The 576,716-nt window shown below is 41.6% G+C and overlaps 1 protein-coding gene and 1 long non-coding RNA gene across 14 annotated transcripts; both read left to right on the forward strand.

Annotated features, from left to right (window-relative positions):
- The first annotated feature begins 18,939 nt into the window (after window positions 1–18,939).
- LOC135981562 (uncharacterized) lies at window positions 18,940–62,818 on the forward strand. Its single transcript, XR_010598635.1, has 3 exons — window positions 18,940–19,078; window positions 61,600–61,702; window positions 62,684–62,818. It is a non-coding gene; the product is annotated as an uncharacterized LOC135981562 (long non-coding RNA).
- Window positions 62,819–82,847: 20,029 nt separating this feature from the next.
- UNC5D (unc-5 netrin receptor D) lies at window positions 82,848–456,890 on the forward strand. Of its 13 annotated transcripts, none has more exons than XM_065584627.1 (17): window positions 82,848–82,919; window positions 130,279–130,460; window positions 301,716–301,934; window positions 310,934–311,077; window positions 317,499–317,602; window positions 378,783–378,963; window positions 380,076–380,243; window positions 382,292–382,456; window positions 401,770–401,955; window positions 406,761–407,138; window positions 415,341–415,425; window positions 431,410–431,578; window positions 432,904–433,131; window positions 436,349–436,498; window positions 443,023–443,187; window positions 447,876–448,054; window positions 456,296–456,890. In XM_065584627.1, exons 3-17 carry the CDS (start codon window positions 301,781–301,783, stop codon window positions 456,498–456,500), a joined length of 2,661 nt encoding a protein of 886 aa, XP_065440699.1. In that variant the 5' UTR covers window positions 82,848–82,919; window positions 130,279–130,460; window positions 301,716–301,780; the 3' UTR covers window positions 456,501–456,890. The 13 variants fall into 13 exon arrangements, with proteins under 13 accessions (XP_065440699.1, XP_065440696.1, XP_042696285.2 ...); XM_065584624.1 differs by lacking the exon at window positions 82,848–82,919 and adding an exon at window positions 393,264–393,296 and having other exon boundaries at window positions 130,334–130,460; XM_042840350.2 differs by lacking the exons at window positions 82,848–82,919; window positions 130,279–130,460 and adding exons at window positions 150,347–150,722; window positions 393,264–393,296.
- The last annotated feature ends 119,826 nt before the right edge of the window (window positions 456,891–576,716 follow it).

A 576,716-nucleotide genomic window follows, 5' to 3' on the forward strand; every position in this document is an offset into this window, starting at 1 on the left:
CTACCGCCAAAAGGCAGTTAGCAGCTGCTGCTGTGTAGCAATGCAGTCCCACGTCTGCCGGCACCCAGAGGACATATGGTGACGGTGAGCTCAGCTGAGCTGAGCGGGCTCCATGCTTGCCGTTGTATGTTGTCTGCACAGGTAACCCAGGTAAAAAGGCGCGAATCTATTGTCTGCCGTTGCTGTGACGGGGGGGGAGGGGCCTGACGACAGGTACCCAGAACCGCCCGCGACACTGTTTTGCATCATCCGGGCATTGGGATCTCAACCCAGAATTTAAAAAAAAGGCGCGAAAGTAGTATCTGACGGACTAGGGGAAGAAGGGAGGGCGGGCCGAGTGACGACATGGCGTACAGGTACAGGGAATTAAAATCAAGAAAGGTGGCTGTGCATCAGGGAGAAACACAAACAACTGTCACACAGAATGGTCCCCCCAAAGATTAAACTGAAAACCCTGGGTTTAGCAGGCCGTTGATTTGACGGAGGGAGGGGGAAGCAAATGAATACAGAGCAAATCTATTTTTTACATCTTAAGACGACGGTGCAGTGTGACTGATAGCCCTCAGCATCTTTCTGGGTGCTTGGCAGCAAATACTGGGCGCTTGGCAGTTAGTGTATTATGATGGCCTTCAGGCCTATTGCACAATCTGCTGCTCAGGGAAGACTCTGCTAATGTGCGATGACCCAACTTGTAATAGGACGGTTACCAGTCGTAATACACCATCTACTGCCAAAAGGCAAGGGGCTGGTGCAATGCAGCCCCATGGCTGCCAGCACCCAGATCGCCGATGAAGGCTACCAGTCTACTGCACCGTCTACCGCCAAAAGGCAGTTAGCAGCTGCTGCTGTGTAGCAATGCAGTCCCACGTCTGCCGGCACCCAGAGGACATATGGTGACGGTGAGCTGAGCGGGCTCCATGCTTGCCGTGCTATGTTGTCTGCACAGGTAACCCAGGTAAAAAGGCGCGAATCTATTGTCTGCCGTTGCTGTGACGGGGGAGAGGGGCCTGACAACAGGTACCCAGAACCTCCCGCGACACTGTTTTGCATCATCCGGGCATTGGGATCTCAACCCAGAATTCCAAGGGGCGGCGGAAACTGTGGGAACTGTGGGATAGCTGTGGGATAGCTACCCATAGTGCACTGCTCCGGAAGTCGACGCTAGCCTCGTACTGTGGACGCGGTCCGCCGACTAGAGCACTTAGAGCATTTTATGTGGGGACACACACAATCGGCTGTATACAACCGATTTCTATAAAACCGGCTTCTATAAATTCGAACTAATTTCATAGTGTAGACATACCCTTAGGTCAATCTCTTCCCCTCCCCCCTGCCCTCCCAGTGTAGACCAGGCCTAAGGGTAGGCCAACTCAAGTGCCAATTAATGGAGTAAAGTGTGCTGTGTAGACAAGGCAGGTTGTAGTTTTAGCACAAGTTAGCTGGTCAAAGTAAACCATAGACTCCCCTACAGTCTTTAGCTTGATCAGCTTTTGCCAAAATCATGAATTCCCATATCTGCACTAGGATTTAACCTTGTGTTGAGAACTCACCGTTTTTTCTAGTGAAGTCAAGGCCACAGAGCCCTTTAGGCCCTGATACTAGATCCATCCTGGCTTTGAAGGTGCCCATCACTCTAATACCTAGGACATGCCATTATTCAGCATTGGCACTGTAGATCTACACTGCGCTGTTCACAGTTGTGACCTGGTTATGAAATTCAAATTGATTCACCTTCAGTTGCAAGATAGTCTATTTGGAAACCCTTCTTCTGCATTAGGATTAAAGACATTTTGGGTACATATTTTATAAGGACTTTGAAACAATTAAACATCTTCAACTTCTAGCAATTACTGTTGGAATACTAAGACTTTCTTCCTTAATCCCATCTATATAGTTACAGCTTCCTTCAGCTTCTGCTTTTCCCTAGACTTTGTTCACCTGCTTTTTGTACAGCAGATGAACGATCACCTAATACTGAATATTTGTTTTCCAAGTTGCCCATTTTTGAATAATAAATCATAGGGCAAGGATAATAAATCAAAAGCACATCCCCACACATATCTCAATGGAAAAAAGCATCTGGTACACTGGAAATGAATTATCAAATACCAAGAGAGACTCTGTTTTAATTCATTATTCACCAGGACAGCTTTCTTTAGAGCATTAACACAATTAATACTTACATAGCGAATTATATCTTCATGCAGCCTTACCAAAGCTAATCTCTAGTTCTCTCCCACCCATATGTAGTCTCATTTTTAGCAAAAATTTTGAATATCTGCTTAGTGTTTTTCTTCAGTACATCTCAAAACATTTTACAAATGAGGTCAGTACAATCACTCGCCTCTTTTCTTTTTAAATAGATGATGAAACTGGCACAGGGAGGTGAAGTGACTTGCCCAAGGATACCCAGTGGACCAGTAGCAGAGCCAGGAATAGAAACCAGGTCTCCTGAATCCCAGTCCAGTACTCCAATTCACTAGACCACACTACCTCACATGTAGAGAAGTATATTGAAAATTTAGTACACCATAAAGGTTAATTTCTGAAAAACATGAAATTAATAGATTATTAATCTTCATATTTGATTCAGTCTTTTAAAAAAATTCTGAACTAGAATGCTGCAGAAACCAGAGGACCTTGTCAGTTTTATGTCAATCTTATCATAGACACAGTGATCTCATATATTGTGCTCACAAAGTGAGCTCTAGGATCTGCAGATCTCAAGCAATCTACAAGGGCAGCGAAGGGACTAAAGTCCCATTCTTGTGCACCTTAGAATCTCCAGGAGGGCAACTTTATGCACCTGAATGACAGTGAGAGCATCATCCGCATTTCAAGGTCACACCGTTGTCTGCCAAAATACGTTTGATGCAAGAGAAAAATGAAACTTGCACTATTACAGGGTCATTACTTCCAACAACCACATGAAAAAGGTAAAAAGAGATCATAGTTAAAATTAATGATACCAAAATTCTTCACAATTTTATCAGATTATTTTTGTTTAGCAAGAAGACAGAACTCAGACTATACCTGAATTTATACAATTTATTAATTTAATTACATAAATATTAATAAATTAAATAAATAAGGAGTTACAGAAAGTAAAATAAGGTGATATGACAGTCATAAAGTTAAAACTATAAATTTAACATGGAATATTCCAATTTTTATCAAGTAGGTATATATACTCAAACCTAGTTAATTCATTTCATACATCGTAAAGTAGTGATTTTAACAAAATCATCTTAGTACAGAACAGAATTAACTACCAGTATAAATCTTTTAATACAGGACAATACTTCACTGGCAGAAGTAGAGGTCAAGAGTGTGCCACAATTAATTACACTTTAAAAAGCTCAATAAGGTTTAAGGGATCCCTAACGCTGCACAAATGCTAAACTCTTGAAAGTCTCTGGAGATACCTTTTTTCTGCTTGGTCACCTTTATTCCAGATTTTGGAATTAGGTGGCTCCTGGATCCCCGTTGAGTTTAAAATTCAAAATTCATTGCTTTTAAACACCGACCCTAAATTAACTTTCACACCAATAAAATTGCACCGAACAGGCAACCTCAACTTTGTCCTCTAAGTACATCTGATAATGTACATATACAAAAACATCTAAAATTTTCAACAATTCGCACTAAACCAATACCTGAAAAACAGTCATCACAAAATACTGTACCTCTTCATAAATATTAACACTTAACAGAAAAAATACCTGCATAAAACAGTCACATCATCAACCTCGAGCATCCACTTAATTCAATAAGCATAAAAACTCATTAAAACACCACTATTACCACTTACATCAATATAAACAACTACCAAAAATACTCTACTTCTTCTGACACAATAGGTGCAAAGTAAAAATTGCAAGTGTGGTACAATTTGGTTGGTGTGACCGTTTGGTAGAGTAAGTGTTTGAAAGTTGTGAAGTGGGGGGAGTAACTGCCAGTTTCCAGAACAACATTTAGTTTTGTTTGCTTGTTTTTAGAAATATGTGAGAGATACAGAGCTTTAAAAATATTAAGTTAGGTGTTAGCTGGAGTAAATGTTAATATTTTCAACCTTAACTTTCTTTGAAGAGTTTTTTTTTTTTAGAGGGTCTTGGGGATGAGTGGAGAATATAAACACATGCCTTTCCTTCAGTTACATCTTTTAACTTCCAGTAGGAAATTATGATTTAGTGAGCTATGCTCCGATAGTACTTGTGTGTTTAAGGTCTCTGCATTACAGATTCACAATTATTCCTTGGTACATAAAGTATTAGTCACCCAACTATATAAAAGTCACACACTTAAGTCAAAGGAACACATTTTCTAAGATGTGTGTAACTGTTTTACATAAAATAAGGTAGTCACCTTGGTAAAATATACATTTTAAATACTAGGTTACATATCTACATGAAATCAACATCAGTTCTATTGATAATTTCTAATTGGCCACAGGTGGAAACTTAGTTTAATTCCATATGGCATCATAGATATAGTACTGTTTTGGTATCTAAAATGGACTTTCTTCCAGGCTGAGAGAAAGGAGAGAGATTAATAGTGTACTGAATGAAAAAGGTTTTCCAACACTCTTCAGGGTGGCCATCCTACATCTCAGTTTTCTTCTATTGTTTTCAAATAGTTCTTCAGCTTTGAACAACTTGCTGTAGGCAACAGAGACTTATCATAGAATCATAGAATATCAGAGTTGGAAGGGACCTCAAGAGGTCATCTAGTCCAACCCCCTGCTCAAAGCAGGACCAATTCCCAGCTAAATCATCCCAGCCAGGGCTTTGTCAAGCCGGGCCTTAAAAACCTCCAAGGAAGGAGACTCCACCACCTCCCTAGGTAACGCATTCCAGTGTTTCACCACCCTCCTAGTGAAATAGTTTTTCCTGATATCCAACCTGGACCTCCCCCACTGCAACTTGAGACCATTGCTCCTTGTTCTGTCATCTGCCACCACTGAGAACAGCCGAGCTCCATCCTCTTTGGAACCCCCCTTCAGGTAGTTGAAGGCTGCTATCAAATCCCCCCTCATTCTTCTCTTCTGGAGACTAAACAATCCCAGTTCCCTCAGCCTCTCCTCAGAAGTCATGTGCTCCAGACCCCTAATCATTTTTGTTGCCCTCCGCTGGACTCTTTCCAATTTTTCCACATCCTTCTTGTAGTGTGGGGCCCAAAACTGGACACAGTATTCCAGATGAGGCCTCACCAATGTCGAATAAAGGGGAACGATCACGTTCCTCGATCTGCTGGCAATGCCCCTACTTATACAGCCCAAAATGCCGTTAGCCTTCTTGGCAACAAGAGCACACTGTTGACTCATATCCAGCTTCTCGTCCACTGTGACCCCTAGGTCCTTTTCTGCAGAACTGCTACCTAGCCATTCGGTCCCTAGTCTGTAGCAGTGCATGGGATTCTTCCGTCCTAAGTGCAGGACTCTGCACTTGTCCTTGTTGAACCTCATCAGGTTTTTTTCGGCCCAATCCTCTAATTTGTCTAGGTCCCTCTGTATCCGATCCCTACCCTCTAGTGTATCTACCACGCCTCCTAGTTTAGTGTCATCTGCAAACTTGCTGAGAGTGCAGTCCACACCATCCTCCAGATCATTAATAAAGATATTAAACAAAACCGGCCCCAGGACCGACCCTTGGGGCACTCCGCTTGAAACCGGCTGCCAACTAGACATGGAGCCATTGATCACTACCCGTTGAGCCCGACGATCTAGCCGCTTTCTATCCACCTTACAGTCCATTCATCCAGCCCATACTTCTTTAACTTGGCGGCAAGAATACTGTGGGAGACCGTATCAAAAGCTTTGCTAAAGTCAAGGAATAACACATCCACTGCTTTCCCGTCATCCACAGAGCCAGTTATCTCATCATAGAAGGCAATTAGGTTAGTCAGGCACGACTTCCCCTTCGTGAATCCATGCTGACTGTTCCTGATCACTTTCCTCTCCTCTAAATGTTTCATAATTGATTCCTTGAGGACCTGCTCCATGATTTTTCCAGGGACTGAGGTGAGGCTGACTGGCCTGTAGTTCCCCGGATCCTCCTTCTTCCCTTTTTTTAAAGATGGGCATTACATTAGCCTTTTTCCAGTCATCTGGGACCTCCCCTGATCGCCATGAGTTTTCAAAAATAATGGCTAATGGCTCTGCAATCTCACCCGCCAACTCCTTTAGCACCTTCGGATGCAGCGCATCCGGCCCCATGGACTTGTGCACGTCCAGTTTTTCTAAATAGTCCCGAACCACTTCTTTCTCCACAGAGGGTTGGTCACCTTCTCCCCATGCTGTACTGCCCAGTGCAGCAATCTTGGAGCTGACCTTGTGCATGAAGACAGAGGCAAAAAAATCATTGAGTACATTAGCTTTTTCCACATCCTCGGTCACTAGGTTGCCTCCCTCATTCAGTAAGGGGCCCACACTTTCCTTAATTTTCTTCTTGTTGCTAACATACCTGAAGAAACCCTTCTTGTTACTCTTAATGTCTCTTGCTAACTGCAACTCCAAGTGTGATCTGACCTTCCTGATTTCACTCCTGCACGCCTGAGCAATATTTTTATACTCCTCCCTGGTCATTTGTCCAATCTTCCACTTCTTGTAAGCTTCTTTTTTGCGTTTAAGATCAGCAAGGATTTCACTGTTTAGCCAAGCTGGTCGCCTGCCATATTTACTATTCTTTCTACACATCGGGATGGTTTGTTCCTGCAACCTCAATAAGGATTCTTTAAAATACAGCCAGCTCTCCTGGACCCCTTTGCCCTTCATGTTATTCTCCCAGGGGATCCTGCCCATCTGTTCCCTGAGAGAGTCAAAGTCTGCTTTTCTGAAGTCCAGGGTCCGTATTCTGCTGCTCTCCTTTCTTCCTTGTGTCAGGATCCTGAACTCGACCATCTCATGGTCACTGCCTCCCAGGTTCCCATCCACTTTTGCTTCCCCTACTAGTTCTTCCCTGTTTGTGAGTAGCAGGTCAAGAAAAGCTTTGCCCCTAGTTGGTTCCTCCAGCACTTGCACCAGGAAATTGTCCCCTACACTATCCAAAAATTTCCTGGATTGCCTGTGCACCGCTGTATTGCTCTCCCAGCAGATATCAGGGTGATTAAAGTCTCCCATGAGAACCAGGGCCTGCGATCTAGCAACTTCTGCTAGTTGCCAGAAGAAAGCCTCGTCCACTTCATCCCCCTGGTCTGGTGGTCTATAGCAGACTCCAACCACGACATCACCCTTGTTGCTCACACTTCTCAACTTTATCCAGAGACTCTCAGGTTTTTCTGCAGTTTCATACCGGAGCTCTGAGCAGTCATACTCCTCTCTTACATACAACGCAACTCCCCCACCTTTTCTGCCCTGCCTGTCCTTCCTGAACAGTTTATATCCATCCATGACAGTACTCCAGTCATGTGAGTTATCCCACCAAGTCTCTGTTAATCCAATCACATCATAGTTCCCTGACTGTGCCAGGACTTCCAGTTCTCCCTGCTTGTTTCCCAGGCTTCTTGCATTTGTGTATAGGCACTTAAGATAACTCATCGATCGTCCCTCTTTCTCAGCATGAGACAGGAGTCCTCCCCTCTTGCGCTCTCCTGCTTGTGCTTCCTCCCAGGATCCCATTTCCCCACTTACCTCAGGGCTTTGGTCTCCTTCCCCCGGTGAACCTAGTTTAAAGCCCTCCTCACTAGGTTAGCCAGCCTGCTGGCGAAGATGCTCTTCCCTCTCTTCGTTAGGTGGAGCCTGTCTCTGCCTAGCACTCCTTCTTGGAACACCATCCCGTGGTTGAAGAATCCAAAGCCTTCTCTCCGACACCACCTGCGTAGCCATTCGTTGACTTCCACGATTCGACGGTCTCTACCCCGGCCTTTTCCTTGCACAGGGAGGATGGACGAGAACACCACTTGCGCCTCAAACTCCTTTATACTTCTTCCCAGAGCCACGTAGTCTGCAGTGATCCGCTCAAGGTCATTCTTGGCAGTATCATTGGTGCCCACGTGGAGACTTTAAGAAAGTAAAACTGACTGCTTGCTAAACAGAAGCACAAATCACCAAGCAATAACATGAAAATGACTCATGAAAGAATGGTAAAGCTTAAATTTCATGAATTAAATAAAAAAGATACATCTTGCTTTTCTACTAGTATAAGAAAATATGATAAACAAAGCACGCTTTATGGACTCATTAGTAAAAGACAATTTGAGAGGACATGATGATAAAATAAAATGACATATCAGTTCTCATGTGGCACAGGTAGTTACAAAATTGAAAGGTCATAGCAAGAAACTGTTCTCCAGTCTTCATGCAGTGTTGAGGTGCCACAAGTAATTGAGCTTCAGAGTTTGTTATATACTGTCTATTAACATTAATCAGCATTTGACAAGTGGCAGATACTAGTCATTTTCTTCAATTTATCCTTCCAATGCACTCATATACCATGCTGCTGGACATGGTATAAACCTGAAGAGAAAACAAAAATATTATTTTAATGCCATGTTAATTATGCTACACAAGAAATATTTAGTATTGCATAAGGAAATCTATTAATGCACTATGTTAGAAGAATTTATATTCATTATGTGAATTTTTAGTATGATTTACTTTTGAAAAAGATCACACAATTATATTTTGAGCTCAGCATTTGTTTCCGTTCTTATTTTTCACAGGCCTTTAGCTTCTCTTTTCTTGTTTTTAGGTTGGGTGCTTCAATTTTAACCAATTCTCTATAAGAGGATATAAACAATGTGCAAAACAGTTATAGCAGACTTGCAATGCTATTTGAAATTCTAGATACAAATAACAGACAAATGTTAAATGTTGAAAGACAGTACAAAATACATTTAAAAAAGACGTAGACACAAGGATAAAGTACTGATTTGGTTATTGAAAAAAGAGACTGATTTTCAAATTACTGGCATCTCTTTCAAGCTCTGGAATGAATCAATAAAGGGGACACAGCTATAGAACCACAAATGGAATAAAAGTATATTCACAGAGAACAATCCCTCAAATGTAAAAGGGGAATAAGTAAAGTGACTATCAATGTATTTAAATAAAAGTAACTCTGGATGGCACACTAAATTAGCACAATTCAGGGAAAGCAAAAAGGCACATGAAGGTAACTAAATAAACCCTATTACAAAGCAAAAGTTTCCAAATTTCTCATTGATAATTATAGGACTATGAGTTTCTCCACCTTTTTAATACAAGCGACCGGCTTGCTCCGTTCCTAAACTGTGTCAGGGAGATTTAAGGAACAAGTGCCGGTCCACAGACTAAGGTGTTGAGAAACACGGACCTAAGCAGTTCGAAAGTCTTCCCCCCAAATAAGCAGGAAATAGGTGATCCAGAGCAGCATGGAATTAAAAGACATGGATACGAAAAAAATTCACATACTGACATTACAAAAATGGACACATGATCCTTTTTCCTGAGCTTACCAGCAACAGCAGCAGGATGTTGGGTCTCCAAGAGCACAGTAAACAGGGAAGAAAGCAGGAGACTTGGCTGCAGAATTCCAGGCAAGTTGGAAGCACAGTGCGAAGGGCCAGGACTCTGGACACAGTTTCATGGGGGCACCATATATAGTGTCTGATGAGACCTGTACCCTGTTTACAGGGTGCTCATGCAGACCAGCTGGCTGTACTTGGCCTAGTGCCAAGAGACTAGAGGGCCAAGACCGGATTCCCTGATTACAGCGCCGTCACTCACCTCAGGCTGTGAAGAAAGCCCAAAGACCAAAGCCCCTCGGAGACCAAACCCTGGTTACAGGAAGGTCAATATGCCCTGGTTCTAATATGCCAGATTTGAAAAGAGAGATGCAACCTGTACCCTGATTACAAGGTGGTCATTGGTATTAGCCAAATAGCAGAGACCATAACCTGAATTACAGGAAGGTCAAGCTCCTCAGAGTACCAAAGGACTCAATATGTGCCATTCTATAGATACTTGTGATATGCAACCTGATTACAGGGCTGTCACACAGAATAGTGGGCTGGAGTACAGCATAATGCCAAATGATCAAGTGGGCAAAGACCCGGACCCTAGTTACGGGGCGGTCACATTGCTCAAGTTACCAAAGAGCTCAATGTCCCTCGAAAGCCAGGGGGAGGTGACTTGCACCCCGATTACAGGGCAGTCATTCTCACTAGTCAGCTAACGGAGCATAATGTCAAAAGGACAAAGCAGCACAGACCTGGACCCTGATTACAGGGTGGTCACTCTGGCCAAGGTATTAAAAGGCTCGAGATCGCCATACAGTGTAATTAGAACATAAGAACATAAGAAAGGCCGTACCGGGTCAGACCAAAGGTCCATCTAGCTCAGTATCCTGTCTACCGACAGTGGCCAATGCCAGGTGCCCCAGAGGGAGTGAACCTAACAGGCAATGATCAAGTGATCTCTTTCCTGCCATCCATCTCCACCCTCTGACAGACAGAGGCTAGGGACACCATTCCTTACCCGTCCTGGCTAATAGCCATTAATGGACTTAACCACCATGAATTTATCCAGTTCTCTTTTAAACTCTGTTATAGTCCTAGCCTTCACAACCTCCTCAGGTAAGGAGTTCCACAAGTTGACTATGTGCTGCGTGAAGAAGAACTTCCTTTTATTTGTTTTAAACCTGCTGCCTATTAATTTCATTTGATGACCTCTAGTTCTTGTATTATGGGAATAAGTAAGTAACTTTTCCTTATCCACTTTCTCCACATCACTCATGATTTTATATACCTCTATCATATCCCCCCTTAGTCTCCTCTTTTCCAAGCTGAAGAGTCCTAGCCTCTTTTATCTCTCCTCATATGGGACCTGTTCCAAACCCGTAATCATTTTAGTTGCCCTTTTCTGAACCTTTTCTAGTACCAGTATACCTTTTTTGAGATGAGGAGACCACATCTGTACGCAGTATTCGAGATGAGGGCGTACCATCTGATTTATATAAGGGCAATAATATATTCTCAGTCTTATTCTCTATACCCTTTTTAATGATTCCTAACATCCTGTTTGCTTTTTTGACCGCCTCTGCACACTGCGTGGACATTTTCAGAGAACTATCCACGATGACTCCAAGATCTTTTTCCTGACTTGTTGTAGCTAAATTAGCCCCCATCATATTGTATCTATAGTTGGGGTTATTTTTTCCAATGTGCATTACTTTACATTTATCCACATTAGATTTCATTTGCCATTTTGTTGCCCAATCACTTAGTTTTGTGAGATCTTTTTGAAGTTCTTCACAGTCTGCTTTGGACTTAACTATCTTTAGCAGTTTAGTATCATCTGCAAACTTTGCCACCTCACTGTTTACCCCTTTCTCCAGATCATTTATGAATAAGTTGAATAGGATCGGTCCGAGGACTGACCTTTGGGGAACACCACTAGTTACCCCTCTCCATTCTGAGAATTTACCATTAATTCCTACCCTTTGTTCCCTGTCTTTTAACCAGTTCTCAATCCATGAAAGGACCTTCCCTTTTATCCCATGGCAGCTTAATTTACATAAGAGCCTTTGGTGAGGGACCTTGTCAAAGGCTTTCTGGAAATCTAAGTACACTATGTCCACTGGATCCCCCTTGTCCACATGTTTGTTGACCCCTTCAAAGAATTCTAATAGATCAGTAAGACACAATTTCCCTTTATAGAAACCATGTTGACTATTGCTCAACAGTTTATGTTTTTCTATGTGTCGGACAATTTTATTCTTAACTATTGTTTCGACTAATTTGCCCGGTACAGACATTAGACTTACCGGTCTGTAATTGCCGGGATCACCTCTAGAGCCCTTTTTAAATATTGGCGTTACATTAGCTAACTTCCAGTCATTGGGTACAGAAGCCGATTTAAAGGACAGGTTACAAACCTTAGTTAACAGTTCCGCAACTTCATATTTGAGTTCTTTCAGAACTCTTGGGTGAATGCCATCTGGTCCCGGTGACTTGTTAATGTTAAGTTTATCAATTAATTCCAAAACCTCCTCTCGTGACACTTCAATCCGTGACAGTTCCTCAGATTTGTCACCTACAAAAGCCAGCTCAGGTTTGGGAATCTCCCTAACATCCTCAGCCGTGAAGACTGAAGCAAAGAATCCATTTAGTTTCTCTGCAATGACTTTATCGTCTTTAAGCGCTCCTTTTGTATCTCGATCATCAAGGGGCCCCACTGGTTGTTTAGCAGGCTTCCTGCTTCCGATGTACTTAAAAAACATTTTGTTATTACCTTTGGAGTTTTTGGCTAGCCGTTCTTCAAACTCCTCTTTGGCTTTTCTTATTGCATTCTTGCACTTAATTTGGTAGCATTTATGCTCCTTTCTATTTGCCTCACTAGGATTTGACTTCCACTTTTTAAAGGAAGTCTTTTTATCTCTCACTGCTTCTTTTACATGGCTGTTAAGCCACGGTGGCTCTTTTTTAGTTCTTTTACTGTGTTTCTTAATTTGGGGTATACATTGAAGTTGGGCCTCTATTATGGTGTCTTTAAAAAGCGCCCATGCAGCTTGCAGGGATTTCACTTTAGTCACTGTACGTTTTAACTTCTGTTTAACTAACCCCCTCATTTTTGCATAGTTCCCCCTTTTGAAATTAAATGCCACAGTGTTGGGCTGTTGAGATGGTCTTCCCATGACTTGAGGCCTGATTACTGGGAAGTTACTGTGCCCAGAGTCCCTTTCCTTCTTCTCCATCTTCAGTGACTTGTTTTCCTTCTTCCTCTTTGCTTGATACTGCTCAGATGCTTTGTTTTTCTTGTGTTTGGAAGTGCTGGAAATAGATAGATATAGTAGAAGAGAGACATTAGAACAAGTTCCAAGTTCTCACAACAAAAATCAGGTGTGTATTTTTTTATTATTTGTGTGAAAAAACTTTTATTGTACCATAAATTAGACAAGGCTGTGTTTATTTAATTAGTCTAAGAGTCTCATAGGAACTGCCACATTTTATGTTTCCTAAGATCAGTGCAGATTCTCTTCACTCCAGGTAAGTTATGCAAAAACATGAGCATTTCCAGTGTTTAGAAGGCCCTTCTTTGGTAGCACCTCAGCATTTCCCCCAGGTACTGAGCCATGTCCTCTGGTGTCACCTGAGGTTTTCCCACCCTATCCCTGAGCCCCCTCCAGTCTTACCTCAGCCTTTCCCGCCCAGGCTCTGAGCCCCTCTTCCAGCGTCACCTCAGCCTTTCCCGCCCAGAACCTGAGCCCCTCCTCCAGTGTTACCTCAGCCTTTCCCGCCGAGTCCCCTCCTCTAGCATCACCTGAGCACTCCCCCCTACCTCACTTGATCTACCTCAGCTCTTTTCCACCTCAGCCTGAGCTCCATCCCCCAGCTTGTGCAGCCTCAGGTCTTTACCCAGCCTGCTGCCTCGAATCCCCTTCCTCACCCCCTCCGGTGACATTGGCATTTCCCGCCTGAATGTGACCTCCCCCCCTTGTGCTCTGACCTCTCCATGTCTGGCTGGAGCCCTGCCCCCTGGTGCCCCGTCAGACACTCCCCATCCCCCTCCTCGAGTTACCTCAGTGCTTCCTGCCTCAAGCCCAGCCCTTCCCTCCGCTCGGACCCCATCTCTGGGTTTGCCCCCAGCCTCCTCCTACCCCCTCAGCATTGTCCCTTCCCACTCTGCAGCAACTTCAGCGCCTCCTGCTTCAGTGCCCTGCGTCGCGCTTTACCGCTCAACCCACGCTCTGGCTCTCGCCACCTCAGAGCTTTCTGCCAGAGCCCAGCTGCTTCCCGCCATCTCACTCCTGCCTTGCCTTTGCCCCTCCTGTCACCTTCTCACAACCCGGACACCCGCTCCTCTTTCTCAGGTGGCACCTCTCGCTGCTTCCCACGCCCCTCTTCATGGCACTTCCACCCCTTCCTGCCTCAGTCGCAGCTCCGTAGCTCTGCCCCCATGTGGGAGCCTGGTCCGGAGCCCCCCTGCCCAGCCCTGTGGCGCTTGTTCCATCTGGCACCAACCTTCCTGATGCTCCGGGGCGGGGGGCTCCTGCATGGTTCTGCTGGCTGCCCGCGGCTCCGAGTGCTGGGGCGGCCTCCCTCTGCCGCTTCTCCCCGTTGGGCTCCTCCTTCCCTGAGGGCCTGGAGCAGCATCAGCGCTTCGAAGACCAGGGCCCCCGCCTGGGCATGTGGCCCTGTGCCCTGTCCCAGCTTGTGTTGCCTCAGAGGTTCTCTCTCAGTGCCGCCTCACAGTTGGCGCCCACTGTCCTCTCACTCTAAGCCCCACCCCGGGCTCGAGCTGACTCAGCCTCCCTCACACCGAACGCCCTTCCTCTCAAACCCATTCCCACCTGGTCTGAGCCCCGCCCCCTGGTGGCCCCATATGAGCTCCATCCAGCCCTCGTGCCCAGGACTGTTTTGGCGCCTGGTGCCATGGTGGCAGCGGGGTCAGTGCTGAGCAGAGCTGACCCTGGAGGTGCAAGGGGCAGAGCTCACCTCTCAGGCCATTTCCCACTGCAGCCCCTACACTGCGCCCACCCTGGACCTTTCTATGGGGAGGTGGGGACCAAACCATCCCCTGCTGTCCCTCAGCAGCTCACAGAGCCTGCCTGCACCTGCTTCCCCACAGTGCCTAGCCTGGCCCCATCCCTGCTGTCCAGGCTCTTGTACCAAGCCCACCCTGGCTTCCCTCGTCCCCAACACCACGGTGCCATGCCAGGCCCTTTGGCAGAGCCCATCACCAGCCCAGGGAGGAATTGGGCCTCTCCCAGCCTTAGGCAGCGATTTCCCATTTGCACAGCCAGACTCCACTGATGGGAAAGAGAAGCCAAGCGACAGCGGTCCAGATCCTCCAAGACTTTTTGGCCCCTCACTCCCGTGATGGCTAAATACCTTTGAGGATCTGGGCCAGTATGGACAAAAGATACAGCAAAAGTTTCCAGTGTAAATAGATATCCCCTGCATGGGCATCAAAAAGGGAATTACCTGCTCACTGAAATGTGCTGAGGTGCTGTCAACACACCAATGTAGTGTGTTCTCAAGGTTATTCTTTTTATCCATAGAGGCTTAAATGAATCTTCTAGGCAAAAGACTTTCAACCTTGATTTAATTATATGGATGTGTTATATAGCACACAAAAACAAACAACTTACAGTTTTACAATTATATCTACAAAAGTCAAAATGTCATAATCCAGTACCTTTAATTTTAAACCATACTAGAATTACATAGAAATTCTGTTCTCTATTCTCCCTTAAGAAATAGAGTATAGAGAGAAAGAGAAAGAGAGGTATATGTGTCTTTAGTGATAACACAAAGTGCTATCATAATAATCCCAATGGATAGCAGTGAATAAGTTTTTAAGAGGACATATGTAGATTTGTTTTAAAAAAAATCACATTCAAGATGATTTGCAAACTTTGACCTTCCTATTTCATGTAGTAGCCCTGCCTGAAGTGTAGTGGAAAATAGGGTTAGAAAATGCAGCTGAATACACATCCACAGGTGCTGCTTTGAATTCCTTCAATTTATCTCGGAATGCCTGTTGTTTAGGTCACCTACTCTGCAGTTATATTACCAAGCAGAATTCAGCTTGAACTATAGATAATGGGTTGATAGTGTAATTTATTTGTCCTGCTGGTAGTTAATAATGGATTTATGGAATGACTTATTATGCTAGCCTTCAGTATTAAAATTGCATGATATTAGAAGGACCTGTTTTCTTATTCCTGTCCAAATGGCAATCCTCTGAATTCCCTTCTGTTCCCTTCCAACCTAACCCCAGGGATCACTTCCACAGTCCTGATTTACTTTTGCACCTTTCCTGGGTATATTGATCAAGGTAACAGCCTGACAAGGAGAAGGAAATAAAGACACTTAGCACAGTGCATACTGTGTGTTGCACAATCTAAGCCATGTTAAAGTTTCAAGGATGTTTTTTGGTCCAAGGTAAACAACAGCCATTTACATTTGTATTGCAACAAGGCTCAAATACATTTTGCTTTTCTCCCTTGGATGATAAAAAATCAAAATGACAGGTGACCTTTGTGAAATGAGTTAGAAGGTCCTAGTCCACTTCCTCATGGACAGGTGTCCAGATGCAGAAGCCGTCATTGAATTTGGCATTAATTAGTAATTTTTGTTAGCAGTTCCTGAAATACATTTACTTCTGGAGTGAAACATGACAACTAATTAAGCTAATGTATGGAGCTGAGTGAAGAACAGTAATTTTGCAGAGGATTTTACTATTTCAAAATCAGATTTCATTCTGGTTCAGAATGATAACCAACATATTTGAAACTCTCTGTGAAATGGAATTACTGATCTCCACCGAGCTCTAACACAGCCTGGTGGGCTGCCCCAGATCTGGGGAACCTGGGAGCCTTTGAAGCCCTAGATCTGCAGTAATACAACCTGGTGGGGTGTGCTGGAGCCAGAGACCCTAACAGCCCTGCCTGGCGAGGAGTCACGAGCCTGGGAGCTGGGGCTCCCACAACTTCCGGGCTCCCAGCTTCCCATCAGCCCACCAGGCAGGCAGCTGAGGAGCTGGGAACCTGGGTTCCCTGCATCCTGCCAGATGGTCTGCCAAGGAGCCAGGCAGGTTTCTGATGGAATCCTGCCTGGCAGGCAAAGATCCATTGGAAACGTGCTTGGTTTCTGTTGGGATTTTGTCACTTGTGGTATGAGCTGTTGGTTTATATCAGTGTAGCTGATTTGATCCAGTGGAACTAGTCACTTGAGTAAGTTAACCATGATTTGGCCCAATGTACTGGGCAACCAGCTCCTAGTTGTATTTGTTTTTTTCATATACCTATATGTCTAAACCCCCTAAAAATTGTATAATTTGGGGTCCCTAATGAGACTAGATGATAATAGGATGATGGATTTTTGAGATTCTCCTTTGTTGGCTGCCATCTGGGGTGAAACATGGTAGCAATTTAACAGTAAACTTAAAAATCAAAATGTCTTTTGAAAATTGAATTAGCAACTCCTGAGATATAAAGGGTGTATGTGTGCACACAATATATCTAGTGCTTAGAGCTGGGAGTCAAGGCACCTGAGTTCTATTTCTGGCTCTCTGACCTTGTCAAGTCTCTTGCCTTTTCTGTGCCTCAATTTACGGTAAATATGTTTTAATAGTATTTCCCTGCCAAACAGGGATATTGTGAGGCTAAATTACTTACGTTCCTTTAGATTAAAGGTGCTATATAACTGCAAAGCATTATTATTATTTGATATTCTGCTGAGCTTAGTGCCTAGTGCAAGTTTTTAAAGTTGAGGGCAGTAATTCTACATGTATTTTAAGTGGGGTGTGTGGGGGGGCGGGGGGTGCAGGGCGACCAGACAGCAAGTGTGAAAAATCGGGGCGGGGGGTAATAGGAGCCTATATAAGAAAAAGCCCCAAATATCACGACTGTCCCTATAAAATCCGGACATCTGGTCACCCTAGGGGGGGCAGGGAGGGGGCACAATTTATTGCAATTAACTTTCAGCCTAACAAGCAACAAATTATTGTAAATAAGAGTCTCAAACTAATATTTTTGACTTTGAAACTTCACTTTGTTTGAAACTTTATAAATATAAGTAACTTCTCATGCAGTATTAATACTCCCTCTCCCAGAACAAGAAAAACAGGAGTAATGGGTAAGTAAGTGAGAACCAGAAAGTATTTGTGCTTCCATGCTCTTAAAAAAGGGGAGAACCCATTAAAAAACACAAACAAACAAACAAAAAAACACCCTATCGGGACTTTTTTTTTTAAAAAAAAAATCAGAGATACAATTCTATTAAAGAAAAAGAAAATCTCAGTCATCACAAAACCAAGACTTATGCACTGTGGGTGGGATTCTCCACTTGCATCACTCTTAACCTAGTGTATTTTCAGTTTACATCAATGAGTGAGAGCAGAAAATCAGACCTTGTCATTCTTCCCTTTCTTTCATACATACACACAGAAACAAGGTGGGTGAGGTAATATCTTTTATTGGGCCAGCTTTTGGTGGTGAGAGACAAGCCTTCAAACTTACATGGAGTTCTTCTTTAGGTCTGGGAAACTAACTCACAGTGTTATTGCTAAATACAAGGTGGAATAATTGTATTTAGAAGTAACACTCTGAGTTAAGTATCAGAGGGGTAGCCATGTTAGTCTGGATTTGTAAAAAGCAACAGAGAGTCCTGTGGCACCTGAGTAGACTAATGGAGTTAGTTTCCCAGACCTGAAGAAGAGCTCTGTGTAAACTCAAAAGCTTATCTCTCACCACCAGAAACTGGCCCAATAAAAGATATTTTCCTCACCACCCTCTTCTCTCAAATATCCTGGGCCCAACATAGCTATACTAACACTGCATATATACATACACCCACAATAGCCATGTGATAAATTCTACAGATACATCATAAATATTTATCATATACCTTTTCAATTTATCCCACCATATTCCTCAAACCTCTGAGCAAAGGAATACAATAGTAGTACTTACCCCATTTTTAAACAAACAAACAAAAACTCTCTACTAAGATATTTTAAAAACAGTTTAATGTAACTGTGATGGGGAGTAATATTTTCCAGGCTGGTATGGGGTGAATATGGCTCAGAAGCAGTTAGGTAACCTAATAGGGCACACCTGAGGGAGTTAGTCTTGATAGGCAAACTCTGATTGTGAATGTAGCCCAGCTGGGCAGAAGCAGGCAGGAAGTTTGCTGCAGAAGGCTGTAGTGTGGGTGTTTGTACCTACTTTCTGAGCTTAGAGAGAGATGATAGAAGCTCTGGGATCTTGGTTCTGAGGGAAGGGTGGTGGATTAGGAAGCCTGATAGAGTAGGAAGCAGCTCAGGAAAATACAAGCAAGGTTTGGGATAGAGCAGACCTTGGTGGTTAAAGACAGGGTTCTTGGGTTAGAGCCTTGAGTAGTGGGTGGGCCTGTTTTCTCTACTAGCTACTGGGAAGAGGTATAGGCTTGGATTGGAGGGCTTCTGGGAAGAATACTCTGATACCTTAGAAGGGAAAACTATAATGACCTGGCTGGAAGGGAAGCTACACTGCATACAGAGAAGGGGAGAGCACTGTAACTTCTGGAGTGTGAGAGAAGTCAGTGTGAACAAGAGATGGAAGAGGGCATCAAACTGGGTGGAACTATTACCTAGTCACAGAGAGGAGACCCAGTGGTGAGTAGAGAACCCTGTTATAGTAACATATTTGCAAGGTGTTTTATTAGTTTTAATTGTATGCATTTGAGAAGATGCACATCTACATGACTATTGCAATGGTATTGCCACTAGGAAGTTACGTGACCATCCTAGATTTATGCCAATAAGACTTTTACAATAAACCTTTTAAGCGTTCTCTCTCTGGCCTGAATTGGCAGAATGCTGAGCACATCCAATGTCTATTGACTACAAGAGACTTGAGGCTGTTCAGGTAGTCTTAGAATTGGGCTCATAATAGGCCAAACTTACCAGTGGTGTAAGCAGTTGCAGTCTATTAAAGCCCAGAGGGTTGTGCCTGATAACATAAATGGCTGCTGTTCAATAGAATTTTATACATATTCTAAGCTACATTATTTTAATACAATTTATGCTTTTATTTTTGATTCCCCTTTGTGTGTCTCTGTAACAGTCACTGGGTTTCTCTTTTACTTTAGGGTTGTGTGGTGTGGGTGTGTTTGTTGGGTTTTTTTTTTGTTTGTTTGTTTTTTAATGCTAGATCTATTTTGATGACCCTCCGATGCCTTCTGCAGACACTTATCCTACATCCATTGAGTCTGATTTGATTTAGCCCCCTTGCTTTATAAATGTTTCTGTTATACCCATGTGTTTCAATCTATGACTTGGCAAATTTCCGGCACGTAAAAATCAAATTTTCGGTGGCTCTGCTTACTCTTTATTGTGCTGAGATCAATAGATGAGAACCCTTAACCTAGCAGTTTGCCAGAGTGCCTGACATGTATTCATAAGAACAGCCTATAAATTCAATGGAAATATTAGGTTGAAGGGGCATTCATGCTTTGAATAGCAAGTTTTCTTCAGCTTTTTCCACTCTGCTTTACACAAATTGGCCTTCTAAAAAGGCTTTAAGTCCTTCAAAGTCTGTGCTTTGTAACTGAGCACCAAGGCAAAGTAGAGATATTTAACTCCCAACATAATTCCCTAGGCACTAAATTATAAGTTATTTACTTTTCCCCAGTTAATTGAAATGGACAGTTAACAAAACTGTTAGTTACGTTCCTGCTCTGGAAAGTGTATATATTACTTTAGGCAACATTAAGCATTGCCATATACTTTTTTCCGCCCATTGAATATTTACTTCTTAGTTAGATTTGTCATCTTGGACAAGGTGGGGCCACATTATTCTCCCATGTGGAATGGTAGAAATCTGGAATGATTCTGCTGACCTCAGTGGAATCACTGTATTCTTTATACCAATGGAAGTAAGAGCAGGATTTGACCCATCATCAAAAAACTTTTGCCGAGAGATGTGTATAACAAAACAGCATGTCACTAGTCATCATTTTGAATGTTCTGATGGTTCTTTTAAAAAGAACCACAGCCAGCTAATTTTTTGGTTGGTACTGTTACTCAGTTGAGTTACAGGATGGTTTATCTTGGTACTCAAAGAAACAAACATAACCTACTAGGACAGCATCTATTTTAGGATAGAACATTGGTTTAACATATGAAAACCATGAGCCAATCATCATTGGTGTAGATCCACTGAAATATCTCTGCTTTCAATCCTGGCCATCCTAAGTTTTATGCCAATAATTACTTATACTGAGCCTGGAGTGTGGTAATGTGGGTGTTTATATCCAGACTATACCCTGGCTTTGGAGAGTTGATAGTCTAAATAAGATGAAATCCATCCCTGCAGAAAGAGTCCATATGAAGTCTGTGCACGGCTTCAGTTTCACTTTAGTACCCGCAAGTGGGACTTATGTGCTACATAAGCCTTGCTTGTACTGACCATTTGCATAGGAGTGAATGCCACCTGTGATACCTGACATAATGATGCTCCACCTCTTTCTTTAAAAAAAAAAAAAAAATACGTCAAAGTTTGAGAGAATATGCAGTTCACAACTTGTTGAATCTCTGCAAAAATAACCCTTTTCGCTTATTCGGAGTGTGTCCCAAAGGCCCGCAGTTATTTTAGTCAGAAATGTCAATTGATGAATTATATGTATGCGTGGGGAAGAGGGAGTGTTAGTTTCTTTTGGAGGGTCTTGTATATTTCTCTTCCGTGCAGTGTATAATACTGTTCCAGAGACATGAAATCAAAAATCTGACTGCTGAATGTGGCTTTGTGTAGCAGTAGATTTAATTTTTCTTGAAAATCTTGCCCTGGGCTATTTTGAAAAGTACATTGCTGTTGAGGTTTCAGAGCAATGAATTTGTTTCACATGAATGCTGGCAAAATCCAAGCCTGACTTATCCCCCTCTGTGCAATTCTAGCACTGGGTTTCAGGGAGGGCCAGATAAATTGAAATGCATGTTGAGATGACACCCCTGACTCCACCTATTAAAGATTCATTTGGCTTGAGAACATGTTTGGGTTTTGCAAATGATTACAAATGGCAAGAAGGCTGAGTGCTGGCAAGAGAGATTGTACAGTGTGAGCCTGATGAGCTACCTGATAGGCGTGACAAAATGAAAGCAACCCTGGTTTCCACCTACATGTTATTGCAAGCCTTCTGAACATCTAGTCAGTTGAAGCAAGATTGAAACTAGGCTGCATTGTACTTGTAACCCTTAACAGTTTTACAGTACCACAGGGCACGCCCACCTGTTCCTGAAACTGGGGAAGGCTTCAGGTTGCTCTTATCCCCTAACTAGTCTTGTATGACTATAAATCATTAGCTGGGGATTCCCTCAATTCCTAATACACAGCATCATGACAACCAATTCAGACAAACAAGTCAAGCAGGACTTTTGAATTTCACTTACTTTAACCCAGAAAGTAGAGTCCTAATGACTTTCCTGACGAAAGCCGAAGAAATGTTCGGCAAGGGGCTGGGGGTCAGGACTGCTGGGTTCTATTTCCCAGTTCTGGGAGAGCAGGAGTGGGAATGAAAGACCCAAGGCTATTCTGGGTGAAATTCATCCTTTGTTCAGAGGGCTGTTAGTAGGCCTATTCACCACGTAAGCAATTAAAACAGGTATTCTGTAGTGCAAATACCTTGTGGTGGCCCTATGTACAGGGATGAATTTCATCCTATAGGGTTAGTAGGATTGGGGCGGGTAGCTGCAGAATGAAAAGGGGATTAATTATGGGTTTATTAAAATCATTTTTGAGATGTGCATTTCTCCAACAGTTTGGGCTGGATTCTCCAATCCCCACTTTATACCAGCTGTGTAGTGGAAAGTGAATTTGTCAGCCAGGATTTCTGCAGCGGGGGCTTCTCCACTGCTGTAAAGCTGGCACAATGGTGTAGTTGCCTCCCACATTTGATGCCCACCCAACCCCTGGTGTAACGGGGAGGAGGGAGTGGGTGGAGCTGAACACTGTACCTGATCCTTTGCTGTTGGAAAATCCTTACGGAGCTTTGGCCACTGACCGAAATAGAACATGTGGCCTACTCCCAAACATCTGCAGGTGTCCAAGGTTCAGGGAGTCATAAGCAGCTTCTTGTGTCTGTCACTGTCCACAACTTATACCACATGTAGTAAAGAAGCAGGGCCTTTTCTCTTTGTTAGAAACACATACCCTGATGATGAGTTTTGTATGCTTCCTGCCACTGATGCTTCTTTACTCCTAATGTGTGAAGTGTTATAAACCTTCGCCTCAAGGCAGAATATGTGCCGTACAATGCTTTGCCTGTAGTCTGTAGAAGAGACTTTAGTTCAACCAAAATAGGCCTTGCTCAACCAAAATAAAGAGTATTCATATAGCTTCTTGCACCACCTTAACTAAATGGATTTTAAAATAGCACCTTTAGCTAAACCAATAAAAATTTTTTTTTCTTCGCTAGGAAAAAAGGTGTCTTTAACTTGTTAGCTAACGTATAGCAACTAGCATGAGGTAAAATCCCAGTGAAGATAAGGCATTATGTAGTTTTCTCATGAGTTACCAGCTCAAGGTAAACAATAAGGTCCTCCATAGACTTTAACACTACTGGCTTACACTTGTGAAGACAAGGCAGCTTGTAGTTCTTACTAGACTTTTACCTCATGCTAGTTACTATGTGTTGGCCAACTCGAGTTAAGAACATGCCTTTATTTTTCTTACTGAAGATACGCTGTGTCGACAATGTCTACTTTAGAAGTAGGCAAAAAAAATTATTTAGCAAAATCAACTACTTTTCTGCTCGTGCACAACGAGACAACAGTTTGTAATTTGTTTGAAAATAGAGTAATTTCTGTGCATGATGTATGCACATTGTACACGAGGAGCATATTGCAAGTATTTGATATTTGAGCTAGTTCAGTTTTTAGTGAAAATCATACCTCCCTATCTGCACACATGATCCTCCATTGCTATATGATCTGAACACCTCACAACTATGAATAGTTTGTACTCTGATAGAGCCCCTACGAGGCAAGAAAGTGTCATTGTCCTCATTTTACCTGGGGAGGAATGTGGCACAGGATAAGTTAAGAGACTTGCTCAAGGTCTCATGAGAAGTCTATGGCAGAGCCTAGAATAGTCCAGATCACCTGAATCCTATGCCAATGTTGTAACTGTTGGACCATAGGTTTTTTTGGAGTGGTTTCTGGTCATGTAGAAGGAACCCCAAGAACACTTTCAGGTCCCTATCTTCCAGCTAGAAGAGCCCATTGCAGAGGGAAGGAAAAAGAAAACACACGGGTTTCATCTGCTGTAAGTGTCCTTGTGGGTCTGTGTAGCTACCAATGTGGCTTTTATTATTATTATTCTTGCTTGTCTGCTTGCTTCCTTTCCCTCCATCTCTCCATTGCTACAGCCTGTCTTTGTTGACTAAATCAATCTTTCCTGTCCTTCTGTTTTTTATTAAAGCCACTGTTGCCTTTTGTTGTCTGGAATTGATCCCTTGTGAAGGAGAGAGGTTGGGGGGGAAGAAGGTCCATAAATGGAGTAAATCAAAGCCAAAAGAGCATGATATTTAACAGCTTGGGTTTGCAGCAGTAAAGGGCAAATTCACAGGTGTCACATAGAGTGCTTTCATAGCCCAGAGGGGAAATTCCAACAAGGACTGCCTGCTGCAAAGTACAATGGTGTGAGGTGATTCGTGGGTCACTTGCACACAGCTCTCTTGATGGATTGCAGAAACTCTCCTGTACTGATCTTAGCTACATCCTTGCTGCCTGTGGTTTTCTGACAGGCCTTTTCTTTTGTCAATAATGGACTCTTGCCTCCTGCTCCGTATCTTTTTCAACATAGTTACAGAAAATCCCCAGTAATCAATAGCATAGCCCTGATGATCCAACAAATTGTGCCTGGGGTGTCCTTTCTTTATCTCTTGACTTCTCCAAAGCAATTGACCATTTAAACCAAGAGCCAATGTGCAAATGTATACAACAGGTACTTTTTAGCTAATGCTGTTGACTGTACCTTCCTCTAGTCAGGAAAAGGACTCCAGGAAGGTAAACCTGGATTTCTAGCGACCAGAGTGGGTACGCTTTACAGCCACATCCAATACCCTAAAGTTCTGATCCAGTATCCATCACGATTAATTGGAACCATTCCACTAACTTCAATGGGCATATCTACATAGCAACTACACACCTGTGGCTGGCCTGTGCTAGTGGACTCGAGCTCATGAGGCTTGGGCTGCAGGGCTATTTTATTGCTGTGTAGATTTCTGGGCTCTGGCTGAAGCCTGGGCTCTTGGGATGGGAGGGTCCCAGAGCTCAGGCTCCAGCTTGAGCCCAGAAGTCTACACAGCAGTGAAACAGCCCCACAGCCTGATTTGGCTGGCATGGGCAAGCAAGCCACAGGCTTGTCTTTGCTGTGTAGACGTATCCTTAGGGGACAGGGAGTCAGAAACCCTAGTTACTGTTCTTGGTGATGTCACTTGTGCTCTTTGTGCCTCAGTTTCCCCATCTGCAAAGTAGCTGTAATACAAAATTAACTCACTGTCTGGATTGTGACACTTTTAGGCCTGGTCTAAACTAGAAGATTGTTGTCTTATCTATGTTGCACAGGAGTCCGAAGAATCCACACGCCCTGAGCGACATAGTTAAGCTATCCCCTGGTGTAGACCATGCTAGAGCAACAGAAAAATTCTTCTATCAACCTCTCCCATTGGGGTAGGTAGTGTCTCTGCTGAAATACTGCAGCTGTGCCACTGTAGTGCGTTAACTAAGGTTATGGCTACACTTAACACTCATATGCGTTGAGATCTCTGGATTGAAAGCAATATGTAAAAGTAAAATATTGTAGATTTTAAAGTGTCTCAAATGTAGCACTCTTTGAACATTTTCATTTGTCTTCTGGGTTATGTTGATACTAAATGATGGAAAACTTTAGACTAAAGAGATGTCATTTCTGGCTTCCTGCAGCATTTTATTTTATTGATTTCCGCCTTCGTTCTGGGTCTTGGTTCATGAGCAGACCTTGCCAAGACATATTTTTTATTTTTTTTATTTTTTTATTTCTCATTTTAAAGATGACATCACCAGCAGCACAGATCCCCTTACTACCTTGCTGAGGCATTTGGTCCAGCCTTGACTTAGAGGAAAGAGTGCCACCTGCTGAGTCATTAAAAGAATTGCCCAAAATCCCAGGCTCTGTTTTGGAAAGTCTCCTGCCTGTTTTGCTGCTTGTGAGATCACAAGACTAGTCAGATGTGTCATGCTATCATCACCAAACATTAAGGGCTTATTCCTGGTGACGTACAAGTAAAGGTAAAATACCCAGTTACTTCAACTGAGGACTAGTTCCCTAATCCTCATATGTGAAGGTGGCATTTGTAGGCTGGCCCAATGATCAGTAGTACAAGAGTAATTGGTGTACTTCCTCTTTGATAAACACCAAATTCATGTTCAGTTACATTGGTGTAAAGCTGGAATACTATAACTCTCCTCCATGGGTCATTAATAGAGTTTGAAAACAGAACCCTCATCACTGCAGCGCAGACTACCACCAGTTGAGCTAAAGTCACTCAATTTGCTGGCAATAACAGGTGGCTATCTTCTAGTGGACTAAAGGAGTGAGTCACACTATTTGTCAGGGTTTTATATTGTCTATTGGTGTTGGAGTCATGCCAGATTTACACTCCTGTAATAGAGATCAGAATTGAACACTCCAGCTTCATCAGAGAGGTCAGAAACTGTACTTCCAGTCAATGTCAATTGTCTTTCTACCAGAGATTCCAAGGCATCCACCCATCACTCTAAGTACAACTCCTTTTTCCTGAAAAAAGTGATTCTAGAGGTGTAGAGAGACATAGCTCAGCTGTTCTTCAAATATTTCCTTTCTGCACAACTCGGGCAGCCCTCAACTCAACACCACTTTAAAAATAAGTAAATTACAAAGACAGAAAAATCAGTTGTGAGAACATGGACTATAATTGGGCTGGAAGGAGGAAAAAGAATAAAGGATACATATTTTAAGTAGTGCACACAAGTACAACTTTTTTGCATCCACTCCACTTTCACTTCATAGATACAGTTGCGCAAGGGAGGGTGATTCATGTGATGAAATAAAGAATCTGAGCAGACAAAGAGTTGCCAGTTCCCTGAGATGCTCATATGGCACAGAAAGTTGCCTAATTAATCCCTAGTGTTTGGATTAACCATGCCAATCTGCTCTATAGAAGAGCCAGGGACCAAGTCAGAACCAGAGCAATGCCTTCAACTTGCTGGAAGAAGTTTACTGAGAAGATGATTTGGGATTAAATCAGTATCCCAAATTCAGGCAATAACACTCTCAATTAACTAATTGGTCCCTCCTGTATTCATGCTCATTCTTTATCACTGATCAATTAATTTAAAATATGTAATGTTTTTATAGTCTAGTGGATATAGATTTAATGTAATCAGTGCTGTATATTGCTCCCCCTCAAGGCTCTGCATAGCTCAACCCTGCCTCCATCTTGGATTTCACCCTCCACCCCCCCCTTCCGCATTTGCTCCTCCAGACTTTTTTTCTTTTGTGACTGCTCTCTTTGTGCCATTCCCCACCATGGTCTTTGCAACTTCTTCCATGCTGGCCTGACTCTAGGAACTCTTTTTCTGCACACCAAACAACTTCCCTCTTTAAAAGCCACATCAGGACTGTGGCACCAACTTCCACTAGAACTAAGAACCACTACAAATCTCCCTGCCTCTTGTTCCAAGTGCAGGGGCACTTCTTTGACCTTGCCTTTGCTGATATAAGCACACTGCATATGCATGTGTGCATGCGCACACCTGTATATATCACCACAACTATACCACACTGCAAACATCTTTCCTTCTGAGGGGAGAGGGAATAAACCTACATGATAAATGTTAGTCATGCTGCTTTATTTATTTTTTTAAATGCATGACTGGAAAGTGCTCAGATAGTGCAATGAGGGCGATGTGAAAACCTTCATAGAAGATGTGGCTTTTCTGTGTTGTGCTTGTGTATAAAAAGAAAAGCAGTCTGCAATTTGCACCATCATATATAAATTGTCTATAGCCCTTCGAGGCAAATTGCCAATGGTTGCCCTCACTTAAGACACAGTGGGGGGGAGGGGGAAATTCACTACATAGAAATCTTCAAGGATTAAAAATGACTCTGCATTTTCCCACAGGCTGTCTCAGACCCAACCTTGCTTTACCTGCTTCAATTGCAGAACACACTTAGGCCTCTGCAAGTTGTAGGGCAGCATTTATTTTAAGGTGCTCTAAATAAAGCACTGATCACCCCTTCCTTCCATCCTCACATCCTAGTCTCTTCCAGGATGTGTGATGTGTTTTTTTTTTTTTTTTTTTTTTTTTTAAGAATGGAAGGAAATGGTTATGCAAACTTAAGGAAAAAAAGCTTAGTGTCCCATTCTCTTTCCCACCCCACCAACCGACTTAGATTAGGATAACTAACGGAAGTAATACCCTGCTGCTGAATATTTTATGAACCTATGGAAGGCTAGTCATTATGCATGTTCCTTAATGTGCCTTATTCACAGCTAATTGCAGCAGGATTGTAGAAGGCCAACAGCTCTTAACTAGAGTAGAGGCAGACCAAAATTCCCTTGTAAACACACACAAGCTGGAGGAGGGGAAGAGGTAGGGTGACCAGACAGCAAATGTGAAAAATCGGGATGGGGGTGGGGGGTAATAGGAGCCTATATAAGAGAGAGACCCCAAAATCAGGACTGTCCCTATAAAATTGGGACAGCTGGTCACCCTAGGAAGAGGAGAGATTTCCTTGAGCTTTATGATATCCAAAAAAGGCAATGCTCTAATCAATGTAAGTTTTAAGCACATTTTTTAAAAATAAATAAGCATCTGTCAGAGAGGAAGCTAGCATCCTAGGGTTGTGGTTTTACGTAGGGATGTGAGAGGTGCCCATCACTTTGTCTTTAAATCAAATCTGGATGTCTTTTTGAACTTTATTTCTATTTTTATATAAAATGTAAACACAACAAAACATGGGTGCAGAGGATGGAAATAGCACATAAATATCAATTCACCATTCGTTATTTGTAAAACTTGGAAACCAAAACAAGTAACTCCCACCACTACCAACCCCTGAGGTAATGCAGTGCACCAATTATTAAAGTGACTAAAGTTATGTTCTCCCTTATTTGAGTATTCGGGGCTAATATATACTAAACAAAGCATGCAATAGTTTTTTCCTCTCCAAATGAGAGACATTCTCATATTTTTCTATGTGTTTCTATTATACAGTCATTCTCCTCCCCGCATTAATGCAGTAGTAGAGAGCTCACTAAACCAGATTATATATGAAGGAGGAATTGCAGACTTCCACTTTTTTCAAAGTAACTTTTGGCCACTAAAATAGCTACTGCAATTTATTTCTTAATGTTAACTGGTAATACCAACTCATCCAGCATGCCTAAAATACACAAACTTGGAGAAGGAAAGATAGACACTCCCAAAGTTTTTGAGAGAATTGAATATGGTTTTTCAGAATACGTGCATTTTTTTTGACAGGTATAGAGTAGGGTTTCTCAATCTTTTTCTTTCTGATCTCTGATCTCTTCTTCTCCTCCTCCTCCTCCTTCTCCCCCCCCCCCCCCAATATGCTATAAAAAATTCCTTGGCGCACCTGTGCCACAATAACAATTTTTCTGCGTATAAAAGCCCAACCCAACTTGGGGGGGGGGGGGCAGAAAGCAGGGCAGTTGGCCAGGGCCCCATGCCACAGGAGGCCCCACAAAGCTAAGTTACTCAGGCTTTAGTTTCCCACCTGGGTGGTAGGTCTTGGGGGGGGGGCCTAGACTTCAGCCCTGCGTGACGGGGCTTCTGCTTTCTGCCCTGGGCCCCAGTGAGTCTAATGCTGGCCCTGCTTGGGCAGACCCCTAAAACCTGCTTGTCTATTGCCAATCTAACATTAAACAAATGTTCTGGAGTCCAGTAGTACCTGTTTAATACCTTGTTCTGGAAGAATCGCAAGGGTAAAGAACTTTGAAATAGCTTTCACATTAAGCCATGCTTCTGTTGTGATAGTAAGGCTAAGTTTTTCTCTCTCTCTCTCTTCCCCCCCCCCCCCGCCTTTTTTTTTAACTGAGATGTCACTCTTTTAAAGAGCCCCTATAGCTCAAACAAAAGTTATGTCTTGATGCAAAAATTATGGGTGAGGATCTTATGCACTGTTAGCTAGAGGTCAGACTAAATGATCATAATGGTCTCTTCTGGCCATAAAATCTTTGGATCTCTCAATCTGAACAGTAGCAGACACAGGAACTAAAGACCTGCATTTGAGTGCATCAGATCTTCACAATTATAAGGTAACTTCTGTTCTTCAGAATTTTTTTTTTTTGACAAGGGTTAGATAGTATTAACTGTTCTCTCATCAAGACTGAATATACTAGGAATTTTGGAGTCTGCATTTTGCATTGGTGCTAAAACTTGATTAAGCTTTAATTCAGACATTTTATCTTCCTTTTTTTAATTAAAAGCTGCATTTTTTTTTGTTTAGCTTTTGGCTTTTAAAAATTTGAATATTTTAAGAAAACCAAAATCTGAAATTTTCAAATTTTTAACTCCAATTTCATTTTTTCCAGTGTTCACTAAAAATCAGCTTTTGACCAAAATGAAAATATGTGCAAATGCTTGTTTGTTTTTGGTCAAAAAGCCATTTTCACCACAAAATGTTTAGATGAAGAAAATTCAGCCAGTTATACTAAAGATCCCATCCTGTAAATCTTAGTCATGGTCGCTTTGCTTCAGTGGGACTAGTCATGTGGATAAGGTATGCAGGATTCCTGCATTGCATTCCAACTACTGACCTAAGTCAAAACATTTTAATAACCCCTCATGAATTGCCTTAACCATCCAGTCTGCCACACAGTATTGGCCAGCTTTTCAAAAGTGTTCAGCACCCTGCAGCTTCCATTGTTCTTGTGTGTTTCTTCCTCTTCTCTGCCCACCCCCCCCCCCACCCCCCCGCCGTCTAGGAGTATGCTTTTTCATGTGCAGGGCATTGCTTATGCTTTCAGTATGGGGCACTGTCATGTCACGAAATCCATGCACAGGTGTAAAATTGGTGTGAGGACAGAACCTGGTATGCTATTTCTAAATCAGTCAATAAAGTAAACGCTTGGAGATGCTTCTGAAATTGAAGTGCTACAGAACATAAGCTCAAGGTCACAGTCATGTGAAATATGGAAGAGGAACTGCTATAAAAATGTCCTAATGTATTTAAGTGGGCTTGCCTATTTCCTTCTACCTTCCTGTTCTTATGGGAGTTCAGACATTTGTGTCTGTCGTCTTGCTGTATTTGGTCTGAAGGCTTGAGGGAGAATCGGGAAAGGAATGAGGTATCAGCCCACCAGTTGAGGCTGAATTTTCCCTTGGGGATACTTGTCTCTCTTTTGGTAGGAGAAAAGAGAGGTGTGATTCTCACTTTTAATGAAATTCCTGTAACTTGAGGCATTCATTTAACATCTGTTGTGAAGCAAAGATGCATTGAAGGTTATTCTGTGTACTCTATTTGGTTAAAGGGACCCTTTAGCATTCTCTCCCTCCCACCCCCCCACCCCCCCCATTCACTCTCAACCCCTGAGACCGTAAAATCCACATCTGAAAATCATTGCATTTCCAATGCCTATCTGGGGAAAAAAAATCCAAGGAAAACATTAGCACATAAGAACCCAATACAGCCCAATCCTATAGCAGCTCCAGTTCAACCTGTCAAGGGGATTGTTCCCCAGAAAAATAAGTCAGGTCTCTGACAAATCCTGGCTTAGCAGGGAAAAAACACACCTCATAAGAATGGTCATAGTGGGTCAGACCAATGCTCTTTCTATCGTAGCAGCATGTCTTCCAACAGTGGCTGGGGCCAGATGCTTCAGAAGGAGTAAACAGAACAGGGCAATTGATCAAGTGATCCACCCCTGGTTTACTCCCAGATTCTAGCAATCAGAGGTTTAGGATATCCAAATGATGGGATTACATCCTGACCATCTTGGCTAATGATTTATTTTGATTGGTGATCCCTTGAATTGAGGGAAATCTCTACCACAGATTTACATATGGGTCCTGAGATGACTCAGGAGTCTGATCCTGGAACTGCAAATCTGCCTGCAGTAGGTACAGACATTTTGTGGCAGGCCAGCGGCCTGCTGGGAGACAGTTATTTCTCTTTCCTTCTTCCCCTCTCTCTTTTCAACTTCAAGGGCAAGGCACTTTTCTTCAAAGCGGGCCAATACCTGATGGAGAATATGGCACCATTGGGGTCAGTTGGTGGCTTGCTCTTCCCAGCTTGTGATGTCCACATCAGTTTTCTTAAGATATGTTTTCAGTGTGTCTTTGTAGCAATTCCTCTGACCATGGGTCAGCCGAGAGAGGACTTGTTTTGGGAGGCGAGAGTCTGGCATCCACACACAATTTAGCCCAGCAAAGTTGGTGCATGAGGATCACTGCTTCCATGCTGGTGACACTGACTTCAGCGAGGATGCTGGCGTTTGAGTGGCGATCTTCCCACTTGACGTGAAGGATCTTCCGGAGGCATCCTTGGTGGTACCTCTCCAAACTCTTGAGGTACTGTCGATAGGTTACCCTGATTTTGCATCCATAGAGGAGTGTAGGAACAACAGTTGTCTTAGACCTGGATCTTGGTGTCCTGCTGTATGTCATGGTCTGTGAAAGCATATCGGAGCAATTTCCCAAAGGAAGCACTTTGCATGCAGAATCTTGTGCTGGATCTCACGGTGGTATTATTATTTGTATGTTGAGAAAGTTGGCTACCGAGGTAGCCAAAGTGCTCAACTGTCTCTAAAGTCTGACCCTCAATGGTGACTTGTGGTGGGTCATGTGCAAAGCCTGAAGCAGTTGATAGAGCACTTTAGTCTTCTCAATATTGAGTGAGAGTCCTAGGCTTCGGTAAGCTTGTGCAAGAAAATCCAGTATGGACCGAAGGTCATTCTCGGTGTGTGTGAGGATGACAATCATCAGCATACCGAAGATCAGTAATGGATGTCCTGAAGACTTCAGACTTCGAGCGGAGACATTGAAGAATGGATGGGTGGCTCTTTAATCTATATCTGATCATGGAGAAGCCTTAGGACCTTAATCAATTTTGGAGGGCAGCCAAATCCAGCCAGCACCTTCCACAGGGCTTCATGATTGACTAATAGTATTGGCTAATTGGTTGACTCTGTGTGAAGTACTTCGTTAGCTTTTTATTTTTATTTTTTAAAGCTGCTGCCTATTAATTTCATTGCGTGTCCGAGTTCTTGTGGTGTTTACCCCTTTACATAACGTACCATAAGGCAGTGTCGTCTTTACCAACGTTAAAACGCTGCCACGGCAGCGGTTTAATGTGGCTGTGCAGTCGTGGAACCAGCGCTAGGAGAGAGCTCTCCTAGCACTGTGTTTTAATAATAATAATCATAATTTAAAAAAATCCACCCCTGTGAAGGGAGTAGCTCCCAGTGCTGGGAGTCATCTACCGTGCCACTTTACAGTGCTGAAACTTGCATTGCTGGGGGGGGAGGCGGTGTTTTTTCTTACTTTCTTTTTTTTTTTCTTTTAACCCTCTTCCTCCCCCCCCCCCCCCCAGTGAAAAAGTTTCAGTGCTATAAAGTGGTAGTGTAGACACAACCTTAGTCACTTTCTCTACACCATTCATCCCTATCCCAGTTTAGAGCAGCATGATTGGCAACTGTGATTACATTTCTGTAATTACTATTGACTCTGGGCAGACTTTAAATGGCTTAACACATTGCCAGAGCAGTGCTGCTTTGATTAGTTTAAAAAGACATATTACCCATGCTTTTCAAATGCTGAAGGTTTTTGTTGTTGGCTTCTTTTAAGACCAGTAGCAACATCCTGTTGAAGATAACAGTGACAGCTGAACTAGCCACCTCTGTTATCCTACTGCCCTAAAGTATTTGTCTGCATTACTGACAGAAATGATGAGCAAGAGCAATCTTCCTGTAATTTTCCATCATCCAGTATTATTCATCTCTTCTCTCTCCCCACCCCCCAAATACATGACTATTACTGTCTCATCTGTTATAGTACAAAAGCTGCATTATGAAGTTGCCTCACTGGGTATTGCTGCTTTAAGTAAGTTGTTGTTTTTTTTTCTCTCCTCTCTTCCCCCCTCCACCCCCCCGCAACAGCTGTGGGAGCTGAGTAAGTGGATGCACCAGGCTGTTGCTGAGGTTAAGGCTATGAATAGGGAAGGTGGTTCCTGTAAGAACAGCCAATCAGGAGCTTTGGTATCTGAGGAAGTGCTAAGACATTAGCTGAAGCTGCATGATGTGCATGTGAAGTTGAGACAGAGAAGCCATAAAGAAAAGAAATGTAACTTGACTACATCAGGGAAGAGCTGATTCAGGAGAGACGATGTAAACTGATTGCACAGTATTATAAAAAGTGGCTGAAATCACTACTCTTTTTCTGTAAGTTTCAGATTTTCTATAAAATAGAAAACTAAGTACTGCAGTGAAGTAGGTCCATTGGACCCTGGACATTTATAATACCTACCACATTATTTACTCTTCCTAGTCTAGGGACTACTGAATGTATTGAGATAAAGGTAAATACTGTAAAGAGGTGAACATCCATCTTTTTTTGAACTGTGCCCATTTAGACTGCAGCCTCTACTTTCTTCAGCTCTCCAACCCCCCCCCAGTTACTTCTTTCTCCCCCCCCCCTTCCCCCCAATCTCTGGCCTCACTTTCAGTCCATGGAATTATTATATTATAGCTCCACTATAGTTAAGGTTGTCACATCATCTGCTTAAAAGTAGACCTTTCCAAGTCCTCTAAAATGGATACGCTTAGTCCGATTTCTTTGAAAGCGGACATGCCTCTGGATGGTGCAGGGTTTAGAGAACCAAATGTAGTCATTAGAGGCATGGGTTCCAGAGATTTAAACCCCCTGAAAATATAGCCACTTTTAAAGTAAGTTTCTAGGGGGTGGGGGTGTGTGTGTGGCTAACAGCAGCGGCTCCAGGCACCAGCGCTCCAAGTGCGTACCTGGGGTGGCATGCCGCGGGGGGCGCCCTGCTGGTCCCTGCGAGGGCGGCAGTCAGGCAGCCTTCAGCGGCATGCCTGCGGGAGGTCCGCCAGTCCTGCGGATTTGGCGGCAATTCGGAGGCGGGTACGCCGAATCTGCGGGACTGGGGACCTCCCGCAGGCATGCCACCGAAGGCAGCCTGCCTGCTGTGCTTGGGGTGGCAAAAAAGCTACAGCTGCCCCTGGTGGCTAAAGATCAAATTATTGATGTGATGCAAGTCAAAGTGGTCTCAATCTGTTGAGTTCTACCGAAGGTAGTGCATGGTACGCACTAAGTCTTTGGGGGACCCAGACAGAGATCAGTATTTAATAATAATTACACTGGGCATGAGACAATACAGAAAAATGGGTAGATCATCTCCATTCCCACTACTTCATATGCTTTAATGTTTGACTCTTGTAAGTGCTCTAAAATCAGAACAGTTAATCAGATTACTTTTTAAATGTGGTGTTCCTCATTGGGATGTGTGGTAGTGTTAGTGATCCAAATTTGGGTCATGACCAAGGGGTTCCCAAGTTACAGGCTCCTCCATATGGAAAGTCTTTCTGCTGCCTTGTATTGTTAGTTTGAGAGGTATTAAAGATCTCTTGATGGCTGTGAACTCACCCTTCAATTAACAGAACTAAAGATACATTAATCACAAGCCCCCACCTAAGCCAAAAGGAGTTTTTGTATTGAGTGGCTGGAGGTCACTACAATTTGAGTCATGGCTGGCAATTTCATTTTGGGTTGAAGATATGTAATCCAAGTACATGGAGGAGGGAAAAAAAATAGACATGTAAATACTTCCTGGGAGGGAAGGGATACTAGAGGGCAGAGAAATGGAGGAAACAGTGGGAGAGGGGTTATGGGGATGGATGGGAAGGGAAAAAAGTTGGGGGCTCTGGTGAAGGAAACATGCCACCCCAGCTCTGCCTGTGCACCCCAACCTCCTGTACTTCCCTAAAGCCTTGTTTTCTAGGGGCGGAACTAGACATAAGTACTTCCTAGGAGGGGCAATTAGGGGGAGAGGGTTTGGGGGCTGCAGTGAAGGGAGGGGTGCTTTGGGGAAGGGGATAAATGGTAGGTGAGGGAAGTCAGGCTGGGGGTTAGGTGGAGTGGAGGGGTGGGAAGGCTGATGTGGGCGTGAGTGCCGGGAGACTTGGGGAGAATAGGCGTAGGGACACCTATCAGTCCCATATTCTTCCCTCACATATGTATGTCCAGGTTTGGTGGGTTCTTGCCTGTGAAATGTCCCTGTGCATCATTTAAGTACTATTGGATTGACTAAGTGCTGCATAGTCTGGTGCAGGACTTATGAGCAGGGATAAATTTCATCCAGTATGCATAGCTCCTGTTGTGCCAATAGGCACTATATAATTTGCTCATGGTGGTTTTGTTTGGTTTTGTATTTTGTATTTTTTTTCCCCATATGGTTATGGCTTTTTCCATGGGAAGGAGGTAGAAGATAAAACAGCAAGTATGCTAGAAACAAAGTTGCATTTTTAAATATATTTTTTTTAAATACTACATCAGAATTACTCCTTGGCAGTGGCCTGAAGTTGCAATTTTTCTTAGCCGTTCAGAATCTAGGCAACACTGTCCTTATATACAAATACCTATGCTGTGAACTATTAAATTAAGGCTTGTTTTTTAAAGCTATGATTGAAAGGGACATGCATTCTTTAACTGCTCATCTCTGAACATCAGCAGCAGAAATATCAAATTAGTCTTACAATCTTGACATAATTAAAGCAGGGAGCCTGCATAAATATTACATTAGGCTCATTGATCTGGAAATTTTGACCACAGCTAAACCCTTAGATCACATCTACAGCAGTGTTTTTTCTGCTCTATATAGTGATTGAGTTGATACCATTGGTCCACATGGTTTCGAAGAGTGTCGTGATGATTCAAAGGAAGAATGAAACCTCAACCTGCCCCATAACAATTTTATTATTTGTATTCCAGTAGTGCCTACAGCCTCACTGTGTGTACAGTGCCCACCATATAGTACAAGATGGTCTCTGCCCTGAAGAATTCACAATCTAAGGAGGAGAGAGGAGTTATTATTTCCATTTTACAGATGAGACATGTGGCCTCAATTCAGGAAGGTACTTAAACCTATTTATAAGTCCATCCCTATTCAGGAAAGCATACAAGCATTTGCTTACCTTAAAATGTGCTTACTTCCCTATCTAATGTTCTAATAGCAAGACTAGCCTTCTTCTCTATCAAGTCAGCTTTGCATGGAGGAAGACACAAGCAAGTAGGACTCTCTTTGAACCCCTGCCATTGATCAGTTAATCAGATCTGTTTCATAATTACTCTTGCAATATTAGCGTAGCTTACACCGCTATAAATGTAATTAATGGTCTCTAAGTTTCCCAGTATACCAATATACCTCTCATACATAATGCGGTGCATTACAGCATAGTTCTCTTCCCATATTGTGCAAAGTGTAGATGTATGGTAAAATTAACTAGATGCATCTAAATTGATGGCATATGTATATTAGCTATAAAGGGAGTGTGAGTCTGCCCTGACGATGGCACTGAGAGTGTATATTGTGTGTAATGACAGTATGGCCTGAGTTCTCATTTAGTGGAAGGCCACTTGACACCACCCTGGAGAACAGATCCTCAGCTGGTCTAGTCAGTCATAGCTCTATTGATTTCAATGGAGCTATGACAATTCACACTTGATGGGCCTTAAGTGAGTGTAAAGCAATTTATGCCCACATTAAAGCCCCTTTATACTGCCAGAGTAGTATAAAGTCACCTGTAGTGTAAATGTGAATCCATCCCTTCCTAGGAAGATCTCTATTTAGATAAGATAACATCACAGCCTGAACTTTCCAAACTCCAGTTAGTCTCTGGAAGATGGACCATTATGCCCCCTGGGTCTGTATTGACTGATGCTCCAGCCTGTATTCTTAAAGGTTAAGGACATTGTTCAGCTCAATATTTATTTTAGGCTGTACTATCACCATCTAAAGAAGCGCAGGGAGCGCTAATTTGCTAGAGAGCAAATAAATGGCTGCAGCGTATCATTATCTTGGTGGACCAGTTACAGTGAACGCCATTCAAACAGGCCAGATATAGCGTCCCAACGATATTCCAGGCAGGGCACTGCTTTAGCACCAGTATTCATGCCTGACACTTGATGCTATCACTGCTGGGGACAAGGAACGCTGCCAAATATACAGGAAACTGTATCTTCATGTACAATGCAGCGTGTGTGTGTGTGTGGGAATAAAATTAAAATGCAAGTCTTGATTTAAACCTGCATAGTAGGTCAAATCCACAGCTTTAGCAGGTTAATAGGCATGGTGGCCCAGTGAAGAGGGCCCCAAACAAGGAGTCAGGAGACCTTGGTTCTGTCCCAACATCTGTATGATCTCAGTTAAATTATTTCCCTGTGCCTCAATTCCCCTTCTTTAATGTCAGTGGCTCACCTTTGCTAAAGAACTTTGAGCCTATGGATGAAAAATGGTATGTCAGAGCTTATCTGTTCTAGGTTGATATGTTCCCCTCCCTCCATATCTGGATAATGTTTTATAATTTTCCTCACTGTTTTGAGTCTTGGTTTAAGAGAATGTTTGCAACATGCTTGAGATCCTTAGAATAAAATATGCCCCCTGCCCCACACACACACCCACTGTACAGGTCCAAGTTACTCATGTTTTGTGTTGGGTGGGATTTGTTTGAGTTGAAGAGGATGGAAATCACCTCCCAATCTCTCAATGATAGCTTCAAACCCTCATGTGGGCAGGGAAGGGGCTCCAGTGGTGCACTAGCTGTCTACTCCAGGGGTGAATTTCACCCATCGCATGTGTAGTAAGGGCAGGTGTAGGCTGCATTCTTGGGGCAATGAATTGATTACTGATTATGCCTAGCTTAAATCACTAGCTACACCTTGGCTCAGCTCTTCTGCACTGCAGACCATGGGGGCGGGAAGAAACTTAAAGTCTTCAAAACTAGAAAGAGGCATAAATTCAAGCTTTGAACTTAAATTGTGCCATCCTAGTACTCTAATACATCCCTCTCCTCCTACTAACCTCAGTCTGCACTTGCCTAAATTATCTCTACACCCCAAGGAAAAGTATTAGGTCCTGTATTGAGTTCATTAGTGCTGGACAGTAAATTAAAATGTAGGAGCTAGCATGAAAGGTGGGAAGGCAGCAGATCCTAATGAAGCATCTTACCTGAACAATTTTTTCCCCACTAATCAGGATAGTGAGACTGCAACTATGTTCATGTAATAAGGGGGCATGCAGAAGGTGGAGGGCTGGGGAGCAGGGGATATCATTGATGGCTTTAATGAGAAAGCAGCACAGAGCTTTATCCAACTGAATAGGGATAGACTTGGAGGTCTAAAAGCTGCTTTTGTTGCAGGGATTTAAACCCATGGGCTGTAGTTTGAAGTATTAATATAGATCCACCTTGCTAGTCTGCATTAAACAGACTATGTGGAAATGAAGGGGATGTATGTGTGACCTCCTCTGTTTCAATGGAGATGAAGGTAGAGGAAGAGGCATCACTTAAACTCCCTCAAAGGACATATTGAATATTTGGCATGTGAACATGGACTTGGTTTGGGATGGTGTGTGTGGTGGGGTGGGGGGAGATCAAGGACCAAATTCTCTACACCCATTTACAGCAAGTAGAGATTTGTCCCAATATTTTAAAGAAAGAAACAGTAACATGGATTTTCAGCTTGGATATACCAAATATGTGGGTGATACACTGTGCAATATACACTTTGAAAAGCTTCTAAATTAGTCAGAACATTGGATTAATCTCTTCCCAGGCTTTACGATCATTAAGACAGATTCTGATCTCTGTTATTCCGGTGCAAAACTGTGGTAGCCACATTGGCTTTGACATAACAGATCGGAATCTGGCTCAATGGCAGTGAAAGCTGGGAAGAGGTTTATCCAATATGGCTACTGCAGCTTTGCAGTGGTATAGCTGACATCAGAATCTGGTCTGGTGTTTGGTAAGTAACTTTAACAAACTCAATGCAAAGGTGCTTTCTTTCTCTCTAATAAGGGGCTGGGTCTTTGTGCACACATGCTCATGTATTAGGGGCTTTATGTGTGCAATAAGAACTGTTTTGCTTGTTGGTGTGTGATACGGGTTTTTATTTGTGTGGGCAGTGTGATTAGTATTTGAATTTGTGTGCACACCACAATAGGTTGTGATTGGGTTGTGTGTAATGTGGGTGGTTTGCTTTGTTTGCATGTCTTTTTGTAAATGAAATAAGAAGGAAAACACAACAGTTTCGGGGGGGGGGGGGGGAAAGAAGAGGACAATATTCTGAAAACCCAGACCCTAGTTGTAATGAGATTTCAGTTCAGTTCACCATCAGTTTTTTACAATAGTTTGTATCGCATAACAGCAGATATCGGAGTGCCTTACATCAAAATGACACTTGGAAAGCATTTGTCCAGCTGGCAAGCAGTCCCTTATTGCTCTTAACATGTTCATGACTATAGTTAAGGATGTGCTTAGAATTTTTAAACATACTGTGATGGGGGTGTGTAAACCTAATGAATTCTGAGGGCAGGGAAGGAGTTAATACAGGCAGGGAGGGGCCCAGCTGGGCACAATTACACACCCGCTGTTAACGGGCTGGTTCCCAAAGTGCTGAGGCTGAACAGGAAGTTGAGATATCCAAACTAAGGGACACCACAAATATGTGGCTTTTAATTAACGTAAATTGATCTGTTGACAGGGCTTTGGAGCTCCGCTCCAGCTCCAGGCAAAAACCTGCAGCTCCAGAGCTGCTCCGCGCTCCAACTCCGGGTTCCTCTCCAAAGCCCTGGCTGTTGATCATTTTTGTTTTGTGGGGGGCTATCTGGAGTAAACCTAAATCCCCCTCCACCCTTGACTTTTATGGACTGGGCTGTAGAAAGCATCATAAGACTCCTATTTAACTGGGACTAAAGGGTCACAATGATAGGTGGGTTTCCAAATGGCAAGAGGAAAGATGGGGAAGTTTTCCTCTATGGAACCAAAATAAAGGTGTGGCAGCATGATGAAAGAGATGGAATAGATAGAGGTGGGAGGGAGTCTTCCATAATGTCCCCACACATAATAATCTCTGCATACAAGGCAGGTAATGAATTACCCACACACTGTTTAACCCCAATTACCAGCTATTCATGCTCACTATAATCGGTTTGAAAATAACTATTTTTTAAAAAAAAGATAAATGATAAATCAAAGTTGTAGTTGTCTATGGGAAGATTTAAATTGATTAGGTGAGGGTTTAATTAACTGCCCTAACACTCAGAATGAGTGACCTTTCCAGGCAGACCATGAACCATATGACTTGCTCTCCTCCTAATTATAAGTCAAACCACAACATGCTTTCGCATGCAAGCTTGTCTTATAAAACAAAGAGCAGGGAGAAAATAACATTTTGCAGGGAATATGGGAACCTGTTCAAGATTGAGGCTGTTCTTTGGTCACTTACATCTGTTTCATACCACTAAGTCCACTGACTTGAACTGAGTAGCATCTGATTTACTGGGGTAAAAATAAGAAAACAGCTGCAGTGTTGCCAGCCCCATGTATTGAAAGATCATGACATGTGCCCCCTCCCCCCAAGTTTTAAAAATGATAAATTTGGGGTTGTTTGCCTTCTAGTTTCTGAGAGGTGAGGTTTCTCTGATATCATGTTTTCAAGCTTTCTTCTGCAGCCATGAGGACTAAAAAGATTCATTTATAACAAAACTGAGTCTCATTCCATCCAGGACTCCAGGAGTTGAGGCTATCAGAAAAACAACACATACCATGAGCCTCAATAAAATCACGAGTTGGCAACATTGGCTGCAGCCCGATGACAGGGTCTTACTATATCCACATTAGCATGTGATGATGGCTGCATTAAAGACAACCAGATAAAATGCACCTAACTGTGGCATCTAATGTACAGACACAGAAGATGGGGTATAGTGACCATGGCTTCTAGCATAGATACAAACATGTCTCGATTGAGAACTGCCTTGGGCTGTATTGCGAGCAGCTCAATTTGTTTAACTTGGGGTATGGCATCCGATGCTGCTGATTTTTCATCTGACTTATTAGGGATCCCTTTCAGTGTGAAGAAAATTCTACACCGAGTTCAAAGGCACAGCTGGTATAGGCAGGGATCTGAGATGGTCCATTCTGTCCATATCTTTGGGCCATTGTGGAGGTTGACTGGGTGCCTGCAGGAAGGAGGATCTCCACTGTCTCCCTAATTCTTTTTCTCCTGTTGGCAGCTATTTTCCTTGTTTGGGGGGGGTGGTGTTTGGGTGGTGGGTTTTTTTTATAGCAGTTTTTGTGATCCATTCAGAAGGGACTCGGATTGCCAGAGGCAAAGGATTCTGGGGAATGCCAAGTCTTATCTGTGAATATCAAAAATGCTTGCAGCTGTGTGAAACCCAAATGTTAAGGTTTTTGCACATTTTATTGGTCTTTCCTGGAAGGGTGGGAATTCTGAAACTTAAAATCCATTTTCTTCTAACCTTTTCCACCCAAGTCAGCTTTATACATAAGGGTGAGCTGAAATTACAGGGAGCTGTGAAGGAATGAACTGATTCGCTTTCTTTCAAAACAGATACTAAAATATATTAATTGCAATTGTAAGACTAAGAAATTGCAAGATGATTCATAGGGAATGAATGGCTAGCCTGCAAAACTCTCCGTTACCTCAAATTTCCAACTTTCAATGCTCTTTGAAAGGGAAGACAGTTGGTTGCTATCTAAAGGAAAATAGAAAAGGGGGATGGGGAGGAGAGATGGAATTAGAGCACCATCTTTCCCCAGCTCTGCTGCTCACACATTGCAGATAATGCCAATCAGCAGAGCATGCTAGAGAGGTTAGATGTCTTTTAGTAAAGAGCTTGTAAATGAAACCACAGAGGAGTTGCATGTGCTTTTTAACCCCCTCCACCTCTCCTCACCCCTGTATTTTTGTCTTTGCCTGTTCTCAAAGATACTTGTCAGGCAACATTGTGCTTGTCAATGTCGTAGCCCTGTGTCCGGGAGCAAATATAAAAGAAAATTGATTTGCACATTGAAGGGTGAATTTTTTGCTTCAATTTTCTGAGCTATGGCAGTGATGCATGTCTAGTTTAATTTGCAACATAAAAACTTAAGTGCCATGCCAGCTTTGCAAATGAGGCTGGTGCTCTATGTATGACAAGGGCTGATAGTAACATACAAATTTTGGGCCTTAATCCTGCAATGTTTAGTAGAATGAGCAGCAGTGCTGCCTTCCAGTGCAAGTGAGGAGGCTAAGTATGGGTCCAAGTTTAATGCTAAAGGCATGAGACAAAGCCTACTGAAGTCGATGGGGAGGGGGGGGGGATGACACTCCTGTTAACTTTAACAGACTTTGGATCAAGTCCTAATGAGTTCTCCGCACCGGGCAGTAGTAGTCTCAACCTTCCTGTGTCCCCCTCCCTTTGCTTGGAAGCACAGTAGGGACAAAAGAGGGGCAGAATCCAGGGGCAAAAGCATGATGCTTGGCATGACGACAAAGCACTTGTACACTTCCCTCTTTGGCCTCACTCTTGCCACTAAACAGCAATAATTTGACAATTGCATAGGAACAGTTTTATTGTAGGATCTGGTTCCCACCCACTTCATTTCTTTCTTGTCCAAGGCATAGATAAAAGAAGTCAGCACATGGCCACTTAAATCCCAATTAAGTCTTCAAAATAGCATTGTAGTGAAACTTCAGTGGTGCTTGGGCCCTTGTCATGGGGGTGAATTTACACGATGTGCACAATAGTATCGTAATGGACTTTCCTTTTCCCAGTGGCTAGGGTGCAGGTGGGTATGGTTTGATAAAGAGGCTGGGGGAATGGGGACTGAAACCCAATGTTTTTGTGGTTAGTGGGGCTGAAGGTTGCACCCTTTAGGGAAGGCAGATGCTGCTGTGCAAGGGTTCTGGGTGCATTGAAACTTGTTGAATTTTTGAGACCAGAATACGTTGTCTATTCCTTTGGATACCTTGAAAGGACAATACATATTGTGGGATCCAATGAGAATTATGATGAAGCATGGATAGAACTAGCGAAGTTTTTTATCAACGGGATTGATCATAAATCTTTCAGGCCACAAGGAGACACTGGCCTGAGGAAGGACTGTAAGCTTGGGGTTATCAGAAGTGCTCAGTGTTGGCCTAACTCTCCTCCTGTTGAAGTCAATGGGAGACTTGAACCATTTACTTCAGCAGGAGTAGAGTCAGGTCAGCACTGAATGCTCCTGAAAATCTCACCCCCATAGGACTGCATCATGAGAAGCACGATCTGAATCTGCATTCAGATGTCACTTAGGGTGCAAGCGAGGCTCTGCCATTTGTCTTTCCTGGGCTGCTTTTTGCATACCCTCTTTGTTGGGTCCCCTAAGTTCCCCTTCTCTGAGTAGTTTTGATGGACAGATTATTTTGGTTGGCCCCTTTCACATGTTCCTCCAGCTTCCTAATGGCACACCTACTGTGGCAGATGCTCTGGCTTCATTCTCAACATGTTGCAAATATTTCCATCTTTTTTTATCAATAACTTCAGAAAAAAAGGTGGTTGAACTCTGACTAATCTCAGCATTTGTTATAAATTAATTCCTTCTACTACCTAGTATTTTTCAAAGGAATTTAGACCTCCATCTGTATCTTTTGGTAGGTTTCCAGCTTTCACATCCATGTGTTAAAATGTTATTTCCACTTTAAGGTGAAGATTTGTGATTTGGACTTTGTTGTACACTTTCAATGACCAAATCTTGTTTAAACTGGTAAACATAGCTGCCAATTTTTTGTCATTATTTCCTTCTGGACATCCCCATTGACAGGCATGTTACTGCCAAGCCTGATGATAAATTGACGGTCTTCTTGTATTCCTCTGCCTTCTGAAATAATGCATGAGGTGGGAGTTGGGGGGGCCTGCCATAACTGTTCAATAACCCCACCTTTTTTATGCTGAACAGTCTTTATTTGCATGTACAGTTGTATGAAGAACTGGTGTGTGTTTGGTTTTTTTTGGCTTTTTTTTTCTGGAAGTTTTGGGGCGGGGGCAGAAATCAGTTTGGTTTGAACCAAGGCTAATTGTTTTTTGGAATGTTCAGCAAATCAAAGTGTGGTGGGTTTTTTTTCCCCTTCAAAATCCAACACTTTTTTTTGTTTGACATTTTTAATCAAAAGAAATGAAGGGCTATATTCACACAAGCAAGGAGCAGGCAAAAGCAACCCTGCCTCCCATGATGTCTTTGTATCTACATTCTTAGGGCACTCAGCTGAGATGTAATAGGCTCCAGTATTTAGCTTCCACTGTGCATCCCTGTTATAATGAGACCTAATGATCTCTCCATGTCACTTTGTCTCCTCTTTCCCAGATTTTGGCAAGCTAAACAACTTAATCACCTCCTGAGCTGGTAGGGAAGGTCAGTTACCCTTTTTTTTTTTTAACTGCATTTTCCTATACCTGTCTGACTCAGATAAGCAAATAAACCAGGTCCTTGCCTCCCTCCACCCTAATAACTTCTGATATGGGCCATCTCAGGGCACAGCTGTTCCATGTTCCTTCCAAGTTCAGCCATTCAGAAGCCTTACCAATTATAGTGCCCAATGCCAGCTCTGTTGCCCGCAAATACGTGCATTTTGCTCTCTGGATAACTCATGGAAGGAAAACCTTCCTAGCATTTTTCACAGCCTATAACTCTCCCTTTGTCGTCTTTCTCCCCTTGAGGCATAGTGGGTATTTGTGCCAATGCCAAACAGAGGTTGTGGAACAAAAGATAAGTGTATTTCTGCCAGCTTGGCTCATGCATCCTTCATCAAATGAACCCAAGGAATTAGATCCACATGAGTAATAAAAGCAGGCATCTAAAGGCCACCTCCACCTTGGCAGTTGATCTGCTGCATTAAAGCCTCAAGAAAAAGCAACTGATGGCAGAGAGGTGCAAGAGTTTCTCAACTTTTTTTTTTTTTTTTGGCATTATTATTGGAGAGGCTAACCCCTCTTTATCTTCTAGAGACAGTTCTTCCAGCAAGCAAAATGGGTGTGCCAGTATAACCACTAGAGCTGCTCATCCTGGACCCGCTACATGGATAAATAGAACTCTGCAGTCTCCAGGGCTGTGTTGATAATGAAGACAAAGGGCTTTGAAACACTATCTAAAGGATGTGGGCCAGATTCTGATGTCCACTATCCCAGTGCCATTGAGATCAGAGACTGCCCCACGTCCCATGTGTTCAACACTATAGACAGGGAGTCTTGCAGGATATTTTTTCATCATGTAATATTTGGCATAATTTATGAGTTAAATTTACTTGGTGTTATCTTTACTTCTGTTCAGATAGAACAACAGATTGGGCATTGCTTGTGCTAAATCTTGGCCTCCTTATCAACTACACAAATTGTCTACAGTTAATTGAGTAGCACTGTAGAAAACCTCAGGGCTAAAAGACAGAGCCCAACTCTAGGGAGCTAAACTTCATGTTTTACTCCACCTGTTCTCTCTCGTCATATGCTTAGATCATAATCTTTGTATCAAGTGCTGTCTTTTTTTTTTTTTTTTTTTCATTTCTAGTGTGTATAGTGCCTAGCACAATGGGATTTCAGTCTAGGAACTTCTGCAATATAAATAAGATTATGAAATCCAGGATTTGGCTACTCAGATTGTCCCTTAGGTATATAAATGCCCTTTCTATATACCTAAGTCAAAAATTGGGAGTCCAAAACGTAGGATATGACTGTCCTGTTAAGAAAATCCACACTTGAAAACACTGGAACTGTGGGATCTTTCATAAAAACCAAGGTCAGACCCATGCAGTCCTTACCACATCTCCATCTTCTGAACAAGCCACTGGGACATTCTTCCATGGTGTCATTTTTGTTATAGGCATTGGGGCCTGATCTAAAACCTATTGAAGTCAATTGGAGTCTTTCCATTGGCTTAAATGAGCTTTGGATCGGGTCCATGATACTTGTTGTGTTCTGGCCTATCACAAAATGGCACTGCCAGGCAGAAAAACTATGGAGTCATGTTCACCAAAATATTCTTTTTATTTTTCCCTTTAAAAGCTTCAAGAAACTAAAGGGGGGAGGGAAAGAGGAGGCAATCAAACATGAAACAAATGAGAAATGACGGTGGGGCCAAATTCTTTCCACAAAGTGAGAAGATATTCAGGGAACAGTAAGAGGAAATGAAAGCAAGGAGAGAAATTCCTCTGGTTTTTCATTTAAAATTTTCCTGGATGTTGACATTTTAGTGTAACTTCAAAGCATCTAGCCCATGACAGCATACAGGTTAACTCCCCAGGCTATGTTCTATCTAAAGTGCAAGTGTAAACTGCTCCACAGAGGCCAGTACATGTGATTACTTTAGGCCTTTTATTCTATTCCTTTATATTTTCTTTGCTTAGATAAGGAAATCAGGGAAGTTTCTCTAGTTGCATAGGATTTCACACACTGTACCAGACAATTAGACCATCCATTGTAGGGTGTCCCTGACTCCTAGAGTGGCCCATAGCTCAGAGGAATACAAAATGTCCTAATACAGTAATGCATTTGGATAAAAACGTGTAGCATTGCACAATTGGCCAGAGAATTCTTCCCTGATCCTTGGATTCTATGATAAATAGTTACACTTCATTCATATATATATATATAGCTCCTTCCATCCAAGGATCTCAAAGGATCTTTACAAACATCAAGACTAATCTATAAAACTGCAAAATAAAGTTTTAGTCCTGCTTTAATGACCTATCTGAATGCAAACTTAATTGTGGAGCTGCACACTGTACCTCCATAGTTTATTCTCTCAACATTCCTTTTAGCTGACAAAGTATTGACCATAGATGAGGATAATGAGGCATAGAGGTTAATGACGCCTCATGGTGCCCATGACCGTCAATGGAAAGACTTCCAATAACTTTAATGCATCTTGCATTGGGCCCTAAATGTCTTGCCCAAGAAATCTGTGGTAGAGAGAGGAATAGAATTCAGTTGTCATGACACCCATTCTTGTGCCATAGGCATTTGACTCCGATACTATAGCGAGTGGTCCTAGAGACGGAGAGATTATCCTTCCTCCCATATACCCCTAGACTGCATGAGAAGAGAATAACTTTGCTCGTTGATAGGATGTCATTTTCGGTTTATATAGGAATCTCCCCTACAGCCCAGTCCAAGCTTATAAGTGCCAGGAAAACAAGTGATTACCATTAAGTAGATAAAAGCACTTTCAGACCATTCACAACCATCTCTGTAATAGTGGCTTAGGTAGTTCAGAAAAGCAGTTCTGCTTCACTCTTTTTCAAGACAAATGTGGGGAAAATGTTGCTGTATTTATTTTTGGTTTACAATTTTATTTGTAAATGACACTAAAGAAGATAATGTCTTAGGAGGTTTTGTCACTGGAAAAAAGGCTTTTCTAGCGGACACATCTTTTTATGATGCTTTATTCCTGGGCCGTCAGCATTTGAAGCCTTTGCAGGCAGTGTAGCAACTGTGCTGGGGAAAATATTTTAAAGAAAAATATTGGCATCAACCTCCAGCATTTGGGATATTTGGTAGTTCTGAACTGTTATTACAGATAATGATTTTTCAGGAAAAGCTTGCACCTTCCTGCTGAGAAGCACTTTGTTGTAGTAGTAGTAGTATTGGAACAGCTATGAAATTGAGACCTGCAATACTATCTCTCTGTGTAAATAGATAATGCAACATTCCCTCAGAAAGAAAGGGGTGTATTCTTCTAGTGCTCAGATACCACAATGATGGGCACAATATAAGAACCTACACAGATAAATGTACTATGTTCTTTCAACTGTAGAATCATCCCAGAAATCTTTTTAAAAAAGTCTCTTTTCTATAACAATGCTTTGTGTTCCCATAGCTCTTTTCACCACTGCATTATAATTAAGTCTCACAATGCCCCATGAGGTAAATGTTACTAGACCCGTTTTATTATTTTGTATAAGCAGACAAGAAAGGCATACATCAGTACCAGGGAGGGAGAGGAGTGCCAGTTTGGACACAAGAACAAATGGCTATAAACTGGCCATCAACATGTTTAGGCTGGAAATTAGGGGAAGGTTTTAACCATCAAAGAAGTGAAGTTCTGGAACAGCTTTCCAAGGGAATCCGTGAGGGCAAAAAACCAAACTGGCTTCAAGACTGAGCTTGGTAAGTTTATGGAGGGGACGGTATGATGGGACTGCCTAGAATGGTATGTAGTCCACTGGCAACTGCCAGTAGCAAAAATCCCCAATGGCCAAAGACAGGACACTAGATGGAGAGAACTCTGAGTTACTTTCCCAGGTATCTGCCTAGTGGGTCTTGCCCACATGCTCAGGGTCGAACTGATCGCCATATTTGGCGTTGGGAAGGAATTTTTCCTCCAGGTCAGATTGGCAGACACCCTGGGAGGGTTTCACCTTCCTCTGCAGCATAGGAGTACAGGTCACTTGCAGGTTTAAATTAGTGTAAATGGTGGACTCTCTAACTTGAAGTCTTTAAACCAAGATTTGAGGACTTCAGTAACTCAGCCAGAGGCTATGTGGCCTGCAATATGCAGGAGGTTAGACTAGATGATCACGGTGGTCCCTTCTGACCTTAAAGTCTGCGAGGAAAGAGAAGCCTGTTTTAATGTACACTGTGTGTGGTTTGGATGATCCAGGATGTAAATGGCAGCATTGGCAAGAGGAACAAAGAAGTAGGTGATGGGAAGAAAAGAAAGGGTAGCGGGAGGAAGAGAAACATGTTCGGGGGGGGGGGGCGGAAAGAACAAATAGAAGGGGGTAACAAAAATGAAAACAAAAGAAGACTTTGCTTATTTTTTTCCCCTCTCTCCAGACAAGACAAACCACTAATTACACTAGCGAGAGTTGTAAATCAGAAATGCTTTCTTAAGTAATTTTTTTTCCAGGTGTACATTTTCTGCAACTGCTTAGAGGATGTTCCCTCTCAAGAACAGGCAGGGAGGAAGTCTGATGGTCATAAATGGCAGGAGAGGTGTCCTAGGCTCCGAAAATAGCTTGTGTATAAAAATGTTAGCTTGTTTTCCAACGCAATCTACTTGTCTAGTCTAGACACAGGGTGGCTTGCCTGTGTGCCGGAGAGCCTGGTGCTAAAACAACCCTGATTAGAGTAGGAGCCTCACATGAGGGGAATTGGGTGGCTTAGTATAAAGGACTGCAGGGGAGTGCCTGATGATGAGCTTGGAAGTGGGACTAGCTTGGAAGTAGGGCTAGAGGGTTGAGATCAAGCCGGAGGTGGCTGGGAACTGGCAGTTTCAAGTAGAGTTTGATTTTCGGATTTTATGTTGGATTATTTTGTGATTTAAGGACTAGCGGCAGGGTGCTGCAGAAGCCTCCCTGATCACAGTGGAGTGCCTGTGTGGTGGCCAACTCTGCTACAGGCCCAAGACACAATCTCTCTGAGGTGTGATCCTCGCTATGAAAAAGTTTGAGAACCTCTGGCTTATACAAGAACGTGATCTCAAATGAAATTTATTGATCATGTCAATGCTCTGTATGCCTGATTCACCATTGCCTTGCACTGTGCATAGTACCCTATATCCGTGGCTCACAACCTTTCCAGCCTACTGTACCCCTTTCAGCAGTCTGATTTGTTTTGCCTATCCCCAAGTTTCACCTCACTTAAACTACTTGCTTACAAATCACACATAAAAATACAAGTGTTACAGCACACTGTTACTGGAAAAAATGCTTGCTTTCTTATTTTTACCATACAATTATAAAATAAATCAATTGGAATATAAATATTGTACTTACACACCCACCCCACATTGGAATGTATGTGTGTGTATATGTATATATATGTATATAATATACACAGAGAGAGAGAGAGAGTAGTATAAACAAGTAATAGTACAAACTAAACTTTCATACAGACTTCAGTAGTGCTTTTCATGTAGCCTGTTGTAAAACTAGGCAAATATCAGATGAGTTGATGTACCCCCTGGAAGACCTCTGCATACCCCCAGGGGTACATGTTCCCTTGGTTGAGAAGCACTGTTCTATACCAGTGCCAAGTGAGTGAAATTTTAGTGTATGAAGCTTCCATTCTGAGACAGAAGGTGAATTGGTCCTAAAGAACTTACTAAACTGCCAGTTCTGTTCCAGCAACCACTGGGGTCAGTGTAAAAGCTAGCAGGGATTCTGCTGTAGCAGGAGTCTCTCCTTTATTTTTATTTTTATTTCTAAACGTCCTCGTCCTGAATCCAGAGGGGGAGCCTTAATTTAATCTGATCCCCCAGTGTGAGAGTTACTAGAGGCTTCTGGAATTATCAGGGCTCTTTTATTTAGACTGAACTTCTGATCCTGAGCAGTACTCAGTCAGTAGCCTTAAGCCACTCTGATATTCAGACACAGTGTGGGTCTAACAGCCTCCAACCCTGGTTCATAATTACAGCAATGGGAATGGAATGCTGAATCCAGGGATTCCGGCCTGCAATTGAACTATGGCTGTTCATGAACATCCCTCACAGCTAGAGTGCTTGCATAGTGACAGAGAGGCTGGTTGTCTGACTCTCTGAATTATATTCAAATAACGTCGCCCCATTTCTCGAGGGACCCATTGGTGCTCTTACAAGCTCTTTAAGGCCTTGGCCAGGATTAATAAAAACTGATGGATTTGAACTGGCATCTTTATGCAGCAAGGCTGTCCTGCAGACAGAGGGGCCCACATTTTTAAAGGTATTTAGGCATTGCTGCACTCAGTGTTGAAATGCTTGCCTAATTTAGCGACAAAGAGTCCTGTAGCACCTTGTAGACTAACAGACGCATTGGAACATAAGCTTTCGTGGGTGAATACTCAATTTCAGCCACGAAAGCTTATGCTTCAACACGTCTGTTAGTCTAGAAGGTGCCACAGGACTCTGTCGCTTTTTACAGATCTAGACTAACACAGCTACCCCTCTGATACTTGCCTAATTTAGGAACCTGACTATTTTCAAAAGTGATTTAGGCTCTTAGCCTAAGTCCCATTAATTGTCAATGGGCTTTTGGCTCCTAAATCCCATTCAGTCCAAGGCCTCTCTGTAGCCAACTAGTTACAAACAAGGAAGGAGAATCTTTTTAAGGCACTGGAGTAAACTCAGCCCAAGTGTCTTGCCCTGCCAAATTTCCTAGCTGTCCTTGGGCAAATCATTTAATCTTTCTAAGGCTCAGTTCCTCATGTGTAAAAAGAGGATAATGATTTTTGTCTCCCACCATGTCTTTGTCTTGCCTATTTAGACTGTAAATTCTTCAGGGCAGGGACTGTCTTTTACTATGCATTTGTGTCATGCCCAGATCTTGATTTGGGGCCTCTAGAGCTGTCAGGATTGCTGGGTGGCTGGCATGGAAATGGGTATGGGCTAGGGCAGAAACTACGGGCAATGGGAGTGTTCCCAGACAAGCATTAATGTTGAACAGACTGGAGAGACTACTTCCCTTAGGAGCCTCTATACCTGCCTTGTGTTCACCTGGTGGATCTTCCCCTGTAGATAAGCTTCATGCCATTCAACTAGGGCTCAGCCAATCACAAGACCTGCAGGTAATTGCCTCTGACTCATTTTGTGCTCTGGTTCAGGGATGACTCCAGCTTAAGCAGGCTAAGAGGTAACTCATCATAAGCTGCTCCAGTAATACAATTAATAATGCTCTAGTGAATTTGGTGTTAGGGGCATTTGTTTTCTGGGAACTGGAATGAGAATACCAGTTTCAAACAAAGCACCAAACAGTCATCTGATGGTTACAACTTTTGAACCAGAGTAAAGGACAATACAGCAACTGAGCCATCCCGTTTTATTTAAAATTCTGGGCTTTCATTCTTTGGTTTTATGAAAAAATATTTGAACTGAGAGGCTTTCTGGGCCATGGGGCTGCATTTTTGCCACAGAGCGTGCTCCAAGGCACCATTCTGCTAGTACAGAATGATGATGGAAATACAAAAACAACAGAAATTACACACTTTCTTTATCTTAACAGTGAGTCTACTATTAAAATGGGAACAGGGCAACCTAGAGGGCAGCTGTTCACTGGGTTGGTAAATAAGATTAATGAATAAAATACCTCATGAAAAGTTCTGCATCATAAATCCAGCTGCATAAATCCTTGAGAGTTTATTCTGCCTCATTAAAAAGTAGAAGGAGAGAACATTACAGAGAAGATTTTGTTTTTCACTCCAGACTATCCTATTACAGGAGTGCAGGTCAAATCTCATTGAATTCCCCAATAAGTCGGCACTCTTGGCAAAATTATGTAGGAAGCTTTGCTGATTACTTGGGTGCAATCCACATGGTAAAATTTATCTGATGGAGCCTTTTGGTTTCCAGAGGATTATTCCACTTAATCATATCTATTTTCTGTAAGCATTTTAATCAGCAGCTAATCCTCATCCCTTCCTTCACATTAGATAATTAAATCAAGATATTTTTTAAAGTAATCAGTGGGAACTAGTGATCCTTGTGAAAGCGAATAAGGAAGCCTGTGAAATATAGTAAGAATTTTTATTTTTGTTTTACCTCTGCTGCATCATGAAAGGTTATAGTTATTAAACACCCTGGCTTTTTTTGGCACAGGCAAGTTTTGGCACAGCATTAAATGTGATAATGGCACAGCTATTTGGACTGAGTAGGCCTGAGCTGAATGATTCAAAGACTAGAGGACAGGACTGAGGTGCACTGGCAGAGCTGATGGCCCAGCATGGGAATAAAGAGGAGGAGGGTTACTCACCAGGGCTGAGATGATCTGGAGGGGCAATGTATTTGGCAGGCTGAATGGAAAATGCCAGGTTCCTGAAAGTTAACTTCACCTATTGTAATTTTAGGTATTTATTTAATACTAAGAAAAGAAATAAGAATAATCAACTTAATGGCATTGAGATTAGAAGTAGATCAACCCAGCAGCTTTTAACTAGATTGTTGATAAATGAAAATGGCTATGGAAAATATCACAATAAAAAATTATGTAACAAGTATTAAATATGCACTGACTCCCCGTAGACCTCTTTGAAAAACAGTCTCGTTAAACACAGTTCTGCTTATAGTGATTTTTTTTCTCCCTCCCTCTTCTTCCCCCCCCCTTCCCTCCAGTTCCCTAGAGACAATACCATGAAAACAGGATTCTTGTTGCTGTGTAACTTCTGCTCTTGCAGCTCCTATTGTCACAAAGAGGCCTTTATGACATCACAACTGTTTGCCATGGTGATGCTTGTGCTATCTTATCAGCAAAGATCCTGGACACTATGCTGCGGTCCTTGGACACCCTCAAACTCCCATTGACCGCAGCAGTGGATGCCCAAGGACCAGTGGATAGAATCCCCTAATGTCAGGCGGAGGAATGAACAGACAATGTAGATGAACTCTGGTACCCAATTCTCATTGAGGATGGGCTTGTGGATCAGGCAGTGAGTTGGACCTCAGGAGACCTGCTGCCAACTCCATATGTGACCTTTGACAAATCACTTGATCTCTGTGTACATCAGTTTTCCCCACTTCAGTGAAGTTACGCTAGTGGGACTGGGCTGCCGTAGTGCATCAGTGGAAACACTACCTATGAACATGGAAAGGATACTCCTGTGGGGTAGGTAATCCCCTCTCCAAGAGGTGGTAGCTAAGGTTGATAGAAATTCTTCCGTTGACCTAGTGCTATATACCCAGGTGGTTCGGTTGGCTTAACGACCGTGCTCAGGGGTGTGGATTTTTCACCCCTCTGGGAAACCTAGGTGGATCCACCTAAAACTTCTTACTGTAGATCAGGCCTGAGAGTAGAGTTTGTTTGCTTATGTTTTTCATGCATATGTCTGTTTATGAAAAAGAAATGAGGGGGGAAATAGCCCCCAAATGCTATTTGGAAGCAGAATTATTATTTATATTAGAGACTCCTAAAGGTCCCAACCAAGATTGTGCTAAACATTACAAATCGACAGTAAGACAGTCTCTTCCCCAATTCACCTGAAATTTAAATCGAGAAGACTGAGTGGGAATATCTATTTTTCTCCCAATTTACAGATGGTGAACTGAGGTCCAGAGAGATTAAGGGTAGCATTTTCAAAAGTTCCTGGGGGTATGTTTACACAGCAATTGGGAGGCATGATTGAGCATGTAAAGGCATACTTGAGCTAGCTTTGGAGAGAGCTCAGTGAAAATAGCAGTTTAGCCCTGGGTTAGCCGCCCTGGGTCCTGGGCAGGATTATACTTAGGCAGATAAATCATGCCACTTCCCATGCAACTGCAGCTACACTGCTATTTTTAGTGAGCTAGTTCAATCAAAGCTAGCTCAGGTGTACCTACACATGCTGCAATCTTGCCTCCTGATTGCAATGTAGACATATCTTTAGAGATTTAGGCGCCAAAGTCCCATTTTCAAAAGCAACTCAAGCATAGAGGCTGAGACTCTCAGAGGTATTTGAAATCCATAGGAGGTGGGGATGCAAGTACCTCTGGGAATCCAACCCCTAAGAGCCGAAGCCTCATTGAATGTCCATGGGACATGGGCTCCTTAATGTCTGACTCGCTTGGAAAGGTAACTTACATTTTCAAAAGCACGTTATCCTAAGTGACTTGCCCAAGGTCACCTAGTTAATCAGTAGCAGTTTCAGGAACTGATGCAACATCTCCTTAGTCCCAGCCCAGTGTCCTCAATATTGCACCAGCCTTTCTCTATCTGTTTCAATTTCTTCACAGAACTCAGTGATATCAGCAGGGGTTCACTCTTAATTAGTAGCCCCATATTTTTGTACACTAAGATTTTTCTTTCTCTAGCATTAATGCACACTTACTGACTTGAGCACAGAATAATATTCAGGCTTTAAATTTGTAAATGAAACATTTCCATATTACTGGGGACAGGGAGGTGCATAAGTAAAACAAAGTAATGAATTAAGCAGTACAAAACCTGACAACTGTTTCCTGCATTAATGTGCAATGTAGGAGACTTCCAGAGCATATCAAGTGAAGCTCTTTAGGGAAATTCTACTAAGCCTGGAGTCCACAAATCTCAGAGATTATTTTGTGTAAACCATGAAAGGTATTGTAACATAATTAGAGTTGTTCGGAGTTCTAGGAAGTTGTCTATCAATTCTTCATGGATTTCATTTTTAATTTGCCTCGGGAGTGCAGAAGCTGCTTCAAAGTCAGTTTAGATAGACCATCTTGCACAGGTAAGACTGTAAAATATCCCTCTAAGGTTGAGCAGCTTTCACTTGGATGAGCTGTTGGAGCCACTGCTGATTGGCCAAAGCTGCTAACACAAGGCAGTGTTTTTCCAGTATGATCATTTTTGAAGTCCAGTAATTGCCTGGAGTGTCTCAACCTGGAATTGGTAGCGATTATCATGGTCTGAGAGGCTATTAAATTTTGCATCAAAGCTTCCTCTTGGTAGTTTAGCTTTTAACAGGTGTATCTAATTACAGTAGTCATTGTAAAATGCACTGAATAATTCTACTTATTACAAAATTCCTCCTTTTTGAAATATATTATTTTTATTAAAAGTTATGGGGCAATGGTAAAAGAAACAGGAGAATGCATAGAGGGGCTGATCAGAAGTCTTTCTACTGACTTTAATGGGTTTGGGATTAGACCTGTGAAGTACAAATACTGCAAATTATTATCCCTGCAATTGTCCCAGTTCGTATGCGAGGGATACTTGATGGATAGGCGTCATGTCAGTGCTCCTTCTGCTCTATTCAAGAGAATATTTTGCCTATAAAAACATACCTTATGTTGTTTTAGCAATTTCACCCCAACACATGTTGCAAACTATGGCCCTTCTTCGGCTTTAAGATTTGTGTGGATTAGACCCTTGTGCCTGCAAGGAGGTCCGTGGAACTGCAAGGGTCTGCCTATGCAGATGTGATTGCAGGATCAAAGCCTATAAAATTCCAAAAAACATTTCACTTCCTACCGAGATGCAGCCACGTGGAAGTTGGTAGTCAGTGGCTGCACAGGAAGCTGCACAATGCTGATGAGAGGAATTTTGACTAAAGACGGTGCAGGAAAAATCCCTCTTATAAAAATGGCCATGGGATATTTAATGTTACGTCACAGCAGGATTTTTTTCAAAGGTGCCTAAGTGATATAGGAGTACAAGTCCTATTGAAAATCAGACGCACTTGTGCTTCTAAGTTTCCAGTTTTTATAGTCTCGTATGAAAGGCTTTCCCCAAAGAGCAAGCTGCAAATAATATTCCATTTATCTATTTGTTTGGATGAGGAAGGGATGAGTCTCTTGCTGCAGAGACTTAAACATGTTCTTGGTTGACAAGGGGTGCTATCCTGGTCCCATTGAAGTCAATTGGAGTTTTGCCATTGATTTGCAAAGATAGTTAGGATTTCACCCCAGGTGTGTCAAAGTTGGTATTGAGGACACTAAACATGATAGAATTGATGCCTGTTTACAGACTTCTGGACTAGAAGTTTCAGTTCCCCATTAGGACAAATTCCTAGCCATTGTCTCACTGCCATGGGAGCTATTTAAAAATATGTCCTTAATTTTGTTGTGGGTTGGGGTTTTTTGTGTTCATTTTTTTTTTTTGCACTGAGCTTTTCAGTTTCCATTACCTAATTTTGCAAATATATTTCAAACTATTTAAAAGTAACATTAAAAACAGTTTAGGATTTTTTATTTAAATCCATGTGTGTTGGGCAATTTGTTCAGTGCTTACAGTCTGCCCTTGATTGCAGCTGCACCATTGGTAGTAACCTGTATATATTGAAAAGAAACTTCATTGAGCAGATTTAATGTTAGGCTGAATAACAACAAAAAACATCTCTGTCAACTTCAGTCCTTAATGGGAATCATTAGCTGCAGGCAACTGGGGGAAAAAGACACTTTGGTAGATGTTTTTACTTTGATCTCTACAATCTATTTTTTTAATATAAATTAGACTGAACTTGATAAACTTGCTCTTTTGCTAATGAGGAAAGAAATGAAACCGTATTAATTCCTTTGGATTTGCAACACAGTGATTCCCAGATGCAAGTGATTTGGAGAAATGAAGAGTAACCTGAATTTGGGGGAGTGGAAAAAGCAGGCCTGGGATAGCATGCTGTGAATCATCCTTTTTTATATCTTTTTATTAACTTCAATGGGAGAGAAGGATAAGCTCTCAAATTCAGAATCACATTTCTTCAGTCACTCATGTTTGCTGACTTAATCTAGCTCTTCTCTCAACTGGAGACAGGACATATTCATGACCTGGGTCTGAGAGCATCTAACCTGTAACAGGGATGCAAAGAGGTAAGTCAGTGGTGGATGGGGAAACATATGGAAAGAAATGGCTGGTGGAGCTCTTCCCATTTGAAGGACTCGTTGAGGATAGTAAGGGCTTGCTCTCCTGACGACATAGCACGGTGTAGACATTGCTTTAAGTCAATATAAATTATGTTGCTCGGAGGGGTGTTTTTTTTCCCCACACCCCTGCGCTATGTAACTTTCATCAACGTAAGTAGTAGTGTAGACTATATTGACTTGAGGAGTATTGGGTTAAAGGCTGCTCTTCCAGGATGATATCCTTAGCTGTACTTCAGCAAAGCATTAGTCCTCTATATCCTCCACTGGCAATGACCAATATCTACTTTTTGACATTTGAGCTTTGCTGTTGGCCCAGCCCTATTCCTATGTTTCACCCTGGCTCACTGCCCTTTCCCTGTTGTGCTTTTTGAGAAGCATATAGTTGGTTACAAGGCACAGCAAATGTTTTGGTTTACACCTGAAATGGCAAAGTTGTGAAGTGGACAATGAGAGTTTAAGCTATCTTTTAAAAAAATATTTAATAGAAATATTAGGGATGGGAAAGATCTGTTAAGTCTCTGATACACCAAACCTAATGAGTAGTGTGAATCTTTGCTTTATGTGTATGGTGTTTGGGGAGGTGGTGCCTAGGTAGGTGGGCATGAGTTTTAATCTTTTTTTACACTTCAGGAAACTGGAGATGACGACTGTGAGTTTATCAAAGCCGCCCAAGTAATTTTGGATTCCCAAATCTCTGAGGCAGCGTTGAAAATCTCAGTCATTGTGTTTATTCCCTAAGGCATGAGGTTTTCATCCTAGTTTGGGCAAACCTGAAACACATCTGCATTTGATCTCCCTTTTTATAGAGGAGTGGCATATTTTAGCTGTGATGCTATTCTAATGAAATTAACACATCTCGCAGATGATATTTTTGGAGAGGGAAATTAGACTGTTTAAAGTTGTGTCAGAGGAGATGCCTTGAAGGATGAAACTCTTTATCCTGACAGCCTTTCACTTCAGTTCTTGGGTCTTGCAGCACAGGTGTAACTTTGTGGCTCCTTCTAGTGGCTCACCAGCAGAGAATGTGGGTCTACTACAGCTAGAGGGGAGTTACTACTTTATGTATGGCAGAGACTTATGCTTTTAGTGCTGGAAGTCGTCCTGAGTTCAATCCTTGGTGATGGTCTATGATGGTGATCACTGTACATGGTACTGTGAGTGCATTGGGACTGAGATAGCTATAGTGTTTTGTCAGATATGACTGTATATCTATGCCAGTTTACCCAGCAAGACGCCACTGTGACATTCATTCAGTTGTCTTCATGGCAGCTTTCAAGAATTCAGGATTGGGAGTTGGATAACTCTCATCCACACACACCGCTCTAGGAATTCTCCTTCCCTTCCCTTCCCTCTTATTCTTGAAGAAACTAGGGTGACCAGATGTCCCGATTTTATAGGGACAGTCCTGATTTGTGGAGCTTTTTCCTACATTGGCACCTATTACCCCCCACCCCCGTCCCGATTTTTCACACTTGCTGTCTGGTCACCCTAGAAGAAACTGTCCCCCTGCCCGCTCATTCCCTCTTCTTAATTAACAACCCCCCCCTTTTTTAATCTAAATAATTTAACACTAGGAGAGAGGTCCTTTTTCATCTCCCCTGGATCGGGATACCAACAAAGTTTCTAAATGAGATTTAATAATATAGTAGGACACTTAGTGTATATTAATTAAATATCAGCAGATGGTAAGGAGAACTCTTGCTGAGAGTGAATAAGTGCAGAGAGAAATATAACTGCCATGTAATTAAGCCAAACCTGTTGAAACAATGAAGGTGCCATTACTTTTTTAGTAACACATTAGACTTGCATGCAATGCCCAGAAATTTAATTACTACCTTACTTCTGTTGCGTTACTTCACTCCAGATATAACATGAGTAGCAAAATTCAGATCTCGATTTAGAAGAACTGCCAAGTTCAGGGGTATCTAGATCCAGAATTCTGCCCATTGTATAGATAGGGGAGGGGAGCCTCCCCCTTATTCCTCGGACTTGAGTGAATAGCGCTCCTCCACATCTTCCCTATCTCTTCCTGGAAGTACTGAATATAGGCAGCATGTGCATAATTTTATACTGGCTCCTGATGCAGCCTTAAAATACCCCTGAAACTCAATGAGTGGTGGTTTAGTTCTCCTCCATCTTTGCTCAACTCACATACATGTATTTTTTTTTTTTATTATTATTAGCAGTACCTCAAATCCTTTCACCAACATTTGGCTGCACAATAACTGTTTAAAAGGAAAGCAACAGAATCCAAAATCAAGCCGAATGCACTTGGCTACATGTTCATTGTGGGGACTAACTTGTTCTCAGGTTTCATGACGCATTCATGCCTCTTACCAGGTTCCCTAAAGTTCACTGATGATGACTGAGCAATCCAAAGCCCTGGGTTGATGCTCTTATATCTGAACCAGGTAGAATTTGTCATCTTGCCTCTTAGGCTCTGTCTACATGGGGGTGAGGGGGAAAGGGTTGCACCATTGGAAGCCTTCAGTGCAGATGTGCTCTTCTAGTAAAAGAAGAGGTTTGCACTCTTGCAAATCTCCTTAATGAGTTAGCAGGATAAACTACAGTGGTGCAAACCTGTCCTTGCACTGACACAGTGTGTCTCCACGATGTTTTGTTCCAATGTAATTGCAGCGCTGTAGTTTAACTGGTGCAAATTTCCCTAGTCTACAACAGGCCATATATGGTGTCAGCATGAAACTGGGTGGAGCTTGGTATTTTCGAGTTTTGTGTTCACTGTTTGGGCTTGTTCTAGAAATTGTCGCAAAGTAAAATACCAGATCCAAACCCCTGTAAATCCTAGTGAACGAGCTGTCTGGATCCAGACAACAGGAAGTTTGGATTGGATCAGTCTATCCCTAGACTTTCTTTCAAATTCCAAAGTGAAACTATCTTCATATCAAAGGTGGTGCTTCAAATAGTACAATTAATCTTTAGTTTTGTCCTGTGTAAAGTCACAGCCCTAAAAGTAATGTCTGAGAAAAGTGTGCCACTCCTTTCCTCCCAATAATGATCCTTTGCTAGGTAATCCAGCTGTATATTGAACATGGGTCATTTAACACAGTCTTACAAAATACATTGGTTTCAGTTCTCAGAACCATTTTTTTTTCTAGTTGCATTTTGGGGGGGGGGGGGGGAGAATTAAAAGAAACCCAGACACCCAAAAACCTCAGCCAAATCTACAGAGGAACATCCATGTGGCCTGCACTCCAAACTGGGTGCAGGATCCCTGCAAGGTGTGTGAACATCAGCAACATTTGCCCAAGTTTTTTGACTTGTGAGGAACTTGAACCAGGCAAGTTTGACAAATAAACCCAGGGCTTAATGCAAAGCCCATTTAAGTCAATGGGAGACTTTCTATTGATTTCAAAGGGCTTTGGATCGGGGCCCCTAGTGAGTAAAGACCACTGAGAGTGAAAATTTATGGAAAATTAATCCTTCCTGTAGCTCTACTGAAGGCGATTGAGTTTCACCAGGGATAGAGTTGGGTTCCAGCATTTTTCTTTTCTAATTTAAAAAATATATATCTCCCTTTGATGGAGCTCAAGTATAATTGCTTCCTTTTCAAACCATTAGCGAAAGCATAATCTCTCCTCTGACTGCACTGGCTCCTGATGTGGTTTTGCTTACATACAATGATACAGCTGGTCACCCTTCCCATCCCAAACAGGGCCTGTGAGATAGAGGGAGAATTATATGTATATTGAACCGTGGCCATTACGGCTCCAAACTGAGGGTTTCTAAAAATAAACACCATATGGGTCATCCCATGACATATTAAATTATAAACTGCAATTAAAATTACTTTTATTAATACAGGTAATTCCTTGGGGTCATTGAGAATGTATGCAGCATCGTAAAGGTGGAACAAAGCAGGAGATGAATTCATTTCTTCTGGATAGTCTTCGTGTTCCTTTTCAAAGTAAGTGAGATGGGACAGGCCAACCTGGTCTTAACAATTACCATCATGCTGGACTGAAAAGTGCATTTAGGTAGCTCAAGATGAGGGCAACAAAAGAAATTCTCACAAAGGTTCTGGTTTTGGTTGGGCTTTTCAAAGGAACCTAATGGGGTTAGGAACTCAAATCCCATTGAAATTCAGTAGGAGATGGGAAACAAATTTCCTTTTATGCTCTTTGGAAAATTCTAGCCCTTTGGCATAATTCTTCCTGTTTTTTGTCTATCATAGAAATGGGTGGGGGGCAGGGGAGAAGGATGATTTTGTAGAGACTGGCCTTGTTGTAGGAAAGTAAGGGTAACTAAGGCCTTGCTCATCCCCCAGGTTAGCTAAGACCTACCATGGCCTTGTGTCTGAGACAGTCCCTGCTTTTTCAGATGCATTCCCTTTGAAGCAAGTGCATGAAGATGGGATAGAGAATGGGCAGAGTTTTAGCTCCACCTCTAATTTGCTGGCATGGCTCACCAGATAAGGGTGCAGGGGAGGAATTGTGGCTCTCTGAGGCAGTGCTGCGACATGCTGATACTCAGCGGTGAATCTAGCCCCTAATGAATAAAGACACAAACAGGACACAGACTGACTTTAGCAATTAAACAAATAAATCTATAACTTACGTCACCAGGGTTAACACACTCCTACACTTGCAGAAAGTGTAATGAGATATTTAACCCTGGGTGGTAAAGACCTGGATTTTAAACCTCATCCTAAAGACAGCAGTATGTGTATGCATATATTCTTGGAGGCGGGTATGGATGAGCATGTGCATACAGGAGATTTGCTTGTGAGACATGTATGAATATTTGGGTGGATGTTTTGTTTCTCAATCAAGTCATTAGTTGGCCACACCTGCAATTGCACTGGAGCTGGTTGAGATCCCTTCCTCCCTCCCCCCCGATATAAATAATTTATATAAAAATAACACCTTTATTCTTGTGGCTTTTTCAGCAAACCTGTCTGCATTTCCACATCATCCCTGGAAAATGGTACTTAACTGCAGAATCAGTTCCATTAGTTCCTACTATTGGAGTCCCTGTTATATTCAACCTGACATAAAACTCCCAGAAACAGACAAGAATGACATTTAAATGCATGGAATTGACAGACTTACCTTTAATTCTTTTTCTAAATAATAATGTAGAGCCACATTCTCCAGCCAATTCCACTGCCTTAAAGTACCTTGTTTGACATTTTACGGCAACAAATGAACCTCTGGCAGAGTCATTAGCTTTGGAGGATTTTCTCTTGGGACTGAGGAAAACAGTTGCCTGTTTTAACCAGCCAGGAGAGGAGAAATAAATAAATAACAGCAATAAGGCACTTGCGAGAGGCTTTGTTTGAAAAGAATAAAATGTGGAAAACATCTCAAGTCTCCATAAAGAAAACAGACCTTTGAAAATGTATAGCTGTCGTCCAAAGAAACAAATTTAGTGCTCTAGCGGGGTGTGTGTATGTATGTATATAAAAAATATAAATTTTAAAGTACTAAACCCCAGTGCTGTTCTTGAACCAATATGGGGATAGTCCCTGCCCTTATGAGATGACATTGAAAGTTTTGCGTTCAGTTCTGAACAACTCAGTACCAGAATGGCAGGAACAAAAGCAGAGAGGAGCAACAACAATGTTTAAGGGGCTGCTCGCAATGAGTTATAGGATAAGCTTACAAAAGGATTGATTGATGGACGCTTGGTGTACCCACACTACAATGGCTGGAGTTACGTAAGTTAGTGCTACCACTGGGTATATAGTGAAGTGTATAGTGAACTCCAGTTAGCTGAGTTATACAGACTATTATGGGATGCAGAACTACTAACTGTGGTATGTAACCTGACATTTAAACTAGCTTTTGTACCAGATGACTGGAGGATAGCTAATGTGATGCCAATTTTTTAAAAAAGCTCCAGAAGTGATCCTGACAATTACAGGCTGGTAATGCCTAAGTTTAGTACCGGGCAAACTGGTTGAAACTATAGTAAAGAAAAGAATTGTCTGACACAGAGATGAATGTAATTTGGGAAAGAGTCAACATGGTTTTTGTAAAGGGAAATCATGCCTCTCCAACATGGACAGTGGGTATAATAGGCCAGGGGAGGCGCTGCTGCTGCCACCAGACCCCTGGTTGTGGAGGGTTTTTTTTTGGGGGGGAAGCTTTTGTTTTATTATGCCCCATGCAGGTTCCAGGGCAGCTAAGAAGGTGGTATTTGCTACTTGGCTTCCAGGGTTCATCAGGGACTCCAGGGAGATTACTGATGAACTCAGGAAGCTGAATAGTACATACCGCCTCCTCAGCCTCCCCAGAATCTGCATGGGGCATATCAAGTTTCTTCAGACGAGAGTGAGAGGCTTTCCCCCGCAGCGGCTTGGGGTCTGGGGAGGGGAGGCATGGCTGCGGCTGGCCTAGGCTCCTCCAGGCAGGTGGGGGAAGGGAGACTTGAGGCTTTGGCCACCCTAGGGCTCCTCCAGCTGAGAGGGGAGGCACTCGGGGCTCCTTCAGGCATGGGGTATGGGGTCTCGGGGCTTTGGTTGCAGGGGGTGAGGGGGTGGAAGGGGAAGAACAGGGGGCTAGCCTCCCTAAGGGGGGGCTCCACCCACTGCCCATGCTCTCCAATCTATTAGAATTCTTTAAGGGGGTCAACAAGCATGTGGACAAGGGTGATTTAGTAGATATAGTGTACTTAGATTTTTTAGAAATCCTTTGACAAGGCTCACCGAAGGCTCTTAAGCAAAGCAAACTGTCATGGGATAAGAGGGAAGGTCCTCTCATGGATCAGTAACTGGTTAAAAGATAGGAAACAAAGGGTAGAAATAAATGGTCCTCTCTCAGAATGGAGAGTGGTAAATAGTGGTGTCCCCAGGGGTCTGTACTGGGACCAGTAGTATTTAATATTTTCATAAATGATCTGGAAAAAGGGGTGAACAGTGAGGTGGCAACATTTGCAGATGATGCAAAACTACTCTGGATAGTTAAGTCCCAGGCACACTGCAAAGAGTGACAAAGGGATCTCACAAAACTGTGTGATTGGGCAACAAAATGGCAGATGAAATTCAATGTTGCTAAATGCAAAGTCATGCACATAGGAAAACATAATCCTAACTCTACATATAAAATGATGAGGTCTAAATTAGCTGCTGCCACTCAAGAAAGATCTTGGAGTCATGGTGGATAGTTCTTGGAAAACACCCACTCAACCTGCAGCGGCAGTCAAAAAAGCAAACAGTGTTGGGAATCGTTAAGAAAGGGATAGATAAGACAGACAATAACACTTCCATATTAATCCATGGTATGCCGTACTCTTGAATACTGTGTGCAGATATGGTCACCCCCTCTCAAAAAAAAAAAAATTATTGGAATTGGAACAGGTTCAGAAAAGGGCAACAATGATTAAGGGTATGGAATGGCTTCCATATGAGGAGAGTTTAATAACACTAGGACTTTTCAGCTTGGAAAAGAGATGACTAAGGGGGTATATGATAGAGGTCTATAAAATCATGACTGGTATGGAGAAAGCAACAACAAAAACACTTAACTCCTTCTCATAACACACAAACTAGGGGTCACCCAAACAAAATTTATAGGCAGCAGGTTTAAGACAAAGAAAAGGAAGTATTTCTTCACACAATGTATAGTCAACCTGTGGACTTCTTTGCCTGAGGATGTTGCAAAGGCCAAGACCGTAACAGGGTTAAAAAAAGAACTAGATAAGTTCATGGATGATAGGTTCCTCAATTGCTATTAACCAGGATCCGCAGGGATGGTGTTCTAGCCTCTGTTTGCCAGAAGCTGGAAATGGGCGATGGGATGAATCACTCGATGATAACCTGTTCTGTTCATTTCCTCTGGGGCACGTGGCATTGGCCGCTACCGGAAGACTGGGCTAGATAGACCTTTGGTCTGACCCAATATGGGCATTCTTGTGAAGCTATTTTTCTTCTCTTCTCCCCCCCCCCAGCCCCTCCCACTTCCTGTTTAATCAGTGGACATTTTCCCTCCCACGCTGTTGATATGCAATTTTATAAAGCAGCAACTTCCCAGCCTGCTGTCCTATGAGGAAATTAATTTTTTGTTTCACTGACCCATCCCTTTTCAAGAAGGTGAAATGTGCTCCCGTGTAGTCAGCTTGCCAGACACCACTTAAGCCCTATGGGCTACATGTTAGGGGCTTAAATATTCCAAAGCTCTTGGGCAGGTCCTCTTCGCAGAGGTGAGTGTCACCCGTTGTGATTAGGTCTGAACATTCATCTAAATGCAGACAGGAAGAATTTTTATTCCAGTGTCAGTCTAGACAGCATTGATTTACTCTGCAAATTCATTATCCAATCCAAAACTATTGGGCACACATGAGGAGCAACTAGGTAGTGATAACGTTTCCTGCATATTTAGCCAGCTTGCTAGCTCAGTCTGCTGCTTGCTGTTGCTTTTTTAGTAACAGATCAGACTAGTGGCGTCTGATGCACAAAAGGGTTCAGGCTACAAGTAGCTCCTGCCTGTTCCCATTGGCTAGATCAGCATGTAATGGATTGGAGATAACCCATGCTGACAGAGGGCTATCCTCCTGTTAAAGGGAGCATGGAAGTGGGTTGGAGAGTGGCTAGAAGGTGGTAATAAGGCTAAACCAGTTGCATTACATTAAGAGCGGAGGGTTATGCAAGTTGAAACCCACTGAGTCTGGACAGGTGCCAGGGATAGACTTTTTCACCCCCACACCTTTCTTCAGTGAATTTCACAGTGATGCAAGAGAAACAGTCCTAGAGACTGAAGTCCCCTCCTTATCTATAAGATAAAATACAACGGGACTAAAGTGGAATACAACCTTCCCTTTTTTTTTTGTACCCATACCAATGTGCCTCAAACGTGCCCAGAAGCAACAATCCCTGTGGATGAAAGGGGAGTTTAAGCTGAAATTTTCAAACTTAGGTGCTTAACACTGGGCTACTAAATCCATATTTAAGCAGCCTGATTTATTTATTTTTAAAAGGTTCTGATCCGCCTCCAGCTCCCACTGATGTTTGGTGGGCTTTATGGGTGCTCAACTCTTCTGAAAAGTAGGGTTTTAAAATATATATTTGCCTAAAAATGGATTTAGTGCCCTTACTTTAGGTATCCAGGTTTGACAATATTAATTTTAGTTTCCATGCTTCCATTATTATTCAATTTCTGGCCTCTCACAGTTGCCAACTTTCATGTGGTAAATAAGCACCTGACTTTCACAATAAGCCCAAAATCAAGCTAATCCCACTTCAAAACAAGCCTATCCCTAAAAACCCCAACACTCTGTGACTAGATCCCCCTGGCATGCAGATTGGGATTGTGGTGGGCCCACTGTGCACCCCTGACTCCCTTCCCCCTGCTTGCTGGGAGCCAATTAAAAAAAAAAAAAGCTACAAGCCAAACACTGGCCAACAAGCAACTTACAAGCCAATTAAGCCAAAAACAAGCCCAATTTTTGCACTCCCCCCCCCCCCCCCCCCCCGCGGGTTTGGCATGTCTGCATCAGGTGAGGCTGGGAGCAGTGGTAGGGGGCGGAAGAGAAGTTCACAGTATGATGTCTCATGTTATACCTGCTATCTGGATTTCCAAGGAACAACCAAGCATGATTCCCCAGATCTAAAATTCACTTAAAACCTTTCTATCATAAAAAACAAACAAACCTTAACCTGGATATGTTGGGTTATATTATGTAGCATTTGTTTTTCGTGCAATCTCAACCTTCTCTACCCAGTTATCTGCCTAGCATTTTCTCTCCTCTCCCTGTTCAGCAAAGCGTTTAAGTATATGTTTAACTTTAGGATTATAGTTATGCACATGCTTAAGTGCTTTTCCTGAAGCGGGATGGACCCAAGACCTTGTTCAAATGCTTTGCTGCAATGGGGCCAAAGAGCTTGTCCACATGGAAGTTGCACTGGTATAAGATTTGTTGATATAGTGCAATCAAAAGAAAGATTTCAGTGGGGAGCGTTCACACTGTACTGCTTGTGCCAGTGCATCTCTCGATGCTTGTGTCTGCACAACAGCATGCTGTATTACTAAAAGCATAGTGGATTAGTTAGGGTTACCATATTTCAGCGAGCAAAAAAGAGGACGGGAGGAGCCCCGCCCTAGCCCGCCCCTGCCCCCTCCCACTTCCCGCCCCCCCCTGACCTCCCAACCCTCCCCCCGTTCCTTGTCCCCTGACTACCCCCTCCTGGGACCCCTGCCCCTAACTGCCCCCCCAGGACTATCTAAGCCTCCCTGCCTCTTGTCCCCTGACTGCCCCAACCTTTATCCACACCCCCACCCCCAGACAGACCCCTGGGACTCCCACGCCCCATCCAACCACTCCCCACCCACTGACAGCCCCCCCCCCAGAACTCCCAACCCATCTAAACCCCTCTGCTCCCTGTCCCCTGACTGCTCCGATCCCTCTCCGCACTCCTGCCCCCCTGACAGCCCCCCCCCAGAACTCCCAACCCATCTAAACCCCTCTGCTCCCTGTCCCCTGACTGCTCCGATCCCTCTTTCCACTCCTGCCCCCTGACAGCCCCCCCAGAACTCCCAACCCATCTAAACCCCTCTGCTCCCTGTCCCCTGACTGCTCCGATCCCTCTCTCCACTCCTGCCCCCTGACAGCTCCCCCCCAGAACTCCCAACCCATCTAAACCCCTCTGCTCCCTGTCCCCTGACTGCTCCGATCCCTCTCCCCACTCCTGCCCCCTGACAGCTCCCCCCAGAACTCCCAGCCCCCTACCCCCCCCCCCGCTCCTTGTCCCCTAACTGCCCCCTCCTAAGACCCCCCCCAACTGCCCCCCAGGACCCTACCCCCTACCTGTACCCTGACTGCCCAAAACTTTCTCCACTCCCCCCAAAAAGCCCCCCCCGTTTCTTGACCTCCACCTCCAGAACCTTCCTGCCCCCTGACCTCCTTACCCTGCTGCTCAGAACAGAGTGTTGGGCTCTGTGCAGCCGAGTCGGACACGTGGCTGAGCTCCCCTGCACAACAAAACCCGGTCTGGCCCTGCACAACAAAACCCGGTCTGGCCCTGCACAGTGTTGCTGGACTGGGCTGCAAGGGAGCTGCTGGCTCAGAATGCAGGGCGGATCCGGCTCCTCTACAGCTGCTCCTGAGTCCAGCCCGGGACTTCCCTGCAGCCCTCCCAGCCACTCTCTGCTAATCCCGGACATTGTGAGTGCTTTACAAATTCCCCCCGGACGCTATTTTTAGCACACAAAAGGAGGACATGTCCGGGGAAATCCGGATGTATGGTAACCCTAGATTAGTAACGCAGTGTCCTCCACATCAGCTGCAGGCTCATTGTGTTATGGGAACTTTTGTGCTGTGTATTGTGGCACACCTGCTGGAATTGTGGGAGTTTTGGGTCAAAAGCCCAGAATTCAGCCCTGTGAGGAGGGCCAACAACAGGCCTATATGACTTCTTAGGTCCTATTTTGAAGGCTTAATTGGGAAATAAGTGATGTACAGGCCTAGTGGTGCTAGACCTCTGCACAGTGGGTGAATTTTACACTTTTATGTAGCAGTTGTTGGCTGCTACTCTATAAACGTCCAGTGAAATCTCAGACCCTCATAACTAACAGTTTTTCAGCAGCTGTACAAACTGATCAGAGGAGGTATTAATGCTATCGTTGCAACATTTTCTCTTTATCTCTTGTTCCTCTCTAAAAACTGCCAGTCGAAACACTTAACCATCCAATTTCCAAGGGAAGATAGGAGCTTGGCTGTTGCTGCTCTTCTGTGTTTGGTTTCACAAGTGTGAAATTGAATGCCTTTGATTTCCCATTCCATAAGGATCATCAGAGTCCTTTTGCTCAGATGAGTGCACAAGGTCATGTGGCAAACCCAGATCGAAGGACCCGCTAGCTCATAACTAGAGACTGAAATGTCACAACGCAGCCCTCCAGAATATCCAAAATAACAGGATAATAAGATCTGCTTAGTATTCTGAGAAATGAGTTAAAATGATCATAAAGGCATTAACACTGCCTTACTGAACACAGGGAATTTGTTGTATAGCAGAAGATGACACTGCAGCTCTCTTGGGATTTCCTAAGGGATTTTTGTTTGTTTTTAAGAACAAAAAGAAAAAATGTACAAGTAGCTAAAGCTTGAAAAAGCAGTCTAACCAATTTCCTGAAGCTGCAGTCTCCAACAGCTCAGAAGAAGTGTTCTGCCTGTAAACTAAGTGGGCCGAATTCATCCATCCCTGGAATAACTCTATTCTTCATTGGAGTCACACCAGAGATAAGTTTAGCCCATTAATTTGACATGTGCCATGTAGAAGGCTAGTTGAAACAATATGTAACCTTTTATCCCCTTCCCCCCCAGTCTTCTAGCCAATAGGAATTGAGCATCTTGCATGGACTCCGCATAAATCATTTACATATAGAGACACTTTGGTTGATTTGGTCTCGAATACAACACTTTTCAAAGCAAGTTTCTACCTGAAATCTCATATGTTCTTCCTCTATATTCCCCGCCCCCCAAGAAATCCATAATGAGGTTCTTATTGTATTCACCCTTATTTTGTCTCTCCCCATCCCCTTCCAACCACTGTCTAACAACATTCATTGCTTTGGAGATGCCAGTCTGAAGAGGGAGAGCCAGAATATCACGGAGAAACCACATATTATGGGGAGATGTAAGAATGAAATAAAACGGTCCATCTAGCCCAGTGCCCAGGGTATTTCTACGCTGCCATCAGAGGTGTGATTGTAGTATGTGTAGATGTATGCAAGCTAGCTTTGTTCTAACTAGCTCAAATAACAAGAGCACTGATGCAGTGGCAGCACTGGCTGGCCACCCTAGTACATACTCACTGGCCCTGGTGAGATTATACAGCCCATGCTGCTGCCTTACTGCTCTTATTCAAGCTAGCTAGCTTGTTTGGCTGCACATGCTTTGTGTAGACATAGCCTCTGACAGCAGCCAATGCTGGATGCTTCACAAAAAGGAGTAATCCTTCTTCTCTCCCCACTCCCCCCCATAATGCACCTTGTGCCATTTTATACCATGAAAGGGACACTCCTTCGTAACCCCAGCTGGCAATAGTCTGAAGCATGATTAATTATTATAATTTTTTTTAGTTCTATAGCACTCTGTTAAATGATGTGCTTAAAAGCATTGATTGATCTTGTGAGGGAGATTAGTAGTAGTCTAATTTTAAAGATGGGGAAGCTGAGGCACAGAGACATGCCCATAGTTGCCCAGAGAATACGTAGCAGATCTTGGAATAGATTCCTGGCTCTGTCTATTGTTCTGAACCATAGACTACACTCCCTCCCTAAAGAGCTCTTATCTCTCCTCCAGCTTACAAGTGCAAACTTACACTAATGTTGACACCAACGGGGGAAACCCGAACCTAGTTGACAAAGCCTTTCTTAAACTCCCCAGGACCAGAGGCCTTTGACCTCTACACATAAAATACAATTGGCCTCCTATCTACATTGGATGAGTTTGCACCAGTGCAGACCAATCCTTTATGCTGATGTGCTGCACCAATGTAAAACAAATTTCACAGTGTTGCAGTTTAATATGGTAAATTAATGGAGTAAGCCACAGTGATGCAAGTTCCATTTTCATGTCTACGTTATAGATTTGTAATTGCACCACTGGATATTTCTCTATTAATATAGGCAGTCCCTAAGACTAACAGCTGCTGACAGCAACTTCTTAGGGTCTGAGGATCAGGTAAATACTTTGGAGATATGGCATTAGAAATGTCTGTCAACTCATCATCAAAATAATAATTGTAAGCCACTGTAAATATTTGTTTCCGGCTAATTGGCTAAAACATGTATTAATTGCACTACTGATAAGTAATTATCAGAACACACCAGGAGAAATTCTTTTTTAGGGGCACACAGTATGGGAAACAAATTTTTGATTTACTATACTAATAGATTGTTCCTTATCTCTTGTTTCACTGGGGTTTTGTTTAACCAAGACTCCAGTTGATATGAGTAGTCATTTAAATTGAAAAATTACAATTCCTTCCTTCGCAACCTTGATACAAGTCTTATCAGCAAGAGGAACTGACAAAAACATACCTCTTCTCCAAGACAGTGTAAGGATTAGCCAAGCAACTAAGAGGCTTTATTTTATATCTCAGAAACAAAAATAAATAGGTAAAAAGCTTTTGTTCTTAGACTCATAGACTTTAAGGTCAGAAGGAACCAGTATGATCATCTAGTCTGACCTCCCGCATGATGCAGGCCACAAAAGCTGACCCACCCCCTTTCCCTTGACTCAGCTGTTGAAGTCCCCAAATCCTGTGATTTAAGGACTTCAAGTCGCAGAGAATCCTCCAGCTAGTGACCCCCGCCCCATGCTGCGGAGGAAGGCGAAAAACCTCCAGGGCCTCTGCCAATCTACCCTGGAGGAAAATTCCTTCCCGACCCCAAATATGGCGATCAGTAGAAGCCCGAGCATGTAGGCAAGATTCTCCAGCCAGACCCTCATTGACCATTGATACTATTTACCAGCGATGGCACGCTGTTGATTGACTAAAATCACGTTATCCCATCAAACCATTCCCTCCATAAACTTATCAAGCTTAATCTTAAAGCCAGAGAGGTCTTTCGCCCCCACTGTTTCCCTCAGAAGGCTGTTCCAAAATTGCACCCCTCTGATGGTTAGAAACCTTCGTCTAATTTCAAGCCTAAACTTCCCCACCGCCAGTTTATATCCATTCGTTCTTGTGTCCACATTAGTACTGAGCTGAAATAATTCCTCTCCCTCCCTGGTATTTATCCCTCTGATATATTTAAAGAGAGTAATCATATCCCCCCTGAGCCTTCTTTTGGTTAGGGTAAACAAACGGAGCTCCTCGAGTCTCCTTTCATACGACAGGTTTTCCATTCCTCTGATCATCCTAGTGGCCCTTCTCTGTACCCGTTCCAGTTTGAGTTCATCCCTTTTAAACATGGGAGACCAGAACTGCACACAGTACTCCAAATGAGGTCTCACCAGTGCCTTGTATAACGGAAACAGCACCTCCTTATCCCTACTAGATATACCTCGCCTAATGCATCCCAAGACCGCATTGGCTTTTTTCACGGCCACGTCACATTGCCGACTCATAGTCATCCTGTGGTCAACCAGGACTCCGAGGTCTTTCTCCTCCTCCGTTACTTCCAACCGATGCGTCCCCAGCTTATAACTAAAATTCTTGTTAGTCATCCCTAAATGCATCACCTTACACTTTTCACTATTAAATTTCATCCTATTTCTATTACTCCAATTTACAAGGTCCTCCAAGTCTCCCTGCAGAATATCCCGATCCTTCTCCGAATTGGCAATACCTCCCAACTTTGTGTCATCTGCAAACTTTATCAGCCCACTCCTACATTTGGTTCCGAGGTCAGTAATAAATAGATTAAATAAAATGGGACCCAAAACCGAACCTTGAGGAACTCCACTGGTGACCTCCCTCCAACCTGACAGTTCACCTTTCAGTATGACCCGCTGCAGTCTCCCCTTTAACCAGTTCCTTGTCCACCTCTGGATTTTCATATCGATCCCCATCTTTTCCAATTTAACCAATAATTCCTTGTGCGGTACCGTATTCAGCTTTACTGAAATCGAGGTATATTAGGTCCACCGCATTTCCCTTATCTAAAAAGTCTGTTACTTTCTCAAAGGAGGAGATCAGGTTGGTTTGGCACGATCTGCCTTTCGTAAAACCATGTTGTAATTTGTCGCAATTGCCATTGACCTAAAGGTCCTTAACTACTTTCTCCTTCAAAAATTTTTTCCAGGACCTTACATACTACAGATGTTAAACTAACAGGCCTGTAGTTACCCGGGTCACTTTTTTTCCCTTTCTTGAAAATAGGAATCACATTAGCTATTCTCCAGTCCAATGGTACCACCCCCGAGTTTATAGATTCATTAAAAATTATCGCTAACGGGCTTGCAATTTCTCGCGCCAGTTCCTTCAATATTCTCGGATGAAGATCATCCGGTCCGCCCAATTTAGTCCCGTTAAGGTGTTCAAGTTTGGCTTCTACCTCGGATACGGTAATGTCAGTCCCCCCCCCCTTTATTCCCCTCTGTCACGCTGCCACTATTCCTAAGCCCTTCATTAGCCTCATTAAAGACCGATGCAAAATATTCGTTTAGATATTGTGCCATCCCTAGATTATCCTTTCTCTCCACTCCATCTACAGTCTTCAGTGGTCCCACTTCTTCTTTCTTTGTTTTCTTCCTATTTATATGGCTATAAAACCTCTTACTATTGGTTTTAATTCCCCTCGCAAGGTCCAACTCTACATGGCTTTTAGCCTTTCTCACTCCATCTCTACATGCTCTGACCTCAATAAGGTAGGTTTCCTTACTGATCCCTCCCCTCTTCCACTCTTTGTACGCTTTCTGTTTTTTCTTAATCACCCTTTTCAATGTTGGAATCTGGCGTGGAGATTAACTGGACATCTCCCCCAAATTCCTAGTTTAAAGCTCTTTTGATGAGATGAGCCAGCCTCCCTCCCTCCCAAAGACTATTTCCTTCCCTATTCAGGTGAAGTCCATCCCGTGAGAACAGTTGTCTTTCCCTGAAAGCCTCCCAGTGACCATACATCCCAAAGCCCTCTATTAGGCGGCACTTCATACAGACATGCCTCTGTTCAGGCTCCCCTGCTAGCACCATGTACATACCGCAGCTTCCACATGCAATCATCTACATCGTGTCCCCTGCTGCCTGGCTCATGGCTGCTGTAGTCTCTGCCCACTGCACCTGGGGAAACAGAGCACACAGGACACCGCACCCTCCTGCCTCCCCTTCCAAACTCCCACTCAAACTCCCCTGTTCGCTGCCTCCTGTGCCGTTGCTCGCAGCTGTGCCACTGCCTGGCTGGGCGGCCGCTTTTATAGGCCCCCCAATCAGCCAAGCTCTGCCCCCTACTCAGGGCTCAGCTGCCCTCCCAGCGCAGTGCCCAGAAGTTCAGTTGCAGGCATAGCAGTTGATACTATGTTCAGCTTTGGCCACATTTATCAGCATGCCATCTCTGCTCTAACTTGAACTACTGCAGTAGTTGTCAAGGCATAGACCATATGAAGAGGGAGGGAGGATGGAGAAATTCCTACTTAGAAGGCAAGGAGAAGGGTTTAGTTGTGTGTATTCACAGCATTGCATGTGTCAATAATACAGTACTCTAGCTCGGTTCTAAATCATAAAGTTGTTGTCTTAAGACTTTCACTAAGGGTTGTGTGGTGGTGGTTGTGCTTAGGAGCCCTAGTTATGGAGGTGTTGTACAAACAAACAAAAAGATGGTCCCTGCCCCCAAAGAAATCAAATGGCGAGACACGGATGGCTACAGATACATAGTGCAGTGCAAGTAACTAATGAGACAGTACTAGTCATAGAATCATAGAGTAGAGTGGAAGAGACCTCAGGAGGTCATCTAGTCCAACCTCCTGCTCAAAGCAGGACCAATGCTAACTAAATCATCCCTGCCAGGGCTTTGTCAAGCTGGGCCTTAGAGGTTTTTAAGGATGGAGATTCCACCACCTCCTTAGGTAACCCATTCCAGTGCTTCATCACGCTCCTAGTGAAATAGTGTTTCCTAATATCCAACCTAGACCTCCCCCACTTCAACTTGAGACCATTGCTCCTTGTTCTGTCATTTGCCACCACTGAGAACAGCCAAGCTCCATCATCTTTGGAACCCCCCTTCAGGTATTTGAAAGCTGCTATTAAATCCCCCCCACACTCTTCTCTTCTGCAGACTAAACAAGCCCAGTTCCCTCAGCCTCTCCTCATAAATCATGTGCCCCAGCACAATCTGTGTTCCATGTATCAGCTATCTAACTTGAGGGTGTGTCGGGGGGACGACGTGGGGAGATGGGTGAAGGAGTGTTTTAAAAAGGGATTCAAAGGAGGGTTTTTTCTTATTCTTATGTTATCTTTATCACATATATTGGTAAGTTCACCCTCAAAACACCTCTCTGCGGTCAGGAAATAGCATTAAAATGGGGGAACTGAGGCACATAGAGGGTATGTCCACACTTCAGTTACAAACCCCTAGCTGGTCTGTGCCGGCTGACTTGGGCTCATGGGGCTCAGGCTGCAGGGCTGTTTAATTGCAGTGTAGAATTGCGGGCTCGGGCTGCAGTCCAGACTCTGGGACCCTCCCACCTCGCAGGGTCCTAAAACTCAGGCACCAGCCTGAGCCGTGAAGTCTAGACAATTAAACTGTCCCGCAGCCCAAGCCCCGTGAGCCCCAGTCAGCAGTGGGTGTCTAATTGCAGTGTAGACCTATCCAGGGAGTAAGGCCCTGACTTTAAATGGTACTTAGGAGCCTAATTCCCATTGAAATCAGGCCCAGCTTTTTAAAGATATTTAAGCACCTCAGTGACTTGTTCAAGTTCACACCAGGTGTCTGTGGGCAGAGTCGGGAATTAAACTCAACTCTCTTAAATTTTAAACCAGTGCCATAACCACAAGAACAGGAGTGCAGTCCAGCTCTTGAAAGAACTACAGGGCTAAAGGTGCTTTTCTTTCAATGAGCCATCATGGGACCACCCAAGTGGAAGTTAAATAATGTTGGTTAGCTCGTGAAGAGTATAGTGTCCTGCCCGCTATTCAGTCTCTAACTAAAACCAGGTTCTAATATCCAAGGCTTGGTACAGGTCTATTTATTAGCACACAATGCTTACCCTGTTTGCTTGTACATTCCATTTGCTGCTGGCATCCAGTTTCGTTATGATAAAGTTTGCAGGGGTACCTTGAATATGAAAGATGCAGTATAAATTCTCTAGCAGCAAACTCACTCAAGGGGTGTGTGTGTGTGTGTGTGTACGTACAGAGACACACACACACTCTCAGAATTTATCTGAGGATAAGAGACTACAGTCAGTGACCTTTACAAGATATGAAAAAAAGCAACTATATGAAATCTCTCTCCTTAATCACTCACTTCTGAGCTAGTCAACCAACTAAAGATGTATCCTTCAACCCCCTGCCATTCTCAGAATATTCCCAGTAAATAAAAAGGGAGAGGATTGGAAAATGTTAACGTGGATGATTTGAGAGAGGTTTTCCACTGTCCATTTGGTTTTTGAAGGTTGTATGGAATGGCTGACCATCAGACAGCCTATAATGGGTTTTGCCTATTGGGTTTTATCATTTTATTGAATCTGAGGTAGTGCAATCTAGTGGATATAGACCTAGAACTGAGTCAAAAGACTTGGGTTCCATTTCTGGCTCTGTCACTGACATACTGGATGACATTGGTCAAGTTCCTTCACTTCTCTGTGCCTCGGGTATTTTTTTTCACCCCAAAAAGGAGGATGGCCTGGTGGTTAAGGTACTAGCCTGGGACTTCAAAGATGCACGTTTAATTCCCTGGGCTGCCACAATGTATGTCTCTGCTTTTAGCTGGAGTTAATAAATTCCGGGTGGGGAGGGGAGAGATACCTGAGCAAGCTTGCTTAAAAAAAAAAAATAGTGTAGCTGTGGGGGTGGGAGGGGCTAGCTGCCTTGAGTGGGGATCGCTCAGCTCTATTTTTAGTGCTATTTTGATGCTCCGCTCTATTTTGATGAGAGCTAATGCAGGTATGTCGCCTCAAGCTGGAAATTATACCCCTAGCTCCAGCATAGACATACCTACAGATTCCCTCTGACCATGGGCAACTCATTTTAATCTTTGCCTCAGTTCTCCATCTCAGAAATAGGGAGAAGAGCACTTCCCGTCTCACAGGGATGTCGTGAGGATGAATACTTAGAAGACCAAGGTGCTCAGATGCTACAGTAATGGAGGCCACACAAGTACTGAAGATAACTTAGAGCTGTAAAATGGGGATAATAAGACCTAACTTCCTTTTTGAAACACTTTTTACAGGAGAAAAGGGCTGTAGAAGAGATTTATTTAATAAATATTTGTATGTGTGTGTAAACATGCACTTATCCAGCAGTTTACCCTGTAACACTTTTTTTATATGCCTGTCTCTCATGTTGTCTTTTAAAAATCTACTGCCCCCCCCCCTCAACTCCCCATCTATCTGCTTTTAAGAACAATTTCCTCCCTGCAATCAGTCACTACCAATAGTCATATGAATCAACGTAACTAGTCATTTTAACCAGTTACTTTGACAAGCCTGCTTGGAGCCTAGGTTACCAATGTGGGGTGTGTGTGTGTGTGTGTGTGTGTGTGTTTTGAAATAAGGAAACTATGAAAGGGGAAAATACTATAATGATCATCGCTTATGCACTTTTTTTATGCCACTGGGGACACAGCCTTGCCTAACCAGAACCCTTTGTTGTTTTTCATCTTCTTTACTCTAGTCCTGCAGGTACAGAAATTGGTGGTTTAATTAAGGGAATGGATCAGCTGGGGAGATTTGTCTCTCAGCTGGGTGCAAACCTTGCCTGATGATGATTTTCAGTACTGTTTAATAATCCATATTTAATGGGATGCTGTGCTGAGAAGTGCAAGGCTCACTAGATCATCTGAGAAGCAGCTGAATTTTTACCAGCTCTTCAAATGCTTGGCGGTAGATATTCAGAACAAACGAGCTCGCTCTCAGCTTGAAAGATTTTCCATTGGTTAAGGTTGTGTATTTATCTGAAAATAAATTTAATATGGGATTATGCTGGAGGAAAGGAAGTCCCATTGTCTAATATATACACATACACCTCAACAGGGACACTTTGTGAAAATAAAACTAAGACCCCTGGTTCTGTATTTGCTACTCAGTTATTCTAGCAAGGATGGAACAAATCAAAATGGCCTGAATCCATGCTGCTTTATGCTGTGATCCTTTCAGATTTTTCAACTAATCAATGTCAGTCCAAGAAAGGTTTCCATGGAAGGCCAAGGTGCTGCGGGACCCGCTGTGGGCAGTTCAGTAGAAGGCACTCTTCCCACTGAGTCTGTGCTGAATCAATTCCTCAGGATGGTGTCAGGGAGTTCGGTGCCTTTGAAGGTGCTGTCTGATGGATGAGATATAAAACAATAGTCCTCACTGCTTATGATTGTTTTAAAGACAGAACTGCTTTAAAAAATGAAGTTTTTTTCCCCCTGAAAAGTTATTTTTTTGAAATTTCAAGATTTCTATGATGTGTCCAGATGTAATTAGTTTTCCTGAGAGTAACAGTGATATTCTAAACAACCCCAGCATAGTCAATTGTGTTCTGACTCCCTAAAATTTATCCTGAATCTTCAGTTGTATGCCTAGTGCCTTTTGGATTATTCCTGCTTTCTGCAATCACATAGCTTCATCAATCAGTGTAGCTGGGAAGCCTCTGCCAAAGACAGGGAAAGGCTCAAACATTGGTGTGAGCTAACCTCAGTTTCAAGCAGGTGTTTGCTCAACCAAAGCAAACCACCGCTTTTCCTTTCTATATTTGGAGTTTGTATCGGTATAGCTACACAGTACTGACCACCCATGGCTGAAATCAGTACTAATCCCCAGTGTTAACAAGGCCCTCATCTTCCTCATCCATTATCCTATACTGCTTTGCTCTTTCAGGCTCAATTCAGGAATCACCCTTATTCAAGCAAGCACATGAGCACACACTTAAATCCCAGTGAAATAAATAGGATTTAAGCATGTGTTTATGTGCTGTCCAGCCTCATGACATCAAGACCTCTTCCAAAGGCTGCTGAAAAATTCCCATTGACTTCAATGGGCTTTGGATGAGGCCTTTAAACAGCTGCTGTGATTTCAACCTCGAGGAGGCTGAATTTCATTGATGAATGAATCCCTATATATTTTTAGTCTACCAGTTCATAAGGAATTCATGATTCTTGTGGTTGAAAGCTGCTATATAAGATATTCTGTTACTGTTTTTGTTAATGATGGAAATGTCCAAACCAGAAATGATCCAAAGCTGACTTTCTTTTAAATTCCAGGAAAAATTCCACAGCCCCATCCTCTTAATTTCCTTTCTCTTTTCAAGAGAGATGAGAAATGGCAAGGACCATGTCTCCAAACCCCTATCTAACCCAGACTGTGCATGTACAGAGGGAAGACTTATGTAAGGTTTCCACTTACAATTCCTGAATTGCATGTACATTTAAGTGGGTTATTCTTGCAGACTAGAATTGCTTCAGTCCATTCAAATTGGGATCTCTCTCTCTGTGTAAGAGGAAAAAGTCACTCAAAGTAACATTTTACTAATAGTGGATTATGTCAGCTAATGAATAGTCAGTTTTTTACACGCCACATCTAGGTTTTCTCCTTCTAAGTAACAGCGCATTTTGATTTTGTGTGTGTGAGGAAAAATCTTTTTCTAGTAAACTTGCTGAGCAATAAATCACGTGGAAATTTGAATAGAATTTAGGAAATAAAAGGAGATTGTAAAGCTCACTTCTGAGAGCTGACTGACTGAAACCCTTAGCATGCAGGGGTGAGCTCTCGATGGCATGCTGCATGGGTCATTAGATTCAAGAAGTGGTGTGGACATTAATTTGAATTTACCTCCATAAGCTAATTTTCTCCTCCAAACCCCCTTCCCTCATTTTGTTGTTGTTAAATGACCTACATGAAGGAGGAACATTTTCTTTTGCATTCTTTCACAGCTACCCAGATTCCTTTCCTTTCAGTAATATTATTTCATAGTTATATATTGGGCTTTTCAGCTGATAGGATCCCAAAGTGCTTTACAAATTATGGCCTGTATCCTTCAAAGATCTACATATGTGCTTACCAGGATAGTAATAAGCATTTATATTAAGTTACCACCCCTCATCTTGCATGGGCTCTATGCTGTGCCACCTGCTACTGGATTATGTTCCCTAAGGCCCTGATTCTGCAACTGCATCTGCCCAAGAAAAACCCTGTTCACCCAATTGACTTAAGGGTTAGGGTCTGCCTATACAGAGCAGTTTGTGGGATCAAGGCCTAAGAATGCAGGATGAATGCAATTGGAATCAGTGGAAATTTTGCCCAGATAAGACCTCAGTAATGACCCCCGAATTCAGTCCTTTTTCCCCAGTCTTGCAAGTTGATCCAATTGGCTGATGGGTCCTTGCACCAGCATGGAGCATTGTTAAGCTCAAAAGAGGCTCTTTGAGTGTAAGGATCTGGTCTCACGGGGCGTCTTGAAGGAACAGGACTCTGATTCAGGATAGCACTACGCATGTGCTTAAATTCATTTTTCCTCATCAGGAAAGCATATAATCCTCTGCTTAAGTCCCATCAACTTCTTCAATGGGTTTTAAGCACGCACTTAAATACTTTCCTGATTCAGGAATGCTTTCCAGGATTGGGGCCCTAATCGGCAAAGCACTGTGTGAGCACAAGGGATGAAAGTCATTGTGTAAATCTGAGTCGGTATTGTATAAAAAAGAAGAGAACCTTTAGCTTCAAGAGCATTAAAAAATGAAACTGGGATTTTTTCCCCCCCTACATCTAGCTTGTCTTTGTCAGTGCTTGACCAACTGAACTAGCAAGTTAAGTGCACCTTGGTTCAATGGCTAGGCTGTTTTCTTTTTGATTCTTCAGTCTCACCGAAGGGCAAGCTCATTGTATGTTTCATTATCTAAAGATTACCTAAGCAAGTAGACTTGTAGAGACAGCAGAGACCATTTCTCACTAACCTGGACTCCAAGCGGCGACTTACCCACTGGAACCCTACATTTTGGGGGTAAATGGATTATATTTATGACTTGCCTCCTATTTACTTCACATTTTTCAGCAGAGACACGTCTCAGAGCTGAATTATGTTATTACAACAGAGTTAAAAAGATTGATTTCTTCAGGCAAACCAATTTATTTATCAAGTACTCCAACTCCCACTTATTAAAGTTCTCTTAGACCTATCATCAGGTCTGCTTGGGCTTTTCATATCACTACTAATCATAATGGGGCTGATTCTCAGTTACATTAAGGCCCCTTTACCTTGCTCTGGCTGCATAAAACTGCCCAAATGAGCTGGACACAGCTTCCTGGTAATGCCCTGAGTGGTGTAAGGGCCCTGCTGTCAGTCTCTAGGATAGAGGGGTATCAAGAGCAGGTGAGCGGGAAGCGGATGTGGATGATACACACTACGCCATGGCTATTTACTGAATGGTGGGGCCCAGGGGTAATGGGGTAAGTTACAGCAGCTCTGAGGTTGCTCTGGGGATCAGGCAGGGCCCAGAATATGAAGAGCACAGTTTACTTTACTTTAAATTTCCCTGCCCTCATGCCATTCTTGCCCCAATCACAGGAATGGGCAATCACAGTGTTTCTTGCACAAAGTTAGTGGCTGCAATTAACTGGAGACTCAGGAAAACCTTTGTGTGTGGGAATGAGAGTCCCTGATTTAGCTTTGAATTAGGGCTGTCAAGTGATTAAAAAATTAATCATGATTAATTTTGCTATTACACAATAAAATAAAATTTAAATATTTTTGGATGTTTTCTACAATTTCAAATATATTGAATTCAGTTATAACACAGAATGCAAAGTGTACAGTGCTCACTTTATAATTTTTTTATTACAAATATTTGCACCTGTAAAAAAACAAAAGAAAGTATTTTTCAGTTCACCTAATACAAGTATTGTAGTGCAATCTCTGTATCATCAAAGTTGAACTTACTTTTTGTACATAATTCTACATTTGTAACTGCATTCAAAAGTACAACAATGTGAAACTTTAGAGCAGGGGTCAGCAACCTGCAGCACACGTGCCAAAAGTGGCACGCGAGCTGATTTTGCCTGGCATGTGGCTGCCAGCCAGGGTCCCAGCCGCTGGCCCTGCTCAGCCTGCTGCCAGCTGAGTGAACAGAACCCCAGGCCGGCAGGAGGCTGAGCGGGGCCGGCGGCTGGGACCCCAGACCAGCAGCAGGAATGCCCCCCGGCTCCCCCCTCACCGCGCTCGGGTTCTGCGGCTCCCGGGAGCATGAGCCGCCAGGGCGTGGGGCCCTGAGCCTGCTGCGGGAGGGGTAGCAGCGGTGGCTCATGCTCCCAGGAGCTGCAGAGCCTGAGTGCGGCGAGGGGGGAGCCAGGGGGTGCACGGGGACCACCGCTCATATGCATCTGCTGCAGGAGCCCTCCGGGGGGGCACCGCGCTGCAGCCTGGGCAGGCGCGCTCCCCGGCTCCCCCCTCACCGCGCTCAGGTTCTGTGGCTCCCGGAAGTGTGAGCTGCTGCTGCCCCTCCAGGAACTCCGCCCTTCCCGCTGCCTCAGCACTCTGTAGGGGAGGGGCTGTGCGCCCGGCAGCGTGTTTTGCCTCCATGTGGAGCCAGCATCTGACCGGCATGGGCATGGTAAGAGGAGTCCTGGGGGGCAGTCAGGGGGGAGGGTTAGATGGATCGGGAGTTCTGAGGGTCCTGTCAGTGGCAGGGAGTGGTTGGATGGGGCCTGGGAGTCCTGGGGGTCTGTCTGGGGGTGTGGATAAGGGTTGGGGCAGTCAGGGGACAGGTAGGGGGTCAGGTCCTAGGGGGGCAGTTTTGGGGGGGGTCTCAGGCAGGGGCAGTCGGGGGACAAGGAGCAGGGAGGCTTAGGTAGAGGGTGGAGTTCTGGGGGGCAGTTAGGGGCAGGGTCCCAAGAGGGGGCAGTCAGGGGACAAGGAGCAGGTGGGGTTGGGGGTTCTGACTGGGGCAGTCGGGGTGGGAAGTGGGAAGGAGTGGATGGGGGCGGGGCTAGGGTAGGGCTCTCCCCTCTTTTTTGATTGTTGAAATATGGTAACCCTAGGCGAGGGGGGAGCCGAGGGGCACATGGGGACTGGTGCCCGCATACATCCACTGCAGGCTGCAGGAGCCCCTGGGGGGGCACCGGGCCGCAGCCTGGGCAGGAGGGGGGGCATGCCTTTGCAGGGCTGCTGCCCCCCTCTGCACCGCGCCGGCTCCGCCATGGCTGGGGCTTGCTGCTGCCACAAGTGGGACTCTGGCTCTCCAGTGCCTCCGGAAGGCAGCTCCTCCCTGCCGAGCTGCTGCAGCGGCCCAAGCCTGGCAAAGCCAGTGAGTGGACTCAAGGCAGGGGCCACCAGGGTGGGGAGGGGAGGGCTCGCAGGGGGGCTGTGCACCCTCCAGGGGAGTTCAGGAGGTGGGGAGGGGGGGAACATGGTCTGGAGAGCAGCCCCTGGGCACGGCTGGCCCCTGGGTAGGCTGGCCCCTGGGGTCTATAAAGGCTCGTTGGGATTTACCCCTCAATGAACCAATGTGCAGGGGGAGGGGCGCGCACGGTGGAAGATTCGCCTACGGTGCAAAATATCCTTGCACCAGCCCTGCCCCAGGGGGTGTGTGCATCCCAGGTTAAGAACCACTGCACTAAACTGATAAGATCTGCATTTTAATTTAATTTTAAATGAAGCTTCTTAAACATTTTAGAAAACTTGTTTACTTTACATACAACAATAGTTTATAGACTTATAGAGAGAGACCTTCTAAAAACATTAAAATGTATTACCGGCATGCGAAACCTTAAATTAGAGTGAATAAATGAAGACTCGGCACACCACTTCTGAAAGGTTGCCGACCCCTGCTTTAGAACCTACAAGTCCACTCAGTCCTACTTCTTGTTCAGCCAATTGCTAAGACAAACAAGTTTGTTTACATTTACGGGAGATACTGCTACCTGCTTATTTACAATATCACCTGAAAGTGAGAACAGGTGTTTGCATGACACTTTTGTAGATGGCATTGCAAGGTATTTACATGCCAGATATGCTAAACATTTGTATGCCCCTTCATGCTTCGGCCACCATTCCATAGGACATGCTTCCATGCTGATGACGCTCGTTAAAAAAACGTCAATTAAATCGTGACTGAACTCCTTGGGGGAGAATTGTATGGCTCCTGTTCTGTTTTACCCACACTCTGCCATATATTTTATGTTATAGCCGTCTCAGATGATGACCCAACACATGTTCGTTTTAAGAACACTTTCATAGCAGATTTCACAAAATGCGAAAGAAAGTACCGATGTGAGATTTCTAAAAATAGCTATAGCACTCGACCCAAGGTTTAAGAATCTGAAGTGCCGTCCAAAATCTGAGAGGGACGAGGTGTGGAGTATGCTTTCAGAAGTCTTAAAAGCGCAACACTCAGATGCGGAAACTATAGAACCTAAACCACCACCACCAAAAAAAAAAAAAAAAAACCCTTCTGCTGGTGGCATCTGACTCAGATGATGAAAACGAACATGCACTCTGCTTTGGATCATTATCGCGCAGAACCCATCATCAGCATGGATGCATGTCCTCTGGAATGGTGGTTGAAGTATAAAGGGACATGTGAATCTTTAGTGCATCTGGCATGTAAATGTCTTGCACACAGGCTATAACAGTGCCATGTGAATGCCTGTTCTCACTTTCAGGTGACATTGTAAACAAGGAGCAGGCACCATTATCTCCTGCAAATTGTAACCAAACTTGTTTGAGCACTTGGCTAAAGTAGGACTGAGTGGACTTGTAGGCTCTAAAGTTTTAAATTGTTTTGTTTTTTAATGCAGTTATGAAACAAAATCTACATTAGTAAGTTACGCTTTCATGATAAAGAGACTGTACTCCAGTTCTTGTATGAGGTGAAATGAAAAATACTATTTCTTTTGTTTATAACTTTTACGGGTGCAAATATTTGAAATAAAAAAATATAAAGCGAGCACTGTACACTTTGTATTGTGTTGTAACTGATTCAATATATTTGAATGTAGAAGAACATCCAAAAATATTTAATAAATTTCAATTGGTATTCTATTGTTTAACAGTGCACTTAATCACGATTATTTTTTTAAATTGTGATTAATTTGAGTTAAGTGTGTGAGTTAACTGTGATTAATCAACAGCCTTATTTTGAATTTAGAGTCTGAAAAAGACGAATTTTGAAGTGAAACTCAGCCCAGTCTACTGTGTCTTGCCCAGTTTGAGCTGGTCAATAGTCATTCAGAATCACTTTTTTTTTTTTCACATGGTTACCACCTGAAACTATAAATCTTTCATCAGCCTGGGTTCCCCTCAATACCAGGGCCAACTTCACCCAAAGGGTTGCAAAGAATTTTATAAGTTCATCCTGGTGTAAATCCATAGTCATCAGAGAGGAATTTGGCCCTCTATGTATTAGGGGTTGTAGTGGGGTGGAGACCGGCTCCTGCCTGAAAGGGCCTGAAACAGCCCTGGGAGAAGGCTGGTGGGTGGGAGCTGCTAAGCTGGGCTGATTGGGGAAGCAGCTGCAGCTGGGCCACGCCCCAGTCAGGCCTCAGCTGGCTCTATATAAGAGGCTGGGAGCCAGGAGCTCAAGAGTCTCTCTCTACCTTCAGAGAGAGAAGGGCTTGGCTGCAGGGAGCTAGACTAGGGTTACCATACGTCCGGTTTTTCCCGGACATGTCCGGCTTTTCGGCAATCAAACCCCTGTCCGGGGGGAATTGCCAAAAAGCCGAACATGTCCGGGAAAAATACTGTCCGGGCACTTTCCCTCCCGTGGCTGCTCTGCGAGTCCTCCCCTCTCAGACTTTGGCTCTGTTTAAGAGCCAAGCTGCCCGAGCCAGCGCTACCAGCTGCGGGCAGCCCCCCTTGCCTCTGGACCCCAGGCGCCAGCCGGGCACTTCTCCTCCATGGCTCCAGCTGCTCTGCTCCGGCGGCTGGGGTCCGGAGGCAAGGGGGGCTGCCCGAAGCCGGTAGCGCTGGCTCGGGCAGCTTGTTCTCTTAAACAGAGCCGAAGTCTGAGAGGGGAGGAACAGAGGCAGTTGGAGCCGGGGAGGAGAAGTGCCCGGCCGGCGGCTGGGGTCCGGAGGCAAGGGGGCTGCCCGAAGCCGGTAGCGCTCAGGCAGCTCGGCTCTTAAACAGAGCCGAAGAGTCAGGGGAGGAGCAGAGCCTCCGGCCGCGGCGGCTCTGCTCCTCCCCTGACTCTTCGGCTCTGTTTAAGAGCCCAGCGCTACGGGCTTCGGGCAGCCCCCATGCCTCCGGACCCTGCGCCGCCGGAGCCCGGGAGGGGAAGTGCCCGGCCGGGGGTGCAGGGTCCAGAGGCATGGGGGCTGCCCGAAGCCCAAGTGCTACCGGCTTCACGGTTTGCCGGGCAGCCTCGAGACCCTGCGCTCCCGGCTGGGCGCTTCCCCTCCTGGGCTTCAGCTGTGCTGGGGAAGCACCGGCCGGGGGCGCAGGGTCTGGGGGCTGCCCTGCAAACCGTGAAGCCGGTAGCGCTCGGGCAGCCCTTTTCGTGTGGCTGGGAGTGGGAGGGAGGAGGGGGCGGAGTTAGGGCGGGGTTGGAGTGGGGAAGGGGCGGAGTTGGGGCAGGGCTGGGGGTGGGGAAATGGGCGGGGCCAGGGTCCCGTGGAGGGTCCTCTTTTTTTATTTGTTACATATGGTAACCCTAAGCTAGACACAGAGTACCTGGGTGGAGCAGGGCTGGGGAAAGGCTGGGTAGCTCCAGCCTGGAAAGCCCCAGGCTGTGGCCTAGGAGAAGGCTAAGGGCTACTGGGGGTTGCAGAGGGCAGCCCAGGGCTAGGCTAAGGCAGCAGGTCCAAACCCAACCTTGCCAATGATGAGTGGCCTATACTGCAGTCTGCCCCAGAGAGTGGGGGCTAGTTGGTGACTGGCAGTGGCCTTATCCTGAGGTGAGGTGGGGTTAGTGGGTGGGGGTTCCCCTGGGAGGGGAGACCCAGCGTGTGTGGGTATTGCCAGGGGGCAGCACCCAGAGCAAGGGGCACCGGGGTCCTGGGAGGGACATGGAGGCCAGTGCAGACGAAGGCGGATCACTGGCCTGCAGAGGGCGCTCCAGAGGCTGGTGAGCTAATTCCCTGGACAACCAGCAGGAGGCACCGCAGGGGTGAGTCCGATCTCCTACAGGGGTCATTATATTTCCCATGTAGGAAATTATGCAGTTGAAACTGTAAAGGTAGCTTAAGTACCTGAATGTAATTAGTGGAGATGTAATTAGGTCACTAGTGCTACCATCCCCTCTGGTGTGAAGAAAGCCGGGGGATCTTTAAACATCACAAACTGCTTAGGATGGTGGGTTTTAGGACTTTTTATATAGGAAATTTGTCATGCAGCTTACAAATCAGGCATGTGTGTGCGTGTGCACATGGACAGGGGACTTACTTTTCATTAGGATGTCTATAGGGTGTGTAAAGGATTTTTATTACTGAAGTGCCACAAACATTTTCAACAGTTTGCAGAAACCGCGTGGCCTCCCCTGCTCCACAGTGGTTGATGCTATAATGCTAAGCCGGCAAAACTACATTTACAAAATGACTTTGATTAATTGATCTTCTATGTGGTTTAGTGTTTTGCTTTTTCTGCCATGTTCTATTTAATCAACTAAACAATGTACATGCAAAGAGTGTCGTCGGGCATTTCAAGGTATAGCACTGAGAGTGACAGATGTTTCCTAAGAGGGGAGGGTAGCAAGACAAAAGGATCCAGTTTGGGTGCCATTTGGTTTGAAATGAAGGAGAAAAAATTAAGAAAATAGGAATTGCAATCCAGGAGCAGACCAGAGGTCCCTCTCTCACAGTATCCTATTTCTGATAGTGGCCAGTATTAGCTGTTTCAGAAGGAGGTCCAAGCAGAGGATGGTCATTTGAAGGTGCTATTTTGAGCCTTTTATGATATTCTGTCAGGAACGTGTAAAACTAGGTACAGGTCTGTCGCATCTTACGCGCATTTAACATGCGCGATTTCAACTTTACGCAGTTGGCAAAAACAAAAACAAAACAAAAAAAGAGAAAATAACAATTTTAATACTATACCTGTAGTGCGGGCGATATCGCCCCTATTGAACTCAATGGAATTTTGGCTATACGCAGTTTTTGCTTTACGCGCTAACCATGGAACGGAACCCCCGCATAAGATGAGACACACCTGTAATTGTGATTTCAAAAATGAAACAGGAATGTAAAGTATTATGTAAGCAGTGCTCCCCTTCTGGGTCATTGTAGTACTGCACCTTCCAGGAGGGATTAGCAGTAAAAAAAATAACTCCACCACATCCTTGTTGTGCAGGGGGAAACCCTAAGCTCTACCATCCTTGAGAATGATACAACCTGCTCCCCACTCTCTAAAGCTCTGGCTAGCTCTGCTGGTGGTTCAGGAGGTGAGGATCACAGCCATGGCTCTATCACTTTGGAGGTCACTTTCACCTCCACACATCCTGCAGTCCCTCAAAAATCAGGGATGTGATTGTCCTTGAAGTGAGAGCAGATGGCTCCTTCTACCATCATCCCAATTGTAGAGTGGCTAGGGCTCTGTGCTGGGAGCCTGAGGACCTGGGTTCTATTGCTGGCTCTGAGCTTGTGTGTTACCTAGGTTGAGTCAGTTTACATTGTCTGTTCCTCTCTTTCCCCGCCCATCCTTTGTCTTGTCCAATTACACTATACACTTTTTAGGACAGAACTATTTGTTACCATGTGGCGGTGTAGTCCCTATCACAATAAGTCCTTGCTCGGGAGTACAAATAACAATAGCATATGGAGGAGAAGAAAGGAGGTGCCTTATTCTTAGAAAGCAGGGAGGGTTTTGCAGCAACAAGGAATGGCATGCAGCAGGGAGTGGAAGAAGGAGTCAAAGTAAGTTGTTGCAAAAGAGGAGACAGCAAGGAACAAGACTGAAGGAAGGATGGGCTTAAAAAATGTATCGGTTACAGAGAGTATTTTGGAACATATTAATTCACAACTCAGCCTGAAACAACAATGGGATCTGACAGAATGATTATTATAAATGTACTAATTATTGGTGAAGCATTAGTATCTGTGCACTATTATTTTTAGAGATAAGTCACATCTCATTCTCTTATTTTTATCAGGGATCTATTGTGCATCAGCATATATATATATATATATATATATATATATATATATATATATATATATAATAAAAAAACCCCACAAAATAACTGGAAGGGGTTAGAGCAGAGAGGAGATAATTTCTCTGTTAAAACTTGAGTCCAAAATGGAGAACAGCACAAGGGGGCACAATTCTCAGTAATGTCAATGTGAGTAATTTGTATCCTTCATGACGGGAAGAGGGTGGAGGGACAGAATTAGGCCCTTGGATTTTGCAACTGGGAGGAGGAGAAAAGCAAGAGCAATGTATAAACAAAAGTACATTAGGAACATAGGACTGAAGGAGTTTCCTGGATCATAGAGTCCAGTCCCCTGCTATCACTGGCAACCCTCTTGAATGGCAGCATCCCTGCTTTAAATTAACAACAAATACCCTTAATTATGCTCTCTCATGTGCTGAGATAGGTCATGTTCTAAAGTTTTTACAGCTCTTTCAAAACGTTTCTGTAATACTGTTTGCAAACCCACAGGATAGGACACCTAAACAGTTAGACAATAGAAAGGGATATTATGGACTGTAATTGTGTTTAATTGCTGCTTTCAAAGTATTCATGGGGAAAGAAAAAACTCTTTTATACTTCCAAACTTGATAGGAAAAGGCTACGTGTTTTTGAATCTCACTTTTTATGTACAGTGATATATAGTCCCTTTAGTCTGAGCAGTTACAGACTGTGGTGTGCATGGTACCCAAGAAAGGGTTAATTTGGAAAAGGTAGCTTCTGAAAGTTGCTTAAAAAAAAAAAAAAAAAAAAGTCCTGCCCTAAATGATCAGCCAATGAAAGCTTGTACTGACAATGTCTTTATTCTAACTTGGTATTTCATTGGCTGTGTATCATGTGATATTTTCCAGGACACTTGGAAGAGGGTGGTGTTTAGGGGGGAAGCTCAGCACTTTTTCACCACCATGTGTAGTTCAGCACCTATTTCTAAACCCATTTGTTTTTCTACCTTATCTCAAGACTCTCAATTACAGTTTTTCCAAAGAGAAAATGCACATATGCCTCAAATCCACCCTTTAGTTACTCTGATGCATGACACACCTGCTGGCACCTGATCTGGGCTAACAGTTCCTGTCCAGAGGTTGCCAAGGGAGCTTTTACCAACTCCTTCTCGGTGCGGGAAGAACCACAACTTCCTGCTTTGAATATTGAGATTTTCAGGGTAGATGGGCTCAATTAAATTACAGGTAAGTCCCCCACCCGCTTATCCTCCCAAAAGGCATGGAGGTGGTTGGTGTTTAACTAGCAACATTTACATTGTTCTCTACCCAGTGTAGTCATTTACAGCAGTGCAAAGGGAACGTAATGCGCTGCCAGATCAGAATTCAGGAAAGATTCTGAAAGTTTTTGGCCAAAACTTTTTTTTTTTTTCCAGCCAACAATGCAGATTCAGCTACACTCTTTTGCAAATTGTTTGAAATGACTTGACATTTAGGAATTTCATTCAATCGTATGAAAGGACCATTCAAAAATGTTTTTAAAAGCTCTAGAACAACAGTAGTCTGACTCAAAAGGGAACAATTTTTTTATTCAACCCCAAAGGTGTTTTTTTTTTCTTGACTTTTTTTCCTATTTGCTGAAAATTTTCAAAAAAATAATTTTCAGTTTCAATGTTTTGGAATTGCCAGCAAACCAAAAAAAAAAAAAAAAAAATCCACTATTCCCAGCTGTCCTGTGCAGTCTCTTTGACCTAGTATAGATAACCGCACAAGGTGAATGGTAATGGTGAATTGGATCCTAAATGTCTCAGCAAATTGGGGCCCGTATTTCAGATGGGCCTGTTTCAGACTGGCTGATTTTTTGCCCATCTCTTTTAAATAAATAAATGGCAAATGCAGAACTGATACCTGGCATGCCATGGGAAATAATAGCCCCTGTGGTAATCTGTACAGTTGTCTGAAAGCATTACGATGTCTTGCATATGCTTTGTGTGTGGCCAATATGTTTGCTCTGATTTAATCTGTAAAGTATTATGTGCCTTATAATTGGTGTCGGTCTTTGCTGGAAAATCTGAAAGGTTTGTCAGTGCTAAAGATGGGGGGGGGGGGGGGGGAAGGGTGGTTGGGAGGGAACCACCTTGTGGTTTGTGTCTCAGCAATAAGCTTCAAGTGTTTTATTGAGAATCCAGCATTTCTGTTAAGTAATTTCCCCAAGCAGCTGGGATTGAGTCCATGTTTTTAGTTATAATTAAATGATAAATCTTGGTGTGGACAGCATCCAATATAGACTATGTCAGTTCTGTTGAAGTGGAATAGGACACAAGATACATTTACCTAGGAAAATGATCCAGCTTTGGAGGACTATATTCTCATGTCAGAGGCTATTCACCAAGTAGTTGTCATTGAAGAATCAATAATAAAGAAGTCCTTCGTTTCTTGTAGTGTATCATCCACACTCTGCCTATATGTAATTTTCTTGAAATAGAGGATGGCTGCTACAGCACTTGACATTTTCATGTAGGTGTCAACTCCAAAGGGTATACTCACAGGCTGAGGGTGCCTGTTTATTATTGTTTGTTTGCAATATGCTATTGTGGAGAAAATTGAAAAAAATTATATGTTGACTGGTGAGGAGGTATTACTACTATTTATTTATTTTATATATTATGCTAGATGCACAGACAATCCCTGCCCCCAAGAGTTTACAATCTAAATAAACAAGACATAAAAATGGTGGACAGGGAAACAGGGGCACAGAGAGGAAAGGTGACTTGCTTCAAGATCTCAGCAGTTTAGTAGAAAAGCTGGGATTAGAACCCAGGTCTCCTGAGTCCCTGATCAGTACCCTACTCACTGGAACACAGTGCTAGAAATGAAATAAAAAAAAAAGTGGCGGGGGCGATAACAAAACCCCAAGAAAGACCTGATTTAAAAAATAAGTAATATTTAATCTCAGCAAGTACTTTAACAGATTGGCTACACTTTCATGAGGCTGTGGTGATATTTTGCACTTGCATAGGACTTTTGGTGTAAAGATATTTAATCTTTGTAAAGGATTTTATCAAGTCTTATAACAAGCCCCTTACGGTGGTATTTTCCCCTATTTTACAGGTAGTAAATTGAGGCACAAGAAGGTAAAGTGATTTATCCGTCTCATTCAGAGATTCAGTAGTGGAAAAGGGCAATAAAGAACTCTTGGAGACTGATTGTCCACCGCTTTCCTCCCTTGTTTAGTTGTTTATACTTTTGCAAAGTGGGTGTCTTTTGGGGTGTTTAAAAAAAAAAACACCTCTGAAAGACAAATGTTTTGTCATTCAATTGCCAGTATAGACATAGCCTAACATTCAGAGTTGGTAGCATTTTTACATGGTCTATGCACAGGTATAAAGGACTAATCAAGGGGTAAAGCAGTGGAGACTCAGATCCCAAAAGTTCTAGTTCCCATTTTTGTGCTCTAGCACTGGACACATTTATCTCCCTAATTACAGAAAAAAGTCTTGGAGATGTATTTACAATAATATTTCATTAATTAACTGAAACCCTGCCCTTGTTCTTCTCAGAACTGGACACTTTGGAATCTCTCTCTCTCTCTCTCTCTCCTTTGCTGAAGGGTTGAAGGTTGAAACATTTCTAGTAAGTTTATTTCTCTGTTTTAAAGTATTGTATCAGAGTTTAGAGCTGAAATTTGATCTGAGTTCAAGTTGAGATTTCAGCCACCCAAAGTCTTGGGTTGTGGGGGATGTTGCTGATGTGTGTTTTTTATACTTGTATATTCAGGTCTAGACCTGGTCAAAACACGCTAACACTTTTCTGTGGGAAATGTAAAAACAACACATGCTCTTTGTTTAGTTTTTCAAACCAGTTTTTGATTTAAAAAGAAGAAATTCAGTTTTTGGTAAATAAAATTGGTGGTTGTGGCTTTTTTGTCAAAAACCCAGAACAATTTAAAATATCTGTTGGAAAAATTATTTTTAATTAGTTTTGGTAAAAAATAGCTTTTGATGGAAATATTTCGATCAGCTGTCTCCAAGACATAACATTTGACAACAAACTACATATACTGGTAGGTCAGTGAGTTTTTCCTGGTAAAATATTTTAATTAAAATAAGGAAACACCAACAAATGTATTGCTTTCAGAATTTCTTAAGTCTAAGAATATGAGCTTTGGCCTAAAAAAAGGGATGGGGGAGTCATTCAAGAGAGGTGGGCTAGATGGAAATCTGTCCATTGGTCAAAAGTAGAGAGAGAACAATAAAATCAAAAACACTAGTGCTCTTGTTTGTGGAGATTGTCTGTCTGCAAACATTGTACAGCACCTAGCACAATGGAGTCCTGATCCATGATTAGAGCTGCTAGGCACTTTTGCAATACAAATAAATAATAGTATTAATAATAATGGTGCTTCCAAGAATTAAAATAATTATGGAGCAGAGATATAATAATAATAATACCTAGCGCTTGTATAGTATTTTTCATGAGTAGATTTCAGAGCACTTTACGAAGGAGTTCAGTTATCATTCTCCCTCTTTTACAGACAAAAAAACTGAGGCATAGAGAAGTGAAGTGACCTGCCCAAGGTCACCTAGCAGGCTAATAGTAAAACCAAGAATAGAACCCAAGTTTCCAGAGTCCCAGTCCAGTGCTGTATCCACTAGACAACACTGCCTCCTAGCAGGTGACTGCTAGCCTAATATGGTCAGTGAAAAGTAGCTACCACATCTCCAGTAGCTGAAGGAACAAGTTCTAAGATGTTCAGTCATATCAGCCCCAAGGTGCTTTTAATTATTGAATTACCAACTCTCTCCTCCAGGGAGAGAATCCATTATTTCCTATTTGTGTTACTTTAGAGCAACATCTCATATATAATAAATAACAAAATATGAATAATCCTATCCATGGCATAAGACAGTAAGAAAATGCCTACTAATTATGCTTGTTTTAGAGGCACAGATACTCCATAGCATCAGCCACTTAATACAAACCATTGAGAAAAGTATACCTATCTGACTGATAAAGGGGAAAAATAAGGTGACTCTTCTAATATAAGGAATTCAGAAGAGCCCTTCAGTGCAATGGAAATGGGAGAATGTGTTTGCATGAGAGACTGAGGATCTTGCAACTGCTGGTCTCTACTTCATCACTAAATAGTTCGCATAAATAGAGTATAATGGAGTGGTGGTTGGTAGTGCACAGAAACAGCACCTCCATTGTGGACTGCCTGGTCCCTACTAACACTAACCAATACTGTGTTGTGCTTTTATACCTATATTTTGTCATTCTGGGGCTGGGCCTTTAAATCTGGGGCAGAGAGGCAGCTGTACTTCTGAAGTGGCCATTTTGGAATTGAGTGGTATTTGCTGAGCCACCTAGGGTGACTAGGGGTACGTCTACACTTACCGGAGGGTCCGGCGGCAGGCAATCGATGTTCTGGGATCGATTTATCGCGTCTGGTTTAGATCGATCCCGGAAGTGCTCGCCGTCGCCGTCGACGCCGGTACTCCAGCTCGGTGAGAGGAGTACGCGGCATCGACGGGGGAGCCTCCCTGCCGCGTCTGGACCCGCGGTAAGTTCGGACTAAGGTACTTCGAATTCAGCTACGTTATTAACGTAGCTGAATTTGCGTACCTTAGTCCGAAGTGGGGGGTTAGTGGGGACCAGGCCTTAATGTCCTGATTTTATAGGGACAGTCCTGATTTTTGGGTCTTTTTCTTATATAGGCTCCTATTATCCCCCACTCCCTGTCCCGATTTTTCATATTTGCTGTCTGGTCACCCTAGAGCCACCCTCACTTCCAGCTGGTGAATGTCTTCAGTTCCTACATTATTTCTAAGGCAATTCACACTCTGAATCTGAATAGTAATATTTTACACCCATCTTGTGCGGGTTTCTACAACAGTATCAAGTATAAGGCAGCTGAGAATCAGACCTGTGGGCTTTATTACCATTATTCCTGCTGACTTGCTATTCAGGGAGGATAATTCTCATTCACATAAAGTACCTTTCAGGGGATCTCTAAGCACCTCTCAAACATAAAAGTATGCTGAGAAGTTCTTAATAATATATGTTTTAAAAAATTTCCTTGCCTATCTTGGAATTGAGAAGTTGAATAAAAATGAAATATTTTTTTTTAGATTTTGCTTGTAAGCGCTTTAGGGCATGGAGTGCCTTGTTCTATCTACTGTGCCTAACACAATGGAGTCTTGCTCCCTGATTAGGGCTTCTAATGGCTGCTGTAATGGAAATAAGAGTTTCTATAAATCTAACTTATTTTTCACTAGACTGGGCTACATTTTGATTCCCTTGAAGTCCATGGCAAAAACTTTCCTTGACTTTAGTGGCTGTAGCATTTGATTTTCTTTGTTTACTTGTTTGCTTTTTTCATGGCTTGAAAAAGAAATTAGACCAGTCAATTTCATTTTGTTTGATAATCATTTTCTAGTGAAGTTCTCATTAAGATTTTTAGGCACCCGCAATATTTTGGTTGTAAACCCTTCCGGGACAATGTTTGTTGGTTTTTAAAAGAAAACTATTTCCACTGGAATATTTTTTAAAATTTTTATAGGCATTTTTTGTAGCTTTTATAAAATCTGCTTTAAAAAATAAGTCATGTTTGATGCGACAATGCTCCTGTAGAACACTTGTAAGCTTTCCTCTGCCCCCAAAGTAGATGATAGATTTATAGTGACTGTAGTACCTATTACTGAAATGCGTCCACTTCTGAGGTGGGATGTAGCAGCTGTTTAACTGTAACTAGCAACACATTGTGCGTATTTAAAATGGGAATAGTGAAGACACTGAATGCTGCTGTAAAAAGGTAATCTCTCCACCTTGTGGTGCAGGACAGAACAACAAGGTTTTGTTTGGGGTCACACAGCTCAGCTGGCTGTTCTGCCTTTTGGTGTAGTCCTGGTGTCTTGCTGACATGACTCCTTGGGATGGAAGAAAACTACCACAATGGTCTTCTGTGCCTTGCCACAGGGTTGTTTCAAACAGGTCTAAGAGATTGAAAACATGTTTATCTATCTAGCTAAGCATTTGTATCACACTCACCTGTGTGTTGTCATTGTCTTACTGCACCAATTTTGAAGCAAGAATATAATGGTGTTAACAGTGGAATTATGAGTTGGTCCTGAACCACAAAGCTTGAACTGAGATTCAAACTTCCCCAAACTTCATGGATTTTCATACTAATCCCTGAAGTAGTAATGTTTTGCAGAATATGGGTATTTTAGTCTGGCCTGAGGGACAGCCCAGCTTAGTGGAATTGGAAGTTAGGAATTCTTGCGTTTTCAATCCAGAACTATTGGCTATTGAGTGATTTTGGACAAGCCACTTCACATCTCTAGTATTCAGCTTTCTCCTCTGTGAAACTGACATCGTGATACTGACCCACTGTATAGAGTTGCTGAGCAGATCTCCTAATGTGTACAAAGCACTTCAAGGAGGTCAAGCACTGAACAGCATGAATGCTAGTATTGTTATTGTACAGGAGTGAAAGACCAGCTGCAGATTAAGTTCCTGATCCTGCAAACACTTACTCGTGTGAGTAGTCACACTGAACCCTACGGAACTACTTGTGTAAGTGGGAACTAATTTCACAATTAAGAGTTTGCAAGATCACACCTAAACGAATAGTGTGGAATAGCTGACATTCTACACATAATATTGGAACCTGATCTTGAGAGGTTTGAGCATGTACAAGTCCCGTTAAAATTAAAGGGAACTGCAAGTGTTCAGCAACTCCTAGGGTTAGGCCTTTAGTCTGTTCAGTTGCCCAGGCTAAAGCTTTGTTAAGAAAAAGACATCTATCTCCCTTACTGAGATCACAGCAGGGGCTTCTGATTAGAATAGTGTTATAATGGCCAGTGTCTGTCGAATCATTAGTGAAAGTACCCTAGTTCATTAAGCATTCAAAGCAATCAGGAGGTTAAATCAGACAGAACAAACACCAGTGGCTGATGTGTATGTATTAAAGTGCGGCAGAGGAGGTGGTGTCTCTTGTGGACAGAGAGTGGCAGGACTGGTAATTTTGTGAATTGTATCATTAATAAAATATATTTTATTCTATTTGATTCTGACTTTGGAAGGTTCCTGTAAGATTATTACATTTTTTAAGCATCAGAATTTTTTTTCTAACGGCTTTACCCAAGGCTAAGTTGAGATCTAATACAAAATTCAAAAAGGCTCTGCAGAAATGCGATTAAAATTTTAACTTTATGTTCTTTTTGGCGATTTAAAAGCTATGGAAGCAAAGCTGTACAAGCTAAAGGGAATTTAATTGTAAGATTCCTGTGATCAGTAATAGAGAGAATGTCCTACCTGAAGTGTGTTCTCTGCTAGGTATATTCTTTTGCATGCTAGTATTTTTTTTTTTTAAATCACTTCATTTGTTACAGGGTTTTTTAATACTTGATCCTTTTATTACATTTCTTTTTGTGTTTAGCTATTATGATTTAAGCAAATAAGATTCATCATCGGTCTCTCAAAAGCACCAATAAGCCAGCAATCTTAAGGTCCACTTATAAGGAGAAATCCTCCATAAAGCATGCCTCTGCTGTGATGCAAATGTAGTGCTGACATCTAAGAGCAGCAAGCTGGGACTGCTTTTATGAAGATTTGTTGGCCAACCTGCTGGCCAACACACTGGGGATGGACCTATGGACCACCCGAGCTTAGTGTTAGCTGATACAGCTTGAGCTAAAGCTCTGTAACCTGGGCCTGTAATAATTCATCTCCACAGTGGATCAGACGGTAACGCATGTTCCCCATATTCCTGTTACCTTATCCTTCCTATATCCGTTTGATTGTTTCCCTTGTTGGTCTGGTCATTCATTATCTTTAGACTGGGAATGGGCACCAGGGGACGGATCACTTGATGATTACCTGTTATGTTCATCCCTTCGGGGGCACCGGGCACTGGCCACTGTCGAAAGACAGGATACTAGGCTAGATGGACCTTTGGCCTGACCCTGTATGGCCGTTCTTATGACTGAGAGCTCTCTGGGGCTGGATTTGTCATAGCAGGTGCCATCTTTTCATAACCGCTCCTTGTACAAAGGGGTCTGATCTTGGTTGTACCATAATACAAATAACATTTCCTAACTGGTGTAAACATTTTAGTTCCACTGAATTCACTGACAGGCTTGCAGAGACATAGCACAAAGCCTATGTACCCCTTAAGCCTTGTTTTGATGGTGTCAGTGGGATTTAAGTGTGTATAGTACTTGTGCTGCTATCTGAACAGGGGTGAATTTCATCCATAGAAAGGATGACATCTTTAATAGAGGGAATACCTTTCCAAGCCAGCTGTCTGCTTGGGAACTGCTCTGTTCAATGATATGTAGCTTATGTATATGATTCCTAAATTGAAATCAGTATGGCAGAAGGGACATCAAGGCAAAATGGTCTAAACTGAGGGAGTGCTGCATGACTACATCAGTTGCTGAGACACCAGTCAGGGATGTGGTACTCCTTGGTGGGCATATGGCAGCATTGCCAGAATCAGGAGAAGACTAGTTAAGATGAAAGCCAATCTCAGGGTCAACTAAGTTCCCACAGGCCCTTGCACTGAGCACATGCATTACCACAGCATTTCAATTAGCACTGTTGCCTGAAAAGGGCAGGAACCACCCCACATCCCCCAGCAATGGAGATGGAAGTTTCTTCAATCATTCACCCCGTCACCATCCCCAATTCGCAAGCCAGCTACATTAATAACCCTGTAATTCTATGGAGATAAGAGAGAGAGATAGATATCTCACACACAATCTTCCTACTGTATTTTCCACTCCATGCATCTGATGAAGTGGGTTTTAGCCCACAAAAGCTTATGCCCAAATAAATTTTTTTAGTCTCTAAGGTGCCACAAGGACTCCTCATTGTTTTTGCTGATCTAGACTAACACTGCTACCACTCTGAAACCTGTAATTATATGGTGACTTGTAGTATCTTATTCAGCTACTAGATGTCTTTGGATTTTTCCCTGATAGGGTGTATTCCCTGGTAAACAGGGGAGACAAAGACAGAACTCAAGCTGGGTGGAAGCCTGTTTGTGTCATAGTTGTATCTGTTTTCTTTAATAAAGCCTTCTATTTAAGGACCACGATTCCATATATTATGGCAACCCCTTTGTCAGCAGCTTACCCACCCTTTAGAGCTAATAAACAATACCTTGAAACATGCTGAACTTTCTAGAAAGAAACTGGCCTCCAATTTCTTTTGGGAGGATTTTTCCTTCTGATGAATACAGCTGTTCGTGACATCTGAAAAGTGAATCCATGGCCGCATCGCTCATTCAGTAAGATCTATAAATGTCTCCATAGGTTTACTGCATGTTAACTCTTATGCTATTCTAATTTATAATTCAATTTTTATAAAACCCAGGGAAAAATGTTTCTTGCAGGCTCTTAGGCTTTAATGCTCTCATATACTATTTTTAATACACCACAGACACACATATTTAAATGCCTGCTATGGTGATGTCCTGAGGGGATTACCTGTGTCAGCGGTTCTTTATGATAACCAAAAAATAAATAACTAAAAATTCAGAAACTCTCACATCTCTGTGAAATTATTCCATGGGGAAGCATCTCTTAGGTGATGTCTGCACTACGGGTACTACAGCACCATAGCTATGCAGGAATAACCCTGCACTGTAGAGCCAGTCTACAGCGAAGGAAGGGGTTTTTCTGTCACTGTCAGAACAACATCTCCCTCAGCTATGTGGACAAAAGCAGTTCTTCCATTGACCTAGCTACAGGTTTAAAACAAAGAAAAGGAAGTATTTCTTCACTTAAAGCATAGTCAACCTGTGGAACTCCTTGCCAGAGACTGTTGTGAAGGCCCAGACTGTAACAGGGTTAAAAAAAGAACTAGATAAGTTCATGGAGGATAGGTCCATCAACGGCTATTGGCAGGGATGGTGTCCCTAGCCTGTTTGCCAGAAGCTGGGAATGAGCGACGGGACAGATCACTTGATGATTACACTGCTCTACAGCCAAAATGCTTCTGAAATAAATGTAGTCAAACTTTACTAATTCTGGGTCGCTGAGAACAAAAATGATGCTTAAAATTGTTGATTGGCTCTAGTTTTCAAGATATGTATTGGGTCAGTATATACGACCCTTGACTTGGGAATGGCGGAGGATAAATGAGTTATAAAGGGAAGGGATCTGAATTTAAACCAGAAATGACTAAAATACATCTTTGACTGGATCTATGAATAAATCTATGACTGGGTTTGGATAGTACTTGCTTTTTAGGCAAAACAATGAATGATGCAATCTGAAGCTAGTATTGCATCATACATGATATGAATTGCATCATGTTATTCCCAGAAGTCATGGGTGATGCATACATCACTCTGCTGAACAAATTGCCCTATATCAGCTCTAGAAATCATACAGTGTCGTGCTCTCTTATTTGTCAGTGTTTGATTTTTGCAAAGGGACACGTTTCTGTTTAGCCAAAGTGAGCAGAGATGCCTCATACTTGTGTGAACAGTGCAGATAACTTCTGCTATGTTTGTGGTGAAGTGACTTTTGCATCACAAAAGCACAGTATAACCACCATGGTTAAGAGATCCTATCACCTTTATTTTGGCTGCAAAATTGGAGATCAGGACAAGAGGTGGGCCCCACACATATGCTGCAACACTTGTGCAACAAATCTTCGCCAGTGGTTGAACAGGAAAAGGAAATCTATGCCTTTTGCAATGCCAATGATTTGGAGAGAGCCAACAGATCATACCAGCAATTGTTACTTCCGCATGGTGCCTCCAGTTGGGAAAGGTGTGTCAAAGAAGAAAAAGTGGACTGTGCATTATCCAAACATTCCATCAGCTATACGCCCAGTACCCCATGGAGAAGGACTGCCGGTTCCTGATGCACCAGAATCATTCTCACTTGAGTCAGATGAGGAAGAGGATGAAACTTCTGGTCCTGAACCATCAATGTCACAGGACCCACATTTTCTCCCATCCTCCTCCTCTGAACCACACCTCCTAACACAAGGTGAACTGAATGGCCTTACTCATAGACTCATAGACTTTAAGGTCAGAAGGGACCATTATGATCATCTGGTCTGACCCCCTGCATGCTGCAGGCCATAAAACCGTCCCTACCCCTTCCCTGGACTCTGCTGTTGAAGTCCCCAATCCTGTGTTTTAGTGACTTCAATCGGCAGAGACCCTCCTGCTAGTGATCCCTGCCCCATGCTGCGGAGGAAGGCGAAAAACCTCCAGAGGCTCAGCCAATCTACCCTGGAGGAAAATTCCTTCCCGACCCCAAATATGGCGATCAGTAAGACCCCGAGCATATAGGCAAGAGTCTCTAGCCTGACCCCTGTTAGCCATTAAACTATTTACCTACCATTGCTTGGTTTTCCTTGACTACTATGCTTTACCATTAAACCATTCCCTCCATAAATTTATCTAACTTAATCTTAAAGCCAGACAGGTCTGTCGCCCCCACCGTTTCCCTCGGAAGGCTGTTCCAATATTTCACCCCTCTGACGGTCAGAAACCTTCGTCTAATTTCAAGCCTGAACTTCCCCACGACCAGTTTATATCCATTCGTTCTCGTGTCCACATTAGTACTAAGCTGGAATAATTCCTCTCCCTCCCTTGTATTGATCCCTCTAATATATTTAAAGATAGCAATCATATCCCCCCCTCAGCCTTCGCTTTGTCAGACTAAACAACCCAAGCTCCTCTAGTCTCCTTTCATACGACAGGTTTTCCATTCCTCTGATCATCCTAGTTGCCCTTCTCTGCACCCGTTCCAGTTTGAGTTCATCTTTTTTAAACATGGGAGACCAGAACTGCACACAGTACTCCAAATGAGGTCTCACCAGCGCCTTGTACAACGGAAGCAGGACCTCCTTTTCCCTACTAGATATACCTCGCCTAATGCATCCCAAGACAGCATTGGCTTTTTTCACCGCCACGTCACATTGTCAACTCATAGTCATCCTGCGGTCTACAAGGACCCCTAGGTCCTTCTCCTCTTCCGTTACTTCTAACCAATGCGTCCCCATCTTGTAACTAAAATTGTTATTAGTCATCCCCAAATGCATCACCTTACACTTTTCACTATTAAATTTCATCCTATTTCTGATACTCCAATTCACAAGCTCATTCAAGTCTCCCTGCAGAATATCCCTATCCTCCTCCGAATTTACAACGCCTCCCACCTTCGTATCATCTGCAAACTTTATCAGCCCACTCCTGCAATCGGTTCCGAGGTCAGTTATAAATAGATTAAATAAAATGGGTCCCAAAACTGAACCTTGAGGCACTCCACTAGTAACCTCCCTCCAACCTGACAGTTCACCCTTTAATACGACCCGCTGCATTCTCCCCATTAACCAATTCCTTATCCACCTCTGGATTTTCATATCGATCCCCATGTTTTTCAGTTTAACCAATAATTCCTCATGGGGTACAGTATCAAACGCTTTACTGAAATCGAGGTATATTAGGTCCACCGCATTTCCCTTATCTAATAAGTCCATTACTTTCTCAAAGAAGGAGATCAGATTCGTTTGGCACGATCTACCTTTCGTAAAACCATGTTGTAATTTATCGCAATTGCCATTAAGCTCCAGGTCCTCAACTAGTTTCTCTTTCAGAATTTTCTCTAACACCTTGCACACTACAGATGTTAAACTAACAGGCCTGTAGTTACCCGGATCACTTTTTTCCCTTTCTTGAAAATAGGAACCACATTAGCTATTCTCCAGTCTAACGGGACCACCCCCCGAGTTTACAGATTCATTAAATATTATCGCTAATGGGCCTGCTATTTCCCGCGCCAATTCCTTCAATATTCTTGGATGAAGATCGTCCGGTCCTCCCGACTTAGCCCCATTAAGGCGTTCAAGTTTTGTTTCTACCTCGGATACGGTAATCCCCCATCCTGAATGCCCCTCTGTAATGGTGCTAGTATCCCTAATACTTTCATTGGCCTCATTAAACACTGATGCAAAAAATTCATTGAGATATTGCGCCATGCCTAGATTGTCTTTAATCTCCTCTCCGGCAATAGTCTTCAGTGGTCCCACTTCTTCTTTCTTTGCTTTCTTCCTATTTATATGGCTGTAAAACCTCTTACTATTGCTTTTAATTCCCCTCGCTAGGTCCAACTCTACACGGCCTTTGGCCTTTCTCACTCTATCTCTACATTCTCTGACTTCACTAAGGTAAGTTTCCTTACTGATCCCTCCCCTCTTCCACTCTTTGTACGCTTTCTGTTTTTTCCTAATCGCCCCTTTGAGTCGGTCGCTCATCCAGCTCGGTCTAAATCTCTTGCTTAGTAATCTTTTTCCCTTTTTTGGGATACAGGCCTCCGACAGCTCATGCATCTTTAACTTGAAGTAATCCCAGGCTTCTTCTGCCTTTAGATCCATTAATATGTTTGCCCAATCCACTTCCCTTACCAGTCCCCTTAATTTGTTAAAATTGGCCTTTTTAAAATTATAAACCCTAGTCTTTGACTTAATTCTGTTACTCCTTCCATGTAGTTTAAACCGAATTAGCTCATGATCACTGGAGCCCAAATTGTCCCCTACTACCACTTCCTCAACGAGGTCCTCACTACTTACCAGAATCAAATCTAAAATGCCCCCCCCCCTCGTCGGTTCAGCTACCACTTGATGAAAGAATTGATCAGCAAGCACATCTAGGAACATCTGAGCCCTATTATTGCTACTAGCGTTTGTTCCCCAATCTATATCCGGGAAGTTAAAGTCCCCCATAATTACACAGTTTCTATTAGTAATTACTTCTCTAAACACATTAAATAGTTCCTTATCCATATCCTGGGTCGATCCCGGCAGTCTATAGCACACCCCAAGCACTATCCCCGGAGAGGCTCTAGTAGTCCTTGTCAGGGATTTGGAACTACCCAAGAGTAAGGCAGAGCTGTTGGGCTCCAGACTACAGCAGTGGAATCTCCTGGCAGGTGATGTTAGGGTTTCCATGTTCCGTGACCGTCAAAAGGATCTTGTCCCATTCTTCTTCATGGAAGGTGATCTTGTAGCCTGCAACAACATCAATGGTGTGATGGCAGCCCTCAACATCGTTCACGATGCAGATGAGTGGAGACTGTTCATTGATTCATCGAAGACGAGTCTTAAAGCTGTTTTACTGCATAATGGCAATGTTTTGCCATCAATTCCAGTTGGTCATGCAGTCCATATGAAGGAAACCTATGACAACATGAAACAACTTTTGAGGTGCATAAACTATGACCAACATCAGTGGCAGCTTTATGGTGATTTGAAGGTTGTTGCTCTCTTGCTTGGTCTGCAGACTGGATACACAAAGTACTGCTGTTTTCTCTGCGAATGGGATAGTCATGCCAGAGATTCCAACTACATCAAGAAAGATTGACCACTCCGACAGTCATTGGAGCCTGGGAGGAAAAGTGTTCAGCATCCACCACTTGTTGAATCAAGGAAGATTTTGTTACCACCCTTACACATCAAGCTGGGTCTGATGAAGAACTTTGTCAAGGCCATTGACAAAACAGAAGCAGCTTTCAAGTACCTCCATGGAAAATTTCCAAGGTTAAGTGAAGCTAAGATAAAGGAAGGTGTCTTTGTTGGTCCTCAGATTCGTGAACTTCTTCGAGATGATGCATTTGACCATGCACTGAGTGGCAAGGAAAAGACGGCATGGAAAGCCTTCCAGTTAGTGGCAATAAATGTTCTTGGAAACAACAAGGCAGACAACTACAGGTTGTTGGTGGAAAACCTCCTCAAGGCATACAAAAGCCTTGGTTGCAACATGTCACTAAAGATACGTTTTTTTGCACTCTCATCTAGATTTTTTTCCACTGAACTGCGGAGCAGTGAGCGGCGAGTGATTTCACCAGGACGTTGCAACAATGGAGAAACGCTATCAGGGCAAATGGAGCCCATCAATGCTTGCAGACTATTGCTGGACAGTGACAAGAGATGCTCCATTTAATGAATACAAGAGACAAGCCAAGAAGCGCCGAGTAGACACTGAATACGACTAAACTATGTATGTAATAGTTTTTTGCCTTTTGTTTCAGAATAAATTTTATTTATATAACCCTTTTGCTGATTTTTAAAGTGTTACATAAACAGGACAGGTGAAATATTATCATGTAAAGCAACCATAAACACATGAAAAGACCTAGGTTTACAATTTATGATTAAAACTCTACCTACACAATATACATAGACATAAAATGTAAAAACTTAAATATCTTAGAAACAGTAGCCAATCAGTTGTTTTAATTGTCATATTTGAATTCAGCACATCAAAATACATAATAAATAGCACATTTTATCTCTGAAGCAGACGACTTCTCAAAAGTTGTAGACCAGTGTTACCTGTTCTGTTCATTCCCTCTGGGGCACCTGGCATTGGCCACTGTGGGAAGACAGGACACTGGGCTGGATGGACCTTTGGTCTCACCCAATATGGTCATTCTTATGGTCATTCTTACACCAGGAGTTAAGTTACTATGGCACTCAAGGAGTGTGCTTTCTTCACAGCTCTGAGCACTGTAGCTATGTCAAGTTTTAAGTGCAGACCAGACATTATACTAGTTTTATTTCTGATGGTAACCACTGTAAATGTATGTATAATCTTATCGGCTGCTGAAAGCTACCTCATGAAAACTTTATGTACTGGTGTGGAAACTCATTCCTGATGGAATGAGAAGTATATACCATTTTTGTTTTGTTTTTTGTGAAAATGTGTTTTCCTGAAGTCAGCCCTGGTTAATCGTGCTGGAAGGGCAGTCCTAGAGATTGTAGGCTTGTGTTTATCCCCAGAAATGGGTCCACCAGCCAGCAGTGCCACAGATTGACCCTCCCCTAATTCCTAACAAACTTTGCCAAAGCATACCTCAGTTCTGAGCTGGAGGGAATGCTTCTAGGGTTGAGTATAGAGTTATTTATATTGAGGTAGCATCCAGAATGTGATCTGGTCTTTCCAAACACAGAGGAAGATGCAGTCCTTACCCCAAATAGCATTCACTCTGTACTGCTACTCAGTCCTTGGCCTGTCAGTCAAGGTGACTAATGAGAACACTAATTAGTGCTTGTTATGATCCTTTTTTTTGTTTGTTTTTGTTTTTTTAGTTTTTCGAACACTTGCATACTAAAAACTAGGCTCAAACCCCCCAGCTCACTTCACAGGTGCGAAGGATGCTGAAAAGCATCAGAATGTAATAACTTTTAGTCCTCACTAGTTTATGGCCAACTGAAGATGAAAAGTCCAATCTCTCTCTCAAATGTGGCATCTGCAAAGCAACATTCTATAGATACAGTTGTAGGTCCGTAAACCATGTCAAGGCCTTCTCTGTGACATTGGAGATATAATCCAATTTACCTTGAAAACCATATTTGGAGCACTGCATTAAGAGGTGTTCGATGTTTTGGATGTTTCATGAAGGGGAGTCTTTAATTTTCCATTTGAGTCCAGTAGCTGCATCTTCCATGGTTTATTCAGATGCGGGTGAGTGTAGTCCAAAGTCTGCATGGCAGGTTGAAACCAAGAGAGCAGCTTATTGGGTGAGTAATAATGTGCCTATTTGGAATAGATGAGGTCCAGACAATTTGCCAATCCCTGGCTGGGTCCAGAGACATGAGGTGATCACGTGTGGTTCATAGGGGTTTTCATGATGTCCGGTATTGCTGAGGTATGTTATCCATAAGCTGCTGGATGGAAAGTTCTGGGTAGTCTTCGGTGCATCTAAGTTCTCGTGCTGTGGCTATATCTTGACAGATACCTGAAGGTTTGATGTTTGATAATGGAGAGAGCCATGGTAGAGATATTGGTTTTTCAAGTCCCTGTGATGATTCCCATGGTCTGAGTCAGCTGCCTATCGACAAGTTGGGTATGGCAGCTGCTTGTTCACACCAGTGCACAGTACTCTGCAACTGAATACACCAGGCCCAAGGCCGATGTTTGTAGCACCGGGGCAGTTTATCCCCAGCTTGTATAAAAAGTTCCACAGCTGTTGGCATTAGCTTTCACTGGCAGCCTAGTGGCAATAGTAAGAAAAGATGCAATAATATCCTATGACAAACCACCCTGAGCCATGCAGTCGATGAACACTAAGGATGAAACTGACTCCTCTCAAATTCCAAGAAAACGGTATACAAATGAAATTTCCCCTTGGGTAGAAGGCCCTGTGCAAAGCCCATGGATCACTTAAGGTTCCACATAGTGGTGCATTGGCCTCATGTTGGTCCCCTGCATTGGGATGGATGTCACCCTTCCTACAGAACGTTACCCCCCGGCTCCCAAAACCTGGGACCACAAAGGTTACAGCATACTCCCTGTATGGCTGCTGTGCCCCCTTTGCCAAAATTCATGCCCTCTGCCTAATTATAGATCCAGGGGTGCCTGCCCAAATGGGGCCCTCTAGGCTTATTCAGGGGTGGCAAAGACATCAACCCTCCCCTCCCATTATTGTTATGCCCGTTTGCACCATATACACCCAGTGATATAGGGCCGAATCTTGTGAAAATAAGCACTATCACAGTATTTACACGGACGCCTCAAATAGCAAGCTCGTGATGAGGCCAGTTGTTAAAGCACCTCGAGCCATGCTTCGGCAGAACGTTGCTGTTCTCCGAGTAACAGGGCAGAAGATTTGCTTTCTCCATATTACTTAGAAATAGGAAGCAAAGTACCCAACTAACAAGGCACGGGAAAGGAACCTAGTAGTTTTAAAATCAACTGACTCTGACAAATAAATTACCCAGTAGCACTTCATTAAGCAGACCACCTTGCATAAAGCACTCCGCTGCCACAGCAGGTTTTCAAGGGAGGTGCTTGCCAGGAGTCGGTTTCAGTTTGCTGATGAAAGATTCCTACGTGTGTTATCTGAAGTCTCTCTGATTTTTGTTGCTTTTTTTAAATCCAGGACATTAAACAAAAGCATCTTTGAAACAACCTTGATCATATTGTGTTGTTTTTAGTGGAGAAAATTCAGTAGCGTGGTGGGTACTTGTTGGTGATTGTTTTACCAAGCTGCGTGGGAGGCAGTGCACAAAAAAAATCACAATTAAAATAGCTGGAGTAGAAAGTGCAGACAGCAAAGAAAAAGTCTGTGGGGTTAATGGGGTGAGGAGAGTGCTCCTGGGTTGTCTTCAGTTTCCATAGTCTTGCATTGTTACCTCCTCCTTTAAGGGCATGTCTACTCTGCAGCTGCAAGGGTGCTCCCTAGCTTGGGTAGACAGACGTGCGCTAGCTCTGCTCGAGCTAGTGTGCTAAAAATAGCAGCTGGCCGTGGCGGCTTGGGTTAGCCCCCTGAGTAAAAACCTGCCCAGCCCCCGGGTATATACTCAGATGGCTAGCCGAGCCCCTGCCTGTATCACGGCAGCTATGTGGGATATGTCTACACTGCAGCTGGGAGCGAGCCTCCTAGCCTGGGAAGACCAACTTACAGTAGTGGAGCTTAAGCTAGCACACTAAAAATAGGACAGTGGATGCTGTGGTTGGGGCAGCAGCTCAGGCTCTCAAGACTAGGGCGTCGGATGGACTTGACAGCTGCAGCCCAAGCCACGATGTCCATGCTCCTATTTTTAGAGGGCTGGCTCGAATAGAGCCCATGCAAGTCTGTCTACCTGGGCTAGGAGGCATGCTCCCAGCTGCTGCGTAGAGGTACCTGCGATGTTATTGGGTCAGAGTGAGTAGGGGAGGGAAGGCGTCTGTTTCTGAATAGCCATGAAAAGCACCCCTTCTCTATCTCCTTTCTCTAATCAATGCTGTTTGGTATAGTAGCTTTTAGCATTTGATAAGGCACTAGGTGTGCAAATGGCTTATAGCCTACATAAGCCCTGTGTGCAGGGCTTCTTAAGTAGTGCATAGATTGTGTGGCTCTCTGTTCAGGGGTGCATTTCATCCCTACTGCCACAATCAATACTAAAAAAAAAATGCACACAACTTCAGTTTCTCTTTCCTTTGCCCTCACTCACTCAGTTCCCTGTGGTGGATCGCACTAACACCCCAGCCATTGCACTCCCAGATCCTGCTCACTGAAAGCAAGGGACTAAGCCCTCACTTGGGCCATGAAAGAACATGCACCCCTGTTTACAGGCTGTGGTGTCTCCGTTTGGGACTTGGGGACAAGCAAGTTCTTAGTATCTGCAGGATTTGAGGGTATGATCTATAATGCCGCCTTCTTGCCACAGGCACCTCAAAGCAGTAAGGAAAGATGCTAATCGGAATATAGAGGGATTCTGTTTTCACTTAGGGTCCTTTGCCCCCATCCCTTCTGGGAGCATGGATGGTCCTGGATGCAGCAGATGGGCTGCCCGAGGAGCATTGGGTAAGGATTCCAATGATCCCATTGTGCACAGTTGGGGGGAGGGGAAGGGTTGTACGTGACCTGCATAGGGCAGGCGGGGGGATCTCCAGCCACTATATATTTACTCACCCAAATCCCTCCCTGGGAGCAGCGTTCAGCAGGAACAGAAGCTGGACTAGCCGCACTTGAATAGAACAGCTGAAAAGCCATCTTCCTCCTCCTGCTCTCCTCACTTTTCCCCTCATCCAACTCTCCAGCTCACCGCCTGTGTACTTGGTCTGTGCGGTTGGGTGAGAATTTGAGCCTTAGGCAAGTTGTCATAGCCTCTTACTTGAATAATGACATTTGGCTATTAGCAGGGAGTTCCAGACTCCCAGCTGTGTGCTTGCTCCTCCAGATCAGGCTGCCTTAGATACATAGGAACAAAGGATATTAATGTATATTAGGCTGGGTTTGCCATAAAATGGACACTGGGACAGATGTGAAGAATAAGGATGCTTAGATGAGTGCAACTAATTACTACTTAAAGTTGGAGAGAGGTTCATTCACTGTTCTTAAAGAGATCACAGAAAAGAGACCAAATGAAACTGACACAGTGATTTGTTTTGTTTTTCCTTCCTGTGGTCAGTGTGCAGTGGTTTCTGCAGATGTGATCCAAGAATTGTTACATCAAGACAAAATGAAAAAGGTATGAGAATGCAGCAGCCTTATTGAGCTCCTGATTCAGCAAAGTACTTGAGCATGTGCTTAACCCATCTGTTCAGTACGACACTTAAGCATGCATTTAAATGGGACTTAGACAGATGCTTACAGTTAGGCATGTGCTTGGGCTTTGTTGAAGAGGGAAAGTTTAGTAAGTGCTTTGCTGTTACAAAACAAACCAACCAAACAAAAAACAGCCAGCAAAAATAAAACCACTAGCATTTTCTGTAGTAGTGATCTCAATTGCTAAGGTTAGGATTTTCTTTCGGATCTTGGAGTCTTAATTCCCTTAGGCAACTTTAAAAAATCCTAGCTTAGAATTTGCAGTAGTTATTACAGGGCTTTGGGAAAATTGCTGAACAATACTCTATGGGGAGGGCACAGCTCTGGGCCCTATGTAGCCCCTTAATCCCCCATCTGTGTCTGCTGGTGGGGAAAAGCTAGCTGCCTCCAACAGCAGTATATTGATGTTTTCTGTGCAGACAATCTTTGTATTAAAGTCCCATGATTCCTTCCTCTTGTGACTAATATCCACTAACCTATGCTAAACTTGGCTATGCCAGTACATTTATTGTTACACTGAATAGTCCTAGAGACATCGCTTTGAACAAAGATGGGTACTAACTAGCAAATACTACATGGTCAGGGCCATCTTGTTCACAAATCCGAGCTGAAGTTCCTATCACTGATTTTTCAGGAGTACTGTGTGAAACCACACAACCAGCATATTTAATAAATCCTTTGGTTTTCTTTGTATTTTTAATGCTCCTTCCAGACAATTCATGTAACCACATAATGGTGTTCGATGGAAAATTAAAGCCTTTTTCTTAATATACCAAATATTCTGGACTTGAAATCCTCTCACAGCATGTAGAATTTGTGACAGACCCAGACCAGTGGGGTACAGGAGTCTGGTAGAGGGCAAATCTACTGGTCACTGGATGAGTAGTTTTCTGTTCCCTGAGTGACCAGAGCAGGGGCTGCCTTAGAGTAACTAGGAACCTGCTAGAACCAGTTAAGGCAGGCAGGCTAATTAGGACACCTGGAGCCAATTAAGAAGCTGCTAGAATCATTAAGGCAGGCTAATCAGGGCACCTGGGTTTTAAAAAGGAGCTCACTTCAGTTTGTGGTGCGAGTGTGAGGAGCTGGGAGCAAGAGGCGCAAGGAGCTGAGAGTGAGAGGGTGTGCTGCTGGAGGACTGAGGAGCACAAGCGTTATCAGACACCAGGAGGTAGGTCCTGTGGTGAGAATAAGGAAGGTGTTTGGAGGAGGCCATGGGGAAGTAGCCCAGGGAGTTGTAGTTGTCATGCAGCTGTTACAGGAGGCACTATAGACAGCTGCAGTCCACAGGGCCCTGGGGTGGAACCCGGAGTAAAGGGCAGGCCCGGGTTCCCCCCCAAACCTCCCAATTGACCTGGACTGTGGGTTCTTCCAGAGGGGAAGGTCTCTGGGCTGTTCCCCAACCCACATGGTGAATCTCTGAGGCAAGAAAATCCGCCAATAAGTGCAGGACCCACCAAGATAGAGGAGGAACTTTGTCACAAATTATATTGAGATATTCCAATAAGCAGAATGGAATTGTCTGGCCAGCAGCAGCTCCTCAGTAAAACTGCCAAGAAAGGTCTTGGGGAGCATGCAAGGGATGGACAATCAATGGGTTCACCTTGACATCATTGTGACTTGGCTCTGCATTCCATTCATGTTCTGAAAACACCAGCCTTTTCGTCAGCAAGCCACTGTTTGGCTTTGCTTTATATTTATTTGTTTTGTAACATGTTTGTTATGCTGCCCAGCTACCATGAAGCAGGGTAAACGTGTGTGAAAGTAATAATACTGAACCCTCTTAATCCAGGGTTCGTCTTCTCTTTCTGAATTCCCTCCAGCCCCAGTGTAATTTACTCCTTGCTAAATCTGGAGAGTATGGAATCTGACATTGTAGAGGGGTGTGTGTGTGTGTCTGTCTGTCTGTTTGTTGGCGCGTGCACACACACACACAATGGCTGTGATGGATCTGTCAGCTTTAAACAGTCACCAATAAAAATATATAATGATCACAGAATGCGCTTCTGAGTGTCATTTATTTCAGTGATGGTGAAACTCAATACTTTCCCTTCCCTTCATATAATTTCTTTGAAGACATGCAGTCTGGACATCAATAAATGTCATGGGCTCTGTAAGAAAGAGAGGGAATGGTACATGAATGTTTTCATATTCTATGTTACCAACAAAATAGGTATAGAAACATCAGTTAACATGTAAAGAGGGATTTTGCTACAACTACAGGTCTTAGGTACTTTTGAAAATTTTAACCAAGTGACACACAAGTCTAAATACCATTTTCAAAAATGACTTGGGCATTTAGGAGCATATGACTTCTAAGTGTGTATTGAAAGTCAATGGGACTTAGGCTGTAAAGTTCCTAAATCATTTTTTAAATTTACCCTATTACCTTAATTAAAAAAATAAATAAAACTGTAGTAACTCAGTTAACTCAATCAGAATACACCTAGAATTATCAGCCTGGAAAAGACCATCTAGTTAGGTCATACAGTATGTAGCAAGATCTTTCACTATATTAATTTTGTCAGGAGTTTTTCAGATTCTTTACATCTATAACATTGGATATTCACCTTATTCCCCTGATGGCTAAATGTGCCATGTCTAACTTCACCCCTTGCATTTTTCAGTTCCTTATGCCTCAGTTGATACCTTTCATACATAATAATAGTACTAATACTTTGAAAGGGATGTATACAAGCACAAACTATGTTGCAGCCATTAAATTACTCAGCCTAATTTAGGAATAGTCCTCAACATGGCCTCCCATTTTCCACACTTCATTTTTTTCAAGCTCAAATAATTGCAGGCATGGTTGGTTAAATGTCCAAATGACATCAAATTGCATCTACAATTATTTACATCAACAAAATTGCAGACCCCAAATTAGAGGCTGCTTTTAAACATCAGACAAGTAAGTCTCTCAGCAGAGAGGTTGGTAATTCTCAGACTATTTTACAAACAAAGTTTGTGTGAATGGACTGAGATCAAAGGGCAGGTGAGTGGCAGAACTAGAAATGGAACCTGAGATGGCACCCAGTTCTCTAGTCTAACCAATCTACCCTTCCCTTCTGGCTTTTTAATAACATTCAGCTATTTGTACACAGGGCTGGTGCTACCATTTAGGCAAACTAGGCGGTTGCAGGGCTGGGGGGTGGGAGGGGCACAAGGTGGAAGTTTCGTCTAGGGCGCGAAACTTCCTTGCACCAGCCCTGTTTGTACATTCTTGCATCCCTCAACTCAGACAAAATTTAATACTGAACTCTCAATCTTCAGTTTTGTTGGGGCTCATGATTTGGGATTATTGGAATATCTGTTTTCTCAGTGCTTCCTCTCTCTAATAAGCTCTGAGGAGATATCTGGTTTGGTCGCGGTGATCCTGCAGTCTACTGAAGGTGGAAAAAGTAGCATTCAATCTCTCTTGTGATTATAACCTGATACATGTTCTTTAATACAATGAGATGTTGAGAGCAATGAAAGAGCTGTCTGCTAATGATGCTGACTAATAACATGGGACACCCCTGAGATTCAGTCTGGAGTGCCTGTGAGTCTTGTGTTCAGTCCTTTCTTTTGAGATGTAATAGGAAAGAATAATATCTTTAGGGAAACGTATAAAGGATAAAACCCATCTGCCTTCCTGCTACAGCATCAGCACCAGAAGAATCTGCAACTGCCTCATGCCAATTTTATTGGGATGGTCTATAAGGGCTAAAAATATTTTAGGATTCAAGCTTAGATAATGTCTTTGCACATATCCTGCAAAGATAAGCCATCTACAATGGTTCCAACAGAAGATGGAGCAATATTTTTCCATGTATAATTTGAGCCATGAAGGACTCAATCTGTGGGCCTGAGTATCCTTTCACACAGGTTTTCTATATATAACTTTGAAGTCCAGTTCAGGTAGTGCCTTGCACCTTGTGCTGCCATTTGGATGGTGTACAAAATGAATGTAAAATACTGCTAATTGTACAAAAGTGGTAGACCAGCGGAAAATCAAACTGATTTCCATGGAGTTACTCATGATTTACACTGACGTAACTCTTGCTGTCAAATGGATGCCAGTTTTCCACTATTTTATTTATTTTTTTCTTCTTTGGATGCTATTTAAAAAAGGAAAAAAAAGTGAGTGGGTTTCATTGCAGTGAAGTCAATAGTCGTGCCTGAATTATACTGGCATAAGTGATGTTTATTATTTGGCCATATTTAACCTTCCTTCATATTTGCAGTATTCTCTTAATTTACAAGAATAACTACATTTAGTGAAAGCTTATTTCATTTAAGAGTCGTAAACAAAACACATGGTATGTGCTGGGAATGTGAATGAGCAAGGGGCACTTTATCTCCTGTGTAGTGAGAATGCCAAAACACTAGGCTATTTTGGGATGAGGTAGCAGAAAGAATTAATATGATCTTTAACAGAAATCTACCCAGGGATCTGATATTTATTCTAGGGAATGAGGAAAAGGTATTTGTTGTGTGTGTGTGTTGTCATACCCTTCTAAACCATTCATATTAAGGGTTGCTTTAATAGTCACAAGATAGATGTCATGAACATTGGATATCATCATCTTCACTAAATAACCAACTGGTGGAGGGTGCCTAAGTGAATTAGTGAATTTCTCTCCCGAGAGAGTTGCATTTAAATTAGTGGATAGATGTGATACTTTCTTGGAACATCTGTTCCTGCTTTCTAGACTATGGTGATTGTGGTGGTAATAATATCAAGTGTAACTATCTCTTATTTTCCTTTCACCCACTTTTCCAAAATCTTGGCTATCGATATTGCTTAGAATTGTTAATTCATCTCCTTGCTTCTTTTCTTTATAGCCTCTCTTTTTTAGACATAATTAGGCTTTTGCTTATGCAAATATTTTGTAAGCAGCTGTGTCAGTCATTACAATACACTCAAGACTGTGTTGTGGAGTAGTTTTAACATTCATTAAACTCCTAGATCACGCACAAAAGCAAAAGAGGTATAAAAGGCAATTAAAAACTAACCCACAGCCATGTCTTGCTAAATGCTACATATAAGAGCCCTTCAGTGACTGCGATGCAGCGCTTTCCCCCCCCCCCCCTCTCTGAATCACTGCCAACGAAAAATGTATTGCTTTTACTGCTACTTGTCATTTCGTGTTTCTGGAAGTTGGTTGAGTCAGGGCAGATATTTCAGATTCTTTAATAGCGCAAAAAAGTGTCTGTCTAGTCTCCATGTAATAGCTACTAAAATTATTCATACTAGATCTGTGCAACACTATATATATTTATACATAAGTACATATATTCTTGATTGTACACACCAATGTATTCAAATTGCCCATTCCAAGATACAACACTGTATGTGGATAGGGCATTGGACTGGGACTCAGGAGCCTTGAGTTTTATTCCTGGATCTGTCTTGGGCCTTCTGAATGAGCTTGGGCAAGTTACTTCATTGGTCTGTGCCTCAGTTTCCCCATCTTTAAAATGGGGATAATGATACTGACCTCCTTTGTAAAACACTTTGAGATTTACTGATGAAAACTCTAGATAAGAACTAGGTATTACTATCTTGACTCACCTTCATAATTTTGTGTTATCTGTATTTTGCCACTTCACTGCTCTCCCATTTCCAGATCATTTATGCACACCTTAAACAACACACAAATCTTGCGGCATCCCACTGTTAACTGGGGTTCCTAAATGCCATGATGATAAATAATAATGTTAACCTTTTGTCATGATGAAAATTGACCTTTTATTCCTACTCTTTGCCTTCTGTCTCATAGCCATCTTCTAATCCATGACAGTAATTTGCCTTTCACACATTGGTTACTTAGTGTCCTTAATAGCCTCCTGTGAGGTATTAAGTTTACTGATTTTTATATTTAAAAGAACTCCAAAGGAGTATTTAAGATGTTGTTTGGACACTGAATCACATTTGAGTTTTAAAAAGCTGTTTTGTTCTGGTTTTAATTTTTTCTCTTCCCTTTGCAATTTTTTAGTTGATACATCATATTAGGTTGGTAGAGGTCACATAATATATTGAAATGTGACTGCACCATCCATCTTGATACATCCCAACTCAGTGCGTCAGCTGAATTAATATTTAAACATTGTTTCTTCAGGCTGGCATCTTTCAAAGCGGGGTTCTATAAAGTCACCAAAAAGTGATAAAAGATTTAATAGTGGGAGCCAGCTTTCTGAAACATGCAATGAAAAGGAAACTATCAACATCAAACTCGCATCCAAGATGTGATTTTTTTTTTGGGTGCCCAAATTTAGACACCTTTAAAGGGTCTGATTTTCAGAGGGAAGCTGAAAATAAGTCCCCTTTAAAAATGTCTCAGATTGGGCAGCCACAATCTTTATTCATTCTTAAAATTTTTGGCCCATATATTTAAGAAGTAGGGGCTAGGGGGTGTGTGTTTGTGTGTGTGTGTGTCTAAGTAAATACTCTTTCTTAGAAAACTTGTAGACCAGGCCTAAGGTTCTGGTTCCTCTGCAAGGGTACAGTGCTTTTGGGGTTCATAATCCTGCCAGGGAGTGTTTAAGAGATGGGTTTGAACAGAAATCCTGGATTGAAACAAGGTGGGGGTGGGCTTTGAAATTCAAACTCCAATCTAGATCTGAGTTTTGCAACACCCCTGATCATTATAAGGGATGTTGCAAACACCAAAATCAGCCAAAACCCCAGATCTGAACTCCTGCCAGATTTGGGGGTGTATAAAACCTAGATCTCAGTCTGAATTTTGCCATCTGAGCCCATCCCTAGTTTGAATTTGAAGTTTTATTATTTAAAACAAAAAGAACAATTTCTTTTCAGGTTTGGTAAATCCCTCTCTTCTCCACCCTGCCCCTAGCATGTAGGGCAAGATCTCATGTGAAGTGAACTGACATAGTTAAATAGGCTTCAATGCTGAGTTCTGCTAATGGAGTATCTGGTCCATCATTTCTAAAAGTTGGGCCCTTTAAAGGAAGCTAAGAAAGTATCTTTTTAAGATCTTTAGCTAGATCATCTATCCCCATGAGAGGGAACCATGGCAAAGAATCTTCACAAGAATCCCATTATGAAGTTCCTCCTACATCATGCCCTCCAGGAGTGGGGGAATTGGAGAGGGGGATGACTCATGGAGAAGTCTACAGGTTCCACCTTTAATCCTGGCAGATCGTGGACTCTTCTACTCCTCCCTGGCAGTGCAAGCCCTAGGATTACCAAAGGGAAGTAATAACGTAGCCCCAGGCTGCATTATCATGGGGGGTGTGAGCGAAGTGCTTCTGGTCCACTACTCCATCTCCCCTTCCCTTCCCATTTTCTCCACCACTGCTCCAGCATGGGCCTATAGAGAGAAGCCTCTTCATGGTACTGAGTGGGAGGAAATGGTGCTGCAGACAGGGCAAGCTGGCCCATGGTAAAGGGACATTTGCATATAGAGGGTCCCCTCCCCTTCAGCACCCCCTGGGCTAGGAAAGTGGCTGCATCTGATGTTGAAACATTGTGTATCTGTAGGGGTTAGATTTCCTCCTTAGACATGTGTGTCTCAAGAATTAACATTGTTTTCCCAGTCAGGTAGCACATTAGCATTCTCTGACGGAGCAATCCTGGTAATTGTGGCCATGTGGTTCCCTCAGGAAATTGTTTTTTTTTAATCCTAAAGCTTTTGAAGTGTTATGACTTGTAAGTTTATTTTTGAAACCCCCCCCCCCTTCTTCCACCTGTGTCCCGAAAGTTGATATAAGAACTAAAGTATCATCTGGGTATACAGTTTCTTAAGGAGACATTGCCCGATATTACTCCAGAGTTCTAATTGTGGCTTGGTTTAAAATCACCTTCCCTTGACTGGAATATCTTCTTAGAAGTGTTATGAAATGAAATTGTCCTTTTTTAGGTCTTCCCCTCTTCAGTTTGGCAAAGATGGATTTTCTTTAGTGTTTACGGTGGAGCTAAATTCATGATGGCGCACTTCATTTTTAACTTTCTATTACTTGTATTCCAACATCACTGGTGGTCTCAGTCCATTATTATTATTATTTGTATGATGGTAATGCCAAGGTTCTCCACTTGAGATAGGAGCCTCATTATGCTACACACTGTACACACACGTCCCGTCCCCAAAGAGCTTACAGTAGAGATTGGCGAGACGGAGAAAAGAAGTGTTATCACTCCCCATCTTACAGATGGAGAAACTGAGACAGAGGGTACGTCTTCACTTACCAGAGGGTCCGGCGGCAGGCAATCGATGTTCTGGGATCGATCCCGGAAGTGCTCGCCGTCGACGCCGGTACTCCAGCTTGGCGAGAGGAGTACGCGGCATCGACGGGGGAGCCTCCGTGCCGCGTCTGGACCCGCGGTAAGTTCGGACTAAGGTACTTCGAATTCAGCTACGTTATTAACGTAGCTGAATTTGCGTACCTTAGTCTGAAGTGGGGACTTAGTGGGGACCAGCTGCGAGAGAGATCAAGTTACTCCCAAGCTCTCTCTGTCTGTAGCAAACTTGGGAACTCTTGAATCCCAGAACTCCTGAATCCCAATCCAGTGCCTGAAGCATAAGACCATCATTTATTAATTTCTTATTTGTATTACCTTAGTGCCTAAGAGCCCTGGTCATGGACCAGGACCCAATTATGATAGATTTTGTATGAATAGAAATAAAAAGGATGGTCCCTGCTGGAAAGAGCTTAAAATCTAATAGGGATCTATCTATGCAGTGCGAGGCGGAAGTGTACATTTAGCACGTTGCTTCTCTCTTTGTGCTGCTCACTAGCAGTGGAGATTAACCTAGAGTTTTGAGCCAACAATCTCTGACTTGTCCTAGGGTTTCACTAACTCTGTACTCAGAAATTTGCTTACCCCTTTGGGTCCCACATTGCCCTACTCTGTGGCTCTTCTAGGCACGTTGCAAGGCTGACCTGTTTGTTCATAGAATTATAGAAGATTAGGGTTGGAAGACACCTCAGGAGGTTATCTAGTCCTACCCCCTGCTCAAAGCAAGACCAACCCCAACTAAATCATCCCAGCCAGGGCTTTGTTCAGGCTCTCTCTCTGAGAAAATGCATTGATTTGGGAATGTCTGTTTTCTTTACTTTGTATGGGAGGAATTCTTTGTATCCCTTTTTGTTGCTGTTAAACTTTCATTGGTAATATCCTCTGCTTTCTTTTAATGTGATGTGCCCATCACACAAATTGAAAAAATAAAATATTACCTAAATTCAGTTACATGGCCACATGTAAATCATGTCTAAAATGATTTTCATACAGATGTTCTCAAAATACTGGTTTCATGTTTATATTTCAGACAAATATGGGCCATCAGAAATATTTCATCTTTAATAAAATTCAGCCTACAAGTGGTTAAATTAAACCTTTCAGGGTTGACTACATTATTGGTCAAACAAAAGCTTCTCTGGCACAAACATCTCTTAATTGCCCAAATGTTATTTCAAAGAGCCACTGCTTAAATTACTCTATTCTCTCTTATGGGTACTAATCTGAGACTCAAGTCTCTGTTGTGCTGAGTATTGTGACCTCGGTCCATTAAAGCACTTAAGCATGTGCTTAACTTTAAGCATGTGAGTTGTCCCATTGACTTAAATGGGACTGCTCACATACTTAAAGTGAAGTACATGCCTAAATGCTTTGCTGGATTTGGGGGTAGAGTGATCATCAGTGCCTTGAAGAGTTGAGCCCTTTTGGGTGAATTTTCTGCACTTCAGGGTTGTCGGAATCTGAGCAGTGTTGCAAATGCATTTGTTTCCTTTATGCAGTGTTGTTGTAGTTGTGTTGGTCCCACGATACTTAGTGAAAGAAGGTGGGTGAAGTATCTTTTATTGTGCCAAATTCTGTTGGAGGGAGAGGGAGAGAGAGAGACACACACACACAAGTTTCAAGCTACACTGAGCTCTTCTTCAGGTCTGGGAAACGTACTTAGTGTCACAGTTAAATACAAGGTGGAATAGATTGTTTAGCATAAGTAGCTAATACATATTTCAAGGGACCATTCAAAATGAAGTGGCTGGTTAACACCCCTCCAGTCATAGGGGAGAAGGGAAGGCAGCTGGAAGGCGGGGTTTGTTAGTGGATTGTGGATGGCTGTAGTAAGTCATAAGTCCATGATTTTTAGTGTCTAGCAAAGTTATGAATTTAAGCTCCAATGCTCATCTTTTGAAAGTGTTGCGGTTTCCTTTGAGGATGAGGACTGATAGGTCAGATATAGAGTGATCATTTTGTTTCCTTTAGTTTTCATATAGCTTTGCTCCTTAAGCTGGATTATTGTAGACACACCATGTACAGGCCCTAGGACTGGAGGGACAAGAAATCAAGGGGACTACTTGCAAAGTAAGATCAAACTCAGCATGAGTAAGGGTAGCAGAATTTGGCCTATAGAAACCACTTCTCCCCAAACATCCTAGTGCAACAGCTGAAATGTGACTGGTTCAGCATTTTTATTATCAGTCCTCTCAGCATGGCTTCTTCAATGGAGCATCAACCGCTATAGAACTCATTCCATCTTGCCTGGGTATAGAAAATACAATGCAAGGCATATATTTCTGGTCAGGCATTGTCTTGATTCTTCTTGGCTTTTCTGATTCTTAAGTTCTATATGTACAGCCTTTTTGTTTGTTTTATTTTAACAGTTTATATGACAGCCAGATGTCATAGCTAGAAGTACCAAATAACACCACCTCCTTGTGACCAGGCTCATAGTGACATCATACCTAATGCTGGTTATTAAAACCATTATAATGCTCATTTGTAGTATCAATAAAATCACCATGTAAACAAGAACATCTGGGGCTATACTAATAAGGATTAAAAGAAGAGCTATAAACTCTCATGCTTCTTGGCATAAGCCAAACTCTAAATGATGGGTTTAAGAAAGAAGATTTCCCTCTTGACAGATTACTACTTAATTGCCCACTTGGAGATCTCTTGCACCTTCATTTGAAGCATCTGGTGTAGGCCAGTGTTGAAAATGGAATAATGGATTAGATGGATCTCTAGTCTGATCCAAGGTAGAGATTCCTATGTTCTCTTATGCAGCAGAGCCTTGGCTTTGGAGGGGTGGGGGAATCATGGCAAGTTGCCGGAGCAACCCACGATGTCTGAAAATTTGGAAACTATTCATTGCATGGGAGAAGCAGATTTCTTGCTCAAGTAACAACTGTCTGTCTGCTGCACACGTGGAGGGTGAATGAACAATAATGAATTGCAGCAGGTTGCAATTTATTTTCTTATTTTTGGTAGTGAAATGGGTAAGTAGTTTTGAATTATCTGGGCTGCTCCTGCTCCTTGCAGTGGATAATTATATTTTCTCAGGCTAGCTCTGGTTTATGTAAGGCCCTGTACATTTGTATTTCACCTAGGGAAAATCACAATGTGAACCGATCACATCTTTGCTAGCTAGGGGGGGAGGGGTAAGGAGGGGAGGAGGAGAGTCTCCCCATTTTTAGAGTGGAGCTGGCAGGTTGTCATTGTTTCTGAGCTTCTCGGTTTTCTCCTGCCTTGTGCTAGTGACACAATGTTCCAGGGTTAGAAAATGTCACATTCTTGGATGAGCCATCCAATGAGCGTCTCATTTCTTCTCAAGACCCTGGCTGACGCAAATATCAGCCTGAATGTGAATCTCTCCCCTTCAATATATAAAGGCCTACATCGATTGTACTGGTTAGAGTTGGCGTGGCTGGCATGGGAAGAAGCTCCTGTTTCCCTGATCTGTGCATTAACTCTTCATTGCTTTCCTTTAAAAAAAATTCTTTATAGATGGCATGACTGCACATATTAATCCTTACGATATTTAGTTTTTCAACCCAGGTATGCACATGCCAACTGCAGCAGCAACAACAGATGTTATTAAGTTGCTAAGATCCACTGGTACTTTTTTGCAAGAGCAAGGGGTTTTACACTGGGTGTCCTGGCTAAAGTATAATGCAGGAAATTACATTTTGTTTATCTACATTTTCCCTGCAGTTCCATTTGGAGAAATTATGCGTTGTCACTCCTTTTCCTTCACTGGTGCTGTTGTTTGCTGTTTCTAGTGCATGGTATCTTCTAAGTTCCATCTTCCTAACAGAAGCTGTGGTTTAGTAGTAGATAAAGTTACATACATAGGAAAGCCCACTAGTCAAATCCAGGCTTTTGGGTGCTGGGGATGCTAAGCAGTAGTTGGGATGTATTTCAGATGAAAAAATCCAGTACCAGAGGCTACTTAGTAGAGCATAGTGAAAAATTTTGACATTTTTTTTTCATTAAAAATGGGGTTTAATTGAAAATGAAATGTTGCTTGACTAAACTTAACTTTTTTAATATTCAAAAATGAAATGAAAATATTGGGGGAGGGAATGTTTTCCCCAACATTTTTGAAACTGTCCATTTCAAAATTATTGTAAAATTTCCACCTCTGCATTTAAGAACAAAAAAAATCTTTCCTTTCCTTCCCTTCCGCCCCACCTTTTTCCACTGGAAAAATAAGAAAAGAAGTAGATGAAAATCAGAATAATCACTTATTTACTTTTTTCCTCATCAGGAAAGTATGAATAAAAGAGAGAATGTTCCAGTGATTTCTTGTGGTAAAACTAAGAACTTTTTTGGATACAGAAAAAGATTGGACATTTATGTGGATACCAAGAACATCTGGATGTTTAACAGTAAGGATTAAATAAATAACCAAGAGTTTTGGAAGGGCTATAAACCCTTTTGCTTCAGGGCATAAACTAACCTCTAACTAGGAAGAAACTTTCCTTGTAGGTAGATTATTCTGTAACTGACTGGCACTGGATTTTTTTTGAACCTTTGTCTATTGCATGTGGCACTGGTCACTGTTGGAAACAGAATACTGCTGCTTTGACCTGCCCTAGCAATACCAAAGTTTCTACCACTCCAGTGTCCTAACTTGCAAAGTGTGTTTCCCCATAAATTTACTGCATCCTGTAATTCTTTCGATGCAGAAGGGATAATTATCAAAAGACTTCCCCCCGTTCTCTCTACAATTCTTACTCATTCTTCCTTGAGAAATAGCTGCTCCTGTTCCTAGGAGAGACAAAGCCATATTCTAAATCTCTGAACAGAATGGATTAGCAGAGCAGAATCAATGCCGTCCGAGCTGAAATGCACTGAAAGTCTGGATTTAGATAAACAATGATTTCCCCCCCCCGCCCTTTGGATTGGCTATATAGATAATCGATGCCCTAGTCTGTCTCTTCATCTAGTTCTGTTATGCTTCTTGATTGGGAAATGTGGGGTCAGAGGATGAAGAAGTGATTTGGAAGTTGAAGGAAGGAGGAAAATGGGGAATGAGTGAAAAACTCTCTTGAGTAGAGGCTTGTGTTGTGATTAGAAAAATAGGCAGGACATGTATTTTTTCACACGTAAACAGTAGCATCTTGTTGCTAATTAAGCCTATTGTCAAATCTCAGCTGGTGCTAGAACAGCACCAGACTTGCCCATAACAGAAAGTAGACACAAAGAGCTCTCTGTAGCATTCTTTGGTTCCTCAAAGCAGTAGTGAAATTGTTCATAACCTACTACTTATGATCAGTTAATGATGCTATTGATTTGTGTTTTATAGTGATTTTATTTTTGCATTGTATAAAATTGTAGTTCATTATCTGGTCAAAGGATTCAAATAAATGTTGTTTCTTGTATATACTGATGGACCCAGATTATTGAAACTGGGAGAGACCGTGTGGACTAGTACACAGATTAGGCAACTGGGAATCAGGACTCCAGGCTTGGCTCTACATCTGTGCTCTATGCTTGTGGCCTTGGGCATGTCACTTAAAGCTTGATTCCAGAAGTCATGAGCACCCACAACTCTTGTTGACATCAGTGGGAGTTATGTGTACATGGCACCAGTGTTCCCTCTAATTTTTTCCACACATGTGCGGAATGAATTTTGTTATGTGCACCAATAGGGAGGTGATCACCTCCCTATTGGTGCACATAACAAAATTCATGTGGTGGGGGTGGGGCCGAGGGGTTCGGAGTGTGGGAAGGGGCTCAGGGCTGGGGCAGAGGGCTGGGGCAGAGGGCTGGGGTGAGGACACCAGCTGGGGGTGCGGGCTCTGGGGTGGTGCCGGGGATGAGGGATTTGGGTGCAGTCTGCCCCGTGGCTACCATGGGGAGAGAGGACTCCCTGCAGCAGCACCGGGGCCACAGGATAGACACCCCTGCCCCGGCCGGTCTGGGGCTTGGTTGGGTTCCCTGAGTGCCTGCATGGCACTTGATAGGCTGCTGTGTGGCCGCACGGCTTACAAGGAACTTAACAAGGCACCTCTCAAAATCAAGTGTATATCTTCCTTATGCCTCACTTTCCCCATCTGTAAAATGAAAAATATTTCATATTTCTTTGGGGGGGTAGGTTATAAGACTTGTAAAATGTTGTAGGATCTTTGAATATCAGATATTAAGTTCATGCACTATTAGTATGAGACACACATTCATAAGGATAGGATCCAAAGAGCAACAGTCTTATCATTTTAGTGCCATTCATAACTGTAGCCCTGGCACCTTTATATAAAAATGTCACAGAACCTTACAATAATAGACTAGAATACTAGGAAGGATGGATGGTTAAGGCATTGGAGTAGGACTTGGGAGGTCTGGGTTCATTTTTTCCATAGACAAGTAGTGTGAACTCGGGCCAGTCATTTACTCTTTGTGTGCCTTATTTCCAATTTTGCAAAATTTGGAATAATAATCCTTCCCCTCTCCCTCATCTTGTTTATTTAGAAATGTAGCTTCTTTGGGGAGAGGACACTCTCTCGTCTATGTATATGTACAGCAGTGTGGGACCCTGATTTCATTGAGCTTCTAGGTGCTACAGTAATCGATCTTGTTGAGCCCAAACTTTCAGAAACTGAGCCAAATCTCTCTCTCCAAAATATTGACTTAGTAATCATGAAACCACAAGATTAAAAAATAATCATAATAAATGTTGGGTGAAAACAGCACTGGGTAGGTTTACACTGCCCAAAAAAAGGGGGGGGGGGAATGCGTTTTTAACTCTTATTAGCTGACTCAGGTGAAATACAATGAAGACACACCACCTTGTCTTTGAACTCAAGCTTCTAACCTGAGTTAAAGCTTATAATGCAGCCTGGTCATTGAACTTGAGCTGGTAACCCAAGTAAAAAGCCAAGTTGCTGTGTCTTTACTACTGTCTTCACCCCAGTTAGCTAACCTGAGTTACGATAAGAACACACCTTTTCTTGCAGTGAAAGCATACACAGATGAGTGTGAAGCAGTCCCTGCCCCAAAGATTTAAATAAACAAGACGGACAAGTGGGAGGTCTGAGGGTAGATGGAGATACAACATACAGGTAAAGAACAATATGATGGCTTGCAATTGCTACGTTGCAGTTGCCTTGGAGGTGGTGGTGGTTTGATGGTTCTGGCTTGCTTATTTATTTATTTGTGGGGTGTCAGGGAGATTGGAGTGGGCATTAGATGAACAGAAAGAAAGAGAGATGAGACAAGGTGGCAAAGATGGAGGGTGGCTGGATTGAGGCTGAGGTGGAAGTGGCTGTGTGGGAGGAAACAGCCAGTCGGCACAGGGGAGACCTGTCCAGAATACAAACTGGGCAGAGAAGCTGATGATGACATCAGTGCCAGAGATTCCCTGTTGCAGCTGCTTCCATGTATTTTGTTGCAGGTTGTCTCTCTGATTGGCTTCTCCCAGTAGTTTCCCTGTTCTCAAAACCCACATAGCTGGGGGGAAAAGGGGAGGGTGCATTAGCCCTGACACCCCCCAGAAGTGGGATGTCTCCCCTGCACGGTTCTTGTTCTGGTATGGGGGTACCATGGAAAGGGGTAACCCCAACAGGGTTTCTTCCCTCTCTCTCTGATCTGTGATGTGGTAGCTTCTGTGTTATCCTCCCAAGTGCTATCTCACTGCAGTGGTACTGCAATGGTTTGGGACTAATACTGTTGGATCATCAGGATGCTGCCATGGTTTTTGTGGGCAGTAACCATAAATCCAAGAGGCGACGCTTGTGTCTGGCATCTAGTGCATAGGGACCAGAGGTTTGGATCCAGTGTTCCAGGCTGGGTCCACAGCCAGTGAGCAAGTAAGTGACTGTAGGTCCCTGACCTCCTTCCCAACACTTACCATCCATAGTTCCGTCCTTGCCATCCCTACTTGGGGAAGTCACTTGCAGAGCTGTTGCCAAGAAGCTTGTTGGTGGAAGCTTTAGTTCCTGTGAATTAAATTATGCAAACTTCATCACTCTAGCCTCTTGCTCCCTCAGACACGAGGGATGGCAGATACTGCTGTGAGATAGTGCTAATATAATGTTCAAAGCCCATTAATCTGGAGGTGGTTCCCTTCCCCACAAACATGCATGCAATGAAGAAACAGAGTGAAGGGCATCAGGACAGTAACAGGCTCCAGCAGAGATCTGGTAGGCAGACAGAGATCGAGAAACTTGTTACCAATAAGAACAGGAGTACTTGTGGCACCTTAGAGACTAACAAATTTGAGCATAAGCTTTCGTGGGCTACAGCCCACTTCTTCGGATGCATAGAATGGAACATATATTGAGGATATATATATATATATATATATATATATATATATATATATATACATACATACATACACACACACACACACACACACACACACACACACACACACACACACACACACACACAGAGAGAGAGAGCATGAAAAGGTGGGAGTTATCTTAGCAACTCTGAGAGGCCAATTAAGTAAGAGAAAATTTTTTTGAAGTGATAATCAAGATAGCCCAGTACAGACAGTTTGATAAGAAGTGTGAAACTACTTACTTGGGGAGATAGATTCAATGTTTGTAATGGCTCAGCCATTCCCAGTCTCTATTCAAGCCTAAGTTAATGGTATCTAGTTTGCATATCAATTCAAGTTCAGCAGTTTCTCGTTGGAGTCTGTTTTTGAAGCTTTTCTGTTGCAAAATTGCCACCCTCAGGTCTGTTATTGAGTGACCAGACAGGTTAAAGTGTTCTCCTACTGGTTTTTGAATGTTATGATTCCTGATGTCAGATTTGTGTCCATTTATTCTTTTGCGTAGAGAGTGTCCGGTTTGGCCAATGTACATGGCAGAGGGGCATTGCTGGCACATGATGGCATATATCACATTGGTAGATGTGCAGGTGAACGAGCCCATGATGGCATGGCTGGTGTGATTAGGTCCTATGATGATGTCACTTGAATAGATATGTGGACAGAGTTGGCATCGGGCTTTGTTGCAAGGATAGGTTCCTGGGTCAGTGTTTTTGTTCAGTGGTGTGTGGTTGCTGGTGAGTATTTGCTTCAGGTTGGGGGGTTGTCTGTAAGTGAGGACAGGTCTGTCTCCCAAGATCTGTGAGAGTGAGGGATCATCTTTCAGGATAGGTTGTAGATCTTTGATGATGCGCTGGAGAAGTTTTAGTTGGGGGCTGAAGGTGACAGCTAGTGGTGTTCTCTTATTTTCTTTGTTGGGCCTGTCTCGTAGGAGGTGACTTCTGGGTACTCGTCTGGCTCTGTCAATCTATTTTTTCACTTCAGCAGGTGGGTATTGTAGTTTTAAGAATGCTTGATAGAGATCTTGTAGGTGCTTGTCTCTGTCTGAGGGATTGGAGCAAATGCGGTTGTATCTTAGAGCTTGGCTGTAGACAATGGATCGTGTGGTGTGTCCTGGATGGAAGCTGGAGGCATGTAGATAAATATAGGGGTCAGTAGGCTTCCGGAATAGGGTGGTATTTATGTGACCATCGCTTATTAGCACATTAGTGTCCAGGAAATGGACCGCTTATGTGGATTGATCTAGGCTGAGGTTGATGGTGGGATGGAAATTATTGAAATCATGGTGGAATTCCTCAAGGGCTTCTTTTCCATGGGTCCAGATGATGAAGATGTCATCAATGTAGCACAAGTAGAGTAGGGGCGTTAGGAGATGAGAGCTAAGGAAGCATTGTTCTAAGTCAGCCAGAAAAATGTTGGCATACTGTGGGGCCATGCGGGTACCCATAGCAGTGTCGATGACTTGAAGGTATATATGGTCCCCAAATGTGAAATAGTTGTGGGTGAGGACAAAGTTCAGCCACCAGGTTAGCTGTGACATTATCGGGGATACTGTTCCTGATAGCTTGTAGTCCATCTTTGTGTGGAATATTGGTGTAGAGGGCTTCTACATCCATAGTGGCCAGGATGGTGTTTTCTGGAAGATCACCGATGGATTGTAGTTTCCTCAGGAAGTCAGTAGTATCTTGAAGATAGCTGGGAGTGCTGGTAGCGTAGGGCCTGAGGAGAGAATCCACATAGCCAGACAATCTTGATGTTAGGGTGCCAATGCCTGAGATGATGGGGCATCCAGGATTTCCAGGTTTATGGATCTTGGGTAGCAAATAGAATACCCCTGGTTGGGGTTCTAGGCATGTGTCTGTACAGATTTGTTCCTGTGCTTTGTCAGGGAGTTTTTTTAGCAGATGGTGTCGTTTCTTTAGGTAATCCATTAGTGGGATCAGAGGATAATGAGCTGTAGAATGTGGTGTTAGAGAGCTGTCTAGCAGCCTCTGGTCATATTCCAATTTATTCATGATGACGACAGCACCTCCTTTGTCAGCCTTTTTGATTATGATGTCAGAGTTGTTCCTGAGGCTGTAGATGGCGTTGTGTTCAGCATGGCTGAGGTTATGGGGTAAGTGATGTTGCCAATAGTTACTAATGCCTAGTTCAGGGTAATCAGAAACTTAAGTAAGGATTCCCATTTTCCACATATGGTAATTGCAAAGACAGCCTGTACTGTCTATTAAATCCAGTCTTTTAAAGGATGAATAGGACAACAATCCAATGGGTCACACAAGGTCCTGCTACTTTCCTGCTCCCAGACATACAATGCACAAAGCTCTGTCATTAGAAGGCAACTTTGAAGTTCCACTCTTTTCCTATCTCCTTCCCCTCCCACCTTGCCACCGATAGGTGGAGCTGTTGCAAAGCAGATCAAGAGCAAGTCGATTATGAAGGGCTACACTCGGAGACGGCCACTGCAATGGCATAACTCTGGCTGTGATCAGAATTATGCATATGTCGCATAAAACTGACATATCTGTATTTGTTGTCCTGCAATAATACAGATAATATACAAATTATAGGAAGAAAAGGGTATTTCTAAGAAAACCAATCCCAATTCATTTGCATTTTACGCCTCCTACAACACTTTAATTTGTGCTGATTATCTTTCTTACCTGCTGCTTGTTATACTTTAATCCTCCTTTTTCTATACATCTTACATATAAATTTACACATTTTACAGGTACTGCCAATGTTTTACACCCATAGTTTGACCAGCCTTGATGATTTAAACCCTACTACTGCTATTACTTATTATTCCCATAATTTTATTATGAGGAGACGTGTGAATGGAGACAGGGGTTTTGTGACAAGTACTACTATTAGATTAGATACTTTAACTTTCTTGTTTTGAGAGATTTCACCAAGTAAAGACTGGCACCTAAATGACGATGGAAAAAGGAAAGCTAAGTATGGGGTGGCATGGTAGATGTAGCCTATCCAGTGATGTGAAGGAGTTAGGCCCAGGGGGTAATTCAAGATCAGGAAGATGCAAAGGTGACCGTTTTCCCTCTGTTTCAGTAGTTGTCCATCAATAACTGCCAGGTAAGATTTATAGGACCAGATCACTTTTCTGGAATTGAGTGGACAACCCAATTTGCCCTATGTTTCATTAGCTCTGTACCTGTTAGGAGCAAAAACCAGGCACTGATGCAGTAGCATTAACCTTCAGCAAAGAGACTGTCTGTCTGAAATATACAAGGTTGCATCTGTTTCAGCTGCAGTAGCAGAAAGATCATGAAAATTTCCAGAGACATGAGACAGCTCCCTCTTTTGTTTTTCTCCTTAGTCTGTAACAGTTCCAGTTTGCTGAGGCTGCATGAAGAAAAATACCAGAATCCACCTCGAGAGGGCTGACATGTTACTCAGCTGAGGCAGAGAACTTAAAAGATGAAGTTAAGGAAGAGAAACTACTGTGTGCCAATTCCCTCCCCCTGGTTTTGTTTTGTGGCAGATCATTAAGCCTTAAAGGTAAGAGATTTGTTACCATGCTTTCTTTCTTTTGTCACTGAGAAATCAGTCCTAAAAATTAATGCCTGTATTTAGAAAGGCAAATCCAGCCACTCTCCCTGATAATGAGATGTGTGAAAATGTGCTCAGGAAACCATAATCTCCCTAGGAATTAATTGATGTTACAGTCAGTATCTCTCCCTGTAACAAATTGCAGGAAAGAAATAAAACTTTCCACCACACAGCAGGAGCCAGGGAGCTGTTCTCTACCTCACCAAGCGCTACCTTTCAGCACAGAGCAGCCACTGCATGCTGCAGGTGTGACCCCAGAGAGATAAGGGATTTCACTTGAGCATGGTTTTCATTCTGTCCTCCTCCTGTTATCTAACAGAGTTTGCTTTAATAACATTCCTTTTGTTCTGGCAGATAATCATGGGCTGGCCCAGATAACATCTCAAATTTGCTCTTTCCTGATAATAGGATCTTATCAGGAGTTCGCAGCATATAGCTTTTTAACAGGATATGGCTTTAATTAAAATGACAACATGGAACACTTGAGGTTAACGTCCCCAGTCACTTCTTTGTAACATCAGGCTGGAAAGGGACAGGGTAATAAATGTCTTTCATGTGGTACAAGAGAGAAAAGGTAAAGAGAACTATTGTACTGATATAGTAATCATCCATGTTCTGGACTTTGTATATCTGAAACCTCTAAGGTGAGCTGTCTGTGAAGGTCTATAATAATCATATGGTATCTTATCATTAACACAGACTGACTTAATACCAGAGGATCCCAAAGCTGTTACAAACTGAAATAGAAAACTGTTTGTTCTATAGTTATGCCTAGTTATTTGGTCATTGGGCTTGAGGCAGGAATCACTGGTGAAATTCTCTGGCCTGTCTGATATAGGAGGTCAGACTAGATGATCACAATCATAGAGGTATAGAAATGTAGGACTGGAAGGGAGCTCGAGAGGTCATCAAGTCCAGCCCCCTGTGTGGAGGCAGAACCAAGTAAATTTAGACCATCCTTGACAGGTGTTTGTCCAACCTGTTCTGAAAAGCTCCAATGCTGGGGAGTCCACAACCTTCCCTGGAATCTTATTCCAGGACTTAATTGCCCTTATTAGTTAGAACATTTCCCCTAATATCTAACCTAAATCTCCCCTTGCTATAGACTAACCCCATTAATATTTGTCCTACCCTGAGTGGACATGGAGAACAATTAAGAACAGTCCTTTCTGTAACAGTCCTTAACATATTTGAAGACTGTTATGAGGTGCCCCCTCACTTTTTTCTTTTCCCCCTCAAGACCAGTTTTTGTAACCTTTCCTCGTAGATCAGGTTTTCTAAACCTTTTTTTCAATTTTGTTGCTCTCCTCTGGACTCTCTTCTGTTTGTCCACATCTTTCCTAAAAGGTGGCACCAGAATTGGCCACAGTAGTCCAGCTAAGGCCTCACCAGTGCGGAGTAGAGCAGGTCAATTACCTCCCATGTCTTACATACAACACTCCTGTTAATACACCCCAGAATGTTGTTGGGCTTTTTTTTTTTTTTATGCAACTGCATCACATTCTTGACTCGTATTCAAGTTATGACCTCCTATAACACTCAGATTCTTTTCAGCTTTACTGCCACCTAACCCGTGTTTTCACATATTGTAGCTGTGCATTTGATTTCCCCTTACCCCACCCCCTGGTGAAGTACTTTGCTCCTGTCTTTATTGTTGATTTCAGATCAACTCTCTAATACGTCAAGCTCTTTTTGACTTCTACTCCTGTCCTCTAAAGTGCTTGCAGTCCCTCCCAGCTTGGTGTCGTCCACAAATTTTGCTCTCCACTCCATTATTCAAGTCCATTAATGAAAATACTGAGTAGTACAATGGTCCCTGCTAGACTTAAAACCTATGATTATTGTTTGATACCCGTAGATTGTACCCTTGGTGCAGGGACTGTGCCAACTTCTGTGTTTGTACAGCATAATGTGGGCCCTGCTCCTGATTGGGGCCTCTGTATGCTGCAACAAAATACATGTAGAATAATATTGTAGGAGCCTTCATTTTCAAGCAAGCACCTTTGTACTTTGTCTCATGCCGCCTCCTTTATGTGAGAGGCGTTCCCTGTAAATATTCACAAAACCATCTCATTGTCCTCTTTCAAATCCTGCCTAAAAGCTCTCCCAAAAAAACCTGCCAGTGGTGAGACCACTACCCGTCATGCGGACTAATATCTCCTCTTATTGTTTCCTTGTGCTCCTGTCTATATCCACCCATTATTGTTTGTCGTCTCATTCTTAGATTGTTGTTGTTGTTATCTGGTGTATTATAGTGGCAGAGAGGAGCCCTAATCATTGACCAGAACCCCATTGTGCTAGGTGCTGTACAAATGCAGAACATAAAGGCAGTGCTATCCCCCAAAATCTTAGTCTAAATTGTAAGTTCCTCAGTTCAAGGACTGCCTTTTTATGTATACGTACAGCACCTAGCACATTTGGGAGCTCTGGGTGCTAAGCACAATATAAATAAGTACAGCCTGTGCTGCTATGCTCCTGTGCTCATCTCTGAGGCGGGTGAGTAGCTCTACAGCAGGCTGATTGGAGGGCTGCTAACAGAAGGCCAAACACACCTCCTTTTGTCCCATGCAGGATCAAGAGATTTATTTTAAATCCTGTTTCTTTCTAAATGGTTACCACGCAGAATTCGTGAATCAAAAACAAAGAGCCATGCCGGTGCAGAAGCTCTGATCCTCATGCTGCTCATATCTCACAGCTAGTGAAATTCAAGGCAGGAATGCTGCACTCTGGTTCCTGCATGGCAAAGGCTTGCTAATCAATATCCAGAGCATGCAGACCCCAGGCCTCACCTTCTGTTCCCAGCTGCCACCTCCAGAAGTCACAGTAGTTTCTGCTCCTGTTTACCTATTCAGTTTCATATCGACAACAAATTGTGTGCATGCGCGTGCTCTCTCTTTCTCGCTGTAATTGATCAATAGAACTCCCTGCTGCACTGGTAGTTGGAGAAATTTCACTAAGATGCCAATGATGTTGATAGCTGGTGAAAGTTTCTGAGGCAGTAAATGCTTTGTTATTGGGGAGATTTTCCCGGCCCGAAATCCAATATTGTGTCTGTTGATTGGATAAGGAGTGAGGGGCCAGGAAGAGCTAGTGTCTATGCATTAATGTTTGGCTTGAATTTCAAAAGAGCTGAGTACCTGTGCTCTTTCTGACTTCTCTGGGATTCAAGGGTGTTTAGCAGCTGTGAAAATCAGACCAACTGACTTGAGCCCTGATTCACCAAGGTATTTAAGCATGTGCCTAACTTTAAGCACATCAGCGGAACTGTTCATACGCTTAATGTTGGGCACATGCTTAGTATCTTGCTGGATTGGAATTTTAGTCTCTCAATTCCACAACGCAATCATGGCTGGTTACAGGATGTCCTAAATAACGATGGATGACAATAGGATAAAAAGGGAAGAGAAATCAGCTGACAGGAAGAAGAAAAATTATGACTCGTCAGCAAGGCTGAAGTTGATGCTTCTGGATTCTCGAGCTCTCTGACAGCGAGTGTTTAGGAACAAGAATTCCTGTCATTAACTCTGGTGCTTTTCTTGCCTTCTTTATTTTTGATATTCTCTCGACACACTTGCATTTCATTTTGAAAGTATCTTTTTTGGTACCCTTCCCTAGCTTGAAATTGATTTAGAAACAAACAAACCCACAACACTACTTTGTGTGGATTTCTGTTTTAAATCTGTAGCTTTCGTTCCCCGACTCCATTTTACGCCTGGTAGGGTGTTCTGCTCCAGGGGTGTTTTTTTTTCTTCTTCTTTTATTTGATAGCTGTTCTGTAGAATTTTTCCATGTCAAGTTCAGGTCACTTGAAGTGCAAATTTCACCTTTTATAAAATCATTTTTTCATTGTTGCCTCTCTTAATAACCCTTCCCTGCCCTTCTTATTTAACTGCATATGAAATACAAACTCAAGTGTCTTCTCATTGGAATACCTCTGCATCCTGATTCAGGGAGCTAGAAATTCAAGCATTGTAGAATTTTTGTTTAATTGTAAAAATTCTTTTGAAAGTGGCAGCGTTGCTTCTAACTTGAGCACTGCCTATGGGTAATGCTAGTCTGTGGGATCATTTTCCTAGTTAAAAATACAGTTTCAGGATTAGAAATGTGACATGTCTTTTTATCTTAGTTCATTACAATTACCCTTTAAATAATCAGTAATTACCCTCCTCTAACCTTTAGTTCTATCTTAGGAGACAGCAATTATTCGATATTATTTTATCGTAAGTGTCGTGCAAAGTCAGAAAAGTCTGTGTTCTCTGCACACTGAAAGCAATTTGCTCTCAAAGGTTTTCTCATATGGCCTGAACCCCTTGTGACCTGGTCTGACTATTTGTACTTAGTTTTAACTGGTATATTTCCTAGTCTACACCCCCTCCATTGCTGGCAAATCCTCTTTGCTGCAGGATCAATGAGTTGGCTGCTCCAGCAATTTGGGAGGGGAGAGGGAGTATAATTCTAACACTGCTAGGTGATGATTAGATAGGTGCAAACTCACAGTAGGCTGTTGATGGATTTTATGCTGGTTAGAATGCACTCTTTTGTTCTGTTGTGTGCTCTTTTTTGTAAAGATAAAGTTGTATTGTGAAATGAAGGGGTGTTGTCTAATAATATCATTCTCATTATTATTTGTATTGCAGTAGCACCTAGGGGCCCCACACATAATTGGGGCTCTCATTTTGCTAGGTGCTACACCATCACAGTGTGAGACAGTTCCAGCCCCATGTAGCTCACAACTGAAATAGTCAAAGACAAAGAGCAAGAGAGGAAACAGGGTCCCCAGAAGGTGAAGTGAGTTGCCCAAGGTCACACATCAGGTCAGTGGGATTTCTGACACCTTGAAGGGTAGGGGGAGTGCAGGCAGCAGGAGAGTGAGGTGTCATGCCCCCCCCCCCCCCTTAGAGCATGACAACATTTTCAATGCCCTGTGATCCATGATTGCCTCTCTTGGGGTGGGGTGGGGGGAAGGGAGGGGTAGGAAAGTTCCACTGGAGATCTCAAAATAGGGGTTAAGTAGTGCCTAGGCCCTGTGGAGAGGTGATTTGCACCAAACAGAACATAATATATGTCCAAGACTAAAAAAGACCTTTTCAAGCAAAGTATTTCCTCATTGGCTTACCTTCCGAGACTTGAGTTCATGAGTCTGCATTTCCCCTACTGAAGCAGATGTAATCATAAATCCCTAAGACATCTCTGAGACTAGAGGAAATTGTTCTGTTTTAGGTGTTGGTTGTGGGTCAAACACCAGCTTGCAAATTCAAGTGTTGGCAGGTAAAGGAAAAAAGGAACTCAATTTTCAACTGCATAGGGCATAATTTTTTTGTTTTTAAGAGATCATCATGTTTTCCTATAGGCACTGAGTAAAATTCGACTCCACCTTTAATAGAAGGCCACTGCAACTAAGCAACTGACTTAATGGTCCCTTGAGTGATTGTTTAAAACAGTCCATTGTATTTTGTTTGAAAACATAATTAATTTTTCAGCACACAATAATGGACTGGCTTGTGTGTGTTTGTGTGCACAGCACTTCCCTCTGCAGGATACAGTCAGAACTACTCAGATGTCTGCCAGAGACTGTGTACTGCAAAGAGAGATTCTCCTTCAGTGGATCTGACTTCTACTTCACTGTGAAACTCCAGGGGGAAAATCCCATTGAGGTCAATGGAGCAATGTCCATTCACACCAGCTGAGGCTCTGACTCAGGTGGCTATGGGGTATAGCATAGCATCTAGCGTCATAGTCCTAGGCATCCACTTGTCTTTGAAAGTATTTGGAAGTAGAATGGTTTAGTAGACGGGTCACTGGGCTGGAGCAAGGGAGATCTGGGTATTATGTGCCACAGGCCTTGTGTGTCACCGTGGACAAGGTATTTCCCCTCTCTGAGCCTCATTTTCCCCCCTCCCCTTTGTCTGGCTTGTGTATTTAGACTGTAAGCTCTTCAAGGCAGGGACTGTCTTTTACTATGTTTATGTATAGCACCTGGTGCACTGGGGCCGTGATTTTGATTGCAGCATCTAGGTACGACTGTAATACAAATAAGAAGACTGTTACGGATCTGGGGGAAATTAAAAACAAAAACCCAGCAGAGCTCTGAAGTGTGCTTCTCTAGGAGAGAATATTTATTTTATACAGCCAACTTATGTTACCAATTTTCAGTGTATTGTCTGTTGAATCTCACAAGAAGGTTTGTTCAACTGATGTCTGACAAGCTGAATAGGTTAATTCATTTGAACAGGCAGTGATATTTTGCTTGATGGGTAAAGGGATTATCAAAATGCTGAACTGACCAATTCTTTTCTCAGCTGATACCCATAGATTGGATCTTCGATACTACAAAAGAGACACCACATACTGCATTAACACTGCACCACTTACTATTCTGATATTTGTACTGGATTACGTTCCCCACTTGTCCGCCCCTGGTGAAAGCAATAGCAAGGGTTCATTCCAGCAAGCAGCTTCCAAACAGTGCAAGCTGTTATGGGATATACAGCAGGATTCATCTTCACTCTAGCTAAATTGCCCAAATCAAGTAAAGTGGACCCATGGCAAATTAGACTGTGAAGTCATGTGATAGGTTTGTTAGCTGTAACATCAGAGAGCTCTGTGGTGTTCTTAATGCTGTTGATAACATTGTGTGGAGGAGATATGGAGTACAGGGTTAATTTGCAAATGACTAAACACCACCTCTGCTGGCTGGGTAAACCCTTTGCTGTCATTCCTTATTTATAGTAAATACAATTTGTTTTTTAATTTACAAACTTGGGTACATTAAATCCATTTTTGTGTGATCTCCTAATGTAACTAGTATGCTGAAGGCACCGAGGGGAAAAAAGACTGTCTGCTTTTAAAAGGGGCTAGTGTTGTGGTCATTGGCATGGTGTGGTCAGGAGGGAGGATATCCCATGACATAGAAAAATATATGAGCAGTGTCATCGTATTGCTACATGCCCTAGGCTGAAACATCTCTTTTCTTCTGAACCTGTTGGGATACAAAGGATTATATAGAGTCAGACTGGACCCACTGAAAACTGTTGAAAAAATTGCCACAGGCATTACCAGTATGTCGTGTGTGTGTGTGTGTGTGCGAGAGAGAGAGAGACAGGGCAATGTGTCTTTTTGTTTATATATTACGGGATACCCATAGTTACCTCTACAAGGAAAGGTCTGTAGAATTTAACAGGGGTGAAACCAATAGGGTTCTCTAGATCCTTATTTTAATTGGGTTTCTATAGAAAAACTTAGACTTTAACAGAGGATGGTCACCTGTCTGCCGTTCTATAGAATTCTATAGGATGGTTAAAATAACCTGTAAAATGGTGATCATTTTCAATGAAATTCTGTCAGAATTTTCCATAAAAGGGAAGCTGAATTAGTATCCTATCCTGAGAACATGTACCCCAAAGACTGCATTATCGTGAGATTTTCCAGTGATAATCTATTATATGGTACCCCTGCTGACCTGGGGATCTTTCGTAATCCAGGACCAGCTGACCCCCACTCTCGTCACCTACTGCATATAGTGCAGAAGGTTTCCTACACAGCTGTGCATTCCTTGCAGCATATCAACTCACTCGTCATTACAGTAGATGGCATTAGTGCATTACCTGTCTGCAAGACACTGCACTAAGGTTCTTTCCTATCACCTCTGCATTATAGGTGTTCATGCAGAGATACGTGTTTTTTCTTTTTGAAAGTGACTCAAAAGCTGGACTGGCCTTCAAGGTACGAGCAACAACTTTAGCTGGATGTGCAGTGCAGGTGGGGGATTCTGGTTGGCCTTCACTGGAAACTGGAAGCAAAAGGAAGGTGTGAGAATATTTCAGAACTGTGAAAAAAATGTATGACTGAAATAGGAGACAGTACAGGTGTGGGTGTCCCTATGTGGTGTAGGGAGCTTCTTGTTTATCCTGGACTGGCTCAGCTGAGTCTGCTGACTTCAGCTGCCTTCCCACATGACTGAACACTGTATTCAGTTCCTGGATAAAAAGGAGAAACAACTGTCCCCTCCCTCCATCTTGACATCACTCACTCAATTACAATAAACTTCTAAAAGACAAAGGGTCATATTAGTACTTCAACCCTGCCACGGAGCACACACGTATTAGGCTGTGAAACAGTGTGGGGATTTTGGTAGGTCCACTTTAGGACTGTTGGAGCTTTTTCTTGAATTAGCTTCTTTGAGTCTTTTATAGGAGATGCTGCCACAGAAACCTCGGACAGTTGTGGAAATGAGTGGATGACTAGCCAAAGTCTGCCTGACCTCCCAGACACAGATGGCATAAGGCTACGTTCATACAAATTGGCCTCTAAGCCTCAGAATATGAAATTGTTAGTCTGGAGCAACACAAAGTCTTATGAACTGTGTACCATAGTAGATCAGTTTGGTGGCAGAACATTCCCTGAACAGCGAAAGACCATAATTCCTTCCCCTCAGTGATCTCCACCTGGTAACAATTCACTGGATTTGACTCTTACTGCAGTCCACAGGGAGATGGACAGACAGTGCGAGCAGGTTTGCCACCCTTTCTGTAGCCCAGGAAACAAGTCTAGCAGAGACCAGTGCAGTATACAGGGAGTAGCAAGTGGGTAGCTAAAGTGCATTTCCATGTGAATGTTGAGTACAAGGGGGCATGGCTGTCAGGAATCCAGTTTTTTATCTTCTAACTTCATTAACAGGGGGAGGGACTTTGCTAGCTGCTTTGGACTAGGGTCACTGTGCTGGCTGATGCTTTTCTCTTCAGACAGCAGTTGGTGTACCTCACGCTAAGTTGAATTCCCCCCCCCCCCCCTTCTCATCCTTGATTCTGAAATGGACTCTACTTCTGAAGGAAGCCGCCTGGTGACTAGTGCCATTCCTGCCCACCCTACCCCAATTTCAGTAGACAGTTGCATTTCACGATGTCTTACTAACCATGAATAATTTAGGGGCTTAGTTACCAAGAGGCTGCACTCTGCTTTTGTTCAGGAGATTGACAAAAATAATAAAGCAAAAGATTCTCCCCATCCCTCCATCCTTCCCTCTTGTTAGTAAGATGCAGTTATTATGTGGTCATTGCAAAGGCACGATTACCTAATTTGATAATACAGGGTTTGCATATTTCCAGTCCCATCAATGTTGTATGTAAATTGGGATGGAAATAATCTCCCATTTTTCATGACTCGCTGAGTAGCTTCTCAGTGCTCTGGTGAGCTGGGCAAGGGGACAGAAATTGTGTACGATCAGTCCAATGTGCTGAGCAAATCAAAGCAGGACAAATTATCCTTAATCATGCCAAGCACATTTACAATGTAAATGATTGGTGCCAGGAGCCTGTTTCAGTTCCTTCCCCTCTGCTCAGAGCTAAGATTCTGCTCAGTCGGCAGGAGCCTGAGAACAAAGCCAGGTGGTGAGAGCAGCTGAAATTAGTAAGGCTAGGTTAGTGACCGTGCAGATGCTACTGAATCAGGGCCCAAACCTGTGAGGTGCAGTGCACCCTTTGTGGGAGCTGAGCACCTTGTAGATTGGGTTACATTAAAGGATAAAGAGCACTGAAACCGGTTTATCACCCGTGCTAAGACCCCACAACTCAGTGGTGCCTGGTATTTCTACAGTGCTCAGAACCTTTATTGAACTAAATTGTACAGCAATAATACAGGACGGGGAAGCCTACGCTCATCGTTGCAGATAGGGAATCTGAGACGCACCTGGCTGCATTTAATCTCTGTCCCAAACTCAACTTTACATCTCACCTGACCAGGGACTGGTAGGGGGTCAATTCAGCCCCCAGCACGGGTCAGAACAGCCTTGAGGACTGCCTTACCTGTGTGTCCAGCTTCCAGTGGCTCCTATGGGGCTTTGCTGGCAGCTGGTAATAGCCAGGGTTAGGAATTCCCTGACCATGATCCCTCCCTTCCTCTGCTGCTGTGCCCCCAATGTGTGTTTTGCATCCGGGAACCAGCAAGAAGTGGTGTGGAGCCAGCTATGCCTACTCTGCACCTCTTGGGGACACTTGCTATATTAGGGGAATTTCCTTTTGGGCATTTAGGGTTGCTCTATGGCTCCTTCACACTAGCAGTGTGTGACTCCAGTCCAGAGAGGTTGCCTTGTCCAAAGCTCCACTGGAGGTGGGTGGCAGAATCTAGGTTAAAACTCAGATCTACTTATTAACCTGTTCTTGAGACCCCCGCTTCCTCTGCTGTTAATTGGCGCTTATGTTCAAGGTACTGTATGTACATATTTTGGGCATTTGTACTCAAGAAGGAAAGGGAAAAAAATATTTTTTCCTTCTTTCTGTACATGTCACCCAGTGTCTTGTCTGTGATCCCATTCATTGGCATCTCACAACTCATAAATGCATTCAGTCAGAGTCAAGGAATTCCTCTTGGCCTGCACTGGTTAATTGTCAGAGGACGTCTTTAATTGAACTCCCCTTCCAGTGCTGCATAACTTTGGATGTCAGCAAAGATGCCCCGACTTCTCACTGGACAAGAAGGATCTGAACTCATTCAGCAGTAGCCCTTTGAGAACAACAGTACCCCTGGCTGGGACTAAAATAGGTAGGTATGTCACTCACTTTCCTCTGTGCAGGCAGAACAGAAACAGACTCACCTGGTGTTTCTTGTCCTTTGCCCTCTAACTATACTCCTCCTTGCAGACAGCAGCACCCTGCCAGCTCTGAGCCACACTGCACAGCAATGTATATATGATGTTCTAAAGAAGCTCCCAAGTGAATTTCCTTATTGGTTGAATGTGAAACCCTTTTTTTCTTTAACCACAAATTACAAATAGCAGAGCTGCTGAATTGCTTGTTTAGGTTCCTGCTGCTTTTGGTTTCCTTTGTGTTCTCTGAAAGCACATTATCTTCTCTCTTTCTTTCTGTGTATGTGTATATAATATACATATAATAAACACACACGCATGCACACACTCGCCACTGTTGTATTCTCTGCTTCTGTCAATATCTCTCTCCCGCCAAGTAAGCTCCGACAGCAAGAACCAAGAGAATAAGCTCCACTAATAATAGACACTTAGGGGGTGACTTTAAAGCGGGAGGGGAACAAAGTACCACTGATGGACATTTTGCATCTGTCTATCGAGCTCTTCGTTCAGTGGTTTCAGCACATTGGATGGTTTGCCCTTTTACCCTTAATTCAGCAGCAGCAACAAAAACAAAAGGCCTGGATTAGTGACAAATGAATGTGGTGGGAGCAGAGTGTTCATTTGTGCAGTGAAATCAAACAAGGGCATGAAAATAATAATAAAAAAAAATACCCAGGAAACCTCATCTCCCCCACTGGAGAAGAAATACAGTATTTTCCTGGCAATGCTCCAGGTGAATTTTCAAGTGGATCTGATTTCCCCAAGTTTATTGTTCAAGGAATGAATTAGGTGTTAAAGATTATGCTTGTCTCTAAATGCCCAAATGTTATGATTTAAAATACATTAGCAGATTTCAAATTTTGATCATCCAATTGGCACTCTAAACCACAGATTCCCTTTCTGGTGCAAATCCAACCACTTTAGCATTTTTCTTTTTATCAAATTAACTTTGCCTTATGGTGTTTGTCAATTGTAGAAAATGTAAACACACAGAAAAAATGCAAACAGTTGTATCATGTTTCATCGTGGGTTAATCATCTTAAAAATGATATAGATTTTATCTCATCAAAAGTGATGGCTTATGACTGCCCATATGGCTACTTTGCTTTCCAGTGAGGGATGTGGAATCTTTTTGAGATGTTTTTTAAAAAAAAGAAAGGCGATTATTTTACTATCATTGACAATGTTAGATCTGTACCTTTTGGATAAAAGGTTTTGCATGATTTTTGATGCATATGAAAGAAAAATAGCATAAAATCAAAAAGCAGCATTTCATCTTTGTAAGATATTAAAAATTTAGAATAAAGAAAAATCTATTTAGACTTTTCCCAAGCTAAAATATGTTATGTACATTGTAAAGAGTAGGAGTGCAGTACAGATCAGAAGTAAACATTCTACCCTGGTATCTTGATGAAAGATACAGTAGAAATTGGTTTTAGATACCTGTCATTCTTTTCATACTCGGAGTACTTCAAAATACTTTACCAAGCAATTAGTTATGCATTGTAGTGCAAGGCATGCAAATAGGCATATAAGATGCTCACCAGCCGCTTTTGCTGAGCTTTGGAAAATAGATATAAGCCACAATTTGGTAATCAGAATTATGTGGGTATTTAATAATATATTTATATGCAGTATATTCTACTACTAAATGGTGTGGTTCCTGGTAAACAAGAAATAGAAAGCTGGGACTCAAACTGTGCAGAAAACTTGTTTCTGTAGTTTATAATTTTTTTTTAATTCATGCCTCCTGTTCAAAACTGAGATTCTGTGTCATGAGAGGGTACATTATGCAGATCTGATTGCATGTTCAGGATAATAATTATTTGATTTCTTAAGGGTATGAATAGATGTTTTGAAAGTTCTCTGTTTTGGTATTAGGTCCTTTTATATGATGATATAACATCATATATTATTATTAGCATCTTAATGTGTTACTATGATTGTTGAAGTGTCTGAAGTACCTTGGTGATGGGAGGCTCTTGTAATTTATGATATCAGGTCATGTATTAAGCAGAATTTCCCATTCATTTTATGGCCCAATATGGTCATTTGTTGTTGATGATTATATTAAGGTAGCATTCAAGGTATTAGGGCCCCATGAAGCCCTGTTGTGCTGTGGGGCTGTACAGACATGCATGAGAATATGGCCTAAAGCGTTTACAATCTAAGGCCTCAATTCTGCAAAGAGCTACAAGTATGTAAAATTAAGAAGGTGCCTCGGTGTTAGGATTGGGGCATTAGAAGAGAATTGGAGTGTGAAGGGTAGGAGGAGAGAGATGCAATCAAATATTTACATTATAGCAATTTTGAAGAAAAATTATAAATGGATCAAGCTCTACCCCTGATTTTTGCCGGTGAGTCCAGGCAGCTGGGCCCTTGTGCCCACTAAGGGCCCCATTGATTTCAGTGGGGTGCCCCATGGGCACAGGGAGTCACCTGAATGGAATCAGTTACAAGACAAGGGGCTTTACCCATCATTGATTTGCTGAGTCTTTCTATAGATGATGTGCTAGAGGAGACTGTTGAGGACAGCTCAGTGCAGGGAGGCAGGTGTTTCATGCTTAAGGGACAACATGGATGCAGAGACCTTTGCATGAGTGTTTGTGAAATGGGTAGACACAGATGGCATATGGCTGTTCCTTTTGAAAGTCAAACAGCTGCAGTGTTTGTTTATTGCTGATGTAGCATCATGGAAAATATCCAGGGTTTAAAAAAAAAAATTGTGTATCCTTTTACTGTCAGACAATCCATAGCTCTTTCAATAACACATCCATCCCAGACCAAAGAAGAGTTAAACAAAAATTTAAAAAATCATTAGAAAAAACTATAAAACCATACAGCTGCAGCTACAGACTGGGATAAACTTTAGGGCAAAGGAAAAGGATCTGCTGAGTTCTTGCTGAATGTCCATGTATGTGAAACTGTACCTAGTGGGGTGCGAAACACAACTGTTATGTCTTGGTGTTCTGCATATTCCAGTGGGATCGCCTAGTGAACTGGGACTGGGATGAAAACCTATTTGACAATCAGCAATATGGCTAGCCGAAAGCAATCCCCAGTAGAAATTTGGGCCTATCACACATACTAGGGTAATGGCTCCCTTGGCTTCAGATGCTTCTAAGCAAGAGAAGAATCAGGCCCCCTGACACTGAAAAGTGCTCAGCGTTTGTAACTGCTGCTGTCTTTCAGGATCAGGCCTTACATAGAGAGATGTCGTCCAGTAGTGGTTTGAGCCTTGGCAGTGAGCAGTTGGAACTCCTAAGGGGCTAATCCTGTCGCACTACTTCTCTGTAGCTCGGGCTAGTAACGCCTGGTAAGGCTATTCTGCAGTCTGGAGGGGCCTCAGCTAGGATCTTAGAACAGCCACTGGCTGTATTAACTTACTGCTTGTGCATTTTGCTAGACCTGGTGTGGATGAAGGGACATGAAGTCCATCCTGTCCCAATACTAGGCACATCTGGATTTTCAGACCTCCAGAGAGCCCTCCATAGTACCTGAGGGAAGGGTTGAGTGCTACTGCAGAAGGGAATTTGCTCTACCTTCTCCCTTTCTGTGTGTCTAGTCACGTGAGGCCAGAAATCCTTTCCTCCATATTCCAAGTATGTTAATAGACAGCTGGCCATCTTCCTGTTCGGGTGCTGTAAATTAACTTAGCACTTGCCCTGGAGAGAACTAGTACCTCTTCTTCATCTGTCATTGTACAGTGGTTAACACAGCAGGGTCCAATCTCGACTGGGGCTTTTGGATGTCACTGTAAAGTTTAGCTTTGTCACAGCTACAACTGTTCCAGATGGGGTTTTCTTCCTCCATCTGAAACAGTCTGGTCTCATTCCTCTACAGGTATTTTTAGAATTATAAGGTCTTTGGGGTGGTGACTGTCCTTTTAGTTCTGTTTTTATTCTGTACAGCTCCTAGCACAATGGGATCCTGGTGTACTCCTAGGGTATGTCTATACCGTGAGTAGCCCTGGGCTCCATTCCAAGCATGAACGTCTGTACTACAATTAAATAGTCCCGTAGTTCAAGCCCTGCAAGCCTGAATCAGCTGACATGGGCCAGCCATGGATGTTTAATTGCAGTGTAGACATACCCGTGGGTACTACTGTAGTAGAAATAACAATATTGTTTTAGCTATAGTATTCAGTGCAATCTGATGGCTCTGCATTTAGCTCATCTGCCTGTGATGTCAGAAGATTAGGAGTATTTTTCAGCTCACATTTTATTTAGGAACATTTATGAACATTGGGGAGGGGAAGGGGGGACGACTATGAAATAGCCAAAACCTACTAAAGACAACTAGCTTTTTTTAATTGTATTCTATTTTCCAGTAATTGAGCCCCTCCCAAGTGCTTTTGCATTATTTAATTACATATTTGTAGTTCCACTCAAGCTAAAAGTAAAACAGCAGATGACCTGATGTATACTCCAGCAGCATTCCCCATTACCGAGATAGGAATAATTGCATTAGTGTCAAATGGTAAGTACCTAGTACTCACTGTCGTACAGACTGGTGGCCTGGCTATACACTTACTGTCTTTTGCATTATTAGATATATTATGCATAGCTGTGCTACATCTTATCAGATCCCAGTGACATCCCGTGTACGTTTTAGTTGCAGGAACCACAAAGTGAATTAAAAAAAAATAAAAAAATAAGCAGTACCCTATCTGCCACTGAAAATGTGTCTTGGGATGCCCCTGTTATCTGACATGGAGATGGTGTGTGTACTGATTTATTACAAATCACTATCGGGTCCTTTAGGTTTGTATTTCAAATCAGAAACAAAAATTAATCACACAGTTGCAAACTTTATCTGTTTCACTTGAAGAGAAATAGTGTCTGAAAGCTCCTTTGCAAACTCAGCTGGAAGATTCCATTGAGTGTCAAGTGTACTTTATTGCCTTGTTAGGAAGATACAGAGCCCTGTGTTCAAACTTGGGCACCTCTCTTCAGCAGCCTAATATCTCCTGTTGTAGGCAAACTCACTCAGCATCTCTATAGCACTTTACATGTTCAAAGATGGTGATGCCGAAAAACATTGTGTTGCCTCCTTTGTTTCTCTGTGTCAGCAGCTGCATCTGAACTTCAGGCTGCCAGATTCTCGGAGGAGAGTCCCAGATGGGGAATATGCACTGTCAGAAAACAAATATTACTTTTTGTGAGCCTTAACCCATAGAGCGCTAGGGAAGAATAGAGTTCTCCTTTGTAACCTTTGCTCCGTTCTCTCTCTTGACTAGTTTATCTCCTTTCTCCCCTCCATCCCCACTGGCAGAAGCCCTGACTGCCTCTCTACACCTGCTTAGATCCTAACATCAAAAAGCAGCCTATAGTCATTATGAGAGTATCTCCCTTATTAAACACTGTGTATTGCCTTATGGCAGAAGGCTGTCCCAACTGCATTGTTAAGACATGGACAGCCATACATTAAGGTCTTGCGTATATCGTGCCATGGGCCTCCTGTGTCTATATATGGATGTACAATATCAGCATGCACTGATGTCTAAATTATGCAAAGTTCTGACTGAAGTAGGATTTCTCTTCAAATTTGCAGCATTCCCCCCAGATATATTTCTTGTCGAATATTCCATTTAATTGTACTTCCATGAGTATTGATTGAAGTTACCAGATGTTGCCCTTTTTTCAAACTTGTGCTTCTTGCCTGCCCCTGTCATAATTGCATTACAAGCAGGAAACTTGGAATTTTTATCCAAAGCATCAATCATTCACTCAGTGGCAGGGCAGGAATAGATAATAAGTTGGGCTTGGCGTAAATCTGCTTGGGTGGGTAGACCAGGAGAAGGAGTGCTTTAGTGTTGAGACCCTAAGGCACTACAGGCAGTATTTTCGGCACCGTTTCTCTTCACTGACACAAAGTGTTGCAGCAAAGTAGACTCCACATAATGACAATTGGGCTGGTGGTGGTGGTGATGTGCCCACGTCTGTTACAGCGACTGCTTTGGGTGGGTTTTTCCTCAGACTAGCTCCGAAATATACAGTACAGCAGGCAAAGTTGTGGCTCCTTCCCAGCTTATTTCTCCATGTTTTTGGGAACCCACTTGGTATGGGGGTGACCCCTAAGGCTACTGGAGAAAATGTACATTTTGTTTTTGATCTCTGCCTTTACAACATCTGCTCTTCATTGGGCACCAGTGAAGTTTCACGAACACATAATGGGCAGGGAATTGGAGATCAATTACATCTTTTTACCCCCATGAGATAGATATTTGCCATATTTTACAGATCAGGAAACTGAGACACAGATTAAACAAGGTCCCACAGGGCGTCAGTCTCAGAGATGGGAATAGAGTCCAGTAATCCTGACTCTGTCTTGTATTTTGTCCACTACACCATACTGGGCTATTTTGTCCAAAAATGGAAGGCAGAGTCCTGACAGGAGACACATTTCTACACAGTTAGGCAGCATTGGAATGAACTGTCTAGAACCACAAAATGTTCAGCCCCAGTAACCAGTCCTTGTATAGCAGGGACAATATAAATATGATCCACTCACTCTAATCAATGGTAGTTGAGGAATCCGGTGACATATGCTCCATTAGTACTAACTCTTACTTTCCTTTCTCTCTTTTTATTCCCATTGAAACAAGCCTGTTTGTTCCATTGCCACAATTTCTGGATCCCCTAAAATCATTGTCAGCCATGACTAAATATCTTACTCCCCAAAATTGATTCAGCTTTCTTGTGTCCCCATTTCATAGAATCATAGAAAGGTAAGGCTGGAAGGGAATTCAAGATGTCATCAAGTCCAGCCTCCTGCGCTGGTCTTGGTCTCCTTTTTCTCACACCCTCAGATAGACATTTCTTGTTTGTATTCTATTAGGGAAGGGCTGATCATGGCTCCTAGTTTAGGATGAGTTGAGGTTGCTCTTAAAGTAGGGATTCAACTGCTTTGTCATGTATGAAGAAAATAATGTGCCCTCGCCCCAAATTATAGCACTTACTCCTTAAGTAGAAAATAAGTTTCCTGAAAATTTACAAGTAAATCTATTACTTTGTGTTTAAATTAGTTGTAAATGGTTCATTTTAAGAAATTTAGCATCAAGTGTTAGACCATTTTTGTCCCGAATGGTCTCAGTAACAAATAACTTGGACTATTAAAACTTTCTATATAGTTTAAATACTCACTGAAATCTTGTGAGTAGGCTACATTTGAAAATGTTGGTTTGTTTAGAATCTGGGGTCATGCTTTGCTGTTATTCTTCATACCTGAAAGTTTCTCCATCAGTGGCTGATGAATAATGTTCTTCGACAGAGCATATACTGATATTTCAATTTTGCAGGTTGACTTTATCAGCCAAATCTATCTACTATACCTCAGTTGATTTAATAGATTCTAGGACTGGAAGGGACCTCGAGAGGTCATAAAGTCCAGTCCCCTGCCCTCATGGCAGGACCAAATACTGTCTAGACCATCCCCGATAGACATTTATTTAACCTACTCAACTCCCTAGGCAATTTATTCCAGTGTTTAACCACCCTGACGGTTAGGAACTTTTTCCTAAAGTCCAACCTAAACCTCCCTTGTTGCAGTTTCAGTCCATTGTTTGTTTCTTGTTCTATTCTTAGAGGCTAAGGTGAACAAATTTTCTCCCTCCTCCTTATGACACCCTTTTAGATACCTGAAAACTGCTATCATGTCCCCTCTGTCTTTTCTTTTCCAAACTAAACAAACCCAATTCTTTCAGCCTTCCTTCATAGGCCATGTTCTCTAGACCTTTTAATCATTCTTGTTGCTCTTCTCTGGACCCTCTCCAATTTCTCCACATCTTTCTTGAAATGCGGTGCCCAGAACTGGACACAATACTCCAGTTGAGGCCTAACCAGCACAGAGTAGAGCGGAAAAATGACTTCTCATGTCTTGCTCACAACACACCTGTTAATGCATCCCAGAATCATGTTTGCTTTTTTTTTTAACAGCATCACACTGTTGACTCATATTTAGCTTGTGGTCTACTAGAACCCTTTCTGCCGTACTCCTTCCTAGACAGTCTCTTCCCATTCTGTATGTGTGAAACTGATTGTTCCTTCCTAAGTGGAGCACTTTGCATTTGTCTTTGTTAAACTTCATCCTGTTTACCTCAGACCATTTCTCCAATTTGTCCAGATCATTTTGAATTATGAATTCATGTTTCAGCTACTTCAGTGCACCTGCTTTTTCCCCCCTTCATCAAAACTATGATGGAAAAAAATGAAGGATTAGAGGGGGAAAAAAATAAAGGTAGGTGGGGAACAGTTATAGGCCACCAAGGAAAAGCATTTAAAAATACATTTAGCAAGATGTAATGTAAATTAAGTATGGCACAGAACGGACCTACTCTGTGGAAAGGATTGAGGTGGCAGGAATGGTCTGTGTATGTGTATTGACTGGTGGTGGTGTAGTGTTTTTTAACACATTATTGTGATGGTGCTAGTCAGGATTCCATAGTTCCATGATGAGCTCAGATTTGCACTTGAAGTTAGGACTCCCCCGCTATGTTTTAAAACTAAACTAAAGACCAGATCCTGATGCACGTCTTCAGTTTTGCACTCTAAACTTCGGTGGAGCTGCTCATGATTAAACCAGTATAAAGTCAGCAGAGTCTCGCTGTAAGATGACTTGGGATATCGCTCTGTCTCGCTCGCACACCCAACCATGATTCAATGGTAGACAGGTTCTTTAGGGCTTAACAAAAAACAAAGGAAATTAGAAGGATCCCAAACTCCTCTAAGGGAGACGGAAGGCTGCCCCTAGCAGTGTAACAGACCCCCCCCCCCTGTATGTCTGGGGACAGGTTTAGCTTGAGTGATCACTGGAAAAGAAGTGGGGGTGGGGGCAAAGGAGGTTTGCAGGAGGATAGCTGGGAAGGCAATCAAGGAAGCAGAACAAGCCTGGGGAGAGGATCGAAGGGGAAGCGATGTCACGTTTCGGGGGAGCAAGATGAAGCTGCCGCGTCTCCCCTCTCCCAGCAGGCGGGGCAGCAGTTCGAGAGGAGGGGGACGGGGAAAGCGATACAAGTAGGGACGGGGACGGGAGGAAAGGAGCAGGGGGGAGATCATCCCATTCTGCTGCGGCAGCAGCTGTCCCTGCTCCCGCCTGTCTGCCAGGGCGCACCTGCTCCATCCCTTCACTAGTGCCTGGGTCCGGGTACCGCGTCGTCGTCGTCCTGCCTCCAGGCCCCGCCCAGTCCTGGCCTAATTGGCTGCCGGCGGAGGGGGGAGGGAGGGGGCTCATTAGGGATGCTGGCTCGCAGCTGCTCCGGTTAGTCTGGAGCCGGGCGCCTGGCAGCAGCGAGATGCGGAATGAGACCGGCGAGAGGCAGGAGCTGGGGAGCTGAGGGCTGGGGGCTCCCGGCACCCACTGACCCCCTCCCCAGTCCCCGGAGCCTCAAAGCCCCTCCCAGGACAGCGCTCAGTAATAAAAGGGAGGCAAGTCCCAGGCTGGCACTCGAGCCCTGAGAGCCTGACGGGAAATTATCCCCCTTGGCGGGGGAAGGAAAGCAGGAGTGAAGAAGAGGGAAAGGAGGTGTGGAGAGAGCATGGGGATACGGGCTGCAGGAGGAGGGTGTCCCGCACGCCTGAGGAGGCGGCTGCTCTTCCTGCTGGAGCTCTGCAGCTGGGCTGCTGCCCTCAGAGGTAAGTGGGGGACGAGACAGCAAGACACGGTGCAAGGGGGCCCCGTCCACCGTCAGTCCCAGGGAGGTGGCTGCGGAGTTGAGTGGGAAGAGCACTGAGCCGGGAGCTGTCTCCTCCTTAGGTGCTGACTGCATCCCCGGCTAGCTGGGGATGCAAAGTTTGCTTAGGCAGCCCTGGGTTTAGTTAATTCTCACAGGTTGCACCGCAAGGAAACCCCTCTTTTTGTTTGTTTGTTTGTTTGTTCCGTATGTGTGTGTGTACGTTTGATGCATGCAAGGAAAATTATTCAGCCAGCTTTCAAAAATAAAGAGGGTAGGGTGAGGTTACTCCCTTCCTCTTGCCACTCAGTCGCACCTTTATATCTGTCTGCTACCTGGAGTTCTTTGCGTGCACTGAACGGGGATCACCCTTTTTGTTTTTATGGTGCACCTCTATTGGATGGGCTGTTTTGAAAAAAGACCCCATGGGGGGAGGGGGCGGATCAGAAAAAAAACATGTTCTGCTGCAGGACATCGTGTCCAGGAGTTCATTTGGGGACCGGGGGGGCGGGGGGGAGCCAGAGAATGGCAGTGGAAATTGTGGCCAGTAGTTCGAATCCTTAATGAGAACAGAGGTGACTTACCACAAGACTGCTTGTTTTATAAGCAGATAGAACTCCAGCCTGTTAAAGTGGGTGAGAAAGGTACAGCACGAGTGTCCGTTGGACTCCAGTGTGTGAAAATGTACCCATTGGACAAAATTCCTAAGCCTCCTGCCTTACTTTACAATCTCCTGTAGCAATGAGAACTTAATTACTTGTCAAATAACACTCCTGTCTGGGCTATGTTTATTTTTGGTACACACTCATTCCCACATTTTTATTTAACGTCCGCCTGATAAAATACTTCAATTAGAAAATCTACCAAGCAACTAGCCAAAGAATGTCAACTGCTCAGCCTCTGGAATCCTTGACTCCTTCGCTATTATATCTGGACTTCTCACAAGTGTGTTTGGGGGGGGGGATGTGTGTTCATGTTTGCCATCCTTCTCAAGGAAAATATTTGCTGTTGGAAGCTAGTGGTTTTTTTCGCGGGGCTTTTGTTGTTGTTGACTGTTTGGAATTTGAGATTGATACATCAGTTGTTGTTCGGCTTCTTTTCCAGATTAGAGTAATCAAAATCTGATGCTGTCTGAATAGATCCTGAAGGAATCTCTTGAGACTGTCTGTTATGTAGGAGTAATAATGTCTGTGTAGGTCTCCATCCTTGCCATGTGTATTATGTCCGTCATTCCATTTTCTTTCCCATGTACTTTGTTGTTTTAGTATTTATAAAATAAATCATTAGCAGGTAACTGATAACATCTCATTATAGTTCCTGTGTGTTTAGCTGTCCAGCCTCATCTGGTATTCCACAATAAAACCAAATTATTTCTTTAGTATAAAGATAAGGGTGTCTGCAGAGGGGATATGTGGGAAGATTTTGGTGTAATTGGGTGAAGTGTAGTATTTAGGAGCCGTGGGACAAAAGTTCCTATACATAAAAAATGAACTTTTGTTTTCAGGATTGACTGTGACAGGGCAACAAAGTGCAGTTTAACTACTTTTTCACCCCCTATGCGACGTAAATATAGTAATTTATATATGTTCCTGGGGGAAATGTGTGTATTTAAATCTGAAATATTAGAAAGTGTGTGGGGTGAAGGGAGGCTTAAGGACTTTCTCCTGCACATTTTGAACACTGGGAGTTTTTGCCATTGTCTTCAATGGTAACAGGATCAGGCCCCTTTAAGCATTTGAAATTTCACACTACGGGTCATGTGCAGCAGACCAACTCTTCTTCTGTCCTCTCTTGCTAGAAACAAGCTTCAGCTACTTAATTAAAATGAGGATGTTTTAGGTACCAGGCTAATGTGCAATTGTTTTTATACATTATTATGAGGGACGGCAAGGTATTTTTAGAATCACTTCAGTGGCTGCAGTGTCTCTCTCATTTTTTTGATACTGCATAGTGTTTACTTGTAGCTTTAGCTGGAGCAGTTAACCCCAGTTACTGACCCATTGAGCTATAAGATTACGGTTTATGAAGTTGTCTTAGAGGTGGCTCTAAGAGAAATTGTATTCCAGAGTTTCACTCTGAGTAGGGCTTAAAAGCAAAAAGGAATGATTGCAGATAATCTTTGCATTGCATTTTAAGTCTATTAGAATGAATGTGTGCATAGCTGCAGGCTTTTATTTTACAATAAACCATTGTACAGAGCGATAATGGTAATTTGAAAAATGGGACATAAAGTCACTAATATTTCCCTGGTAATTAATTCATTGATGCATGGAAAACTGTAGTTTGTGTCCATCCCCATATCTGATATAAAGATGCCTGCAAAATATAAACATTAAACATCCTTCTCTCAATGTCTTGTTTATAAAGCCCATGGCTATGCATTGGGTGGTATTGCTAGATCTAAGTACATTTTGTTCTAAATAAGAATCATTAAGTGTTTTCCTTCTTCTTCAAATAGTGCCTATGCATTTACAGTACTGCATGACAGCCACTGCATATTGCTACTGATTTTATGAAGATAAAGAGCACCATTAACCCATGTAATGGAATAAGGGTGGGTCTGTGGCCAACAAAGTATTGGAACAATATCTGTTTTCAGTCTAAAAAGTCTGGTAATACGTGTGTAAAACTGAGGACAACAGCAGTCTAGATAGTTGCATAGCTGAGACACTGTCCAGGATTCTATGGACCAGTGAGGCAATAGAATACAATTATTGGAGGATATCACTCTTGGAGATGGAACCAGAGGAAATGCTTGCTAGGAAAAGGCACAAATACTGAATTCCATTTGTAATAGTCTTGTAGTTAAGGTAGAGGACTGGTAGTCAGGAGATCTGGGTTCTAATCCCATCCATGCCACTAATTTGCTGTAACCTTAGGCAAATTAATTTTACCTGTCTGCTTCAATTTCTCTCATTTGTAAATGGGACTCATGTTTCATAGGGGTATTGTTCATCTGAACTCTTTTTAGTATTTGCTAAGTATTTGGAGTCACTGGATTGGAGCTGTAACAGTTCTCTATGGCATTTCATTTGAGGCTTATTACTGTATTGCTGTGGCTAGTTCCACTTCTTTGAATAGGTAGAGTAAGTAGAGTGGGTGTTTAAAAAAAACTGCTTGATTCTGCATTTGAAAGGAATATATTATTTGTATGTTGTTTTCTGGAGAGTCTCACTGAGGTTCATTTCTTTGTACCTGGTACCCTGCTGAGAATGAAGCGTCTTGGTTATTAAAAATACATTTAACAGTTTACAACTTGAAAGTGTGTGTGTGGGGGGGATATTCTGACCTGCCAAGTGCTAATTGAATCCACACAGTGTCAACATACTGATTTGTTTGATCTTTTTAAAGTCCATATGTGGTGAATGTGTTGTCTAGATGTACATGAAATATTCTAATCCTTTGATGTGGGGAATATACAAAATGTAAGGAAATAATCGTGGATAATATTTATGGTCCATTTGTGTGATTTGGTTCTGAATATGTCATGTAAGGAGTCCTCTGCGTGGGCATTCTGCTTATGGACTTAAGGTTGGAAAGAAGATCATATGGTCCATCCATCTTTTGGGCACTCCAGTGTGTAATACCTTTCAAGAGTGTGTCTATCACTCTTCATTCAGTTTCTCACACAAATTATCTTCTGAGCAGAGAGATTGTTCCTGAGCTAACACCTGCAGTTTCTGTTCATGTCACCATATTTACTTAGTAGTTGATATCTGCCTTTGCTATATCCTTCAGAACGATGCACACTCGGTATACTCATAGTAACATGTTAGTTCCATTTCACAGATTGGGAAACTAAGGTTCAGAGAGGTAAAGTGACTTGTCTGAGGCCACAGAGAGTATTCTGTATCAAAGCTGAGCCTAGAATGCCGAGATTCCTGGTCCCAGTTCTGTATTTGGACCACTTGACCATCTTCTTTCATCTTTTTCTTGATGAATGCAAATCTAGATTTTTTTTTCTAATATTTCTTACAAGTAAACTCCTGACATCGTCTCATATCCTTGTTGCCCTCTTTGATAACTTTCCCAATTCATTATCCTCCTGATAATATGTTGCCACAAATTGTGCATGAAATTTTAGTGGGGTGGTGTGATTACACTTGTAGAATGCCAGAATTTCTTCCAGCATGAGTGGGTTCTAATTCTTTACATCAGAGGGCAGCGATCACTTTAATATCTATATGCAGTAGGTAGATGCAGCCCATTGCATTTTTTTTTAACAGCACACTGGTTGCATAGCAAAGAACTTTTTCACATTACTACTTTTCAAAGAAAATACAGTACACTACCTCCAACTTAGTGTAGGTCAGTGTAGCTCTGCACAGTAACTTCCCTCCTCTGTGGCCAAACATCAAATCAAAGTGTTACATATAATACTGTCATGGCACACAGATCTGCAAATAAACTCCATTTGTATATTTGCTTACTAGGTGACATCTTTCTGTGGACATGTTCCATTAATGTAATTAGAACTAGCATAACACTTCCTTTGTGCTAACCTAGTTCTGAGATTTTATAGTTAGTCTCTTTTTTTTTATATGCATGTGCTACTTGGTGTATAATTTATTCACAGGCGCTGGGGGATATATAAATTCTGTCTCTTCATATGCAAAGAATAGCTCTAAAGAGGTGACATGAGCTTACCATGCTATGAAAACAAATGTCCTCCTTGATACCATAACTGAATTTCAGACCTAGATGGACTTTCACTAATGCAGAATGAAAATTGCTAATATAATAGTACTTTCACAGTGAATTACAGACGGCAAATACAAATAGTATGGTATCATATACTAAGATGGAAAATTACTTGCGGTACAAGGGATCCCGCAGGGCAACTTGATGTATCTTTTCTGTATTTTTAGTCCTGCTTTCTGAGGAAATGTGGAGTCTGAGACTGAGAGCAGAAATTTAACACCAGAGGCTGCTGTTTCTGTTGTTTTGGATGTTGCTGCTGTTGTAATGGAGCAGATGGTCGGATTCATTTATAGAAAGTAGAAACTTGTTTCATTTTCCATTTCTACTTTTAAAGAACTTGTTTTGTGCCGCAGTGTATCATTTGGCTTACCCATATAGAATGGATATTTGCAAGTATGCTGTTTTTATAGTCTGTTACAGATCATTAGAAGACAATAAACTACGTTGTAATGCATGTTGCAAGTCGATTATGAAAATAGCTAACAATATAAACAAGTCTAAAGTTATTATTTCACCTTTTGAAACTTACTTATCTAACTTCAATTGATGGTTTTGTCCTCCTAACTATCTCAATGACATCCAACTATCTAGTAATGTTGGTGACGTAGGAGAACAGGAATTGCCACAATCAGTCGAGGGACCTGTCTAACAGTACTAGATGCTTGGGAGAAATCCAGCAGTAGTCAGCTATGGAAGAACTTCCCTATGTGGGAAACTTCTTTCCAAAACAAGTAAACAAATATGCCCTTACCCTTCCCCCACAAAAAATTCTACGTAGAATTGCTGTTGATGTCTCACTATCTACATAAATGTCTAATCCTCTCTTGAATCAAACCAGAGGGGGAAAAAACCTGCTGGTCAATATTGTCCTCATGGCTGCCTTTACAGGTCTATTAGCTGCTTCTACTGTCTATTCCACAATTTATAACCTGGGTTGGATTGTTTTAATGAGATGACTTTTTTAGTAACAAAAAAGAAAGCAATATATAGAAATACTATGATTAGAGAAACAAAATGTAACTTAATCACTTATGAATTATTAGCAGGCCTTACCTTTAGAGAAGAAGGATAATCTTGTGGTTATGGCAGTGCCTTCAGGAGTTATGAGTTCAGTTCTTAGCTCTGCCACAAACTCCCTCTGTGACCTTGGGCATGTTACTTAATCTCTGTATGTGGCTCTCGACCCCATCTGTAAAATGGGAATAATAAGGCTTATCTTTGTCTGTCCGGTCCATTTAGATGGCAAGCTCTTTGGGACAGGTCCTGTCTTACCATGTGTTTGTGCAACATCCAGGACAATGGTGCTCCTATCTTTCTTCGAGTGTCTAGGAGCTAATGTGATACTAATAATTTGTTGACTAATTGCTTTCTTTATTAGTAGAGCATATTTTAAAATGCACAAATGGGAATTAGGTGCTGAAACCCATGACTTTCAATCGGAATTTGCTGCCTAACTGCCCATTCGTGCCTTTGAAAGCCTTCCCGAAAAAGGAATTATTTGCAGGTGATAGAATAACAAGCCTGGAGTTGGAAGACTTTGGGCATTGGTAAGGGGAGATAGAATGCCCTAACAGCAGTTCATCTTTTTGCATCCTGCCAAGGTTGGTAGTAACCAAACATAGTTACCAACTAATGCCTGGCTGGCTGGCTTGTAAGAAATGAGTTGGCAGCTCAATTCAGTTCCTGGTGGGCAAATGTCCATGTCACATAAAACCACCACCATCGCTGGAAAAAAGCTTTTAGCAGAGGCCTCATCAAACAGGCCCACAAACAGCCAGGCTTGGAAAGTAGTCCGTCTTAGTACCAATGGTGGCAACATTCACTACTGCTACCTGGGCTCTATCCTTTCTGTGTACAAAGAGGGTTTCTGTCTGGTTCCTTTCATGAATGCACAGCTCCCCTAACCTCTAATTCTAGAGAGAAAGCAAAACATATGCTAACAATATCACAACTAGGAAATCTTCCCAGACAAAGGTGAGGGAGGCAGTGCGTGGATAGGGCACTGGGCTGGAACTCATAGGGATCTGAATCTATTCCCAGCTCTTACTTCGGCAAATGACTTTGGCCCTTTGTGCCTTTTTCCCCACCTTTCCTTTGTCTACTTATACACAATAAGATCTCATAGTTTATGTAGCAAAAAGGGACCTTTGGTCTCAGTTGGAATCTAAGTGCTATAGTAACATAATAGTTGTATTGGATCCAGAAAAATTCCATTTAAATTAATAATGGGAGAAACAGTGGTGTTTAGTTTTTGTTTTTTTAACACAGCCAATTTTTTTTTAAATGCTGCTTATTTTTCCTCAAGTTTAGGATGACAATCTTTCTAGCGCTGCAGAATCACAAGAGAACTATGTTGGGTCATTGCAAACAAACGAAAAATCAAAGCATTCATTGTTTCTTTAAACATGCTGTAAGATCTAAAGCTTTAAAGAAAAAAAAATGTTTTTATAAGAATCTTCCTTAGTGAGCTTTTGTTTTTCTCCCAATCCAACTTGTTTTGTTATCAAATTGTGGCTTCTTTTAGGGTATTATCATAACAAGAGATTAAAGTCTCTTAAATTGTGCTTGACAAGAACTTCAGAAGATACAACACAATCTGCCCATTCTCAAATGCTTATCATGCTGCGTATCCTAAGGCACTTTACAATCCATAAAACACTCAAAGCAAAACTCCTATTGAACTGGATAAAATGTAGAAAAGAAACCTTAAAAGCAAGTTTGGGGAATGGAAAATGTCTGCCTCTATGCTCAAGCAAAGAGTTCCAGCTCTGAGGGGTACCACAACTGGAGTCCAATGGGCATCAAAGAGTTGTATCAAAGTCTTGCATCCAACACTACCTCTCCAGACCTCAGACTGGTGTGTAAGGAGTCAAGTGGTCATGTGGACACACAGGATTTGATTAAAAGAAGGGATAACCCAGAAACCAAATTTGAATAAAGTTTTCTCCTCGGAGAGAGAGAGAAAATATTAACAAGTGTTTGCTGAGGTGTGTCCTTGGTGTGGACAAAAAAAAATATTTACATTATATAAGGCCATAACTTCAGAACTTAACGTCTACACTTTGCATACATGCATATGCTCTAGTCTGCAATACAGAATATGGACTTATACATCAAAACACATGCAAAGATGCAACATGGGCAAAGAATTCTGGACCCCTAGCCTATTATGTAGTCTCTAGAAGCATGCATTTGTGCTGTGCTCAGAATAAGGCTGACATGTTCCATCTTCTTTCTCTAATTTGGGAGGTACATATTAAGACCAGTGTTCACTAGGTCTGAAAGAATACCCAGCTAGTAAATATGAGATTCTGCCTCTTTGATCCCTGCACATCTCTGAGACAATCTTCTTATTTCATTTAGTAAAAGGCATCACTTCAAATTGTGTGCACATGTTTCATTCTTTGATCAACAGACTAATGTAGATCTTCTTGTAGCTGATATAAAAATGGCTGGCTATGTTCGCTCACTTCAGCAAAATGTTCCTCATCTTTGTAATTTAGGATAAGGGCAGGTTAGCTTCCAAAAATCTTTCTCCTGATTGCTGTTCATTAGAATTATGGAGGAGGAAAGGAATGACAAACAAAAGACTCCACAGCAGGTATTTGATCTGAGTTTAAAATGAAGTTTCACAGTCTTCTTTTAATTCCAAGTGACCTGGAACAGTGCCACACTGTGAGGAACAGATAACAGATATCTGATTTAAGGAGGCAGTATCAAACTTGCAATTAGCTGAAATGTAAATTCACTGTTTCAGTTGACTGTGTTTTTCTTTTTCTTTGTGGGGGAAAGCATTTGGGGGGGAGTGGGTTATTGTATCCATCATTGCATCTCCTCCACCTGAGGAGTATGTATGTGTATCAGTGTAAAGGGCTGAAGGTGAGATTTTCAGAAGAGCGACAAAGCAAGTTAGGGCTGGGACTTTTAAAGGAACCTAAGGGAATTAGATGCCCAATTCCCAGTGAATTTTTCAATTTTGAAAATCTCACTCTGAGTGAATATTTTATTTGAATTTTGCCTTTCTGTTTGGAGAATGCCCAGACAGAATGAGATCTTTTGATTTCCATTGGTTCATGTTTGTGGGTGTGGGTCAGAGAGAGAGAGAATTTCACTTAGCTTGCTATGCAAACAATTAAAATCTGAGCTGAATTGCCTACTTGTGATTGGTTGCAAGTCATATGCTATTATTGTGTTCCCTAGTTGGATAAGTATAACTTTTTTTTAATCTGGTAAAAGTGCCTTTGTGAAACTAACATTTTTTTTTCTGGGCATTTGTGCCAGCAAAAGTCAATTGTTTTAATGCTTTCAGAGAATAAACATAAAATAGGCACACACAACTTAAGTGAGAGAATTGTTTTTAACTGTGAACCAACTACTCAGTCGCTTCTTCTACCACATTCCATAGTAATAAATTGTATTATAGAAATGAATTTGCTCTACTAAATTGAATTCAAGTTATTGTATAAAATCCTGTCCAATCTACACAATCATAAAGTCATGGACACTTGTTATGGTGATAGATGCCTCATAACTTCTTGGGAGTAGGCCAAAACCAAGACTGCTGTAAATCTGAGGATAGGCATTACCCTTGAAATATTATGTATAAAATCCCTAGTTTAGGAGATCTTTACTGTGTGCATATATTGTCAGAACTCGTGTGTGTGTGTGTGTGTGAGAGAGAGAGAGACACACACACACACACACACACACACACAGGTTTCTGTTCCTTTTAGCATAAATATATACAATGTAAACTGTTTGCTTAGAGTTTAAACTTTAATTCTAGATAGTATTTAGCAACACTTTGCCTGTCAGAGTGCTGTACTGGAATTGAATAATGAATGCAGTGGACATTCTGAAGACACTAGGTGGTGCATATATTTAATGCATGCCTTGCCTCTTTAGCACTATGTTCTAACTGAAAGCTTCCAGATAATGCTCCAGATACTGCTGTGCATATCATGTAGTTCTGAGAGTTGAGTACATTTGTATAGGTACATTAAAATATCCTTCTAATTCTGAAATTTAATTATTTTACCCAGCATATTACATATTATTTAAGGCTGGATAGCTCCCATATATGGTACACAAAGAAATTGTCTTTTATAAGAGATGGGTTGTGTAGCTGTCATAAATTGGATTTGTTTGGAAAATTGCTATAATTTACTGTGTATTGTGTTGTTGGGAAACAGTGAAATCCTGTTAGACCCAATGGACCAGACCCTCACCTGGTGAAGTCAGCACAGCTCCATTTAACAAGGGTTAGTTCTATGTTAAGTGAACCCTAGGTTCTATTGGATAGGGCTGGGCAGAAAACAACAACTCCGTTTTGCAAAACACTTTGAAGTTCGAGTCCCTGCACTGTCTGATTAGGGACTGGCACTTGAACCTGGGTCTCCCACATCCTAGGTGAGTGCCAGGCTACTGGCTATTCTGGAGCAGAGATGCTTTAACCACCAGGCTATTCTGGAGTGAGTTTCTTTCTCTAGAAATGTTTCTGCAAAACATTTTGTTTTTGCTGAAACAGCATTTTTCAACAGACAAACATTTCATCATTTTTTTCCCCCCAACTAACTCTACTATTGGAGACAGAGAAAGTGACTTCCTCATCTCCTGAAGCAGTGGTTCTCAACCTTTCCAGACTACTTGTACCCCTTTCAGGAGTCTGATTTGTCTTGCTTACCCCAAGTTTTACCTCCCCTAAAAGGTGACTGAAATATTGCTTTCTTTCTCCTTTTTGCCATATAATTATAAAATAAATTGATTGGAACATACATATTATACTTCCATTTCAGTGTGATTCTTGAGCCTCTTTTCACTTTTGAGCCTTGTCATTCTAGGAGGCAGTGAAGCAACAGCAACAATTAAGTTTTTCTCCACATTGAGTCTATTCCTGAAGCCTGTTGTAAATCTAGGCAAATACTGTGTCTAGATGAGTTGACAATGCACCTGGAAGACCTCTGCATACCCCCGGGGTAGGCCTATCCCTGGTTGAGAACCACTGTCCTAAAGTGAGGCTGACCACTCATATCAACCCCTTATTACAGGGAGTGTTTGTATGTGTTTAAACACAGTCACACATTCTTTTGTAATATTTTTTCATATTTTTCCTTTTGCAGCCTCTCTAATATCAGAAGCAAAGTCAGTAATTTTATTCTAACCTTTGAGCCACAGTGTTTCTATTTTCAAGATTAAAACAAATTTATCTACTCCAGTTGCCTTTTGGGAGCAGTGTGTAGTATTACCCATACCTACAGGATACTACTTGGTACCCCGCAGAAAACATGCCAGTAATACACGGTTTTGTCACAGTAACGGAAAAGCTCCTGCTGTTCACACTGTAATATAGAATCTAGGACTTATCCAATGTCAAATGAGCTAACCAAATAAAAAATGAATTGAAAGTATTTAATCTGTCAGCATCAATGAATCTAAAAGGATTATCGCTCCATTAGTGCTAATAGATTTTTTCCAAAGATAACTTTGCTACTTGACTTGCCCATTCCTATAAAGATTGTTACAGATCTAATTTATACTACAATTTAAATATTCCTGCTATATTTCGATTGAATCTGGGGCTTGTTAATGGGCTACCTTGACTTTTGTTACGATCAATAACTTTGCTTTAATTGTCTGAATGCTAGTTCCATTCTTTGCTCCTATAACACTTCATAACAATTGTGGAGAGCTTTATTTTATTTTTTTGAGCTGTAGGGAAATGTAACCTTTTAACAGCTCAAGCTAATTACTAGAGTTGCACATCCCACAAATTATGCACCAGCCAATTACTGCCTCCCCTTTTTCAGGAAATGGCATGGGATTGAAAAAGCAGGAATAGAACAAAACTGATATTCTGCTCATTACAGGTCTGATCCTGCTCCCATTGAAATCAGTGTCAGAATTCTTTGGGACTCACTGAAGTCAATGGATCTCTTTCTAGGGACTACAATGGGGACTGAAATAGTTTTAAACATCCAGTTATCTCCTAGAAAATTCACACAGCACATTCTCTGACTAGATGAAATTGAATGCTCTATGTGGAGGAAGGAGGTGGAAATGTAATGGATAGAGAACCTTTCTGACTTCAGATAGAGTCTAACTCAGTATTTTTTAATGTATTAGTTCTTTAGATTTAAATAACACACACTAATGCCCTTACCAAGCTCCCAGTGGCCTAACAATTACATGTACAATTGTGAATGGTGATCACCTAGCATCAAATAATGAATCCACTAAGCCAGCTAATAAATAAAAAACAACAAAGTAAGTGCCCTTTTCCCCTCCCTGACCTCACCTGCCCAAACATACCTTTAAGCTTCCCCCAAAACCATGTCATGCCTTCTGCGGCGCGCCTGGAAGGTCAGGCCATTTTAGAAGAAGGTTTGAGGCAAGTTTGAGTCCTGGGTAATGACTGAACTTTGTTACGGTTTGATGCCTATTTGGTTCTCTCTGAAATGAGATGATGGTTTCAGCCCATGTCCTAGTGGGCTGATATTACCATTGCATTTAGCACTGTGCTGAAAGCACTAGAGAGCTGATCAGAGGCCAAAGATTGAATATGAATAGGGAATAAACCTCCCTCAGGTCAGTTGTGACAAAGCATTGCAGTACCGCTGTCCATATGTTTGACTTGTATTACGTGACTATTGAAAACCAACGACGTTCTAGGTGCTGTTTCTGTTCTGTGGTTAACTGGAAGTCTTCAGTCTCCAGTATTGTTTCATCCAGCATCTTTCATGAGTGCTGTTATTTCTAATCACTACTTTTTGAGGTGAAAGCTTTAAATGTGAAAAGGTAATGAATGCTGTATAGGGGTAGATTTCTTGGTGGATTCTGCAGCTGTGGTATACAGAAGGGCCTCATAAAATGTGGTAAATGGTGACCACTGTGCTCTCAGCTCTTGTCCCTCATCCCTTCAAAATAAGGTAGACTCTGTAACTAAGTGACATGTCTAGCTGTTTTTACCTTTTCTGAGTGAACAATTTCAGCAGATGTGAACTGATTTCTCTGTGTGTTTGAAATACAGGAGTGCTCTTTAGCACTTTTACCCTTTGAAAATATGAAAGCTCTTGAGTGCTTTCATATTTTCAAAGGGCAGTAGCAACTTTAGTGAAAGAGGAGAGTGCAGAAAACTAACTGCTCTATCTTTTATACTTTTTGAAAGTGCTGTCAAGAAAACATGTTCCATAAATATTCTGTAGCTTCTTTTGCAGAGCTGGTGGAGAGGTAAGGGAGCTTCTTTCCGAAGGCTGAAAATCATTCTTGTCCCAAAAACTGTATTGTGAAATCTCTCTGCCTCTTCTTTTCCTCATCCACACACACCCAAAATGAATGTGCGGACGCTGAATTCAGAACACTGCTGCAAGCCATTTCGGCAGTGATTTGCCAACCTGTAACCCCTGTGAATGAAATCATAACCATCAGTAACTCAGCAGCGCTATTCTTGAGTAAATTTTTGCCTTCGGAGTGTCAGTTATAGTTATAGTCTCCTTGATCCTGTGGAGAGAAAAGGTGCACTTGTCAGGATGGAAACAAATAACAGCCAACCGATGCTCACATTATATTGTGCTTGTGTTGCACCTGCTGCACTATCATGCAACTTACAAAGTTTCTTCATCTAGGCCTGTCATACTTAACCTCCAAAGCAGCTTAACAGGAGAAACTGAGCCTCTCCTGGAAAAGAGGACTTTGCCTGCTTGATATTTCCCCCCCTTAGTTGGTGTGTGTGTACGCAAGTGCTATACATAAATAAAAACCCCTTTTGAAGAATCTAAATGGCAGTTTTTAAGAGGTTTGCTTCACTCTTTGTGTGATATTAAATCATTAAGTTAAGAGCATCAAAACTTGCTCTGTGGGGGATTAAGTTTCCCAACTGGGGAGGAAGGGATGTGTTGATAAATCCAGCAGAGGTTGTGGAGCAGGGACAAGCGTGAGTGAAGTGATGGAAAATATCATGACCTTGAAGCTGCCTCATTTCACATGGTAAATTTTGTCTAAAAAGCTGCAAGTAAGCCAGTAGGTAATGCTTTAAGACCCAGATACCCATGGTGGCATCTAATGCAGCTGGCCAAAGTAGCAGTTCATGGTGGACTGCAGACTTTAAGCAGTAGTCCACTGTCCCAAGATTCTCTCTTCTCCTATTGTGAAACTTGGCTCAACTGCAAAATCAAATACTGCCCAGCTCTGTGGAGCCACCAGTGGGCTTCCACGTTTGGGGAACATATGGAGTTATGGTGGGAAGGGGAGTCAATGGGAGGCCAGAATGGGGTAGAGCAAGCAACCAAGCCATGAGGAACAAAGGTGAAAAGAGACACTGCAGTAAGACGACTGAAGCTACGTTGACTTCAGCTAAATTAGTCACGTAGCTTAGAGTTGCATAACTTAGATCAACTTACCCCCATAGTGTAGATGAGGCAATATGGTGAAGTCCTACTATGTAGACTCAGCTGATTGTAATACATGGTAATGTGTCGTAATGCTTCTCATGAGTTATCTCATCTAAGCAGCTGTTTAAAATTCATGCATAGTAGGAATGGTGAAGAAATACCTGAAACATATAAAGATGGCAACAGTATTCTAATTTATTGCCAGTACCCTTTTTTATTCCCAATGAACTATTCAGAACCTTACACAATTGATGACTTTCTGTAGTAATATCAGTAAAAAGCCTCTTATTTTATGCTACGGAAGCATTCTAATAAACGAGTTTCTTGCTACTTATCAAGGCAAATTGTCACCTGTTAAAATAAGTAACTCTCATAAAAAGATGTGGTAGGAAAAAGGATAAATTAATGAGGATGAACCAAGTACATTTGGAATATATGGCATCCACAAGGTAAACATCAGGGGCTATTACAGTTGAGGGGATTTTGGTGTTTCCATTTATGGGACTTTAATCAAGCTTGAATTTGTACTTAAAAAGTACATTCTTGAAAAATTTAAATTGGACCGATCAGTCCATAATGTGTGAGTTCACACATTAACAAGAAAGTTTCCTTTCCCCTCAGTGCTTTGGCATAGTTTACTAACCATCATAACCAAGGGTTTGTTTTTTTTCACATGTTGCATTGTTCATAGAGAATCATTTTCCTCCCTAACACAGAGCATTTGCCAAATCCCGCCACTCCCAGCAAAAACATTTGCAGCTGACAGAACTTCCAGAGGTGCTGAATGTAGGTAGTCCCACTTCATAGCCTAATGACCTTTGCTTTTATTTCCTCTTTGTTTTAACCTTAGATTTTCTTGCTTATGTGGGATTAAGTTGGATAGCTAAGGTCTTTGAGTATGTATAGCAATTGTTTAGTCCCCCAACACACTTTAAATAAAAAAGACCCCTATGCTTGGGGACATAAATAAAATATGTTATAAGGTCTGTTCAGTTTTTTAAAATTTTATTTATGTATTGATCTCTTAGCACTGTTAAGACGTAAAACATCTGCTTTGTGGCCATTTAAAACCGTGTCCCAGAGCTTACAATGAATTCATAGACATTTATTCAAGCTTCTGGCAAGGTACTTGTGTCAGCAGTCATAAAACACTTTTTTTTAATTCCTTTTTCTCTTACCAGTGAAATGTACCCCAAAACTGTGTTTCAAATAGAGCTATGTGAATAACCTATTTTTCAATTTGGTGACCAAACTGAAAAAGTTGAAACCTTTTGTTTGACTCTAAAATATTTTGCTTTTGTTAAGGGTGTTTTACCTTTTAACAATGCATTTTAATATACAATTGAAGTAAAATTCAAAATACAAATTCATTTGAATCATAAAGTCAGTTTTATTTTAAAAATGTTGAAAAGAAATGGTGTTTGTTTTAGGGTAAAAATGTGGAGAATTTAACACCAATCTGTGTCATGTTTTGGTCAACCTGAATTTGGATTTTTCAAGGGGGGGGGGGAATTCATCTGAAAAATTCTACCCAGCTCTGGTTATAAATGTATTATTGTATATTGCTGAAAAATAGCCTATTGCCATTTCTCATTTTCAAGATTTGGGCCAGTTATTTGTCAAACCCTGTTGATTGTATTGGATTAGTGACATTTACATCTTTGAAGTCATGCCTCCATAATCTAGTCATGAAATTTAGGGACAGGATCCCAAACCACCCCTTAGATGAAAGTTAAGATCTAAGACAAAACTGAAACCGTCTAAAATGGTTTGGTGAAGACATAGATGATATTTAGAGCTATAATGGCATAGAAAACTAATGGCTTCCCCAACTCAAAAAAGCCCACTGTCTAAAATATATACCCTAGAACAGGACTTACTGGGAAATCTAGATGTGGGAATGGCCTATTACTTTGTAATAACACCTTTCATTCCTAAAGGAACTCTGAATGCTTTATGGATAGTGTTTGAGTCATTCCTTCAGTTAAATCTGAAATTCTGGGGACAGAATGGCTGTGACACTACACAAGTATTATTTGATTTATTTAAGTAGGGGAAGTGAAGAACAACGACCTGGCATAATGCACATATGTCCAAGTTGGAATTTGGCCAGGACAACTGACCATCCTATTGCTAGTTTAAGTTTACTGCCATTTCTAGCTTTATCGCACACACTGGTTTTGTTACAGCAACCACGATAAAGTAAAAAAAAAATCTTTGCAACCCTTTTTTTCTCTGTGCATGTTAATTCAAGGCAGCTAAAATATTACATAGTCTATAGGCCATACATGATCTCTTGATATCTACAAATACACTTAAAAACAAGAGGATAATTTGCTTTAAGGTGTTGCCTGAAAGAACATGCTCAAGAGTGAAGAACTAAGGGTGTTGGTCATGGCAAGGTTGTGGCATGAGTTACCTGTAACTTAAAGTGCAATACTGTCTGTGCAAAATTTATATGGTGGCTGAGTAGCTTTTCAGTAAAACAGCATCACCACTGTAATTTCACTTTTAGCAATGTGAGTTGTAGGTTAATCCATGAAGAAGCTCTTGCCCAGAGCAGTGAGAGGGAGAGGTGCTGGGGCAGTTAAAACCAATGTTGACTTTGTCTTGTCATTAAATTATTTGGGCTGGAGATCAGTAAATCTCCTGTGGTTTCTGTCCAAGTAACTTACTCCATTGATATGGCATGACAAGTATGTTAGTGTCATCACAAGCTATATTGACTCAGTAAGGAAAAGACAATGACAAGATGGCTATGGAGATCTCCCTTTAATGCACTTAGGACAGTTCCGTTTCAGCACTTCTCTTTAAGAGGTTCAAACTATTTGCCATTTTTCATTTAGGTGGACTGGACTTGCAAGGAACTCAGGTAACCGCTGTAGTGCCCCTATTGACACACACCAGCCACATGCAGTTTTTTGTTTTTGTTTTAAACAACTAAAAATAGAACCCCAAACTCACATGAATCACAGTTGTCTGCTTCAGCACCCCGAGATGAGGACAGCTCCAAAGCTGAAATTGCTATTAAGGGTACGTCTTCACTACCCGCTGTATCGGCGGGTAGCAATAGATTTATCCGAGATCGATATATCACGTCTCATTAAGACGCGATATATCGATCCCCGAACACGCTCACTGTCCACTCCAGAACTCCACCAGAGCGAGCGGCGGTAGCGCAGGCGTCAGGGGAGCCGCGGCCGTCGATCCCGCGCCGTCTGGACTCTAGGTAATTCGATCCAAGATGCTTCGACTTCAGCTACGCTATCCGCATAGCTGAAGTTGCGTATCTTGGATCGATTTCCTCCCCCCCCCATGTAGACCAGCCCCAAGAATCCAAAAGGATGATTAGCTGTTTAGGCAGCTATATTGGAGTCAGGCCCAAATTTCCAGAAGTGGTGTCTAACTTTGAAATAACATCTAAGACACCTAGGGCCTGACATTCAGAACTACTGAGCACTCACAGCTCCGATTTATCTATTGTCGCTGTCACTTCTTGTTCAAATGCATGGGAGCTGCAGGTGGACATCCACAATTAGACACCACTTTTGAAAATGTGGCTCTTAATTCTTCATCCAGACATGGTGACATTTGTCTCAAAAGATTCCGTAAACTTTGGTTCTCAATCCTGGCCTTAGATAAATAAGTGTGAACCTCAGTTATCCAAAAGACAGTTGTGCTCCCCAATATATTAAATTGATACTTTTTTCAAGTTATCTAAATTTATTCAGTATCCTCCATGATATTAAATACACCTCTACCCCGATATAACGCTGTCCTCGGGAGCCAAAAAAACTTACCACGTTATAGGTGAAACCGTGTTATATTGAACTTGCTTTGATCTGCCGGAATGCACAGCCCCGACCCCCAGGAGCACTGCTTTGCTGCGTTATATCTGAATTTGTGTTGTATCAGGTCGTGTTATATCCGGATGGAGGTGTAATTGAGATGGTACTGTATACACATTTCATAGATGGATTAGGTGGAGCATGGTGACATGAAATGGCTTGCCCAGTTCAGACAGTGACTCAGTGCCTGCAATAGAACCTAGGGGTCACCAGGCTTATGCTTTAGCCACATAGACCCACTAGACCAAAGTGAAGTGTAAACTTTTAAGGGCCGAGAGATGCAGTAAAATGACCAACATTCTTTAGCTGTTTATTACCCTGCACATATAAAAAGGGGTGTCTATATAAAATTTCAAGGTTTATTGAAATGAGTCAGTAAATTCATAACTAGAATTACATAATGTGAAATATTTCTTCTCACAGTTGGCTCATTCAGAGGGTGGGAATTCAGTTTTGTGTGCTTGCCACAGCAAGAAACTCGGGTAAGGGTTTATAAGCAGTAGATGTTATTCTTGTGTAGTTCTCAAAGTCTATACTCTGTACTTAACAGAGCAATACCTGAGCTGTTACCTTGAGAATACCATCTTCTTACTCACATAGTGAAATCATAATTTAAGATGCAATCTCATTTATGCTGCATTTAGCGAATTGCCCTCTTGGAATCTAGAACTTGAATATTTAGTACACCTGGATCTAGTCTGGATTCTCTTATGGACAGGATCCTTCAGTGTACAGTGCCTTAGCCTTGCTTTGGTAAGTCACCAGCAGCTCTTGAGCATCTGTTTTTGCTCTTGATAAATGGGAATGGTCTAGGCTGAACTTGAAGGAATAAAATGAAAGTAGCAACAAATGGGGTTTTGTTTGGAGGTTGATATAATTTGTTGTTGGGAAAAATCCTCTTTAGTTGGTTATTAAGTGATTATTGGGCTGTATTAAGCATATTTCTGCATGCTAAAAGTGCAAATGCGACACGCCAGGAGACTGAAATATTCTGGCCTCAGAAAAGGTACAACATAGGGAGTAACAAAGAGAGCTTTCCTCACTCGGTTCTGCAATGGCACCTTGTCTCTGAATTTCCAAATCTGAGTGCTCAGATTTTTCTCTTAATTTAAAAATTCTCGAAAATAGAAGGGTATCTCTTGGGGAATTGTCACTGGCCCCAATACAGCTCTTACTCCCAGAGAGGATGGGTGGCGCTAGTCTGAGACTTGGGACACCTGCATTTAGGTCCCTGCTGTGCTATAGGTTTTCTGTGTGAACTAGGGCAAATCACTTATTCCGTCTGTGCCTCTGGTCCCCATCTGTAAAATGGAGATAACACTTCCCTACATCACAGGGGTGTGAGGAGGATAAATACATTAAAGATTATGAGGTGCTCAAATACTATAGTGATGTGTGTGTGTGGGGGGGAGATAAGTACCTAAGATAGATCAATGGTATAGCGTCCTAAAATAATGGTAAGCAAGTTCTTACACTGGTGAATAGATAACCTGCTTCCTATTCCCCACCAGAACCAGTTAGGAAGCTGCTGAATTTACAGTATTAGCAAAATCCATTTGGGGCATTTTAAGCCTTCCTTGGTGTTATCTACCACGGTTACTATAGTAACTGTCTATAAGCCACTAGGCTTTAAGCATTCACTTGGTGCAGCAGAAAGGAAAGGGAGAGGGGGAAAGTTATTTTAATAACCAGTGACTTGCATCTTAGCTTAGTTTTTATTTTGTTAGTTTTCAGAACCCCTCCCTTGAAAAAACAATGTGGCAGCACTCCACAAAGCATTCAGGGAAAGGACTTGGTTATCTGTTCCCAGGGTAGCATTGATAGGGGAAAAAAGCAATAGGCACTTATTTATAGTGGTCGGAAAAGTTCTGAGAATTGCTCACCTATGGTTAGAAAAGGAAACAAGAATAAACACCACTTGGTATTTGTAGGTCTGTACTTGTACTACAAACACAAAAGCATAAAAAAATCGATTTCTTATAGCCTGTAAACTGTTCCCAGCCTGCATCATTCTTTGCCGAATAAAGAACAGTTGCCTGAATTGTATTTTAGTTGCATGTCAAAGCAATGACTAATGAGCTGAGGTATTTGGTGCAAAGCTGGAATAGTACCACCTCCTTTTTAGTTATCGTATACTAATTAATAACTGGTACTGCCTCAGTACGTGTTGGTATGTCTCTCTCTCCTTGTTTATGTGCATCTCTTTAAAATGACCTTGCTATACTTCATAACGACAAATTCTGGTAGAGGCATGCTGCAATTGCTGCTGGCTTTTCCATAGGCAGAGTTCCCTGGCTTCCAATTAGCTGCAGAAGAAATCTAGCTGACAAAGAAACAGGAGATGGAATTCATGTGTTCAAACTTATATAATCAAGACATAAAGACCCCAGAACATACCTCAGGAGGGGGAGGGGGAGTCAGCAACAGCAGTTTAAAGTTTTTATATTCAGTAGACAATGGATATGATTTCAGGAAATGCATGAAGTAAAAACACACTTTCTAGCTGATTTTTCACATGTCCTGGACGGATCACGATTTTGGCCAACAGTCAAGACCATCCTCCCTGTGTAGATGCATATGAAACCCAAATATTACCTGGTAATTTAGGGAAGATTAATGGTGAGTTAAAACTCTTGGGTTCTGTTCATAGCTCTGCCCACTGAACAAACCAAAAACTTTGTTTTTCCCATTTTGTTGAGCTGTTAAGGGTTTTCTTCATTCTAAGAATTTTTTTTCCTGACAGGTGTTTACAGTGCACTTGTACAGTGGGTACTCTTTGCTGAGCTGTACTGTATACGTTGGGTAAACTTGCTATATGGAATGGTGTTGGGGTAATGTTCATTGTCTTTATATTATAAGAGTCTGATAAAACAAAACACCAAGTGCCATGCTGTTAAAATTTCACGACACACACTTAAGTTTGAGACATTTAATTTCGTCACTGTCATTATTTCATTCTTCAGCTGCCAAAGATGGAATCCTGTTATAAATGAATTTGCACAAATGTGGACACTTCACCCAATCTTAATGGAACTTGCTAAACAGAGTCTTCATTAATTAGGATCAGAAAACTGCAGAGAGTTTCTAAGTATTGGTGCTTTTGGCAAATGTATTACTGCCTTAAAATACCAATGAGATAATCAACTGGACTTCTGGCTTCTCATGATGTAGGGCTTTATGAATATCCAGGTATGTGGATAGCACTTGAACAATTGCTATGCAAACTTTTAAAAACACAGATTGGTTGAAAACTCTTAAACTAAATAGTTTGTTTAGAGAAAGACAGAGTAAAATGAAGAAGAAGGTACAAGGAAAGAAAGATATTTGCATCTTGTGCATCATTTGAAAATGGATACTGAGGTAGGAAAGGAGAGTGGGATGTTCATAAGAGCTGCAGCCATCTCCTGCCGCCATTGTTGGAGGGACATTAAGGGTGTCTATAAATGAGCAGGGCTGTGGAACAGAGAGGAGACATTCCGTGAGATGATGTGGAAGATCCCCAGGGTGTGAGGGATGGGCATGGGTGTTCAGTGCTAGAGTGGGAGACAGGACAACCCTCAGTTATAATGCCAGGTTTGCCAGTGAATTGCTGAGTGCCCTTGGATAATTCACAACATCTCTTGTTTCAGTTTTCTGTCTTTAAACCAACATTTTGGGGTCAACAGGAATACTTGCTTACATCCATAGGGAGGGACTGTGGGGTTCTCTGCAGGTCGCCAAAGCAAGATGAAGGAGCACATAAGTCTTGCTCTGACTCACAGTACTGCATATTGCAATATTGGTCAAGGTTCCTGAATTTGATTTTTCTTTTAGGTTTACAACATTAGTTTCTTTCATTGTTTTCTTGCCTTGGAGTTATTTCAGGCAGATGCAGTATATTCAACTTACTAGAGTCCATGATGATCAACTTTGATTTGGTTATTTATATATGCTTTTTCTTTCCAGCAATGCAGTTTGCCTTGATTTCACCATTTTCAGAGAACTTTGTTTTTCTTCTTAATGGCATTTTCTCAAACGTATTTTCTCTAAGGGAGGTTGCATAGTAATGTCTTAATCACTTCTCTTAATGTATCGACATCCTGAACACAGAGAGATTTTCTTCCGTAATTCAGTAGCAACCCAATTGGTTTTCTCTACATATATGATTTATAAAGTGTTTGTAGGTTTTAGGTATGTATATTCTCTGATCTGTTTCATTTGTTAGGATGGTTCTGTAGCTTGCTGTTCTTAGCCAGTATGAATTCAAGGATATTATTATAAATATCACTCACTTGGGTTGCTGTAGAGTGAATGGGGTAGAATAAAATTTTAGGTTAGTGATTTTTTTATTCTGAAGTTCTCCAGTAACTCCCAGATATTTCAGCTGGGCTCACATCTGCTGTTGTCTTGGCCTGCTACTTTGATTGGAAAAAACAAATTAATGGGTAAATTAACATTATTTTTGAAGGAGCTGTACAAGCATGATGTGTTGTAACTCTAGATTTTGCAGTTGTACGGCATCACTGTTAGCTTTAAGTGTCCTAAATCATTTCCTGTTTGAACTAAAAGTTGACTATCAAATCACCAATTCTGTTTACAATTGCTTTCAAACAAGGTATTTAACCTAATCAAGAGCATAAGAACACAGTGCAAGGTTGGTGTAATGAATGGTGAGATCAGTTTGACCATACAAGTATTTCAAGGGAAGTGCTAAAGGTGACACTGTTGTCTAAAACCAGACTGGACAATACTTCTGGTTACATTTTGCCACAACCCTGGTCCTCCATTTATCTCAGACCCTGGCGGGGGTGCTGCTCTTCTCTCCTATTCCTGCTGTTTTCAACCCCAGCCTCCTCCCCCTTTCCACTTTTTCTCCTCCTTTGAACAGCACTGTATCTGACTCTTCTCCCCCGCCATGTTGCTCTCCTCTACCATCCACCCAACACTTCCTCATCAGTCTTCCTCTTTGCAGAATTTGTCACATTCATCCTCGGTGACTTTGTCTTCCATGTTGATGACCCATCTGAGCCCTTATGTGCACATATCTTTGTCTTTGCCTCTTCATTCGACCTGTAGCCTTGGTTCAACTCTCCCACTCATCAAAAGGGCAGTTCACTTGACATGGTCATCGCCAAGCACTGCTTTGTGTTGCAGAATTCCACTTCTCTGACCATCACCTGGTCTCTTCCGGCATTGTCCCTTAGCCCTTACCTCTGACCCTGTCATCCATCAGCATTGACAACTTCATGTCTCCTCTCAGCCCTCTCCTCCGTGCACTTTCTTCCATCGATGGTGGTTGATTTTCTCCCACAGCAAGGTCCACCCTGCCAACCCCCAGCTCTGGCTCATCCCCAATATCCACTTCTAATGACCTTTTCGAAGCCGAAACTCAGGCCTTGTACTCTATCCTCATCCTCGTGGACCTGACAAGCCACATTTGACACAATCAACCATGCTCTTCTTGAAATCTTGTCCTTCAGCTTCTGTGACTTTGTCCTTTCCTGGTTTTCTTCTTTCCGCTAACCTCTCCTTCCACCAGTTCTTCAGAGCATCCTCCTCTCACCCCCTTCCAGCATTCTGTGGGGGTTCCACAGGATTCTGTCCTTGGTTCCCTTCTTTTCTCCCTCCACACCTTGTTTCTGGGTAGTTTCATCCACAAACACAAATGCAACTGCCATCTCTATACTGACAACTCAGATCTATCTTTCTACTCCAGACCTGTCTGCTCCTCTCCAAACTAAAATCTAGGCCTGGCTCTCTGACATCTCCTCATGGATGTCTAGCCATCAGCTCAAGTTCAACGAGGCTAAAACAGAGCTCTTTATCTCCCTGCCCCGCCAAATCCTCCCTACTACCTCCTTTCTCAGTCACTGTACACAACACCACCACCACCACTTTCCCTGTCACTCATGCTGTAACTTGTGTTATTTTCAACTCAGACCTCTCTGTAGGCCTTCAAATTTAGGCTATATCTAAATTTTGTAGAATCTTTATGGAACAACTTCTCCTATCCATCCACACAGCTAAAACTCTCATCCAGGCTCTCACCATATCAAATCTTGACTGCTGAAATATCTTTTTCTCTGGCCTTGACCAATGCAGTCTTGACTTGCTTGTATCCATTCAGAATGCAGCTGCAAACATAATTTTTATAGCACCACACTATGATTGTGTCAACCCTCTCTATGCATCCCTTCACTGGCTCCTTGTTCTGTATCACCTCAAACATAAGCTGCTTGTCTTCACTTGTAAGGCCCTTCACAAGCCATCTCCACTCTGTCATCTCTCATTAGCTATTCTCTTATCGACTCCTACCTCGGGTCAACCTTGTGATGCCAACCTCCATTGCCTGCTCGTTTGCAAATTTTTAAAAGCACTTTTGGGCTTTCTCTCTTGCTGCTCATCATTCTTGGAAGGAGCATCAACATCTGCAAAGCCACCTCCTTAGCCACCTTCAGAACCCTCCTGAAAACTGTCCTTTTCCATGTTGCTTAAAAAAACACAGTTGTTAGGCTGCATGACCACAGCTTGTCATGATGACCAGTATTGTCTCATTATTTCGTTGTACTCCCCCATCTGTCTGTCTCCCTCCAACTGTTGTTTCTTGTTTTATACTTTGTCCCTGTCCCAAATAGCTTACAATCTTTTTGTTTTGTATTTGTAAAGCACCTAGCACACTGGTCTTCTGGTAATTGATTAGGGAGCCTAGGCACTGTGGTAATACAAACAATAAATAATATAACTTTAGAGAAGAATTCTACACTAACAGGTGAGCAAACCAGGTGACCTACATGGATGTCTTTCACCTCCAAGTACCCACATTGCGCGGTTATTTGCATCAATCTGGTTATGCAAGGGAAAACCAAAGAATCCTACCAACTATTTCATAGTTAGGAAATTCTTAGAAGTGCTGTGCACAAATAACTTATTACTTATCAGAGATATGAGTGTCACGTCTCAGTGTCTGGGTTTGTAAAGGAAACTTCAAAAGAATATCTTCGTCTTATGGATTCCCTAGGTTCTTATAAAAAGGATAAAGAACACTTTCTGGAACTTTAAACTACTCTCTTCTTTCAAATCTCTCTTGACAACTGTTAAATGGCATTATCATCACAAGTGGACTTCTATTTAACTTCACCAACATTGGAGAAATACAAGCAATTTTAAATGACGACAGAATTCATATAGCTTGGTGCCTAGGAAGTAGCTAGATCCAATGTGTAATGGCTAATTAGTCTTGCCTGACGTGGGAACTGTGGAATTGCTGATGGGAGGAACACTATATCCAACTTTAGGATAATGGGATGACTGGTAGAACTTTAGGCCAAATATTGGGGGCTTTTGAAAGGGAATGAAAAATCAGAATTGATGATAGAACAAGAGGAAGAATTTCAATGGAGTGGTCCTCTGGAAATCTGGGGTTAGTTCCCTGATCCACCACAGATTTCCTTGTGTGACCTTGGGCAAGTCACTTAGTCTCTTTGTGCCTCAGTTCCCCATTTGTACAATGTGGATAATAGCACTGCTCTCCCTCACTGGAATGTTATGAGGATAAATGCATTAAAAATTGTGAGATGCTCAGGTATTATGCTGATGAAGACCTTAGATCGGTAAACACTATTTGTGTTTTGGCAACATTAGCATTGAGACCTGCAAGCTGATTAGTGCCCATACTGGTGCTTTAAACTATTATGCAAGGCAGAGGGATTAAAAAGATGACTCATGTCCACCACTTGTGCTTGCTTGTCTTTATCAGTTTGGTGCCTCTTTGTTTGCATGCCACATTAATCATGTTACAGTCTCTAAACACAGCTGTATGGAGCAGCAGGTATTCTTCTTCTCCAGCCTACACTGACTAAGCAGAGCTGAAGTTATCCATTGACAGTTAGAATAGTTGGCAGTACTCCAGATGGGCATGTTTACTCTTATTCCCAAGGGCCATTCAGTACCGTTAGAATTGCCTTCATGTCTGAAGCGAGCATGTTTCCTGGAAATGATGTGACTATAACATGCTAAGCGCCTGTTGATGCCACTAGGAATTAGGGATGCTCAACACCTTTGAAGATCAGGCTAGATGTATACTTGGAGAGGAGCTCCTGGGTGCCCCACTTTAGGATCTTCACCTGCTGCTTCAACACACAGAATTTTTGGACAGGACGTCAAAGTTGTTTTGGGGATAATGTAAACCAGATGTAACTTTAGGATTCCAGGTTCCCTGAAGTCATTCAGTGACTTTGCTTGAACTTTGTATTTTTATTTATTTATTGGTTCTAAAGAACACCTGATTCAACTCTACCCTGGGATCAGTAATGACTGACTCTGCGTGTGCGCGTGACTGACTGTGTGTGCATGCGCACATGATCATTAGGAACTGGACAAGGAATGGCTGTCTACATGACTATCACCGCCATCTCTGGCATTATTTTCCTTGTTTGTAGTGTTAGCAGAGAGTCCTAAGGTCACAAGGATGTCTTCTGAAGTAGCTTTATTCTAAAGGTGATCACTCCAGGTTGAAGCATGTTGGTAGGGATAGTATGTGGCAAGTTTTGTATTGCTGCTTCTGGGCTGTATTTATTCTATAAATAAGACATCTAGGGCTAGAATTCTTCACAAGCATTACGTTTAGTAAATACAAAACTTTAAAATAAATAGAAGAACCGGAAAGCTCTAAGCCACAAAGTAAAGATAGTGACACACACAGTATTGAGATGCAGACATAGGAATAGAGTTGAGAGCCAGAACAGTGCCCATTCAACTTTCTTAATTGCAAATATGAGAGACTGAGTGCAAAGTGGTATTTCTCTCTTTCCCTTCCCCCCTCACACTTACATAAACATTCACAATGTCAAGTATCTTCTAGAAAGTTTGGTAAAAAGAACAGGAGTACTTGTGGCACCTTAGAGACTAACAAATTTATTAGAGCATAAGCTTTCGTGGGCTACTGCCCACTTCTTCGGATGCATCTTATGCGCTAATAAATTTGTTAGCCTCTAAGGTGCCACAAGTAGTCCTGTTCTTTTTGCGGATACAGACTAACATGGCTGCTACTCTAGAAAGTTTGGTGTTCTCCCTTTTTCAAACCGAGCAACTTCAAAAGTCTTGCCTGCTTACCTCTTCTAGCTCTGGGTGTAGCATCTGAAGTCTTAAAATCTCTGTTCAGAGTTCTCTATGGATTGTTATGCTCGTAGTTGTGCATCTTTGGAAGATAGCCATCCTTGGTGAAGAACTTCCTCTGTGGATCTCACTCCCTCTTATAGTCTATTGCCATTTCTTAATCTCTCTTGGATGCCAAAGCATTTGGCATCAATGCATGCTGCAAACCATCTTTTTAACTTTTTAATTAATAAGCAGGGGATTTTCCACTGCTCTTTGGTATGAGGTCAAGAGTACCTGTACTGACTGACCTTTTCCAACTTTACAAAAATCTATTTATGCCCAATTACCTCTTGATAGACACAATTTTTTTTTGCATGCTGGTGGGCTAATGGAATTTAGAACCCCATCAAACAGAAGTTGTCTTGGCCTGAAAGAAACATTATATTAGTGTCTGCAACCTTTGCCCTAAAAAAAAAAAAAAAAAAAAAGGCAGGGAAGCTACAGAAATCTTCCCTGTATAATTAGAATGACCATTAAGAAGCTAAGAAAGTAGAAAATTAGATGGTTTATTCCTGTTTGTCACACACAAAGCAAAAATTGGGAGAGAGGGAAATTGTGCTGAAAGTTAATAGAGGTCATACAAACCTAAATACTTGATACATTGGGAAATAAAAGCTGGAAAAAAATTGACATGAAACTGAGCAGTTATGTTATCAAATCCTTTCTTATGACTTCAGTCTTGCTAGAGTCTCCTCTCCTCTCACTGTGAGGCCTCTCAAGTATTTAGAAAATTTGCAGTGTCCCTCTGATTGTGCTCAGCAATGAAGGTTGCTTCAATTCTTCTTTGTAATCCTAGCAGACTGTGACTGGGACAAAAGGCTATGTTATGTCTCTGTGCACTGTGACAATTCATTCCCTACATGTGTCTAAAGGTAACTTTTTTATTGAAGTGGGTGTAGGACGAGGCGATGCCAATATTAATAGCGGCAATGAAATATAGTGATGTGTTGGAGAAGAAGGGAAATCTGAGTTTGATTGCTTCAGGGGAGGAGGCGGAGAGGAAGAGGAAGAAATGTGTTTCTACACAGCCATCCTTTCTGGCCAGCACAAATGGTGCCAATTGGTTACAGAAGGAAGCATCAACTGACCATCCTTAAAATTCTCAGCCATGCTGTGCCTGTTCCAGCCTCTTCCTGCTCCTTTGTATATTTTTCTCATTGCTTATAAAGAAGAATTAAAATCAGCTGGGAGCCTCCAGACCTTGGCATATGTGGCTTTTCATTTTTCCTGCCCCAACCTCCAGTAATGTTAATGCCAAAAGAGTGCATTGCTTGAGGCATGGACTCCGAGAGAAGTCACCCCAAAACACCTGTTTCTCTGTGAAAACTTGATATTGTGACCAAGTATTTCCAGCTCTTGTGATTTTATTGAGAGTCTTGCAATACTTGGATTTTCTATCTTAAATCTCCATCTTATGGAGTCTTGTGATTATGGGGAAATCTCAGCTTTCATTTTTTTAATAAGTAAATTTCTATCCTTGTGGTTGTAGATAAAAGTTTGAAAACATACACTTGGTTTAACTTAAAGGCTCAAAAACCCAGAAAGCAAATAAAACCCATATAAGATGCTCATGATTTTTAAGTGAACCACATTTTTTGAGGGGGGGTGGGTGGAGGGGGAGGGTTGAATGTCCTGAATCATGATGATGCTTGATCGCTCAGGGTTGGCGATATTGGTAAACGTTTAGGTGAGACATACTGCTGACAAAACTAGAAGAAAGCCAAATAGTCAGCTAAAGTAAGTGTGTGTGTGTGTGTGTGTGTGTGTGTGTGTTTCTAGCATTGTCCTACTGTACTTCATTAACAGTGTGGGGAGTTTAACTTTTCAGTGGATCTGATTGTCTTTTTCATGTTAAAAACAAAGGTTATTAGGCGGCCTTTCTCGAGGGAGGAGCATTGATCTGCTCATGAGGAGGTCTGGCTTACAAAGCTAGTGAAATCCAGAGGAAATGCTTTGATTGGCAGGGAATATTGCCATGGACCTGACTTCTCATGCTGTAGCCTCACCAGAGAATCACTTTGATGCTGCCTTGTTTCCAGCTAATATAAAAACAAAACTTACTGTATTCCCAATTACTAGTTTATCTGTTGTAAACAAGGTCCCAGGGGAAGATACTTCCTTGTAAATGATTTGCATGTTTGACAGCAGGTTTCTTTTCTTTGTGTTAAAAATGTATGGCAATATTTCTCAGTAATAGAAGACCCTTTCTTCACTTTGCCTTCTCTTCTGCTGGTGGATAATTATATTTCTGATAAATAAATAAATCTGCTGCCACACAGGCAATTTTAGTTAATTTTGTAATAACTTAATCTGTGTCAGGAAAAATAAAATGGATCAAAACCTAAATGAGAATGACTTTTTAATAACCAAGTAGTGTCGCATAGCGAGGCAGCGATATATTACTGTTCAGAATAGTGAAGCTGTTAAAGTTAGAATGTTGTAGTGCATATCAAAGGAGCCCATTTTTAGTTTAATATATTAAATTGCATTAAAATTGAGGTATAAAAATAGCCTTCCCTAAATTACACTTGCAGCATGTGACTTCTCAGACCTATTTACTTTTTTTTATCTTGCCAAAGTTATGACTGAGAATGAGATAAACTGTTCCATTATATACGTGGCGAAAACCAATTAGTCTTGCGGTGCTGGCTGTAGAAGCCTTGCTGATGTAATGTAATCAGTCATGAACAAAAGAAAATTATTAGACTCATTTACAGTAGGTTAGTCTGGAAGCCATAGAAATGTATTCAACTAATTTAAGCTGGAGACGCTGAGAAGCTTCAATGCTGCGTTTCCCTCCCCTCCCCTTGGAGAAACAACAAAGCATGCCCTGTAGGTCATCCTCATGAGACTGGAGAACTTTAAAACTTTCATATGTAAGTAAATCAGCTGTGTCAGGTTGAATAGAGTTAGACCACCACAAGCACTTCTGAAGGAAACATCTCTTATAAAAAGTGATGGAACATACAGCAGAAGCCAAAGGCAGAGGAGGGGATAGGCAGTACATGTTAAGAAGGGTTGAATGGAGATAAAAAGGCAAGTTCACACATTATAATTAATTAATGAAAGGTAGCAGGGAAAATGAAGTAACTATAAATCTCTCTCTCTAAAAACAAACCAAAAAAAAAAAAAACAAAAAAACCCCCCCACCATACTGCAGTTGCAGAGGGCAAGCAAGCAAAAAATTAATAGGGATTTTCCCATTGGGGAAAAGTTCATTAATACTGAAACTATTGCTTACATTTCCCGGATCTTGATGTTGCATAAATTCTGAACTTAATATTTGGTTCATCATGCCTTTATAATGAATAAACTTCTTAGTACCCTATTCGAAGACCCTTACTCATCTGAGTGGCTCCGCTGATGTCTGAGAATAGCAAGTGTGTTGTTGACAACCACTTGAGACTGAGACAACTGTTCATCTTAACGTAGGAAACGCAATTGTTTACTGTAAAGTTATCTATCTTTCCCCATTTGTTTTATCTTGTCTACTGTTTGTTGTCTATAGCTTAAGTTGTGAGCTCTGCGGTGTCAGGGACAGTACATGTTTGTACAGTAACTAGTACAATGAAACCTTAATCCCTATTTGAGCTCCTAAAATCCAAATTGGGTAGAAATAACTATTAATCATGAGTAAGAATAGCAAAAATAGAATCTCTGTAAGTTCCTAAGGTTCTGTAGCTATCATTTAGCTAAACAAAACACTTTTTGATATTAGCCGTCTTACTTTCTGTATAGAACCTTTTTAATTCCTGAGTATGTTGCAAAGGAATAGAAACAAGCTATGTACAGGGAGGGTCTCTTCTTCATTTGCTGCTGGAGGTAGAACTCAGCAGCTCTAACAAAACAGCGGCAGAATGTGAAAAATACTATGTCCCAAATGAAAACTGCTGGGGGAATTTAGCTGGCAAAGTAGTAACCACAGTTGGCAAATATGGTTTCCTGGCTGAACTTCAACGAAGACTGTAAGTAGAGACAAACCTATAATGCCATTGAAATACCCAGGAGTAAAAAAGCTTTCAGAGAAAGAGCACAGCTAGAAAAGTGGTAAATGTTTTGCTTAAAAAAATAGACGGGTGAGTAGTATGTATGAAAGTAAGAATAGTATCCTTACTCTTGCAAAAACACACACACGTATGTGTATATAATCTGTTTAAATAAATAAAAATACACATCCTGGGAACTTTATTACTACATTTTAAATCCCCACTTAAGACTGCATCTCCAGTATAGCAACCACCTCCTCCCTGCCTAGCAACATGGGACTTTGGTTTAATGATGATTGAACATCACCTACTGATGCCCCAAATCTATATTTACGGCACTTTAGGACCCACAAGGAACACCAAGTACTGACTTGAAACTAATTTAGTTAGTTAGAACTGATGTGCTTGCAGCAGAATGTGTGTATGATAAATTATAGTATTGATACATACACATAATATGCCATATCTGGACTTTGTATTAACCAATGAAAGTGCATGATATTATGTATCAAAATTTTGGCAATAGGTTATCCAGCACAGATGTTTGTAGGTTTGCAAATTAGTACAATTAATAGTTCAGCTATTAATATTTTTAATTTTACACCTAATTTGCAAGGAAATTATTGAATTTACAGAGATTATACCTTGGACCTCTATTGTCTCCAAATTCCTACAGAGGATGTTGAGAGAGAGAGAGAATGTGGAGTTGTACAATCTATCCTTACTTGAGAAGGTTTGAAATGATGTTTTGTAAACAGTTGCATGAGACTTCTGACAGATTTAATGTCAACTGCTCTGCTAAGGTTGTAATTATGTCAAGATGATTATAACTTACATAATTGGACTTCAGATCAATGGTGCTACTTTCACTGGAGATGACCAGATTGATCGTCTCTTTGTTATAAACAAATGGAAAGAGTAAATTTTATTTCACACTAATTTCTTCACAAGTTAAGCTCTAAATAGATTTGAATTCTAAGGCATGTGGCAGTACCTAGGTTAGAATACTGTGTTGAGGGTCAAAGGACAAAAACCTAGCTGTCTTATGCTTAATTAACCTTGCAAATTCAGTTTCATGTTCTTTGTAAAAACGGAATGGCTTTTGAATAAATATTGACCTTGGTTTGCTACATAAACATGCAAGAACACATAAATGCCATGCTGTGACTTTTCAACCAGTATTGATTTACTGTCTAAGGTAAAACATTGATTGCAAGGGGGAAAAACTCCAGAATTTTTATTTGGAGCATTTCAAAGCATACTCCTGACTGGTGTACTTGTTTCCAGAAGACATTTTGAAACCCATGAAAACAGGAATTTCTTACTTGCTTCAGGGCAGGGGAGAAACTATACTCTGACACTATCCAACAGAGCTAAGGGAATGGAACATAAGAACTGCAATACTAGGTTGGACTAGCATCTTGGCTAATAACCATTGATGAACCTATCCTCCATGAATTTATCTAATTCTTTTTTTGAACGCTGTTATATTTCTGGCCATCACAGCATCCCGTGTCAATGAGTTGTACATTTAATTGTGCGTTATGTGGAAAAAGTACTTCCTATTGTTGTATTAACCCTGACACCTATTACTTTCACTGGGTGACCCCTGGTTTTTGTATTATGGGAAAGGGTAAATAACACTTCTATATTCACTTTTTCCTGCCATTCATGATTTTATAGACCTCTATCGTATCCCCCCTCAATTGTCTTTTGTCTAAACTAAACAGCTGTAATAATTTTAATCTCTCCTCTTAAGAAAGCCATTCCATATCCTCGATCATCTTTGTTCCCCTTCTTTGAAATGTTTCCAGTTCCCCTATATCTTTTTTTGAGAAGAGGCAAGCAGAACTGGACAAAGTATTCAAGTTGTGGGTGCACCGGGGATTTATATAGTGGCATTATGATATTTTTTGTCTTATTTTCTATTCCTTTCCTAATAGTTCCTAACATCATGTTAGCAGCGGCGGCTCCAGCATCAGTGGTCCAAGCGTGTGCCTGGGGTGGCAAGTCATGGGGGGCACCCTGCTGGTCCCTGCGAGGGTGGCTATCAGGCAGCCTTCAGCGGCATGCCTGCGGGAGGTCCGCCAGTCCCACGGCTTCGGTGGCAATTTGGCAGTGGCTACGCCGAAGCTGCGGGACCGGTGGACCTCCTGCAGGCATGCCGCCGAAGGCAGCCTGCCTGCCATGCTTGGGGGGGCAAAAAAGTTAGAGCCGCCCCTGCATGTTAGCTTATTTGACTGCTGCTGAGCATTGAGCTGAAGTTTTCAGATAAATGTCCTCTATGACTCAAAAATCTCTTTCTTGAGTGGAAACAGCTAATTCAGAACCCATTGATATATATGTGTAGTTGAGATTATTTTTTCCAATGTGCATTACTGTGCACAAATCAACATTGATGTTCATCTGCCATTTTGTCCAGTCACCGAGTTTTGTGAGGTATCTATAACTCTTTGCAGTCAATTTTGGACTTGACTGTCTTGAATAATTTTTGTGTTTGCTACAGACTTTGCCACTTCACCATTCACTTCCTTTTCCACATTATTAATGAATATGTTGAACAGCACAGGTTCCAGTACAGATCCTTAGGGGACTGTACCATTCACCTCTCTTCTCTGTGAAAACTGACCATTTATTCATACCCTCTGTTTCCTGTCCTTTACCCCGTTATTGACCCATGATAGGACCTTCCCTCTTAGCCCAGGACTATTTAGTTTCCTTTAGAGCCTTTGGTGATGGACCTTGGCAAAGGCTTTCTGAAAATAAAAGTACACTATATCGACACGGATAGAGCTGGCTGGGAACTTTTCAACTAAATGCTTTTTTCTGGAAAATGTTGATTCTTCAACACCAAAACTTTTTGTAGAAAAGAGATGACTATAAAATCATGATTGGTATGGAGAAAGTAAATAAGGAAGTGTTATTTACTCCATCTCATAACACAAGAACTAGGGGGGGGGTCACCAAATGAAATTAATAGGTAGCAGGTTTAAAACAAATGGAAGTATTCTTTTCACACAACACACAGTCAACCTGTGGAACTCCTTGCCAGAGGATGTTGTGAAGCCAAGACTATAACATGGTTCAAAAAAGAACTAGATAAGTTCATGGAGGATAGGTCCATCAATGGCCATTAGCCAGGATGGGAAGAGATGCTGTCCCTAGCCTCTCTTTGCCAGAAGCTGGGGATGGGCAAGAGGGGATGGATCACTTGATGATTAACTGTTCTGTTCATTCCCTCTGGGACACCTGGCATTGGACACTGTCAGAAGACAGGATACTGGGCTAGATGGAACTTTTGTCTTACCCAGTTTGTCTGTTCTTTTGTACCACAAAACTTCTGTCAAGAGGGTTTCTCAGGACCTGAAAGAGAGAGACCAAAACCAGCCAGAATAGCCAATAGTTCAGTGGTTTGGGCACCCCCTCTGTCTCATTTGGATCAGACACTTGTACCTGGGTCTCCCATGTCCCAGACAAGTGCCTTAACCACCATGCTGTTGCCTGTTCTTGGGTGGATCTCTGTTGTGCGTGGAAAAGGTCTTGGTTTCATTCCAGATCAGAGGAAAACAATTGTCAAAACTTCAAAATGGACCCTTAGCAGTTTTAGCAGAGGCCTGGAACTGAGTGAATCATCAAAACCTAAACTCCCATCTTACTGTTAAAGGTGGTCACTCCAGTTCAGGCTTCACACATTTTAGGTGAATTGTTCCAGTCTGGCACTGCTGTTTGTGCTATAACTGTTCTTTGGAGAGGCAAACTTCAGTCTGCAGGGATCTCAGGTACAGAATTCATTAGTTCTAGCTAAGTATGGTTTTTATATTTATGTAGTATAATTCTGCTGTTTCTCATGAATTTCATTCCTCTTTTGACTTTGTGTGGCAGTATTTTCATATAAAAGAAATAACGTATCCTCCCCCAAACAGTCAGATACATATAGACTTACCTGTGTTACTTTTAGTAACTGTAACTAAGTGATACCCTTTAATTCTTGAGATCAGAGTCTGTTCTTTGACATGTACAGCTCTGATTGGTGAATGGGACAGATATTTTGGCCTGCTCTATATAGGATTAACACATGTAACTTGTTCATATCTTGAGATGGGAATAGATCACCTAAGGTATAAAGCAGCCTTGCTAGATATTGTATGGCATAATGTATCTGAAAGTGGAAGGATGTATTCTACTGGCTAAGAACTGTATCAGTGATAGACTGATTCACACAGGTTAATTGCAGAAACAGATCTGTATGCATCCAGGATGAAACCATGGCCCCACCGGAGTCAATGGGAGCTTTGTCATTGATTTCGATGGGGTCAGGATTTCACCTGTGGATTTCAATTAAATTCTCTTTACAATGGTTATTGGTGCTCCCCTTTGACTGCTTGAATCATTATTACATCCTGCGAGGTATAGTAACATTTCTGAATATAACATTGTTTTGTTGTTTCCATTTTAAGAATGAGGTTATATACACAATTAAATCATATGCAATAAGTCCTTGAGATGGATTTCTGCCCTCGATGAGTCTCAGAAACCAAGGCCTCTGCTATGCAAGCCTACCTGATAGCTTGTAGGAAGCTCCAAACCACTTAACCATGATTACATAATTGTCAAATACATAATTGTGCTTTGACAGCCTGTAGCATTCACAGTTGCTTGAAAATGTCAGAAAATACTACTCTAGGCTATGCAATCAGTTAAATATCTGTCCAATATATGTCCTATGTTGTGATCAAAAAGCATCAATTTTCCTTGATGATATTAAATTTTAATGTCTTGTGTACTGGTGATTACTTTCTATCGACTTGTGATGGTTTTTTAGTTTGTGAAGCATCTATATTAGATGCTTCACAAACTAAAAAACCGAATTAGACTATTCAGCTCAGAATCATTGTGTGTGGAAAATGGATTTGGAAGCCTTAAAAAGAACTCAGGATAGGATACGTCATAATATGTAATATTTAAAAAAAAAGGTCAGATGCCATAAAATTGGAGTAATTCATTAGTATCTCCTCATGTATATGAATCATGGGGACAAGTTAAATTCAGATTCCAATGCCAATGTACTCAATGGAAATACCTTGTAGGACATCATGATACTTTGATATTGGGGTCCTTCCAACTACCATCTTTGCTAACCAAGATGATGGAGTAAGCTTTTGTGCTAAGGTCAAATCATTCATTCTCAAACCTTGGTGCCTATGCTTTTCAAACTATTGCTAAATGAAACTACATATTGCAACGGCCTTTGGTAATAGAGCATTTCACAGTTGTTACTAGGCAACACGATGTGGCTACTCTGAACTGGGGATGGTAAAGATAGAACTAAATTCCTCCTGCCACAAATAGACAAGTGCCTTGTTGGTGAACTGAAAAATCTGTTAGCAGTGTAGGGGCTATAGTACAATTAAGTAATTCTAATTCTATCCTGTAGAGGGGAGTAGTAAACCCACTAGAGGGTTATTCATAATGCTGGGGGATTTGTTTCATATTATCTAAAGTTAAGGTTCAGAAAAACAGTGGCGTCTTCTGTTACATTGCTTCAGCAATATGATGGGTTATGCTGCTGTATTGTATGACTGTATAGAAAGCTTGTTCCTGTTTCGATTGTGGTCACTGGCAGAAATCCTTAACTAAGAGGAGGTCCATAGATTGCATGCATATGTCTTTTGAAATGACAACATGTTTCCTCTCCTGTGACACAATTGTGCCATGTTGCGTTCCACTTAATGCAGAAAGCAGGAAATAGAAATGGTTATAGTTCTTTCTGTGATCATTTTCATTAAGATAGCCATACGTTCTTTAATGACAGCATCTTACCTGAGAGAGACTACACCTCCAAAGCAAGATAACACTCCTAATTTCATGTCAGGAATTGGTTTGGTACTGAGTTGTCAACACCCAAACTAGCTTTTTTTCCTGTAGCATAAAGGTATTCCTTTGTATTTCCATCTCAACTTGCTTAGTTTTTGTTGTGGTATAACTTTAGAGCTGGTTCCTACAAACACCTATACACATGACTAATTTACATGGATAGTCATCTTAGACTTGGACATGAATAAAGTTATACATGGATGACGGGACCATTTGGGTAAATTAAAGATATGCATTTTTTAATTTTTAGCTATACGGTCACCGTCAGTCTCACCTTAAGTCAGTACTTGGTTCCACTGTCGTTGAGGTTGCAGCCACTATATCTTGTGCAACCCCTGAGCATGCTAGTCTTCTGTAGCCTTGAACCTGTTCATTAATAAATTAGCTTTTAATTATGCATTTAACTTGTCCTGCTCCGTGTCAGTGAAGTAAGTTTTATAATCATCCTTTCTGCTCCATAGGCCCCAGCCAGGAATCTTTTTATCACAAAGTAAGAGTGAGAGTCTGAGACCTGGAGGTAATGTGCACTGTGGATGAAAGGAAGGATTAACATGTGTCCTTCAGAGGTGACATATGCTTTCACAGAAAATTATACATTTCCACTTAAAATACATTTATTTCTGAGAGTCATAAGACCCTTATCTGTGCAGTGCTCAGTACCTTGCCTCCTCCTGCTTGAGAGTTGCACTACTTCTAAAGCACCAATCTTCTGAAAGGTGTCTTTGGAGTTAAGGTTAAATATGGAGAAGCTTAAAATGTTAAGAGTTTCTTGTTGTTCGGGGCAAATGCTGATCACTAGCTATGCTGAGAAGAAGTTTTCTTCTATTTCTCCACTTCAACTTGTGGTTTGGTCTTGTTTGATAGTTGCTACCTTTCCTCAAATCCGTGTGTGGATGTGAGGAAGAAAATGCTAGGATTTTTTTTTTTGGTGCTTCACTTCAAGCCAAGGGACTGCATGGATGTTGACTTTAACGAATGAACACAAGAAATGTAAGTGGTGAACGCCAGTCAGAAAAGAGGCCTGGGTTGTTCTTACCTCAGTTTTTGCAAAAAAAAAAAAAAGTAAAAAAATAAAAAATCCCTATAGCATATGTCCTTATAAACTAACTGTTTAGCATTTATTGCATTTAGCTGAATATATTTGCATCCACATTTCACACCCTGCCACGCTTGTAAAATAACTCCCCCATCTATTTCAGATGACAGACACACTATGGGCCAGTGTATACACCATCTGAAATGCAGGTCAAGAACTAATGGGGAGTGAAGTAGAGTTCCTCTCAGCTACTCTCTCAGGCTCCCAGCTTCATGGTTGCCAGCATTTTAATTCCTTCTCCCTTTCCACTCCCACCCTCACCCTGCAGGGATTTGTTTTTAAGTATGCCAAGAGTCTGGGCCCAGAAAAAAAAATTGCGTTTGGATTAATTTTAGGTTTTTTTCTTTTTTCTTTTTAATGTGATTCAAAACTCAAACTCAAAACTATTGTGCTTTTTCTAATAACAAGCCTATATAAATTAATAATGGCTAGTGTAACCATTGGGAAACCTGTCCATGTGACATTATGAAATTTTTACTTTGAAAAACTGCTATATTTATGAATGCTCCTCTATACGTGTATCCACCATGAGCTGGTCGGGTTGTGTCCCCTCTCTGCCAGACCAGGGACAATAGCAGGTGATTAGAAATCAATGACTGTTCAAGATTAAGCACTTTGGGGGAGTGCTTTGCCTGAGGAAATGGTACTTCCATCTCCGTTCAGAAGAGTGTGCAGAAGTAGGACAGTGGAAAGTTACCAAGGCAGAACAAAGAAGCCAAGGTGTTGGGAGCGGGGATATGTAAATAGACTCTCAGAGCCACAGAGGAGGTTTGGGCAGGAAGAAGGAAGGGTAAGGACTGGTCAAGGTCAGATAGGGTTACCATATTTTGTGCCTCAAAAAGGAGGACACTCCACGGCCCACGGCCCCGCCCCTCCCCAACTCCGCCCCCTCCCCAAAGTCTCCGCCCCCTCCCCTGCTTCCCGCAAACATTTGAGTCGCGGGAAGCCTGAAGCAGGTAAGGGGGAGTGTGGGGGGAGGAGGCGCGGCCCAGGCTGTCCCCGGCCTACCACCCCCGGCTCGCCCAGCACTGCGGTCCCCGTCCCGTCCCCCGGGCCCCCGGCTGAGCGCCCCCGGCACCGCACTGCCGGTCCCCGGCCCGGCCCCTGGCCCGTCCCCTGAGCCCCCGGCCTGGCCTGGCACCGCCGGCCCGGCCCCCGAGCCCCTGGCCCCACTGGAGCCCCCGAGCCCCCGCCGGAACCCCCGAGCCCCCGTCCCGGCCCCGCCGGAACCCCCGAGCCCCCGTCCCGGCCCCGCCGGAACCCCCGAGCCCCCGTCCCGGCCTCGCCGGAGCCCCCGAGCCCCCGCCGGAGCCCCGGAGCCCCCGAGCCCCTGCCGGAGCCCCTGGCCCGGCCCTGCCGGAGCCCCCGAGCCCCCGGCCCGGCCCCGGAGCCCCCGGCCAGGCACCGCTCCGCCGGCCCAGCCCCCGGCCCGTCCCCCGGCCCGTCCCCCCCCGATTTTCCCGGACATGTCCGGCTTTTTGGTCTTTCCCCCCCGGATGGGGATTTGGAACCCAAAAAGCCGGACATGTCCGGGAAAATCCGGACGTTTGGTAACCCTAGGTCAGAGGAACCATGCTGACCTAATAAGAAGGCTCCATGTTTCAGAACACAGGCTGTGCACTGGAGCAGAAGGACTCTGGACAGGCCTGAAGTGCCCCCAGAATGGTGAGGAAACTGAGGCAGGGAAGTGCATGTAGGGATTACTTGTACAAGAAATACACAGATCTTTATAAAATTGATTGAACAGCAGTAGCATGTTAGACCTTAAGCACACCGGGGAGGGATTCAGTGTTTGGTCCCCTCTCCCTCTCCCCCAGAGCAATCTGGAGAGCCACCAGTAAAGACAGCCCAACGAAATCTGTGACAGCAAGAGCCTCCACAAGGTTTGGAGTTTGAACAAGTAGCCACAACCTACTGTCTCCCTCACTGATAAATTCTGTGACCATCTTTCCTGCTGCTCTTTGCCCTGCAGGTGCCCTTATGTTTTTAAGTATCAGAGGGGTAGCCGTGTTAGTCTGGATCTGTATTCACCCACGGAAAGCTTATGCTCCAGTACATCTGTTAATCTATAAGATGCCACAGGACACTTTGTTGCTTATGTTTTTATGCTTTTTTCCCCACCTAGCCCTACTTAAAATTCTGTTACCACTTTTCCTCCTGTCTTTTCCCTTACAAGACCTTGAAAGGGCCAGAGATGGTAGAGTTGTGCTACCATTTCATTCCTATTTCCTTGGAAGGGGAAATGCCCAGTTGCCTTCCTGTCCTGTCTGCACTGCACCCCCCAGTGGTGGCTAGCAACCTCCCTCAGGTGTCATATGCCATATCCCCTGGGATGCTATTCAGGACTAAATTCCAAGGCCAGATTTGCTAAACCTGGGACTTCTGACAGTTGTGCCATTCAGCTCTGCTTCCCACAAGCATGCTCTCTGTGTATCACTATGTATTTTTGACAAGAGAAACACTGAGGTGAGACAGAAGAGTTCTAAAGAGCATAGTAAGAAGCCGCTAACTCTGTGTCTGCCTCTTGTTTGGGCATTGACAGCATCCTTAGGTTGCCTTTGAATGGATTATGCAAATAGCTAGGCTCTGGTGGCTTTACTGTTCTCTTTTATTGAAGCAAGTTGAAGTATGGACACTGGATACTTGGAGCAAGGGGCTTTGTGTGTCCCTACTGATCCTCCTTACAGCTATTGTTGTATGAATAGAACACCTTCCATCTCGACAAAGGGTGAGATTCTGCAAAAGATGGAAAACGATTGTGTGCAAGGCTGTAGGTTCCACCCCAATCCTGACACTTTTACCATCTGTATTTACACTGCGTCTGCACTTGGAGCTGAAGGTGTGACTCCCAGCTCGAATAGGCATACCGGCATTAGTTCTCATGGAGCTAATGTGCTAAAAATAGTAGTGTAGCTGTGTAGCATGGGCAGTGGTGAGCAGCAGCACAGGCTAGTCGCCCTGTGTATGTATCCGTGGGATTCAGGGGGATTTGTACTCAGCGCAGCTATCCCATGCCACTGCTTGCTGCTGCCTGTGCTGTCCTCACGAAACTGCTATTTTTAGCATGCTGGCTCGATCAGAGCGAGTAGGAGGATGTCTACTCAAACTAAGTAGCCTTAGATTGAGTTATAAAATGTGAACAGTAGTTCCACTAGTTTTTATAGGGCTCGATCCTCAGCCGCTGTAAAAGTGGCCTAGCTCTGAAGTCAGTGGAGCTAGGGATTTGGACCCTAATGGACATGGGCAGCTTGAATGAAAGTGTGAGATTCTGGCTGTTCCAGCCCTCAGTGGTATCCATGTATCCTTTTCCATTAAATGTCTGCAATAATTTGGTGGTTGTCTAAAACTGAATAAGTTGGGTTTTCATGGAGCCCGAGGCACTGTGTCCAACGTAGAAACTGAACACACTGGGTAAGAATTGAGAGAATCTTTGATATTCTAAATTCCGTTCTTTTTGAGGTATGCTGTCGCTCTGCGAACTATGTTTGTCTTCAGAAATTGCCAGCTAAATTTGTTTTAAATATTAGACTTGTGGTATACTTATACCTACCACACATGGTGCTGAGATTCTGTGTTTGTACAGCACTTTGAGATCCAAAGATAGAAGATGCTATTAAAAATGTTTCATTTTCCCCTTTAATAAAAAAAATGAATCCATCTTACATTATCAGACTAATTAAAATATTAATTTTGTACACAGACCACTTAGGAACATTATCTTGAGTGACTTATAGGTGAAATTATCTGGGGTGACAAAGGATGGTCTTGTGATGAAAGTACTGGATTGGGACTTAGGAGCTCTGGTTTCAAATCCCAGTTCTGCCACTACTTTGGCAAGTCACTCCCCTTTCTGTGCCTCAGTTCCCCATCTTTAAAATGGGTGGTGGTGTTACGATCAACATTTGTTGGTTCAGTATATGTCACCCCTTGATTTTCCTCATATATTCATAGAATCATAGAATATCTGGGTTCGAAGGGACCTCAGGAGGTCATCTAGTCCAACACCCTGCTCAAAGCAGGACCAATCCCCAACTAAATCTTCCCAGCCAAGGCTTTGTCAAGCCTTTTTTTGCCTATCTTATTTTAAATTAATGCATCCTTTAGAATTATGAACAGTAACTGACCAGCATTGTTTTTTCTGGTCTGGACATTCTTCAGTTGCTACATCAGGGTTTGTATAAAAATAGATTTAAATAATGGTAAATGTTATGGTTTTATTGACTCTGATATTGGTTACATTTTCGTTGCTTTGTAGTTGTAAGATTCCCATATTCTGTATTTCTTAGGCTTAAGCCCTATCATTACTATAGAATGCATCTTGCAGAACTGTCCACGTTCAGCTTCAGGGGAGACTTGCAACAACAAGACCTTCTAAATAGCTGAGAATTCTGTGATTTGTGGCAATGACAATCTTCTCCTTCTTCCTGGGTATTTGTCATTTCTATTTTACATAGTGGTAGCTAAAGACGGATCTTGTATTTATTTGGTGGTTATGAATAGAACTTGTGCCAAAGTCTTGATTTATGTACAAACGCACCATAAAATCTTCCATTATTGATGGCCTGATGTGTGCATAAAACATCCATAAATAGGGCTCTCCCTGTCCAATGGTCTTATTCATGTGATTGATAGGGTGGCAGGTTAAAAATTCTGCACTGGCTATTATTTATGACACCAATAAAAAAAAACACAGGGTATTTGAAGTAGCATCAAACAAAAAAGTTTTTTCTTTTCCATTTCTATATTAAGTTATATCAGCTCCCACTATTATTCTATAAATGATTTGTTTCTCTAGCTACCTGATATAGAAGTATAATTTTTTCCGTATGCTTGCCGCTTAAGAAAATGGAACCCTGCCTCCTGCTTAATTTTAGTTATGCAGCTTCATTATAATTGGCATTAAGACTTCAAAAAGTCCCCATAGCAGCCTTTGCAACTCCTTGTTAAGATTCTTTAGAGGCTTCATCAGGGCTTTGATATGGTGGGACTAAATCGGATTTCATTTGCATTGGTTTTACACCAGTGAAAATGTATTGACTTCATTTTTTAACGAGATCTAATCTAGCCTTGCATTCCCAGTCTAAGACTCCCATTCAGTGCAGCATTTAAGCATGTGTTTAAATTCATCCCAGTTCAGGGTTGCACTGAAACACATGCTTAACTTAAGTCCCATTGATATCATTGTAGCCCTCAATAGGAATGCTTTCCTAATCAGGGCCCCAGTCTCCTTTTCCAAACCTGTAGTTGCACTGAGCTTCTGCTCAGGTTATACTTCACAGTTCCCTCAGAATGCTTTCTAAGGATGGTGGAGAGTGCCTGGAGATTTCTTGGAGAGGAAGGGTACGTTATCTTACCACTGAGTCAAAATTTGTGGGGAGAAAAGAAGAGCCAAAAAGTCAAGTGTTATTCTTGGACCCATCCAGGGCCTGTTGTGAGTCCTTTACTAGGTGCTATTGGGCAATAGAAACAGTGCAGTGGAGCTCTGAGTTTTAAGGGAGTGCTACACAAATTGTTTAGAACAGAGGTGCACAGCAACTATTTGAATAGATGGTGGGGCCATAAAGCCTTAAGGCAGACTATGTGCAACTCACAACCCAGTCATTTGCACAGCAGCCACTGGGTGACTATATGCTGCATAGCTCTAGGACAGTTCTTGATTCAGCAGTAACCAAAGTGGTATAATTCCATTAAGATCTAATTTAGAAATGTTTTTGCAGATCCTTTTTTTGTGGGGGGGGGGATGTTTTGTGTGGTGGTGGTGGGGAACAAAATACAACAAGGTTTCTAACCTTCTGTGGTTTTGAAGCTCTGAAATATACATATGAGGCTATCATTCTAGCTTTGATTACCATAGAGCGATATAGCTAGGGGCTATAATATAAAAACCTATGAAATCAAACTTGATATGAACCATGACAGGCTTCCTTAATGTGCTGATGCTTCAGCTTTCAAGTGTATTCTTTCACTGTATTATACAAAATGTGGATCAAGTGATAAGTGAGTTTAAAAATGATTGTATAAGTTGAGTGCATTGTCATATAGTAAAGCATTTTACCCTGGGGCAACAGATTGTAACTCGATATCAATTCCTCTCTTAAAAGTGCTTGTTGGGTTCTTTTGTACAGCTGCCATTTTCTTGAAGTCTCTAATTCGCCCCCTCCCCCCACCCACTGCAACTTGCTATTCAAAATGGTGGTATGTGTGAGCGGGAAAGAGGAAGATAAATACAGTCCTGAATACAGAAATGCTCATTGTTCTGATAGAAGTGTAAAAGGTGGGCTGAGTATTTAGAAATTGGGCACTTGCACATACCTTTCATTTAATATTATCTGCAGTGTGAACCAATTACTGGAAGACTGAACAATGAAATTGAATCTGACAACAATCGGAATAGTAAAGACCTGACTTGGCAAGGTATATTCTAGAATCTTTACCTCTATTTCTCTTTAGTCTCTTTTCCTTGAGATGACTGACTTTGGTGCTTAAATGCAACAAGAGTACTTGTTGATACTTTAAATTACGACTGTGTACTTTCCACATGAATATTCTTACGTCAAGCCCAGATTATTTTTTAACAGAGTGGACTGCATGAAGTTCTGTCCCCACTGATGAAGTTTGAAAAGAATGTCAATATTAATCCAGCTTTAGCTTTGAGATATTTAATAATCTTCAGTGCATTTTATTCCTCTTTCTGGGTTTTAAGACTTCACTCTAGTATGAGTTGCAATATGATACAGCACTCTGACAACTTAGGTTTATTAACAGTCCAGATACAATGTACTTGACTTAACTTCTTTAAAGCACAAAGTTCCTTTAATATTAAGGATCAAATGGGGAAGATGGCAAGGGGGGGAAAAGAATTTGCTGTTAAAAATGTCGCATTGCTGAAGCTTGGAAGTGCAAAACCTGATGTTGACTAGATGAACTGCGTTTCTTTATACATTCTCCAGTCCCAACGTGAGCCTCAAAATGAAGTATAAGTAGGATAAAGATGCTTTTAGGAAAGAAGAAGGAAAAACAAAACAAACTAGAACACTGGAGCAAAACACTAGAAGTGCTACATCGGCACAGCTGCACCGTTGTAGCTGCGCCGCTGTAGCGGCTCTGGTGAAGATGCTCTAGGCCGACAGGCGAGCACTCTCCCATAGGCATAAGTACTCCATGAGATGTGGAATCTAAGTCCGTGGGAGAGCGTCTTCCACCGACATAGCGCTGGTGTGGATAGCACTTAGGTTGCTGTAAGTTGCAGCACATTGGGCTGTGTGTGTCTTTTTCACACCCTGGAGCAATGTAAGTTAGATTGACTTAAGCAGTCATGTAGACCTGCTCTAACTCACAATCCATATATTCAGAGGTGCCTAATTTGTTTAGGAGAGAAATAACGCCCTCATTATACAGTCTAATTGTTTTTAAATAAATGCATTGAAATGGTACTCCTTTTATTTTAAATTGAGCTGATTCATTATGCTTGGCTGTTTCAATTGTAATAGTAAAGGTTTTTTTGGATGTTTAGCACGTTATTCTTCTAAGTTTGGAAATACTCAAAATCTGGTTTCAACAGGTTAAGGGGTGGAAATGTATTGGGTCAGGTTCTCAGCTGGTGTAAATTTGTCAGAGTTCCATTAAAGTCAATGGAGCGTTGCCAGTTTACACCAGCTGAGGTCTGTATGGTTTAGTGGCTAGAACAATAGGTTGGGAGTTAGGACTGGTAGGTTCTATTTATGGTTTCTGCCACTCACTTGCTCTATAACCTTGGAGAAGTTGCTTAATATTTAAGCTTCACAACATTCCTGTGAGGTAGGGAGCTATCACCCCAGGTCAGTCAGATACACTGAAAGGTGAAGATCATAGAATCATAGAATATCAGGGTTGGAAGGGACCTCAGGAGGTAATCTAGTCCAACCCTCTGCTCAAAGCAGGACCAACACCAACTAAATCATCCCAGCCAGGGCTTTGTCAAGCCGGGCCTTAAAAACCTCTAAGGAAGGAGATTCCACCACCACCCATTCCAGTGCTTCACCACCCTACTAGTGAAATAGATGAGAGGTGAGATATGCATGTAAAGCATCATATGCATGTAAAGCAACTAGCCATGAATAAGAATGAAAAGTGAAGACATTAGGGACAAGATTTCCAAGAGTGCTCAGCACCCAGCAGCTCCTATGGATAACAACAGGATCTTCAGAGAATGTTTGTTTGAAAATCTGGCCAAACTTAATATTAATTGAGATGCCTAAATGGAAGCTGAGCTTGTCTTAAAATCTGGGTCCCATTGTGGGTGCTGAACATTTCTGGAACTCTGGACCATATACAATGGGTCATTTCTCATACATAGCTCATGCAGCATAATTCTAAGGCTTTGTCTTCAGTGAGGCAAAGTTTTTTGGGTTTTGTTTTGTTTACAAGAAAACAAATGCCCAATGGGATTTTACAGAAAGATAACATAGTGGAGACAAGGCACTTGTAGTGTTTACTGCAAGGTCAGCACCATAGTTCCTGCCCATGATTGGCCTCACCTAGTTTACCTCTCAGTAAAACTCATGCCTTGTCTCCATTATGTTTTTTTACCATGGGATGCACAGTAGTTACCCTGTGGTCAAAACACCCCTTTTATTTGTCTCGGAAGACCAACCCTAAGGCAAACCTAAAGATAACTTGCAGGGTTAGGCCTCTCTTTCCTACATGACTCTCCTAAAACAGTGTAAAATGCTCGCAGGCACATCAAACTCTGATTCCTCAATTACTGCAGTATTATACTTAATTATTTAGCTTTTTGAACTCCTACACATCAGTCACCACCTACACCACTTTTATGTTAATGATCAAACTCTCTCGCTTTTCAATTCTGTTTATGCAACATTTTAAACAGATTGCTAATGTTATAATTTAAAAACAAGTGGAGCGTGATGTAAGAGTGGATAAATTGTAAGCCTGCCAGTTACAAGGTCCATGTTACCTTAGCCATGTTTCTAAAATGCCAGTCATAAAGCTGGCCAATTGACAAACTATCAAATATAAAGCAACTTACCATGGGAACATTGGCCAAGATTTTCAAAGGCTGCCTAGTGATTTGGGGTGCCCTAATTTCCCGGTGACCCCTCAAAAAGACCTGATTTTCAGACATGCTTTGAACACTCACCCTCTTAAAATCAGGTCCCTCACAATTGTTTCAAGTAGGGATCTCAAATATCATTAGTCACTTTTGAAAATATTGCCACTTATCTACTATATTGCCAGAGAAGAGAGTCAAGGTAAAATCCTACTCTGTGATGGCAAGGGATGAGAGCACTTTGGTGGCACTGCATTATATGAATGAAAATGATACATAACTCTTTTAATCAGCATATCTCCAAGTGCTTTACAAAGGAGGTAAGCATTATTATCCCAATTTTACAGCTGGGAAAACTGAGGCACAGGGAGGTGAAGTGACTTGAGCAAGGTTTCCAGCCAGGCTAGTGGCTGAATGTAGAAAAGAACCCTGGTTTCTTGAGTGCCGGTCAGTGCTCTATCCATTAGTACACACTGTTGGTCTATAAATATGAGGAAGGTGGATGGGGTATTCAGGGGTCACTCTTCACATTAGAATGAAGGGCTCAGTGAATGCTGAGAAGACAGAGTTGTGTGCTGCAGCTGAGTGTTTTCTGGTTTGATTAGTGTTATGTAAATAGAGCTGGTTGAAAATGTTTTATCAAAATCAAAACCATTTAGAAAAACACATTTGAAATTCCATTACAAAAAATTCCATTACAAAACATCTTGTTTTGACATTTTCAGAATGGATTGCTTAGATTTTTCATTTTGAAATGACTTTTTGAAATAACATGCTAGTTTTTATATTTAGTTTTAAAAGTTAAAGGCTGAAATTGGAACAGAATGTTTCTGTTTGATCAAAATGTTTCAATGGATCCAAAATATTTTTATACATTTCTTTTTATGAAAATTTTATTTATTTATTTATTTATTTATTTATTGGAAAACCAGAAGAAACAATTTCAGAATTATAGAATTTCCTGTGAAATGGAAAATCTGGTTCCTCCCTGGATCTAGATATAATGCTAGAATAAAGTAATTCTAATTGATTTAGATGGACTCTTCTTGATTTTATAACAATGCCTCAATGTGTCTCTCCAAGTAAGCATCTTTCTTCATGTAACACCAGATAGCATTAATAGGGGCTCAAAGAAGTATTCCCAAACTTTCATAGTATTGGAAGGGTGGATAGCTAATGTGCGCGCTTTGGGGCTGGTTCATGTGGGGGAAATAGGATTGTTGGTGGTGGGAGGGGGGACAGAAGGGTGTGGGGAGGAGAAGCTATCCAGAAAGGCTTGCCCCAAAAGAGAAGCAGTACAAAGGCAATTTGCATTAGTGCTGCAATGAAATAAAACCTATGTATCATCACAACTTAATTGTAAATTGAAATTGCCCTGGAACATCATTGCAATTGGGCCTTGCTGCAGATTCATAAGGTTGGAATGGCTGCAGCTCTGCTGAGTGACAAGAGCAGCACAGGTCTCTCACATTACACATACACACAAACAAAACTGGTTGAGGTGATGGTTGAGGGGTTTTTGCTGGCTTCACAAAGAAGGAAGATCGCCTTGTGCCACTGTAATTTCTTATCAAAAAGGCTTTCCTCTTGGCACCAGCAAGCCATATGGTCGCAAAGGACCATGTGATCATCCATCTCAACAGAAAGAGTGTGGAGGAGGAATCTCTACAGGCTTTTTAAAAAAAATGTATGAAGTTGCACCTGCGTTGTTACGGTCTCCCCTTCAAATCTCAGAGGAGACGCTCCTTACATCCGTGTTTGGCACAATCCGCCTCTTTCCATGCAATAGGTATATAAAATATAGAACTGATTATGGTGAGCTGTAGAACAGCAATACCATGGCAATAGGGGCCTTTGAGCGATCCCATACACAGTTTTTGTACTGTTATAACTATGTTGGTTTATGAACTGATACAGTTAAAACGGCACAATCCTCTATTGTGGTTACAGCAATGAGCTATACCAATATAAACACATTTATATGAGTATGACTGCTGTAGCGAGCCCATAGGGCTAGCTTGCCTTTATTATTTGCCATTATATTCTACCTTTATAATATTCAGCAGTAATACAAGGAATCTACAGGCTTGTATCCTGTAAGATATTAGCTTCAGCAGTTAGCATCAGGCTTGAGGCCTATGAACTTTGGCACAGATAAACAGCCCAACAGAAAACCCCACATATTGGGGAGCTGAAAATAGTGTGTTTTAAGGGGAATTTCTGACCACAGGAATGAGTCCAACCACAGGAGTGTCACGGTGATGAACTGATGTATATAATAACAGGTCCGTGAACTACATCCACAGATACCTAACCACAAGAGGGCCATGGCAATGAATTGATATATATGATAATAATTTGAGATCATTGATACATTAACCTATAGGAGAAGGATACTCCAACATCAGTAAGGTGAGGAAACACAAATAAGGAAGAGGGGATAAAACGCCTACTGATTATGCATCAGGTATTGTGGTGTCAGCGTAACATGTTAGAAAAGTTGCATCCCAGCCTATGGGCAGTAGGGGAAAGAGATGTAGCCCTTGGGAGGTGCCAGAATTATGGCCACTGGTGATGAGGGGGATGGTGATGGTGATGAGGAAGATGATGGCTCACATTTCAGGTTGTTCTGCAAGGGGTGGTGTGAGTATATGGATGTACAGATGTACATTCTGTAGTCTCTCTATCTACCTTCCTGAGTTGGAGTGTATGTGACTGTGCTAAATGTATTAATAAACTATTTGTAAATATAGAAGAGTTCCAATAGTATGAGTGTTACAACTGTGCACATCAGGGTTCCCAACTGTATAATCATTTGAATAACACTGATCCTGATCCTGGGATGAGAACCTGTCAAGCCTCAAAGAGATAACTAGGAATTCTTAAGTATTCAATACAGTTAAAACATAATCTATAGATCAGGCAACAGTGTCCACACTAGAGGGCTGTACCATTTTAACTAAAATGGTTTCTAAACGGCTATAGTTATAACAGTACAGATTCTCCCTGGGTTACGCCAACCTGACTTACGCAAACCGACACTTACGGAAAAAGTTCAGTAAGTTCCGTAAGTGGGTTTTTTGTGTTTTTTGTTTTTGTTTTGTTTTATTTTTTTTGCGTAATTGTTGGGTATACATCCCTGACTCGTGCAAAATTTGACTTCTGCAAGGCGTTCCGGAACAGAACACTTGCGTAAGTCAGGGAGCGTCTGTACGAAGATTGGGTAGAGTAGACTGGCCCTTAGAGAAACTCGAGAGATTTTTGCAATGAAGTGGTGGAGGGAAAAAGAAAATGCATGTAGAACAGATACCGTGGGACTGCTCAGTAAAACAGAGGCTACCGCAATGGCCACATTTGCCTGCAGTAAGATGGAGTCTGTATGAATATTGAATTTATAAACCAATTCAGGGAGAAAATGGAACACACACAGGGCCTTTGCTTACCTCAAACAGCCTCCCGTTGCTCATGGTTAGGCTAGTGTTTGGAGTGTGACATACTTGAGGATGTGTGGGTTGCTGTAAGTTCCCATTTATGTAGATGAGTGCTCTGAGGTAGAGCTGGGGATTATTGCAACACAGAACTCATCAACTCCAGGATAGAAGGGATAAAAGCCAAGCTCCTAAGAAATGTTGTTGGGGTGGGAGACTGTAAGTAGAGCAGATCTGCCTTTTAGGATTAAGGTAAGAGGACTGGGTGTAACTGTGGTTCAAAAGAACTTTACTCATACCTACCGGGGAGATAATAAACTGTAGTGAATGTTTTGCTGTGCTTTATGAAAGTTTATGAACCATCTAATTTATTTTAAATTTAAACTTGGGCATCATTCCTCCATACTTTGGAGAATACTTGGATTTGGTATTTAAATATACTATGAGCTGAATTCATGCTACCTAGAGATAGTTTAAATATTTGTTGTCGTTGAAAAAGATCTTTAAAATATTCCCTCTTTTCATAATTTTCTGTTTTTATAGATGACGCTTGAAAAGAAAAAAAAATGTTTGTTTTTCCTTTCCCCTCCCTTTTCTGTGGCAAAACAGGGAAAAGGTGGGACGGAGAGGAAATGGGAGGAAAAAATGAAAAATGAAACATTAAAAAAAATTTTTTTTACAAATAAATTTTAATACGAAAAATTGTTTCTCTTCTAATCTTGTGGAATACAAATGATTTCAAGATTTTTCACCAAAAAAACTTTTAATTAGCTCCATTCCTATCCTTTTCACCAGACCCATGCCTCCTTCTCCCCATAAACAGAATACCAGATCTCTGTTGCTACACATAAATAATAAACAGGTGCATAATTCTGTCTAATGCCAAAAATTAATGCTGGATGTATGTAGTCCCAACAAAGTATTACCTGGCAAACTGTCCAACCTTTGTTTATTTACGGTGTACCCCATTGCTATAGTCATTGCTACAGAAGCCATTTAAACTGAATGCATAGTTGGCACCTTGAGCCACACACAAGGTGTTTTGCCATATGTATAAACCCATTCATGGCAATCTCTGACTGCAGAGGAGCTTAGAAATACAGAGCTCTGCAAATAAGACTCTCTAGAAACAGCTGCACATGCAGTGGTCTTGCAGCAAGACATCAAACAATGGAACAAGATCAAACTCTTGCAGTGTAATGGATGAGCAAACACGTGATTTACTTATACTCTCAACTATTCAGTATGGCTCTTGTTTGGAGGATACCATTGGGCCATTGTTGGCAGCAAAGCACTTAATTGGGGAGGCAAAGGTTTCCTATGGTGATTTTTACCTTCTGGTTCTGACTGGTGCTATTTAATGGCTTTCACTTGTGAATTACATGGCCAAGGGCAGTCCCATAAATGGACAATGCAAATCAATTTCCCACTATAGCTGGTTTATTGACATTATAAAGCAAAAGCTACGCAGGGTGTCATTGCCTTTTGCCATGTTTCTGTCAAATCACTCAAGCTAAACTGGATCAATATAGGAGGGGAGACCTCCAAAGGTGGTGCTGGTGTTACGTTAGGTGGTACATTTCTCTGAGTTCTTATTAAACAATTCCCAGTCCCGGTGTTGGGAGCTCAAGCAGCTTAGTGCCACCTGTCTCTCTGGATAAGATGTAAAACCAAAATCCTGACCATTAACATTCAAGATGATGATATAGGATCTGATCCAAAGCCTAGTGAAATCAGTAGAAAGACTCTCATTGGATTCAATGGACTTGAGACCTAGCCCATAGAAGATTGAAAGTATTAGGCCCGGTGTCCTGACCAAATTCCACTTCCAGTTGTGCCTGCCTAAATTCCACCTGGAAACTTTAGGACTTGGGTAAACAACTCTTCTCTTACTTTTGTGTGGTGGGTGTTTTTTGGTAGTTGTTGAACAGCTGGTTCATTTCATCCGTCACAGAGGTGGAAAGTTATCTGTGCCTAGTCTGAAAATCACTTTGGAGCACTTCAAGGGTGAGCATTTTATATAGGAAGTATAATATCCGTGTCATTCAGGGTGGAAAACTGGGGTGCAAGGAAACTGTATGTATGCATGCATATTTTATATAGGCATCAAATGTGTGGCAGGGGTAGTGATGTTCTTCTAAACCTCACTTACAAAATAAGCTCCATCTCATTGAAATGTCAGAATGAACCCCACTTCAATAGATTGTGCAAATATTCAACATATGATCATGCCATACTCTTAGGGCTCCACTGGGTTCCTTGGGCTTTTCTCCACTTCATTTGGGTTCTTTTACACCCATGAAATCTGCTGGGCTTGGCTTCACCTTGAGGAAATTCAGATGCTTTGGGGGGCTTCTTAAGCTTGGCACCTGATTTTAGGGTGCAGGAAATAATTGGTGGTTCTCTGCCAAACCCACTTGCCTACTAGTGGCACCAAAACTAGTGGTCACTCAGTCAATTATCAACTATTTCACTGCATAGAAGGAGAGGAAGTATTATACTATGAAGAACTGCATAATGTGGCATATGAGTTAATTAAATGAATGGGACAGTTCATGCATCTCGGAGCTATTTTGTTTCATGTTCTTTACAAACTTTGGGTGAAGTCAATGCATTGGTTTGCTCTCAGTTCATTTACATGGTTTTCTTTGTAACCATGATGGTTAGACATTTATGTTTTAATGAAAGCTGAGATCCTGGAGAACAAGAACACAACTTGAGAGAAGTATGCTGTGCCACCAACCTGGTATGCAGTACCATTGCATACTGTTGGTGTATGAGCTTTGACATAATTATATCATAGACACATTTATATTGGTCTAGATTAATGTAAATGTAAATTTCTATTGATGTAGATAAATGTTTTATGTAAATACTATAAAGTGTATGAATGTGTGCACATAAACATATTCACACTTAAGCATATTACACATGCATATTTATGGAGACACTGTTTGGGGCTCCATAGTTAAAGTTGTTAATTGTTTTGCCCTTAATCCAGGGCTGGAAATTGTATGGCAGGCCATGAATGCTCAAAAAATTGGGGTTGGGGTGCTGGAGGTGGTGCAGGTTCTGTCTGGGGGTGCGGGCTCTGGGGTGGGGCTGGGGATGAGAGGTTTGGGGTGCAGGAGGGTACTCTGGGCTGGGACCGAGGGGTTCAGAAGGGGATCAGGGCTGGGGAAGGGGTGCGGGAAGGGGTGCAGGTTCTGGCTGGGGGTGTGGGCTCTGGGGTGGGGTTGGGGATGAGAGATTTGGGGTGCAGGAGGGAGCTCCATGCTGGGATTTTTAGAGAGCAGGAGGGGGATCAGGGTTGGGGCAGGGACATGGGGAGAGGCTCAGGGGTGCAGGCTCTGAGCAGCGCTTACCTCAAGTGGCTCCCAGAAGCACTGGCATGTCCCTTCTCCAGCTCCTACACATGGAGCGGCCCCCAACCCTCGGAGCAGGGCCATGCTGCGGCTTCCAGGAACTGCATGGTGTGGCCCCCTGCCCCGACTAGAGCACCGGTGCGGCTCCAACCTGGCTCTCCAGCGGGAGCTCACGGGCCGGCTTAAAACGTCTCGGGCCATAGTTTGCCCACCCTTGCCTTAATCACATTTTTGAATTCCTGCTTTATGTATGGAAAATTGAGTGAGTGAGATCTTAGGCACTACAGTGGTCACACTTAAATTCGTTCACTTTTGAAATATTCTTCAAGAAATTGTGATATTCTTTACACCTTAAAAATTCACTTTTTTTATTGATATCGATGATTCCAGTGATATTTCCCATTTTAAGTGACCAGCATTCAAACTAAGCTCATTGTAAATTAACAGGTTGTAACAATCTATTGTAAAACTATTTCCCAATCACATATCTAGATCCCCCATTATTGGACCTGGATCCCCTTCCTTTTAACGCCATTGTTTGTTAAATACTTGGCTTCCAAGAAGGAATTCTGTTGACTTTTCATTGCAGCTGTTCTCTCATGACTTGGAATTGGGGGTAATCCAAATGAGCCATAATTTTTAAATGGGTGTTTGAGACAATCCATTACAACTAGCAGAAAATGAAACAAACTTGTTCCATAGTTTTTTTTCCACACTGGAGTTCTTCCACTTCTGTTACGTTATGCTGATATCAGTTTCTCCACTATCTTATAGCATCTTAGACAAAATGTCCTTGTATAAAAATATTGGATTCTCTTAAGTCCTCCTTTTCTGGCATTCAAACTTTGTTTAGAAACAGTATTTATAACAATCCTGAGTGGTGCCTGTGATGATGTTGATAAATATCTTTGATATATGGGAACAATAAGTATGCCTAAAGATTTGAGTAAGTCGTCTTGGCACAATTAGTTGTCTGTGCCATATGGAAATGATTGCAACCAAGGATTTTAGAATGGGAATCTGATGTTCAAAATGACTTGCTTTTTATGCTCGATTTATGCAACTGAGTATTCACATGAGTTAATATGTTTTCCTGTTTCTCTTAGGCCTTGCCTGATGGGCAATTTTTTTTAAACTGTTAGCTGATTTGATTGAAAAGCTCCATTAAGAAAGACTAGGAAGAGCCTAGCCTACAGCATGGCCAACTAACACTCCTGTGTACATGTCAATCCTGCATCTTAATGGGCCCTTCCAATCTTGTTAAGCGATCTTGATTAGGTTAACTTGATTGGAAGAACATACCCTTTATACCCATCTAGACAGTCTTACTGCGACCTTTTACGCCTTGACGCACACAAAGTGAAATTGCTGTATCTTATGGAACTATCAGAATATAGCTAACTGAGGTATGACTTTTGGCCATTTGATCGTATTAAATTCTTTACTTATCCACAAAATGCCGAGAAATCTGCCGCTATTGTACCTTCTCGGTGAACAGAGGCTTTCAGTCTCCAGAGCATTTTATCTGGCAGTGATCATAAGAACCTTTTTTTACATTAGTATTGGCATAATCATACCCAGGAGGGTGCACTCTTAAATGTTTTTGCCTTTGAACCACACCTTGCCTATTGCAGCTGTAAAGGTCCCTTTTTCTCCCTTTGCTCCCAATTGAAAGTAAATTAGTAGGTCAGCAATACTGCCTATGACAAATGGGATGTAAAGCTTGTTAGATACTGAATCATTCATCCTTATTTGATGCATTTAGTTCCACCGATACATTTTGGTGGGATTTGTTATATCTCTGCCAAGATCCTCTCGGCAAACAGCCTTTTCTTGGCTCTATCAGCTTCTTTAAAAAACATGTTTCTTGCTATCTGGTAGTAGCTGTTTGCATAAATAGAGGAGATATTGCCCTGGCATTGGGTGTCTTTCAGTATTTGACTTGCTTCAATGTACACTGCTTTCCCTTCTCTTTTGTCTTTCTAGTCCCAACCGTTCCTCCCACTGAATACCAAAGATTCTCCAAATAGGGGGAGGGAGCAGCACCTGCAAAAAGACACTTGCAATTTTCCTATTAAATCTTTTCATTAGCTGAGAACAATAATTTAGTACTTTTTAAAGCTGAATGTAAGGTCTTTTTTATTTTTTTTTTATTATTATTATTATTTTACAAATTGCTGACTAAGCAAGGTGCCTTGCTTTGACATGCTAGCAAGTTAGTTACTAGTTGTTAGCAGTGTGCAACCTGTGATTGACAACGGAGCAATAAAGGAAACGTATACCCTGCACCAGCATCCTAATCTACAGTAGTTTGGTATGTCAGCATACATCACTCTCTGCCTTTCACGTTAGTCTGCTGTTTCACTTGAAGTTCTGTATGGTTGGATAGCCATGCTGTGTACTGACAGTTTAAACAGCCTAACTTGTACACATTTGACATGGCCTGCCCCGTCATCTTGTAAATTGTGCCTCGCTGATGCCTTGTAGCTATAGAGAACTTTATTTGATTATTGCTGATCCGAGGTACTAAATCAGCCAATTTCCACCTGCGTTATGAGGTCAGTCTGAAGTTGTAATAACCAGCTGACCGCTTTGCATAAGGATTTCAGCTTCTTCCATATTGGATGACTTGTATGTGTGCAGATTCTGGTTGCTGTTGTCTTATTCCTAGAGTGATACATTTACCCATCTCTCCCATACCAGCTATTACTCAAGAGTTTCATCTCCTGTTCCTTGTGCATGTGCACTACTTCCTCTATCATCGTTGGCAATCCTCACTAGAAATATGGTTTTGAATTCTTCAACTAGTTGCCTAACAGAGAACTGCCTACTTCAGGTAACTATTGAATCTGTGAGTTTTCTGCACAGGGTGTCCACTGCTCTGCATTCCTATCTGCTGTGGATCATCTGGTGGATACTGGCAAGACTTCTTGTTTTTGATTTCCTTAGAGTGAAAAGTATTGAGCTACCAAAACAATAGCCCTTGTGAAAAGCAGTTTTATCTTTCTGATTGCCCGATAAACTTGTGGTTTCATAATGTAGGCTGTGTCTGTGCTGGGAGATGTCTCCAACTGATAAAAAGTCAGAGAAGTAGCTGCACTGGTTCAAACTCCTACTGAAGACGGGCTAAGATATGATCTTTTTTTATCAGTGATCTAGCAAGGGCTAGCCACACTGGTGCAAATAGTGGATTTGTTTGTCTACCCTCAAGGTTTGCACTAGTGCAGCTACAACAATGGTTGAAATTTGAGCAAATCCAGTATAAACAATGTCAGCGGGGGAGAGAGAAAAAATTGTGATGGGACAGTTGATTGGAGGATAGTTTTGACTTGTATTTGAGATGGCGTGGCACATGCTGACCTTCATTTTCTAAAACCCGTAGGTTTGATTTTTCAGAGGTTCTGAGTGCCCAAAACTTCAGTTGAAGTCAGTGGGTGTTGTGAGAACTTCATAAAATCAAGTTCTTTGAGATCTACTGCTCTGCACAGAAAGCCTTTAGGAGCATTCAAAGATCCTTTGGTGTCACTTCAATCTCTCCTGTTCTCTGCTTGTGCACACAGCAGTTCAGTCTCCTGAGAACTGAAATGCTTTGTCTAGTCTAACACAAGTTATTGGGCTTAAGTGCTTTGCTAGATCAGGCCCCTGTTGAGGAAGCTGAGCTGGTACCAACATTTCCCCCTCCCATTAGAGTTCAGAATGGAGGTAGGAGGTGGGTAGGTCAGGAGATACGTGGTCCAGAAAGGAAAGTTTTTCTTATGATAGTAAAAAAATATATATATTTTCCTCTTCTAGATGATGGGTTTGAATTTTCATTCCAGTGCATGTGCCAAGCGTCCACTGAAAGTTGATGTGATCCTTAAGATGTGAAGGACTGGGGAGGATTTGGGGTGGGAGGGAGAGAGAAGGGAGTGAGTGTGAGTGTGTGTGTGTGTATATATATATCTATCTCTCCAGGAATGTGAAGGTGGTTTGTCCTGCAGTCAGAGACTAAAAGCTTTGCTGCAGGAAGGATCTGTCTACTTCAGGACTGAGAGTGAACAGAACATGATTTCATTATGCTTGCTTATAGCCAGGGGTATGAATTTAGTTCTCACTGAATAAAATTTACCTGGAAATTTTAAAAGGAAAATAAAAAGTATATACTGGCCATCTGTTATGCTGCATGTGGATGGCCAACTGCACTTAAGTGGCAGTTAGGAATATGCACAATGACCTGTGCGCTTAAAAGTCCTGACATGTCCCATATATTTGTTTGTTTTTATTGACGCAGAACAAACAATTTTCAAACAAACTGCAGTACATCGCTCGCATAATGTGCTATATTATATGTTAAACCTTGTAAACAAGCCATGCCCTTTGTGCTTGCTTTATTTATGTCAGGTTAGCATATATCGGTTCAGGTAGTCATGCTGCATAACTATAGAGAAATGTAAATGATGTTTCTTGATACATTGAATAGCAGCCTAGGAATATAAATGATATTTATGAGGAAGCTGGGAGTGCTTTAAATATTGTGAAACCGCTGACTTTGATACATTGGGGATAATGATGCAGAAACACTAGGCTCTTTGTAAACTGTTTAATGGCAACAATTTTCTAAATCAAAGCAATCTACACTTCCCCATTTACAATTTCATCTCTAACTACTACAGTCTCATAAAGGGGTTTACAGCACTGAATCTTTAGCTTCAGTGAGTGGTTATCTAGCACTTTGATGCAATGGCATTAGCTTCAAACCATTTGAATATTTTATCTTTGAAATTTTATACACTTTTTTCTGGTATCTTTTATGCAGAAATGAGATATCATCATTAACTGATGCAGATTTTTATTTTTGAAGCTCTATATTAAAGGCAGCAAAATTACACTTCCCTCCCCCCCCCCAAAGGCATTAATTCTCTGAATACGAGTTAGATGTTAATAGTAATATGTTTTAAAAAAAATAATGCTAATCTTTGCATTTTTCCACAATGCAAAATTATGTGGATGAGAGAGTCGGTACAAAAAAGCATTTATATTGCATCTCTATTACTCTTAATGTCGTACTAATAGCAAAGTTCAATCTGCATGTTAACTTTAGTAGTTGCTATGTCTTAGGCATTCCCTAAAAGAACATTTTTTGAAGTGAATGCCAAGTAGTCTAATTATATTAATTGGAGTGTGTGTTATCTGAATTCCATAAAGCCAGTGTTTATTCCTATCAGCCTGTATTTTTAAAATTCACTTCCAGTATATAGGCACATGCGTATGTGAGTGTGCACAAACTCCTCTATAACATTCTCTCTTATATTTTTGGACAGGAAAGGAAAAGTTTTAGTTCCCAGGTAGCACTAATAGTTCATCTTAATTCATACTGTCGGCCAATGCAGGATTGTTCCCTGAAGAACATTCTCTAATGTTGTGTCTAGACTAGTTCTAAATGTCTCAAGTGATGTTTCTACCCTTTTTCCCCAGAAAAACTCTTCCACAGTCTAACAGATCTCACTGTCAAGAAGGCTTCCCCTTTCACTCAAACTAAATCTTGCTTTTAAAGGAAACTGACTTCTTTCCTTCCAAAAGGTTACAGATTACTTTGCCTATGTCTTTTTGTTGTCTGCCTTCTGTGGCATGAAAAGTACAGTAAATCCATTTTAAACCTAGGCTAGACATCTAGCAACATAGTATGCTCTTTTATAGTCTGTGGTCTGCCCTATAAACTTTTATTTAAATATTCTCCCTAGTGCTCACAAAAATTTAGAGAATATGAAATATGCATTAGAGTTATTTCCATCTAAAACTCATTGAATGCAGAAGTGTCTAATAAAAGTAATACATCAATACTTAAGAGTGGAGATTTATGCCTCTAATTCAAGTCTCTTAACACTTTAAAAATAAAATAAATAAATTCACATTCAAGTGTTGGTGAGAACTGGCACACATAAGTAGAAGTTAGATTTGTACATTTAATTTCAGTTTTTTAAATGTAAATGGTTGTGTACAATCCATTTCTTTTTCCAAATAATTGTGCTTGTATTCTCTGATGTGCTCTCAAGCAATTACCATAAACGTTATCTCTTTTGAAAAAGGAGCTTTCCAGCTGACTCGGTGGCCAAGTGTCTAAACCATTTTCTCTTTAGTTCTGTGTACACTATTTCCATTGGCAAGAGACAGCAAATCTTAATTTAGTATTTATAGAAAAAAAAGCCACCAGTAAAAGGTATTGTATTGTTGTTTACGCTAATGAGAACGGATAGGGGAACTCCATGGAGATGACCTTGTGTTGGTTTTCACTCATCCTGCTGAGTAAGATGTAGAGGGTTTTAAATGATTATGACATACAGCTCTAGCACTTATATCTCAACACTGAGGTGATAAATGTTTCCAAGTCTCAGAATGTTGACGGGAGTGGAGGAACATTTTTTTTTCTTATGTAATTTTATAAGAAATTACTTATGTAATTTTATCTACATAAAATGGCATAAGAAAATAGGACTAGATCCTACAATCTACATAAAATTATGGCTGGAACCTGCATTCTTTACTCAGATAAGTCGTTATCTAGACTTGAAGAAGTGGAAAGACACCCAGCACCTTGGAGTGCTGGTCAACAGAATGACTTGGAAATTTACTGGAGTATAAAGCACTTCACAGAACACAGAAGCGCAGTGCAAGAATTTAAGAGATAATAAATGTAGGGGAGAAAGAATAACATGCAAATTCTAATTATAACTCAGGATATTCAGGAACCTCTTGTATAAGAACATAACTTAAGAGTTTCCATACTGGGTCAGACCAATGGTCCATCAGAGCTGAGTATTCTGTCTCTGATGGTGACCAGTGCCAGATGCTTCAGAGAGAATCAGCAGAACATGTGATTTTTCTGAGATCCATCTCCTGTCATCCAGTCCCAGCTTCTGGCACAGATTTAAGGACACCCAGAACATGGGATTGCATCCCAAACCATCTTGGCTAATAGCCATTGATGGACCTACCTCCAGGAACTTTATCTAATTCTTTTTTTGAACCCAGTTATAATTTTGGCCTTCACAACATACCCTGGTGATGAGTTCCACAGGTGACTGTTCATTGTATGAAGAAGTATGAATCTTATGAAGATTCAGGTAAGTTTGTCAAAGTAAGAATCCCACCACTTTCCTGGTGGTAGTAATGCTGTGTCCAAATGGCTCACTAATGGTCATTTCTTTAACTAAAGCTGCCTCACAGTGGACATGCTCAGACATAGTGTGTTTTATTGCTGCAGCTGCTGAATGTTTCCGGCACTGAGGTCACTCCTCGAAACGGAACGCCCTTACTGTTGGCACTTCCAGACGTGAGGCAGAATTTTCTAAAGTGTCTTAAAAGGTCTAAGTCCCATTTTCAGAATTGAGCGAGACAGGTTGGAGCCTAAGTTCCATTGACATAGTCACTTTTGAAAATGGGACTGAGAAGACTAAGTCATGTAGAGACTTTTGAAAATGTGTGGATCATCACTCTGTGTGTCACTCGCAAGTTTAGAAAGTCTGAGTCAGTGCAAAGTGTTGGAAACCAATGCAAGCATAGTTGAAAGTTCACCAGGTTCAATCATGATTTGGCTTTGCGGTCTGTTACTGTCCCTTTTTTTTTTTTTTTTTAATCCTCAGTCATTTTGACTTTACAGTGCACTAGTATAATTTATACAGCTACTGTAAGGTATGTCTCCTTGCCATGCCAAGAGTCCTAGATCATTGCGATATAAGAAGTGACTCAATCAATCACCCCCCTCCCCTTACTCTGCAGAAATTTGCATTCAGCAGTTTCGTTGGTTGTATGAGAGAGATTGCACAGATGGCGGATTACTTGGCCCATCTGCCCCACCCATACTACAGCTCAGGCTTTCTGCTACGAGTTTCTTCATAATAATTTCATTTAGTCTGCTATTGCCACTAGAGCTTGATGTGCATAGTGCAAGTTACTGCAATAGAAGGAAAAATACTACCATATTTTTCCACTAGCCATGGTGACTGTCAATCAGGGTCTCTTTTGTCCATAGCAAAAATATTTTGGAATGAGTATTAAGTCTGGCTTCTTGTACTTGACTGTAAATCTCTTCTGCTGGCTGAGCAGGTTAATTAGTGCTCTGAGCTTATTTGGATTATTCTGCAGTTCATTTAGGGGAAGGCTGCAGTCCTGTCTTTGGAGGACATCTATTTGGAAACTTACTAGATTTGTGAGACTGTCTCACATTTCTGCTCACCCCCACAGATGCCAGCACCCTAGTACTGCTATGTGTTTCCCAATATTGACTTAGGGTGACCAGACAGCAAGAATGAAAAATTGGGACAGAGTGTGGGGGCTAATAGGTGCCCATATAAGAAAAAGCCCCAAATATCAGGACTCTACCTATAAAATCGGGACATCTGGTTACCCTATATTGACTGCACTGGGGTGGTATTAAAAGGATTATCCAAAATGTGCCCAATATGGAAAAAAAGTGCTATGACACACACTTCGGTTTTCAAAAGTGGTCTTTAATTTTGGGTGCTTCCATGACAGGGTCCCCAACTTGAAACACCTAGAACTAAATTTTGAGAGGACATGAGCACCCAGAGCTTTCAGTAACCTAGATGGAAATTTTGGCTGCTTGGCATTTCTGAAAACCCAGGCCCAAGTTGGACACTCCGTATCAGTGGCCACTTTTGAGAATATTCAGCCTTGTTGCCAGTGATTTGTGCTTCAAAGAGAAGAGTGACTCTTTTTGTGAGTTGCAGTTGATTTACTCTGCAATATTGTATAGTTTCTGTAACTGTAGACAGAGGTATGTAGAGTTTGGTGGTATTTTGTGCGTCTCCCTTATTTTGTTCAATGTTTTGCTGCTCCCAAACATGAAGTATTCGTCTTCATAATACTTACCAAGCCTAAACTTGAGCTGGACATTTATATTTATAAAATACTTTTTTTAAAAGTTTAAAAAATTACACACACTTCCTCCCCCAACCGTCACCCACCAGTGTTAAATCACATTGGACCAAACTCCTTCCTGGTGAAACTCAATGAAATAAATGCCGAAATCAACCGAGAAATCAATTTGTCTCCATTTCTATGTTGCATCATTGTGTTCATATCCTTCCCATTTAGGAATTTTCACACATTTTTAATATTTTAATTAGAAAATCAACATAATCGGAACCTTGTCAAAACATTTTTCTTAAAAAGCAAATCATGCTTTTACGGAATTCATTAAATTGGCTTATGGAAGATGTGGCCTGTGATCTTGTGCTTTGCTAGACCTACTGTTGGCTTGATAATGTGTACAGCAATATCTTCTGGAATGCTGAGTGGTGCCAGTGTTCTGTAATCTGTCTTATTTAATGCAGTGTCTATAGGTTACCAGTCATTATGAGGAAAGAAAATTGTCTTATCTGTCTATGTATCTGCATTTTAACTGCATTTGCCTGATAAGTCAAGTACGTACTCTACCATATAAATTCACAGGGGATTTTTATCAATTAATTTCAGTTCTTTAGGAAAATATAGTGAGGGTATATATGAACCTTTATGGTAATTTTAAAACAATGTGAGCTGAAAACAGATTTATTAATGGATGTTATAGCAACTTCAAACACATTATGCATTCTTCTATGGTGTGTGGTAGACAGAAGCAAGATGAACTCTCTAATCACTTCAGATTAATGGAAATTATTTTCTCAGCTCATGTCATAACAGAGAGCATCACCAATCATGCATTCTTTCTTTATCAAACTCCTAGGATGATACATTATTTTGTTAAAGTTAAGTTATTAAGGTGTCTGCTCTATGCTGTAGTGACAGTGTCTGTACAAAATACTTGTGTGGTAATTCAATGGTAAGAGAATGCTGGTTTTCCATCAGTGGCTTTCTGGGTAATAAAAAGGTATTGTTTTATTAACAGGTCTTTGGAGCAATGGTAGATGAAATAGGTATGTAGGATTGTGGTACTTTCTTGTTTTTATCGTTTGGTGAAGGTCTGTATTATCTCAGCCGCACTGGCACCAGAAGGCTAAAACAAAACTTGGTAAACCAAGATGGTCTTCAAATTAATCTTGCATTGCTCATGGTATTTTTGTTGTATTTTATCACCAACTTTCCTTAACTAGTGAAAGTTAATCACGAAAGTTAATCCAGTACTTTTGGTGGTATAAAACTCATATAAGACCTTTTAAATTTTGTACTGAACAGAAAATCCTGCCCTGTAATGGGTGATTTTTAAATGTAAAGTTACTGCTTAGTAAGGTCCTAATCCTGCAAAGCATTTAAGCATATGCTTCAGTTTTTAAACACATGAGTACTTTCATGCTGTAGTGCTTCCCTGCATTGGAGTTTGACTGTTGCCAAGTGTCATTTCTGCATGGGTTTTGCATTTCCCTTCTCCCTCCCCACCCCCCCCCACCCCGGTGCCTTGGTGTGAGCCCCATTCATCCAGGTAAAAGAGACCTTTTCTCTCTCTCTCCTGGTCAAATTTTACATAGGCACACAACCATAGGGTTTTCACCATCCTGTAGCCCTTGACTGGATGAGTAAATTGCTGAGAACAAGGTGATCATGAGCCTTTAGTCTACTCTTATTTTTCCTTGATTTACCTGAATTCACCTCTGCTTTGACGTGAGGATCTTCACATAAGCCCAACAGGCAGACAGCTACCTCACAAAGCCCTGTTCCAGACAGTTGCCTCGGAAGCCTTAAGCATTAGGGTAATCAAAGTCAATGGGAGTTTTTCCTAATGACTGATATTTTCTCCTTACAACACCCCTCTGCAAGCTTCTGGTGGTCTGAGGATTGAGTTTCTCTGTCCACTTGTGTCCTCTGTGGTGCAGTAAAGAGCTGCTTCTATACCCTATTCTCCTCCTGAAACAATTTTTATGCTTCTCTCTCATAGGCCCTCTAGCAAAACAAAAAATGTGTGCTTAATTATTCTCAAAGTTATATGTTAAATATGGCATTTAATCCTAAACAGAGATTTGAACTGAACACTTACTACTCCATGGCATATGGCTACATTAAGATAAAGAAAAAATGTAGTTTATAGTAACAGATGGATTGGAACTATACTTGGATCTGTTGAACGTTTTTTTTAATATTTAATTTACAATGAATCTTTAATATATCATTTAACTAAGTGTTCTGTCATATTCTCTTTAAATGTATGATGCCTTTTCAAAATAATTGTCTAGGAGATTTCATATGAATATTGAATGGTTAAAATTAAACAGTCATTGGGATATGAAAAAAAGTAATTTCACTGAAATTTTATGCTTCACATACTTTGTGCAGTTTGGAATGTTGCATTTAAAAGAAAATCAGTTTTATTGTCTTTCCTGCATGCCAGAAAATGAAGAGTGAATAGAAACAACCCTAGTGACAATGCAAAGCACATGAAGCAATTATGGTACTGAAACATTTTTGTTTCTTAGCCCTGAAGTCCAACAATATTTATCAAACATCATAAGATGACTCAGTCAGTAGTAGCTGTCACCTACATATATATATTTTGCGAAGAAGTCAGTTATCAAGCATTAAATCACCATTGTCAGTCGTGTCTGTAATGACTCCTGTGTAATTTCCACAGAATTACCTGCACTACACTTGTTAAAACATTTCATACAAAGTTTATTTTTAATTTCAAAAGACTATTAAAAAAGGAGAGAGAGAGAGCAAGACAGTGAATGTGGCAATTATGCAGCTTTCTGATTTATACCCCACACTGCTTTGCCATTGGATTTATACATCTTAATCATGATTGTAACACCTGGGGCCCATTAATGCTGGAAGAGAGAAAAAAATTAAAGCTATAGTACCTGTTATAGGCAGGCCTCTGCTTATTAAACTCTGCATTCACTGTTCTATTCAATATATATCTCAAAGAAGTAGTGAAGGCCAGTACAGGAAATGTTGGGTTGCAGGTACTAATGTCCTTGACCTGTCTAGACCCAAATAAGAGCATAAGTGTTTACATTTATTAAGCAATTCAATTTTCTTTTAATTGAAAATTACAAAACATATTCTTAGATAAACAGGGTAGGGGACTCTTTTAAATGTCAAAAGGGAGGTGATAAATGAATCAAGTTAGAATCGAGAAATAAAAGAGGACGAGTTTAGGCCAACGACAGGTGTTCATACTAGTGTGTTACTTAGTTGCAAGTCTAGACATCATGGGAGTAAAACTCTGAGTGGCCAGTCTATGACAGTGCTCCCACCAATGCAAGTGCAATGGGATAATTCCTGAAAATGCCCCATTTAAAGAAGGCCTCAGCAGGGCCGGCGCAACCCATTAGGCGACCTAGGCGGTTGCCTAGGGCGCTACAATTTAAGGGGCGGCAAACGCGGCGGTATTTTGGCAGCGGGACCTTCTGCTGCCTCTGTGGGGGGCGGCATTTTGGGGCAGGACCTTCCGCCGCCTAGGGCGGCAGAAAAGCTCCTGGGCCTCAGTAGTTTTCTAATCTTGCTTAGGGGAGATGGGCGCTAACGTTTGAGAATAAGTTGTTTAGAAAATTAGGTGCACTTCTGCACATGCTTACCTTGACTCAGATAAGACTTGCTGGATAATTTAGATGACACTTGGGGAGCTTCCTAAGTTAAGTGGCTGCTAGATGCGGAACGTGCCCCTCATGTTTTTCGCTGTATTGCCCTGGAAGAAATCTAACTGTTTTCAGAATTCAAATATATGCAGTCATTTACAGTTATTAGTATGTATAGAAGCCACAAGCGAAATTGTGCTAAACACTATATAAACACAAAATAAAAGGTAGTCCTATACCCTTCAGTGCTGACCGTCTAAGTACACAAAACAGACAAAGGATGCGAGGGGGAAAAACAAGGACAGAGAGAGAGAAGTGATTTGTTCAAGAGCACACATCAGGTCAGTGGCAGAGATGGGAATAGAACCGAAGTGTGCTAAATCCCAGGCCTGGTCTACACCTGAAACTTAGTTTGACTTAGCTTCACCACTCAGGGGCATGTGAAAAATTCACCTCCCTGAGAAATGTATGTAAGCCGATTTAAGCTTCAACATAGACACCGCTAGGTAGATGAAGAATACTTCCATTGACCTAGTTAATGCCTCTCGAGGGGATGGATTTACTACAGTGAAGGAAAAAACCCTTCCATCACTGTAGCAAGTGTCTACGCTACAGCAGCAACAGTGCCACTGTAGCACTTTCAGTGTAGACATACCCCCAGTACAGCACCCTATGCACCAGACTGCATTACCTCCCCATTGACTTCAGTGCGTCTAATCACATGTAAAATTCAGCACATTCATAAGTGTTTGCCCTACTGGGGCCTTTGTGTGTATCCCAGCCACTGCAACTGGAGTGGAAAAGCTTGTCAAAGGTATTCCTGAAGCCATGAAATGACACATTATGGGTAGGGAGGAAGGAAGTAAAAATGACATTTAAAAAAAAAGCAGAATGATACGCTTTTAAAATTAAAGGGCTGAAGCAAATTAATCATTTTAGAACTGCCCACTGTTTAACTTACTGCAAATGGCTCTTTTTTTATCAAATAATTAAATTAAGAGAAAAAATGCCTTTCATCATAATAAACTGAACCACATAATCACTGTGTCTAATATTGTGTCTACCAACCAAACACTCAGAGATTGACTTGACCAATTACTATAATCCTCCATATGGTGGCTGGACTTGTTGGGTGTCCTAGAAGTCATCCCTGCTCAAATTCAATCCAGGATCCTCCTGATTCATAGGCAGCAGCTATGCCCAGTGAAGGAAAAGTGCGCTTGTTGGTGCTGCATTGAATGCGCTGACATGCTGGGAGCATTGCCTTCTGTTGAGTAAAAATGAATGGCTCTTTCTTTAAGAAGCAATGTGGTGGCTCAGAGTTGTGCTTCTTTTTATGTCAACTTTATTTTTAACACAGATTTTTTCCTGTGTAACAAGCAATCTTGGACCATGTCCCTGTAGGCTTCTCTGCACAGGCGCAGGGTTCTTCCAGTGGGGAGCAATTTGCAGAATCAGGGGCCTGATCTGCAGTTTTGTTGGTGTCAGCAAGCCCCTGCGGAAATTTTAATTAATATATCTAGTGTATTAAGACAACAAATTTAGGCAGCAGAGGGACACACCTCTGAGCTTTTTAATCTTAATTTCTGCTTTTTATATAGTAAACCAGAGATGCATTTTGAGTTTCTGGACAGGCCCAAGAGCCAGGGAATGGAGAGAGCAGATAGGTAGATTTAAACAACTGTAGTTGTTCACCACTTGAATGTTTAGATCCTAGTTATCTCCTTGTATTGAGTCGAAACCTTTCCTCCCTTTTGTGTTATCACTATGAAAAATATAAAGATGAATCCATCAACACAGACACTTCCTTATCTCAGCCGAGCACTAGGGTTACCAGGATCAAGGCTGGCTTCACACTTTGGCATATTTTATTTTCTTTAGATTTTTCTTAAGGAAAAAGCAAACAAGGAAGTGACTGAGTGATTTAAAGCCTTTTTTTAAAATCAAATCAAAACAAAACAAATTTACTTAGGTGGAGAGATTCTAAATGCTATTATGTGGAGTTTTACTATTAAGTTGGAAACTTAAGTGAGCACAAAGAACAATTAATTTGTAGAACTCATTGCTGTGAGATGTTGTGATGGGCCAAAATATAACTAGGTTCAAAAAAGAACCTAGATAAGTTCATGATGGTCCATCAGTAGCTATTAGCCAAGATTGTCAGGTATGCAACTCCATGCTGATGGTGACACTAAACCTCTGACTGCCAGAAGCCGGGAAGGGAAGACAGCATGGTCACTCCAGCTTCCCTGTTCTGTACACCACCCATGATGCTCTGGTAGTGGCCACTGTCGGAGACAGGGTACCAGGTCCAACCCAGTATGGCTGTTCTTATGTTATTAATATATCCCTGCATTCCCTACCCTGAAGTACAGTTTGCTAATTCATTTTGTACTTCTGTGCAAAGTGTTTCATAAAATGTGAATTCCAGTCACGATTCACTGTTTGCTCCAATTCTCCCCTGCTCCATTTGTCCTTCATACACTTTTCCTCCTCTTCCCCTCCACAGCTTCCCTGTTCTCCTTTCTCAGCCTTTGTCTTTCCAGTTAGCTAATCCCCTTCTAACTAAACCCCAACCAAAAAAATAAAGACAAAAACAAATTGTGGCACTAATATGATGTCTGCAGGCCCTCATGTGGCTCACTTTGCTTCTGTTACATTCTTTCTCTTCCCTCCATTTCCCTGCCTTTGTCTGGTCTTATTAGACTGCAAACTCTTTGAGGCAGGTACTGTCTCTTACTACGTGTGCTGCACTGAGCCCAATGGGGGTCTGATCTTGGTTGGTCCTTAGGCACTCCTGTAAGAAACATAAAAAATATACAAAAGGCATAAAGTTCAGATGCTATTAATCTTGGCCCCGTTGTCAAAAGTGGCTACTGATTTTGGATGCTTCTGATTTTAGGGGCCAAATTGGGAGACTTCGGATCTGATTTTTCAGAGCTGAGGAGCATCAACAACTCACTTTGAAATCAATAGTACCTGTGGAAGCACAGCTTCTCTGAAAATCAGAGTAATACAACATAAACATGGAATAGAGTCAACACAGAATGCCAGAATTCTGTAGGTTATACTCTCACCCAAACCTCTACAATAATGTAGGGTTTTTTTTGTTTTGTTTTGTTTTGTTTTTGCACTGAATCTACTTTGATAGGTAGCAAATATTTTGAAAGATGTATTTTTTAAGTCCCAGTTCAGATTTTTCCATGCATTAAAGTCTTTGTCTAAGGAGACCTATGGAGTTTTCGAACAGAAGCGTTCCAGAATCCAGATTACTATATCTGGGTCTCTTAGCTAATTATTATTATGGCTTTTCAGTTAAGACATCATCATTCAGTTTCTGGAAAATAACAGTACCACTCAGGTTAAAATAATATATAATCATAAAACAAAATGGTGATGCAGTTTGCTCTTGAGCTGTCACTTTAGTGTTTAAAAAAATGAAAAATAAGTGATGCTTGTTTGATTCACAAACTCTCAGATTAATGCTCTTCCACCTTCTCTCATGTGTGAGTCACAGCGCAGGTGCTGCATGTTGTTCAAAATGAAATGTGTCACTTGTGTGTGTAGGAGGGAGGACAGCAGGGAGGAGGTACAGTTACATTAGAAAAAAGGACTGTTTTGTAAAGGAGTAAGGCATTGGAATATAAGGTATAAACCAAAGCTTTTCAAGCACAAAAAAGATACCCACAAGGAACCATGCTGCACTGCCTGATGGTTAGAATGTAGAGAGAAGCAGATGCAGTTCATTCAGTCAGCTATCTAATCTTTTTTATATTGCATGGAATATAAAGGAAACAGTACAATCAGATTTATGTCCCTGGAGTTTGGGAGTTGTCTGAAATTTTGGTTTTAGAATTGTGCGGTGTTTTGTTTTTTAAATAAGTTGTTTTCAGTGTTGTTGTAGCCATGTTAATCCCAGGATATTAGAGGGGCAAGGTGGGTGAGGTGATATCTGTTATTGGAACAACTTCTGTTGATGAAAAAGCCAAGCTTTTGACAGGTCTGAAGAAGAGTCTCTTTCACTAGGAGAAGCTAGTCCAAAAAAAGATATCACCTCACCCACCATGTGTCTTACTTTTTTTAAAAAATAAACATTCAAACTTTTTCCTTATTGTACAATTCTTTTTAAAAAATCTTATAGATTTTTTTACAATCTAGTTTTACTAGTCGGGATTGCATTTGGTTGCTCGCGGGGGCCAAATTCTCTGCTGCCATAATAACTCAGCTGATTTCAGTGGTTTTAAAAATGATTCCATTCTGAGCCTATGGGGAGTGAAGAGGCCCAGAATTGATAGTATAAAATGAGAGGCGTGGAAAAGGTCAGGAACAAGATGAGGTGAAAAGAGCCACCTAGGATAAGAGCGAGGGAGGAGCCAAGCAGGTGAACAGTTAGAAGTTTGGGAACCATTTCACTTCAGTTTGCCAGCCGATCAGGCCATTTGCTGCAGCTCCAGAAACGAAAAACAGGTGTACCCTGCAGGTGGTGCATGGTTTTTAAGAAAACGTCTTCCATTTTAAGAGGTCTTTAAATCAGTTCCCCAAAGCTCTATTATTGTTCATGCCAGTATTCTGCCTCCCACCCCGCAGGTGATATTTGAGAAAAGTCAAGGTATTTAAACATTGACTTCTTTGTTAACAGCATGCTTCTGGCATAGCACTGTTTAGCACAGGTGTTTCTGTAATTGTGATGCAGTGGGAAAATTCACGGTATGCAGTGATTCTCGCACTTTCCACCTGTATGAGGTGGTGGCAGGGGTAGAGTCAGCAAACCAGAATGTAAAATCAACGACAGCCACAGGCTTCTTCCTCCAAAGCTGCTTTGTCCAGCTGTGTTTCTGCATTGCTACAAATAATCAATCTTGAATTTTAAAAGGATTGAAACCACTTTATATTAAATTAGCTTTGAAAAAGGAACTAGACCATCAGTTCTCAACCTGGGATTTGTGGCCACCCTGCCCTTCTCATATGGCTAAATGGAAAAGAGAGGGTGTCCCAAATAGATCTTGGCCACATGGTAGGGAAATGCCAGGGAAGTCCTGGTATGGCAAAGGTTCCAACCTTCTGACCTAAGGTACACATTGCCTTTCAGATGAGAGATAAAGCTGAAGCCCTGACCATATGTGCACATCCGTGGACCTGTGGACTTTGATGAATAGCTAAGAACTCTATTCCTCATGTCCTGGGTAAATTCCAACTCAGGTACTCTCATTCTGGCCTCTAAATTTCCCACATGGTTTCAGTTGCCTATGCTGTTTGCTTTCTGCCATGTATTATAGCTGGGATATCATGCACATCCCTGACCCATCCTGTAGGCAGTTGCACTGCAGTAGTACTGTGGAGATTCATACATTTCAGTATACAAAGCACCCACAGTTGAAAAGAAGGTTGAATAATCTGGTTCTACTGGGAGAAAACCCCTTTAGAAAATACTGTGTCCCCCCATATGGGAATAACAATGACAAGGTATTCTCTGCTTCCTTCCCTTTTAGACCTCAATGGGGCTATGGTGTGATGTTGGATAAGACTCAAAGGCATATAGATCAGGGGTAGGCAACCTTTCAGAAGTGGTGTGCCGAGTCTTCATTTATTCACTCTAATTTAAGGTTTTGCGTGCTGGTAATACATTTTAACGTTTTTAGAAGGTCTCTTTCTATAAGTCTATAATATATAACTAAACTATTGTATGTAAAGTAAACAAGGCTTTCAAAATGTTTAAGAAGCTTCATTTAAAATTAAATTAAAATGTAGATCTTACGCCACCAGCCTGCTCAGCTCGCTGCCAGCCTGGGGTTCTGTTCACTTAGGCCGGCAGCGGAGTGAGTAGGGCCTGCGTCCGGGACCCCAGATCTGGGGGTGGGTGTTTCAGGGGTCAGGGCAGAGGGCTGGGGGTGTGTGGGGGTGTGGCGGGTTCAGGGCAGAGGGCTGGGGGTATGGTGGTGCAGAGCAGAAGGGTGAGTGTGTGGGGGGGTTCAGGGAAGAGGAATGAGGCTGGGGGGTGCGGGACAGAAGGCTGGGTGTGTGGGGGGATGCGGGGCAGAAGGCTGGGTGTGTGGGGTGGGGGGGTTCAGGGCAGAGGGCTGGGTGTGTGTGGGAGGTTCAGGGCAGAGGGCTTGGGGTATGGGGTTCAGGGCAGAGGGATGGGGCTGTGGGGGTGCGGGGCAGAGGGATGGGTGTGTATTGGGGTCGGGGGTTCAGGGCAGAGGGGTGGGGGGTGCAGGGCAGAAGGCTGGGGTGCTCGGCTCATGGGGGTGCTCCCAGCCCCCTGCCCTGAGCGGCTCATGGCACGGGGCTGGGAGGGATATGCCCTGTTCCACCCACTACCCCCAGGCTCCGTCCCTACCCCTCTCTGCGTCCCCTACGGAGCTGCTTGCGCGCTGCTGTTCTTCCCCCTTCCTCTCCCCCTTGCTAGCGCCATCAGCTGATTGGCCAGGGAGGGAGAGGAGGCGGGGCAGGAAAACACCACACTGGGGGAAGAAGCGGGGGAGGGGGAAGCTTGGCTGCCGCAGAACTAAGCTGCTGCCTCCTGCCCTGCAGGGGAGAGCAGTGGGCGGGGGGGCTGAGTGGAGCTGGGGGCCGGGACCGCGGCAGGGAGCTGCGTGCCGTGTTTGGCATGCGTGCCGTAGGTTGCTGACCCCTGATATAGATCCTAAGGCAGCTGCTGTAGAACTGAGAAGTACATGGTCAGGGATGCCCACTACCAGGACCAGCGACGAGCACTGTAAAATTATGGTCCTGGAGCTCAACATCCTGCTTGATCTGTAGGGTGAATTAGAAAAGTTCCTGCTCGTGTTGTCATTGCAGCTTTAAACAAAAAATGCCACTCTTCCTACAGCACAGGTAGAATTGGAATGATAAGGCTTTAGAGTGTCTGTGCGCGTGTGTGTGCGCGCGCGCATGCATGTAAAGTATCTACCTGACAATCAGAGAAGTACCTTCTCAATAATGCCCTTAAAGTGTGCAAGGGTAAATGGGAAGCCTTATTAAGGGCCTTAGTGAGATGGTGTTTCTCTTGCTAACGTCAGGCCTACATTTCACTCTAGTGTTATAGCAGAAGTACGGGAGAATCTCTCTAACCCACACAGGGCTGGCTCTGGCTTTTTTGCCTCCCGGAGCCCTGGGAGGAGGGCGGCGAGCCCCAGCCGGGGCTCCGCTCTCCCCCCGGCGGCCAAAGCGCAGGGGGCAGGGCGGCGAGAGGGCGGCGAGCCCCAGCCAGGGCTCGCCGCTCTTCCCCCGGCGGCCGGGGGGAGGGCGCCGGGGGGGGAGGGCGGCCAGAGCGCCTGGGGGAGGGCGGCGAGCCCGGCCGTGGCCCCGCTCTCCCCGGGGGCCGGAGCGCCGCGCCGCCCCCCTCCAGGTGCCGCCCCAAGCACAAGCTTTGTGGGCTGGTGCCTGGAGCCGGCCCTGAACCCACACTATCCTGCACTGCAAATTTATAATCCATACAGCATGTTAGTGACATCCTCCACCTTTCTGTGAGTTATTAGTAGATGTAGCAGTGAGGCCTTGTGTTTACTGGTTTAGCAGATCTCCTGTTCTGCAGAAATAATGTAAAGTACCCCAGAGTTCTAAATTCTCTTTCCATTTCTGCCCCCCTTCCAACAAACAAAACAAAAACCCAATTAAACAACTACTAAAGAGAAGACACTCCATCAGTCCACCAGGGGCCTTGCTGTGGTCAAGCTGGTGAAGTGGAAGGCTCCTGGATATAGCGATTGCTTGAGAGTACAAACCCCTCAAATATATTGGATATTAGGAAAAACTTTTTCACTAGGAGGGTGGTGAAGCACTGGAATGCGTTACCTAGGGAGGCGGTGGAATCTCCTTCCTTAAAGGTTTTTAAGGTCAGGCTTGACAAAGCCCTGGCTGGGATGATTTAGTTGGGGATTGGCCCTGCTTTGAGTAGGGGGTTGGACTAGGTGACGACCTGAGGTCCCTTCCAACCCTGATATTCTATTATTCTATTCTATGATTCTATATATACACAGAGAGAAAATAGATCACATAAATTAAAAAAATACTAGTAAGCCCAACCTACCATTGATGGTAGCGATCAGTCCATCTTGTGATACATCATGGCTGTTCTTTTTGCATGTATTCACTTACTGGGTAATTAGTAATGTCAGTAAAATTCTGCTGTAATTTGGTTCTGTACAGGCTCTATTTTGCTGTCTGTCTTCTTCAGAAGTTAGGTCAAAACAAGACCTTTTTTTGTTTTCTAGCTAGTTAATGCTATATGCATAGTATTCTACACCATTCGGTTACAAGGAATAGAGGCAAGGGATTAATTCTGAAGTGGCATCAGTGTGTCTATCTTTTCTGATGTCCTATCTGTAATAAGCAAAGTTTACACTGAGGACTATATATATCCGATATAAACGAGGGGCAGATTTACAGCCTTAAAAAAGATTAGACTGTCCCTGACAAATGAAGCTCGCAAAGGCTCTGAAACAGTAATTTGCCAGCTCCTCTGTTGCATCTTGGGATACACACTTTTGTGATTTTTAGTAGGGTGTTTAGCAGGATTATTGTGTGTGCTTAAGAATAATCTTTAATTAGATGGCATGTTGAAATCATTCTTCATGAAGAATGAAGTTGAAATGTAAGTAGCATTATGAAAAACCTTAAATACTAATTAACCCAGTATAACTATATCAGTATACAGATGGTCTTAATATAGTTTAAGACTTACAGTAGCTGGCTTCTTTCTGTTTCTTCTGCAGCCCTCGGCTTACTCTGTCAATATCCTTCTCTTTGGAGCTGGCAATCCAGTGCTGTGAACTTCCTGAATGCAGTGTTGACTGCGACCACTGCATTCATTTTTCATTTGTAAACTAGGTCAGATTTTATTATGGTTGGTCAAAAAAGAAATGTCATCACCCTGGTTTTTGTGACTGAATGAAACTGTTTTTCATCAGAAAACAAAAAGTTTCCTGCAGTTTTTTGACCAAAATATTGTTTACAGTTGCTGGAAAGAAGAAAGAAATATGCTGTTTGGTTTTGACAAAAAGCCCAACATTTTAATTTTTCCACAAAAGCCAGGTGTTCTGTGGCACAAAGTTCAGGTTATCTTTATTCTGGTTCACAGAGCTCAGAATTAACACTGTACCTTCATCCACCAGACACCAGCTGTGTTTCCTAACTAGACTCAACCCCCTGCCCAACAAACACCCATTAGTCTGCACAGATGCAAGTATCTTTAGCTGCTGACAACTTTACTGGTGCTCTTAACCCTCTACTGTGCCATGACTTAAAAATAAAAAATCGACAACCATTTTTAAGTGTATTCTTGCCCTCCCCCTGTTATTTTGTTAAATAACTATATAAAATATTCTCCCTCCCACCCACTAGCATGCTATTTAAATATCTTTTTAAAAAGTAAAATACACTTTAAAAAAAATCACAGGGAATCCCCTGCTCCCTCCACTCTCCAAAATTTCAACAAACAAAATGTGAAAGTCAAATAAAGGGCAAGGGACCCAGGAATATCAGAACTGTCCTACTTAATCAGACCACTTGTCTATCAAATCCAGTATCCCGTCTTTGACAGCGATCAGTACCAGCTGCTTCACAGGGAAGTGCAAGAATGGTTTTATGCTGCTGCCCATCACTACAGTATCTGAGCACTTTTCACATAAAATCGGTAGCATTAATGAAGTTCCCAGTGGACCTCATGGAGTTCAACCTGGAGCAGGCAGTTATAGGATGACCTAGCCATGGGGAAAGTTTCCTCCTAACTCCTGTTAGAAGCTGGTGCAAACATGGAAGCAGAAAGTTGGTAGTCTTTCCAGAACTCTTTTGGTTGTTCTTTACTTTCCTCTTTTTTTTTCTCCTCTTTTGTTTACTATTATAATTCTGGCTTCTCATAGTATCCACTGGATTATCATATTATCCATAGAAATGCCCAGCCATTTTTTTAAAATCCTGCTAAGCTCTTGGCCTCAGTAATATCTTATGGCAATGAGTTCCACAGGCTAAATGTGTATTTGTACGGGGTGAAGGGAGGAAGTATTTCCTTTTATCAGTTTTAAATTTGCCTGCTGAACTTTGTGGGATGTTCTCTTGTTCTTGCATCATGAGATAGGGACACTAATGATCTTATTGTGCCAGATATAACAATATTCTGCAATGTCTTATTTAAACTTTATTGAATTAAGTTTAATACCTTTGGGGTTCATTGTATTAAAAATGCAATTATTTATGTGTTATGAGATTGTATGTAACTTCTCTAGGAGGAGGGGGCATACTAATGTAATTCCTCTGGTTATCAGCCATTTGAAGCTTCACCCTGGGGAAGGGACCAGTTGTCTGGCTAATTACCTATTCAGTCTCTTCAAAGGTTCAGACTGGATTCCCTAAAGACCAGCAGAGAAACAAAGGACTTTGGGATAAATGCCTGAGTTTGATGACTCGGTGCCTTCGTTCTGATCCAGCAAAGGGACAGGACCTTGTTCTGGCCAAGGAGAGTGCTCCAGTCCTTTGGCAAAGGTTGGAAGGAGCCCTTGTGGAAATGGGTGTGTGTGTATGATCTTTGGTAAGTTTATATGCATGCATATAGGTTCTTTTAAGTTTGTAATATGCTTTCTCTGTAGTGCTTTTACCTTAAGAATAACATATGCTTGCCTAGAAAGAGCTATGTCATACCTTATAACTGTAGCAATTACACCCTGTACCATCTCTGAGGAAAGCAGAGAAGCAGGTCTGCTTCGGCAGACTGCCTTTTGCTGGGAATAACACAGTGAGGGCAGGGAACTGTTCATCTTGGAAATACTCCCAGGCAGGAGGAAGAGGTACCCGGTCTCCACCCAAGAGAGGTGGCGCCCCAGGGAGGTGGAAGTCTGAGAGTGAGTGCTCTTGCTGGACCACTGAGGGGAGATATGGGTACAGTGGCCCTGGACAGTGACACTTGTGAAAATGCCCTGTTGGAATGAAAGAAAAAGGTGTTTAGTGTGCTACTTAAAAAGGGGATGAAGATAGAAGGCTATGTCTTCACTGCAAGAAAAAAAGTGTGTGTTTTTACACAGATATAGCTTTCTGGATGTAAAACCCTAGTAGAGACAAAGCACAGGTAGTTTGCACTTCAATATAGCTAGTTGAGCTTAACCTGGAGTTTACCTTGCCTAGCAATATTGGGGGGGGGGGGGGGGGAGGGGGAAGAACCTATAGTGCCTTTTCACCACTAAGATCTTTACATCGAGATAGCTGTCTTCAGGGTAAAAACAGACTTTCTTTTTTTTTCTTCAATGAAGACCTAGCCATGGACTGGGACATGTGAGAGGAGAGAATGAGTGACGTGCCCTAGGGCCTGCCTACTTAAATGAGGTGTGGTTCTGAATCCCTGGTAGGTTGCTGAGATCTGACCAGGGCGGTGGTTTTGGGTGCTTACTAAAGAGCCTGTAATTGTTTTTATTTGCATTTTGATAGAAGTTTTGCAGTTGGTTTCAATGGGTACAGGATCAGGGCTCAAATGTCCCCCATTACTAAAAAGCGAGTCTCATTAAATCAAACAGTGACAAAGAAAAAAAGACAAACTTGAAAGCTTCTCTCTCACCAACAGATGTTGGCCCAATAAAAGCTATTACTTCACCCACCTTGTGTCACTACAGAAAAAAAGAGTAAAAGACAGAACAGTAGAAGCTAGAGATGGAGAAGTCAGTGCCAGGCCTTTCCTCTTCCCAAGGCAGGGCAGGACTGTTCCCAAAAATGTATTCTCCAGCGCTTTGTCCAATTCTGCTTTAAATGACTCTAGCAATAGACTATTGATTTTTCTTCCTGCTAAATTTCTTTTGATTTGCTTCTGCTTTCATAGTGCTCACAGGCTCATTGTGTCTTTTCGTTGGGTATTGCTTGACCACTTGAAGCTTGCTGTTTTGGAAGGGTAAAGCAGAATCAAGAAGGAAGTGATGGAATGGTTGCTTTGGCTGCTGTGTTTTTCTACCTCGCCATGCTGCAGAATAAAGTAGAGTGAATTCCTCATAGGGGATTATGCTCTTTTTGCCCTACATAGTTAAAATGAGAGATTTATAGAGTTGAAGGCCAGAAGGGACCACCAGACCATCTAGTCTGACCTCCTGTATATAACATGAGCCAGCATCCTCACACTAAACCCAAGGACCAAAATTAGACCAAGTATTACAGCCCTTAGGAGACTAAACTATTATGTGTCACAGGCAGAGAGTAGGATGGACCGAGGTGCATCGGTGCCCATGGCCCCTGCAATGGCAGGGGAATATTTAAGTGAGGTATACCCAGATTATTCCAGCAAGTAACCCTCTCCCCCCCCTGCGCTGCAGCTCCAGGGTCACTGCAAGTCTGACTTAGCCATATGTGGGTTGGGAAGGAATTTTTCCCTATCTGTTAGACCCTGAGCACATAAGCAAGAACCAGCCAGTTAAGCATGTGAAAGAGAGAATGTTCAGGGATTTCTCAGGATATCAGGCCACCCTGCCCAGTGACCCATCTCCGGCTTCAGAGATAGGAGACCCAAAAAAACCACTCAAACCCTCACCAGAATACATTGGTGAGAAAAAATATAGGCCTGGAATCTACAATAATATCCCTGGAGGCCACTTGCATGGATCTGATTGTGAGATTAAGGCTGTGGAATTTGCCAGGGCTTCCATTTAAAAAATGTATTTACATCTCCAGCTGAGTCATGCTCCCTATGTCCATTCTCAGCCAAATAGTTCTCAGGTGGTTGGAGCAAAGTGTGCTAATGGACACTAATGGTGTAATGGACTCTCAAGTGCTCATACCATTGTACATACAAAAAACTCTAAACCAAGCCCAAATCAACAACTCCACTGTCAATAAGAAAATTACAGTAAAAATACTAATTGTCCTACATGGAACTGATCCATACCCCATTGAACTTAATAGAAATCTCTTCATTGACTCAGTAGGCTTTGGATCAGGTCCTGAATTCCCATTAACAGGAGATACTTCTGATTCTCTCAGTTTTCATGAATTCTAATTGTCTCGATGGCAACAAATTTCACAATAATTTAAAGCATTTCACCGGGTACAAGCATGCTTCATAATTCGGGGATACATTATCCACAAGCTAATATGAAATATAATCCAAGTAAAAAAATAAAATAAATAGCAGCCTCCGTACATTAGAACCCAGAAATATGGAGATAATTGTTTAAAAATAAATAAATATGCACTGTAAATTCCAGTTACTGTTATGAATACCATATGTTTTAATTATAAAAGTGATACTTTGGCAAGAAACAGCAAGTGCAGTTACCAGTTCTGTGATAGGGAACACGTTGGCTCAGCAATGTTCATAGAGGCACATTTCCTAGGAAAGCACAAAGTCCCATATCCTCTGGAGGAGAACCTATTTATGTGCAAACGTTGTTGCAAGGCATAAAACTCTACTTTACCAAAGAGTGCAAACTTGTAAATCCACTGGCTGCCTTTAAAAATGACTTACTGTGCGTGCTTAATAGCCAGACTGAGGAGTGATCTACTCAGTTAATTGTTTAGAAACCAAGATACTTTCATCAGGACAACTGACTGAGGATATATTTTTTTTTTTAAGATAAGGGGAGGAGATTAACATTTCAAAATAAATATCAACCTATTGCTGACAAAAATCCAGCGTCACTAGAGTTCTGGAGTTGTGATCTGTTTAGAATTTTATTTGGGGTTCCCTTGATTTATTTTGTTTGAGTAGCAAAGAAATAGAGAATATTGTGTTGAAAAGGATTCCGGCTTGTACTTTATCAAAGAGGGTGGGGCTGTTTTTGCATTACTTTTTTTTAAATCAGCAACTGAATGAGACCAGCAGGACTGAAAAGAAAAGAGACAAAGACAGTTCCAATCAGAAACATACCACCAATAGAGAGAGAGAGTGAGAGAGATGTCAGAAGTGCCTACTAAGCCTTTCTTCTCAAGTATTCTAGGACAACCTCAAATGTCAGAAAGTGCAGCAAACCTGGTACTTGCTGAATTCATTATGAAATGAATAAATTGAAAAATCGTGTGGGGATAATGTGAATACTAGGAGGGCTTATGCAACTGAAGTAATCCCTGGCTAACAGGTCTGTGTTTTTACATCTTGAAATACAGTTTGAATTTTGTTCTCTATCAACCGATGATTTAAAAGAGTGTGTGGGTGAGGATGTTACCTTAAAAGAAATGGAACTCTATACAAAGTCCCATTGTGGCAGCTTGTGAAATAAGGGAATCCAATTCTGGCCCTACATTTTAGCAACAGTTTTGTGGGAATTTAAGCCATGCAACTCCCACCAACTTCAATGAGACTCGTGAGTCTGTTCACCATTATATTTTGCCCATCTTGTGCCAGTGAAACTGCATTGATTTCCGTGAAATTGCAATGATGTAAAACTGATGTAGCGGGCAAGAGACTCAGACCCAGTTTGTCTCAATCCCTTGGAAATGTAGGCCTCCAACATAACATTTGGAAAGGCATTTTCTCCTTTTCTCAATACTGTTTTTCTAGGATTTTAGTGTAACCTAACATTAGTGCTCCATTATTAGGCTAATTAAGAGCCAAATGTGAAGCAGTAGAGTATAGGAATTGGGTAGTATCTCTTTAAATCGTTGGTAAGGCATTTAGTGGACTGGTTCCCAATCTTCCAAAATAGAAGGCTTATTAGAGGGCTTACAAACCATTTAAAGGGATATTACCCAATTTCTGTGCACTACACGCTTAATATTATAAAAAGAACGAAGACACAAGAGACGTATGTACTTTATCTGGTAAGCACTAGGTGAGTAGCCCCAATGACTTCAGTGGGACTACTCATGTGGGTAAGTGCTCATCAGGGAAAGTAAGGGCTGTATAACCTGGTCCTGAGAGGTTTCAGAGTAGCAGCCGTGTTAGTCTGTATCTGCAAAAAGAAGAACAGGAGTACTTGTGGCACCTTAGAGACTAACAAATTTATTAGAGCATAAGCTTTCGTGGACTACAGCCCACTTCTTCGGATGCATATAGAATGGAACATATATTGAGGAGATATATATACACACATACAGAGAGCATGAACAGGTGGGAGTTGTCTTACCAACTCTGAGAGGCCAATTAAGTAAGAGAGAAAAAACTTTTGAAGTGATAATCAAGCTAGCCCAGTACAGACAGTTTGACACCAAACTGTCTGTACTGGGCTAGCTTGATTATCACTTCAAAAGTTTTTTTTCTCTTAATTAATTGGCCTCTCAGAGTTGGTAAGACAACTCCCACCTGTTCATGCTCTCTGTATGTGTGTATATATATCTCCTCAATATATGTTCCATTCTATATGCATCCGAAGAAGTGGGCTGTAGTCCACGAAAGCTTATGCTCTAATAAATTTGTTAGTCTCTAAGGTGCCACAAGTACTCCTGTTCTTCTTTTTGCTGGTCCTGAGAATAGTTCTGTATCTACTACATGGGTGAATTAGAAATGATGGTACATTTGAGAGCAGAAATAGCCTTCATCTCAAACAAAGAAAACTATTGTGAAGGTCCAATATAAGCTTAGATCAAGAGACATGATGGTTAAATCTGCTGTGATGTACAAAATTCCACATACTAAAAGGAACATCTCACTTTTGCATCCAGCCAACCTATGCGATTTCCAGGACAGGTGGGACGAGGGACCATTTAAGATTCCTGGGTATGAGAGGGAAGGTTTGCCAAACACACTCTTTCGTTGTTACTGTAGCTTCAATACACATGCAGGCAGGTTTCTGCCAGAGTTTTATGTCAGAGAGAAAATTGCATTCTGTCCAATATAGAATGTTTTATCCAGAGCATTGATGACTTCCTGAGGGTGGAAAATATTCCTTTAGTATTTTCTTGTTGCTATTTAAATAATGGATCCTAAATGTTTAAATTTGGGGTAGCAATCATTAGTAAAGGGGAAATAAATACTCCTTTTATGGTGCACGGAGTCCGACTCCAACTTGAACTGCTTAGTAATTTCAGCTCCGTTCTGCTGCTGAGGAAATGAGAATCTGAAATCTACAAGGTAAAATGCATCATCTTTCATGAAATGTACAATTGATACTGAGCTGACAAAGTGCACTATATTATTAAATGGTTGATTTGCCTTGGCATTTCTTTAGTGCTGTGTGTGACGATCCTTAAGGGCCTTTCACACAGTGAGAAATGTATATTTGACAAGCTTGCTGTATAGCTACCTGTCCTGTACCATGATTACAAATATATAGGGGACTTAATCTCTACCATTTAATCTCTCTGAATACACTGGAGAGGAGATCATGCTGGCATGAAAACAGACAAAAGAACTCATGGCTTCAGGCTGAGGGACTCTTATTTTTTTCTTCATTTATATATTGACAAATGCAGTCCTCTAAATTTAAATAGCAATTTAGGTGAAAACTGCAGAGGCAGGGAACAGTAGTGCACCATATCAGCAACACTGCAACCACAGTTAAACTCTGTAATGGCATGCTGGAAGTTATTGAGCTTTTTATCTGTCTGAGACCATGTTAGTGTTGTATCTAGGATCATCAGAAACAGAAGGAACTAAGAAAGATTTAAAAAACCCATCAGCTATACCAGCTCTCCTTTTCCAGAAAAGACCCATTTTAAAGAGTAAGCAATGGCTGCAGCAGAGGGCAAACCAGGAGAGAGTCATTAAAACACAAGAACAAAAAGAGTTCTGAGCACACAAACCCCACAAGGAAAACAAAACCTTCAAGGTGTGGAAGCCAAATTAAACATAATAAGAGTAAAGGGGGAAAGTCAAGTAGTTCCTTTTGGTCAGTAAACAAACCTAGAGAGAATAGCTTTCCAATGTGTTGATGTTCTGGCAGTTCATTAATCCCAGTGAAATCTTTCTAAAGTTTCTGATGCGTGGATTCCATTTTCAAATATCTCATTAGCTGCTCTATGGATTAAACACTGATGTTCACTAGTGATAACCCATGGCTACTGCTGATGGATGTAATTGGGCTATAATAGATTTTAGCTGCTATTCTAATCTCGCAAAAAAAAAAATTGCATCAGACTGCTCTCCTCTCTCATTCTGAAGTGTTAAGAAGTTGAGTCCCACCAGAAAGAGAGAAGTCTTGAAAGATGTAACATCCTGCCCTTAGGATTCTAATTTTGTGAGGTTCTGAACACCTTCAGCTTTAATTGAAGTTGGTGGGCTCTGTAGGAGCTCACCATGTTTGAAAAATCAACCCTGTGCCTTTTTTTTTTTATTTCACTTAACTTCAGATCAGGGCGTGTACCCCTTAAGGTTCATTAGACGGATCAGCTACATTCTATAATATAAAATCACTTACAGAAAGGTTTGAGATGAAGAATGCACAGTTACATTAGTTTCCCAGCAAGATTTGTCCACTGCTAATACGACTTAATACATTAAGTCAACCAACCTAGGCCCCAGATGTGTAGACCCTCATACTAATGTGGAACCCCATTGGTCAGTGAACATTTGGGTGTGTATGCACAACCCTGATCTTCTTGTATGCGTGTGTTGGTGGGTATTTGTGTCTCATGTGCTTTGTGACCTCGAGGAAAGTTAATTCTCCTCTATATGCCCCTGTTTTCCCTCCCTTTGTCTTGTCTGTTTAGGTTGTAAACTCTTTGGAGCAGAGACTGTGTATCTTAGCGTAGCATCTGGCACAACGGGGCCCCCTATCACCTGTGGAACCTCTTGGTTGCTGCTGTAATATTACAAAATAATATTAATGAGATGGGCCTGGAGGATCTGAGTGCTCTCTCACCTGTCACTGAAATTCTGCATGGCTGTGGAGAATAGCATTGCAATAGCCTTGAAGCTTCTAAATGGTCATGGACCAACCATGTTTTACCCCTTTTTCTCTTACTGGCAGAGTTATTGCAAGCTGCTACCATTTTTTCAATAGCCTTAATCGAAAACATGGGGAGAGCTGTGTAACCCTCAATGCCAGAGAATAGACAATGGATCCCACAATCCCAGCAATAAGGAGAACTTTGTAATCTTGCAGCATCTGACTGCCAAAGTGACCTTGAGCTAGTTGCAGCTCCTTGGTCAGCAACCAGCCATGGCATCCCTTGTGCTACTTGCAAACAAGAATTAGGAAGCCTTGTTTTCTGGAGTAAGAACAGGGTCCCTCTAGCAAACCTTTTTTTTTTTTTAAATCCGCATTGTGGTGATGGGTGGTGTGAAAATAATGCAAAGTTTCCAAATTGCTGTTCTGTTCATTGTATGCTAGTTGGGCCCAGGAGAGAATCCGCTATCTCCTTCAAATGATTATGCAAATATGACTAAGTATCTGAATACCTATTCTCACTTTTTATCCTCTGTAATCTAATGCCTCCCTTGATGCAATACTGTTTCAAATTATCTTCAGTGAGTAATGACTTGCATTTAGCATTTTATACCAAACTGTCATATAGATCATTTTGTGTAATACTTTACATAAATTAGGGATGCTCTCCTATGGCATGGACGCTGCTGCCGGTGTTTTTTTACAAGATTAAAAGTGCAAACAACACAAACCTGGTGTAATTTGGAAACAAACAAACACAATAAAATGGCAAACTTGGAGTCATGTATTACATGTTAGTTACAGTAAATTACAGTGCCATTAGTTGAGGCCATTCAGCGAGGCTATCCCTAAGCATAATTACTTTTCGCAATGTAAAATGCTAGCTCATAGTCATTACCTCTTTTAATGGCTGTTCAGTGGCCTATGTAGAATGGTTGATGGGTCTCTGGAAGCTAGTAGACAGGTGTCCTCATCTCAGAAATACATATGTTAGCATTACTTTCCTTGTTGGCTGACCCAGGAAAGAGGTGAAAGATTGAATGGGCCATGTTAAAGAACTTCCATTTTATTCCTATAGGAGGTCTCTGCAGGTCAAGGTGGAGGCATAGGGTGGAATGCTGTTCAGGGAGAGTTAGCATTGCTGCCACACTTTGTGTAGGAGCAGGCTGTGCTTATCCCTACTCATGGTGGTTAGCAGCTTACCCTGCAAGGAGCCCCATTCATTTAGGGAACTATTCAACAGGGGTAAGGATAGTAGAATCATTTGTCCCTCTGTATCATAAATAGAACCTAGCCTCTAGGCTATGTCATTCTGGTAACTTTCAAAACTGCACTTAAAATGAATTTTATGATTCCCCTTCACAGGAGAGTGTGAGTGAGATTATAATTAAATGGAAAAAACGATAAAAGGAAAAATACTCAGTGTTTCCAGTTTGAGCCTGTAAATTTTTATAGCCTTTTATTTGCTTGAAATTGAAGATTACCCTCCCCCCCCCCTCCGGTAGGATACATGTTAGATTGAGTGGTTGTGGGTTTGCTTTTTTGTTTTGTTTTTCTTTATATGTGCTGTGGCACTGTGGGAGGAAGCAAGTCATGAATAATCAACATTTTGAGGAATGACCTATTGCATATGTTAACAACTCTGTTAATGAAGTCTTTGCACAGAATCAGTCACCAAAGCTGACACCATATTGTAGCATGATTCAGGGGAAGTGAACACTTTCTTATTCAGCATAAACTAGTGAATAAGAGTGCTGCTTCTCTTTCTTGTTTTTCTTTAAGTAAAGTTCAGGCTGTTCATAAAAACCTTCGCTACCTACTCAGAAAATTTTTCAGCGTTTTATGTCCAGCCTACAGATGCAGAACATGAAACAGATTCTTTGACATAAATAGAAGCAGGGCACTACAATAAAGGAATATTTTCTTGAAAGGAAGAATTATTAGAATAGGAAATAGTCTCCCGGGGGAGTGGTCGAAGCTCTTTAATCTATAAATGCAACTGAATAAAATGCTTGAATGTACTCTAGTAAACAGTGATGCGTTTAGGAGTAAGTTCATCCCAGAACAGAGGACCTATCCAAGGCCCTATATTAAGTGATGCATAAGTGATGCATAGAGAAGCTTGTAATAGGACTACACTTGGGTGGATTTCACCCATACAGAGTGGGATGGACAAGATGACTTAAGAGTAAAGTGTGACAAATAATTTTTTTTTTCAAGATTCATTGGCAATTTTGAAAAGTTGAAAAAATAGTTTCAGGCCAAACTAAACTTTTCATTTTAATAAAATTGAAGAGTTTCAATAATGACCATTAAAAAAAAAAAAAATGAAATTTTGGAGGAAAAAAAAAAGAGGAGTCCGGTGGCATTATAAAGACTAACAGATTTATTTGGGCATAAGCTTTCATGGGTGGTAAACCCACTTTTTCAGATGCACGGAGTGAAAATTACAGAAACAGGTCCAAATGAATCTGTTAGTCTTTAAGGTGCCACCGGACTCCTCGTTGTTTTTGTGGATACAGACTAACATGGCTACCTCTCTGATATCTGAAAAAAAAATTCATTTCAAACCAAAAAATCAAAATGTGGTGTTTGGAAAATATCATTTAGATTTTTTTCCAAAATGCACAATTTGCCAAATTTAACATGAACTTGCAAAACATTACAGTAGTGGTGAATCTACATTTTTTCACTGGAAAAAATGTCTGAAAAATTTCACCCATCTCTACTTGATAGGTCTCTTCCATCTCAGATTTTCTATAATTCTTGTCTCCAGTGTTCATATTTCCATAGGTTTCATACTGTTGCATGGTTGATTAAAGCATGTGCATTCAGCTCATTTTGTGCGTCTCGGTGATGTTCAATTTTCCAGCTTGACGTGATCACATTTCAAGTAAGTATCCTCCCTAATGCTTAAAGGTGTTGCATACATTAAAAATCACTGGATAAAGAAATTATTCACATGATGTGTTTAAATAGTAGATATGAAAAACAGAACCGTAGGAAAGAGTATATAGTTTGTAACTGAGATGTAAATCAGTGGTTCTAATTGTTTTTAATAATAGAAAAGGTGGAGAGGGTCTTCGCAGGAGAAAACTGTTGGGGGAATGTGACAGGGTGTAGTAGTTTGTTTTAAAGTTGGCATTAAGTAACAAGGTAAGTAATGTAGATCTGGTCAAAAAATAGTGAACATTTTAAATGGAAAACATTGATCAATGGTGTAAACAAAAATAATACCACCCAGCTCTTTTATAGCATTTTCCTTAATAGATCTCAAAGCACTTTATAAATAATGTTTTTTTGTTTGATAGTTATTTTGAAATGTTATACTGCTCCTCTGTTTTCTGAGGAATAAGTCATTACAAATTCAGTTTTAAATCTTTTAACATTAAGCTTGTAGTAAAACACGTTTTCACACAAGCTGTTCACACACACGCACAGTTCGGATGGATGTCTCCGCAAATGGACATGTGCTAAAATGATCTGTTCATGCATAGCATTGAAGAGTTTTATTTGTAATATACTGGACTACCTCCATTCAAGTCCATATAGCTATACCAGCTGAGGTTCTGGTCCACATTATATTAGATTAGTCTCAAGATTTAACATTGAAAGCATTCTCTATTCATAATTTTCTCAAGTCTCCATGGTCTAAAATGGCATAAAGTCACGTTTTAAATAGTTGCTTAATCTTATAATCCTCCTGAAACCCATTTTCATGGCAAAACTCTGACCAGTTTTTTAGTACTTCTGTTACATAACAAAATATATAGTTGATTGCTACATTCTGAACTGGAGAAAGTAAACCAAATGCTAGAGTGGCTGGAGTGTGTTGCATTCAGAATCCTGCTATTTACACTAGATATAGCATATGAAAAGTCCTAGTCCTCACTGTCTTCAGATATATTATCCCATGAATACCAGACTGATGATAAATGCCAGAAGTGGAACATTTTTTTGTCTGAAGAAACTTTTGATAGCAAAAGATCAATGTTTTTAATCCATAAGAAACCATAAAGACTTTGGTGATTTTATTTGAGGCTGGGTAAAGTGCTGAGTCTTCATGGTATAGTGTATTTGTTGGACTTTTGTATGCAAAAATGCTAATTTTTTCTTCAAACACAAACAGAGTGGAATTTAAATGAGCTCACAGTAAGTGCTGCACATACGATCTGTTGCTGTTGATATTGTAGGGAACTGGTTTGTTTCATTTCAGTGTTCTTTTGGAAGTAAGGTCATCATCATAACGCAGCCAATGCTGACCAGAGAGTAACATGTACACATAGCAGACTGGAAGCTTTCCAGACCAGAATTTGGCATTCCTAGTTCTTTTAAACTAGCTGGTGACCTCGATCTTTTCAAGAATTTTACACTTGTTTGCAGACCATCACAACATGTTTACCCCTCAATAAATAATATGGCAACATGAAATAAGGGAAGAGTGTGCCAAGCAAATAACAGATCCTTACCCTGGAGAACTTGGCAAAGTACTACTTTGATTACAGTCTAAATACACAATAATTAATTGTCAACACAGTGCTCTGTGTCCTGTGGCACCTTTAAGACTAACAGAAGTATTGGGAGCATAAGCTTTTGTGGGTAAGAACCTCACTTCTTCAGATGCAAGTAATGGAAATGTTGGTCTCTGTCTGAGGGGTTGTAAACAACCACATCTGCTCCAACACCTACAAGATCTTCACCAAGCATTCTCAAAACTACGATACCCACACAAGGAAATAGAGAAACAAATCAACAGAGCCAGACGTGTACCCAGAAGCCTCCTGCTACAAGACAGGCCCAAAAAAGAAACCAACAGAACTCCACTGGCCATCACCTACAGTCCTCAGCTTAAACCTCTTCAACGCATCATCAGTGATCTACAACCCATCCTGGCCAATGATCCCTCACTTTCGCAGACTTTGGGAGGCAGGCCAGTCCTTGCCCACAGACAACCTGCCATCCTTAAGCATATTCTCACCAGCAACCACGCACTGCACCATAACAACTCTAACTCAGGAACCAACCCATGCAACAAACCTCGATGCCAACTCTGCCCACATATCTACACCAGCAACACCATCACAGGACCTAACCAGATCAGCTACAACATCACCGGCTCATTCACCTGCACATCCACCAATATTATATATGCCATCATGTGCCAGCAATGCCCCTCTGCTATGTACATTGGCCAAACTGGACAGTCACTATGCAAGAGGATACATGGACACAAGTCAGATATCAGGAATGGCAATATACAAAAACCTGTAGGAGAACACTTCAACCTCCCTGGCCACACAATAGCAGATGTAAAGGTGGCCATCTTACAGCAAAAAAACTTCAGGACCAGACTCCAAAGAGAAACTGCTGAGCTCCAGTTCATTTGCAAATTTGACACCATCAGATCAGGATTAAACAGACTGTGAATGGCTATCCAACTACAGAAGCAGTTTCTCCTCCCTTGGTGTTCACACCTCAACTGCTAGCAGAGCACCTCACCCTCCCTGATTGAACTAACCTCCTTATTTCCATACTGATTTATACCTACCTCTGGAAATTTCCATTACTTGCATCTGAAGAAGTAAGGTTCTTACCCACGAAAGCTTATGCTCCCAATACTTCTGTTAGTCTTAAAGGTGCCACAGGACCCTCTGTTGCTTTTTACAGATTCAAACTAACACGGCTACCCCTCTGATACAGTGCTCTGTGTTATTACATGACTCAGCAGACGCAGTCCCTGCCCCACAGAATTTACAATCTGGATGGCAGACAAAACAATGGAAACAATGTCCTGGGTATAGAATAGGTATAAAACAACATGATTATAACAAATGAGATGTGCTCATTTTAGCATCGTACTAGTTTGGATTTTAGGGTAAATCTACAGTGCGGGGTGGGGGGCGTGACGACGGCAGTGAGTCTGAGTGTGAATCAACTGATTTGGGCTTGCACTAAAGAGCTAAAAATAGCAGTATTGACATTCATGCTTAGGCTGGAGCTTGGGTTCTGAGCCCTCCCTCTCCCTGCGCCTAGGCAGGTTTTAGAGCCTGGGTTCCTGCTTGAGTGTGAACATCTACACTGCTATTTTTAGTCCCATAGCACGGGCCCCACAAGAACTGAGTCATTTGACTAAGCTCTGAGATTCAGTGCTGTGGGGTTGTTTTTGTTTTTGTTTTGCAGCGTAGCTGTACTCTTAGATCATAGTTGGAAGGGAAGAGGAGCAGCCCTTGGCAAACATTAGTTGGGAGGATTCTAAACTCTGAATGGGTGGCAAAATGGCACAAAGATGGGAGATGGCAAAGGAGGACTCAAAAGGAATAGATAAAGTATTGATAATACAGAGGGGGTGGAGGGTTGGACAAAACCAAGGCAGAAACTGGCTAGAACCAACTTCTGTGTGTGTGTAGCAGAATAAATTGCTCTGTTGTCAGAAAGGAAAGCTATGTCAAATGGTGAGAAACCTTCTTAATATTTAAGAAGCAGCCATCAGAAGCTATTAAAAACCCTTTAAAATTCAACATGCAATGGCTCAAAAGCAAGTTCAAACAGTCAAAGACAACGGAAAATAGTCACATTCTAGGGGTACTGAAAGTGGAGTTGTGTTTTAAAATGAAGACAGACGTTAGCAAAAAACAGGAAAGCAGGCTTGATTAAGGATATAGTGGACCTGGTTTTAAAATTAAAATCTATTCTGAATCTATTATTGTTAATCTTACTTCATGCTTAACTCAGAGTGGTTCCAGCATGAATCTTCTCCCTGAAGGAACTTATCTTCAAAACCGGTCCTCTGCTCACTGAAGAAAATGGGTCCGTCTCTGAGCAAATCTGGGATCATGGTTTAGGCTTTGGGATCCAATAGGGTCTGAATTTGCAGAGATGATGGTGTCCACACCCTTGCAGGCTCTGCTTACATCATTCTTAAATACTTGTAGCCTGACTTTGAAATAGGCTGAGCTACTGCAGCTCCCACTGACTTCAATGGCAGTTGCAGGTGCTCAGCTCCCACTTTGGAAAATTAGACCCCTGGTTTGTTCAAATAAGGATATCCCAACTTGAAAACTTTTGTACCATCTACAGAAAGTCAAATAATGTTCTTATCTCCGTGAGAGATTTTAGTTACTGCTGTTCTCTTTTCAAAGGAGAGATTGAGGTTGTCATGTCTTTCACTAAGCATTTATGTGTAGTGTTTTAATAAAATTTTAATAAAGCCTATCAACAGTGAGTCCTGGTCTACACTACAGACCTATATCAGTATAACTACATTGCTCAGGGGTGTGAAAAATCCACATCCCTGCGCAACGTAGTTAGACCAGCCTAACCCCTCCATTCCCCCCGGAGACAGCGCTAGATTGACAGGAGAACTTCTCCAATTAACATAGCTCCCGTCTCTTGGGGAGGTGGATTAATGACGCTGATGGGAGAAGATATCCCATCGGCGTAATAGCGTCTTCACTAAAGTGCTACAGTGGTGTAACTGTGCTGCTGTAGCTCTGCACGTGAAGACATGCCCTAAGGAAATGCTCTGGTTTGCTACTTAATTTCAATTAATAGTTGCACAGTGCGCTATTTCACACACCACTTGGAAACACTAAACATTCATACATTGTTAGCGGGTTGGAAAATGGGTGGGGGAGGGGAGGAGAGAGCAAAAAAGGCTTTTGTGAAATGTGTGGATGTAAGTAGTGCGAATTGTTCTAGTGTTGGATAACAAGGTCACTCTTTCCTGACTGATGCATGTGTATAGTTTTTTTGTTTTGTGTTTTTTATAAAGAAGAAGAAAACAAATGTAGAACTCCATTTTACTTAAGTGAGGTTAGGGAGTCCTGTGCCATAGATTTTTTTTTTTTTTTTTAAATATCAGTCTGCTTAGAAGGGCTTACTCAGGTCACTTATATTGAGGATTTGGTATTCTTTTTAAGTAGGATTGATGTGAAGAAGAACCTCTGCCTGCACGATTGATTTTAGTTTCTCCGGCAAATCTGTTTGAAAATAGTTAGTGTGCAGAAAAACTATACAACATAGAATGGATGCATCAATACAGAATGCTGGTCTTATTTAGCTTGAAGCAAGGGGTCAATATAATATATACATAAGTCTCCCCCATGCTAAAAATTCCTTTTGTTTTACCTTATTAATGTTCTTTTCTGTATTTGTGTTCTGCAGTATCTGCCCATGTCAAGGGTACCATAAGATTGAACAGTGCAGCAGGATTTTATTTTATTTTATTTTATTTTATTTTTTAGGAACAGTTTAAGGGTCAAACCAGAATGTTATACTTCATTTTTACTATAGCACAAACTACAAGAAGTAACCAATGGTTTTGTTGGCAATGAGATTATCGGTGCAAAAGAGAATGGGCCAGCCTCTATATATAATAAGGACCAAATAGAGGGCAAAGTCTGAGAGTAAGGGATACCAGAAACATAGCACAAACAATTTAAACAGTTTTCCATAAGCTCAATTTCTTAATTCAGCACTGGAGATCCATTGTGTGGCAAAAGGCTTACTCCTACCAGATGCTAAGCACTTCGGTCCTGATCCACAAATGTACTTAAGCACATGCTTAATTTTAATCATACAAGTATTTCCATCTGCTTAACGCTATGCATGTACTTAAGTGTTCTAATGGATGAGACCAGGGTGTCAGCTCCTTGTAGGACTGAGTGCAAAATTCGGAAGTCTTTACAACATAGTCAAAAAAGCTCTCATTGACTTAAAAAGTTGGTGTTTGCCCATCATGAATAAGAATCTGTTATTAATTTAATAAGGCCTTGTCCCTCAAAGTTCTAATGAAATCAGTGACACTGCTTGAGGAATTTGTGCCTTCCTTACTCATGCTGAATTAGTGCCAATCTGGCCTTTTATTAATATGAGAAGAAGAGCATATGGCTTCACAGGGAAGGTAAGAGAAGCAAAAGAACAAGGTTTGAGAGGGTCTTACTATTATTAATTGGCAATAATTAATAATGAATACCTAGCTCTCGCAGAGTGCTCTCCATCAGCAGATTTCCAAGTGCTTTACAAAGAAGGTATGTATGATTATCTCCACTTTATGGATGGGGAAACTGAGGCACATATATGTTAACTGTATTGTGGTGATGCCTAGAAACCCCAGGCATGGACCAGGACCTCACAGTGCTAGGCACTGTACAAACATAGAACTATGTTCATGTGGTCTCTTGAGAACCTGCTGCTGCTGACTTTCAGAGGTATCAAGCACCAGTTGACTTGAAGTTGAGGTAGGGGTTGCTCAGCTGCTCTGAAGGTCAGGATGCTTGAGAGTAACAATGTATATTTTATAAGAGTCCTTGAAGTTGGCTTTTAGCAGGGTCCTAAGGGAGGTGTTGTGGCCCCAGGCTGTTGGGAAGGGAACTCCAGGCAGAGGGGAAAATAAGAGAAACAGGGTAACGCAAGATATCCTGTTGTCCAAGCATACTTTCTCTTTAATGTATTGCTTTCATTTTCCTTCTGTTATTTCTGGCTCATTGCCTATGCTCAGTGTCCATAACAGTGAATTCAGAAATAATCTCAAGATGTTATTATGGCGACCCCTGCACATTCACTGTTTACTTACAGATCTCGCTGCCCCAAGGGAAGCAGTTTCTACTGGAGACTCTGCAGATATGTGAAACCACTGCTCATATTTCATTCCAGTCCCTTCATGGGATGCCAGGAGCATTTATGATGCTTGAAAAATGCCTTTGCATGCCCAAATTTGTACTAGTGAATATTAATAAAAGGCAATAATTCTCACATGCTTTCTTTCTTCCACACTCACTCTTTCTGTATTCCCCCCTTTCCTTAACTGTTATCCTGGGGATAGGAGGGGTTTTATTACCCACTGTGTCATTGCCAGGAGGTGATATTTCACAGCTGTAGTATTATTGCCTTAAAATGTGACATTTAAGAAACAAACTGGAATAGCCCCGATGATTCTCTTAGTAGCATGCATGTTTAGCTGTCCCTATTTAAATAGTTAGGTAGGCAGTGATAAAGCATATTACCTTTCCAAAAAAGGTATACTTTTTGAAATACTGAGTATGTGATTTCTTGTTGGGAGGACAGGGAGTAGGGAGAATAACAAATGTGTAGGTCACCGAGGGGAAAGAACATATTGGCCATACTTGGCCAGACTAATGGTCCATCTAGCCCAGTATCCTTTCTTCTGACAGTGGCCAATACCAGATGATTCAAAGGGAATGAACAGAACATGGGAATTAATCAAGTGATCCATCCTCTGTCCTCCAATCCCAGCATCTGACAGTCAGAGGCTTAGAGACACAGAGCATGAGGTTGCATCCCTGACCATCTTGGCTGGTAGACATTGACATTATCTAATTCTTTTTTGAACCCCATTATAGTTTCCCCAGCAATGATTTCCTCAGGTTGGCTGTGCTCTGTATGAAGAAGTACTTCCTTTTGTTTGTTTTTAAACATGCTGCCTATTAATTTAATTGACTCCTGGTTCTTGTGTTACATTAAGGGGTAAATAACACTTCCTTATTCACTTTCTTCACACCATTCTTAATTTTATAGGTCTCTATCATATCCCCCCTTAGTTGTTTCTTTTCCAAGCTGAACAGTCCGAGTCTTTTTAATCTCTGCTCATGTGGAAGCTATTCCATACCCTTAATCATTTTTGTTGCCTTTCTCTGTACCTTTTCCATTTCTAATATATCTTTTATGAGATGGGGTGACCAGAACTGCACACAGTATTCAAGATGTAGGTACACTGTGGATTTATATAGTGGCATTATGATATGTACTGTCTTATTATCTATCCCTTTCCTAATACACAAAGCAAAGAGGGTGGTTGTGTTGGAACAGCAGGAGAGGAGGTTTTGAGGGAGGGAAAGAATCTTGCCTTATTTTAGGGGGAAAATGATTTAAATTCCATATGCAGATGCTGAGCCCATATTGGAAAGTCAAACATGCATATTTTTGCAGTGGTGTGCTACTCTGTGGAATAGGAAACTATGAATCCTGTTTAAGCGTAAGAAATACATAAAGGATGCACCAGTAAGTTAATACAGTGCCTCTTCCCTTGTGTTAGGCCTGAACTAATCATTAACATATAATAATTATTATTAATAATAATTAATAAAATATAGTCACTAGCAGCCCCATCTGAAATTGTATTCCTTTTGTGTTAGGCACCGCACAGATAGGTAAATGAGAGTCCTTGCCCCAAAGCACTTGTAATCTATATAGGCCAGGGTCAGAGAAAGGAAGCATTATTATCCCGGTTTTACAGATGTAGGATTTAGGCACAAAGAGATTAAGTGACTTGGCCAAGGTCATACAGAAAATTTCTAGCATGACTAAACTAAACTCCGGGCTTTTGGGTCCCCACAAAACCATGCTCTTCACAATTCTGAAAAACTCTGCTAGTGAAACCCATCAGCAATGTATTGAAACAGGCTTTTCTTGTGACCTGAGGCTTCTCTGCAGCCATCAAGTGTCTTCTACTTTTGAGCTCTGGCATTTCCCAGGAAAATCTCATGGACAAAAATAAATCAATCCTGTATATCTGCAGATCAATTTACACCAAAGGGTTGAAGAGGAAGTCAGAGGAAAGAAAAAGAAAAGTGTGCTCATGTGACTGTTAGTTACTCTGTGGGGGAAGTCATGCAAAGATCGTAAGTAGCTGAGCAAATTTTTAGATAAAGTAGATGGGATGGAATGATTGCAGCAACCAATATTAGCAGAAGAATCCTCCCTCCACCCCATGCTCCCTACCAAATATAACACACATTGCGGCAACAAATAGACTCATCAGTATTTACTTTCTAATCGCTACATTCTGTGAGATGCAATGTTCACGTACAGTGAAAAGGTTGATTCACAATCAGCTCTTCAGCATCCTAAGTCATGCCAATTAAACTGCTCATCATATTTCTTACCTGAGGAAATGTTTAAATCTTAGGTTAGTAGCTGGTTATTAATTAGATTTATTTCCCTATACCTTTTAAATTAGAAACTTACTGGATGGTTTTCTATTATATAAGCAGGCCAAGATTTTCAAAAGTGACTAATGATTTTGCGTCCTGGAAAGGGGCCTGATTTTTAGAAAGGGCTGAGCACCTGCCTTATTAGGAGGAAGGATGACACAGGGATTTGGAGAGACTTGGGGTCTGTTCCCTGCTCCACTACAGATTTCCTGCATGACCTTGGGCAAGTCAAATAGTCTCTTCTTGCCTCAGTTTTCCTTCTGTAAAATGAGGATAATAGCACTGCCCAACCTCACAGGAACAGTGTGAGAACAATACATTAAAGACTGAGACGTGCTCCGATCCTAGGTAATGGGGAGAATATAAATACCTTAGCTAGATATTGAAATCTGGTGCCTCAAATTAAGGCAAAATCAGTAAAGGAAGAAAGATTTGTTTGGTAATTAGATACAACAGAGGGAGGGATGGTATCTGATAGGGATAAAGCTTCCACAGTAAAATGACATGGAATGATGTTAAGTGTTCTAATACTGTAGGGTTATTGTTATATTTAGCTGTGTTCCAGTTCACACTTTTGGGGGATTTATTTTTTGAAACCATTAAAAAATTTCTTTGGTACTCTTAGAAGTTTGGGTGAGGGGCTAGAAAGATCTCATTAGAGTTCGCTGAAGCAATTTTTTTCCCTCCCCACTGATGCTTTTATGGCTTTTCCCAACGGTGCTTGACTGTGTGTATGTTTCATATATTGCATTGCTAAGCATAACTGGAGAGCATGTGGGGAAAAAATGAAACTCGGCTCAAAGTGCCGATAATTCCAGCTCATTTCTGAGTGATGAATATGGAATCTGCAAGCACTATAAGAAAATGCAAAAACAGATTTTTTTTTTAAGATAATTTTTCCCCCAGTGTGGAAGTGTAATTCCAGAATGAAATATTGACAGGCTCATAGTATACGTTATCTATGGAGATTATCTTATCTGTTTGGGTTTGTAGCTCAAAATACTGAATTTGTAGAGAAATTGTAGCTTGTTTCATCTGGACTCTAGAAGTGGGCTTCATAAAATGAATGACCAGTGAAACTCTGATAGAGCTAGTGCACTAAAAATAGTTGTGTAGTCACGGCAGCACAAGTGGCTAGCTGCCCCAAATAGGTGCCTAAAATCTCAGATGGGATTGTACTGGAGGCAGCTAGCCCCTCTTGCTGCTTGTGCTGCCACGGCTATACTTCTATATTTAGCACACTAGCTCAATCAGAGCTAGCACAGGTATAAGTCCTTGAGCTGAAAATGACACCTTCAAGCTCTAGTGTACACGTAGCTTTAGGCAGAGAGAAAAATGAGGTAGAATCACCATAGGTTGACTTTCTATAGAAATGCTAGTCATGATGTTGTACCTACATGTACATGTGAGAGAAGCATTTCAGGATATAGAGTGAGGGGTCACAGAACTCAAGATTTTCTCCATTTGTGTCAGAGTAGCAGCCGTGTTAGTCTGTATCCGCAAAAAGAAGAACAGGAGTACTTGTGGCACCTTAGAGACTAACATTTATTAGAGCATAAGCTTTCGTGGACTACAGCCACATCCGAAGAAGTGGGCTGTAGTCCACGAAAGCTTATGCTCTAATAAATTTGTTAGTCTCTAAGGTGCCACAAGTACTCCTGTTCTTCCATTTGTGTGTTTACTAACTTTAGAACTAAATTAACCCTGAAGTATTTTAACTGAACTGAAATAGTTTTTAAATAATTTCTTTTTTTCTTTTAAGCAAAAAAGTGTGTGAGTGTTAGAGCAGGTTGAAAAAGGGGAAAATGCAAACATTTCAACTAATTTTTTCCTGATTTTTTTTGTGTGTGTTGAATTTTGACATTTTTATATTTTGAACAGCTCCGTCATTTCCATGGGCTGTTTTTATTTTATGGTACCAGTTTCGCTAAAATTAATTCAGACACAAATGGAATTTCTGGGGGGGGGGGGAAGTTTGTCAATTGAAACTGTCTTAGTAACTCGTAGCATCATTGTAACACTTGTACTGTCATAAACTGGGCTCTGTGGTAACAGCAAGATCAAAAAAGGTAGCTGTTCACAGTATTTATGTAGAAATCAGTGTAAATGTAGAATAGTTAATTTGCAGCAAGTTGTAGGACTAGGGAAAACACATCACAATGTCCACAATGTGTTCAAATTTGCCTTATCTTTAGAGTTCTAATTCAAAGCCCCCTGAAGTCGATGAAAAGATTCCCAGTGGCTTTAGATCAGACCTGGTAAGAGGCTGGGCCACATGTCTTCATAAAGATCTTATAGCAAGGAGCCAAGACCTCATACAGCCATATTCCTGGTAGGGACTGGGAATCTACCCATCATCTTAGGGTTTTGACAATATTATCTGAGCACCTCCCAGATAAATTAGTTTGAAATAGTGCTGTATCTACTAGACTCGTTCACCAGGTGATGGGTTCTGTAGGAATAGTAGTATTTAAGATTTAGCATAGCAGGAGAGGATATTAGGCATATTGTATTGTCCTTTGGAGAAAGCAGGGACAAGGTAAACCACCTTCCCATTCCTTAATGTACCTAACTTTGGAGAAGCAGTATGGTTAATTGATTGTCCAACTGTGCTATCTGAAGGCAAAGTAAGATGTAAACTATTCTACTCTACTCTGCATAGGTTCATATACACTCCTCATCACCATTGTATATGAGCACCTACCAGTAGTGCAATAATTGACTGATATCTGTCATCTGTCACTTCTTGCTCATTATCTTGTGTGTGTGGTGTAGGGTTTTGTTTGGTTTTGTTTGTTTTAATTTGTACATGTGTGTTTACTGAGCCAGGAGAAAGCCTCTCACCTGTAGGGTCAGTCATGCTCTCTCTGCCCTTACTCTAGTATAGAATGCAAAGAGGAAATGCAGTTCTGTCGTGTGAAACAAATCCATCACAGTTTAATTTTCCAAAGTGAGAATATGCTGCAGCAGTTGGTTTTATTGCCTCCCCTCTCTAGCATAACTTGTGGCATGTTGGCACTTGACTGCCTTTGTGTAGACTTTGGGCACTGTGACTAAGACTTCAGGGAGAAGGCTGGAGAGGCAGCAGTGACCTTGAATGCATAACATTAGTAAAAATAGTACATGTCATTTCATGCCAGAAAGCAGAAATCTGCAGATAGCATATGTCTAGCAGTTTTGCCATCCCCATCTCAAAATAAATTGGTGTTAAATGCACACGAGACGTCCATCATAATCTCTCATTGTGCTAATAAAATTACTTATCAGCTGTGTATGTATTGTCTACAAGTAGAGTGTGTCATGCACAATGGGTCATATTTCTTGCAAAAGTTCAGCATCACACTTAAAACAATTGCATGTATTCACTAAAGGAGCCACCTGTACTTGACAGCATCTTCCCTTATTTTTGCCTACCATTTTTTAAAAACTAAAACAGATTTTAAATAATGTCTTTCTCACCCCAGACTGCTTCCTTTACTCCCTCCCTCTGTGACTGGTTTTTGGAGTCAGTCACTGCTATTCTATCTGGGCATACAGGGTTGACACTCTTCTCCTTCCAACATACTGCAACTTCTTGAACCCTCCCTTTCTCCTTTTCTCACCACCCTATTGCCCCTCAGCATCACTGCAGGCTGCTGGTGACATTTAGAAGGTGCCGAACACCTTCAGCTACTATTTATTGCAATGGGAATGAAGGGACTTCAGTACTACACAGATTCTGACCCTGAGGGTACGTCTATACTTACCTGCTGGTTCGGCGGCAAGCAATCGATATTCTGGGATCAGAATATTTTTTGTCTAGACGCGATCTTGTCTAGATGCGATAAATCAATCCCGGAAGTGCTTGCCGTCGACGCCAGTAATCCTGCTCCGCGAGAGGAGTAGGTGGAGTCGACTGGGAAGCCTGCCTGCCGCGTGTGGACCCGCGGTAAGTACCTTTAAGTTCGAACTAAGATACTTTGACTTCAGCTATGTTATTCACGTAGCTGATGATGCATATCTTAGTTCGAACTGGGGGCTTAGTCTGGACCAGCCCTAAGGGAGTGATTGCTAGTAATTTCAGACTCTTATTTTGCAAAGATTATGCATATGCTTAACTTTTGGTTCAACTCAAGAGAATTACTTGCATTGAAACTGGTACATGTGCATCAGTTTTTGCAAGGCCAGGGACTTGGGGTCACATTTTCAAGATCCCAGCTCCCATTTAGGAACCTAAATAGGAACCCATTTTTCCAAAGTACCCAGCACGTAGCATTTCCCATTGTGACCGTTGGAGTCAGATGTTCAAAAAGGCTTCCCACCCACCCATCAAGCTTGCCTGCAAATCTGGCCCTTTGTTTTGGTTCTGAAGTGGGAGCTGAGCTACTTTCAAAAATCTGGCAGCAATCCTGGACGCTGAGCATTTTGGAAAATCCAGTCTTTAGCGCACATGGCTTTTTGCTGCTTCATTCTCTTCCTATGGGGGAAAGGAATTAGATTTTATATTAGCAGGATAAAAACTCAATAAGCATGCACCATACAATACACATTACTTACAAAACTAGTCAATGAAAAAGCTCACTAGATGAGAAACCCCTACTTCATATAAGAATGGTCTCCATTGACTGCAGTTATAATCTCCCCCCCACCTCCCTTCCCACCCATTCTATTTAAGTGTGTGCACCTATTTCTTTTCCTGATATTTATTCTTAATTAAGTCTTTTCTTAAAAACAAAAAAGTGTGTGCCTTTCGGGGCTAAACTCAATTTAATTAACAATATATTCTGCCAGACTCTCAGATATTATTACACTTGTATTTCTTGCCTGCAAGAGACACTCTTCTTATTTGTACAGTTAACAGACTAAATAAAACCATAACAAGGGTAATATTTTTAACTCCAGAGTTTTGTTACCCCCACATGCACCTTTTAATGTTTGAAATTAAACAGCAGGGAGATTTAGGCTGAATGTTTCAAGGCCATTATAGTTAGCTATACCTCGGAGATCCATTCAGCACTTCAGTGCTAACAGAGCACTTAATCCACGTCATTGGAGAGACTCTGGGGTGTGCGCCCAACGGAAGGCATTTATTTACCAAATTAAAAGCACAGCAAGTAAAAGCCTGCGTTGTATTTAAGCACATTTTATCGACTCCTATTCTGTTGCTATTTACTAAATTTTTCACTGATGGAAGATGATGAATGAGCTGATTGCTTGGCTTTCCTAAAGGTGAAATGCATCTTCTCTGATTTATTCCTCTCACATTGACAAAACAGCTTTTGGTGTAATTGGAGACTATCCAACTACAGCTAGATTTGTAGAATTCAGGCAGATTCTCTCACTTCTTTATTATACTCAAACAGGTTTAAATCACATAATGGAGATTCTGGCAGGTTTCAGATTCAGTGTCAAGTTCGACATCAATGCCAATATTACATCTAAATACACATAATATGAGTTGTGTATATGTGTTTATATGCATTCTTGCTCTCTGCCTCCCCCCCCCCCCACATCCTGACTTAGTGCAAAGTAGCTTCACTGTAGTCAAGGTAGCAGATTTTCACCAGCCAATATGCTATGCTAACTTACTAACTTACGCCAGGTGAGGATGTGGCCTAGAGAGAGAGTGTGTGTATGTATATGCACACGAGTTGTATATCACATGGTGTGTGACTGTTTCTATTGTATTATATATAAATATATTTATGGTAATTGAATATTTGTATTAAATATATATTCTAATCGTTTTTCAGTGGTTAATAAGTTACATTTAAAGGAGAAAAGTGAATTAGAGAATATGATAAATAGAAGTAAAGTAAGCACCAAAAACCCAAATCTATGCTGAGCTCCCAGTACCTGCAATGGGAGTTGAATGTGCTCGGGTAGCCCTCCATATTGTCAGGCACTTACTGGTTTTAGTCTCTATTAAAACAACTTTCTGGTAGAGCCATTTGCATGGTTCCTCTTGCAGTTTCTATTAGATATGATGGTATTCTTCAGTTTCTATCCTACAGTCATGCAGAGTTGCTGTGCACTGAAAAACAGTGAACAGGTTTCTCCCCAGATGTGGCTGCATTTCAGGGGCAGATGAAACGATCCCCTCCCAGTGTGTATTTCACAGCTATTGACTGAAGAATGAAGTGCCTCAGGGATGAAAGGTGTTATTTGTTGATGAGGTGGATGGTGTGATACTGGTGTATGCATATAACTTGTTGATAATCAATGGGGTGGTGGTTTACATCCCTCTGATGGTTAGAAACCGATTTAGTTAAGCCGTTGTAGACACAACTGGAGGAGTAAATCTCCCACAATACAGTATGGACCCACACTGCTGATTAAGAAACTGACTTGAGTTAAATTTATACATGGCACTCCTGAAATAAGAGTAGCCACACAAGGAGCTTGCAGCAACTAAAACAATTTAGTTAAATCTGTCCCATTTTCCTATGTAGACAAGACTTAAGACTTCATCTCTTCCATGTCTGGCCATTGATCTCCATATCTGCTTTAGATGTGCCTGTGAAAAGTCTTGGCAAAAAAGAGAATGAGAGAAATAGTCTTGATAGTGGTGTGGCCTGGTGTTTGAGACATGTCTGTTTCATATAGATGTTTATAATATAGTTAATCCCATAAAACTTCTCCACCTCCAGGAGGTCCTCTCCATCTCTAATTTGTATTAAGTCATTTGTTCCACATTCCTCCCCATCCCCGAAATCCCTTGTGTCATGATCTCTGTCTTTTTCTAGGATTCATCATGTTATATATGCCTCTTCAGACACCGTTGCTAGCTGAAAGGCTAAAATAGAGCTTTCTGACTTGAGAAATAAGTCTTCAAATCTTAGAACAGAAGTCCTTTCAATCACAGAGTGAGTGATAAACATATTCGATTAATATTGCTTTTCATAGGCGAGGAGGGAGAAATTGAGTCAAATTGTAGCTAGATAACAGGCCAATTTTAGCATCTTGCAAATATGAAATGCCAGTATTGTTCATAGGATGTTTGCACATCATGTCTGAGTAATGCCTTGTCATCCTCATTGCTTGTCTTAAAAGAGATGGAGAACTTGTTTGTACACATTTGGTAGGTATAGGGCTCAGTCAAGAAACCAGCTTGCTTTCATTTCCTAGCCCAGGGAATTGACCTCAGTATGTGTGCGTGTGTATGTATTGAGATATATAAAGGTATGTTGCAGGTTGACTGAATCCAAGAGTATTTGTTATTTCTTTGAAATGGGTCTTGCGGGTGAATAGGCTAAATGCATCAGCCAGTTGTTGTTAGGGCATGATTTCACCTAGTTGGTCAAGCGTTTACAAGTTGTTCCCTTCTCTGTGCAAAAACCTTAGCCTTATGACTTCTCTGTAAGGGCCGTAATGTTTAGCTCAGGGTTATGTGCAATGCATATCAGCTCGCTTTCCCTCAATTCGTTTCTCAGTTCATGGTGAAGATAATACGTAAAGTGGAGTTAAACTCCCTGAAGCAGCTCTGGGGTGCAGCATGTGCATCTTTCATATTGCTCATGATTTCAAGCTCTTCCATGCGGAAAAACAATTCATATTTTAGAATTGTACTTTGTGCACAAATTTTACTATTAAAGCAGTATTTCCTAAGTCTCATGTAAATACATATTTTTAAAATGTCAATTACTTTGCCTTGATGAAAAGAATCAAAGTATTTTTATGACTGACTTTCTATCTTTTAAGCCCTAGAACTTGGGACACTTCCAGAAACATATGGATGAAATTGAGAGTATTGATAATCCTGTGCTAAAAGGGTCCCATCATTTGTAGATTAATTAATTTAAAAAATCATAATTGATCATTTAAAATGGGTGGCTACATGTTCATAGCCTTAAAAAAAATCTCTTATTGAAAAGGTTCACTTGTTTTGAGCTGTATCTATTATCTTCTTGCTCTAAAATGGTATGTTTCTCTCTGTCTATATCTTTATATTTTGTTTGTTGTTTATTTGTATTCCAGTTGGAGATACCAACCAAAATCAGGGCCCCATTGTGCTAGGTGATGTACATAGATGTACTGTGACAAAGTTCCTCCTCTATCTTGGTGGGTCCTGCGCTTATTGGCGGATTTTCTTGCCTCAGAGATTCACCATGTGGGTTGGGGAACAGCCCAGAGACCTTCCCCTCTGGAAGAACCCACAGTCCAGGTCAATTGGGAGGTTTGGGGGGAACCCGGGCCCGCCCTCTACTCCAGGTTCCAGCACAGGGCCCTGTGGACTGCAGCTGTCTAGAGTGCCTCCTGTAACAGTGCATGACAGCTACAACTCCCTGGGCTACTTCCCCATGGCCTCCTCCAAACACCTTCCTTATTCTCACCACAGGACCTTCCTCCTGGTGTCTGATAACGCTTGTGCTCCTCAGTCCTCCAGCAGCACACCCTCTCAGCTCCTTGCACCTCTTGCTCCCAGCTCCTCACACTCCCACCACAAACTGAAGTGAGCTCCTTTTAAAGTCCAGGTGTCCGAATTAGCCTGCCTGCCTTAACTGGTTCTAGCAGGTTCCTGATTACGCTAGTGAAGCCCCTGCTCTGGTCACTCAGGGAACAGAAAACTACTCACCCAGTGACCAGTATATTTGCCCTCTACCAGACTCCTGTACCCCACTGGTCTGGGTCTGTCACAGTACCAAGAGAAAGTCCCTGACTCAGAGTTTACAATATAAACAGACAACTCAAAGAGTGAGAGAAGAGAAATAGTATTATGCCCATCTTACAGATGAGGAGCCTAAGGCTCAGAAATATGGAGTGATTTGCCCAAGGTCACACACAGTTTGTGACAAAGCTATGGATTAAACAGAGATCTGAGTCCCTTAACCACAAGACCATCCCCTGTCCGAAAGTATTATCCTTTCTCTTGAAATAATTCAAAATGCTGTTGGTTTTAGGAAGTTCTGTCAGTGGGGAAATTTCGGAAGCAAATATGCCTGTCATTAAACAGGAAAACCATATTAAATATGGATGCAAACTCTTTGAGATGCTAAAAGTTTTGTTTCTGTTATTTAACAAACTTAATCTGGTGTTATGAACCAAAAAAAAAAAAATCAGATCACAGACCACCAGTGGGACTTTTAAAAAATATATAGATTAGATAATTTATTTAAATATTTTTCTGTGGTTCCATGATTATATCATGCAAATCTTGCCATTGTTTGAATGTGTGTTTTTAAAAATCATCAAGCTTCCCTCTTCCTGACAGAGTGAAGAGAAAAAGAGAGATTGCATTATTGTTAATTCTTTTGGGAGGTACTATAATGATTGAGACCAAATAAGTAGGTAAATAGATAGATAAATAGTACATCAGGGGTTAGCCATCTGTCTCTGTCTTGGTGAGTCAGATGTCCATTGCAATAGATTTTTGTTTAGCAGCATCTGCTTATTAAAAGTAAGCCAAAAACAGTGTCTTCAAGACTTTTCTAAAAGTTCTTTTAGAATCAGGTTGCGTTTATAAGAGGGAAAGGCCCTATGCACTCTTCTTTTCCTTTTAAAGAAGTGAAAATGCCTTTGGCCCAGGCAGAGTATAGATCCAGAGCAAAGGCTTTGTAAATTATTAATGAGACTATGGTGATCAGCATTTTTTTTTCTGCTGTCAACTCCCAGTGTGAAATGTGTGAGTTGATATGGTCTTAGCATAACTAAACACCAGACATACACAAAATTGCTAAGAGTACTTAAGTATTGGGATAGTTTTCCCTGCTGTTATTGCAGCAATTCCTCAATTTCCTGATGTGTGGTCTAAGGTTCTGAGTTGCAACTCCCGGTGCAGTCCTGTTTGCTATATAACCGCGAGATCCTAATTTAGCTTTTGCGAGAGTTTATTTTAAATGTACAGTATTCTGGAATTAAGAAAGTAAATGTCACTTTTCTTTTGGGCAGGGTGTCTGTATGCTGCCGTTTCGAACTGGAACAAGTTATACTTTTTATTTGCTGACTTCTCGATATGCTTAACATTACCCTGATTTCTTACTAATTTTTTTTTTAATTAGGGATTCACAGGGATTTGAGTGTGGGATCATTCAGAGACTAGCTGGGTTCTAAACACAGCCCCAGTGAGCAGTAGTTTGCCAGGTGGGTTGGTCTGAGTGGTGATTCTGGTGCACTCCTTTTCTTCTGTTATAGAATCACAGGAATGTAGGGTTGGAAGGGAATGAGTAGAGCGGGACAATTACCTCCCTTGTCTTACATACGACGCTCCAGTTAATACACCCCAGAATGATATTGGCTTTTTTCTCAACTGTGTCACATAGTTGTCTCATATTCAATTTGTAATTCACTATAATTCCCAGATCCTTTTCAGCAGTCCTACCACCAACCCACTTATTCCCAGTTTTGTAGTTGTGCATTTGATTTTTCCTTCCTAAGTGAAGTATTGTGCACTTATCTATATTAAATTTAATCTTGTTGAATTCAGACCAATTCTCCAATTTATCAAAGTTATTTTGAATTCTCATTCTCACCCCCTCACAGCTTGGTGTCATCTGCAAATTTTATAAGCATACTCTCCACTCCATTATCCAAATGATGAAAATACTGAATAGTACCCAGAGCCTCATTAGATACATTCCTTCCCCTACTTCTCTTCCTCCATGTGGCAGTGAACCATTGATAACTGCTTTTTGAGTACAGACTTTCAAACCATGTTATAGTAATTTCATCACCGCATTTTCCTAGTGTGCTTAGGAGGATGTCATGTTACATGGTGTCAAAAGCCTCGTTTCTATTGCCTTCCCCCTCTTCTTGCTCCTCTCCCAATCTGCCATTGGTATGATGCACAGTGTCAGAATATCGCAAGGACTAACAATAAACTTCTAGAGCCTTATCCAAAGTCCATTGAAATCAAATAAAATCTCCCATTGACTTCAGTGGGTTTTGGAGCAGGCTCCTAGAGTTGCCATGTGTACAGCCCACCAAATGGCTATGCTTGGCAGCAGAAACCCCTTACCTAGAAAATGTGTGTCACCCCATAAATTCCAGTCTCTATCAGTCTGCAGAACAAGAGACCCAGATGCTTCTAATCCTGAGCAGAGAGCTGCCTATTAAATCCTTTAGACAGTAAGATTGTCTATTATTTTTAATGATGGTCGAGGACATGAATTTCAAAAGGAAGTCTTATCACAATCAAGGCTTAGCTTCTTTTCACACCTGAAACTACAAAGCACTAATGAAGAAGGGCAGCAAATAGGCTACTGCCTGGATTTAGTTAGATCTAATGTATTCCCTTTTTAAGTGTCTTTGTACTTTCTCTCAGGTCTTCCTTGTTTTCCACGTTATAGTCACCCTAGTGCCATGCTCAAAAATCTAAATACTGCAACTGTACAGAGAGACCCCTTGCTACCAAAACTAGTTTTTATTATTCCTTGTTTTGGAGCAATGCTCGTTGGCTGGGCATTTCAAAGGAGCCTATAGGAGTTAGATTTCAGAGTAGCAGCCGTGTTAGTCTGTATCCGCAAAAAGAACAGGAGTACTTGTGGCACCTTAGAGATTAACAAATTTATTTGAGCATAAGCTTTTGTGGGCTACAGCCCACTTCGTCGGATGCATAGAATGGAACATATATTAAGGAGATATATATACACATACAGAGAGCATGAAAAGGTGGGAGTTGTCTTACCAACTCTGAGAGGCGATTAAGTAAGAGGAAAAAAAAACCTTTTGAAGTGATAATCAAGCTAGCCCAGTACAGACAGTTTGATAAGAAGTGTGAGAATACTTACAAGGGGAGATAGATTCAATGTTTGTAATGGCTCAGCCATTCCCAGTCCCTATTCAAGCCTAAGTTGATTGTAACTAGTTTGCATATCAATTCCAGCTCAGCAGTTTCTCGCTGGAGTCTGTTTTTGAAGCTTTTCTGTTGCAAAATTGCCACCCGCAGGTCTGTCATTGAATGTCCAGACAGGTTAAAGTGTTCTCCTACTGGTTTTTGAGTGTTATGATTTCTGATGTCAGATTTGTGTCCATTAATTCTTTTGCGTAGAGACTGTTCGGTTTGGCCAATGTACATGGCCGAGGGGCATTGCTGGCACATGATGGCATATCTCATATTGGTAGATGTGCAGGTGAATGAGCCCCTGACGGCATGGCTGATGTGATTAGGTCCTATGATGATGTCACTTGAATAGATATGTGGACAGAGTTGGCATCGGGGTTTGTTACAAGGATAGGTTCCTGGGTCAGTGTTTTTGTTCAGTTATGTGTGGTTGCTGGTGAGTATTTGCTTCAGGTTGGGGGGTTGTCTGTAAGCGAGGACAGGTCTGTCTCCCAAGATCTGTGAGAGTGAGGGATCATCTTTCAGGATAGGTTGTAGATCTTTGATGATGAGCTGGAGAAGTTTTAGTTGGGGCCTGTAGCTCACGAAAGCTTATGCTCAAATAAATTTGTTAGTCTCTAAGGTGCCACAAGTACTCCTGTTCTTTTTATAGGAGTTAGTGACTCAACTCCATTTAAAATGAGAGTTGAGTAAGCAACCCTTGAAGTCCTTTACTGGTGTAGCCTGATCTATAGATTATGAATAAGAATTTCCAGTTATGACTTTAAGGGTAGACTGGTTCTTGTCCTCGGATCAGGCCCAGTATTGTTAAAATTATTCTATAGTTGGGAACCCCGATGTGCACAGGTGCAACACTCAAACTATAGGAACTCTTCTGTATTGGCAACTATATAATTTATTAATACATTTAGCAAGGTCATGCACACTCTAATTCAGTAAGGTGGGTAGAGATAATACAGAAAGTACATCTGAACATCCATACTCACACCATCCCTTGCAGAATAACCTGAAATGTTAACCATTATCTTCCTCATCACCGTCACCTTCCTCATCCTCACCAGTGGCAGTCATTCTGGGCCCTCCCAAGTGCTACATCTCTCTCTCCTACTACCCTAGGCGGGGATGCCACTTTTATAATACGTTACGCTGATGTTACCATCTCCAATGCATATTCAATAGGTGTTTCTCCCCTCTTTCTTATTTGTATTTCCTCCCCTTATCAATGTTAAGGTGTCCTTCTTCTATAGGTTAGTGTATTTATGATTTTAACTCATCATATACGTCAATTCATTGCCATGGTGCTCTTGCAGGTGGATGATCCATCCAAAACCTTCCAGAAGCTGGTGTTAGTTCATGTTCTGTGGTTGGCTGTTGTCATTATGGACAAAATGCCCCCCTACACTCTACTTCCAGTTCCCCAAAATGTATGGGTTACCTAAGTTTATCTATGCCAAGTTCATAGGCCTCATGCTAACTGCTGAAGCCAATGTTTTACAGGATACAAGCCTGTAGGTTCCTTGCATTACCTCTGACTATAATAAAGCAGAATATAATGCAAAGCAGTGACTATAATAGAGGTAAGATGGCCCACTGGGCTACACTGGTCAAGAAATATGTAACAGATCTCCTGAGCTCATCAGGTGTATCCAGAGTTCTGTGACTGTGAGAACTGATGCTACTTTATTTTCACTCTCTCTGAACACAAGCCTCATTCTGGTTTAGTCTCCTATTTTAGAGTTGATCCAAAGCCCATTTAAGTCAACTGAAAAAACTCCCACTGACTTTCAGTTGAGTTCAGTGGACTTTGGATCAGCCCCTAACTCCCTTGAGTGCTGATAACCTACATCACAAATCCAGTCCATCTCTCCTGCAATAATCAATGCCTGTCCATCTATACAAAGTAATACAGAGAAAATTGAGCTAAAGATGGAACTTTACTAAGTTTTTCTGTTATGGAAATTAGTGGAATTAAATTAGGAGGTAGATTGAAGTCTAGGTGTCATGCTTGAAGTGTTCATGAAGTGACTGTTTCTGGAGCGGTTCCAGTTCTTTCTTTACTTCTGTTTTTGACTGTTTTTTTTTCTCTTCCTTTTGGGTGGGATGGTGGTAAGAGAGAATATCTTCCAAGTGACAATTTTAATTGATGAAAGAACATATAGTAAATGCCACGCTTCCAAATGGTGGTAATTAGCTTTAACTTTTGTCTACTGAGCGCAGAAACACCTATTATTTTAAAACCGAGCTTATGAAAAGGTCTGCGGGGGACACTTGGGTTAGCTGATCTATTTCACTGAAGCTTGCAACTAATAGGGAGTCTCATGTATTTTTGCTGCCTTTCCCTGTCCTGGTAATACGGAAAATAGATATTTTTAGGAGCTATTTCTGGACACCTAGTTTTAAATGCACATTGTACCTCTGCTCTATGCTTGGAGCCAGATTCTGCTATGTTTGCTCATATTAAATAGTACCTTACTTCACAAGTAGTGCCACTGAAATTGATGGGACTATCTGCAAAATAAGGTACTACTCAATGTGAGTAGGTGGAAAAATTCTGGCCTTTATTGATTTATTCTTAATGGCTAATATATCAATTTTATGACCAGTAAAAGAAGAACCTAAAAAAATGCAAATTAAAGATGAGTAATTCCCCTCCAAATGGTGTTTACCCATGAAGCACATGAACAAAATATAACGTTCAGCACTTGCAGTAGGCTCCAGTATCTTAGCGTCCTGTAAAAAGGCCACATTCCAGAACTGTGTTCATGTAGAGGCTTATGTTTCAAAATCTTTTATATATTCTGGACAATCCGATACCATGTGCACAGTAGTAACATTGTAGTTCAGTATACTGGTGAAAATTCAGAAGCAGAGTGTAAGGTATTGGGGAGTCTAAGTGAATTGGTGTAAATTGTACATGTTTCCATCCTCTCTCATCTTGAAAATTCAATCTACATTTTCAGATGTAAGTATAAGGTGGTTGAACTCTCATTGGAACAGGGTCAGATTTTTTATTCTGTGTTTGTACAGCACCTATCACAATGGGGTACTGGTCCAAGCCAGGGGATCCTGGGTGCTACCATAATGCAAATAATAATGTTGTGATGGGGGGGCCACATGGTCCATATTTCAAAAGAGCTCAGCTGCTTTTTAGGTACCTAAAAATATGGGCCAGATTTTCTGTTCATTTGCTGGGTGTAAAGCTCTTCTGCAAACCTGGCTGTATAAGTATTTAAATATGATACTGTTGTCGGTATGGCTGTTTCCATATTTGTGTCCTATATTTTGCATTAAGGGCCTGATCCAATGTCCATTGAGTTAACCTGCAAAGTTCTCATTATCTTCCTGCAGGATTAGATGCTAAAGTCCGGTGAACAGTCCCACATTGTAATCTGTTCTTCCATACTGTATGTTCAGTTTGTCTTTCATTATACACGGTCCCTTTAACAACAGATGCCCTATCTTTGTCTGATTAGTATATGCCTTCTTTTCACTCCCTTCAGCTCTTCCTTCTTAAATTGAATGGAGCAACTGCTTCCAACCGATGAGCAGGGTCAGCAGAGGACCAGTAGGCAGTGCAGCTATCCTTCCAAATAGACCAAAATAGACCCTTGTCCCACCCGCACTTTAGTTCCCAGTGTTTGCTGAACTTGAGCCTTGGTGCTATCTCACTATTATTGCATTAGATTTATTTATATTGAGCCATATCAGGAAAATAAGGTTCTAGACACTTTGTAGGGTGTTTATTATGATATAGAAACTAATCCTGCTTCACTTTAAGATTCTTCCACTGATCTTTCTTTCCTGGAGATTTGTCCCATGTTTTGTACCTTGGCAGACAGAGTTAGAGGTCATCAGATAGTACATTAATAGAAATAAAAATTTAGACAAAATATCCAGGGCAGGAATATGTGCTGATGCTTTAAATGATAGATGCATGAATTAGGGGGATGTCTCTGGATCAGCTTTGGGATTTTCATTGGATCACTCCCCGTGACATCATTTTACCTGCTAATGAAAAACATGACAGGTGAGGCAGGACAAAAACCCAGCTGGGCATCAGCTGGAAGAGCTGTCAATATAATTGGCACCTTATCCATCAAAGTACTAGCTGAAAGTTGGTGTTTGTTACAGCTAATAAAGCACCATGTGTCTTAACAGTAGAGGAATTGAACTTAAACATCATGCTTGTGGAGTTCGGAAGAAATGGATCTGAATGCCATCCTCAGTAATTTTCTTTGACATGCTGGGGGCGAACATTTTATAAAAATGGAAGGGTACCTGAAGTGTATTGCTCTTCTGTGCAGTGGAAGTGCAGAGGCTCACAAAACACACATGATCAAACCCACTAGTCCAGAAACCTTTTTACCAAACCCAATCCTTTCATTTTAAATAGGGGGAAAACAGGAATTATATTGCATATCCAGTATGGTTCCCATCAGTTGCTTGCTATAGTGCTACATGATGCTACCTGGAACAGCAACAGCACAGGTACCGTCAATCATTGTGGATCGAATGTCTCATATCAGTCTGCCCAAGGTATGTGGCTGCAGAAGGTGAGGTTAGGGACAGAACTGTGAAAGGCATGATTCCCAGCTCTTGCTTGTCTTGTCTGTTTTGACTGTAAGCAGCTTGGTTCAGGGACTGTCTTTTCCTATGTATTTGTACAGCACTAGCATTGGACCCCGATCCTATTTTATGTACTACCACCTTAATTCAACTAACTAGAAGTAATAAACATTGGGTTCTTTAAAGAAAAAAAAACAAATAAAAAAAACCCGTAAGCAATCAGGATCTAAATTTCAAGAGTGAAATTCTGTCCCCATAGAAGTCAATGGGAGTTTTGCACATGACCTGTTATAATGTCAACATGGTAATTATAATTACATATTTAAATCCTCTTTAAGATTTTCTAATGTCTTCAAAACAATAGAATCCCTTATGTCTAGAATCCAATATGTCAGCAGAGCAGTGGGTTCCTTGACTGTAATCTTGTCTTAAAACCACTTGCTTTTTGGTACTAAAGATGTTCAACAGCAATTTCTGTAACTTTTAAAGAAAGTAATGGTCATTTCTGTAATCTACTGTGAATGATCCCAAACAAAAAACCACAGAGGAGCCCTGTTAATGGTGGTTATTGACCTCTTCAGTTTTCTTCCCTCCAAGGACTTGACTAGAGGCTTGAAATATGGAAATATATTAGTGTTTACTGAAATAGTCCTCCGTGACCCTGTAGCTCTGGGAATTGGTCCCTGCCCACTGCAATGTAAAAGACTTAATTAATAGCAATAGAAGGAGCACAGATACAGAACAGTGTTGGCTTGGAATGTTTTGCCACATGTTGTTACGGCAATGACTCAATAAGAAATAGCTAACTATTGGAATGTGGGTGGGGAAGGAAAGATGGGGAGAATGGCAATTTTATATGTATCATAACTTCAGTAAGCTATCGTGGTATTATTCTATCTACTTCTCTCTTAAAAGTTTTATTTTTAAATCCCTCAATCCCCTATTTACCTGGGTGTTCAGATAGAAAACATAAGCAGGAGAAAATTCAGTAGAACTCCTAAATCCTCTTGCAGCTTTCGCTTGGCACTCCTTTCAGGTCTGCTTAGGAATATTTTGGTTACTTAATTCCCTGACCAATAGTTCTGTATTCTGAAATGTTATTGATGTACAAACTCCATACTGAACTTGCATTAATTCTAAAATTCATAGTGAATCCAGTCTTGCGGCCGTCAAATTTGCAGGGCTTGACTGCACAAACCTTTTGACATTTGAGGCCAGATATTCAAATCACAAAACTTGAAGGTCATGGCATGTATCGAAAAGGGAAGATTTAAAGGAATTATATTGCATATCAAGTATGGTTCCCATCAGTTGCTTGCTGTGATGCTACCTGGAACAGCAACAGCACAGATACCATCTGAAGTCTGCTCTGTATTGGGAACAAACTTCTGAGTAAATCTGTCACAATCATTGGTATGTATTATTCATCAAATTATAATGGGAAGGGAATTCATTTCTTGCCAAACCTCCTTACTACACTGTCAAACTGGGAGCATCTTGTTTCAAATCTGGACCTTCCTGTTGTGCTAATGAGGCTCCTGTTTTGATAGTTCATGTTAAGAATATTTGTAGCTTGATTTTGATAGTAGTGGACAATTTGCCTGTAACTGACAAATATTTGCATTAAAGCTGCCCACTAGATATTTCTTATTTCCATTGTGTTCTTTGGACAAGAACAACTAGAAAAAGAACATTTCATCAGACAAGGTAAAGCCTTTTGTCCTTCCCCTGAACAATGTGAAAGTGTGGTGTGAGAGAATGTCAACATCCAATCTCCTTCACATCCTTATGAGTCAGTGTGTCCTCCTTGGACACCTGAAAACTTTTTTTATTTATTTATTTTTCTCTGTCACTCAGAGCAAAAACACAACTGTCAGGCTAACTTATCCAGCAGCATTTCCTCATAGAGAAAAAGAAATAGAGGATGTTAATTGGGCAGTACAGCAGGAAGTTCTACTTTAGCTGAGTCCTATGCAAAAAATAGGAAAAGAGAAATATCCTTTTTTAAAAACAATCTGTCTCTAAGCTTGCTTAAGGGAGAGGTTAGATCCTCCCTTGGGATGTTGGCCTGACATTTTGAGAAATGCTGGAGTAGGATGATTCATGTTTCTTTACTCAAAAGAACCAATTTTCACATGGGGAAATGTTCTTGATCTCAAATCTTGCAGAGTGGTCTTTTGTTAACTTGTCTTCTCTGTAAAACTGTCTGTTCTATGGAAGACCAAAGTGCACAGTGCTTAGTCAATTTACTTGCAGTCCCTAGGGTAGATAGGGTTTAAAATAATGAAATGCAGTTGATGACTGGCTAGACTGCAACACAAATTATTTTTTCAATTGTTGTGTGTGTGTGTGTGTGTGTGTGTGTGTGTGTGTGTGTGTGTGTGTGTGTGTAAAAAATTGTGAGTGTTTAGCAATGAACTGGTTATATCACAGCCTACAACTTTACTTTTGCTCCTTAATGTTACAAAACCACTCAAACCTATATTCTACCATACTACTTGAATAGTGGCAAAAATGTGTGATACAGACGGGCAATATGTCAGGTTGTTAAAATTAACCATCTCCTTTCCTTTGTTTCTGCTGTATGGGAAGATGGGCTATAAGGGAGGAGAGGGGGTAGGAGGTTTTTGACGGATGATATGTCAACATGTGAGGCCTTATTCAATTATAGAAGAAATATTAGTAACCCACTTTAGTTCATAATTGGTACAGGTATTACCATCTAGCAAAAGTCAAAGAAGACTGACATGATTTAAACATCTAGTCCCAGCTTAGACATAATTTCACGTGACTGTTGTTGTCTCCAAATTGTTAAGCAGAACTGTCTCTCTTTTGGGGCAAATGTGAGTTTAAAACTCTAATCATTTGTAACAGATTTCACCCAGTGTAAATGTGTGACTGACTGTCAGAAGGCCACAGCTGAAGGAGTCTAGTTTGAACAAGGACGTCAAGAAATGATCCATGCTCCAAGCAGCAATAGAATCTCGTTTTTGGTAGGGGCAGGGGTCCTTAAATAATCATCTAGACATGCTATAGTTTGGGACCTCCGTCCCTTTGCTTTTTGCCTGTTATGGAAAATAACCACCACAGGGTGTAATAGATGATGAAACGGGTTACCTTCTGTAGGTGTTGAATAGGGCTTTGTAGAAGTGTGCTAGATATCCACCTCTGTTAAAATAGTCTAAAGGACCATATTGTCCCCTCCCATGTTAAAGCCTGTGAGATGAAACATTCTTCTGGAAATCCCCCACAATCATTGCATCTAGGAGGGGGCAGGGAGCAGCTCACCCTGTCACAAGTAAGGGTTTGCAGTCCTGTCACCTCCAGACCAGGCAGATTTCTGAGAGACCAGGGCCATCCAGATTGAGACCACATGTTCTGCACCAGGGTTGGCCCTGGTGGCGGTGCAGCTCCATTAGAGATGCATCACCAGCCCTTCCCTAACCCTCCCCCCTCTCCTAGCCTTAACTGGGTTGGGACCTTTCTGAGTATTTCTTGTCCATATGTGACTTTGGTCATGCTGCTTGTTGATAAATTACTTCGTAGCCACTTGTGTTTACAGGATTTAAAAATATATTTACCCATTGGAAAAACTGAAGTAATAGATCATTCCTGCTGGGCTTTTAATCTTTGAAGGATTTCCTTAATTTTTGTTCAGGGTTTAGTAACAGCTGTCAGGTATTGAGAAGAAAGGTGGGGGAAGGATCACAAAGGAAATTTTTTATTTGCTCAACCAATTAACTAGAGGGCACTACAGAAAGCTTATCATGTTTTGGTGCAGAAAACAGTGTATGAAGACTATAATAACATAAATGAATTAAAATGCCTTGCAGGTCTCTCTCTCTATACTAGTACAGTGTGCTAGTATATTTCACTATTTTAATTTTAGTTGCATGGAGGGTAGCATAGCAATTAATTCACAAAGAGGGAGTGAAAAGTTAACACATTGCTTCTTTTTAAATGCACCTCTCTCTCTCTCTCCCTTTTACTGCCTTTCTATCTACAATGCCTTTCCCATTTTCTGTGTGTGCATTCTTTCCTCTCTTCATATTTAAGACTTAATTAATGCTCCGGGATCCAATAATGTTATCGTGATGCAACAGACCACAACCATGCTTTCTATGTTTTTCTTATTAATTGCACCTACATTCAGATAAGCACATATTGGATGGAGGCTGGGACATCCTTTTATGGCTATCCATTATAAATTTTGGGCTTTATATTGAAGCAGAAGCAGCCCCATGCAGTTATGTCTTTCAATTTCAGTAAAGATATTAAAGTTGAAAATATTTATTTCACTTAATCATGTATCTGCAGAATACACCTACTTCCTATAGCCTAGTAAATTCCAAATATATTTGAATTAATCAGAACAGGTCAATAAAGCTACAGGATACATTGAACAGAAATAGTAGTAATAAACAGATTGATTTAATATCCTTGGCAAATACTGATAATAGGGTAAGTAAATACTGTGATGAGTCTCATAGTGTATTAGGCCTCCAATCTTCCATCTCTCAATTGGTCATCCACTGTTAGCAAGAATCCGCAATTCCTTCAAAGCTTCTATCTAAACTGGATGGAGGGGTCTGTCAGTGGGGAAAGGGTTCCATTATGGCTCACAGTCAGAAAAGGACATGCAATGGATCTGAGCTTTCAACTCCTTATTATATTGGCAATTATAATTAATAGTGGAGACCACAAGGATAATAATTAGGTTCTGTGTCCTTTGGGACATTAAATAAGAAACTACCAGATGTTGCTGAGACCTGATTGTATTACGAGGATGTGTCTGGCAAGTCAATCTGTTTTGGAGAGTGTATGGTAAGATTTGCACCTGCAGCATGTTTCACAAGTACATTTTGGTGCACATAACTTGACATACTAATTTGTAACATTACTCCTTCTAGAGCATTTTTACTCATTTTGTTTTACTCTGTTGCCTAAGCTTTCCTTCCATGTTGTGTTTGAGTGTGTGAATTCATTTGTTAACTCTGGAGGAAATGGGGGAATATATAAGGAATTTTTATAAGCTATTGCTCTTTGGGGTTTTCAGCTAGGATGCTGTTTCAGAATTAGAATGATTCTCATCTATGGAGTGGGATCTGGGTGCATGAATAATACTAAGGGCAATGCTGCTGCAGATAAATAATGACCAGTACATGGCATGTGGGTTAAGGAAGAGCTCCCCAGCCTACAATGCCATTGCAACAGTGAGTGGGAGGTAATGTTAACGCAGTACAAATACCTTACAGAACCAGAGAGACTACAGCTTGTTATACAAAATTATGCTTGCTTCATGGTTACCTAGTCCCTCCTTCCTCCATTTGCATTTTTCATCCACCTGCTGCATTTTATCATAATCTTAGATTATAAAGTCTTTGAGGGTAGGGGTGGTTCTCTTCTTTTCAGCTATGTGCTTATCCAGTGTCGGCATGCTGGGATCCTGAGTATTGACTGTTCTAAAAATACCAATAAATAATAATATAAAATGCAAATATATCATTTGATTATTTAAATCACATGTGTATAGAGATAATCACAAAGAGAATGTTACTTATGTCCTTTAGAAACTTTTAGCATATACATGCCCAAGATCACAAAAACCTAAGATATATCAGGTAAGAAAGCAACATTTAAAAAAAAAAGTGAAAGTTTATATTTTGTAAATTTTCCTTGCATCCAAAACTGCATCATTAAGTTACAGAGAGGTCATGTGCTGTAGTTAAAAACAGCACTAAGTGGAGTTCATGAGATGAAGATTCATTCAACTCAGAAAATGGTCCCTGCATCTTTGAGAAGTAGGTGTTAAGGATTTGTTTAAATAGAATTTTCATTTTAGTAAACCGTTCACAATAGAGAGGAGGTCACTAGGTGCTTTCTTTGAATGGCTTCCGAGTATTTGGCTTTCTTAAAGAGACTAGGCCTGATTTACGTTTACACTAGGGCCCTTTTACATCTGTCTGGCAGTGTAAAGGGGTCATACTGTAAATGAGAATCAGTATCTAAAACTCCATCAGCGCCACTCAATCAATGCTGAAGCAACTTTATCCCTCCTGGGTGATGAATGCATACAATTACAGAACAGTAATGCACTTTTAGTAACTGAAGCTTCCTTTTATGAAATTGTCACTTTCTCCACCTCTACTAAACTGCATTCTTAGAAAATGTAACACCCTCAGGAGATGGGAGGGGGGAATAATAGATGGAGAGCTTATTTGTTTCTGTTCATTTTTGACACCCTGAGTCAGATGCACAATTCTTGCGAGAATTAATACAAATTGGTTATCAAAATTTCTTAGACAGCTTTGAAAGTTTTGGCCTGTGTGTCATATTTCTATGGGAATTTCTTTTGTTAAAGTTTGACCCAAATTATGATTATGATTTCTACTAGGGTTCAGATGATAAACAGTCTATTAAGGGTAAATAAATGGTTAATCCGTTGTTATGGAGACCAAGTCAATAGGTTGCTTATATCCATGTTTTTTAATCATCTGTAACACTTTCTACTGGTATGCCTTTAACCATCTATACTACTACTGTCTGTGACATCTAGTGAGTATCAGAATTTGCTGATTTGTCAAAATTGAAACATTTTGTGAAAGACTCTTCAATTTTGGTTGGACCTTGCCTGCCACCTTGCCTGCCTGGTGCCTCAGCAGTCCAACAGCTGGGCCACTTGGGAACCACAGGTCTTCCAGGGTCTGCATCTCTGGGACAGCCCACCAGACAGACTTTCCTGGAGTGAGCCAGGGCTCCATCCTCTTTCATGGAGAATTTCAAAATTTTTGTTCTTAGTTCTGAATCTGAAACCAAATATTGAAATCCTCAGTGAAACAAAATTACCCTTTTCCTCACAGCTCTACTTACTACATATAAAGTTTGATCAGGATGATAAATACCTGCTGCTATACTGTACTTTATAGGAATTTAGAAATCTTGCATTGCCCTCTTCCTAATTTATTTCAGTCTAAATTGCATGCCATATAGTGTGGGTTGAATGTATTTCACTGGAATGTGTTAACACTGAATCCTTTATATTTTTTTTTTAAGTTTGAGATACCTGAGGAAGCAAAAGTCAACTACAGCATTCTTTAACTCAATTTTAATTAGATCGTTAGGGATTTAAGGCTCTGTTGCTCAAATTACACTGTGGCACCTCACTCTTGGCTATTGAGTTTATTTAAATTGCATTTCAAGCTATGCATTACAGCAGAGGTTTTAAGGAAACTATCAGCATGAAAATAAAGGGCATATCTTTGGAGAGCTTTGTCTCATTTTAGGCTGAGGGAATCTGACACTGATTTGCATAGCATCTCTGAGATCTAGATTTATATAGCAGTGAACTATCCATTGCCCTTAATATGGGGAAAATCCTATACAATACCTTGCACATTTATCAAAATTGGCTATATCCCATGCAAGGACACACGGGTGAAGTTTTAACTGTATAATCCATTATTCATTTTATGGGTTGCTGTCTTTTGATGTCTATGGTTAGAAAGACAAATTAATAAAAGCAAAGAATAGTTAACTTTTAAAGGCAATTGGTGATCCAGAATCTGGTTTTTAGTGAAGCTATGGGTGCTTAGCACCTTTGCAAATGAGGCAGTTAGTTTTCATGTAAGATTTTATAGGTCCTACTATGGATACCAGGTAAATTTTATGGTAAAATGTTGGAAGACTAGTGACAAAGTTAAACTTAGAAGTTTAAATATTTCCATTTACAGAAAAATGTGCTGTGAAATGTCACACTAGCTATTCAGCTCTCTAGAATTACGTAGTGTAATGTTTATCATGCCTTTTTTAAATTCTAAAACAAATATTTTCTGCCTAATCATTAATGATCTATGCAAAATTTCTTTAGCACTTTGAACTGATATCATCACTCTATTGCCTGTGCTGAAACTAGACTGTCAGTCTATGTGGATGTACAATACTGAGTCCATTGTCCTTTAAAAACCCTTTTCCCTCCTTTCAAATGGGAACCACTGGGTCTCATAATGTTGGTCACTTAGATTAGTTGGGCCCAATTAATTCTTGGCATTACAATATTGGCTTCAATGGACTTATGCCAGGAATGAATTTGGCCTCCTGCCTTTTGTTATATGAAGATTAAAGTTTTCTGTAATGAATTGATTAATTTAAGGGAGACTCTTTATCTATTTCTTCCAGAGGTTGCATTTGTCAGGATTGGATAGGTAAATAGTTGCCAGTCAGTGCCAGTGTGACCTGGGGGGGGGGGGGGAACCCTGAAAATAACTAATTCAGAGTCTATCTGTAGAAGACTCTTTCTGCTTAATCTCTTGATGAGGTGCCTCTCAGCAAATGCATAGTGGCTTTATGTGATTTCTGACATGTAAAACTGTATATTTTCCAGGATGGAGCAAAAGGTGCACCAGAGCAGCATTTCCAATTAATAAATTGTGCTCAGGAATCTAAACCCCCAAAAGCTGGGGGAGTAAAATGGAAATGTATAGTATAACTAGAGCCACTGTATAAGGTAGGTTGAAACAGGAAGAGAGTTCTCTCCCCACCCTTGCCAAGGAGGAGTGGGTAAACACGGTTTACCTAAGCCAGAGGTAGGAATGGGGAGCTTCCGTCTGCTTTTAGCAGAGGAATGGTAGCTGTGCTTTCCCTCCTTCCCAGTTCCTCTTTACTTTAACCCTTGATTATAGCCCATCCCATTTCAGCTACACATTTATTCATCTCCACAACTCAGGCACTATTTTTAATTTACTCTTATTTACCAAAACTACCAAAATATCAACTAGCACTCAAGTATTCCAAAACCAAGACCCTCCTTGATCCCTACCACATGCCTACTCAACCCACCTGTTGAGAAAAAGCCAGGTTTTGTCATTGCAAAGTCATTGAAAGATCAAGGGCCAGATCCTCAGCTGGTGTAAATCAGTGCCGTTCCATTGAACTTAGTGGAACTACGTCCATTTACACAAGCTTGGCCTTTACAGAAGCCCCCCGACTTACGCAATCGTTCCGTTCCGGAAAGCCTTGCGTAACTCAAATTTTGCGTAAGTCGGAAACGTATATGTGTACGTTACGCAAAAATTTCCGCAACTCGAAAATCCTATTTCTGGCTTATGGAACTTTTTCTGTAAATGCGAATTTGCGTAAGTCGGGTCTTGCGTTACCCGGGGAGCGTCTGTACATACCAAATGAAGAGAAAAATTCCACAATTAAACATGTCTCACTTAAACCACTATCCTGCTCACCAAACAGGGGCCATGTTAGCTTTCTCTTAAGTGTGGATATTAAATCATGACATAGTATGTACTACTACTTCCTGTACTCAAATCCATGCAACTGTGTTTCTTTATAGCGAGGAATCGCCCAAAGGAATTGCATCTATTTTTGTTTTGTATCACAATATAATGGGAGGTTGGGAAAGAATGTGTGTGAATTATTTGTAAGCATGTGGCTATATCTCCTTTTTTCAGTCAAACTACCTGAAAGGATTAATTTAATTTTCTATATTCCTGAGAATAAATCTCCAGTTAGAGAGAGGTGTCAGTTGTTTTGTATTCTAATAGTCTGTAAGTGAGACATTGCTGTGGACTAGTGTCAGTGTGTTGCATTGAGAGACCTGACTTCAATTTATAGCATAATCATATATGGATAATAACTTAAGTGGATTGAGTTTCTTGATCTATGTATGTAATGAACTGAAAAAAAATTGAATTCAGTAATGGAGATATTGTGATCTGATGGTCCAACAATAACCTCTTGGGTTGTTTATTAAGATATTGTAACTCTGTTTTATCTCTTGCATGCACACCTTTAAAAAGCTAAACAGAAATGCAATATTGTTCCACCCTTACGTGCTCGCTCATGTGTGCATGCGCTCACGCTCTCTCTCTCTCTCTCTCTCTCTTTCTCTCTGCATAGCTGGATACTGCTCAAAAAAGCTTGTCTTTTGTGCTTTTGGAGTTGTACTACCAAATATCCAGATACTAATGATTGAAATGCCATATACACTTTTTTTTCTGTACTATAATTTACTTTTGACAGTGACTGATTGATGTTCAAGTTTGATTCACAGCCAAGTTACTATATAAGGCATGTAAAGAAAATAAATGTGAAATGCCAACTTTTTAAATAGGTGCAATATTTTAGGTAATATCACAATTAGCATGTGGAGGCATAAGAGCTATTTCTGTGCACAATGAAGACTGTATTTAATAACGTTCTGCATACACCTGGGGAGTGAGGTCTAGCTTTTCCTGTTCCCACTTCCTGCAGCACTAGGGTTGCCAACTTTTTATTGGCACAAAACCAAACACCCTAGCCCTGCCCCTTCCCTGAGGCCCCCCTGCTCTGCCCCTTCCCCAAGTCCCCGCCACCCGCTCACTACATTCCCCATCCCTTCAGGGGAGCAGGAGGCTCCCATTGGCCGTTTCCTGGCCAATGGGAGTTCGGAGCCAGTGCTTGGGGCGAGGGCAGCGTGTGGAGTCCCATGGTCCCCCCGCCTAGGAGCCGGACCTGCTGGCCGCTTCCAGGGTGCAGCACGGTGCTCCCGGACAAGTAGGGACTAGCCTGCATTGGCTATGCAGCACCGCCCGGTCAGCGGTGCTGACTGGAGCGGCCAAGGTCCCTTTTCGATTGGGTGTTCTGGTCGAAAGCCGGACATCTGGTCACCTTATGCAGCACCTATTCTCTGCAGCCTGTGTTGGGTGGAAGGGGTTGGATAGCTGGTTCATGTCGTGTCAGATGAAACCAATAAATTTGTGGGACTTTGATATAAACCCATATGTTACTCCAAGATTGTGCAATAAAACCTTCATTATCTTATTGAATCTCAGAATGAAAGTTTTGACTTAGCCAGGTTTGAGTTTTGAGTTGGTTTCAGTGGAAGATTTTACAACCTCAAGTTTCATTGCATTTTTTTCTACAATTCTAGTATGTGTTTTCTCTTATACATAATGCAAATGGAAGAAATCTGCATTTAGGCCTTGATTCAAAAGAGCACTTAAGTACAGGCACTTGTGTTCTACTGAATTAGGTCCTTATCAGTTCTCTAGATTAGATAGTATAGAGATAAAATAGGGATTGAATTGAGTAGTTTATCAAATTCAGACACTTCTATTGGAAGATGTGTCTAAATTTCCCCTAGACTACTTAGAAAATCTCAACTTGGATCTCCATAGATAAACTTGGTCTTAGAAAGATTTTCTCCCTAAATTTGAGTGAATGCTAACATGCCTGTAGCATAAATATAGGCAATGTTGTCACAGCCATGTCAATCCCAGGATATTAGAGAGACAAAGAGGAGCTGGGTGGGGAGTGAGGTAATATCTTTTATTGGACCAACTTCTGGTGGTGAGAGAGACAAGTTGTCACGCTACACAGAGCTTTCTTCAGGTCTGGAAGAGGTATTTTAGCTTGCGCTAAATACAAGATCAAACAGATAGTTTAGCATTCACCTTGAATGGTCCCTTAGAACAGTTAGTTTAGCATAAGTAGTTAGCACATATTCTATCTTGTGTTTAGCTGTGATACTCTGAATACTTTTCCCAGACCTAAAGAAGAGATCCAATACAAGATATTACTTCACCCATCTTGCCTCTCTTATAGCATAAATGAACATTTTGCTTATGTCAATGCACCTTTCACTAACAATTAATTTGCATCAGTGATGACTGTGACAAAATCAGTCCTTGCATCTGTCTTAATCAGCCGCTCCTATGTTAGAGAATTGGCGGGGGGGGGGGGGGGAACTATTGCTTTTATTGGTAGTTAGCTTGATTTTTAAAGAATTGGGAGACATTGAGAGATGACTGCTCAATGCTGCATGAAAGCTGAGAAACATCAATGTATATACAAGAGGATAAATAAAACTACCTAGGAAATTCCAGGAAAAGTTGTCAAATGGGGTTAAGATGAAATCAAGGGGGAGCAGATGAACAATTTTGAGTGTTGCATCTGAAGAAGTGAGGTTTTTACCCATGAAAGCTTATGCCCAAATAAATCTGTTAGTCTTTAAGGTACCACCAGACTCCTTGTTGTTTTTGTAGATACAGACTAACATGGCTACCCCCTGATACCTGAATTTTGAGTGTGCCCACAGTGGTGATCTCACAACTAAGGCTAGCCTAGCTAGGGAAAGTCAGCCTGTTGCCAGCGAAGGATGCCCAAAATGTACTCGTATACATTTCCAAAGTGTTCAGCACGTCTAGCTCCCACTGACAGCAGTAGAGATTTGTGGGCTCTTAGTACTTGAGAAAATCAGGTCAGTAATATTCTTGCTACTGGAATTTAGGAATGGGAAAAATACCTTTGCAGTGGGAGAAAATATTTCCATTTGGGGTACATCAGAAGCAGGAAGCCTGCTAAACCACCAGTGGGGGGCCACTGGATGAGCGAGATGCTAAAGGAGCACTCAAGGATGATAAGGCCATTGTGGAGAAACTAAATAAATTCTTTGCATCAGTGTTCACAGCGGAGAATGTGAGGGAGATTCCCAAACCTGAGCCATTCTTTTTAGGTGACAAATCTGAGGAACTGTCCCAGATTGAGGTGTCATTAGAGGAGGTTTTGGAACAAACTGATAAACTAAACAGTAATAAGTCACAAGGATCAGATGGTATTAACCCCGGAGTTCTGAAGGAACTCAAATGTGAAATTGTACAACTAACTGTCATCTGTAAATTGTCATTTTAAATCAGCTTCTGTACCAAATGACTGGAAGATAGCTAATGTGATGCTAATTTTTAAAAAGGGCTCCAGAGGTGAGCCTGGTGTTAACAGGCCAGTAAGCCTGACTTCAGTACCAGGCAAACTGGTTGAAACTATAGTAAAGACACGTAGATTAACATAATTTTTGGCAAAGAATCAACATGTTTTTTGTAAAGGAAAATCATGCCTCTCCAATCTACTAGAATTCTTTGTGGAGGTCAACAAGCATGTGGACAAGGGGGATCCAGTGGATATAGTGTACTTAGATTTTCAGAAAGCCTTTGACAAGGTCCCTCACCAAAGGCTCTTAAACAAAGTAAGCTGTCATGGGATAGGAGGGAAAATCCTCTCATGGATTGGTAACTGGTTAAAAGACAGGAAACAAAGAGTAGGAAAAAATGGTCCATTTTCAGAATGGAGAGAGGTAAATAGTGGTGTTCGATCAGTCCTATTCAACATAGATTCATAGATTCTAGGACTGGAAGGGACCTCGAGAGGTCATCGAGTCCAGTCCCCTGCTCGCATGGCAGGACCAAATACTGTCTAGACCATCCCTGATAGACATTTAACTAACCTACTCTTAAATATCTCCAGATATGGAGATTCCACAACCTCCCTAGGCAATTTATTCCAGTGTTTAACCACCCTGACAGTTAGGAACTTTTTCCTAATGTCCAACCTAGACCTCCCTTGCTGCAGTTTAAACCCATTGCTTCTGGTTCTATCCTTAGAGGCTAAGGTGAACAAGTTTTCTCCCTCCTCCTTATGACACCCTTTTAGATACCTGAAAACTGCTATCATGTCCCCTCTCAGTCTTCTCTTTTCCAAACTAAACAAACCCAATTCTTTCAGCCTTCCTTCATAGGCCATGTTCTCTAGACCTTTTAATCATTCTTGTTGCTCTTCTCTGGACCCTCTCCAATTTCTCCACATCTTTCTTGAAATGCGGTGCCCAGAACTGGACACAATACTCCAGCTGAGGCCTAACCAGAGCAGAGTAGAGCGGAAGAATGACTTCTCGTGTCTTGCTCACAACACACCTGTTAATACATCCCAGAATCATGTTTGCTTTTTTTGCAACAGCATCACACTGTTGACTCATATTTAGCTTGTGGTCCACTATAACCCCTAGATCCCTTTCTGCCGTACTCCTTCCTAGACAGTCTCTTCCCATTCTGTATGTGTGAAACTGATTTTTCCTTCCTAATTGGAGCACTTTGCATTTGTCTTTGTTAAACTTCATCCTGTTTACCTCAGCCCATTTCTCCAATTTGTCCAGATCATTTTGAATTATGACCCTGTCCTCCAAAGCAGTTGCAATCCCTCCCAGTTTGGTATCATCCGCAAACTTAATAAGCATACTTTCTATGCCAATATCTAAGTCGTTGATGAAGATATTGAACAGAGCTGGTCCCAAAACAGACCCCTGCGGTACCCCACTCGTTATGCATATTCATAAATGATCTGGAAAAAAGGGTAAACAGTGAGATGGCAAAATTTGCAGATAATACAAAACTACTCAATATAGTTAAGTCTGTAGCAAACTATGAAGAGATATAAAAGGATCTCTCAAAACTGGGTGACCTGGCAACAAAATAGCAGATGAAATTCAGTGTTGATAAATGCAAAGTAATGCACATTGGAAAACATAATCCCAACTATACATATAAAATGGTGGGGTCTAAATTTGCTATTGCCACTCAAGGAAGAGATCTTGAAGTCATTGTGGAGAGTTCTCTGAAAACATCCACTCAGTGTACAGCAACAGTAAAAAAGCCCACAGAATGTTGGGAATCAGTAAGAATGGGATAGATAATATGACAGAAAATATTATATTGCCTCTATATAAATCCATGGTACACCCACATCTTGAATAATGCGTGCAGGTGTGGTCGCCCCATCTCAGAAAAGATGTACTAGAATTGGAAAAGATTCCGAAAAGGGCAACAAAAATGATTAAGGATATGGAACGGCTTCCATATGAGGAGAAATTAGTAAGACTGGGACTTTTCAGGTTGGAAAAGAGGCAACTAAGGGGGGATATGATAGAGGTCTATAAATCATGACTGGTGTGGAGAAAGTAAATAAGGAAGTGTTATTTACTACTTCTCATAACACAAGAACTAGGGGTCACCAAATGAAATTAATAAACCAGCAAGTTTAAAACAAACAAAAGGAAGTATTTTTTTCCACACAATGTCAACCTGTAGAATTCCTTGCCATGGTGTGAAAGGCCAAGACTATAACAGGGTTCAAAAATTAACTAGATATGTTCATGGAGGATATGTCTATCAATGGCTATTAGCCAGGATGGGCAGGGATGGTGTCCCTAGCTTCTGTTTGCCAGAAGCTGGGAATGGGCAACGGGATGGATCACTTGATGATTACCTGTTCTGTTCATTCCCTCTGGGACACCTGACACTGGCTACTGTCAGAAGACAGGATACTGGGGTCGATGGTCCTTTGGTCTGATGCAGTATGGCCTTTCGTATGTTCATAAGCATGATGGTAAAAATGCCCTGCATACCTTTTCTTTGCTGGTATCTGATGGAAGAATCTGTGTGTAAGACTTCTGTTAATATTGGCAATAGTTGTGTGTGCACTTTTCCTAGGGTAGAGGTTTACCCAATGTTTTTAAAAATTGCAAAAGAAATTAAACATACTGAAATTTAACAGCCCCATGTAGCTGAAGAGTGAGTGTGTGTGTGTGTGTGTGTGTGTGTGTGTGTGTGTATATGTTGGGTTTTTAACACCGTTCCCAAAAGCACTATCAGCAATTGTACAGCATGCTTATTTCTTGGTTGCAAACAAAACAGAAACTATCTCTCTAGTCCAGTCTGAAGTAGAATGTGAATAACTCAGCAGTAAGCATCTCCTCCAGCGGTTGAATCAGCAGTTGGCCACATCAAAGCCTTCAACCTTAATCATGACAATTGATTTGTGAATTGAGTTGGGGGAACCAGTTCTGCAGTTCATTCAAACTGATGGGCTCAGTAAATAAAATGCTAGTTTAGCTAAGAATAAGCACTGTACCGCAGGTGCATTTATGAACAGGGTATGACTCTATTATATTTATTATTGCCCTGTTACATGAGCAAAACCATTTTGGTCCAAGGTATGATAAGCAGCTATGTTAAGTCAATAATTGTACTTAGGAGGAAATGTAGTTTACACTCATCATTGGTGTGCAAATTGGAGTCTTGGTTTACTGCAGGTTAGTTTCCCCCATGGAAGTTTCTCTCTTTGATACATTGTAGCACAGGTAATGGCAGTTACATTCTTGCCAATGAAGCAAGAGTAGCTAGATTTTGAGTCTCTCTCAAGCAGCACCAGTAGCCAGAGAAACATATAGTTCAGGTTTTCAGTCAATTTCTACTCTAAAAAATGAGGGGACTGCACTTTGGTGTGCTGTTGTAAATCAGAAATAACTCCATTGAAGTCAATAGTTACACATATGTAAATGAGATAAGAATCAGGCTTATTAGTAGGCTTATCACTTTCTGTAGCAAACTGTCCTGATATAGATATTTAATTAAGCTGTTACCACCATGATCACTTGACTTTTAAAATGAAAATAAAATTAAAAACACATTAATTTGATAACATCACTTTTAATGTTACAGTCAATTGTTAATTGTCCATAAAATAAATCCTATTCAGTTAATCTCATGTATTATGTCATTAGTGATGTCAGTAAAGGTAATACTGGGTTTTAAATACCCTTTCATCTTAAAAAAAATCGTTTCTCTTGTTTTTATTCTGTTTGTTGTCCAAAAAAGAGTGAAATGAGCAAAATAGCCATTAATTTTTTTCCCTCATTGATTTTTAATCAGTCTGCTTAATGGATCTATCTTGTTAGCACGTTGTTTGGTCACAGATGCTTGAAAGATCAGTTTTGTTCTTCTAGAAACATACTGTTTGAAAATTTAGCAAAGCATTCATTGCTTGTTTCTACAAAACTCTGAATTTGGGGATTGACACTGTCATAACTGTAAAGGGAAGGGTAACAACTCTCCTGTGTACAATACTATAAAATCCCTCCTGGCCAGAGATACCAAAATCCTTTACCTGTAAAGGGTAAAGAAGCTCAGGTAACCTGGCTGACACCTGACCCAAAGGACCAATAAGGGGACAAGATACTTTCAAATCTTGAGGGGGGGGAAGGCATTTGTTTGTGCTCTTTGTTTTGGGGGTTGTTCGCTCTTGGGACTAAGAGGGACTGGACATCAATCCATGCTCTCCAAATCTTTCTGAACAAGTCTTTCATATTTCAAACTTGTAAGTAATAGCCAGGCAAGGCGTGTTAGTTTATCTTTGTTTTCTCAAATTGTAAATGTTCCTTTTGCTAGAGGGTTTGTCTCTGTTTGCTGTAACTTTGAACCTAAGGCTAGAGGGGATTCCTCTGGGCTCTTTGAATCTGATTACCCTGTAAAGTTATTTTCCATCCTGATTTTACAGAGATGATTTTTACCTTTCTTTAATTAAAAGCCTTCTTTTTAAGAACCTGATTGATTTTTCCTTGTTTTAAGATCCAAGGGGGTTGGATCTGGACTCACCAGGAATTGGTGGGGGAAAGAAGGGGGAGTGGTTAATTTCTCCTTGTTTTAAGATCCAAGGGTTTGGATCAGTGTTCACCAGGAAATTGGTGAAAAAGTCTCTCAAGGCTACCCAGGGAAGGGTTATAATACTTGGGAGGGAAATATTCTGCGGGGGGAGGTAGACAGAGTTTCCCCAAATGACTCATAAATAATTTGGGTGGTGGCAGCAAAACCAAATCTAAGCTGGTAGTTAAGCTTAGAGGTTCTCATGCAGGTCCCCACATCTGTACCCTAGAGTTCAGAGTGGGGAAGGAACCTTGACAGACACCATAGTTTCCCTTTAAACCATTACAGGTAATTTTGTGCATGACTGATTTGAATTGGATTCTTACTAAATGGAAGCAAGATATTACTACATTACAGCATGTATTATGTGGGAGTGTGAGAATAACAGCAGCTAGAAATCCTTTCACCTGGGGTCTTTGGTCTGATATAACTTGAGTTCTCCCATATGCGGAGCATGACCTTTATACCCCAGCTTGGAAAACCTCTCCATGGCTGTTTTTGGAACAGACTTGCCGAATACCCATTCTGTGCACTGTTGGGCCAGCCTATTTCTGACCTGTGTTCCGGCTGTGGGTTTGAAGTATACCAGAAGCTGCCCAGTATGCCTCCCTCAAGGCTTGATCCAAAGTCTGTTGACTTCAGAGGGCTTTAGATCAGGCTTTTTAATTCCCAAGCAGTGCATTAAAATATGAAATAGTACTGCACGTTTCTCAGTTAGTCCTCATTAGATGGAATCCTGCACCATGTACTGAAATATACTGGTGAATCTCACTGAGTCAAACATCTCAATTTCTATTCCCTCCCCCCCCCCCCGCCTCCCGGAAGGCATATGTCAGAAAACGGAGGGGGGAGGGTGGAACCCATCTGATAGTCTAACTGGATTTTGTGAAAGAGGAAAATATCAAATTGGCAACAAGTAAACATCATATTGCAGAGCTCGTCCCTAATAGAGTGTGTTTGCAACATTGCCTCATACAAATATATACATATATACACATTTCAAGGTTGATGAAAAATGCCAAATTAAACATAAATGTAGACATAAATTAGCATTTTAAAGAAGAAATACCAGTCTGTCAGTTGCTAATAGCACAGTCAGGCATGAATGTTTGTTTTTCTTTCCTCTGAGAGCAATAGAATTCTCTATGCTCTAGAAATTATTTTTGTAAGTTCTGTCACCTGCTATACAGGAGGTCAGATTAGATGATTGCAATGGTCCTTTCTGGCCTTGAAATCTGTTTATCTTTTTTCCCCAGGCTCCGCAACACTAGTGGAGCCTCTCCATGGCTATCAATCCATACTCAGGAGTGCAGTAGTCACCACAGTATCTGTGGGAGCAAATGGCCAATAGATAAGTATAGTATGGAGTTGGTGGCAGTCTGCAGCCTTGAAATTCTGTGCCATATGGACTTATTCTATTACCTGTTGTGATAGAGCTGCGGAGAGGAAGCAGGATTTGCCCTGAAGACAGTATTTTTACTGATGAAGAGAGTCATAAGATCCTGTGGGGGTTCAGGCTAGGTTTCCTAAAATGATTCATCCACCAAATTCAGCAACAGCAAAGAGATTGGCACTGAGTATGGAGAAGAGGAGCGACTCGAAGTCAGGGAGAGATTGGAACTCAGATAGCAAGCCCAGAGCGGGAGACTAGAATTGGCTGGACAAGGAGACTGGGACTGGTATGGGAAACCTGAGGAGTGGAGACTGGGGCTGGGTAGGCAAAGAGAATGGGATTGGGATAAAGAGCTAGAGGTAAGGAAGCGATGGGACTGGGACCTGGACAGGTTGGAGGGCGTGAAGTAGAAGAGCTCAAGCTTAGGGGACACGAGCAGAAGAGTCTTTGCACACTTCCCTCCAGAGCCTGGACTAGAGCCCAAGATTCCTGAGTCGCACCGTACCTCTGCTGTCAGCAAATATCTGTGAAACCCACTGGCAAAGTGTCCCATCCTCCTCTAGTGCTAGACTCACATTCAGGATGTCAACCTAATGTTGCTATCATTTACTTCATTAGGTCAAATGATAAGAGGTCTGTGGGGAGAATCTAAGGATTCCAACTCTACTGATGGGCCCACATGGGTGTCAGGATGGTGCCACATGGTGAAATTACTGGGGCTTCTTTCCAGTTTGTTTTTTAAACACCTTGGAAATTACACATACGCGCACACACGCGCACACACACATGTGCACACTGTTAAAAGAACAGTAGTGAGTTTAAGTCAAGCATTCAAAAGTTAGTAAATGCCAGAATCCAGGTTGTCTTTGAATCCTTAATTCAGCCCCCTTGTGCATATGCATTATGATATACTTTTCCACACACATCCCCATCATGTAATTAAAAAAGTCTTATTGCACCACTGGAAGCCTATAACAAAATAGCTACTATGTCCTTTGGGGATCTCAAAGAACTTACAAGCATTACCGACTTCACAAGGCGTTGTGAGGCTGGGTTAACCTTTATTTATGAAAAGTGCTTTGTAAGACTTAAGTGGGGGTATTATTTAAGCACCAGAGAGGCTGTTCCAATGTCATACAGCAAGTTGGTGAGAGTGTAGGTCTCCTGATGGCCTACTCCTGCTCTAAGCATGGGACCACAATCTCCACCCATAAGATTCTCTCAACACATGAACACCTTTGGCAATACCACATATTCCCTGTTATGCCTTGAGAGTCAAAATCTTTTTATTTTCTGGTTTGATATTCTTTGCACATTGCATGCTGGAAGCCTTTTTGATACAGATTTGCCTATTTAGAATGCCAATTAAAAAAAAACTTGCTTTTTTTTCTTTTTAAAGATTTGTATTCCTTGCATACTACTTAAAGGAAAAAAAACCTAGACATTAAATAAATGCATGAAAGATTCTTCAAGTTTGTAATCCACTTAATATTTAATAAATGCAATATATCATTTTTTATAAATATGTATAACTAAGATATAGATAGATTCAGAATGCATACGGGATTACAACAGGATAACACATTCATCTCTGCTGGCAATAGAAAGGCCACTCGTGTTTTATGAACATATTAATTCTCATTGGTGGAGATAAATGCCTTACCCTGCTGCAACCAATTATAAATGTGGCTTATGCAAAGTTGCTCTTCCTAATTTCCCCAATGTGTAAGTTTCACGTGGAAACTGCCGAAGGGAAGATACCAAAAACATCAATTATGTATTAAATTTGAGAAGGAGAATAGTGCTGGTGAAAGGTGCTGGATTGATAACCCTTCTGTACAAAGGAAGAATGGTGCAAATGTGCCCCCAGGATGTTTTCCCAGCTGATGTGCCTCTCTTCCCTGAATAGGGGGAGCCCTCTTTAGGGGTAAAAAGCAAAGTTTCCACTCGGCCCTTGGTCTTTTTGATGAGGCTCCTAACTAGTCCCACTGGAACTTGGGCCTCTGTTTGGGCTGTGTGAAGTGGTGCTGTTAGTTCTAGGCCAGCCTGGTAGTGTACAAAGACCACGTGATGGTGAAGAGTCACTGCTTTTGCTCTTCATCCACCTAGGTAATGTTTGGTCTGGTGACTGAAAGTGAGAAGCTGGTGTATGTTTTGACTTAAAAGTTCCGACGTTACTTGGGACCGGCTCATTGGCAAGATTGCCTCTCTCCTCGTTCCATAGTGCTGCAGTTGCAGTCACAGTCACTTGAACTGGAACTTCCTCTCTGTAAAGAGAAGTAGCTGCCAGCAGTGTGCTTGTCTGTGAAGTACCTTCAGCTAATCCCCGTTCCTAGATCCAAAAAGAGCCTTACTCCGTTGACCTTCAAGACTCCCTGCCTGGCTCACCTCTTTACTTGGACTGTGTGGTGAAGAGCAGGGCAAGATAAAGAGGTGGAATACTCTTTGGCTTTGATTCAGGTGAGGTTGGGGTTTTTTTTAATCAAAAGGAAGCTAGAGGGATGGGTGTGACTGTAAGTAACACTCTGATTTGATTGTACTTTGTCAGAGGTGCATGGAGCCCAATACTGTCACCTTGGTCACAAATCTAAATGGTTTAAATACATTTCAGATGGGGGAGGGAATGAAGGGTGGACACATAAATGTCATTGGGGTGTGTTTGAGTGCACTGTCACATTTAAGGAAATGAGATTACATCTTCTAATTGGCTTAATACAGCTGTAAATTGCATACACACATAGTTTAAATAACTCAAACATGCTTCAAGGTTACCGTCTTTGATTCTACTCTGTGAGTGTAAGCTATTTGGGGCAGGGACTGTCTCTTACTATTTGTCCCTACAGCATCTGGCATAATGGAATGCTAGGCACTACTGCAATACTAAATCTTCAGCACTACAAATAGATTTTTTTTTACACTATTATGTTGCATTTGTATTGGTGGTTTCAAACACTTACGGAAAAAATTGGTCTGTTCTTGTTAATCCTGCTCTCTTCTAGTCTGTTCTTATCTTTTTTTTTAGCACCCTTTTCTACAGGCTACAGAGGAAAAGAATGATTGCAATGCAGTTGTTTTGTTACTTACCGGACCACGTGCTTCTCCAAAAAGACAATAGTTATTCATAAAAAAATAATTAGACTAAACAAAAGAATTTCAATTATGTTTCTTCTCTTGGAAGTTTGAAGAGAGAGAGAGGGTTGTTGTTGATTTTTTTAGTCTGGCCAGGTGCCATTTAATGAATTTGGAGGGGGAAAAAATACTGTGGCAAATCAATTATGTTCCCTTCCTTTTCATCTGCACTCATGGAAAGCTTTAAACCACCCAAGCTGTACCTGATTGCATTGCAGGTGAACAACTGTTGCTCTGCTATTCATCGTTCATGTTTCCAACTTGGTTAGATTATTGAAATCATCTTTTGCAGTACTGGGCCCAAGTAGCACTCAGGATGCTAACAGGTATCTATCTTCCTCACTATCAGTTGTGATTCCTTCCTCTTATGTATCCTTCCACACTGCTTACACAATATCATATCTGATGTCCGTCTCGTCAAAGGAGTTTGCTGCTGTTAGTAGATGGACAAAGGGTTGATCTTACCCCTTTCACGGTGAGGATAAACTACAGTGTGAAGTCCTGTCAGTGAACCTGTGTGGTATGAGTGTCCAAAATAACACAGGTGCCCATTGAAGCTCTAGGCCTTGGGGAAGGTGGGGCAAAGAAATACAACTCCCCCTTGCTTCCTTTTTAAGTTCAGATGATGCAGGTAGTGAGGCGGCATGGAATAAGGCAGGGTAATAAATAGAAGAGAGCCCCAACAACAACTTTTATATCTGGGCAGGCGAGCCGCTCACCAGTAGAGCTGATTGGAATTATTTTGGTTGAAATTTTCTGTTTTGAGGACATATTGCCAGGAAGGGTTTGAGAGAGATCTGGGATGCAAATTGGGAGTGTTTTGGGATAGAAAAACACTGTTCTGGGTCAGCCAGAGCAGGGACTTGAACTTGGGTCACCCACATTCCAGAGGTCAGCTCCCCGAATCACTTAATCTGTTTCTTTCCTATATTCCATGTTTGTTAAAATGTGTCAAAGGTTTTCTTTTTGTTCCAGTGCAGAATGAAAACAAACCTTGAAGTTGCCATGAAATGGAATTGTTGTTCTCTGAATGGTTCTGCTCACCAGCTCGTGAGCTTTCTGCATGCCCTCTTGAACACACTGGGACTAATCTGATTCTCTCGTAGTGCACCTATATCGCTCTCACTCCCTCAGTTCTAGAATCTCTGTTGAAATAGTTAGCACTGAGCCCCTTAAAATCCCAGTTTACAGAACACAAGAGAATTTGGTAAAGTGGCCAGAGAAATATCCATTTTATAAAATGTGCCTGCATGCACACAGAGATACATATATATATATATTTCACACTTGTCTTGATTTTGAATCCTATTCAAATACTTTCATTCACATTACTCGTATCCCAAATCTCTGCAACTCCTTCCATGCCAATAAGCTGGGTACTTCATGCAAGCCAAGCCCTTCTAAATAACGAGGGGATTTTGTACACCACATAGTGCGGTTTAGTGGTTAAAAGAGGCACTGGAAATCAGGACTATGGCATTTTGTTCCTGACTTTGTGGCTTGATCTGAGTCACACAATTCCTTTTTATAGTGACGGCTTACCCATCTCTAATATTAATTTGATAATACTGAATTACCCAGATTTGTTGTCAGTCTTATTTGATGCAAGTAATATGCTCTTGGAGCTGTGATGAAAGACAATTATGTTTTTTTTAACAGGTGCGTAACTAATAGTTTCAAAGAGAAGTAGCTAGTTTTAATATCTACAGACTGGTGCAGTGCACATATAAATAGAAATCAAGGTTTTAAAAGTCAGATAAACAGGATTTAGTTTGCAGCTAGAGATTTTGAGCATACCGGTTTTGTGTGATAATATTTTAGATTTATTTCCACAACTTATTGCACATTCATTTTTTGGAGTTTTCATTGCAGAAAATTGCCAGGAGGAATGGATTTTGTCTTCCTCAGCTGGCAGAACAATTTTCCACCTGTCGCCCAAATATTTGATGAGCAGGATTATGGTACAGCCACTGAGAGTTTATACTTTATATCCATAGGAAGCAAGAGGGTCTGATGAAACTAATATCCTGATATCAGAGGTTGACTTGCTGAGATGTATATGTAGCACTTATGACTTTCAATATGCACTAACTATTTGAGAGACCTTGGCTGCAAAGACATGACGTGCACACATGATTTTTGGTTGGGCAGAATGGTAAAGTGTGTTTCTTCTTTCCCCCCCTCCCTACCCCTCCAGCATCCTTATATTGCCCAACAGTTTCTTTCTTCAGAGGAATACTTGCCCTCTTAAATTAACTACTGCAGCACTTGGATTTCCACTAGAGGTCTTCCACGTGCTAGCTAGACCCTGAATCTAGTTGAATTGACATATTTCCTAACTGCAGCCAGAGGAGCTATGGAAGCAGGAAGCTTCTAGGTTTAGCTGCATTTATAGAATGTCCTTTAATTGAAAACACATTGTGACTGCTCCCAAGATTTCTTATCACTGGGGGTACAGAGAGTCTCAATAAGATAATTTTCTTTCATAAGCGTAGTTACTTGCAACTAGGCCAGCTGAATTATATGGCATCTGAACATTCATTTCAGTGGATTCCTTTTGATAAGACATATTCCTAGTAAAAGACCTGATGCTTTGAATGATTTTGGGGAGCTGCTTTTGCAGTATGAGGGGAATGAACCTTGTAAATAGCATGGAAACAATTTGGGTGCAATATAATTACACCAGCCTAAAATCTTCACCACCATCTTAGTCAGGCTTTTCCAGTGAAGTGAAAGTGATCACTAAAGATGATTCTGGGGTTTGAAGTTGTTTGATGTGGAGTATTTAATATGAATAATATTTTATTTGTGCTTCAGAACATCTAATGCCAGAGCTGGAATATATAAAAACAGAGAGAAGCACAGTGGATTTTTCTTTTCTTTTTTCCTGGTTGGAAAGGAGACAAGCTACTGCAAAAAGTTAACTTATTCAAAAGCATGTTTCTCCATTTAACAATTCTCTGCCCTGGAGTCAGTATAATTCACATAAACAGTCCAGAAATATTGTTATTTCATGTATATTCCAAGTATAACTGGCATAATTATCTTTTGTATTTGGCTCATTAAACGTTATTTTTTAGTGAATCACTGCTGGACAATTGTCACATTGCAGTGAAAAGAAGTCTCCGTAGGTGCATTGAAACATTACGGAATTGTAGGTGTATAATTTTCTTGTATCCTTAGTTCTTTTTCTGGAGAGAGGAAACTGCAGTACTATGAAATCAACAATTGCCAGTTAATCCAAAGATTTCCCTTCCCATCTTAAGTATAACCCACACCCGTTGTGTGTGGCAGCTTATTCCCTTTTAATGATAACTCATCAACATATACATTGATAAGCACATCCTTGGCTTTTAGATCCAGAGGTCTTCAGTTCAGTCACCACTGCCGACAACCGACCTGTGGGCATGGCATTACATAAGCACAGTACCACTATAGATACCACTGTTATTTCAGAAAGTTGCTCCTCAAGTGTATAGACAACAGAGATATAAAAAAAACCTGGCAAGTTGGCTCATGGGCGAATCTCTAAGCTGATGTGCTTAGTATTCTTTAAATCTGTAAACATCCTGTGTATAAGGCAGTATTACTATTATATGTGTTACTGTTGATGCTGCGGAGAACTTATTTCACCAGCACTAAGTATAGTACAACAGTACCCTGATTGCAAGTGACATTTAAAAGTGTTTCATTCCTTAAATTAATAATAATTACATGCAGTGCACTGCAGCCCTGTATTTTAATGAATTACTTTATCACTATTAGTAGTATGATAGTGCCTAGAGAAGCCAATCAGGGCCCCATTGTACTAATTGCTTTTATATAAACATAGTAAGAGATGGTCTCTGCCCCAAATACCTTACAGTCTAAATAGGCAAGGCAGACAAAAGATAGGGAACGGAGGACTATTACCCCTATTTTACAGAGGAGGAACCAAGGCCCAGAGAGATGAAGTATCTTGCCCCAGGTCTTATAGGAAGACTGTTATAGGAGAGCTGAATTCAAATTCTAGGCTCTGAGTGCCAGTCTTGTGGTTCCTCTCCCCTGTTCTAAGATGTGTTTGTAGGTGCTGTGAATCCAAGCTGAGTGTTCTGTTGGAGGAAAGGAGAAGATGTTAACCCTCAAATGCATGACAGATTGTTAACCCCTTTTATCCTTACAAATTAGAAGGGAAATTAAAGGAGAGTAGATTCTAACCACATTCGTGCATTTAGATGTTGTAATGTCATTTATGTTGACTCCACTGATGTTGTGCCGCTATCTGTACATTATATGATCATATCCGCAGACTTATGTTAGCACTGATATATTTTTCTTTTTAATGCCTTGACATTGTCCCATTGTCTCCACAGCCATGCACGGATATTTATTTTCTTTTGTCTTGATATTAGAAAGTTATCTCTGTTCAACAGCAGTGACATCTTTCTGGTTTTCCGTTTTGACATTGTATTACCATATTACACTTGTAGAGGTATTGTCTTGGCCACCTAATTATGATTCCAACCCCCACTGAAATTAGAAATATACTAACATGTTGGGGGAAGAAAAATTGAGTAAATAATGTAAATACTTCAGAACCAATTACACATTCCTTCCCCATCAAAATGGTTTAGCCATCTCACAACCTTTTGTGAAACACCTCAGTTCGAGTGGCTACCTCTGAGGGACAAAAAACCAAGACCTACAAGATGATCCTGAGTCTAAAAAACTGAATATCTGGCAGTGTGTACTGAGCACCTTACAGATTTCTGAGGACAGCTATGTCAAAAAAAGGGACGATAGCGGGGACACCTTGACAGGTGGGAACCCTGACTTCAGTCAGTTATGCACTTTTCTCTGTGCTTTTCATACCCATTTTGAGTTTCCATGTAATGTTCTCCCAGAATCTTATGATGTGCCATGTTACCAACAGCCAGTATCTTAAATTCACATCAGTGTTGTTATAGGCAAACTCAACTGCATTTAAAATCAATGAGCGTGCCTGCACAAAATTTCACTGTCGACAAATGGTGCCAGAGACTCCATGACATTTGCTAACAAGAAGGGAAAAAAAACAGGTTAAGTTTTTATCATGATAAATTTAGTTTAAAATCTTTGTTTTTTTGTTTATTCCATGTATCATCATAGGGCGCAACTCACTGTTGCCACCTTATGTTGTCATTTACATCAGTGCAAAGTGGGTGTGAAATGCTGTCGAATGATGGTAGGGTTTTTATTCATGTTATACACTGGTGTACATGACTACACAAGGAGCAGGGCATCAGTGAATCGGATCTATACCATTCTGAGATACGCAGCAAGGTTAAGTGTAGAATTTATGCACTGTTCAGTTCTTTGTTCTTATCACATTCTAGGAAGCTGCTCTTGGGTTTATGGAGCTGGTGAGGAAGGAGGACTGGCAGCTTGTGCATCAGTTTTGAGTTTGAGTGCAATTATATCTTAGACAGCACATACATGAAGTTTTCTCTGAAGAAGCCATGTTCTGTATGCAACAGATACAATGCCAGCATGGTCATAATATATATAGTAGAAATTTTGACATTGCCACAGATGCTGGTGGGTGCAGAAATGTGCCAGTGAAGCAAGAGCTCAGTTCTTAGAGTGGGAGACTGAGCTGGGAGACACTTACTCCATGAATTGCTTTTAACAATGTACAAAGCATTAAAAAGTGTTTATTTGTAAGATTAAATCTGCATCACAAACCTTATGGAACCGGAAAAGCAGCAAGCATTGAGGAAACAGCTGCAGAGTTGGAGGCTTGACCCAACTAGTGCCATTTCACATTTTTGTAACCTGTTGTTACATGGAGGAGAGAGAAAAATTGTTCTCCTCAACCTCTGAGGATAGGACAAGAAGCAATGGGCTTAAATTGCAGCCAGGGCAGTTAGGTTGAACATGAGGAAAAACTTCCCAACTGTCAGAGCGGTTAAGCACTGGAATAAATTGCCTAGGGAGGTGGTGGAATCTCCATCATTGGGGATTTTAAAGAGCAGGTTGGACAAACACCTGTCAGGGATGGTCTAGGTAATACTTGGTCCAGCCTTGAGTGCAGGGGACTGGACTAGATGACCTCTCGAGGTCCCTTCCAGTTCTATGATTCACCATAGATAGGTACAGCGCCTGGTGAGCCATTTAGATAGACTGATTGTCCATTCCAATGAAGCAGTTGTGTGTCATTTAACAAGGTAAATAGAAAGTGTGTTCTCCTCCAGCATATAGGGTTTAAAAAATATGCCATGAAACACATCAGCATGCATGTTCTATTGCTGACCACTCTTGCTCTTTTCTGTGTTGTCAATCTTTACTAAATACCATGTCCCTGTAGGCTTTAGTAAATCCATGTATTAGAGGAAATAACAAAGGTATTAAAGGATTTTATATGGGCATCAAAACCTCATACTCCCATCAATGTCTTGAGTGACTTCCAAGAAAACCACATCATTGCATAGAGGGCAGGGTCACCTGATTAAGAGCATGTAGACAAATCCCACTCCAGTTGCTTTTCTGACTGAATAATGATTCTGGTTTCATTACTAATACCATTCCTTGCATGAGTAATTTACATATCCTATAACATATGAATCTTTCCAATCCTGTTTTTTTTTCCTACACCCTTTCTGTGCTGCTATCTTCCATCATCCTGCCATAGAAATGAATTGAAAGTCAGAAGGCAGCTGGTGCCTTTAGTTTTGCAGTAAGTGATGGAGCGTAGGTGGTTGGAAGAGGGACTGTAAGGAACAAATAGTATCAAAAGAAACTAACAGTACAGTCAGGTGTTGTCTAGAGGGGTTTGAATAACAGTTAAGAGAAGAAAACCTAGAGTCTGGAACTAAATATCAATACATGTGATAGGCCATAATAAGGGATGTGATAATGGAGAGAAGATAGACCAGTTTATTGGAAAAGTATATTGGACAAATGAGGTGGCTACGCAATGGGGTTTTCTGGCATCTGAAAGGATCATGAGAGAGAGACAGAAAAACATAGTGCCTTGGAAGCAAAGAGGAGGGAAAAGATTGGTTTAGGAACAGAGAACTGAAGTGAGAAGAGCATAGATAAAACGAAAGAACATGAAAGTCTTGGAAGGTAATGGGGAGCAGAAGAGAATAATAGAGAGGGTAATATAAAGGAGAACACCTAGGGATAGAACATGTACAACATAGATATATCAGAGGGGTAGCCGTGTTAGTCTGGATCTGTAAAAAGCAACAAAGAGTCCTGTGGCACCTTATAGACTAACAGATATATTGGAGCATAAGCATGCGTCTGACGAAGTGGGTATTCACCCACAAAAGTTTATGCTCCAATACATCTGTTAGTCTATAAGGTGCCACAGGACTCTTTGTTGCTTTTAACATAGCTATAGATACATATAAAAATATTCAGAATTGCTCGAGATAGAACACTGTGCTCAATACATTCAACATTGAGTCTGAAAGTAATGTTCTGGTCCTTAACTTTAAAGCTATTCATTGACTAAACCCAGATTATTCCGCTATCTGTGATTGACATTCTATAGTTGACTACTCTGGATTTGTCAACAACAAGGGCAATATTTATAGTGCAGAACTTTCTCCATGGCTTTGGAATTCCCTCTGTGTAGAGATTAGAATAGCCATATACTCCATTTGCTTTCAGGACAAGATGCAGGACTTGTCCCTTCCTCACAGCTTTTTCACAGGAAAGAAAGACGGGAGGATAAATTTTATATAATCTGAGGGCAGAGTAGGGAGAAAATCTAGAAGATTTACAATGATTACACTTTGTGGTGGACCCACATAACTCTTTATGTTGCTTAGATACCTCACTCTGAATGCAGAGAAAGCTTTGTTTGCTGCTTATGGCATCAACAGTATCTACCTGTCTGTTTTTCTCTTTGGGAAACACATGCAGCGCGCTGAAAAAAATGTTTCTATGACTTTGTTTGTTTGTTATAGCGAACAAAAGGCATTTCATTGATATCTCATATGCTGTTTACTAAGCATATTCACTGCAATAACACAGTACTTGGTTATGTAGGATTATATTAAATGGAAAAAAATACCATATCATAGTCCGTAAACCTGACAAATGCAGGATATAGTTTTCTGATAGGTATCTAGCATTGACTATAATGAGGTTAACATGCATATTTGTTTAATTCTGAGAATTTTCCCTTGGTTGGGGGTTCTGTGTCCTATCTTCCCCTACCCCCAAAAAATTCCCTAACATTTCATTTTAAAACAACACCACTTCCTTAATTTGCAAAAACATTTACAACGGTCAGACTTTGCTTCCTGTTTAAAATGGCTCATTCCAAGCTTTCAGTGTAACCTCTGAATTATGTCTTCCTAAGATTTTAAATTTTAACAGATTTACCTCTGCTGATGCTGCTATCAAGGTTTTAAAACATGACCTGACAACTAACAGCAGCATATTTGTTCTATAAAGAATTTAGTGTTTGTTCCTAACTTTTTTTTGTTTCTATTATTGTCATAAAAAGATTTAAAGTCCCCATTGTATTAGTGTGCAGAACATAAAACACAAAGCGCTTCCTGAAAGGTAATTTTCCAAGAATGAAAAATACAAGAATCGTGTTTGATTGTTTGGTCTTCTGTCATTCACAGTTGCATTAAAACAACCATTTTTCTACAACTATGAATGGCCTTAATCTTGAAAACTGACAGTTATAAATGAAAAGCAATAATAATTTGAAAGCAAAACCCTTCAGAAGTTCCACCAGGCTTCAGATGAGTTTGAAAACAAGTCGATGCACAAAAAAGATGTTGCAGGGGGGAAAAAGAGGCGGAAATTAAATAAATGAATAACATTTAGAAGAGGCTTTGATTTGACCAAAAGCTGCTCTGGTGACCACAGCCAGAACATTGTTTTATTTATCTTGAGGTGTGTGTGTGTGTGTGTGTGTGTGTGTGTGTGTGTGTGTGTGTGTGTGTGTGTGTTTATATTTCACATGGCATAAGGAATAATCTTGTAAACTGATTTATTTCTTAGGTCCTTATCCTGCAAGGTGGCTGAGAGTAGCAGAATCTGTGTCTTACAAGAGTATAAGGTTGTGTCTTCCTATATGCCCGTTCATTGCTAATACAATGGGTCACTGATTTTGATTGGGGTCTCTGAGGGCTACTATTATATATAGATATAGCTAGATAAAAAGATACATGTCCGTGTGTGTATACATACAAAGTCACACATCCAATATATTTACTTTACTCTAAATTTATTCAGATCATGCCTGTCTAGCAGCAGGGACCTTACAGTGTATCTGCAGCAACTATACTTCTGAAAACAATGAACTGCACTCAATTCAGACTATCAGAAAGGGAGGTGAGAATTGTGTGATAGATTTGGCAGGTTCAATACATTTTTCCTGTTTCAACTAAGTCCTTTTAAATTGTTTTTAAGGAGAGTTGAAATGTCTCATAATACTCTGTCTAGTCTTGTTTTGCTATTGATTACAGTAGCTGAACTCTTTAGGACTTCAATGTGAAGTAACGTTTTAGGCCAAATCCTGTTTGCCTTAATCACGCTGCTTCCATAATTTCACCTTCCACTGAAGCATGTATGACTCTGTGGCATGGCATCTGCTAAGCACAGCCTCAAAATGAGTAGCGGGCTGAGAGATTCAATTTGAAATCAAAAGACCAGATCTTTCTGAGGTCTCTAGGAAATGGCCCATCAACTTGAACAAGTGGTATTTCGTGCCGTATTTCCATAGGGTACCAGAAACAGTGGGCTATTTTCTGATTTCATTGACACTGCTATGACTCTAGAGATCAGCTACTGTAAACAATGCATTGAATGAACTTCATCCAGATTGACAACAGTCTAGAAGGCGACAGATTCTGACCCAGTACCAGTTTTTACAGGAAAAGAAGAGGTTGTAAACCCATGCATGCCTAGGTGCATGTAATGGCAGGTCACTTGAAGAAGCAGTGCGTATGATATTCTAACATACTTGAACTTCCATAGGGAATAGAGGGATGTATTGGACAATCCCAATGGCCCTTTGCAGATGACTGAGGCTGTAAGGAATGAACATTTGACTGTGGAGAGCTCTTCATTTTTATAAATTGGCAGAAGGTAGTTGCTAGTGTCATAAAACAGTGTGTTCAGTGATTTAAACTTATACCCATTGTTTTCTTTGGACACATTAATTTACTGTATAGATCAGGGGCGGGCAAACTTTTTGGCCTGAGGGCCACATCAGGTTTTGGAAATTGTATGGAGAGCTGGTTAGGGGAGCCTGTGCCTCCCCAAACAGCCAGGCATGGCCCGGCCCTGCCCCCTATCCGCCCCCCTCTGCTTCTCACCCCCTGACAGCGCCCCCCCCCCCGACTCCTGCCCCATCCAACCCCCCCCCCATTTCCTGACGGCCCCCCCGGAACCCCTGCCTCATCCACCCCCTCGCTCCCTGTCCCCTGACGGTCCCCCTGGGATCCCGGCCCCTGACTGCCCCCCATCCAACCCCATCTCTCATTCCTGACGGTCCCCCTGGGACCCCGCCCCATCCAATCACCCCTTCTCCCCGTCCCCTGATCACCCCCAGAACCCCTGCCTTAACTGCCCCCCACTGCCCCATCCAACCCCCCCCTTCCTGACTGTCCCCCAGGACCCCTACCCCTATTCAACCCATTCCCCACCCTCTGACTGCCCCAACCCCTATCCACACCCCCTCCCCCTGACCACCACCTCGAGCTCCCCTGCCCTCTATCCAACCCCTCCCACCACTCCCCACCCCCTTACCGTGCTGCCTGGAGCACTGGTGGCTGGCAGAGCTTCAGCCGCGTCGCTCTGCTTGAGCCAGCCACGCCACCGCGCAGCACAGAGCACCAGGTCAGGCCGGGCTCTGCAGCTGTGCTGCCCCAGGAGCTCACAGCCCCACTGCCCAGAGCATTGCGCCGGCAGTGGCGCAGTGAGCTGAGGCTGCAGGGAAGGGGGAACAGCGGGGGAGGGGGCAGGGGTGACCCTCCTGGGCCAGGAGCTCGGGGGACCAGCAGGAGGGTCTTGTGGGACGTAGTTTGCCCACCTCTGGTATAGATTCTTGGAAGGAGTGTGAAACCTCATAATATCAGCCCTGCTGCCTACCAAAGCATGGTCTTCTATTTACCCTGAGCTGCGCTGTGCTTCTTAATGTTTTCCAAAGTGCTTTGAGATTCTTTCTTGACAATTGTATAAGTTCATCCTATTATAGCACATAAATCATTTTAAATAAGTGTTTTAGTACGGAGGCAGTCAAGAACTACAGGCTGAGATGCAAAAGGGATATGCTAAGAACTGGAGACGGAAAAAAGCAACAAGGGGAAGGAGTATTTGGGGGTTGGTGGTGATGGAAGAATGAGAAGATATAGTAAGGATGAGAGTCAAGATACCAAGATAAAAAGAATAAGAGAAAGGGGCACTGACTTTGAAAGTGAACAAAGCAGTGTATTTCTCAGTCCTTGATGTTAACTCCCTTTTAGCATCAGGAAGTGTTAAAACTGTACAACAGGAGGAGCACACGTCCCAAAATCATTGCTAAATTATGTGCTTGAGGAGACAGGAGCATTTGTTCAGCATGCTGCTGTACCTGTTCCAGTCCCTGGGAGCTGTCACCATGGTATTTCATGTATTCATCAAAGATTTTGCACTGTGTTTGCCAGGAAATGTCATCTTAATTAGGGTTAGAGTGTGAAGTGCAGTGTGTGTGGGGAGGGGTTGAGAGGAAGGGCAATGCTAATAGATGGGATATAAAATATTTCTACTTTAATACAGGTCAGGAGTATTGCAGAACAATTCTTCTGTTTGAGCATGGTAATGGGGACCACAGAGAAAGTCCCGTGTATCATAAATCACATTAAATATTTCATATATAAAAGTCTGGTTATTGTAGCACATTCAAATGGGTGTGCCTGCAGTTCTCATCTAATTAGGTAACAATAGGGAGACAAGCAACATCTCCATAAACAAAAACCAAGGAATGCAATTCCTTAGTGGCTTTCCTTGAGATTAGGTAACTTCAGAGGCACAGATTTGCTTTCCAGCCCAACCGTTCATACTGTTGGGTAATGAGCTCTCTTGCTTACATACACTAAGGATAATGGAAGTCCTTATTCACTGAAGTCAGTGGGACTATATTTGTCAGGTGCAGATTTGCAACATGAGGTCGTACACTATAAAATGCGGTGTGAAAATAATTTCAAGCAGATACAGTGTAAAAATATTCCAAGATCTACAAGTGAGTGATTTGGGGCAGGATACACAGGATTGTTACCTCCTCCTCAATATAATATTTGTTTCATTCTCCTTTTAAGTACATGTAATCTAATGCCAATTCAAACCAAGATAAGTCTTCTTATTGATTTATATTGGCATTGTATTACAGTCATTGGAAAGTGTCATCTTGACTTTCCATTGACTTGTAATCTAAAGCCAATTTAAGTTGAGAGACAGACACAGCTTGGCTTGAATTGGCATTTATTCATGCACTAAATGGTTTCTTTAGGGGTTATCTTCCTGCACCACAAATGAAAACCATTCTACTGAGGATGGCAAGATCAGTGTTCAAAGGATGACTGGTGGATAGTTAGTGTGATGCTGATTTAAAAAAAAAAAGGATTCCAGAGGCAATCCTGGCAATTACAGGCTGTTAAGCCAAACTTCAATACTAGGCAAATTGGTTAAAACTATAGTAAAGAATAGGATCATTAGACACATAGATGAACATGATTTGTTGGGGAAGAGTCAACATGGCTTTTGTAAAAGGAAATCATGCCTCACCAGTCTATTAGAATTCATTGAGGGGATCAACAAACATGTGGACAAGGGTGATCCAGTGGATATAGTGTACTTGGACTTTTGAGAAAGTCTTTGACAAGGTCACTCACCAAAGGCTCTTAAGCAAAGTAAGGAGTCATGGGATGAGAGGGAAGGTCCTCTCATGGATCAGTAACTTGCTTAAAAGATAGGAAACAAAGGATAGGAATAAACGGTTAGTTTCACAGTGGAGAACAGTAAATAGTGGGGTCCCCCAAGGTTCTGTACTGGGACCAGTGCTGTCAACACATTCATAAATGTGGAAAAGGGGGTAAACAGTAAGGTGGCAAATTTTTGGAGATGATACAAAATTAGTCAAGATAGTTAAGTCTAAAGCTGACTGCAATGAGTTACAAAAGGACATCACAAAACTGGTTGTCTGGGCAGGATGTCGGATGAAATTCAGTATTTATAAAAGCAATTTAATGCACATTGGAAAATATAATTCCAACTATACATACAAAATGATGGTGTGTAAATTAGCCGTTACCAAGAAATATTGAAGTCATTGGATAGGTCTCTGAAAACGTCTGTTCAATGTGCAGTGGCAGACCAAAAAACCCCCAAAAAACAACAAACAATGTTAGGAACCATTAGGAGAGGAATAGATAAGAAGACAGAAAATATCATAATGCCACTATATAAATCCATGGTATGCCCACACCTTGAATACTGCATGCAGTTCTGGTTGCCTCATCTCAGAAAAGATACATTAGAATTGGAAAAAATACAGAGAAGGCAACAAAAGTGATTAGGGGTATGGAACAGCTTCCATATGAGGAGAGCTCAAAAAGACTAGGACTGTTCAGTTTGGAAAAAATATGACTGAGGGGGATATGGTAGAAGTCTATCAAATCATCAATGGTGTGGAGAAAGTGGATGAGAAAGTGCTGTTTACCCCATCATATAACACATGAACCAGAGGTCACCCAATGAAATTAATAGGCAACAGGTTTAAAACAAACCTAAGGAAGTACTTGACCCAACACATAATGAATCTGTGGAGTTCATTGTCATGGGATGTTGTGGAAACCAAAACTATAACTGAGTTCAAAAAAGAATTAACTAAGTTCATAGAGGATAGGTCCATCAATGGCTGTTAGCCAAAATGGTCAGGAAGCAACCCCATGCTCTGAGTGCCCCAGAAGCTGGGACTGAACAACGGGATGGATCTGTTGATAAATTGCCCTGCACTGTTCACTCCCTCTGAAGCATCTGGCACTGGTCGCTGCCAGAGACATGATACTGAGCTAAATGGACGATTGGTCTGATCCAGTATGGCCATTCTTATGTCCATTAAATTTAGCCACTGGTAAGGTTGGTTGGAGGATAGACTGATAGCAATATTAAAAAGAGATGATGATGTAATTTGACATGATACATTGTATGTATGTTAAAAGTGTAGTGGTTAGTAACACAAGGTCTTCCTGGGCCACAAGGAGAAAAATTGCCCCGGTTCTTGTCTCAGTGGGGAATCAGCAATCATTTTTAGCTGACTTTTCATTGGTAACAAGCAACCAAGCATCTGAGGGCCTAGGAGGAAATTATATCCTCCACTGATGTCAGTAGGGCCAGGTTTTCACAGTATCAGTCCTTTGCCCCAAATGGTTAACACAGTAAGTGCTTGGCACATGTTAAGTCTCTGTATGGACAAGCTAGGGTGTGAATCTGTAGTGCACTAAGTCACTGCATGGAGTCCGCTATGTTGCACAAAAAGTTCCGTAGTGTGCTTTGACCTACTGCTGTTTCTCTCAGTGGTAGGTCAGTGTGCACTATGAGACTTTTAATGTACAGCATCAGGGTCCACATAGCAAATTAGCATGTGGCAGACTAGTGTGCTATAGATTTATACCCCAGCTTGCCATGCACAAAGTCTCTGAATAGACAAGTCCTAACTAAGCAAAATTAAGGCTGGGCAACATAACTACTAAAGTACAGTGTGTGTTCTCATTATTTGGCTAACTCTGTTTGTGAATAATTAACAAATTGTTAACTGTTCTTTCCCATCCATTCACCGTCTACTAGATTATTTGAGGATAAGCAAGGGTATCTGCTTTGTAAGGCATTCAAGACATTGATGAAGGTTTGATGCCCATATCAAATCATCTACCTTTTTGTTATTTCTTCCAATGCTTGGATTCAATAAAGCCTGCAGGGACATGGTATTTATTGAAGATTGACATCATGGAAATTGACAAAAATGGTCAGTAATAAAATGCTAAGAATTATGATCTATTTTATGAAGTGCATTGTGAATGTAACTTAAAACATGCCAAAGATCTTCTCTGGCCCATCCAAAAAGCGTTTTTGTTTTTCTGATCGAGATGTCTTTACACTACATGTAAAGACATCTTGGGGTGTGTGTGTAAGATATCTTTACATATAAAATAATATATTACTTTATATAAATATAAGTAATGTATCATAATTAATATATTAATTATAAAACACTACATATATTCATAATTATAATAGCGTAAATACATTATATCATAATTATGGGTATAATGTTAAATAGCATTTATCGTCCATGTGTTGTGAGCATGCGCACGCTCACAGATGAAAAATGATGTTTATATAAACATACACACACACAGATGAAAAATGATGAGGTATGTATTATTATTAAAAGTAACCACTGTATTCTTGCTATTCCATAATATAATAGATCTGTCCTCTTAAAAAAATTGTCATGCTATTTCATTGTAATTTACCTTTCATCTAATTTCATCTCATTATTCTTATTTAAATCACATACATCGCCGTCAGCTATTCCTTTCTCTTTCACAGTGTGCTCTCTTTATCTGCCTATGGACTCTGTTCTCTGTTATCAATTGGCCATGCTGTACATATTCAGTCCTTTTTAATCTTCCTTCATAAATCAGGCCCTACTGATTTATTTTTGTTGCTATTCTCAGAGTTCCTTCACAAAGCTGCCAAGCCATTGAAGTAAATACACAGGGACCAAATCCCGCTTCCACTGAAATCAACAGGAGTTTTACCATTGACTCGATTGGGACCAGGATTTGCCTCAATTAAAACAGAGTTGTAACAAATAACAGGCTTGTATTGCAGTACTTCTCTCTTGCCCTCACAGTCTTGAGCATCTGGTTGACTAAGTGTGGGAGTACAGAGGGTAAATGGCCTTGCCCTATAAGGAGTTGAGCGCCCTCAGGTCCTACTGACTGTAACAGGAGCAGAGGATGCTCAGTACTTCTCTGGACAAGTTCAACATCTTGCAGGTTCTGGCTCTATGAAAGCTGCTAGGTGACATCTTTCCCTTCCTTGGTTATCTTTAAAAGGACAATAATAAATGGAATCGATCTCAAAGTGTGTTGAAGTTTCTTCAAACCCTGTTAGAGGTGGCTGTTTGTTTATTCCACTGCCAGGATGCTAAAATAACACTGGTCATATCAATAAACTTCTGTACAGTTAACGTGCTGATCACTGTTAAATCTGCAACAACTGCCTAAAGGAAATTAAATGTAGTATTTGAGAGGAGGGTGTTCTTGTGATTAAGACACTGGACTGAGACTCAGGAAATCAGGGTTTAATTTCCAGTACTTCCACAGACTTCCTGTTTGAGCTTGAGCAACTCAATTTCTCTGTGCTTTGGTTCCCCATCTGTGAAATTGGGGATAATGATACTTCCTTTGTGTGTCTCGATGGTTTTAAGATGGCAAGTTCTTTGGGCAAGGGGCTCTTTCTTACTATTGGTTTGTATAATGCCTACCATTCCAATCACAATTGAGGCCCATAGATGCTACCATAATACAACTAGATAATAAATTTCCAGGTATTATTTAGGTAGCAAAATGACATGGCAGAAATGATAGCAAATCGAGTATTAACTGAACCCAAACCAGAAGTATTCCTATTGAATTATGGGCTAACATGTAAGTCACTGTCACCTCTTATGGGTTCCAATATGCAAAAATTTCCTTTCTTCTCTCCTGTCAGGAAATGACAACAGTGAAGCCCTTCCTGAGTCTCTCCCATCCGCTCCTGGAACATTGCCTCATTTTATGCAGGAACCAGATGATGCTTACATCATTAAAAGCAACCCCATTGCCTTGCGATGCAAAGCCATGCCCGCTATGCAGATTTTCTTCAAGTGTAATGGTGAATGGGTCCACCAAAATGAGCATGTCTCTGAGGAAAGCATGGATGAAAGTACAGGTAAGACTGGGACTTATGTGTTCATGTGAAAATATCTTAGAATACATTGCTTTTTGGCAAAACACAAAAGGCAGAGGGGAGAAATAGGATGTAGAGAGAGAGTGAGATTTAGAGGAGAAGAATAAAGAAAGTTGAGGACAACAGCTCTTAAAAGATAGAAAGGGAGAGCCATGAATGGAGATAGTGTAGGAAAAGATTAGCCCTGAAATGTATAGCTGTAATTAACTATTCTGGCTGAATAGACACAGGGAAAGGGAGAGAGGAAACGTGAGTGGGGCTGCAGGCAGTAATAAGTGTAAACGGGAATGAAGTTTAATACAGTCAAAGTTTTAAAGAGGAGGTTGGGGCTTGATCCTGCTGCTTTTCTTGCCGCTGATATCAACGAGAGCAGGATTAGGTCTCGAAAGAGAATGACAGAGGGGTTTGGAGGGAGCAAGAGTCCCTGGTATTGCAGTTAAGACACCTGTAGCATGAACTACAAGTAGGGAAAACCTGTGCATTTATGGAACCCCTTGTCTCTACCCAGCGGGGATGAGCTTGGAAGTCCGTGGCAGTGCTACTAAATTGTATGGCTTGAATGGTTTTTTTTCCCCCTCTGTGGGATATTTGGCAGCTAATGAAGTTAAGTGGGAGCATTGCATCTTGTAAAAGTGTGTGTCTGAAAATAGAGAGTGAAGAGAAGGAAGAATGCTGAAAAATGATCAGATTTTATCATGCTCCTAGACCATCCTATAGCCTCTCTCATTTAGAGACATCTTGATAAGTATTGCAAACCAATTTAAAGCGGCACCCTCTTGTAATTTCACAGTTCTGTTTCCTTTATTACTTTCCTCCTCCTGTTAAATTCCAAGATTGCTAGGCAACTCCATGTCTTGGAAATAGCTGTGTAGATATAACATCCTCTCTGTGGGTACAATAAATTCCTTTTTGGGGGGAAAATGCCACCATTTAAAAAGAAGTTTCATATCTAAAATGCTGGTGGTGTAAGGCATTCATGTGTAAGTGACAGATTCTGAAGAGATTACACTCTAAAGGCTTTTTGTAAATGCTATTCATGAATGAATTTTAATCTTTACAGTTACCTTTTTGAAAAGCATTTAATAGGCATAACCTTTACTTCCAAAGGCATTTCTGAATCAATATAGAAGAAATGTCGTTCCTAAATGTTTTTCTTCCATATGGTTAATGAAAATGTGTCTTGTCCACACTGCAATTATGTTTTCTAAGCCTTGGACTAATAGCAAAATTGATTAAGAGAGAGCAACATAGATTTTTTTTAAAATTGCACAGGTAACATTGAGATTTTTGAACTTAGAGGCTCAGGCAATTACAAATTGGATATAGAACCTAAAAATTGCAAGCTTGAATGCAGCCCAGCATTAGAAAATCACCAAAAATTGTTACTATTTGAACATGGATATGGTCAGAATCCTTTTTGTTTGTATTTTCAGAATCCAAAATGCACGTGAAGGCTGCATACACTGAGCCATAACCATAAATTAAACTTTATTTTGGGACGCTTTTGAGACAAATGAAAAAATAGTTTATGGGTATTTTATTCTTTTTGTATGTTTACATCTTGTTCTGAGACACTTAATGGCGGGTGGTGGTGGGAATGGATGGAAAGCTCAGCGGCCTTAAATTGAGGGATAGACCCGGTGAAATTTTTTTCAACTACTTGTTTATTGCCATTTTTGTAACTTAGTGTAAACTTTCCAACAGCACATAAGTCCTGCTGACTTTAATTTTTTTTTACTTCTGCTCTATTTATTGCTGGGAGTTATAATGCAGATGACCAGATCGGATTTCCAGGTGTGCCTCTTTGTTCTGAGATTTGACATTTTATACCTCTAGTAGAAAATGGTACCAGTGGAATCGCCAATTCAAAAGCTAGAAAGGAAGATTCCAATAATTCTGGGAACTATACTTGTGAGATAGTGGGTACATGTGTATTACAAAGGAGTCTATAGGTATGACGAACACTGGGTAATAATTGCCCAGATGTGTCTCTACAACCCTGCATGTTCTATCCCTTTGGGCTAAATCAGGTGGTACTGGTACCTCCTTTGTTTACGTCCAGAGGAATCTGTATACAATTTACAATATATGCTAAACTGGAGAATGCGTTTAGTGCAAGACTTTAGTTCTTGGTATCTCTGCTCAAAGCAGAAGCTGTACTACTTTTGAGGTATATGGAATATTATTATTTATTGCTGTCTAAAGGGACTGCAGATTGTGCCATACTGTCACCGTCTAATAAATACAATCTGATTTAATATAAATACACTTTAATCTTGTTGCTAGGATGAAGATGCAAAAGTCATTTTAGCTTCACTTAATCATTAGATGTTTTTTTTAAAAAAGGAAGTAAGAAATACGGCACCTCTTTTTTTTAATTATCCATATTTAAATTACTGCTACAGGTATTCCAGCCTGCAGACACCTAATCTGCAGAATGGATGGATGTACTCTTGGCTCAGGAAGCCCAGTTGTGCTAGCTGTGGTATTAGGCAATATGAGCTGTGATGTCCCTTTAATCTCAAAGTTTCTTTGCATTTTAATGAGATGCACAAAATGTAAAACTGTATTTCTGTATCTAGATTCTCAACGACAGAAAAATGACTTTAATTCTCCTTGTGTGGGCCACAGTTTCTGAGGCATTCCATAGTCTTCAACGATTGAGTGAACAAAGCATTCACTTCTCAGGACATGTGGCGAAAATGCCGCATGTCTGAAAGCGTGTGACAGGTCATGAATGTGATTGCTTGTTCTGATTCCTGATATTTAAACCTGAATAGTATAATGACTGCTACAGTGATTTGTCCTAGTTCTTATCTGAGTCACTCCTCCAAGGTTTAGACACTAGCAAGACAGTTACTGGCAGGCTGGCATGGCATTTTGGGTACTGGGTAGCCTTCAGTTTTAGAGTGGTATTTGGAATTATGCCAAGAGTGCACCCTCGTCATTCAGAGATAGTCCCTAGAACTTGTGAAAGCAGATCACGTTAAATGGAAGTGGGAAGTGGGTCTTTCCCTCCCTGCCTTTCTGCTGGCAGTAAGTGTGAAAATTGCTGAAGGGATAAACATAAAGATGATGCCCCAAAACAGAAAAACACAAACAACAACAACCCTTCCCCCCCCCCAAAAACCCTCTACATTTCTAAAGAGGAAATGTAATAACAAAGCAAGGAATATATCTCTGCATATTCCTCCCAGCAACTCCTAATCAGATGTACACAAGAAGCACTTGGCAGTGGTAGCAAAGGCACAATGCTACTGATGGGTTTTATCTACAACTCATTATTACACTTGTATAAAAAGGTAGGAGGGACAGCTGGTGGTAGGCATTGGGCTTACTTTGGCACAGCAATGAATATTAAATATGATTTCCCAGATTTGGGTATTACAAAGCAGAAATAATAGTCTTAGAATAAGACAAAGGCCTTTATGAATTTGAAGAGTAGAAATAGTATGAAGAAAGGATGGCCATTTGGTTAAGCCTGAGACACAACAGGACCTGGGTTCCAGCCCAGCTCTGCCATAGCCTCCTTGTGTGACCTTAGTCAAGTCACATCATCTCTCTCTGCTTTGGTTCCTGATTTGTAGACTGGAGAGAGTCAAACTTCCTTTATTGCACCCTAAATCTATCTTATTTATTTACAAGGTAGGGAGTGTACTATGTGTACAAACAATGCCTAGCACAATAAAGACCCAGTCTTAGGCCATGTCTACACTATGAGCTAAGGGTGGGATTCCCCTGCTCATGTATTCGTACTCATTCTCTCTCATTGAATTAGCATGAGTATGAACAGCAGCATAGCTGTGGTCGCGGGGAGGCAGGGCTGAGTACATATCCACTGCGATTGTATGCTGCTGCTAGTGCCACCATGCTAATTATACTCACACTAGCTTGATGAGTATGTGCATACAAGCAGGGGAATGACGACTAGCTCACAGTGTGAGATGTAGCTTTAGTTGGGGCCTCTAGGTGCGTCTGTAATAAAAAAATTAAATTAAGGCATAACTTCTTTCTGATTTTTTTATTTTCACTTGAACATTCCAGAACGTACCTCAAATTATTTTTAAAATACTTCATCTTTGGGGTTCCCAACAGGATCAGACCTGTGAAGAGTAACTAGAGTTTTCTTTTCTGATAAATAAAAGGATTACAGCAATAACTGCTGTCAGCATTTTTCTCATTTAAACAAATAAAGCTGACAAATGATGAAGTTCTGTGCTGCTGCGTTATGTTTAGTGCATACAGAGCAATTATTCATCTGCTGCCAGCATTAGTCTATCTGCAGCTAAACCATCCAACAGCACAGAAAGCTTATTAGCATATCAGTACCACAATCATAATTTTATATTCTGTAAGGCTGTACTGTATAACAAAAGATGACAGTTATAATTTGCACAATAATTTAAAGGGTTGGACTTTCAGTGCTTATTAGAGTTATGCAAGTTATCAGGTACAATTCTGCTCGTGTTTATGACATGCTAGCTTTTGTTTGCATGGATTTTGGGCTCTGCCTATGACATTTCCTATGAACAATTTTGCTGGTATCTCTTGAGATGTAGGAGGTAGGTGGATATACCTTCTTGGTACTATTGGGTGAACTGCAGTGATGAGGAACTGCAGCATATTCCTCCTGCCACAAATAGGACAACTTTGTCCACGTTTTTCTAAAATAGTTGTAAATAGGATGGTGCTCTGATGAAGAAAAAAGTATTTCTAAGCATTTCCCAAGTATTTTGGATGCCTCTCTTGGGACATCTTAAAGGGGTCTAATTGTTCAGGAAATGCTGAGCACCTGCCTTGTTAAAACCAGGAACTTTTAATGTATCTCTGCTTAGGCACTCAAAAACATTAATCACTTTTGAAAAATTTAGGCTCTAGGTTGGAGATAACATATCTTAACAAAACTTAAGCCATAAATGGCTAAATCCAGAATGATGACTGCTCAAAATTTCATGGTAGTAATAAGGAGTCATTTCCAGGCCCTTACTATTCACGTTAGAAGGAGAATCTCTGTAAGTTGGTAGCAGTACAGGGACTATGAAACACTTTAAGCAGTTCTGGACGAGTCCAGTTCTAACAAGTCGCTGCAATATATAGCATGGCTTTATGATGTGCAGCATTAGGCAGACATATACATCTGAAAGTCATCTGGCATATGGCATGGATGCCCACACTTTGACCAGTTAAGAGCTGCATTGGCAACTTGCCTTGATTCAGGATTGCCCCAATGGAGCCTATTGCAGCTACCCTCATCTTTAAACCAGAGGCCAACCTACATACGTGGCTGAGCATGCAAGGCTCCATTTCTCTGAGCTGTTCCAATTGAGATGGGGCATTTTCATCACGGGGCGAGCAGTCTCTTTGCCACAGTGCTGTGTAACAGAGAGGGGAAGTTGCTGATAGCACTCCCGGGGCTGTGTTTCCATCGTAACAGAAGATACAGCTTTGTTCAGAACTGCAACATCAGTGTGCGTATTTAAACAAAACAAACAAGAAAGATGTTCGCTTGCTTGTTACAGAATGAGCATTTGAATGACTAACAGGGCTAATGAGACACCTTTATAAAAGGTCACAGGTTTGGCCATGCCATTGAGTAGTGTGACAAAGCAAATAGAGTAAGTGAAAGAAAGTAAAATGTTCTCTAACAGCTGCTGGCAAAGTAGCACAAATTTTGTTTTGCTTTACAGCATTTAAGGCTGATTTGACCTCCCCTCTAGTATTCCTGGTGGGCCTTATCTCTACTGTTTACTGAAGGAACAGGTTGACTTCCTAATGCCTTTCAGAAGTGAAATACCCAGCTGTTAATGATGCCTGAGATTAAGTGGAAGCCAATTTATGGAGTTCAGGTTTAGAAATTCCTTGCTGCTTTATAAACTTCACAGGCATGAAATATTTTGAGATTGAGTTTCCATTCATTTCCAGCCAAGGGGAAATAAGTATCTCAGGATGGCACAGGAGGGGAGAGAGAAAAAAGTGGCAGGAATGAATGTGCTCCATTTTTAAATTAATGCTTTTATGACCAGCTACCTTTCAAATTATTTGTGATGCCTTTTTACTGGGTTTGGATTATATCTCCACTCCCCCAGATTGTCCTACAGTGAGTGTCAAAGATGTGGCTAACAGCCACAGCCTATCAGTCTAGGGAGGGAAGGATGCATGGACCCTGACTCTCCTCTCAGTCTTGTGTAGGAAAAGAGAACCTCCCAATTCCACTGCTAGTGTAAAGGAGAGGAGAATCGGGGCCACACTTTGTAGTGTAACGTTATTTCCCCCTCTCTGATTTGTGGCTATCCTTAGCATATCATTTTACCCTGGAGGTGAGATGGTGTCTTTCTTGAACCAAGCTGGAAATATCTGGGGTCCCCTGAAATGCCCTTTGCAAAGAGCAGAAAGGATGCAACTGACGGTGGTGCTCTGTTCTGAAAGAGAATGTTAGACAAGATGACACAAAGCAATCTCTGGCCATAGCGACAATAAGTTGAAAGCAATCACATTTAAAGGGCATTTGTAGGAGAGTGGACACAACCACAGAATCTACTTCTGTGAAGTGTAACTATACATGAAAACAGTTTTCCTGATGGACTCAGTATTAGAGCTGGTTTAAAAAAAAAAAGGAAATGTTTAGATTTCAACAAGATTTTTAATGGAAAAGTGTTGATGAATCATCTAGACTTATTTCATTTTGATTAGGTAAAAACATTTAGTTTAATTACATTGTAAGTCAAAATAAAATTAAACTAAAAGTATAGTATATACATTACAATATTAATGTTAATTTAATTTCAACATTATTGAAACAAATATTTTGATATTTCCAAATTGAAATGGTTCAGAATTTCCAATTTGTGAAAAAATTTGGAATATTGGCATGATTCCAAATTTGAACAAAAACACATTTCAAAATGTCATAATTTCCTATAGGTCAGAAATTCAGTTTTCTAACCAACTCTGCTGACTATCTCCTCCATTCTCTTGCAGTAGCTCAGTAGAACTGGATTATGGGATTTTTTTCCTATGGCATTTGGCAGCTTTGCTGGCCGCATGGTTTTTCATTTGCTTTCCTCCTCAGTCCAATTGTTCTGTGCTTTTGTGGAACTGAAAATATGAGGATACCACTGTTGCTATATTGTGTGTGTGTGTGTGTGTGTGTGTGTTAGTTCTGATGAGAAATATCACCTTTCTTGTTTGTCCCCTGGAACTCTATGAACTCCTGAAACCCTCAGAAGAATCCCCATAGTGAATTGTCTCTCCACTACTGTCACCTCTTCTTCCCAGTCCCATTTTGCTAGAACCAGAGTTAAAACCTCCTGAGACTTCAAAGGAGACCATCTCCACTCTCACGCACAGTGTTTCTTATATTAAGTAAAACAGCTGTACCAGCAGCATGTATCAGAAATGGCAGGTCTCGCTAAGTATGTCCCATACATGCCCTCAAGCCTGATGTCCAGCATCTCTGGGTTGAAGAAAGCTCCTGCTGAATATCTCCCATGCCCAGCAGATTATGAATGCTAGACTATAGCAATTAGAGAGAGAACAGTTAGCTCTCTTCCTGTTTGTTCTTAATTAGGCAATCCTTTCTCCTGGTCACTGTCTCACTCTTTTCTCACTTCTTTTTAAGTTATTTGCATCTTTCTGGTAATGAAAATGAGCCTCCTATAATACTGTAAAAATTGAAAATGAACCTGTTTGCTCATGCTTCTCCTAGAACTAGTGCAACTTTGAGGAAATATTTGTAAACTTTTATCTGATGTATTATCAGCACAGATTATTCACCCCCAAAATAACTGGGAATTGTATGCCCAAATACAGAACCAGTGCTAGAATTTTCATCTGGGTAAAATGTATGGTCTGCATTACAACTTGTGTCCGGTACACCTTGCTCTTCATTAGCTCACATAACAATATGGAAGATCCCTGTTTGCCTTAAAATAATTTATGCTGTTTGCTCCCACAATAAGATATGTTCTACCAACTCTAGACTACTATGATCAGTGCATTTAATGTTCATTATAATTATTATGGGCTAGGAGATTCAAGAAGGACTAATCCCTTAAGAACTGTCTAAGGACAGACAGATAAGTGGACATAGGTTAGGGACAGGGGAATAACGAATTGAGACTCGTTTTAATATATACATCCGCTAGATTTACCCTACTTAGCACAGCACCAATGGGCCTTTAAGAGGGACTTAAATATAGGACCGCAGATGAACTCAGGGAGGTTGTACCATGCACAGGGGCCTGTGGAAAGAGTCTGAATAAAACAAACAAGATGCTTGTCTGAATGGTATGAACACCATCGTCTGTGATAATTGTAAAGAAAGACAATGCTTTAAAATGGTGGCTGGTTTACTTAACCCATCAATACAAGAAAGACTGGTCAGCTGGCGGGCATTCTCCATCAGGACCTCAGACCTTGGGAACTCACTTCTCCCCAGGACTGCAGCAGCCAGACTTACACAGACACCCTGGTGCACAGTACAAGGCTCATATTTTCTCCCTTCCTCATGAGTGTGGGTGGGTTGTAACTTCGGCAGGGATTCAGTGGGGCAGTCAATCAGTTCTTGTCACACTTACGGCGTTTAATTTGATCAGGCGTTAATTGACTGGCCTGTCAGTGTATTTTCAATAGGTTGTCAAGAGGGCTGGATGGGGATGCACTTTTATTGTAGTTTATAAACAAATCCAATCAGTAAATAAAAACATTTGGAAAGCAAAGGCAGAAAAGAGAAGATTTTTAAGGCAGATATTCCATTATTCCAAAGCCCAAACTCGGTCGGTAATTCTTCCGACTTGTGCATTCTGACCTACTCAGCTGTTCAGATTTAATTAGCAGTAATATGTTATTGTCAAACTAATTAAAGCTTTGCCTTGATTAAAAATGGAATTGGTTAATTAAAGAGAAAAGGTTTGGCCAACCTTAGCTTTATGCCTGAGTAAGATGTCCTGTATCAGCTAATTTTCTGTATCTTTCCTATTCAGGCTTGAAGGTTCGAGAGGTGTTCATCAATGTGACGAGGCAGCAGGTGGAGGATTTTCATGGGCCAGAAGATTACTGGTGTCAGTGTGTTGCATGGAGCCATTTAGGGACCTCAAAAAGCAGGAAGGCATCAGTCCGCATAGCCTGTAAGTGGAATCAGTGTGTGCTAGTCAAGCTTTTGCTGTTATGCTAGGGTTAAAGGTAACCGGGCACTAGGAAAGTATTGTCATTGCTAGCGCTCCCTGTGAAATACTACAGGAGCCTCAGAGAAAACACACCATATTTGTTCTGATGCTACCTTGTCGGAGCTCCTTTTTATTTTAATGTTGGTTGATGATTTTCTTTGAAGTGTACTCAGCAAGTCTGTTTCTCTTAGAGATTCTGCTTGGATTGCATGCACACAGGTGCAATGCAAAAAGAAATGTTAATGCAAATTGAAAACCTACTGGAATGTGCCCTATTGCTCTGTGCTGATGACAAGGGTCTAAAGACATCTGCAGAAGCATTTAACAATGTATGTCTGCTACATTTTTCAGAAAAATATGCAAGAATACATTAGAGGCTTTTGTGTTCTGCTATTCTAAATCTGCTTTTGAATATTGAAACACATCATTGATTGTGTGGGCTGATGTGGGGGAAGCAGGATGAGAACAGGAAAATGGGGTGATTTTTTTTTAATTACACTGTCAGCAGAAAACAAATGAGAAGAAAAATCTACAAAGAAAAGGGATAAAAACATCCCTATTAGAACTGAGACTAGGGTACAGCCTGCCAGACATTTTAGAGTCCCTGGAAAGAAGAGATTGTTCCTTATGGGAAGAAGCAGATCATTTACAATAAAAAATAAATAAAAAGAGCCTTGTTTTTAAGACATTAAAAGAGCCATTGAAGAAAAGTCAGGTAAATCGAACTAAGAGGTTATTCATCTCACTTGTGAACTGGGCTAATATTCTACTGCCTGGGTACTTTTATAGAGACTTAAGAATAACTTCCTCTTTCTTCATGTGGCAAGGGGAAGTTGTTCCTTATTTTGCTGTTTTCACATTTTAACATTGGCTTGGAAAACCAGGAGCTGTTGCTCCTAAGGTCATGCTATCTACTGTACTTAAAAAATATAGTGACAAGCACAACATCTGCTTCCCAAATTGGAGGACATTGTGAAGAGGATCAAAACTTCTTGTATTATAATATAACCAACAGTAATCTACTTAAGCAGCTATACTGTAAATTAGTGCCAAGGTTGTGAAGATGGCTAACTTGCCAAGGCTAGCTGAATTCTGTGTTCTAGATGTGTATAACATATTAGCTCTGGTCAAAAATTTTTGCTCTGCTTGTCAAAATTTTAAATACAGTAGAACCTCAGAATGATGAATACCAGAGTTATGAACTGACCAGTCAACCACACACCTGATTTGGAACTGGAAGTACACAATTAGGCAGCAGCAGCAGACCAAAAAAAAAAGCAAATACAGAATACTACTGTGTTAAATATCAGAGGGGTAGCCGCGTTAGTCTGAATCTGTAAAAAGCAACAGAGGGTCCTGTGGCACCTTTGAGACTAACAGAAGTACTGGGAGCATAAGCTTTCGTGGGTAAGAACCTCACTTCTTCAGATGCAAGATGTCTTGCATCTGAAGAAGTGAGGTTCTTACCCACGAAAGCTTATGCTCCCAGTACTTCTGTTAGTCTCAAAGGTGCCACAGGACCCTCTGTTGCTTTTTACTGTGTTAAATGTAAACTACTAAAAATAAATGGAAAGGTTTTTTTTTAAAAAAAAAGAGATTTGATAAGGAAACATTTTCTGTGCTTGTTTCATTTAAATTAAGATGGTTAAAAGCAGCATTTTTCATCTGCATAGTAAAGTTTCAAAGCTGTATTAAGGCAGTGTTCAGTTGTAAACTTTTGAAAGACCAACCATAATGAGGTGTTCACAACTCTGAGGTTCTACTGTACTTCCAGTATTTTTCATGAAAAACTTTCTGTTTTCTGACCTGCTGTATTAGCCTGTATAGTTTATGCTCTGCTGTTTAAACTATTTCCAAAATATGCCATATATGTCAGTTTCTTGCCCGAAGGTGGGTTTGAAAGGCATTCCAATGTGCAGAGAAGCAAAGTAAAGAATTAATTTAGAATATATTTCTTTTCAGGCTATGCTGGTGATGTTGCATTGAAGGTTAAATTCATCCCAGATTCATTCCTAGTATTACTCCACTAAAGTCAGTGTAGTTATAGTAGTCACCACTGAAAAATCACTATTTTCCAAGTTAGCACACACATTGCCATTATTTCTTGTAACATGTATAGCGAAAGCCTGTGGTTTTGCAGATACAGCTCATCTGGTCTGACAAATGTTAATTTCCTTTAATGGCAGCCACTGTATCGTAGATTAGAGATGAATTGTCCTATCCGCCCAAACAGTATAGAAGAAACATAGCTACCAGGCAGGTTGCATAATGCCAGTATTTGTAAAATACTGGGGAGAAGGGGCAGTAGTTTTCCTCAGGCTGGGGAGCTATTTCTGTCTCAGCCCATCTCTGCTCCTCATATCAGAATTGCTACACTGCAGTGTTATCACTCACAATCAACAGATCATTATCTCGATGCAGGAGAAACTAGGAAACACAATAAACAGCATTATGGCGAGGAGAAACATTAAAATCCAATGGCCAAAAGGACAGTACCCGAATATGAATGTTATAATACAGGGTGTTGTATGACTGGAGGTACTCAAAGCTTCATCTGGTTTTCACTTTACAATTACATCTGGTGCATTTTTCTCATGGATGGGTCTGAACTGTGTTTTTGCAGCATTGCCGTTAGTTGAGGATTCAGGAATATACTTTCTCTAACCCTCTTGTAGTCCCAGTTTATCTTTTACTTTTAAATCACTAATTCTGGTTATTAGGCAAATACCTTACATTGTTAATTAATAAGTAAGTACAAAGGTCTGTAAAAGAAGGAAACAATTACTCAGCTTTGATTTGCACTTATTACGTTAGGATTCTTGTAGGGGACTGGGAGTGAGAAATGCTGGATTCTGTTTCCAGCTTAGTCTTTGACTCACTGGGTGACTTTAGACAAACTACTTCTCCTTTCCATGCTTTCAGCTTACCCATCTGTAAAATGGGTACAATATTCCTCTGATCCAAGGACCATAAATGCTCTTCAGAATTAAGTAAGCATCATAAACTCAAATGACTATGAACACATTGAAATTTTGCCTTAACTGTGTATTTCCTTTTTGGCCCAGATGAAGATTGTTTTGGAGTTTGCTTCTACAATTATGCTTCCTTGGCAGGACCAATTTAAATAAAACAGTTGGGCAAACTAACAGGACAACATACCAACCCCCTGATTTTTATAAGTGACTGATTTTTCATTGGCTGATTTAGTTTGAATGTGTAAATTCAATTTTTATTTCACTGCATTAACTGTCATAACATTGAATGAGCTGATAATTCCCCCGTATTGCTGAGCTGCAAAAGACCATTATTCTGAATTGAATTTTTATTGACTTTTCTCTGTGCTATGATTTTTTTTTCCTCCCCTAACGTGGCAGAGTGAAAAGAGAACAAGGAATGAACTGAAGCAAGTGGTTGGTTTAGCTGTCTGTTTTTTTATATACATCATGCCAATCACTGTGGAATCTGATCATCTGCATAATACATACCTACCTCTCATAAATAATTTAAGATATTTTACAAATTTGGCAAGCATTCTGGACCATGTTCTTCCCCATTTCTGTGTCCTGTAACATACTGACCACAGTAGAGCTGTGCACCTGAGAATGGTATTGCTTCATTCACCATTCCCTTTGATGCCTTTTCTTGCGCTAGTGTTTTTGTGGGGGGTGGAATAGACAGCACAAAAACACTTCCAGAAATTAGAGCATCAAAGATGGTGGGACCTTTAGCACAGTTCAGACGAGCAAAATGAATAGTCTCTGAATAGGATTCTGTAAGATCCCCCCATGTGTTTTCAGGAGCTCACTTTGTCATGGACCTGTGTCAGGCTGTCTCTGATGAACAACCCAGTTGCTTAACTTGGAGCGTGGATTTTTGACTCAGGAAATATCCCCTAAGGGATCAGAGATGAGAACGTGCAGATCTAATCTGTGATAGTGCAGAGAGCACTAGTATTTCATTTCAGACCTGGATCACAGTACTTGTTGTTACACCAGTTCAGGTGGCCTTCTGTTTCACTCAGAACCTGTGATTCTGAATCGTAAGTTTAAAGCAATATTGCAATTTATGGTTTTCTGAAATAGCAGGTAGCTATTTTTGTAGAGCAATTTGGAAGACAGAGAAACAAAAAGCCCTTGTGGACATAGTTGTATTCTAAGTATTAATGAATAACTCTCTAAATAGGGAACCAATACTTATTTACAGTGCCCTACGTGGGGAAAAAAACATTAAAAGAGAATCATAAATGTGATATTTGCATCTTTTTCCAGTGAGTGGCTGACTTGCTAAAAATAAATCTTAATGTATTTATAAAATGTATAAAAGTGTAACTGATTCAGGGCCTCTGCTACTTAAGGGGGACGTATTTCATGAAGTTGTAAGCACTGGAGAAAATTAAATCAATAAATCCACATTGTGGAATTTGAGGCACTCTGTTTAAAGAAAACGACTTTGTCTAACAGAAACATCCTCACTTGGAGTACATGCTGTAAATAACCTTCCTTCTGGTTAGTCTCTCATGTGCTTGCATGGCTGCAAGGAATGTGTCGTCTATTACCGGGCAAATCTAGATTCTGGCACAGGGATCCCCATGGGTAAGGGGTTTCTTTCCCAAGGCTGAACATCAGTGGTGGAACTGCTTGGGGAGGCTGCTCCAATCTAATAGAGTAGCCTCTGCAGTGCTAGCATGGAAGAGGTGGGGAAGGAGGACTAGAGGATTTGTGTAATAGGAGATTTATCTGTCACCTGGGAATCTCCTTGGGGAAGAAGTGGAAAGCTTTCCCAAGGGTGTGGAGAAGTGATGGAGGCAACTCTACCCTAAGAGGGTAGCCAGTATCCCTACCATCACCTTGAGTGGAGAAATTTTTCCAACAGTGAATGCGCTGGCCACGTCAGCCTTTCCTCCAGTCAAACCTAAAGCATGACCATCGGAGGAGTCCCAACATACGTGGGCTCTGTGCCAGTGGTGTGCACCCTTCCATGCGTCCCACCTGCAGACCTTCCTTTTGCACGGTGGAGCTTTGCAGTTCCTCTTTGCATTTGTAGAAGTAAGATCAGGATTTGCCTTTGTGGAATTATATCCCAATATCAAGGAGGACCAAAGGAGTATTGAATAAAAGGGTTCTTAAAACACACACATGGGGATATAAAAATGGGGTGCAGAGGTACAGCACCATTTAAGTAATCAAAATATGATGTAAGTGGGACTTAAGTGAATCTTAGACCTTGTGCTGGCCCCACTGTACGGGATGAATTTCATCCATTATGACTATCCTAATTTGCACTTTGGTGGAATCCTTCTGGGCAAGCCTCAAGTTGCTTTTCTTTCCTTATCATTTATACTTGGTTGGTTGTTGGAGGGAGGCTGTGTGGGTGTTTCTTTGTGCATTTGGTACTGGATGGGTTACTTATGTACCTTCTTTCCTGCCCACCCTCTTCCACTCTTTTCCTGGTGGGTCCCAATGCTTGAACATAGCTATAGTCAGATCTAAAAATCCACAATGGCTTAAAATAGTTTTTAAAAACCTGCCAGTCCCCATACAGTACCATTATTCTTCCTTCAGCCCTTTATTAATACTGTTTAAAGTTCTAACCCACTAAGTTGTTAACCAGACAGTATGTAATGGTGTCTATCTTGGAAGATATGGGCATGTTGTCTAGTGCTGGGGGAAACTGTATAACTTGCTGCAGTGTCTGCACAGATTTCATATTGCTAGTTACGGTTCTGTGCTTCCTTTTCAATTGTGTATTGATTGCCAAGTGTCTAAAGAATCTTTGGACATAATGTTTTTTAAGTAAACATTTATGCATTAGCAAATCCAGTCAGACATGAGGATAGTTAATGACGGAAGTTTTAATGAATCATATCGCCACAAAATACAGATCAGCTTCATTTGTTTTATTTTAAAATAATATCCTTTGACTGATTAGTATTGATTGGAAAAAACTGTTTTTAAAGTTGTTTCAGTGTCACTACAAAGCATTCCTGGAGATTATACTTCACCTTTTGAAAGCCAGAATGGTTTAGGGGGGATGCATACAAGGTGGGAGGGAGGAAGTTCTGGGTTCTAATCCTGATTCACTTGTGTGGCCTTGGACAAGTCACTACTTTCGGTCTCTGTTTCCCCATGTGTAAAATGGGGATAAAAATATTTATACACCCACCTTCCAGAGAGGGATATTAGTCTATGTTTGTCAAGTGCTTTGAACATATATAGTGGTGGAAAATTACTAAGCCTTATTGTTAATATCTTCCACAACATATATATAAAATAAACTGCATGAAGAATGGCTTTTGGAAAACCTCACATCCCAGCAGCTGAGCTTGAAACTAGTTCAAATAAACTGCATTGGTGATGTAACAACTGCATTCACCTCTTTTCAGATTTACGGAAAAACTTTGAGCAAGACCCACAAGGAAAGGAGGTTCCTATTGAAGGGATGATTGTTCTGCACTGTCGGCCACCAGAGGGAGTACCTGCAGCTGAGGTGAGAGAGGAGACGCTGGTTTTGACATCACTGTTATTAGCTAGTCTCTTTTGGACTGGATATATTTGAAGGGGAAGTGGGGAAGTATCAACTAAAGCCTGTTCCAGGTGTTTGTAAAAATCCAGTGCCATTACAATATTCTACTCTAGGGCGTCTTGACATGTTGTTAAAGCCAGTTCCAATTCAACTTTTTATTGTCAATGAAGTTGTGCCTAAGGAGTAGAGTAACGGGGAGGTGAAGGCACAGATATCCGTAGAACTGGCCTTTTCACCCGTGAGAGTTCAAGGATGACTGGATTTAAATATTTGCTTTAGAGACTAAATATGTGAGACTGCACGACAGTGAGGCACCAATCTGCTCTTACCTTTGTCTTGATGTTATTTCATTATTCCACCTTCAGAATGAAGTGGCAGGTGATTTTTGAGGCTTCTAGGTTGTTGTTTTTTTTCTAGATGTAATTACTTAACAAAAACAAGTGCTTATTTGAACATTTCTCTTCCCTCCCCATCATCTAACCACCTACCTCCAAAATAGCAGTTTGGAGTAGCACACACAGTTTGGGGTAAAATAGTTAGCACCTCACATACATACTCCCCTTCTCTTAATCACTGTCTGTTTTATTTTAAAATATGCAAGGGGCCAGAATTCGTGCCTGATCTAGGGGGAAAAAGTGACTTTAACAAGATGCACATAGAATAGCACTGTTCAATCTCACTGCTTTTATGCTGCTCCTCTTGCGAGTGTGCATCGTCCATTAGGGCTAAGCACTTGTCTTCATACCTGTCTTCAAAATGTCGGGGACACAGTAGATGCTTTACATATAAACTGTGGTGTAGCTCCATTGAGGTTAGTGGACTCAAACTAATGATGATTTTGGCCCTGTTGATGTTACTCTCTGCTTCCTGGTTCAGAGGAGGGCTTGTCTAATAACCCATGTACAGCAGTGGGCTAACTAAATGATGCTTAGTGAAATGCTTGGCATAGCTATTTGGAGGGCTGTTGCATTATAGATGGAACTACCTGCCTTTCTGAATAGCAGGATGTTCAGCAGGGGTGGACAGCAGTCCCACAACTCGGTGTATGGTACATCAATAAACACAGCTATGTAACTCCTGTGGGAGTTACAGTACTAGCTAGCTAGCTAATCCACCTTTGGGCTTGGAGCTAAGAGTCTGGGCCTGCCCATGCTGTATTGTGCTGTATTTACTCTCCAAAATGCCAGAGCTGCATCTGTAATGCTGCTATTTAGCATCCTTTGATAAACAGAGAAACTGATATCAAGTAGAAGTTATTTGTCTTTCAAATCACTATGGTATCTACTAATTGGAGGGACAAAAAGAAGCTGGGAAAATAAACTGCAAAGAAAGAAAACACAGTCTCAGAGTTAGATGGAAAACATGCTGGGCGGATGCCATCAAAAATCCAGGAAGAGTTAAGAAATGAAGCAAATTGGGTTACAAATTAAAAGATCTTGCAGGCTGGTTTAGAAATAGGGGTAGTGAGGAGGGGGAATGTGTATCTATACATCTAGCACCCATTTCTCTATCAAGAGAATTTCTGCTACTACATCCACCCCAATGGTATCTAATTTCACCCACTGCTCAGTTTACTATATCACATCCTTGAAAGACTTGGTTTTTTGCCATTAATTCTCCAAATACATAGGCTCCAGGGTGAGCAGAAAGTTTATAAGTGATAAATTAAACAAATTTCAGGCATTTTCTTTGGAAACAAAAGAAACAAATTTTAACCCACCAGGTAAATAAATGCTATCCAACCTAGCAAGAATGTATGCTGAACTGAACAATTATATAAATTTGGCTATTTCCCGTTGCAGATAGCTAAACAGTCAAAGACCATTTTCACTGTTGGAGTTCAGTAATTTGAAAGAAAGGGGATAAGAAATTATGGTGATTTAGAGCCAACATGTTTTGAATTTTATTGAGGTTTTGAGAATTATCAGCAATTTTCCATTTGAAAATAGATATCCAACCATGGAAAGTGTGATAATGGTCAGTAATTGGTGATTCATTTCTATGCAATTGTTGCCTTTTAAAACAAACTGGGCCAAAGATGCCCTTGATGTAATCCAAATGGATTTTCCCACTGTGCCATCATTATTGTTAAAGCATTAAAGAGTAGATACAATAGCATGTTCTTTTCTGACTGTTCAACTACATAGCAACACTTCTATTACCAATATTGAATTCCCCCCTAAATGAAATGATTGCTCAGAATAGTAAGTTTCTATAGTAGCACTTAAAGGCTTGGATTAGCATATTTAAAAAACCCTTGCCTTTTGAGGATGTACATCATATGAGGCTTAGAGTGGGACAAGACTTTCAGATGTTGAGAGATTGAAGTTATTGCCCCTCCCAGCAGTGTCGGATGGAGAGAAGAAAGTATATCTGCTTTAGGGCCATCTAGGAACACTGGGGTGAATCTTAGCAGAAGGGTTTAATAGTGTCATTCCAGTTGTCCAGGTCATTTATTTGTATATTAGAATTTAATGATGATGGTCTTTATCAGTGCTGTAAGGTGTTTTTATTTTATTATGGCACCCAGAGTTTTTGATATAGGCATTTCCCCTCCCTCCCCCAGCCTTAAATTGAAATTGACAAGTTGAATCCTTAAATCATAGAATCAGAGATGTAGGGCTAAAAGGGACTTCAAGATGGTTAGTCCATCCCGCTGTGCTGAGGCAGTACTAAGTATACCTAGACCATCCCTGACTGGTGTTAGTCCAACCTAGTCTTAAAAACCTTCAATGACTGGAGTTTCAAAACTGTCTTAGGTAACTTGTTCCACTGCTTAGCTATCCCAGTATTAAATCCAAATCTTAAAATGTAAAGTCAGGGCAGGTTGTTGGGGCAGTTCAGGGTTGGAGGCAGGAATAACTAAATGACTTAGGTGTTCAGAGGACCCCAGTGTTCAAAACTCACAAATTAGGCTCCAAAAATCATGAGATTGACTGACTTAAAAATCATGAGATTTAAAAAAAATAGAATTTTTATTTGCCTTCCTCTTTTTGAGGCTTTAGGGTTCACATTTAAAAGTTTTTCTCCGTAACCATGAAGAGTTAGCTTGCATTAGTCAAAAAATGTAAATTCCTAAGATTCTCAAGTTATCTCATGATTTTGGATGCTGAGGCTTTAGGAAAACACTAAATATAGTGAGACTCTCAATAAAATTGCAAGAGTTGGCAATATCAGTATAGGTTCAGAGCCAGTCCATGCAGAATATTGACTCTTACATAACTAGTTTGCCTGGATTTATCATTTTTATTTACCTTAAGCTTATGGGAATGGTACTACCTAAAGATAACCATTTCACCATTTGATACTCATCATTATTTAGACAAAACCTATTTGTTGTTTTCAGAATAATTCATTATTCCAAACTCTGCTGCTTTATTCTACCCAATTAAATAGAAAATCTCTCTTTCATAAAAAGTTAGGAATTATGTCAGATGAAAAGCTGACAGTTTAATGGTTTTCCACACATTAAAATTGCACAGCTCTCAATAAACCCTGAGTTACTGAGGTTGGTTGTAAAATGGTTATTGCTGTTAATAAAGCCTGTAAATCTTAACAGGTCATATTTGCTTTGGACAATAAAACTTCACATAAAGGCTCATTGTGTAAGGCTAATTCTATTCACATGAAGGTAAACAGCCTACTTAAAATAATTCAGTGTCTTTGGAAACTGGATACCAAATTCAAACCAGAACAGATCATGGTTTGTGGCAATAGTCCTTGTGGCTGTAAACTCATTAGTTCTTTGGGGCAGAAACTGCCTTTTTTGGGGACTGTGGTCCACGACTGGGGCTCCTGGGCACTATAGAAATACAAACAATTATTATTATTTATTAATTCTCATGCACTAAGAAGGGTTAGGGCTGTTCAGCACCTGGATGGGAGGCTTTTAAGAAGCAGCCAAAGCTTCCTGAATGGTGTCAGAGATTCAGTCCATTTATACGGTTTGCACCATGTTTTGATGAAAGTTTCCTGTTTAAGCACTGAGAGTTGGATTCAGAGAGGGGAAAATACCTATTAGATCCAATTTCGATAGCACCTATTCAGTCAACTGACTCCAATTCCTGTGATTTTTATCTCTGTGCCAATGCAGGACTGTTCCCTGAAATACGGTTTCTGAAGTTTGACTGAACAGTTTCCAAGGTCCGGCATATCCACTGCTTCCCTTGGGAGGTTGTTTATTTATCTGTATTGCAGGGATGCTGAGAGTCCCTGGTTGTAGACCAGGACCCCATAGTGTTAGATGCTGTAAAGACACCCAACAAAGAGATGGTCCCTTCCCCCAAAGTACTTACATTTGAAGTATTAACAGGAGACAATAGGTGGATAGAACAGGAAGAGGGAACACAAAGATGGTTAGGTGGCTGGTGTGCTGTGCCTGCTGCCATACATGCCATCCAGTTTTGCGTATTTTATAGGCAACATAGCACAGGAAGAGTTTTCAGAAGGGATTTGAAAGAGGAAGATGGGTTTGTGCTTATTTCCTGATCAAATGCATTCTCCCTGTCAGGAAGTCCTCTCCACATCACTCTTCAAGATTCACTCTAATTTTCCCCTTTCTTAATTTCATCCTCTTACTGCCAGTTTGAATCCCCTTTTGCCACCCCTAAATATTTGCACTCCATCCTTGATGTTTACACCCTTCAAATATTTGTAGTTTCATTTTGCCATCTTAGCTGAGTTTAACATATAAGGAATGATTAAAAGAGCTAAATATGGCTCTGAAGCTGCAAAGAGCTCCTTGCAGAATGGGGCAAGAGGCTCATAAATTGATCCCTGCAGCCCGTTGGGGATTGTGCATCACTCTCACTGGTAATGTGTAGTACTCAGAGTTCAATAAATAGAAGGGATTTCAGATGGGATTAATAAATAAATCAATAGCCGAGTCCTATATAAAGGCAAAGTTATCCATTAACAGAAGCTATTTATGTGAGGGAGAAGGCGGGGATTTTCAAAGGCAAAAAGGTGCACAACTCCCAGTAAAAGAGAGGCTTCCATTGGTGCTTCTGAAAATCTCTCCATTACTCTGCGAAGGATTTGGGGGATGCAGATTTTTAGAAGGACGTTGTACCCAAGAACACACAGCAGAGGTGATTTATTCAGAGGCTTGGGCAAGGCAGAGAAGAAAGTATGCACTTCTAATCTAATGTGAGTGTGAGAGAAATGGCAAAGTTGTTCCAAATAGTGGGAGCTGCAGGGGAGAAGGCTCTTGAACCAACAAGTTGAATAGAGAAGAGACTAGTACTAGATCAGAAGGGGAGTGAGGTGAAGATGTGTGTGTTGAAGTCAAAGAACGTGAGAAGGATAATTTGTTAAGTGGAACCTACAATGTCGGAGTCAGTGGGATTATTTTAGACTGGGAAGGCTGTGATTGTATTACTACTGAATGTTTTATAAAGCTGTTATGTGTTAGACTGAGCTCCTCCTGGGGAGCCTGTTACCTTTTATCCCATGCTGCAGAGGACCTGATAATTCTTTTGTAAACAGTTTAAGCTTTCGTGTGGATTGTGCATGAAAACGCATTCATTTGGGCTTATGGGCTTTGCGTGGGATGACGCTTTCCAGATTGTTACTGCAACGTGAAGGTTGTACATTACTCTAATCTGAGGTGGCTATAGCAGGGAGGACTAATGGAGGATGCAGCTTACATCAGGGATCTGGCAATGGTGACCTTTTCAATAATTAGTATTTGATTAGAATGTCTAACATTGTTACAGAAACCTAATGGACTCTGAAGAAAGGAAAGCATTGGATAAATATAGTAGGATGTTAAAAACCGTAAGGATCTTCACGAGTAATTTTTTCGAAATTTCCGTTGCCACAAAGTAACTATGAGTAGTCAATGGGCTACTAAGATATCCAGAAAGCAGGTAGCCACAACAAATCTGTCCCAACTAAGCAAAATTGGTCTGTAAGTTTAAACAAAGTGTGTTTCATAGCAATTTTGTAATTTTCCAGGGCTTTGGATTAGGCCCTGTGTAACAAGATGAAGTTTGGACAAATTAGTCAGCATGCAAAGGGAACCAGTGACTCTTAAAAAAAAAATAATTGGGGGCCATGATTAATCAGCTGGACATGAGTTTCCTGTGTGATACTGTGGCTAAAAGGACTAATGCCATCCTTGGACGTACAAATTGAGTAGGATGAGGAAGGTTATTTTGCTTATGTATTTGGCACTGGGATGACTGCTACTGGAGTACTGTGCCCAGTTCTTGGGTCCACAATTTAAGAAGGCTGTGGAAAAGTTGGAGAGGATTCAGAGAAGAACCATGAGACTGGTTAAACAATTGTTAAACCTGCCTTACTGAGAGAGACTCAAGGAGTTCAATTTAATTAGCTCAACTTATCAAAGAGAATGTGAAGGGGTGACTTGGTCCAGGTCCATAAATATCTATATGGGAACAGATATTTGAGAATGGAGGACTCTTCAACCTAGCAGACAAAGGTATAAGAAGATCCACTGGCTTAAAGTTTAATCTAGACCAATTCAAACTGAAAAGAAGGCACACATATGTAAAAGTGAGGGTAATTAGCTATTGGAACAATTTACCAAGGGTTGTGGTAAAGTCTCCATCATTGGCAAGTTTAATCAAGACTGGATGTCGTTTTCTAAAAAAAGATGCTCTAGTTCAAACAGGAATTAATTCAGGGAAGTTCTGTGGCCTGGTTTATGCAGCAGGTCAGACTAATCACAACGGTCCCTTTTGGCTTTATAATCTATGACAGACCTAGGCTTTTTATGTCATTAGAAATTCCACAGTTGCATATATCACCATTTTTCTAAGAGTATTGTCTATTTTTGGTACAGACATCCCCTTTTTTTCCCCCAAGGAAACTTTATGGATCTGAACCCAAATAGAAAACAATGTAGAAAAGCGATTTCACTCCCATTTCCTATCATCATGCCAGTATTTGGCCAAATCCCCTATAAAAGGTTCTGATTATTCTATCCACTAGGTGAATAGACTATTCAGGACTATTATTTTTCTGATGATCCAGCATGTTGTGTGGTTGAGCTAGTCCCCAGATAATCGATCGATCTCTTTATTTCTGTGACTGACTGATATAATCAAACCGCTGATCACGCAACACTCGTCAATAGAAAGCAAACGCTTTACAACTGGAATGAAATTTAAATCCAGTTCAGTTAATCATTTGAGCATGTCCATTGCCAACAATGTAAATCTTCATCTCTAGGATTATTTCTTCTGCAATGTAAAGGTGCCAAAGATCAGCTAGAGCTAAGTGTGGAGGTGTTAAAAATAAGCATTCTTTCCACAAATGACCCAAACCACCACTTATGTGTGGTCACCTTCCCCAAAGGAAATGGAAAGCAGGGTTCTTCTTCGAGTGCTTGCTCATATCCATTCCATTAGGTGTGTGCGCGCCGCGTGCACGATCGTCGGAAGATTTTTACCCTAGCAACACCGGCGGGTCGGCTGTGGAGCCCCCTAGAGTGGCGCCTTCATGGCGCTGAATATATACCCCAGCCGACCCGGCGCCCCCTCAGTTCCTTCTTACCGCCCCTGACGGTCGTTGGAACTGTGGAGCGCTGCTTAGCTGTTCTCCACTCTCCCTAGCTTAGTTCGTTATTCGCAGTTATAGTTATAGTTATAGTCCTAGTGTTTATAGTTAAATAGTTCAATAGTTTTAAAAGTTGTCTAGTTGTTATAATAGTTCAGGGGATTAAGGGGGTCGTCTCCCCCTTTCTCCCCCGGCCGCGGGGCCGGGCTCATGCCCAACGCTCCCGGCTTCAAGCTGTGCGCCTCCTGCGCTAAGCCTATGCCCACGAGCGACCCGCACGACTCCTGTCTGAAGTGCCTGGGAGAGTCCCATCAAACAGATAAGTGCAAGATCTGTAAGGCCTTCAGACCAAGGACCAAGAAGGAGCGGGACTTTCGGCTCCGGCAACTCCTGATGGAGGCGGCACTTAGTCCGGACGCTCCATCTACAAGTCAGGCCCCGGCACCTAGCGCCTCGGTGCGCAATGCCCCGGCGGCACCGGCCATGACGACCACGCGAGTGGCGTCAGATGAGCCTTCCCGGCACCGGACCTCGTCGGCACCGCAAGCACAGCAAGTGCCTCGGCGCCGGTCATTATCCCCAGGGCATAAGAAAGCCCATAAGACGGGGACCTCCGTGCCGAAGACGCTGGCTCCCCCAGTGCCGGGGGTAGAGCCGCGTACGCCGGTGGAGCACCGGAAACAGGTGCCTCCAGCACCGTCGACTCCGGCGCCGAGGCCGTTGAGTCCGGTGCAGACGGCGTCTCCACCGAGGCCGGCGGTGATACAGTGCCTCCCGTCGACGCCAGAGACCTTCGCGGCGGCGAGAGACTTAATAGCTCTCACGGAGCCGGCACCGCCTCAACCACCGGCACCGACGGCACCGTTGCCTCGCCCAGTCCAGTCGAGGGGGAAACCTGCCTTGATGCGCCCTCCATCGCAAGGGCTGGAACCTCGGCACCGATCCAGGTCCCAAAGCAGGTCCCCACGCCGCTCGCAGTCCCGGCACCGAATATCACCTCGGCACCGGTCGTACTCGCGGCCAAGATCTTCTTCGCGGCACCGCTCTACGTCTCGGCACCGCTATGATCGTCGGCACCGATCAACGTCGAGACGTAGTTCTCGGCACCGCTACGGTCGCCGCTCGACGTCGAGAGGCCGCTCCCGGTACCGGGCATACTCCAGGTCCTCGTCGAGGTCCAGATCCGACTCCCGGCACCGACGAGGTCATCGGCACCGGTCGCGGTCCCGGCACCGATCGCCGGCACCGCGTGGAGATAGATCATCTCCAGACCGGCACCGTGCGGCACCGCAGCCCACGGGAATCGTCTCGACGCTCTCGGCACCGCCATGGCCATCGAGATCGGGGTCTCGCTCCTCGGAGGACCTCTCGAGATCAGCATACCCCCCTCAGGGGCAAGCCGAGGAACAGGACTTGGGCCATTGGCAGAACATAACAGAGGACCATTCTCATGGCCCATCTCACTGGTCGTTTTGGACCCCGTGGGCGTACCATCAGGCGCAAGGGGCTCCAGTTGCTTCGACCTCTCGCTCCGGTCACTCTGTTAGAAGGGCCCCGGAGTCCACCATCTCTCGGCCTCCGCCAGGGGGCATGGAGGCTTCCGTGTCCGCACCACCTGACGCCCTGGACTCAAGCGCAGGTGATGCTCCGGCCCAGGAGCAGGGAGACCAGGACCCTCCCTTGGATCCTGTTCCACCGGAGGCATCTTCCTCTTCCTCTCCGGATGAGGCAGTGGCGGGCACATCGTGCACAGGTCCACCTCCAATAGATCTTCGGGCTCACCAAGATCTTCTGCGTCGGATGGCCCGTAATATGGACCTGCAGGCGGAGGAGATAGTGGAGGTGCACGACCCCATCGTGAATATCCTCGGAGCGGATGCCCCATCGAGGGTGGCGTTACCCCTGATCCGCACGATACAAGCCAATGTATCTACGATATGGCAGACTCCTGCCTCTATCCCACCCACAGCGAGAGGGGTGGAAAGGAAATACTTTGTCCCGTCTAAAGACTACGGGTACTTGTATACCCACCCCCAGCCGTGTTCACTGGTGGTGGCATCAGTGAACGCAAGGGAGCGCCACGGTCAGCAGGCCGCAGCGCCCAAATCGAAGGAGGCTAAGCGCCTCGATTTATTCGGCCGTAAAGTTTACTCAGCCGGAGGGCTGCAACTTAGAGCGGCTAATCAACAGGCGCTCTTGAGCCGCTATAGCTTTAACTCCTGGAACTCTATGGGGAAGTTCAAAGAGTTGGTTCCCCAAGAGTCCAGGGAGGAGTTTGGAGCCCTGGTGGAGGAGGGTAAGAAGGTGGCTCGGTCCTCCTTACAGGCCTCCTTAGATATAGCGGACTCTGCTGCGAGAACCCTGGCCTCAGGTATCGCTATGCGGAGGATCTCCTGGCTCCAGGTTTCGGGTCTGCCTCAGGAACTGCAGCAAACCCTGCAGGATCTGCCCTTTGAAGGACAAGGGTTGTTTTCAGAAAAGACGGACTCTCGCCTGCAGAGCCTCAAGGACTCCAGGACGATCATGCGTTCCTTGGGGATGCATGTTGTGGGCCCTCAGCGCAGGCCATTTAGACCGCAGCCTCAGCGCTTCTACCCCCCCCGCCTCGTCAGAGACAGGACTCGACCCGGAGGCGAGGACGAGGTGGTAGAAGAAGGTGGACCGGCCCTCAACCTGGTCAGAACCAGGGGCCACCTAGACCACCTTCAGGCCCCAGGCAGAACTTTTGAAGGTGCGGTCGAGGACGGCGCCCCAGTCATCCCACAGGATCCAGCCCCATCCTTTCGGGATCGCCTTTCCCATTTCCACCATGCCTGGTCCCTTATAACCTCGGACCATTGGGTCCTTCGCACGGTGGACAGGGGATATGCTATCCAGTTTTCCTCAATCCCCCCCTCCTCCCCCCCTTCCCCGTCCCTCTTCAGGGACCCTTCTCACGAGCAACTTCTTACACAGGAAGTTTCCATGCTCCTTGCTATGGGGGTCATAGAGGAGGTTCCAGTGGAGTTAAGGGGCAGGGGATTCTATTCCCGTTACTTCCTCATTCCCAAGTCCAAAGGAGGTCTGCGACCCATCTTGGACTTGCGCGGACTCAACAAATTCGTAGTAAAGTTGAAGTTCCGCATGGTCTCTTTGGGGACCATTATCCCTTCCTTCGATCCTGGAGACTGGTTCGCCGCCCTCGACATGAAAGATGCATACTTTCACATAGCAATTTACCCGCCTCACAGACGCTTCCTGCGGTTCGTGGTAAGCAAGGTGCACTACCAATTTGCAGTCCTTCCCTTCGGCCTATCCTCGGCCCCAAGGGTGTTCACGAAATGTATGGCTGTCGTGGCAGCGTACCTTCGTCGGCAAGGGATACAGGTGTTCCCGTTCCTAGACGACTGGCTGGTACGCGGTCGCACCAAAGAACAAGTTCGAGATCACGTCCACATAATAGTGCACACATTCAACAAGTTGGGTATCCCACTCAACAAGGACAAATCCACTCTAGAACCTACCCAGAGAATAGAATTCATCGGCGCGGTTCTAGACTCCAGACGTGCACAAGCCATCCTGCCAGACAATCGCTTTTGCACCATCACGAGCCTCATTCAAGGACTCAAGGCCTTCCCTACTACCACGGTGAGGTCGTGCCTTACCCTGCTGGGTCACATGGCTTCCTGCACGTACGTAACCAGGCATGCCAGACTTCAGCTTCGCTCACTCCAGACCTGGGTGTCATCAATATACCGCCCACATCGGGACAGCCTGAACATGGTGGTCACGGTCCCAAACTCGGTCCTGACCTCCCTCACATGGTGGCTAGACCACAAGGTGGTTTGCGAGGGGATGCCGTTTCACGCCCCACAACCCTCTCTGCACCTGGTCACAGACGCTTCATCCCTGGGTTAGGGCGCCCATCTCAGCGAACACCATACCCAGGGCCTGTGGACTGCACCCCAGATAGCCCTGCACATCAATGTTCGGGAACTGATGGCGGTGCGCCTGGCGTGCCAGGCATTTCTCAACCTCCTACGTGGCCGCTGTGTGTTAGTTCTCATCGACAACACCACGGCCATGTTTTACATCAACAAGCAAGGAGGAGCACGTTCGTCAATTCTATGCCAAGAGGCCATTCGCCTGTGGGGCTTCTGCATCGCCCACTCAATCCATCTCACGGCATCGTTCCTCCCTGGAGTCCAGAACACTCTGGCGGACCGACTCAGCAGGTCCTTTCAAACACACGAGTGGTCTATCCGTCCGGACATCATACATTCCGTTTTCCAGAAGTGGGGGTTTCCCCAGATAGACCTGTTTGCATCTCAAGACAACAGGAAGTGCCACGTGTTCTGCTCCCTGCAAGGTCGAGCTCCGGGCTCCCTCTCAGATGCGTTTCTCCTTCCCTGGAAAGACCACCTGTTTTATGCCTTCCCTCCGTTTCCGCTGGTCCACAAGGTACTGCTCAAATTGCGCAGAGACCAGGCACAGGTGATTCTGATCGCCCCAGCGTGGCCGAGACAACATTGGTACACCACGCTGTTGGAGCTCTCGGTTCAGACACCGATCCCGCTTCCATTATGCCCGGATCTCATCTCTCAGGACCACGGCCGCCTGCGTCACCCCGACCTGCAATCACTCCACCTCACGGCGTGGCTGCTCCATGGTTCACCCAGGCAGAGCAGCAGTGCTCGCACTCTGTCCAACAGATTCTGCTGAGCAGTAGGAAGCCCTCAACACGGACCACATACTTGGCCAAGTGGAAGCGGTTCTCCTGTTGGTGCGAACAACGAGCCACGTCCCCGTTACAGGCACCTATCCCTCTCATTTTGGAATATCTCCTCTCCCTAAAACAGCAAGGGTTGGCGATATCTTCAATTAGAGTTCACCTGGCCGCTATATCGGCCTTTCACCCAGGGGAACTCGCGTCCTCGGTATTTTCTAACCCGATGGTCGTTAGATTCCTCAAGGGCTTAGACCGGATGTACCCACAACAACGTCAGCCCGTTCCAACGTGGGACCTCAACCTGGTTCTCTCCAAGCTCACAGGTCCTCCATTCGAGCCACTGGCCACCTGTTCACTTTTGTACCTATCCTGGAAGACAGCCTTCCTCGTAGCCATCACCTCAGCAAGGCGCGTTTCTGAACTCAGGGCGCTTACATCCGAGCCCCCTTACACAGTTTTCAATAAGGATAAAGTGCAGCTCCGCCCACATCCTGCCTTTCTCCCTAAGGTGGTTTCTCCATTTCATATCAACCAGGATATATTTCTCCCGGTCTTTCATCCTAAACCACATGCTACTCGCCAGGATCAACGTTTGCATTCTCTGGACGTACGCAGGGCCCTGGCCTTCTATATTGACCGCACAAGGCACTTTAGAAAGACGACGCAACTCTTCGTTGCAGTGGCCGACCGAATGAAAGGCTCACCGGTCTCATCACAACGCCTATCCTCCTGGATTACGTCTTGCATCCGGACTTGCTACGACCTGGCAGGTGTCTCAGTACCACACCTCACCGCTCACTCCACGAGGGCCCAAGCTTCCTCGACGGCTTTCCTGGCGCAAGTTCCGATCCAGGACATTTGTAGAGCTGCGGTTTGGTCGTCAGTCCACACGTTTACAGAACACTATGCACTAGTGCAGCAGTCCAGGGACGATGCTGCCTTCGGATCAGCAGTTTTGCACACAGCAATGTCTCACTCCGACCCCACCACCTAAGTTGGGCTTGGGAGTCACCTAATGGAATGGATATGAGCAAGCACTCGAAGAAGAAAAGACGGTTACTCACCGTTGTAACTGTTGTTCTTCGAGATGTGTTGCTCATATCCATTCCAAACCCGCCCCCCGTCCCCACTGTCGGAGTAGCCGGCAAGAAGGAACTGAGGGGGCGCCGGGTCGGCTGGGGTATATATTCAGCGCCATGAAGGCGCCACTCTAGGGGGCTCCACAGCCGACCCGCCGGTGTTGCTAGGGTAAAAATCTTCGGACGATCGTGCACGCGGCGCGCACACACCTAATGGAATGGATATGAGCAACACATCTCGAAGAACAACAGTTACAACGGTGAGTAACCGTCTTTTTCTCCATGACAGCAGTTGTCATGCTTCTGTAGGAGAAATCAGGATAGATACATGTGATCCTTTGGGAGATGGGGAGCTGTTCTTTCCCTTTCACCATCCTTCCTTCTCCCTGCCCCACGCTGCTTGCAACCAAGTGATTATAATTAGTGCTAGCTATTTGTTTGTCTATGTGAAAAATTAGTTAGTGGATCTCCGTGCATTTCCTAATGGATAGCTGTCTGCATTACTAAATACATTACAGTAGCACTGATTGGCAGCATTAGCAGAGATGCTAAGTATTATGGGGCTATGAAAAGGCCAAAGAACTTGTGGGCATCGTGACTAAACTGCCCTTTCATCTTTAGAGCGAGTTCTCCCAGGCCAGCTTTGAAATCGTTTGGGGGAAGCGTGTATTTCTGCTGCTCATGCAGCACCTCTTCCATGGATAAACAGGAGTGCAGTGTGCAAGGCTATTGGTGAAAGGTGCCAGATTCAGTATACTTCAAATGTTAATATCCAAGAGGAGGAGTTGGGAGAACATAGTTCAAAAGATTTGGAATATGTGTTGTGTTTGTATCAAATTAATTTACAAATAAAAGAAGCTACTGTAGCATTGTCAATGCTCTGTGTATTCACACAGTTTAGTTTTAGTAAATAGTCTTTAAGCTGAATTACACATTAGTAAAAGCAAATAATCAGGTAAGCCTACAAATAAGGAACTGCAGTACTATAATTCAGGTTTAACGTTGCACAGGGATGAATCAAGAGCTCCAAATCCTGCTGAGGCAGCACTGATTTTAATGTTGCTTCGAAATGCACTATACTATCCTGTCCTGATTCATTTAGCAGCAAATTTCAGTTGCCAGCTGTGTCAGCTAGGACTTAAATAAAAATTATATAAAGGAGCATCTCTTTAAATATGTGATTTCTTCCCAAGAACTCAATTGCAAACTACATGGAACGAAAATAGTCCTTTGCATATGAGATGCGACGGAATGTGCCTGTTATTAATAGTACTAAAATCCTCATGCAGCAACAGTTGGTAAGAAAACTGAATAACTTATGTATTACCCATTGCCTTCTCATTTTAGATAGGTTAGGTGGCCCCAGGAGAATATGAAGACATTCTAAATTCTTCAGCAATAGAGATGGGTATTTACCATTACCATATGCCTCTGCCTATAGATGTGACAAGAAAAGCCCACGCACCATCTGTCCAGGAGCAACTTAGCTCTGTTCCTAGAATGTATTGCCTTTGGAAAGGGGCTACATGTGCTTCCAGGAATTAGATGTCCTCAACTTCCAGCACGTTCAGCATTCGGCACACATTCCATCTTCCCAGTTGGGCATATGGCTGTGTCCCCATTATCTGGATAAGGTGAGGCAAACTCTGTGCCTCTCCCCATTTGGAGGTAGCTGGATTTCTGTGGGCATTCTTGGTGCATTGCCACTGCATTAGGAGAATTAAAACAGAATAAAATGAATCCTCTTCTCATGTGCTGGCACAGCAAGTAAAATGGAGCTGGTGAGCAGCTGCGCTGCAGGCATCAGCACCCAACCCAAATCGATGCAGTTTTTATGAGAGTTGAATGCTGGAATATTATTTTTTTTAATGTGTCAGTCTGCACATCTGATAATCCTCTGCTGTGGCAAATGTTGATTTAAACATAAGAGTCTCTGCTGGCATGAGCATGGTGGGACTGGAGCCATTCCTTTTACTGTTGATTTTGAATTGGCCCAGGGAGAACACCGTTCTGGCTCCCAATCCCCACAATAGATTCTCCCCATAGATATGTTTAGGAATTGTGAGCAATAGGGGTCTCATTTAGGTTGGAGTGCCGCAATATTGCAATCCCAACACTCTAATGGTGATGCTGTTAGGCTGCCAGGTCGGGCTCAATTAACTCTGGTCCCGATTCTCTTCTCATTTATACTGTTAAACCCCATTGACAGTGGAGCTACTCCTCATTTACCCTGGTGTGCTGTAAGTGAGGGGGAAATGAGGCTCAGTTCTCCCCTTCCTTGAGCCGCAGTACCGATAGCTTAGTTTGTCAGAGCAACATCTTTATCCTTGCCAGTGTTTCGTCATTCAGACCTATCCCCTCACTACACAGCTAACATCAGTGCTTGAAGAAAGCTCGCCACTGCTGTGTCTTTGCGGTGCAGGCTGCGGCTACCCAGAGAGGGGAAGAACTTCTCTCCACTCCAGTGACATTTCAAACACCCCCTTTGACAGTGATGCACACTGTCTGCTGCATGAGAAGTAAAATGACATGGAGTTGTCTCTCCCAATGGTCTGTCCAGTCTCTGTCCTACTGCTGCCACAGCTGACCTTGCTACCATTGGCCTGATGTATTATGAGAACCAGTAGGGAAGCTTCCCCAGTGCCAGTGCATGAACACAAGTTCAGGTGTAGAGAGAGCGTGTGCATGTGTGACACCTTCCTGATAACAAGGTGTGCATTAGAACCAATACCATGAGCATCCTGAGCCTGGCGAAGGTGAAAATAAGCATCCCTGACCTGCTAACACAAAAGGTTGTCAGCTTCTATTGGTAAGAGATCCTGTGAGGCACCAAATGGATTGTTAAAACACAAATTCAGTCCCTTTTTGTCTAGAAGCCCCTGTGGTTTCTGAAATGGAGCCTGCCATGGAGTTAACTTAAAGGATAGCTTCAAAGGGATGAGCAGAAGTAGCAGATTGAAGCACCCTGTAGGTAAAGTCGGATCGCTTCTTCATTTACAGTCAATCAGTGTAAAGAAAACAGGGCTCGCCAGTGAAGTGGCAGGTTGATTTTAATCCGTCTCTGTTTGGCTTTGGAAGCCCTGAAAGGTATAGGCCCTGGCTATATTCAAGGAATCCTGCTTGAGTCCTTCCTTGCAGAGATGTCTTTGCTGTCACACTAGTTGCCCATCCAGGAGTTCTACCCTGGTTGCACCTTGAGAGTGGAAGTGCGAGAAGCTACACCTCTCTCACTCGCCCCCAGGATATCCTTATCAGCCCGTCCCTAAAAAGTAACAAATATGCTTGTGTTCATGTCTGCCAGCCCCTGCATAAGACTGTCCTTGGCGTCTGTTTAAACAACGTCATGAGCTTATTCGTGTTTTTATACTTTTTTTTGTTTTTAAAGAGTTTTTAACTGTATTGTATTATTGTGCATGTGCTTGGCTATGTGTACTTTTTTGCACGTTATAAGCTGCTTATTAATTATTACTTCCTTGCATTATTGGTGGACAAGTCCTTGCACTGTTCACGCTATGCGCCGTTTGCATTCTGTATTGCATTAATTTGAGCTGACCTTTAGATTATGCCCCTTGCCTAGGCTGAGCTATGTTTTCCATCATTTATTGGGGGCAAGCTAAAAAAAATGTACAACCTTGCATGAAACACCCGCTGTTTTCAATATTAGCCAAGGCTCTGAGTCCATGAGAAGGGAAATGTGGCCATGGGTCCAGACTTGTCTCTGGCACGTGAAACACAGTTCAGGCTAAAATAGGTGTTCACTATCTGGAAAACAGAAGTCAGCAATAATTATCCTAATGTATTGTCCTGTCAGTTTTCTACTCTTTTCAGAAGAACAGTTTACTGGCATGATGCTGTGCTACCCATGCACAGGGAATCAGATTTATTATGTGCATGTCTGTTTGGAAACAGGTCTTGTGGCTGTAATCTAGTTTGACTGCTCACTGACTATTTCTGAATTCTTTGTTTTGACAATACTCTTGATCTGAGAAGCACCATGTCAGCTTATGCTGCATCCCTCATGCTGAGCCTGCTACTTCTAGGTCAGTTGTAAAATGTTGTGCGAAATATATCCCGGCATTCAGCAAGGACAGAGCTGGCATGCCATACCCTTTCAGCTGATTCAAGATACAGAAAAATTATAGGGGCTAGGCAATGATGGCAGATATAAAGTATTCCAAAGACTGCACCATACAGAAAAGTCCAAGACCTCTGTGAAGATACATAGACCACCACGCTAGTAATAAACAGCCAGTAGGACCCAGAAAAAAAAAACCTTTCAAAATAAGGTGACCATTTATTACCAGTCAGACAGCCATCTATAACTAGCTTAGAGAACTAGAATGCTATTGAGCAAAAAAGAAAAAAAAAGGGAATAGAGGGGTGCCTGCAGCTGTAAACATCCATCATGCAGGCACGAAACCTTACATGTTTGTAGTCTACCAGCCCAGGCCCATTTTGGGCACTAAGGGGTAACCCATCCTCTAGAAAAATGTCATTGCTACCACAAGTTAGGAATATATCTGGTGGTCATCATCAGTGTGGATGTAGATGCTGGAGGAGGTGTAGTTTTTCTATATAACATCATGTTTAAACGTTATCAGGCATCCAATCTGAAAAAAAATCATAAAATCACAAAAAAGAGCCAGAACTTGTTGAAATCTAGTCTAATTTTGATAAAAATTGGAAGAAAGCTTCTAAATATAATTGATAAAATGCAGCAATGAGCTCAAAATAGTACTGTTTTGGAAAGTTTGAGAAATATTTAGCCCCTGGTGATCTATTTTATGCATTTTCCTGTGGTGGGTTTTTTTTTTTTTTTTTTTTTTTTGCCTTTGGTTAAAGCTAAAGTATGTAGTCACATGGCAGTAGGAGCTTGTTTGTACCATGGAATACATCAAGATATTTGTCGTCATTTGTAGAGTGGACTGATGTGAGAACAGATGTCAGTCCGCTATTTTTATGAAGTTATGCAGATAAGATTCCTACCCCTAAATTATAAAATACACATTTTTGATGTTTTCTCCTTGGCTGGCCACCTAAGTCTAACACACATATGGTTCAACTGTGATTATCATCTTACTATCTCTGAATACAATAACAATACATGTAAACTACTTATATATCAATAATAATAGTTAGTAGTAGAAGGGCTGTATACTGTCTTGTATGACTGTATTATGTGAATAACCCCTTCATGTAACTATCAGCTACTAAAAGTTGAATGCAACGCCCCTTCAAGCTGTATTTACTCACAAAAATAATAATTTGCAGATAGTTGAAACATTTGTACTCCCCCTCAGAATCTGTGTCTGACGTGTTCAATGCTCTGTTGCTAGGCTAATCACTGTCACAGTTGCATGCATCAGCACACACCAAATCTTCTGTGTGGCATTTGCATCTCTTGTTGCACAAGTGCTCTCACAGTTGCACTAAACAAGTGGGGCAAAGCGTCTGGAGCAGGTACCAGCACTATCATTTAGGAAGAAGACACATGAAGATACTGAACTGTTGCATGATTCCATGTGCATGACTAGATAATTTACAGATGGCAGTGTCTCACTTGTTTTGTTCTTCTTAGCAACCAAATTGTAGCACACATTCTCCAGAGATCCTTGCTTCTTATCACTGAAAATTAATGATACTAATAGGCTGCTGACTCAGAAAAAGCTGCAGTTGGGTTGGACCGCAGTTACCTACCTTCAAATCTTGCTACTGGTACTGAGCAAGGACAACTTGATTCAGCTACTGCTTGGTCCTTCATTAACGTTCTGGTTAGATCAGGTCTGTCCATGCCACGAGTTCAATATAAAGGTCCTAGTTTATAAAGCTATCAACAGCCAGAGACGTAGGTACCTCTTGAACTGTTGGATCATCTTTGATGTGTGACCATGTCTGAGTGTTTCTGCTCTTTGCCCTGGATATTAAGAAAAACTTTCTTCCTAGGAGGGTGGTGGCGCACTGGAATGGGTTACCTAGGGAGGTGATGGAATCTCCTTCCTTAGAGGTTTTTAAGGTCAGGCTTGACAAAGCCCTGGCTGGGATGATTTAGTTGGGGATTGGTCCTGCTTTGAGCAAGGGGTTGGACTAGATGACCTCCTGAGATCCCTTCCAACCCTGATATTCTAGGATTCTAAAACTGCTCAGAGTGTAGGTAATGGGAGCAGTCTTATAAATGACAACATGCAATTAGGTTACTGACACACCACAGCTGATCTTTCACACTTGTTTTTGGGATAGAAATAAATCACTTTTTCTTTTGCACAAAGCTCGGGGGGAAATGAGCAGTCTGCACACAGAACATGTATGACTAGCCTTCCCCTGATCTGACCACCCCACAATTCAAAATCCCCACAATCAAAATATGATTAAGACTTTCACTTTGGTTTTATAATGTGGGGCCGTTGGGAGCAAGACATGGGATGCAAACAGGTACAAAAAACACACAAAGGCTGCACTAGACAGAGTCAGACTGGCTTGGAAATTTGTATGTGAGGCGCGAGGGCCTTGGGTACTATTCTTGGTGCAAATCTGGGGTCATGGTCAAGCAGCTCCTGAGATACAGCTCCCTTCCCTTCCTAGCAAATAACATGTATTTAATTTTTAAGTGGTCTAAAAAGCAAAGGCAGAGACAGGATGCTTTGAGAACTGGCATGCCAGCTGAAGCCCCAGAATACCAGCTGGGGTACAATTTGGGGAGGCCTTGGATGAATAGATCCTCCCCTGTCCCCTAGCCTGTTTTTTATAATGGGACAAACTACCCAGGTAAATCCAGCAGATTTTTAGTTGGAGGCACAGACAGCGGAGCTGCAGCACTGAGCTGAGAATGAATGTGCTCCGTATGGGCCACAGGCCCACAATGCAGAATTCAGGGGAGCTGAGAATAGGTACATTCAGTCCACAACATAGGCACACAAAGGGCCCTAGATGCCTAAGTCCCAGATTTAGTCAACACTGGGATCCACAAACCTCCTGCTCAGCTGCTACCCACCTTTAGCCCCCTAAGCTCACTTGGCACCTACGTTTTTGCTCTAAACATTCTCTAGCTGCTTATGTTCTTCTTCGAGAGATGTCCCTGTGGGTGCTCCACTCCAGCCATTGGTGCGTACCTGCGCCTTCACTCAGAGATTTTTCCAGCAGTACTCGCACAGGCCACCCACAAGCGGTGCCTGCCTCACGCGCCAAAATAACGCATGCACGTGGCCCGTTCTCCTCAGTTCCTTCTCTACTGTCCCCGGCCTGAGACGGAAATCAGCGGTCTCGCTCAATTATTTTTCACTTTAGTTAGTTGTTTTATACAGTTTATCTAGTTTTTTTAGTCAGATAAGTTTCATTTCCCCGTCGTCATCTTCTTCTTTTTTTTTTTTTAATATCCTTCCCAGTTTTTCTCTGTCAGCTAAACAGTTTATACTATGCCTGGCTCTCCAGGTTTTAAGAGATGCACCTATCCATCTACCAACCTTCTTTCCTAAACCACATGTGAACACTTTCGAAGTAGCAATGCACACACTCGACGTGCGCAGAGCGTTGTCCTTCTATTTGGATAGCACTAAGCCCTTAGGACTTCCCCTAAACTTTTCATTTCAATCGCAGAATGATCCAGAGGCAAATCCATCTCTATCCAGAGAATATCCAATTGGATAGCAGACTGCATCTGCCTATGCTCCCAACTAAAGAAGATGAATCCTCCAACTTCTGTTAGAGCACACTCCACCAGATCTGTGTCAATGTCTGTGGCATTCTTACGTAATATTCCCCTCACAGATATTTGTAAAGCCGCCACCTGGGCTTCAGCGCATACCTTTGCTAAACATTATGTCCTTACTCAGGGACCTCTGACCGACATTCAAATGGGCTGAGCTGTGCTGTCTACAGCTTTCTTACCAGAGCCAAAGTCCGTACCTTGTAAGGAGATATTGCTTTTCAGTCACATGGAGTGAAGCACACACAGGGACATCTCTCGAAGAGGAGGAGGAGGTTACTCACCTGTGCAGTAACGGATGTTCTTTGAGATGAATGTCCCTTTGGGTGCTCCACTACCCACCTTCCTCCCCTCTACTTTGGAGTTTGGTGCGTGAGGCGGGCACCGCGCATGCACAGCCCGTGTGAGTACTGCTGTAAAAATCTCCATGTGAAGGCGCAGGGGTGCACCAACAGCTGGAGTGGAGCACCCACAGGGACACTCATCTCGGAGAACCTCAGTTACTGCACAGGTGAGTAACCTCCTCTTTCTGCCCTGAGCATGTGTCCTGCGACCTCATTCTAGGCACCAGAGGCCGAGCTCATGGCTAAGCCCCTTCATGATTCTCCAATTGAGGACAAAGAGGCATTGCTCTGTCCATCTTCCCTGTGGGGCTCAATCCGGTAGGCAGGCTCAGATGGCACCTAATTCCAATCAAAGCGGTCGGGGAGGAAATAATGTTCAGCTCAAGGTTTAGGGTACTCAGCCAGCATATGGAACAGCATGGGTCAGTTTCCTCTCTCTATCTCTTGAGGAAAAGGGATTTGAACAGGACTCTGCCCCTCTCAGATGGGTGTCCTGAGAGAAGAAGCAGGTCTCCTTCATAACAGGGTTAGGCCCAAATAATATTTAATTCAAGTGGAACAGCTTTAACAGTCGAGACTGAGGGAGCCCCCCTTCTTGCTATCACTCATGTTCCAATCATTACAGCACTCACTGGGTGATAGATCACTCTTCAAATTCCTTTGCCTCAGGCAGAGGGGGAAATTGAAGCAGGGGTCCTATATCACAGACCCTCCCTTATTATACACCACAGACTAGAGCACACACCCTGGCTGCAGGAGATGCCTCTTCGAGGTCCTTCATCAAGAGCAGAGGCGGGATTTGAATCCGCAGCTGCCATAGCCTATGCGAGCAGTCTGTTAAACGATAGCACTGAGAATGGGCATGCTGTGTGAATGCCGCAAGCACTGAGATCCGGGTGGGGAATGCAGAACAGACACCCTCAGTGCCAGCCACAGCCTTGCACCCAGCACCAGTGTGGGAAATTGAGAACAGGCAGTCTCAATGTCTGCCCTAGACACAGAGCCCTGACACTGGGGGCTAGGGGCGTCTAAATGGGTGTGTGAGAGAAGCATTCTGGAGCTCCCATTTCCTCCACACTCCTGCTTCTTGGGAGGTGGGGAGAAGAGCTCTAAACTCCTTTTCCACTCATTTCTGTGGGCACTCAGTTGCTGTCGTCAGACATTTCTTTTTTCTCCATGCCACTGAAAGCTGAAGTACAGTCACATCCATTGACAGCATGAATGTTTGGCAGTATAAGGCACATGTCTGTTCCCAGTTCTCCAGCCACTCTATGCCTGGGAATCAATCTCTTCTTTTGGCCAATTCCAGTTTTGAAATAGAATTCATCTACCCCAAGAATAGAGCAAAATCTTGGACTCAGAGGTTGTATCTTTGTGCCCAAGTTCCATCTTAGCACCCTGTTTACTCTGAGTGTTTGCTTTGCATGAGCGACTTACAAGAACATGTGCAAATCAGTTTCCTCATGATCTGGTATTGCAGAATAGTTGCCAGGCACTTCTTTCACTGCGAGGGCAATGTCATGAAACCCACCAGCAAGGTGCACTTTGACCAGGTGATAATCTCTGTTCACCCTTTACGATCCAATCAGTGAGGAGAAAAATTCAAAGACTAAATTTAACTTTGGAAACTGGTATCCTCTTCAAGCGTTGCTTTGATAACAGTGTTAACGCAGTGGGGTTCCAAACTTCTTGCATTTGGACATTCTCCAGGAAAGCGCTCTCACTGATTTGATTGATTTGTCATTTGCATAATTGTCACCAACAAAAGCAGTATATTGACATTGTAGTCCAAGTATAATGTTCAGCAGCTGATCATACAGCTCCCCAAAAGTTTTCCACTTGGCAATGTCAGTGCACGCCATCTGCCGAAGCATCATGAGGTCAATAATAGCTAATGTTGGCTCATCGGATGCTGGTAGCTCAATCATTGACAGATTTTTCTCCAGCCAAGACAGTGTGTTGCTCTTTTGGGTCTTTCTTAGAGAGTCATCCAAGTTGAAGAGGGAAAGTGGGACTGGTGCCAGCACATGCTTCATCAAACCCTGGATAGCAACGTCTCTGGACTGGGTAATAACTGTCAGCTTGCTGACTATCTGACAATTAATAGTTATTACTTGTGCCGTCTGCTTCTTTTTGTTTGTTTGTTCGACAGTATTGTTAAAATTACTAAATGATTTGAGATTATGCCTTTTATGGAATCTACCTCACCCCTTTGAAGCTTACTGGTTACAAGCTGCTTCATTTCTTGTGTGCCATTCTGTCTTATCATGCACAAACTTACTGCAGTTTCAGGATCCCCTACATCACAGACCCTCCCTTATTATACACCACAGACTAGAGCACACACCCTGGCTGCAGGAGATGCCTGTTCAAGGTCCTTCATCAAGAGAGAGGCAGGATTTGATGTTGCAATGTTCTCAAGTGGCTCTCTGGAGGCGGGGGGAAAGCCAAATCCTTTTAGCATTAAACCTGGAACAAGCCCAGGCAACAGTCACAGCTTTTATAATATCTTGGACAGAAGTTTAGTCTTCAGCCATGTGCTTGGTGGTAGCTTGCTTGTGGAGATCTGTTGCTGAGATTACATTTGTTTCGTCATAGCTGTTACAGCTGCCTTAAAATGTAGTACTCGGTGAGAGCCATATCTGTGTGCAAAGATTCAGATGCTTCCCAGTCTGTCAGGCACCATAGCTCTTAATCCCAGAGTTGCTGAACAGAAACTTTACTCTTGCACCACCATGCTACAAGGCCAGAGAGGGAAACTGCAGAGGATACTCAACAAAAAAAGGCTACACCCTCTGACTCAGCAGGATTCGCTGTCAGCTGCTGATTGGTCACCTTCTAACATAAAGCTTCCTCTTCCTGCCACACCCCTTGTCTGAACAACTAGTTGCGAGGTCTGCTGCTGGCTAGACTCCCAAAATCAAGCTCATACCCCCTTGTCTGCTTCCCACTCCTTGTTTCCATTACCTTGCCTTGTTCCTGCTCCTTCAGCCTGATCCAGGTATTGACTCTGGCTTTGACCCTTGGCATGACTTCTGGATCCGACTCTGGGTTGACCCTGGCATGGCTTCTCCCTCTCACTCTGGCTGGGACCTTTGGCGCAGCTTCTGGTTGTGACTCTGGCTGTGACCCTTGCATGGTTTCTACCTCTGACTGACTCTAGCTGTGACCATGGGTGTGACTCCTGACCATGACTGTTCTCTGGGCTTCGCCTATTAGGTCAGACTGCCCATGTACAGACTCTGATGCAGTCCTTGATGAGAGATCGCTCAATGGTCAAGTCATGCCATACACCACTTAAAGGGTCTGGCAGTCTGGCTGCTCCCTAATTATCAAGTAGGGTGTGATCTATATTTGGCTTTTCCTTCTCCTCCAGAAGTCTGGATTCTATTCTAGTTACACATCCCCATCTAGCATAATTCACATGACCACACTAGAAGGTAAGTGGCATAATCTCTGCAAATGTCAAAAGCTCCATGGACTTGTTGTTGTCTTTCTTTGCTACTTTGAAATCCATCAGTAGTTGGGAGAAATCGTTATATAGTTTTCCCAGAACAGAAATGTATATGAATAGTTTTTTTCCTTAGGTAATGTAAGTGTCCCTGAGCTGGCAGAGCAATTAGGTACTGTTCATTAAGTCTACCAGATCAATCTGTGCTTCTACTCTTTTCTCTGTGTACTTTCTCCATATCTTCAAATGCTTCTGTACACATTGGTGCTTTTCCCAAGATGTTTCTTCTGGGAGAACGTAATTGTTCATGGATTCACCAAGTGGTGCCACCCATTTCAAGCAATTCATTACCTCATTCACAAGTTTGTGGATTCTAACATCCCAGTTGTATGCTTTCCCTCTTACAGTATGGCTGATGACTGAAGCAGTGTAGATGTTGGTTTGAAGACATCCCTGTGGAAGCCCACTTTCTTGCATCAAAGTGCCTATATCACCCATGAAATTCATTGCATGATTCATGCCTCCCATCTCAGGGTGGTCATTGTCCAATTCATTTTGATTCTTCCATTTAATCAACTCTGCTTTGCAGTAGATTATTTTTATCATATCTGAGATAGGTCCAGTCTTGGCTCAGAGTCTAATATATCCTTAAAATATTTCATCATGATGCATACTGTATTTATGTCAGTTGCTGGTGCAGGACAATAGCCAATGCTCATAGAATAGCGCAGACACATTTCTCAAATCAGTCCATTTTATAAATAATGACAAATATTTTGATGTGCCATATATGGTACAAACAAGCTCCTACTGTCATGTGACTAGACTTTTGCTTTAACCAAAGCTAAAACCTGGATAGGAGAAGGAAAAAAAATCCAGGTTTAATGTATTCATAGAATCATAGACTCCGGGTTAGAAGGGACAGCAACTGTCATCTAGTCTAATTCCCTGCCAAGATGTAGGATTTGTTGTGTCTAAACCATCCAAAACAAATGGGTATCCAGCTCCTTTTGAAAACCTCCAGTGAAGCAGATTCCACAACCTCCCTAGTCAGTCTGTTCCATTGTCCTACTGTTCTTACAGTTACGAAGTTTTTCCTGAAATTTAATCTAAATCTGCTATGCTGTAGATTGAACTCATCGCCTCTTGTCCTGCCCTCTGTGGCAAGAGAGAACAACTTTTCTCCATCTTTTTAATGGCAGCCTTTCAAATATTTGAAGACCACTATCATATCCCCGCTCAGTCTCCTCTTTTCCAAATTAAACATATCCATTTCCTTCAGCCTTTGCTCCTATGACTTGTATTCCATCACTTTGATCATCTTTATCGCTCACCTCTGGATCCTTTCCAGTTTCTCTACATCCTTTCTATATGGTGGTAACCAAAACTGGACATAGTACCACTCTACTCAGCCCTGGTTAGGCTTGAGCTGCAATACTGTCACTTCACATGACTTACATGCTATGCCTCTGTTAATGCAACCTACAATTGCATTTGCTTTTTTTGAAACAGCATCACATTGCTGACTCGTGTTGCAGTTGTGACCGCCACAACTCCCAGATCCTTCTCAGCAGTGCTGCTGCCAAGCCAGTTATTCCCCCATCCTGTATTTGAACAAGATTGAACAATTCAACATCATTGTAGGCATAAAGAAGCATGTGCCATTTTACAGATCAATTGCATCTTTCTTCACTTGCTGTAGTATGCCTATAATATGTATAGTCACATGTTCACATATATACAAATTCAGTTTCCTTAAAAAAAAGAGAGAGAGGGAGAGAGACTGACAAAATGTCTTATTCCCATTCTATAGTTGACCCATAGAGACTACTTGCCTTCTACTGCTTGCAGCTAATGGATGTTGTAAACATCTGTGCTTTGAGAGAGTTCTGGGTTCCATCACCACTGACAACCCAAACAGAGGGGAACTATGTTATTAATGCTCCAGATGATATTACAGTAGAACCTCAGAGTTGCAAACACCAGAGTTACAAACTGACACACCTGATTTGGAACCAGAAGTACACAATCAGGCAGCAGCAGCAGACCAAGGGGTGGGGGGAGAAAGCAAGTACAGTACAGTACTGTGTTAAATGTAAACTGCTAAAAAAAATGGAAAGTTTTTAATAAAAAAGATTTGACAAGATAAGAAAACTGGTTTTGTGCTTGTTTCATTTAAACTAAGATGGTTAAAAGCAGCATTTTTCTTCTACATCGTAAAATTTCAAAGCTGTATTAAGTCATTGTTCAGTTGTAAACTTTTGAAAGAACGACCATAACATTTTGTTCAGTGTTACGAACATTTTGGAATTACGAACAACCTCCATTCCCGAGGTGTTCATAACCCTAAGGTTCTACTGTATAGCTAGGCTTTATTTAGAAGGTATTTATTTGTAAGTGTCATTTTTTGAGACTGTAAAATCTCTACTCAAGTCTCCAGCATTCCATCCATGTTCTGTATCAGAGCACAAGATTTAATAATACTTTTTCTTTAAATGAGCAGGATTTTATTTACAAAAGAATTGTACATTATGACATTGGGTACCTGTAAACACTCAGCCCACTGCACAACATCATAGGGTATAGAGAAGAGAACGTTTTAGCCAGGATTGCATGAGCAAACACCTACTCTTGAAGAGCTTTGAAAAGAATCTTTATCGATAGCCAGTCAGTTCAACGTGGATATAAGAATTCTTTTATTTATCGCAGAAGGAGAAAGGGCTGAGTTGATTTTGCTGATATTCAGATAAGTGGCTCTGGAGAATATTTCAGACATGATGCTTAGACAAACGGTATGTTCCCACATATATCTATCTTAGGGTTTTCCATAACACTGTACAACCATAGTATCTAGCACTGCACAGGTACATTAGATCTGGATGGTGTTAAAATGGATCTTCAATGGCCCACAGCTGGGTGGATTGTTACCAGTACCAGTGAAAAACTCGGGTACAGTATGCTTAATGCATAATAATTTATTTGAGAAGGAATCACACAAGCAGTTAAGGTTACACAGCACACATCTTTTCCAATAAGCCTCAGCTCCCCAAGCATAAACCCTCAGTAACTATGTTGGCTTTACACAGTATCCTGATTGGCAAACAAAGTAGGTAGCACTACCAATCCTAGATGGAGACTTCTTCTCTTCTCTTCTTCCCCTCTCAAGTACTTGGTCTGTCAAGGGTCCCCCCAAAGCAGGGTCTAGGTCACCCTGAGCCTTTCTGGTTCTAGAATCCCGCAAAGGTCCCTTGAAGCAGGTCCTAGATTACCCCGAGCGCTCTGTCTCCCAGCATCTTCAGATGTTAATTGGGGAACTAACTTAGCTAATTTACTTTGCTTAGCATTTATACCTTTTGTTCCCAAAGGAGTCACGTGTGCCAGAAATATGCCCTGTGCCTGTGGGTGCTCATTACTGGTTTTCTCTAATATATTAGAAGGGACTGCAAAGCAGACAGACCATTCAGGTGCAGTTTTAACACTTCCAGTAATTCTCCACACCATTTATATAATGCTAAGAGAATCCTGCTCCCAGAATCCTCTAGCAAGTTCAGGCATACCAAGCCATACCAAACTCATGGTTACCACATTTATTCATATAAGTCACTGCAATTCATCATAATTTGGCACCGGTCCAATAGATGGTGTGATCCTCATTGTATTTCATTGGAGTCTTCTGCTTGTCTTTTCCCAAATTCTAGGACTTCCTCTCCCAATCATCGCAGTTGTGGTAGAAATGGTTTATCAACAGAGGTTTTTGCAGTGTACTTGTTTTAAAAGTGATTATGTGTAGCGCCTACTCTCTTAGTAACCTCTACTTATCTGGTGCTCAGACATTCCAATATATGCAGTATCATGAAGACTGTAACCAAAGAGCCATTGCAAAGGAATGTCTGTAGATACCCTTCTGCCAGCATGGCTATTTTTATTTTCCCCTGAACTTGAACTCTGCTGAGATGTGTATATTTATCAGTGACTTTCAGCTCATTAAAGGATCTGTACTGTAGCTGTGTGTAAAAAAAAATAATAATAATAAAAACCCTTTTGTTCATATTTCTTAAATTGTTTTACACTGAAGCCAGAATTGCCATATGATTCAGATGACAAGTAGAGATCTACCCTCTTTCACTGCATCCATCTTTCTATTCATGTAATTCATATATTCTTGCTGAAGTGCCCATGCTTCTGTAGAGTAAAACATACAATAAAACCCTTTGTTTCCTTTCCCACACATCCACTCAAGTGAATTTTCTTGATATAGTCAGTCTCCTCAGTTTCCCTTTACTTTGGCTCCTTCTCTAGATGTTGTTCTATCTACTTCATACTCTCTGCCATTGCATTTCTTGAAACACCTCTTCTTTAAAAAGAAAAACAAAACAAAAACCTTGTATTGTTTCCTTTGCTGTTGCACTTGGCAAACCTCTCACTCGTGTGTGTGCTGAATATTTGCATTTTGTATCTCTCCTATGTTCTCTTTGACATTTCCCCCATTAAGTATAAATAACGTTCACTTAGAATATTGTGCTCTTTCGGGCCTTGTTCCTGCAATTGGATCCAGGTGCTTGTGAAAGCCCCATTGCCTTCAGTAGGAGCCTTTATGAGTGCAAGAGAGTATCTGCATGGGACAGACTTCAGAATCGAGGACTTAGTTTGGGATTTGCTGTTCACCTGCATCCTTTTTTTTTAAATTTACACCAAGTGCAAAGTAAGTTTTAGATGCTTCCAGATCAATATCCTAATATTTCACCCCCACTCTGTAAGTGTGTATGAAGCTGGGATTTTTAAAGGTGTCTAAGGGATTTTGGCACACCTGGGTGTCAGACTACCTTAGGCTTCTTTGAAAATCTCAGCCTCAATGACTATTCAAGGTACAGGTAATGGTGAACTGGGCCCTTGATTTCTAAATGCATATCCAACCCAACTTCTTGCAAAATGCATAGTGTATTGCAATGCTCAATGCATTGCAGTCTTGCCCTTAAATGATATAATGTTCATATTTATTATTTTCACTACATAAAGCAATTTGGTGAGACTTCAATATCCTTGGTACTGGGGATATTGTACTGAGTACTCAGTCTGTGATGGTATATTTTTGCCAAAGGACCTTTTATCTCTCTGGTTGGAGCAACTGTGTTTCAGTGACAAACTCATTTACTTTCAAAGTAAAACAATGAAGTATGTGGACAGCTTGATTCTGTCATTGTTTGCAGCTCTGTATCAGCTAAGGTGGAACATCCGGAATCAATATGACTAATGGATTCTGGCTCCTAGTGACAGAGTCAGCAAACAGGATAAATTATCACATCCTCTCTGGTTCATTGATGGTAATTCCTTCTGACTGTCTGATCTGTGATAGCCATGATGTTCCGTTTTCTGGCTGCTGTCAAACCAATCTTGAGCCATGAGCTAGAAAACACCTGGTCAATATCCAGTTTATCAAGTTTTGGGTCATCTCCATGTTTGTTTGTTTCATCTTATTACTTTTTCATTGAGCAAAATCTTTATTTCTTTGACCATAGGAGCAAAGAATGTGTTTAACATTGTAGTGTGCAGTGTTCCATTAGTTTTATTGACCTGAAGGATCCCTTCATTGTTTGGCCTTACTGTTGTGATGCATAATCAACTGTTGTTTCAGCTAATCTCATCAGGGTGGTATTGTGTGTATTATAGAGGTATATTTAGACCACCACCTAATCAAGACCAAAGTGATTTTTTTTGCATGTGACAGACAATATATATAAATATTAAATCTGCAATACATGTGTCTAGCTGTTCAAATAAGCAGACAGTACACTCATCTGGTCGCTATTTATCTGTCATAGGTACTTGCTTAATTAGCTACACCTGTTTCATGTTTTTGTAGTAATCCACTGTTTTTAATATGATTTTAAATATGTTAAGCCTCAAATTTTTGTTGTTGTAATGTATAGGAATTGGGTAGAATCCATGTAAATAGTGTGGGAACCCCCTAGCAAGCCTCCCAGTCTTCTATTACAGTGTGTATATGTAGCTAGATTCTTGTAAATTTATATATAGCTTGTAAACATGGTTATTTGGAACCTAATTGTGTCCATGTGGTTTCCTCATAGTCTTAGGGTATGTCTACACTGCACGGTCAACCTCTTACCAGGTTTTAGCCTTAATTCTCCCTTATTGTCCACTCAGAAAATTCTGGTGTGTGTGTGTGTGTGTGTGTTGGTGCTTTAACCCGAGCTATCATACCCAGCTCAGGGTGTGGATTAGAACCATTTTTAACTCAGGCAGGTACCTGTCTACTTTGCAGTGATCATGCAGGCTAAATAAATTGAGAGCTGATAATCCTCCAGTACCTTCCCAAAATGCCCCTTAAAGGACAGATAGGTTCTTCTGCAATTTACTGAGAAGAAGTCGGAGAGCATCTCAGTATAAAGAACCATGGGATAAGCCCCCAGACAAACACACGAGTGTAGAAACAGCGAGGACACAGTAACACAGGTAGGACTTTGCAGTGGACAAGCGCACACCTAGGCTTGATTAACCCTGGTGCCCAATGTTGTATAGGGAGCCAAAGACACAACAATCCTGTATGTTAATAACACCATCAATGTAAAATAACAAAATTATAAATATAATGTACTTTTCCAACATTTATACAGCTTAATTTTCCTCCAAGATGATTGAAATGCCAAAACTACACTCTTCCCTCAGTTTCAAGTTATCATCATTTTCTGGTTCCCTCCATATGTCTAACGATTAAGATTTCAGAGCAGTTCAGGGTGTTTTAACTACATATCTTCCATCAATTTTAATGGAAGTTATGTGGCTCAAAGCCCAGCATAGCTTTGAAATGTTCAGCCTATCATATGTTGTTGATGTTTAAAGAGCTCATCACAAAGCCCATTGGAATCAATTGAAAGCTCCCCCATTGACATCATGAGGTTTTGGATCAGACTTTCTATGCACAAATCAGCTGCCTTGGCATTGACTTCTTTGGGAGTTGAATCAGGCCTTGGGTTAAAAATATCAACCTAGGGGAATCTTTAAATTTAAAAACAGTTTGGGCCTGATACCCATGTGAAACAGAAGTAACTGTTGTATCTCAAGTGGAATCTCCATCTGTAGAGGTTTTTAAGGCCCAGCTTGACAAAGCCCTGGCTGGGATGATTTAATTGGGGTTGGTCCTGCTTTGAGCAGGGGGTTGGCTGAGATGACCTCCTGAGGTCTCTTCCAACCCTAATCTTCTATGATTCTATCTCCCATTGAAATCAGTGGAGTTATTCCTGCACTGATTTAACACTGGTTTAACTCCACTAACTTCAATAGCTATCCCTGATTTATGGGCTCTTTATGTTGAAACTCCAAACTAAACATGAAGATTTGGTGATCAACTTTTGCAAACTTCATAGTCATATTTTACTTGCCAGTCCTACATGTTGGGTATAAAATGACTGGATGGAATTTGCACATCTCTACTAGTGCAATGCTGCTATGGTTTCCCTGCCCAGTATAAGACTTATTGATGTGAGGAAGGACTACAAAATTAAGTCCAGGGGGTCAAATTTCAACTTGAATTGCATCTTGTGTAATACCACTGAAGTTGTTTGGGTTGCATGAGATATAAATCAGGGCAGAAATTGGCTGTCATGTATTAAATGTGATTCTAAATCCCATTTATTATAGATAACCAATCTCTCGCATACAAATTTTTGAAAAACCCACAATAGTCCATGAGTGTCAGTGATAACTTGCAAATCTTTTCTCACCTTCTCGGTCTGAGTTGTGATGTTATAAAACGGCATCTGTTGTGCTCAGATGTATAGCTGTATTACTGATGAACATAAACTTGTGTTGATTTGAATGCTGTGCAGTGGTTTGTACAGTACTGTAAAATATCTTTGTCATTTAATTTTTTTAAAGTTTTAAATGTGCCTTACAAGTGCTACTTTTTCAAATGTTTAACATAGGTTTTGACATTTTAATGGACTGTTGTAGATGTTCTAGAGAATGTCTGCATAAACTCTGATGGTTTATTTACTGCTGTTGCTTTTAATGGAAATGTAAAATATTTTCTCTTCTGGGCAGTACATATTCCACTGCAAACACATCAACAAAACATGAAATCTACATAAAATGCAAAAGCTGCAAGTATCCCAAAAGTAGTGAGAGTCCTTGCTGCATATTTTAGACCGAGTGTGTATTTATGGGACCTGTAGACATACTGTAAAATGTATTATGGCAGATAACCATATTGTAATAAAACAATGTGGTGCTTGCAAAAAAGGATTGTGAATTATTGCCTTCATTGAACTTTGTTTCCAGTTATAGAAAACAGAGTGTGATTACTAAATGTGAACAGCATGCATTTTATACACTTAGTTATAGATCTTGGGTCTCGTGTGTCTGGAATATCAATATTTGTTTTACTTTTAAGGTACATTAGTTACAAATACAATAAGTGTCTTTCATTTCTCACCCAAGACATGGTACTTTCAGGTATGAACTCAGGGCATGCAATATGTCTCAATGATTATTTATATAAATGCAAGCTGATGCCAAATAAATATCTACTGGATGGATGTTCATGTAGGACTCCAGATGTGAATATTTTTGATCTAAAGAAATAAACAGTTATACAGTGTGTATGTAGCTTTGTAACACGCACATATGCTTGTGCCAAGGTGCATGTCCAGTGGGTAAATCTGTATCACATGAACCTTTGATTCTTTCTAGATTGAGTAGTCAGTAGCTAGTGACTGGTTTATTTATTTATTTTTCCATTTGATAGCTCACAAAATAACATCATATTGAGAAAAGAAGTCTCAGTTCACTAGAGCACCACTTTCAATCTGAGTGGCAGCTATTGATTTAGTCAGGGAGGAGTTTTCTGTAAGGAGTAGACACCATTAATTCAGTTAATTCTTTGCCACTTAAAGAATTACTGTACTTCCACCCAAGAATCCTAAGAAATTCAAATTATTAGCCCACCTACCCTATATGTACAGCAGTAAAGGCTGCACATAGATCACAGCAGAAGTTACTAGACTAATAAAACGGACAGACTACAAGTATGGCCAAAGCAGTTTTGAAACCATCTAGAACTCAAAGGTCTATTTGAGTCCTTGCTGTATTTAGAAACATCAAATTAGCTTTGTTCTAGCCACACATCCTCTTATCCACATTCTACACACCCTGTTGAAAGAAATCCAGTGACCTTTAAGCATGGATTCTACTGTACCAAATCAGTACAGCAGCTTAATCGCTCAGTTTAATTATTCTAGTAATTCTTGCTCTAATTTTGGTTGATTCACCACGCACACAGGCCACTGCATGTCCTCAGCTACTTTTAAGAACTACTTCGTCATAATTTTTTACAGTTGCCTACACGTACAGTGGAGAGTGTGCAATTTGTAGCCATTTTGGATAATTTATAGTGTATTGGTCATGGGCTGGTTGACTTAAGGGTACAGCAGTCTTCATTTAACAACATGTGCCCTCCCTCTTTAGCTGTAAGACATTTGCTAAACCAAAACTATTGGGTTAAGCCTTATAAATGAGAGATGGCTGCATTCACAGGAAGACGGCCAAGGCAAAATAAAACAGAGTTTTTATTTATTTTATATATTGTTTCATCTTCAGTCAAATCTGACCTACATTCCTTGCACTTCATCACCTGTATCCTTTGAAAGAAATGTCTGCTTCAGTGCTATCTTTTTTTCTCTTTTTTTTCTTGCTAAAGCTCTTCATCTTTAATACCCTGGGCATATTTTAGTCAACCTCAATCATGGATTAGGTATTACAACAGCAGATGCAGCAAAGAGCCTGGAGTAATACTCTGTAGAGGTTCAAACAAAGAGCTAGGTTTCAAAGGCAAAAGTCTTCTGATCATCAATGCTTGTAGAAGCTTTTTTAATACTATTTCTCAATATCAAAAAACAAAAAAGGGTTAGATTTCATAGTGATGTAGTATAATTGGAGATTGATTGAAGCAAGGACAGGTTTTTGCGTAGCACTGATAGTTTTTTTTTTTTTTTAAATGTTCCAAGGAGCATTTTGTTTTCTTGGTGTTTTGGTTTTGTTTGTTTAAGCAATACATAAGTCAGGGCAGTACGGGCTGTGAGATAGATTATTTGGCACCTGATGGTGCAGCTTTAGTTAATGGTCAGATGTTTTTTCCATTATGACCCCCTGACTCATCCAGGTTTTCCAGGGTTTTATTGAGGAGCTGGTTCCCATCACACTGGGCAGCAGCAGTTGTGAAATGGCACAAAGCTCATCCTGTGGATTCAGCATCCAAAAGGATGAACATGAAAACAAAAAAATGCTACGATTAGTTTGTTGTGATGGTTAATCATTTAACTGCAGTGAAATGTTCTCGGTAAAACATAACCCCACAGCCAGATATGCTGCAAGGGTCTGATCCCCCACACACGTCATACATGGAAGCGATTGCAGGGCACTTGATTTTTTTCTGTTCATTGTAGTAAAATATTAATGAGATTAAAACGCCATTAAAATCAATGGGGCTATGCCTCTTTATGCCAATTGTGGATCTGGTCCTGAATAATATATATGCTGGGGTTTTGTATTTATAATCACATGTTCAGGAGTATAATGGTTCTTTAGCATCCCATCAAGCCCAATGAATGCTCTGCCTCCATTTTCAGTATATCGCTGGAGGCACAAATCCCTGTTGTTTTGAATGGTGTTGGCTTGGCATTGTAACAGTTCTTGTTGATATTCTCAGTTGAGGCAGACAAAATTATAACCTGGCTAAAATCCTAGTAGTCTGCTCTAGTGTGAGTGTCTGTTCCAAATAATAGTGAGCCAAAGATACAGAGGGCAGAAAGGGGGGTTAGACAAAGGGTTAATGCCACGCATCCTTATTACATGTTGTGGCTCTGGGTATGATTTTTCTGGTAGGGTTTTTAATCAATAGCATAATGTTTGGATCTCTTCCTGGGGCAGAGAAGCATCGGCTCTTGGAATGGTTCTAAGTCGTTTCCAATGGTTTGGCTTGTGTGATGAGTTTGAATGACTTCAGTTTGAATGACTTGCAAATAGGATGTCAATAGAAGTGACGTTTTTTGTAGGGTGTTTTTTCTCTCTTTTTATACCATGCCCCACCCCCAACATAATAAGTCATTTAAAAATATCTTCCCTTCACATGATGGTTGGAGCCTTCAGACCAGTGCTGTTTTTGAGGCATTTCATTTAAGCTCAAAAGCAACTACTCACGATTTAACTCTTCACCAACCACATACTGTTATTTTTAACAAGATAGTTTCCCCATCTGTGCAATAGGACTAATAAGAAAGGGACGGGGAGCCAAGAACACCTGGCTTTCGTACCTGTTTCTACGACTAATTTAATCTGTGGTACAGAAGAATCCAAACTGTCTTAGCTATATTCATTTCTAGTGTGGTTCCATTGATGTCCATGGAGTCATACTGCAACAAGCTCATCCATATCTACACCACAGCCCTCTCAGGTATATTTATAATTGCACCATTTCTTGTTGCTCCATATCTAGTTTTGTTTTATTAGGCTCAGAGGCCTATCCTTCCTTCTCTGTGTGTAAAGCACTGAATATACTTATTGTTTATATGCAAATTATTATTAGAATTTACTCACGTGTAGGGTTGCTTGAATTTGATGATATCAACTCTTTACCTTTAAAGAGACACTTAGCCAAATTCTGTTCTTAGTCACTTGCTGGTGTAAATCCATAGTACATTTGAATTTGTGATAATCATAATGATACTTAGCTTTTATATAGTGTTTTTCACTCATAAATCTCAAAGCACTTTACAAAAAAATAGGAAGTATCATTATTCTTACTGTACAGCATGAGAAACTTGGACGCGGAGAGGTGAAGGCACTTGTCTAAGGTCAAACAGCAGATCACTGATAAAGCCAATAATAGAACTCAGGACTCTTGACTGTACATTCTGCACCCTATGCACTGAGCTGCAGTGTCCACCAGTTTAATTGGGAGAATAATAGGCTCACTAAGTTTCCAGTTATTTTCTTCTCTCCTTTTTGGACGTTTCACGTTACAGGAGTGCTGATTCTAGGAATCCATTTCAAGGTTCTCTGTGAATGGAAGATATGATCATATGTAGTAAAATGTTGGCAAATGTATTTTTCCCTGCATTGTTGATTTGTAATACATACCTAATAATAAAACCATTGCAACCTTACAGAGAGCTTCAAGAGCTGATTGGAACATTTTTTGCTTAATGGAATTTGGCTGAAATATGGTGGTTTGTCAACACAAAACATTTCGTGGAGACATATAAGTAAGGATGGAGTTTTCATGAAAGAGAAACACTCTGCAGTCTGGTGGTAGGCCTGGGATGTGCCCAAACTGAACACAGACACATGTACCCATTTCTCTTTTTGTGAAAATATTTGAAAGGTTTTGGTTTTATTCCCATGTGGAACAAAACAATTTTAGTCCTCAAAAGTTGCAGCAAAATGAAATTGTCATCTTTTAGTCAGCTCTAGAAGCTACCCTGCTTTTGATGGATTTTAGCCAGCCTGTTAATAGTATTTTGTCATAGGGTTTATTATATTTAATCTGGAGGAATACTAGAAAATAGATTTACCCAGATAAAACATGTTTTGAGTATCTGAGTCAGAAGATGGATTTCTAACTGGTGCCTCGTGAAGGCCCTTGCACTTTACATGCATTCAGCATCGCTCTCCAGCCTTCCAGCTCATCATAAACGTCTTTCCACTCCCCACAGCCTCATACACAAAATCTGTTGCGTTCCAGGAGAGCAATCAGAGTCGTAGCACTTAAGACAAAGAATGGCCTAGATCCAAGCTATTTATTCTGAGATCTGCTTGTGTTAGACCAAGTACAGTTGTGAATCTGTAATGCTCTTGTTACCTGCACTGAATTCTTTTTATGGCTGAACCCAAGCCTTCCTGTATCTGGCAGGCTCAATCAAGTGTCCCGGTCATATTTGCTAGTCAGGGGAAATGTGAAGTGCACTCTGATATCTTGGAGGCACTTTTTTTCTGAAATGTGCTTATTGTGTAGCAAAGTTGTTAGCCTAGTATAAAGATAATTAAGTTCCAGGAAAGCATGTTGTTCCATGGTCCATCTTGGGAATCAAGCTATCCTGAATCTGGCTATTGCATATCATGCTCCAGTGGAAACTCCTGCTCTTTTTGGTGGGAAGTGGAGGGACTTGGCCAACCTGCCTGTCATTTGGCAGTGCACCACGTTTTCAGAAAATGCCATGATGAGAGCAGTCAGTTCAGGATGTGGAAGCTACAGGAGTGCAAGTGATGTTCTCTCTTGGGAGAGATCTTCCTCCTCACTGCATCAAAAGGCCTACTGTGTGTGACACCTCCCCCCTAGCAGAAAGTAACGGGTGTGCCTGTCTTTTGAGTTAGTGGTATCACTCCTTACGTCAACTAAAGTCTGTCACTACAGGGTGGGGGGACAGACTTCATTGCAGCACAGAACTCTGCCACTTTTGCAGAAGGAGTAATTTCTTTAGCTGGTAGCAGTAGCAGGCTGTTACCTGTCATTTGAACCAGTGTGATGGTTCTCGGGGTACCCAGGACAGTGACTTGCCTTGTTACCCCCCCCACCCCACCTCCAGCATGAGGGAGACTTGCTTGTGTTTAAGTGGGTGTCATCTCCCTAATATCACCAGTCTGTTAGCCAGCCAAGCACTCTCCTCTGGGTTATGCCAGCCCTTACTTTGCCTTGCAGGCTATATAATCGATGCACCCCAATCCCCAATTCCCTTTGAAGCATTTCCCTGTGAGATCCAGCCCCTGACACTGGCTACTCAGAATTACCAAGTCCACCGTCCCCAAGGGAACAGCATACACAGCTTATATAATTCAACTTAACATCAGCCCCTTGCTTAATATCGTAGCATTTAGATACATTTATAGTGAAAACAAGAATATGTTTATTACCAAAGGTTCAATATTCACGTGATAGTGAGTAAAGACATTTGAAACAAAAGGTTAAATATAAAACAAAATAATAACTTTATTTCTAGACTCTAAACTATTAGGTTTACCTCTTGTCTAATGAAGTTTCTCACCCAAATCTTTTTGCAGGTGACTTCAGCCAAGGTAACAGAGAGCCTGTTTCAATTAATGTAAACACTGTCCATTTACTTCCTAGGTGCAGGATAAGAGGGTGTCGTCTTTGCCTTCTACTTCTACCCCCAGAGTTCATTGTTTTTACTCAGAGGCAGCAGAACACCCCTTAGTTGCTTGGTTTTCCTGTTGCTTTCACAAATCTTCTATAACTTCATATGTAAATGGGCATCCGTTGCGTTACCTTACAAAGCTTGATTTACATCCAACAGAGAGACAGGTGAATAAACATCTTTTGTCTGACAGAACCAGTTTCTCCTTGTCTGCTGTGATACAGAATCTAAGAACATATTTTCAGTCTATATACATAACTCCTTACATACTATCTGTACATACATTTCACAGTGCTATCAATGGCCAGTGTGACCTTGGATTTCATTTAAGACCTCAAACAACATTCTTTGGTAAACCAGAATATACATACTAGAATCAGGAGATTCTTTTAAACCCCTTGCCAGTTGACATCAAGAGGTTTTGGGCCATACCTCCCCTCTTACAATGATGCAGCAGGGTCAGCTACTAGATGATCCGTAGCATTGGGTCACAACCCTCTTGCCTGGACAAGGCATGTCCCATGATATTACCTCTTCCTTTAATATGCACAATTTCCAAGTCATATACCTGGAGGAGGATGCTCCAGTGTAGCAGTTTGGAGTTGGTACCTTTGGTTTGGTGCAGCCATACCAATGGAAAATGGTCTGTTAGGATCCAAAATTTTATGTTAAATAGTTAGGGTCTTAACTGCTTGATTGCCCACACAATAGCATAACATTCTTTTTCTCTGACAGAACAACCCTGTTCAGTGTGCGTCAATGTTTTAGTTAAAGTGATGGGATGCTTTTTTGTTGCTTTTCCCTGTTTTGCATCAGCACCACACCTAAACCTGTGTCTGATGCAACAATACGCAGTTCAAATGTTTTTGTCAAAATCCAGACTAGCCAGAACAGGCTTGCCTGACAGGATTTTTTTTTGCCTTGCCAAGATCTTTCTGACAAGCTTTTGTCTACACTACTTGATTTGGCTCTGTCTTTTTGCACAAGTTTGTGGTAGCAGATGCAACTTCACTGAAACCACATACAAATCAGTGGTAACAGTTAGCCAAGCATTTAAAAGACTGATCCTGTTTTTTAGTCAGCCAGCCAATAGAAAGGGAAGCAACTACTTTACAAGCATGTTGTATTTATGGCCACCTGCCAACCTGAAGTGGGAAGAATCTGAGACTATAACTCAGAATCACTTCTGTGGCTGCCACTAGACTACTAGGCTGAACTAGATTATTCATGGCACTTTGTTCCCCTATTCTGTCAAATTCAGGGGATTGTGGTATCTGTCCTCACCACAGATATCTGGTACAATGGTATTTATCAGCCCTTCTATGCTTGGGTCCTCAGTGCTATTTCCTACTAGCTGGTTTGCTGCTTTTGTACATTACTACTGCAGCTACTGGATACATCTTAGTCTCTACAAACATGTCCTTCATTTGAAACATTTGTGTATGTTCCCTCCTGAGATATAGATAGATAGATTCTGGATTCCGTGCAAGCAAATGAACATTACACCTATGGTTCCTTGCAGTAGAGAGCACATTTCTACTTCTGAGTTTTGATTCACACTAAGCAAGTCAGCACACAAAGGAGCCGTAAAGGTCACAAAATAGAAATGCTGAAGCAAAACACATTCCTGTTTAATGGGATTGCTGAAATGAGAGCGAGAACCTTGTGGTTCCAGTCTGACTAGATAGTTCCTTTTATGGCTGTATGGATTTAATTTTTTCCAGTCCTGCATTGACCTATATGTATATGTTTGATGTTATTCTTTTCATAAAGTGTTCTTAATGCTGAGTACTTAAGCATAAGAAGATGTCATTTAGTCTTGAAAGGTTATAAATAAAAAGAAGCTATAGGAAATTGTGTGAAATAATCCTATAAGAATTTACGAAAGATTGCTGTGGGTGCATTTGACAGGGAAACCCTGGTGAGGACATTATCTAGAGCTGTTCTTCTGTTCAGGGACAAGTAGAGGCAGGGGAGTTGTTAATTAATATTGTGGTAGCACCTAGAGGCCTCAGCCCCAGTATGCCTGTGGCTTCATCCCTGAAACCTAAGGTTTAGACCTTCAGGACATGTGGTAACTTTCCATTTCCTGCTGAAATTTAACACTTTAACTGTGTTTCTGAATTTATGAAGAGCATCTAGTCCTCTTGCCTGTGGAACTATGTTAATATCCCTTTGGATGGCTTTTCAGTGTGCTTTGAACACCCACACTTCAGTACTGAAAGCATAAACAGACCCCTGCCACTTGAGTTAAAGGATTAAATCCATTAGCTGGTAGAAGCAGCAGGCTATTATCCTCTGAGCAGCCACTGAAGGGGGACATCCCCTGCACAAACATGTTGTACTGCCACATGAGCAACTTGGATTCAGGAGCCAACACTGCAAGATTGCTTCTCTTGCTGCTGGAGTTCAGCCATGTTATTGAGATGATTTTTGGGAGGGGCGGCTGTTATTTCAGCTTCTCTTCTGGTTAATTGGTGAAGTGGCATTGACTGGGGGAATATTTGCCTGAGTCATGTCAGTCAGGGAAGATAAGGCCAGTGTGAAAGAAACAAGGTTGCAAAGGGGGGTGAGGTTCATGTGGAGGACTGGTGCTTTACATGTAAAGTAAAGCATGTAAAGTACATGCAAATAGTGCTTTACATCTGCATAATATTTCACACGCTCCCATTTTATGGCTAGGGAACCTGAGGCATAGAGGATAAAGCTACAGAGGGAGTCTGTCTCCAAGCAGGGCTTAGAACTTGGAGATTCCTTGATCGGTGTCAGGAATATACTATACTGTCTCAGTCAGAACAATGGATGAAAGGAGGTCCCCGGGTAACTGAAGGAGAGTGAGAAAGGCAACAAACTCCTTCGAAACTGTTCTAGGCTTAGGCAGGCTCTGGCAGAGGACTGATACCATAATTTTCATGCAGTAAGTCAGGCTATGTTAGCTGTTTTTGATCCTCTCCCATTAGTGCCCGTTTTGCTAAATTGCACAGTGGTCGCAGGAACAGCTGGTTTACTTACAATTGTGACTAGTACTCTCATTAAGAAGGAGGGGAGGAAGCGTGAAGATGCAAGATGCCCTTGGAGAAGGGCATTTCTATATCCACGGGATTTTACTGCAGGTTTGAAGGTCAGATGTGGCAGATGCCCTGATAAAGTGTAACCTGCACATTCCTAGTCACTTATGCTTCTTGGTCTGTTAGATGACTATGCTGTTGTTCGCTCTTCACATTCCTCTCATCTCTTGATTTTTGTGATTCCTGTGCTTCTCGGTCCGCGTGCTACCTTGAGGCTGCTCTCTTACAGCTTAATCTTTTTCAACTTCTCTTCCATCCCTTTCTCCCTATACATATTGACAAGGCTACAAGTGTATGGCCCATTCCCCAGACCCCTTCTCCCTTTAACACACTCCCTTTAGGTGACCGTATCACATTCCCTTGTTTCAACTACTACTGCTAGTATCTTTTCACCTCTCTTTCTAATGACCCATTTCTCAGAGTGTCTGACATCACTGCCCGAATCTCTTGTCACCATTCCAAACTCAATGGGCCGTAAGTGTACATAGTACTCTACGGTTCTGATATGCATGTCACAATGGGACCTAAATAAATCAGTGCGCTCTAAAGATTTCTGAAGCTGTGTTTTTGTTGAGGTCACTGGGGGCATGTCTACACTGCAGTTAAAATCCCAGCCTGTGCCAGCTGACTTGTGCTCATGGGTCTTGGATTAAGGGGCTGCTTAATTGCAGTGTAGATGTTTGGGCTTGGGCTGCAGCCTGAGCTCTGGGAACCTCCCACCTTGCAGGGTCCTAGAGCCCAGGCTCCAGTCTGAGCCTAAACTTCTACACTGCAATTGAACAGCTCTTTAGCCTGAACCCGCGTCAGCTGGCACGAGCCAGCCACGGGTTTTTAATTGCAGTGTAGACATACCCTGGGTGTTCCATCTGGAGCAGCTGCAAAATTGGGCTTTTAAGATACAATCTTATCTTGGGGGCGATAGCATCACACACTTTTGTACATGAATTTCCATTGCAGAAAAAGCGTAGGATTCTTAATGTCACAGCACCTAACACTATCTCACAGCAGCCAAGCATATACTGCAATTTCCTGTTGGGCTAGTACAGGGGAAATTGCTGGGATTTCTGTGTCTGCTACAAAACCGCTGCTTAGTACAGATCAGGCTAACTAGAGAACATGCACACAGGAAACATTTATGTAGTATTTAAAGAACCCTTGGAACATCCTGGGTTCTGTTCCCATCTCCATCATAGATACGCTATGTGGCCTTGGACATGTCACTCAACTGGTCTGTATGTTTCAGTTTCTCCATCTGTAAAATGGGGATTGTAATACACCTCTACCCCAATATAATGTGGTCCGATAAACACAAATTCGGATATAAAGGTAAAGCAGTTCTCCGGGGGGGAAGGGGGAGGCTGTGCACTCCTGTTAATCAAAACAAGTTCAATATAACGCGGTTTCACCGATAACACGGTAAGATTTTTTGGCTCCTGAGGACAGCGTTATATCGGGGTACAGGTGTACTTACCTCCAGGGGTATTGAGCTTAATACATCATAGGTTTATGTAATAATAACAGTACTTGCCAATTCTATAGTACTTCTCCTCAGTGGAACATTCCTTTGCAGTCAAAGCTAATGGGAAAAGAATTTTTAGTTTATATGTAGTACTCTACACTGCTGTCTCTTTACAGAATCACTGATTCCGTATGTGTGCCAATGGGTCAGAACCATACAGGACAAATTAGAATACTGAACAATAAGGATGTGTATTGGCAAATACTGCCAGTAAATATCCACTTATTTATATCACAAATATTGTGGCCTTTCCTACCTGTTTGAGAGCTTTAATTCTGATCAGTGTTTAGTAGAAAATAGTGATATTTTTTCCCATTTAGTCCAATAAATTTTAAGTGTAGGGTCAAAATTTGATAAGGACAAAGAAATAATTTTAAAGAACAACAGAAGGCTTTCTCTGTGGAATCTTGTTTCTGCTCCAGCGCTTTCTGTCAGCACCAAGAAAGATGTTTTAAATATTCAGGGCAACTTTTTCCTCCATTGGGGCACTCTGCCATTACTCAGTGAGGTTGCAAGAGGTCAGCAGATGTCTCTACCAGGAAGTGGGAGCACATGAATGATCACCCGTTGGAGACTCAGACTGGAATGCATCCACTTTTCTCCAAAGCACTGGACAGATTGAACAATAGAAATGTAGCATTCACAGGTAGCCTCTCATGAGATGGGTAACTCAGGATTTTAAAGCTGGGTAGGTCATTTGAACGCTCATTCAATTTAAATTTATTTATTTAGGGTTAAATCTTGGCTCCATTGCAATCAATGGCAAAACTCCCATTTGACTTCATTGGGGTTAGGATTTCATCTGCAGAGCCTGATTCTAAAATGTGTCAAGCACCTTCTCCCTCCAGTGAATTCAAATGGATTTGAAAGTGCTCAGCACTTTGCTGGATTGAACCTGGAACTTCTCTCTTCTAAAGGGAACCCTGCTTCTGATAAAATCAAGGTTTGTCTGGGTTCAGATTATGGAATTTACCTTCCCCTTAAGGAGCAGGATTAACGTGATGTATTTTAGTAAACTAAAGCAGCGGTATCTCTATACAAGGTGATCAATCTATCATTTAATTCATTGTGTTCAGTTAAGGAATACTAGGAGCATCTTGACCCATATGATTCCTAATGCAAAAGAAGAAGGGAAAATCAAAATACAATCCTTTCTAAAATGAACATTGTCACTATGCAATGAGCTCTTGCTGTAAGTGGAATCCCATTTTCTGCATTTCAATGCATTGAAACAACTAGGGATATTGAGCCAAATTCTGCTTTCAGTTACACCATCATCAGTCCACAGTCACTCTGTCATAGCTAGCGAATCTACAACAGAGGGAAATCTGATGCTTTTGTTCTGTATCATTACATCGGATTTCCAATATAAAATGATATTCCATGATATCTAATCTTCTAAAAAGGGAAAGTGAAAGACACTCAACAAAATATAACAAAAACCATATGTGAGAGTGTTAAAGCAGCATGGTCCAACACATTCCTAAATTGCAATAGAAACCAACATTAACACATCTTGCAAAAACAAAGGAGGAAACTGGTTTTGAGCTTCACCCAACAGGATGTCCTAGGTTTGCTCTGGTGTGTGTTAAGGATGAGAAGGCACCAGAGTCACAGGTTTTCAAAGAGAGTGGCAACTGAGATCAGGAAGGACAGAACTGTTTACCGTCTTTTGGGAAAAGCATCCAGATGGTCCCTTGGATGGGCTGGTAATTAACTTCTGTAAATGTTAATACTAAAAACTTGAAGAACATCAGCAGGACATTGGGCAGTTAGCATGGTGTGATCATCAATGAGTCTTGTTTTTCTGAAGGTCTTTGAGCAGACAGGCTTTCATGTCCTTCAGTAATAACAATCTAAGTGTGTTTACTCAGTGTTGGCCATAAAACAAAGTGTGTTCTAATAATACAACCAAATGGTCCCAAGTATAGAAACCTGTAGCTTTCAAATTCATCAGAGATGCAGTGTCACTTTTGGAGCATTTGGGGCTGAGAGACTGCTGCAGAAAACTGGTTAAGAGGCAGCCCAACTTACAAAAATCATCTCATTCTATTTGTGTGTCTCACTTCTGAAGTGGGAACCAGCATCATTTTCTGCCTTACTGCAGAGAGATGGAGAATAATAATAATAAATAACTTGGTTTGTAAGGGAAGAAACCTCTCTCCTTTCAACAAACGTCCCTTTACAATTACAGTGGTTTGGAGGATTTCTGTTAAACTTGGAAAAATAATTCAAACTCTCCAGTGTGGGAAAGCAAAACAAGGATAGTGTGGCAGATAACTCTGGGCACTGAAACTTTTCCCCTTAATGGGCTCAGCTGCTTTCTACTGCAGACATATTTGTCATGTGAGGTCTAGCTGCATTTTTTTAAACTACACACCTTATGCTTGTCTCCAATATAGGAAGGGTTTCCTGTGGTACCATTTTGCAGATGTAATATGGTTGTATTTGGCTAGTAAACAATCAGGAGCAAGCTTAATAAAAAGGCAAAACTAAAACATTGTAGCATTACAGGCTTAGAGGTTTTTTCCCCCTCCAAACATAAATCTCTGCCTATTTAAATTACAAAGGGAATGTTGCAGGAGAAAATACATTATTCTAGCAGCAAATGTGATGCTCAGTTGCACTTAGTATGCATCTGGACACATATCCTAAATGTAACTCATTTGTTAACCAATAATTGTATTTCTTCAGCTGTAGATATAGTGTCTGAGTTCAAATACTTATTCCCAGTGTGCATAGGAGAAAGATTCATTAGTGGATCTTAATGACGTTTCCATTAGTAAGATCTTACCTGCAGTATTCTATAAACAAGAAATGGTAATGTTTGAAGATTACTGTTTTCCAAAGAAGTATTGTATCAGGCATCGTAACAGTTAAGCCATAACTCTGAGAATAATACATATATAGTCCCTTGTGCTATTCTACTCACTGCAGAAGTAGTGAAGTTGCTGCTGTAATCAAGAATAGGGGCCCACACAAACAACCAAAAGGAAGTAATTTATCGCCTATGGTCCCAGTACATTTATCATGATGCTACAGAGTGCTAGAGTTAACAATCCTGTTTCTGAACTGCAGGTATATGTAGGTCAACCATCTTGAATAAATATTCCTTGTTAATGAACTTGCGGGCTTTGTAAGAATGCTAGGATTTAAAAAAAAAACAGCAGAATCAAATGAACATGTGAATTAAATAGTTTAAGATTCTCATACTCTTGCTTTGAGAAAACCAAATACATTGAAAGACAAATGTTGACAAGAGTGCAAGCCTGCTTCCACTGAGAACAATAGCAAAATGAGGCAGTGTTACCCAATGGTTAGGACACTGGACTTGGACTCAGGAGACTTGAGTTCTACTCTGGGCTCTACCACTAGTCTGCTAGGCAAGTCACTTAACTGCTCTATGCCTCAGTTTCTCCAGCTGCAACATGGGGATAATGTCATTCACCTGCTTTGTAGAGTGCTCTGTATAGGTAATAGTAGTATTGTTAAAACTCCCATTGACTTCTGTGGTGCAGCAACAAGTCCCAGTTTCAAGACTTTAAACATAATAGTCATAGGTTTAAGTCAGGGTAAAGACAGTCACTACTTACCCTGCTTTGTTACAGTAAATTTTAAATGTAAATTTTGATCTACTTCTTATTGCTGAAAAGATGTTTGGTCTCCCAGTCCATCCAGTTCTTAACAATATTGGATGATCCAGATAATGGGCTTGCTTCTTCACTGCCTTGCACCTTTGGTAGCTATTTAAAATTTGTGAAAAATGGGTGTGTAATACTAATTAATCAGAGTGTCTTACACTCTCTTTGCAGAAGTCTAACAATGACACTAGCTGCAAGGCAGGGGGGATCAAAAGCAGAACTTTGTACAATTCTAATAGTTTCCATTTTGTGGGTGATAGTATGACATAACCCTTTTATTTTTCTAATACATGCTAATTGTTTTCTATCTTAATGCTTCTTCATATTGCTTCATACACAAGCAACAGGTATTTATGCTGCTGAAGGGATGAATTTTAAAATAGAAAATAAGTACATTTTTCATTTAACTTTTTGTAATTTTGCCAGAAAATCTAGAGATTAGGTGATAAAGTTTCTATGTTGATGCTGAAAACCTGCATGCTATCTAAATCATTCAAAGTTCATGACCTATGAAATCAAGTTGATGGTTCTGATAAACATTTTGAGTTGACAAGACTCCTGTCTTCATTTAATGATTTTTGTTTCCTCTTCCACTTAAGTTTAATAGAGTCAATGGTTCCTATTCATAATGCATTTTTATATCCTAACTATAGATTGAATAGTGATATTATCCTTGTTCTGCTTGAATAGTATATATGGACCTAAATGTATCAGACTGATATATTCGCACGTGATCCTGAAAACACAGGCATGCCGAGTGGTTACTTCAGTAGATACCGGAGCTGCTCTGTAATAATTTATGAATACTGTATGTTGACCTGGTTCCTGGCTTGTTTACAGTGTGAATATGTTGGTTTCGTTTAATAGGGGGATAGTTGTTAGGAAAAAACAAACAGGAAGGCAAACATTGGCTAAAAACAACCTACCCTTTGGCAAACACATAGAAGTTGTTAACAGACATGTCTGAACTATTACCTTTGAAGATTTGACCTCCTGGCTCCAACTTACAAAACTGGATTTGATAAGCATGGACAAGGCCTAGGAACCAAAAGATCAAAGGGCAGTAATAGTTTAAAAAGGAAAACTCTTTGAAGATAAAGGAAGTTCTTTGAGGGAACCAGACTGATATACAGGACTCACTGGGATGTTTGAAGAAGGCTTCCCCTGCCTAGGATACCGTCGGGATAGACATGCATGTGGATTGTTGTTTTAAGATCCTTTTAATCTAAATGGTTGGTTTCAACTGCAAAATAAACAATACTGTGGTTTAAAGAAGGCTCTTTGGTCAATATATACAGCTCTGTTCACAGACTCCAAAAGGGCAGAACTGTAGGTGTCAAACCCAGTTGGGCCTGCTGGATAAGCACGGTTGATATATTGGGTAATAGCCCAGGGTCCAGACTAAGAGTGGGAGACTTGAGGAATTCCACCTCAGGAGAGGAAAGGGTCTGAGACCTGACACCAGAGGGGATGTTCTCGGAGAGACCAGAAAGTGGTCACAAGTGCAGCTAGTCCAGAGCTGTGACAGTTACTACCATGAGAATTCCTGTTAAAAACAATATGAATACACAAGAGTCTATTCTATTCAGAATCTTTTCACCATACTCATCACTGTAGTATGTGAGCACTACACTTGATAGCAATTGTTCAAAGGATTTGGCCTTTATTTCTTTCAAGAAGATAAAGAATAAACTGGTGGAGGGTGGAGGAATTGCATTCTTTTGTTTTTGTTTTTGTTTTCCTTAATGCCACATCATAATGTTTGATTGCAAGCATATAAAACGAAAGGACACTGCAATCTCTTTGTTTATAGCTTTTGGTTTCACTTACTATATGTGCTCTGTGATGATTTTCTTATCCCCAAGAGCTTGGTAAAAATGAGATATTGCATATTGGGATGACATCTGCAAAACATTGCAAAGAACCCCCCCCCCATATTCTTATCTTTTGTATCAGCTACATTTATAATTACCTTGTAAATGCCTGTGCATTGAAAAACAGATGAAGTCCAACTAGTAGCACCATGGACAGCATCTCTGGAGCCTTGAGTTATTTGTCTATCTTTCAAACAATCCTGATTCACAGTATCAAGAAATACACTTTTAGTACACATTGCACACTTTTAAAATAAGGTCTGGGAAATGCTATATCTCTTTTAAAAAGCAACAGAGGGTCCTGTGGCACCTTTGAGACTAACAGAACTATTGGGAGCATAAGCTTTCGTGGGCAAGAACCTCACTTCTTCAGATGCAAGTAATGGAAATCTCCAGAGGCAGGTAGGTATAAATCAGTGTGGAGAAAACGAGGTTAGTTCAATCAGGGAGGGTGAGGTGCTCTGCTAGCAGTTGAGGTGTGAACACCAAGGGAGGAGAAACTGTTTCTGTAGTTGGATAGCCATTCACAGTCTTTGTTTAATCCTGATCTGATGGTGTCAAATTTGCAAATGAACTGGAGCTCAGCAGTTTCTCTTTGGAGTCTGGTCCTGAAGTTTTTTTTGCTGTAAGATGGCTACCTTTACATCTGCTATTGTGTGGCCAGGGAGGTTGAAGTGTTCTCCTACAGGTTTTTGTATATTGCCGTTCCTGATATCTGACTTGTGTCCATTTATCCTCTTGCGTAGTGACTATCCAGTTTGGCCAATGTACATAGCAGAGGGGCATTGCTGGCATATGATGGCATATATAACATTGGTGGACGTGCAGGTGAATGAGCCGGTGATGGTTGTAGCTGATCTGGTTAGGTCCTGTGATGGTGTTGCTGGTGTAGATATGTGGGCAGAGTTGGCATCGAGGTTTGTTGCATGGGTTGGTTCCTGAGTAAGAGTTGTTATGGTGCGGTGCGTGGTTGCTGGTGAGAATATGCTTAAGGTTGGCAGGTTGTCTGTGGGTGAGGACTGGCCTGCCTCCCAAGGTCTGTGAAAGTGAGGGATCATTGTCCAGGATGGGTTGTAGATCACTGATGATGCGTTGGAGAGGTTTAAGCTGAGGACTGTAGGTGATGGCCAGTGGAGTTCTGTTGGTTTCTCTTCTGGGCCTGTCTTGTAGCAGGAGGCTTCTGGGTACACGTCTGGCTCTGTTGATTTGTTTCTTTCTTTATTTCCTTGTGTGGGTATCGTAGTTTTGAGAATGCTTGGTGAAGATCTTGTAGGTGTTGGTCTCTGTCTGAGGGGTTGGAGCAGATGTGATTGTACCTCAGTGCTTGGCTGTAGACGATGGATCATGTGGTGTGACCGGGGTGGAAGCTGGAGGCATGAAGGTAGGGTAGCAGTCAGTGGGTTTTCGGTATAGGGTGGTGTTAATGTGGCCATCGCTTATTTGTACAGTGGTGTCTAGGAAGTGGACCTCCCGTGTAGATTGGTCCACGCTGAGGTTGATGGTGGGGTGGAAGCTGTTGAAATCATGGTGGAATTCTTCCAGGGTCTCCTTCCCATGGGTCCAGATGATGATGATATCAATATAGCCTAGGTAAAGAAGGGGCATGAGTGGACGAGAGCTGAGGAAGCGTTGTTCCAGGTCAGCCATAAAAATGTTGGCATATTGTGGGGCCACGCGGGTGCCTATAGCAGTGCCACTGGTCTGGAGATATATATTGTCACCAAATTTGAAATAATTGTGCGTGAGGATAAAGTCACAGAGCTCAGCAGTAAGTTGTGCTGTGTCATCATCAGGGATACTGTTCCTGACAGCTTGTATTCCATCTGTATGTGGGATGTTTGTGTAGAGAGCCTCTACATCCATGGTGGCTAGGATGGTGTTTTCTGGGAGGTCACCAATGCATTGTAGTTTTCTCAGGAAATCTGTGGTGTCACGGAGATAGCTGGGAGTGCTGGTGGCGTAGGGTCTGAGTAGGGAGTCCACATATCCAGACAGTCTTTCAGTGAGAGTGCCAATGCCCGAGATGATGGGGCGTCCAGGATTTCCAGGTTTGTGGATCTTAGGTAGTAGATAGAATAACCCCGGTCGGGGCTCTAAGGGTATGTTGATTTGTTCCTGTGTTAGTGTAGGGAGTGTCCTGAGTAGATGGTGCAGTTTCTTAGTGTATTCCTCAGTGGGATCTGAGGAAAGTGGCCTGTAGAATTTGGTATTGGAGAATTGTCTGGCAGCCTCCTTCTGGTAGTCAGACCTGTTCATGATGACAACAGCACCTCCTTTATCAGCCTCTTTGATGATAATGTCAGGGTGGTTTCTGAGGCTGTGGATGGCATTGCGTTCTGCACGACTTAGGTTATGAGGCAAGCGATGTTGTTTTTCCACAATTTCTGCCTGTGCACGTCGGCGGAAGCATTCTATGTATAGGTCCAGACTGTCATTTCGACCCTCAGGAGGAGTCCATGTGGAGTTCTTCTTCCTGTGTTGTTGGTGGGAGGGTATCTGTGTATCAGTGCACTGTTCAGTGTTATCTTGAAAGTATTCTTTGAGTCGGAGGCGGTGAAAGTAGGCTTCCAGATCACCACAGAACTGTATCATGTTCGTGGGGGGGTGCTGGGGCAAAAGGAGAGTCCCCGAGATAGGACAGACTCTTCTGCTGGGTTGAGTGTGTAGCTGGATAAATTGACGATATTGCTGGGTGAGTTAGGGGTACCCCTGTTGTAGCCCCATGTGGCAGGTAGGATTTTAGACAGCTTACGGTCCTTTTTCCTTTGTAGAGAGGTGAAGTGTGTAATGTAGATTTCCTGTCTTATTTTAGTAAAGTCCATTTGTGTGGAGGGTTGGTTATTTATGAAAGTCTCCAGGTTGGAGAGCTCTTTCTTGACGTTTTTCTGTTTGCTGTATAGGATGCTGATCAGGTGATTCCTCAGTTTCTTTGATAATGTATGGCATGATCTCTCACTGTGGTCTGTGCAGTATGTAGATAGCAATGGATTTTTCCATTGGTATGATTCCATTCAGTCCATTTGGTATGATGTCCATCCGTTTGCATTTGGAAAGGAAGATGATATCTGTCTGTATTTGTGCAAGTTTCTTCATGAGGTTGATAGATTTCCATTCCATACGGCTAAATGCAGTGCCTTGCATGGTGTCAAGTATCAGAGGGGTAGCTGTGTTAGTTAGCCTGATTGAACTAACCTCGTTATCTCCATGCTGATTTATACCTGCCTCTGGAGATTTCCATTACTTGCATCTGAAGAAGTGAGGTTTTTACCCACGACAGCTTATGCTCCAATACTTCTGTTAGTCTTAAAGGTGCCACAGGACCCTCTGTTGCTTTTTACAGATTCAGACTAACACGGCTACCCCTCTGATACTATATCTCTTTTGTTTGCAGGCTATCTAGCTAAAGAAATGCACCAAAAGAGCCTCATCTAATTTGCTCCCCTATTCACCTGAGCTACAGTCAGGGGACTTGGGGTTTCAGCTTCAGCCAGGTCATTTATTTCTTGCTCACCAGAAAATAATTAAAGTAAAATGATCCATGAGCATTGCCTTACTGGAAAAGGTACCATATATACCCACATAATAATTTTTGGTTTTATTAGTGCTGTGTCATTGTGCCGTATTTCCATGAAGAAAAGGCATGGAATTCCAATTCAAATGTGATTCTTATTCCTGCAGAATGAAAGTGCCTATGAGGTGACTCTTTGCTTTCAGATTTGATCATCTTGAGAACCTACAGAACAATGTCCTAAATGCTATGATTTAGTCAACACTGAAGGCCTCCATACCCTGAACATTGCAACTAAAGATGAGCTAACAGATCACAGTGTTTGAAATTATTTATGGCTATCTTTTGTGATTCCCCCCACCCAACTCCCTAATTCCAGTCTATTTGAAATATTCTGTGGATGGATTCATTTTTGGTGGTGGATTTCAGAGCCCTGGCTGAGTAATGGTAAATATGTCATTATGAATCGGGTGTAGCACAGTATCTGAGATAGGGAGGTGTGGGCAGCAATGGCATGTGTTGTGCCCGAGCATCACCATCCTCTGTCTTTTCTTAGAAAATGCAATAGATGGGGGCCAGTTAAAGGGAAATATAAAGAAAATTGACGGTGTAGGAAAATACCTACACAGGCACTTGCCTTATAGAATCTCACTATTACACCAAACCATACATAATATCTTTCCAGAGACAAGGTCCCCACACCACCTCCCTGCAGTTTACATAAAAGCTCAGTTTGATTTATGAGTTAGTTGGCACATCAGATTTTTGTAATGAGATTATACATTCAGTCTAATGACAGAAACATATGCTTACCCGAACAGTATGATGGCACCATGATTAACTGATTTAGTAACAGCATTCCCTCCATGAAATAGTTTAGACAATGCAGTAGGTATAGTTGACCCAATCTTATACTAGGGATTTGCAATGAAGGTTAATGCCTTTTGATTGTATTGATGAAATACCAATGTGATCATAAAGGTAGATATGAATGGGTTGGATCTGGCATGAGGGATCTCCTTAAAGGTCTCAGTAATTAGAGTACCTGGTGTGCCTATGCTCACCCATTGTAACTGTGCAGTCATCAGGGACTCTAGAGCCAGATCTCCCTTCATTATAAGAAGGATGGGGGCAATGCATGCAGCTCCGGTATAAGCATCTCTTGTATTATTTGTATCATGCTACCCATGCAGAGAAAGTGTCACTTGAAACAGCTTCATGATAGTTGTTGTTACAGGAAGGTGAGTAGAATGAAGAACTGAAGGAGACAGGCCTCCAAGACCCTTGGTTACTGATTTTTGTATAGCCTTCTGCTAGTTTTATGGTGCTAGCTCAAAATTATATCTGCCAGCTTTATACCATTGATTTGAAAGTTATTGGGGGGGGGTGTGTTATTTTAAAAATGGATGATTGGTAGATAGAACAGCTGTTATTGACATAGAACAGAGATACGAAGTACACCTGCTATACATGATTATTTCTTGTAGTTTTGTTCTCTGTATGGTCTCTGCCTTTGCATTTTGTCATTCTATCCCTCTCTCCCCCATTTTGAATCCTATTGCAACAAAAAAAATGCAGTAAATATCAGAGGATTTGTGGTATTTAGCTTTTACCATGTGCAGATATTTTTAAAATGGACGCATTAAAGGTAATTTCTCCTACAGAATAGTCCATGTGTTTTGGTGCCACTTATTACCAGATGTTTAGTTTTGATTCCTGCAATGAATACAAAATTAGAGGCAATGTCACAGTTACATAAAGTTGCTTTCTAACTATAATTCCATCTGATATTGTTTGTGTGTGTGTGTATGTGTGTGTGTGTGTGTAATGTGAAAACAAAAATTGGGAGTGGGGGGGAGTTGTAAATCAGGACAAAACAAAGCATGGGGAGTAGATGAACCAGGAGAGAGGGGGTTGGTGATGTGAGGTATGGAGCCTTTCATCCATAGGTCAGTGATTTTAAATTAGTCTCTAGTCAGGAGTGGCCAAATGTTATCTGCAGGATTTTCATTGATCAATGTCTTCTGTGAAACTGTTGTGTGGTCTTAGTGCCAGTTGTGCTACCTAGGTTTACACACACATAATGAAAAGACAGACCCTGCTCCAATGAGCTTGTGACAGGTTGGGTCACAGAGACCCCCTTGGGACTGTCACCTGATGTGCTGAAACTACCTCTGCCAGCTTGGGACTCGAGAACCCTGTCTTGTTGATCCAGACACGCAAGCCTGCTGCAACACAGGCTGCAACACAGACCCAGAGTCTGAACCATGCCCCCCAAGGCTGCAGACTTTAACTAACCCAGCTCCCAGTGGGATCCAACCCCCAAATAAATCTGTTTTACTCTGTATAAAGCTTATACAGGGTAAACTCATAAATTGCCTGCCCTCTATAACACTGATTAATTCCTGGGGGAGCAAACAGCTATGCATATCTCTCTATCACTTACTCTGGGTTTAATAATAAACAAAAGTGATTTTATTAAGTATAAAAAAGAAGGATTTAAGTGGTTTCAAGTAATAACAGACGGAAGAAAATAAGTTACCAAACAAAATAAAACAAAACACGGAAGTCTAAACCTAATACATTTAAGAAATTAAATACAGGTAAATCTCACCCTCAGATGTTCCAATAAGCTTTTTTCACAGACTAGACTCCTTCTTTGTCTGGGCCCCATCCTTTCCGCTGGTACAGTTCTTGTCAGTTCCAGCTCAGGTGGTAACTAGGGAATTTCTCAAGACTGCAGCCCCTTGTTCTGTTCCACCCCCTTTTATATCTTTGGCACAAGGTAGGAATCCTTTGTCTCTCTTTGGGTTCCCATCCTTTCTTCTAAATGGAAAAGACCAGGTTTAAGATGGATTCCAGTATCATGTGACATGTTCACATGTCCTGTAAGACTTCATTACTCATTTGCTGGCACCTGGGTATACAGGAAGGCTTACAAGTAAACAGAGCCATTTACAACCAATTGTCCTAGCTAATGGGAGCCATCAAGATTGCAAGCCACCATTAATGGCCCACACTTTGCATAATTACAATAGGACCTCAGAGTAATACTTCATATTTCTAGTTTTAGATACAAGAATGATACATTCATACAAATAGGATGAACACTCAGTAGATTATAAGCTTTGTAATGATACCTTACAAGAGACCTTCTGCATAAAGCATATTCCAGTTACATAGTATTTACACTCATAAGCATATTTCCATAAACATACGGAGTGCAACGTCACAGAGCTTACAATCTAAGTATAGAACAAATGATACCCTTTGCTTGCCTTATCCGTTGTGTCTACTTGGTAACTGAGAGAGAGCTGTGATTAGTGTAATTATCAGCAGTCATCTCACAAGCAGCAATATATCTAAGTGTTTTTCTAAAGTGCCATCTACCATAGTGTCCTAGCACTGATAGAATGTATTTGTCTTTAAAGCATGAAACTGATCCAAAAATCTTAATACACTTTTGAAGATGCAAATGATGGCTTGCTGCATAAGGACTTGAGGCAGCAATGGTGTTGGCTTAATTGATAAGAGAAGGTTAAGTGAATATTTACTAATTTTCCCAATTTAGAAGGGAGACTGTTTAAAAACCTGTAAAGTAACAAGGTAATAGGAAATATTGTTGCAGCTATTAGCCAGATGTTGACCTTTCCCATCTTAAGATCGCACAGCATTTATCTTGGATCCAGAAGGCAATTGATTCTCTCTTCAAGGGGAGCTGACATTCTAACTATATTATCTCTGATATATGTGTACTCTGGTTATTGACCAAATGAGAAAGTCAGATGCTGTAGGTAAAGGGCAGGATAGTTTAATCTAAATGCAGAGGTACTAAGGTCTTTTGTATTCTGACCTATAAAATTATCATTTGTGCCCAAAGGACCTCAAGTCTGCATTGTTCCTGTGGGTTATTAAATGTCTATATATTCTCAAACAAGATACACGAGAGAGAACAGAAAATCCAAGCATATTAGTCGGTCCTGCAAGTGAATAAGCTGTTCTAATTGCTGTGCAAGGGATACTTCATTTTGAATCTTAAATCAGTTAGTGGAGATTTGACTTAAAATTTAAAACTTGGGGAGGCGACAGTGGTGCGTGTGTGACATAGAAAATCAATTAAAATAAAAATGTTTTCATTATTTCTTCCTATGGCAATTTTAAAAATGGTGTCCCCTGAAATCCTGTGAAACTGGAATATGGCAAGGTGGGGACAGTGCTTAGGAACCAGAGTGTGCAAATAACCAGAACAAGGGGAAACTGATCATTCTATTCTTCATTGTCCAAGCTGAATAAAATGTAAAAAAAGATTTGATGTAAATTAGGTATTTAGTAATTTTGTTTTAATAATCTTGAGGCTGCGATTTTTATATTACTCATTTTATTGAATGATATAGACAATTGCTTGAAGTATTTCTGACATTACAAGGTAGCCCAATGGGAAGTAGTAGTATTTATGTGTACTGTAGTGGCACATAAACATGAACCAGACCCCATTGTGCTAACCATCAAGCATGAAAGAGAGCCTGTCCCTATCCCAAAGACCTTACGATGTATCGAATTAAATAATATAGTTCAATAAGGATTTCTGAATGTAACACTTCCCAAACCTGTATCCTATTCAGACAAAGACCCATCCAATATGACATAGCGACTTAAACTGACAAAAAATATCCAGTCTCCACCCAGGGCTGTATGCAAAAAACTTTTGTCTGCATCACCCTCTTGAAATATTCCTCTAAAGAGAATAGAGAGCCCCCCAGGTGTAAAGAGGCGTAGCTCATTGACGCGAACAGGTTAATGCCTGTTTAAGGGCCCAGTCCAGCACCCTTTGAAGCCAGCAGAAAGCCTCCCAATGACTTTAGTGATCTTTGAATCAGGTTCTAAAACCCACTGAGGATTTTGGCCTGTAAGATTTTTTGCCATCTCACTCATGAGAAGCACCTTTGAAAAGGACAGGGTTTAAAAAGAGTCATGCTACCTTTCCTAACTCTTCTCCGCAATGTCTGCCTAATCTGTATTGCTGCCATCATCAATATTCTGATGGACATTTACAAGTCCCCAGGGCACTTTGAACTTGTAATCGAGAAATTGGAAGATGCGTGTCCATAATATTTATACGGGTACATATTTAAATATGATTCATATGCATACATTAATTTGATTACATTTTTTGCACAGGCTAAGAATTATTAGACTTCATCACTTAAAGCATCTCACACGGTTGTTTTGTGCCTATGAAGTTGGCACTGAAATATTTTTATGGTATATTTTCAATAGACAGAAAAATGGATGAGCTTTTTAGTTAGTGCACTCTTTGTCTTAAATATAACTAACCCCCACTACAATCTACCTGCGATATGCTGTGCTTAACTGATTTCATTTTGATAGTGCTGTAAGCTGGTCTCTGATAATTGCCTTCTGTAATTGGAACAAATTTATGATTATGCTAATTCATCCTCTGCCACCCAATGTAGAGAAGCTGAGTTAATCCATATCTGCCCCTGCATTTCTTTTGTAGATCATTACATGATTAGCCTTTGGTGGAAATTTATGGGAACATTTTAATTCTGAGCAGGCCTGATTTCTGGGGAAAAAACATTTTTATATATAAATTTAAGTTGCATTATAGACAGTCATTCTGAAACTTAGTTCATGAGTCAAGCATTAAAGATCTTCAGACAGTCTAATCCTTAAAAAGGCAGCTATTTTCAGCATATTATAAGCAATTGCATGACATCCACTGATGATAAAGCAAGGGAAGTTAAATGCTAATGAATTTTAAGTCAACTCTTCAGAGATCCCAGGTTAAAAATTCAGAGTTAGTGTTTCATTTGGATATGGAAATGTGGTGAATTATCTCACACTTTTGCTTTTTGTGTCCTTTGTGGAGAAGTTATCTAAAGGGAACCTAGATCACTGGAAATGGTAAAATAAAAAAAGCCAAGTTAGCAGTTCATCTTTTAAAAAATTGCTTTCTAAACTCCTGCTGCTTTAGAAGTATTAATCAGATGTGGCAGAGGCATCTTTCTGGTTTAAAGAAAGTACTTTTCTAGGAGAAGGGGGTCTTGCAGTGGTGGCTGGGATTAGTGAGGAGAATTCACAGTGCTGTCAAACATGCAGATAAAAAGCAAAAGGCACTGCATGCCCTCTCTTACAAATCATCTTTTGATTGCACATCTCTCAATGTTTTCACGTTTATGTTCCGTCTGTTTAATGTTCTCCCTTCACACTGATCATCATTCTTTTAAATGCTTTGCATTAATGTAAACGTTTTTCATTCGCAATCTCAGGCTCAGTAAACAATGGATCACAGTGCACACTCTCTCTCTCCTGGAAAATATTGAGTTGTCTAGAGGAAAAATAGCATGAAGTCCAAAAGTGCTGCTGTAACAGAAACCAGGAACTAAAAAAATTGATCTGATGAGAGAGTCAAAATGTAAAATATATATATAGTTGTAAAATCATGCACTCCAGTCTGCACTAGCACTATTCACGTTTGTCATTTCATTTCAATATTACTAGACATGTTTGTCATTTCCTTGCACATAAAGTGAATGTAATTCTGACTGTGACCATTGGAATTCTGCCACTTGACTTGTTCTGGTGCTGTAGGTCTACAGTTTAACAGTTGCAATCAGACTATTCCTCATCAAAGAAACTAGGGATCTAAGTTAAAGTTAATTGCATGGAGGAAAATGAATAGTATGTGGATATCAATTCACTGGATAGTTTCCTACCTCACTCAGACTAAAGAGAACTGTAATAAGCCTGTGTAAATACATCTAAAGAATTATCATTGATGGAGGAAGAGTATAATCAAATAATCTCTAGGTGGTAAAATAAAAAAAAAAGGAAGGATAGCTCCTAAAGCTAAAAATGAGGAAGACACCTTAAAAGGTACCTTCAAATACTGCTTACACATCCTATGTAATCCCAGTAAAATGAATAGGCCAGAACTTGAGCCTGAGGCCTTGTCTACACTACAAGGGAAATTCGATCTAAGCTACGCAATTTGAGTTACCTGAATAGCGTAACTCAAATCGACGTAGCTTTGATCTACTTACCACGGGGTCCACACTACACGATGTTGACGGGAGACGCTCTCCCGTCGACTCCCCCTACTCGTCTCGATCTGGTGGAGTACAGGAATCAACAGGAGAGTGATCTGCAGTCGATTTAGTGGGACTTCACTAGACCTGCTAAATTGACCGCCAATGCATCGATCGCCGCTTGTCGATCTCCCGGTAAGTGTAGACAAGCCCTTATTGATTAGGCATTGGTAAAAGGGAAGTGATTCTGTTCAGGGATAGATGTCAGCTGAAACACGAGTGAGAATAAATGCAAGGAGTGGGACTGATGAATTAAGGTGTCTATAACTATGTGATTGCTATCCAGACTGAGCAATAGAGGAGGTGGCTTCTAGGATGTGACAGAACATACCTTAGATGTTCATCCACCATTGTGTAGTTTCTCTCTAAACATTCAGTTTGGTCTCACATGCAGCACACAAGTATATGTCCCAGAAACTGTCCTTAAGTTTCCATGAAAGAGAGTGTTAATGAAAAATGTTAAATAATGGTAAGGTTTGAAACACAAAATACATAACTAATGTTATGGTGATGGGAGCATTATGAGCACCTAAATACATAGAAGAGTTTAGAATGCTTAATGCTAAACTTAACAATGATGCGGTATCTTTAACTCATCTTGCTGTGATTTCTTTTTTGCCTAATAGCATATGTTAAAAATAGAGGAGGAAATGTACCCCAAGCTTGAATTTTTCTGATATTGTGTTTATAAAATATGTGACATGACTCAAATGTGCATCCAGTGCTTTGCTTAGCAGACCTGTATACTAGTCAATACATTTCTTATATCCATGGGTATCATATAAGAAAAACATTGCCATAAACCCCATCTCCCTTCAAAGGCTGGCTTCCATCTGACTGTGCCATGTTGCAGAGATGTTACGAACTATGGGTATGTCAGTTGCACACCTTCTGTCCCCAGCTAACCAAAATGACTAATTGTACTGGAAGAGGAACCTGCTGTCTGGCATGAAATCTAATTGGCTTTGATGGTCTGCTTTTGCAGATTTGTTTATAAACTGGAAAATCTACAAATTGCAGACCATCTGCACAGAACAGTGTGCTAATGAATGCCTGTAGCCTGCAAACCCATAAGCTCATTACCTCAAAGTTGCAAGTCCTTCCACAAGTTCGCAACTGAGGTTATCCATCTGAACTGAGACTTGGAAGGGTATTTGACTTCAGGATACAACCCTACCTCCTTTAAGTCTGAAAAACCTGTCTATAAAAATGAGACACATTTGTTCAGCCTCTTAACAGGATCTAAAGATTCCGCTTCTGTTTTTAGTTTCTCAGTTCTGTAAAACACTAGTTCACCATGCCTTAAATTAATATGTCAGTCAAACATTCCAAGTGGAGAAGTGCCTTGCAGATAGCTTCTGAGTAACAATAACTATCCCTGGGTTGTGGTTATTTTCCCTGTGCATCTTTCTCTCCAGCTGTCCTGCTTCATTCTCTTCTCATCTCCCTACCCACCAGGTGGAATGGCTTAAGAACGAGGAGCCCATCGATTCCAGCCAGGATGAGAACATCGACACCAGGGCAGATCACAACCTGATCATCCGCCAGGCCCGTCTGTCTGATTCCGGGAACTACACTTGCGTGGCTGCCAACATAGTGGCCAAGAGAAGGAGCATGTCTGCAACAGTCGTGGTGTATGGTCAGTGGAAATGTGTAATAATATTTACTGTCTGGATTCTTTGCATCAGTAATAACCAGTGGGTTGCAAATAAAGATCATATTTGTTTGTACAGTGCCTAGCACAATGGGGTCCTTATCTATGATGAGAGCTTCCAGGCACTCCAAGAGTATAAATAATCCTTTTTCCAGTTATTAATAAGGTCCACTTATAAGCTTGGCCAAAGAAATAAGCCTTACATATGGTGCTCTTAAGCCCTGATTCAGGAAAGCACTTAAGCACATGTCTAAATACCATTCTGAATAGCGATATGCTCAAGTGCTTCCCTTAATTGGACCTATGTAGCATTATACAAACACTAGTTAATGAATCTAAGGGCTGGTCTTCACTACAGGGAGATTGACGCTGCAGCAATCGATGCAGCAGGGGTCGATTTAGAGGGTCTAGTGAAGACCTGCTAAATCAATGGCAGAGCGCTCTCAGGTCAATCCTGGAACTCCACCTCTTTGAGAAGAGTAAGGGGGAAGTCGACCGGAGAGCATCTCCCATTGACGCAGTGCAGTGAAGACACTGGGGTAAGGCGACCTAAGCTACATTGACTCCAGCTACATTGTTCATGTAGCTGGAGTAGTGTAACTTAGGTTGACTTGCCCTGGTAGTGAAGACAAGCCCTTAAATGTTGTGTGGCACTGGTAGAAGAAGCAGAAACGTTTATTTTCACCACTCCCTGTTGCTTACAGTGTTCATTAAACTGAAGAGTGACATTTTATTGATGAAGTCAGAGGCATGCCTAAACCATCACTTTTTAAAAGAACGATTGTGTTTATCCTTTAAGTGAAGCATATTTGAAGAGTACTGAGGTGCCTGCCTCCACGTTTCCTTCAGAGTCTCAGTGTCAGTTATTACACCTTCTGGCATATAAACCCACCAAAGGCAAACACAGCAGTTCTTTGACACCGCGTCCTTTATGTAATTGCATCCTGGTGCTATTTAGGTGGTGATGCCCCTATTTGGGCTTGGAATTTACCTTGCAGAATATATATAAAAAAATCTGAGAACAAAAAGATCAGAAATGAAGACTTGATGCTTAAGTCTTACCATGCCATCCATAATGCCATGCGTGTGTGTTGCAGTGAATGGAGGCTGGTCGTCATGGACTGAGTGGTCTAACTGCAATGTGCGGTGTGGCCGAGGCTGGCAGAAGCGATCCCGGACCTGTACCAACCCTGCTCCGCTCAACGGGGGTGCATTTTGTGAGGGAATGTCAGTGCAGAAAATTACCTGCACTTCACTTTGCCCTGGTGAGATATCCAAGTCTAACTTTAAATGTCACACCAAGAGAGCATTCTCTCCATCTGAAGTGCTCGGTGGCTACCTGTGTATGCAGAGTTACTGGGATCAAAGGGGAATTGGGAAGGCATTTGTTTATTTGTTTAGACCGAAGTTCGTAGTCTATGCTTTTTATCTTTTTGTGCAATAGCAAAAGTGAATTCACCTGGGTGCTTAGGCATTAAACAGCGATTGTTGTGATATAAAGAGAGGTCTCCACATATTCAAGGACTGGTCCCCCTTAAAACTGGGCACAGAACTCCATTCCTTATCTCCTGAATGTAGGGCTTAGTGATGTTGGTAACTTTAGCAGGAGAAACACAGAACCCTGAGCTCAGGACATAATGAGTAAATAAAAGATGATTTGGTTTTCAAATGCTTTGCTTTAAAATGCATTTTCTCTTTTTATACTAAGCTCCAGTTATAACTGAAGCACAGTTATGTCCCTTGAGACAGTGTATTGCCTCTCTTGTTCACCTGAAACAAAATTTGTCTGATTTTGGGAAAGAGAGGGGTGTCCAACACATGTGGGTAAACAAAACTGGTGTGTGTGTGTAATTTTAGGATTGAATATTTTTTGTTGGACCTGATCCTCATCTCATTTAAATTGGTGCAAGTCTCTCCATTAACTTTTATGGGCTTTGGACCCAGTATTTACTGATTTGGGATTTAAAAGAATCTTAAGTGCCTGTGTTCACCTGACTTGTGTGTGAGAAATGTAGACAGGGCACTGTGGAATGCTTTTAAGATATGAGTCGGGACGGAGAGAACTTCAGATAAGTCAGAGACATACTGATCCTAGATCTCACTCAGAGCATTAAAAAAAGGCCACCAAAGTCATCTATGCTCTTTTGGTAAATGTCAACACTGTTCCTGCTCTAGAGCTGTGTGAAGACTCCACACACCGGCCTCCTTAGAGCTGAATTTTGGATGAACACTAGGAGCTAATAGCTGCATTACAAAGAAATATCTGTCAGATTCCCTCTTGCAGTTTTTTATTGGCTGTAGGTGATGGTCTTTACTTCCTGCCCTAAACTGTTAGGTATTGCTGCTGTGCTCTATTTAGGCTATGTCTACACTAGAGACCTTACAGTAGCACAGCTGTACCACTGCAGATCTCGTGTAGCCACACTATGCTGATGGGAGAGAGCTCTCCTGTCGGCATAATTAAACCATCCTTGACGAATGGTGGTAGCTATCTCGGCGGGAGAGCATCTCCCACTGATGTAGTGCTGTCCACACCAATGCTTCTGTTGGTGTAACTTATGTCGGTCAGGGGATGTTTTTTTCCCACCCCTGAGCAACATAAATTTTACCGACAGATGTGCTATTGTAGACATAGCCTTAGAAAGATGCTGCGTTCCACCCCAGAGGTGACTGTGTTTCAGTGGTGGATATCTGTGTGTATAATATGGGAGAGAAGAAAATTAGAATCCTAAAGATCTATAGGATCTTTCTGGATAATAGGTGCTAGATTTGTGTCATCAGAATGGCCTGCATCTTTAAAATCAGTATTATGTAGGTCTTATCCAGAAATAAAGCTCATCTTCTGTACACACATCTCTTGAGTTTGATAGTGTGAGCTCCACGTGCTAAGTCCCCCTGAGTAGGGGACTAAGGGCTTGTCTACACTACTTCGTGGGGTCGATCTAAGGTACGCAACTTCAGCTACATAAATAGCGTAGCTGAAGTTGACATACTTAGATCTACTTACCACAGTGTCTTCACTGCGGTAAGTTGACAGCTGACGCTCTCCCATCGACTCCGCTTGCGCTTCTCGTTCTGGTGGAGTACTGCTCAGCGGTCAATTTATCGCATCTAGATGCAATAAATTGACCCCCACTGGATTAATCGCTGCCCGCCGATTCGGCGAGTAGTGTAGACAAGCCCCTAGGTTTCTTTAATAGTAATCCTGAACACATCTGAATAACCAGTGGAGCAGGTGGAGTTCAGTACAGTCTGATCACACCAGTTGGTCAGATAACACATACTGATCATGTGTATTTTTCTTCCTGTTTAGTGGACGGTAGTTGGGAGGTGTGGAGTGAATGGTCAGTCTGCAGCCCGGAATGTGAGCATCTGAGAATTCGGGAATGTACAGCTCCACCTCCAAGAAATGGAGGAAAATTCTGTGAGGGTTTTAGTCAAGAATCTGAGAATTGCACTGAAGGGCTTTGCATTCAAGGTAGGTGATGTGACAGTGACCCCTTGCATTAGCAGCTATCTGAAGGTATTTCCTTCTGAAAGAAATGCTGGAGTGTGGGGCTCTAGAATGCAACACCATAACTCACAGTCAAGTCTGTAGGAGGCTCGTGGCTGAAATCCTTACAGACGTTGGAATACATTTTCAGGGAGTTGTGTATCTGCTAATTTGAAATTCACTTGGCTCTTGGCTCTTTGTTATGGCCTGAGGCAAAGCCCCCTGAAGTCAATTATAAGGCTCGCTTTGGCTTCAAGGGCCTCTGGGTTAGGCCCATAGTGAATAATTTATCAGGATTTAGGAAGTGTAGCCTGTACAGGCCAAGTTCACTTCATCTTTACAGCACCAGGTGATTCTGGTGAGCGGTGTAAAAATTCTTCATATGTGTAAAATTTTGCCCCAGTAAGTCACTCAGCGGAAATGTATCTTGCAGTATTGGAACACGTCCTTTAGCTTTCCAGCTTCTCATGGGATTAAATGGGTGAAGCACCAACATGTGTCTTGTTGGTGTCTTAGATACTTTGGGTCAGATTCAGTTCTCATTTGCACCTTTGCAACTCAGTAAGATTTCATAGGTGTAACTAAGGGCTGATTTAGGCTCTGCATGTTAACTGTGAACTCCTTGCAACAAGATCCTGATGCATTTTGAATGTTTGGAAAGCATTTAGCACATTGTGATTGATGCAATAACAACTAAGGATCCAAGAAAAATCAGTGCTGCAGCTGAAATATCAGCCGAGAGGTGCAGAACATTCGGGACAGCTGCATATTCTTGAAATAAATGAGAAATTAATGAATTTATTCCTCTGTTACATTCAGTTCCATATCCATAAAGCAATATGGTCACCTCATCCCGTTATAGCAATAAAATGGCAACTTTGGGAACAATCAGGGACTCTAGGACTGAAATAAGTGAGTTGAAAAAAAAAACCCCAAGTTTGTTTTATTTTTAAAAGGTTTCCTTTGTTTCGGTTTCCATGGCAGTGTCTTCCCCTCCCTCCTTAGCCACAGCAAGACAAGTGGAAAGCTCAGGCTCCAATCTAATCCAGTTAGTGTGGCAGTGTATGGTAGTGGATAAAGCACTGGATTGGGAGTCAGGAGATGTGGGTTCTATTTCTAGCTCTGCCGCTGACCTGTTGGGTAACCCATCTGTAAAGTGGGGATAATGACCTTCCTTATGTAAAGCATTTTGAGAGCTATGGATCTATTGCTTTTTTTTAATTAAAGGTTTCCTGACACCTGTGTTAGTCACTCAGTGTTTGAACTCACTTTTTATTCACTATAGTTTATAAATAGTTTACTACGGTTTTATTGGCTGGTAAAGGGAACTTCTCCCATGTAGGTCCATCCCCTGTAGGTCAACATGCCTTGCACAGAACTAGCACTAGCTGTTGTGTCTACCTGTGGCATTGAGCACTTGCAGACTGCTCTAAGTTTGCAGTGCTGCTTCATCACTCAACAGCCAAATCCCTCCCTAGTGCAGCTCTGTTGAATTCAATGGCATTTACATTACAGTTTGGATGTGATGTTTGGCCTGAAGTCTCTAGCTTGCACTGCTTCCCCTTCTCACCACCATGCCTAAAATGCCTCTAACAAATTGGGCATCCTCTCTATATAGGCCCAACATCTGCTAACTGAATGAGAGAGCAATACTCTGATCTGGTATGGTGGTTTCTACTGGTGTCTTTCCTCCAGTAATGCTTACTACCCTACTTAGAAATTCAAAGGAAGAATTAAAGAAAAAAATACATTGTGCCTAGCCAGTTGCACAAAGTGGTACCTTCATAGATCCCATCTGGGAAACAGCTCACTTTTCAGCATGAGATTTGATTATCCTTTATTTTATGGCCATTAGTAACCTTTATAGATAGTGAAGCTTAAGTAGGGTGACCAGATGTCCTGTTTTTAAAGGGACAGTCCCGTTTTTTGGGACTTTTTCTTATATAGGCACCTATTACCCCCGACCCCCGTCCCGTTTTTTCAGTTGCTATCTGGTCACCCTAAGCTTAAGATATAAAATTATCTAAGCTAGGATTTTCAAGAGAGTTTGTATTTCAACACCTACACCCCTTAGTCATGTTATCTTGCATTCATTAGCTGAGATTTCCATTGTTACAACAGAGTCCCTCCAGCTTCTGAGGCATTAAGTTAACAACCATTAATTGGTTAAGAGGTCATAGGCAGGATTAAAATTTATTGGTTTTCCTGGGTATAAGGAGAATAGTTGGTGACAATCTGTGGGATACAGAATTCATTCTTCTTTTGAGGATCAACCTATGGTGAATATAAGATGCTCATTGTTTCTTTTTTCCCTGCTATGCATGAGATGAACGCCGTTCCCCACAGACACTTGCTACATCCCGCATCCCTTCCTGTGTATTTCTACAACATGCATATTAGTATATCCATTGAAAATCAATCACCAGCTGTTACCATGGTGTGATCTGTCAGGAGTGTGTGCTGGAAGGGGCATACAAGAATACAATCTCCTTGTGGTTTGTACAGGGCTGAGCACAATGGGGCACGGATCCTGACTGGGGCATCTGAGGATTGTTGTATCATTAATAGTGTGTGTTATCTGACAGGTCTCTGTTGTGCGGCTTTTCCAACCATTTCCAAAGGGTTAATTTCCCCTTTCTTAGGCATTCCAGTTCTTTCTGAGAAGTCCATCTAGCTGCAATCCGTAGCCTTGTCTCTGAATGCCCCTGCCAGAAGAGATTTTATTATGATGAACCCTATCATGACTGTCTGCAGTGAATTATCACTTTAATATCGGTGCAAGTGCCTCTTAGATGTTGCAGGAACACAGAAACTTAGGTCTGTGCCAGCCAAGTGTTTCCTGAGGATGACACCTGATACTTGATATTGACTCCAGGAGTTTAAAAACAAAACAAAACATGTCTTCTAAAAATGTACTGGTAACGCTGGGTGGAGCTTTGTGTAGAAGCAGTGATCTCAGCTACAAGAGACTCCGCAGATACATTTCTATGGTTAGAGGAGGGGGAATCTGTCTCATATTATATTTGAATTCTATCCTGGACCTAGCAGTGAGGCACCCGATAAACTTGGACTTGTTGCTTAGCCTCTGTACTGTCACAGTTCTCAAATTTAGGAACAACAGCTGAAAACCAGACACACTTCATGTGGGAATATTTTCCATATCAAAGAACAAAAGTCTGTAAGATGCTGCAGAGTGGATCTCACACACTTAGGTAACTAAGTTAATTGACTGAAAATGTGCTCAGTGAGTTCAGCTTCTCTTAATAACTTACCTTTAGCAATATATGCATCTGCTGCTGCACCCTGTAATACGGCATTCAGACTGGAATTTCTATGGACTGTACCTTCAGATTGTAAGTCCTATTGGCAGGAACAGAAGGTTATTGGGATGTGGGCAGTTCTGAATGGTGCATTTTACCTAATCTCATAGAAAAGAGAGTTTGACTCTTTCCACTTGTTCCAGCAGCTACAAACACAGTAGCTTTGGGTCCTGAAGATAAAGCAGATTTCCTTTAGAAGGGATTAGCACCTTTGGTTTTGCAGAGATCTGAGTTGAGGAAATTCCACAATTGTGATTGAAAGCAAAGAAACTTCAGAATGGAAAGAACCTGTTGCCAATCCATCTTCCTTGTCAAGAAACAAAGACATAATAATATTTTTTTAAAAGTGACTTATGCTCCAAGACATAAATAAGTCCACTGATTACAGATGCCGGTATAGTGCAGAACAGCCACTGTATTTACTTTTTCTCTTATTAAATTTAAATGAAAGGTGTCATATTGACAACCCTGGGCAAGACACAAGTCCTCTGTTTATCCACAGAATGGATATAGTACAGTTTTAGCTGGTTTTGCCTTATTCACTCTGCTACCCTGTTAATGTGCCCCAGTGCTTACCAGGAGGAACTCTAATTCTCAGGGATAAAAGGAAGTTCATATCACAGACCCATTCAGTCCCAGGCAAGGGGATCAGTTAATGTCATTGATGGTGGTTTTATGATGTGGACATTTATCTAACTAAAAACTGGAAAGAAACCCCGCAGCTCCTTTCACATGGGCTGCCAAATAGCTGACACATGGCAACAACCTTTGTTCAGTAATGACCTAGTTTATTTCGTGTTTGGTTAGTTGACTTTACTTGGTTTGTAAATTCTCTGGGGCAGGGACCATCCTCGTATTTTGTGTTTGTAGAGTGCCTAGCGTAATGGGATCATGGTCCATGCCTGGGCCCCATTGGTGCTACTGCAATACAAATAATAATTTTAGAATGTCTACCTCATCTGGCTAATTGTATCACCATAAACAGGAAAAAATGCATTGCCAAACTTTACTGCAATTATTTTCAGACTATCTTGCCTTTTCCCACAGAATTCTAATACTTCCATGTGGCTTAACATTTAAAGAGACATTGACTCTATACACTCAATTTTTTGTATAATTATTTTACTCTAGCCAGTAATTAACTAAATAGAACAGGCCTGGGAACAAATCGTTTGTAGCATAGCAAAAATCTTCTGCCTCTGAAGCAGATCGTTTTTTTGCAGAGAGGACTTTTCTTGAGTCAAGAGTGTGATGCTGTTGCAAAAAAAAGCAAATGTAATTTTGGGTTGCATTAGCTGCGGCATAGCCTGCAAGTCATGGGAGGTGATAGTACCACTCTACTTGACACTGGTTAGGCCTCAATTGGACTACTGTGTCCAATTTTGGTCACCAGTATATAGAAAGGATGTAGAGAACCTGGAAAGGATCCAGAGGTGAGCAACAAAGGTGATCAAAGGGATGGAATAGAAGTCATAGGAGCAAAGTCTGAAGGAACTGGGTATGTTCAGATTGGAAAAGAGGAAATTAAGGGGGGATATGATAGTGGTTTTCAAATACTCGAAAGGCTTCCATAAAAAAGATGGCAGGACCAGAGGTGCAATAGGTCCAAACTACGGTATAGCCAATTGAGATTAAATCTCAGGAAAAACTTCCTAACTATAAGAACAGTAGAATAATGGAACAAACTTCCTCAGGAAGTAGTGAAACCTCCTTCACTGGAAGTTTTCAAAAAGAGGCTAGATAGCCATCTGCCTTGGATGGTTTAGACACAACAAATCCTGCATCTTGGCAGGGGATTTGACTAGATGACCCTTGCGGTTCCTTCTAACCTTATGATTCTATGAGTTACAATGTCTGTAAAATAGTATACACATAGAATTTGAATGAGAAACCTTAAAGGGGCATTGTGAAATAATTTTGGATCTCAATGCAAGCTTTATTTAAAAAGAAAAATTGGGTGGTGATGGGAGAATAAGGTTAAAAACCTTATGTGAGTAAATTTTTTATCAGTTTAAAATATGTGAATGAGTTGGAGGTTTCTTTGTTGGTATGCTTTGTGGGGAGGAGTTAAATCATTGTTGGGAGTGAGTCACAATAAGAATTGTTTCTATTTCATGTATTTGAATGAGCACAAGTAAATGAAATTTAGTATAGTGTTCGGTGCAGCTTGGACAGTGAAAATGAACTAGTTATTTGAAAAGGATAAATGGGACGAATTGTGAGAAGCAAACTAGATTACTGAAATTAAAAGGAGTTTAAAGTAAAAGACTATTAGGAACACATGTATAGAAATCAAAGTGATATTATTTAAATGATCAGAATTAAACTCTCGGCTGGCACTGATTAATGCCTAACCTGAAAAAATATCTACAGTTGGTTGATTTACATGCAAATATCTTGTTGTATAGATTATGGTTTTTACTCCTTTTGCAAGGAGAAAAGGGAGCTGAGGAAACTGTAATTGCACATTTCTTTTTGTTGCATACACTAGTGATTGCTAACCCAACATTGGGGTCAGAAATAGGTCCCTAGGTGTTGAATCTGAGGTAGAACAATTTGGGCTCAAGTCTGGTCACAGTATTCTCATCCTATATAAGGAGTAACTGTACTGAAAGTTGATGATGCCAAGTTGTTGTAAGAGAGAGGAGACTGAAGGCCACTGATTTAAAAGGATTTACTACAGGTTTATACCAGTGGAGCTGAGATCAGCTCTGGCCCAATATATGTTTCATTTTTTAAATAGGCTGCTCTCCTGGTTTTGATGGAATGGCAGGTGGTGGGGAGTATGTGTTTGCTCCAAAACTTGAATCTCCTTAAGTGTTCCTTCAATTAGACTGAAATATTAAGTGTCTCTTGTTTCTTTCATATTGGAGTGTGATATTATTACTCCTTTATGGGTTATGCTGTATGTATATAGTTATGTCAAATTATTTTTAGGGCCATAATTGCTTTCTCAGCTAATAGGAATTGATGCAATTATCCCGTCTGGTTTTTATTTTCCTTCGTGTTCCAATATGTGCCTTTCCAGCTCTGCTTTATGTCCCATAGGGAATTGTGAAGGAAATGCAGTGCAGTGCTTCAGAAAACTAATCTCTTGGAGGTTATTTATCTCAGGCACAACTTGTTAACTTTGTTCCTTTCATGAGGCAAAAATAGAAATGAAACATTTCTGTGGTTAACAAGTATGGACTCTTATAAAGGCAAGGTTGGAAACCTCAGTTGCAGATAGTGTATAGCCCCTAGCAGATCTTTTCAGGTAGGAAAAGTTCTAATCCTTAGAAAGAATTTTCAAACTTTCATTCATTAAATGAAAATTTCAGTGACCAGTTGGGGGTCAACTCTCAGGTTCTTGGATCAGTCCCAGACAGCAGGTGCTGGGACTGATATAGAGGAAGCATCTTTCAGTCCTTAAATACATCCTTCTTTCCCAGCTCATCTGATTCTCAGTTGGCTTTAGGTAGATTTTATGAGAGTCCAGTTCTCAGCTGAAACAACAGTTCTTCAGGAAGTGAAATCTTTGAGGTGGAACAAGGAATAAAGTAACAGACTAAGGACCTTCCCTCCACAAAAATGAATCCAAACTATGTTAATACACAAACTTTGGAAAAACAGAAGTGAATATGGTTTTCTGAAGATGCCTATACTTGTTGCTTACACAGCTCTCATTTAAAATAAGTAAGAGCAGCAAGGCTAAATATTAGCTATTTAAGGGGTCTAAAAACCCTGGAGGGAGACTGAATGATTACAGTAAACTGGTAGGGTTAAAATGGGGCTGAATTAGCAGGAAACTTTTCCTTCTCACCACTAGAAAATGTCTCCCAGGGGAAGTTTGGAAGCTTGCTTGTGTTGTTTTGTCAGGGAGACAGCCTAATAGAAACATAGGTGCTAGAAATGGGGAACAAAACTAACCTTTTCCTCAAATTCCCTTGACATTTACCAAACTAAACCCATTTTGGATCTTGACGTAAATGTGATATTCTAGAATTCATTTTTCCCTTTCCATTAGGAGTACAATTACTTTAGGTTTACACAATGCTAACTAGTATGAATGTTGATAATTGAAAGGGGAGTGTAGAATGAGTATGGCTGGCATATTAATAGGAATTCTAAATATAAGTGCATATGAACTTATCAAGTCCTAATTCTTGGTGTCATTTTGATACACACCTTCTGTCTTTGCTGGAGTCTACAGTATGTCTGGCAAATGATTGATCAACTTGCCTTCAGCAATACAATATTTTTTCTGCTTTCCAAATTCACATGAGTTGCAGATTGTGTTTAACCATTTCAACCATCTGGAAAGTTAAAATTACCTTGTGTTAAATGTTTGCAGAAATAAGTATTCTAGAAGACAATGTTGGAAAATAATTTCTTGGTCATCTATTCTATTTGACTTCAGTATCACAGAATTTTTCTGTATACTAAACCCATACGTTTTTGGTCCAATCTCCTCTTAAATACTTAGTGTTGGGGGTCTCATCAAGTACCCATATCAAGTTGCCCCATAGTATGCGTGGTAATATACCATACAGTGTGTGTGTGTTTTAGCAGTATTCACAGACCAGTCAGTCATAGCCAAAGTGCAAAAATTTCATCTGTTGTCTGTCATGGAACATGACATGAAGACATATATTAATGTCAAATTCATACATGATAGGTCAGGAGAAGAAGTTTATGGTGAAGAACTTCGTAGAGTAATTAGGAGAGACCAAAACAGCTGTAGTTCAAAAATTGTTAATTGTCAGAGATACAAAAATGTCCTGTGAGGTCCAGCAATAAGGATGTGACTCTAAAACAAGCTTTCAGACCAAGAGCAGGAAATCAATGAAATATGTGCCAACTAAATGAAGGTTCATTTCTCCATTTGTGCCTAGTCTTCTTGCCTAAAAGGACACCAGTTTTTTGGTAAAGTAAAGATACAACATGATGGGGAATGCCTGGTTGGCATTACAAGTGCAGAAGTTATGCACTAATCCATTTTCTCTCAGTCTCTAAAAATTAGATAGCAGATTGTCTTCCCCTCATGAACAGAATGAGGGTGGAGTTTTGTGGTTTTTTTTACTTACCCCTCCCCCCCCCCCCCGCACACACACACATAGAAAAGGTTTCCATGGCATCACCAAGCTTGCGAAAAGCAGAGATTGACTTGTGAAAGCAAAAATGACAGATCACTTTGGTTAGAGCCAGTCCTAAGTTTTTGTCAGTTTCTTGTGCATATGTTACTTATTCCAGTGGTCATTCCATACTATTATTCTCTGTTGTATAGTTTCCTTGGTGGGTTTATATATATAATCCATCAAGAAGGATTGTGTGTGTGTGTGTGTGTGTGTGTTTTATTTTTATCTATTTGCTTTAAAGTTACATGTTTTATCTTGGAAAAAAAAAATTGAATTTTTTCCCAATGCCCACAAAAGTTTGCCAGGTTACAAACAGATGCACTACAAGCATCCTTTGCCAGTGCATCATAAACACCAAAACATTCTGCTTTTCCATACCTCAGCCAGCCAGCTAGCCATGTTAAATTTGGCCAAATGGCTTCTGGTTCTGCCATTTAGAACACCAAACTCCTTTCATTCCTATTAGGATCTACTGTAGATTGTAATCTGTGTTTGCAGGACGGGAATGTTTGTTGCCCTCTCAAATTCAATGATTTGTGGTTCATTCACCATCTGTGCACCCAATTTCCCATCATAGAGCTTTTTAAAGGAAAATTGTACCATAGGGGACAGCATTTAATTACCTGGCTTAAAAATGAGACTTTCAAAATGAATAATGGTGGACTTCCCTTACTAGTTTTGTTTAACCACTGTAGCACTGACCCTTTTTATTGTCAATAAAAATAACAGAAACTACCTCACAACCAATTTCCTGTCTTTGTCATGCATTCAAATGGTAATTTCTAGACCAGTGGTTCTTAACCTTTACTGCAGCCTGCACCCCTTTGGTTCTCAAAATATGTTCTCACACCCCTTATCAAAAATCAAAATATTTTTCTCGCACTCCTTAAACCTAAAACATATGTTCTCGCACCCCTTAAACCTAGATATATTTTTGTTTGTATATTACAGTAATCGTTAAAAAAGTTTAATGTTAATAAATACATAGGTTTGATGAAACAAAGTAGTTGTACTTATGTGCCTGTGCTTAATTTGTGTTTTCAATGATTTACCTTCTAAAAAAATCTGGCATGTCTCGCACCCCCAGAAAGGGCATCTCACACCCCCGGTTAAGAACCACTGATCTAGACTGTTAACCTGACCCTGACAATGGCTAATACCAGTTGCTTCAGAGGAAGAAACCCTATAATGGAAAATTATGGAGTAGCTCACTTCTTATTGAGAAAGTTTTCCCAATGCCAGGAAGCTAGAGATAGATTTATACCCATACCTCTATTATTTCATCCTAGTCATATGTGTCTTTTTATCGTACTAAGCCCTTGGCCTCAATTATATCTTCCAGCCATGAATTGCACAATTTAGTTATGTACTGATTATAAAAAATACTTTAATGAAAGGTTTCAGAGTAGCAGCCGTGTTAGTCTGTATCCGCAAAAAGAACAGGAGTACTTGTGGCACCTTAGAGACTAGCAAATTTCGGATGCATCCGAAGAAGTGGGCTGTAGTCCACGAAAGCTTATGCTCTAATAAATTTGTTAGTCTCTAAGGTGCCACAAGTACTCCTGTTCTTTTTACTTTAATGAAAGTTACTCACGCAGATAGTCTCTCTGAATTCTGTGAGATATGGGCAGTAGGAGTGGGCACTTAAATGCAGTGCTTGGTGTGTGTGTGTGTGTGTGTGAGAGAGAGAGACAGACAGACCGAGACCAGCACCATTCCTAATATAACAAGACAATAAGCACAGTAATTTCTAAAATCTGTAAGGAAATTAATAATTAATGTATTGTGTGAATGATTAGTATAATATATACTTATACACACACACAGGCTTGTATTTTTGTGTGCTACATATATAGGCACATAAGAATGAATATTAACCATGTATGTACTTTTGATAGCTAAACAAATATTTAATAACTAATCAGTTTTCCTTTTAATTTTTATTTCATTACATCATCTTTACATTGAGAAATATAGATGATTCTTGACTAACTTCATCTGAGCTCGCCAGGAGTTAGTTAAGAGTAGTGAAGTGTGTGTGTGTGTGTGTGTGTGTGTGTGTGTGTGTGTGTGTGTGTGTGTGTGTGTGTGTGTGTGTAAAATAACGAAGAGAGGTAACAAAGAAACTAACACAACGAACTGAAATGCCTGGAAAGAAATACCTTGGAAGAGATTTTTTTTAAATGATGAAGGAAAATATATGGACAACATAAAAAATTCATATTGTCAGCAAACAAGGAGAAAACATTTCATTTATAGAGCGAGACAGAAAGTGATATGGGAAATAGATACACTCCATGTAAATTTATTAAGTGCAACTTTCTCTCTCTTTCTCTTTCTCTCTCTCTCTTTTAGATAAAAAACCTCTTCATGAAATAAAACCCCAAAGTAAGTTGTTTTTTGTCTTGTAAATATATATATTTTTTCATTTTCTCTTTCATTCTGCTTTATTTGTTTAGGAGCTAAATAAAACAAAGTTGTATGAAAGACAAATGGATTAACAAAAGCCTCTTCTTAGTAATCATAGATTTTAGATTAAATATAAAAAAGTGACTATTCTTCAGTAGTTATGAATCAAATCATGGGCCCTTTTTGCAGTAATGCTTATCTTAGAATTGCTCTCTTGAGGTCTGTTGTGGTTTTATGGTTAAAACTGGACCAAATGAAAAATGTCTATATAAACAAAGGTTTTGCCCAACCAGCTAAAATTTTTGAGTTTTCAGGTTTCCCTTTTTACAAAAACACCCCCAAATGTCCAGAATTACAGTGAAGATATTTTGATTATATTTTTGACCTAATTATGTTGTGGGGGGAAATCTGTTTTCTGAGAAGCACTAGTTCTGAGTCTGAATATGTGAAAATTTCTTTTAATTCTTCCAGTGAAAGATTCCCTATATGTGCATATTATTTATTTGAAACTCCCAGATATAAAGGCCACATTTTATAATGAGCCTAAGTGAATTAGGCACTTAAATCCCATTTAAAATTTACTGAGGTTTGGTCATCTAACTATTTGGCAATCCTTTGGAAATCCCAGCCCAAGGTATATATCTTAGGAATACATAAAGTAGCCTTTAGATGTCAAATTGACGGTTAATTTTCATGGGGCTTCATAAAGGGAAGTTCAGTAAACACAGTTCAGAGTATTTTGCTATGTTAAAAAACAGGGATTTCTAACCAAAATGATTCTTTCGTAATGCATCTCATCCACTGATAGTCATTATATCCACACATATTGAGGATATATAACTTAGTTGCAAAAATGTGATGCAATAAAAGTAATAATAAAGAAGAATAATTATCCTCCTAGATAGCTGCACCTCTTGGCAGGCTGAAGGAACTTGGCCTTCAGTTTCTCATCTTGTAACACATTGGAGTTCTGTGGGTATCCTACATAACCATCCTTATTACGCTTTATTGCTTGGATTGCACAGAGTCCTTGAATAAGAGCATTTCCCCTGTGCTTTTTCCAATTATGAAATATTTCTATGGAGATTCAAAATCAAAAGCAAACTGTAAAACATTCCATGGTTGACTTGCATTTTCATGCCCTTCTAAATTTGTCTTAATGGGACCATCCCCGTTCTGCCCCGTACTGTTGATCTATTTTGTAACTTATCTTGAGCAATTGTTGCATTTTTATCTATGCACCTCCTTCTTAATTATTGGATCCTAAAAGAGAATCCATCAAATTGCTTTAATTTCTGATTTATTAAAAATAAAACCTTAATGGGGGTCAATTTTAGTGCATGAGGCTCCTAGGGGGAATTAAATGGTGTTTCTTTAAGCTGTGAGGCTAGAAGTACATTATATAAATACAGCTTGTTGCTGTTCAGTGAAAACAGGGGCTTAGTTTAAGACTACATGAATCATCATTGATGCAAAATCAATCAATTATGAAGATAATTAAGAAACAACCTGTTCTGCTAAATAGCCTTATACATGGTTCTCTGGCTTTGACTTGTTTCATATCTGTTAAGTCTTTCACATGCGCAAAGAATGATTATATGGAGAGATAGGTTTCCAGAGGCTGGAGGGGACAAAAAGAAAGTAAAATGAAGGGAGAGGGAGAATGAAAGCTAGAGAAATCTTTGATATCTCCTAACAAACTGTAATGGCAAACTGGAGGAAATGTGTGCCCTCCATGGCTCATGGAAAGCACTTATTGTAAATGAGATAATTTAATCAATTACATTTCCTAATGTACTAAACCAAATGTTTCATTTTCTGCTCCTGCACATCTTAAATTATCTTCAGGTGCTTTATGAAACTTAATCATAGTTAATAGAAACTTCATTACCATCAAATATGCTTTCAATAAGTGTTGTGTAACAGTGTCAGGAGATGGAGTGAAATATTGGTTATGATTACCACAAACACATACCCTGTAACAAAATCATAGAAACTTATTGCTTTAAGAAAGTCACTGCCTCCTCTGGGTCAGGAAGATGCGGTTCATTAAATAATAATTGGTTGACTTCAAGTGTTATTTTCAGTTGAATCCCATCTGGAAAAAAACACAAAGTACCAAAGTAAAAAAAAATTCCACAGTTCCTTTTTCTTGAATCTCTGTTTTCCCAAGGGAAAGAAATTCTGCATAAAAGGCGAGAATGGAAAAAGAGATTAAAGTGTTGGGTTTTTTTCATTTTCATTTGTTGTTTGGAAACAAATAATAGTGCTCTGAATAGAAATGAAAGAATAAAAACTTTTTTATAAGCAGCATTGTCCCTTGAAACAAAATTAATACCATTTTGCTTTTTAAAATTGTCATACTTAGTGAATTCTTTTTTTCCCCTTCTGATTCTTAACTCTTTGTAGTTTTGCTGTTGTCTTTTCATCCCTGACTAAGAAGTAATTGTGTGAATACCTGAGTATCACTTTCAGGTCACATCTAATACCAAAAAACCCCCCACCACTGAACATCTTGTTAAAGATAAGGAATCCTAGAAAACAAAAAACTTATACCAAGAAGAGAACCATCAAATTTAGGTCCCAGTTGTGTTTTTAAAAATATATATTTTTCATTAAAGTAAATTGTTGTTGTTGTTCTAATGCTGTTAGTATTTTTTTCCAAATCTTTTTTATTAGTATTTGAATATTCTCCTCAGCACTTGTAATCCAAACATGGCAATCTTGTGCTGAAACCAAAAATGAAACTGACTGATCTATTTTATTGTCTAAGATGAGTGAAAATGAGAATGTAAATTATCTAAGTAAATATGTTTGAATAATGTAAGAATTAAGAATTATAAATTACTATTAGTAACATAGCTGAGGGATTTTCTTAATGATTTTTACCCCAATGGTGTTTAAAATATGACAGCTCTTTAAAATATTCTCAGTTTTACATATCCTGTTTTGACAGTGAAGAATAACTTCTGAACTCCTGTTCTATACATCTATAGCCACCTGTGCTCTACACCTCTGGCAGCAGCGGATTTTTATTATTAGCAGCGGTATGCATGCTTTAGATCAGAATTTAACCTATTTTAAAGGAGGAGGGAACAAATTAAGATTTTCCACTTTTTTCTGTAGAAAAGGGATACTTTTTAAAGGTTATATGTTTAAGACAACTACTGGATAGGTCAATGTAGCTCTCAAAAGGATGGGAATGTAGAGGTGGGGAGCTCATACACTTGTTAACTGATTACTTCTACCCCCTGGGATATATACCACTCCAGGATGTTTCATAATAAACAACACATCTCCTGGCTTACCCAACATACCAATTATTCACAAAAGTTAATTCAGGAATAGAGTATCAGAGTTAATTATCTAACAACAAAGATTGCTTGGGAACAGATAAGTGAGAAGAAATTGAAATGTAGTTGATTTGTAGACTTCCTTTCTTATACCCTGGTATTAGAGATTGAAACTGAGGAAAGAAGGTTACTTTTGTGGTTAATGGCAGGGACTCAGGAGATCTGGGTACATTCCAGGTTCTACCACTGTGTGATATTGGGCAAGTCTCGTGATTTCTTTGTGCCCCGGTTCCCCATCTGTAAAAATGGGAAAATGATACCTCCTTTGTTGGTCTTGTCTATTTGGATTGTCAGATTTTTGGGGCAGGAAATGTCTTTTACACTGTTTATGTGTGTCACCTACCATACTGGGGAGGGGGAGAGTCTTTTGGCACTAACATAATTCATAATAAAATGGGCTCAAAACTCCACTGTAAATTTTCTAGCATGACAAACTTTCCAAAAAGTTTCCAAAGTCTGGTGTGAGCAGACTTTGAAACATTTTCATTGTACTTATAGCAAAAGTTTGGGCACATTGTGGGTCAAAACTGGGTACTTACCTAAGAAAATATGCCATAATTACAGTGGTGGTTTGCAAATATTGACTATTGAATAGCAGGTTAAACCTTCCCTCCATTTCCTGTTCTGTCTGACAGCTGCCAATAAATGCTAACTTCTCCAGTCATGCTAGGAAAGAAAGCCAATCCATTTCCTAACATAATGAGAGAGAGCAACAATTTCTGTTTGTGTGGAAGGAAAAATGTAGTAGAAATAAAAGAATCAAATGTCATAAAGATACCATATGCTCATTATAAAATTATTTCCAGATATTTTTAAACCTTATGTGGGCTTGGGTTTGATTTCACCCAAAATTAAAAATAAAACAAATCACCAAATTGATACCCGACTCTCTTTTTTTTCTTGAAACTTTATTTTTTTTAAACATCATGACCTTAAGGATGACTAAAGTCATCCTTATTTTGCATCATTTCATATTCCTTTCCACATGTGTTCTTAAGCATCTCTATAGCTGATCTGTTCTTAGTCATAGAGATATTCTTCTCCATCTGCATCAATAAAATATTACTCAGGGAAGAAGCCGACCAAAGATTGCTAACAATCTGGAGCTGTAGTTCCAGAAATATTTTTCTTCTTTCTTTTTTTTTTAAGAACCCAGGACCTCTTGGAATATCCCTTTTTCCCCTTTGCCACCAGCTAAATATGAAAACATACATGCTCTGTCTCTTTCCCTTTCTACTGCTGGTCAAAAAAATAAATACAAATTGGTGGGGATCATACACATTTCACAAAAATGTTTTTGCTGTTCTGGTGGCAAATTTTGAAAGGGATGAAAATTTGTATCGCAAAACTTTGAAACTTGAAAAATGTTCAGTAGCTGTATCTGGCTAAAAAATGATAAAAAAAAAAAAGGTTGATAGACATCTCTCTTTTTCTGGCCATTATTTCACTGAAACTTGAAATCCCCAATACACACTTACCAAAATTGTGAAATTCTAAAAACTTCAACCAGTGCTAATGACTTATACAGTATACATGAGCTTTATTTCTAATAGAGCTACTTGGAAAAGGAGTATTTTTCCCTTCAAAATATTCAAATTTTAAAAATAAAGAAAAGCCATTTTGATTTGTAAAAATACAAATTATAAACTAAACAGAAATTTTTGCAAAAAAAAAATCTAGTTCTTGATTTTAACACTCCCCCCCCACACACACACACACAAAATAAAGAAAAGTGTAGAAAAGAATAATTTGACCATCTCTTGTTTCTAATGTTCTTTTTTAAAAGTCCCATTTGTGGCACATTGTCAAACCATTGACAGCATAGGCTAAACATGGTCATATTGTACCCATAGGCTGCTCTGATTGGCAGTTCAGATTCTTACACCATCACCATATAGCCAATTTTGAAACAGCACTGAAAAATTCAATCTACTGCTTAATGAGAGAGGCATGACCTGCATCAAAGATCAGTCCAATCAGAGAGACACTAAACTCCAAGGGCTTTGGCAAAGAACTAGAGAATGAACCCTACCCAGAAGTCGCTCACTTTAAGTTCCTTCAGTGTGTCCTGGCCCTCTCCAGGAGCTAGAATTCTAAATTCAACTCAGAAGAGACACTCTGTTCCCCTCACGGCAACTAGCAATGGGCTTTGGAGCAACTCCCTTCCTGGCAGAACTCCCTCCACAACAGAAGAGCCTCAGTCAAGAAGATACTGCTCCAAGCCTTATCCCAACAGAAACTAGGTACCGAAAAAACACACCCTCCACAAACTTGTGCTGCAGAGGCAATTTAATTAGCTAGAAATGATCATCTACAAGTAAGATTATTGATGGTTATCTTCATGAATGACTGAGTGTACTTCATATATCTTCAACGTTATGTCCTAGCCTATGTCTCCCCTGCCACCACAATCTGCCTTCTTTTGCATATGGACACTCTGACCGAAAAGTAAATTATGTTTTGTGCAATTATGAAAGTCAAACAAAGGTGGCATCTGATAGAAATACAATAAATGAATGATCATGTCAGGACATTAAACTCTACAAAGACCCTGATTTTTTAAAAAAATTGTGTTATAGTGTTTAAGTTTCCTCAATACATCACTTTGCGTCTACAATATCCCTTGTGGAGCTGGATGTTGAAAGTCCCAGAAACTATTAGCCACCCAGTGTAGGGGAAATCCCTTCATACAACTGATCTGAACTCTTCACAGATGTTCCTGGACCACAAGCTAGAAATCTTTAGGGGCATATCCCAGTTAAACTCAGGTACACGAGTCTGTACGTGTTGGAGATTTTCTGCCACTGTTTCTGGAGTGGCCACTGTAAATATAAGGCTTTTTTCCAGGGAAGAGCCTGACAGCCACTCTGATTTGCCCTGAGAGTCTCTGTCTCTTTACTAAGTAATGCAATCCAAGGAGAACCGGTTTAAGGTAAATGGAGATTCTGTGAGCAGAGTTTGCTTTATATCTCTGAGTACTTGGCTTGGATTCTGTAGAGGACGGCTTGATAACCAATAGCCCATTGCTTCAGCCTACTTAAAGCAGCATGTATCTTAATTTCAATTTTTTTTGCTGCTGGTTGCTCCTATTGTACAGCTCCCTTGAAATTAGGGGGCTGTCAGTATTCCACTGGAGCATTTGGCAGAATAGCTGGTGTGCGTTCCTGGCAAGTTAAGTGTCCAACATTTAATTTACGTAACTAAGTGGTAAAGCAGAAAAAGCAACTTTTACAAATTAGGTCCCTGCTCACAATTTCTCAACACATGTCATCAGCATCCTTCTGTCCTATTTCTCTTAAAATTGTCTGACCATCTGGTTCTTAGATACAGTATAGGGTTTGAGGGTGAAATTCCTACCTGTGTAGAGCTTGGCACAAGATAATGCACTACATAAACCCTTAGACTAAGAATTAAGTGGTGGAAGGCCATATACTGGCCTTCTATACAATACTGCATTCTTCCTCTATGCTATTACAATGCTTCACAATGTATTCGCCATTTACTGCTCAGTTATTGAAAAGTTCGGTCTGAATTTCCGATTCCTACTTATTTTCACTATGATTTGTTTGTTTAAAATAATACACTTTCTTCCAATATGCATTTGATAATGCAACTACCATATTTGTGAGACGACAAAAGCTTTACAGAGTAAATACATGACCATTTCTTTCTCTAAAGCAAAATTCAGCATAAGGGGAATTATCTAAGGGCCCACAAAGTGTCTTGCCAAGTAATTTAATTTCATGGTTCTTGGTCTCAACTCCCACCCCATCATGCATAGTTGGACCTAGACAGCTCTGTTATTGCAGGTCTCATCTGGGCTACCCTCACCTGCTACCAAAGTTTTAAAACATAAAAAACTTGGTCATAAGCTGCCCAATACATAAGCACTGTTTGGTTTCATATCTGTTTTTAATGGCAAAGAGCACTTGCAGGAATTCCCGATGATGGCTCAGATTCCATCAGCTCAGTAGGACAAACTCTGTAGGCTGACTCCTTAGCTTTCTTGTGTGTTTGAGAGGTGGTAAAGTAAAGTAAAACCCACAGGAGAGGGTGAAATATGAAATCTTTACTTCACCAATCATTCCATCAAGTTTGCTCTCTCCTGGATAAGCAGCAGGGCTCAACCCCAAACCCTTTATGTCCCTGGAGACCAGTGAGAGACAAGAGTTGGTGTTGGCTTTGAGCAGGGGGTTGGACTAGATGATCTCCTGAGGTCTCTTCCAACCCTAATATTCTATGGTTCTATAAGAGGCATTTTGTTCCCTAACAGCACCTCTCCTTGCTATAGTTGTGCTGGAGTCTCCTCTTTACTAAGACAATGTAACTCAGCCCTTAATCTCCACTAGGCTGGAATGGGGAACGATGCTTGTCACCCCCACTGTACCCACCCCGCTCCCCAGACCTGTGGAATACACTGCTGTGGTGGGGACAAAGCTAGGATGAGATTTGCGCTCAGTTCTCTTCATTCCTGGACCTGCGAATGCTGAACCCTCCAGTCACAGGAAACATCAGATGACGTGCCAGCCATTTCCTGGAAACACCTGATGTTCCAGTTGTCTCCTGTTGTGTTTTTTTTTAACACCTTCCCTGTGTGTTAAATAATCGTGAAGGTTTATGAGAGTGAAAGAGAGGAAGAGAAATTAAACAAACGCCCATGCATGGCAATTGCTGGGCAGGAGGACACCCCAAGCCCTCACTACACACCATCCAAAAATCTCAGCATATTCCTCACTGAGGGCTTGTCTATACTTACGCGCTGGTTCGGCGGCTGGCAATCGAACCCAGAAGTGCTCCCCGTCGACTCCGGTAATCCTGCTCGGCGCGGAGCCTGCCTGCCGCGTCTGGACTGCGGTAAGTTCGAACTAAGGTACGTCGACTTCAGCTACGTTATTCACGTAGCTGAAGTTGCATACCTTAGTTCGAATTGGGGGGTTAGTGTAGACCAGGCCTGAGAAACATTAGTCTTGAGATGTAGTCTGAACCCAGCTTAATTTTTACCTTCCCAAATGCACCAATCAATCCTCATGTGGGCAGTTTGTGGAGGGGAGGCAATATGAGTGTGTCACTAATCTGGTGCCTACATTTTCTCCTTTCAGATATCGAGAATGCCAGTGACATTGCCTTGTACTCAGGCCTGGGTGCTGCAGTCATTGCTGTAGCTGTGCTGGTAGTCGGCATTACACTCTATAGACGGAGCCAAAGCGAGTACGGGGTGGATGTGATTGATTCATCCGCGCTGACAGGAGGCTTCCAGACATTTAATTTTAAAACAGTCCGGCAAGGTTAGTGTTGTGATTTCATCATCTTCCCTCGCAGCTTCTGTTGAGAAAGAGCATGCAGCCTCTGGAAGCATGAGACCTCCACAGGAGAGTGGAACTGGCCTGTGCAGAGAAAGCAAGTGGTCTAGTGGCAAGGGTTGGGCCTGGTGGTTGGAATTCTAGGGTCTTTTCCTGTCTCTGCCACCAATTTCTGTGTGAACTCAGATAAGTGACTAATCTCTGCTTGCCTCAATTTATCCCTCTGTATGTGTGTTAGAAGTTGAGTATATTATTAGCTTCTCCTACTGCATTGACAACTAATAAACGCAGAAATCATTAGCATTCAGTAAATTCCTACTCAGTTCCTATTTCTTCTGGTTTTGGTTCCCAACTGAAAGTGGTTAAATTTTCATTTGTTATATTCCTAATTTAAACAACTCATTTTCAAGCATTTTATGTTATATTGTTTGCATGTAAATTTCTATATCCTAAGATATATAGAATAGCCGAAGATGCACAGTTGTGAAAATATATTTATTTGGGTTTTTTTTTTTGATAAAGGACTTTGGAAAGTCACTGGTAGATTTTACAAGACATAAATAAAACCCCATGCTAAAAAGCAGTCAGTTTCCTGGAATATTTCCTTGGACAAAAAAAATGAGATTTTGAACTAAAGCGGTGATCATTATAAAAACTTGTATTTCTTGATTCGGTACCAGTATTCTAAACTAGATGCTGGCCTTATTGTGGGTGGGTGGGTGTAAAAGTGGCCCATTTTTTTTTTCTCTTTAGGAAAGTGAAATGTTGCAATTGGTGTATGTATGTGCGTGAGCACGCGCGCACACACACACATATTCTACTTTCCAAGAGAGACACGCTCCACAGAGCATAAATAAAAACAACTTTGGGATGCAGAGGAATTTTATTCATTTATTTGGAAGTTCAAGTTGCCTGTGAAAAGTAGTATATAATTTGTAATATCTTTTCCACATTATCTGAGATTGAGTTTTCAAATGAAATAAGAAGCTAATTTGTTATAAAAATCTTGTTTTGGGTTTTGTGTGGGAGATTTTGATTTGGTTTTAATATTGCACAGACACCTCAGTCAGAGGCACCATAAACATGCCCACACAGACAGTTTCTTATATTTGAGGATGCATTAGTTCAGTTGCAGCTACTTTGGATGTTGTTGGAGTTTTTAAAATGAATACTTGCAAACAAACAAAAAGCCCCCAAACAGTCTGAGATATCACATGTATTCTAACCCCCACCCCTCAGCCATACCTATAAATCACTATTTAAAATATTTTAGCCACAAGCTTAAATGCTTTGGTGGATCCAGGTTTTAAGACTTGGATCCAAACTCCATTGATTTCAGTGGGAATCTTTGCATTAACTTTGTAAACAGCTTTAGTTTCTTCAGAATGCCACACAGATAGGAATATGGTTCAGATACTCAGATAAATAGCTCAGTGGTTTGAGCATTGGCCTGCTAAACCCAGGGTTGTGAGTTCAATCCTTGAGGGGGCCACTTAGGGATCTGGGGCAAAAATCAGTACTTGGTCCTGCTAGTGAAGGCAGGGGGCTGGACTCGATGACCTTTCAAGGTCCCTTCCAGTTCTAGGAGATGGGATATCTCCATTAATTTATTTATTTATATTTATAACATGGTGATGAGCATGATATAAAAATCTAGACAGAGACCTCTAGGGACTATAGAATCCTCTCTCAAACACTGGAAAAAAACAGAAAACATCTGGCTTGTTGTTTTTCCCCCCTCCTCAGTGTATCTCTTGCAAATTGTTTTGGTGGGATTTTATTGGCATAAATTTTAAAACTGGAAACCCTACATATATAGAGCCAGATTCTGTCTCCCCAGACTGGCTCTGTGGAATGATACAGGTAGCTCAAAGAAGCCATAACCTAGCATCAGTTTGTATGGAAAGGTTACCTTTAACTGGAGTAAAGCCAATGTACTCAGCTCCCATACCAAGATGTAAGGGACATGTCAGAGGTATGTGAGGTGAAGGGAAAGAGCAGCTCTAATCTGCAATTTTTAGCTGTTGAACGGTCTTTGGGAGCAATGGCCATATGGCGTAAACTAGAGCAGCCCTTGGGCAACTCTGTTTTATGTTGAGGTAGTTGCAGATTGACCTAGAGAATCATTTTGACCCAAATATGGCAGGGAGAATCCATCCCATATTATTCATGATTTGATTTCTTCAGTTGACAGCTTCATGTGATATCCCTAAACCTTAACCTTTCTAGTTAAGAATTATCTCTTTTTAGTAATCCTTAATCTATTTAGAGGAAGAGACTAGTTCTTCTGACATTAGCATGCTGGAGGTTAGCAGTAGGAGGGTTTTAAGTACATTATGCTTAGAGAAGCCTAGAAGTTTTTATCTAATCTATCTATCATGTTTAATTGAGGAATGGTGCAACTTGCTTAATTGCCTTCTTCTGGATAGGAAAGAGTTGGTGTAGCTGGGAATGCTTTTTACATTCGAAGCTAATCAGCTGTACGCAAACATCCAATACACTCAGTTTCTTTAATACCATCTGAGCTGGAGAAAATATAGTAAGAATATCTGCTGCGGTGTTATATTGACAGCAACATCATTTAAAAAAGAAAAACCAAAAAGCCAGGTCTTGGGAATGACACCCCCCCTTTTTTTAAGATGCCGAGAGCCGCAAAGAAAGGCTTAAAAATTATGCTTATTTTCATCTAAAGAGAAATCATACCAAAGGCAGCAGCATCTGGTTAGAAATATGCATTAGAGCAGTCATTACCCACAATGAGTGAGCAGCTAAAGTGTCTATTGCCTTATTTATCAGTGGCGCTGAGGAAAATATTCAGTGGATGCTAGAACTGCAGAGGATATTTGTCTGCAATTCAAGTTTTTGTAGCAGATTAGACATGGATCTGTTGACCCAAACTGAAATGAAAGGATCTGCAAGTATGTGAGAATGGAGCTTTTGAGGGATCCAGATACTACACTTTTTGAGAATGATTAGTGATGGTACAGTCCAACTTGAAACATATTAAAAGGCCTAATTTTCAAAGGGTGGGTAGGCTCAGCACTTTTTGAAAAATCAGATGCTTTTTAAATGTCTCAAGTTGGGAACCTAAAAATCACAAGTCCTTTTTGAAAATTGAGGCCTTAAATTTATCGATTCTCCTCCCCTTTCACCTGGTGTTCTCTGAGTCAGTCTGCACCCAGAATTAGATTTGGAGCCAACCTTTTCTGCATAATTGTGGTCCCACATTTCTAGTCAACCTCGTTTCCTTCAAGCCTGAATCCATACCTTCCTATAGGCTCACTAAAAGAGTTGGTGTTCTGACACATTTTCATTTGGTTTACACTTGACTCCTTGGTTACATGTGCCTTGACACGGCCTGGAGCCTAGAAAACATAGAGTTCAGGTATCCTTTAGATCTATTTCATTGTTTCATCTCCTTTGGGACATTGCCACATGTGATTCTGATTTCTGAGAGCACTGGAAAACAAGAGGAAAGCTGGATGGGTGGTAGTGAAGAGGTCAGAAGGAGGATACCAGTGTGATGAATTCATGCACGTTTCTCTAGGAATTATCAAAACAAGGATAAAACCTTGCATCTCAGAGTCTAAGTGTTCTGAGAACGGTATGTTTTATAGACATCTCTTACCCTCTGAGCCTGGCTTGTTTTAAAGTTTTAACTTGATCTGGCAAGAAGCACAAATCCTTCAATGGACTTTGTAACAGCAGATCCTAGGCACCTGCATATATCCGCTTGACTGAGGTTCCATGTGGGCTTGGGATTTTTTTACCCATATCTACCTATATGGAGCTCATTGCAAGATAAGGAACCAGATCAGAAAATATTCTGCTTTAACATTTCTGAAGCCCAACAGAATAATTTTCCAGCATCTGTTCTGATTTTATTCTTTGTTATATTGCCTGGATTGCTTTTAAAAGTTTAACTGCAAACAGAAGAGGGAGACACATTATCTTCTAAGTGCAGTTTTTTTTATTGCCAATATATGAGGTGGATATGTTGCAACAAATGATCATTAGATGCCCATGGATATCAAGGGCCAGATCCTCAGCTGATGTGAGTCAGCTTTGCTCCGTTAAAGCCAAAGGAGTTACACCACATAAGAGTCAGGTGCCCAAAATTTTGTAGTTAATATAGAGCTGACACCATTGTTTTCCAGACTGGCCTGTGAATTAGTACCCTAAAGGAACCTATAATTTGGGCTAAAGTGAATAACAAAAGAATTAGTACAACAACCTTTGCAAAAAGTATATTGTGCATTTCTAATACAGCGACATTTATCTGAGGATCTCCGAGCACTTTATGAACATTAATTAAGCCTCACAACTCTCCTCTTTGTGTAGGAAAATGCTATCCGTTTTTATAGATAGGGAAACCATGGCACAGAAAGGTGAAAGGGGGGGATTTTTGAAAGCACCTCACTGACTTATGAGCACAAGCCCAACTGTAAGTTACTAAGGTACTTTTGAAAATTCCAGTTAAAGTGACTTGCCCAAGGTCATACAGTGAATTAGGAGTCCTAGGTTCCATTCCTGATTTTGCAACTAACACCCAGCCCTCTACTTTAACCACTGGGCCACGCTCTGAAATTGTAAGATACAACATAAAATGGAAAGATGGGTAAACAGACTTTTCCCCATGTTGGTGTGGAACTCCACCTCCCTCCCCTGTTTTTCCATTACTCAGATTAAATCCTGGTATGTAGGCATTTTTCTAGGAACCACTATGCACATAACAGTTTCCCTTGCTTGTAAAATGGTAACTGAGTACTCAATCAATTTCCTTTCATCAGGTAACTCCCTGCTTCTGAACTCATCCATGCAGCCTGACTTGACAGTGAGCAGAACGTACAGCGGACCCATCTGCCTGCAGGACCCCATGGATAAGGAGCTCATGACAGAATCTTCACTCTTTAATCCCTTGTCAGACATCAAGGTCAAAGTTCAGAGTTCGTTCATGGTTTCCCTGGGGGTGACAGAGCGGGCCGAGTATCATGGAAAGGCACATTCTGGAACGTTTCCCCATGGGAACAACAGAGGCTTCACGACAATACATGCCAGGAACAAAACTACATACATTCAGAATCTGTCATCTCTTTCAACAAGAAGTGAGCTGAGAACGACTGGCATTTTTGGCCACCTGGGTGGCCGTTTAGTGATGCCAAACACAGGTGGGTGAATCATTTTCTTTTGAAAGCATACAAGAAAGATGTGACCTAAACACTTTTGCTGTATAGCATTTCATGATATAAAGAAGAGAGGAGCTCTCTTATTGGGAAATGTGAAAACTACAGGAATCTTTTTCACACAGAAGAAAGTTGTTACTATCAGATCATTTAGTAAGATTACAACCAGGGCCAAATTCAGAGATGAGGGTTTATTACATGTTGATAAATTGGCATTGTGTTTGAGCTGTTATAATCCAACGTCTTCTCCTGACTCCTCTTACCGGGTTCTTGATCCCACCATAGAGCTCCTCTCAGGGTCTTACACTCCCCTTTCCAATTTGTCCCTCACAGTCTAATTATATCAATGACTGATCCAATGAATGGACGATGCTACAGAAATATCTGTGGGATATCATAATGATGAGAGACCATTGAGGAGAGCCACTGTTCTGAACGAAAACTACTGTGTGTGGCTACACCTGTTGGTCTAATTAGTTTGTTGTTTTTGGATTTTCCAGGGTTGTTGTTTTTTCCCTTCTAACTTAGCTCTGTTCTGAAAGGACATCTCCAGAGTGCATCACTTCCGAGGTAACTGCCAGCTCAGTACTGGGTTGAGCATCAGAACTTTGCTTGAAATGGAGGAGCTAAATTTGCATCACTAATAGATGATGTTTGCTTTGTGACTTTTGAGCTTTGTAACTTAGCGTGAGATTTTCGTCATAGCTCTGCTTGCTAGTTGCTAAAAGGAAATGGAGTTTTTTAAACTTGCAGCCACTGTGTGAAACCAAATTAGAATAAAATAAAGGATATTAAGATTGCATCACTGCAACATATTACACTGTGCCAGTGCATTTATGTGGTGCTGACTACACCTTTTGGAGTTGTGAAATGGAATGTGTGTCAGAACTGGCCTGATGCCACTATTTCCAGCTAATTGGGCACCTTTTGGATTCTAGTGATCCTAGAGTTGAGATTCACTTTCGACTAGAGTTTGATTTCACTTGACAACTTTTGTTCTGTGCATCCAGGCCTGTCTCTTAATGTTTGTTTGAATGAAATGCCATTTCCAGCCTTCCTCTTCCTATTTCATTGCCACTTTAAAAAAAAAAAGCATCAAAAACATTGTGTGTATTTAGAATAGATTGATAGTAATATGTAATTAAAAGTAATAATATTTAGCACACAGAAATGCATGATGTATTCAAGGCAGTTGTTTCTCCGTGGACGATTTGGATGTTCAGGAATGAACATTACAAAGATAGCAAGACAGTGTAGCTATCAAAAGTAATGATGGGCAAAGGAATTCTTATTCTGCATCAAATTACTTTAAATAATGCTCATCCCACAAAGCAAATAAATTCCAGGTGTATTTGGTCCATGCAATTTACTTTTTCCCCCTCTACTACTAGTCTGAAATAAAATCTTGCAGACAATTGCAAATCACAGTAGCATCTTGACGTTTCAGGATTTATCTGAAGGTATGCAAGTGTGACATGTTGAAAGACTCTGGAATCTATTCTTTCCTCCCTCCCTGGGAAGAAGGATAAAGGAGTTTGAGGCGCAAGTGGTGTTCTCGTCCATCCTCCCTGTGCAAGGAAAAGGCCGGGGTAGAGACCGTCGAATCGTGGAAGTCAATGAATGGCTACGCAGGTGGTGTCGGAGAGAAGGCTTTGGATTCTTCGACCATGGGATGGTGTTCCAAGAAGGAGGAGTGTTAGGCAGAGATGGGCTCCACCTAACGAAGAGAGGGAAGAGCATCTTCACTAGCAGGCTGGCTAACCTAGTGAGGAGGGCTTTAAACTAGGTTCACCGGGGGAAGGAGACCAAAGCCCTGAGGTAAGTGGGAAATGGGATCCTGGGAGGAAGCACAAGCAGGAGAGCGCAAGAGGGGAGGACTCCTGTCTCATGCTGAGAAAGAGGGATGATTGATGAGTTATCTTAAGTGCCTATACACAAATGCAAGAAGCCTGGGAAACAAACAGGGAGAACTGGAAGTCCTGGCACAGTCAGGGAACTATGATGCGATTGGAATAACAGAGACTTGGTGGGATAACTCTCATGACTGGAGTACTGTCATGGATGGATATAAACTGTTCAGGAAGGACAGGCAGGGCAGAAAAGGTGGGGGAGTTGCGTTGTATGTAAGAGAGGAGTATGACTGCTCAGAGCTCCGGTATGAAACTGCAGAAAAACCTGAGAGTCTCTGGATAAAGTTGAGAAGTGTGAGCAACAAGGGTGATGTCGTGGTTGGAGTCTGCTATAGACCACCAGAACAGGGGGATGAGGTGGACGAGGCTTTCTTCTGGCAACTAGCAGAAGTTGCTAGATCGCAGGCCCTGGTTCTCATGGGAGACTTTAATCACCCTGATATCTGCTGGGAGAGCAATACAGCGGTGCACAGACAATCCAGGAAGTTTTTGGAAAGTGTAGGGGACAATTTCCTGGCGCAAGTGCTGGAGGAACCAACTGGGGCAGAGCTTTTCTTGACCTGCTGCTCACAAACAGGGAAGAATTAGTAGGGGAAGCAAAAGTGGATGGGAACCTGGGAGGCAGCGACCATGAGATGGTCGAGTTCAGGATCCTGACACAAGGAAGAAAGGAGAGCAGCCGAATACGGACCCTGGACTTCAGAAAAGCAGACTTTGACTCCCTCAGGGAACAGATGGGCAGGATCCCCTGGGAGAATAACATGAAGGGCAAAGGGGTCCAGGAGAGCTGGCTGTTTTTTAAAGAATCCTTATTGCGGTTGCAGGAACAAACCATCCCGATGTGTAGAAAGAATAGTAAATATGGCAGGCGACCAGCTTGGCTAAACAGTGAAATCCTTGCTGATCTTAAACACAAAAAAGAAGCTTACAAGAAGTGGAAGATTGGACAAATGACCAGGGAGGAGTATAAAAATATTGCTCGGGCATGCAGGAGTGAAATCAGGAAGGCCAAATCACACTTGGAGTTGCAGTTAGCAAGAGATGTTAAGAGTAACAAGAAGGGTTTCTTCAGGTATGTTAGCAACAAGAAGAAAATCAAGGAAAGTGTGGGCCCCTTACTGAATGAGGGAGGCAACCTAGTGACCGAGGATGTGGAAAAAGCTAATGTACTCAATGATTTTTTTTGCCTCTGTCTTCACGAACAAGGTCAGCTCCCAGATTGCTGCACTGGGCAGTACAGTATGGGGAGAAGGTGACCAGCCCTCTGTGGAGAAAGAAGTGGTTCGGGACTATTTAGAAAAACTGGACGTGCACAAGTCCATGGGGCCAGATGCGCTGCATCCGAGGGTGCTAAAGGAGTTGGCGGGTGAGATTGCAGAGCCATTAGCCATTATTTTTGAAAACTCATGGCGATCGGGGAGGTCCCAGATGACTGGAAAAAGGCTAATGTAGTGCCCATCTTTAAAAAAGGGAAGGAGGAGGATCCGGGGAACTACAGGCCAGTCAGCCTCACCTCAGTCCCTGGAAAAATCATGGAGCAGGTCCTCAAGGAATCAATTATGAAACATTTAGAGGAGAGGAAAGTGATCAGGAACAGTCAGCATGGATTCACCAAGGGGAAGTCGTGCCTGACTAACCTAATTGCCTTCTATGATGAGATAACTGGCTCTGTGGATGAGGGGAAAGCAGTGGATGTGTTATTCCTTGACTTTAGCAAAGCTTTTGATACGGTCTCCCACAGTATTCTTGCCGCCAAGTTAAAGAAGTATGGGCTGGATGAATGGACTGTAAGGTGGATAGAAAGCTGGCTAGATCGTCGGGCTCAACGGGTAGTGATCAATGGCTCCATGTCTAGTTGGCAGCCGGTTTCAAGCGGAGTGCCCCAAGGGTCGGTCCTGGGGCCGGTTTTGTTCAGTATCTTTATTAATGATCTGGAGGATAGTGTGGACTGCACTCTCAGCAAGTTTGCAGATGACACTAAACTAGGAGGCGTGGTAGATACACTAGAGGGTAGGGATCGGATACAGAGGGACCTAGACAAATTAGAGGATTGGGCCAAAAAAAACCTGATGAGGTTCAACAAGGACAAGTGCAGAGTCCTGCACTTAGGATGGAAGAATCCCATGTACTGCTACAGACTAGGGACCGAATGGCTAGGTAGCAGTTCTGCAGAAAAGGACCTAGGGGTCACAGTGGACGAGAAGCTGGATATGAGTCAACAGTGTGCTCTTGTTGCCAAGAAGGCTAACGGCATTTTGGGCTGTATAAGTAGGGGCATTGCCAGCAGATCGAGGAACGTGATCGTTCCCCTTTATTCGACTTTGATGAGGCCTCATCTGGAATACTGTGTCCAGTTTTGGTCCCCACACTACAAGAAGGATGTGGAAAAATTGGAAAGAGTCCAATGGAGGGCAACAAAAATGATTAGGGGTCTGGAGCACATGACTTATGAGGAGAGGCTGAGGGAACTGGGATTGTTTAGTCTCCAGAAGAGAAGAATGAGGGGGTATTTGATAGCAGCCTTCAACTACCTGAAGCGGGGCTCCAAAGAGGATGGAGCTTGGCTGTTCTCAGTGGTGGCAGATGACAGAACAAGGAGCAATGGTCTCAAGTTGCAGTGGGGGGAGGTCCAGGTTGGATATTAGGAAAAACTATTTCACTAGGAGGGTGGTGAAACACTGGAATGCGTTACCTAGGGAGGTGGTGGAGTCTCCTTCCTTGGAGGTTTTTAAGGCCCGGCTTGACAAAGCCCTAGCTGGGATGATTTAGTTGGGAATTGGTCCTGCTTTGAGCAGGGGGTTGGACTAGATGACCTCTCGAGGTCCCTTCCAACCCTGATATTCTATGATTCTATGATTTATGTTGGCTTTACAACAGTGTAGCTCCATTATGGCCACAATGGAGAAAGTTCCAATGTACACCATTATAAGAGGAGCATCAAACCATAAGCTGCAATGGCTGTTGTGCATATGAACTAAAAGAAATGAAAATCTTTATAAATCCAGTTTGTTTTTGTAGGTGATCTCTCTATTATGAGTTTCTCCTGATCAAAAGCACCAGCAGATTCAATTTGGCAAACATTTGTGTTTAATGTAGCATTAAGTAAAGGTCCTTAAGGAAACCTTAAACAATAATTGAGCTTTGCAAACTATAAGGAGCTTTACAGATGACAAGATTCATAATATTAATAGATATATAGGTGGATAACGTGGGGACAAAGAAGAATGCACAGATAATGCCATTTTAAATAATTGGTTTACTCCAACAGCTTTTTGAGATCTAGCAAAGCTCATTTTAAAGGTTAAGAAAGTCGTGCATGCATTTGTTATGCAAAAAAAATACTAAATAGAGAACTCAGAACAGGTTGTTCTGTTGTCAGATCAAATAAAAGGCTGTCAGGTAGCAGGTGTTCCCCCTCGCCCCCCCTGCCCAAATCAAAGCTAATTGCTGGAGTGACATGTCAAAAATAGAAACTTTTTCTAGGCCCTAGAGTGTCAAGATATTAGACAGACAATCTATCTTTTTTTACTTCATAACTTGGAGCTCCCTTTTTGATGGCACAGATATTCAGCTGCATTCAATCACTGTGTTCTGATTCCTGTGCTTTTTCTTCTGGGTTGAAAGATGGTAGCGGATCTTTGATTGAGGTGAAGCTGTGATAATTTCAGGCCACCTCTGAGCTCTGTGAGTAAGCTAAGACTCAATTTCCAGCTCTGTCTGAGTGACGCTTGACTTCAAGTTTGCAAGTGTCAAACTACTGTGGTACACATCCAACAATGCGGTCCTCGCCCTTTCAATTTCTTCCTATCCTGTAGGAAGGGTGTGTGTGTGTGTGTGTTTCACCAGAACTCACTGTTGTCCAAAGGGGTTCACCCTGCAAAGAGGCAGACATTTTTAAATGCTTCATAACTGGGAAATTTCGAAGCACAGAAGGCACCTAACCACTATCCACTTTCACTGGGAATTAGCTGTCTTAACTGTACTTTGTGCCTTTGAAAATCCACCCCCTTAAACATTTGTGGATTTTCTCAGCATCACAAAAGAGCTAACTTCTCTCTGTCCCATTCTAATGGAGGAAAATGGTTACCCTGAAGTTAGCCCTAACTATCAAAGTGTGTGCCTATAACAATACAGGGAGAGCAGTACCTAGGGGATTATCATAAATACGGTGTCTAACCAATGTAATGATGGCCATGCCTCTCTAGTATTGATATTAAAACCTAGTTAATAATGAATCTCATTGTCAGGAGGCTCCAAGCAGGGTTTTTTAATGTGCCTCATTCTTAGCACAAGTGAAAGAGACTAATGATAACCAGCATGTTACTGAATAATGTTCATAAATTGGAAGCACAAATAACTTATTTTATAATGAGTCTTGGGCTGCATGACATTACAGCAGCTCTCAGGCTTACAGGAGCGCAGCTCACGCTGCATCGGTAATGTTATTAGAAGGATGCCATCTCTCCATTGAAATTATAATCACCAAGTTGTATGCTTTTCTACTCTAGCATTGGTTCTTCTGATGAAAGAGAGGGTGAGAGGTTCATTATTTGAGGGGGAGGAAGAAACCCTGAGGTTTTATTTTTGCAAAGGATTTTTTTTGTCATGCATAACCAGTTCATTTCTTATCATAAACAAGAAGATGCATTAAAGAGAAGAACTGTGCTCTGTGGGCTCTTATCTGTTAGCTGATGTAAAAGATTTACTTCAAAGCAATTGCTACACAGAAAAGAAAGCTCAGGAACTCCACATGAACTGGGGCTGGGTTGGGCTGAGCGTCCTTGGCTTTGCAATGGACTGTATACACCTAGGAAAAAGCTACTGAGGATTTTACATTTGGATTATTTCTTTTTAATCTAAATAGCTATATCATCTGACCATACAGAATAAGAATAAAGTCAGTGCCAGAAGTACATTCCCTAGGGGACTAGATGGCTCTGAGAACTTTTAATGGGATACAGAGTCTTTCACCTTTGTGTGGCTGGAGTTGCATTCAGACCTAGTTCAGAAGTGACTGAAAGTTGTTTGAATCTGATGGCTGCATTAAATAAGTTAGTGGTTTTATTATGTCCCCACTAGGAAATGGGTTTGAGAACCCCTCACAACTGGAACTAAACAGAACCTTTGCTGACAGTCTCAGCAAAGGGGCTAAGGACTGAATGAGCCCATGAGACTGAAGTCCTCTCGTTTCCATAAAGGTGTCCCTCCTGTGCAGGTGGCATTGATGGCAGAGTGGGCGAGAAGTCTTTCTATACCTAGGGATGAAGAGAAGAGTTCAGTCATCAAGGTTATGCATCCTACATCAGTGGTTCTCAAACTTTTTTTTTCATGGACCACTTGAAAATTGCTGAGGGTCTCAGCAGACCACTTAATGATCTGTCCAAATGTTGTTTGTACCATTAGCAAACTATTGTAAAGCGCTATATTAAATAAAATCAGATAAAAGCGCTATATTAATAAAAAACCTTAATAATAAACAACATTTTTTGTTCTACAAATAAAAGCACACAACTCATATTTTAAAATCTGTAGTCTTACCTTTCTAATGCGAGGGATGTGCCCTCTCTCCCCCGCCGCAGCAGCCCCTGAGCCTCTTCCTCTGGCCGCCGCAGCTCTGCATGTCCCAAATTCCCACACACACACTTCTTACCCCACTGCCCTCTCCCACCTATCCCTATTCCCCCCAAGGGCACCACCTCACCTCACCTCATGTGTGCATCTTCTCCAGGGTCCAGGCACCTAATTAATGGAGCCACGCCTGCACAGCTCCACTAATTAGGTAGGTGGCCCTTCATTCTCTCATATGCTGCCACCCAGGCACGCACTTTAGAGGGAACAACCCCTGGACCACCTGAATGGAGCTTGCGCACCACTGGTGGTCCATGGACCACAGTTTGAGAACCTCCGTCCTACATAATTCACTAGTGCAAAAATACCTCAAAGTCTGCTCTTTCAAAAACTCACATAATGGCAGGATGCCTGCCCCACTGTTTGTATAAAGCCTAGCCCAGTGAGGACCTAATCCTGATAGGGGCCTTTGGGAAATACTGTAGTACAGACAAATAAACAAACCATTTTAATAAGATGTATTTCCTTAATTTGATAATGGCCCACCCTGTACTACCATTTTCAAACAGGCTTTTTGCTAGGGTAGTATACATTTCAAAGGGTTATAGTTCAGAAGCAATTTGTGAGGTTTTCCTTTATGTCCAAAGTATTTCCAGAAGCTTTGGATTTGGGAAGTCCAACAATAACCTCTAAACTTGTTCTGTTGTAGGAGTCAGTTTGCTGATACCACATGGAGCTATCCCTGAAGAGAGCTCATGGGAAATCTATCTTACCATCAGTCAAGGGGAGTCCAGGTGAGAAACCAATAAAAATCACATGGCAATACTGTCCCAAAAAAAAAGCATAATCCCAGCAAATACTTTTCTGATAACCATCATACCAATTATTGGATTATGTGGGCCTCATTCCACCCTCTTTTACCCTGGTATAATTATTGACTTCATAGGAATTACTGGGGTAAGCAATAGCACGATCAGGCACTTTGTATGCTACCACTCTGAAAACACATTCAGATATAAGAACTCTGTTGAAGGATTGGATAACTCGGGGGAACTGGGGGTTTTAGTAAGGAATCTTGAACTTCTAGGTTACCAGTCTGACTCTTCCCATTGCTGATGAATAGTTATCACCATCCTATGGACATTCAGTGACCTATGTGAAATGAATGAATGGGTTCTCAGTCAAGTTCTTAGTGCATAAATAGTCCAGTTCCTAACTTATAGATATCTCTGCTCTGAAGTCACTATCAGAGACTGTAGTCACAGACAGCCAACAAGAGAGCAGACTGTCACATTGCCCCAGCAAGAATTGAGTGGATCATGGAAACTGAACTGCCCTTTGACTTTTAGAAGTGTGATCCTTGTGCGTTGCATTTGGCAAGGTGGTGAAGAGGGTGTTTGAAGTGCCTTTGCCCTGCATTATTTCTGTTTTGTGGATAAATAAAGGAGTTCATTCTCCCAGGCTTTCAATCCAGCACCATTGCAATCACTTTAAATAATTAGAAACAGAAGGAAAAGGAAAGTTGTTACTAAGCTTTTGATAAGTTCAGGCAGCTGATTTTTGTGCAGCTGTATCATATGTGCTGCCATTATCTCTGCCACATAAAATATACCTAGCTACTCTTTTGGACCTTTTCATAAACGAGATGGCCATTAGACATGGGGGGGGGGTCTGAATTCTGCTATCACTTATGCCAGGAGTAACTATATTGTAATTAGTGGAGTTTCTCCAGATCTACATCAGTGTGAAAGTAGAATTTGACCAAGGGTCTCTTACCTCAGATTAGTTTTTTTCCCCTTTTTGTTACGAAGGAAAACAGCCAGAGAAACAGATGGTTTTAACAGATTTTGATAGCTGTTCCCATAAAAGGATTTTCTGTTTCCCAGTGGCTTTAACTTTTCACACAACATGGGTTATAAAGAATCAAAGTGCTCTCTCAGTCAGTTGTTTTTCAGAGCCCAATGGATTTTGCTGATGTGCAGTGCTAAGTTTGGCACAAGTTATTTTCTAGGTTCTACTAAGTTCTGTCTGGAAACTTTGTTCTCAAATACCAGGAGACTCAGTAGAGTTACAAAGTGAAATTTTACTTAATAGAATCTAGTAACTGAAGTGAGCACACTTAGGTCACAAATGTAGCATATTGTCACAATGCTAGTACAAGGATTTGAGGGGAGGCAGGTGTGAAGTGGGTAGGGTGCTAGCCCTGCTTCTTAATTGTCACTAATTACAGGACAATCCTTAATTTTTAGAGCCCAAATTCCTTTTATCTCAAATGCAAAATTGTGAAACAGAATAAATCAGATCTGTGTCAGGAACCCAGTTTACAATATTGAGTTTCTAGGTGATGTTTATTCCAAGTCAAATAATCCTACTACTGCATTATTTTTCTTGTTCCTTTTGGGTCCTTGTCCCTCAGCTGAGTCTCAGCAGGGTAGTTCTTGTGGGGATATCTGTGACTTGAAGAGGCTTGGCAGACCTTAGGAACTGCACTAATCTTAGGTTGCTTTGAGAACCTGGGATGAACCATACAGACGTTCATTAGTTAAAGCTTCTTAGTAAGGCAGATGAGTTTACATGCATTCAGCAGATGGGCAAATTGTGATGGAAAGATAAAACCAAAAATTTCCAAGTGTGTCTACTAATTTGAGGTGCCCAACTTGAGAAATGTAGGATATGTGGGTGCTCAGCACCTCTAAATATCAGGCTGGAGGTGTTTTAGATTGGGTACCCAGAATTAAAGCACTTTTGAAAACTTGTTCCTAAATATCTTGCCTGAAATCATAATGGTGGAAGAGAGACCGAGGAAAAACAGCCACACCCATCTCTGACTCTAAATTATTCTCCAATCATTAGACAATACTCAGGGCCTTCTGGACTTTTAACAGTGCTAAGTGTTATCTGACTGCTAGCCACTTCCTGCCTTTAGTGCCCCCACTGTTGCACATGAGAGTTATTTTCCTTTCCACATATTCCCATTGGAGTGTATTCGATATGCACTTGAGAAACTGGCATGTTAGTGGGTTCTTTTCTTCCCCTTTTACTGTACATATTGACTTAGAGTTGCTCTAGCTTCTTGGGTAAATATAACTTGTCACTTAGTTTCCTCAGTGATGTATTTACTCAAGAGAGTTTGTCACAAGAATTCTGGTTAATATATACTACTGAGGTGTATTTTTCTAAATTAAGCAAACTTGATTTTATCATTAAATAATGTTAAGATTAAAGATAAAAATCAGTAAGCCCAGGACACTTAGAATCTTAAATTCGCCTTTTGCTCCTACTATTAAGCCACAGTATGTATCATTTAAAGGTTTGTTTGCACTTCTGCTGAGTATAACTTTCCTTTTTCTCTTACTGTTTACACTGAGATTCTTTATCTTGTGATCCTGACAAATCTCTGGCTAAGCAGTGTCAGCCTAGTACTCGGATGCGAGATCTCTAAGGTACTGTAGGAAACAGTGTTGGCAGTTTAGGTTTTTATACCCGCTCAAGTCACCTAGGCATCACTTTGCTCTCTGAATTAGTGTTGCAACAATGCCCTGATATGTTGCTAAAGCACAACTGGTTAATTCCATGTAGTTAATTCCATATAGTAGCTTGATGCTGTTTATACTTCATCATGTAAGTTTTCTGACTTGTTTTCATATTTTATCATCTGTTCCATTACCATTAAGCACAAATTCTGTTTTCTCAGTCTGTGTTACCAAGAACTGTTCTGAAACCCAACTTCCCTTCAATCTTTGCCTGAGGCCTCCAACAAATTTCCCTGCTTTAGCTCAGTAGGTGCGAGGATTAGATTTATTAGTTTTTCCATCACTACCACTGGTACAAGATGCAGTGGGACATTCCAAACAACATTCTTACAGTGTAATTAAATAAGCTCCCACTTTTTGCATGTTTCTTTAGCTTCCTTCAACTTCGCTTTCATAATTTACATTCCAAACTGAGCTGAACAGACAAGTTGCAATAATAATTTCAGTGGTGAATTTCAAGATCACTCTTTTTTTTTTTTTCTTTTTTTGGAGGGGAGGGGATGCACCCTCTGTATAGAGGGGCCAGAAGCAGGCTTATGTACCTCTCAAGCCCTATTTTTAATAGTGGTCCAAGTGGTCCAAGACTGGCCAATTCCCAGATGTTTGTCTCCATGAAGCATTATGGGGATGGAGATGGCTCTTGTGTTCAAGGAAAAGAGCACTTTGACTTTGTTTAGGAATCTGGGACTTTCTTCTCTTTGCGTGGGGTGATAGACTCTTTATATGCAATCGTTTTCTTTTTTTACATCACTTCTTTTTTTAAATATTGTCCACTTTTCCTGTACCTATATTCAATATAGAGTAAATATTTGGTTACAGTAGCTTAGATAACTAAATAATTGCAGGTGTTTTTCTTTAAAAACCAAGAGGAAGAGCTGTCTGTGGATTTTAAAGTCCAGGGATATTTTCCAAAACTTATTGTGAAATCCTTTTCTGCTTTTCTCTGATATCTGAACTCCTTTGTGAGAACTTTTACATTCCATCCCCATCTGCTACCATAGTATTTTGATCATTTTCAATGAAATATTAAGATATGTGAAGGAAAGGAGGGGAAAAAAGCAGCTGTTTCATCTGCAAGGATTATGCAGAAGTGAATTAAAATGGGTTAATTAAATACAAGTAGCAAATTTTGCCTGCTGTTTTATTTTTGTGGGCAGAAGCAGGAATGGTGAGAACCAGACCAGAAAATTACCATAGGGAGATTTTTTTTAATGCAATCCTATAAAATGAAACAAATGCAAACATTGATTTATTTTTCCACTATAATACAGGCAATGTTTCCTTTTCAAATAACTGAGACAGCATTGATACAGCCATCTTAGCTTTGCTGGAATAAAACAGACTTGTTTAGCAGCAGCAGCATCCTGTACTGATACACAGGGAACCTGGTTGCCTTTTGTTGCTCCTGGGTTTCTTGTTTCCCATGGCAGAAGAAGCTGCAATCTCTGCAGAGTTGATACTGAGTTACAGTTCTGTATCACTTTACTGACCATATGCATTAAGCAGCCACCTCTCGAGTGAAGGACATCAGCCATGTGGACAGCTCACTGTACAGCAGTGGATGAAAGGTTAAATTATGGGTTCAGGAAAAGGATGTTTGTTCCCTTTTCCTTACAAAAGTTCTGCTCTGTGTAGTCATTTATGATTCAATAGCAGTTCTAGTAAAGTTTCATCCAAAAGACTGTCCACCCTCCCTGGTTTTTAGATATCACAGTCTAATTTGTTGTCTACATTAGGTGGATGAACAGATGTATCTACTTCTTAAGAATGTAGTGTTGACCCTTGAATGTGTGGTTCCAGGAAGCCATCGGGGGCAGAGATCATTAAGGCGGAGATCGTTCAGTATATTAGACTAGTCATCATTACTATCACCTCCTTCTTTCAGCCCCTGTGGGCAGAAGGTAGACATTAAAAGACATTCTGAATTAAGCCTAGATCTTTCCCCCTGCTCTGTTTCCATTGCTATCATTTCAAAAATCAAACCATAATTTTTGTCCCATCATCTGTGCAATATACCAATTCTTACCACAAATCATCTGTGTCAGCTGTGAATTGGTGTCATACAATCCTCTGGAATGTGGGTCTTGTGCTAAATCTAGAAGAAGAAGAAATCCACGTCTTAAAATGTTCCAGAGTCTTGAAGCACAGTGCTCCTGGCCAAATCAGCCATGGAACCGGTGATCTCTCTAAAAGGAGTCCAAGCCAAAGGTCTGATGATCACAAATATGTTGTTTGTCACGTAGAGCCTCAAGGATGGGGCTGGCTGCTGGGGCTTTATAACGGATGCATTGAAGGGCTCCCTGAGAGTAAAGAAATAGGCAAGCTTGCTCTCAAAATACCATACTTCCTTTGATGCTGGCAAAATACATTGGATATTGATTTCTCAGAAAGTAACAAAAACCCTGTTGATTCAGGCCCTAGCAAGAATTAGAGTGAAACATCTCTTGCCTCCTTGCTTAATTCTCTCTCTTTAAACCTCCTTAAGCCGCTAACACTGAGCAAGAGCCATACTGTAAAAAAAAGCCAGCAATCTGGTGGCTTGCTCCCTGAACCAAAAAGTCACATCACTGGAGTTACCCACACATAGCCGGGAACTGTGGCTGATTGGAGTTAGTGCAGCTAGGAATATGTTATTTGCCTGACAGTGCTGGGGATTCTTCCCACTATTGATGTCTCTTAGTGAAATAAATTAATAGGCACATAGAGACGGGGATGACACAGAAAATCTGGATTCAATTCCAGCTCTGTCACCAATTCTTTTTATGGTCTTGGACAAGTCATTTAGTTGTCCCGTGCCTCAGTTTCTCATTTGTAATATAGGCTAGATCTACAGTTACACCTAGGTGACTGGCATGTAGGTGCGAGCATCCTCATTGCAAAGCCATATCTGCAAAAGTATGTCCTCACTGCTTCTTGCCTGAGTATGGCTGGGACACAGCCAATGGTTCTTTGTGCTGAGATGCTTTAGGATTCTTTCCCAGTCAATTGTGTCAATACCTGGGGGAATTGTGGGAAGGGCACTGGAGGACTATCAGCACCTGAGTGATTTTTCCCTGCATCTTCACTACATTGCAGGCAGGTTCCAGCCTAAGTTACAGTGGAGCCTGGTCTTTAAAAAAAACCCTCCCCCTGGGCTTAAGGGACCTCCAAACCTGGCTCAGAGGTTTTGCTGTGTAGATGGCAGAGAGGAGGGGGAGTTATGATTAAAACCTAGGTAAGAGCCCAGTTTTACTGTGCCGTGTAGTAGACATACCCTTGGAAATAATGAATCCTTTCTCCTATTCTTTGTCTGTCTTGTCCATTTACACTTTAAGCTCTCTGGGGGCAGGGACTGCCTCCTACTGGGATCCTAACAGAATAGGGGTCCAGTTAGGGTTGCCAACTGTTCTGGGAGATTCCCCCCCCCCCAACATGACATAATATCATTTTCTTAAAATATCCTATTAAAATCTCCTGGATTGCTTTCAGTATTCACTGGGAGATCGATGCCGATTCTGGGAGACTCCAGGCCAACCCTGGAGCGTTTGGTCCAGTCTCGGGTGGCACCTCTTGGTACCACTGCAATACAAATAATAAATTAACTGCATTCAGAAGCGAAAGACTGATCGATATAGGCTACTTGTTCTTCCATACAAAGAGTTTGCACTCACTTAAAGGAGAAATAATAGATCTATTAGGAGCAGCAAACATTTCCTTTACCCTTACTTTTGGGAATAGCCAGTGATGTGCCAGAGTCCTCATCAGCAGTAATGTTGAAGTATTGGAAGTGAATCTGTAGGACTGGAAAGCCAGATGTCGTGGGATTGTCTGGATCATAAGGAATAACAGGATTTCTTAGCAGACAATGAAATTTGGCAGTGCTGTGAGTATTTTGGCAAGAGACTGATTGAAATCCTATTCCCTATTGAAATCCCCCCTTAAAAAAACCTGGGTCCTGGATTTCCAAGTGTTTTTTGACCACTTTATGTGATAGGTTCACACTTATGGAAGGGTTTACATAACAACTTCTAGGCCCCTCTCAAAAAAAAAGCGCAAGATGAGCATGTTAGGTCACAAAATGCTAAACAGTACTTCATTAGTAGTGACAGCAGCTCCACACATCAGAGCACAGAAATGATTTAAGAACCCCTAATCAGCTGTAAGATTTTGACTAGAAATTGTGCTTGCATTCACAGCAGCTGATTTCTGAACCCCACACAATCTTCACAGCTGTTCATGCAGAGGTGCTGGAGGGAGAGGAGACTTTGTGTGGTCCTCTTGTCTCTCACATACTAATGCTCCAAAACAACCTGCTGCCAACAGCAAGCCCGGAGAGATTTAAAAGAAAAATAAATAAAAATTACATGCTGGAATTCAATTAGTTTGTTGGGGAGGGTAGGAGAGAGAAGTTTGCCAGCTGTGTCTCCTCCAGCACTTCACATTCAATAGTCAATACCATGTCTTATTGGGGTTCAGAAAGAATAGGACAATTGCTGTAATAAAAACACTCAAAGCGCTAATGGTTTTTGCGTAGCCTTGACAATTTGGCATTCAAGCTTTTGTTTCTTGTGGAAGAACCAGGGCCGGCTCCAGCATTTCTGCTGACCCAAGCAAAAAAAAAAAAAAAAAGCCGCGATCGGCAGCGGCAGTTCAGCGGCAGGTCCTTCGCTCCTAGAGGGAATGAGGGACCTGCCGCCCCCAAATTGCCGCAGGTGCCGCCCCTCTCCCTTGGCCGCCCCAAGCACCTGCTTGTTAAGCCGGTGCCTGGAGCCGGCCCTGGGAAGAACCACAATGCTGTGAGTAAAAACAATTAAAAGGGAGTGGGGAGAAAGAATAAAAACTGAAACTAATGAATACAGCTATTCAGCTCTGTTGAGGGACTGAGTGTGACGTGCCATGCCAAATCAATCCACTCATTCACTAACACGAACAGCCTATCTCCAGAAGTGGCCAATACCTGACATGCATTGGGGGGGGAAAAATTGCTATACCTCCCCATTTCTATGACTTACTTAATGTGTGTAAAATAGTATGAGATGCTCAGAGGGAAGGTTCTATTCAAGTGCAAAATATTGTTAACTTACAATTACCCAGATTAGAGTAATAGAAAGTTATTCAACACAGAATATAGACCCAATACAAACAATAGGGCTAGCCCAATTATTACTGGGGCAGATTCTGCCCCCAAGTGTTCAAATCTTGTCTGGTCACAATTTTCTTAGGTCTCTTTTTTTTTTTTTTTTTTGTCCCTTTGACACTCCATAGTACAAATTGCTATAATTTTAACAGTGTATTTTAATACCACATGGATTGTAATATGAAAGTGATGAGAATAGCCCAAATGAGTCTTAATTAAAGATGCAGCTGGAAAGATAACAATGGATTGTGTTCGCTAAGAAGTTTGAATAACATGAACCTTCCTTCACTAAGGGGAAAACCACCGGTTCATGCATCCGATGGCATTTTGAAAAGGGGCTCCACATAGTGTAATTATGCCTTATTTGTGTGCGTCCTTTCTTTTATTGCCAGTTCTTCTGGAAGAAATAGCAAGTCCTATTAAGGTGATTTACCATAAACATCATTTCCGCTCCAGTTAAGTTCTTATGTTTACTACTTTAACTATGCTGCAATTATCACCTGTTGAACCAGAACTCTGTGCTTCAAAAGACTGCCGAGTGACATGGGACCCAGTAACTACTGCATTGTCTTAGTTGTAGCAAATATAAAATGGTGCTCATTTTCCCAAATGAGGTGACTGGTTGCACACTGAAAATGGGGCACATAAATGAATACCATTGTGTGTGCTCAGATTAGAGACAGATGTATCACATCCAAATATAAGGAGGAAATAAGATCACTCACTACACAGTATTAGAGTTTTGAGACATTCCTTTCCTGGCAGGGCAGTGGAATTGTGTTTTAAGTGTTCATAGAATTCTCCCAACAAAGCAGGAGAAATTTGGCAGGAGTAATAGAATTTTAAGGCACAGAGCTGTCTGTACGCAAGTCTAGTGGCCCATACCTGAATTGCTCGCCTTTCTCAAACAATGCTCAGTCTGACTCTAAAGACATTTGGAGGAAAAAATGTATGTAAGGTCTTGGTATTCCAACATAAGTGTATCTATCTATGTTAGGTACTGGTATAGTTTCTATTACCATATTATCTGAGTATATCTGGCCTGTATCACTTAAAATAAAATATCCTGTACAGGTTAGGTCAGCTCCTTAGCTTGTGAACTCAGAGCACGGACCGCTGTTTCTTAAATGTTTGGAAAATTATTAGCAAGTTGTGGGTGCTACCATAAGTAGTAATATTGTTTAATTTACACTTTTTCCAATAGGTAAAATGTATTTAACTATTGATGCTAAAGCGGCACTGTTTCCAGAAACATCACCCTTATACATGTTTATAGATATCCCAGACTGTCACAGGTTGGAGTAGAATGAATTAAAATGAGGTCAGAGTATGGAGGTAGAGGCAGAAAGGAGCTGATTGAAAAGATTAGAAGAAGAAAAGTGGAGGAGGGAAAATTTCAGGATTCAAGGTTCTATTTGCCTATTTCTCTCTCTGACATTCTGGTTTGATTGCATTCCAACAGAAGTGTGATGATTCCATGATAATCAAATGCAGTAACCCACACTGCATGAAAAACTGAATGTATTTCAGATATTCATTGAATTGTTACTTCCTAACCTCCATATAAGGTATGGACACTGCTTTACACTGTGTATGTGAACTGGCCATTTAAAAATCGATTTGCACATAGTCTGTAAGCGTCTAATTTGTTAAATCAATCAATTCTTCATAAATGTGTGAGAAGACAGATTAATTCAGGTTTACATATAATATGTAACTTATGCAATATTTCTGTTGACTTTTGTGTTAATGTAGAACTTGACACTAAAAACTGGGCAAAATTCCTCACACCCTACCACATTTATTGCCCCCAAAACAATAAATCATCACATTTCTGTTGTAAAGGGAATGGTGCATGACTGCAGATTGCATATATTTTGCTGTTTGTTGTCAAAATATTCATTTTTAAATGGATTTTTAAAAATAATTAATTTACTTTCTTTTCCCCCCAAACCAGTTCTGGTGTTTATATTTAACGGCTTGAGGTTAAAAAAAAAAAAGCACATTTATGAGTCTGAAGTAACATGAAAGTTAGTATTCCTGTCACCCAGAAACTGAATTATCATGGGAAATCCAGATTCAAGGCACAGATCTTGGGCCTCCATGTACAAACCTAGAGCTCTTTGGCTTCCTTTCTCTAGGCACTATGGTTCATTCAGAGCCAAGATGCCATTAGCTCTGTTATCTTTATATATCACATTGATTTGTGGTCTGTTTTTAGCCAGTAACAATAAAATAGCAAAACAAGCGTAATCCCTCTCCTCCCCTTCTCCACTAACATACCTTGCATCCAACCCCACTGAGTTAAAGCAAAGAGCCTGCTAGGGCTTGAGTGTGTGCACGTCTTTAGCCCCACTCCCATCTTTCTGGTTTCAGTGCCTTTGCAATATGTAAGGGGAGAAGAACATGTGGCCTGTAGCCCCTGCTGATGATCTGCCTTCCCTCTAGAAGATACGTGAGCAGCCACTTCTACAGCTAAAATAAACAATGCTTTTAATGGGCACCAATTCTTCTCTTGGAAGCTAGATCCTCTCCATAACATTCTCACACTGACTTCAGGCCTAGAAGCCAAAGTCCATTTCAGGATCCAGGATCTCTGTAACTTGGAGATTGAAATACAGACTGTATTAGTTTTTGTGATAGGAAATGTTAAAAACTCTTCCTCCCCCCTCTCTCCCCCCCGTGGGCAATAATTCAAAACACGGCAACATCAGATTCAGTGAGAGCACTAGGATGTCAGTCACAAGAGATGGGCCGCAAACAAGCAGGCAGACATGCTGGGAATTACTTGGCTGATTGTCCCAGCATTCACACCAGTGAGTACAATGTAGCTAGGCTTGAAAGGATTAGATTTTTCAATAAATGTCGGTTAACGTCGATTTCGCCAACCACACGCTAACTGACGAAAAAATATTTCCTTCAATAATAATCAAAATGTACAGATAGGCAAAGTAAAAAAAGTTACTTTAGTATGTAATAGTGTCTGATATAAGGATATCTACTTTGCGTATTTTGGCATGTGATGTTGGCAGTTTGTTATAGAAGTAACTTTTCATATTGCAGTTTAAACAATGTCAACTACTATTAAATCATTATTGTCTGACCGCCCCATAATTTCTCACAATTGTGAAAATTTAAAGAGATAAAAATAAAAAATTCTTAACACATAATTTGGTGCCACTGTGAAAATTACATGAATAAAAATGAAAATATACTTAAAATAAACACCCATTGAAATGATAAAAAAATTGAAATCAATGTCTGCCAAGTCTAAATGTAGCCACTGAGGAAGGCATGCTGGTAAAATAAAATTAAAGGCCAGATCCTCAGCTGTGCTTAATGTCTTTTTCAGGTTGTTAAGAATGTGATAATCACACACCATTGGCTTATTTATGTAGAGTTATTGCAGGGCCTAGAAGAGCAGTGGCAAAAATTACTGTTACATTTCTCTCTGGGATATCTATGGTTGCTTCCTCTGTAGGTGGAATCTGGGAATCCACCCTCTCCTAGGAGTCATCTTTTCCTTCAGCTGTATTTCTTAGAGACAACTTCTGCCTCACTTCTGATCTACCTGCTTGTGTGTCTGTTCCATTAGAATATGGTGTTCCGTATCAAGACAGTATGTAGCATATTAAAATGACCTCTATACTGCTGATAGGCATGGTGTTCCAAAAGATGGGCTAGAAAGGTGATCATACCAGCATTAATCTATCCTACAGCTATGTTAGAATAAGAGAAAAATATTATGCTGCAGTTATGTACCACAGCATAGAAAAAGAACCATAGATTCATTGCTCATATTAATTCATAAACAAAGAAAACGCATTGTGCAATGTTTGAAGACTCGGGAAATGTTGCACAGTGTAGTGGTTGGAGCCAGGCATTGTGAATGAGGACTCCAAAGTTCTCTCTTTCTGTACCACAGACTTGCGCCGTGACCTTGGGCAAGACAATTAAGCCACAATTCATCATTTCTTTCCACCATGCATAGTTGTGCAAATTGGGTGGTAAGATGCTACCAGATGAGAACAGTAGCACAGTGAACTAACTTTTAATCATTGCCTGGAACCCAGTGTCATCATTTACACCAATGCCTCGGTTTTTGATGCCCAATTTGAAACACTTTTTTGCTTGTTTTCCCAGAGGTGCTGAGCTCTGAATGACTTTATTTGGAGTTCTGGGTGCACAGTGCCCCTGGAAAATCAGGCCCAAAATGTCAATATTGGGAAATTAAGAACTGAACCACTCAAAATTTGAGTCCACCTCTTTCAATTTGAGTTTTAACCTCTCTGTGCCTTCTGTAAAATGGAAAGGAATAACATTTGCTTCATGAGGACTTTGTGAAGCATCATTCAATATTCACAAAGTATTTAATTTCTTATGACACCTATCATATGAAGATTGCATTTTATCTATTTCATATTAATATGATATAAGTTTATTTCTTTGCCCTAGTAGTTGTTGCTTTTATTTTATTTTTATTTTTTTGAGTTAAGGCAAGCCTTGCCTTATTTTGTGGGGATTTGTAAAATTAAAAAATGGTTCCATTCTCAGCAAAAAAATATTCCTTTATTTTAGAAAGGAAATGACATTTTTTCAAATTTTGAAATTTTAGTTTGATCAAATTTGATCTTAAAACATGGAAATTCAAAATTTGTAATTGAGATGCCCCCCCGCCAAAAACCACAACCAAAAATCCAACATTTCCTCTGAACTGTGCAAAAGGCAGAATATTGTAGAATAAAATAGGAAATTATTCTCTGTGAAACCACATGGAAAAAAATGGCTATTTCTGCACAGCTCCATTGCCTATTTCTCTTTCCTTTACTGGAAACCTGTGAAGCTCTTGATTTTGATGGATTTGGAAGGATTGGATCTGGTTACCGATTTGTTTACTCTGCACCCAAGGGAATTTTAAATACCTGCATCTTGTAATGTTTCCCTTGCTTAATAAATAGCCCTGAACTGCATCAGATTCCTAATACCTTGTCAGTTGTTATAGAAAAGACTCCTGCTATTTGCAGTAAGTGTGAAAGTTCATCTAATTAGTTGATTTCAGTTCATTTGGCATTAAATAATTCCCAGAATTCCCTGTGTTTGTACAATATGTGCAACAGGGGGAATGATTCTCTGAAAGCAATTAAATTGCTTGTTTCAGAAGAGCTTGTCATTGGTCATTCTCACACATCCCTACTATTACTCAGTCAGCAATTACACTGAGCCACAGTGACCATGGAAGGCTGCCAGTGACCATTATTGAGGCTATTCTGTTTCAGTGATTGTAGCTCACAGTTTACTTCTTCGGGGGGAGTTTTAGGCCACAGGTGCATTGTCCCAGTCCATTTCACATCATCCTCCAGCCAACCGGACAGACGTCTTCCTTTCTTTTTGTGAGAGTGTTTTGTTTTCTTCTTGACACTTCAAAAACTTGACTTATTGTGAATCATCACCAGTAGCCTGACTAAAACTCTCGATTCACAGCCCCTGAGGGTAAATGTAGTGTTATTTGCAGCTTAACCTATATTTTGTTCCCACTATGGGAGATGAATTATCCAACTTTGTGCTGGAGGTAACTTTGGCAAACTCCCTCCTTTCTCTTCGCCTCCCCCCCCCCCCCCCGCCTGTATTTTGTGTGTTTGTCAGCAGCATCCATTTGGCATAGGAGGCAAGAGTTGAAGGATGTGTGCCTGTTGAGAGTGAGATAGGATAGAGATGCACCTACCAAGTTAAATAACTAGGGTTTAACTCATTCTCTGGAAATATGCTATTGTTATCACTTCCAGCAGCAGCATCAAAATGGAGATAAGGAGATAAAATGCACCAGTCGTTCCTGAGTTACAGTAGAGAAGGGAGTTATAATTGAACAACTTACCCAAAATAAATAAATAGCAGTTTGTCTTGAAGGTTTCTAATAATTCCAAGATCATTTCTATGAATCTGTAAGAAACTCAGTGCATCTTTTATGAAAGTTGTTTATGAATAACGTTTTGTGCTGTTGAAAGAGGTTTCTTCATAGTACTCTTAGGTTTATTTATTTATCTCTGTTTAAATCAAATGTGATTGGTAAAGAGTAGCATTCCTTGCTGGTTGATTTCATTTATTTAATTTTTCAAATGCTTTCAAATTACTTTGAAATATTTGAAAGAAAATACTTATTTACTTTCAAATATTTCAATTTATTTATTTTCCCAGTAGTGAATTATTTGTGAACCATTCATGATTCTTGAAAAAATATGGTAGTCACAAGCATAATTAAAGTACTTTGGATGAATACATTTTGAGACTCTGGGTTGTTTCTGAGCCCTTCATTTGGAATACTTGCATATGTTTAAGGATTTTGCTGGATTATTTTTAAATTCAGTGGGACTACCGATATATGGAACATTAAGCTTGTGCTTAAATGCTTTACTGAAGCTGGGCCTATTTGTGTTGTGTTATTGGTTATCAAAGCCATGTAGTGATGGTGAGTTTTGGCTCCCTGATTGGATGACCGACTTTATACAGAGGAGAATGGCAGACATACCGAATTATGCACTTCTTGTTTGACTTTTTAGATAAACAAACGTAATGATTTCTCAACTCGGGGGATTTGTGAACAATTAATATTTTGACTCCTGTAACAGCAGAGCAGAATCAGCCTATTTATTTGTGAATATATTTGTATACCCAGTTTTTTTCATTTAAGACTCAATCCTTCAAACACTTGAGCACATGTCTAAGTGTATTCATGTGAGGAGTCTAATTGACATTACTTAGATTGTCAACTCTTTGGGGCCAGGGACCATCCTTTTGTTCTGTGTTTGTACAGTGCCCTGGTCAATGACCAGGGCTCCTGTGTGCTACAAGGATATAAATAATAAAAATCATGAGTAAGGTTATGCACATGATGCCAATTCTTTCCTGTCTTATGTCTATGCAGCCAGGGCCGGCTCTGGCTTTCTTGCTGCCCCAGGAAAAAAAGCCTCCTGCCGTCCCCACCCCCACCCCCGGCGCAGCGGGGAGGGTGGCGAGCCCGCTGTGGCTCCGCTGGCGTCCGGAGCCCCGGGAGCTGGGCAGAGAGCCTGGCTAGGGCTCCGCTCTCCCCGGCGTCCAGAGCACCGGGGGGAGGGCGGCGCGCCCGGTCGTGGCCCCGCTCTCCCCAGCGGCCGGAGCCAGAGCACCACGACGCCCCCCTCCAGGTGCCGCCCCAAGCACAAGCTTGGTGGGCTGGTGCCTGGAGCCGGCCTTGTATGCAACGTCACTGTCTTCAATTCTATGGGCAGATTTTGGCCAACAGGTATGATAACATTAGTAATAAAAACACAAGCCACGAGGTTGAGACATGGACCCAAAATACAGTCCTCCGATAAAATAAAGACATGGCGTAACATTTTAAATTATGCCACTTTTGTCTAAAAATTGAATCAGACCCTTTCTATCGCTTCCATTTCATTGTTTTGCATATGCATTTACAATCCAGAAAGTGAGGAAAAATTGATTTGTGTGGGATGGAGATAAATTTAGGTCTGAATGGATGAGCAGGGAAAGAGACTCATATCAGATACTGTATATTTATAACTCAATGTCTGCTATCTCTCTATTACCTATTTTGTTCTATCGGCAGAATATAAATATGTTCTCAAACCAGGAAAATCATACTCAATCTGGGAAAATTTGTGAGAATCTGTATTTTTACACCATAATTTGTTTTATCTTTACTACTATGAAAATATTGTTGATGACAAGAAAAGAATTAGATGGTGATATTGCCAGCTGGTGCATAAAATAAGCCTTACTTACATAGAGTAATATTAACATTGTATTTGATTTATTCAAATGGAAAAGTACTTAAAGAAACAAAATCCTGAACTGACCAGTGGAGGATGGCTTATATGTGGCCTAATAAGTGTCTTTCATATCCAGCTTCAGATTCTATACTGAAATTAGCACAGTAGTTGGTTTTCCGTTTTGTCTATAGCCAAAATCTGAGTGCCTCGGCCATCTGCTACACAAATATTTTAAATATTTGTGTATTGCAGTTAACATAAATTAATTCCATTTTGATGATAAATGCTAGATAAGTTTTCATTCCTTTTAAAAAAGACTTTGAGATTTTTTTTTCTTCTTCTCATATTTATTTACATGTGAAGTCTACAGCCAGAAGGCACAGAAGTTCTTCTTGGTCCAGAAGTCACATGTGGCCCTCCAGATGTGACTGTCGCCACTCCTTTTGCCTTGACTATACCGCATTGCGCAGAAGTAAATTCTGAACACTGGAATATTCACTTGAAAAAAAGAACACAACAAGGGAAATGGGAGGTAAGTTTAAACTGCCCCTCTCCAAAGGCCCTACTGATGGTGAAAATATAAGATATAACCATCCACGCTGAACTTAGAGCTAGTCAAATGGGGATAGTGGGAAGAGACAAATCCAGATGTTTTTAAAATACTTTCCCCCCACTGAAATTCAAAACTGATGAAAAATTTCACTTCATTTTATGATCTTGTCCCTGTCATGTGATTTAGGTTTAGCTTCCCAAAGGTCACATGACGGGTCAGTATCAATTGACTCCTGTTGTGTCTGCTGTTTCTAAGCCATTAAGAAATTCAAGTAGGTCTAAACTCTCCTTGGAGACCCATCCATAGCTAAACCTGACCAGTTGGGCAAAACTTTACCATGATGGAAAGAGAGGTAAGGAATTCCTTAAGAACTGAAGCATAAAGTTTAATATTTTTACCCAACATTTCTAGAGTTGAATCTTCTTGGACCTACATATTTCATGCCATTGTATAATTCCATTTAATTGGTTGCCTCAATGGATTACCCTGTGTCAGTAATGTGTACAGGTTTATTAAATGCTGCATAAAGTAGTTCCCATTTTCAGTTCAAGCTTTCAAAGTATCCGTTGACTCAATTGAGTTTTCCCATTTTTCCTCAAGAGGTGGAAAAGCCCAATAGTAAAACCATCCATGACTTTCTTAACCTTCTCTGCCTGCCCCCCCCCCAAGGATTTTATCCTATTTGTTGCACTTCTCTGCCTCATTTCAAGTTCAACATAGTTCTTCGATACTTGATGCTGTTGCATTCAGTACACAGTCGGTTCCATCAGCACTGGTTGCCAGTATTCAAGGACTACTGAGGAAGAATGAAATATTGCAGTGCAAATTCCCCAAACCATTTATCTCATGACAATACAACACAGCAAAAGGGTACGTGAAGACAAAATGTTGTATTTTTTTTTACCAGAATAAACATTATCTTGATAGATGCTATAAGAGGATGTTAGCTGCAGACTTGTTCAAGGTTTGCTTATTGACTTCCATCTTCAAGGTAATTTCTTAACCTGACATTAGGAAAAATTAGCTAGGAATCCAAGAACACTTAAGAAGATGCTAATATTGCTTATGCATCATGATTATTACATTCTGCGCACAATGGATTCTGCACAATATATAGCCATAAGTGCTGCTGCTGACTCAGGGCTAGATTGTGAACACTTGAATGAATAAAGTCTATGCAATCTTGCCCATAAAGTATTTTACGTTTCAAACAAATTAGAAAAAATGAAAAGAAACTAACAGAAATGTCACGGCACCTTTTCTAAAAAGCCTTCTGATTTTGAAATATGGTTTTCATTATATAGGAAGTGATGTCCATGGAAGAGGAAACTACTTCCTGCTACTGCCTATTGGATCCTTACGCCTGTCACATTCTCTTAGACAGCTTTGGAACTTACGCTCTCGCTGGGGAGCCCATCTCTGACTGCGCGGTTAAACAGCTGAAAGTGGCAGTGTTTGGCTGCATGTCTTGCAATTCGCTGGATTACAATCTGAGAGTGTACTGTATGGACAACACCCCTTGTGCATTTCAGGTACATTATTTCAACTCATGAATTTTATTTTAGTTATTTTTCTACAGAATTGTGATCATGTATTATTTCTATTACTGTAGCACCTTAAAGCCCTCGGCCCTATACTAACATAAAACAAGCAGATGATCCCTGGCCCACGGAGCTTTATGCTGCCACGCGTCCTATGTGATTTAATTCACTGGCGAGGTCACTCAGGAGACCAGGGTACTACTCCTGGCCCATCCACTGACCTGCAGTGTGTCTTTGCTCCCAAACACTTAAAGTGTGGGAGAGGAAACAGAGGCACAGAGACATGAAGTGATTTATCGAGACGCTCTCTCAATATGCATTTGCGCTGCGCCAAGTACAATGGGGTGTGACTGTGATACAGATACTAAAATATCGGTCGCTTCCCTTGTGATGTGTAATATTCATCAGGGTCATTAACCTTTACATTCTCATTAGTCATTTCTCCCTTTTTTTGAATTGCAGCAAGAATTGGTAGGTGTTTTTTGACCCTTTCCATAAGAGTTACACGATAATGGTGCATAATATCTTTTAAAAACCTCAAATGGAACCCTGTGGTAGTTCATCAAAATTAATTTTGATTTTTTTCACATGGTGTTTCTGTAGAATTTGCCTTATTTGGAGTTTGCCATGGCTGCAGCTGTAATAAAACATTTGTCGTTCGGGAATAGAGATGAAGACAGTTGTGACAGCTGATTTTTAATTTTTTTCCGATTCGTATTTTACATCACAGAAACATGGCTCTCTTAACAAAGCACACTCTAATATCACTATGTTTTTAATAAAAGAAAAGCCACCAAAGAAAAGCTAGTGGTAGCTAGAGAAGTATGGTAGCTCTGCACTCACTGCCGAAAAATGGATGGTATGTACAGCTAATGTCTAGTAATATTTGTATGCAAGGTCAGAATTGGGGCCTTAGAATTTCATTCAGATTTACCAAGACAAAGGCACATATACACACCCCTAACTTGCACTGGGTCAGAAACTCAGCTGGTATAAATCTGTGTAGTCCATTGACGTCAGTGGAGCGACAAGAATTTTAATCAGCTACGGAGTCTGTCCCATTGTTGTGTGCATGTATGCCATAATAATGAATGTTCAAAACAGTAATACTACAGGGCTTCAAAGCACTTTAGCAAGCAGAAATTCCAGAAACCAGTATTCTGCAACAGAAGAACTGTGAAAATGGCACATATGGGAAAACCAGAAACAAGTTTCTTATCCAGAGCAAGAGCAACCCACTATCGTTTTTTTCAGACTCATTCTTCTAGCATGCTATTCTCTTGCTGAATGATTCATCCAGCCTGAACTTTATTGAAACAAAACAAACAAAAAAAGCTTGATTTAATAGGAACATTTTGGTTCAAAAATTGCTGCTGCATTCAGAAAAAAACAGTGAAGGAGACTAGAGGGTTTTCCCCCTTAATGTTAATGAAAATAAATAAGTAAGACGTGTCTATTTATAATTTAGATCTTAATTATTCTTAAAACAACTTTAAAAAAAAATCACCATTTTTTCCACTTATAGAAACCAGCACATGTTGTCTGCACATAATAAGACTATTATATATTTATGAAATTCTATTTTCTCTATAAATATCCTATGTCAGTTCAGTGCCAGCTTGCTTTTAAATATAGAAATTGAGTAATTATCAGAAAAAAATATCAGCAATAGATAAATAGAAGCACTGATCTGAGTCAGGGCTACTGGGTTCTGTTCCTCATTTGTAGTACAAGCTTACATTCCTCATTTGTGAAATGGGGATATTCCTGCCCTTAATATAGGTGTTTTTAGCAAAAACAACGAGGAGTCCTTGGGGCACCTTAGAGACTAACAAATTTATTTGGGCATAAGCTTTTGTGGGCTAAAACCCACTTCATCAGCTGCATGGAGTGGAACATACAGTAGGGAGGTATACCTCCTTGGGGCAGGAGTAGTCTCTCTTGATACTCTTGGCACCATCTGAGGTACAAACAACACTAAAGGTGACTTCATGGAGTAACCACAAGCCCTGAGTAAGGTTGCACTGCTCCAGGGACCAAACTGTGACTGAGTCGAGATTGAATCTCTGATTTCCCTCTTCCTCTAGCAGGGAAGTAAACTGTGCCAGCACTTTTCCATGTACACCTTACTTCCCCCTCCATCTGCCTCTGCTGCTCTGGCCAGCATGTCGGAGATACGTTAATGCTCCCCCCACAGAATGAGGAATGGCAGGTCTACAATATCTGTGATCTGGGCAGTCTCCACAGGTGCACCCTACTCTGCTACTATTATTTGTATAGAACTAAGTTGTGACCCAAGAAGAAGTGTAGGGGACTGACATATAGGAAAAGATCCCAGCCAGACCAGTCCAGATGTGTGAAGCTGCAGCGTTGACAGGTCCCAAACCAAAGGAATCATCAGGTTTTTCCCCTCTGCTATTCTTTGACATGTATTATTTTTTCTGTCGAACATGGATGCATGTGGCATTTAACACATAGGGTGCAATCCTTGTCCCACTCAATTGAATGGCAAAACTCCCAGGGCCCAATTTATAAAGGTATTTAGGTGCCTAAAGATGCAGATAGGAACCCAGTGGCATTTTCAAAAGTACCTAGGTATCTGACTTCCATTGATTTCTGTATCAGAGGGGTAGCCGTGTTAGTCTGAATCTGTAAAAAGCAACAGAAGGTCCTGTGGCACCTTTAAGACTAACAGAAGTATTGGGAGCATAAGCTTTCGTGGGTAAGAACCTCACTTCTTCAGATGCAAGACTGAAGAAGTGAGGTTCTTACCCACGAAAGCTTATGCTCCCAATACTTCTGTTAGTCTTAAAGGTGCCACAGGACCCTCTGTTGCTTTTTATTGATTTCTGTGTGAGACAGGTTGATGTGCTCAATCCAAATCCTGGGGGACTGGCATCCGGGTCACAAGAGCCACCATCCAAGCAGGGGAAAAAGGACTGATTGACGGCGGAGAAGGAGGAGTTCGGTCCCTCTGCCTCTAAGTGTGGTCCCTACTTATCAGTGCCAACTCACCTTATCAGGGCTATGCAGCATAGACTGCATTGCTGCTGCCTGTTCTGTTGTAGCAGCACTATGGATTCATTTTCCAGGGCTGTCTGTCTGGCACCTTTAACGAGCATGCACATGTGTTTACTATTGATATTTTCAATAGTAAAGACCCAGTAAGCCTCATCTTTGTTTTGTTTTTTCTTCCCGGCTCCTGTAGGAAGTAGTTTCAGGTGAAAGACACCAAGGAGGACAGTTGCTGGAGGAACCTAAGTTGCTGCATTTCAAAGGGAATACCTTTAGTCTTCAGATCTCCGTTCTTGATATCCCCCCTTTCCTCTGGAGAATTAAACCATTTACTGCATGTCAGGTACTTGTCAATATCATACTTTTTTAAAAAATTCAGAGGCAGTATGAGTTTTTACCAGTAAAGGTAGAGTGCAGGCAAGGTAGCTGCCTCTTTTATTTTGTTTTCCTAAGAAAAGCGTGGATTTAATCTCTGAGCAGCCAACAAAAATGCAACGATGATTGTGAGAAATAAGGAATGAAACATGTCCTGTAAAGCACAGTGGTTGTAAATCTCTCTCAGCTTACAGAAACATGCTTTTATTTTCCCCCACATTGCATTTGGCCCCAGCTAACTCCCTACATTTGGGCTCAACATCATCATTCCCGTTAAGAGCAGTTTTTCGATAACAGTAATTGAGTTGTCATTCCTGGACTTAATGCAAACAGTGAATGATCAGCTGAAATGGAGTGCATGTCCGTATGCATTTGAATATCATGGGTTCAAACCATGGCATGTATACATTTAGGCTTAGAAATGATAGAGCAGCAAGTTCTCCCGCCTGTAGTGCATTAATTAAAGAGGTTGTCTAAGATGGGAAGAATAAATCAAAGTGAGGGAAAGAGCCTATCAAATGCATTGGTCCCTGAAAATTGTAAGCAATACATTGGCACAAAGTGTGTTAAAATAAAAGAGAAGAGCTTAATTGATATGTCATTTCACATACCCTGCAAGCAAGTAGACAGAGAAGAGGAAAGCAGGGTCTCTTGTGATCTCTGGGCAAAATTTGCCCTAAATGTATAGGCAGATTGTCCTAAATATCAGCGAGACTGAGCCAGAATGCAAGCCCTATGCTAGAAATACAGATCATAGAGCATGAAGGTAATTTATGCCACGTAACTTAAGCGGTGGAGGAAAGAGAATGATACTTCTTCAGAGCATGTTGTGGGGATGACAAAGTATCTTGTTCTATTATGATAGGTTTGTTTTGTAAACTATAAAATAAACAATCATAATCTATAGGTCCACCTCCCACTTGTGTTAAACACACATTAAAATCTGTAGTTATATGTGCATTACTAAGCTTTTCTGCTAATCACAGGTTAGGGTTTGCTTACCCATAGATAAAGGCACTACAGAGTTCAGTTAATATCAAATCTGCATCACCACCTGATTAACCCATCCCAGAGAGTAAAAACCTTGCAGTACAATCAAGAATGATTCAAGGCACCATTAGAAATAGTTTGCTTACAGAAGACTCTTCTAATAAAGGTGGAAAGCAGTTGCACTCATTACATTTGGGGTACTTTGTGCTGATCTCGTCAGACTGACTTAGTAAGAGAGGGTGGAGTGTCTTTCATAGGTTCCACTATAAAGAATTAGTATCATTTAAATGTCCAGTATATACAAGAGCAGATCTCTTAGTGACACTGGTGTGGCTTAAATGAATTTGCATACCCTGGTGCCTACAGCAAAGCCAACACATTACAATGGAGAGAATTCAGTCCCCTTTGCCACAGCTAGTGCAGCAAAACAACTCAGTTCAACAACTAGAATTCTACATTTTAGTCTGACGTGGCTTATTGCATGGACATCTGCAGTGGGGGACTGCAGTTACATAAGAGAGAGAGAATCAACCATTTAAAATTAGACTTGATGATAAAGTCTAGCCAGGGAAGGATAATCTAGATGACCCACTGGGATCTTTAAATACACAGAAACATGGGGAAGAGAGTTGGAAAGACTTCAGTGAGAGTTATTTCTGGCTGTTTATTTCTGCAGAATGATGTCTTTAGGGCATTATCTCCTTGTTGGATGTGAGTCCCCAGTATGTGCAAAGTGGTGAGAGTTACTTGGAGGCCCCAAAGCATTTTGTGTGTGGTTCAGCACTTTCTCTAATGCCACATACAATTTCTATGAATAAATATATTGTTTATGGTGTGTTAAACCTAGGTATCTGTGTACTCTGCTGGCAAGCAATATTCTGGCGCTTCCAGGCCAAATTGAGCTGCAGGGTGCTGTTAAAACAAGTCCTGATAGCCATGCAAATTTCTCCATATTTATCTTTATGGGTTGTAAGGGCCTCACTTTGCTGGATCTAATGCAAGTGGCACCCTCCAAAATAACTATTAAATGTATTGCTGAGAGATAAAAATATCAGATGAGGGAGCCATATCCCAAATAGCAGCATTTAAGTAATAAGTGCTATGTCTGCTCTAAGAAGACTGCAGAATGGGATGGTTGGAATCAGGGACCTGCGTGAGTTTTACATGTAGTGCTCAGATTACCCACTCTTGCAGCATTGGCGGCAAACAAAAGTGTCTTCAAAACTTCTGTCATCGAAATGGATCTGACAGGATGATATTGAAGCCGAATAAATATTTGCATTTTATAATTGTGTGTAATTTGAATGACTTGGATGGCTGAGAAATAATAATTATTGTTTTTTAATAGGAACTGCAGCACAATTTGCACTAACTTCATATTCTCTGCTCAGTGAAACGTGGTCTGTGATGAATCTTTAGATCAGCTGACAGCTTAGATTTGGGCCCTGCATGAACAAATAAATGTCACCAACTTCTGTCCTCTAGAAGCCCAACCCTGAGCCCTAAAATCCATTTTTCCAGGGCACCACAAATTTCTCTCCAATTTTGACTCCCTTTTTATTTCATGTCCCACCCTCAACATTTTCCCCCAAAACCAAGGAGATCTGAAAGAGGCTCATGTTGACAGCACTCAGAGTATGCTTGGCACTTGACAGAGCTATTAAAAGGCCCTGTCCCAAAGAACTTATCCTCCCCTTCAACAAAGTCTGTTACAATCTTTGTGGATGTGACCCAACAAGCGAGGGTGAGTGCTATTGATACCTCAGATACAGATTATAAAATCTCATACTTCAGGCCATAAACCAATCTCTTACATCAGAGACCAGAATGAGACAGACATGGGATAGTCTGCTTCCCACAGTATGCCTCCTTACTTGTGTGTAAGTGCTACCTTTAGCGCTGAAGATGATTATTCTGGAAAAAAAACTCATTACAGTCACTCCATTTTTAATATTTTTTTAATGTTTTCTTTATCACCATTGGTATCATTGCTACTGACTCAGGAGCTAAATGTAGCAATGGATAGATAGACCTAGGGCAGATCCAGACTGGCAATTCCCATGTTCCTAGCTTGCAGATAATTGGGTTTGGCGTGTGCATCTTGATTGTTCCATTCAGAGAGAGAGAGAGAATGAGTGAAATAATTCAGTTCTTGGAAAGTATGTGGCAAAGTTGAAAGGGATTTGAATGATGACCCAGTGGTGGCTTCATAAGTAGACAGGGATTTTGTTCCTTGCAGAGTGGGCAGTATGCAAGAGGCGTGGAAGTGAGATAAGGAGCATGTCCATGCCCTTCTTAGCACCCAGACAGAGCAGCACACAGCTCCTGTCAGGCAAAAAAGGCACCCGATTCCTGCCTAATGCTAAGATTCCGATTCAGCGTGGTGTGGGATTGCTGAAAGCGGTGCCCAGTCTCCCTTATTGTAGCTTTTGTGATGCCCTAAGACCACCAGGTTTGCCTAGACTGTGGCTGCTTTAACTTGTGTTTTGCAACAGTCATCTGCACAACTGCCTGGAAAACAAGATGTTGAACCTGAATCGGATAATATAGAGGCAAGGGCAGTATGGATATGGGCACTCAGGTCCACCCACTTGAAATTAGGAGGAAGGAGGAACCCGTATCTGAGTTTCCAGTCTAGAAAAACTTTCTATGAAGTAACTGAATGCCATGGCAACATGTCATAATAAAGTGTCACCCCATGGTGCACTGCCAGAGTCATGCCCAGCAAGCACACTGATGTTAGATCCCTCTCCGTGGATTAGGGAGAAGGAGGTGAGCTGAGTGTGCTGCTTTTTGTCTTTGCAATGGCAGGAGGCGCAAGGCCTGTGGTAGGATGCTTTTTACAAATTGTGAATCAAAAGGAAAAGCGGTGGAGGTTAATCCCACAAAAGATCCAGCAGTATCAGGGGGAGAGTTTTCCTGTAATATACCAGCTGCATTTGGTCATGTTGGGAATCCCACGGGAGCAGACACTTAAAGATTGGGCTCCCTACCACCACTTTCACAAATGATAGGAGAACCCCTCGAGAGGGTGTGTGTCAGATCAGGATAAAGCTCAGACAAACAAGGTATGAAGCCAGGCAGCCACCTTCCTTGAGTAAAAAGCTGCTGTTTTTCCCAGCACCTTGTGTGTCTTGGAGGATCCAGAGCCTGTCTCCTGATAGGAGATGATTTACATTCTCTCCATCTGCTAGGAGCCTAATTATAATGGGGAATCAAACTAAAAGCATTTCCACAATACTTTAAACACTCAGAACTTCACAATACTTTGTCCTCTTGTATTACTTTACACATAATTCTTCTCAGCTCAGCGAGTTCCCACATGAGTCCCTCCCCACTCCGAACGCAAGCAAAGATGATTACTCTGGAAAAATCTAATTACAGTTGCTCCATTTTTAATATTTTTTTAATGTTTTCTTTATCACCATTGGTATCTTGCTACTGCTATGGACTCAGGAGCTAAATATAGCTCTTCTAATTACTACTTAGTGCATCATTTTGTGTAAACCCTGACAGTCTTGAGAAGATGCAGAGTTAGCTGCATTTCAGGAGTGAGTAAAATGATCTCGAATATGTATCAGCCCTACCTGCCTTCAGAAAGGTGCAATGATATTTTTGTTTGGAAAGTGCATTGATATCTCCAATGGAAGCGGGAGGTAGATGTACAAAGTATCATCATATAATTAGTTTCATAGGGGATATAGGTTGCTGTGAGTGCACCGAGTCTTATATACAGATAATCAAGAAAAAGGGGTTCCCTTTGGATAGAAATGGTATAGAGAAGGGAGGTAAGGAAGAGGAGCTCATGTGTTTTCCACTGAAATGATGTATTAAAGGTCACACTTTATGTTAAGGTTCCATTTCTAATTAACTGATAAGAGGGTTAATATATGATTTAATGAGGATTAAAAACACTTGATTAGAGTCCAGCAGCTACATGGTTGCTTATAGTCAGCTATAACATCTTCTATTGATGTGAGTATAGCCACTTAAAACACACTTATGTCTATAATATGCTTTAGCATCAATTAATTTATTAACCCTTTACAAATGGAACCATAATATTAAGTATGACCAGATTAAATCTGATTTCTGTTCTTTCTTTCAGTGGCCAGCTCCGAACACTTCTCAAATCACGTCTTTCTTTCAATATTTACAGAGCTAAAATTTAAAGAGAACACAAGTAGGGAAACCAACACGGGTGCAAAATTTTTGAATGTGCATTTGAAACCCAATTCTCTTCCTTTATGTTAAGATAATGGCTCAGATGAGCCATTTAATGCTTATTCCCCCAAATATCAGAGGGGTAGCTGTGTTAGTCTGGATCTGTAAAAAGCAACAGAGAGTCCTGTGGCACCTTTAAGACTAACAGACGTATTGGAGCATAAGCTTTCGTGGGTGAATACCCACTTCGTCAGACGCAAGGTATTGACAAAGTGGGTATTCACCCACGAAAGCTTATGCTCCAATACATCTGTTAGTCTTAAAGGTGCCACAGGACTCTCTGTTGCTTATTCCCCCAAACACACTTTCTAATTTGTTGTGACTTCAAACAAAGTCCATTAAATTTAAAATATTTTTAAATACTTTCCCTGTTTAGATGATTGCAAATATTGAGGGAAAGTTATTACAGGAGTCCTGTATCCTTGCCTTACAGAGTGGGGTGAGAGGGCTAATAGTTTTCTGAGAACTTTAATGTTGTGAAAGGGATCCTAATTGCCCCGATTGGGCATATGCTGTCCTGTGCACTTCGACCTTCGTCATCATAGGAAATCAGGGTAGCCAGGAATGCCTGAAGTTTTATACTGACCCATTACAGTAAGGGTTGTGTTGTGCATAGATGAGTATGAATTCAGAAAAGGAGCAGTGTGAAATGGTCCAAAAAGAAAAAGATAGGGAAATGTCTCATGCATTCAACCTGTTTTCCTTTTAACTTTAGCCTAACTGTGAGGTGCAATGTGCTGTATTTAAGTCTCTCAAGAGAAGTGTCTGAAGTCCCATCACTCAGATTTAAAATTGGACTAAAGGCAGCACTGGAAAATGTGCTGTACGGATTGATCCTGCACTGGCTCATGGAAGACTGGTTGACCTAAGGGAGGGGTCTCTTCCATCTCCAGTTTCAAGGATTCTGTAATGCTTACTGTGAAAGCTAGAGAGCCCCACGGTTGGGCAAGAATTTGGAATTCTGGAGTCTGATGGGGTAATAAATAAACTCCTCTGAGTGAAATACATTTCTTATTTTGTTAAAAGTTAAATTCTTTCTCATCATCCATGTTGCTGAGTGAAATTTAAGTTTGCAGTAATTTTAACATTGCAGTTTTCAATTGGAATTGACATTAATTAGTTTTGTGCTACTCGACATTCACAGGGACGTTATTACAAAAGCAATTCCAGCAAAATCGTGTATATAATTATTATTTATCTCCTGCTTTACAGTTGTCAAAGCTTCTCTCTTTCTCTTCCTTCTCCTTTCCCTTTCTCTGGGATGCATTTCTTTCACAGGAAGTTCCCTTCTCTCGTGTGTGGTGCAGTAACCAGCAGCCACTGCACTGTGCCTTTTCACTGGAGCGTTACACTCCCGCAACCACACAACTGTCCTGCAAGATCTGTGTTCGGCAAGTCAAGGGCCATGAGCAGATCCTACAGATCCAGACATCTATTCTAGAGGTGACTTTTTCATCTGGTTCTGTTCCCTATTCTGTCACTAAGTTGCTGCGTAACACTGGGGACAACCCCACAAATCTGCCTCAGTTTACCCTATGTAAAATAGTGTTGCCTTTATAGCTGTAGCCAGCATTTCCCTGCTGGAGAGCTGTAGCTTTTCAGCTCAGCTTCCCAGTGGAGGAGAGGTCATTGATGCAGAGTCTGGATATAACAGAAGAGTAACTTGGTTTATTTACACACCCACACTAGTCATTGAACTGAGGTGGTCAAAAACATGTAGGCAAATCCTGCCATTCAAGAATCTCACTTCCTAATGAGCAAACTTTCCCTTGTTTTCTGATTAAAGTCAATTCATGAGGCAAAGGACAAAAATCTGCTGCTGCTCACACAATTCCCAAACTACCACCACCACACAGCATGTCTTACCAAACCTGAACATTTGCTCATAAGTAGAAGGACTTGGAAGACTGCGCATGGCATGACCACCTGGTGGTGATTGTCTAACGATAGGTATCTCATCTATGCTTTGGGGGCCTGCTTTATTAATGTGAGAAAAGCATTGTGAGATTTCTGGGCAAAAGGCACAACATGCATGTGCAAAGGTACATAACTAAAGGCATTCTGCAGAGGAAGGGGGACTAGATAGGACCAGAAGTAATAATACCATACAAAGATAATTTACTGCGGCAATGACAGACTGGCCTGAAGCAAGTAGGTATTCACAAGTACAAAGGAGAAGAGGTAAGGCACATTGTATTGCGCAGATGAGCACAATGAGGCATGGACAGATTTTAGCCACAAAGCTATCCTTTCCTCCCCCTCCTTAACTCCAACTCTAGAATATGGTTATCTGAGGAAAGGTAGGCTCAGATAGATCCTGATTGTGCAGGAGGTCCTTGCAGGATTGTGGCCTTATCATGTTAACTCAGTTTCTGGATTCAGTGCTGGATTTTTATTTTGGGCATCCAACGTCTTGCAGAGCATCATGTTCAGGACTAACAGTTTTTTAAAACACCTGACAGCAGCATAGTACTTAGATGCCGTGACTCGATTTGCATTTGTTACCTTAATGTTCAATAAGAGCTTGTTTGTGATCAGCATGGAAAAGGACCTCTTCTGAATAATATGAGAACACAGGCTTCTCCTATGAATCCTCGTGGTACGTTTAATACATAATCTCAGTGCTGGATTTCAGGGAAAGAATATGAATTGAGGTTATCAATATTAGAGAGAGAGAATGTTGAAACTTTCAAGGATATGAGAACAAACTTTACACGGCACTTATTTTATCCCAGAGGTTTCTTACAAATACAAAGGTGACAGAGCAACAAATTTACAATGTGGTGAAGCCCTTTCAAAAAAACAGTGTAAAATGTGGTGGTCATTATATGAGGCCCTTGTGGTTAATGCATTGGATTGGGACTCCAAAGACTGGAGTTCAGTTCCTAGCTCTGCCAAGCACAGACTCCTTGCATGGGAAAGTCACTTAATCTCTTTGTACCCTCAGTTTCCCACCTATAAAATAGGGATAGTGGAGGCATTTTCTGTCATGTCAATTTACATTGTAAGCTCTTCAGGCCACTGGACTGGCTGTCACTGCATTTGTATAGCACCTAGCAAAATGGGGCACTGATATTGTAATACAGATAATACATAGAAGTAATGTTTTCAATTAGCTCTGTTGATTTTTTCATATCTCCCTTGTATGCCATTGGGGATTTTTGTTGTGTCTTTGTTTCCCCCTGCATGACTCAGTCCAAGTCATGAAGGCCATTCAGTTTGATATAATTGTCCCTTTTCATGATTTCATAATAGTTCATTATTTAAAAAAACAGAATATGGCCAGCTCAAGTCCCCCATCTATTTGCCATAACTTCTTGCAGATTTCTGTCATCTATTTTTCCTCAGTTTAATGTTGCAGTTGTGGTTTTTTAAGGAGGACTAGCTGTCCATAAACCCCAGGTGCATGTTAGAATAAGAAAACTTGCCATATTAGTGACGCTATTTGAAGAGAGCATTCTATCTCCAAAGATGATGGAAGGAGGAGGATAATTTGACTGCCAAAAAAAAAAAAGGTGGGGGTGGGCCTGAATACTTGAACTTCTCATTGCTTTACAATTCCCACAGCTAACCAGATAGCAGTGGCTTATCTCAGAAGTGCAGGGTATGAAAATCTACTGTTATTCTGCATATTTAATTTAAACAATCAGAAAAGGTGATGTATCTACAGCATTCCTATTACTTTGCATGGATGCCTTTTAGGATGTATCATAAATGTTATATGACGATACTGGTAACATCACTATAATTTAATATTTATACTTCAGTAGCATCCAGTGGGGCCTCAATTCAGAATGAGGTACCATTAATTCAGATGTCTACACACACAGACAGTCCCTGCTCTGTATAGCTTAAAGTCTCATCAACTGAAAAGAGAGGAAGATGGGGAAGATGTCGAAATGTGAATTAAGTCAGAAAAGCTTGTAAAACAGAGGAAATATATATCTGTATCCATGTTTATTTCCAGATCATAAATGGAAATACTTACTTTATAGTATGCAGTATAGTTGTGTTGGTCCCAAGATATTAGAGAGACAAGGGGGCAGGGCCGGCTGCAGGCACCAGCTTGTCAAGCAGGTGCTTGGGGCGGCCGCTCTGGAAAGGGGTGGCACGTCCAGATATTCAGCGGCAATTCAGCGGACAGTCCCTCACTCCGCCTGGGAGCGAAGGACTTCCCGCCGCAGATCGCGATCGCGGCTTTTTTTGTTTTTTTTGTTTTGTTTTGTTTTGGCTTCTTGGGGTGGCCAAAACCCTGGAGCCGGCCCTGCAAGGTGGGTGAGGTAATATCTTTTATTGAACTGACTTCTGAGCCACGCAGAGCTCTTCTTTAGTTCTGGGAAAGAAACCCAGCATCACAAGAAAATGCAAATTGGAACAGATTGTGTAGCATAAATAGTTAGTTTATATTGTAAGAGACTATTCAAGGTAGAGTGGCCTGTTAACACCTCTGCAGTCATAGGACATAGAGGAGATTATGGCTTGTTACAACAATCTGTAACCCACTCAATCCATCATTTTTGGTGTCTAGCACAGTAATGAATTTAAGTTCTCAGGTTCATCTTTTGAAAGTGTGGTGCAGGTTTCCTTTGAGGATGAGGACTGATAGGTGAGATAGGATGGTTTTATCAGAGAACACTTTGTATAAAGTGATCACTCTGTCTTATTTTCTTGTGCAAGTTCATTCAAGAGCATAGTGATTGATTTCACCCACATAATTGGTATTGGGGTAATTACTGCACTGGATGAGGTATACCACATGTTGTGATAGGCAGGTATATGGGGAGCAGGGGTTGGTCATTGTAGCAGTGGACTTACATATGCAGGTTTTGCATCTGTTGCACTTTGAGTTGATGTCTCCTGGTTTTCAGCACTACAAACTGCACCTGGGATCTCCAGTTCAAGCTGGGCTCTGTCTGCCTCCAAACCAATAAATATCACCACTAGTGATAAGGCAACCTGCAATCAAAACAAATTGGATAATGATGCCGAAGGTGGAATAGAATCCCACTCATTCTCCCATAGCTGTGTTGCCTCTTGAAAGTTTAACATGAGTGAAAACAGTACACTCAAGCAAATATAACTCAGCACCATCACTTCATATTTATTTTCTTCTACATTCATTACCTCTTTGGGTGTTTGCCTGAGTAATAAACAAACCTGGGTCAAAATAATCATGACAAACTAATTATCCAACCAATTTAGACTTTTTTCCTGTTAATTTATGGGTCACAAACATAGCACAATGTTATGAATTTGGTAAACATATATTTTATTTGATGGGTTATTTGCAAACTGCTTTTATGACCAAAGTACTTGTTGTGAGTATTCATTTGATTATGTCATGAGCTATTATTTCTGCTTCCTTAGATGAACTTTTTTTCAGCCAGAAGTACTTCATAAAAGATTATATTTCATTGCATCAGGAAACTAAATTCATTTCTTAATTAAGTGAATCTTAGCTATTTTGGGGATTATATAAATACCTAAATGCAGAAGATAGTTGTCTAAAACAAATGGGTAGGTTGAGGGGACTATAGGTCTGAAAATCTCTGTTCTCAGTACAGCCCAGTGTGTGTGAATGTTTAAGTTCATGAGCAGAGAATAAAGGACAAATTGAAATGCAAGTAATTCAGCAAACTTTCTGTAAACAAGTTTAAACACTCAGTGGGACTGGAAGGGACCTTGATAGGTCATCTACTCAATTCCTACATTTCTATGATTCTATTTGACTGTTTCAACTAAAGTCTTTCAAATTTGGCACATTGTGACATAATCAGAAAAGAAACAGTACATTCAATCAGTAAATGGCATTATAGCTGTGTGTGTCTTAATGCTAAAAGGAAAGTTATTACTAATCAGAGCGTAAATCAGTGTTGACAAAGAGAACGGTCCAGTGGTTAAGACACTAACCTATAACTTGGGAGGCCTGTACTTAAGTCCCAGCCACACCACAGACTTCCAGTGAATTTCAGGGAACTCACTTAATCTTTCTGTGCCTCAGTTCCCAAACTATAAAATGGGATAATAGCAGTGCCCTACCTCAAAGGGGTACTGTACAGCATTCATGTACTATAAAAGGACCTTAGATACCTGCTGACCTATTAACCGTTTTGTTTTTATCTCGTGTGTAGAATGAGAGAGAAACCATCACTTTGTTTGCACGTGAGGACAGCAACTTCCCTACACAAACTGGTCCAAAAGCCTTCAAAATCCCATACTCTATTAGACAGAGAATATGTGCGACATTTGACACACCCAATGCTAAAGGCAAAGACTGGCAGATGTTAGCACAGAAAAACAGCATCAACAGGTAATGGAAGGCAAGTTTGAAAGGTGAACATTGACATACACAATGGGAATAATCTGCTGCTATGATTTTTTTTTTGTTTGCTTGTCTAAAATATATTTGAATAAGAATTACTATACTTTATCTGGAGGAGAGAGAGGTTGCTGTTTGCAGTTCATACAGGGCCGGCTCCAGGCACCAGCTTGCCAAGCAGGTGCTTGGGGCGGCCACTCTGGAGAGGGGCGGCACGTCCAGCTATTCGGCGGCAATTTGGCAGACGGTCCCTCACTCCCACTTGGAGCGAAGGACCTTCCGCCGAATTGCTGCTGCAAATCGCGATCGCGGCTTTTTTTTTCTTTTTTTTTGCCCTGGAGCCGGCCCTGAGTTCATACATCTGTTTTTGTGATTAACAATTGAAGTTTACCCTGAGAATGTGTGTTTTGGGCCAATCCTGCATGGTATTAACTTGAAAGTTCAGACTTCTTTATCTACGTTCTGGAACGTCTTCTCCAATACATACACATGCTGTCTTAGCAAAATAGGCAATTGCAGAAGCCAGGGAGATTGCTGTGTGATAAGATAGTTTGGAATGTGAGGAAAAAATTACATTAGCCTGTGGAGAGAACAGGCCAAATAATTTTTTCAGTGTGTGTCAAACCCTAACGGATGTTTGATATACTAACTGATATTTTTGTCAGGTTAAAAAAGTATGTTTAAAAAAATTTCCCATCTGTGCTACCGATAGTAAGCATTATTAAATGTGAGAGAACTAGGGGGGGGAATATCAAATTTATGCTTCTTGTTTAGTCCATTTTCATCAAGTGGAAAAAAACAGTCAGACTTACTTTCTGCTTCTCATGAAAATAGTACAGGATAATATTTAAATATGTCCAAATAATTGGTTTTCATTGGTTGGGTGAACTTCATGAGAACATCTCAATGTTACCGTGGTCTAATAAAGGCAAAAATTAAGAAGTCTAGTGAGAAGCAGGATGGTTTATAGGTTAAGATACTGGAGTGGGACTCAGGAATTAGTTACTAGTTCTGCCACATATGCTCTTGGATATAGTGAAGCAAAAAAAATAATCTCTCTATGCCTCAAGTCCTCATTTGTAAAATAGGGGGGCTCAGACAAATACTGATTCCTCACATGGGTAAGTCCCTTATTATCCTCCCATTTGCTGTCAGATACCCAAATATCCCTTCCCTGTAGTTAGGAACATGAAATAACTGTATAAAGTCTGATACAATGTATGGTAACTCTTGGTAAATTTTGACTTTTTATAAAAACAAATTCTGCAAAGACTCTCCACTAAAGCCTAAATCTTTGCTCTAAACCACCCAACAGTTCACCTGGATGCCTAACTTTGCAGCACTCTGTATAGGTGATGTTCAGGATAATCCCTTTGCTCCCTTGTGCTAATAATTTGACTAAGCATCTCCCCCCAATCTAGTTGAAGCTTACATTCCAAATGTGCTTTCATATTCCCATTTTCAATACTTACAATGTAGAGCTGGTTTTCATTTACTTTGAAGAAATTTCAACTGAAAGCTAAAGACCAGAGAAAGAACTATGGAAGTGCAGTGTTGTTTTGTTATTTTAACATTTTAGACGTTTCCCTTGCTCTAACTGTTGGTTGTTCCTCCCATTCCTTTGTTACAGAGCAAGAGTTGGTACTCAGTAAAAGCTCATAAGCAACAAGCTCCACTTTTTCTGAGGAAGGGATGATTTAGAGAGCGTACATGGTATTGTAACTTAACTCTCAACTCTTTTCTTCTCTTAAGTGAAAAGTCTTAAATGAAGAAAAGAGGTAAGAGAAGAAAAGACTTAAGTGAAACAAAGACTAAAGAGAAGAAAACTTACCTCTTTTCACTTAGCTCTTCCCTCTTTCTTCACTTAAGTGAAGAAAAGAAAAGAAGAAAACTCTTAACGTTTCTTCTCTCTTCTCTTAGGCCTTGGCTACACTGGCGCTGTACAGCACGGCAACTTGCTGCGCTCAGGGGTGTGAAAACGCACCCCCTGAGTGCAGCGCTGTAAAGCGCCAGTGTAATCAGCGCCCTGCAGTGCTGCACGCTCTCTCGCAGCGCTGCAAGCTACTCCCCTCGGAGAGGTGGAGTACTTGCAGCGCTGTGAGAGAGCTCTCGCAGCGCTGGCGGTGCAACTACACTCGCGCTTCACAGCGCTGCCGCGGCAGTGCTGTGAATCCCCAAGTGTAGCCAAGGCCTCACCTATTCTCTCTTCCTTCTCTTAAGGGGAGAAACGAGGGAAGGAGGGAAGAGTTAAGAGAAAAAAAGACGGAAGAGAAGAAAACTCTTCCCTCTTTTAAGAGTAGAAACGAGGTAAGAGTTTTCTTCTCTTACCTCGTCTCTACTCTTCATCTTCCCTCTTAAGTCTTTTCTACTCTTAACTCTCCCCTCTTACCTTTTCTTCTCTTCCCTCTCTTAACTCTTAAGTGAAAGAGGGAAGAGTTAAGTGAAGAAGAGCGGTAAGAGTAGAAAAGACTTAACTCTTCCCTCTCTTACCTCTTTCCTACTCTTACCTCTTCTTCACTTAACTCTTTCCTCTTTCACTTAAGAGTTTTCTTCTCTTTTGTCTTTGTTTCATTAAGTCTTTTCTTCACTTAACTGGTTTCTTCTCTTCCCTCTTTCTTCTCTTAAAACTTAAGTCTTCCTTCTTTTCTTCTCTTAAGAGAGGTAAGAGGTAAAAGTTAAGAGAAGATGTAAAAGTTAACTTTTACATCTTTTCTTAACTCCTAAGAGAAGAAAAGAGGGAAGAGTTAACTTCCCTCTTTCTTCTCTTAAGAAAAGAAAAGACTTGAGAAGAAAGTGTTAAGACCTAAGTGAAGAAGACTTACGAGAAGAAAGGTAAGAGAGAAGAGTTGAGTTAAGAGAAGAAAACTCTTCCCTCTTTTCTTCTTCACTTAACTCTTCCCTCTCAAGTCTTTTACCTATTACCTCTTTTCTTCTCTTAAGAGATAAGAGTTGAGAGGGAAGAGATAAGTGAAGAAACAAATGAAGAAGAGGGAAGAGTTTTCTTCTTTTAACTCAACTCTTCCCTCTTACCTTTCTTCTTGTAAGTCTTACCTCATTTCTTCACTTAACTCTTCCCTCTTTCTTCTCTTAAGAGAAGAAAAGACTGAAGTGAAGAAAAAAGGGAAGAGGTAAGAGCTGAGGGAAGAAAAGACTTAAGTGAAGAAGAGAGGTAAGTGAAAAAGAGGCCAGAGTTGAGAGTTAAGTTAACATATAAATAAAGGAAACAAGAGTTAAGTTAACTCATACCTCGTTTATTCACTTAAGTTAACTCTTACCTCAATCACTGCAACAAGATACCAGGGAGGGCAAGAGTCTAGCAGTCTTAGCTTAACAGTGTTTTTAATCAATTTTTTAATTTGTGTCAAGTTTCTTAAGAGCTGCACTTAGAAACTGGGATCGGGGAAGAAGTCACGTGAGCCAGCCACAGTCAGTGAGTCTGGCAGGTATTTCTAAGGCAAATTGTATTGTTCATTATTTGTATTAAGATAGCACCCAGAGGCTTCAAGCGAGATCTCTTATTGTGCTAGGCACTGTACAGACACATTGTAAGAGACAGTCCCTCCCTGGAAGGCTTACAGCCTAAGTAGACAAGACAACATGTGAGAGAAAAGGAATGTTAGTATCTTTGCACAACATCAAGTATCTCTGAAAATTGCCTTCCTTCAGGCCCGACGCTTTCATTCTCGTCATCTATACTTCATATTTAACCAAAGCACCACAGTCAGCGGCAGACCTACAAGTGGCTCAGTGCACTGCTTTCTCACATTACCCAATCTTTATCCTTTGTGGGATCTAGCCCTAAGTAAAACACCAACAAATTCAGGTCAGACTGAGCTCCTTACAGGATTATTCTTCACTGGTTTCTAAAGTCACGAAGCCAGATAAGACTGAACCATCATACACTTAGTGAAGGAAGAAAGCATAATTCATGGGGTTCTTTGGTGAATACAGCTCTGCAGTCCCTAGCCACATATTGTACAAGCAGGATTCATGTTAAACTAAGCCAGCTTGTTTCTGAATTTTCTCCAGAAGTGAAGCATGCGTGCCTGTGTGTGTGACCGGAGGCTGCTCTGCAGTTTTTTGGATACCACTGAGTCTATTTGTCAGGTTTGCATCTGAAAATGAGAATGAGTCAAGTACAGTTTTTGTCTCTCCAATTACTTGCTTTTGGTATAAATGGAGTCTCACCTCTATTTTGCAATTAAAGAACTATAGAGAGTTGATTTTGGTCACATAAGTGGCTTTTATTAAATGAGACCAGTGCAATATGGAAGAGATTAATATTTTTCATTGTTTCAATTCCCCCTTGGTACCAATATTTTTTGAGGAGACAGTGTACTTGCAATGTTCTCCTGTTCATTAGAGACAATTTGATAGCTTTTCTCAGGTACTCTGTGCTATAAAAAGCAAATCTTTCCATCCGACCCCATGGATTATTATTCTAGTCTCAGAAAGAAACTCATTTAAAATTAGTGTCCAACGCAGAGAAGAATAGGCTGGAGGAAATAAGGATGCACTGGCAGGGGGTGGGAGATGACTTAATACACTTCACAGAAGGATGACTTCCCCTTTGATCTTCCCTTAGGAGCAGTGTCTATTATTGGGATAGATGGGATGTGAAAGCATGTGCATTGCTAATGGAACACACTGTTTTAATAGACAGCACCTCAGCATAAAACATATGTTTGGAATAAGATGTAAGCTCCTATTCAAATTTTCACTGTTTTCAAACAATGTCAGCCAGCCACTTGACCTTCGAAGGATGGACATCACCTGAGCTCCCAGTTTGAGCACAGGTTAGGATCTCATATTGGAATAGCTGACCCTGCCTTACTGAGAAATGGCATGTCTTTCCAAGCATGTTAGAAAGTATCCAACTCTAGTTTGCTGCTAGTAGTTTTTTTTTCTTTATAGTCCATGCACAATAAATCATAGCACTGGAAGGGACCTTGAGAGGTCATCTAGTCCAGTCCCCTGCCTCATGGCAGGACTAAGTATTATCTAGACCATTCCTGACAGGTTCTTGTCTAACCTGCTCTTAAAAATCTCCAATGATGAAGATTCCACAACCTCCCTAGGCAATTTATTCCAGTGCTTAACCACCCTGAGAGGAAGTTTTTCCTAATGTCCAACCTAAACCTCATTTGCTTCTTGTCCTATCCTCAGAAGTTAAAAAGAAGAATTTTTCTCCCTCCTCTTTGTAACAACCTTTTACGTACTTGAGAAGACCGAGGGGGGACATTATAACAGTTTTCTTTTCCAGACTAAACAAACCCATTTTTTTCAATTTTCCCTTAACCTTTAATAATTTTTGTTGCTCTTCTCCAGTTACTCCACATCCTTCCAGAAATGTGGCACCCAGAACTGGACACAATACTCCAGTTGAGGCCTAATCAGCGCAGAGTAGAGCAGAAGAATTGATTCTCTTGTCATGCTTTTAACACTCCTGCTAATACATCCCAGATTGATATCTGCAGTGTGCTAGCCATTTCAAAGACACAGTTTGTTTACATAGCATCCAAAGCCACAGATATATTTTGGAACAAATAAATACAGGGGGCTTCACTTTATTTTTACATTGTTTTTTCTTTTGCATCATTATGATTTTTATTACTAATGAAAAGACTGGAAAGAGTGTTTCCAGCATTGTCAGCAGACGGAACACAGTATTTATCTGAGCCAAAGTTGTTATTCCAGTCTACAATACACTAATGGCACACCAGCATAGCAACAAGCATGAACAAAGTCATTGTACACTACTTCCCCTCATTAGCAAAAATACCCTTGCAGATAACTTTCTGATTGTGCTGCAAACTCTACATTGTGTATCAAAGCCCTGATGCTAACATTAAGTTGTTGTATAAAATGCAGGTACACACAATAGTCTGCAGGCAGTGATCATCTGGAAATTTCAAAGTACTGCCACTCGTTCACACACACAAGCAAATTCTGACTTTCCATCTTTCAAAGGCAGTGGCTCACAGAATCCAGGGTTAAATGGAGCTTCTCTGAACATATTGGTAGCAGTAGGGTGGAGAAGAGAACAGAAGAAACTGACACTCTCACACCACTCCCCAATCTTCGTATGGTAAAGGTTTTTTTTATCCCCACAAAATAATTTCACTTATATATAAAAAGGTCAGATTCTGACTTTCCTACATTGATTAGCATCTTACTCAGCAAGTAGCATATTGACTTCATTGGAACTACTCATCAAGCCAGATATAACTCTACACCTGACAATGCACAGAAATCATTAATTGTACTTCACTATAGGGATTTTCTATATTAAGAGTCATCTATCTATCTGTCTATCTAAACACACCGTTCACTATTCCTGTATAACATTTTGCCATTTAAAAGTGTTGTACACACTGCAGGGAAAAAAAAAAAAAGCACCAACAAAACCTGTGAAAAGAAGGGGGTTTCGTCTGTTCTTTTTCTACCCTCGAGTAACAGCAAGTAGAAGGTGTTTGCTTAAATGTTTGCTACCAAAGTTCTTTCTAGATGTGCCTAAATGATAAATTGCTCAGCTATACTATGCTTTGTTTGGAGGAAGTTAAATTCTCTTCCATTATTACCTTTGAATGTAAACTAGCAAAGCACATCTGCACTTTTTATTTAACTCCACTCTAGTTTGCAAAAAGCAATAGAGGGTCCTGTGGCACCTTTAAGACTAACAGAAGTATTGGGAGCATAAGCTTTCGTGGGTAAGAACCTCACTTCTTCAGATGCAAGATGCACTTCTTCTTCTTGCATCTGAAGAAGTGAGGTTCTTACCCACGAAAGCTTATGCTCCCAATACTTCTGTTAGTCTTAAAGGTGCCACAGGACCCTCTGTTGCTTTTTACAGATTCAGACTAACACGGCTACCCCTCTGATACTCTAGTTTGCAAGTGGTTGGGTCGTTAGGATAAACTGTACCATTACTTACATTGAAATCATCACAGCAGGGGCTTTTCTCACATGCATAGGTGGAACTAAGCAAAGATGACCTGATGTGTGTGTTGATTCATTATCATGTTAGATTTTTTTTTCAGCAGGCTTTCATCAGTAAATATTGATTTAAACTCCAATACCGGAAGGTTTAGTCATAACATTTTGGCAGGAATTATGCAATAAAGATCTATGGGTAATTACTTAAGAGGGTCGCCTCCTGGTAGCAAAGCTCCTTTGTTGTCCGCAGTGGCTGAGGGGAGTTCAATGCTATGTAATAACAGATGTGGGCCTTTTAGGGAGATGCGTGACGATTTCATCAGCTGAATGGATTCTGCATTAGAAAAAATCCAGTGGGAAAGCCAGCATACAAAATTGCAGTCTAGTGAAATGATCCAGTAGTGCTTGGAATAAGCTTTTTAAGTTACAGTTTTGACATTTCATTATAGAAATAAATAGGTCTATCAAACCTTAACATTTCTTTTCCATTCTATGATTTAATCACTTTCCTCTCCTTGCTCGTGTGTGTATATTACATACACACACAATATAAAAAGATTAGGCACATGTATATTTGCTTTTCAGACAATCATCCACGTATATCTATGGTGCTGACATACATATATACAAGTGGATGTGTCAAACTGAGGTATCATGGCAGAGGCTTAGGATAATATGCGTTTAAAAACCAGTTTGCAGAGCATTATTTGCTAGGAACAAAGTTCCATAAATCATGAGCATGTATCTTTTAAGAAAATCAAAATATACAAGTGAAGAGTCCCAGCAAAACAAATGATACCCATAACTCATCACCACAGATATCAGTAAGAAGTCAATTTCTTGACACTCAATTGCATACACACAAATATATTACATATATAAAGTTTACCTATACTACCTCGTAGAGTTGCTTTGCTGCCTAAATTATGTAGCAAATTCTTAATATACACACACATCCTCATTTATCCTTCCTCTGATAAACTGAAGGTTAGGCATTTCCATGCACTGCTACTTCCTCCCACTTATTCGAGTCTTGTATTTATGAAGCTTGTGGGGGGGGAGAGGGGAGAGAGGAAGTGTGTCTCAAATTGTTTTAGAAAAACAAAGCTATATTGTAAAGAAAATTGGCATTTAAAGAATCTGGCAGCTGTCCCTCAACTGTCCATGAAGTTCACTTCATTGTCTAAAAATGTATCTGTAGACAGACATGATAGAAAGGAATTGATGCTGTTACCTCTGAATGTGAAACTGACATTCTGTCTAACCCTTTTGTTTTACCTTGCCTCCTTTTTTTAGGAATCTCTCTTACTTTGCTACACAAAGCAGTCCATCTGCTGTCATTTTGGACCTGTGGGAAGCCCGACATCAGCATGATGGTGACCTTGACTCTCTAGCCTGTGCCCTGGAAGAGATAGGACGGACACACTCCAAAATCTCAAATATTACAGAAACTCAGATTGAGGAGACTGACTTCAGCTACAGCAGGCAAAACGGACTTTAGTCATCTCTTTTCCATTCAAGAACCGATGGCCAGCTTTGACTTTGACATTAGCAAATTTCTACGAGCAGGGAGGAAATAAGGGTTTTATGCACATTGCATACAGGGAATCAGACCTTCATTTCTACCACCTGTTTTTTATTTGGAGGAGCAGAAGAAACCCCAGAGTAAATCACCACAGTAACAAGGAAAATGCAATCATCTCTGTGACTCCACAATTCTCCCAGAATTAAAACTCAAGTGAGAGTAATGAAAATGAAGTCTACTTTTCTACGATTCCCAGGGGGTGAGAGGATGGGGAAGCTATAGATGATAACGGTAGATATTGTGACACTGTATTATTTAAGAAACAGTAATGCAACCCAGAGAAAAATAAAGAAGGCAGTGATGATGCTCTATGACCAAGAAGTTATTGAATATTTAGAGTCACTAGACTCTCTGGGTTTCAAGATTCGATCACATGGCTTGATTCGCCATTGCCTTGCACCTTGTCAATTTACAATTAAGAAGGTACAAAATACTACCATGCTGATTTGATAGCACTGTGCATTCACTTTATACTGGTGTAAGTGAACTCCATGTATTGCAGGGCTACAGAAAATCAGATCCAGGGAATTGGAACCTATACTGTTTCATTTACGTAATCAATCTCAACCAGCCAATCCACTTCAAAATTTGATCATGTAATTAACGTACACATTTGCTGCAGAATTTTCCTAGACCTTCTAATAGCAAAAAGTCCCCCAAACTCTTATAAACGTGCTGCTTTTTACTGCATAAAACTTGGAACAACTTCACATAACAACCAACTGCAGTATTGGGAATAGCCACACCTGTTTTAGCAAATTTGACTTTTTTGCATTGCTCCTAATTTCAGGACTATCAAGGCAGTAACTATTTCCACCTGAAACCAGGCAAAAATCAAAATTGCAATGTTTGGCTTGGTTTTTACCAATCAGAAACAATAAATCCAAGGGCACATCCAGACATCGGTCCACTTTCATCCTAAAGGTTTTGTGCACTGTGGCAGAGTTTCACAGTCTTAAAATCTGAGCTCAGCAGTGTTTCATCTGGTTTAGTGATGTTGACGCCAACAACAAAACAGTTGAGATAGGGAATGTTCTCTGGCTTTCCACCATTTTCTCCCTTCCCCTCACCCCCCATCTTTAACTTCTTGTAGCTTATTTTTAAAACAAACCAAAAATGCTGTCTCTCACATGTGTGTTCTAATGGACATGGTGCAGAACAAGATCTAAACAGTATTTCTGTCCATGAAATCTGTTTTAAATCAGCCCAAGGGCCAATTATGGCAAACTGATCATCAGTATTGGTGGTGTGGGCATAAGTCTGTATAGTTCAGGAGCATCAGTCATTGGAGCCCATTTTATTATAACAGGTTCAAGAAGATGCAAGAGAATTAAATATATATATTTTTAATTTTCTCTGGCAGATTTTACAGATAGGGCTGGGAGCAGCCTGACAAACCAAAAAGTAGTTTATAGAACATACACCCTAATGATTATCTGAAGCTATTTCTTCAAATAAAATTGCAGCTGTGGTTGTACAATTAACAATCCTCTTCCAAGCAGTGACTTAGCAAGTAGGTGTTCATTTGCACTGATCTCCAATATAAACCTTCCTTGCTTCACTTGCTCACTAGTCTAGAATAAATATTTAGACAACCCCACTGAGAAACATGGGCCTGAAATATTTCTTGCATTTCATGTCAAGCAACATAGTGTGAGAGGTTTGTGGTGGTGGTGGTGGTTTTTGAAGAGTACCTTCCTTTTGGCAATGGGAAGCAGTGATGGCTCTTAAGCACATTTAAGATTAACAAAATTCCAGCCTATTCCTCAAAAAAGTAGCAAACCTATCTCTGTTGTCATAGCACATGGCTCTCTCCTTTTGTCTAATACAGAAGAGGAACTGAAGTTGCTAGACACAAAATTCTAGAAGTCAGGGATAAAAAGTTTTGGCCATGACACCAGGAGAAAAGAATAGTAGTTAAAATGTACTGCAGTTTTCTTGAAAATATACTAAGGTAAATTTCCAGCACTTAACTTTTCTCTCAACTTCTACCCATACACAAGTTTATTTTGGTAACTAATCTAAGCTAATTTGAAAAAGCAATCATCAAAGCAAACTAAAGATTCCTAAATTCTCTCTCTATATGCTGTAATGTATTTGTCATTTCAAAAGTTCTGAATGTGTTTCCTTTGTGTGCTTCAGACCTATTTGAAAATCACTTAGCATATAGGGGGTAGAGGAAGCTGCTCTAGGGAATCTGGAGTGTAAAGCTTTTCTCAGAAAAAATTAGTGTTTACTGTATAGAACTGTAGCTGTTTCTAAAAGAAATGCCACTCAGAGCAGCTGAACCCTACTTACTGATATTCATCATGTGGATAAGGTTACTGCATGCCCTCTGAAGTCTGTTTAGCAAAAGTTGGTCCCTTACTAGGAGTCAGAGAACGTGCACTGTTTGAGTTGTTCAAAAGAGCTTCTGGAGAAGGTCTTCATACTAACGGGAGCTGGGTTGTAAACCAAAATCTACAGCCTGATCTAATGACCATTGAAGTCAAAGATTGTCTTACCACCATTGATTTCAGTGGGCTTTGGATTATGCACCTGAAGAGGACCAGCTCTGAAAGTCAGTTTCTTGCAGTCATTTAGATATATAAAACTCAGACTTCAGGCTCTGGCCTGAGTTGCTCAATAGTGTTGTTTTTCTGTTGTTTCCTTTGGGTTTTGACCCTATTTGCTCATTTTTGCCAAATTTGCTTGTTTGTCTTTTGTGAGTCTTTCAATTAAGAATACCAACCTTTTTCTAAATGCATGGTGGTTCTGATGCCTTTGTAACATGCAAGCAAGCTGGAAATGGAAATGCTACAGAATGAGACCTTAATTTAGAATTACAATAAAAGGAGTTGACTGCTGATCTCAGAGTTGAGGTTAAAGTGGTAACCAGCTTACCTCCAATGTGACCCTATCCAGAGCATGTCAGAGTCATAGCAGGATGAGACATTTCTGATGAAATAAGATTGCTCCTGACCCCTTTCTCCATACGTAAAATCACTCACCTCACCCCCCAAAAAACCTTTTGATATTTGCAAAATATAGTCACTTATTTTTGTGCCCCTCTCCACTTCCTAGTTTTGTCCATTACGAGGAATAGATACGCCATCACTGACAGTATTTTTCCTAATCACGCAAAAGCAGGAAGATGCCGGCAATCTCAGCATTTCCAGACCAAAGAGTTTTAGAGAAGAGTCCCAGTAATCCTCTCCTCTAGACTGAAATTTAAAACCATTTGATGTTTACCCCGCCATACTGGAAGACCACCAAAAACAGCCCCAGAAAACAGTCCAGGTATGTCTTGAGTTAGGCCAGGCTCTTGCCTGGTTGTTCTATCTCCCCTCCATGTCCACACACGAAACCATTTCACACTTGAGTTTAGTGGTGCTTTAAACACGAGCTAGCTGGCCTAGCTAGGGGTACAGACTAGAGCTTAGGTGCCGATTTTGCTTGAGCTAGTAACCCACTTTGTATTAAGGACTCAGGCTAACTTCCTAGAGTGCTGAGAGTCCTCCAGTGCCTTCCCACAATTCTATCACATGCCCAGGTTAGACAAGTTCCTCCACAATTCACTAGGGGGGAAAAAATCCAAGCAGCTCAGCCCACCGCAGCACCAAGGGATATGTCTCCAGGAGTCATAGCAAGAAGCACAGGTGTTTGCAAAAGTCACACACTATTTACTGTCCCCTCACTGCTGCTGTAGTGTGGCTGCTCTTACCTGTACTAGGCTAAACCCAGTTGCTCAGATGTGGGTGCAAATCACCCTGGATAACCCTGCAGTGAAGACATACTTTCTGATACCTTACTGTGATTCATTCTTTGTGATCATTTGTGTTAACGTTACCAGATAGTTTTCTTAAATAGGGGAGGATGATGATGAATAATCAGATGAATATGAGCTCCCAGGGTGACACTGTAGCCAAGAGAGCAAATGTAATCCTTGGATACATAAACAGGGGAATTTCAAGAGGAGTAGAGAAGTTATTGCACCACTGCCAAATACAGAGGTAAAAACACTTTGAGCTCTTTGGGTCTATCAACATCTTTCTTGAATTGTGGGCACCAGAACTAGATACACTATCCCAATCATTCTCATGGCTCTTCTCTGAGCCATCACTATTAGCTTAATAAAGAGAAAGTTAAGTAGATTGAGGGATTAGAAATCATGTCTAAGAGGTGACTTGATTACAATCTATATGTACCTACATGGGGAACAAATATTTAATAATGGGCTCTTCAATCTGGCAGAGAGAGATACAACACAATCCAATGGCAGTAAGTTGAAGCTAGACACATTCAGACTGGAAATGAGGCATAGGTTTTTTGTTTTTAAACAGTAAGTAATTAACTAGTGGAACAATATTTAAAATGAAGATTGGAATTTTCTGAAAGATCTGCTCTAGGAATTATTTTGGGGAAGTTCAACAGCCTAGGTTATACAGGAGGTCAGATGAGATTATCACAATAATCCCTTCTGGCCTTGGAATCTATAAGCAAATACTTTAAAGATGAAAAGTGTTAAGTGCTTTACTGATATATGCTAATTTCCTCAAGTTTCCACCCTTCTTGTATGTATTAGCCCCATTTTAGAGATGGAGAAACTGAAGTTAAGGAGCAGATTTTTAAAATAATAAATAAAGCTCATCTCCCATTTGGATACATAAATGAAGTACCCAGCAGCTCTCATTAACAGCATGTTTACTTACATAGCATAAATAGTGCATGTTAGCCTCCTATTTTCTATAGCATAAAGCAGTTGGTTCTATAGGAATACTGTACTACAATGTGTCCTATATAGTCTTTCCATAAAAACAAACAAACCTCTGACAAGAACCATCATCTATATAATTCATACACAAATAGCATGTGTTGAGACCAATGGGAGTTTCCGGTGCTGAGCACTTTTTCAAAAAGGCTTAGCACCAATCTTGGCATCTAAATAAAGGGTCCAGAATTTAAAATCTAGCCATTCATGACTTGACCAAGGACACAAGTCAGTGTCTGAGCCAGGATTAGAACCCAGGAGTCCCAAATTCAGGCCTCTCTGAGAAGAAGAATTAACTATGGGGAGCAAAAAAATGGAGACATAGTCCTGTATTGCACTTTAAAGTTCTCTCTAGTGAGCTAGATTCTGATCAAGTGAAAAAGTCCAGTCTAATTTACCCCACTTGAGTACAATATCTACCCTTATGTTTTCCTCCCCCTAAACACTTTTTTCCCAGATCTTTCAGTACTGTGGATCATTTAAAACTAATAGTTGTGCTTTTAAAATGATTTACAATTATGTGACCAAAATGGTGCACTTCACAGCTTCACTAGACTGCAGCATCATAAAGTTAATTTACAATTTTTACAACATTGCTTTTGCAGTCTTACTAGTTTGCATTTAAATCTACAAAGGCCTTCCTTTCCTTATGGCTTAAAGGATTTTAATGTAAACTTCATTTACCAGTGCAAGAAGTCCCATAAAACTAGGAGGGTACCACACACACACACGTTTTTTTCTAAGGGATGAAAAGGAATTGACACAGTTTTCTTTAAAGGCAGGGAACTATTTTTATCTCTGACAACAGCTGTTATCCTTCTATGTGGCCTATACACAGTTTTCTTTCAGCAGATTCTGAGAGAAGATAGTAAGCCTTGATCACTAAAGCAGAGGTCCCCTCTTAGGATTAAAAGCTTTATACATCATATATAATAAAATCCCTTCCTTTCTTTTTCTCTTTGAAAGACAATGCCACAGGAAACATTTTGAAATACGTAGTAATTGTTTAATTCCAAATAATGCTTTCCCACTGCCAAAAGTATAGCCTTGATATAAAATAGAGTTGAAACATGGGGAGTGGGGGGAGAAGTTGTGAGCTTTTGCTGCCAATTTGACAATTTTCTTTTCGGTTTGTGCTCCCCATGCAGAAACAAAGGGCTGTGTTATGGCGTGAATGGTAATTAGCTGAATATAAATGGGAAGTCATCTCAAAGTCCACAACCACCATGAAAGATCTGAAAACATGTCTTTCTAGTCCATTATGTCACTAATTCGAATGATTTCTCTTTATATACACAGCCCTAAGAAATTTACTCTCTGCTTTTTGCACAGTAGTAGAGCTAATCACATTATTCATTGACAATTTTTGCTCTTTTTTTCTGTTTTAGTATTTGCTGAAAAATTTTCCCCATGCGGGTGGTTCACTTGGAGTACTTGGGGTATGTAATTGGGCAGACTTGGTCATGTGACATTGTTTCTCACTCCCTGAGCAATTAACTCTTTTCAATATAGAGAAGTAGCAACCTGATAAAGAGCATGCACACATTTTTGGATGGATATTCATATATCATGCTAAAATTTGTGAAATCTTTAGGGATTCCCCCAACAAATAGTGTAATCCTAACCCGGTTGGTGTATAACAACTCTAAGACGTGTAGTGGCAAACCAGACTCAGCCCTCCTATTTGCAGAACTATTAAAAAATAAATTCCTGAATATACAAGCCTGCTCTACTCATCCAAACTGATATGAACAGGAGTGACATCTACTTTCCAACAAGAGAGAAAAAATGCTACTTTTAAGATTATGGCAAACTCTCCAAGAGTCCTTTGATATTATTAATCATAGCATAGCTGACGTTATAGTCAAGAGTCACAATGGAAAGGAAAAAAACATGGTCTCCATATTTACAGTTCTTTAAAATAAATTCTAGACATTTGACAGCATATTTTTTGTATTAGAGGTAAATACTACAGATTCTGATTGTGTTTCTTGTGTGTAGGGGGTTGATAGGGTTGTATTGTTCTTTTCAAGCTATTGCAAAAGCTGCTTTTAAATAAGCTGTTCAGTTGTATTGAATAGCTGGTTTGTGCTTTAGAAGGGAGACTGTGGGAGCCAGGATCTGAGGGTTAGCAGCCTCCATGCCTTGCTGTCACAGGATAACTAGAGCTAAAGTCACTTGTGAAAATTTAGCTAAGGGATAGATAGGGTGGGGTTAGAAAACCGCCCCCGAATTGTCATGTAGTGTACCGTAATCAAACAAGACTATACACTCACCTAGTGTAGAACTGTGGTTTTGTTAGCAGCTACTTAGTTTGTCTGCCTTCTGGTGTGATGACCCTGATTTGGAATGTCATTTGCAGATACAGTAAAATGTCAACCCACATTGCCTGGGGAGTGTGCGTCTGTGTATATATATCCCACCACCTGATCCCAGAGGGAAATGTACAGCACAAACTGAAGTTTAGGGGGCTGTGCACCAAGGCTCATGTTAGGTTTTTGATTTGGAGAGGGTTTGGATGCAGATGCAAATAAATCTGCCCTAAAGAAGAAAAACCTATTCTGACAAATTCTCACCTTCACTGAAAACGGATTTTTTAATTTTTTTTTCCTTATTTCCACCCATTAAAGTTTGGAAGTTCAGTGTACCATTGGTGAAGTCTTTGAAAATTTCTTCAACCATCTGTACAGCTAAAATTTCAAATTTCAATTTTTTAAATTTGTCTAAATTTCGCCATTTGAAAAAAATCATCCAAGATTTATTCCCCCCCCCCCTTCCAGCACATACACACACTTATTCCACTTTCAAAAAAACAAATCAAAACAAAAGCAGGTGTTACTAAATCTTACAGTGAAATTCTTTGATGCATCACTAACCCCAGTTCTTGTCTGGAAGATGAATTTAACTCTGTCCCAAATTACATGGATGCCACACTGGGGAGATGGCATGCCCCTAGAAGATATTTTGGGATGGGAAAGGCTGATCTCATGGGATTTGTCACTTGTGAGATAGAGAAGGCAAAAAACTTCTGAGAGTTAAATTCATCTCAGTTTACATCTAAATACAGAAGTGTGAAATATACACATTTGATAAACTTTACATCCCCAAAATTGTACAATACTTCTGATTTAAGTCCAGATATGACTGAGCAATATCCAAAGTAGAGCAAGTTGAAAAATGAGTGTTATGGGAGGAATTTGCAAAAATGTCAATGAAATCACCCCTCCCTTCTGTCCACTTTGAACAATGAAATTTTATCAAAAAATTCCAACTATTTGACCAGCCCTTTTACTAACAAAAAAGGGGTTGAGAGGGGAAAGAGGAATTTCATGAAAATGTAATTACATATTTCCCAAAATTTTACTGAAGTTTTGATGAAGATATCAAAATTCAAAAAATTTCAACCAGCCCTATTCTAATGGTACTCCTCTCTTACTCCCTTCGTTTCTGCATTGAACAGGGTCTGAAAATTAGCAACTGGTTCTTTCTCTCTCTCCTCCCACCTTTTCAAGTGTGTTTGGTACTGAAAAAAAGAGCCCAAGTTTGAATGCTTTCTTTAATATGAAACTGAAGGAGTAAGGCAATGAGCCAGAAGATCCACAAACAAACGCATGGCCTTGGCTTCATACCACACTTTCTGTGCCTTGTACTATCAATATAAATTCTGAATGTTGTACAGTCAATACTTGGGAAAGACTCCTTGGAAAAGGCTGCACTGGCTTCCTTTTTCAATCAGTGTACATAAATATAAATATATATATACACATATATATATATATTTGGTAATGCCAAACAGCTGTGTTATATTGTATTGAAAAAAAAAACAAAATAATGGACAGTTTGGATGTTTTATGTAGAGTTTGCAAAAATTGTATGGCTATAGCCTTTTGAGATAAATGTACAGACCTAAATTACTGCATATCAGTTATTTATGAATAAAGAGTCTTTTATTGACATCTTAGAGCTCACATATCGGAACATCTTTCTTTATCTCACAAAATTAATGTGCCACTGGTAAAGTAATCTAATGCTTTTGTGGTTTTACAGTGAGCCTCAGACAATCTGATAGAGTTTAGACAGGATAATGGAGTACAGTGGGGGTCTTCTTATGAAGAAGTCATTTTTCCCCTCATATACATGCTGTTTACATGACTATGACTAGAACTGAAGTTCACACAACTTAATAGGGATAGCTCAGTGGTTTGAGCATTGGCCTGCTAAACCCAGGGTTGTGAGTTCAATCCTTGAGGGGGCCACTTAGGGATCTGGGGCAAAATCAGTACTTGGTCCTGCTAGTGAAGGCAGAGGGTTGGAATTGATGTCCCTTCCAGTTCTATGTGATAGCAACAATTTCAAATTGTATATGGAGATATATCTGTCTCAAAAGATCACAGTAAGTGGGTTCTGTCAAAACATGAATGCGTAATTGAAGACATCGTGTGATGAACTTGGTTGTATTATTTGTATTCCCATAGCCCCTACAAATCTTTGTCATGGACCAGGATCTGATTGTACAGTGCCTAGCATGAAGGTGCCCTAGTCTGTGACTAGTACAAACACATGCACTGTTGTCAGTCTTACACTAGGTAGAATATGCAATATCTGCCTGTGTGTATATTGAAGATTCCTTCTGGTGGTTCAACTTGCTCCTCTACTGCCTGAGCAGTTAGTGGTTGCACCTTAAATTCTGTACTGCTGGAGCCAAAACAATTAATTCTTTCCCCTCTGTTGCATGCACACACCTTTTCATTTATGAAATTGTCACCCATTACACAGGTAACTTATTTTGTGAATATTAATCATTTATCCCAATTCAGAGAACAGATAAATATCCTCCGAGCAAATATAAGGTCCAGTCCTGTTTCCCTCATGTCAGGGTGGCAGAATCTAGCCCATAATAAACCCATAGCAAACAGTAAACCCTTCCAACACACACAACCCCTTGGTAAGAAAGCCTTGGGTGACTGTGATGCACATTGTAGTACCATTATAGAAATAGCCCTTTCTATTACACACTAAATCTGTATCATTATGATAAGCAAACTTCTTCCACAAATTCTCATCATATTTCTCCTAGCTGTTAGCATCGCCATGTATCTGTGCTGTTAGGACACTAACTCACTGCTGTGCCTGCTGCAGGATTTGATAAGATTTTATTGGCACAACAAGCTATACAAGCATAGGCAAAGTATAAAAAGAAGGGACAGATCCCTCCAGTTATCGGTCAGAAGTAGGTAAAACCAACCCAGGACAGGGCTACACAGTGTTTGAATCCCCGGGTCAATTTGCCAGTGCTGTCCAATACTGATTTGGAGACTGGTTGCCACACAGTGCAATACAACTTCTTTCCTTTCTCTCAGGGTCAGGTACAGTTTTATGTGTCTGCTTTGTGATGGAAAGTCTTTTATCATGCCTGATAGTTCAGGAAATCTCACCCTTTTCCTCTTACTTGAGACACTGGAGTAGACAGTGAGGTACTGTTTTGTTATTGCTGATTTCCATATTTTTAATACAGAACCAGTGCTGCATCCCACCAGACCCTTACTATCCTGGGATCTGCACCATAGAGCAGCAGCTCTGTTTATCAGCAAGTTAACAGAACCAAGCTTTTCTCCAGGACTATTGTACCAAAGGATCTCCAATGTTTTCATTAACATGTAAAATTAAATGTCATTCATTTAATAGATAAGCACAGCACATTTATGAATAGCTGGATGCAGCAATGCTTAAGTAAGCGATTATAAAATGCATCATTAATGCATACTTAACAGAGGATGCTAGGACAAGCTGTTATAAATCAAGATATATTCTTCAAATATTTTATTACATGCATTTAAGTTATTATCAACCATGCTATCATATGCCATATAATGTAATGGCCACACTTTATAATAAATGGAGCCATCATCGTAAATGCCTTTGATATTCATTGTCGTATTAATCATGATTAATTATGTTTATATGGAGGTAATGTCTAATATTGTAAGAAGTCCATTGTATTGTGGTTTAATGAACAGCCACTTAGAAATTATACTGCAAGTGGAGGTTGCTGTCAGGTTATTCCTCAATAGAAGGATGGGCTCTGCTGAACAAAGAACTGGGGTGGCAGTCTCATTAGTTACATGCCACATCCCCTCCGTGCATGCACACAGCTCATTAGCCCATATTTAATCCACCAGAGCCAGATATTCAAAAGAGCACCCAACAGCTCCCATTCAAGCACCGACATACATGGCCAGATTTTCAAGAGAACCGGGGAGCCCTCACTGTGCTCCAGGAGATCCCGCCCCTACACTCTGGGAGATGAGCACATTTTAAAATATGGCTTCCAATGCCTATCATGGCAAAGGTGAAAAATTTCCACTACTTAGTATACTAAAGTATCAGGGCCAATTAAAGTGGCTAACACTCAAGAGGTCAATATCTGAGCTGCACAGTGCAATAGCAGACAGAGGAGTCAAACAATGGAGCAAAAGAAATAGTCATTTCTTACTAACATTTTCATAAAATAGCTGTTAAAAAAAGACTCAAGCTAGTTACCACCCTAATACTAACTGGGAGGGAGCAGGAGGTTTAGGTAGGTGTCACATCTCAAAGGGAACAAAAGAATGAGATGCTCTAACTGGAAGCAGAAAGAGGATTGGGGGATTCTGCTTGAAAGCCAGGTGGGGGACCATGTCCACATTGCAATGTAAGACCAGAGTTAGTGGAATTTGAGTGTAGACTCTCATGCCCGGCATTTGCTAACTCATTTGTGACCCTAGGTTAGAAATTTTTACAGCCTAGGTCCAAACCTGGAGCTCCAGCATCTACACTGCATTAGTCAGGCCCAAGTCCAACTGCCCATAACCCAGACTTTCTAGAACCCTCCCAAAATGTGGCCACTCTTTGTCCTCTGGACAATCAAGATTTCCCACACTGCACCATGAACAAAGAAAGTTGGGATTACGGGATGCTTTTGGCCAACTCCCAGAGTACGAGTCAAGTAGGGCTGCTTCTATACTGCAAACCAATAGAGCTTGAAACCCTCTGCCCCTGCAGGGTCCTGAGATACTGGATCTGAGCCCTGGGTTAGCATAATTTCGGGGGGGAGGAGAGGGGAGGTAGGCTTGAGCCTGAGTTCGAACAATGGGCTTACACTGCTATGTAGACATACCCAACTGTTATATAGCTGTTTTTATCTATAGATCTCAAAGGTTAGTATCCCGCCCTTGACAGATAGGGAAACTGAGGCACGGAGCAGTAACTTGTCCCAGGTCACTCAGCAGGCCAACAGCAGAGCCAGGAATTGAACCCAATTCTCCTGAGTCTCAAAGAGTGGTGGCAGAATACAGAGTTATTTTGTGTTAGTAAAATTAACTTGCTTTTTACACTTGGCCTATAAAATCATTGTAATAAGAGATGGCTCCTTTCTCCTGGTCATAATTCAATGCCTTTTCTGGGATAAATTAATCTGCTTTTCTTTCCCTCATAAAGTCTGACTGTTTGGGAACCAGATTATCAATCACCATGTAAAAAAGAAAAAAAACATCTAGCTCACCTTTCCCCCCCACATTTTCCCTTTTCGTATTACCCATGCAATAGATTACAGTATATTAAAGGTGCCATATAAAAACAATTTATTAGAAAGTTTTACCCAGCGTTCCTCACAGTAAAACTTTAGGGTTATCGCACCCAATTCCAAATAGATTCTTTCTTCAGTGACTAAAGTTTATGAATGCTAAGGGCTGTGGGGCAAGTGGATGGGGAAGACATTGGTCAGCAAGTTTAATGTAACCAGTGGGTCCTAGTGCAACAGTATTTTTTCCTGGTATTTCTAACCCAACTAGAAGCAGTGGAATCTTGGGGGGGGAAATATCACCTAAAACCCCAGTCCCAATTTGTGTGACTATAATGTGCCAATTCTGTCACTCTTGAGGTGTTTGGCCAAATTCAAGTCCAGACCTTTAAAGGTTCGCATCTCATCCATGTACATGTCTTAATTTTTGAAGGAGATGACATAATGACATGCTAGGCCATTTATCTTGGCAGTTCATTGACCACTGAAACATTTACAAGCGGTGTCAGACTTTTATCCCCATCTGTATCCCGAAGGAGAAACCTACTATAAAACCTGTAGACTTAAAGTCCGGCACAGTGTTGGCCTGCACCTTGTCATCATTTACATTAGTGTGAAATGAGTTTAAAACAATACCATTGAGAGGCAGCCTGGTTCAGTGGATAGGATAACAGACTGGGACACTGACTTGGGTTCTATTCCCAGCTCCACCGCTGACCTGCTGTGACACCTTGGGCAAGTCACCTCACTTCTCTGCATCCCTGTTTCTCCTCCCACCCTTTGCCTGTCTTGTTTATTGAGACTGTAAACTCTTTAAAGAAACAGATTGTCTCTTACCACGTATCTGTTCCACATTTAGCTTAACAGGGCACTGATCTGCTATACATAAATAATAATACCGTTCTCATTTGATGCAAATGACCATTCAAGATGCTGGGCAAGAGTGAATCAGGCCCTTAATATCCAGCATCACTCAGGAGAAAAGACCATAGCATACCAGGTTAAATCTGTTACCATTTTCAAGGCTAAATTCTTTTCTTTTAAAACAGCCTTTTATGTAACCCAATATTAGATAGGAATCTTTCCCCACCAGAGTAAGGAGGTAATCTTTACTGATGCAATTAAAAACACAATTATTCTCATCCCCCACATTGTATGTACTTAGAAATTGTTGGAGTATTAAGGCTGATTAAAACATATGTTGTTGGTAGATACCTGTTTCCAACGCTCACGGAATGTTAATGCACAGGCTCAAGTATGATACAACACTGGTCTATCTAAGAAGAGAGTGGAGACAGGGTGACCCTTGGGCACTACCAGATGTAGATAAGTTCCCTACAACTGTAGGAGGCCATAAACTGTAATGCAAACAACTAATAACCTTTATTTAATACATCGATACGGACTAGCAAATCCATTTCAGTCTCTAAAAGCTAAGCATATGACACAGCTGGAGCGGGAGAGATGGAGATATACTGATGCACTGTAGTGAGATGTGCTCTGTTAATTACTTTCTTAGGACACTGCATTGAAGATAAGTAGCTCTCCGTAGAGATCAGCGTGGGGAGTGAAGGGAAAGTTTTGAGGACCCTGAACAGATGCAATAATAAATCCCTTTTTTAAGACCACATAGTACTGTCCAAGACTGGCTCTCAAACTCCTTAGTGTCATCTTTAAAGGGAACAATTGGGTTGGTCTGTAATCAGCAGCCTCATAAGAGATTTCCCTTTTCTGTATTCATTGTCTTTTCATTGCCATAAAACATACTACATGACACAATCCATTTCAGGCATATCTTCAATTCTAATTTCATTTTCATCAGTATGTGACTGTAAAATTCACAGCAGATAAAAGCCATACACTAGGGGGAACACCAGTTAATTTACCAACTCTATGCTCAGATGTGCTCTGATGGCAAGTAATGAAGGAAGTCAACAGAAGAGAAGCCATGTTAGTTTGTGCTCTACTGAAAATGCAGAAAACTAAACTAATATTTGCCACATTAGGAAAGGACTAAAAATGACCTGGTTATTTTCAACATGATTGGAGGATGTTAAAAAGAAATGGTTGAAAATTTTCAATTTTAAAATTATTTTGTCAAAATTTCAAAAAGCAGTAGTTTTTTTTAAAAGCTTCAGTCTTACAATACTTAAACATAAAGGAACAACAATATGGTTATCAGAGATGCCCTTTAAATCAGGTCCTGAAATTAAACTGATGAAAAAAATGTCCAGTCAGAGATCTTTCCATATTTATGGGCAAATATTTCAATGTAATTAAATCCGCACTAAGTGAACTATTTTATAATGGCAGTAAACCTGGTCCGAAGATTACTGCCTATGTCCAGTAAAAATTATGCTGGATTTCTGCTACTACTCTAAACTCTGAAATACGGTACTTGATGTAGATAATATTAACTCCTCTGTCCCCCTACAAAGAAAATACAATGTTGAGCGTACAACACAGAAAGAATATGTTAATTTGAAGCGGGATAGCTGATGTAAGGAACAGCTAGGCAGAGACTCAGTTTTAACCAAACATATAATGATGTGAGAATCTGCCGTTTTCAGTCTTTCCATCCTTCCCCACGGAGCCTAGGCGAAATAATGAATGGGGAAAAATGAGCTGCTTTCACAACTATAGCATGTATGGTCACTTGCATAGTCCATTGAATGAACCCCCTGTGATTCATGATTGACATAAAATTTCTACAAGTTCCCATGGTGGAGAGTCAAAGCCTCTGTTAGAATATGTTCCAAGCAGCTGTTTACGAAGCTATCACAGAATGTTTGGTGAGAGGGGCAGCTTTGGTTGGAGAAGGGGGACACTAGGGAAAGGAGGAGTCTGTTTGTTTTAAGGCCCTTTGGTTGCTTACTCAAATCCTCGATCCCTTCTGTTGTGACAGGAGGCAGCTCTGTAGAGATCTACTCTCGGTTACAAACAAACACCATAGACTAATTTCAGCTAAACTGAATAAATCCCAATCTGTCCTCTGTTAAGAAGTTGTGTGCATTGTTTGTTTGTTTCTCCTTTAAATGGAAAATATTGGTTTGTTTTTACTTATTTAATGCTGAATCTAGGATGTGCTCAGTTTCAGGGCCACGTCGCCTTTATTTGGGTTTAGATTTATTTTTACTTTGCTGTATGGCACGTGTGATGCCTAGGTCCATACCTCTAGCAGTGGCCTATGCAGGTAGCCTCCGAGGAAAGTAGAACCTTAATAATTCATGTAGAGCCAAATGAGCATTGTTATAATATTTGGTGGTGTAGGGTTGGGAGGTGGGAATTCTTATTAAAGGCCTGGGTATGCCAGGGTCCCCTCTGTGAGACAGACTCCCTGCTCCTGTGTGGAAGGGGACTCAGCTGACTCCATGGCACTGCTCCCCAATCCAGGGAGGCCTCTTCTCTTCTGGTCCCAGTGTTGGGAAGTAGAAAAGACTGCATAGGTGAGGGGCAGAGCTGGTGGATGGGGTAATGCACACCACACTCTCCCCAGCACTTTAAAAAGTATCCCTCAAATTTAAATACTGCCTGCAGCTGTATGACCTATTCCATGGAGCTCTCTTCTCAAGGAGGGTTCCCCAACTGACTTGGGCTCACTACGGGGCCAAAAATAGCAGTGTAGACATTCCCACTTGGGCTGGAGCCCAGGCTCTGAGACCCTCCGCACTCACTGGGTTTCAGAGCGCTCAAGCTCCAGCCCGACCAGGAATGTCTACACTGCTATTTTTAGACCTGTAGCATGAGCTCCACAAGCCTGAGTCAGTTGAGCTGGGTTCTGAAGCTCACTGCCATGGGGTTATTTTTGGGGTTTATATGTATCCTTAGATAACTGAGGGAGCAGGACTCACCATAAAGGATATCACAGGCAGAGAGCTTAGAAGAGTGAAAAAAATGAAATACAGTACCTAGGATCAGTAGTTAATGACAATGGTGCTCTAGCCTGATTCTTTAATGATTAATAATTGTATTGGCTGCCAATTAATTCTAAATTAACGAACTGGTGGGAAAATGGGATTTTAGTCCCAGAATCTTGTAGAGAAGCCTGCGTATAGGGCAGTGACACTCACACTGAGGACAAAGCAAAGCCTAAGCCACTTTTATTAACACCAACAGGAAAGACAAGAAAGCTCCAAACCACAAACAAATAGCAATAATATAATGAGGATATATTTGACATCATTCCTCACATATGCTCCTTTACTTATGTATTCACACCCTTCCTTGGGGAGCTGGTGGTAAGAGGCAAAGGACAAGCCCTGTACCTGGCATGCCAAATGAGTCCAATGGTTCCAGACACCAATTCCCGAAGGTAGATGACAATGAAGAGCTGAAGGGTCAATGATGGAAAGCTCGCCCCAGCTACATGGTGGCCTGGCCTAGCCTATTATAGGGCCTGGGGGACTATCATCAATATTCATTCAGATGTCCAGTCTCCCATGTCCATATCTAACTTCCTCACACTCATAATACTGGGATGCTTTTAGCCTATAGATTCACATATTAATGCTTTTTAGCTCATTACCATAAATGTCAAATATTGCTAAAGCAAGTTTGTGGTTAAACATCTGCCAGTGATTTTAATCCTAAAATATCCAAGCCTAGCATCAGTTCAAAGTTCTTGCAGTTGCCTAGTCTGATTATAATACCAACTCTCCTTTTAAGCCAACTATTCCCAGTTCTCCAAAATCTAGGTTAACTGTTGGGCCATTTTATCTATGCTAAAGGTCATAGGCCTTTGCTTCGATTATGCGAACCTGCTTAAGCCAATGTCTTATAGGATACCAGCCGGTAAGTTCCTTGCATTACTGCGCAGAAAAATAAAAGGCTAAGCTAGCTCTGTGGGTCAACCTGAGTGATGTCTGGCATGGTACCAAAACCGCTTGGTCTGAATGGTGGGAGCTGACTCCAGTTCTCTGTGACAAAAAGATGTCAATAAAAGAAAAGGCACAGTGTAGAAAACTAATTCAATCCATCCTTAATGTATATAACAGAGAATTGGCCTGCCACAAGAAAGGAAATCAGTTGCTCTCCACCATGGAGTGTCCAACCATTTGACCATCTCAGCATCTTCTTTTCCATGATAGGAAATGAAATGAGGTTGTGGGGTGCCTAATGCAGGATGGTCCAATTGCAGACAAGTTGAGGGAGGCTAAGCTACTTTGGTACAGGCATATCCAGCAAAGACCCAAGAAACCCAAAGTAGACTGCCCTTACAATTATTGTGGACAGTAGGTGACGGCGGCAAGACCAAGTTAGGGTGCTCCTTGCACTTATTGTGCACAGAAGATGACCAAGGGTGAGACCAAAGACTCAGTAAATTGACCAAATCTCAGAAGACCTTAGAGAGACCAATCTGCATGACAGCCTGGTGTGTGATCATTTGTTTTGGAAAAAGGCTATAAAAGTTGACAACCCCGAATATGGTAGTGGCAAAAAGAAATCAATCACCTAATCCACAAGGAGGGGCTAAAATGATGCTATTAAAACACTGCCCTGAGATAACTTGGCCAGGGAGCTAATGTTCCAGTGCAGGGAAATTTTATGAGAGGCAGCCAAGCAAAGAGATCTCTTAAGAACGTAAGCAGCCCTACCATGCCCCACCCCCATTCCTCAATCCCTCCTTTAAGAGCCAGACCCTTGCTCCTGGTAGTTAGTCACAATGCTGGCCAGTATTTGACTGAAAAGAGGCTTTTCCCTGAGAGGGTAAGGATTCAACCAGGAAGTGAACCAGGCTAATCCTACAGCTGCAGTCATATATTTAATCCATATTATTGCCTTCAAGATGTACATTATTGATTGTGTGAAGGAAAGAAATTGTCTTTCTACCACCAAAGCACACTGTGTAGAGTCCCAGATATCAAAGAAGGGAGAACATGTGGGCAGTTCAAAGGATGAGTCGAGTTCCAGATCTGTTAAAGGAGTGGCAGAAAATGCAGCCATTTTAGTGCTCTCTGAGGGTAGGTCTACACTTACCCGGTAGTTCGGCGGCGAGTGATCGAACTTCTGGGTTCGACTTATCGCGTCTTGTCTGGACGCGATAAATCGAACCCGGAAGTGCTCGCCGTCGACTGCGGTACTCCAGCTAGACGAGAGGAGTACCGCGGAGTTGACGGGGGAGCCTGCCTGCCGTGTGTGGACCGAGGTAAGTTCGAACTAAGGTACTTCGAACTTCAGCTACGTTATTCACGTAGCTGAAGTTGCGTACCTTAGTTCGAATTAGGGGGTTAGTGTAGACCTGGCCTGAGATAAATATTCATGTAAAACACCACCCCTACATGATCTTCCATCCAAGAAGCGCAAAGCAGTTGCAAACACTAAAAAAGTCTAATCCCTCCAAGAGGTAACATGGGGAATGTTATCCACATTTCATAGTGTGAGGGGAAAAAAGAGAAGAGAAGTGACCTGCTCAAGGCATCTCAAGCCATTGACAAAGCTAGACTAGGAGACAGAAGAAATTTTCTTGTGGTTAAGATGAACTGTGACTCAGGGAATCTGTGTTCAATTCCCTGCTCTGCTACACATTTCCTGTGTGTGTCTTGGCCAAGTCGTTTAACGTGTTTGTAAAATGGGGGTAGTAATCCTTCTAGTCTATCAGACTGTAAAAACTCGAGCGCAAGGACTGTCCTATTTGTGAAGCACCTATCACAATGGGACCTCCTCACTATCTGTATTACAAGTAATAATATGAAGGTTTGGTCATTGCTCCATATTTTAGGGTAAGCGGAATTTTGCACTTAAAGCAACATGTTTGTTATGTGTGGAATAAAACAGCATATGCTCTCCAAAATTACAGTGCTTAAAATTAATTTCTATATTCAAAGAGTAAATTAAATTAGTCAAGTTAAAAATCAATTTTAAAAAATAGGTCCTTTAAAATGTTTTTACAGCCTCATGTCAGACCTTTTTAGATTTTTAGCCTGAACAATGGAATATCACAGATGCCTCAAAACTTGCTATTAGTGAAAACTCACTGAAATCTTGTGCATAGGCCACGTGTAAATGAAGTCTTTTAGCTCCTAGTCCCACATGCCACTAGGCCCACTTCTCCCAAAGAATTAATGAGAGGGGAAGCTGAGGCGTAGCTACTGAAACAAGTGCGACAGTTCGAAAAGAAACTCGCACGCTGAAAAGGAAGCAACATAGCTTTCTGGAAATATAGAAAAATAAAATGAGGTCATTTGCTCATAAATCTTTTATTTTTGCTGTGCATTATAGAGAGCACCCAAGTTTTGTTCTAATTGTTTGTCTGCAGATACTGAGGTTTCGGTATGGGGCTTCTTTTTGTGACACAGATGCCACACTAATAAGGGGAGTAAGTCTGTTCGCCTGGTGTGTGTGTGTGTGTATATCCTAACCTTATCTGGTAAGTGGATGCATATTGTGCAGAAAATCCCTGGGAAATGCAGGACGACAGTATTTTCCTCTCTCTTTAGTGGGATAACCAGCTCATTAAATCTTAACATGAAGGTATTTTATTATGAAGTGACAGTTCTAAAGATTTACTTTCCCATTTTTCACCTGCCTTCTCCCTTCTGCTTATTCCTTTGTATTTGTTAATGGCCTTTCTCCAGTTATATAATCCTGTCAAGGGTATAAAAATATCACTCGGAGCTGCTCATTTGGCCTAAATCATTCCGCCTGTAGCAGTGACAAGGAAAAGTGTACGCACCATGCTTGGTGCGGTGAAGGAGTCCTGTCCTAGGCTCCAGTAATTGTCACTGTGTGCTAAGAAAGTGTACAATTTAATAAGGTCATAAAACAGAATGACATGGGCTGGAGTGATAGGTATTTTTTCATTAGCATTCACAATACCTGGCTTCGGTGGGATAATAAATTAGAGCAATTGAGCAAAAATGGCCTATTTGATTATTCAACATTTTTCAACACACCAGTATGAGCCGGTGGGCTGCAAGCACCTTTACATCACCACAGTATGAACAGAGAGCTGAGTGCGGGGCAATTAGAGGTTTCCCTAATGCCACCAGCTAGTCCTGGATTATTTACAGTGTCAAAGCAGTGCTCAAAATCCTCTCTACAAATGCAAGTCCATATAATTGGGTTTAGGATTTGAAAGTGAAATCCCCCCTTGAGGGTCAGCACAAGTCCAAGTCCTATTTTAGGAATATAGGAATTTCCTTACTGGAATAGACTGGGTCTCTCTAGCTCAGTATCCAGTCTCAGCAATGGTCATTATCAGCTGCTTTAGAGAAAGGTGCAAGGAATCTTGCAGTAGACATTTATGCTAATCTGTTTCCTCCTAATCTCTATTAATTGGAGATTGGCTTAAAACCTAAAACAGTTGGGTTTATATCTTTTCTAAAATGGTTTTTATTTTTTAGTATTTACTATAAGAACTCTGGACATTCTTGTAATTTTGGAGGCATAAGTGGTTCATAGATCTTGCACTGGTCTTTTTGCATGGAGGTGAATAAAACCCTACATGAATCATTGCCCCTATAAGTAGCTATTTTCTTTATGGACCTAATGGCCAATGAAGCAATCACGCACCTGGTCAGTGAGACTGTGAAGCTCAGTTGTGTGCCAATCAAGTATGAAATAAAGACTGGACCTACAGAAAGTTTTGAAAAGAAGAGGATAAGAATACGGGACATCTGACTTTGATCTATTCAGAATAAGTATTTCTAATGTTCACATCACAAGGACACTCCTTTTTGGCTACACTGGAGTAGTGCAGGATCTAAGACAAAGCAAAGAAGCAGAATGCAGGCAGGTGAGAAAATATACACCAAATTATTTACTGTACCCTTAAGGAATAATGCTCCTGGTGGAGGATTATACGAGGCAATAAATGGTGTTTGCGGATGATTAAATGCCAACTTGAATCCCAGGTCTCAAAGCCATTGACATTATTCTCCTTGCACAGAAAAAATTAAGTTCTGCTGTACTGCAACCCTAGCCTAAATAATTGGCTTTTTTCCCTGTCAGGGTTTGAAGGGCATGTGTATGTCAGGAGCGCCTAAAGGCTGCAACCAAGATCAAGGTCATTGTGCCAGGCAATGTACAAAGACACTGTAAGAGAGAACCCTTATCTTGAAGAGCTCACAGCCTAGGCAGGTAAGGGAAAAAGGGAGGGTCAGATGAGTGTATGTATATGTCACTTGCTCTGTGACCCTAGACAAGTCATTTCCCCATTCTGTCAGAGACGTGGGTTCCTATTCTCCAGCTTGGCCACTATCTTAGGTACTTTTATGGTCCTCATCACCATAGTACCAAGTACTTCACAATCTGTAATGAGTGAGGGCAGTATTATTATCCCCATTTTACAGATGGGGAACGGAGGCACAGAGAGGCTAAGTGACTTGCCCATGGTCATCCAGAAAGCCTGTGGCAAAGCAGGGAATTGAACCCAGGTCTCAAGTCTTAGTCCCTTTCACTGGATATTTCCTGAGTCTCAATCTAGTAGTTAGTCCACTAGACCACAGTGACACCCTCTTTGAGGGGAGGTTTCGGTGTGTGTGTACATAGGGCTGAGAACCAGGAACTGCTAAGAAGTGGGCTGTAGTCCACAAAAGCTTATGCTCTAATAAATTTGTTAGTCTCTAAGGTGCCACAAGTACTCCTGTTCTTCTTTTTGCGGATACAGACTAACACAGCTGCTACTCTGAAACCTCTTTTCTAGGGCAGTTTCAGTTACTGGTGATGTTGGGCTTGTGTACAATAATTTAGCTAGCTCCATGGTGTGTTGTGATGACCAATGCGTGTCCATGAAGCCTGTGTAATCAGAGTGTCCACGAAGACTGAATGTGGTTTACAGGGTGGAATAGTATTTGATTTTTCTGCATTTTGGCTGGTGGAAATTATTCTCTTGTGAAATATACATAGTCATCTGCTACTCTCTATGCCCTTCTATCCCCCAATGCAAAAGAAAGAGTCCTTTTATCCATCAACTGGACAACCCTTCACTGGCATTTTCACTAAGGCCTTGGCTATACTGGTGTCTGGCCTCTGCTGGCAGAAATCCAGGCAAATCTCCAATGTCTCTGCTCTAGTGCACACACTCACTGTGGAGAGGATGAATTCCTGTAAGTCATCAGGTGCACTGGTGCAGCCCAGGTTTAAAGTTCTGATGGATGTTGCTGGTAGCTGAAATTGGGGCAAATCTCCAGTGCAGGGCAAGGCCTAAAATCACCAGCAAGGCAGACAACAACAACAAAAAACAACTCCAATGAAAATGAATCATGTTGTCACTTTTATTGGTTTCCTGTGCAGTAACAGAAGCTGATGAAGCCTGGCACAAGGCAGTTCTGGAGGCTGTAAGACTGGAGTTACACACTTTTTGCCAGAGCAGAAAAACAAACAGCCCTGTATTCCCCCGAGCTGAAAACCATCCTAAAACCAGAGTCGCCTACAGCTATTATGTCCATTATCTCTTTTTCAAGAGGCCACCTGGCAACTGTCTGAGTTTCTCAGCTGGCCACATTGATTGTGTTTATGAAAAGTCCTCAGTGTGTTTGCTCTGCCTTGTAGTGCCGCACTCTGCCAGTGCTTTATAACTTCTATTTCAACAGCTAGCAGCTACAAATTAACTTTTTGACTTAATTCAGAAGAGTTGCCTAATGATCCCCCAATAGAAGCACATGAAAACATTTGCCCAACGCCCCAGCAATCTTCCCTCGTCAATCAGAAATGGTGTAGCAGCAAAGCAACATATGGATAGCCTCGCAGGCTTGGTCAGAACCATAAGTCCATGTCCTTCCAATGCTGCAGGCTCCACTGAACAGCCTGTGTGGTTGGCAAGAAAAGTAAACCAGAGACACCTCTACAGAAGTGGCCCAATGCAAAGGGAAAAAAGTCAAGATGCTATGTTGGGGTGAAGTGTAAATTTCTAAGTGATGTGTTGCTGACCAGCTAGGAAAGATATCAGCAACTGCCACATAAATATATCCACAAAGTCTCATGTCTGTTGCACAGCACGAGGGACTCCATAGGAAAACATCTTGTACAAAACAAGGTAACTACTTAAAAAGAAGCATAATAAAAGGCAGCAACTCACTGGGGAGACGCACACAGCAATTGTTAAGGGGGTGAAATTGTTAAATTGATTCTGCACAGCAGATAGCATGCATTTTACAAACATGCATTTATATAGCGAATAAGAATGGCATCCACACAATTACACTATGATAGCTAGGACAAAAATTACAAAAGCCCAAACTGAGCCCAGCAGAATGGATCACATTAATTGAAACAGTGTCTTTTAACATAAAACTGGAGGAGTCTCTATATTCAGTCAGTATGTTCCACATTGCCTTGCTATCTATACATTACCCTCTCCTATAAAGCTATTTAATATGGAAGAAAGAGGAAAGAAAGAAAGAAAAGCGGTGTTAGGACTGAGTAAAAATTAATTAGTTTTGCTAATATTTGCACTGATTATTATAAAAACTTTATTTTGTGTGTGAAAACACTATCACCACAGTATTTTATATACATTTAAAATAAACCAATTAAAGATTAGAAAAAAAAGTTATGGGTTGTCACATCCATGAATTTGTGGGCATAAAGGATTGTATTCACCCCATCCACCCCTTAACCTCTGAAAAAACAGCACAAGGTCTAAGCACCACTTAATGTGACTCTCCTTAAAGGGGTGAATTTCATTCACACTGATTTCTATGTGGGAGTTTTGAGAGTTTTTCTCCCCTTCTACACCATATAGGATTTCACTGTCAGCAGAGGTGCACTGTGTACTGGCCTTTATTTGAAACATCTTGTATAAGCCGCTGTTTAAGGAAGGATCATTCATTTCTTTTGGCAATGGCTGCTACTATCTTCCAAACGAATGGTGTTTACTTTTTCCCTGTTAGCATCACAGTTTTCTTTTTCCAGTTTGATTTCTTTAAAGAAAGGGGGGAAAAACAAAAACAAAAACCTAGCTCAGCCCAGAGATTCTCTTTTAAAACTGAACAAACATCTTCCCAATATCCCGTCAAGCTCAAGTGCCAATTTTCTTCCTAGATCTGGTTCCCTAGTGGGCAGCGACGAAAACCAGCACACACACAAATATAAAAACTAGAATCTCTTTCAGATCCGCAGTCCTCCATCCATGGAAGGTTTAACAGATAAACAAAGCCTGTAGAATCTTCTGGAAGTCCCCTTACAAAAAGCCTGGCCTTGGCAGCTAGGCTGAAGAGACTAGAAGGAAAGATAACAAGGTATATTCTAACAAAGAGTAAATTCATATCCAGCTTAAAACTTTTATAATTCAAGCTACTTTTCCCTTGATTCAGACAGACTTGGCACTCCATTAAGCCTGGGTCCTTGGAGCTTCCTGCCTACCTTCCTTTTATTGCTTAGTGATGGTAACAGAGTATCCTCACACTGTATACTACAAATCATATTCAATTCTCTTTCAGCAGGATGTGCTGGTAAGTGAATATGAGGAACGCAGAGGCTCAAGCATTGGAACTGAGCTGTCTCCTCAATGCCTCTCTCAATTTAGCTGCAATTAACACAGCTAATGTTCACAGTCTGAAAAGGGATGTGAACAAGTGTTTTGAGCTGGGGCTGGAGATCTAGGATTCCCAGTCTTGTGTCTTTCACTGACTTGTTGTGACACTTCGGGCAAGTCACTCAACATTTTTCCTGTCAGTTTACCAATCTGTAGAATGGAGAAAATATAGTCATGGGCCATTACTTTATCAGTCATCTCAGAGTGATGGTGTGAAGCTTCATTGATATTTCTGGTAGTGGTGTGAGACCCCAAAATAGAATGGTTTTGCAAATCGCTAAGGCACAAAATTTAAAACCTGACTAATGCATCCGTCAGATTAACACTGGCAATGAAAATGATGCAAACAATTTAAGGAAATCATGCATTGGGCAGCTTGGGACATAATTATTGTCATGTTTAGCTACATGATTCACATCCAAAGTTATGCACATTGAGATTTTGAAAAAAATGGGAAAATAAGTGTTTTAGAATCATGGACAATGAAGATTAATATGCAGCTCTGAAGAAATAATTTAATGTGCAAGTAAACAGTGTAGTATTTAAGCTAGACAGTATTTTCCTTCACTTCCTATCCTAAACCATTGTGGAGGCTGTTAACACCCCTTTGAAGAGCTCACCCCAAGGAACTCAAGATGCCTAAAATCCCATTGAATTTTAGTGTCTAACCTCCTGAGAGGCTTTTGAAAATCCCAGCTGGAATCCATGCAGGAGAGATGGCTATATTTCAGTCATGGGCGAGTACTGTCTATTACAAGGAATGTAAAACATTTGGGGATTAAGGAGATGAAAGGTACAATAACTGAGATATTAATATAATCTCCTTTCAACTGTAATAATAGTTCGTCTTTTTATTTTTTGCAAACATGATCCATAGAAGTCTCTTGCCTCTGGTTCATTTATTAGTATTAAACCTAAGGCAAAAAGCTCTCTGGGGATACATCATTTTACAACAATTTCAAGATTATCTGCTCTCAGGACACCAACAGAGTTTGGATCTGGAGCCAAAGTCATTGAGAACAGAACGAGTCCGACACGTCTAAGCCAAAGCAGACCTGGCCAGTTTGGAATACTAATTGATCAGCTAATCATATTGTTTTACAATCATTCACATCCTTAAGTCACTGCTACAAAAATGGCACTTTTCTATCTCTCTTCAAAGGTTGACAGAGTGGCACATGGAAGCATAGTGAAGCCATTAAGGAAAAGGATAGTGTGTGTTTTATGTAGCCATTCAGTTAAACTGAATTGAAGTAGATGTTTGTTCAAGATAATCAGGAATGAACTACAGAACCTTTCACCTCCAGGACATCAGTTCAACTGGTCCTTTCTTTCACTGTGTAAATGACTGAAAGTTTTAAATCTGATGAACAGTTGGTGCCCTTTTCCAAGTGGGAAAGCATCCAAATAACTCCCACCACCAAATCGCCCACTAACCCCACATAGTGGTGGTGTCATTAGGGGGGAAAAACCAAGATCTGAATAAGGTAGGGAGACTGCATTCCCCCTTTTAGTCCTTTCAGGCCTTGACTGAGGAACTTTGCTGCTTGAAATGATTGTTCCTCCTATTTTTGAGCCTTGCACTTTGGTCCTCACTGAGTGATTCAGTAAGGGCACTGTTCAGTTTACTTGCACAAGAAACAAGCAAAGAGCCAGTGGTGAGGGTGCGCCGCTGTGGGAGAGTTCCATTTACATGGCTTCACAGTGCTTGATAATGCTTCCTATCCTAGTAGTATAGTGGTTTGCCCTGGACACCAAGCAAATCATCATATTGAGACATTACAATACCAAGGCTTTGTCTACACAAAGAGTGTCTCCTGCCAACATAGCTACTGCTGCTCGTTGGGTGTCGTTTAATTATGAGCTCTCCCACCGGCATAGAGTGGCTACAGAGGACACCTTACAGCAACACAGCTGTGCCGTTGTAAGGTCCATAGTGTAGACATAGCAAATCATAGCACAGGGATAATGCCGGCACCATAGTCAGCCTTAGGCTGTTTTAGCCTTACATTTTTTGGCTGTAACCATATGGCTCTCTGAAGGTTAAACCTACGATTTTAAAGGATTTGGAATGGGCAGGATGCTCTCTCGCTCTCTGTACTATATGGGGAGGAATTGCTCCTCTCCAAGGCAATGGAAGAGATCCAACACCACTGCAGAAGCAGAACCAGCTTCTAGAGATTGGCAACATAGATGGGCAGAGGTGACACTACACTGCTTGTCTCTGATGGTGTGTGGATGTTGAAGATTTAACCTCTAAGGCCTTTGCTTCCCCTGATGCTTACATGAGTGGCAGGTGCCTCATGGAAAGGTCTGAAAGAAAACCAAACCATTCTGTGTAAAAACATTTCTGCTTCTGTGCATATTTCACGGTTGTTGATTCCCCCCCCACACACACAGACACCCCGTTTTGTTATTACCATGGGACATTTGCATGAAAATGGGATCTTTGTTGTTTAGGAAAAGCCAGCACTTGGAAGAGTCATTACTGAAAGGAAAAATGAGATTATTCTAGCTGTACATAATACAAATATATATATAAAAAAGAAAAGGATCCTAAATGTTTATAATATAAATAAATGGAAAAATTAAGCACGTGTTTATATATCAAAATACACAATACGCACACACTTTATATATAGCAACAGTGGAAGGAGGAGGATGGATGTTTTTGTGTTTCAAGTGCTGGCCTGGGAATCAGGAAACATTTCAACATTTTCTCTAAACATAACATTTTGATGATGTGGCTCAAAGCACATTTTTGTTTCAAAATTTCCTTCAATTTTATTTCAGAATAATTCAAAATATTAAAAATGGTTTAAAAAAATAAATAAAAGCCTTTCATTTGACTCCATTCCCCCTCTCCTCCCACCCCCCGCCGCCGTGTGGAAGAACAGCACTCACTAGCATCCCAAGAGGTGCCTGCCAAGTCCAAGCAGCACAGCACCCAGATTCCAACCCATACATCAGAGTTTTTAGAAAACAGTGCTGTTATTACAGTTTTTGTGGACAGTGAGAGCTGCAGGGTTGCCAGACACCTTTGGAAATCTGGTCCTTCATTTAGGACCTAATTAGGAGCTGAGCTCTTTTGAAAAATCTGATCCCTGTTGTGGGTGCTGAGCTCTTTTGAAAGTGTGTCCCTCAATTCCTTGCATCGCTTCCTGCATTTAAAAAAAAAAGTCTCTTCCCCCCACCACACACACATTACATGAAAACATTTGCTTCTTTATTGCTGAGAAACTTGTCTGTTTCTAGCAATTTTTCATCCCCACGGTCTTCTACTAGCCACCTATTTAAAAAAAGTCAGACACAGGGAATTGAAATGGTGGGAAATAAGCAACAAATATCCTGTCTTTATGGAAAAGCCAATAATACTAATAGTCCAGGAAAGATAAATGTGTTAAATACAGAGTATAGAAACCAAAATAAATGGCTTGATTTACAAAGTTTTCCATGAAGCCGCATGGGTCTCTAAAGAATCTGCTGTGATCAAAGTATGGAGTTGTAATACAGAGTCATGCAATCTCCTGTACTTATATTTTCTAGATCTCAAAGTTAAGAATAAAAATGGAAACTTCTTAAATTTGTGCTGCAGTAAAAAAAATTAAAATATTAACATACAAAGAAGAATGTGCTGAGATTTTTCCTTGGATTTATTCTTTCAATAATGACTCTTCTTCCAAATGCTGGCTGCAGACTTATATGCTAGGACTGAGGCTTTGCAAATAGCAGCCTCATTAAAATAAATACAATAGTGTCTTACGGAGATTTTGGATGTGCAAGAGGATGTGGCCATAAAAACAAACAATACTGTGTGTTTTACTGATAATCTTTGAGCAACAAGTATTTGTGCCGAACAGTTTGTCATTTTCTAAGCAGATGAGGGGACCGCAGTAAAATATTATGCACAATTGTGCACCATTTTATACCCAGGCTTATTTTAATCCTACAGTACATGGTGCTATTATGCATGCAAAAAGGTAATGAGGCAGGCAAAGGTTATTACTGGGGACACTTTTGGAATGATGAGAGTGCTACCAATGCAGAAGACTAACCTCAGGCTATCTGAAATTGAAATTTTTGGTTAAATTAATAACTCAACATGAGGCCAGATGGTAATGCTGTCTGTCCCCTGCAGGGTTGAAAACATGTCTTTTGCCTCTGCATATTCCTCCACAGGTAGGGTCCTTTTTTTAATGGCAATCAACTCAAATATGTCAATTTTGCAGAGGCATGGGAGGTGGGAGAGTGAAAGTGGAAGGATGTTGCCTCTCCTGAGCTGTTAGACAAGCTGAGTGAAATCTCTTGTTGATCATGGGTCAATTAAAGTGGCAACCCCTCAGGTAGCATTTCTTCCTATTGCTTCCTGTACAGCATCTTTGTAGCACACAGAAAGGGAAGCACCTTCCCATCATTATTATTCTTACTGCACCCAAAAGTGTCCTAGGTGCTTTAGAGAACAGATTAAAAAGACTGGCTCCTTGTGCTGAAGAATTATAGTCTAATTTAGATGTGGCGCTGTGGGTCAGAACGACACACAATGTGTCAAGGAAATGAGGTGAGGAAGGACAAAGGTTACAGTCATAACAACATGTGGTTAATTCACTGTTGGTATGTGCACATCTGGATGGAGGGCCTGACTAAACTGGCATGAGATTCAGATATCAGAGAAGCTGCAAGACCTCTCTCTTTCTCTCATTTCTTCCAAAGAAAGAGAAGCAATAAATATATAAATAAATAAATGGCACGAGGAAATTAAATGATACTGCACCATTAAGCTGGCACTGCTTCTGAAATGGCCGACACTAGCAGATATCTGCACAGCTTACACAACCCCCTCAGTCTCAATGCTATCAAATCTGGACAGATTTGCTGGCAATCGGAGTACAGGGCTTGAAGATGGAAGACAAAGGGAAAAACACCACAATTCAGAATGGGGGCGGAAATAAATGAGAATTAAATATATAAGCTAGTGGGGTGTTTGGCTGCTATTGCAAATTACTGAGGAAGATATCCTTAATTCCAAATCTTTTTGGTGGGCCAGTACATGCCTTTTTTATCCAGTCAAGTTCAAGGGGGAGGTGTGGGGGAGAGAGACAAAGACGACCCAGGAAAGTCTGGTGAGAGCATGGCATTTTCCTTCTCTTAAAAAATTGAGGTGCCCTGTTGGACAGATGCCAGCATTCTGCTTCCAAAGTGGTTGCTTTCCAGTGACCAGGGAAGCATATCCATGCTTGTTAAATGCTTGTAGAGCCTTCTGCATGAACAGAGTTGTATGTAAGAACATTATCAGCCTAGGTTTCTGTACTGGTCAGAACCCACCAGGTTGGAAATATAGGATCAGCCCTTCTCTGATATTAGACTAGTGTGCTTCTGCTTTAGGGGACTGGATTCATTTACACCAGTGCAAAGTCAGTGTAAAATGTTGCATATAAAGTGCTGCTATTCTGATTTGGTACCATCACCTGATGTAAATAGCCACACAAGGTGCAGTACAATAGCGAATCAGACTCAGTAAAGAGAAGTAGCATCATGGTACCACATTCTTCTCCTAACTTTGCCTCTTGCTTACCCCTACTTGCAGCCTGGCAAAGGACCAGATTTTCAAAGTGGGTTCCAGCATGCTCAAGTTACAGGTCTGTGTTTTTTACACGAATCATCTGGGGCCAATATTTATAGTTGCAAATCAGCAACTATATTGGCCACAGACAACTCCGGTTTAAAAGTCATTTTTAACAGCTTGTAACCAAGTAACCCCCCATGCCAATGTTTGCCGGTGCACGGCCATCCAAAGCCGCAGGTCACATCTAGCTCTTGCGCTCACAACCAGGGAGGCTCTGTAAAGAATAATTTTTGTAGCCTGTTCCTTTCTGTAGTACAATATGTGTGTGCGCTCTCTAATCTCACTAATTATTCTACTAGACTTTAATGGTGTTCACAGGTTATTTAGGATTAATGAAACAAATGTCCTCAATCAAGAAGCAATTTAAGACCACATTGCTAATTCCAGTGAGTTCTGTAAAGGAGTTCAATTAATACTGGTTGACCTTCTTATTTTGGGGGATGATTTGTGGCTATATTTTCCTGAGTGATGCCTTTAAACAGTTGCAATTTGAATGGGTGTTTCTGGCCCAGTGGTTAAAAGTAACCAAGTTACAAGAATCAGAGGCATAGCTGTGTTAGTCTGGATCTGTAAATTAAATTAAAATAAAATAAATTAATGGAGATATCCTATCTCCTAGAACTGGAAGGGACCTTGAAAGGTCATTGAGTCCAGCCCCCTGCCTTCACTAGCAGGACCAAGTACTGATTTTGCCCCAGATCCCTAAGTGGCCCCCTCAAGGATTGAACTCACAGCCCTAGTTTTAGCAGGCCAATGCTCAAACCACGGAGCTATCCCTCCCCCCAAAAGCAGCAGAGAGTCCTGTGGCACCTTAATCTTCACATCACTATGATGAATATCAGTAACTTTCTTAAGGAAATGCACTTCTCCTGGCTTGCAAGCACATCACTCTTGTAACTTGCAGCAAAGAGTCCTGTGGCACCTTATAGACTAACAGACGTATTGGAGCATGAGTTTTTGTGGGTGAATACCCCCTTCATATTAATGCATCCGATGAAGTGGGTATTAACCCACGAAAGCTCATGCTCCAATACGTCTGTTAGCCTATAAGGTGCCACAGGACTCTTTGCTGCAAGTTACAAGAGTGATGTGCTTGCAAGCCAGGAGAAGTGCATTTCCTTAAGAAAGTTACTGACATTCATCCCAGTGATGTGGAGATTAGGGTTGTGCCTCTCTCATATATTGGGTACAGTGAGCAAAGAAACGCCATCTTTCTCTGATGGGTAGCATCTAAGTCAGAGCTGCTAATTGAGCAAGTCCAACTTGTGAAGTGGTATTTTTGGCAAATGTTGCTACAGGAACTTTTGTGGCTGTTCTTCCTGGCTCTTGGCTTGTATGAATTTTCAGTGCTGCTGTCTTGTGGCAATGTACCGTCTTTGCGTGCATGCGCTTCAGCAGTTGGGCTTTCCTACAGAGAATATGGGAAGTGCTACTACCACCCGCCATTATGAGAGTTTTCCTTTAGACAGAGTGACAGAGGCATGTGATGTTGGAGCAGGTGGTCAATCAGACTGCTCTGCATGTGTGCCATTTATATAGTCACTGAGCCAGTTTTCTGTATTGTGGGCCAGATTCTTATCTGATACATCAATTTTGCACCATCTCCTGATTCACAACACTGGGGGTATGTCTACACTACGGGATTAATCCAAATTTACAGAATTAGAATTTTGGAAACTGATTGTATAAAGTCGAATGTATACGGCCACACTAAGCACATTAATTCGCCAGTGTGTGTCCATGTACCGGGGCTAGCGTTGATTTCCGGAGCGTTGCACTGTGGGTAGTTATCCCATAGTTCCCGCAGTCTCCCCCGCCCATTGGAATTCTGGGTTGAGATCCCAGTGCCTGATGGGGCAAAAAACATTCTCACAGGTGATTCTGGGTACAGCCTCACCCCTCCCTCCATGAAAGCAACGGCAGACAACCATTTCGCACCTTTTTTCCTGGGTGAACACAGCAGATGCCATACTACAGCAAGCATGGAGCCCCCTCAGCTCAAGACAGCAGTCATGAACATTGTAAACACCTCGCGCGTTCTCGTGCAGTTTATGCTGAACCAGGACCAGAAAAACGAGGCAAGGAGGAGGCAGCGATGGCAGCGCGGCAATGAGAGTGATGAGGACATGGACATGGACACAGACTTCTCTCAAAACGCGGGTCCCGGCGCTTTGGAGATCATGTTGTTGATGGGGAAGGTTCTATCTGTGGAACGCCAATTCTGGGTCCGAGAAACAAGCACAGACTGGTGGGACCGCCTAGTGTTGCAGGTGTGGGATGATTCCCAGTGGCTGTGAAACTTTCACATGCGTAAGGGCACTTTCATGGAACTTTGTCATGGGACTTGCTTTCCCCTGCCCTGAAGTGCCAGAATACCAGGATGAGGACTGCCCTCACAGTTGAGAAGCAAGTGGTGATAGCCCTGTGGAAGCTTGCAACGCCAGACAGCTATCGGTCAGTCAGGAATCAATTTGGAGTGGGCAAATCAACAGTGGGGGCTGATTGCTTTGGCTACTTGCATGACATCATTGAGTTGCTGCTACGAAAGGTAGTGACTCTGGGAAATGTGCAGGCCATAGTGGATGGCTTTGCTGCAATGAGATTCCCAAACTGTGGTGGGGCAATAGATGGATTATAAAAAGAGGGAGAGATCTGAGAAGGTCACCCTGGTGGGATTTGGGAGGAGGATCAGAGGGAAGGAAAAGGCCACTAAAAAAAGGTTAAAATAATGACAGCCTTTTGCTTGGGCTGTCCACTGGGGTGGAATGGGAGGGTGCACGGAGCCTCCCCCCCCCACGTTCTTACACGTCTGGGTGAGGAGGCTATGGAACATGGTGAGGGGAGAGGGGGGTTATACAGGGGCTGCAGCGACAGTCTGTGATCCTGCTGCCATTCCTGAAGCTCCACCAGACGCCGGAGCATGTCTGTTTGCTCATACAGCAGCCCCAGCGTTGCATCCTGCCTTCTCTGATCTTCCTGCTGCCACCTCTCATCTCAAGCGTCTCTCCACACATTGGTCCCTCATGTCCTCATGTTCACTGGCATCTTTCCTATACTTTGAAACCGTGTCCTTCCACTCATTCAGATGAGCTCTGTCACTGCGGATGGATTCCATGATTTCCACGAACATCTTGTCTCGCGTCCTCTTTTTCCGACGCCTTATCTGAGATTGAAGCCTCCCTCCTCCGTCCCGAAGGCAAAAACTTGCAGCTGCTGGAGGGAGGGAAAAAAGGAGAGAATTTTTTAAAAAGATACATTTTACAGAGCAATGCTTATACTCTTTCACAGTGAACAACACTATTCACATTACATAGCACATGTAATTTCTGTGCAAGGTCGCATTTTGCCTCTTAATATTGAGTTCCTGTGGCTTTGCTGCTAAAGATCACAGACAGGTCTGGGCAACAGAATTCGGCTTGCATGCGACCATGGTAAGCCATTGTCTTTCGGCTTATGCGCCCTCCTTTCCCACATACCAAGCAAAGCTCGTTGAGTGCTTGGGTTTTCCTGTTAACCTTCAGCAGCAGAAAACAAACTAACCCCCCCGCATCCAATTCTCTGGGATGATCGCTTTATCCCTCCCCCCACCACGTGGCTGGTATCAGGGAAGATCCCTGCTAGCCACATGTGAAAAGCTCAGCGCCAATCCCCCCCTCCCCCAGCGCTTGGCTAACTACAGGGAAGGATTTCTTTTCAGCCACAGGCAAACAGCCCAGTAGGAAGGGCCACCTCTGTCCCCTTAATTAAATTCCCATATTTCAACCAGGTTACCATGAGCGATATCACTCTCCTGAGGATTACACAGCGAGATAAAGAATGGATGTTGCTTGAATGCCAGCAAACACCGGGACCATACGCTGCCAGGCTTTGTCATGCAATGATACCAGATTACTTGCTACTAGCATGGCGTGGTCAAGTGTCCTACCATGGAGGACTGAATAAGGCTGCACTGCCCAGAAACCTTCTGCAAAGGCTTTTGGAGTACCTCCAGGAGAGCTTCATGGAGATTGGGGATGGAGCGTACCTCCAGGGACGACACGTTAACAGACTTTTCCAGTAGCTGTACTGGCTGCGAATGCATCCCAAGTCCTCAGGGCAAATTAATCATTAAAAAATGCTGGCTTTTAAACCATGTTTTATATTTTAAAAGGTAAACTCACCTGAGGTCCCTTCCAGGAGGTCATGGTCTTGGGTACTGGCTTGAGAGGCTTGGGAGGGTACTTCAGTCAGGCTGAGAAAAACATTGTGGCTGTTGGGGAGAATGGAGTGCTGTGTGCTCTCCGTAAGCTCGTCGTCCTCCTCCTCTTCCCCGTCTGCAGAATCCTCAGGTGTGGCTGATGAGATTACCCCCGCCTTGGAATCCACGGTCAGAGGTGGGATAGTGGTGGCGGCCCCCCCTAGAATTGCATGCAGCTCAGCGTAGAAGTGGCATGTCTGCGGCTCTTACCCGGAGCGACCGTTTGCCTCCTTTGTTTTCTGATAGGCTTGTCTGAGCTCCTTGACTTTCACGCGGCACTGCTCTGAGTCCCTGTTGTGGCCTCTCTCCATCATGCCCTTGGAGATTTTTTCAAAAGTTTTGGCATTTCATCTTTTCGAACGAAGTTCTGCTAGCACTGAATCCTCTCCCCATATAGCGATCAGATCCAGTACCTCCCGTACGGTCCATGCTGGTGCTCTTTTTCGATTATCGGCCTGCATGGTTACCTGTGCTGATGAGCTCTCTGTGGTCACCTGTGCTCTCCTGTGCTGGGCAAACAGGAAATGAAATTCAAATGTTCACGGGGCTTTTCCTGTCTACCTGGCCAGTGCATCTGAGTTCAGATTGCTGTCCAAAGCGGTCACAATGGTGCACTGTGGGATAGCTCCCGGAGGCCAATACCATCGAATTGCAGCCACACTAACCCTAATTCGAAATGACAATATCGATTTCGGCGCTACTCCGCTCGTCGAGGAGGAGTACAGAAATCGATTTTAAGAGCCCTTTATTTCAAAAGGGATGGCTTTGTTGTGTGGACGGGTGCAGGGTTAATTCGATTTAACGCTGCTAAATTCAAATTAAACTCAGTGCAGACCAGGCCTGTGAAAGCAGAATAAAGCTATGTTTGTGTCAGTGAGGGAACTTTACTTCTACATACAAAATTGCTCAGGGTGCTTTCTTGGTGTATTTTGCATATGCTTCTTCTCACAGAGCCCTCATGAGAACCAATGGACAAAATTCAACTCTCAGTTACACTGGTGTGAATCAGGAGTAACTGCTTTGATGTAAAGGAGTACCCATCACAAGCAGAACTGGGCTCAGTATACTTATTCAGGATTTTCTCTAGTTTTTGACTAAAATTTACCGGTACTATTTCTACCAAATGGCTGTCCTTGCTCTCTCCCCCTCCTCCCACCATCTTTTCATCACAGCCTCCCATTTATGTCACATAGCGTGCTCTATGCCTGAGTTATGCCGACCATATGTCCTATTTCCAAGCCATTCGAATGAGATAAAAATTGCACCTTTCTAAGTCAGGATCAAGGGAATTTCATGGCCTGTACAGAAAGATTTTTATTATAAAGCATGATAACATGCTTTCAAACAAAATAATAGATATATTAGTAGCTCTACAGCACATATAATTGTTTCAGAACTTGAAGAGCTATCAGTTCAGACTTTTCCAAGGACAGCTAATGGATCCATTATATGCTTTATTATCCTTTGTGTATGTGCTTCCTGGAGGTTTGGCCTAGAAGTCTCCATGAAAACAGGACTAAAAGGAAAAAAACAGTATGAACGTCTCTCTCTGTGTTTTTAGGACAAATAGGAGCTATTTAGACAATCCAGTATGGTAACATCGGCATTGCTTGATGTCAGACTTTAGAAGTGGATGGACTCAGAACTGAAGTGAATCTAGTGACACTGCAAGGCACAGAATTTTCACAAGATCCACATTAAGACCACAGAGCTCGCTGCCACAAAGGGGGGGAAAATGATTAAACTCACCACGTTCAGAGCTAAATACAAAACCTACCACTCTGCCCAAGCCTTCCTGCAATTGTACTGTCACTCATCTAAATGATCCCACTCTTCTACATTCAATAATAATTAGAAACAAAACCTAAGGGCCAGATCAAGGTCCACCCCGTGGATCAGCAGAAGGGTGTAGAGATGACATCACCACCTTAACTCCCTTGCACCTGTGTGCTATACTATTCCCTTCAGCAGGGGACAGGAGAAGGGGAAGAGAAGGCTCCATAGAGCTGCTTTTTCCCCACTTGCCCCATGCAGGTTAGTGGATGGGGGCAAATTTCTGACTCTACCCCTCCTTCAATGTGCCTAGGGGCATAGTTATGCCAGTGCATTGGGAAATATAAACTGCAACCAGTATGGCCCATCATTGGTCATAGACTTTAGAGACCATCACAATGGTTCCTTCTGGCCTTAGTCTGACCTCCTGCACGTTGCAGGCCACAGAACCTCACCTACCCATTCCTGTAAGAGACCCATAACCTCTGGCTGAGTTACGGAAGTCCTCAAATCATCATTTAAAGACTTCAAGTTACAGAGAATTCACCATTTACCCTAGTTTAAACCAGCAAGTGACCCCTGCCCCACGCTGCCAAGGAAGGGCACCAAGCAGAGAGGAAAAAAAAGTTATTGTTTAAAAGTTATTTGCACAACAGGCCTAAAAAATCACCAAAAAGAACAAAAAATGCTAAAGAACCCTAGGCCCAAAAGCCTGTGCTCCAGGCCCTCACAATCTGCTTCCATTCCCAATTGAAAGACTTTGGTCCAAATCAGGGCCGACTCCAGGCACCAGCGAAGGAAGCAGGTGCTTGGGGCGGCCAATGGAAAGGGGCAGCACGTTCGGGTGTTCGGTGGCGGGTCCCTCTCGGAGCGAAGAACCCGCTGCTGAATTGCCACTGAAGAATGAAACGGCGCAGTTGAGCTGCTGCCGAAGTGCCGCCGATCACAGCTTTATTCCTCCCCCTCAGCCCCCCCGCTTTGCCGCTTGGGGTGACAAAAATGCTGGAGCTAGCCCTTGTCCAAATCCTCAAAGCAATTAATGGATCAAGTGTCAGGGCGTGTCTACATTACAGGGACTATACCGGCATTGCTACAATGCCATAATTAAGCTGGCAAAACACTGTAGTGTAGGCGCAGCATACACCGATGGAAGGGTTTTTCAGTTGATGTGGGAATACCATGTCCCTGAGTGATGGTAGCTAGGGCCACAGGAGGATTCTTCCCTTGCCTTAACAGTCTTTGCACCAGGAGTTAGGTTGGCAAAGATACTTCTCTCAGGGATGCGGATTTTTTGCACCACTGAGCAATACAGCTATGTCAGTCTAAATTTTAAGCGCAAAGACAGACCCCGTACTTCCTCCTTGTAGCACCACAACAAAACCCTAACCTTCGCTATAAGCTAGATTGCAAACTACAACCCTAAACGTTATCCTTCCACTCTGGCAAGAAGTGGAGAACCATATCATTGTTATTCTTACTATATGGGTAGCACTCAGATGCTACACAATGGGTGCCAATATTAGATCGCAGTATCAGGGAGAGAGATTAAAACTAGTCAGAAAATGGTGATAATTTCATTGAAAAACAGAAATCAAAATGTTTCTCCACTTACTCCCCTTAATTGCAGATTCTTGATACAAATAAAATTTAGGTGATAGCAGTTTAGAGAAAAATGTTCTTTAGATTCTGGACAAAATGCTCTCTCTCTATTTAAATTCTGGAGAAAATTCCCCACTAGATTATAACAATATGAAAGCAGGTCAAACTTTGGTTACTGTTAATTAACCAGCCATTTGTTCTCTGTGCCAGTATATTGGTCTTGATACGAAGGAGGCAACAACGGAATTTGAGAAGCTGTAGCTCAGGCAGGCAATAGCTTTGTCTAAAATGAAATGGCTCTTTCATTCTCTGTGTTTTTCATTGTAATTAAAATGGGATGTGCTGAAATAATGGTAATGGATAACCAGAATTAGTGTTGGTTTCCAAGAATATGAGGCAGATTATTGCTTTGTTCACATTTAGTTTCCCCCCACAATAGTGGTAAGGCTGTGAATTAATGAACACAATTAGGCCTTTTTTTAATTTAATATGATAAACCTTTGTAAGTATTCATTATTCTGTTAGTGGAAGGTTGCTAATTTTCTTCTAAATTAATGTATTCCTGTTGTGATGTAGATTGCATTTTACTATGTAATTTAGCTGGCTTTCTCCTACCCTTCTTTGTGCATTGATTTCAACATCCTTTGTTCCTAATGTCATTCAGGTGAGTAATCAACTTTCAAATGAAGACATGCACTTTTACCTACTGACTAGCATTTATCATCATGTCTCCCCTCTTGCTTAAGTAACCAAAATGGCAAAGCAAAAATAGTGGGGCTGATTCTCACCTACATCCTTCCCTTCTGCAGTCATTACCTCCAGTGCACAGTGGTTGTAAACTGGGACTATTCTGGTTTGCTAGAGTTTTACTCCAACTTTTGCACAAGTGGGAATGACAGCTATAACAAAGTGGTCTGTGGCTACACTACAGAGACTACAGCAGCATCACTATGTCCACGTAGTTATCGGTCATAACCCCAGAGCATGGATAAAGCCACACCAATGGAAGGGGTTTTTCCATCAGTATAGTAACTTTGTTTGGGGAGATGGTGTTACTTTCATCCACTGAAGTATTCTTCTATTGGCACAGCTGCATCTATATTGTGGGTTAGATCTGCATATCTATGTTGGTCAGGGGTATGGTCCCCTTCTACCCTCCCCCCCGGTAACTGATGTAGCTATGATGACCTAACTTCAGTTTAAATCAAGCCTCGGGCTCCTTATCTGTTAATTGTATTTTAAAACTTTGTACGTGTTGAATACTTTTTAGAATGTCGAAAAAAGATTTCAAAGTATTTCCTCTCTTTTCAGTCCATATATCATGCTTAATGTCAACTGTGCAGGATTTTAGACATACGTTTTATTTTGTGAGTATTTTGCAAAGTGACAGGTGAAACCACACAAAATGAACAGGACAGTCTAAGAATGGATATTTTCCGGCCCTGGCAGCAAATTACTTTTACACCTCCTTTTGCTCCATATTTAAATGTTAATGAAACCAGAATCTAGTTAGACCTCATTGGGTACGCCTACATAGAGATAAGACACCCGCAGCACACCTGCGATGGGCCTGGGTCAGCTGACTCAGACTTGCAGGGCTCAAAATCACCTATGTAGACATTCAGGCTTGGGCTGCAGCCCAAGCCATGGGACCCTCCCCTCTTGCAGAGTCCCAGAGCCCAGGCCCTAGGCAGAGCCCAAATATCAACACCAATTTTTCAGCCCCAGAGCCCGAGCCCGAGCCCAAGCCCAAGCCAGCTGACCCAGGCCAGCTGTGGGTTTTTTATCCCCGTGTAGACATACTCACTGTTTCTCAATGTGATAGCTCTGGGTAGTGTGCTTATGCAAACTTAGTTTAAAAGAAGTTTCTCTGCTTAATTCCAGTTTCCAAAACACTGAAATGAAAGCACCAGAACAGCAACCAGACCACTGTAGACAGGCTGCTTAGCTGCCTAGACAATTCCACTAATCAATAAGATTACAATTTAAAACTGGATCAAAGCCATGCTTCCCACAATACCTGTTAAGGAAGATGCAATCCGTTAGTTTGAGTGTAGCACTCAGAAGGGGAAGAAAAGCCTAGAAGAGCAGCAGCAGCATTGTAAGGTAGGTTTAAGCTGGGGTAGCTAAGAGCAGGGGGAGATGGTGAAGCAGGAAGAGAAGCTTGTGTGATGGGACAGGGTAGAGCCGATCTGGGAAAACAGAGCTCAATGGAATGACAGGGGGCTCCTGCAGCATACCACAGAGTTAAGGAGTAAGGAAACTCCATGCTAAGTGGGACAGGTGCGAGCCTGGGAGCATAAAATGAGTCTTCGCCAGACTCTCAATATCATCTGTCCCTTCAGTTACCTCGTTCTTTCAAAATTCCTTTAACCTTCTGCTCTATCCTGAGACAAACTTTTTTCCTCCTTTTGTAAGAGAAATAGAAAAGCTTAAGTTATACAAATATTATGCAGCAGTAGCAGAGGTGAAAGCCTGATCTGGAAAAAAGAAAGGCCACCAGCAGTAGGAGGCCCAGTTGTATGAGTAGACAGGTGTGTGTGCACACGTGTCTTTTAATGCAAGCATTTCCCCAGGATCTTAAAAATGTAATCAAATGTCAATTCAGACTCTCATCCCACAGAGAATTACGGTTAATGCACCAAAAGTAGATGCACAGTCTGAGCATTTGTCAGCAGGTAAACGCTCTTAAGGTGACTATTGGTGTAGCTATAAATATTTAGACCTTTTCTCCGTCCTTTCATTCTTTCCCATTGACTTTAGTGCTGCCCAGTGACACACACCAATTACAGTCACTTTGTAGCCTGCCACTGGTACCAGCTGGTGAGATTCTAGGGCTGAGAGATGGCTACTTTGAGAATCTAATGCTGAGAGTCAATTGAACAGACTTGCACAGAGTCCTGTACAAAATGTAAAACATGAAGAGGGATGTTCACAAAGCTGTTAGTACAATAATCATGCTACAGGGCAATAATGTTTTTGCTCATGAGGGGGTTAGAGCAGCTGACTTACTTATTTACTTTTCTAACACCAATTTCCAAGCATTTAAGGAAAATACTTCATGCAGTTTATGTTTAACCTGTGGAACGGAGTGTCACAGGACTTTGAAAATAGAGTTAGCGATTATAAAATATCCCCATCCCTTTAAAAATGTTGCAGCAGTATTTGATTTTTGCATTCTTTTTGCAAGACAAGGAAATTGAGCTTCATACTTCAGGGCTTAAGCGACTGTATTGGGGACAGGACGAAATGGCGATCTGTCCCATCATATATAGACCTTTGCACAGCTGACAGGATCATCACAGTCTTGCAGTTAACGGCACAAGGCCCAGGACTCAGGAGATCTGTGTTCTAATTTCAGCTCTGCCACAGACTTATCGAGTGATCTAGGGTAACTCACTTAATTTTTTCTAGAATAGGGAATACCACGCTATCTCAGAGGTTTTTTAAGGCCACCCAATAGTTTTACACCATCCAAAAATAGAAAAGAAAAAATAAATTAACCCCTCCCCTGTTTTTTCATGCAAAACCTCATTTGGGTTAAACACATTTGCAGTTTTAAAAACCTTTTTGCTCAGCCATCATTAAAAAGCATTAGAGACAAGTCTAAATGGATAGGGGGGGGTTGTTCACTTGTTCCCAGTTATGTTCTTTGGGTAACCTTTATTGGATTTAACTGGAGAACAGCTTCTTGCTATACACAGTCGTATTGGATTATTGCTCCTTGAAGATTTATGTAATGAAATGGACACATCTCCTTCTGCCTTCATTCTACATTCTTGCTTTAATTATACACATTGTCTGTTATGAAACCTTGTCATGTTGTCACAAGTGGCCTCTGTGCTGAACTTTGCCTTGTCAAGATAGCTTTATCATTCATAAATATTTCAACAAGAACCAAAGACTACTTATAAATGATTGATTCCTTACAGTTCACTGACCCTTTCTTCGAGGCCTTTTATTAAAATTAAAGTAAACCCCATCCTAGAAATCTGACCATTAATTGTTAATCTTATAGGCTGACTGAAACAGTGTCCTCAAAAAAGAGAGGAATAGCATCACCGTCTTAAAGTGATATATCACTGTAAAAATTAAAGGCGATCCACACAGATTAAATTGGTTAGGTTCTGAGTTTGAAAATTAACATATGTCTTTAAATTAAAATCAGGCAGGTTGAGCACTTTGGAGGCCTCTTGTCAAAATTTGGTTCTGGAATGCTGAGCAGCAACCAATTAGATGTTTGGGCAGCTGGGAAATGTGGCTGAGTTGTTGGCTGCAGCCTGCTACATTATCTGGGTACCTCGGTTAATGGCACTGCTAGGATAATGTATTTTTGCCATCAATTCAGCCACAGAAAACTGATCAATAATTGGAAATGGTGAGATGGAAACAGCTGAGGTAGATAATTTTAAGGCCTGATTTTCAAAAGCATCTTGCACTTTTGTAGTCCCCTTGCAGATCAAAGAATTAGGCATTCAAGTGTTGTATTTTTGCCCAGAAGTATAGGTGTAATTATTTGCAGAAGCAAATCTACTGCTGGGGGTGGAGGGGAATATGGAGGCTCTGGAGTCTAAGGTTCTCAGGGCAGAGACCTTGTTTTTGTGTGCATCTAATGCACCAGAGATGCTGTGTAAATAATATATCATTGCATTGACTGAAAGCACCCCGACAGTTAGGAGTTGCCTCTTTAACTGAAGAAGAGCAGGACAGCCAAAGTATTTTGCACTTTACAGTATCTTGGTTCCATTTCTCCAGTGCATTTTCCCTTTTCCTGAGGATCCCGTCCAGCTCCTCCGGAAATATGTAAACACCACTAAAGAAGTTTCAGAGGTGGCCTGAATTAAAGGTGTACTGGAGTTGCATTTGTCAGCATCAGATCTCATCCTCCCCCTTTAATGTATTTATGATTGTCAGCTCTTATTTTACACCACAGAAAATATAATGGCAGCCCCAATAAGGTAACTAGGGTGACCAGATATCCCTATTTTATAGGGACAGTCCCGATATTTAGGGCATTTTCTTCTATAGGCACCTATTACCTCCCACCCCGTCCTGATTTTTCACACTTGCTGTCTGGTCACCTTAAGGGTAACTAAGAGCATTTGGGGTTATATTTATGGTCTGTGTGTAACAGAAAAACAGCAGCTGTAAACTTCAAGCTAACCTGACCTGGGTCAATTTCTAAACATCATACTCAACCTCTATAGGAGCCATTGCTAATATAAAGAGTTTTATTAGCGGGACTTTCTACACAACGACCTGTTACTGAAACTCCTAGTTTGTTAAGTGGGGAGGAAAATATCTTCTTAAATGTCTCTTAAAGTAAAATACATTTTTTATGCAATTCTGTCAGGAATCCAGACCTGTCCTAGTTTTCGGTCTTATCTACTCATGATATGCCAGATGGCTTGACGGCCATTTGGGAAGCACTGCATCCTGGTGTGCTTACCTGCAGTAGCTACAGATAACAGGACTGAGATTTTTTAACCTGCCTTCACCTTTGAAGACATTTGAGTAGCAAACACAACTCAAGACAGGAGGCCAAGGAGTTAGGGAGAGGAGGAAAATTTCCAAAGCATTGCAGATGTTTTCCTATCAGCAACTGAACTATGGAAGGCACAAAGTCTTCGCATTGTCCAAAATCAGGCTTGCTCTCAGTTATATTTATAGCACCTTTTTTTCCCCACCTATTTCAGGTCATTTTTTAAAGATCAGGTAAATCAAGTTGAAAATTACGTATGCTGGTATTTTGAGACCATAATTTGAGGTTCTAGATATCACAGTGTTCTATGTGCCACACACACACAAACATTCTTGCCCCAAATAGCTTCCCATCCAAGGCTCCAAAGCTTGCAGACCACTGCTTTCCTAATTTTTATTTCAATGGGAAGCCACCAATGTGGACTCATTGGGCCTAAACAGAAGAGACAAAGAGTGGGATAAAAACAGAATTAACCACCTCATGTAACAGATGGTGAACTGCAGCAGAGAGAAATGAAATGATCTGCCCAAGGTCACACAGGAGGAGGAAGGCATAGTCTGTGGTTAAGGCACTCAGAAGATTAAGGTCCAGATTCTGGTTAGGCTAGATTCCCCTATGTCTGCTGCTCATCTAGTTAAGGGACATGTGGAAAAGAACTTTCACTGGGCAGGTTTTGCACAGCTCAATATGTTATTTTATTTGAAAGGAAATAAAGTTTGTTATCATAAATGCAGGAATATAAGTAATAGATCAATCAATATGGGGGAGAAAGCCCCCAGCAATTAACCAAGGATGCTGATGATATGTAGAACTCATAATACTCTGGCTTTACCAGGAATACTCCTGCTGAACTTTGTGTTTAAAAAAAAAAAAAAAAAAAAAAAAAAAAAAAAAAAAAACAATCTGTATTCAACAGATTGATTGCTGTGTACTAATTTCATCAATAGAAGCCCGCTGTTCTGAGAAGGGGGTTAAGCTAGATATTGCACGGGGCTTGTCATTTCTGACGTGCAGAAACCGAGCAGAATACAAACAAACTCAATTTTTTTCCTTTCTTTCCTTTACTTTTTTTTTTTTTAAAAAAACAACAGGTTGTAACTTTTCACCCTGGACCAGAACACTTCTTTTCAGGCGAAACAAACAAACAAACAGGAGCACTTTCCACCTCCTGATTACTCAAGCGCAAGATTTCATTTCTAGAGGAGCTGTGAGGCCCTGAGCTTTTACAATGAGAAGCAAATTGACGCTTGAAAGTCTTGATTATAGTGAAGTTCTGATGTCACGGAGAGAATATAAATAAATTGCACAGTCCTACATTATTTAACATGTATCTCATTTCAGGGGAAAAGATTGCGCCAGAAAGATAAATCTCTGAGTCTCTCCACATCTTGAGGCTGTGGGGGAGCTGGCACTCTGAGCCTGAGCATCAGGTATTGAGGGGGAAATAATTTAAAACGGGCAAACAAGAAAAATGAGACCCAAGTTATGTTAACATTGTTAATTGCACTGGCTAAATCTTGGTAGGCTGAGACAGGCCTGCAATGATCTGTGTATGCCTGGTATATCACGCTCTTCATTAGGGCTTGAATGCATGGATTAATTAATTGTTATAGGGTCTCTTGTGTATGCTGGGCACACCATATTATCACAGGTTTGCACACATTTGCTGGGTTGCTGCCATGTTGTAGACATTTTATATTTTTGTGCCTCTATAACTCTCAGCATAACAACTGAGCACATCACAAGCAGTAGCTAACAACCATATTTATCTGTGAGGTAAGGAACACAGGCTGGATGGTCTAGTGGTTAGGATGCTGGCATAGGACTCAGGAAACCCAGGTTCTGGTCCTGGCTCTACCATAGGCTTCCTATATGACCTGGGGTAATTTAACTTAGGGAAGTGTTGTGGTCTCCATTTCACAGGTGAAATATTGAGGCAACAAGAGGCTACCTCACAGGGATCATGTAAGGATAAATTAAAGATTGAGGTACTTGGATACTAAGACAGTGGGGGCCACGTAGAATGTACAATGCTCATTTTATATTTGGGGAGTTGAGCCAGAGAGATATTAGATGATTTGCCCAGGGTCACACAGGAAGTATGTGTCATGGCTAGGAACTGAACCCAGGTCTTGTGGGTACCAGTCAAGCATCTTTATAAAAAAAAAAAAAAAGAAAAAAGTTAAGTGTGACAGGTTGCAAGGCATTTCCTAGCCCAGACCCTAAAGGGTTAAAGCAACAGCCAGTTAACCCTGACCTACTAGAGAGCAGGGGGAAAATCTAAGGACTGCCTGGGAGGTAGTACAGGGGGAACAGCGGAGCCCCACCCAGAGATCTATATGTGGAAACTCCTGGTTGAAGTTTGTGTTTTGTTCCTGCTGTTTTGCTCTGTTTGGACTCCTTATTAAGGTCTCATAAAGGTGTCCCTGAGAAGAAGGGATCCCAAGTAACTGAGGACTGCCTGACTTTTTTTATTTCATGGGCCAGGAAACCAGTGCATTGCCTCACACTAAATCATCACCATTCTTTACAGTCTCTTTCTTAATGTTTATTATTAAGAGTGCTAACAAACTACAAGAGACAGAAAAAAAGTAAACTCCCCCTCAGCAACTTCAAAAGGTAGCAGTAGATGCTGCTTTATCATTTAAGTCCTGGTTAAGATGGTGCTACAGGACATCTGGAACCAATACACTCAGCATTCTTCAATAATGCAATTAATTCAATTGAGTGAACTTCAAAAGGTGTGTTAAGTGGTAATGTCTCAGATCATTAACTTTAACAATGTCAATGTGTTCTCACTATTACATCTACCATAATTAGTGTACATATTATTTAATAGCATGCTAGATACATGGAAATTCTCTTGACTGAGAATCAATAGTGCAACCCTTAGACATATCAGTGGTTGGAAGCCAGAAACATGCGTGCGCACACACACACACACAAACATAACATAGCTCCTATCATGTATATATTATTCTATTCCCCCTTTATAGAGGAGCAAAAAGAAATCTGACCTTCATGAAACAGGCTGCTAAAACCATACTATAAATATAGATCCGCTCTAAAAGAGCAATGAGGGAATTAGATGAACATTTTATACAGACACTGTTTTGATGATATAATCTGTATGTGCATACACACACACACAAAAACTTGTGAGCACTCCAATAATAACAAGGTTGTTGCTTAGTAATGTATCTGCTCCTGCTGCTTATTCCCAGTATAACTGCCTGGGTCATCAGCAGGGTTTGAACTCCAGCACCAAAAGCACAGACTTGAGTTAAAGGAATAAACTCTCATTACTAGTATCAGTAGTAGATTCCTATCCTCTTATGTGGACCATTCACTATGGTAGAATATGCCTCTTGCTGGGCTATTGCACATTCTATCAGCAAGAGGAGCAGGCCACATTGGGAGAAGAGAATCATAGAATATCAGGGTTGGAAGGGACCTCAGGAGGTCATCTAGTCCAATCCCCTGCTCAAAGCAGGACCAATTCCCAACTAAATCATCCCAGCCAGGGCTTTGTCAAGCCTGACCTTAAAAATCTCTAAGGAAGGAGATTCCATCACTTCCCTAGGTAACCCACTCCAGTGCTTCACCACCTTCCTAGTGAAAAAAGTTTTTCCCAATATCCAACCTAACCTCCCCCACTGCAACTTGAAACAACTACTCCTTGTTCTGTCATCTGGTACCACTGAAAACAGTCTAGATCCATCCTCTTTGGAATCCCCTTTCAGGTAGTTGAAAGCAGCTATCAAATCCCCCCTCATTCTTCTCTTCTTCAGACTAAACAATCCCAATTCTCTCAGCCTCTCCTCAGAAGTCATGTGCTCCAGACCCCTAATAATTTTTGTTGCCCTCCACTGGACTCTTTCCAATTTGTCCACATCCTTCTTGTAGTGTGGGGCCCAAAACTGGACACAGTACTCCAGATGAGGCCTCACCAATGTCGAATAGAGGGGAATGATCACATCCCTCGATCTGCAGGCAATGCCCCTACTTATCCAGCCCAAAATGTTGCCAAGAAGGCTAACAACAAGGGCACAGAGAGGCATTCTAGCAGAAGGGAAACAAGGGACAGAGGGGAAGGTTCCAGATTATAATCCCTCCTCTGGACTAGCATCCACTATATGTATTCCCTAGCTGTCTATGTATATATTGTGCTCACCACTTTGACATCTGAGTGCCCTATTAGCACTTCCCTAAAACCTAAGAAACAGGGCTCCTTCCCTTCAAGTGTGACAGTTTCCTAAGGATTAAAAACTGTATTTGAATTATATAATCCTTCAGAGCTCCAACCTTTCTCATTTGCCTGTCAGCCATACCCAGAATGTCACTGTTGCTCAGAGCTCTTTTGCATCTCTGTACTACATGGTGTCTGAGCCTAAGGAGCAAACAAGTGCTTAGGCATTGCTGTGGCTGGAGACAAAGTTATTTCCCTGTGTAAGAAAGTGCTGTTACGAGGTTACAGGACATGTGCGACATCAAGAACACAACCCCCAACGTTGTTATTAAGATCCTGGATCTAAGGCAAGATTCATATATTCTGCAAAATGGCTTCGCTCAGTCAATTCAGTGAATCAACACATTCCCCTAAGACACAGAATGGTTGGCAGAAGAAGTAAGCTCTTTGCTGTTGTCTTTGCCCATAGCATTCCATGGTAATCTTGTCAGCGGTGCAAGTGTAACAAATTGCATCTGCTTATTTCTGCTGTTGTCTCCAAGGCGATAGTAGATACCATTTAAACTGAAATCCTTTCCTCCCTGATGCACATGTGCGCAAACACACATGCTTTGAGATTGGGGCTGCAATTGCAAGGACCTTGGGCTTTATAAAATGTATTATGGATACCATGATAGATCAAGTTGGAGTCCTTCCAGTTGCCTATAGAGAAAGCTATGGAATGCCAGGCAGATTTTATGGTTTGAATGTGTTTCTTGTTGAGTTTGTAACTTCAGGTCTTAAAATAAATGAGAGAAACTTTTAATTGATTCAGTGGTTATTTAGTTGTCTGCTATCCTGCCCTCCTGCCACCCAGAGTGGCAGATACTGTAAAATGACTCTTGACTTCATTCAAACACATGAGTTGCAGTTGGACCCCCATAGGCTACAATTTACAAGGGAAGGAAGGACGGATAGACAAGATACACTGTTAATCTGTCACTGAGCAGGAGTTTACTTCCTGAGGAAAGCACAGAACTGACAGTTAAGGATTAGAAGAGGCAGATGAATTTGGAGGAACTGAAATATACTCTGTCAAGCTTCTGGTTGGGGGTGTGGGAGGGGAAGGAGATGAGGTGGGGTCAGGGCGAGGAAAAGAAAACAAGCAATCACAGGTAATTCCATTTCATAATGGAAAGCATGATATATTCCAGTCTCCCTCCTTGTTTGTCTTGTTAACACCTGGTAGCAAAGAGTTTGGGGTTGTTGTTTTTTTTGTTTGTTTCTTCACACCCTTGAAACGGAATGGAAACTTCAGTTTCCATCATAATTTATCTGCCTTGGTCTTCGCTAGCACTAATTACATACAATCCCCTGAAGCAAGCCTCTTGTGCTCCCCTGTAAAGGGGATTCCACTCACCACACATGCACCTTCTTGTGGCTAGGTCTGGGAATCAGCTCTCGCTCCGTCTGGTGCCCCTTCCATCAGTTGGTTGTGCTACGGCCCCTCTTGCTCCATGACTCAGGGCACTTCCCCTCCACAACTTGGTCCTCCAGCCAGGTCACTTTAGAGTCCCCTTCTGGGGTAACAAAATCCCAGACAAGCTGTCTGTATGCGATCTTCTGTTCCCACATCTGGTCCTGTGCCACTTTGCCAGGGGCTGATCGGGTAAACCAGCTCACCCTCTACTCCAGGTCCCAGCCCAGGAATCTTATGACTAACAATCCAGGTCTGCTCAGTCTCAGATCCTGTTGCTGGTTCCCTAGGCTCCAGAGAGACAGGGTATTTCAGGCTCTTTATTCAACCTCATCTGCAATCTGCAGATAATACACACAGGCCCAGATCCTTTCTATCTTCTTGCCTATCTGTGGGGTATACAGAAATTCCTCTGCTCCCTGTGGTTACTTCACCCTTCTCAGCCTCCTGCCCCAGTCCAGGGCAAAACCCCAGGACTTACTCTCCCCCAACCAGTAGCCAACTCTGTTTCCCTCTAGGGAGTGATTGCAGACCATCTCCCTGCAGCAAACTAACCAGCCTGCTCCTGCTCAGCTGGGCTTCATGATCAGTTAAGCCTGGCTACCCTCCAGGTGTAGCCAGGTCCCATAATTGGCCTCTGAGGCTCATGTTAACCCCTTTAGGACATGTGTGGGTTACACACCAAGATCTGAAATCAAGTGTGCAGCTCAAATTTTCCTCTCAGATAGGCCAAATCCAGGAAAAATCTGGATCCAGACTACAGCTAGTCAAAGAGTATTTTTCCCCGCTGCAGAAAGCTGCAATGAAAACATTTTGATTTTTCAGCTGAAATTCACATACCATAAAGAAAAAAAACGGTTATCAAATGTTCAGTTTTTCAATGAAAAATTCAAGTTTTCTGCCAAACACAAACACTTCTCTCTCACACATACTTTGTTGAAAACCCAACACTGAAAAATCGCTCAATGTCATGCTTCAGGGCATACACTGACCTCTAACTAATAGAGGTTAGGAAGAAACTTTCCTTGTGGGCAGGTGATTTCATAATTGCCTATTGCAGGCTTTCTTGCATCTTCCTGTGAAGAATCTGGTATTGGCTATGATCAGAGAAAGGATAGGAGACTAGAGCAGTGTTTATCAAATGCAGCCACCAGGGTTTTTCCTGTCGCCACTACAGCCTCATGGGCAGAGATGGGGAAGGGGGAAAAGCTGTGGCCCCTCCCTGCAGTGCCCAGGGGCTCCAGGGAAGGGCTTCAGGCTCCCCATCTTCAGCTGCAGGACTCAGGGGGTGGGGTGGGGACACTTCATTCCTCCTTTGCTGGTTCAGCCAGAGGCTCCGGCAGCAGGCTTCACCCTCCCACTCCCCCCAGCTTCAGCTGGAGACTCTAGTGGCAGGCTCTAGCCTCCTCCCCCCACCCGGCTAAACAGTGGGGAAAGGGGGGTGGGCTTAATCCCCCTCCCCCCTTCAGCCTTTGGGCTCCGCTGCTTCCTCCTCCCCACATTGCCCCGAGCTCCCTTCTGCGGCCTTGCACCCCAGGCTCACCCTGCTCCTTGCCTCTTGACCATGGTGTCCAGTAAGGTGGTCCCTGCTGTAGTCCCACCAACCTGGGGTGAAGCCCAGAGTCAGAGCCAGGGGAGGGGGCTGGAGTCTGAAGCCCTTCAGCTGAAGGGGGGGGAAGGGGGCCTGAAGGGAGCCTGCTGCCAGAGCCCCGTGGGAGGCACAGGGGCCAAAGGCACCTAAATACAACTGTATATTATTTTTATTATTGAGACTGCAAAAAAAAAAAAACCTACATAAATAAATGACAATGATTTAGACATGTATATGTGCATATTTATTTGTTTTTCCTAAAGTTAAATAAGTATTTTAGGAATATTTGTCAGAGCGGCCACCAGCAAGAGTTGGTAGCCACACCCTGAGCCCCCCAAATTTTTTGAGAGACCCTCTGGACTAGATGGATCTCTCGTCTGATCTAGGATGCAGACTTTCTATGTTACTATTCAAAGTGTCATAATGGGGAAATGACCGACCATTCATTTCCATGTTGCCATTGAGTAATCTTGAGATTTGGTACAACTCATTCATATATTGACACTTTAATTACATATTGCATCATTTCATGTTACAAGTACAGGCTGCTGAGTACAAGGAGGTGAGCAGGGAAGGGACACCTTTTTTTTTTTAACCTTTGACCTTTTCAGCAGAGGTCTCCCAGAAGGTCACCAAGTCTTTATCAACTAATTTCAACCATTCAAAGCCTGAAATTTGGTCACTCATTCATTATGGACTGTTGATTACAGAAAAATGAAATTAAATACATCTGATAGTTCACCTAAAGGTCCTTAGTCTAATGATTTACAAAAATTAAATTAATTCTCTAAGTGAGGCCGTCGTATTGAAAATTAAGCTTCCACTTTGAGAATCTACTGTGCTAAAATCTGTTATTGAACCTGTGATCTCATATGACCTTAATTTCTCCAAAGATGAGCTAGACTAGCTTGCATGTGCCCAGAATGACATGAGGAAGTGGGCTTGACATGTGGTCAGTCTGTGCTTGATTGTGGATGTGGCCTAAATTTCCCGAAGTGTAGATGCCTGACCCAGGGGTGAAAATGAAATTGAGCTGTTACCAGTATGGGGGCTGTCTCCGCCCCTCCCCCAGAAGGGGCAGGGCCTCATGCAGAAGGGCCGGAGGTCAGTATCCCCCAGCCAGGCCATCCGTGCTGCCTGTCCTGTGCCGCCCGTGGCTCCAGCAGTGATTTTAAGGGTCCGAGGCTCCAGCCGCTGCCGCGGTAACGGCAGCAGCAGCCAGAGCCCCGGGCCCTTTTAAATCACCCGCCACAGCAACGCTTTACGCAGGGTCCTTCAGCGCTTTAAAATCAGCTGTACGGGCCAGTACTGGTGGCCACTTTTTACCTGTATGGTCTTATTTTCACCCCTGGCCTGGCCTGAGATTTTACTGAGCACCACCTTCTGAAAATCAGGGCCCCTCTATGGTGCCTTCAATTGGAGACTGTGGTGGGTCAAGCCCAATATCCCAAACTGACAGAGGGGATTTTGAGCTGCACACTTAATTTCAAATCTGGGTGTGGGAAACACAAGCAAACTCAATTCAAGCCCTTATTTGTGAAGATCCCCAGTCATCGACCAGGACCCCAAAAGCTACATTATTGTTTTCTAAATGGAAAGAGAAGGAAACTATATTTTACTTTGGGAAAATCAAGGATATCCCACTGGATTCCCTTTATTTTTGCATTCATTGACTCCACTAGGAAAGATCCTATAGCAGGTCAACCTACCCTTCTGTCAGAGGAGAGCAGAGCAGAGCAATCCTCTGTTCTCAGCCTATCAAAGCTGTTTTTGTGTTGGTCATAAGGGGTTGGACTTAAGTGTGTCCTGATGTGCCCATATCTCTATTGGGGTCTCTGCCATGCTGGATGCCTTTGCCAGACCCACATGCCAGGGAATGAGCTCCTACTTTCTTCCAGTTAAATGTATTTCTTGAAGCTTCCAAGAAGGATAATACAAATGAAAATAATAATAACCCATTAGAAAAAGCACTTGAGAATGAAGTTTTCAATGTGTGTGATGAAGGGCCTGCTGATCACAGACTACTCCACCTGATCTGCTTTAATCAAGCGGCTGCTGATTAGCAACATAGCCCAAACTGCAGCATTCAGACTCCCATACAAATTTGAACTTCCCCAGAGTTCAGAGGTGTGTGGAGAAGTGGAGGGGCTTGGTCCATCTCTACTGATTGTGAACAGAGGCGTAACTTGGTAGTGTTCCCATCCCTCTTCTAGCACAGCTACACACACAGACTCACACACACACGAGAGATTGCCCAGTCCCCAAGGGAGAACTGTACTTACAAATGGAAGCTTCCTCCTGATGCAAGTTTGTGGATGACACTAAGCTGGGGGGGAGAGGTAGATATGCTGGAGGGTAGGGATAGGGTCCAGAGTGACCTAAACAAATTGGAGGATTGGGCCAAAAGAAATCTGATGAGGTTCAACCAGGACAAGTGCAGAGTCCTGCACTTAGGATGTAAGAATCCCATGCACAGCTACAGGCTGGGGACCGACTGGCTAAGCGGCAGTTCTGCAGAAAAGGACCTGGGGATTACAGTGAATGAGAAGCTGGATATGAGTCAGCAGTGCGCCCTTGTTGCCAAGAAGGCTAACAACATATTGGGCTGCATTAGTAGGAGTATTGCCAGCAGATCAAGGGAAGTGATTATTCTCCTCTATTCGGCACTGGTGAGGCCACATCTGGAGTACTGCGTTCAGTTTTGGGCCCCCCACTACAGAAAGGATGTGGACAAATTGGAGAGAGTCCAGCAGAGGGCAACAAAAATGATCAGGGGGCTGGGGCACATGACTTACAAGGAGTGGCTGCGGGAACTGGGCTTATTTAGTCTGCAGAAAGGAAGAGTGAGGGGGGATTTGATAGCAGCCTTCAACTACCTGAAGAGTGGTTCCAAAGAAATTGCAGTGGGGGAGGTCTAGGATGGATATTAGGAAACACTATTTCACTAGGAGGGTGATGAAGCACTGAAATGGGTTACCTAAGGAGGTGGTGGAATCTCCATCCTTAGAGGTTTTTAAGGCCCGGCTTGAGAAAGCCCTGGCTGGGATGATTTAGTTGGGGTTGGTCCTGCTTTGAACAGGGGTTTGGACTAAATGACCTCCTGAGGTCTCTTCCAACCCTAATCTTCTATGATTCTATGATTATGATCTCTTTCTACAGGACCTCTTGCCTTTCTCTTTTGCCCTGGAGACTCAAGCTTCATATATTCCTGATTGGAGCTCATCATACTCATTCAGGTCTGGCTTAACTGGGAGAGTCAACAGATAGCTCTCCAGCTCCATAGGGGACACTACAACTTGATACTTCCATTACATAAAACCACTTGTAACTCAGTATTTTAGCTGAGTTATAGATTCTTGGGCAGATGATTTGCATGGCTCTGATCCAGCCCCGCTGTCAATCACACTATAGATTTATGGAGCTTTACAAACCAAGTTTTAGGTGAGATTTGTGTTAGTGAAAGTTGTGTAGATTACAGTCCTTTCTACACAGAGCAGATTCAGCATGGGAAGTGGCAATTCAAGATTTCCTCGGTGTTAGCATTGGGTGGAGTGACAACTACGAGGTCATTTCAGTTTCAAGGGCTCATTCAGCCCTTTCCCTTGTTGTCAGCAAGGTGGACAGATCTGATCTGGACACCTGGTCCAATAGCATTTGGCCTGAGACTCTCTTCTCACAAGCTTATTAACACAGGCCACCAATCAACTGTCACGGAGGGGGTCACACATCATCGACTGGCGCTGAGGATCCAGAAGCAAAAGATTCACATCCCATTCTTAACCAAGTTCCATCCCCCCTGTAAATTTGTACACTTTGGCCCCATTGCTCATTTTGTTTCACAGCTAAAACACAACACAAAACATGTTGGGCTTGTTTTTTTTTCCCTTCCCTTTCCCAAAGTAACAAGTAGTTGACACCCTTTTAAATATTCAGCAGTGCAAGTGTTTTGTCATTTAGGCTCATCACGTTGCTACATTGGGGAAACTCTGGCTCAGTTCACCTCTTAGATTTCCCAGCAGAAATAACACCAGAGTCTGGTGTGAACTGAACATTTGCAATAAGCAAACTTCGTCCTGCTGTTCATGAACCGAAACCTGACACAGACAGCAACGAGAAGCTGCCTTTTTTTTTTTCTCTCCAAGTGGCTGTCATTTTCTTGTCTTTACAGAAAGATCAGAAGCGTCATACTCTAGCACTCCCTCCCCACTCATTTCTTTGCATCTGCCTTCTGAAAGGTACCCCTAAACATGATACAGAACTCCCATAACTTTAAGATGAGCAACACATGTGGTTTTGAGGGGGGAGGAGCTCTTGTTTATTTAAATGTTCCAAATATCACGAAAAAACATCACTGGGACCTTGCTAAATGAAAAGACGTTGCTCTTCACACACAATTATAGGAAAGAAAATGAAAACGAGATGGAACCATTTCTCTGCTTTGAAATATTTATCACCTCAAGTCTCACCAGCAGGGATTGTTATTCCTACATTAGGCTGACATCTGGCAGAGAGGTTGGGATAAAGAGGGAGCGGAGAAGAGCCTAGTGAGAGGTTGCCAAGAAGATGTGATAATTCATTTCTCTGACATGGGACCAAGCATGTCATTAAATGTCAAGTGCTAGATTAACAGATGTAGAGAAACCAAGGGACTGAATTCCTGTTTTAACCTCTAGGCTCTTAGCACAATATGGTGAAATGGTTTTATTTTCTCTTTTGAAATGGCAGTGCAGAAAAGCCCCCTCAGTCAGAGCCAGGCCTTATGGCTAGACTTGTAGGTAGCTGTGCACTGTTGTTACCTAAAACAGCTTGTAGATAATGGAGGGAAAAATATTGGTTTGCATTTTGATAGAGATGAGCTGGAGCTGTGTGGTCCCACCTGTAGACTTTGAGGTTTTGGATAAAATAGGGCCTGGATTCTGAAACATTCCTGACCTGGATCTGAAGTGTCTGCAAAACCAAAACCCACTCCCTGATTTTGCCCAGACCAACCTTTTATACTTAAAAATGATAAACAAAAGAATCCCAAAATCAATAGGTACTAACTTAACTACAATGTGATCCTAGATTGTTTAATTGGATACTGAGACACCAACATGACTGTGTGGTATGCACAGACGCACACTTATTTTGTGCAGCTTCTCTAATATACACTGTAACCCAAAGCACTTTCCAGAGTTCATGGAGATAATAGCAAAGGGAAAGGGAGCTCACTAGTAGCAGGAACAGGAAAGGTACCTTCAAGCTCATGTTTGAAATGCAATGGGGGGAGGGAGCGGATAAGGCAAAACTGATGTACAAAGGCTACTCCAACTGACAGGAAATGCAGAGAAAACTCTCTTTCCAACCAGGGTGAGATTCGGTGATGGCACAGAAAGGATGTCTCTTAAACATATCCTTATTCTAGTGCCTGAGCCTCAAAAATTTTAATTCACCTTCATAGCACCCCTGTCAAGTTTGGAAGGTCATTATTAGCCTCAGTTTACAGGTGGTTTACTGGAAGGCTAAGTGACATTTCCAAGGTCACACGGCTGTGCCTGTAGCAGAACCACATTTTCTGAAGCCAAGTTAAACATCTTAACCACAAGAAAAATCTATCCCCTCTCATTATTATTATTCATTTGTATTTCAGTAGCACCCAGGAGCCTCATTCATGAACCAGGACCCCACCGTGCTAGGATATGTACAGATACTGAACAAGACCTATATTCACAATATGCAAACAAAGATGTTGGATAAAAAACAAAATACTTTTTCTGGAAGGTTGCAATGTGACATTACTTTATTTCTTAGAATCCAGAACCTTAACGTATAACAACCAAAAGCAGAGAGGGATAAAGCAGGCTGCTCCCTAAGGCAAAGATGCACAACTCAACCTAGTTTGTTCTAGGCTGGTTCTTTACAGACTGTAGGGAAGCATGGGATATAGTTCTTGAGCATCAGAGTCCCTCAGCCTGCAAGCAGGACCAGGAAATACCTTACATTTAAAGTGATAGCATGTAATTTTAATACAGTATTCAATACACACAAAGACAGTCCCTCTCTCAAAGATCTTACAATCTGAGTGAAGGATGAGTGCACGATTTTAGTGCATTTGTCTAGGGCCAAGCCTGCTCCTGTTGAAGTAGATGGAAATTTTGCCACCAACTTTCGTAGGAGCAGATTCAAGGATTCCAAGACTAGAAGGGACCATTATGATAATCTCGTCTGACCTCCTGCATAACCCAGGTCAGAAAACTTCCCCAAAATAATTCCAAAAGCAGATCTTTTAGAAAAAACATCCCATTTTGATTTTAAAAATTGCCTGTAAAGGATAATTCACCACAAACTGTGGTAAGTGCTTCCAAAGGTTAATTACTCTTACTGTTAAAAATGTACACCCTATGTCCTGTCTAACTTCAATTTCCAGACATTTGATTGTGTTATACCTTTCTCAGGTAAATTAAAGAGCCCGATATTAAATGCTGTTCCCCAAGTAAGTACTTAATAACTAATCAAGTCACCCCTTAACCTTCTCTTTATTAAGCTAAAGAGATTGATTACAGGATTAGAACACCTACCTTATAGTGAGAAGGAGCTCATTCTCATGGCTCTTCTCTGAACCCTCTCCAATCATCAACATCCTTCTTGAATTGTGGGCACCAGAACTGGATGCAGTGTTCCAGCAGCTGTCCCACCAGTGCCAAATACAGAGATAAAATAACCTCTCTACACCTACTTGATTCCTCTGTTTATGCCTCCAAGGATTGCAGGAACCCTTTTGGCCACAGAGTTGCCCTGGGAACTCAAATTCATCTGATTATCCACCATGATCCCCAAATCTTTTTCAGAGTCACTGCTTCCCAGGATAGAGTCCTCCATCCTGGAAGTATGACCTACATTCTTTGTTCCTATGTGTATACTTTTACATTTAGTCATGTTAAAAACACCCTGTTTGTTTGAGCCCAGTTTATCAAGCAGATTACTCTGTACCAGTGTATTTACTGGTCTTCATTATTTACCGCTCCTGCAATTTTTTACTACTGCAAAACCTTATCAGTGGTGATTTTATATTTTCTTCCAGGTCATTAATAAAAGTATTAAATGGCATAGGGCCAAGAATTGGTCCCCGTGGGACTCCACTAGAAATGCACCCATGCAATAATGATTTCCCATTTACAATTAGATTTTGAGGCCTATCAGTTAGCTAGCTTTTAATCCATTTAATGTGTGCAATGTTAATTTTATTTCTTTCTAGTGTTTTAATCAAAATGTAGTGTGATACGAAGTCAAATATCTTGCAGAAGTCTAAGTGCAGGTTGTTCCCTTCTGTTTTCATTCTTTCCCTGCCTGGATAAGTTTCTTTTACTGGCTGAATAAACAATCCAGGAAGGCGTTCAACTTTCCAGAGTTTGTCTTCCAACTCATGCTCCAGGCACTGGGGCTACCTTGAGGCAACATTCTGAACAAGTAGCAAATTAGTGTGGGGTTATTTTTTTCTTTTTTTCTTTTTTTAAACAAGTACACAGTTGAAATTCAACATACATTTATTGCTGGGTGACCTTTGCGATATTTTCTCTGCCTATGTGCACCAAGACAAACTGCTCCACTCCTTAATTACTACATAGTAAAGCATACAGTCCGTGGCAGGGAAATAATGGGAGTGTGCAGGTAAGTGCTAGTTCTTATATTTTTGGGAGGTTCCTTAAATAAAGGCACTGGGAGTCACTAGTGAGATGCATAACTACAAGTTTTATGTATAGTCTCTGCATTTTAGGAGCATCAACAAAGCACTGACTAAACTCCCGCTGTTATTTAGATTATTTTAGCTCAGCTGAGCTCCTTAGTGCTAGGAGCTGTACATACATATGCTAAAGAACCCTGCCCTGAGATCTAAATCTAAAGTCCTGTCTTCAGTGTGCTTTGGGTTCAGTATAAAACTTGGGCAAGATTCTCAGGAGTACAGTCCCTGCTCTTTTGTTCTCCCAAAGACCTGGTGAACAATCTGGAGAAAGGGGGGGTTTCTCCGGGATATTGTACGCATCCTAGAGCAGACTAAAGCAACAGCCACCCAAACTCTACCTTTAGGGTTCACTGGGACTGAAGAACGCGCATAAAGTTAGAGCATGTGCTCAAGCACTGTGCTGAATCTGGGCTCCTGTTACATACACAGTACCGCATGAACAGATGGGGGAGGGAGAGAGCAGTGTCATTCAAAGGACACGGTCCTCATTTTTTCCTGACTTATAAAATCATTTTTCTTACTGTTTTAATTTTTAATGTATTAACTTTCTCCAAGGCCAAAATGGAAAGCCCTATCTCCAAATAAACTGGTGTGGGTGTGCAGAGTGAATGGAAATTCATTATTGTACACTGGCTCGCATGTGCTGCTTTTCAAAAATGTATTTATAAAGAGTGCCAGAAGCATTCCTCCCATCCCCCCCCCAAAAAAGCCCAAACAAGAAAGAATTAGAGATTATTGAAGTAGGTCTAAGATTTTTCAGACATTTTTAAGAAAAAAAGGAAGAGGTAAAGAAGAGCCTATGTGAGTAAAAGTTAGGGCCAGTTGACTTTGACTTTGCCCACAGAGGTCAAGCATTAGCAAATAAGACTTTTAGTACCTTCTCAGCACATAAGGGATTCTTCTTTGCAGTGCATGGTGCAAAGCCAGGAAGAGCCCAAGCAGATCCTGCAAAGATAGCACAGGTTTGTGAAGCATAGCAAAATAAAATAAAAAGCCCTCTTTACTTCATTACTGTCTGTGAAATCTGTTAATCCCCCTTTGCCCTCCTGAAAAGTGAAAAGCTGGGACCATGTCCAAGTCTTGATTTTTTTTTATTTTTATTTTTTGTTAAGTACAGTAGCTTCCATCCTCTCACAGCTCGGGGCTTTTATTGCTCTCCATGTAGAAGAATAATCAATAGTTGTTTTTAGATATTTAATATACCATGAGATTTGTAATTAACATGACATGGTTCCTATGAAAGGATTGTTACTATGCTGAGTATACAAGGGCAGTATTTAGGGTGGGGATTCTCCCCTCCCCCCCCCCCCTTTTAAATACCACCACTGCCTAAAGTAAACATTTATTAGTACATTTATAACTCATCACCTGCATCTGTCTTTATGCGAGATGTGCACCACATAACCATGGCCATTTGAAAGGAAGCAAAGCAGAGCAGCTCCTTATGAAGAAAGGGTTTGTGAACCAGTTAGTAGGAACCTGTGCTGCAATTCTACTGTGGAAGAGGAGAAAAGAAGAGAGAAAGGGGTAATAATAATATAGCTAATGGCTCTGTAGCAGACATCACAGAAGAAAGAGAAAAAAGTTATTAACTTTGGGAATGGAATAGCAAGAAGACTTATCTATGGTACAGGCAGTGCTTAGGAACATTAGACATAATTGCTTGCATTAATAAGAAAGTTGATGATCCTTTGTTTAAACAGAGGGCAGATAAGGCAAGCAAGTGCAATAGTTTGGGTTGCGTAGCAAGCCTCAGTTTGCCATCTGTGAAACTGGAGCAATAACCATTCCTTTTCTGGGTGTTGAGAAGCTTAGCCAAATCTCAAGTATCGGGGATAGCCGTGTTAGTCTGTATCCACAAAAACAACGAGGAGTCCGATGGCACCTTAAAGACTAACAGTCTTATTTGGGCATAAGCTTTCGTGGATAAAAAAAACCACTTCAAAAGTGGGGGTTTTACCCACAAAAGCTTATGCCCAAATAGATATGTTAGTTAATTTGATATTTGGCTAGGAGTCTGGTGGCACCTTAAAGACTAAGTGTTCCAATATCCTCAGATAAGAAGCATTATAATGAATGAGATTTACGACTGTATTTGATGCTTCCAATATTTTTTAGCACCATCTTGTAATTAGAATTATTTGCTTCAGACACGTTAAAACCACCAGTGAAAGACTCCAGGACATTACTACATTGTGAACAGCTGACCTCTAATATTGGGAAATGATGAAAAATTAGTGGGTCCAGATGTGCCCGTCTTTTGCCAGTAGACAGATGTTCACTTTACACACCATTTAGGAATCCCCAGTGCATTTGACTACAAGCTGATACATAAAATGGCTAAATGATAGGGAGAACTGGAGAAGAGCTTAGAAAAATAAAACTTCACTTTCCCCAAAGTATAGACACACACATGCAAAGATTCTGGAGAGAAAAATGCATCACATCACACATCTGTCTCTCTCAAACTCCAGTCAAGAGCATCTTCATCAACTCAAGCCCATCTGATTTGGAAAAACCCTATATAGAAGAGATAAACCGAGATACACTCCCTCATGACACAGTTGACTTCCTCTTTCTTTATCAAATCCTAAGCAAGAAATAAGAGCAATATATACAATAATTTGAAGGAACAAAAGCACTCTTAGAAAATGCCCCTCTCTCACTGTCAGCCATGTCCTTAGAAATTTAGCCAGCTCTGAGTTGCCTGCTCCATCACTAAGTGACATCCCTGTCCATTTGTTTTGTTGCTGCAGGAGCTCTTGTCTTCTTGGAGATTATTTTTCCCTTCTATTATGCTTGTCAATGTGGCACTTATACTTTAATGCTTTATAGATAAAATGGTCTCTGTCAGTCCGCACTTGTCATGCCTGGAGAAGATTTTACTGCATCATAAAACCGTGTAATGCCCCAGTGTTTAAAAAAGATCTATCACTCTATCATCAGGTCTTTATAGTCTTTGCGTACATTTCTTTGCAATGCAAGGATGGCTCCCAGAGCAGAATAGCGACAGAGATAGATGGAGCCATGTCTGCTAATGAATGTCAAGAACTGTGTTCGATTCATACTCAGATATTATTTAACAGCTACAGAAACTCGTAGAAACACTCACATAATGCCATTAAGAATCATGAAGGGGAAGTGTAACAGAAAGAAAACTTCCCTTTCTTAGCCTGTTAATAGAAGATGGTTGTGCTTGGCTACGGCATTTCTATTTCCCATGTCCTCACAGATCTTCAAAGCTGATGGGAAGCGTGGTGCTGGGTGTACGAGTGACCCGCTCACCAATTAGTGTTTTAACATGCAGATTTCTCTCCTTTCCTGTCCATTCATGTTCCCCAGTGACACCCTTATCCAGTGGCTCTGAATGGTATATACTGGGGTCATAGTATTCATAAGAGAAGGAAACAGAATCTCTCTCTATGCTTGGGGGAACAATGTACTTTATGACAAAGTCCAGCAGCCCTCAGGGCAGCAGGATGCTGGATCCCTTAGCCCTCCAGGCAGCAATGTTCCAGGAAAGTGGATCATAAAAAAGACCTTTCTCCTATTTCTCTGCTTATCTGTTATCTCCTTCCCTGTGTTCTTCTCGATTACAGGATTTGAAACAAGCACAAGGCCCAACATTAGACTTGGATAGACACACTTTTTCCAAGTTCAAGGCTGTTCAGATCCAAGCGTATTGCAAGAAAGGCCTTAAGCTGCATGGTTTGGCTACAGGTAGAGATCAGAGCTTTCCTACATTTCGGAGAAGGATTAAGAAGAGGGTAAGGATCAGGAGTTCTGTATCCAGCTCATCTGATATCCTGACCAGCCTCCTTTCCCTGCCTCCAGACCCTGAAATGCCTCCTGAGGCTGCTGTGGAAGCTCACCCAGCTGTGCCAAGCATAGAGATCCTGATGGGGCCTTAATCCAGCTCGATGACCTATTTTCACACCAAGGGGCACCATGGTAAAGATGAATCAGGTCAATTCTGTATGCATTTGTGGGCAGCCATAGGGCTGTGTGTTAACATGTGCTTCTGTCTCTTGCAGCAGCGCTGAATGCTGATGTCTCATTACCAGGTATGATGGCAGCTAATCATCATTTTCATCTAACCACTGCTGTAGGGCCTGGCTTTGAGACTATACACCCTGCACAATTTCCATGTGCCAGGTGGCTGTGGGTGACCCGATTACCCAGTGATTGCTACTCAGCCTGGGATTCCTAACACCCTTTCATCTCCATTTGCAGCAGCCTCGCCTCTCATCCTCATTGAGGAAACTTTCAGCCTGCACATGGACATCTGTTCACACAGTACTGAACAATTTGTTGCATTAGATGCTGAAAGTATTTTACTAAGTAGTTTGTTTATGCTCTGTGCTTTGATAACTCTTTTGAATAAACTTCCAGGAGCAAGGCAAGAAAATGGAAGCTGATGGAGGGCTTTTTCTGTGTTCATTTGAACAAAATATTGTTAGCACCTAATGCATAAAGCTCGGTCTTTTCAATATCCCTCTGCCGTTATCCCTCTGATTTAGCAGACAGTTGGTAGAGACCTTTCTACCAGATAAGCAGATTTGATTAATATGCAGTATATCCAGTTCCAGGGTTTTCAGTTACATTGGTCCTCACTTAAGGGGCTCCCTATATCAATCAGGTCACATAGGAACATAGCTGGGAATTACCAGTATGGATCAAACCATTGGTCCTATCTTGTCTGGTGTCAGGTCTCTCATAATGGCTGGTGCCACAAAGAGATAAAACCCAAATGGAGCCAGATCTTGAAAAAAGTTGAGCACCCACCATGCACCAAATGTCCATAATGGGGCCAGATTACAGACGGTCCAGCGCTTATGCAAACACAGCCATAACAGAGTATCATGCTCATGTGAAAAGTCTGTTCCCAGCCCCACACAGTAAAGGAGGACACTATATCTTACATTAGCAGATATTGAAGGTAAAACAAACAAAGAGAGAGACTGATTTATTGGTTCAAGCTGGGGACTGGGAGCCAGGACTCCTGGGTTCTGTTTCTAGCTTTTTCATCGACTGACCATCAGGCAAGTCACTTCTGTGATAAATGTAATGCTGTGAAAACATGGACTATTCAAAAGGCTATTGTATTAATGTTATAAATGTGACATGTGTCTTTATGGGTTTGTTAGGCATTGTATCCCTAGCTCAATTGGTAAGATGAAGGATGTTTCCTATGGGCAGGGCACAGAAGTCAATGGGGATTAATTAGTGCAAATCCCCAATGCTGAAGCAATGCAGGTAACAAGTCTTTTGAAGTTCCCCTCTCTCCTCCCTCAGGGAATAGCATAGACTTGTTTGACCTGGATCAAAAAGCATAAGAAGACAAAGAGCTTGAAACTGTTCAAAATATCAGCCCTGACTAGAGGGGAGGGCCACTCAGACTCTGTCCTAGAACTCTGACAGGTATGAGACCATGACCAAGGTAAACAGGGCCCTATTGAGGATCTGAAATACTTTGGAGCTTCCAGGGTCTCTACTTGGAAGATGGGTGATGACCTGGGAAGCTAGGGATACATCTGAGCTTTTTTGGGGGGGGGGGGGGAGATTATGTTTTCTCTTAAATGCTTTTCTTCTGAATAAATAGCACATAGGGTTAGTGACCAGCCAGATCTCACAAAGCAGTCGTAGCCCTTGAGGTGCTGAACTGAAGTTAGATCTGCTAGGCAGTGATCACAGTGAATAACAGGAATCAGCAGTCAGCAAGTCCCCTCTGGAGGGAGTGAATGGCAAGTTTCTGCCCTGAGAAAGGTGCCAGTTAGAGGCCTAAGACCTAAGGAAACAGGAGCAGGTCAGAAGGGCAGTTAATCAAGAACTGTGACAGCTTCCCATTCATGTGTCTCAGTTTCCTCACCTGCAAAGTGGAGAGGATACAAGAGAAATACCTAAACAAGGTTACAGGCAGTTGTTTGTGATGCTTAAATAAACCATGTTTATTTAACCACTTAGAGATCCCTAGATGAAAGCCTGCTGGCCAGATTTTTAGATTAATCAGAAGCCCAGGGCTGCATAGAATTAAGCAGGGAAGTTTGATTATTTGCATATGCAAATAGACATTAACTGGTCATTTGCATTAAAAATTGCAGTAACTGGGGCTGATTCTCCAGTGCCCTGTCCTTTGTGCAGTCTTGACACCTGTGCCAAGTGAGTGTGAAAGGCTACACCCTGGTTTGATTTGATGGAGTTATACATCCAAATTGCAGAGATGTCAATGACTCGACAAGCCGTGAGGCAGTGGAGGCCCCACGTTAGGATGGCAATTCTGTATGCAACTGAGATTTTGTGGGTTGTTGCTTTTTTATCCTAGCCTAGAAGTAACAGAATATCATTATTAACATCACCCAGTGAAGCAGGCCAGTCAGCAGTGCCTGTTAATATACTTGGAAGCAGGAACAGAGAATGAGGTTTGTACAAGAGGAAGCAATCTGACAGGCACCAGGAAAAAGGAGCCTTATATTTTATAACCTTTCAATTTCCTTTCCTTATCACACATGAAACCCGCTAGCTTCTAATATCTGACTGGTCACTCTGTTTGGAAGTCTCACCTTCACCTTGCCCATATTTCTTGCTGTACTAACTCATGATATTGTCCCCCAATTGCATTCTGTCTGATGTTGACAGCTGACAACAGGTTATCATTTCCAGTGGAAAAAATAAACAAGAGGAAAACATTCATCCACCCCCAGAGATTAGAGGAGATGACTGTCAATCAAGCCTTGTCCGTCAGTATTTCTCCTTCCTTTTTTTTTTTTTAATCTCAGAGAATGGAGATTAAGGTTGTTGCCAGCAGGCCGATAAAGGACACAAAACAAATAAAAGCCAGCTCTTTTTCTTTGGAGAAAATAATTCTGTTACTGATGGACTCACTGTTCTGTTGTTGCTCATTCCACAGTGATGAGAAGTTCAGCTAGGTTAACGGCAACAAAGATATTGGGCCATGATTCAAAGTAACTTCTTACTACTATAAGTGAGTGGATCACAGTCTGACCTTAATTGACTTGCTCAAGGTCACACAGTGAGTCAGTGGCAGAGTGAGGGACAGACTAGTGCCCTAACCACTGGACAATGTTGCCTACTTCAACAACAGGAGAGTTGTGGAGCAGATGTGACACCCAAGGAAGGGCATATGGAAGCATGCCCATGGCAGGCACATGTGCACATATAGGTAGGCAGATGCCCCAATCCACTAAACCCATTCTGCACTCTTCCCTCATGCAAATAGTTGAATGTTTTAAGCCCCACACAGATTTCTGTATTTCACCATATTTATCCCCAGGCCTTCAGTGGACACTAATCATTGGGAATTATTTATAGAGTTTATGGGGAATAACAAAATGATTTATCAACACCAAAAAGGAAAAATAGCCCAATTTCTCAGCAGAGACTGGGAGCGAGAAAGGGGGAGAGAAATCCTTTGAGTATAAACAGATTGCACTATTTAAACATGAAAATATTTTCTGCATCTATAAAACTTACCATGCCCAAGTATTTTAATTAATCGCAGCAGTTGCTATGGAAACCCTCCTAACTCAATTATAGATCTACAAGGAGGTGCAGTGTATTTATGATTGTGAAGCAGGTAGTTCTCGCACTGAAACTAAAGTGGAGAGCAGACACTGAAGAATTTAAAACGTTTTGATGGTCATTATTAGCAGCTATATAACATGGATTTTTGTTTAGCGTTGACTGATTTCTCCCACTCTGCATTCTGCTGAGGGAGGATGCAATGGCGTGTGTGTGTGTGTGTGTGTGTGTGTGTGTGTGTGTGTGTGTGTGTGTGTGTGTGTGTGTGTCATCATCAATAGATTTGTGCCAAGCCAACTGAGTAAAAAAAGCTGATTTCACTTGACTCCCTCCTGGGCCGATGATGGCTGGGTGGGATGATGATGCAACAAGTGGAGGGGAAAATTGCATTGGAGAGGGGCACCATACCCTTCACAGGAAGTGTGGACCTGTAACTACGGCCTCGTTAGGTCAGTAAAGAACTTTGGAGACACAGAAAGGATAGGCAGTGTGGCCAACGGGATAGGTCTCCAGGCCTTAGACATAACAGACTGGGTTCAGTTTCTAGCTCTGTCACAAATTTTGTGTGACCTTGAGCAAGTCACTTAGTCTTCCTTGTGCCTTTGTTCCCCATCAGCAAATTGAGGATTGTACTTTCCCACCTCGGGGAGTTGTTGTGAGCATTAAAAACAAACAAACAAAAAACAAAAACCCAATGACTGGGAGGTGCCCAGCTGCTGCAGTGTTGAGAGCTATTTTAAAGTCACTGTTCAGTCTAATGGTGTTGAAGACTGATGATTTATGACTCTCTCATTTCTCTCGAGTACTATAACTTCACCAGCTGAGGATCAAGCACTAGAGCCAAAAACTCAGAAGTCTCATAAAGGCCATATGAATTTGCTATACCCAGGGCTGGCTCTAGGTTTTTTGCCACCCCAAGCAAAAAAATTTTGGCTGCCCCCCACCCCAGCCCTGGGCTCTCCCCCACACCCTACCCGCACCCCCTGGTGCCCCAGCACTGGGCTCTCCCCCCCACCCCACCCGCACCCCCTGCCACCCCAACTCTGGGCTCTCCCCTCCCCCCCCACCCGCACCCCCTGCTACCCCAAATCTGGGCTCTCTCCCCACCCCACCCACACCGCCTGCCGCCCCAGCGCTGGGCTTCCCCCCACCAGCGCTGACTCCGCCCGCTCCCCCCTCGCTTCCAGCCGGTCCAGCGCTGGCAGGGTCAGGGTAAGCAGCGGGGCTCCCGGGCTGCGCCTCATCCCAGGTTCCCTCCAGCCAGGGCTCCCGCCTCCAGGACTGGCCCGGACCGGGGAGGACAGAGCCGGGGAACCGCCCCGGCAGGGGGCTGAGGAGCGGGGGCAGGGCAGCCCCAGAGGGAGCGGAGCCCCGGAGAGCAGGACATGGGCCCCACACGGCAGCTCCCCGCCCTCTATGGCCCCGCTCCTGCTGCTGCTCCTGGCTGCCCTGCCGCAGTCCCTGGGTGGCTCTGGCCGCTTTGCCCAGCCCCAGCTGCGGCGGTGGGGGGTGGCTGCCCTGCGGCACCTGCAGGTGGCTCCGTGTGCCCCAAAGGGTGGCCCCCAGACTGAGTGTCCCGCGCTCAGAGCCCGCCCGATTATAAGGTGCGGGTGCTGCTCCCCGACGCAAACCGCAGCGGCCCCAGGGCGCCCCCGGTGCAGGACACGCTGCTGCTGCCAGGGCTGGCTCTAGGCTTTTGCCGCCCAAGCACCAAAAAAAAAAAAAAAAAGAGGCTGGCTGGCTGGAATGCCGCCCCTGAAAATGTGCTGCCCCAAGCACCTGCTTGGTTTGCTGGAGCCTAGAGCCGGCCCTGGCTATACCAGACTGATCCATTAGTCATGCAGTTCAGTATTCTGGCTCCAGCAATGCTCAATACCAGATGTTTCAAAGGAAGGTGTGAACTTACTGTGCAGTATCATGTTGCAGGGGAGAGGAGGAGGGGAGAAAGAAGGAAGCGGTATTTCTTCCTGACCACAGCCTGCAACTACTTTATTGCCTGGAAACAGGAGGATTGGTAACCTTACATCTGTCATAAAAAAATCATCTTGCAACATAAGCTGGCTTTCATTCTGTCCTGTGTATGTATTGCTCCTAGCCTCAATTCTCCGGCATCCTTTGCTGAAACAACAACTTCACCAGACTAAAATCCCAGTACTTAATTTCTTTTCATAGGTCTTTGGCACCATTTATATCAGGTGCTGTTTTTAGTCACTGTTGCATGCCCCTTCTCCCCCCCGCCCCCAAAAGATGGTATCACTTACAATAAGTATCCTTTTCTCCCAGTTTAGATTAAACGCCTTGTTAGATATTTCTAAAGGTGTCTTTAGCAAAATGCGGAGATATTTCGTACCTCTTCTGCCCCCATTCTTCAAGGTCATAGACCGAGCCTTCAGCTTGTTTCTTAAAGGTTAAGTGAGAGTTCCAGAAGAGCAGCATGAACTTTGGAGAAGCTTTAAGCATAACAAAAATCAAAACCTTCAGAGAATACAACATTGTTACATGAGGGGTGGTGAATATGAATGATAAACTGGCAGTTGAAAAAGCAGGGCAGAAAATACCAGCCCACTGTCACAAGAGCTACACTTTATCTTCTTTGCAAACACTCTGCTCCCTTTGCATCCATTTTTAGCCTACCCTGCTCTAATGAACATTATAGCCTGCAGAGCAGGAAGATGCTGGGGGCTTTCCATTTCAGCACAGCTCCCGAGCCCACTGTGATCCCTGAAAGATGTGAAATGTTAACTCTTAGGATACTGGCATTTTCCAGACTGGTAGCCATATGGATACTTAGAGAGACGCATAGTATTACAGGGGTTGAACATATTATGCTATACTGTTAAAGAGGCACTTTAAAATTATAAGCTCCTATTTAACTTTCCCCTGAAATATTGATCCCAACCTTTAGAAAAATGTTTTCTAATATTCAGCCTGTATTTTCATCCCATTATTCCTAGCCCTAAACCTTCAGATTACATAAATTACTGGGCTTATTACAGGGGTAAATGGGTGCAATTTAACGGCCTGCGATATACAAGAGGTCAGACAAGCTAATCTAATGGTCCCTGCTGGCCTTGAACTCTGATCCTATCAATAATTACAATATACAGTCCATCCTTCCTGTCCACACCCATCGAATACTTGGAAGGAAATTTGGATCTCAAACTAGAGAGTTCCAAAGTATGGATTCCCGGGTGCAATGAGAGCATCAATAATTCTTTGTCTTTCTTTATCAATTCTCACTCAAAGATCTCAAAGTGCTGTACAATTCCAAAAATAGGTCAATGTAAGACATTTTTTTAAATGAGTAAACCAAGGAAACGTAGTGGCAGTGGAAAATCATTTTACTAAGTGGAATAGAACCGGAATAGCCAGGAATAGAACTGAAAAGCCTTGACTTTCTGTGCCCACTCTTTAACCTTTGAGGCCCTCATAGAATGTTCCATACAGCTTCACCCAGCCCTTTACAATGAAACACAAGCAGCATCAGGAGGAATCGGGCAAATGCACATGAGGCCCAACAAAGAATTTAACCATGTTAAATAACATGAGTTATTGATTCATGGAAGCTAATTACATTCTATTTTTTGTAATTTATTTTTTCTTTTCTTGGATGTCAGTGTGATTTCAAAGTAAAGAAAAGAACTGGTACACATAGTGCAAATGGGTAATGTGCAAACTTTCCTCATCCATCTTTACCTGACCTGCAAAACTTTCTGCTACTCCAGTCCTGGGCTCCCTGTACAACTCTGCCGTTGCTCTTCAAACCTGGTCTACAATCCCTGAGCTATTCCAGTCCTGGAGCTCCTCATCCATAGCTCTACAAATGCATTCCCACTCTTCTGATCTGCAGCAAACTTTTCTCTTTTACTTCTGGACCTCTAGTTTGTAGTCAGATCATTATGTAGTGGTTATGATATAGGGACAAGTGGTAAAACACCACCAATTCAGATTGTATGGATACGCGAGCTTCCCTCCACCCCTTTAAAATAATATAAAGACCAACTTTACTGATAATCTATTGGGAACATGGAAACACACATCTAAAAAGCGCTAATTAAAGCAACTATATTTAAAGAAGTTTTTTTTCATAAAAGAATGGAATGCACGATAGATAAAAAACGGTAGGTAATTAATTACTTTTACTATGGGGAAGTGTATAGGGCATTATTTACAAATTTTCCACATTGTAGTAAAATCCTTTAAATATGTAGAATACAAAATTGCTCTAGACTAAAGGGATTGTGTACCTCTTGGTACAAGCATATGAATTCCCATTTATGCTAACAGGAGCTACTGGCATCCATGAGGGGAATAGCTTTCTTGCACATAATTGCCTGCTATTGTCTCTGAACACTCATGCACTTGAATTTTTTACTGGCAGTTATGCACGCAAATGCATTAGCCCCCCCGCCCTTAAACCCAGAGTCTGTGCATGCAAATGTATTAATTGCCATTTGTATATACAAGTTAGTATTTGCAAGTGCATATTTATTTATTTAGATTTTAAAAGCATGAAAAGAGACATATCAAAGGATGTAGGTGCTCTAGCATCACCAACACTACAATAAACATCCCAGCAGCATTACAGTAACTACTTCATGGAACTAAGCCTTCCCCCATTTCATTGCTCTGGAAAGCAAACAGTGTGACCGAATGGAACAGCACTGGACTTGGAGCGTTCTATAAGGCTCTTCACACTGGCCTGCTGGATGACCTTGGGCAAGTCACTTTCTCTCTGCCTTAGTTTCCCCATCTATAAAATGGGGATAATCATACTAACCTCCTTTTAAAAGCACTTTGAGATCTATTAAATAAAAAGTGCTATGTTAGAAATGTTATCATTACTCCCCAAACTCTCTAAACAGAGGTATTTTACAGCATACTTGGAAAGTCACAAAATTTGGACTATATCAGACCCAGGAAGGAAGCAAGTTCCAGAGGCTGTAGCAGGCTGACACAGAGAGAGAGACATATTTTTCTATTATCAGGGGGTAGCCATGTTAGTCTTTAAGGTGCCACCAGACTCCTTGTTGTTTTTGTGGATACAGACTAACAGATATATTTGAGCATAAGCTTTTGTGGGTAAAAAATCTCACTTCTGCATCTGAAGTTAGTCTTTAAGGTGCCACCACATTCCTTGATATTTTTCTATGTGCAGAAATGACAAGTTCAATTAACAGTAAAGGATGAGTTAAAGTTGCTTTGGAATTTTGACACAATGTTCTCAGATCAAAAAGTTTACAGATTTGATCTTGTGACCAGAAATTACTTGTAGAACCACAGCTTTGCTTTGGATTCTCAGAGTTCAAGACTTTTTTTCAGAGCTTAAACTAATTTCTTAAAAGAAAGAAAAACAACAAGGAATCCCCGCCTCCAGAATTTATAGGGGCGGGGGGCTTCAAAGCACAAGAATGCTTTTATGAATTTTCCTTCCACGACCTAGTTTCTCTAATGTCTTGTAGTCTAGGTTATTTCAGTCCAAGAAGAGAAACAAAGTTACAGCAAGTATTTACAAGATGTTTTCAAGTATTCAAACTCAATTTTTTTTTTCTTGGTCAAAAAAGAGCAGCACACAGTAAGACAGAAATGTGGGGTCTGCATTGATCTGAAACAGCATGATGCTACCTTTTGAACTAGTTGATGTATGCTGCTGACAGTCAAAAGTTGAAAGGCAACTAGCAAAACATCTTTCACTAACAAGGAATCAGAATGAATTGTCCCGGGGGGTGAGGGGAAGAGAGCATGATTTGGAAAGTTCTTAGATGTACATCAATTGTGAAGAAGTCAGGTATGTTGGGATTCCAACTGGAGCAGTACTGTGTCACGGTGACCTGATGCTAGGTAAAACATAAGACACCCTCACAACCTCTTATTACTCAAGAGATTAAAAATAGGATAAAGCATTTTGCCGCTAGCTGGCTAGTTCCAAGCCAGTCAAGTTAACAAGACTGAAAAATACAATCTGTTGGTGCTTTTATCTAATAGAGTATCCTACCCCATAGCAATGAGTACAGTACAGGTAGTTTGCTTACTTAGAACTAACACACAAGACACATGCTAGACATGTCACTCAATGCACTTCTGGAAGGTGCTCAGAAATTGGTGATGAGGGCCATAAAAATAGACTCTCTCTCTCTTCCTCTCCCGAAAGAGAAATTTAATTTTAACTATGAATTTCCATAATTTCAAAGAGCTAGATTTTTTTGCAGGTTTGACCTTGAATCTGAATATCTCGAGTTTATCAACTAACATTTTTGAAAGGTAATACACATTCTAACCAAATCATAGATGCCTGCCATCTTAACATCACCTTCACAAAGATTTTTGATGTGGGATACTAAATGTGTGTAACATTTCTCCATAAGTAATATAGGGCAAACTAGGGTTAAACGGAAATCTATTGCTCTGTAAACCATGCTACCCTAAAAATGTAGTTCTGAAATCTGCAATCCATGTGGACATGTAAACCGGGGGATATCAACCCATCATCACTACTTCATACACAAAAATCAACTTGTGTTTTGTTATATTTTTTAAATGGAAGCCTTAGCAAAGCTCCGAATCTCATCAGGGATTGAACCCTCCTGTAGTGGTGTCTATATGGCCAGACATTATAGGGGACAATATGTGCAAAAAATCTTGTGCCAGCACTGCATCTTTCTACACATGTTTTTCTTCTGGAGAGTAGAGGGTTTAAGGCTCCAGGAGAGATAATTTGGTACCCTTCACCAGCCCCTTTCACTAAAAATGGAGGTAAACCTGGCTCCGTCTAACTCCACTAATGATTAAAACTTCCATTGAAATGAACTTCACATAGGAACAATACCTAGCTAAACTTTAAAGAGTCTGCAGTCTACTATACACACAATAGCTTTCACAATGCCATGTTCACTTTAACTCAAGGTCAGTAACTAGCATTGTCGTGACTGCTTCCTCATTGCCCCTGGCTCATTTTGTCCCTTTTATGTCTTTTAGATAAATACAGTTTACTAACTTAAATATCCCTAAAGCTAATGAAATAAAAAAATGCCTCTCTATATAATGGATGAATCTTCCCTTTCTGAAGATTAAATGAATTTAGATCTGGTGAAAAGGTCTGGATTAACAATCCTAGAATTTGCAAGTGCTGAGTTGCCTTCTCCATAATGGGTTATACCATCTAAGCATTTAGAGAGAGCTTGGTAAAAAAAATTTCTATCTAAACTCCTTTTTTGATGGAAAATACCCTTTTAACCAAGACAAACAATTCCACAAAAACATACATTTTGGTCAAAGCTTTTCAAAGTAAAATTTCAAAATTTTGCCAGAAAAAAAGTTTCACTAGAGTAGAAGGGGAAAAACTTTTACTCAGTCTAAAAACAAAACAAAACTTTTTTCCACTGGAAAAAAATTGGGTAAAATAATGGCTTTTTTTCTCCCAAAAATATTTTTTATTTGGAAAGCCTAATATGTAATGTAAAATTGAAAATAAACAAACATTTTAAATTTATTTTGAAAGTTTTCACAGAATAGGACTACCATTTTTCAGGCAGCTCAACATTTGTGCATAAAACACTCATCACCATGGTATCTGAGTAGAAAGATGCAAGCTGTTAAAAGGGAGTATCAATGTTAAATAACCACCTTCAGCCTTCCTGGGGGACACAAAAAATCGATTCAGCAAGCACAAGACTGAGTACCCATTTAATGCAGAGATAACAAGTCATGGCTTCACTCACACAGAGACAGAGGGTATCAAATCCAGGATTTTTTAGCACCAAACATACCACTTGAACTACAGAAAATTCCTTTTGCTTAGGGTTACCATACGTCCTCTTTTTCCCGGACATGTCCGGCTTTTCGGCACTCAAACCCCCGTCCGGGGGGAATTGCCAAAAAGCTGAACATGTCCGGGAAAATGGCGGCTCTGCTCCTCCCCTGACTCTTCGGCTCTGTTTAAGAGCCGGGCTGCCCGAGCGCTACTGGCTTTGGGCAGCCCCCATGCCTCCGGACCCTGCGCCGCCGGAGCCCGGGAGGGGAAGTGCCCGGCTGGGGATGCAGGGTCCGGAGGCAAGGGGGCTGCCCGAAGCCCAAGCGCTACTGGCTTCACGGTTTGCCGGGCAGCCTCCAGACCCTGCACCCCTGACTGGGCGCTTCCCCTCCCGGGCTCCAGCTGTGCTGGGGAAGCACCGGCCGGGGGCGCAGGGTCTGGGGGCTGCCCGGCAAACCGTGAAGCCGGTAGCGCTCGGGCAGCCCTTTTCGCGTGGTTGGGAGTGGGAGGGAGGAGGGGGCGGAGTTAGGGTGGGGAAGGGGCGGAGTTGGGGCAGGGCTGGGAGTGGGGAAATGGGCGGGGCCAGGGGCCGTGGAGGGTCCTCTTTTTTTATTTGCTAGATATGGTAACCCTACTTTTGCTGCAAGAAAGTAAGAGGCTTCACAGGGCCATTGGGACCAACCATTAGATTGATCCCTGACCACAAACACTAGGCCAGCATTTTACATATACACCCCAAGAAATGAGCTTCTCCCAAATATTCCAGAGTAGTTCAAATCCCATCTGGGGTCCCATTTCATTAGGAACAGTTTCCATGGTCATCAATGGGAACTTGGGGACTTCAGGCTCAAATATACAAGCTCCTGCCACTTTAGCTAAAGGAGAACTCCCCTTAACCTATAAGAAAGCAAAGTCTCTAGAGTCATAGAGGTCAGACAGTTGGATCATGGTCACATCCTTAAGCCAGGATAAGGCATCAAGGTTGGGCTTTGCTTTAGACACATCTGGATCTTTTCTAAACTATCTTTAATTAAAATAATCATTTTTATATTATTGTTCTTGTTCTAATTTTGCACTCTTTAGACAACACTGGTAATTGGGCATGATTTTTACTTCAGCAGCATTTGTGGAAGCCATATCTGATAGGGAATTAGTCCATGCCTTACTAGCACAGAGGCAGTCTCTGAGGGCCTGGATTTATCAGGGTTAGTTTAGCAGCTAGCTCCATTACAGCACATTATACATGACTGGACGTCTCTGAGGACACAGAAAGTGCTACTGAGGAATTCCAAAGACGTCCTGCTGGAAGACACATTGAGAGAATGGCATTTTGTTTTCTTCATCATATTATGGCTTAAGCAATTTAAAATGACAGAGCTAATCTGTTGTAGGGATCGGTCATGGTGTTCAGTTTATTTTTGCAAGTTCAGGGATGACTACCACTATATAATTTTTCCTCCTCCCTCTTGGTGAATTCATCTACAACATTAGGATCATCACTAGGAAGGAAAGTTGGAGAGACTCCGGACTGTTTGCTTTACCTGAAGAAACATGATAGAGGTATATAAATTAATGGCATAAGTGAAGGTAGATCAGTCACTTCTATGCCCACTTTGCATGGACAAAGGACAGTCAATGGAACTGAAAGGCAGCAAATTTGAAACTGAACAAAAGAAATATTCTCTCACCCCATGGACAACTGACCCATGGAACTCATTGCCACAAGCAATATACCAATAAGATACCAAGAATTTAGCAGGATTCAGACAAATATTTCATAGTTTCATAGACTTTAATGCCAGAAGGGACCATTGGATAATCTAATCAGAGCTCAGTTTTTACACCTTGGACATTTATATAGACAACAGGAATACCTACAATAATAAGAACAAAGGGCATTTTTTAAAAGCTTGCTTCAAGGCATAAAACAGCTTCTAAGGATTTGGAAGATATTTTCCTGGTGAGCAGGTCTTTTTCACAATTGCACCTTCCCATGAAATATCTGGCTCTGGGAATTCCTTGGCACAGATTACTTGATTAGATAGCCGATGAGGTCATAAATGGCAATTCCATGTTCTTTCAGAAATAGTTCCCTGAACCAAAGTGAAGGAGGAGTTATGAATTTACACCCCATTCTGAGAAACTGGCTGGCAATAAGTCTCAGTCAGGGAAGAAACTATCTTTCCCTTCCCCATCCCCTTCACTTGTCTTACCATGAAAGCTGATAATTTCAGCAGCCGGCAGAGGTCCATACTATTGTGTCAAAACTGAGGGAAAGAGATGCAAGAGGCTCACAAAGTTAGTTATTATAACACTCTGCTTGAAGGGGGAGGGGAGAAAAAAAAGAACAGTTTGGATTTGGAACTGAAAACTCCATGAACATCTGGACTGGGGGTGACCCTTACTATTCAGTGCTCCAGCTAAAGACTTCTCCACTGTGAAATAACAGAACAATGAAAAGCAAGGAAAGAAGGAGGATCCGGGAAACTACAGGCCAGTCAGCCTCACCTCAGTCCCTGGAAAAATCATGGAGCAGGTCCTCAGGGAATCAATTATGAAACACTTAGAGGAGAGGAAAGTGATCAGGAACAATCAGCATGGATTCACCAAGGGGAAGTCGTGCCTGACTAACCTAATTGCCTTCTGGCTCTGTGGATGAGGGGAAAGCAGTGGATGTGTTATTCCTTGACTTTAGCAAAGCTTTTGATACGGTCTCCCACAGTATTCTTGCCGCCAAGTTAAGGAAGTATGGGCTGGATGAATGGACTGTAAGGTGGATAGAAAGCTGGCTAGATTGTTGGGCTCAACGGGTAGTGATCAATGGCTCCATGTCTAGTTGGCAGCCGGTTTCAAGCGGAGTGCCCCAAGTGTTGGTCCTGGGGCTGGTTTTGTTCAGTATCTTTATTAATGATCTGGAGGACTGTGTGGACTGCACTCTCAGCAAGTTTGCAGATGACACTAAACTAGGAGGCGTGGTAGATACACTAGGGGGTAGGGATCGGATACAGAGGGACCTAGACAAATTAGAGGATTGGGCCAAAAAAAACCCTGATGAGGTTCAACAAGGACAAGTGCAGAGTCCTGCACTTAGGACGGAAGAATCCCATGCACTGCTACAGACTAGGGACCGAATGGCTAGGTAGCAGTTCTGCAGAAAAGGACCTAGGGGTCACAGTGGACGAGAAGCTGGATATGAGTCAACAGTGTGCTCTTGTTGCCAAGAAGGCTAACGGCATTTTGGGCTGTATAAGTAGGAGCATTGCTAGCATATCGAGGAACGTGATCGTTCCCCTTTATTCGACATTGGTGAGACCTCATCTGGAATACTGTGTCCAGTTTTGGGCCCCACACTACAAGAAGGATGTGGAAAGGATGTGGAAAAATTGGAAAGAGTCCAATGGAGGGCAACAAAAATGATTAGGGGTCTGGAGCACATGACTTATGAGGAGAGGCCGAGGGAACTGGGATTGTTTAGTCTCCAGAAGAGAAGAATTAGGGGGGAGTTGATAGCAGCCTTCAACTACCTGAAGGGGGGTTCCAAAGAGGATGGGGCTCGGCTGTTCTCAGTGGTGGTAGATGACAGAACAAGGAGCAATGGTCTCAAGTTGCAGTCGGGGAGGTCCAGGTTGGATATTAGGAAACACTATTTCACTGGGAGGGTGGTGAAACACTGGAATGCGTTATCTAGGGAGATGGTGGAGTCTCCTTCCTTGGAGGTTTTTAAGGCCTGGCTTGACAAAGCACTGGCTGGGATGATTTAGTTGGGAATTGGTCCTGCTTTGAGCAGGGGGTTGGACTAGATGACCTCTTGAGGTCCCTTCCAACCCTGATATTCTATGATATGATTCACATACACAGCTGTTTCTGTCATACTTTTTTGAGAAGAGTAAATTTCTCCTCTTGTTTCCAGCATAGAATATTTTGACTCCAATTTTTTCCTCTCCCTGTCCTCCCACAAAGATCAGACTCCGAATACACCCAGCTAACCTTTAGCATTGATATAACACTTTACCTCTTCCAGCTCCTTTGCAAACAGCTAATTAAGCCTAGCATCTCTCTGATGCAGTAGCAAAGGTAATATTCCTATTACTGGAGATGTGGCTCTTCTTCCTAATTGCAACTTGTACAGTACATTTTATAGGGCAGATCCTCTAAATCAGCATATCTCCATTGAAGTTCAAATGCATCTAAGAATATATACAAGATGATTAAGACAAGTACAAAATCAAGTTTTCATGTATTTTATGTTCTACCACATGGCTTGGAAAAACAAAGATGTAGATTCCTGGGAATGCAGTGAGTGCTACTCAAATATTATCCTGGATCTTGGGACATCACAACCTTCACAAAGGTATATTAGTCAGAACACTATCTGTTCTTTTTTGTTTATCCTCTGTTTTATTAAAAAATTCCAAGGAATCAAACCCCTGGTGGTGGATGATAAAATAGAATTTCATCATCTCATCTATACCAACAGTACTGCATTGCAATATCAAACTTTGGGTGTGAACCCCACTCTTTGAACCCAATGCTGGACCCTGAATTTTTATTTAGTAGACAATCATATGTTTAGACTTAAAAATATGCTCTGCATAAGCAGCAAAGGGAATTTAAGCAAAGCTGGTAAATAATTGTACAGGAATCATCTCAAGCATAGGAAAAACAAAGGAATTAGTTGCTAGGATCCTACAGTAAGTGCTGAATAACTGGGCAAGGAATTGCTGGGCACGAGTTGACCTTATTACATATGAATAGTTCATCTATAATGCATTTAACTCAAGTTCTTCTTGTTCTCATGAATTAACTGCACTCTAGTGGACTGCCACTGAGAACTTGTTTGGGAAAATAGCTCCAATAAAAATCACATCAATAATAACACCTCCAAACCATTTAACAACCAGGAAATGCTTAACCAGTGATTTTCTTATCCTTCTCTTGTCAGAAAATCTTAAGGAGATATAAACATTCCATAATTATATTTTTAAATACAGTGCATTTACTACATTCAAATAAAGGAAAAGAGCTAGATGATTGAATATAATTTCTTCTTTAGATTTAGAACATAATGTCCTTATATTTCTTGGTTACTCCACTGGAGAAAATTTTATCTTAATGACTGTTCGTGACAGATGATATCGCATTACAGGTCTGTTGTGAATCTTACTTAAAGGGAGGTGATGGGAACACTAACCTAACTTAACAATCTTTTTAAAAAACTAGTTAGGCAAATCTATACAAAGTGGTATTCCAGTGTTCATTTCATTATTTTTACAAGATCTCCCAGTGGGATCATGATGTATTACTGTTTATATAACTGAAACAGGGGACCCATTGTGTTAGGTGCTGTATAAATATATAGTAAGAGACAGATTCTAAATTCTCTGGGACAGAGACTAAGGTCCCAATTTAGAAAATCACTTAAACATGCTTAATTTTAAGCACATGTTTAAGTGCCATTGAAATCAATCCTTTCCTGAATCGGTTCCTGTGTTTGTAAGTATTGATTGAGACAGGGTAATCATCCAGGCTTCATAGTACTTTACAGAATTACAGAGCATTTCTACATAGTATGTACAACATATCACCAAACACTGCAATGTACCCAAATGTAGGGTCATACATAACAGCTGTTACTAGATTCAGAGATTCCCAGGCCGGAAGGGATCATTGTGGTCTGACCTCCTGTATAACACAAGCCATAGAGTCTCCGCAAAATAATTCCTAGACCATATCTTTCAGAAAAAAATCCAATCAATTTAAAAATTGCCAGTGATGGAGAATCCACCACAAATCTTGGCAAATTGTCTCAGCAGTTAATTATCTTAAATGTTAAAAATGTACATCTTATTTCCAGTCTGAATGTCTCTAGCTTCAACTTCCAGCTCTTGGATCAGGTTATGCCTTACTCTGCTTCACTACTAGATTGCCCATGTAGGTACTTATAGACTGATCATGTCACCCCTTAACTTTCCCTTTGTTAAACTAAATAGACTCAAGGAGTTCAATGTATCACTAGAAGGCATGCTTTCAAATCCTTTAATCATTCTCGTGGCTCTTCTCTGAACCCTCTCCAATTTATCAACATCCTTCTTGGATTGTGATAACCAGAACTGGACACAGGGTTCCAGCATTGGTTGCACCAGTGTCAAATACTATTTTATAATGCTCAGTAGCACTATCCTACACAACAAGTGTGTGTGTGCGGGGATGGGTGGGGGGGGGAATGAATACCGTAGATAATTAAGTACTTTAAAAGTGGAATTTATATAGGTTTTAATTACTCAAGTGATAGGTTTAATATTTCTAGTCTTTATGAAAATGACCATGGTTTGTTTAGGCATCTCCACATGCATGATCCCCTAGCACCAGGCTGGGATAACAATTCAACATGATGCCATGGGGAAAGAGTACCACCTGCTGAATCATCAACACAGCGTCCTTCTGTAACCTAGGATTGCTTTGGAGTTTTCTTATTCAAGTTACTGGCTAGGCTTTACCTTATTGGGCATGTGAGATCTGATGAGATTTTAGCCTGTGTTACTATGGCGCTGAAGAAGTGTATTTAACCTGCTTTTGCTATTAAATTTCTATACTTCAAGACCACGTTAGTCTCAAAGCATGAATAATGACTTGAAGAGGTGAATTAAAGCTTGATGGTGTCATGCAAAGCAAGCCCCCACCGGCTTACAAAGTTGTTTTTTTGTTTGGTTTTTACACTTGTGCACTACCACCAGCAGCTAAGGAACATCAAGCAGAAATCTGCAGTGATCAGATGAAGTGGATTTCATTTGGCTGAAAGATTCCAGATTGTCCTGGAGACTGAAGTCCGCTGTTTAGAAAAAGCAAATGCAGCAGCAATGCAAAATCCATGCACTGTCCCCTCCTCCCTTATATATATATATACAGAAAAGCAAAGGTGCTTCAGCTCTCCCTGTCCATTCAAGCCATTGCTGTCTAGGTTGAGACTAAAGGTCCAATTGTAATTTTTTCTAGGATTATCACCTGTTTTCTAGTAAATGGCCTGAGACATGATAAGTCATTTAAGTCGTCATGAGGTGGTAAAAACTCCCAACCTCTACCTATCTAGGATCAGATTTGAGGTGGTGATTTCAAATGTCAAAGCCTCCATATAGTCCTTTACCAATAACTAATAAGCACTGTTGTCTGTATTGCCATTTGTTTGTGGAAGCTATTCAGCAAGTCATTTATTTATTCTTGTTAAAAGGAGATTTTAAGCCATTTTCTATTTCTACTCCAAATAGATTATTGTCAAATGATTATCTGGATGAACGAGTTCTAAATGGACTGCTTTGTTCATTCATTACATCTTTGTTTGCATTCATTGCTTTGCCGATGCTTTTCCCAGTGACTGTTAAGATGCAGTGACAACTGGGGTTAAATTTTGTGCATGCGGTTCCTAGAACTAGGCCAAGCAATGTATATTTTATCCTGCAGTTAGAGACAATGGGCACCAGATAGCTAAGAGAGATCCTCTAACATCCAGAAATTCCTGAGCAAAAAGGAATATACTTCAAACCAGTGGTGTTCAAAATGTGATTGCCTGGGAAGAGCTGACTTCTTTTCTTATTTCCAGCTGCTATATTGCATTAAAAGATGGTTAAAATTGTATTAAATACTTTCCTACTATTACTTTACTTGTCAGAAAGTGTTGTAAGCTGCCACAGGGACAGATATGCAATTGGCAAATGGGAGGGAAGGCAGTTCAGGAAAATTGCAAGTAGGATCGAAAGTGAGACATTAGACTCTTTTTTCCATTAAGATATATTACAAGTATATTTTGTATGTGTTTTCCATCTGCCGCCCCCTATATTATTCATTTATGTAAAAAAATAACTGGTATTGTCAATTCTGTTTACTGATCATGAAAAAATTAGTAACTAAACACAGATGATTTTTTCAGGTCACATCTGGCACTGGAATTGCTTGGGGAAAAAATGCCCATTTCTTCTGGGATTTGTTTTCATACCCAGATTTTAGACCCAAGAGGCCCAATTCTTCTCTCGTATACTGGTGTGAATCAAGAACCAATTCCACTATAACCAGTGGAGTTATGCCAATATAGAACCACTGCATTCCAATCATCAGAGCAAAGATGTTTCAGACAGTTCAATTAAGTTCATCCAAACAGGAGCCGGATACTGAACCATTGCGGTTTATGTGCTAGCTTTTGAAAGGGGGATGATGATGGCTCTCTTGGTTTACTTGTGTTTGATTGAATGTGTTGTTCTGTAAGAGCTACCCCCTACTAAAACAACAGTTTGGTTCTACCCCTGAGAATAGATTACACAATGGTGGTTTCTGGGTAAGCCCCGGGTTCACAGCTAGTTAGTTATCAGCATGGATCCTATTAATGAATCATTCCTCACTTTAGAATCCAGCATTTTCTCCCCTTCCCCACCAATAAGCACAAGCCATGACAGGCAAGAGTGAAACCTGACCACAGAAAATCAATCTGTGGTCCAGCTATAGTTAGATTCAGTAAATAATGAATCAAAGACATAGACAAGACTATATCTGGAATTGCTTCACACTTTAAACTGCGTGCTTGACAAATCTTTAACTGTCTCCTGACGTACTGCTTGTAATTTAGTCTAATACACTTAACACTTTCATAAAATTAACCTTTTTGGCTTTAATATTGAACTGCAAGAACAAAATCAAAACATTAAATTATCCGCATTCATATAAACTGTTTTTTCTACTTCCTGCTATTTAACAGGTAATGGTTTCAGTTCCACACACTGCATTCCATAGTATCTAAGGTCTTCCTTATTTGGGTCCAGAAAGGGGCTTGGCTTATTGGACTCAAACTGCAATTTATCAAAGAATTAATTTTTATATGGTGCCTTTATAGTGAAGGTATCCCAGAGTGCTTTACAATAATAAGCTAAACACTGACAGTGCAGTCAATATTTATAAGCAACCGTGGAATCCTTTATAGAATCAGGGATATAGTTCACAGAGTATGTGTGAGTGAGTGAAAACTGCACAATGACGAAGAGGCCAGAGAATCTCCTACTTTCACCAAGACTGATATCCAACCTTACACATTTGTATTTAATCTGTTTCTACATCATCTTTTCTTCTGTTTGTTCCCTCCTGTATAAGCTTCCTCCTTGTGCCCCCAGATATTTCTTGCCAGCTGCCCATATGCCTACCAGTTGGAAGCACCTAGTCCTTGGTTACTCAGCTCGTCTGCATGACACAATATAACAAAGAGTAGGAGTAACAAGAACAACGACAAAGTTCTGTGTCATTGTTCTAAATCTATGTGCAGCAGGGCTCGCTTCTGATGCTAATCTGCTATCTAGATTTAGAATCCTCTCTCACTTTTGAAATAAATGCCTATGTAATGCCATACACAAACAGTATAAAACCCGCAAGGGGTGTGATTGTCGTGTTCTTCCAGATTCTGCTTATATGAGATTTGTGCATTACTTCTGCCTCCAGAAGGCAATTTTGCCATTAGTGAGGCTAGCAGAGAAGAATTTACAACCAGCCTTCCCCGAAGTTTAAGTGTTTCAAGATCTGCGAATTTGCTTTGGGTCCTAGATTACTTAGCCCAATGTTTCTCAGCCTTTTCAGGCTGGTGATCCCTTACTGAACATCAAAAATGTTCACAACCCCACTTACATTTAGCATAAAAGTAAAAGTAAAAAATGTATTCCTGATAAGCCTGTAATGTGAGTGAGTGTGTGTTTTGAGAGGTTGGCACTGAATCTTGGCCTTGAAGAGAAAGGGTGTGCAGGGATTAAGATTTTCTTTGCTTTAGATGTATTGAAAATGTTCAACACCTTGCAACTCCCTTGGTTGCCTTTTTGGACCTTCCTGGGGGTCACATGAAATGAGAAATCCTAGCTTAGAATAATGGGGTCTCAAATCATGATTGATGTGCACGGGTGCTACTATAATATCAATAATACTACAATGTACAACATTGTTTTTGAAGTGGAAGAGTTCTGTGTCACTCAAAAGCTTGTCCCTTCTACCAATGGAAGTTGGTCCAAATATTACCTCACCCATCTTGTGTCCCTCACTGTTTTAAAAATCATTTTACACAAAAATAAAACAAAACCCCACAAGCCTTTCTTGGATGTTTTCACTCCCTGTCTTATGCTAGGAAAAGAAGTGGAAATACCATGAAACAGACTATTCTGGAATAATTTCGGATTCTGCCAAACTGATATTATTGAAAATCCCAGGAGTAAGTGTTAGATATTCAGACTGATTTCAAATCCAATGAGATTTTGGATAAGCCACCAAAAACATCATTGCCTATCTGGCCAGAACTGATCCACTAAAACTTAAATTAACCCATCATTGGTCTAGAGTTGGTTTTAAATTTGATTATTTTAATGTCCCATAGATGTTGCCCCATGTCAGAATATGAAGAATCATCACCATATCTTACAATTATATATCAAGTTCCACTCACATTACAGATAAGAAGATTAAGTTAGGGCATCCAATTTGCACATCTGAACAATGCTTTATGGGTGCATAAAAGTGTCAGAGTCACATGGCCTATCACTCAACTACTTCTGTCTCAGGGATGGACCATTCCTCACCAGCAAGGCTACACAAGGTTCTCCAGAGAGGATATGAAGAATGACTCATCCATGTGGAAACTACAGTGGGAGATTCAGTAGACAGATTGTACAGTAACTTCATTTACCCTTATTTTAATATTTAAGCTGTAAGAAAAGTTTGAAATACAAACACACTGATTTTTATTTCCTTCAGCATTCAACTCTCTGGAGAAAATATCTGATGACTTTTCAACAACTTCCCTCTGATAAAGGCAGCAGCAGGCATTGTTATTACAATCTCTACCAGCTTGTCTAATGCAGCATGGAGGAACATTGCTTTAAATTGAATTGTGTATTATCCAAAGAACATAGGACATCTTCAAAAGGGAGAATTTGGAGATATTGTAATGTAATAATGTGGTTTTGAAATTTGCACTGAATGAATATAGAAGCAGGAGCATTTATTGGAGATGGTGATTGGCATCTGGTGACCCTTTGGAAACCACTCCAAGAGACCAAAGAAACACTGGTTATCAGTCCTCCATGAGTCTTGATGAACTATTTCTAGGAGTTTTAAGTTGCAATCATAGAAGTACTGCTTTGTAAGTAATGAAAGCTACTCCGTGGTCATTGTTATTCAACTCCATCACCTGCTATTGTCTGCAAGCTCAAATTGGCTGTCTCATCTATCAAATGTACCCTTCCTACATGCTCTCTATCTGTATAAGCAAGGAAGCATATAAAATTATCACTTCACCAGGTGTTTTGTGAGGGTGCTGCTCTGATCCTGAGAGCATCCTTTTTCTTTTTTTCTTCTTCTCAGCATATGTAGGCTGTTCTGCATCCGACTTTTCAATAGTTACTACAGTTGGAACGAAGCCCCAAGCTTTAGAGGTGGAAGGGTTTTGGGTAGTGTTGTTTTGTGTGTGTGTGTGTGTGTTTGGAGGTTTAATACTAACTCTCTTTTCCTCTGATGCCTATGACAATATAATGTGCTCTAATTGGATCTGTTATACAAGGAAAAAGCATTGAAGAGGTGCTATGGAATTATAATACAGCACAGGAGCTGTGCAATTATTGTTTAATACCAAAAGAAAAAAACATTAAATAAAAAATCCCCAAAGTTCCTTGAATGCTTTGTGCTATTTGGGATGGATGACAAAAATATTGGTAGCAAAAGACCCTCTCCTTTCCCCCACATTCCGACAATGCCACAAGCATGAAGCAGGTCTACAGGATTGGGCTATGCCTTAGGAGTCTCTTTCTTTTCCCAGTGCCCATGTGAGACTCCCACGGCTATCTGTGCAACAGGGATGCCGGGAGAGACAATGGGTGAGCCTGGGTAGTTCTTGATTGGAGCACTGGCCAATGGGACCAGGAAATGAGAGGATGATCCCCTGGGTACAATACTTCCCCCCCACCTCGATCCCCATTCCCTTTGTGGGCTGTGCAGTGGCTCAGTTATGGCCCACATGGGCTACGCAATAGAATCAAGGAGCCCAGATATACAGCTTTGTGCACCCAGCCTTTAGGCAGGGGGTGGATTCCTACCCACACACATGTCCCCTGCACAAAGAACGTTTTACCCAAGGTTTGAACAAGAGATGTAAAATTATCCTCATGCCTGTAGCTCCTTAGTAACTAACATCCGGAACCCTGGATCAGTTTCACTCAGACTGGTGCAACGAACAACAACTCATGGGGTGAGAATGATCATCAATAACTTAAAAAAAAAAAAAAAAGAACTTAACTTGACCAAATCAATGGGTGAAAAAGCAATGGGTGAAGCAGAACGTATATTTCATATTCATTCCTCCCCCTTCCCCTAAAGCAGGGAAATTACAGGAACAGATGTAGACTTCTAGAAAGCAAATGAATCAATGGGCAGCTAAATTATACAACCCATAAAAATCAATGGAACCCTAAGATATAACACTAAGATGTTCAAAACCCTGCAAATAATAAATAAAGCAGAACCATATTTAGGGATTGCTTTGCTCCGTGTCCTGTGCAGTGCTCAGGCACATTGTTGGCACATTACCAAATAAAGAATGACTATACAAAAATAATAGTCAGCAATACAACTGTCCAGAGCTCACATCGCCCCAAGCTTCTCTTTAAATGCCAAATATCCTCAGTACTTATTGTCATCTGTCATACAGCTCAGTGTCTCTGACTGCATCACACTTGTTGTCTTCCTTTCTCTTGGAAAACTATCATTGGTTTCCATTGGGACTATGATTTGATCCAACTGCATATGCCTAGCAGTACGGTCCTCTGATGCTAAGGACCTATCTCCTCAATCCTAACATCTGACATGGGGAGCTCAATGCTCCAGCATTTATATTTAAAATTGTGTCCTCTTTTTGTAGCTGATTGGTTTTTCAGGAAAAAGGGAGAGGGAAGACAAGACCTGCACCATAAACAGCCCAACTGCAGTAAAATTAATGTTTATTATATTTATAGTATGCATTATTTATGCTGTTTGGTCACACAGTTTCTGGAAAAAGAAATCACACCATATGTCACTGGCTTTATTTCATTCCCATTCATCTGTAACAATGTATTTCTTTGGTTATCACAATCTCCCAAGTCACTGTGGCCCTAGCAAAGCATTTAAGCATTGATAAGTACAAAGTAATGCACACTGGAAAAAAATAATCCCAACTACATATTCAAAATAATGGGTTCTAAATTAGCGGTTACCACTCAAGAAAGATCTTGGGGTCATCATGGAAACATGAAAACATCTGCTCAACGTGCAGTAACAGTCAAAAAACTAACAAACGAGAAAAATATCATCATGCCACTATATAAATCCATGGTATGCCCCCCTCCCCCCCCCCACACACACACTTTGAGTACTGTGTGCAGTTCTGGTTGTCCCATCTCAAAAAAGATATTTTTAGAATTGGAAAAGTACAGAGAAGGCCAACAAAAATGATTAGAGGGCTGGAACAGCTTCTATACGAGGAGAGATTAAAAAGACCGGGAATGTTCATTTTACAAAAGAAATGACTGAAGGGGGATACGATACAGGGCTATAAAATCATGGATGGTGTAAAGAAAGTGAATAAGGAAGTGTCATTTACTCCTTCACATAACACAAGAACCAGGGATCAGCCAATGAAATTAATAGGCAGCAGGTTTAAAATAAATGTAGGGAAGTACTATACACCTCTACCCCACAATAACGCGACCCGATATAACACGCGTTTGCATATAGCATGGTAGCAGCGGGGGTTGGGCGGCGCTTTAAAGGGTCCGGGGCTCCAGCTGCTGCGGGGAGCCCCGGACCCTTTAAATCACTGCTGGAGCTCTGCCGCCGCTACCCCGGGGCTTGGCTGGCAATTTAAAGGGCCTGGGGCTCCCCGCAGCAGCTGAAGCCCGGAGCTCTTTAAATCACCGCTGGAGCCCTGCCGCTGCTACCCTGGGACAGCGGCAGTGGGGCTCGGCTGGCGATTTAAAGGGCCTGGGGCTCCCCGCAGCGGCTGGAGCCCCGGGCTCTTTAAATCACCCCTGGAGCCCTGCCACCGCTACCCCAATATAATGGCGTTTCACCTATAACGCGGTAGGGATTTTTGGTTCCCCACGACCGCGTTATATCGGGGTAGAGGTGTACTCCACCCAACGCACAGTCAACCTGGGGAACTCGTTGCCAGGGGATATTGTGAAGGCCAAAAGTCTAACAGAGTTCAAAAAAGGATTAGAAAAGTTCCTGGAGGACTATTGGCGATTAGCGAAGATGAGACAAGGAGGGTGACGTAATATCTTTTATTAGACCAACTTCTGTTGGTGAGACAGACAAACTTTCGAGCTTACGCAGAGCTCTTCAGAAGAATGTAACTCTTACATTTCTCACCAACAAAAGCTCATCCAATAAAAGATATTACCTCACCCACCTTATCTCACTAATATTCTGGGCCCAACATCGCTACATCAACACTGCATTAGCCAAGATGGTCAGGGACGCAACCTCATGTTGTGAGTGTCCCTAAACTTCTGACAGCCAGAAACTGGGACTGAATGATTATCCTCTTGTGCTTGTTCCTTCTGAAGCATCTTGCACTGGCCACTGTCAGAAAACAGGATACTATGCTAGATGGACCATTCGTCTGATCAGCATGGCCATTCTTATGTTCTTATGTGTTTAACTTTAAGCACATCAATAGTCCCATCGACTTCAATGGAACTAAATGAAGTTATTCTTTAATTAAATTTATTCTCATCTACCTCCCAGGATTGTTGCAAGTACAAAGTTGCTAACTCTCACAATTTTGTTGACAGTCTGATGATAGTTTGTCTTTTTTCTTAAACCCCCAGCTCCTGGAGTCGTGTGAAAATATGAGCTTCAGCTTTCATTAAAAAAAAAAAGTTTATAGCCCACATGGATGTGGAGAATAGCTTGAAACTCAACACAAGTGCTCCCTTAAGGCTCAGAAAGCAGAAGACAAATTAAAAACACTCACAATGTAATATAATTTTTTCCCCAAGATCTCATGGTTTTGAGGTGCCTGACTCATGATTTTTGGATGTTCGGACTTGGCAATACTGTAAGTATTATCCCCAAGTTACAGATCAGAAAAATGAATTTCAGAGAGGTTAAGTAAATTGCATAAGGTCACAAAGGGAATCTCAGACACAGCCGGGAAGACATATTCCCTGTCCAGTTCCTAACCCACTAAACCATCCTTCCTAAAGGAGACAGGGTATTATGAGAGTGCTCTATGTCTATAGATATGTAAATAGCTCGTTAATAAAGTGCCAGTAAATGGGGCTCAAGAACAGATATTATAGAACCTATAAAACTTCTTGAAGTGCACTACAAAGGGCTTCCTTTGTGCAGCTCTTAACAGGGGGCAGGGAAGATGTAATTATACTGCTACATGAAAAGGGAAAACTCCCATAAGGACGCAGATTCAACCAGGGTACCTTTGGAGAGACCTCAGCCTGTCTCATGCTGCAGCCCATGTGCACTGCCATTAAAGCAATACAGATCCACATCTCCTGAACAGGTGGATGTGTGCTATAGAAGCACGTGACTGGTTCTATGTCTGCAGTACATTTTATCCCAAGGGTAATCTGTTTTACACACAGGTGTTATTTATTTATTTTTTTAACTAGCTGTTTTTGATATTGGCAATAGGCAGGATCTAAACACAACGAAAGAATACACATTCACAAGGGGTAATGAGGTGGCATGAATGTCATCTGGATGATGATGTGCACTCACTGTGAGAAAACATGGTGAGCACTGGAGGATGCATCGAAATGGACTGGGACTCTTTTTAAAGGTTAGTGAGTTGTTTTCACTCTCTGCTCTGTCTCTGGTCTCTCAACAAGCAGAAAAGTGGATGACAGCATTTAAGTCTTTTCACTGCAGATGTTATTGCTTCCCCTCAACTTCTTGTCCTCAGAGACTTGGATTTAACATGCCTGGGACTCTGCATTTACCCATAAGAAAATGTGGCAAAGTCACTTTTCTCAAACCCCATGCATGTTATTGCAGCAAAAATAGAGGCCCAGAAAATGATTAATATCATCTAGCTAAATAGCGGTGTGTGACGGGGCAGCTCTGCCCCGCACTAGCCCCGGAAGTGACAGACAGGTAGCTCTGTCAGCGGAAGTCCCGCCCCGTCCGTATTGGGCATGCTCCAAATGCTCTGGGAGTATAAAAGGAGGGAACTCAGCTCAGTCTGGGCTGGCAGCCGAAGGAGAAGGACCTAACTGGGCAGCTCCTGCAGACGATCAGCCGATGATCTCAGAGCCACATGGAGCGGAGGCTTCTTCCGACCGGCACGAACCCCTACTGGGGGAGGAACCAGAGGAGGCGACAACCCCGGAGACCCGTGGAGGACCTTGGGATTTGTGGGTGACCCCGACTCCCAAACCGGTAGGAACCGACCTGGGGTGGGTGACAGACTGGTACCTTGCCCCCGGTAAGTCTCAGTGTGTTTCGGTAGGACCACCCCTGCTGAGCCAGCAGTAAGGTCCTGCTGCCCTGTAACCAAGGGCTTATTCTATGGACTTTGGCCACTAGGCCGTGTTGTCCTGAAGCCAAGGGCTAATTCCCTGGACTCTGGCCATTAGGCCGTGCTGCCCTGTGATGAGGGGCGTATACCGTCACAGGCTCATTCTACGGACTCGGCTACAGGGCAGCAGGGCCTGGTGGCCAGAGTCCATATAACCGCCCCTGGTTGCAGGGCAGCACACGCCCTAATGGCCAGAGTCCAGGGAATTAGCCCTTGGCTACAGGGCAACATGGCCTAGTGGCCAAAGGGCTAATTCCCTGGACTCTGACCACTAGGCCGTGCTGCCCTGCAACCAGGGGCGGTTATATGGACTCTGGCCACTAGGCCGTGCTGCCCTGCACCCAGGGGCGGTTATATGGACACTGGCCACTAGGCCGTGCTGCCCTGTAACGAGGGGTGTAAACCCTCACATGTGGTGGAGAATGTGAGCAGCGATCTGGACCTATTAAAGGGTGTGGGGGTTAAACTGAGAGTGTCCCGTTAACCCCCAAGATGGAGGCGGAGAAGCTCCTGAAGTGGATGCTGGAAAAGCAACAGGAGCAGTTGGCCCAACAGCAACAGCAGCAGGTGCAGATGCTGCAACAGATGACTAGCCAACAACAGCTACTGATGACTCAGCACGAAAAACACCAGCAGCAGCTCCTCCGGGAGTTGGCTGCCCAGCAGCAGGCACAGCAGGAACGCCTGGTGCAACAGATGGCTGTGCTATTACGCCTGGCGGGAGCCACACCTGCCACACCCACACGGGGACCGGACTTAGGGATACGTTGGGGGAACTGCCAATATGCCTCACTAAGATGGGGTCCAAAGACGACCCAGAAACGTTCTTGGTGACGTTCGAACGGGTAGCGACCGCTGCCAGGTGGCCTCCAGATCATTGGGCCACCTTGCTAGCCCCCTATTTGACGGGACAGGCCCAGGTCGCCTACCGAAGCCTCGACCTCCGAGAAGCCCTTGAGCATGCCCGAGTGAAGGCAGCCATCTTGGATCACACCGGCATCAGTCCGGAAACCTACCACCAACACCTCCGCAAGGAACAGTACCCCCTGGGGGCCCGACCACGTGCAGTGGCCCAACATATCCGAGACCACTGTTGGAAGTGGTTGAACCCGGAGGACTTGATGGGACCACAGGTGGCAGAGATGGTGGCCCTGGAACAGTTCACCCAGATACTGCCCCCGGGAGGAAGGGCCTGGGTACGATGACATTGACCTTGTCAGCGGCGGTGGCCTTGATGGAAGACTACTTATCCGTTGAAGGGGCCGAGGCGCCAATCCAAGCGGCAGGGAACCTGGGTCGCAAGGGCGGGACAGAAAAGGGGAATCTCTGTGGGTTGGGACCCCTGGAACCGTTGACAGGCACCCGGTCCGTGCTTCAGAGGCTTCCCAACCCCGAGTCCAGACACAAGACACCCCCAGATGATGACCCGGGGGGAGTAACGGCCCCGAGAGCGAGCGGGCCCTCTTGGGGAAGGCCCAGGGCCTACCGAGACCTGAGAGAGGTGTTGGGGGTGTGGACAAGAAGGGCATTTTCGATGGGATTGCCCTTTCATGGCATGCAGTTACGGGCAAGCCTGGATGGCTGGACGAAAGGCGCGGAGGACAGGGATAGGAAAGTTGGTGGTCCTGGGCGAGGGGATCCCCACAAACGCCCTCGTGGACTCGGGGTGCAGTCAAACCCTCATACGGGAGGGGCTGGTCCCAGACCTTAATCTCTTGGGCCCCCCGATCCACCTACAGAGTGTACTTGGGGAAATCTGCCCGTACCCCACAGTGTGGGTGAAAATAGAAGTAGATGGATGAAAGGAAGGCCTCCAGGTAGGGGTGGCCCCCAGGCTGGCCTACCCGGTGATGCTGGGACGGGATTGGCCAGGCTTCGGGGAGGTCCTCCTGAAGTACCAGCCACCCGAACCCCGACCAGATAGGACTAAGGCACCTAGAACGGGACTGCTCGGACGCAGACCAAGGAGTGACCCTGGCGAGGGGATCTCCACATCAGAGGAGACCCCCACGAATCACCCCAGTGACGGGCCCCGTTCAGTGGAGGATGCCCAAGCAGAACTGGAACGAGATGGGGACTTCATACAGGAGCAGAGAGAGGACCCAACCCTAAGCAGAGCCTGGGAGCAGGCTACCAACCTGGACACCGAGGGGGACTTGATGCCACGGCCTCTCCAGGGCCCCCACTTTGAAATTTGGCGGGACCACTTGTATCACATAGCTCAGGAACCCCAGACCCAAGAGATGTTCCGCCAGTTGTTGGTTCCCCGGAGACTGCGGCCCGGCCTCCTACAACTAACCCATGCGAACTCTTGGGCAGGTCACTTGGGGCGGGAGAAGACTCTACAGAGGGTGGCTCGCCAGTTCTTCTGGCTGGGCATACACTAAGAGGTGAGGGACTATTGTGTGTCTTGCCTATAATGCCAGCGAGCCGGGCCAAGAGGGGTAGCCCCCGCACTCCTAGTACCCATGCCAGTTGTCGGCGTACCCTTCAAGCGGATTGGGATGGATCTCGTTGGCCCCCTCGAAAAGAGTAAAACGGGGAACCGCTTCATCCTAGTGGTTGTGGATTATGCAACGCACTACCCTGAAGCCATTCCCCTAAAGATGGCGACGGCGACAGTGCCGGCTATTGCAAATGAACTAATAAAGATTTTCACCAGGGTTGGGATACCTGGGGAAATATTGACTGATCAGGGTACGAACGTGTCCTCTAAATTAATAGCAGAGCTGTGTCGCCTCCTCCACATACGAACACTCCGGACATCGATGTACCATCTGCAGACCGATGGCCTGGTAGAACGTTTCAACGGCACTCTGAAATCTATGCTGCGGAAGTTTGTAGAGGAGGACCCCTTGCATTGGGACGCCCTGTTGCCAGCCTTATTATTCGCCATATGAGAGGTACCCCAGGCCTCGACGGGGTTCTCACCCTTCGAGCTCTTGTACGGGAGGCAGCCCAGGGGGATCTTGGACCTCCTGAAGGAGGAGTGGGAAGCCCAGGAGACGCGGGTTCTTGGGACCACTCAATATGTGTTACACCTCCGGGAACGGGCCCAGGCATGCCAAGAACGCCTCTATAACCGCGGGACTAGGGCGAGGAAATTCGGCCCAGGCAATCGGGTGCTGCTCTTATTATCCTCAGCGGAGTCAAAACTCCTGGCCAAATGGCAGGGCCCCTACGAAGTAATCTGGTGAGTGGGGCTGGTCGACTAAGAGGTCAAACTACCGGGGCGGCGTAAGGAGACTCGCATTTACCACGTGAATCTTCTAAAGGCCTGGAAAACTCGGGAAGCCCTGTTCATTGGCCCGTCCACCCCAGAATCGGAACTCGGACCCCTAGTGGTAGAGAACCCCGACCCAAGGCCAGTAAAGTTGGGATTGGACCTCAACCCCAGACAGCGAGAACGCTTACAACAACTAGTGGAGGAATTCCCGGATGTTTTATCTGCCCAACTGGGACGAACAACTCTGATGCGTCATCATATCACCACTAACCCCGGGAAAAGGGTGAGAGACAATCATCGACCATTACCCAGGAAAATGTGGGACACGGTCCGGCAAGAACTAGAGACAATGCTGGAGATGGGGGTCATGGAGGAATCAACGAGTGAGTGGCGCAGCCCCATCATCTTAGTCCCAAAACCCGATGGGACTACCCGGTTCTGCATAGACTTCAGTAAGGTCAATGCCATCTCCCGCTTCGATGCATACCCAATGCCGAGGGTAGACGAATTGCTTGAACGGCTCGGGGGAGCAAGCTATTTGTCAAACATAGATCTAATTAAGGGATACTGGCAGATCCCCCTCACACCAAACTCCCAGGAAAAGACGGCCTTCCCCACACCCTTTGGCCTCTTCCAATTCGTAACGATGCCGTTCGGTCTACATGGAGCCGCCGCTACATTTCAGTGCTTGATGACTAAGGTCCTACTCCCCCACGACCAGTATGCGGCCGCATATATAGATAACATCGTGGTCTACAGCCACGACTGGGAGGACCACCTGCACCATCTGGCGGGGGTGTTACAAGCACTCAGAGAGGCTGGCCTCATGGCGAACCCAGCAAAGTGCCACCTTGGACAATAAGAGGTAACCTACCTGGGACACAAGGTAGGAGGAGGGAAGTTAACACCCCCAATTAGCAAGGTGCAAGCACTCAAAGACGTAGCCGTCCCCAAGACAAAGAAACAAGTACGCCAGATTTTGGGATTAGCCACCTATTATCGCCGTTTCGTTCCGGATTTCGCATCCCTAGCCGTCCCCCTTTCGGACCTGATGGAAAAACTCAGCCTCGACAGGTTCAGTGGTCCGAACAATACGAGAGAGCCTTTGAAACACTAAAGGAACAGCTCACCCGGGAACCCGTCCTACGACACCCAGACTTCCAGAAGGAATTCATACTGCAAACTGACTCATCAGAAGCAGGCTTGGGGGCAGTCCTATCCCAAGAAGTAGACGGGGAGGAACACCCAGTGCTATACCTGAGTTGTAAACTGTTCCCTTGGGAACAACATTATTCGACAATAAAAAAAGAGGCTCTGGCAGTACGTTGGGCCATCGACACCCTGCGGTATTACCTGCTGAGGAATAACTAAGTTGACCACGCCTCCCTACGGTGGATCCACAGTATGAAGGACTCGAACCCCAGGATTATGCAGTGGTACCTCTCCCTCCAACCCTACGACTTCGGGGTGTTTCATCGCCCTCGTAAGGCCCATGATAATGCGGATTTCTTCTCCAGGCAAGGGGAGAGGGAGCAGGGGTCGGACCCACCCTGGGGATCCTTCTTAAGCGGGGAGGTGTGTGACGGGGCAGCTCCGCCCTGCACTAGCCCCGGAAGTGACAGACAGGTAGCTCTGTCAGCGGAAGTCCCGCCCCACCCGTACTGGGCATGCTCCAAATGCTCCGGGACTATAAAAGGAGGGAACTCAGCTCAGTCTGGGCTGGCAGTTGAAGGAGAAGGACCTAACCGGGCAGCTCCTTCAGAGGACCAGCCGACGCTCTCAGAGTCGCTCGGAGTGGAGGCTTCTTCCGACCAGCACGAACCTCTACCGGGGGAGGAACCAGAGGAGGCGATTATATAGACTCTGGCCACTAGGCCGTGCTGCCCTGCAACCAGGGCGGTTATATGGACTCTGGCCACTAGGCTGTGCTGCCCTGTAACGAGGGGCGTAAACCCTCACGCGGGGAAATGAGCAGGCTTTAATAAATGCCATCTAGCAGGTGATAATCCGTTCTGTTTGCCACAATAATAGGTGGTTCACTAGCACAACTGCCTCAATGGTTTTGCCTGCCCAGTTAGCTATGTTCACTTTTAAATTACTAATGCCTTTTACATCATTAATATTAACCTCAACGTTGCTCCCACCAACCTCTCCCATTCTCAAATCTGCACACAGGTAACCTGACAATGATGGAATATATTGCATGGTGTATATGATGATGTTTTTACCTGTATTGTAATTTAAACTGCAGAGTACTTTGGGAATTCTTCAGGATGAAAGATACTAGATCTTTTAGAGCTTTACATTTTCAAAGCTTCATACAGCCAAATACTTCTTCATGACATTCCCTGGGAAGCAATTCCTGCTTATGTATATTGTCTATATCATGATTCACACCCCTGTGAGGTAGGGGACATATTACTAGGCCCATTTTACAGATGAGAAAGCTGAAGCTCAGAGATAGACAGCCTGTCCAAGATGGCAGGACAGGTCCCTGGCAAAGCTGGGACTTTAATGCTGAACTCTCAGTCCCATCCTCTAATCCCAGATATCATCTGTCAATGAAATCTCATGTGTACTTCTACCAGGGAGAGGGCTCTCTCTTCTGGAAGGATATAAATGTTCTCAAAGCAGAAGTAGGATACCCCGGTTCCATTCTAGTAACCAAGAAGCTATATTAGTCTAGACGCACCTGCCTCCAAATTAGGATAAACTAAATATAACTTAGCCAAAATATTGCCTAGCGCATTACTAATTAAAAAATAATAAATCTACCTAGGTATTTATACAACACATCACTGTGACATCTCTGTGACATTATGGCATTGCAACGAATACATTTTGCCCCACTACTGCCTATCCCGTGGTAGATAATGGACAGTCAGGACTCCTAGGTTCTACTCCTGGCTCCATTACTAACATGCTGTGTGAAACGTGGGTGTGACACTTTGTGCCTCATTTTCCCCTTCTCTATAAGGGGGATAATGATACCAATCCGCTTTGAGTAAATTCCTTGAGTTCTATGGACTGTCTACTATGTTTGTACAGCGCCTTGCACAATGGGGTCCCAACCTTGGCACTACTGTAGTAAACATGGTTAACAATATGGAGCAATAGGAGACCTAAGCATTAATATTATTATTAAACATCCACAAGAATTGGATTCTGGAAATCATATCAGCTTTTCAATATTGGCTCAGCTTAGAGCGTTTGCTCCTGTCAAAGGTTTCCTGCATCTTTTGTTTGTTTGCCTGGTTCCAAAGTGACTTTTTTTAAACTATAAAGACAATGGAGGAAGTTTTGAATTCTTTTCTTATTATCTTTTCATAAGTTGAAGGGTTTAAGTCTTGTTTGTGTGATAGCTGCCAATGTTAGAGGAACATTTACCCTGAAGCTTTCATCAATTTTGCAGAACCGCTATTATTTTTAACCCGTTGCCAGAGGCAAATCTTCCAGCAGATGATGTTGCAAATGGAGTTGAAAGAGGCTAGAAATTCCCTCTTAAGCAAGCAAACTTTATGTATTTGCTAGAATAAATGAAATAAATAATACTAATAAAAAGACAAGTCCCTCTAACTTTGGGGCGCCTTGGGAGTGCTTAACTGGCTGTATCACAATGTGATTTCAATGGGACTGATGAGACACAAATTCTTGGCAAAGAGGGAAATCTTATCTGAGATTGGTGTAAACCAAGTCTGAGATGAACAAGGGAGCCAGGTAAAAGGATGACTGAGGACTGGGAGTAGGACCCAGACCTTTTTATAATCATAGAATATTAGGATTGGAAGGGACCTCAGGAGGTCATCTAGTCCAAACCCCAGCTCAAAGCAGGACCAATCCCCAGGCAGATTTTTGCCCCAGATCCCTAAATGGCCCCCTCAAGGATTGAACTCACAACCCTGGGTTTAGCAGGCCAATACTCAAACCAATCAGGTCACCAATTCAATACCAGCTCTGACTGGTGTAGTGATCAAAAGTCATATCCATTCTATAGATCTGTGACAACAGAGATGGAAGGGTCTCTGCCAGTCCTTAAAGACAAAGCTCTTCACATCACAATTACATCATGACATCCGCCGTGAGATGGGCTCCCTCTTTAGGGACTCTGAATGGAAGGCCCAAGGATTGAATGAACCATTGAATGAACCCTTCCGCATGCAGCACCCTCCATTTCAGGGTGAGGCCCGGTGGTAGAGCAGCATGATGGAAACTGACCTTGCCCACTCCTGTGGAGGAATAGAAGTCATCAAACTCCAGGACGGTTCACACAGCAAGATGGTCCCTCTTTCCATAATGGTGTCAGGAGAGCACTGGAGAGCTTGTATTAGAGAACAGTGAGAGAGGCTTGAACTAAGCTATTTCAGATTAAAAGGGTTACAATGGAAGCTGAATAGGCAATTTCTTTTTTACAAAGTCCAACGATACAAGAACAAGGGGTCAAGCTGATTAAATTAATGACCGGTACATTCTGAATAAATAAAAGGAAATAACTTGCTTCATATAGCGTGTATAGTGAAATCCTGAGGTGGAGGTCATCAGGTCAAATTCTATGGCTGGATAATTTATAAGCAAAATTAACACTGGATAGTGATGCTAACTGAAACAAGAGTAATTGCATTTTATGCTATAGGGCATAAAATGATCACCATAAGGGCAGAAGGAGGAACCATCCCCCTCCTCCCCTCCACCCACCTACCCACCCACCTACCCACCCACCATGTGCAGCATTGTACAGTTTTCTAGTTGCAATATGGTAAATCTCTGACTGGATAGGCCAATGGTACAAAAGGTCCTACACGCCTATGAATATTTCTCAAACAATAGTCTCCAAATTGTGGCTGGAAACAGGGTATTTCCAGACTACTCAACATATTTGGCTTATGTTAGCAGTTTCAAGAATATAGCAACTAGCTCAAAGAGTTCTTATGGGGGTAGAAACCCCAGCCCCTCATTTCCTTTACAACCCCCTGCTTCTCAGTAGCAAATTCCTCCCTCTTGTCAAGAAATGGAAGCTATAATCCTCCTTTGCATCCTGCAGAGTCTTCACTGCTAATAGAATATTCCTAGGTGATCCACAGCTTGCAAACCTTGTGGTTTCCATAAATGTTTCATAGACTGCGTGTCAGAGACAACTTACTTGAAAGAGACAATAACTCCCAGTACTTCCTTCCAAGTCGACCTGTACTCATGATGCAGATTCCAAGGGATAGCTTTGGTGTGGGAAGAGATCAGTGTTCATTCAATGAGCAGCAGCAGCAGTAGTCTATCTGGCAGATGCTTGCCTTGTGGGCAAACAGTGAAGTTGTGAAAATATAAGGGGTTGTTACAAGCCAGTGAGAAACCCCTTCAAACCATCTCCAGTGCAGCTCTAGTCAAGGAGTCAACAGAAGTAGAGAAGAATCAATTCACTTACTGCTGAAGAGCAGCTACATGTAGACAGTTAGCAACACACAGATGGTGGCCTTAATAGTTTCTAGTAAAAATTGAATAGCACAGTTCAGTGCCTTTTTTTTTTTTTTGAGGGGGGGGGGTTACTGAGGAAGTACATAGTCATCTTGTGTTCCAGATTTTGAGTATTCATTAAAAAAAATTAAACTTCTAGCCTTTATGCTTGTGAAATAAACCTTCAGAATGTGAACAGAGTGTAGCTGATACAGCATCGTGTATCTAAGGCCTTGGCTACACTGAAGTCTAATGTTAAACATCCACATTTCCCCCTATTTACTGCTAATCAAAGCACAGAAGAAATAAAAGTGACAATCACATGTGAAATTCTGCAGTCTATTTTGAGAGGTGCATTTGGTGCCTCATTTTGGTGTCTGAACTGGGTGGGGGGATAGTTTGTGGTGGAACTGGGGAGAATGCCACTATTTTTATCTCCAATTCTGTCTCTGGTTTTCATATGTGAATGTGAAGAAACAACCTGTAAAAATGACATGGGAAATCAAAGGATGTAGAAAGTACTACTCAAACGGGAATTTGGCCAGCCCATCAGTGCTAACCATCCCTACTTTTATCAAAAGCACAAGGGAAACTTCAATGCCTATAAGTGGGGAGGACTTCACTTTTAAGTGGAAGGCAGCATCTCCAGCCGTGCAGTGCATCTCCCCATCCCTCTGCACTATGTTGGAGCATTGGTTCAGTACTGACTCAGAGGGAACTGTGCCTACCCTGGATGACCACATTTGCCCAGCAGAAATAAATTACAGTAAAATTAAGCACCTTGCCACTCAAAATTGGGAAGCTCTACAAACACATTACAGGTTAACAGCTCCTGCTTGTGTTGTATGTCATGTTCAAAGCCTCAGCATTCTGCATTTATTTCAAATTAGTCTCCAAAATAGTAAGTTATTTTGGAAGCTATAACACAGAATCATTAAAACATACAAAAGACTTCATCTGTTAGAAAAAGAAATATACACAGAGGGTGGAGAGAAAAAAAACAAGCTCCAATATAAGAAAATGACAGCCGTTTCCACCTTAACCTCTTCAGCTATGGTTGCTAAGTAACCATGACACACCACTGTGTGTTTTCTGCAGAGTCTGGTCTCAGGCCTGACAGTTTGATTAATTCTTCTGAGTATCAAACCTGCATAGTGAATATTTAAACTACTCCAGCATTTATAAAAAAAAAAAACCTCCGTTATTGTCTATGATTTATACAATATGTTTTATAATTAAACTGCCACATACAGCTGGGAAGCAAAAATTATTTTCTAATATAAAAGTCTAGGCAGATTACTCACTGTTTCTCACCCCATTCCCCTTATATTTTTACCCCATGCTAATAGATTCATCTTTTCCCCATGCTAATGAGTGTATTTAACTTTTGACTCTGTCTACAGGGTTTTAAAGAAACAATGAGCGAAAACTGCTTATATTGCCATTTCCTTTCCTCCTAAGAGCCTCTGGGCTGGTCTACACTACCACTTAAATTGATGTAACTTACACATTGCTCAGGGGTATGAAAAAGACACTCCCCCAGTGATGCAAGTTACACCGACCTAAACACCATCCACACTGGCGTTATGTAGGCGGGAGAGCATCTCCTGCTGACATAGCTTCCGTCTTTTCTGGAGCTGGAGTAATTATGCTGACGGGAGAGCGCTCGCCTGTTGGCATAGCATGTCTTCACCAGATGCGCTACAACAGTTGATGTAGCACCTGAGTGTAGACTTGCCCTGTGTCTCTGCGTAAAGATGTTCAAAGAGCCAATAAACTTTACTGCATTCTAACAAATGGGAAGCAAAGATGTCAGACATGTCTCTACAGAGACAGAACATGTCTGTGTTAGTCCTCACCAGTTCATACCAACTGTAGCGCCAAAGTTTCAGCACTTGTCAGTCTAACTGAACATAAAGCTATTTAATATTTTACATTTCAAAATCATAGAATATCAGGGTTAGAAGGGACCTCAGGAGGTCATCTAGTCCAACCCCCTGCTCAAAGCAGGACCAATTCCCAACTAAATCATCCCAGCCAGGGCTTTGTCAAGCCGGGCCTTAAAAACCTAAAAAATCCTTTAATCCCGGAAGATCTTAAACATTTAATGTCTCTTGCCACCACTTTTGCACGCTGATTTGAGATCTACAGGTGACAAGTGCTAAAAATTAGTATAAAGATTTTCGTATTAATAAGCAGCACACCCAGAGAGTCACTGTATCAGCCCCTTGAAATGCAGCCAGCTTTGGGGTGAAACAGCAGGGCAGCATATGGCCACATACAAACGGTGTAGGAGGAAGAATCCTGTGTCCAGCTGAAATTGCCGGAGGAATTTAAGGAGGCAAAATGGAATTCTCCCAAGTTGGTGTTTTGACCAGGACACTGGGGCTAAAATTGCAACTCTGAAAAGGTGTCACTGATTGGATCTTTAATGAGAGAGAGTAATCAAGAAACCTTTGTTTTACAAATCATATCATCATCCTACATTTTCAATTATATCAATTAAGAAATAGGCCAGCATATAGCATGTGATTAACCATAAAATGTCCCTGAGCTAATGATTTTGAAATATTTGTATTGCATACAGAGCAATTTATTTTCCTTGTGGCTGTATGTATTTCCTTTACTCCTGAAGGCAGGTGTCAGTTAAAGACATTTTCCTCCAGAAGAACCCATTTTCACCTTCTCCTATTCCTGCCCTGAAGCCTGCATTATTTTATGCTTATGAAGTCACAACCTGTTGCCATGAGTTTAATTGTGACATCCTAAATTCATCCTTATCCCCAAAAAGTCTGAGACCAGGGCAAGGTTTGCTGGTGAAAATAGCTATTCAGCCTAGATATTTAACAATGAGTTAGAATGCGTGAGTTCTAATATGACTCTGACAAAGACACTTTTTCAGGATTTTTGGATACGTCATTTTAACCTCACTGTGCCTCAGCTTCCCAACCTGTAAAATTGGCCTAATACTACTGACAGACATCCCAGGGTTGGGAGGGAGAGTTAATTAATGTTAATGTAAAATTGTATAATGGAAGCAAAAATAACAAATGTAAGTTGAACAGGACTCTACATTCCACAATGAATTACTGAATACTTTCACACTACAGAGCAAGTGAGTGCAAGGGAAATATGTAAATGGCAGGTACATTTTGACTTGTTTTTAAGACTGTTCTTTGAAATATTTCCCTAGTCTTGAAATTTCCTCTTCCAAATGTGAACTCAGAGCAGATATAAAGTAATCTAGATGGATGAATGATTTTTTTCCTTTACGTCATCTGAGGGGTGTGTGTGGAATATATATCCTCTTACCAAATACTTTTTTTCAAGTTGGACATGGGCCAGTCCTAGTTTTCAGGTTATAGAATCATAGAAATGTAGGACTGGAAGGGACCTCAATAGGTCATCTAGTCCAGGCCCCTACACTCAAGCCAAAACTAAGTAATAACTAGACCATTTCTGACAGGTGTTTGTCTAACCTGTTCTTAAAAACCTCCACTGATGGAGATTCCACAACCTCCTTAGGCAATTTATTCTAGTGCCTAACCACCTGACAGTTAGGAAGTTTTTCCTAATGTCCAATGTAAGCTGCCTTTGCTGCAATTTAAGCCCATTGTTTCTTGTCCTATCCTCAGAGGTTAAGAACAATTTTTCTCCCTCCTCCTTGTAACAACCTTTTATGTACTTGGAAACAGTTATGTCCCTCCTCAGTCTTCTCCTCTCCAAACAAATCCATTTTTAAAAATCTTTCCTCATAGGTCACATTTTCTAGACCTTTAATCTTTTTTTTTTGCCCTCTTCTGGACTTTCTCCAATTAGTCCACATCTTTCCTGAAATGTGGTGGCCAGAACTGGACACAATGCTCCAGTTGAGGTTTAATTGGCCAAGATACTCCATTGATTTGTGTTTCTTTTAAAAACAATACTTCAAAATAAATAAATATTGTTGGGTGCTGACTATAGAATACAGTTATTTTCCAGAATCTGAGCGATACACTGAATGAAACCAGTGCTTCTGTTTTTTCTCTTGAACTGGCTTGATCAATAAATGTATTTTCTCTCCTGTATGCAAAGAATCTCTCCTGAAATGAATTCCGTATTATAAACTCAGCAAATTCAGCCTCTTCCATTCTTTCTGCAAGCACTATTTTTCCTGCTCCATTATGATGCTTATAGGAGTTGATTCTAACCATGCACAGAGTGGCACCTGCAATGTGGAGTGCTATGTTTGCTTCTCTTTTCTGCTTAATAAATACACTACACTGCATACATTTACTCCTGTAATTCAAGGAAAATCTTTATTCAAAGTGCTTTATTCAATTCAAAACCTCACACAGATTATAGTTATCTCTTCCCCTCTCTGCTTTTGTAACAGTTTATAATAGCAAAGAAGATTCTGTCTAGAGCAATACCACCAGAGGCAGAATGGATGTCTTCCTAAAAGGATGTTTTCTGGCTCAGGCCAAAGTTATTGGGATTGATAGCATCCTTCTAATATGGCAGCAAGAATAATTTCCTCCACTGGATGGATTAATGGATGGAATTCCATGGCCTGTGTGTTATACTGGGGGGGTCAGACTAATTGATCATAGCTGTCCCTTTCTGACCTTAGAATCTATGTCTGTGAAATTGTTGTGAATTTTGCTCTTTACACAATTAAATATTTAAAAACTGGACAGACTCAGTTGGGCTCCTAACAACTTTTTTTACTGAAGATACACAACATATAGAGCCAGCTACATAGACACATTGCTACTCTAGTTGGATTCTGGCATTATTCATATACAATTTCTTAAACATGCCCAGCTTTCTACCACAGTAACATTTCTTTATTTGGCAGTAAAATGGCCAGTATGAGCTTCCCCTCATGTAGCACAATCTATTGTTCCAATTAACTATTCCACCTTTCACATGAGGGTAGAACTGAGTGTATGACAGGAGAGTGGCAGCAAAGAAAAAAGTTATAATTACATTACTATTTGTTAACCACTGATAGGCTCATGCTGTACAGACACAGGGAAATTATAATGTATTATCTCCAGCCCCGTGTGCACATTTATGCTCTGATTTCTCCCCCTGCAGTATCATGGAAATGAATAACCTATGCCAGTAGTTCCCAGATTCCATTCTTTGGACCCTTAGCAATCTACAGAGCCCTTGTTGGTTATATGATGCTCTCTCTCCTCCTTCTTTCTAGCAGTTCTATCTGAATAAAGACAGTTAAGAGCACACTAAACATTCTCCTACATATTAATTTTCCATGTAATCAAATGCCTTAATTGCCACAGGGAAATGACCTGATTGTGAATGGGAGAGGAAATGTTTGTGAGACAACCCCTCTGCTAAAATGTGGCCCATTCTGTGAATTTCTTTGACACTCTTTGCCTTATACCACTGGGGCTAATATCTGTTCTGAGAAACGCATCTCATTCTCTCTGAGTTACATTCTTGCAGAATAGTAGTAAAAACTGACTCCCCTTGTGTTCCCATTGTAATGCAACTGTGTCATTCTTGCTGCTAAAGGCAATTTGATTTGATTGACTAATTAGGCAGTCTAGATTACCAGTTATAGTAAATGTTCCCTTCCCTAACTGTAATAATCCATACATAAGACAAAGAGTACCACCACTAATAGGAAACATTTTCCTAATATTCATTGCTTTAAATGTTTAATAAGACATGCCAAAAGCTGGAAGATACCTTTATGAATCATTATTAGGAGTGTGAGCTAGTACAGAGACTAGAGACTCTGTTATGGTGCTTCACAAACAATGCAAGGTTTGTCCTAACCCCTGCTCTAGCAATTCTTAGAGCCTGTTCCCTTCAGAGACCCCTACACAAACTAGTAGATATTGTAATAAAAATAGATCAAAGTAATTTTAACTTTTTAGAAATTTCTTTGGTCTCTTTTACATCTGCTGGGAAAAGGAAGGAGCTGGGTGAAAACCTGCCTTTGGCTATTACCTGCCCTTCAAACATAACCCATTCATTAACATAGCAAACAAAACAAAGGAAAGAACTAAAGTGATGAATATTAGCTACAAAATTTATGTATCTATATGTTTGTCAACTAGAGGCATTCCCTGCCTAAAAGAAACCCCTTCCAAACAACCAGAGCAACTCCACAGTCAGGCATTTATAGCCTCTGCAGAGTGTCCCCTGAAGTGCCTGCACCTGGTTACACAGCCCTCTCCTGGGGCTGCACTCAATCAGCTGCAGGCACTTTGCTGCTTAGAGATTTGGCAGCTTTTGTGTCGGGCACACTTCTTTTCCTTCAGGAGTTGGTTGTTTTGTTTTTTGCAGGGGGGGAGGGAGACAACCTTTGGGTAAGAACTTGCAATCCCAATTTCACTCAGATCATTTGCTCTACTTACTGCCTACACCCCAGCTGTACAAGATGTCTGCCTGCAGTCTTTACACATATCAGAGGAGGAGGAGCTACTAACAACCTCCTTCGTAGAAGCTTAATTCACAAGAACCTTGAATAAAGATAATGGGCCTGATTCTGATCTCTCTGAGGTACATCAAGAGTAACTCCATTGAAACCAATTTTATAGGCCAGGCTCAAGGTGTATTGGCATAGCTGGGATCAGACAAGCTTTCAGAGCACTTACCTGTATAACACCCAGCTCAAGCCCATGCCATCTTCTCTTCATTTTCAGGAGTACTACATTCACCTCTGGATTTTTAAAAAAAATCATTCATCAGTCTCATAAATTCCCTGTGATGCTTCTTGGGGCTCCCAGGGCTGTGAGTCACTTTTTTCCAACCTGCCTCCAGCATAAAGGAGTCTTGCCTGGATCAGCTGGGTGCTAGCTCACTAAGGCAACCAGCCTGCCAACCATTCACTCTCTTGTGGGCGCTGCCAGTCCTTCCAGCTGACAATAGATGCACCCCAGCACCTGAGTCCCTGCAAAGTGTCCCCCTGTGGTATCCAGCCCCTACCCAATGGCTGCACACAGAAATTCCAGATCCTCTACCCCTAAAGGAACAGTGTACCCCAATTTACCAGTATTACCTAAGCCCACCACTCCTGTATCACACACAGTACTGAGTTCAAGAATAGTAAAACAAAAGGAAACTTATTTAAGAAAGAATAGAGATTCAGCAAGAAACAAGCTTGAGTGATGGAAACAAATGGTTACATACAAAACAAAATCATAAAATGCTAAGTAGGAACTACACCATCAGTGAGACATACAATTCCCAGGTGACCCACTTCCACTCCAAGACCATAAGCCATAGTTTTCAATATAGTCCCTTTATTCCTTAAATATTACCTGTACATATATCTTACAATGTTTATGAGTCTTGATGAGGTACAAGCTTTCTGTACAGATTTCACATGCTATCCTTTATGGATAAATTCCATGGAAGTGGTGTAGCAGGTATAGCAAGTTTGTCAGGTCTGAGATAGGAGTTGCTTGAAAAGAACTGTGAACTTTTTGCCAGTTGGCACCAATGAGCATCTTGTCACAACTCCCATTGAGAACAAAGGAGAATCCCCTTCTCCACCCTTGAGAACAATGGGAGCTGCTGGGTGCTGAGCGTTTTTTAACATTATTAGGCTTATTGCAGGAATGCCTGGGTAAAATTCCTTGTTCAGGAGGTCAGACTAGATGATTGCAGTCAGAGCCGTCCCTAGCCATTTTGGTGCCCTACACAGCCCCCCCCCACGGGGGGGAGGGGAGGTTGGCTTGTGTGGCAGGGGGGAACCACCCCCCAGCACTCGCTGGCAGCTTGGCTGGGAGCCAGGGGAGTGGAGGGGGCTGGGGCCGGGTCGCTCCACTTACCGCCACTGGTGAGTGCAGGCCCACCCCCTGCTGCAGTCCTCAGGGGAGTGGGGAGGGGGCTGGGGTGAAGCAGGGGCGGGAAGAGACAGGGCTGGGGCAGAGCAGGGGCGGGGGCCATGGGGAAGAGGCGGAGCAGGGGGTGGTGCAGCACACAGCTGCGTAGGGCACCAGGAAATTTCCTGGTGCCCTACTCAGCTGCGTACTTTGCATATGGTTAGGGACGGCTGTGATTGCAGTGGTCCCTTCTGGCCTTAAAATCTATTGAAATCTGGGCCTTCGTAATCAACAGTAATACATGTAGATCTACAATAAATGGGTCCCACCAACCCCCCCAAGACTAGCTGCCCTCTGCCTATTCACAGCAATTGACAGAATGTCAGGGATTCTGTGTGATGGTTTGGGGAGCTCAGATGGTGTTATGTTTGTAAATTTCTCTTTTAGTTCTTCTTGTTTTATTGCAATCTCCGTGTGATTCCATCTGGCCCAGCAGTTAGCAAGGCTCCTCACAACATATTAAACTTGCCACCAGTGCCCATGTTGTGAGTCATTTTTGCCTCGCCATTTGCTTTGAACTGTGGTATGCCTGCTCTCTCCTTCGCCCCCTGCCGCTCTCTTCTGCTGCTGTTTATTACAAACATTGAGTTCGGCTTCTCTCACCTGGCTCATTGGTTTGTGACTCACTCCTGCATTGTGAGGCCATTTCCAGGTCTAAGTGCTGCCTCCACTCACACAGATTTACACCCTAAATCCAAGTATCAAGCAATGAAACATTGCTGAGTAATGGCGTCCAGTAGGTCTGTGCCTAAACAAAAACTTATGGGCCTTTCATGAACAATGAAAGAAAACAGAAGTAAGAAAACAGAGATTAACAATGGACAAAGCACGAATTCACAAGTGGCCTTGTAAATAATATGTGGCTAGTAGATAAAGAAAAAGTAAGAGAAGCAATGTGTGATAAGCCTTCCGCTGTAGGCTTTCTAGCACAATCTGCAGCACATGGATAGTTTAGGATCTATACAGGGATTAGTTCACAAAATTAGTAAAACAATCATAAAGTGTGCGATGCACATTATTACATTGTACATCATATATGTGTTGGTCTGTTTTAGAATATCTATAAACTCTGATATATCATTATGTATGATGGAGTTGTGGTGCACCCTAACCTATCCACACACACCCCCACACACACACCTTAGCCTGATCACTTCAGATGTAGCTTTATGAAATACCAGTAGAGAAAACACAGTGTTGAGCCCAGATTTAAACAGAGTTTTTGGATTCCAGAGAACTCGATATAGTGTTCTTCCAGAACTGGATGAGGTGTTGTGGGCAAACTGAGTGGGAAAGGTCTCAGAGGAAATCCAGACAAAACTCACAGCATAATTCACGATATGCACAGAGAACAGTATAGCAACTTGATCTCACCAGGTAACTATTCTGTACTTGCCAGCCGATGGTCTAAGGGCCAGATTTTTAAAGGTGTTTTGGTGCCTAACAATGCAGGTAGGAAGTATTGGTTTGAATGGGAGCTAGTTGCCTATGCATTTTTGAAATCCCACTAGGCATCTATTGGCATCATCAGAAGCCTAAATGTCTTTTTAAAAATCCATCCGTAAGTGACCAAATATGTCCTTTTCTTCTGGTAATACTTGAAGAAATGCTTGTCTCTTTCACCAACAGAGGTTGGTCTAATAAAAAATATTACCTCACCCACCCTGTCTCTCATTCACCAACTACTCAGTTTATTAAAATATGACAGAAAAAATTGATGCTGACTTCTCTTCACAAGATTTCAGCGCTAAGGGCCTGATCCTGAGAGGTACGGTGCACTCAGAAATCCAAATGAGATCAGTGTGAGTTACAAGTATTCAGCACCTCTCTGGATTATGCCACCACTTAATCTGAGAAGTCCCACAAAGGCCTTGCACAACAGTTTGGGAGTTACACTGCCATCTTCCCAAAGGCTGGGGAGTCCACTCCCAGTTACATTTATGGAAAGTTCAACTCTGCCTTCCTTGCATGAGATCTTCCAACCTTTTATGAGCAAAGGTTGGCCTAGGAGGAGCTAAGAGATCAAGCCAGGACACAAGGACTTGCAGTGAACTTTTTAACCAAGCACTGACGTTGGTTAACTGTTGCTTGGAACAGTTTCTTCCTCCTTATGCAATAAAGCTCTGATCCTGCAAACATTTGTACATGTTGTTAACTGTACTCACATGGGTAGTTCAACCAAAGTCAAAGGGTGAAATCTGGCCCTGCAGTAGTCAATGGTAAAACTCCCATGGGCTTAAGTGGGGCGGGGATTTATCCAAAGTGTTTGCAGGACTGAGACCTTCAACCACCACTCTCTCTTAATTCAAATCCCTACTTCAAGTCCATGTCTTGCCCCATGAAAGCTTCCCATTGACTTTTAGTAAGACATAGACACCTAAAGGCAGACTTTAAAGGTATACTGGCACCTGAAGATGCAGGAAAGCATCTACAAGGATTTTCAAAAGTGCCTCCCATAAGAGTTAGGTGCCTAGGCACTTTTGAAAATCCTACTAGGCTCCTACCTGTACCTTCAGATGCCTAAATAATTTAAAAATCTGATCCTAAGTACCTAAGTCACTTTTGACAATGGGCCTTAAATTCCTAACTTAGGTCCTTATGAAAATTTAACCCTCTGAGTTAAAAAATGTATTAAAGCAATGCTCTCCAATCCGCCAACAACCCTGATGTATTTTGTGGCTGAATCATATTGTCTGCCTGAGTTAGATTATGAGATCCTATCTTCCTCTGTGGATTGTCAATGCCCAGTAATACTGATGTAATACATGCGTTCTGGTCAAGATTCACCAATCCATACAAATGCCTAAAGGTTCCCAGAACCAGTGCTTCTTCCTCCATTACACAGAATTACTTTAATGAATGTGTAGACACAAAATGAATCTCTCCATCCTATGGTCTTTTTATAGATCTTGCCCAGATTTGTTATTGAGTGATCCCAAAATATGACATGGCCCGGGGGCAGTTCTCTTCCCACACCCAGCTTCGGGCCTCACAGATTATTCCTTACCCTTTTTGGCAGGATACAAGAATCCCCACCTCCCTATGCATTTACCTAACTCACACCTATTTGCCCACATGATCAATGGCAATCCAGCCAAGTAAGGAGGAGGAATGATATCCGCTTTGGTCAAGCAGATTTTCCTTAATTTGACGGATGGATGAGGCCATGATCACTCTTCTGAAAATCACTCTAGTGCAGCTGTTTTCCTGATTTACTTCCACTGGTAGCAGTTTAAGAAGAACAGGAGTACTTGTGGCACCTTAGAGACTAACAAATTTATTAGAGCATAAGCTTTCGTGGACTACAGCCCACATTCTTATGTTCCATTCTATATGCATCCGAAGAAGTGGGCTGTAGTCCACGAAAGCTTATGCTCTAATAAATTTGTTAGTCTCTAAGGTGCCACAAGTACTCCTGTTCTTTTTGCGGATACAGACTAACACGGCTGCTACTCTGAAACCTAGTTTAAGAAGAGTTGCATTAGGCTCTCAAATGTACTATTAGGGGCATTCCTGAAATTCACCCAGGGTGAAATACCACTGTTTCTGCTAGGAAATACAGATACCCATAGCAAAATTAGTAGTTCTTTGTGGATTTGCCCCAGGCAGAAATTCATTATTTTTACAGCTTTAGGTGTTAAAATGACATTTTCTATTGTCTCTGAAAACTGTCTTTCATTTCCACAATTAAATTCATGGCAAAATTGCAAAGTGTTTCCCATTTTTGCAAACCAAATATTTAATACCATTTTTTTTTTTGTTATTGAGAACTTTTTCACCTATCTCTGTTCATGAGCCTTTACAACTCTGCAGTTTATAAATTCAGAATTCTAGCTGTACTGTAGCTTTCCGCTCATTACCTGCTTTGCAAGCAATCTGGGATTATACCTGCATTGCAGTTTTCACCTCTACTAGCTCCGCTCAGCACTTTGTGTGCACTCCTCTTACCGCTTCACAGTTCACCTTTTAATTCCATCTCTAAAACTGAATGCTTAAAACTCAGATTCCTTAGTAGTAAAAAGGATGCCTTGCAGTTACGTGACCTTTCATCTGAGGATCTTAAATCACTGTGGAAACACTGAGCCTCACAACAGCTTTCTGGGGGCAACTAAGTGTTGTTATTCCCATTTTGCAAATAGGGTAAACTGAGTTTAAAGTCATGAAGCTAGTGTGTGGCAGATCTAGATTTAGAGTGCCAGAACCCAGTTCTCAGTCCCCTGCTGTAATCTGCAGGCCCCACTGCCCTTACATTCATTTGCTATTTTGTACCAACCTTTCATAATTTAGTCCTGTATACTTAAATTTGTGTTATATTTATCGACTGGCTATTTTCTACTGTACTTTTTCTTCATAATATTTTGATATTAATTAGTATTACTGTAGCACCTAAGAGCCCAACCATAGACAAGGAGCCCTTTGTGCTAGGCACTGTGCAAACACAAAACAAAAAGACAGTTCCCACCCGCAGGAGCTTACAGTCTAAGACAAGAGACAACAGATAGAGATAGACAAATAGGGGAGCACGAGGAAATAATATCGGTCAGCACAATGGACTGTGATGTCAGCCCACCAGCTGCCGAACCACTGCTGAGGCTTTTTGTAGGCATTATGTCAAAGGAGAGTTTTAAGAAGGGAATTGAAGGAGCACAATGAAGCGGTAAGGAGGTATCATTTCTTATTTTGGTATAATTCCTTATTTTGATTGAGGTCTATAAAATCATGACTAGTGTAGCGAAAATAGATAAGGAAGTGTTGTTTACTACTTCTCATAACACAAGAACTAGGGGTCACCAAATGAAATTAATAGGCAGCAGGTTTAAAACAAATAAAAGGAAGTATTTCTTCACACAATGCACAGTCAACCTGTGGAACTCCTTGCCAGAGGATGTTGTGAAGGCCAAGACCATAACAGTGTTCAAAAAAGAACTAGAAAAGTTCATGGAGGATAGGTCCATCAATGGCTATTAGTCAGGATGGGCAGGGATGGTGTCCCTAGCCTCTGTTTGCCAGAAGCTGGGAATGGGTGACAGGGGATGGATCACTTGGTGATTACCTGTTTTGTTCATTCCCTCTGTGGCACCTGGCACTGGCCAATGTCATAAGACAGGATACTGGGCTAGATGGACCTTTGATCTGACCCAGTAGGGCCATTCTTATGTTCTTAAGTGCACTTCACAGAGAAACCATGGATCAAAATTTATTCTTTCTATATGACCAGTGTCAACTTTGTGGAGAAAGGGATTCTTCATTGTTTATAAAGGGAGCTGCTGAAGATTTGGCTCCAAAGACTGAATGATGCATTTTCAATATGAAATCTATAAGTGAATGCAGTAAAATGGCATGAGCTTGAGCTGGTATTGTACAGGCAAGTGCTGTGAAAGCTCGTTTTGCCCCAGCTATAGCACTGAACCTTAAGCATGGTCTCTAACACTGGCTTCAATGGAGTTACCTTTGATTTACCCCAGTGTAAGCGAGAACAGTACTTGGGGAAATTTACATCTCCTGCATGCATTTGAATTGTTTTGATAGCTTCAATCCCACTGACTTCACAATTAACATCTTACAGGGTCTAGCCCTACATTTGTATTATAATTTTAAATGGATAACCCCCCACTAATCTAACTGGTGCCTTACAAAACACAGGGGAAAAACATTCCCTGCCTTGACATTCTTGCAATCTAAGAGAGAGACCACTGGAATACAAAATTCCCAGCTTTCTAATGGGTTCTAGTGGAGCTGGTCAACATTTGTCAAATTCTGAAACTTGAAAACAAAGTTGATGATTGATTTGCTAAAATCTTTTCCTCTTTCTTGACCAAATATAGATCTGATTGAAATTTTTCAAAATGTGATAAAATTTGAAATTTTGATTTTTTTAAATTGAAAAGAAAATTCACATTTTTAGCCTTTTCTATTCAACCTACTCTATTTACAAGTTCCAGCCAAATATAAGAACGTAAACCTATGCTAAACCTGCACAATAGCTATGCTTCTTTCAGTAGATCCTCAACCATACATTTGTATAACTCTCAATCAACCAGTTAAAAAAAAAGATATAACTGGAAGTAAGATTGCAACTTTCTACCAGAGAGATTAATTAATCATCGGAACAGCTTGCCAATGGAAGTGGTACCTTTGTTATCACTTGGAGTCTTTAAATTGAGGTTGGACATCTTCCTAAAAGTTAATCTACAAGTTATTGGGTTGATAATGTTCACTTATGCAGTAGGGAAGAATAATTCCCTACATTCAGCAATTCTATGAAATTCTATTACCTGCGTTATGAAGGAAGTCAGACTAGATGATCATAGCGGTTCCTTTGGCCTGAAACTGTACGGGCTTGATTCTCATTTGCACTAATGCCTTTTTACACAACTCTAGAAGTGTAAAATGGACCTTAAATGCCAACATAATTTACACCCATTTAAAGGCTCTTTTACACTGCCAGAGTAAAGAGGCCTTGGTGTAAAATTCAGGCCTATGAAACTAAAATCTATGCATCCATGAAAATAAAATAAGGATTGGCCCAAACTTTCCTCCCAAATTTGAGATTAACCCATCCTGAAACTCTGAGGTTCCAAAATGTATGTTTAACATTTCTTTCTTTCTTTCTTTCTTTCTTTCTTTGATGGAAATCTTTATTAGTTTAGGCCTGCCAGGTCTGGAAGGAGACATCCTAAGTCACCATGGGAAAATCTGTTCAGTTGGCATTTCTAACACAGTTTTGCAAGTTTAAGAGTTTTGGTAATTTTTAAATGAGCATATAAATCCGTAGGCTTGTCTATACTGGGAAATTAATTCAGATCCTGGTAGGGTGTGAATTTAAAGTTGCGCAGCTATTCCTGATTAACAGCCTGTTTGCACATTCTTATTCTAGAATAAGAATGCCTTATTCTAAATTAGCTTAATCCACTTTTGCAGCCCATAAGGCTAGCTTGCCTTCATTATATTTAACTGCTTTCATTATAATCAGCCGTAATGCAAGAAACCTACAGGCCTGTATCCTGTAAGACATTAGCTGAAGCATAGGTTAGCATAAGTGTGGTTAAATAGTCCGTAACCCTTGACATAGATCAATGGTTATCTTTAGATGTTGGGAACTAAGAAGAACTTGCTGAATGGTAGGAGTTAGAATGTTCCAGTCAGTGCTACCGCAAGGAATATGGAAGTAATAACCACAAATCCATGTGAGCAAGGGGTCATGGGTCTGATCATTAGCTGAAATGGTAGCTACACGTATCAATCTGTTAACCTATAGAATAAGTACAGCTCTGTAATATGTGGGTGCAAAGGCTAAGTATGGAGATGGAGGACTGAGCATGATCGGCTGATGCTCAGGCCCTATCACAGGGCAGTCACCTTGTGGTCCGGGACTTGATATTTCCTGGGCTTCTTCCATTGCTGTCTACTTTTCTACTACTTGCTCATTGAGGAACGTGGACCATTGGACACTATGGCATGCCAGAGGCAGGGCTGGTCCTTTTGTCTCTTACCACCAGGACCTCAACTATGGGTGTGAGTATGCAATTCTAGGAGCTTATGCACAGAATGATACTAGAGATAACTCTGATACTTGTATTATCTCTATCTTGTTATGTGGCTTGGGTCTTTTCTAGCTGTATTCATTATTTTAATAAAGATAATAAAGGTTTTACTTTGCCCTCAGTGTGAGTGTCCTTGTCATCCACCGCAAGACTCCCCACAAGATATTGAACTCTGTAGTGTTAATTCTGTGTAGCCTGATTCTGGGGGGAAAACCTTATCACAGCCAGATCAATTGGCCATCAATCCAAATATTATTAACTTTCAAAAGGGTCAGGCAACACTTTGGAAAAGGATTAAGTATAAGACAAGAGGCAACAGGTGGAGATAGACATAAGTCTGTCTGTATAAGAGCATTCACACAGAAGTTAATCAGGAATAACTCCCTGTATAGACAAGCCCTAACTTAAACATTTTCAGGATCACCCCTCACCAGATTTAGGATTCAGCTCTATGTCTGGGGTCCTAGTGGAGGTCAAGTGCACTTTGTTCTGGGGACAAAGGTACTGGCTTTTAACTTGTAAAATATGTACCATGGCATATTTTAGAATCACTGAGCTTTGCCATGGAATTCCAACACTCTTCCCCTCTGGATTGCTGTATTTTTCAACCTAGAGCTAGACTTGAGTATTTAACTCTATTCTGCTAATTGATTGAACAATATTCTTCATGCCTTTGTGCTCTCATCTGTTCTTGATCAAAGTACTGCTTCATGTTTTGCTTCTGTAACTACATGCTAAAATATTAATAGCTTATTGGCTCCATTCTGGCTATAACACAGCAGAGCTGATGACATTTATATGGAGTGACATATCTAAATAAGCCTGGCTTTGAGTCCTTTTCTGCCCTTTAATGGTATCATGATGAAAGTATCCCTTCTACTGAGCAAAGAATTACTTTACTATGACACGATCAAAAGCTTGGAGGAACACAAAGCTGGAGTCTAAGTGCCCAAGAGAAAATAAAATTAATAGTGTCTTAGGCGGATTGATCTCTTGATTCTTGTTAGTAGCCTGCTCCAAGGAGGGGCTGCTGATACAGCAGGAAAGTGATCTTCACCCGTTCTTGTGAAACTTGAGTAGCTAGTGTACTAATGAGAGCCAAAGTGGTGTGGTCTGGTTGATAAGGCACTGGACTGAGAGTCAGGAGATGTGTTTTCTATTCCCAGCTCTGCTGCTGACCTACTGTGGTCAGGTCACTTCTCCTGTCTATGCCTGTGTTTTCCTATCCATCTTGTTTGTTTAGATTGTAAGCACTTTGAGATAAGGACATGGACAATATCAAATCCCACCTTCTGGACAGAAAATTCAGAACTGTGTTGTTTTGATCATGATTCCAAAATTCATTTGATCTCTTTTCCTTTCATTTAGTTTTTTTAATTACACTCTGATTCATCAGACAATTAATAGTGACTCCCTTTTTTCTGCCTCACTTCCTTGCTCACTTCATTTTGTGCTCACCAGGTGAGGATTCATATTTGCCTTCTATTTTCTCCCTTTTCCTTCTATGGCCAACTTCCCTAGCTATGCAGATGTTTGGCAATTACAGTGTAACTTAGAATGGACTGGACTGACGACTCTCCAGTAAACATTTCTCATTCATTGACTTTCTGACACAAAAGTCTTATCTATCCATCTGAGGCTTGGCCTCTATCCATAGCCATGAGGAGGTCATCTATCAGCACTTCAAAAGCCATTACTATGCTGTGGCCCAGCCTGAATCATGATTGTGAGGATGTTGGCATAAATTAGGCACTGCTGGACTACAGTTGTCACTGCTCTTTCACTGACTGTTAACATGCTGGTAAACAATACACTATGCATTTGAAAACTTTGTATTAACATTGAAGTCAATGAAAAGAATGCTTTTGACTTCAGAAAGCTTAGGAGCAGTAGAGCTGACTAAAAAATGGATTTTCCATCCCACAAAAAACAAAACAAAAAAACAAAAAAAACCCAATATTTAGACAAAGATCCTGAAGCGGGACAAAAAGCAAAAGTTTTGAATTCATTTTTGTGAACTGAAATGCTGGAAAAAATTGTGTTTTGGGTGAATTAAAATGTTTTGTTTTGACAAATTTAAAATACTTCATTTTATTTTTACTTTTTTCAAATATAGAATAAAGTAAATTTCAAAATGAAAAGTCAGTTCAAAACAAAAAAAACCTGAAACTTTTCATTCCCCAAAAGAGTGAAATGGGATATTTGCACCTTTTTTGAAAAAATTTTCCTCGGCAATTTTTCCATAGCGATGTTTCATCAGTCTTTATACAGTTTCCAAATAAATGTAGGTTTTGTCAAAATGGCATTTTTGATGGAAAGTTATTTAATGAAAAATTTCCCATCAACTCTATCTTTCAAGCTTTTATTTTTTTTACAGAGAACACTCACAACGATGGGTGAGGGTCTAAACTTTCCTCAAGTTTAAGAGACTAGGGATGGATCAGATCAGCTTCAGCCATGAAGTTAGGTTCCATATCTGAACTTTTCAATAGTGTTGGGTGTTTTGAGGTAGCCCAACTTTATTTCAAATATTTCAAAAAAGACTTGCATTGAATCTGGTTGGATATTATTTTTCTCTGCCAAGTTTTGTAATCTTGTCATAATTGCCCTTTTTTTTCTCTGAATTGCACTGTTTATTTACCTAAATGAAATTTCTACAGGTTTATATATGCACAATTTGACCCAGTATTTACATCATTTATCAGTTTTAACCAGAGGGATGGATGAAGTGGTTTGGATATAGGAGAAGACCTAGAACTGATCAAAAGGCAGAAAAAACATTCACAAAAAATGTTTTCAATATTTTCCCTGTGTTTTTTCATCAAAATTTAAATTAAAATTTTCAGTGACCTCCAAGAATCTCTTCTTCCCTCAACTTTTGCTTATTTTAAAAACAGTTTTGAACCAAGCCTTTTCTGAGGTTCCGAAATATTCAGGTAAGCAATTGGGTTGTTACACTTCAGTTTTTGGCCAAGATTGAAATCAGATTGCTGAAATAATAATAATTAGCTCTCGTGTAATACTTTTCATATGAAAAATTGCAAAGGGACTTTCAGAGAAAGGCAAGTATCATCTCCATTTTTATAGGTGAGAAAACTGAGGTACAGAGAGGCTAAAAGGTGACACATGAAATCTGGCCAAGAAACTGAAACATCTGAACCTCTGGGCACTAGAAAGGTGGAAACTTGAAGATGTGAATGAAAAAATCTTTAAACAAAAGTAGAATTCCTGATTACACAAAACAATGTGTAGAGGATAACTGGTACAAACTAAAATTACCATTGCTGGAAACAGCACATGAAGTCCTAGCTGTGATGAAAGAAGTACCAAAAAGGATAAAAAGGGAGACGTGGTTGTGAAGTCCTCAAGTTAAAGAATCTGTTGAGAAGAAAAAAGTTACACTTAAAAAATGCAGGCCAGTGGCTTGAGCAGTGATAAGTTGGCATATATGGAGGCAAAAAAAGAAGTCCAAAGGAAGTGTTGCGACAGCTAAAAAACTTGTCTATCATGAGCTCTATAACTGACTAGAAGTATCTGAGGGAAAATGGAAATGAAGATGTTGAGCTGGTCAAATGCCATGATAAGAAACAAACTGAGGTTGGTGAGGGGCCTAATGAGGATTGCTCCAGTTGAAGACAAGTTGAGGGATGCTAGGCTATATTGGTATGGACATGTCCAGCCGAGACCTGAGAGTTATATTGGTAGGGTGGCCCTGGCAATGATAATGGACAGAAGAGAACCAAGGAGGAACCAAAGACTTGGTACATGGACCAAATGTGAGTGGAGCTTAAAGATATCAATTTGCATGATAGCCAGGCATACAATCATGAGTTTTGGAAGAAGACTATAAAAATAGCCAAGCCAGGATACGAGGTGGCAAGAAAAAAGTAGTAGCAGTAGTCAGGTCAAGGTTACACAGGAACTGTCTGGCAGAGCTGGGAAGAGAAGCCTTTTCCATTTGATCACAGAACCTCCCATGAGAAAGTCTGTTCTCATGAAGTTTCGAGAACAAATTGGCAGAACTGAAGAGGTACATATAACTGTTGTGTAAGAATCATAGAATATCAGGGTTAGAAGGGATCTCAGGAGGTCATCTAGTCCAACCCCCTGCTCAAAGCAGGACCAATCCCCAGACAGATTTTTACCCCAGTCCCCTAAATGTGTCCCTCAAGGATTGAATTTATAACCCTGGGTTTAGCAGGCCAATTCTCAAACCACTGAGCTATCCCTCCCCCCAGAGTCCACACTTCACATCTTTAGAAATGAACCCCGCTCTTCTTACCACCCTATATCAGCCTGCCTAGCTTACACACAGCACAATCCTGCAAGGTACTCAGCAGCTCCTGAGACGTGTTAAGCACCCACAGTACAGCATAAAGAGCTCAGTGAGAACTGGGGATGTGCAGCACATGACAGGAGCAAACCTGAAGTGACAATGTTTGGAATCACTGATATTACAGCTGGACTGATTATGGTTTGACCCTGTGGAATGTTGCTGAAAAAATCCACAACCCTCTTAGGCTGTAATGGATAGATAACTACTGTGGCGGCTACCTGTTTATGAAGTGCCTGTTGTGCTATTAAATGTAGTCACTGAGCTCTAAGGAACAACTGAGATCCACTCCTGGGTGGCTTAGCCTTGGCCTGAAGAACTGAGTGGCTGGGTAATGCTTTCCCACTTGATTTTAGAGTATGGTCCCAGTGTGCAGCTTTTTAAGCCTCAACTTACCCTTCTTTTGCTCTGCTTTTATGTAGTTCCATTGCCCCCTGTCTATGGTATCTGTTTTCACATATTTCTCTACCGCTTTTCAGTGCTTTGATTTGTTTTTCATAAAGAGCCGGGCAAAGAGAAATAAACAAGCAAAACCGAAATCAGGGTCAGCAAGCTCTAATGGGTGCTACTGATTGAGTTGATACAATACCCCCCTCTTTCACACTTGCTAAGCAACTGCTTGCATAAAATATTGGTGATTGCTGTAATCTGGGGAGTCTGAGAGCAGCAGTCTGTATGAAAAGCAGCAAAGGATGTGCTGACGAGTCCACAGCAACACCGGTTTTATTTATTTATTTATTACATATTGTTTTACTTAAGCCTGTGGACCAAATTCTCTGCCGGTGGAGCTCTGCCAATTTATGCTGGCAAAAGATTTGGTTTTATGTCCTCAGTTCACATCAGGAAATAGAGAATATCTGAGTGGTGATTTTAGAAGCCATGGACTTGTCTACACTGGGGATTTGCCCTGATTCCAGCTACTAGTGCAGCTGTAATGGTACAAACTCCTACTGTAAATAGAAAATCCACAGTTTTCACTGCACCTGCAGATCTTTCCTTGGCTATTTGCACCAAATAGCTGCTTTGCCTGCACTTGGTGTTTACAGTCCTGCAGCGACATCAGTAGATGGAATCAGTACAAATTCCCAGTGTAGACAAGGCCTCAGTTGATCTGTTGGTTGATCATCTGATCTGCAAGGGAAATTCTTTCTGTGAATCATCAAGTGTTGGCTGAAAGTGGGTGGTCATTTTTATTATTAGAGAAAGGGGTAGTTTTTGCCTCCATCATAGGGTCCTTGTCCTTCAGAGTCCTATCGAGGAAGCTCATTAGTGTTTGTTGTGTTTATCTGCAGCCTGAGTTATTGCTGTACTGCAATTATGTGAGCTTCAACCCAGCTTGGGGAATCCTCCATGTACACAAAGCCAGTGTTGCTGTGTCTATGCCACATGCCCACCCTTCCAGCCAACATAGATGTT

The sequence above is a fragment of the Chrysemys picta genome, chromosome 2 (assembly GCF_011386835.1).
Source record: "Chrysemys picta bellii isolate R12L10 chromosome 2, ASM1138683v2, whole genome shotgun sequence".
Lineage (NCBI taxonomy): Eukaryota > Metazoa > Chordata > Testudines > Emydidae > Chrysemys > Chrysemys picta.

Coding starts and splice junctions, on each gene's coding strand:
- UNC5D (XM_042840350.2), top strand. CDS start 150,626: ATGGGGATACGGGCTGCAGGAGGAGGGTGTCCCGCACGCCTGAGGAGG. Junction 380,244..382,291: donor CTGCACTTCACTTTGCCCTG/GTGAGATATCCA, acceptor CTTCCTGTTTAG/TGGACGGTAGTTGGGAGGTG. Junction 433,132..436,348: donor ACACCCCTTGTGCATTTCAG/GTACATTATTTC, acceptor CGGCTCCTGTAG/GAAGTAGTTTCAGGTGAAAG.